This window comes from Balaenoptera physalus (genome assembly GCF_965194825.1).
Source record: "Balaenoptera physalus genome assembly, chromosome: 9".
Classification (NCBI taxonomy): Eukaryota; Metazoa; Chordata; class Mammalia; order Artiodactyla; family Balaenopteridae; genus Balaenoptera; species Balaenoptera physalus.
In genome coordinates, this window is record NC_138888.1 from 9,674,824 (window position 1) to 10,251,539 (window position 576,716).

The 576,716-nt window shown below is 45.0% G+C and overlaps 6 protein-coding genes and 3 long non-coding RNA genes across 22 annotated transcripts in view; 5 read left to right on the plus strand and 4 right to left on the minus strand.

Moving 5' to 3' along the window:
• Positions 1–19,127: 19,127 nt before the first annotated feature.
• Positions 19,128–20,336, plus strand: LOC309667325. Its single transcript, XR_014267708.1, has 2 exons — positions 19,128–19,734; positions 20,041–20,336. It is a non-coding gene; the product is annotated as an uncharacterized lncRNA (long non-coding RNA).
• A 41,630-nt stretch (positions 20,337–61,966) lies between these two features.
• ZDHHC14 (zDHHC palmitoyltransferase 14) lies at positions 61,967–333,839 on the minus strand. Of its 4 annotated transcripts, none has more exons than XM_082475610.1 (9): positions 332,711–333,839; positions 169,132–169,304; positions 132,045–132,203; positions 102,186–102,323; positions 98,891–98,939; positions 83,628–83,730; positions 82,240–82,349; positions 77,293–77,395; positions 61,967–63,193 (listed from the first exon to the last, which is right to left on the minus strand). In XM_082475610.1, exons 1-9 carry the CDS (start codon positions 332,953–332,955, stop codon positions 62,840–62,842), a joined length of 1,434 nt encoding a protein of 477 aa, XP_082331736.1. In that variant the 5' UTR covers positions 332,956–333,839; the 3' UTR covers positions 61,967–62,839. The 4 variants fall into 4 exon arrangements, with proteins under 4 accessions (XP_082331736.1, XP_082331734.1, XP_082331737.1 ...); XM_082475608.1 differs by having other exon boundaries at positions 61,967–63,238; positions 332,711–333,837; XM_082475611.1 differs by having other exon boundaries at positions 169,144–169,304; positions 332,711–333,834.
• Positions 183,013–195,625, plus strand: LOC309667311. Of its 2 annotated transcripts, none has more exons than XR_014267687.1 (4): positions 183,013–185,212; positions 186,579–188,877; positions 189,812–190,496; positions 194,931–195,625. It is a non-coding gene; the product is annotated as an uncharacterized lncRNA (long non-coding RNA). The 2 variants fall into 2 exon arrangements; XR_014267688.1 differs by having other exon boundaries at positions 186,579–186,676.
• On the minus strand, positions 308,652–320,035 carry LOC309667327. The gene is made up of 2 exons (XR_014267710.1): positions 319,414–320,035; positions 308,652–309,946 (listed from the first exon to the last, which is right to left on the minus strand). It is a non-coding gene; the product is annotated as an uncharacterized lncRNA (long non-coding RNA).
• On the plus strand, positions 333,502–341,172 carry LOC309666704 (uncharacterized protein; the record flags this gene model as incomplete). Its single annotated transcript, XM_082474312.1, has 3 exons — positions 333,502–333,547; positions 333,672–334,241; positions 340,300–341,172. The coding sequence occupies 3 exons, from the start codon at positions 333,502–333,504 to the stop codon at positions 340,497–340,499; spliced, it is 816 nt and encodes a 271-aa protein (XP_082330438.1). The 3' UTR covers positions 340,500–341,172.
• Positions 341,173–372,084: 30,912 nt separating this feature from the next.
• TMEM242 (transmembrane protein 242) lies at positions 372,085–420,028 on the plus strand. The gene is made up of 4 exons (XM_082475686.1): positions 372,085–372,247; positions 372,769–372,869; positions 388,580–388,717; positions 418,629–420,028. The coding sequence occupies exons 1-4, from the start codon at positions 372,160–372,162 to the stop codon at positions 418,725–418,727; spliced, it is 426 nt and encodes a 141-aa protein (XP_082331812.1). The 5' UTR covers positions 372,085–372,159; the 3' UTR covers positions 418,728–420,028.
• LOC309667283 (L-lactate dehydrogenase A-like 6B) lies at positions 403,261–418,621 on the plus strand. Its single transcript, XM_082475655.1, has one exon. The coding sequence runs from the start codon at positions 404,228–404,230 to the stop codon at positions 405,371–405,373; it is 1,146 nt and encodes a 381-aa protein (XP_082331781.1). The 5' UTR covers positions 403,261–404,227; the 3' UTR covers positions 405,374–418,621.
• LOC309667298 (uncharacterized protein) lies at positions 419,310–446,980 on the minus strand. 3 transcript variants are annotated; one of them, XR_014267677.1, is made up of 2 exons: positions 443,011–446,980; positions 419,310–422,312 (listed from the first exon to the last, which is right to left on the minus strand). XR_014267677.1 is itself a non-coding variant. In XM_082475687.1 (2 exons), the coding sequence occupies exons 1-2, from the start codon at positions 425,523–425,525 to the stop codon at positions 422,169–422,171; spliced, it is 423 nt and encodes a 140-aa protein (XP_082331813.1). In that variant the 5' UTR covers positions 425,526–425,553; the 3' UTR covers positions 419,310–422,168. The 3 variants fall into 3 exon arrangements, 1 of the variants encoding a protein (XP_082331813.1); XM_082475687.1 differs by lacking the exon at positions 443,011–446,980 and adding an exon at positions 425,247–425,553; XR_014267678.1 differs by lacking the exon at positions 419,310–422,312 and adding an exon at positions 439,309–441,759.
• A 46,326-nt stretch (positions 446,981–493,306) lies between these two features.
• Positions 493,307–576,716, minus strand: part of ARID1B (AT-rich interaction domain 1B) — a 405,685-nt gene continuing 322,275 nt past the window's right edge. For 2 of the 8 annotated variants that reach the window (XM_082475512.1, XM_082475514.1), the window contains 15 exons: positions 565,871–566,050; positions 551,915–552,242; positions 549,883–550,011; positions 534,529–534,674; positions 527,625–527,734; positions 526,745–526,903; positions 520,992–521,201; positions 517,611–517,815; positions 512,207–512,345; positions 511,469–511,641; positions 505,746–505,896; positions 503,257–503,353; positions 501,054–501,837; positions 499,072–499,202; positions 493,307–496,435 (listed from right to left, as the gene is read on the minus strand). In XM_082475512.1, the coding sequence (XP_082331638.1) occupies positions 494,711–496,435; positions 499,072–499,202; positions 501,054–501,837; positions 503,257–503,353; positions 505,746–505,896; positions 511,469–511,641; positions 512,207–512,345; positions 517,611–517,815; positions 520,992–521,201; positions 526,745–526,903; positions 527,625–527,734; positions 534,529–534,674; positions 549,883–550,011; positions 551,915–552,242; positions 565,871–566,050 (4,667 nt within the window). In that variant the 3' untranslated portion in view covers positions 493,307–494,710. The remainder of the gene's footprint in view (positions 496,436–499,071; positions 499,203–501,053; positions 501,838–503,256; positions 503,354–505,745; positions 505,897–511,468; positions 511,642–512,206; positions 512,346–517,610; positions 517,816–520,991; positions 521,202–526,744; positions 526,904–527,624; positions 527,735–534,528; positions 534,675–549,882; positions 550,012–551,914; positions 552,243–565,870; positions 566,051–576,716) is intronic. The other 6 variants (XM_082475515.1, XM_082475517.1, XM_082475513.1 and 3 more) reach the window with 5 other exon arrangements.

The window sequence follows — 576,716 nt, forward strand, 5'->3', positions numbered from 1 at the left end:
CCCCGCTCGCCACAACTAGAGAAAGCCCGTGCACAGCAACGAAGACCCAACGCAGCCAAAAATAAATAAAATTTAAAAAAATAGTGAAAGTACTAATTATTATTTGGTCCAGAACCTATAAACTCTCACAGCAATTCTATCTGTAGATGGTTCCTTGAATAATCAGTTAAAGGTGTTATACCTTAAATTTTGTAAAGGACTGCCTTTTTCTTTTTCTTGAAGTTCAAGCATAGGAATATTCAAAAATTTTCTTTTAAACCTTTACAATAATAATTTTCTTTTAAGTGCAAATTTTGTGTAGCCTGAGACTTTTAGCCAAATAAAATAATAAACCACTCATTTGAAAAACTGCTTTCTGCCAAACGGTATACCCATTTAGCTTTGGCTTGAATGGACAGAATTTTTTAGCTTGAATTACTAAACTAAACGAAACTTGGGTGAGGGAAATTCCTGTTTCACTAAAGCAACAAGCTTGGAGCTCATGTTATTAAGATGCCCTCCGTCTCCCGACTGTCTCCAAGGCTCGTGCACAGTGTGTCTTCTGTCTTCTTCTTGCTCTCGTGAACTTTAACCACAGACCTTCCTTGATGTGCTCGCAGACACGAACTGCACTGACTGGGACCACCGAGCCTTCTTTAGATTCGTGTCCTGCCTGACGGGATAAACCGACAATCTCCATTTATCTGGGATAAATAGCCTTGGATGGAGTCCAAGTCCCATTAGCCAAGTGAAGATTCTGCATACACATGTAGCAGACATTTAGCCCTCTGTAGGACCGGTGATGTAATTTGAAGGCCTGGTGCAAGATGAAAAGGCCGGGCCCCTTGTGTAAAAATGATTTAAGTATTTTAAGACAGTGACAGCAGAGCCTTCGACCAAGTGCTGGGTCCTTCCAAGCACAGGCTTGTGCCACTGCACAGGCCACATGCCCACGAAGCCAGCCCCGCCTTAGGAGCTGTCCTTCCAGCTTGCAGACCCTTCCTTCTGCAGCCTACCATCTGGGCCCCCTCATCACCATATTTATTCAGTCACCAAGTTCTACTGGTTCTGTCACCTAGATACCTTGCAAACACGCCCATTTCCCCATCTCCCTCTCCAGACGTCTCTTCCCTCCAGTTACCCCCTTCCACACACCCCCGCCCTGCTCTCTGCAGCCCTCCCTTCTCACAGCAGAGGTCCCATCCTGCCCCCATGGACCAGCCTGGGGTGGCTTCTCGTTGCTTTTGGTGGAAGCCCCCAAACCAGAACATGGACCTCCAGACCTCACCCATTCTGTCCCTGCTCCTTCCCCAGCATCCGGGGCTCATGCCTCGTTCTCCATTGCCCTGGGTGTTGTAGTCACCTGGCCCTCTCCCCGCTGCCCCTCAAATAGGACGCTCCCACTTCTGGCCTTCCCACGGGCTGCCCCTTCGGCCTGCGTCTTTCCTCCTCCCTGTCTTCACCTGCCTCACTCATAGATGCCATCGAGTCTTGACTTACGTATAACATCCTTAGGAAGAGTTCCCTGCCTCTCAGATAAGAGCGATCCCCTGGCTACCCACTCGCCCCGCACTCTCTCTGCCAGTTGGCATAATTCATCACACTTGCCCAGTGTATTTTCTGTCCGTGAGGGTGTGGGTCGTCTCCTGCCTTGTTCCCAGGGTACCTGCACCGTCGTAGAAACTTTACAAGTATTTGTTGGTGGATGGGTTGATTGATTCAAGGCTCTCACAAGTTCAGCATCCTGGAGGAAGAAGACTGGGTACTGTCATTTAGTAATGGGCTTGCCGTTGCTGCTACTGTGTAAAAGGCAGTAGCGAGGAGAATGTTCAGAGCAGCCGGTGGCTCTGCTGAATGACAGAGTGACCCACCTGAACAAGTCCTGCTCACTGAAGATGTCCACTGTTTGTGTTGCTATTCGGTGTGTTTTAAAAGGTGACATTCTGGGATTACGTGTGATTTTTTTTTATTCCTCCTCTGTTTTTTTTTTTGTTTGTGACAATATGCGTGTATTACTTTGATAATCGTGATGAACCACCCCCCCGCCCCAGCAAATATTGCTTTAGAAAAAAAAGAATCGGGCAAGAGGAATTTCCTTTGGGGGCTCATGTTCTTTGCAAATCTATTTCCTCTGGCAGGAAAGGGAAGACATCCTTCCTTCTCTGCTCCACACATCAGCGAAGAAAGGGTATGAAGAGGAAGTTAACTCTAGTGTCAATGCTGCCAATTAATATTCTTTTAATAAATTTATATAAAAGTAAGAAAGCAAACACAGCCATAAAGAGAGACCATGAGTGCTGCTCGTCACCAGGGATGGTGTTTACTGCTTCTGAGGTCCTGAGCTGCGAGAAGATTGAGGGCAATTCCCTTCTAGTCCAAGGTCATGGCTATATGAGCAATGGTTAATAGCCTCACTGATTATCTGTCCTCAAACACTTTCCCCCTCCTGTTATGTTTGTCTTCTGCTCTACAGATAAGAAAAAATAAGGAAGAAAATTTAAGAAAAGTCTATGGAACAGATTAGTCAGGGATCAGAATGTCTAGGAAGGCTAAAGGGTTAGATGCATATGAGGCAGGTCAGAGCAGCACCTGTTGGGGTGACCAACGGTCCTGGTTTGCCCAGGACTAAGGAGTTATCTGGTCCCTGGGCTTAAAACTGAGGTGGTCCTGGACAAAGCAGGATGAGTCGATCACCCTACCACCACCTGATGGCCTGTGGTTCTGGCAGTGCCTCTCCCAGGCCCAGCCCACTGCATGATGCCCCCACTGTGATGCCACGTGGCTCAGCACCCTCCCCAGTCTCCACCTGAGGACCTCACAGCACTGCCACTTTCCAGAGCCATTCTGAGAATCAACTTTGGCCTGAAGTTGGGAACCCAGACCCTAATTTTATCTTTAGCGTGTCATTTGTCTTTTTTTTTCTAGAATGAAACCCCTTTGTTTTAAAATGACTTGTGATTAAAGATAAAACAGGATCCTGGTCTGAACTGAAATTCCGATACATTAGAACTGTCAAAATTGTTCTCTTTAAGTTGCACTGAATGCAAATTTCAGTTCCTAAAAAAATCCAAATAATGCAACATGTATTAAGGGAAAGAGGTTTGATTTATCTCTTTTCCTAAAATGATGACCTAGTAGGAAAATTGCTGAAAAACACATGGGGGGTTCCTACTAACACAGAGCCACACTGCATGGCTGTCAGAAGGATTTTTCTCTTTCTGCTGCTCTAGGTGGGAGATCGGAGAGTTAGGGTAAGTTCTAAGTGAGGACTGTCCTAAAAATAACTTGTGTTGAGTACCACTTCATACCTACTGCCTCCAATGTTTTCAGGATCCCATGGAGTAGATGACATTGTCATTCTGGTTCTACCAAGAAGAAACTCAGAGAGTTAAGTGGCCTGAGGACAGGCAACCAGGCCTGGCCGCCTCCAGAGTCAGCAGCATTCCCACTATTGCCAGGCTGCAGCTCCTCTTCTTGAGAGGGGGAAACATCTATTTCCTTCCTATTTTCTCAGTGCTAGATCAACCAATCAGAGCCAGGAAGTTATACTGTCAGAGAGCTAAACACCTCTGGCTGAGCAAGAGAAATGTCAGACACTGCTTTTTATTTCTCAAGAAAGATTCTCTAAGTATACCCTTTCTTTAGGGAATTGTTCTCTGTAGATTATGGAGAACTTTCACACTCATTGGGAAGAAGAAGGAGAGCAGGAGCGGTAATGACAGTAACAGTAATAATAAAAGTGCCTGTTACACAGGACTTGTCTCATGTCAGGTGCATTTACCTTTTTTTTTTTTTTTCCTAATTTTTCAAACAATCTAATGAGAACACTGAGGCTCTGATGAGGGACAGAGCTGGGACTTTAACCCGAGAGTCACCTCAAAGCTCAAGTTTTTTGTGCTTTATCAACATTATCAATGTTTAGTTAGTTTTTCTCACTTTACAGGTGTGGAAACTAAGCTGCACTGAGGCTAGAGGACTTGCTGAGTTCACATCCTTAGAATGAACAGGCTCAGAACTCATACCCAAGTTGCCAGAAGCCTCTGCACAGAGAACTCAGAGGCAGTGCCTCTGAGATGCTGCAAGGCTTTAGATGCAGATCAGCCTGGATCCCAAAGCCGCATGAAATGATGTGATTCCCAGATAGGAATTTGCACCAGTTAGGAATCATTTAGTTGTGTGGGACAGAAACCACCCAGAGTTAAACAAGCAGGGAAAATGTCAGCTTTCAGGAGTGTCAGAGTCAGGAATGAGCTTGCAGCTGGGCCTTGGGGAGGAACTGGACACAAGCCCTGGAAGAAATCAGGGCTTTCTCTCTGGTTTTTGTAGACCAACTTCCCCTGCTCCTCAGTGCAAGGGTGGGACATGGTCCCTGGCTGCACCCACGTTTTATATATTTTAAGTACAGCTAATGGGAAAGATTTCTTTGTTCCATTTCATTTTCCAGGAGAAGGGCCAGTGAGTGAGTAAGCCTATGTGGGGTGGGCACCTCTGGTCCACACTGCTGTGGACAGGGGGCAGGGGACATAGGACAAACAAGACCAGCCCAAACCCTTGGAAGACAGGGATGAGGGTTACCAGAGAACTGGGCATCATTGTAAGCTGGACAGATGATCCAACATGTGTCCAGGTGTCAGAATTCAAACGAAGTTAGGATGAAGCATTATAATAATAACATCTAGACAATTACCATGGCACAGTTAAATGGTGCCTGAATTACTGACAAGATACTTAATCAACTATTTATTTCATCCAAATCTTCCAGAAAGTATGTACCATAAATATTGTCTTTATTCTTGCCATGAACTGTTTTTAAATTTCCAAAAAAGTTTTGTAATGATAATATAGTGGGGAAATGTGCTAACGCAGCTCACAATCAGCTAGGATGGTGGGCCCAAGACCTTGCGCCAGTTTCTTGGTACAAAGGAGTCTGCTGCCATAGACTTTCCCGGATAATAGCCGACTTGTTTCCAGAGCTCCCTTGTGAATAAATATTAAAGTCTTTTTGCAAGAGAGTCAGGATGGAAGATTAGCAGTTGTGAAATTTTTGGCTCCTGACGGTGCATGCTTCCCAATCTACCCCAGATCCTTTCCCTACAGGAAATTACCAAACTACATTCAAATGATAAATAAATTAGAAAACAAACACCTCAAAGCTCCCATGGTTGTAGCTGTGCACCTCAGTTCATTTCTGCAACGGTGGGACTGGGAATATGGGCAAAAATACTTGCCCTTAGGGATTTCTGATCTAATTCTCTGTGGAGAGTAGGGTCAGAGTTGGAGGGTCAGCTGTCGTTGAATGGAGCAGTCTCCTTCTGATCCTAAAAGGCTTATTAGCCCTTGGCCTGACTCCTGGCCCCTTTTCAGAGAATCTATGTCACAGGTTTACACTCAGCCTTTGTTACTATTTTAAGTTGAGTTGGATTATGTCCAAAGTCTCAAAGCATTGGTACCTGTAATTATATTTTGCAAGAGGTTTTAGGCGCTGCCAGCATGTTTTACAGTTTAGGGTCGCAAGGCAGGAGCTGTTTGTTTTTGACACGTGGTTATTTAATTCCATACAGTACAGAGAAAGAGACTTAGTCACGTTTGGCCTCCGCAAGGAGGTGCCAGGGTCATTCCACTCCAGCAACACTATTGCTCCACCAGGCACATTTATTCACATTTCGTATCTGCCATGTGATGGCCCCACTGATGTCAACAAATGATTCATTGTCAGCTTGAAGGGAAAAACAGACTGTGTAGGAAGGTGCCATATGGTTTTTTCTGCTGTCTACTGGGGAACCCTGACCTTATTATCACACGTTCGAGGTGGAAATGTGACGTAACTTAACTGATTTACAAAAGCCACATACAGAAACCAGTGTAATTTTTTTAAGCCTCAGTGTGGTTAAGGTTTACTTCCTCTATACATTCATAGCGAAGGTTTTTGGACACGGCTGGGGGAGAGAGCCAGCTTCTGATAGAAGGTCTGTTTTCTGGTTACTGCTTCTGTAATTTACACTTTCCCCTCAGTATCACCAAGGAAAAGTCCTTCTTCGCCTCAGTTAAACATGAAGGTTGTGTTTCTCTGCATCCATTGGCCATTCCAACTTTGAAAGCCAATGAGCATGAGCAGAATAATGGTTTGGAAATAGATTCAGAGAGGGCACAGGGGTGGGAAATACCACAGCAGATTATTTTAGATCCAGAATATCAGAATTAAAACTATCTTGATTGAGTGCAGCAACTGGCTCAAAAATAGACCCAAAAATGCATATGCAAAGCAAGTGTAAATTTGCATCATATACACATGGAGCTTTAAAAGGTAGCCTGGACATGTCAGAGTACTGATTTTCAGAAAGAGACCAGGGTGAGGTTAATGACCCTTGACACCTGCTGTGTTTTCTTCCTCTGCGGTAAAAATCCTGCCTGGTGAGATTCTGGCATGCTGCATAGATACTATATTTGGAGAACAAGAAGCAAAGTGGCTGGGTTGTTTGTGTAACCCACAAGACCATGTGAGTCTAGATTTGCTAGTAATTAATTGGGATACTTTGTCACGTTTCTTACCCTGCAAAGTTTGCCAGGATAACATTTCATACTACCTCACCTCTGTGTTTTGAGGAATTGCCGGTAATACAGATTGTCAGGCCTGTGGGAAATGTAGGCTGTTAATTGGCACGGTGGGCTGGGCTGCTGGAATCAGGCAGGTGGGTAGAGGGGGGTGACTGGTGGAGAAGGCAGGGTTCCACCTGGGAGCGAATCTTACCTGGTGTCTCTCCAGGTAGGAAAAGTGTGTCACTAGTGCCGGGGAGAGGAATGTCAGCCCTCTACCTCACTTGTGGCTGGACTAATAATAAAATTGACACAAGACAGGTTAACAGGAGAAGAAGGAAATAATTTTAATCACATACAAGGAGGTCTCATAGAAATGGGACCTATGGGAATTTCCTGGCGGTCCCCTGGTTAGGACTCGGCGCTTTCACTGCCGGGCCCGGGTTCAGTCCCTGGTAAGGGAACTAAGATCCTGCAAGCCGTGCAGTGCAGCAAAAAAAAAAAAAAAAAAAAAAAGAAAAAAGAAAAAAAAAAAGAAATGGGACCTAAGAAGTAGCCAGAGAAGGCAGCAGGCAGCTTTTATACTCTTCAGACAAACAATAAATTTGTGAGGAATTGACAGGACAAAGAAACTTAGGTTTTGGGTGTTCAATTAGTCAAGAATCTAAACAGAGTTTGGGCTGCGATAGTAAATTAAAGAAGTAACAGGCTTGTTTATATAGGCTTCTTGGCCTGAATTCCCTATCTTTGGCGATAAGAGTGTCCTTCTACCTCCAGATACAGGGAGAGCACCTTTCACATGAGAGATTTATTTTCTGCTTTCAGGGAGAAAAGAAAGGAAGGTCAGAGTGTCCTTCTTGCGTTGGCCATTTCTTAAGTAACTTTAATTCTAAATAATCAATATGCCATTGAGGCACACTTTGTGGCAGCCTGCCCTGGGTCCCAACACTAGATTCTCAGCTCTTGGCCTGACCTGCTCCTGGGTCAACCATCTGAAGCCCAGGACCGTCTCAAAGGCTTGTTTCTTCTAATCTGATTTGTCCTGTTCCCTTCTCAGCCTTACCCTGTTCATTAAGCACTAGATAGAAAGGGGAGAGACCCTTTTCTGTCTTTGCCTTTAGTTATTTAAATTCCACGGAGAAGTATTAGAGCTCTATGTGTAAAAGCTCTTTCATGTTGGGAGGGTCTGACCTGGGAGCACAGGGCAGCTTCTCCGGCCCTCCTCCCTCCCTGTCCTATGGCTAAAGACCCCAGCCCCTGCTCAGCATCAAAGAAGGCAGATGGACCATGCCTGGGAGGGGTGACAGTATATCATCCTTCATCACCGTGCCAACATCAGCACCCTCGGGAAATAACTTTCCATCCCTTTTCAGGTAGTAAAGAAAAAGCCCATATTTTATATTGCTGCGTATACTCTGTGTAGAGTGAGCTGCAAAGAGGTCACTGGGCATTTTGTTTGTTTTCTTTTCCATTTGATTTGGGAGATTTGGTGGGGTTCATAGGATTTCTACCACCCTCCTTTCTAGAAGAACCATCCACTCTTCAAAAATGCAGCCAAGACAATGAAAAGAGAAGAGGCTTCTGGTTCAAATCGAATCTGCCAGTTGGCAAGTGGTGTTGGGACTGCTGCTCCCAGAGCCGCTTCTAGACCTGACTTTTCCTTCCCAACCAGACATCGCAGCTCTGAGCCGGTGCGAGGTGCTGACCTACTACGTGATCACGGCTGAGTGGGGTGAGCCCCACTCCGGGAGAGCCCTGACCTGTCTCCTTTCCCCACTGACCTGTTTTCCCAGTTTCCAAGTTCCAGTTTTCACTTTGATGTCCCCAGACATTTCTGAGCACACTGTATCGGCAGTGGCAACTGAAGTTGCAGATCTAAACCTCATTTAACCTCCTCAGATAGGCTCGCTCTGGGCTCCACGCTCCCCCTTCCCGGATCCTGAGGAAGTGAAGCAGCACCAAGCTGTATTCGGTGCATCACCCCTTCCTACACCTGGTCTCACCAGCCCCAGCAAGAAGCTAGTCAGGTACCGTTAACCCCATTTTACAAACAGGAAAACTGAGCCTCCGAGCAATTGAGTAGAATACTTCTAAGGTCACACAGTTGAAATGCAACAGAACTTGCTTCTAGGTCATCCCTTCCACATCCTGTTTGCTTCTGTCTTTTTAAAAAACCTTTTTTAATGCTTAAAACCTCTTTCTGCTCTGCAGGGCACAACGCTAGAATAATAGGAAAGTGGTGATTCATAACCAACTTCTCACTTCTTTTATGGCACATACAACACAAGGCTGTCTGCCGATTCTTCCAAAGACCGTATTACATCTTTGCGAATGCCCTTAAACTCCAAGCGTAACTGACAGCTCCTCAGGGACCCTTGATATATGTTGGTGTCTGAATGGAAAAACAAGACATGCCTCCAACACTCTAAAAATAAGTGATTCTATGAAACAAACACCGCAAAAAAGGAACTAAAGAAGTATGTGTCAGCTGTTCTAATACAATCAACTGATTACATAGAAGGTTCTCAAAAATACATGTGTGGAGGGTGCGTGGGCGGAGTCCGCCCCAAAGGAGGTGTATTTTGTCACTGCGGTTGTTTAGAATTGCCACATCTGGCGATAATAAAAAGCAGGCCTATTAGTTGGTTTTCCTCTTATTTGTTAATTCTCTACAGACAGTGCACCCCAGCACCCACGGCGCCCCCCTCCCTCCCGGTACACCACCCAGTGTGACCAGTGATTCATGTTACCCATCAGATGGGATTTTTTTCGGAATTATTTTAATTGGTCTTTTTTCCCCTTAAATAAATAAATCTCACTTCCCCCTGCTTGGTTGCCAGATCCTGCCCTCCCTAGTCTGGTTTCCCCCAGCTGCCCTGAGGCTCCTGTCAGCCAGGCCTGAGGCAATGAAAACTGAAAAACCCTCAGGGCTGGGGTCATCTGCACCTGAGCACAGTGCGGGTGACCAGTCGACCACGCGGGCCTCTGCCCCCATCCTGCGTTTTTTCTGGCCCTGAAATCCAGCCCTGAGTGTCAGCACAGTTACTGGCACCCCAATCCCTGCCCCCAAATCCTCTGAATCCTCTCTGGCTGGCCCCTATACCAGCCTGGAGAGAACTCTCTAGAAAGGTGACACGGGCATCCCCCTGACGCTAAGAACTGTCCTTGACTAAACACTGCAGTCAGCGCCTCCCCTACACCAGCCTCACTGTAGTGATTGGATCAACGCCTCTCCCTGAGGGAGAAGCCCGGGGGCAGGCAGCTGCTGGCCCGGTTTCAGTGGCGTGCTGGTAAACGGTAACAACCAGCTCTCTGGAAGAAAAGAACCCCGAACTGTAGCATTTGCACCTGGTATAAATACTCCCACCATGGCCAGTCTCAGCCTATCACCATGACATCACTGAATGCGGGGTAGGGAAGAGATGTACAGCAGCACACGGTTATACGGTATTTCTGCCATCCAGACATAATAGATGTTAATAACCTTGACAGCTGAGAAAACAGTAAAATGTAAATAATTAGGAAGTGACGAGTTTTCGGTGTTTATAACTTTTGTTTTTAGTATAATTTATTCAATTTTCAGGTTTATATAATTTAATTTTTAATAATGGCTATGTTTAATACCAGCTATCAGAATTCCTGCAAGTGTAACAATTGATTCACTTGCTCCTGTCCGGGGTCGGCTCCTGCACAGCTCTCCCCCTTGCCTGTGGGCCTCCCCCTCCCACGGCTTCAGCTGTGCTGCATCTCACCCTGCCAGCAGTCTGCAGAATCTCAGTGTTCCTTCTAGCCAGGGCCATGTGACTTTTGTTCTCCTGGTTGCTAAATTCAAGGCATAAATTCCAGCTTTTATTCTACTTGGCCTTCCAGGGGCCTGTGACACCCCATCCATCTTGAGATTCTACAACACCATTCTTTCTTGCCATTATATTTTAAACCTCTTCTGAGGGCTCCTGTTCCTCTGCTGGCCCTTTAACTGTTGATGGTTCCCGGGATCTGACCATGATTCCTTTTGGTCTTCAGGTCTCCTTATTCTGAACGTGAATGTGGATGTTTCCCACAACCATACCTTTGGCCCAGATGTCTCTTTTGAACTCCAGTCTTATAGATGCAAATGTCTGCAGCACATCTTTATCTGACCATCTCATAAGCATCTCACACTCAACATGTACCATCATTCCAACCCCTCCCCCAAAACTACTTGCTCTTTCTTTATATTCCTCACCCAGGCATTCATGCCATCATTCATTCCAGAAATATTTACTGAGCACCTACTACATGCTAGTCACTGTGCCACCTGCTGAATAAGCCACAGTCCTCGTGGAACTTATTCATCTCCATCCACCCGGTGACCTAGGCCAGAACCCGGGAGTCATCTTTGACCCCTGCCTCTCCCACATTACTTATTTACTATCATTTGGTCAGTAAATCTGACCTCTTCTTCCTCCTAAACAAGTCTGGAACCTGTCCTCCTCTTCCATTCCCACCACGGCTGTCTTCTCAGGTCCTTATCATTTCTCTCCTGGATTACGCAGGAAGCCCCTCCCTGGTCTTTCATGCAGAGACTTGCTGCATTCGAATCCTTTCTCCATAAGGCTGGCCTAACAATACTTCTGAAACCACATTTATGATATGGCCATTGCCCTGTATAACATTCTCCCAAACACCCTCTTAGCCTGCAGAACAGAGCCTATGCTCCTTGGCAAAATGAAAAGGCCATGTGGCCTGGGCCCTGTCCACCTCTTGGTCTGCTTGTCCCCGTTCCCCTTGGGACATTTCTCAGACCCTTCCCTGTGCCTGGCATCCCTCCACCCCCCCATGCCACCCCATCCCCATTCCCTTCTTTAACTGCTTGCTCTTCCTACTCATCCTTCAAAGCTTGTTCTGATGCCAAGTGTGCCGCTATGGCCGTTCCACAGGGCTGCTCCTGTCACCTCCTCCTGAAGGTGTTCGCTGGCCCTCCCGGGCTGTGTTTGGTGACTCTTCTCTCTGTCAAGTCTGTGTCATGCCATACGGTAATCATCTGTTTACCAGTCTCCATGCTTCTTTGGAAAACGAGCTCTTGCCGGAGGACGCTGTGTCTTTTATCTCTGAATTCCTGGCAACGAGGAGTGTGCAGGGCCCCAGTGAGCAGTCAGTAACCTCTTGTTGAATGAACGAGTGTGACAGTGTTAACCCGGTGAGGTGGCCAAGGGCACGGGACCCCAAGTGAAGCCTGGTGCTGCCTCTCCCGTGTAGAGTGACTGGGGCACAGCGCTCCACAAAGTAGCTACTTCAGACCATGAGTGTGAGGCTTATGAGAGAAAAGTGGTTGTCAAGCACTCCGCACATAGGTAATCAATGGCAACTGTTACAACGACTGAATATTTTTAGGCACTTAAGTAGCTTCTGTGTTGTGCTTTTCAGTTTACTTTTATGGACTCCCTTCATCATCGTGTTTACCGTCATCTTAATCTTCCTGATTTTCACTAGAGAAGTGGCATAATCCTGATGTTATAGGTATTTTTAACTGCTGGCTCTTAGGGTGGGGATGGGGTCGGGGTGTGTGTGTGTGTGTATGGGGGCGGGGTTGGATGTAAAAGATCCAAGACTGAGTGTGGTGATGTGTGAGGTAATGTAGCATACACACATGACTGCCAAAAGCCAAGGGAAAGGCTGTCAAAGCACCTGAATTATCCGGCTACTCCCAAGCCTTAGGGCGTGGAGCCCGGCCTCATTTGCATATTGGCACCACTTCCTCCATTGCTGAGATGCTCGGCTTCATCGTCTCTGCCCTTTGCTGGCTGCAGCCAGACCTTCCCAATGTGTTTGACTATGTTGCCCCCTTATGGATCAGGCCCAAGTTTCAATAAATATTTCCTCGCTGGCTGGACTATCTCCTCCTACCTGTGTGCTGTTAGAAACTGCAGGGGTACCAAAGTGATTCCTATCCTCAAGGTATGATGTCCATGTTCAAGGAGCTAGAAACTTTGATAATCTTGGAAAAGCATAAATCAGAACCGAAAACCGGAAGAACCCTACCATACAATTAAGTTATTGTGCCTAGAGAGAGATTGCATGGATCAAAGAATTGTATTTATGTACCACGTTGCAATTAACAGAGAACTGCAGCACACATTTTCTCATTTAACCCTGTCAACCACACCAGTGAGGATGGTCTAGATAAAATATCATAGACCGACACGCTAGCGTCAGATGTGGCTATTGACAACTGTCTTGTCAGTCAGCTGATGTCCTATCTCATCGCAAAGGTCACACATGAGACGGTCTAGTTTCAGAAGAAAAAAAACCCATAAGTATGACTCACCATCATCATCTTTCCGTAGCACCTGAGATTTCCACCCCGCCTCACCAGTAACGTCTGAGATCAAAGCGTGGGGTATAGATAGATGCAATTACTGGAGAGGTTTCCTGTGGGTGATTTTCAATTTGTGTCTTGCAGCCAGGATCCTAGAAATTATGAAAGGGCATTTTCAGGATGAAAAGCATTCAGCTTTGTTTTTTCAAAGGAATGGAAAATCAAAATCATTCCGAAGCGTTTTTTTGTTTTTTTTAAGATGTAATACAACTTTTTTCAAGCAAGTGCTTTTAAATTCCTCACATTCAAGCTTAAATCACAGTGACAGTTGTCACATTATCATCTATTTGAGTGAGTTAAATCGAATAGTGGGGAAAGGTCCTTTTCCTCCTTTAATCTTTGACCAAAAAAAGGGCAAACGCCGAAATTATGCCAGTCCATCAGTAGTCTCTGTTGCTCCACACATTCAAAGAGAAATCTCCACAAAATCTGAGCTGGTGTTTTTCTATCCCAGATGCATTCTCTTCCCTACCAGGAATGACTAACACTCAGGAACATGGTGCCAAGAGAGGCCACTAGGAAAGAGAGACAACTGAGAGAGAGAATTTCTCCCTGGAGATTGTGAGATACTCTTTATTTTCAGGAGAGAAAGCGCCTTTCCCAGGAGCCCCCCAGCTTCCCTTACATCTCAGTGGTTAGGGCTGGGTCACATGTCTATTTCATGTCTATTGCTAAACCACCCAATGGCCAGGGGAAATGGGTTACCATGAGTGGTTTGGACAATTCTTCTGGGGGTAGAATGGATATTGGGGAGTTAACCACCATTTTGGATACTGTATCTGGAAACATTGGTAGCCAGACCAGAAGTTTTTTTGGTTTTAGGCAGATCAGAGAGCTTTCTGCTTCTTATTGAAGGTCTTTGGTGATTAAATGAAAGCAAAAACAGAGACACAATTACATTCGTACTCCAGATTTGAAGAGCAGGACATACGTGTTATATGCATGTGGACAACTTATGGTCTCGTGGGGAAAACCTTCAGTTCCAGGAGCCCTCTTGACAACAAGCAGGAGAGGGAACGCTTGTTGGGTTTCTCGCCATGACGTGATTCTCCATAACAGTGGAAAGATCCTCTCAGGGCATCTGGGCAGCCCCTGGGGCTAATAATGATATTGCCCGAATAACTTCGACCCAGATTTCAACTTGCAGCCAAAATCAAAGTCCTCTGATGTGGGATCAGAAGAACGTTCTAAGTAAAATGAACCTTTTGACCTTACTTTCCAAGGGGCAGCCGCCGAATGCAGGACAATTTGAGTTTGTTTTCTCCGGGATCTATCTGCCTGGCGAGACAAGCGAGGTCCCTGCGGTTCAGAAGAATCAGGCACGGGGCAGGATTTCCTTTCCCTCAGACTCTTACTCTTTCCGGAAATGCCTTAGCCTCCTGAAATAATTTCCTGGAAGGAAGCTGTAACCGGAGAACAGTCAGACCAACGGAGATGTTTAACACTGGGCAAAAGAGAGGCTTGTCGGGAGCCCAGTTGGGAGATGGGGAAGAAATTCCCTGAGTCTTGCCTCTGGGTCGGTCCTTTCAGTTCTGGTGGTCTTGGGCTTCAGTCTATCAAGGGACGAGCCTTTAAAACAGGCCCCTAGCAGTATGTCTACCTTCTCGGATGGTTGCATGTCCTCTTGTCCCCTTGCACTCTTATTCTGACTACAGCATTTGAAGCTTTGAGGTTCTGATAGCTGTAGAGTTATGAGGCAGAGTTCTTATTCAGAAATTTTGCTATAGATATTCAAATGCATAGGGCAGAGTTATGCCCATTTCACACAATGCTATGTATGTATAGGCCCCGTTTCAAGAAAGCACTTTTATGCTTCAAGTCAGAGTAGGAATCTGTTAAGTGCAGACATAGTTAGTAAGTAGCCTACCCAACTGCCAACCCTATTTCTTCTTTGCTAAGAGAACTCTGATTGTGTCCAGGTCTCTGTCCTGTGTTTCCCATTTCCAGCCACAGAAGCAGAATCTTGATGACTCTGGGACGATTACAGTGATCCCAGTGACTGGGTTAGAGTGAATATATGACCAGTTCTGGCCAGTGAGACATGGGGGAAAATCTGAAGGCTTCTGGGAAGGTTAAGAAACAAAGGTTTCTTTGTTTCTTAAAAAAATAGACATAGGGCTTCCCTGGTGGCGCAGTGGTTGAGAATCTGCCTGCTAATGCAGGGGACACGGGTTCGAGCCCTGGTCTGGGAAGATCCCACATGCCGCGGAGCACCTAGGCCCGTGAGCCACAGTTACTGAGCCTGCGCATCTGGAGCCTGTGCTCCACAACAAAAGAGGCCACGATAGTGAGAGGCCCGTGCACTGCGATGAAGAGTGGCCCCCGCTTGCCGCAACTAGAGAAAGCCCTCGCACAGAAACGAAGACCCAACACAGCCATACATACATACATACATAAAAAGAATGTAAGCAGACAAGAATATCATTAAAAAAAAAAATAGACATAGAAAGAGATAACCTCTCATCCTCCTCTGGACTTTGTCATACCTATTTTATTTGTAATCTTAGGATGTGGCAATCATCTTGTGAAGATGAAGGGAACCAGCCCGAGGGCAAAACAGACCTATTGAATATGGTAGACTAGAGAAATGTAAATTACTTGAATCCTTGAGAATTTTGAGTTGCCGAATCAATCTACCAGCTCTACCTCTGAACTTCTTGTCATACGAGACTAAATATCCTTGCTGAGACCGTACTGAGTTAAATCTGAAAGCTTGCTAAATAATAATCCATAATTAGCTCTTGTCTCTATTCATAGGTTGCTGTATCCCTCTGCCCCTATATCATTTCTTCTATCCTCCATCTCAGCAGTTTTTCTAAGATGTAGGGGGTCTCGATGCCTGAAGCCCACTTGGAAGAACAGAAATACACATGAGCACCATTGTCACCACTGATGGTAACTACTCCCATTTCTTCAGCATATCCTCGGCATGAGACCAGCGCTAAGCCCTTTGCATACCCTATCTTAGTTAATTATCAAAAGGACCCCATGAGGTAGGGAATATAACTATTCCCATTTGATAGATGAAGAAACCGAAGGTCATAAAAGTGAAGTAATTTTCCCAGGGTCTCAAAGCTAGTAAGTGACTAAGAGCTAATGGTCAAACCAGACTGGCCACACCCTTGTCCATTACCCTGAACTCTCCCCGACTCACTAATTGTGGGAACACTAGGCCGGCTTGGGGCAGAGACCTCTTCACCCAGTGGCTTCTCAGTCTCAATACACAAGTTCCCCGGGAGATGTGAAATCTAATTAGACTCTAAAGGTAATTAGAGTTATATAAACTTCATCGTTCCACATGAATTCTCTTGTGAGTTTTATTGACCCTCTCTGTACTTTAGAGCCTCTATTTGTGAGGCTGTGACAAAGAGACTTTCCATGGCCTACTGCCTCAGGATATGAGAAGATAAATGTGATAAAATTTATCTAAAAGCGTTTTGTAATATTGAGAGGAAAAGTACTACAGAAAGCCAGGCCACTGTTAATGTGATTTTAATAACTCCTCCCAACTCTTAGGCTGTTCATAGTGTAATGGAACATCTTAATTTGTTGAAAATTTTCCATATGGCTCCTTAAACTCTCAGGAGCTAAGGCTCTGTGAAAATGAGAATGAGAAAGCAGATGAATTTTCCGCTACCAGTCAAAAGTTCTTTAATGCCCAAGATTTTGCACTGGACAGAAGACAAGGCTGTGTGAAGTAAGGGGTCATTGTTCCTAGTGTACAGAGGCGTTTGTAAAACGTGCAAAGGATGGACCCTTTCTTAAAGTAAATATTTCTTACAGATATCCTATGTCAACACAAATTAGTTTTTATTAGGTTGCTTAAATATGAACAAACTAAACCTAAGTACAGAGTCCTTATATTGGAAGATCTAATATAATTATAAAACTGAGATAAACTTACAAATTCGATAAAAATGAAATGACCAAACCAATAAAATTTGGACTAATAACATTAATTTAATATGATGGATGATGTTGTTTTGTTGAAATAAAAGTTTGACAGAGGAAAACTCTTGTTTGATTCTAGAAGTTTTAGAGTTCCAGTTCTAGACTCAGACTGGGTTAAAATCTCAACTCTGCCTCTTACCAGCTGTGTGACTGTGGGCAAGTTATTTAATCTCTCTGAGATTCTGGGGTTTTTTTTTTTAACAGGAAAATGGAGATAATAATAGCTGTCATCGAAGAAAGTTCCAGTGAAGATTAAAGATGATAATGTTGGAGAGGGGGAAATTTCCCTCTCTATCCCTCTTGAGTTCTGTGGCTGGACTAATAATAAAATAGACACCAGACAGATTAACAGGAGAAGAAAAAAAATGTTTAATTCGTGCCCACAGAGGTGTCATAGAAATGGGACCTAAGAAGTGGCCAAAGCAGGCAGCTTTTATACTTTTTAGACAAAGAAACAATAAATTTGAGAGGAACTGACAGGACAAAGAAACTGAGGTTTGGGTGCTTAATTAGGTGCTTAATTAGTAAAGAATTTAAGCGAAGTTTGGGCTTGGGTAATAAATTAGTGAAGAATCAACAAGGTTTGTTTGTAACAAGGATGTCTTTCTACCTCCTAGTACAGGGAGGGCAGCTTTCACATGGGAGAAATATATGCCATTGAGGCATATTTTGGGGGCACCTGCCCTGGGCCCTAACAGTAAAATCTATCAACTACTTAGGACAGCGTCTAGTACATAATAGGGGCTCAATAAATGTTAGTTGTTATTACTAATGTTATTTGTCTCACTTCATTAATGCTAATTGAGAAGATTCCTATTTTCCATAAGTGTGCTTTGTATGGAATTAATAATTTCAATACTTTGTTTTCAAATTCAAGACGGTCAACCCTGATATTTAAGCAAACTCTGTTAGCAAATGATCCTTGGATGCAAATGTTGATGAGGTATCACTCAGTAACAGTGTAAAACAGCCTTGTCTGTTGAAAATAAGCTAAACTTGCAGCAGTATTAAAATTTGCCCTCACTCGAGTAGTTAATACAATTATTGCTGGAATGAATGAACGAATAACTTTTCATTACCTATTTACTCTTGTACTTAGTGCAAACTGATAAAATGAAGATGGAACAACAACAACAAAAAAAGCCCTGGCTGCTTTCAAGGTCGGGGGCACCGACCACTGAATTCTACCCTGTGCTTGTGAAGGCGCAATTTGTTGACCACTTTTTAAAAAATGTGGAATTGCGATAAGGCATTATTTGGTCAGGTATGGCTAAGAAATAGACAGTTTTTGTTCAGTAAAAATGGTGTGTGTGTGTGTGTGTGTGTGTGTGTGTGTGTGTGTTCGTTTTGACCAGTTCCTTCAGACCCTTTTCTGTTCTGTGCTAGGACATTACTGTCTTGTAGGTTGGCCTTTATTTTGTGTTTTGGAGAATATGCTTTCTCAGAGTTCAAATGTCACATGACAGTCTTTACTAATCTAATCACCGAGGAGCCTTTGGTTCCCTCCACAAAGTCTGCAGGAATGTCTGCCTCTGTTACGGGGCTACCTGGAAAGGCTCCCCACTCTCTTCCTTGTCAGCCTCCTTCTCACTCTGATTCTCCCCCTGGGCCAAGGATGGGAGGGTGTTTTGTTGTTCTCCATTTGGTAGGAAGAGTAACTTCCTGAAAACAGATTACCCCAATGGGCAGAAACACAGCCCCTTGATACTCAATATTTGAGGATAATATGAAGCATTCTGCCTGGAGACAGAAGCCCAGGAGGGTGACTGTTAACTGCTTTATGCCAGCATTCCGTACTCTCCTGGACTGCCACAAACCACCTGTTTTATATATTTGAATTTTTAATGCTTTTTTTTTTTTTAAAAAAGGAGAAACAACTTGTGCCATAAATATTATATACAAGTACAATCTTAGAATACTTCAGCTTTTAGATGAAATGCCCCTCACAGGTTTCAGGGTTTTACAGGCTTATGTAAAAAAAAAAAAAAAAAAAAAAAAAGATAAGTAATTGCAAATTAAAAAGTAACTCCCAGTACACTGGATTTCTGGATCCCATTTGTTAATTCCGATATTTGGTGCATTTTTATTGACTCCTGTTTGGGATTCTATATCTGTCTTTTTGTGCTCATATGTACAGGAGAACCAAAATTCCAGGGCTAGTGGGTTTTAATGAAGAATAACAAAGTATTGGGACTTCCCTGGCGGTCCAGTGATTAAGACTCTGCGCTTCCACTGCGGGGGGCACGGGTTCGATCCCTGGTCGGGGAACTAAGATCCCGCATGCCGGAGTGGTGTGGCCAAAAAAAAAGTATTTATGTAGTGTTATATTTAAGCAACAAGATTGAAAATTCTTTGCTAAATTGATTTCTGTTCCCATGCCTTCAAATGCATAGTTGGAGAAGGAAAAAAGGGCAATTTTGGATCCAGGTAGTACTTGAGGAACTGGTTAGGTTGGAACAGTTCAAAATTTAAAAAGCCTCACTGACTCTGCACCCAGGATAAGCATCTGACCAGGGACATGCTTTGTCGTACAGTTGCTCCCTCCGTTCTCCCCCTTATGAGTAAATCTTTCATATTGTTGTTCAAAAGAAGAAAAACATGTGCTCTTTCAGTGATTCGCCCTTCCTCAGCTCAGGCAAGTGAAACTTCAGCTAAAATCACCGCAGGCAGAATGGAAATGCCAAACCTGCAAGTCAGCTTTTCCAGAGTTAAAATCAAGGGGCTGTGAAGGATCAAGTCCTCTTTTCTTGGATCAACGAATCATAGAGGGAGCAAAATCAATGTCACTTAACGGGAAGGGGTTCTGTGTCCGCAGAGTTTACTAGGTTTGGATGAGAGAGAAGAGAAGGAAGAAAGAAGAAGAGAAGGAAGAGAAGTTCCTGAAGCCAAAAATAAAAATCCAGGACTTTCAGGTTAGCCAAAAATGGCCTCTTTACCTGAGTGCTGTGGCCTTCACTGACCCCGGCTGCTGCTTAAAAATTGCTGCTATTAACTGAGCACCAACTCTTGACATATGTAATTTCTACTCCTCTCATTTCCCTAGTGAAAAAGGTAATTTTATCCCTATTTCGTATATGAGGGAGACAGAGGCTCAGAGAGATTCGAAACTTGTCCAGATCACATACCCAGTAAATGGTGAAATTGAGCTTTGACCTTAGTTCTGCTTGACTCAAAGCTTGTTCTCTTTCTATTCACTACTCCGCCTTTGCTTGTTGCAGAGACCCTGTCCTCCTTGAAGTTACAGAGACAGAGACAGATGGAGCCAGGAGGGTGCCATCGGGACCCCATTGGGACCCCAATGAGGATCCAAGGGAATGGGGTGCTGGCATGGGCAGTTCCAAGCCCTACTTGGACCCAAGTGCTGGGGAGATGCACCCCTGGAATTGCCATGCATCTTCTGTGGCGTGGGAGGACTGAGTGAGTGGTCAGTGTGTCTGGAGACGTTCCATGGGGGGAGTCGATTGCATTTGAGTGACTATCAGAAGCTGGAGAAAATAAATGTCCTTTCTGCTGATTGTCATCTCTACTAATTTGCATCACTGGAATTAAATTTTCTTACACTTTATTATACATTCCATGGACTATGTCTTAAAACTGTATTGACTATTACACCTGGAGATTGTGCTGGTATACTTAAGATGCTACAAGAGCCTCTTAAACATATAGATCATTTGTGGTGAGGTGGGAGATGCGGGGTGGTGTGTGCACAGAGGCCGTGTGAGTACATGTATACTCACATTTATATATAAATGTAAGAATACTATACATCCTCTCCAGGACCTTGCTTTTTCACTTATACATTAACACTTGGCAATCATTCCACATTAGTACACGTGAATCTTCCCTAAAAAAAATTTGTTCTAAAGTATGTTTTTGTTTGGGTGTGCCATAAGTTGTTTATCTAGTCCCCTAATGATGCATCTACTTAGTTGTTCCCAATCTTTTATTATTAAAAATATATAGGATCAATGGATTTACGTGTTTTCGATTTTGATAGATATTGCCAATTGCTACACCACTGCAATCACTTCTATCCTGATGGCCAGATCTCAAACATAAGTCAACATTTAGCTGTAATAGAAGCTTGGAAATGCAGCCTTTATTCCGGGCGGCGACGTGCCTTGTTGAAAAACTTAATTGCAACAGAAGAAAAGAGAACAGATATTGAGGATAAGAAACGATCCTCCTGTAAAGGTTAACTTCCTTGACTTTAAAAAACACTCCGTCCTTGTTCTCCTACTGCCTGAGCAAGTCTCTTGATTCTTCTTTGAGGAGGGGTCCCCTGCTTCTATCCTCTCCTTACTGAGATGCCGGTGTTCCCCGGGCTTGATCTTTACTTCTCATGGTCCACGCTCCCCCTGGGCAGTCCATGCATCCCCACTGACTTAACTGCCAACTGACTCTATGTCCCAACACACCCTGCCCCCACCAAATCTCATCTTTTGCACTGTCCTTAAATTTCCTCCTCAACTCTCAGATGCTGGCTGGCCCATCTCTGCTTTGAAATCAAATTTAATAAGAATATAACTAAATGCCTGAAAAATATAACATTAATTTAAAAAAATATATTTATTATTTAGGCTGCAATGGGTCTTAGTTGTGGCACGCGGGATCTTTATTATTTTATTTTTTTAATTAATTAATTTATTTTTGGCTGTGTTGGGTCTTCGTTGCTGCGCACTGGCTTTCTCTAGTTGTGGCGAGTGGAGGCTACTCTTCGTTGCAGCGCGGCAGCTTCTCATTGTGGTGGCTTCTCTTGTTGCAGAGCACGTGCTCTAGGCACACGGGCTTCAGTAGTTGTGGCACGTGGGCTCAGTAGTTGTGGAGCATGGGCTTAGTTGCTCCGCAGCATGTGGGATCTTTCCGGACCAGGGCTTGAACCTGTGTCCCCTGCATTGGCAGGTGGATTCTTAACGACTGCACCACCAGGGAAGCCCTAGATTAACTTTTTTAGTAGTTAAGTTTAGTGTTTTTGAAACTCTCAGTACATTAGAAAATAAGTTGTGGGTTAAATTTTTTTTTTTTTTTTTTTTTTTTACTTTGCAGAAATTCCTGAGTATCTAGATGATCTCCAAGAAATGATTGCTGACCCTAAATTAAATAACTTGAGCAAAACAAAAACTTTCAAAGTAATATGATAAAATTCTACTTAAAGTGGGATATGGGTACATTTCAGTATGTGATGTGGGAAGCTCCAAAACTCAGAGTCTGAGGACCCAGGGTGATCTTAAAATGGCCAGAGCTGGGAGGATTAAGGGCTTTACATATGTGATAAGTGAACTGTAGAAAAATGCATTAACTACTTGGAAAGGTCTACAGAAGAAATGCCATTGACCCCAAAGGCCACCAGCCAGGAACCTCTGGGAACCACGAAATCGGTGGTTCCCAAATCTACCCGATCATTGAAATTGCAGGGGAAATTGCAGGGGAAGAGAGTCGGGGTGGTGCCTGGGAATGGGTATTTTAACGAGCACTCCAAATGATTCTAACAGACGAGATTTGGCAACCACAGGACTTTAACCAGAGCTCCTCCCCCCTCTCATTTCATTTCATTTTGTCCTTGGTTTGCCCTTTTGGAAAAGAACAGCTGAATAAATGTCATTTCTTCATGAACTTGACTGCTGCCAAGTCTTTCTCAGCCAGGTAGGGCGAGCCCAATGCCGTTCATAACACAGTCAGACATGGCTTTGTCTCCAGCCCTTTCCTTCTCAAGCCCTCCCAATCCCTAAGAATTTACGTCCCAACACGCACTTCCCCCACCAATTCTCATCTTTTGCACTGTCCTTAAATTTCCTCCTCAACTCTCAGATGCTGGCTGGCCCGTCTCTGCTCTCCCCTGCTCTTTTGTTCCAAGTCACAGCTTCTGCAATGTGTTTTCTATTCTCGTTTTGCAATAACGGGCAGTAGCAGGGATTTCGGGGTAAGAGCTCTATACTTGCTGGAGGTCAAGAGACTGGAAATAGGAAATAAGCAGTGTTATATCCTGAGACCATCAGCAGAGCCAAAGTTGTTGGGGGTGGAGGGAAGGGAAGAGGGGGAGAGAGAGGTTCGCCTTTGCTCCTCCAGGTACTTTACCTATCTTTCCTGGGCAGGAAGTGAATTGGATGACAGAATTTTAGAGCCAGGTGGGGCCCGACTATTTACTAATCCAGACCGGAGTTTGGAAGGAGGTTGTCTGCTGGAAATGTGATGCTTGGTAATTTTAGTAAGAGTTTTATTTTGGTTGCAAAGGTCGAGGTGGCTGCCTTTCTCCCCTGGGAGAGGCCTTCCGCCCTCGAGGTCCTTGTGCTTGGTTGATTTGTGCAAGGAGAATGACTCCAGAATTATTCAGCGTTTACCAACAGGCCCGTGGCATACCTCAAAAACTGCAGATTTAATTATTTTTAATGGGATGCAGCTAATGTAATGGAATTATAGGTAGATAATTAAAATTAAGATGAATTTTCTTATTGCATGAGCTACTCAGCATGCTCAGATATCGCCTCATAACTGCACAAATAACACCACCGGCAGTAATGTGCTGTGCGCCAGTGATTCATTTACATCAGAATCCCCCGGGTTGGTTGTTGAAGATGCAGATTACTGGGCTCAGGTGCCCCTAGAATGTCTGGGGTGTGAGGCCCAGGAATCTGCATGCTTAGCTAGACTTTCAGGTGACTCTTAAGAATTCCAAAGAGTCCTTGACTGAGGACCTATTACATGCTAGAGACATTACCTAACTAGAAAAAAATTTTCACAACAATCTGATGAAGTAGATATTATCATCTCCCCTTTTCAACTAAAGCTTAGAGAAACTGAATAACATTTCGAAGGTCGCATAGCTAGGAAACGGCAAAGCTAGGAGTCAAATCCACATCCACCTAATTCTAAAGCCTGTGCCCTTTCCAAATTGCCCCCGCATTCCTGCAGAGGTCTCACGTCTGCCAGGCCATTGAAGTGGCCCGTGACATTTGTGGTCACAGAGACAGCATGGAATGGGGGCGGGAGAGTCCCTTCTAACTTTGTGGGAGGTTGATGGCAGTTGTGACCTCTCTTCTCCGTATTTTTTTCTGTACTTATTCTCCTTTTAACTGTGGGGGGCTCACACCTCCCAGGAGTCCATGCTCCCTACTGGGCAGCGTGCTTTAGCTGACCCTGGACACCCATCTTTCTAGGAAACTCTGATGATTAGAAGCAGTGAGTGCAGATGCTATTGGGAACCCATCCCACCCCCGTCTGCTCCCCTCCCAGTGTCGGGTGACCGTGTGCTTCACGGAGGGACAGGGTGCCACCACAGCCCTGGTGTGTCACTCCTCATTAGCTAAATTACACTGGGAATTCCATCCTGCTTGCCAGTGATTCAGCAGTGGGCAAGTGACCCAGTTCTTGTCAGTGAGAGAGAGAGAAAGCCTGCCGGGAGGTTTCTGAGAGGGATTTCTGATGGCTCCCTTGCGGAAAGCCTTCCAAGCTGCTCCACAGGAAGAGGCTGGGCTACTACGTTGCACAACGCTAGGGGGCGCCAGCACACGGGATTCTATGTGGACAGAGCCCCTTGGGATTGCACGAGGGCTACTGCTCAGCCCGAAAGCAAGGTGAAGGGCGCCCCCCTGGAGTTGGGCAGCTTGGCTGTGTGTGGAGAGAGGGTTTCCCTGAAACTTGCATCACCTGGTATTTCCAATCCCAGGTTTACATGTTAACATCAACTGAATGAAGATTTGAAAACACAAACTGCGTAGGCACCGTAATTAGGCCTTCTGGTTAAACTGCGTTGCTCTCTGTGTAACAACAGCCAAATTCTGGAGTCTCCTACAGTTAGTTTACCCTGAAGCTCTTATGAGAGGATAAACAACTTGCGTTTGGAATCTTTGGGAGGATCAGGCGGGACCTTGGCTGCCCAGCACGGAGCAGTTCCAGGCAGCAAGGCCCAGAAGGGAGCAGCTGGGCCCTGGCCGACCGGTCCAGCCTCTGTGGGCAGCGAGCTCAGCTTCCGCCCCAGACTTGCAAAGCCCCGGCTCTCCGCTTTCCTCATTTCCCCTTGGCCTTTAATTGTCGGCTTCCTCAAAACATTCATCTTGAAAAGCCAGCTTCCTTGTCAGGGCAGGAGGTCTGCGAATCTCTGTGCCGCCACGGAGAGAACCTTCCCTGACCCCCCGACCCTCCACTTCCTGGCAGGCCTCTGCCAGACTGCTGTAGTTTCTCAGCCTGAATCCAGGTTAGAAATTCTTCTGAAAGATGCTGACTGCTTTCCTTGAACATAATACAATGTAGCAAACAATTTTTAAAATGGTTTTTAAAAATACAAATTTCCTCTCCCATTAGTGCCAGTATACATGCTTAATGCAGAGAATGAGCAAATCATCAAAGAGGACCCACACGCAAAAGCAAATCCCAAACCAAAGTAATCCTGACACCCAGAGGGGACGACTGCTGAGTATTTATTCATTTATTTTCCATCTCCTCGGTTTAATATTTTATCACCATTAAAATTGTTACCACTTATGTCATGATTATTATGAGTATTATTGTTATTCATCATTATTTTTATTATTATTGTTCTTGTCACAGATAATTAATGAGGTGGTTGTTATACAACATTAGGGAGAGTTTCTCTGTGCAGAAATGGTACCCGATTTAACAAAGATGATTAGGAGGCTTCCCCTAAGACATAGCTACACACCGCGGGTCCCTGTCTGTCACTGTACCAACTGGTGTTCTCTTTGAAGGTTGAGACTCCTGAAATATTCCAGGTCCCTCTGGAGACGGGCCACCTCATGCTTGCAGAAGAGACTTGGGATGCTGTGTCCCTTCCTGAACCTATGGAAAAATTTAGAAGCCCCCTCCCCTCATGATCCTAGCAACTGTATCGTCAAACAGAACAAAAAAAATAGGCCCCCAAATGGCATCATTGTGCTAAAACCCATGATACAAAACCTAGATTTAATAACCTAACTGCAGTTTTGACCTTCACCAGAAATGTAATCTTATCTAAAAAAGAGTGGATATGTATAACTGACTCACTTTACTGTACAGCAGAGACTAATACAACATTGCAAATCAACTATACTCCAAAATAAATACGCAAATAAATAAAACCAATTTTTAAAAAAAAAGAAGAAAGAAATGTAATCTTAATCAACCAGTCTGGAATTTTCTGGTCGGCACCAATAGAAGAAGAAGAGGCATCTGCATGATAAAATCCTTGCTGTCCCGCCCCTACCCTCTGCCCACCCCGCATCCCAACCTAAAAACAACCCTTTTCTTTCCCTAACAGCTCCCTTGCCCCTCCCTTCTTCCCGTAAAAACCTTCCACTTTGCATAATCCCTTGGAGCACCTTCTAGTTGCCTGATGGGATGACGCCCAATTGATTCATGAATCACCTAATAAAGCCAATTAGATCTTCAAATTTACTCGGTTGAATTTTTTTGTTCGCTTGTATTAAACAGAGTATGCAGGCCTACAAGCCAAAGAGAGGGCCTCCTAGGACAAATCTTTCCAACACAAAATTCCTAAGTCCACTTGGGGCCCAGGAACTGCTCCTGCAGGTTTGGAGGGGTTGTGAATGGTCCCCTTGGTCCTCCTGAGAGTCTGCATTTTTTCTAAATAAGCTTGGAGGCAAAGGAACTGCTCTTTATTACCTGGAATAAAGAATATTACCCTCCACCAGCGCCTCCAAATATTTTTCTAAGTCAACTTGGAAGCCTGGAAGCAGCCACTGCCCACAAATGTGCACAGAGGGTGTCTGTTCTAGGACAGCCTGAGTCTTGGGAAACTTTCTAAGTCCCCTCAGGTGGCCAGACAGGGCTGGAGCTGTACTGCAAGACACAGGGAGAGCACTGCCCAGTTGACCAACCTCAGAACTTTTTAAGTCCTAGAATTTTAAATTTTTAAAATTTTATTTATGTTTGGCTGTGTTGGGTCTTCGTTGCTGCACGCGGGCTTTCTCTAGTTGCGGCGAGCAGGGGCTACTCTTGGTCGCAGTGCGCGGGCTTCTCATTGCGGTGGCTTCTCTTGTTGAGGCGCACAGGCTCTAGGCGTGCGGGCTTCAGTAGTTGTGGCTTGTGGGCTCTAGAGTGCAGGCTCAGTAGTTGTGGCACATGGGCTTAGTTGCTCCACGGCATGTGGGATCTTCCCAGACCTGGGCTCGAACCCATGTCCCCTATATTGGCAGGCGGATTCTTAACCACTGTGCAACCAGGGAAGTCCCAAGTCCTGGAATTTTTAAAGGAAAACCTGGAACGAATGATGGATGGGAAACACCAAGGACCATTCCCTCCAGCAGCCCGGGGTGGAGACAGGGGAACCAAGATGTCCCTACCAGGAGAGGCCCAGGAGGACCAGATGGCAGCAAGATTTTATTTTAAAAAAGGTTTGTTTTAGAACAGAAGAGCAGTTTCTTCAGCCTCTATAGGGAACACTTCTCTTTTCTTGTTTAACCAGCAATGACTGCCCCTTCTTTTGGAAACAGCACCCCAGGTCCCTTTTGGGCAGCAAGGCCCCGACCCCATCTCGGAACTAACAGCCTCAGTTGGACAGGCAGCCCAGGCCTCAGTCACTGAGGCTGCTGTAAGTACAGTGCAGTATAGAATCTTCGAAGGTGCTAAGTGCTACGAGAACTGCTTTGTGAAGTCCTATATTGCTGCTGAAAGGAATTGGCGATGTTCAGCTGTTGAATATGTGGTGTTTTTGTAGCAATCTGCAACCTGACCTCAGTGCTGGAACTTCTAAGTGGTCTCCCTCCCTCCCTGCCTCCAGGCTCACCTGACAGCAATCCATCTCTCTACCCAGGAGTCAAGGTGGTCTTTTCAAACATAAACAGGATGTCTCTTCTTGAAACCCTTCAGTAGGGCCCTTCTAGCCTAGCTGACAAAGGACAAGGTACACATGTTCACCTTGGCACTCGTGGTGATTGGTGATTGGGTTCCTTCTGTATCTCCACCACACTGTGAGTTCCTCAAGGTCAGGGATCACAGCTGATTAGATTTCCATCCATAGGACTGAGATTTCCATTAGGAAAACTAGTCGGGCTCCCAGCTGGAAGGGCCCAGTTAAACACAGGACATGGGAAGCATATCTCTGTGAGGGAAGGATATCCTTTCTAGAATTTCATAATAGATGTAGCAAAACCTAACATTTAGAAGATGGGTTAAATATAATCCGTGGGATTTAAACTGAACGGGGATCATCCCAAGGTCTAACCACTTGATCTGACCACCAGGTGCATCCCCGGAGGTCCCACTTACACTTCTCACGAGTAGTAACTTATCCTGAGCAAACATCTTCTTACAACATCTTGTAAACTGAACATGGAAATCACTCTAGTTGCATGTAAGAACCATGTTCTTTACATGCTTAAAGAAGCATGTTCTCCAACAAAACGAGAAGGTCGTCCTCAGAACCATGCGCACACTCAGATCAAAGTTCCCAATTCTTGCTTCTTAGGAAAAGAAACCACCTTCCCTCCCCCCTCCCTCCCTCTTTCCCTCCCTCCCAATTAACACCTCTTTATTACAGAAAAATTTTGAAACTACTGATAAGTAAAAGGAAAATGAAAGTCATCCATTAGTCCTTTACCCAGAGGTAACCACTATGGATAATTTGGTTTATATCCCACCATTAAAAAGAGTTTAATTGGGATATAATTCACGTACGATGTACTTGACATTTAAAACGTATAATTCAAATGCTTTTAGTGTATTCAAGAGTTGTGCACCCATCACCACAATCAAATTTAGAATATTTTCGTTACTGCAAAAAGAAACCCTGCACCCCTCAGCCCTCACCTCCCAACTCCCCACTCCCATCCAATTCTAGGCAAACAGTAATCTACTTTCTGTCTCTATAGATTTGCCTATTCTGGACATTTCATGTAAAAAATAACATGATGTGCTCCTTTATGACTATCTTCTCTCACTTAGCTTGATGTGTTTGAGGTTCATCTATATTGTAGCATTGGGGTGGGGTAGTTAGGTTATGCCTAGAAAGGCCTTCCTCATTCTCAGTTTATTAAAAGAAGCTATTACATTTTCCTCTAATCCTTTCACTGTTTAATTTTTAGTGTTTAAACCTTTGTTTGACTTAGGAATGCAATTTTGTTTTGATCCATGTAAATATCCATTTTCCTAACACCTTTGATTCTTTTTTTTTTTTTAATTTATTTATTTTTATTTATTTTTGGCTGCGTTGGGTCTTTGTTGCTGCACTGAGGCTTTCTCTAGTTGCGGCGAGCAGGGGCCACTCTTTGTTGCAGTGCGCGGGCTTTTCATTGCGGTGGCTTCTCTTGTTGCGGAGCACAGGCTCTAGGCGTGCGAGCTTCCGTAGTTGTGGCACATGGGCTCAGTAGTTGTGGAGCACGGCCTTAGTTGCTCCACAGCATGTGGGATCTTCCCTGACCAGGGCTCGAACCCGTGTCCCCTGCATTGGCAGGCGGATTTTTAACCACTGCACCACCAGGGAAGTCCCGCATCTTTGATTCTTGAATGATGGGAATTCTATCTTTATTACATTCTAAATTCCAGAATATATATCAACACTCTATGCTATCTCTTTAAGAGAGTTCCCACTTTAAAATTAGAAAGGCAAAGCAGGGAAGGATTTTGCATTGTGTCTTCTGTGCTGGGATTCGAACCACATCAGCATGAAGGTAGGTTGCTCAAGGTTCAGTAAACACTGGAGTTACTGAAATTTTTTTTTAAAATAAATTTATTTATTTTTTATTTTTATTTTTGGCTGCATTGGATCTTCATTGCTGCGCTCGTGCTTTCTCTAGTTGCGGCGAGCGGGGGCTACTCTTCGTTGCAGTGCGCGGGCTTCTCATTGCGGTGGCTTCTCTTGTTGCGGAGCACGGGATCTAGGCACATAGGCTCAGTAGTTGTGGCTCGTGGGCTCTAGAGCACAGGCTCAGTCGTTGTGGCACACGGACTTAGCTGTTCCGCGGCATGTGGGATCTTCCCGGACTAGGGCTCGAACCCGTGTCCCCTGCATTGGCAGGCAGATTCTTAACCACTGCGCCACCAGGGAAGCCCCTGAAGTCACTGAAAATTTTAACCTCAGGCTTCTAATAGAGCATTTTAAAGCAATCACCTTTGGAAGAGGTGCGAAGATTAGTAGGCAAGAGGAAATAGCCTCAACGTCCCTCATCTTCACCAGGAAAAACAACCAAGGGCACAGTTGAAAATTTGTTGTTAGGATCACTGATTAACAGGCAGGAAGACCTTCAAAACCTGCTTGAAGCCCAGCGTCAGCTGTGCCTTCCTTAGAACGCTAAGGGGCTGTGGTGAAGACAACGAAGGTCCCTTTTAGAAGAAACCATTCTGCCTTCTGTAACAAGCAATGCAACATTCTAAACAAATCTCAGTGAATCCAAGACTCTTACTGGAGAGAGGAATCACAGGAACAATCTAACCATGAGGGAGAAAAGATAATATTGCTGTGCAGATGTCATATTTGCCGTGCAGAACAGATAACATCATGAATTTATATACTGCAAACGCTAAAAAACATTCTCAGGGTAGATGCAAAGGCAAAGGTAGAAGTGTAGTTCAGATACAGATTAAGGCAGCCAAACCATGTCAGAGCGACAGTTGCTCTCTGATCTCTCACCACTCATTGTTGAGGCCACTAATTTGAGAATTGATTGTGTTTAACCTACAGGTCAACTGGAGATGGCTTTATGCTTAAAGTTTTGAGTGGCATTGACTTGTACCTCCATCCCGAGTGTAGTTGGAGACTTAGTATCCCTTTCAGGCTTTTTGAGGAATTCATAGGGTGAGGGCTGTAAGTATTACATTTCCCCTGGTCACCCACAGCTTTGAAATCCCAATTCCACAAAATCAATTCAGTTTATGAAACATCTCTTCATCCCAACTTGCACCTCACTGCCCTAACTGGCCGGGATTTGGGTAATTTTGTTTTCCAAAATGCCATCGACCAAGGCTGTATATGTAGCTGACTTTTGCTGACAGTTTGAGGTCATTGAGAGGTTTATATCAGCATTGAGAGCTTTATATCAGCATTTCAGTCTAAATCTGAAGTCAAATCTGAATTAAATCTAGAACTGAATATCAGACATCCCAGATTTGGTATTTTGTCCATTTCATCAAGAGTTCTATGGGCTGTCTCACCGCCCATATTTCTCCCCACTTCTGTGCCCTCACCCTTCCCTGACTTTCTCCCCTTGCTGAATTCACTTCTCTCCACTTTACCCAAAAGTCTCCTAACCTCTTATGCAGAGCACTTTGGCTCTGTTTTTTTCACTGCCCCTTCCAGACGAACAACTGAAGCCTCACTTCCCAACTAGAGTAAACTATCAAGGTACTTTTGAAAACAAAGGCAATTCTTTTCCTGAGTAGAACTCTGGTGTTAGCGTGTAAGTAATGTTTTATTGGATACATGTATCATTCCTGGTGAGAGCAACCTTATGGTATTTCTGAATTTTATTTAACTCCTGTGTTATTTTAAAAACATCATAGTTAAACAGGGAGGTAGGGCCAGGAATAGGCCTGTTCCCATAAGCCAGACTAGAAAACCTCATGAGTCACTGGGCATTGGGTAGAGTACTCAGCTGGGTCTTGCTTCAATAGTGGGGAGTAAAGCCCTAGATTAAACATGACCCTAGTCCACCTAACAAATCTGAAAAGCAAGACAGAGACAATCAAACTGTTTCCAAGTAACTTAACTTGTTTAAGACCAAGTTCAAGAATGTTTACAGGAATACAAAAATATCCAGTATTCAACAAGGTAAAATTCATAATGTCTCACATCCAATGAAAAATTACCGGTCGTGCAAAGAAGCATAAATATACTATTTATAATGAGGAGAAAAATCAGTCAATCAAAACCAACCCATAACTGATGCAGATGTTAGAATTTGCAGACAGGGATATTAAAACAATTACAACAGCTGTATTCCATATGTTCAAAAAATTAAGGGCAGACTTGGAAGATATAAGAAGGACCCATTTAGATATGAAAGCTACATTGTCTGCGATGAAATATACACTGGATGGACTTAACAACCAGAGTAGAGATTACAAGAAAAAATTAGTAAACTTCAAGACACCAATAGAAACTAGGCAAAAGAAAACACACAGAGAAAGAAAGAATTTAAAAATTAACAGACCACCCATGAGCGATGAGGCAACTTTAAGCAGCTTAATCTAAAGTAATTGGAGTCTATGATGAGGAGGAGAGAAAGGGCAGAATAAGTATTTTAAGAAATAATGGTTGAAACATTTCCAACTTGGTTGAAAACTATCAATTCATAGGCCCAAGAATTTCAAGAAACCTCAAGCACAAAAAAAAAAAAAAAAAATGAAGAAAATAAGACACACCATAATCAAATTGCTCGAAACCTGTGATAAAGAGAAAATCCTAACAGCAGCCAGAGAAAAAAGACACACTATGTCCAGAGAAGCAACGATAAGATAAAAGTAGATTTCTTGTCAGAAACAATGCAAGTGAGGAGTCAATAGGACAACATCTAAAGTATTAAATGAAAAAAATCTGTCAACCAGAAATCCTATACCCACTGAAATATCTTTCAAAAAGGCAGGCAAAACAAAGATTCTTTCAAAGACACAAAAGCTAACAGAACTCATCACCAGTGTACCTGCGCTGTGTCAAAGGAAATCCTCCAGACAGAAGAAAAAAAAAATACCAGAGGGAAATATGAACCTACACAAGAATAAAAGTGTAGGTTCTGGGAATGGAATCTATGTGACAGAACATAGGGATGGCTCGTCTCTGCTGCATGATGTCTGGGATCTCAGTATGGAAAGCTCAAATGGCTGTGGGCTGGGAATGCTTCTTCACTCATGTCTTACACCTGAGCTGGGAACACGGCGTCTCGGCTCAGGTGGGGCTGTTGGCTGGAGCACCTGCATGTGGCTTCTCACGTGGACCCTCACAGCCTGGCAGCTGGGGTCCCCAAAGGAAGCATCCCTAATGGAAGGGTGCTGAGCGCAAGCATTCTAAGAGAACGAAGGAGAAGCTGCACAGCTGCTCGTATCCTAGCCTTGGAAATCATAGTAATACTTCCGGTGACTCCATTGGTTGAAACGGTCAAAAGTCTACTCAGATTCAAGGGATGTAGACCCCACCTCTAATGGGAAGAGTGTCAAATACTTTTGAGGCCATATTCTATCGCTGCCACATAACCCCAAACCCACTGTCTTAAAATAACAACTGTTCGTTTCACTAATGATTCTGCTGGGCAGTTTGTGTGGTCTGAGCCGGGCTTGGCAGATGTTGGCTGGACTCACCTATGCTTCTCTGCTCAGCTGGCAGGGTGACTGGGGGTTCGCTGGTGTCTGGTGGCCTTGGTAGGATGGCTGGGATGAGCGGGGCTCGTCTCCAGCAGACTCTCCTGGCCTCAGAGTTCCAAGGCAGCAAGAGGGCAAAGCCGCCCTGGGAAAGTGCTTTTCAAGTCTCTGCTTGCTCTTTATTGCTGTCACCCTATTGGCCAGAGCAAGTCATGTGGCCCGATCCAGAGTCAATGTGGGAGGGTCTGACAAAGAAGTAGGCGCAGGGAGAAGAATCTGTGGTCATTTTTGCAACCTACTGCAATTTAGTACTGTGATTACCCTCATTTTACAGGGAAGGAAACAGTAGCAGGTTAAGTAACTTGCCCAAGATTGCACAGCTGGTAAATGCAAGAGAGAGGATTTAACCCAGGCAATCTGGCTCCAGCGTCTGTGTTTATAATGATTATGCTGAACAAGGGGGTGCGTGCATGCGAAGCTTGGGGAATGTCAACTCAGGCCACTTAGAAGAGGAGATGCGGGATGACCTGGAACGCTGAATACTGGGGAAATGTATCAAAGATGTTTATCTGTTACTGAGTATCTGTGTACTTGGGTCAGTGACTGTGTAGAATCAACCTGTCTCTAGCATCAGGAAATCTATCAACAGTGGTACCATTTATAGATATAAAAGATTTAAGAAAGGACACAAACTAAAAATTTGGTTATACTGTGGAAAAGCAATACCAATTACAGTGATAGAACCAATGACTATGTCTGCTTATTACCATGATCACTTTTCTGGCAAAGACGTATTGAGCATGTTCTGTTTGCCAGGTGCCATGCACGCTGCTGTGAATGATAAAGAGATGAATCTTGTCTTCATGAAGCATATAGTCCAGTAGGGCCAGAAGCATAATAATGATTACACAATCACAATACTGTGTCATTAATTTACAGTTTTGATTATAACGAGCTCTGATTGAATGTGCTCCAACTTCTTTTACCCCTGTCGCATGATTATCCAATTCCTGATTAAAAAATTCGAGGCAACCCTGTTGAGAATTGATGGGACGTAATGAGTGTGGCATCTACCACCAGCTGGAGATGGTCAGCATCCTGGAAGGCTTCACCCCCCTGGGCTCTGATCATCAGGCAGGGACCTAGCCTCTGTCCCCAAGGGGCGGTGTCCCATGGGCACTTGTCCTAGATGCGGTTTGAACCTCCTGAAGGCTACACATGTCCTTGTCATTGGGTTGTATTGGGAGTTGGATCTCCTTTCTCCTTCGACTTTGAGTCCTTGGGCTCAGTTTATGCAGGGTACTCAGAGGTTTTGTATAAAATATTCATTCAAACCAAAACAGGGAAAGCCTGCCGGGCTCTCAGCAGCCTCTGGAACGCTGGTTTCCTTTTATTTTTTTCTTTTTTTTTTTAAATTTATTTATTTATTTTTGGCTGTGTTGGGTCTTCGTTTCTGTGCGAGGGCTTTCTCTAGTTGCGGCAAGCGGGGGCCACTCTTCATCACGGTGCGCGGGCCTCTCACTATCGCGGCCTCTCTTGTTGCGGAGCACAGGCTCCAGACGCGCAGGCTCAGTAATTGTGGCTCACGGGCCCAGCTGCTCCGCGGCACGTGGGATCTTCCCAGACCAGGGCTCGAACCCGTGTCCCCTGCATTGGCAGGCAGACTCTCAACCACTGCGCCACCAGGGAAGCCCCTGGTTTTCTTGGTGCCTGGAGAGCTCCTCCGAGGCTGAGCCCGAATGATAGATCTGGTACAGGAGACGCAAATCCAGAGTCCGAGAGAATTAAATGATAAGAAACCAAGTTTGCTGCAGAGCAGACCTGAAGTTATTAGTTCACAGGGAGACTTTAGCTCTCCCAGGGGTTTTAAAACAATGTGATTCTGAACCACTCTTTTAAGAGAATGTGGTTTCGTAAGATTAAGAAAACTTTTAATATTAGGAAAAAGAGAATTTTTGTCATTTATGCCCTGTCTACTTTGAAAAGGGTATTTGAGGTGGCTTAAAATATTAAAGCATGTATAAAATAGGGCAGTGAAAATAGAGATAAGAAGAAGCTCAGAAGTCAGGAGCTAAGGGCGAGGTAGATGAATTTAGTGCTCATTCTAGAAGTTACTAATTCAGGACATAAAGGTGTTCGTGACAGATTGTGCAGTTCATATAGCCTGATTAGAGAAAACCTTCTAGAGAGATGAATATTTTCCAGGTACTGAATTTTCTGAGGTTTTTTGGGGGGGGGGTGTTATTCCTCATATGAGGGGCATTGGAGAGTAGCTAGAATAATGTCATTGCAGCCATTTGGTAAAAGGTATAAAAACTTAAAAAAAGAATAGACTAAGAAAACTTGAGCGAGCCTTGGTGTTCATTTGCAAGATGAACAGATTCTTGCCTTCTCTGAGCTTTTATTCATTCACCCCTGCCAATCTCACAAGGCAAAGAGAAAACCTTTGCTAAAATTGCTGGACAAGAGCAACAAAAAAAGGGATGCAGGAGGAGCTGACAGTAATCCTTGGAGTTAAGAGAACAAGGAGAGAAAAGTGAATTTGCAGCAAGTCATTATAGAGGATGTGAAGCCCTGTTACTCCCAGAATACAAATTTAAGATGGTGATCACAGACTCAGGCAAGACTTAAAAGTTTTTTGTCTAGAGAGCTGACACAAAGTCTAAAGGAATCCAGGTTAGGGAGCTCATTAGCCGACGGAGATAACAAAAATGGTTTTACCTTCACTTACACCAGCCAGAAAAAGGAGGTAATTATTGGAGAAATAGATTTGACCTCTGGATAACTGAAAGTATAAGAAAAAATTGACCCTTTGCAGCTTAGGTTATAGGAAGAAAACATCACAATACTTTACCTCTTGAGCCTCAAGCATCGGCATCAGATTCGATGGTTGTAAAGGGTTTCCACCAGTGCCCTGTTCCCTGCAGGTGAGCCTTTGAAACTGTGTGCTCGCAGGCACTGCTTCCTGGGAGAGACTGCAAATTTCAGTGCCTGGAATCACAGCCGTAATTGGGGAGAGCTGATCTGTCCTCCTGGAGAACTTGGAAAGGCTCCACTGAACAGGGCAGGGACCACTTTGATCTCTGAAGTTGGGTCTTCCAGGATTTCTGCCGCTGCCTCAGTCTTTGCATTCCTAGGATTCGTTAATCCAATCAGCACATGTGTTTTGAGTATCTCTCTGTGACCAGGCGTCGTGCCAGGGGCTCACACCGCCAGGAAGAAGAACAGACGCAACCCTGCTCACTGTCACCACACCGAAGAGTCAAGAGAAGCACTAGGAAGGGCAAGAACAGGGTCTACCAAGTTCTACAGCACAGGAGCCGGAACTGGCTGGGGTTGGGGTGGAGGCTGGGGTCGATGGGCAGAATGCCCTGGGGGTGAGGCGCTCAGGCAGGAGGGCTGCTGTAGAGTCAAGGGGAGGTAATGGTGGGAGGGACCGCACTCCCTGCCGAGCGTTCGCAAAGCCCACGGGGAGGATGGGGAGGATAGACTCCCCACAAGGCTTTAAGGCTTCATCCCAAGAGTGATGGGACACCGTGGTAGTGTTGTAAGCAGGGGAGGGTATGATCAGATCGGGGTGTTGGAAAAATCACTTTGGCTAAAGTTTGAAGAATGAATTAGAGAAGGGCCTGAATCAGGTTACTTTATTCCTTTGAATAACTCTGATTTTACTTCTTCAAGCTTAGGTGATTTATCTGGATAATGCTATGGTTTTTATCAGTTAGGCTTAGAGTGACCCTGCGTCCCAGTTTGCCTACAGCAGTCCCCGTTTAGATCTGTGGTCCTGGTATGATGGTTAAGAGTGCCTCTTCTAGTCTCGAAAGTGGCTGAGTTTGGGCAATGGACTATGTGCTCGCTCTTGGTAGAATGTTTCTAATCGCTGTTACCGAACACCAAACAGACCAGCTTGCCGCCGGCAAGGGCGATTCCTGGCTCTCCTTCCGAGACAGCCAGGGAGAGGGCAGCCGCAGGGTTGGCTGGCAACCTGGCCCCATGGTGTCTTCACCATCCCGTGTCTCTACTCTGCCTCGCAGAGGGTAAGCACCGTCCACAGCCTGGCTTCCCTCCGGCTGACAACACTGTCACCGCCGTCTCAGAGTCCCATCCACGCCACACACCATCCAGAGAGGCGGTCTCTTCCAGCAAATCTCTGCTCGTGTCTCATTAGCCCAAACTGGGTCACAGACCACTGCTGAACCGATGCCGTGGTTGTCTGAATGCCACTGTCTGTGCTGAACCCACAACTGCAGGGCGTGAGATAGAATTGTGCCATCCTCTGTCTTAGACTAATCAGGGCCCTCCTGATTTGGGGGTCCACCTTTCCCAAAGTCCCTGGGCTGCATGAGGTAGGGGAGGCTACTTGGATGAAAATCTGAGTTCCCTTAGCAAAAGCAAAAGGGGAGGACGGATTCCAGATGCAATCAACAAAGGTGGCCCACACAAGACATTAGGACAGGAGGACTCTTCTGTTGCTGAGGAGTTTGGAGGAGCTTGTTTGGAGGTCCTAGCATCTACCCTGGACAGACCGACGGCCCCTCTCTTTCGGGGAAGTTCAGCCTCTTTGACTGAGTGCTTCAGGAAGAAGCACACGGAGCAGTGGGGGAGGGAAGGGACACCGGCAGGCTGGCCAGATCAGCCGAATCAACCCTGGCGACCAACAGGGTGACAGATGTTGCGGCCAGATTGCCCTCACATCTACTGTAGTGTTTTGGAAGGGGAGAGCTCTTTAAAGGACAACAAAATTCCTCATGATATATCTCATTAGCAAATCTTTGTGAACAGACATACTCAAGAATATTCAAGAACACTCAAGAACCAGGAGACTTAAGTACCGACTCAGATTCATTTTGGAAGCTGAAATTCACTTGTGTTTTTCTTTCTATTGTTTTGGCATCACTGAACTCCTGACATGGTATATTTTAGCCCTAATAGTGACTCTGCCTTCACAACATTATCTTCAATGAATTTTCTTCTCTCAGTCCCAGGAGACACTGAGACTGGGTCAGGAAAAGACAAACCTGAATCAGTATATAAATGTGTTTGCCTCTGACTTTGAATCCTTGACTTAATTCCAAAATAAAATGTAAGCGCTTTAGGATTGACCATATTTTGTATTTTCTGACTTTTGGCTCTTGTGCATTAATACAATAGCTAACCTCATAATTTGGGGGGAAGAATTAGACAGCTTTACCCTGAGCTTGGAAAAGGTTGAAGGCAATGGTTTTTTCTTGATCCTGGAGCCACTTCTGGAAAATCTTGTCTTATCATCCTTCTAGCTGTGCCCACCTGACATGAACGGCCAGAGGAGGAGAGATCAACGCTGGGGTCTCTGTTCTCCAGCCAACAGGTGAGCATTTTTGTTGGGTCAAGGGACGACTGGGAGGCAGCCAGACTGGAGCCCTTTTGCTGTTGCTGTGGAAGCAGGAGGCTGCAGGATTTGCCCTGGGGGCAAGGCCTGGGGGGGGTCCCAATGGGCCAAGCCGGGGGGCTGGGGGTGAGGAGGCCCTGCAGGACTTCAGAGGAAGCACCGCCACACAGCAGCGCCAACAGCCAAGGGGGGTTACGATGGCACCTCTGCCTCTTTCCCCTCTTCACAGCCGTTGGAAGAAGACGGGCACGGTGGCGGGGTGGGGAGAGAGCCAGCACTGCCCATCCTCACACCGGATCTCTGAAGCAAGGGCCTTGTCATTACTGGCAAGAAGGAGGTGCAGATGTGAAACAGAAGTGGATTAACTTGGGTCGGACAAGGGAATTCCCTGGTGGTCCAGTGCTTAGGACTCTGTGCTCCCAGTGCTGGGGGCCGGGGTTCGATCCCTGGATCTCACAAGCCCCCCTTACCAAAAACAAACGAAAAAAACATGGGTTGGACAAGAGTTGTGTTTTTTAAAATAACCCTGTGTCAGGACTTCCCTGGTGGCACAGTGGTTAAGAATCCGCCTGCCAATGCAGGGGACATGGGTTTGAGCCCTGGTCCAGGAAGATCCCACATGCTGCGGAGCAACAAAGCCTGTGCTCCACAACTACTGAGCCTGCAAGCCACAAATAATGAGCCTGCGTGCCGCAACTACTGAAGCCCGCGCGCCTAGAGCCCGTGCTCCACAAGAAGAGAAGCCACCGCAATGAGAAGCCCGCGCACCGCAACAACGAGTAGCCCCCGCTCGCCGCACCTAGAGAAAGCCCGCACGCAGCAACGAAGACCCAACGCAGCCAAAAATAAATAAATTAAAAATAAATAAATAAATAAATAAAATAACCCTGTGTCATCAGAGATATAAGGAATCAGAATAGGATCATTAAAGGACTGGAAATGTATGAGAAAAATAAGGCAATTCAATTTCATATTTGTTTAGTGTTCAATACTAAGTTAAGCTTGTTCAATGAAACAGTTAGCTACCCGTGCCTAGTACGAGTGATGCCAAACCTGTCTAGCTTTTATCGGAAACAGGATTTGAGTTCAAAGAGGCCCGTTACAAACTCAAGTGGCATCTCTGTAGCTAAGGCACACAGCTCCATCCCACTCAGCCTCAATTACTTGCATGTGACCTGTTTTTTTTTTTTTAATTAATTTATTTTATTTTTGGCTGTGTTGGGTCTTCATTGCTGCGTGCGGGCTTTTCTCTAGTTGCAGCCAGCGGGGGCTACTCTTTGTTGCGGTGCGCAGGCCTCTCATTGCGGTGGCTTCTCTTATTGCAGAGCACAGGCTCTAGGTGCATAGGCTTCAGTAGTTGTGGCTTGCGGGCTCCAGAGCGCAGGCTCAGTAGTTGTGGCACGTGGGCTTAGTTGCTCCGCAGCATGTGGGATCTTCCCAGACCAGGGCTCGAACCCGTGTCCCCTGAATTGGCAGGCGGATTCTTAACCACTGCGCTACCAGGGAAGCCCTGACCTGTTGTTTTAACAAAACATTTATGGAGCACCTACTGTGTGCAAGCCTTCATGTCAGGGGCTGGAGAGGCACGGCAGTTCATTGCAAACCTGCTGCCTCTGGATGTTCCCCATCTAGGGAGCGCCAGGCAGTAAATGGAATGACGATGCAAGGATGGAGGGACCACTGAGATCTGTCAGGGGGACAGGGGAGGTGTGGAAGGGGGGAGAAGTGTGTTTCTCCCTCCCCAGGCTGGTGACGGAGAGGAGGGCAGGGCATGCATCTGGACTTAAGGAAGGCCTACCCTGCAGAGCACAAGCTGCTTTCGCCAAATGAGTAGGAATGATAAAGAGTAACTCCGCGACTCTGCCTGCCACAACAGGGGTTCAATCCCCTAAGCTCTCCTCTCGTGAACTCAAGAAAGTGGGCGTTAGTGGATGGACCCCGGCTCGAGCCCTCCGGTTGACCATGTACGTGATGCCTCAGCTATTACTGTTCCATCAATAAAATGCAGAGATGGGCCATGGGAGTGTTGAGCAAGATTCACAAAGATATTGGACGTTGAATTCTTTGTGTTGATATTTTTTTCCTTCCTTCCAAAAAGAGGCAATAATGGAAGCATGGCATAAATCACTTACTGGCAAAAGGAGACAAATTTCTTAAATGGGCTGCAGCATGCAACCAATTTCACATCGAAAGCCGCTCCTCCTAAATGCTGAAAAGCTATAAATCAACAAGCCTAATGGATTTGTCCCGTCTATTCGATATCTTCTAGGGCATTGAATTTGGAATGTAAGGCATCAGCAGGGGGAAATCCCTCCAGCAAAGTGCACAAGCTTTGAACGTTTTTGAAGTAAAATCCTCCAAGCTAAGAGCTCTCCGTCTTCCTTGTTAGGAGGCCTTGACCACTTGTCTGCTGGCTGGCCTCTCCATCAGACTCAGAGCTCACCTACAAGAGCAGCGGAAAGGACACGGTTGCCTTGCAGTGACCCGGCTCTGTCACTTTGGCTATGGGACCTTGGGCAAATAACATCAGTCTTTGAGCCACAGTTCTCTCATCCATCCAATGGACCTATAAAGGGCAATTGTGATTATGATAAATGTGATAAATGAGAAAAGCTTACAAAGGACTTAAGACAGCCCTTTCCTGAAAACATGGCAGCCATCATGATGGTTGTTTGTAAGTTTAGGTCCCCTGCTCCCTTACCCACTTCTTCCTCTTGTCTGGCTGAGAGAACAGGGGCGGCCATTGCTGCCTTATTCTTACCTTGCCTTCCCTCCTTTCTATGAGAGGGACAAAACCCACGAAGGAATGTCTCTGCTTCATTAAATAACAAAACACACGATGACTTCCTGTCATGTGAGGAGATATTCCCAGTGGGTAGGGGTCCACCCTGCTCTGGTTTCAGTTACGCTTTGGACAGGGGATGGGTTCCCAGCATCCCAGTCTCCTTTTTTGGGAATGGCTGTCTATTCCCTTTGCTGGGCGGGGCTATTTTCCAGGCTGAAGCAGCAGAGGTCCACCCTTGATGCTCAGAGCCCAGGCTTCTCTCTGCAGGGCCTGGCCAGTTTGGTCATGAGGGTTGTTCTAACTCACTGTTTGGTACACTCGGCTCTGAAAAACAAAGTTGTGTTGCAAGATTTCTTCATTCCTTGGTCACACACTATCAAGTTACTCATAAATATAATGTAATTGGAGTTTTTCTCACAGATGAGTCACATGGCAGAAACAAAAGAGCTGACCAAAACCAGACAGGATGCTTATTTTTCAGACTTCATCTTGATTTTTTTCTTCTGTTTATGGGTCATTTATCCCATAGTCTTGACGAAAGAGAATAATAAAAACAGATACAGACAGGGTTGTTTTTTTTTTTATGGCAGTTGTACCCTAGGGCTTAGAAAGAGGTTTAATGTAGAAAAGCATTCTTGATACAGACATTGGACATGAGAAAAGCATAATGTGGAGAGAACATTTATTCACTGTCTCAGTTCCTTCAGTCTGGGCAAGGGTGGTTTCAATGGAAGCCTCTATCCAGCTGGGATATGAGCACCTATTTCCTTTACCTTAGAATGTACAGTGGAGGCCCACTGAAGATAGCAGGCTAGACCAGGCATATCAATCGTTTTTTATTTTTTTAAAGTTTTATTTTTATTTATTTATTTTATTTGTTTATTATTTTTGGCTTCATTGGGTCTTTGTTGCTGTGCACAGGCTTTCTCTAGTTGTGGCGAGCGGGGGCTACTCTTCGTTGCGGTGTGCGGGCTTCTCATTGCGGTGGCTTCTCTTGTCATGGAGCACAGGCTCTAGGCGTGCGGGCTTCAGTAGCTGTGGCACGTGGGCTCAGTAGTTGTGGCTCGCGGGCTCTAGAGCGCAGGCTCAGTAGTTGTGGTGCACGGGCTTCGTTGCTCCATGGCATGTGGGATCTTCCCGGACCAGGGCTTGAACCCGTGTCCCCTGTATTGGCAGGCGGGTTCTTAACCACTGCACCACCAGGGAAGCACCTCCTTTAGTCTTTTAAATCTGCAGGAGTTAAGGAAACGTTGGGGAGCCCAGCAGAGTTCAGGAAGGAATGAGTAAGAGAAACACCTCCTTCTTCCCCTGGTTACCTCATGTACAAGTGATTGCTCTCCAGTGAGGAACCAACAAAGAGCATTTGAAATGCAAGAAATGGATGAAGCTGGAGAAGCAGGACTTATATGTTGTCTTAGTTTCAATTACATAACACACTGTCCCAAAACTTAGCGGCATAAAGTAACTATGGTTCGTTGTATTTCACAATTCTGTGGGTTGGCTGGGCTCATAGGGTGGGTTCTTCTGCCCCCTGTGGTGTTGACTGCCTCCAGCTGGGGCCTCAGTTGGAACTGAAACACCTAAGATGGCCTCACTCATGTGTCTGGTACCTTGGCTGGGGGCTGGATTGCTGGGGCTTACTGTGCCTCTCTCTCCATCAGGAAGTCAGTCTCCCACACGGTGGCTCAGGGCTCCAAGAGAACAAAAGCAGAGCTGCCAACCCTCCAAAGGTCAAGGTCTGGAACGGGACAGTGTCCATTTGGGTGCCTTATGTTGGTTAAAGCAAGTCACAGGGTCAGCTCAGACTCGAGGGGAGGTACGGAAGACCGTGCCTCTTCTTGGGGGAGCTGCTCATGTCAACAGAGGGGAGGGAATGTTCATAGACAATCCCACACAAATGTCATTCTAAGGAATTTGGAATTTGCCCTGTAGATGCCATGGGGAGCCAGTGAAGGGTTTTAGAAGGGGAGGAACATGGTCAGATTTGTGTTCTATGAAATCCATTCTGGCTGTAGTTTGAAGACTAGATTGGAGAGAATAAGACTGTGATTAGAAAGGGCCATGAAGAGGTTGCCATCTATGATTTAGGCAGGAGGTGATGCTGTGGGTTGAATTGTGTCCCTCTAAGATATACTGAAGTCCTAACCTCTGGTTCCTGTAAACGTGACCTTATTTGGAAATAGGGTCTTTGCAGATAATTAGAATCAGGGCTTTAGGATGGGCCCTGATCCAACCTGACTGGTGTCCTTATAAGAAGAGGAAGATGGCATGTGAGGATACAGGCACACAGGGGAGCACCGAGGGACAACAGAGGCAGAGTCTGGAGTGATACAGCTGCAAGCCAAGGAAGGCCAAGGACTGATGGCCCCACCAGAAGCTGGAAGAGCCAAGGAAGGATTCTACCCAGTGTCTCAGAGGGAGACGGCCCTGCTGGCACCTTGATTTTGGACTTTTAGTCTCCAGAACTGTAAGCATGAATCTCTGTTGTCTTAAGCCTCTAGGTTTGTGGTACTCAGTCACAGCAGCCCTAGGAAATGGATACAGGTGATGAAGGGCTGATTCGGCAGTAGGTGGTGGGGTGGGGGGCGGGCGGGTTGGAGACAGAAGGACAGACAGCAGAGTTATTTCCGAGGCTGAAAGAACTCAGCGGCTGACGGAGTGTGAGGGTCAGGGAGGCAGGTGATGATGCCAGGTTTGGGGCTTGGCTGTTCTGCAGGCTCCTGTTCTTTATCCAGCCACAGTGTCAGTCTTGGCTAGTCCAGGTTAGATTGGTTAAGCTGTGGCATCACTGAAGTTTTCTACTCACTAGTATTGCAGCTGTACATAAGGGAGTGCAGGGGACCATTGCTGTTTTGTCTGCCCCACAGGCAGTGCACCTTGACTTTCCTTTGCTGAACCACTATGAGAGATGGAAAGAGAGAGAAAGGTTGAGAAATCAAGTCTTTATGATGTAAACTGGGCCCTCAGATCAAGCTGGTCTGACGCTAGATTATCCCTGTGAAGCAGTAAATCCTTTTATTTTGCTTAAGCAAATCTGCCTTGGGTTTCTGTCTGTTGCAACCAATGAACCTTAACTTACGTCCTGGCTAATGTGCTCACCTTGCTCATAATTGGAGGGAGGAACTGCACATTCCGGGGACCGTGGGGCTCCAAACTGCTCTTTCGGGTTCTTTTCCATCCCTCCAGTTGTCTTCTGCAGATCCTTGGGGAGGGAGGGGTTCACCCCGAGGAATTTGCTAGAATCACAGTTCACCTTGTAAAGGCCTTGTTTCTTCATCAAGATTTTTCCGTTACTCTACACAACCATTTTATCTTCTTTTGAAGTCAGAGACACTGGATTAGAAATTGAGGCACACAGAATGAACGTCCGTCCACACTCCCGGGTGGTGGTGAACGCATGCAGGGCAGGACCCCCGGTGCTTGAGCCCCACTCGCTCTGAGCGTGGTCTTTTCATGCCGTTGTGGCCTCTGAGAAGCAGGGACTTTCAGGACATGACAGGGGAAGCACAGCCCTGGAGGAAGTCTTACTCCCTTGCTAGGGATTTAGGAAAATCGAGTCCTTTGTAGAAGAGAGTGTATTTCTGTACTACAAAGTTTCTAGAAAAACTGTTCTAAGGAGGCATAAGTTGCAAAGGGGCAGGAAGGCCCTCACTTCCTCGCAGTCTTTGGAGGTCATCACACACAGAGGCGGGAAGCCTCGGCTCAGTTACTTCTTCCTCTTGGAGCAATAGAGTGGTTACATTTTCCAAACACATTTCCTCTTAAGATGCCCTAAAGTCCTGCTACATCAGGCAGCTGGATGTGCACAAGTCTAAATAGGGCTTTTACTCTGCAAAGGAAACCAAGTGCCGGATACTGAGCCTAAAATAGCCTCAACGCGGGAAATCCGGAGCCAATTTTCCTGACTGCTCGCTTATCCGGTGAACATTCACAGCTCCCCAGAGAGATAGATGGACTTCAACATCCCATCCACCATCCTGTCTTCAGAGAGCAACTAGGTACTAGCCAGGGGGGCAGATGCGGCTAATCCATGGGAACAGAGCCTCTTGGTGCTACTGAGGGCCTGACGCAGGACCGAGGCCATCTGATGGGACATTCGTACCTGCTGTGACTCTGCGTGGAGAGACACTTGGGAATGTCCTTTGTTGGCTTCGTGATTTATCCACTATGTATATATTTGCTTTGATCATTAACAGCCTATCATTACCTTCTTGAAGATGTGGTCAGTGTTTGTCTTTTTTTTGGTTTTTGGTTTTTGGCTTTTAATTGCTAGACTTTAATTTTTAGAGCAGTTTTCAATTCATAGCACAATGAGCAGAAAGTACAGAGATTTTCCGTATCCCTCTGCCCCAACCTCCCCAGCCTCCTCCACTATCAACTTCCGGCCCCAAGTGGTACATTTGTTACAATAGATGAACCTGCACAGACACATTAGTAACATCCAAAGTCCACAGTTACCTTAGGGTTCACTCTTTATGTTGTATATCCTATGGGTTTGGACAAATGTATAATGTCATGTATCCATCATTATAATATCGTACAGAGTATTTTCACTGCCCTAAGATTCCTCTGTGTTCTATTTATCCCTCCCTCCCCTCAACCCTTGTGAATCACTGATTCTTTTACTTTCTCTACAGTTTTGCCTTTTCCAGAATGTCATATAACTGAAATCATACAGTATGTAGCCCTTTCAGATTGTCTTCTTTCACTTAGTACTGTGCATTTAAGTTTCCTCTTTGTCCTTTCATGGCTTGAGAGGGCATTTCTTTTTAGTGCCAAATAATATTTTGGCAATTGTGAATAAAAATGCTATAAACATATGTGTACAGGTTTTTCCGTGGACATAAGTTTAAAATTCATTTGGGTAAATACCAAGGAGCGTAACTGATGAATCCTATGGTAAGAGTATGTTTACTTTTGTAAGAAATCACCAAACTGTTTTCCAGAGTGGCTGTACAATTTTGCCTTCCCACCAGCAATGATAAGTGTTCCTGTTGTTCCACATCCTTTCCAGCCTTTGCTGTTGTCAATGTTTTGGATACTGGCCGTCCTAATAGGTATGAAGGGGAGGCCAGTGTTTCCTCTTAATTACATTTTGGGCAACATTTCAGGTTCTGACTTTGGATGCTGCAGTGGGACCATCTTGAATAAAAGCATAAGAGAACTAACTCAGACGTTCATTTACTACTCAAATATGTTTTTGAGTGACCTGGCACTGGGGATTCTCAGATAAAGGATGCTTTCTGTGTCCTCAAGGAGCTCACAGCCCAGTGGGGGAGAATGACCAGAATGGAGTGACAATTAGTACCTAAAGTGTATGTGGCAGGGGAGTGCTGTACTCCCGGAGGGAAGCCTCAGAAATGGGCTATAGGGCTTCCCTGGTGGCGCAGTGGTTGAGAATCCGCCTGCCAGTGCAGGGGACACGGGTTCGAGCCCTGGTCTGGGAAGATCCCACATGCCGCGGAGCAACTAGGCCCGTGAGCCACAACTACTGAGCCTGCGCGTCTGGAGCCTGTGCTCCGCAACAAGAGAGGCCGCTACAGTGAGAAGCCCGTGCACCACGATGAAGAGTGGCCCCTGCTCGCTGCAACTAGAGAAAGCCCTCGCACAGAAACGAAGACCCAACACAGCCATAAAAAGATAAAAAATAAATAAATTAAAAAAAAAAAAAAAAAGGGCTATAATCCGAGAAAAGGGGAGGGGACAGGGCAGGCCTGGAAGGAGGCAGCCCAGAGCCTCAGAGGGAGGTTAGCGGCCAGAGGCTGGAGGTTGCTATTTCAGGGCTGTTGGAGTTTCCGGTTCGAGGATGCAGAAGCAAGGATTCAAACAGGGAAGGGACGTGGCTGGGTTTGTTTGTGCGGAGCCAGCAGGCAGGGAGCTGCAGGTGTGGAGGGCGGGATCTGCAGGCCCAGCGTTCCTCACCCAAGTGCTTACAAGCGCTAGTCCCTGCCCTGGGAGGGCCTCTGGTCTAGCAGCAGATTATCCAAACTCTGGCTTCAGGGACAACTTAGACCTCTTCTCTTTACTCTCAGAGCCTGGCCAAGAGCTGCTGACAAGCTATTTCTAAGAGGCTGGGTTCGGGTTATTGATTCCGCTCTCCTTGACTCACGCTCTGGTGGAGGGTCAATGAGTCACGAAATGGCCATAAACAGACGTCAGGAGGGACCCACATGTGCTGTCACTGGCCCTGAGCCTCTGACAGATGGCTGTTATCAACCGCGCCCAACCCCCATCCCCTCCCCGTAACTGCAGGGCCTGTTCGGCATCCCCATGAGTGTCTGTGCAAAGGTCACCCGTTGGGACACGGGGAAGATGGTGGGGAGCTTCATCCTGCTTTAGGGTGGGAGACGGCCCCCACTGCCTGCTTGTTTTTGTTTTTTAAACTCAAACTAGCCGCATTTACATACCATTAAGCCCAGCAATTATGATGATTGTGCTAAAAATCCATAAATGAGAGAAATGTAAAATCTTCCCCACAAATGCAGGATATTGGTATTTCTCAAACTCTCCTGAGGTCAGTCGCGAAATTATACATTGATGGGCCTTCTGAAGCCAGAGCCAAGGGCAGCAGGACAAACAGTGAGTGCAGCCTCTGAAGGATGGGCTCTGGGGTCTGTGCTCCTGTGGCTGTGATGTGGCGTTTCCTCTACGTGAAGGCCTTTCATCCATTTAAAAACACTGAGCACCTACTACGTGCCAGGCATTGCTCCGGGCACTGGGAATACAGTAGTGGGCAAGACCTAGGCCCTGTTGTTGAGCTGAGGGAGTGGGGTCCCAAGCCCAGGGACCAAGGAGGAGAGGCTGGCGTCACCAGAACAAGGCCAGGAGGCAGGGGGTTTGGGCAGGGAGCCAATTCGTCCCTGGGTTGCCCTGCAGCCACTGAGGCAGAACCTCCACGTAGGTGGGAACCAAGCCCCTCTCTGTGGCAGGTACGGATGCCATAGTCACAAACCGGGGTGTAAGACAGCGAATTTCCAACTTTGAGTCCACAGCGATAACACTAAAAGTACCTGGGGCTCCTCTAGAATCTGCGTGGCGTTAGTCGCGGTGACTTTGGGAACAAGCCTCTGGTCCTGGATCATGTCTCTGCAGAGATGTGACCCCCCCACGAGGCGTCTTTGGCATCTCCAGCAGCAGCAGTGAGGCTGTGACCCCTGGCTCCGGCTGTATCGGCTCGCGGCCACCCCATCTGACCACAGGGAGGGCCACTGCCACCCTAGTGTCACGGTCACACCATAAACGTTACAGATGCGTGTGTTTGCTCAGAAAAATCTGTGGCATATGGCAGTAAAACGCTGTCTTCTTGCAAAACCCAGGTTCTCAGGAATTTCCCCAAGAGACGGAAGAAATGGGTCTTGAGGGCACGTTTCCTGATCTATGCATAGGTGCTCCACGTGGCTGCGGGCACAGGACCCACCCAGCTGCTCCGCTGTGCTCCTGTGGGGCCTTGGAGTGAGGGCATGGGGCTCTCTCTGTCTCTCTGCTTTTGAGGACCTTCTGTGATTTCCGCTAGCTGCTCTTATGCTGGCCGGCAGAGACCAGCTGTCTCCTTAGAGCTGACCCAAGGAGCGAGGTCCCGGTCCCCTCTGCCCTCAGATTCCCCCCAAAGCCATGGACAGGGGCAGCTTCCTGCGCTGAGACCCCACCAAGGGTTGCCCTCCCCTGCTCGAAAATCTCCTTCCTTCAGTCCAGACAGAATTCTAAACCCTTTTCGTTGTGGTGGGAAAAACTGGCCAGTTGGTATCCTCCTAAACCTTTGTTCATACCTGGACTCAGTGGGTCTTTTTCTTCAAGTTATTGTCTCTGCTTGGCCTTACAAAAGTCTGTGTAGAAGCTCCAGGATAAGAGTTGACTTCTGGGGACCTCCCTGGTGGTCCAGTGGTTAAGACTCCGCGCTTCCACGGCAGGGGACGCGGGTTTGATCCCCAGTCGGGGAACTAAGATCCCACATGCTCCGCACAAGGCGTGGCCAAGAAAAAGAAAACAAAACAAAAGAATTGACTTCTGTCTTCTGGGCTGTGCCAGGATCCCCCGGAGGGACCATGGACACAATGAGTGGAGGGCGGTGGCACGACAAAGAATTGAGAAGAAAACACTTTGTTTTCCACCCTGTAGATCATCTTTGATCTTGCTGTGAATTCTTCCAGGAATGAGTGGGGCACAAAGACATGACTAGTAAATGTAAGTCCTGCTCGCCCAGCACTTGTTGACACCTGATTCATGATGACACAATCTCAGCAAACTGGCTGACACCTGGGTGGAAGCCGTGTTGGTGGTGGGTATAAGTGGCTTTGAAGTCCATCCCCTTTGCTCTCCTCTCTCCCTTGGACTCTTCATCGCTCTGATTCCTGGCATCCCTCACCCCTTCCCCAGAAACAGACCAACCAGCCAGACTTCAGCGTAGTGGTTCTCAAAGTGTGGTCCTGAGCCACGGCATTCACATCACCCGGAAACTTACTAGAAATGCACATCCTCAGGCTGCACACCAGACCCACTGAGTCAGAAACTCTGCGGGTGGGCCCAGCAATCTGTGTTCTATCCAGCTTTCCAGGGGATTCTGGTGCCCCCGGAAATTTGAGAGGTGCTACTGTAAAGGGCTGTGGCAGCATCCCCGGCTCGGCTCACTGCCATCAGAGTCGGGCAGAGGGGAGACAGGAAGTGGTTATGCAGAACCAGCCTGAAGGAGGTCTCTCCCCCTCCATCATAGGGAGTTCTGAAAATGCCCCGTGCATTCCCGCCTCACCTGCCTTTACCCTCCGTGTGTCCCCCGTTCCTTGTCGTTGGCACATGACCTTCACAACAGAAGTTTTCAGTTCCCGAAGGAGACCCTTGGAATTAGAAGCGGTTCCCTATGTGAGCGGACTGTACAGGTGACACACAGGTCTTCCCCGTGTGCGTCCTGCAAGGTTCTGAGGTGTCCTCCACTGAATGAGGCCTGGCCATCAGTTTACAGCCAAGCAAGCTGCCATGTTTCGGAGCAACAAGAGGAAGACAGGTGTGGTTTACAAAAAGTGGCATCAAGGGAACCGACGTGCGGCCCTGGACTCGCGGCTGTGGGCCCACCTCCCTCTGCCCAAGCTTGGGGTCTGCCCGGACCCAGGCCCCTCTGCTCCTTCCTCTCAGCTGACATCTTAAAACGCTAAGGCCTGCAACACCTCTTTACATTTTCGACAATTTATTTTTCTAAAGAGGATCTTATCATTTTCCCTAGAAAACTGGGAGGAAAAACCCCAAACAACTGCCTTTATTCCCCCTACTCCTTTATATTTCTAAATATGTTAAACTTGACAGTTGTTAAGAACAAACCAAGGTACATGCAATGTTTTCATGTGGTTTTTTTTTAAGCTAACAAATTAGTCTAGGTGTATAAAGGTTTTTAGGGTCAGCATTATGTTTATTTACATTTGCTCTGGATTTATTTTTTAATGTTTTTCTTCTTAAAACTCCCAAATTTCTGAAGTCTTATACCTCCAAAAAGTTTATCCTGCCAGGCCCTCATTTTCCTACTAAAACCTATTTGCCCTCTGCATCTTGCTCTTTGCCAGTTAATATAATTTAATAAAACGTTTGCTAAAATATTTGTGACTCCTGTCATGGTCAGATAACATATGTGCTCCTTGAGAGAGGACTTCAGTGTCTGCAACACGGAATTTTAGGTGCTATGGCCTGTGTGCAGGGAGATGTGGTAGGTTTGTGGAGTCATTACGGGGCCCATGGTGAGAAAATTTTTATATCGATGTACAGGCCCAGTACATCGCTTGTTCTTGTTACAGGCAAAGCAATTTGACACTTCCTGGTCTAATCTTCGTAGTCTCATCCATTCCATCTAAAAAGAATGTGAGTCTGGATCCGTTACTGGACCAGGTTCGTTTTGCCCCATGCACAGCAAGCCCAGCCGCTGAGATGCCAAGGTTTGCAGCAGAGAGACTTTATTCAAAAGGCAGCCGAGTGCAGAGACAGGGAACATATCTCAGCTTCACGTCTCTGACGGCAAGGGGATTGGGATATTTATGGGATGAAGAACAAAGCAGCAGGGCGATCTGAGGTGTGTGGGGTGTGGGGAGCATGGGGAGTGTAGGGAAAGGTGATTAGAAAAAGGGGCAATAATTGTTATTCTGTGCAGGTGTAACTAAGCTACGGGGGCGGGGCTCTGACGTCAAAAGTTCACCCAGCGGACACTCGCGCATGCCCAGTTGGAGGGTCAGTGGTCCCAACCAGTCTTAACCAGCTCAGCTTGAACTAGATGCAGCTGACTCCAAGTTCCTGGGGAAGGACTCCGGCAAACATGAGCCAAAACATTGTTTTGGCCAGGTGCTGCTTGGAGGACGTGCAAATCTTTGGTAGCAACATTTAAAGCGACCTTGATTAGCGCAGGCAGGTTACAGGTGAAATCGATTTACCTGATGCTTACCCACGGTTGCAGAGCCACTAAACTGATTCAGTGACCTGCTCATGGAACCCAACCCGAGGTGGGAAACACTGCGTTAGGTGGTCTTTAAAGTAACTTCCTGCCACCACAGGGCCCTTGAACAAGACTCCCCCCCTGTCTGAGCCTGGGGCCAAGTGAGCTGAGAAGCGGGAAGCGGCTTTCTCGGGGCTGGCTGGGAGAGCTCTGAGGACTAAGATGCTCATAGCCGGTTAGCTCTCTATGACCACACTGCGTGGGAATCTTCTTCCTTTATGCCTTAGAACAAAAATTAAAAACCCAACCTACCTCAACATAATAAAAGCCATATATGACAAACCCACAGCCAACATCATTCTCAATGGTGAAAAACTGAAAGCATTTCCTCTAAGACCAGGAACAAGACAAGGGTGCCCACTCTCACCATTATTATTCAACATAGTTTTGGAAGTTTTAGAAACGGCAATCAGAGAAGAAAAAGAAATAAAAGGAATCCAAGTAGGAAAAGAAGAAGTAAAACTTTCACTGTTTGCAGATGACATGATACTATACACAGAAAATCCTAAAGATGCTACCAGAAAACTACTAGAGCTAATTAGTGCATTTGGTAAAGTAGCAGGATACAAAATTAAGGCACAGAAATCTCTTCCATTCCTATACACTAACAACAAAAAATCAGAAAGAGAAACTAAGGAAACACTCCCATTTACCACTGCAACAAAAAGAATAAATACCTAGGAATAAACCTACTTAAGGAGCCAAAAGACCTGTATGCAGAAAACTATAAGACACTGATGAAAGAAATCAAAGACGATACAAACAGATGGAGAGACATACCATGTTCTTGGATTGGAAGAATCAACATTGTGGAAATGACTACACTACCCAAAGCAATCTACAGATTCAGTGCAATCTCTCTCAAATTACCAATAGCATTTTTCACAGAATTAGAACAAAAAATTTTACAATTTGTATGGAAACACAAAAGACCCCGAATAGCAAAAGCAACCTTGAGAAAGAAGAATGGAGCTGGAGGAATCAGGCTCTCTGACTTCAGACTATACTACAAAGCTACAATAATCAAGACAGTATGGTAGGGACTTCCCTGGTGGCACAATGGTTAAGAATCTACCTGCCAATGCAGGGGACACAGGTTTGACCCCTGGTCTGGGAAGATCCCACATGCTGTGGAGCAACTAAGCCCGTGCGCCACAACTATTGAGCCTGTGCTCTAGAGCCTGCAAGCCACAACTACTGAGCCTGCGTGCCACAACTACTGAAGCCCGCACGCCTAGAGCCCGTGCTCTGCAACAAGAGAAGCCCGTGCACCGCAACAAAGAGTAGTCCCTGCTCTCTGCAACTAGAGAAAGGCTGCATGCAGTAACGAAGACCCAATGCAGCCAAAAATAAATAAATAAATTTAAAAAAACATGATCATCTCAATAGATGCAGAAAAATCTTTAAAAAAATTAAAAAAGGAGTATGGTACAGATCTACAGAGTATGATCTACAGAAACATAGATCAATGGAACAGGATAGAAAGCCCAGAGATAAACCGATGCACATATGGTCACCTTATCTTTGACAAAGGAGGCAAGAATATACAATGGAGATAAGACAGCCTCTTCAATAAGTGGTGCTGGGAAAACTGGATAGCTACATGTAAAAGAATGAAATTAGAACACTTCCCAACACCATACACAAAAATAAACTCAAAATGGATTAAAGACCTAAATGTAAGGCCAGATACTATAAAACTCTTAGAGGAAAACATAGGCAGAACACTCTATGACATAAATCACAGCAAGATCCTTTTTGACCCACCTCCTAGAGTAATGGAAATAAAAACAAAAATAAATAAATGGGACCTAATGAAACTTAAAAGCTTTTGCACAGCAAAGGAAACCATAAACAAGACGAAAAGACAACCCTCAGAATGGGAGAAAATATTTGCAAATGAAGCAACTGACAAAGGATTAATCTCCAAAATATACAAGCAGCTCCTGCAGCTCAATATCAAAAAAACAAACAACCCAATCCAAAAATGGGCAGAAGACCTAAATAGACATTTCTCCAAAGAAGACATACAGATTGCCAACAAACACATGAAAAGACACTCAGCATCATGAATCATTAGACAAATGCAAATCAAAACTACAGTGAGGTATCACCTCACCCAGTCAGAATGGCCATCATCAAAAAAATCTAGAAACAATAAATGCTGGAGAGGGTGTGGAGAAAAGGGGACCCTCTTGCACTGTTGGTAGGAATGTAAATTGATACAGCCACTATGGAGAACAGGATGGAGGTTCCTTAAAAAACTAAAAATAGAACTACCATATGATCCAGCAGTCCCACTACTGGGCATATACCCAGAGAAAACAATAATTCAAAAAGAATCATGCACCCCAATGTTCATTGCAGCACTATTTACAATAGCCAGGTCATGGAAGCAACCTAAATGCCCATCGACAGATGAATGGATAAAGAAGATGTGGTACATATATACAATGCAATAGTACTCAGCCATAAAAAGGAACGAAATTGGGTCATTTGTAGAGACGTGCATGGATCTAGAGACTGTCATACAGAGTGAAGTAAGTCAGAAAGAGAAAAACAAGTATCGTATGTTAACACATATATGTGGAACCTAGAAAAACGGTACAGATGATCCGGTTTGCAGGGCAGAAATAGAGACACAGATGTAGAGAACAAATGTATGGACACCAAGGGGGGAAAGTGGTGGGGTCATGGTGGTGGTGTGATGAATTGGGAGATTGGTATTGACATGTATACACTGATGTGTGTAAAATGGATGACTAATGAGAACCTGCTGTATAAAAAAATAAGTAAAATAAAATTCAAAAATTCAAAAAAAAAAAAAAGAAGAAACTAAAAATAGAACTACCATATGACCCAGCAATCCCACTACTGGGCATATACCCTGAGAAAACCATAATTCAAAAAGAGTCATGGGGCTTCCCTGGTGGCACAGTGGTTGAGAATCTGCCTGCTAATGCAGGGGACACGGGTTCGAGCCCTGGTCTGGGAAGATCCCACATGCCGCGGAGCAACTAGGCCCGTGAGCCACAACTACTGAGCCTGCGCGTCTGGAGCCTGTGCTCCACAACAAAAGAGGCCACAATAGTGAGAGGCCCGTGCACTGCGATGAAGAGTGGCCCCCGCTTGCCGCAACTAGAGAAAGCCCTCGCACAGAAACGAAGACCCAACACAGCCAAAAATAAATAAATAAATAAAAATTAAAAAAAAAAGAGTCATGTACCACAATGTTCGCTGCAGCACTATTTACAATAGCCAGGACATGGAAGCAACCTAATATCCATCGACAGATGAATGGATAAAGAAGATGTGGCACATATATACAGTGGAATATTACTCAGCCATAGAAAGGAACAAAACTGAGTTATTTGTAATGAGGTGGATGGACCTAGAGTCTGTTACACAGAGTGAAGTAAGTCAGAAAGAGAAAAACAAACACTGTATGCTAACGCATACACATGAAATCTAAAAACATGGTTCTGATGAACCTAGTGGTCGGGCAGGAATAAAGACGCAGACGTGGAGAATGGACTTGAGGACACGGGGAGGGAGAAGGATAAGGTGGGATGAAGTGAGAGAGTGGCATTGACATATATACACTACCAAATGTAAAATAGCTAGCTAGTGGGAAGCAGCCGCATAGCACAGGGAGATCAGCTCAGTGCTTTGGGACCACCTAGAGGGGTGGGATAGGGAGGGTGGGAGGGAGACGCAAGAGGGAGGGGATATGGGGATATATGTATACATATAGCTGATTCACTTTGTTGTGTAGCAGAAACTGACACATTATAAAGCAATTATACTCCAATAAAGATGAAAAAAAAAAAAAACCCCAAGATATTCATGTGAGATCTTCACTGCTCATCACCATTGTGTGTGTGTCAGTGACGTCCTAGGTCTGTTAATTGAGAAAAATTATCAACACTTGATTCTCTCCAAGTGTGCACCTGAGACTTACTAAGAAAGGTGTTTTCCACTTGGGATGACTTGAGGGCCTCATTCTTGATTTGTGGGTAACCTAGTCCCCTCAAATGCATTTTCTTCCTTTCTCACCACTGCAAATCATCTCAGAATGGAGTCTATTGTCAAATAGTTTCCGAAGTCTTCTAGTGGATTATCTGTATACTCAATGGCTTTTCTATAAAACACTGAGAACTGACACGTGCCTAGCAATGGCTTGGGAAGATTAATTTGCCTGGGTCTTATGGGATGGACAAGCAAAGGAAAAGATTTAAGAGTAGGAGACCTCTTGGCAGCCATCATAACATTCTGGGGGTAGTCAGCGAAGGTAGCAATGCAGTGGGAAAGAAAATAGATTTGATGGATATTGTAAAGGAAGAGCTGACAGGACTTGATACCTGATTGGATATGGAGAGTAAGGAAGAGTCAAAGACCACTCCAGCGTTTTCAGCCTTGGACCCTACTAGGAAAGCAGCAGCTAAAATAAAGACTGGTTTGGGGCAAAGACGTTGAATTCGCTTTTAGGCATTCTGGGTTGGGGGTGATGATGAGACGTTAAGTGGACCCTGAGCCAACAATAGCACGGCGACCCCAGAAGCAGCTCATTTACAGATCTGAAAACTAGGCTCAGAGGCTCTACCGCTTGCCCAAGGTTACAGTGCTAGTTGTAGGCAAGCTGGAGCCAGAATCACGTCTGAAACTCTCTCTCCTACCAGGCAGCTGGTTCGGACGTGGGGCTAGTGCTCCGGGGGAGGCGAGATGGAGATGGCGAGTTTGGAATCCACAGCAGAGGCGAGAGAAGAAGGCGTGGCGGCGGGGAAGTCCCTGCAGGGGAACGACGGCAGAAGAGCAAAGGGCAGAGGGCGAGGACCAAGCCTGCCACGTGTCCTCGTTTAGGGGGCATGAGAAGAAAGCAGAGAGCAAGGAGATGCCAACTGGAATAAAGACAGTCCTGTCACCGAGCCAAAGGGCGGGAGCCCCGTGGAGAAGCACAGAGGGCTTGCGTGAGAAGCAGCCTTGAGATCCTCCCACCGTGTGCTTGCCTTCCCCACGCGGTTCACCCCACTGATGCCGCGCCGAGGTTCAGGGGCCTCGGAGATGTTAGAGGACGCAGACCGAAGCCACTGGATTTGTCCACTGGAGACCCTGGAGAGCACATCTCAGAAGTGTGCCATGCAGGGAAGCTGCGGATGAGGGTCAAGGAAGAGGTTCTTGGGTGTTGTTTGGGTTTTGTTTGTTTGTTTTTAAATAAGAGATGATTTGGTGGCATAGAAAAAGCAACTAATAGAAAGAAATTGAAGATGCAAGAGAGAAGGGGCTGGATCCTAGAGGTCATGGAAGAGAGGGGTCAAGCCTGCTTCAGCAAGTAGGAACTCTCTCTAAAGGGAGAGCAAAGTGGATGAAGACAGAGCTTTTTTTGGTGGAGAAGAGAAGGGTTGAGAGAGCTCAAGCTGGAGGGGGAAGCAAGGTTATCTATTGTGATTATGTAGCAAATACTCATTTCCTCTTCTTCCTTACTAACAGAACCCCGATATTATTTGGGGCAGCAATGTGCCCAGCTGAAAAACCACGTTTCCCAGCCTCTTTTGCAGCCGGGGGTGGTCATGTGACTCACCTTTGGCCATGGGGAAATCAGAGTGGCTTTCTAGTAAAGTTCATTAAAGGGAGCCATCTAAGGTCTCATGTGCCCATTTTGTTCCTCTCCCTCTCTTCTTCTTTCCTTCCTGGAATATGGCTTTGATGGCTGGAGCTGCAGCAGAAATTCTGTGACCATGAAGTGACCTTCAGGCTGAAAGCCAGTGCTAAGAATGGCAAGACAGAAAGAGAAATAAGTCAGCACACTGATGATCTCGTGGAGCCATTACTCTGACCCTGCATTGCCTACCTCTGGACGTATTTTGCATGACAGGAGAGACATCTTTTTGTCTAAGCCACTGTTATTTTGGGGGGTTTTGTTCCTAAGAGCCAAACACGATTCCTATACGGTGAGTTCGGAGGTTGGTGTATGTGTGTTTGTTAGAAGGTGGAACATAGAACAAGTGGATTAGGGGGTTTGAAGTCTGCATCGTTCTAAAGTCATTAGTAAATATAAAAAGTTGAGAATCACAGCAGTAGGAAACCAATCTGGATATCCATGATCAGAAAACCCCATTACATGTATTATCCAGATGGGTGTCTACACAGTGCAAATTCATTAGTGCAAGTCAATCCTCCTCTCCCATACACCTTGTTGAATTACCCAGTGTTTATCCTATGAAGACTGAGGTTTACATTTGATGCCATTAGCAGTTTTTATTGAAGGAGGAAATACTTTCTTAATTCATTTCAGGTTTAAGATCAATTCTGCAAACATTGATTAAAACATGAAAGGCATTTAAATAGGCATAATTATCTCTGAAAACATGCAGTGTTGTGTTATGTTGTATTCAACATTGTTCAGATTTAGGGCTTTGAATCCACTAGAGTTTAAAATGCTTTTTTTTTTTCTTCCATGCCAAAATGTTTGACTACTGTGAAATACTAACCCAGAATGCCCTGGGCAAATGATTAGCAAGGCTTCAATTTTTTTTTTTTTTTTTAAACTGCAGGCTAAAACCATCTCCATTTATATAGAACCCAGAAAACATGTCTCTTTAAATATGCCATACAGCCTCTTGATTTAACAATCCATCTTAAAATATCAAGGGCAATTAGAGTTTTTCATTCATATCTTCATAAGCAATACCAAGTACCTTTTAAAAAGTCAACAATTGATGGAAGAAAAGTCTTTGCATTAGCACAAGATGCTCACTTTCCAATCCATTCTGTATGTAACTCCTGGGGTTTACGAGATTGAAAAAATAAAATAATTCCAGTTGAGGCCATTTATCTAGTTTTGCGGCAGCTGCAAATTCGGTTGCTCCGGAAACAATCCAGTCTCCAACCTCCCAATTATTTTTAATCGCTGGATGAATGTACTAACCACTTGTATTTGAAAATCCATCTTGGCTGTATTATCAGGACCATGTACAATGGGCAAGTAGACAGGATTTACCGATTTACGAAAGTGTTAGTATCTTTGACATTTTTTTGCAAGAAAACAATGCTTCAGCTTATTTAATATTCCAATGATAACTTATTCTTATAAGACTGAGAGAGACACACATTTCAAGAGAACAAATGAGAGGCAGTTTTTTTTTTAACGAGGTAACATGGAAAACAACACACAATGCCATACACGTGCCTCCGGGGCAGGTGTAGGGGGACCAGGAAGATTAAGAATTCGTTTGAAAGGCTCTCTCATTCGGACACGAACATGCAAGACTCACAGGAACTTAATAAAAAATGTAAACATCGATTTGATTTAGGCTCAGCTTCAAAACACTTGTAAGGCATTAATTAGAAAACTATATTTAACATTTATTCCCTTTACTCTCTTCTCTTATCTGATCAAGAACTAAACGGGCTAACCAGTGTAGATAAATAAAAGGCAACTAACTTCAGTATATTCCTTATACTATTAGCTCAAACCCCTGATGCCTTTCAGCTAACTCAAAAACCATAAGGCAAGGTGGAGAAGCACGGGGTTGCTGGTGAAGAGTATGGTTTGTGGGCTGAGCTCTGGAAGGGAGCAGTTAAGTTACAGAGAAGTGTTTGTCGGGTGGGGATCTGGGAGGCTCCGAGACCCACAGAGAGCCCGTCACCACCTCTGCACCCACCAAAGGGCTGTGCCAGGGACCCCAAACAGCATGGGTTCCAGTATTTCCCTGCAGATACCATCACAAGCCCCAGCGCCAAGGACACCACTGCCAATTTTGGCAAACCCATTTCTCTTGCTGTTGAATCAGAAGACCCAGGCCCAGGGCATGAAGCGTTAAGTGCTTTCAAAGCCACAGAAAGGGCCTGACCCTTTCAGTTCTCAGTAGGAACACGGCTCATAATATGGGGTTTGCTTCTCGTTTTGAACCCTGGTCGACATCCTAAACACAACAGGGGAAGATCACAGCGCACTTAGAGGGGTCGGGCAGTGCTCCGAAAAGATCCTTCCTTTGTGCTATTCTGGACCAGAACAGGTATTGGGCATTTTGCCGGCACAGGGTGAAAATGTCCCATCATTCTCACGGGCTGCAATAATTAAATCTGAACGCTGGAATGAGCATTTTTCAAGTGGGCACAGCACAAACGCTGGGCCGAGTCTCCCGAAGCACAGAGTGACATGTCATCACGCCCTTTCAGATGCAGGCTCTCGGCTGCCCTGATCCTCCATCCCACAGCCTTCCTAGGGACCAGGGTGTTCAGGCTAAATTCAGCCTTCAAGTGCCTGGGAAGCCTGAAGTGCCCAAGCACTCCCAGGAGGTTGGAAGCAGATGAATTTTTAAACAACAAAATGAGTGTGTATGTGAGTGTGTTTGATAATGGTCCAAGCTTTAATAGCATGATAAAATATCCTATTTTTTTTTTTTATAGCTAGCATGCAATCAATCCGTAACACACTGACAGGATTTAGAAAGATCAAGGTTATTCAGCCACAACTAGATGGAACCACTCAATATTAAATATATTTATATATAAGCAGTTAATGGGAAATGCAGACTCATCACTGGGCAAGTCAGTCTCCTAAGATCAACACTCCATCCATTGGGAAGAAGGAAGGTCCTGGGAGCACGATTGTTCAACCTGTAGACTCTCCATTCTTTTTCAAGCCACAGAGGAAAGGGCTATGGGTATCTCTCTGGTTTGGGGTTTTAAGAGGTTAATTGTCTTAGCAAATTGGCCCATTCAAATTAATCTTCCTCTTGGACCCTGAATAGGTTTGATTGGTGTCACCAATATCCCTAATCCCCTCTTTGATAAATGACATCAAGTGTGTACAGGGGATGGAGTTGAAGATGGGATGGAGGATTGACAATAAATATTAAGAAAATATTCATTATGTAAAGACAAATGAGTAAGGAGCCTTGCTTCTTGGATTTTTTTCACAATAAGGTGGGAAAAGGGCTGGTCATGGGAAATTGCAGTCATTGAATTAGAGAGTGTTAGAGATGGAAAGGCCACTGTCTTTGTCCTCCAGGTGAAGAAGCCGGGAATGGATGTGGCCACATAGGTAGCAGTGAGACCTGAGCCACCTTTCTCTTCTCACCAGGCCCATTTCTCTCCTTGGGTCCCTGGGGAGCAGATGGAAGGAGGCAAAGAGCAGAGAGAATTTGGGAAGTTGTGGAAGGCACATTGTGGGGCTGTCACTTTTTGCTCACAGGCACTGCCTGCAAGGAGAATCCCTACAAGTTGATGACCGTGAGCCTGCATGTGTGTGGTCATGTAAGGAGCTCTGTCCCCTTTAGTATAAGTTCCAAGTGGGTACAAGTACTTAGGAGGTCCAGAAAATCAAAAATGGCTGCACATAATTTATGTTTCCCATTTTCTATTCTCATATACAGAATGAAACATAAGGATGATTCAAAGATACCATGATGCAAGACTTCTGCAGTTATTTCCAGCACAAATTATTTTTTTTACCTACGAAGAATTGGCCTTATTCCAAATAAGACTTGAAATTGTGTTTTTCTATTTCTTTTATATAAAATGGCAACTCTTTCCCACGAGAAACAGCCTTTTTCCTTAAATGAAATCATCCAGGGCTTCTGGTATCACCGATCAGTGTATCCTGCCTTTCATATGGCTGTGAGGAACAGAGCATGATTTTAAACATGAGTCAGTTTCGCTGTTGGGTTTATCATCTGGGAAGAAGGACAGAAGCCGGCTGAGTTCCAGCAGTTGCCTCCAAAGTGACTTACTGCCTAAGAAAGAGCCAGTGAGTTCCCTTCTAGATGATACATGAACATGCATGAAGCGGTAGTTTTCTTAATTCCATTCTGATTACTGTCTAGGTAAGAATGACAATCTACGGGATCTCTGCCTAAAATAATCTGGTTTCTCCTCCTCTTTTCTGATACCTTTACTGGGACCTCAAGTTACCCTTGAGCTTTGGCAACACTCAAACACAACGCAGAGCAGAGCAGACGCTCCAGAGCCCAGCTTCTCCCTGAGCCCTCTCCCTACAACCCGCCGTAGATTCGCTGCCATGGGCCAATCTGTAAACGGAGAGCAAATTCCGCTAAGACTGTGTCGAAAAGAGATAACTAAAGAAAAAAAAAAAAAACTGATGGAAAGCTGCTCTTTTATCTAAGAAATCATCCCATCGTTCCCCCACAATTCAAAGATTTGATGTTTTGACTGTTTTGGGACCATTCCTCTCTAGGGATACTTCAATAAAACTGAACTCTCCTCGGGCCATCTGGGTGATGGTGTTGTCATTTCAGCTGTTAAGGATAACTGTACACAGATCCAAAATAACAGAGGACGTCCTTTTATTGGCTGTCCACAGGAGTTTGGTCACACAAGGAGGTGAAGACTGTGGCAGGTGTGGTACAACACAACACCTCGGCTAACTACTAAACAGAAGGTTAACTGATGCTTGATGGGATAAAACCCCGGCAGCCCTCCGCAGCCCAGGCGCCACCTACCCATGTAGAATTAAGCTGAAGAAGCTGGCGAGGGATGGCATGGTCCGTTAGTCTTGGTTTGTTGCACTGTCTTCCCATAAAACAGCACTTGAGAATTCACAAAATTAAAAAAAAAAAAGAAGAAGAAGAAAGCAGCAGTTCCCTTTCAATACCATCACCACCGTGAACAGACTGCAGCGTGCCATGCAAGTCCACATCTGGTCATTGTTTCCCTTTAGGTTTTTTTTAAATTAACAAATGGAATGGCATGTCTGTTTCAAATATTAGTAGCATAACACTTAAGTGCAATTTCAGTCCGGCCACAAGCGTCATAAACCTTCCGTGCACCTGTCCCAGAACAGCAAGAGGCACCCCCAGGCAGCTCCTCTCCGCCCAGACTCCGACTGGGGGCCCCCGGAGGCCCCTCCCTCCCCACGCCCACCCTCCATATTCCAAACACCTGAAAACAGCTACGTCTCTGTTTTCACCGTTATCAAAATGGTCAGGGTGGGGCAGAAAATTCAAATGGAACCAAGCTGCCAGCCTTTGGGTCCTGCCCGCCTCTGCCATCAGAGGGGGATGCGATTTCTCTCCCAGGGCTCTTCCTGCCTCAGGACCTGGAGTCGTCGTGGCCACCCCGGCACTGGGTCGCGGGAAGTCGCGGTGGGGCCGCCCGTCCGTCGCTCCTGCTGTCCGCAGCCCCCGGGCCGGGGCCCCGCGGTCACACGGAGCTGAGCTTCACCAGGCCGCGCACCGAATCCTCGTGCAGGGAGTCCTGGCTGGCGAGGCCCAGGACGTGCACGGTGCGGCTGTGCGCCAGCGGGCTGCCCGCCAGCATCCCGGGCGGCGAGGGCGCTTCCTCCGGGGTCAGGAACTGGTGGCCCACGTGCTCCTCTTTCAGGGGCAGTATGTCTGTGAGCGCAGCCTCGGCGGCGAGGTTGGGCATGGAGGAGGGCGGCGTGGGCTGCCCCAGCGTCAGGCTGGCGCAGGGCGTGCCCAGGCCCGGCTTCCCGGGCAGGTGCAGCTCGTCGCTGGCGAGGCTGGGCTCGCTCTGCAGCAGGGGCGTGGCCGCGGCCTGCAAAACGAATTTGGTGCTCTGAATGCACTGGTCTTGGTCGCACTGGAGAGCGGGAGGGAGCCAGCAAAGAGGAGGCGAGAGGAGTTGGCAAGGGGTGGGGAGGGAAGGGGGCACAGGGGGCAGGGAGGGGCGGGATACAAGAGAGAGAGAAACCCGTTAGTGACACCTGGGTCAGGGAGGGCAGAGAGTGTGCACAGTAGCCCAGTTCCGTTTGGAGACACCTGGCTCCTGAATAGCTGCTCAAACTAACAGTCACCCACAGGTGCCCTGGGAGTACCACGCAGCCGCAGGCTTGATGCTCCGGCCCCTGTTCGCAGACAGGACCTAATTTAAAAACAATCCCCTGGACAGAGGCACGGGCCTTGCCACCTGCAGTGGCCTGCGGCCAATGCTACTTCTATGCTGAAAACCACTCTCACCACATTGTTTTAAAAATACAGGGGCCTGTCCACCCATTTCCCAGCAGCGTTATTCGCAACAGCCAAAAGGTGGAAGCAAGCGTCCATCGACAGATGAACGGATAAACAAGATGTGGTCTGTACAGGCGTGGAGTAGTATTCAGCTGTAAAAAGGAAGGATATTCTGACATGCTGTGGCATGGATGAACCTCGAAGACATCATGCTCAGTGAAATAAGCCAGATACAAAGGAAAAATACTATATGATTCCACTTATATGCGTTACCTAGGGGAGTCAAACTCAAAGACAGAAAGTAGAATGGTGGCTGCCAGGGTCTAGGGGGAGGGGTTGGGGAGTTACCCTTTAATGTCTGGAGTTTCACTTTGCAAGAAGAAAAGAGTTCTGGAGATGAATAGTAGTGAGGGTTGGATGACAATGTGAATGTGCTTAACGCCATTGAACTGTACATTTAAAAATGGTTAAAATGGTACATTTTATATGTATTGTGCCACACACACACAAGAAGAAAAATACACGGTCAACAGAAGACCCTGAGGGCCTGATCAGACTATTCGTAAAAGCCTTAGAATTCCTCGCTGCTAAGTTTTCAGCAGCTTCAAGAACCATTAATTGAGCTGTGGTTTTTTTAATCTGTGAAAGAGAATGCCAACATTTTACAAAATATTTCCTTTTCTTCGAAGTGTTCTTAAATCTTAATCTCGTGTCCTTTGTTTCACTTTACCCGCTGGGCAAAGGAAATAGTGGAAACACATTTCTAGCTGGGGGAATTTGATACCCCAGCTCTGATACCTTTGAAACCCTTCTCTGATACCTTTGAAACCCTTCCCTTGAGCTGCGGGCAAGTTTCAGAATAGCTAGAAGAGACTTCTTGTGACTCGGAGATCTTGAACTTGAGTCTGTGTGGTGACTTGTTAGCGAGTTTCAGGAGCAGGTGTGGCTATTAGGGGAGATTATCCTGACTATGAGCAATAAGCAAGGCGCTCCACTGTTTCTGAAGAAGTTCTTAGAACAAACACGTTTCCCCTCTTTACAGATGCATCTCGTATGGGTGGGTGCCTTGCTCAAGACCTTACAGATTAAAGTAGGGGATGGATCTGGGATTTGGGACTGGTATTGTCTGACTACAAACTCCTTTTCACCACCGCACATTTAACAGCTAGTAGGTGCTTAATAAATGTGACTCGTCTATTATCCCCACTCTCTTTTTTCCGAACTCTAGAGTTACCATTGAACCACATACTCATAGCTTTGTGATGAAGGGACTTTGCCATCTTCCTGCCCAGACGCACACCTAGAACTTCCATCACTCACCCACCTCCAGGCACAGAAGCAAACCAAACCATGCAACGCAGCCTTCAGGGGAAAAGAGAGTTTTCCCGAAGTCACACTTCTTTTACTTCTTTTGCTTCAGTGTGTGTGTCCTTCCTAGACACATGGGTTTCTTTCTAAAATCATGAGTGGTGGGCCATCCCCCAGCCCGCCCCCAATCCTCCATGAGGAGGTGGAAGAGACACCGTCTCTAAGGAATTTGCGGGTTTTAGAAGTTCAAAGACCTTGGTTTCAGACAAGAGTAAAGCTCATGATGGAGCTTTAAAAAGGGAAAGCAAATCCTGCCTTTTCTATCATGGCTTCATTCCAGCCAAGGGAACTTCAAGACGCGGAGAAGCTAGGAGAAGGGTGGGAAAGGGCTGGGGAGTGGGTGGAGGGCTACTTGGATGAGACAAAAATGCCATTAAAAAGTGCTTGAAAGGGGCTGATTGTTAGGCATTGACAGTCATTTAGTGTCTGCATGTTCCCAATCGTCACCCGAATCTTTTGCCACACCAGTACTTATCCAGTGGGCAACTGCGTAGCCTTCTCTGCTCTTGCGGGGAATTTCGGCTCGGGGCAGGGACCCTTGCACAGCTGTCGGAGCTGCAGACACCTCGGGGCCGCTCACGCTCTCCAATGCTGTCAGTTCTGTTCAGCACATTGGCTCAGTCTTGACAGAGCAGAGGCGGAGAAGAGCAACCTTCCTGGTTAAACATTCATCTTCTGGAAGGTCTCCCAGGGCTTTGGATATACTGTGCTTTACAAAGAACATTTTATGAAAATCACCATTTACTGCCCTGGCGTTGCCTCCATTTTCTGTAGCTCAGTGCAGCCTCTGAGCCGCCGCCCCCTGCCCCTGACCCCAGGGCTGAGATGCTGCCCCAGCCAGAGAGCTCCTGCTCTCAAGCCAGGCCCCTTCCTGGATGATGGAATCTTGTTCTCAACTTTTCCTGCTGGAGCCCTCACTCATCCTAATACCTCGGTCCACGCAACACGCCCAGCTCTGGGGAAAGATGAAATTGCAAACTAGATTTGCTGGTCTCTGTTGACCAGAAGAAAGCCTTTTATTTTCTTAAATCGAAAACTGATTGGCAAATTCTATTTTAGGGATCAGCCCAAGTAATTCTGACCGGCTGGCTCTTCCAGACTCACAGGAAAATATTGGGGCTGGCCAAAAAGTTCATTCGGGTTTTTCTGTAACATCTTACGGAAAACCCCGAATGAACTTTTTGGTCAACTCAGTATATTAGAGGTCAGAGCTGGAGGAGATTCCCAAGGTCAGGTGGCACAAGCATACCGGGGAGAGGCGGGCTCCCCACTCTCTTTATCTCTTTCTCCCTCTGTCTCTCCGGTCAAGTGTCCTTTCCCCTTCCCTGGTCACGCCTCTCCAGCCGTGCCCTGCAGCAGAGCTCACGGGCACCCAGCAGAAAACCCTGGGACAAAAGGGCTGCCAACAGTCCTCTGCTAAGTTCCTTAGAGCTCACGTTCACGGGGAGGCTGACATGGAGTTTGAGGGGCCCTCTGAGATTTTGCACTAAAGCTTCCCTGTGCTGACTTAAACGAGACACCTGTGAAACAGCACAGCATAAACTGGTTTTGCCTCCTTAAATAGGTTGTTGATTAATCAAACAAGTTATTTACGGAGACAGCACTGCACACGTGCAAGACGGGACCCCATGTCTTCAGGATGAACCCGGAACCAGGAATTTTTCACTTTATGGAACTCAAAGAAGTTTATGGAACTCAAAGTATTGCCACTGGAGTCCTTTTGGAAGTGAGAAGTCCTTCAATAAGGAAAACCTGGCTTCCAGCAGCACGAGTAGCTTGTATGGACTGACTCAAGACTAGCCAATCAGCTTCCAAGTGTGAAATTCCCCTAACCCCTTAAAGTTCGCCTGAAACCTGGATGGAGGAGACAGATTTGAGTCCTGCCTCCTGTCTCCTTGAGAGTCAACCTTGCAATAAAGCTCTTTCTTTCTTCAAAAGCCGGTGCCATAGTCTTGGCTTCTATGCACATTGGGCAGTGAGCCCTTGCTAGGTAGCACCTGGAGGTGGGTTTACTCTGAAGCTATGAGCTTAAGTTCACGGCCTTTTGTTTGCTTGCTTTCTAAGGCCTTGCTTGTTGTTTTGTCTTGCATATTATTTTCTTTTTCTTTTCTTTTTTATATAAATTTATTTATTTATTTTTGGCTGAGTTGGGTCTTCATTGCTGCGTGCAGGCTTTCTCTAGTTGCAGTGAGCGGGGGCTACTCTTCATTGCAGTGCACGGGCTTCTCATTGCGGTGGCTTCTCTTGTTGTGGAGCACGGGCTCTAGGCGCGTGGGCTTCAGTAGTTGTGGCACACGGGCTCAGCAGTTGTGGCTTGCGGGCTCTAGAGTGCAGGCTCAGTAGTTGTGGCACACGGGCTTAGCTGTTCCACGGCATGTGGGATCTTCCCGGACCAGGGCTTGAACCCATGTCCCCTGCATTGGCAGGCGGATTCTTAACCACTGCGCCACCAGGGAAGTCCCTCTTTTTCTTAAAAAGGGCTCCAAATTGCATGACTCAGGCCCCTCCAAACCTGGGTCCACTCCTGCACACACCTATTGGTGCTTTCCTGTGGCCAAATCCACAACACGTTAAAACTGTAGCAAATCCGTCCTCAGCCTCATGGCCAGGACTCTGTTGAAAACGCGCTCCGGTTTCCCAGGAGTAAAGCTTAAGGGCTTAAATATGTGAAAGAAAACATTTAGCCTAAGCCATTTAATTTTTTAAAAAATCGAAATGTCATAAATCTTCTCAAAATGACTATTTTGAACAGTGACTGTATTATCTGACTTTAAGCACCTGTTCTACAGGGATTTGTTTAAATATTTTAAAAGATGACTGTCTGAGTATAGTTGTGGATACTTCCATTGTTATAGGGACTGCTTTCATATTAATAATGAACCTACTCTGTCCCCTCCTCCAGTTTACCTTGTGGCGAGATTGTATCAGTGAGCAGATTGCTGGGGCCACCATGAACCTAAGTGTCTAAATCCTGCTGTAACCCATAGCTTTGAAAATAGTTTGCCACATTTAAACTGATTTCTATTTAGAAGACCATTCCCATTTGGGGTGCCCAGGGACCAGGCTTTCTTCCACAGGATACTGTCTTGTAATTTTCCTATTGGTTCATAACAGGACACTAAAATGGGTTCCAATCAAGGAAACGGCAATTAATTCCACTCTACCCAGTGGAATTTATAATTCTCATGATATTAACTTTGCACGTTTTGGACATCTTCTTAGAAGAAACTCAATGACTAGGGGATATCTGATTTAAAAAAAAAAAAAAGTCCAGCCTCTTCCTCATTTTGCACACTGCCAAAATTCCAAGGAGGATGGGCTGATAAACCATCATGGTTGCAATTCCCATAGGAGAACTTCAAGAGACAAAATAGCCAATATTTTCAGGGTTACTGTGAAAATGACCCATGAAACAATGTCCTTTTACACCTCCACCTTTTTACCTTTGCTTCTAATCCTTATTTGCCCATTTCTTCTTGATTTTTCTACTTAATTTTTTCTCTCTGGCCTCACTAATTCTCTTCTCCTCTTTCCCTCTCCATCTTTTCCTTCATTGATTTCCTTCCCTCTTATCCTTTTTCCCTCTTCTCTCTTTCTTCTTCTCCTCCTTTTCTTCCCCCCCCCCCCCTTTTCTCTTTGACCTTTTTATGCCACCAACACGCTTTCCTGGCTGTTCATTCAAGGACTCATATCTTCAACCAGTAGAGGGAGACATCACTGCTCACTTTTTTTCTCTCACAACTTGGAACAGGGCTTATATTCCAGCACTAACACCCAGAAGCCATGAGGTATATATTTCAATGTATCTAACCAGTTATATAATCTTAAAGAGAAACAACCAAGCAGCCGGAGATTGGACAGTGACAATCCGTCACTATGAAGAGGAAATTGAGAAACTCACTGTTTTCATTCCAAAACGACACTTTAAAGGTTCATATTTATCAAATATTAGATTGAACCATATGAAATTGCCATTTTTTAGGCCAAAAGTCATCCAAGTGCTGACTACTAACAGAATAGAAACCTGACTGCTTTTAAGAATGTCTATGGACAGACCCTTCTGTCGGCAGCATAAAACTAATACTGTCTGGAGTGCTGGAGCATTTGCTGTGGTTGCAGTAAGTCACTGACAGCTGGCTGATTTACTGCCCAAATGAAGCGCTGGCATTTAACTTGCAAAGAAGTTTATGGTTTCAGATGTTTGGATGTCACACACATTATCACTTAATGTTACAGTTTAAAAATACCATAGAGATAAGTTATTTTTGTTTCTGCAGGTTTTCAAATAAAATTGTTCATGTTGGAATACATTTTATTTTACTCTAGCTGACTTCTTGTCTGAAATAATCCTAGTGTACAGATTAAATGCTGCCAAAACCAAAGCTAGGAGTTTTCTAGATGGTCTTATATACAAATTAAGAATAAATAAAATTATTTACTTCTTTTGCTCCAATTCTGTCAAAAGTATTAGCATTGGGCATCGGTTATTTCTGCTTGGCTGTGAAGCTGTGTTCTGGGGTCTTATGAATGCTCATTTACTTTAATAAAAACACTATAAATTTCTAAAATCCATCTAAAATATAGGTTAGGAGGAGTGCTTCCTTTTTATTCTTTTTAAAAATATTATCATTTAAGTTTGCTCAAGTTATTTTTTCTATTATATTTGATTTTTCAGACTATGCATGGAGAGTCCTTCTGTGAAACTAGTTTAATAAATCACGCAACTGCTAGGTTTAATCTTGTTTTGATATTGGATTAAGAGGATTTAAAATGAGGTTAAGTAAATATAGCAAATGATAAAAAAAAAATCCAAGTTATGTACTATGTTAGGGTTAGGGTTAGACTATCTTTGTGTTTAGCACGTGATCCCAAAGGATCACAAGTGCCAGCTTTAAACAAACTATGATCCTGATGGCATACAGAACTTAAATTATTTGACAATCAAATGAGATATGCACACTAAAAAGTGGACCATACCTGAATGTCATGACTGTGCATAGACACATTGTCATGAAAACACCTTCAGTATAAGGTAATAATAAAAGCCAATAATGAGGAAAATAGGAATAACTAAAACATGATCTTCAGTTGGCACAAGGGTTATGTGCACAAAATTCCAGTGTGGATCCTCAGAATTTCATAGATGTTCAGATGACAAGGGCTATACTGGGGTCACATGCACTATTTAAATACTTTAGATGTCACTTCATTACTTCTCTAACGTTTTCTTTCTTGGGAATCTGTAGTAGAGGGAAGATCACTTAGGTACTAAATAACCATCCCCATCCCCTAATTATGTGAGATGGTAAGTTAACAGTGAATTTTCCCATTTTTCAGATAATAAGACCTCTATGGGTACTTTGATGCCAGCTATCTATCAATATTTACATAATTTTTCTGTCCTGCAATTATCAGTATGTTTATCTAAGGCTAAAGCCTTTGCCTTTATTTCTAAAATAGTGCAATTTCCCTAGGAGCACTTTTCCTATCATTCGGGAAATGCATTTCTGATCTAGACTTTAATAATAAAATAATAGGCAAAAATTTGGCCCAAGATACCTAGAATCTCTTTCCCTCCAGTCTTTCCTTTCTCTGCAAATGAACATGCCAAGTCTGGTGCTAAATATAAAGTCTCCAAATGCTCCTCCTTTGAGGTGAGCACTAGAAACACTTTTAGGTCAGAGGAATCATGTTCCATGGCTAAATCAGTATTTACCGTTAGTAGAGTGGGTAGCAAAAATGGGGGAATATGGCAATGTTGGCTGCAAAATGTCCTTTAATCACAGAGATAAGGCTTCTATTCCCAGGAATGGTGGATAACCTATACTGGACCAGTATTGCCTCTGTGTACAAGGAAGTATATAAAACTGGCCAAAATACGTGAAGCAAACAGTTTGCAATTGTGCACAACAGACAATGCAAGGTTGCAATCCCCGAGAGGAGGGAAACTCACAGGTGAGCCCCACAGTCAACCAGCCCTTTCCTTGGGAAGAATTTCCCAACCATGGTATAGGCTGAACAGAGCAGAGAAGTTCTTCTGAGTAGAGAAAGCAGAGATCAGAGGGTAAGGAAGCTTAAGTGGCTGGATGTGTATGGCAGGGCGATGCAGAAGAGGAGGCTGTGCAGAGAAGGGGGCCAGAAATGCTAGGAGGAGTTTCCCACACAAGTCTGTAGCTGTGCTGTGTATGTGCAGGGAGAGTCCCTTCCCCCTTCACCACCCCCCCACCCCAGGCTTATGAGACAACAGCTGTAACGGGGCTGAGAGAGGCATAGAGATACTAGAAGTTGAGAAAAGTAGTTCTGGGGGACATTGATCTCATTAACACCCCCAACACCTTGTTAACATGCCTGGCATCCAGCTAGCACATTAGGAAGGCTATACCTTAGGAGTAAGAATCATGCCCTAAACTAAGACCCTAGACCGGCCCTAACAATGGCTAAATCAAACCCTGACAAGATCTTTGAGGGAGACAGAATTTGGAGGTTGAGCTCCTTCAAATTAGAGGGGCCTGAGAAACATCTTGGACTTTCTATAAATCTGTACTAACAAAATATAATACAAGCCTACACAAGTTCAAGACGATTAGCCACTAATTGAACTGCCTGCTAAAACAAGGATCAACACTTCAGAAGATAACAAAATCTAGTCTCTACAAATATATTATCCAAAATATATTCAATAAAATATCAATATACATACAAATAAATAGAAAAATGTAACCTAGAGTTAAGAAAAAAAGTGGTGAAAAGACACCAAACCCAAGACAGCCCAAATATGCTTAGCAGATAAAGACTTTAAGCAATATAATAATGTTCAAATATTATAGAAAAATATGGCTTCAATGAGTAAATAGATAGGGAATCTCAGTAGAGAAATGAAACTCAGCAGAGAAATTAAATGAACCAAATGCAAATTCTAGAACTAACAAGTATAACAACCAAAGTGAAAAATTCTGTGGATTCATTTAACAGTAGATTGGAGAGGGCAGAAGAAAGAATCAGTGAGCATGAAGACAGATCAGAAGAAATTATCCAATTTCTGGACCTAGAGTCTGTTATACAGAGTGAAGTAAGTCAGAAAGAGGAAAACAAATACTATAGGCTAGCACATATATATGGAATCTAAAAAAAAAAAAAAGGTTCTGATGAACCTAGGGGCAGGAAGGAATAAAGACTCAGACATAGAGAATGGACTTGAGGACACGGGGAGGGGGAAGGGTAAGCTGGGACAAAGTGAGAGAGTGGCATGGACATATATACACTACCAAATGTAAAATAGATAGCTAGTGAAAAGCAGCCGCATAGCACAGGGAGATCAGCTCGGTGTTTTGTGTCCACCTAGAGGGGTGGGATAGGGAGGGTGGGAGGGAGACGCAAGAGGGGGGAGATATGGGGATATATGTATACATACAGCTGATTTACTTTGTTATAAAGCAGAAACTAACACAACATTGTAAAGCAGTTATACTCCAATAAAGATGTTAAAAAAAAAAAGAAACTATCCAATTTGAAGAGCTGAGAGAGAAAGTTTGAAGAAAAATGCACAGAGCCTCAGGGACTTATCCTCTGGGGAAATATCAAATGGTTTAACATATGAGTAACTGGAGTCCCAGGAGGAGAGAAAATGAGATGAGGCCCCCCCCAAAAAAACTGAAGACATAATAGCCAAAATGTCCCAATTTGATGAAAAATGATAACTTGCAGATCCAAGAAACTGAGTGAACTCCGAACAGTTTAACAGTGGAGCTCACCCTTGGACTAGGTCAATAGTTTACTTGGTACTGATGTTTCCACCTGGACAAACCTTCAACACAGACTAAAGCGCTGCAAAATGGTTTGGGCTTAGGGGAAGCAAGTGAAGAGACAAAAAGAAGAGTTAATGTGTCCTTGGTTAACACTGTCATTTGTAACAGAGCAGAAGCTGAAGTTTCATAGATATTTGCTTGGTCCAGTTGTAGGTTAGATTATGGAGTGATTACATTCAGTTCCACAGCTGGTTTTGTGACTGACCACGGCAGATTAATCATCATTCTGCAGGGAAGCCCTGGGGGATGTGGTTTCCCAGCCCTGGGAGGAGGCTTCATGCCACTCGGCTCCATAAGACCTTCCCACCTGGCAAACTTTTGGTATATGGTCAAGAAGAGCACTTTCCTTAGAGTCAGACTGCTAAGGACGAAATCTCAGCTCAGCCACTGGTTAGCTATGTCACAAACTTAGCATCCCTGAATCTCAGTCTCCTCAAAGGGGCAATTAGAATACCCACGTCAGGTGGTTCTGTGAGGATGAAATGAGATGACAGTGTATGCAAAGCACTTAGCCCAGTGCCTGGCACATAGTCAATTTCTCTCTCTTTCTCTCTTTCCCTCTCTCATTTAACCAACACTTACCGAGACCAACTACCGTAGGAACTAGCCTAGACAATGGGGATATAGTGCTGAACAAACAGCATTAAACATTCAGTTATTATTATTATTATTGCCTGAAATGTTTTTAATAGAGGGTAAAAACTTTCATTCACAATTAAAATTCATATATCCTGAAATTCCACTTAAATTCCCTTTAACGTATAGATGATTGATAACAGATCTTTTGCAAAGCTCAGATTTTGATAGGAGAGAGAGGGTGAGGATAACGGGTTGTGGCAACTGAAAGCATATGGGAGGGAGTCACCCTACACACAGTCAGTATTCACGGCCACAGCGCAGCAAAGTGTAGCGTTGACAGCAGGGACTGTTGGGGTCAAAGCGTGAAGTTGGAATTGGCCAAATTTACTGACGTCCTCTGTGCCTGTTTTATTAATCTGTAAAATGGGGATAAAGTTAGTAGCATCCTCACAGGGTCAGCGTGAGTTATCCATGTAACAGCCTTGGAAGGGCATGTGGTATGCTCCGTGCTGGTAAGCTGTGGGATCTGGTAAACACTAGGCAGTGGGAGCATGAATGAACTGGAGAGAGGGGCTGGGGGCGGAGACACGTCCGGCTTCACGGTCTGCTTAGTGCCAGCCCTGCCCGTGCAGGACTGTCTCCTCCCCCCGCACCCCTGTTAACTATGGTACTTATACCACCGAAGCCATAAAGAACAATGGAAGCAATAAAAAGGCTCGTGCTCTAGGTGCCTGAACGGCCATAAACGCACAGCAGAACGGACCATCATCTGGCACAGTGATGCCGCCCTGCTGACAAGGCCGGTGGCCTGGACGACAGGCTCTGAGCTGGAAGGAGCCCTGAGGGTCAATGTCCAGCCCTCCCGCCGGTGCTGACCCCCCTGTCGCCACGTTGCTGGGGGCGCCACCTCCCCCAGCCTGAACACGTCTGCGGCAGGGGCTCCCGTCTGCCGTGAGCTCTGGGTGTTGGGCATCTCCCTCTTGGATTGAGCACGATCTGCCTCCCGGGCCCACCTTCCGGTCCCAGTTCTGGCCTGCGGGGCCACGAAGAACATATCTCATCTTAGTTCCCCAAAGAGCTTTCAGATCCTGCCTCTCCTGAACGTGTTCTGACATACTGGGGGCACTCCCAGCAGTGGGTAGGTGCCTTGGGACCAAAAAAGAGTTCCCCCAGCCTTAAGCCCAGTGGAAACCTGGGTTTCCCCTAACACAGGCAGCATGGCAAGACGGGAAGTGCAGGAGGCCCCAGGCAGTTAACTTTTAAATTTATCTGTCTACAAGCAACTCACTACTTTATAATTGGTTAATGATTTCTCTGTAATCACATGTGTGCTGGGGAATTCTTATGAAGTGAGAAAAACCCAACCTACAAATCATTTCTAAGATGTAATGAAATTTTAATGAAAGCTAAATTTAACAATTAATGAAGTTGACATATTCATGGGTCTCATAGACATTAAACATTGATTAATTTTGATTTTGCTGTTTTCTTTTCATGTTTCAGAGCTTGTAATCTTTTTTCAGGACTTAAAATTTTTCATAGTCCCCAGAAAAGCACACAGGTGCTTTGCCTGTGGTGTCTAGTGGGTAAAATGACCATGCCCTGTCTCTTGGCCCATGGGTTAATTTGATCCTACCAAGGCCATCACTTCATGAAGTCATGTTGCCATGTCACTGCACCAAAGGGAACTCCTTCCCTCTAGTTCCTAGTTCCACATTCAAGGTGGAGCCTTTTGCAGATGTGACAAAATTGGAGGAAGAAAGGAATGAGGAAAGAAAGACAGGAACAAACTAATATTTGTTCAGAACTTCCCTTGAGCAAGCCCCTGTGAGGGGAACTTTCAAATACATTCAATTGAATGTTTAACCAGCACCTACTATGTGCCAGGCCCTTTGTTATAAAGTGGTCATGGGAGGGAAGTGAACATCATTATCCCCTTCTTCATTTTACAGTTTAGGAACTTAAGACTCTCGGGATTAAGTGACTTGCCAAGGTCACCCAGCCCCGAGTCAGTCACTGCAAGCCCAGGCTCTCTGATCCCACATCCCATGCTCTCTGCCTTTCCCTGCTGTGTTCAGTTGTACTTAAATCTGTCCATTTGCAAAGCTTTTCCTTCCATTTTCTTTCTTAATTATCCTGTTCTATTATCCTCACTAGTAGTATCCAATTAGATAAAGAAACTTGACCTGGGGCTTCCCTGGTGGCGTAGTGGTTGAGAATCTGCCTGCCAGTGCAGGAGACACGGGTTCAAGCCCTGGTCCGGGAAGATCCCACATGCCGCGGAGCAACTAAGCCCGTGCGCCACAGCTGCTGAGCCTGCGCTCTAGATCCCGCGAGCCACAACTACTGAGCCCATGTGCCACAACTACTGAAGCCCATGTGCCTAGAGCCCATGCTCTGCAACAAGGGAGGCCACCGCAACGAGAAGCCCGCGCACTGCAACAAAGAGTAGACCCCGCTTACCGCAACTAGAGAAAAGCCCGCGCGCAGCAACAAAGACCCAACGCAGCCAAAAATAAATAAATAAATAAAAGAGCCACACCTATTAAAAAAAAAAAAAAAAGAAAAGAAACTTGACCTGATGGGGGCAGAATTGGCAGGCATGGGTGGAGAGAAAGTTAGCAAAAGATAATAAATGCTTATTTCAAAAAATAATCTTCCAGCATGTGAGATGAAATCAGATTAATATCTCAGATGACAAACAGGAGCACATCTTACAGTTTTTTTTTAAATGCTAGATTGACTGGTACTTCTAGGATAACTAATAAAATTGATTCACGTCTCCAGTATTTCAAAGTGAATTTCTACCAACCATGTCATTCCTTCCTAAGTATGGGGAAGCAAACCTTCCCCGAGCTTTCTATATAGCAACCTGCAGGGCACCTCCCCCTATCCCCAGGCATCCTAGCGTACCCCATTTCTACATATTGAAATCAGTTTCCTCCTAACTGGCACCTCCTTTCATATTTCCTGTTGGTGATTTGTATGGTCATCTTGTCACCAAGCTGAAAGGCAGGAGGCGCCCCTGGCTCCCCGCTCCCAGATTTCCACATCAGCTCCATCCCCAAGTCCTGGACTGTCAAAGCCTCTTTTCTGAACCCACTCTGCTGTCCTGGCCTGTTTGCCATGGACTCTGTTGTGGGTGGTTCAGGTCTATAGAGAGCAAACAGTGGGCCACAAGACTGGGTCCCTTTCAGAAACGCTTCTTTAGGGGAATTTGTTCCTGATAAAGAGAGGCCATTGCCTTACAGACCACTGAAGAATTTTAAGGCACTGATGGTCAGGGCCAGCCAGGCTGTGAGCTCAGGTGCCCATGGAAAGACTCCGTCCCTGCCCCATCTCCCAGGGGCAGAGTGAAAACAAAGCATCTGTCCCACACCTCCATAGAAGCATGACCCAGGGACCTCTTTGGAGAGGCACCAGTCAGTTTTTGCTGTCAATGAATGAACAGCTTGTCTGATTATTTGCACTGAGGTGTGCATGGCTGATCTAAGGTTTTGGCTGAAAGTGGGGAGACCTGGCAGCTGAGTCCACTGCACATTCAAAGAGGGGGTGAGGGAGCGGGTGCAGACTGAGGCAAAGGGACAGCATGGGACTCGGGGACTCTCCAGACAGCCAGCCCTGCTTGGGGCGGCTCTAGCTCACCCCAGACAGCAGCCCGGTTCTGTGTGGGGGGCTTTCCAGAGCAAGCTGCCTCAAGCTGTTTCTGGAAGAGATGTTGTGTAGTTCCCCGACACAACCCCGAACAAACTGACCACGTGTTGGGCGGGGGGCATAAGCCTTCGGTGGATATCGCCTTAATTTAACGCTTCCTTGCCCTCTCTGAGCCTGCCAGCCCAGGGGTGTCCCGGGAAGCTTTCTAGGTGACTGACTGTTACAGGTCAGTGAACACAGATGTGGGAGAGAAGCCTCTGTGGGGCGCTGCGGGTCCTACCGTATCGCTCTGTGACTGCGTGGCCCCGTACGCGGCCATCCCGTTGGAGGGCGCGGCTGGCCGCGGGGTGTCAGGCTGGATGTACCCTCTTCTGTCAATTAGGCTGCAAGAGAAAACAGAACAATGCAGGGGTCAGAGAGCGAATAAAAAGCCAAAAACGCCGACAACACTCTCTTAATTTCCATCTGGGGGTCCGTTTTCTGTGACGGGCCCCCAAGGCACTTCAGAATACACCTCTGCTCGCCTTCATGTGTGGTCAGGCTCCAGAGGCTACCACTTCTGCCCTTAGAAACGCCTGGAGCATCTGTTCCCTCCCTGCCACCTGCTGCAGGCCCCGCGCTCCCGCCCCGTCCTGATCACGTCACCCCGCCTGCCTGCACAGCCTCCATCACCTGCCATCGGAGCCCAGACCCCCTTGCTCGGCCTTCAGGCCTCACACAGCCTGTCCCCAACCTTCCTCTCCGGTCTCAAATCCATATCTTATCACACACGGCATTCACAGCTTCATTCCTTCAACAAGCGTGTCTGAGCACCTACTATGTGCCAGTGCTCTGCCCGGGAACAGAAGCCACGTACCCGCTGTGCGTTCTCTGCTTTGTCGTCTCTATTTCTGTTCAGGCTCTGGCGTTTCAGTGCCTGAAGTCACTTTCCCTTCCCGTCCGCTGTCCATTCTTCTCGGCCTCCAGCCCCTGCTCTTGGCCCTATATCCGCTTTCTTCCCTCATCTGGCTTCTCTTAGCCCTGCCTGTGATCCTCCTGAGGGCACACGCCACTGTTGGCCTGGTGTCACAGTGAGCTATACGAGTGTCTTCTCTGTCGAGCAGCCCGCAGGCTCCCGAGGCCAGGCTTCATCTCGTCTCCCCCATGGCACCTGCCCCGGAGGATCTGGCCCCTCTGTCCCGCCCTCGGAGCACCGTGGGCACCGTACCACATCATGCGGGCTCCACCTGTTTCCATGTGCGCCTGTCATGGAGCGTAAGCGCCACGGGGGCAAAAACGGGGTCTTCCTAATCATCGTTATCTCCACAGCTGCCGCCCAGCGGGTGCTGAGCAAACGCCCCTGACTGAGCGAGTAAAAACGGGTCCTCGGTCTCCCACCGACAAGTTTCCCGAACAGTGTTTCTGTGTTTACTCTATGGCACTGTTGCCCAGGTAGGAGGTGAGGGTGAAGCTTACTTTGCCATCAAAAGGTTTGCCTATTTTCCTCCCTGAGTGAAGACTCCGTGTTGACCTCGGGTCTAAGGACAGAACTGCAAGGGGCAACAGGAGGTTCGGCCACCAAGTGGGGCTCCCGCCCTGGCCTCCCGTAGGGCGGGGTTGGGCCTCTGAGGGACGCCCCGAGCACTTCCACGTGCCCGCACGCTGCCCCTCCTGGGGGCGGGGCCCGGGCGGCTGAAGGCTGTTCCGCGTGTCAGCTTGGCTTTCAGAAGATAACGGGTTATTATCACAGCTACCACCTCAGGTCTTCCAGTGACAGACTGACAAGCCATTAAAAAATACTTATGACACGATCTGGAAGTGGGACTCTGCTTCAGTTTCAGTCCAATCCCCTGAGGTTTAGAAAAAACAAGAGGCTACAGGAACCTCCAGCCTCCAAAGGGGAGGTGTTGCACCCCCATGCAGGATGGCCAAAGGGGTTCTCAGACCAAGTCTGCAGCCGCCTTCAAGGGCGTCAAAGAGCAAAGGAGAAAGGGCAAAGAAGGATGTCTTGGGGAGAGGGGTCACCGGCTCCTGCCAATGATGAGATCCAGGGGCGGGGCCAGGCTCGGTCCCTGGGAGAGAGCCGGTGTGCAGCTGGCTCGAAGGGGCATGTCGGGGGTCAAATTGTTTGCTCCCAAAGGTATGTTGAAATCCCAGCCCTGGTAGGGATGAAGGGGTGGAAAGTGTTAACTTTCACTGAACTTTGAAGTTCCGATTCACTGAAATGACACTATTTTGGAGGAAATGAAAGTGCCCCGAGTCCTTTTTTTTTTTTCCCAACTGACAGGAGAAATTAAGGGACTTGCAGGGGATTTCATCCAGGAGCAGGAAAAGAACTAGGTCATCAAAAGAGTGGGGACAGCAGGGATTATAGAAAAAGTTGTTCTCGGCCTGCTTCCCATGCGTTCAGCCTGTTTAAAGTACCAGCCACGCACCCAAGACTGCGACACTCTGCCCCAAGTCTCCTTCTGGCCCTCAGAATGGCCCTCAAGCCCCTCCTAAGCTCATCTCATCTCTTGCCTTGCCCCCCCCGGGACCCCCCTCACTCCCCCAGTTCCTCCTCTGACAAGCCTGGCTCTCCTCTCACCTCTGGGCCTTTGCACATGCTGTCCCTTCTCTCCTCCCACAATTCCTTTTCCCCAGTTCCTCCTGATCCTTTAGAATGGTTCACACCTTACACCCCCCTCCTCTGGGAGGCCCTGCCAGGCGTCCATAGAACCTGCACCCCGACCCCATCCCAGCCCCTCCCCCTGCGCAGACCTGCCCTGGACAGACCTGTATTGTTGACGTTCTCTCAGGCATATCCCTGGCCCCCAGCACACAGTGCGTGCTCAGTGACAGCGGCCAAGTGAATTCTTATGACTGGCTGACCCACAGCACCAGCCCATAGGGCCTGACCCTGACCACACCTTGGGACTTCCTGTCTTTCCAATCTTCCATTCCTCCTGCCAGACTTGTTATGAGGACCCCCTCCCAAACCTGGCTGTTCCCACCCTGCTCCCCCGCCACCTCTGGGGACACTGCAGGGAATGGGACACGGGTCTTTGCCCCCGTGCTCCATGGCTCTCACGGGGAATCTTGAAGACACCCTCTCCCTCCCTCGGGAGCACATCGTTACACTAAGAATGCCTTAGAAGCATCCCAGGCACGTGACGCTGCGCACACACGTGGTCCTTAGTCCCTGTCTGAGGCGAGGGACACTGCTCGTTCTTCAGGCCTGTCTGGGATGCCCGTGGAAGGCCCTGGTGCTCTTGTAGTGCACAGGGGTTGGGTGAGGCAGGGCAGAGAGAGCAGAGGGCGAGGAAGGTGACAGGAGGGAACAGCGAAGACAAACACCGTCCCCCTGCCCACTTCTGCCCGGGCCAGCTCTGGGAACCTGTGGGCAAGCGAGAGAGGGCAGTACCCCATCTTCCTGCACAAACCCTCGAGTGGTCAAGCTCTTCCGAGGGGAGGGCCATCCCTGAGAAATGCTCCATCCAGAGGGACTTGGATTTTGGAAAGAATACAGCCCCAGCTTAGCCAAACCAGCAAATTTAATCCAGTTGTGGAAGAAATAATTTCGCTATGACAAGATTTGATCTATAAACAACACAGAATGGCGCCAAATGCAAATCAAAGACTTGGGAACGGGAAAAGAGATTCGGGCAAAACACGAGACTTCTACATTCCTTTCCTAGATTCAGGTGTCTATTTCAGAGATGGCGTAAGATGCTTGTTCAGGTCTCTTTTGCCTCTTCTACTCTGTGCTTCATGGCCTGTCCCCACTATCCACAAATAAACACACACCAGGAGGAAACACAAGCTAAATTGTGGAAAAAACAAGCATTTCCAGAGGGTTTTTCTGGCCTAAAGAGCCCCGAGAGGGATTCCTGGGTGAGTCTGGAGCTCTCTTGTGGGAGGGGCACCCTCCAGGCATGACAGACGCCCTAGCCTGAGGCAGCCCTTTCATCCAGAGCCCTTGGCTGTCCCCTCCTGCTGTCCCTCCTCAGAGGAGGCCTGGGAGGGGCAGGTCAGGGGCTCCCCGAGGGCCCCAAATTCAGGACGAGTGGCACACTGGGCTCCCAACTTTCTAGACCCAAACTTGAAAAGGATCAGTTTCTACTTACCCAATGGCACCAGGAACTATAATCCAGTACCAATTAATAAATGGCCTTGGAATATGTGTTTGATATTTTTGGGGGCGGGGTGGGGGGGAGGGAATCACTCTTCCTTCCCTAATGAAGCTTCACTGAGGCTGATGATCAAACCCAGTCTGTGTTCCATGAGCACAAGTCAGTGATGACTGACCGTGCAGCTCTAAGTTCACAGCGGGGCTGCTGTGGACACAAGCCAGTAGCTTTTGTGGTTTCTCTCCATTTACACAATTAGAGGCCAAAAGCGAGGAAGGCTCGGAAACTCATTCTAGAAACCTGGAAAACTTGCTTAGTAAATAATGTTTGATTTGGCTAATCTGTTGGAAATATTCTACATGGGCGTAACTCATAAATAATCAAGACTTGGAGGCAGCTTCCACCATTGACACACACAGGTTCTGATGTCAGATGCCTGGGTTTGAGTCCTGACCAGGCAGCATTTACCAGCTGTGTGATCTTGAGCACGTTATTTAACCTCTCTGTGCCTTGGTTTCCTCTTTCGTATAATGGGATATAATAGTACCGACCTCATAGGTACAGAGTGAGGTTTTAAAAGTTAATCCACGTAAAGCACTTAAAACAGAGCCTAACACTATTCAGTAAATGTCAGCCACGGCCTTTATTAATATGACTGCTGTCTTATCATCACCACAATCTCCACTGCTTCAGCCCGCACGGATCTGTCCCTCTGAACTATTTTAGCATTTCTATTCTGCACAACTCAGCTCTTAGCACTTATTTCTACAGGCTTTCTAATTGCTTCCTACATTGTGTCCTGTTCCCTCATGACAGCTCCCTGCTCATCACAGATGATCAACATCATCTAATAATTCATGGGGTCACATGGCTCAGTGTCCCTATTTTGATCCTGAGGGGATTTTCCCCAAACTTGACACAAATTCAGTAGAAAGTTATGCCAAGCATAACATAACAAGCATAACACAAGCCAGATCTCTATTTCGTTAAGGCCACGTCTCCACAACACAGAGCGGAGTGCTGACCTGACTGGCGGTCATTGCCGTGGCCGGGTCACTGCTGCCCGAGGCCTGAGCTAACACACTAGGGTGTGTGCTTCCCCAGGTCTGTTATAGGGCATCGTGCCATTTGAATCTTACCTTGGAGAAATGGGTCCACACAGGGCAACACAGCAATTTGTAAAGATATTTCCGTAGCTGTAGGGGTTGTAATTTTCTTTACCTCTTTTATTTGACCAAGATCCTTTAATCTGAAAGAAAAGGATAGTCAATGACACAGTATCCGTCACACCAATGCCACCGTTCGGGCCGATCAGAAGAAGCCTGTAAAGAATGCAATGATCTTTACTCATTTCTTCAGCAGAAGAAACTGAGGTACTTTTCTCAAGGAAAACTGGCATTAACCCCAAACTTGGAAAAATCCCCAAACAGCAGGTCAGATTGGGGAGAAATAACATTCTTTGGGGAAAATAATCTCTTATTTCTACTACATGGTACTTAAAAGGCAGCTCACATAAGCCAGTGGAGATTTTTTGATACTACATTTAGTGTGTTAAATAGTAATGAAATGAATGGTAGCAGAGAGGGGTAACACACCTCCCCTAATGGCCCAATTTTTTAAAAAAGATTTTTTGATGTGGACCATTTTTTTTTTAGTCTTTATTGAATTTGTTACAGTATTGCTTCTGTTTATATTTTGGGTTTTTTTGGCCACGAGGCATGTGGGATCTTAGCTCCCCGACCAGGGATTGAACGTGCACCCCTCGCATTGGAAGGTGAAGTCTTAACTATTGGACCACCAGGGAAGTCCTTAATTGCCCGTTTATAGCCTGAATTCAGCCTCATCATATTGCAAAATAATTCTGCAGGATATTTCTAGTGTTCTCAGTTACGATATACAAATAACTGTCTTAATATTCTCGGAACTCATCTATCTCATCAGCACTGATTTTTCTCAAGCCTTTGAGGCAACCTAATTCTGAGACATTTAATCCATGTACTGACAGAGGCTTCTGTCAGAATCCAAATATTCAGAGCAAAAAGGACCAGGCTCATGAAGAAACATTTTCCAGCATTACGTTTTCTGGTTTTATATTTCCTCTCCATCTGCATTAAGTACAGGCAGATAATCCCGGATAAAAAGTTAAACTTTGGGTCAGTTCGATTGCCTCCCAAAATGAAATGGAGCCGTTATCTGAGAGAGGCCAGCCTGCGAGGTCTCTCTTCATCGGGGCAGGGTGACAAGTTGCTGATAGAATTAGTGCAAAGGAATAGAACAGAATCCCTCCTCGGGCCTTGGAATTGGGGGTCACTCAGCCGATCTTATTATCTAAGTGACGTGGTCAGAGAGCAGGACAGTTTGGAGATTCGCAATAGAGAAATTGGAGACTGATGTCGGAAAATGCTTCCCCTGCAGGCTCTTTGCTCCCAGGGGCTCCCATCTGGAAAGGGAGCCTGGGCCCCTCACCTCTTCTTTCTCTATTTCCCACAAAAGAATATGCCCGCATCCCACCCCATCAGGAACTTACGTCTTCATTTGTGGTCTGGTTGGAGCTGATCAGGTACGTGTGGAAACCCGAGAGCCCCACGATGGACCAGACGGAGAAGAAGCAGACCACGGCCTCCAGCACGGTACCCGGAGTCAAGGAGGTGAACCAGTAGGACTGTGACGTTCTTAGGGCCCCAGGGAGCTGGATGACTGAGATTTGGACAGAAACCGCCCCCAGGCCCTCACTCAGGCCCTTGCGTCCACCTAGCCTGGCATCAGCGGTCTTGCAGCCACAGGAGACCCTCAGGGGCAGGCACAAGGCCACATTCTCCTTCACGGCACAGCCTTTGTGCTCAGTTAAGTGATTGGTGGGCTCCCTGAACATGTCTCGTTCCTTTCTCATGGCTGACAGTTCCTCTGACTGTCCTCCCCGCCCGACCTTGGCCCTTTCCTCGTGACTCACTGTGTAGCCAAAGGCGGCGGCAGCAAAACCAGGAAGCACGCTGGCTGGCGCTGGCAGCGGCCCAGGCCTTTGATGAATGGACCCAATACTGAACATCACTTCAATCACAGGCTCTGCCTTTGGCTTCTGAAAGCTGGGACTGTAGCACTGACAGGTTTCTCTCCTGACCTGATTTGAGGCTGTGACAGTCACTTGCAGGACTGACCTTGGGCGGCTGAGACCAGGCAGGGTTTATCTTCCTGGCTTTCTCTCTCCCTGGATGGCCCTTCCACCCACTGGCTGCCTGCCCCTGCTGTGGATGGGCTTCTGACCCGGCCGGGCCATTTCTCAGTGTGGCATCAGGGTGAGCGGTATTTTTTCTTAGGGGACCTTTTCCCAGCCCCTCAGCCAACCCCGACACATATGGCTGTCCTCAGCTATTTGACCGGCAACTAGAAAACCTGGCTCCACACCAGACTGTGAGTGATGGGGAGTCTTGAGTTCCACAAGATGCACTAAAACCAAAGGAGAGAAAGCCTGGCATTCTTCAACAGACGAGATAAATCAGCCAAGAGTGTGGCAACTGGAAAAGACTAGAGAATATTCCTGTCCCACAAATATTTATAAAATTCTATTTACAAGATAAAGATGTTTCTCAGGAAAAAAAAATTCATCATAGGTCTGGGAGTTTAAATATACATCACGTATCCTCCATTGATAAATTACAGGCCAGAGAAAGTAAATACTCATGCTTTCCTAATGCTTCCAAGGATGGAAGCCATAGATCATTCTGTAATACATCACCATTGATTTTTTTTTTCAGGATTGGATATCATTTATCTTCAGAGCAGAGAAATGAATCTATCATCCAGGGCAGTGCCATCATCCGCCACGTCATGATTAACAAATGCCACTGTCCGGCGTGTGGGGCTGCATACAAAACAGGGGGAATGAATGGGCTTCCTGCTTGTTAACTGACTTTCAACGTCAGGATTCACCACTGGGTCTGCTCTTGGAAAAGTGGAAAAATGCTTTATTTTTCTTTCTAAGGTTTAAATTTCTAGAAACTGCAAGGCCTCAGAAAAGCCCCGCCCAGAAACTGAAAGGACATCTCAAGAGTAGGATGCCCAGCTGGCCAAGGTGAAGGCAGCACAGAGCAGCAGGGTCTTGCGGATCCAACACAGGGGGCTCCTGGGGGTGGGAGTGCTGCCCAGCTCTCACGGAGGAAAGAGGTGAACGGGCTGGAGGAGGGGCTGCACCTGCCAAGAAAAGGAAAACTAAGGCGGATTCTGGAAAAGGGGATAAGTACGGAGGGGTGGGGGGGAGATGCAGAGAAGCAGACCCCTGCCCAGGGCTGCCATCAGCCCTTCTTTTCTGCCAGGGTTACCCCGGGGGACAAATGGTTATGGTAGAGGCCTCGCTGCACATGGGGACACAGGGATGGTGGCCCAGGTAGCAAAGATGATCTCATTCCCAACCGCCTCCTGACAGGTCGGGGCTCACAGACGCCCCTCCTCCCAGCCTCATCTCCCCACCCAAGAGGACACAGACGGGGGAGGCAGCCACGTGGGAGCCCTGCCCGCACTGGCTTGAAAGCAGAGGTGAAGTGGAGCCCAGGGAAAATGATGAGGAAGCAGGGGGAAGCCTGGGTCGGGAGAACTGCGTTGTATAAAGGGGGATGACACTGGCAGTGACTTTGCACAGGCTGGAAGGAAAAGACAAAAGGCAGAAAGGCCAAAGAGGAGGTGACAAATGGAACGGAAACAAGGGTAGAAAAGAGAGAATGAAGAACGAACCAAAAGATTTATTTACTGAATAATACACGAAGAGCCCAACTTCGGTCTCGGAAATACTCAGATGTAAACAACAGTTTACAATCCAGGCAGAATGATGGTCATGTCAAAACATATGTAACGGGCTTCTCTGGTGGCGCAGTGGTTGAGAATCTGCCTGCCAATGCACGGGACATGGGCTCGAGCCCTGGTCTGGGAAGATCCCACATGCCGCGGAGCAACTAAGCCCATGCATCACAACTACTGAGCCTGCGTGTCCGGAGCCTGTGCTCCGCAACAAGAGAGGCCGTGACAGTGAGAGGCCCGCGCACCGCGATGAAGAGTGGTCCCCGCTCGCCACAACTAGAGAAAGCCCTCGCACAGAAACGAAGACCCAACACAGCCAAAAATAAATAAATAAATAAATAAATTAAAAAACAAACAAACAAAAAAAAATATGTAACATCCACACGTGTGAACCATGTAAAAGCTAGCATGTGAACGTGGAGGAGGTCATAGCATCTAACGTGGCTACATCTCCCTTTGCGGCTCCTGTTCCTTTGGCGGCTGCTGTTCCTTTTGTGATGCCACTTACATGATTACCTCCAAAAGGAGGCGTTGTTACCAGTGGATGTGGAGTTTTAAATGTTTATAGCAACCCCCCAAATACGCAGTGTTCTATATTAATATCTCATGTGCTTGGAAGCATTTTATAAATAGCAGAATGCAGTTTCACTGTTAGCTCACAGCTGTGTCCAAATGACGAATTCAAGGTAGGATGTAAGATGCAGCCCCCTCCGCCTCTCCCCTTACAGCTGCCACTTCGCCCACAGGACGTCTGAAGGAATAATCATCATCATTCGTAACAATGGCTGGCATCACTGGCTGTGTGTCAGGTCCTGTTCCAAAGGCTTCACGTGTGATGAATTGGGAGATTGGGACTGACATATATACACTAACATGTATAAAATGGATAACTAGTAAGAACCTGCTGTATAAAAAAATAAAGTTCAAAAATTCAAACAAAACAAAACAAGGGCTTCATGTGGATTAACTCACTTAATCCTCAGAGCAACCCAGTGAGAAGTGTGATTCCCACTTAACCGACAGGGAAACCGAGGCAGGATGCAGTTAAGTAATTTGTTTAGGAAATAGCAGAGCAGGGATTTGAAGATTGGAAGTCTGACTCTGCCAGTAGGACAGAAAAGCCATGGGCCAATTCCTTTCTGAATTCTTGCTACGGGACACGTGGCTCTAGGCTGACCCCCAACCTCTGCTGGGGGAGATCGGGACCCTCCTTGTCAGGGTTTCTTGAACCTATGGCACCTTAAGGAGTCCATCCTCCTCAAATTCACTCTCAGACAGAGGTACGAATATCTGAACAACACATCTTCTCACTGACCCGATAGCTCGATGTTGAAAATATCTATGCCATAGTAAGATTAAGAAACATAAATTTCTTTTTAATGTACCAAAGCCCACTTCTGATTTTTTTTTTTTTTTTAAAGAGACATGAGTGGAAACAGGCCAACTCCAGTAGGAGCCAATTTAATAAGCAGCTGGATGTTTATTGCATCAGAGATGGGTGCCAAATTACAGACATTACCACTGCCAGCCTCCATCTGTCTCCTCCCCAGCCCCCCAAAAAGAAAGGGAGCCCCCTCTGTGGCCAAAGAGTATGGCTTTAGATTCCCTGCAGCCGCTAGCTCAAAATGCTGCACACTGAGGTACTTGCTAGATGACTATGGAATTGAAAAAGACTGAAAAATGCCGGCGGGCAGGCGCCCCTCCCTTGGGTTTCCACGCAATCCCACAAGTGCCTGCTCTAGGCCTTTCTAGGCACCCGGCCCGGCACTCCGGACAGCAGACGGTGGGGTAAGGTAAGCTCCCCACCCTCAGGGAACAGGGGTCTGCTTGCCTGTGGGAAGGTAAGCAAGGGGAGACGACCTTGCAGAGACATGGAAATAGTATTGGGCAGAATGGTGAGGGACCCTCAGTATTTGGAGAATCGTAAAAGGTGAGAGGTATGGAACCAAAGGTTTTTAACCTTATTGGGTTCCTACGCTTTTCTCAGAAAAAGTGCACGTAAACACATTTTTTTCCTTATAATTTCAGGAGGCTTACAAACGCCCCTGATGCCTCTTCATGGATACACATGGACCCCAAGTTAAAATGTCCTGATTTATTCTAATCCCTTCATTTTACAAATAGGCAAAATTTTATGTAAAATGAAGGGCTAAGGCCCAGAGTAGTCAAGCCACTTATAAAAACTCACACGGCACTTTGTGGCAGAATAGAACTGGAACTTGGTCTGCAGACTTCTAGGAGAGAAAGAACCCTTCCCAAGGCCCCAAGCTACGGAGTGTCACAGGACAGGCCCCAACTTTGGAGCCTCAAAGCTCACAACAGCAAGGCTGAGACTGCCCATGACATCCAACCTTGTTCATCAGTCCCACGGCCTTAGAGCCACCCCTGGGTGAAGAACTTGTCTCTGTTAGTATGTCATCACCCATCTCCCCACATTCCAGCAATCAGGCTGGCGACAGGCTTTTTTGCCAAGTGCCAAATACAGATAACAGTTTATTTTAAAAAGTCTGTATTTCATGTGGGTTTCCTCATTGACCAAAATCCCCAGATTCCAAAATGGCCAGGGAATGCCAAAGTCCAAGGCTCTGCCTTGGGTGCTTTCTGCTCTGAGCCCTTGGGCGTATGTGGCCAGGGTGCCACATGGTGCTGAGGGGCCTTTCTCTGTGGGCACCAGCCACGCACCCCTGGGTCCTCCTGCATCTTATTCTGCTTTAGGCCTCTGTCTGGGGTTCTGATGTTGAAAATATAAGAAACAGATGTTGTTGGTAATCATCTCTTTCTTTCTTTTTTTTTCCCCCCTAAAAATTACAGTAAGATAGGCAATGCTCGCTTACAGGAAGAGCTTTGATGGAAGGGCAGATCTCAGTGACAGACCCTTTGTCCTCTAGATTGAGGGTCTAAATCAGCATTTAATGCTTTTAGATATTTAGGTTCAGGAACTTGTCAGCATATTTTCCTCATCAATTAGATGACCCTATAATCCTTAGACGGAGATAAGAAACTACAGCTTGTGCCCCTGTCACTTGAGGGCCCAGCACTGTGTCTGGGGTGGAGGCTGCTGACTTCCCGATGATTTACACGACAGACACTTTGAAAATCAAGTTACTGGGACCTTTCAGACTGGATCATGGGACCATCATCCTTCAGTCTCTCAAATCCTTTCTCCTAAATGCTTATGTACCGGGCGATAGAGGTATGTAGTTGTCCCAAATTAATCTATGAAGTCACTAGAACGCCAATCAAAATTCCAACTGGAATTTTTAAAATGGAATTTGACAAAAGGACACTAAAATTCATCAGGAAGAGGAAATGTATAAGAATAGGTAAGGAATTTTGAAAAACAACATCAGGGAGGCGGGAGCAGGAGAAGACTTTTCTAGTAAACAAAACAAGGTGAGAACAGTCTAAACAGGCTGTGGGCATGTGGGGTAAAGAGGGCATTTCAAATTAGTGGTGAAGGAATAGACCGGTGGTTCTCAAAGTGTGGCCTGTGGAAACTTAGGGTCCCCAAGATCCTTTCAGGGTATCCTCCAGGTCAAAACTATTTTCCTATCATCACCAAAACATTATTTCCCAGCTTCACTCTCATCCTACCACGTGGTGGCTTCTTCTGGAGGCTGTGTGATGCAAGATGATGTCCTCATTCACTCTTATGCATTCTTGTGTTTTAAACATTTCTCAGTTTTAATTTTAAACACGGTATATAGAAATAGATATAATCTACATGAACAGAGGCTCTCTGGGGTCCTCAATAATTTTTAAGACTGTAAAAGAGTTCTGAGACCAAAAAGTTTGAGAACTGATAGAATAGAGTAGTAAGTGGTATTGGGACACTTCACTAAACATTCGGGAAAAATGAAGTTAGAACTTTAGCTCACAACCCACACACAAAATTCTACTACAGATCAATTACTGTGCCAAACTTAAGAAACAACATAGAAAGGTATTAGAAGAAAATAAAGGAAATATTTGCATCATTTTGGGATGAGGATGTATGGCACAAAACCTAGGAGTCATGTAGGATGAGATTTACAGATTGAATTTGTTAATAAATTACACTTTTTTGTATAAAAAGGTAAAGTTAAAAGGTAAGTGATAGGTTGGGAGAAAAATATTGGAAAAAGGTAGTTATAAGATTATTATTAAGACTATATAAAGAACATGTTAATAGGAAAAGAAGAAACAACCCAATTGAAAAATGGACAAAGAGTTTGAACTGGCACATTGAGGTGAGAAAAAAAGGCGAACAATCATGAAAATACGTGCAAGCTGAAGATTATCCAGAAAATGAAATTAAAACCGATTTTTTTCTCCCCATCAAATCGGCAAAAATCACAGCACTGACAACTCCAGTGTGGGTGAAGGTGGGGAGAAATGGAGCATGAATTGGTATAATATCTTTAGGGGACAATTTGGTACATTAATCTATATTTAAACTACACTTAGCTTTTATCTCAGTGACTCCACATCTAGTTGTCAATCCTAGAGAAATACTTACACTTGTACACAAAGAGATACATACAAGAAAGTCCATTACCTCATTTTCCGAGCAGTAATAAAAGAAGTCTAAATATCCATCAATAGAAGAATACACTACGGTTCATCTATACTCTGGAATTCTATAAAACAGTTGAAAAGAGGATGACGTACCTCTATGTGTTGACATGGAAACGTCTTCAGGAAATATCTAAAAATCAAAGTGTAGAGCAATCCAAAGAGTATTTATGATCCCTTATGGTAAAGCAGTCCCCCCAACTGTACGTTTGTGTGTGTGCATGAATGCACACATATATGTATTTAAACTCTGAGAGGATCATCTGCAAAGACCCACAAAACCCGACAAGAACTCCTACAGAATGATGACGAGTCAAGAGCAACGCTTCCTTTCTACCCTGACATTTCTGACTACTTGAGGTTTGTTACCGTGAGAATATGCTCTTGTATCACTTGGGTGATTTTAAAAACGAAAAACCTCCTCTCCCACTTTGTGATCTTCTGAGATCTAATCTATGCTTATTCTTCACAGAACTCCCGCAATCCACCTGGCCAGGGGCAGCGGGGAAGACTCTCGATTCCCTGGGCGGAGGGGCTGGGCTCTAGTTCACTGAGTCACTGAGCATAAATCGGGGTCACTTAACCTCTCAGTGAGGTCCTGCTGTGAGACCTCAGGCACTTCCCCTACCTGTTTCCCGGGGGTCCCCCTGAGGATCACCAGACACCAGGACGGACAGGCCCTGAGAGCAGGGCTAGTGAAGGCCTGTCCTGCCTCCATGAATATTCCATCGGCCCCCAGTGCCCCCTTTCTGACAGCACCCAGGCCGACTCCAAGCCTTCTACTAAATTCCACTAAAACAGAACGATGTCCATTAGGCTGTGGGTGCCTGTCAGACGGTGCCTTGAAATAAGCGCAAACTGGGGGCAAAAAAGGCTTTCTGTCCAAAGCCTCCACCGTGTAGAATCAGTTACCGTTTGATGTACCAATCGTCCTTCTCGTTTTGGGAGAGCTGAACAATGTCATAATTAGAAATGAGTGTAACCCTTTGAAATGGACATTAATGCTGCTACACTGAAGTGAGGTTAGTGGGCAGGCGTCCCTTCCCCCTGCCGGCCCTGTTCCTGAGGGGCTTCAGCTCCCTGAACCCCAGAAGTCTGCGAGGCGGGCCCGGCCATGTGGCTTCCCTGACTCTGTGTGACCAGTGACGTTTCCTAAGAGGCTGGAACATTTCACTTCAGGCTCCCGGTTTTTTCCTGCTTCCGTATCTCACGCAATAACCACAGACGACCCTAAAGACAGTCCAGGCTGACGTGGAGGTTCCGTGTGCGACCTCCTAGATTCTGTTTGTAAATGTAGCTCAGACCAAGCTCATTTCTCCCCAGACCAATGCTAGCTGTCTCCCTTTTCTGCTGTGCCCCTTTCCCCGGGTCACCTAGGGCTCGGACCTCCTTCCTCCCCCTCTCCTCCCAGGTCCTATCTGACTGCAGAGCTCCCAGCAGATCTGTCCCTTTGTCACCGATTTCAATTTCAGGGTCCTTCCTTTGCAAACATCTCCTCACTACCTCACTCCGTTGTGTCCCTTGCTTCAAGGTGAGTATGCTTAAAACAGAACAAGAACAAAAAGCAGCTTGATTATGTCGTTCGCCTGCCAAAAATCATGGCCGGTCCCCCGGTGTCCAGGGGAAGAAGCCTGCTCGCTCCTTCACTGGTATTCAGTGCTGTTGGGACCTGCTTCCCGGGAGCGATCGGTCGTGACCCCCACCCCCAGTCAGTGCTCAGCCATCACAGCACCCTCCCCCATCCCCACCGTGTGTGTGTGTGTGTGTGTGTGTGTGTGTGTCTGTGTGTGTGTGTGTGTCTGTAAGAGTATCCGGGGGCTGACACCATCAGGGCTCCCGGCGCCCACCCTGCGAACCTTGCCAAGTGGAAGAGTGAACACAAGCTTGGCTCCAGCCCTCCAGGCGGCCTGCTCTCCCCTACACACCCTACACACCCCAGGCCTCTCCCCTCCGTGTCCCTGTTAGAACTCCACCTTTCCAGGCCCTGTGCAAATGCCACCTGCTGCCTGTGGAAGCCTCCTGACTTCCCTGCAGGAGATGCAGCCTCCTTTTGGACCCCACTCCTACCTCCAGTGCACGCTATGACATTTTTATGTCACTTAAGACTTATTCTGCTTGTAAGAAACCAGAGTCAGAGCTCAGATCTTGGCATCCACAGATGCTCGTTGAGAAGAATGAGTCACCCTGTGCTTCATCGCTCCTCTGGCCTCTGGTTGATGTGCTTTGAAGCTCAAGGCTGACGGATCGTTCTAGACTTTGTAACCCTGGCACGTTTTGGGCCCAGGTGGTGGGCATTCAGTATAATGATTTTGAAGGAAGCAGATGCTGAGTGGACCTCCTTCGTTGGACCTGCCTGGATGGGTGGACTGAAGACCCAGTGCCATCCTTTTTGGAGAAGATTCTCCTTTTGTCTCTTTCCCTGGGGAAGGCCAGGGGGGCCCTTGAAAGCCCGGGCAGCCACCCCACTTCTCACTGAACCCCAGAAGCCCACACCCCGCTGCCCGTGCTTCTCTGATGCAGAGATGAAAGGGAAGAAATGGCCACAGTCACGGGGAGCCAGTACAGGAAACGGGAGGTGGAGAGGGAGCAGGAAGAAGAGGACGGAGGATGGTCCAGGGGCTCTGAGGCTGGACGTGCTCTTGCCAAGGGTGACCCTGGTGGCCGAACGTCCTTCCCCTTCCCCACCACAGCCTAGGAAGGGCCTGCTCAGTGCGCGCAAGCAAGCCAGAGCCAGGCATTCTACCTACAGCCACTTATGACGTTTCCTCCCTGCCCCCTCCCACTCCTTCTCACCTGTGTCTCCTTCCCACCTCCTCCCAGAAAGTTAGTAGAAGGGAAGACATCATAAAGATCAGAGCAGAAATAAATGAAATAGAAACGAAGAAAACAATGGCAAAGATCAATGAAGCTAAAAGCTGGTTCTTTGAGAAGATAAACAAAATTGATAACCCTTTAGCCAGACTCATCAAGAAAAAAAGGGAGAAGGCTCAGATCAATAAAATTAGAAATGAAAAAGAAGTAACAACTGACACCGCAGAGATACAAAGCATCCTAAGAGACTACTGCAAGCAACTCTATGCCAATAAAATGGACAACCTGGAAGAAATGGACAAATTCTTAGAAAGGTACAACCTTCTAAGACTGAACCAGGAAGACATAGAAAATATGAACAGACCAATCACAAGTAATGACATTAAAACTGCGATTAAGGGCTTCTCTGGTGGCGCAGTGGTTGAGAATCTGCCTGCCAATGCAGGGGACACGGGTTCGAGCCCTGGTCTGGGAAGATCCCACATGCCATGGAGTGACTAGGCCCGTGAGCCACAATTGCTGAGCCTGCGCGTCTGGAGCCTGTGCTCCCCAACAAGAGAGGCCGCGATAGTGAGAGGCCTGCGCACCGCGATGAAGAGTGGACCCCACTTGCCACAACTAGAGGAAGCCCTCGCACAGAAACGAAGACCCAACACAACCATAAATAAATTAATTAATTAATTAAAAAAAAAAGAATAAAGAGACTTTATTAAAAAAAAATACTAAAACTGCGATTAAAAATCTTCCAACAAACAGAAGTCCAGGAGCAGATGGCTGGTCACAGGCGAATTGTATCAAACATTTAGAGAAGAGCTAACACCCATCCTTCTCAAACTCTTCCACGCTGGAACTAGACACCGTCCCCTGGACACCTGGCTCACTTCCTGAATGAGCTGGTTGATGCCTTTCTGCTATAAAGTCCTGCTGGTTGCATGTGGGCCTGATGAAGAGCTTTTAGTTTATCAATGTTCCCATCATTCATGGCAGTATTTCTGATAAGGAGTCCTGGCTAATTAGCCATTTTTGTTTCTAATCTCTCTCATTTCATCAACGACACCTTTTTGAGTTGGATATTTTGTAGATTAAATCCACGGTGAGAAACCTTTGCCTGTGCCCCCATTTGTCATCAAAATATTTTTGTATTATTGTCAGGAGATCAGATTGGAGGCTACTGAAGCATTTTAAATATATTTTCTTGCCCTAGAATACTCTGCAGGAGTCACTTGCAAAGGCTGCTCTGGACTTTCCTGGGCTCGGGCAATTCAGCCAGAAAACCTCCTCTTGTTTTAAGAACTTGGTACTTTGCAGATTCTTGCACAGACTGCAGGTCCGGAGCGGACGAGCCGTGGGCGGCGCTGCCATCATCAGAGGACGGCTTCTGTGAGTGTGAAACATCACAGATCAGTCTCATCCATCATAAATCGACCACCTCAAGAGAGACTCCCAAACTCTTAGGGCCTCAGCAGCGGAAGGGAGCTTAGAGCTACTGAGTTTAATATTTATCTGATGCTAGAATCTCCTACCACCCTGACCAGCAGGATGCGTCCTCTTTTGGAGTGCCACTGTCCCTGTGACCTGTCCTCCCCAGGCCATGCCATTCCTGAGCAGCCCCCGGGGTTAGCGCACCTTTCTCGGGAGCTAAAAGCTGCCCCTTAGAAGCTTCCACCCAGCCATCTCCATGGCGCCTCCAAAGCCACACAGGTGTCCAGAGGAAAAGCAGGAGCCAGAAATACTGAACAGGCATCCTGATGGGACCCAACCTTACTTATCACACATATGTTATCCCTTATAACCAGAACTCATTTTTTCAAAAATACATCACAACCCAGTAGAATCTAAAGCATACATTTTCTTCTGGAATATGAATTTATGATAAAGCATCAGAACTCAGCACTTCTTAATAGACTCACTCAATAAGAGGGCATCTTCCCCAAAGCATGTATTTAAACAGAAAACACGTGGCCAGAACAGACTGCCTTAGGTCTTCACACCAGTGACTGGGGAGAGGTGTTACAGGCACACACAAAATGTTTCTGTGCTTTGTAATTAAAAAACGCAGCACTTTGCTTTCGTATGGGTGTGTCTGCCATTCCTGAAATTCTCCACTACTTCCAAAGAAAATAAAGAAGATCCGGGTTGGGAGCGTTGCCCAGACCGCTCACGTTGCCTCCCTGCTCCTCCCTCCCTACTGGCAGCTTTTCTTCACATTCCTCCCGAGCCTTGCTCTTGGTTCTGCTTTATTCCGAGAGAGGAATGGAGTGGTTTTATCAGAGGGTCTCTGTGCTGGCTGGGCAGCTCCCTGGGATATTTTGGCTTCAGCTTTAGGTCACCTTTTTCCAGGCAGGAGCCCAGCCTGCCAGTGGATCAGGAGGTGCCACAAAACCAAGTGGGGACCAAGTCAGCAGGAGCAAAGTTACATAATAACTTTATCTATTAAATTGTGAAGGGTTGGCTAATTCAACAAGGACCTCATGGGGCATTCTGTTAGCATTTTCAACCTGAACTCAGGGCAGGAGATATATGTGTGTGTATGTATTCTTCTATATGTGTATGTATACACATATATATACACACATATGTGCATATATGTATGTATATATACACATACACACATATACATATGTATGTGTATGTATATTTGTGTGTGTGTATATATATATTATATATATATATTTGAAAGCCCATCCATTTTTGTCTCTCATCCCCTCTCTCCTAGATTAACAGAAAGGGCAGAAAGGGAAGGGAGGGAATTCACAGTCAACTCAAGAAGTGACCTGGTGACTTCTAGTGAGCTTCCTGGATGGGCTCAGAGAGAGATCCTCTCAAACCCACCTGCACTTGAGTGCCTGATTCCTGGGTACATCCTACCTGAAGGCCTGTGGGGTTGACAGGACAATGGCCTCCCCAAAGATGCCCTAATCCCTAGCAGCTGTGAATACATTATCCACATGGCAAAGGGGAGTCTGTAGATTGAAGGTCATTGGCCTTGAGATGGGGAGATTTTCCTGAATGATCTGGATGCGGCCACTCTTTAAAAGCAGAGAGCCTTTCTGGCTGAGGTCAGAGAGACAAGCGGAAGAGGCAGGAGAGACTCAGAGCGTGAGAGGGATTTGATCCCCTGTTGCTGGCCTTGAAGAGGAAGGGAGGAGTCAGGGAACGGAGCAAGGAAAGGGGCCCTCAGTCCTACACCCCATGAGTTCAGTCAACTACCTGAATGAGCCGGAAGAGGATTCTCCCCTGAGACTTCAGATAAGAATCCAGGCCGGCGACACCTTGGTTTCAGCCTGGGGCCCAGAGAAGAAATCAGCCCAGCCTACTGGACTTCTGACCTACGGAACCGGGTGATAAGAAATTTATGTTGCTTTAAGCCTCTTTTTTTGTGGCTATTTGTTACAACAGCAACAGGAAGCTAATACAGCCGGCACGTGCCAGAGCAGCGTTGGGAAAGGCCCTGGCCCGGATGTGCCAGGGTGCCCTGCAGCTGTGTCTGGAGGCTGTAAGGGGCCTGACACGCACTCAGAGCAGGTTGTGTTGCCACAGCTGCAGCTGCCAAGCTTCTGAATGTGGAGGACATGCCTGGATAACACCTGTAAAAGGGAAAAATGCCTGGCTGTTGGTTGAGAGGCTCAGCCCTGGGTATGGCAGCACTGTTTGGAAAGGCAGTGGCTGAGATTCGTATGAGCTTTCAAGAACCGCGCCATAGGAGAAACTCTTTACCTCTACTTGAGAATGATATTTCAAGGGAAAATAAGTTAAAGTTTGCTCTGAAACAAGTAAGAGCATTTCTCTCCTTCGTCCCCTTTCCACACGAACAGCACAGTTTGCACACCACTCAGACACACTGTCACTCCTTCTCTCAGCAACGTTTGTCTGCTCCCCTTACTGGAGAACGCAATGCTCTTGATTACACAGACTATGAGCACAGCCAAACCAGGAGAACAAGCAGACGTGTGCTCTAGAAGGACGTTCTGGCAGATCTGCCCATCGCGTATATTGCCACACGTCGTCCAGCACGGGCCCAAGGTCTCAGGAAAGGCACAGGTGCCTGGGACAGGGGAGGGGAGGTGGCTAAGCCTGCCACACTCTTGAGGCTTCAGAAAGCATTCCAGCTGGCAGCCCAGACCTCAGTGCCAGTTCTGAGCTGCATTCATAAAACTTAACAAGACCAGCATGTTTTCATGATGGAACTGATTTCCTGCAAGACTTAGACGAGCCTCTTCTTCAGGGAAGAAAAGACAAGGCTTGGCTGTAAGCTATGCCAAAGCAACATGCCTTGAAAACCGAAGGACACAGAGAAGGGATGATGGTGGAGGATGGTTACCCCTGGCAGGGTTGGGGAGGGAAACGAAGGATGGCATTTCCCATGGGACCTGCTTTTAGCAGCCACCGATGCTGAGAATTTCATTCCCAGCACAACCTTTCCTTCTGGCCAACTTCTAGCTAACTCTAGCTTCTCAGATCATTAACAGAAGACAGGACATACCTGTGAAATGTACTCTCCAAGAGCCTTTGTACATCTTCATCTGTCCTTGTCCCTTTAAGAGATTAGCAGCTGACTACAGAATCTGTAGTAGCCGCCAAAATTCTGTGCTGCCCATGAACACAGAGGCACCAAAAAGGAGACACTTTATACTGCGCACGCGCGTGTGTGTGTGTGTGTGTGTGTATACATATATGGGACCACATGTACTCATCACACACACACCAGCTTCCAGGGACACGGGCTGGTTTATTTTAACAGCTAAATGATGGACATGATATGTATATCTTAGCAGAGTTCTTCATTCTTTAAGAATTCTCTACCACAAGATGAGGATTACTCCTGGGAGTGACAAGGAGTTCAAGTCCAGTCTAACTGGTTATGTGAAGAAAGAGAGGTGGGTCCCAGGTGGAGCCAGGTCAATGGGTCCAGCTGGCCGACTCTACACCAATTAGTGTCAAACCTAGGGGGACAGGAGAGGGAGTGGGAGCCCATTCAAGCACTTAATGGGTGAAATTTTTCTTTCAAGAACTTCAAAATACTATGCTACATGCCCATATATACTGTTTGGGAGGATGGGATGAATCCCAATGACTTGAGACTGACCATCTTTAATCCATTCAGAGCTATGCAAAGGTGTTCTGTTCCTACAAATAAATACGGGGTTAACCATACTGCCCAGGGGAACGCCGAACTGTGCCCCCAGTGGGAACCCACACAGAGGGTCTGAGGATCCCCATGTGGTGACTGCACCAAGACAGGACCCACACAGGGGCGTCTGTAAATATTCTGTAGGGACCACCTGCTGATCAAAATGAAGTCAGTTGGATCTCAGCCTGACTTCTCCCCAGACCAACCTGATGTAACGCAAATCAGTGTGGGTTTCTGGGGGTGGGTAAGAATTCACACTTAGTTTTCTAGTGAAAGAGCACTTCAATTTAAACAAGGCTAAATGAGTCACTTCGAGGTTCAAGCATTCAGTGGCTGTTACTCACACAAGTGAGTATTAGGGAGTTCTTTGGATACTTTACAGAAGGAAAGGCAACACGATTTATGAGAAGGAAAGCCAAGGCACAAGATGAAGAGGTTATTGAGTAGAAGGCCAGTCCAATACTTAACACGTTAGCATTGTAAAAAACAACAGCCAGAAAGGATATCTTGCAGGACTGTCCTTAAGAGCATTTAGGAATCCTGCTTGCTGTGAACCTGTGGGAATGAAAGCAGAATTTAGTATTCAAACATCACCTCCAGAAAACAGCCTTCAGGCTGAAAGCTCTCTCATCTACATAAAAATAATAGGTGTCTAAAGAGCAATTAAATAATTACATTTTGTAGTTCTGTAGAACCCAGTGCACTGATCAGAGACTGAGATTCCACTGAAGCTATTCAACAAGAAAATGGCAGATTCATAAGCAGACCCAACATCTGCAGGATATTTTTTCAATAAAAGCAGATGGACGTCTGCATACTTTCCCATAAATTATAGTTCTGATTACTCCTTTGTTTTCCTCATTTTAATGGGAAAACAGAATACTGTATGCTATTTTTTTCTCTTCTTTTATGAAAGACTGTTTTCCCAAAGTTTGTTAACTTTTGACCCTGGGCATCCTGTAAACTAGGCTACGTATAAAAGATGTCTTTCTCTGCATCCCAGAGTAAACAAACTCACAAAGCTGAAGTTTATTACTGATTCCTTCTGGGTTTGAGACATATTAATATGAACTGTCTGCACAAGAAAACATGTCTTCAGGGGCCTGAGTAAAGATGCATCTGACAAGAAGCGATTTTTATTTTATGTATTGGCGTTAAATGCTTTTTAAAAAGGAAAGCCCTCACGGAGGAGCTCTTGGTGGTCCCACCTTGGGGTGGCGAGGCTGGGTCCATGTATTTTGGGGACATAATCTGGCCCTGGGGCGGCTGTGAGATAAGCGGGGAGGACGGATGCCATGGGACCGGTTTTAGCGCATCTCCGTGGCCTTGTCTGCTGGCGAGGCTGCAATGTGGGAGAGAGAGGCAGGGCCCCAGACTCCTCTGTGTAACTGGAGGCCAGGCTGGCTACTGGGAGGCTACGGTTGGGACGGCTCCAGTTCTTCCTCGAGCTCCCATCCCCTCTGTGCCCACGGGCCACCGCGGAAGCACGAGGATGTGCCGTTTGCTAGGATGCCAACCGGTGGGAGAGCTAAGGAGGAAAGGTGTTCTCTTCCATCCCTGCTAGGCCAGGAGGGTGAAGCCAGCACGTGGACAGATCTTAGAGCAAACACAATCTTGAGGCAAAAGGAGGGACGAAAAGAAACGATTTCTCTTTCCCTACTGAACCCCAATTGCATCGCTTTCCCCGACTCTGCTTCCAGATGTTACCTTCCCAGCAATGTCTGTGACCGCGGGCTTCCTCCCCGGCCACCCCTCGCTGTCCTGTGTCCCCTCTCAGAGCCCACTTCCTGGCAGGGAGGACTCAGGGAACAGTCCCCCAGCTGCTCTCAAACAGCTCTCTGCCTTTGCCAAGGCTTCCAGAATCTTAGGGGGATCACAGAGCCTCGTAGAACCGCTTGCCCTTCCTGAGAGCAAATGGGGGGTCAGGCGGGCTTGTTCAGTGGGGGCTGTAGTGAGGATGCTGAAGCAGGGGAGAGGAAAACTGTCGGGTAACTTGCAGGCAGATAAGTTCAGAATGCTTTTTTGTGGAAGACTGGATTACCAGTACATCAGCATAAACTACAGCAAGCTCCATTTTGCCGAAACTAGGGGGAGTAAAACTTTAGAGGAGATGAAAAATGCCACTGTGGTGGCAGGCGTCGCTGTGTGTGCCTCTGCGTGTGTTTGTGTTCCCAGAGTTTATGTGCGAGGCTGAGCAAGTGAAAACTGCTTGATATCCAGAATGTAGGGGCAAGGCCATAAATGAACGTGACTGTAGATAGATAGATAGATAGATAGATAGGCATTTTGAAGTTGCTAAAGACGATATAAGATGTAATGTTAAGTATACATATATATTTAAGATATAAGATGTTAAAGACTATTTTTCAGTGTCATAAATATGCTGGAATATCAGTACTTCTGTCTTCTCTAGTTGTGTAAGCAATTGCTTCTACTGTCTATTAACACATACATAGGACCCTAGTTACACTTTTGCCATTTTGAGACTCTGAAAATAGAACAGGTGCCTTGGCAGAGCGCTGCAGCATCCTTCCCAGGAGGTGTGGAAGGGGTCTCTAGTCAACGTTAATCCTCTTCTTCCCATCCCACCAAGTTATGGTTCTCAAGCATGTATTACAAATTTGTGTCACGTTCAGATAAAAGGATTTCAGTCAGAAAGAATGGGAACTAGGATTTAAAACGCCTAAGAAAATTTGGGATAGGCCATTCATGTCCAAAATTGACCAATATTTAAAAAGAACTGATGTTAAACTTTCCATACCAGCCGCTTCCCCCAGCCCCTGTACAAACCCCACCAAGAGAGCAGCGGGGAGAATGTGTGTGTCTAAGTTCAGCCTTAGCACACTGTGGTTTCAGCACTGCTGCAGGGAAGCAAGTGAGGCGTGTGTCCAGGTACTTCTGGAAACATTCCAGAGAGAGGCTCTGTACTTGCTAATGGGCGGGTGTACTTCAGGAATGTGGACAGAGGCCATGCTGGTCTTTAATGTTGCTAATGGAACTGTAATGGAAGTTTAAGGCTCACATTTATAGGTCAAAGCCAAGTGGCTTCCTTCTCATCACTCCCTATTACAGGAAAGTGAGGGGCCAGGAAATGGAAGAAATTCAAAGTTATGACCTCAGGAAGGGTAATGAAATATGCCATTTGCTTAGGCAAATATATATTAAAGTCATTTATAGCCACACTTCATTTTTAATAAAGTTGCTTCCTTCATATGCCAGGGGTAGCTTGCCAATGTTCTGGCAGGTAATTAAACATCTTATCAAATATATATCTTTAACATTTATAGATATGTCTGTAAGAAAGCTCAGTCTTTATCCCCATTTTTTTTTTTTTTTTTAGGGAGGGTGACCTTTCCTGCTTAAGTAGATATCACATTAAAAAAAAAAAAGCTCTTGTTCAATGGGTATCATTACAGCACATTATCCTTTGTGAAAACGTGGGAGTAATTTTTCCTGGGGATCCGTTAGCAGAAGAGAAAGTGAAGTCACGAGGGTGGAATAGGGACCATGTATCAAGGAGAAGGTCTTGTAAGTGAAAGAGTCTGATCCAGGGTGCCCCTGGCAGCTGCTGTGGGAAAGATGGGGATTGGGGGTGGGAGGGAGAGAGGTGGGGTGACAAGGCTGGGAGGGAGGTGAGAAACAAAAAGGGGGCAGGCTGGAAGCGAGGAGGGGGCTAGGGAGAAGGGGAAAGAGAAGAAAGAGAGAGCCCGGAATGACCAAAATATTAAATCAAAATTAAATCAGAAAACTAAAGTCAGGCAAATGGTTACATACGTAATCTGATTTCGCCAGCATACTTACGAAGAATGACGTGGGTGATAACGAATGCAAATATAAAGACTGTCAGAAAAGACAGAGATAAAATAAACATATAAAAAAATCTGTAGTTTCTTTTCCCCACACAGTTGCCTACCCAGGGACAGTGGTGATCAAATCGTTCTGAAATGAGAGGCAGAAAAAAAAAAAAGGAAATCAATTAATAAAATGTATTTTCACTTGAGGGAGCTCCCCCCCAATACTCTAATAATATAACAGAATGGTATCATTGTATATACGTACTTCCAAATTCACCACTCAGAGAAATGCTTACCGTTAAGACATTTCAAGAACATAATTATTCTTTCAACAGAGCTTAGCTGTTTTGAAGAAAACAAAACGTGTGCATTCTATTCTCATTACAATAGAAAAGTAAAGATTTCCCTCTTTTGTACAAGAAAGCTCTTTGGTTCACAGAACAATCTTCCCTTAAGATGGTACCAACACTCTTGATGGTAATTGCTGGGCTGGGCTGGGCTGGGGCTCAGCCTTTCATGGGTGTGTGGTACTGACTGACCATCTTTCCTGGTAAGTGTCCAAGACAGAGGCCACTAGGGGCCTGGGACAGGACAGAGGGACAATCCCTTGTTCTCCCATCCCAGTTATAGCTGTTTTCTAAAAAATGTCTCTGCTATTTCAATAGTCGTAGGAGAATTGATACCATTTTAAAAATGATCTATGATATTCAAATAATGTAATACACCTGATCTTTTAGTCCACAATTCTCAGCTTCCTTACCTGTAAGACAAGGATATTGTATAGAGTCTTGTGGGGCTAAATACCGTCTGGGAAAGTATTTTTAAAAAAACAGTATGCGGTGCTTTAAGGTTTGTCAAGAGATGTCACGTACATCAATACATTTGGCCTTGAAACATTCCTATGAGGAAAATGATGCTGCTGCCCTATTTTACAGATGAGCAAACTGAGGCTTAGAAGGGAGACTGCCTGCAGGGGCCGTACAGCTCAGAGGCAGTGGAACTAGAATTGAGGCCAGGTGTTTCTCGGGGCTGATCCTGTCTTCCCAACGCACAGGCTGCCTTGAGCACTTGGTAAATGACTGAGCAGTGGCTTTGGGCATTTTTATACTGTTATCCCAAACCTGTGTCGTCTCACCTTGGGGATTTCACACAAAGTCTGCAGGACATTTGTGATTTGTTCTTCCCCTTGCAAGCAATAGCAAAGTGCTTCTCTACTCTTCAGCTGATCTATTCAGAAGGCCTATCCAGAGTGTCGTTCTAACACATCCACTCACAGCAGACTGCCTGCCGCAGGTCGGGGAGGAAAATGCTACCCTTTTTCACTTGGGCTTTTATCCAAGCTTAGCTTTTACCCAATTTTCACATCTTATCTGTCTATATGTGCTTTGAAAACATACAGAGAGGCCTCTGTGAGGTGTGACTCTGTAAACAAAACATCATAAAGTTATGCAAGGCAGTGCTTCCTTTCTTTCTGGTCACCGATCATACACCACTCATCTCATATTTTATGTCTAGTGCAAGCTTATTTCTTGAAAAGGGCATGAGGACGCCTGGAGACAGTGGTGGCAGAGGAACTGTAAGATCCACCGTTGTCTGCAAATGACATCAACAAGCAGCAGCCAGTCTGAGCAGAGGACACCCAGAGAGAAATTTCAAAGCTCACCAGCCTGGTGACAACCTGACGGCCTATAAGATGCTGACATTCAAAGGAAAGCAACTCCTATTGGTGTGTCCGTGTGAGTGACACGTTAACATGTGTTACCAACCCCACACAGCTGGAAAAGTTAATCCCTGCACAAAAAACAAACCTCATTTCCCCAAGTCACTGATCTACACAGGCTGTATAATGGAGAGGTCTATATGAAACAGGCAAAAATAGAAAAGAAATCAGAGTCATAGGGAGGGCAGGAGGGAGGGAGATTCAAGAGGGAAGAGATATGGGAACATATGTATTTGTATAACTGATTTACTTTGTTATAAAGCAGGAACTAACACACCATTGTAAAGCAATTATACTCCAATAAAGATGTTAAAAAAAAAAAAAAAGAAATCAGAGTCAGTGGAATTTTCCTAAGACTTTGAGGCTGTCATTTTGAGAAACCTCTTTTCTTCTTAACACACGCCTGTGGAAAGTGAGAATGACAAGTGGAGGCCGGGGAAGCCCAGGTTAGGTTGGCACCTCTGGTTTCAGCTGTGAAAGCTGATCTCCAGATGCCAAGCAGGTGGTGGATTGAGCCTCTTCATTAAAGTGAGACTTGCCCACCAGCAGAGGAGACATCAGGGCTTGGGAGGCAGAATTAACACTGTGGATCCCCCCCAGGCCAAGTACCAAGGTCTTCATGGCTCCCGGTAATCATTTCTATGGGGGCAGGTGGTAGCTGTATTTTTAACTTAGAAAGTTTACTATTAGCTAAGCTGAGATAATGTGCTTTCCCGAGCTGCCAAGGAATGAAAGCAACAGATGGGGCACATGAGACCCTTGGGCACGGGGTCCGGGGGGCTTCGGAGGAAACTAGTGCTGTCTCAGAATGGGTGCGAACACCTGGCTCCCTGGCAGCCCTGAGCTGGAAGCAGTTTCCATTGGGAAATTTGTCTTACTGAAAACTTTTTCTTGGCTGACGAAATTCCCACTAACAATGTAGGCTTGCGGAGAAATGCTTCCATTTAACGGTCTTCATGTTCTCCTTTGTGAGTGTTGTACGCGCGCTGGTAAATGAGCCTGAGGGCTGGGTGCGCACATCTGTGGAAGAAGGAAGCTCAGAGCCCAGGGCCGCCTCCCGGACCCCGGTACCCTCCTCCGTCCTCCCTGACTTCCGGGGTGTCGGGGCGGGAGAGGGGGCTGCACCCCGGGCTGGGCCTGCCTGCGCCTCTTCTCTTCTCTGCGGACTCTCTCTCTCTCTCACCCAGTAATCTCCTCCCCCTCGGGGTTCAAATGCCAGCTCTACACTGATGACGCCCAAACGGCCGCCGCCGCCTTCATCCACCTTGTCTAAAATCATCTGATTTACTTTCACTTGCGTTTGCCTGCCAGCTCCACCGAGCCTTTAATAAATATTCGTCAAGGACTGAATAAACCCTCACGCTGCCACGAGGACGTCCCGTGAGCAAGCACGTTGCCCAGGGCTGCACGGCTAACAGCAGCCAGGCGGCCCGGTTCTAGCGCCTTCCAGAACTCTCCCCCCACCAAACGCCCCGCCACCCGGGGTGAGCGTCCCCGTGAGCCCCGCACCGTATCAAGCGCTGGGACCACTAAGAAGAGAAACAGCGGCGTAAGGAACCCTCCACGGCTTCCAGGAGTTCCCTGTCTCGTTGGCGAGGGCACTATTTTCACAACCCAGAATATTCCTCAGACCCAAAGAATGAGCCTCTAACAGAGGAAAGCCGAATTTCGCGAGAAAACCAGCCTGTTCTCTGACGATGCTGGTGGCACACAGCGCCCTCCCTGACGGGCCGAGGAGAGAATCGGGGCGACGGGCACTCGCCCCGCCCTCACTGGCTCCACACAGGGGGGCCCGTGCTCCTGTTTCCAGGAGGGAGAGCAGACAAGAGCCGGGCACCAGCTGGCACGCGCGTGGCTCCCCGGGACTGAGTGAGGCAGTGATGGCCGGAGGGAGAACATCTGGAGCCGGGCCACAGCTGGCCACGTGGCTGCATGCACCGCACCACCTGAGATGCTTCAAACAACTGCTATCAGAGGGCAGACTGCGTATTTTCCGTGTGGAAAAACTGGATGGTGTGTCCTAGGCACCAGGGGGTGGGAGGAGGGTGGGGTGTGACGGCTGTTCTTTAAAAAACCGCTTCGGACTTGCTGCTAAATCCCTCAGCTCTGAAGTCTGGGTCCTGCCAGAAAGGAGTGGTCTCTGCACTGCAGCCTCTCTGGAGGGTCCCTTTAATCAAATGAGGTGCCGTTCCCTACACCAGGCTGCTGGGTACCTGTGCTCAGCTGTGCTAAGCGGAGGGACAGAGCCTCGGGGGAAGGGAACGGAACATGGGGGGCGGGGTGGGGGGTGATAACCTAGAAATTTCTCTAAAATAATGAGAGGTCTGAGTTCACCAGCTGGGCATCACGCTGCCCTGGCGTGGCTTATGGACTTTTTTTCCCTCCTTCCCCAGGTGAGGCCTTGCGGTGAGAAATCATTTCCAGTCACCTAATAGCCCTGGCACCTAAGTGCCTGGCATGTAGCACACACTCGAAAATATACACTAAGCAAAGGAAAAAATGCCATTAATTGCCTTTGGTAGTTTTCCGAGTGATCCCTGCTCCTGGCTGCCAGGTGGAGAGACTGGAAAATGCTCATGAAAAGATGAGATTTCAGGCATGCCGACTACAGGAAAGGGCAGGGGTCCATGAAATTTGAATATGTGCAGAGAAGGTTGAGGGTTGGAAGATGCGGATAGAGGCTGAAAGAGCCGATGGGACAGTTGTTAGTGTGAGTCAGCTCACGGAGAAGCAGCCTCTGGCCTGTCTCGCTAATGGTGGGAAGCAGAGGTGGTTTTATTAAAAGCTCCATAGGGTGCCATTGGGAGACCCCGAGGCTTCGGGTGGAATTCACATCAGGGGGAATTCCAGGCAACTTCAAAGTCACCAGATCCTAAGTGGGGAAAGAAGGTTCCATTAAGATGGCCAGTGGGAACACAGTTTAGGCGAAGGAGTTATGATCCTATTTTGTTAACCCCAAACTCTAAATACTAATGAAAAGAATATTATCAATGATGATTAAAGCTACCATTCACTGAGTGCCTCTTCCATCGTTATCTCATTTATCCTTGACCACAGCCCCATGAGGTAGGTGCTATCCCCACACTTTTGAGACGAGGGTGCCACTGAACCAGGTGAGGTACCGCAGGTGCTGAGCTGAGGGATTAGGCCACTCCTCTGATTAAAGGAAGATTTGATTTCCTGGAGAGATGGAGTATGAAAAAGAGGCCTTAAAAATAAGTAGAAATGGAGACGTATTAAAATTGGGCAGGGAGAGAAAAATCCACTGAAATATTAAGGGAAATACTAATGGAAACGTATTTGCAAAAGTTGTGTTTGAAGGTTGCCAGAAAAGGAATAAAAGCGTTTGAAAATGTTAAGAATTTGAAATCTCCCAGAAGTCAGGCCCTCAAGAGATAAATAAAATCATATCCTCTGGCCAAGCAATTCTGAGTTTTCCATACAGTGGTCCTGGGCTCTGTGGCCTGCGTCTCCTCTCTGCAAGGGTGTCTTGAGAATCCTGTGAAAACTTCAATGTGAAACTTCTCATTTAAATGTTAATTACACTTAAATTAAGGTAAATGTTTTTAAAGGTATGAAGGGGAAAATTACTTTTTCTTTAAACCTAGGACATTTTTACCTCCAAAATTAGAAAAATGTTGCCTCATGAGGTATCTTTTGCCTCTTTAGAATGATGAATGCTGAGATATAGTGGTACGTGTGTTATTACCTGGCCTTTATGGTTCCCACGTAATTGAAAAAATTATGTAATAGGAACATTTAAATATGAAACTAGCTCAAGTATCAGAGGACCATATTCTTAGACACTAAATAATTCATGCTGTTCTAGATCTTTTGGTAAAGTCTAATTATAGCCTTGCCACTGTGTTTACTGATTTCTGGAGAGCAACCTCACCTGCTAACTCCACTCCTCTTCTCACTTTTATCCAAACTTTATTGAGTCCTTGCTATGTGCCAGGCACTGTGCTAAGTATTTCACATGAACTGCGTCACTTAATTCTCAAGAAACCTTGTGAGGTTGATGCTATTATGCCCATTTTACAGAAGAGGAACATGCAGACGGAGGAGTTGGCATTGGAGCCCAGGTGTTAACCTGTACTCTTAACCACCACCTGTTCCCACCTCCCGTGCCAGTTCCCTGCTGGTCACTGTGCCAGGTGGGCCCTGAGGACCCAGCCCCTCCCTCCTGGGGAAGCACCCTTGGGCACCCGCAGCTCCAGGCATAGCACATCAGCAGGAATGGGAACAAGAGTGGACCATGGCCACACCGGGACTGGCACTTGTGTCGGTGGCCCCTTGGGCTTCTTCTGGTTCAGGGCATCTACCCTCTGGGGGATGTGGAGAAGACCTAGCTCATGTCTGGGTGCCCACCCTCAATCAAGAAGTAATCTCACCTGTGAAAAGATGGCCCCATTCTCAGCAAAGTGAACATCAGAAGAAGCGAACTTCTTATGGAGACATACAGATTGGACAAACCTGCTTGCCAAACACTATTTATTGAGACTGTGTGGCTTGGGGGTTATTTGGGGCAAACGGATGTATCAGGGAAGGTTTCTTATGCCCCCCCCAACACTTCTTTGCTCCTTTTCTGAAAATGATTTCTATCTGTTTAATTTTATGGTGCAACAAAATCAAGAAATCATATTAACAACTCTGTGGCCTTAAAGTATTAAAAATACATCTCTTCTACACGGGGACTTAGTTTCTTTACATGTAAAAAGTTGGATTAAATAAGCTCCAAGACACCTTTGAGATGTAAAATTAAATGTCAAGCAACTCTGTGTTTTATTAACACCTGTAGGGATTCTTCTGGTCTTCAGTCCTTGCCAGTGTCCCATAAATTAAGATTCTGCAGCTTTTAGCTCCTTTTGTTAAAAAATCTAAAAATCTTCAATGTAAAACCAATTAGTAAATGTAGAATCGTTGTAACCGTTACACTACAATTTAACATAACCTTGGACCATACCCCCTACCCCACCCGCATGCTCTCTTTTGCCTCTGCCCTGGCTTTGCCACTACCAGGCACAGTGCTGAGTCTCTCTGGGCATCAAATGAGGGGGCTTGACTAACGGACAACTAAGGTCCCTTCAGCTCCTCAAAAGGGCAACTTAATATATTTCTGTTTCCTCTAATTTTCTAGGTTTGTTTACCGTTCGTTTTTAACTCCTGTTTCCAATGTCGGGGAAATTCTGTGCTTCTAGGAGGAGAGACAAGCGTGCATGGGAGATGCATTTTGAGGCAACTTATACCATGAGGTAGATCTGCTGATTAGAAACAAAGATGAAGCTGTTGAGAAAAGGGGTGGGGGGGAAAGGTCTTTACAGGAAGCAAAGAGAAATAGTTGCTATTTCTAAGAAAGTGAGGGAGAAGGGAGAAAAGGTTTAGTTTGTAATATAAATAGTTTTTGAAAGGAGATGTAAGAAAGTGAATAGAAATGAGATTATTTTTAAAAGTGAATCAGCCTGTTGTGATGCAGAAGGAAACCCTACAATTCCCAGGAGGGTCATCAAATGAAGAGTAAATTCTAAGGAGGCAGGAGAATTACCTTCCCTTGTCTCCTCCAGCCCCGCCCCCCCCCCCCACCCACCCCACCCCCGCCCCCAGAGCTCTCTGTCTTTATCAGACTCAGAACTAGAGACCCACACTGAGGTCTTTGAGCTTCCTGGAATTTAGCTGCTGGATGAGGGCTCTGCATCATTATGATAAAATCAGTAATATAATTTCCAATTTGTACATCCTCAGGAAAACAGTCTTGGTACATTGGTGGTCCTCAGTAGTTCTCCAACTGTAACTTGCTAAGTTGTGACACTCTGAAATAAGCTCCACTATAAGCAAGTGCGTGAATGCTAGTGAGTCTCCTTCTGGGGCGGCCACTCCCTGACCCCTCTGGGCCCCTCCCAGCATCAGCTCCACTCCGTCTCTGGGTTTGCAGGGCCAGAAACTATGCCTGCAAGGTCTCCTTAATTCTCCACAGAATAAAACAATTATCTTCCGAATCTGAAAAACAAGCTCATGCTATCAACCAACACCTCGCTTTCTCTAGAATTCTCTAGTCTCCATTCCTCTCTAGAAGTTCCAAGCTTTGACTTCAGTATCAACACCACCTTACATCACAATGGCTTAAACACCTGTAGGGCTTTCTGGTTTTCAATACCTGTTCACATTCTTTACCTCACGTGCCCCATACCGAACCTCTGACGTGGGCAGCACAGATTCCCAAGTACAGGTGACATACAAAGTGAATCTCACACCAAATGCAAGGGCCACAGGCCCAGGGCTCCTCCATGCTACGTCTGGGTCTAGAGCTGCTTCTAATGTCTACTCCCTGCTTCTCCCACTTCCCCACACTCTTTGGACAGGTGTTCTTTCATGGCCAGTTACTATGTTTTTTGAAGCCAGTCAATTTATCCTCAAAGTGAAGGTTTCAGAACTGACTTATGGGTACATTATACACGTAAAGCTAGCAATTCTAAGGCTCTTCAAAACCTTTTAATTTGACTACAATACACAATTGAAAAATTATATTCCTGATGGGCACGCTTTTCCAAAGTAAGCCTGCTTCTGTGATCTTGCAGCAAAGAATCCACATCATCTAAGGTGCAGAGAGCTGTGTCTATGAGCAGGGCACAGCAGCCTAATGGAATTGATGATGGTTCCCTTGAACAGCAAACTGTGATATGTCCAAAGTAGTTCTCTTAAAAAAATTTATCCAGAATAAGACCTCTTTGCAAAGCTTCTGAGACACTTCATTTTTCTTAAGTTGAAACTGTAGACCCAACTTCATTATGAGTAGTATTAAAATATAAGACGAGCTCAAGGAAAGAAACACAGCTATGCATTGTGCCTTATACAATTACAAGTGTAATTTCTCATCTGGTAATATAATTATATACGTATTGTGTGTTACAAGATCACGTAGTCAGATGTTGGATGGGAGAGTGAGAGGGGCACACCCTCCCCCTCTAACCCTTCTTCAGTATATGTTCTGACGGTCCCCTGGAGGGCTTATTTTTATGAGGGTGATATTCACGTTTACAGTGTTCATAATGGTCCTCAGTTTCCCGTTTCTAAAAGGTGGGCATGGCCAGAAGACCCTCAGGCGCCCTCCCGGTCCAGCCCTCCCAGAGTCAGGAGTCCCTGTGGCTCAGGCCGGCTCTCTGCGAACAAGTCCTGGCTGCCCCACTGTTGGTACAGAACAGAAGCAGAGCTGGACTCATGAGCAGAAGGGGTGTTAGATGCTCAGAAGTCATCCGTAGGGCTTTCCAAAATCCTCACTGCACACTGACTCTGCCCTGACGTTCAGCCCCCTGGAGTACCTGCTTCTCCAGCTGCCTGGGTGGCACTTTAGGGCATGTGCCCGAGATTCCACAATCCTGTGTCCCTTCGGCTCAAGGTTTGGTGACCTACTACAAACACCCAGGCTTGGGAGGGCGCCGCTGGGAGTGGATAACCCCAGTCATTCCTCTCGAGCACAAAGGTTAGCTTGTGCACCCTTGGGCTTTTATGCTTCTCACCGATGTATTTTCCTCGGGTGAATTCATGCCATCTTTCCACTGCCTGCTAGCCGTTTCCACCTAACTGTCCCAGAGCCACCTCTCATTCAGCGGGTCCTAAGCTGTGTTTATTATACTCCCTTGTCCTCGCGCCTCACTAACCTGCCTTTTCTTAGTAAATGGCGCCCCCATGCATCTAGTTGCCCAAGGCAGAAAATGCATTCATTTCTGCCTTTGGCTCTCACCACTCCCATGCAGCCAGTCAACAGGATTGTTCACTGTATTATTCCTGCTACCTTTCCTATGTTTCTGCTCCCTGTCTCTGAAGGCCATTGCAGCAACCCCGTGACCTCTGTCATGAACCACCGTGAAACCTTCCTGGTTTCCTCACGCTGCTGCTAGAGGGACCACCAAAGCAAATGAGACCATGGCAGCCCTTTGCTTGTATTCCCTGGGCAGCTCCTGCAAGTCGCAGCCTTGATGTCTGCAGAGCTAATGCATTTCCAAATTGAGCTCCTTGGGTGCTGGAAGGCCCACCTTTCCTTCCCCTTCAACTAGACCAGACAGGTCTATATCTGTTTTCTATATTGGTTTCCTCATTATATTCTTTTTCTAAAATGGCCCACTGTTTACAACCACCAGAAAAAAAAAAAATTACAATCGGCTAGTAAATGTTCACTGTAATTGTTCTAAGCAGTCCCAAGTTAAGTTTCAAATCTGTGTGGTATTGCTCTGTTGGTGGTGCATTGTTGAAAGTACGTTGGATTCTTAAGTTAAAGGACCTGAAGTCCTAATCCTAAATGCCTATTTTGTGATGTAACCTAGGCAGGTTTCTGGGCCTCAGCAGTCGGATATGTCATTAAGGTTTCTTTCCCACTGAAATATTAGGATTGTATGGCTAAATAAAACTTTTCAAGAATTGAAGTCCATTGTGTCCACTCTACACAAAATTAGGAAGTGCTGGCAGGCCTCCGCAGTAGAAACTCTATAAATAATTGATAAGTGCGGGCTTCCCTGGTGGCGCAGTGGTTGAGAATCTGCCTGCCAATGCAGGGGACATGGGCTTGAGCCCTGGTCTGGGAAGATCCCACATACCGCGGAGCAACTAGGCCTATGAGCCACAACTACTGAGCCTGCGCGTCTGGAGCCTGTGCTCTGCAACAAGAGAGGCCACCATAGTGAGAGGCCCGCGCACCGCGATGAAGAGTGGCCCCCGCTTGCCACAACTAGAGAAAGCCCTTGCACAGAAACGAAGACCCAACACAGCCAAAAAAATATATATATATATTATATTAATTAATTTTAAAAAAATATATATATTTCATATCTGACAAAACAAAGAATTTCCAATACCCTTCTTATAAACATTAAAAAAATAATAATAATAATAATTGGTAAGAGCTAGCTCTCTTATAGACCCAGGTTAGACCCAGAGCTAACTGGTGGCCCTACAGAGACTACTAAGTACTACATAAATACTCCCACCACCAGAATCAGGTCAGCAGACTTCTTAGATTCTAGTGTGTTGTTTTCTTGTTTGTTGCTGTTGTTTGTACAAACCATGCCAGCACTTCACTGGGTTACCACAGTCTAGTCAGTGGATTGTTAATTACTTTTCTAAACACAGGCACTCGAACAGGCCAAAGATTCTATCTAATAGTCAGGACTGGCTACGTACTCTGCGGGGCCCACTGCACAAGGAAACTATAGAGCATCATATTAAAAAATTACTCAGAATTTCAAGATGGCAAGAGCAGAGCATTAAATCAGCCTTGTTTCCTTCATACCCACTGAGCTGTCCTGTTAACTGTTTACAGGCCTGGGAATGTGGTTTTCTGATTTGTGGCAGATTAATGTCTAGAGATTCTATTGGGTTGTCTGAAAGGATTTACAGAGAGCTGCTAAGAGCAAAGTACAGTGAGGAAATTATGATTATCTAAGAGTTAAGCTTAACAGTAGGCTAAAATCCCATTCCATATGGAGAGCCTTGGGGCAAGTAGCAAAACCCTCCTAGCTGACACTTGCTAGAGCTACGGAGCTCCATCCCTGGGCAGGGCCGGGAGAGGCTCTCAGGGTTCCACTGGCCTGGGTGAGGTGTGATGGGATGAGGGTGATGAAGGAGGACCATGTGATGGAGGACATCTGAGGCAGAGGCAGCAAATGCTAACACTGCACACCCTCTCATCTACTGTCTTCCACGAATATCAGAAGCTGTTTTTTAACCTCTAGAGCACTGATTCTTAATTTTTTATTTCCTAATGCTTTGAAAATCCAATGAAAATGACAGTCCCTCCCACCCTCATGCACTCACACCCAGCCTTTACATACAACTTCCTGCAGCCTGTTAGTTTGCTGACATTGATGTAACCAATTTCAACAACTAATTTTCAAGTCGAGTTGTTCTAAGAAGGCAGAAAGTCAGGTGCCTACCTTTGATTGGCTTGCTAAATGTGCCCTCTCCTCGGGTCCCGAAGGTATACACCCCAAACCCTAGCCCCGCTTGAGGCTGGCACTCTGCTCACCGAGCATAACTGCCAGTCATCGACCACAGGTCGGGAGCCGCTTTACATACGGGAAGGGCCTATGTTTTATTCAGGGTTTTCCAAGCTAAGGGCTGTGATCAAGTAGTGAGTCATAAAATTAGTTTAGTTGGTCATGCCCAACCTTAAAAAAAAAAAGAATAAAATAGAAAATATCAAGGCATCTCATATACTCAAGTATGGCTTCATGAAACTTTGAGTATCTGTGTAAATTGAGTCCCAATATAAAATGCATTTCTTACTGTGAGTTGCAGGGGGGAAAAAATTTGAAAGCTACTGCTGTATTCAAATTTGCAGCTGGCACATGATAGGCCCTCAAATACTTGTTGAGTGAATAAATATATGTATAAATTATATCTGTAATAGGCCTAAACACATTATGAGTCATTTTAAATTGTCATTTCCATCCTCCCAGAACTGTATCAGGGTTACTAGTTCCTGATCAGACTTAATTTAAAAAATTATCATTTCTCTTGGAGTCTAAAAATTTTCATTTGTACCGCTGGGAGGTCTGAGGGTATGAGTGGTGAGTTTTGTTTACACTGGGGGAAGGAAGTCTTTTTGTTCCGGTTGAGAACAGTAACCTAGTCACTGAGCTAAAAAAGTAATAGGCTTTTTTTTTTTTTTTTTAAAGAGAGAAAGGTACCCTGGAGAGATGAAGCAGATACAGGCAGAGGAGTATCCAATTCTCTTTCTCTCCTTCCTCCCTCCCTTCCGTCCTTGCCTCCCTCCTTCAGCAAATGTTAGCTGAGCGGCTGCAGGCCAGGGAGGGGCAGGTGGCTGGGAACACTTGGTGAGGAACAGACAGAGCTGCCCTCTTGGAGCTTACACGTCCACCGGGCAGAGGCTTTCATCAAATAGCCGGTCAGAGCTGTGAAGGCCGAGCACAGAAAACCCAAGGAAGAGTGTGCTTCCCTAGGAACCAGCCCAGAGCCCTCCGTGAGAGGACTTCACAGAGAGGGTGTGCCTTTTTCCAGGAACTGAGAGGAGACCCTCAGGGCTGGAGTCCAGGCGGCAAGGCGTGAGGTACCACAGAGCTGGAGACAGGGAGGGCACAGATCTGGTGGACCAGGTGAAGGACGTGGGCCTCCTTCCTATGAGCCACCAGCGGGAAAGCACACTTAAGGAGAGAGGTGGTGTGATCAGGTTCTGTTGGGGGTGGTAGCGGGTAGACTGGACGGGGAGAGGAGTGGATGGCCAGGGTCCACTAGGAGACCCCCGCCCAGGCAAGGTGAGAGATGATGGTAGCTCGCAGTTGGCCATGCTAGTGTAAGGGGAGGGAAGTGCACCCACCTAGTAAGAAAACGTACAGGGCCTGGTGGTGTTCAGGGAAGGACGGGAGGGGAAGGAGCCAAATATGAAACGTTTGGTGTTTGCCTTGTGCAACCGATGGACGGTGTTGGCACTCCGCGAGGTGGGGGTCCCGGGGAACGCTGATTTGGGATGTCTCTGGGCTCTCCAAGTGGAGATGCCCGGAAAGCAGATGTACCTGCAAGTCTGGAGCTCTGAGGAGAGGCCTGAGCTGGAGACAAAAACTTGAGAGACAGAGACAGACTTCGGGAAGGCAAAAGGCAGCGAGAGCAGAGATGAGCACATGCACTCCCCAGAGACACGAAGCCAGGAGCCACAGACAAATCAGGGGAGACAGAGTGAGCCAAAGAGGTACACATGCGGCGAGAGCAAGACAAACAGAAACAGACTTTCACGAAGTAATTGCCTGTGGCTTTCTTGGGTATCGAAGAAGTGTTTTTAAAACAGAGTTGCCGTTTGACAATTACAGGCAGAAATGAGGTGAGCACTTCTTGGTCAGCTAAAAATAAAACCATGGCCAAAGATCACTCTTCTCTGGATTAGGTCCAATTTACCTTTGCATTAGAAGTGGGCATGTGTGCAGCGCATGGACCCTGTGGTTGATTTCATGGCAGCAATCCAGGACCAGCTGAAAATGTGCCTGGAAGCCCCAGAGATCCTGTGGTTGAGACTCTTCCTGTTGGTGAAGGATGCACTTTCCAAAATATAGCACTAGACAGACAGTCTCTTTCTTTTGTTGAAAAGTTTTAAAATACATAAATGCACAGAATAAGAAAAGATGTATGTTTTAAAATTTACTTTAAATACATTGTTTTAAACTATTAGGGGCTTCCCTGGTGGCACAGTGGTTGAGAATCTGCCTGCCAATGCAGGGGACACGGGTTCGAGCCCTGGGCTGGGAAGAGTCCACATGCCGCGGAGCAACTGGGCCCGTGAGCCACAACTACTGAGCCTGCGCGTCTGGAGCCTGTGCTCCGCAACAAGAGGGGCTGCGACAGTGAGAGGCCCGCGCACCGTGATGAAGAGTGGCCCCCGCTTGCCGCAACTAGGGAAAGCCCTTGCACAGAAACGAAGACCCAACACAGCCAAAAATAAATAAAAAAAAAATAAAAATAAAGGAATTCCTTAAAAAAAAAATTTAAACTATTAGAGTCTTCTAACAAAGCATTTTTCTGAAGTATACATGTAGACGGCTCCTGGTCTTACACGAGAATATCTGCCCCAAGTATCCAGAAAGCCGCCCCAGGGCTGGCCATGCACGTTCTGCTTCCCATGATGGTTATATTTCTCATTCTGCAATTATAAATTAGCCTTCTGACTATGCATTGGCTGCGCAAGCAGCTGGACCAGTCATAGAGTCACTTGCTGAAGATGAACGCGTCCGCATCCTGGCTTTGCCGGTTCCGCGTGAGAGCTCAGCTGACAGCGCCTGTCCCAAAGGGTGGCTCTGAACTTGACAGGCCAGCAGCCAGGACCCACACCTGCGAAGAGCAGGGCTGCTCTGCGAGGGCTCTGGGGACAGCCCTGCTTCCCAGGGTGTGAGCCAGCCTCGCCTGCCATTTCTCATTTACGTGTGGGATCGCTCCCTCCAGCCCTGCCTCCCAAGGCTGTGGGAAGGCTTCCACGGATGTGAACAGAATTAAGCGCACTGAACCTTCACGGGGGCGGGCAGTTTACTTGATGTTCTCACTCTAGGTCCAGATTCTTGACTCGGGTAGGATCTATCCAGTTCAGCCGCCTGTGGATAATGCTACTTGAGGGAGGCGGGGTCATCCCTTGGGCCTCTGTGATGCCAGCGAAGGACTCCGGTGGGAATGTCTGAAGCTCCCTCTGGGACGGGCGCTATGGGGATTCACCCTACAAAGCCACGGGCAGAAGTTCTACAAATGCACGTTACGATGTTATCTCTGAGTTTTTCCCTCCAAGGAAATGCTGAAGACTTTTAGTCAGCAAGTCTAGGAGGCTGGACCGGTCCAGCCGGAGGCACCTCTGGGGTCCCCTTGCTGTTCCCTGACATCCTGAGGCAAGGCTCTCCTTCCCCCACACTCGGGAAAGCACTACGCCCCGCGTCCAGCCTTTGTCCACGGACGGTCCCTTGTTATCTGCGGCTTCTTGCAGGATTTGCTTTCTCCCCTCGACACTGTCTCCACCTCCTCTGTTCTCTGTCCTGAGGCCCCAGGAGAGGGGGAAAGACACTTTCTGTTTACGGCAGGATTGAAAATGGACTCCTTGTGAGCAGCAGCCCAAAACATTTTTGGTTGAAGACCATTCAACAGCCCACCTCACTCACCACGAAGCTCTCAGTGCCCTTCCTGACGTCACTTTGTAAACTGTAAACAGCTCGACAGCAGGGAGGAGGGGTCATGCTGGTGGTGGGGAACGTTCTGGATAAGGGGGCTGCCCCGTGGGCACAGCTGGCGTCCTGAGCAGCTGCGGGGCAGCCCCGAGCCAGGTGAGGAGCATCTCCCCCCAGCTCTGCTTCCTCTCAGCCCCGACAGCTCTGACCCAGCACCTTTGCTGCCACTTCCGTCTCACTACCTCTCACTTCCTCTCCACGTTCGCCTTTTTTGCTCCCTCCCTTCTGTATTTCTTTTCCTTCTATTTTCTAGCACTTCTTTCCTCCCCTTCCCCCTTTTTTTCTTCTCTGTCTCTGACCTCAGACACCAGCCAACCACTCACAGCTGGACACACGTGGTACCCAGTTCCTTGAAGCTGACGTCACTGTCTCTGGGTCCTCATGTTTAAGTTGCTACAGATCCAGTTCTGGACCAAGAGCCAGAGGGTTCCGGTGGTTACACTGAGTTATGTAGTTTATAGACTCAGGTCATTGTGTCATGATTGACCGAAAACATGTGAACTTGATTTTTCTTTAAAAGCATTAATTTTCTAATACGGGGAAATAATCACGCGCTCAGGAGACAGAGGGATCAAAAACTCACTCTTCTTTGCCCCAAGTCCGTAAATTTAATGAAGCACTTAGTTCCACGGTTTCTTCCTCTGGAGGATTTCTGGGATCCATCCACGCCATCTTTCCATCTCCACGGCTACTTCCCTAGTTATAGGGTAGCTGCAGCCCTCCCGCCCATCTCCTTGGCCCTGTCTTATCACCATCCAGTTCACCCTCTGCAATGCAGACAGAGAGCACTTTCTGAAACACACGGTTGATAAAGCCACTCCACTGTCCCTTGCCCTTGGGATAAGACCGAAGCTCCTCAGCGTGGCTTGGAAGGCGTCTTGCCTCTGGCTGCAGCCCTCTCTGCCTGCAGTCTCCACTTTCTCTAGTCCCATGGGTCTGCCCGCCTCCCGCTGCCCTGCGCCTCTGCACAGGTCATCCTCCTATGACCTGTGCATCCACTGGTCTCGGATGGACTGCTCCGTCCTCTGGGTTAGGAACCTCTCCCACACGCTCCCACATGAGCCTGTACCACAGGAGTCTGTGAATCTACCTGAGTTCCTCGGTAGGGAAGCTCTGCGGGCAGGGCTGTGCCGATCACTGTCACCATCGTCTCCCCAGTGCCTGCCTAGCGCAGAGCCTGACACACCCGCAACAGTCAGAGGATATTCCTTAAACAGGTGAGCCACTGAAGTGCTGACATGGCCATGTGCATAGCCCTGAAGGACTATTAGCCTAGAGGCTCCCCGCTTCCCTGAGCACAGCATTATTATAACCCCAGGCACACAGGCTGGCGATTCCCTGTCCTACAGCAAATATTCAGCATGATCAAAGATGAAAAAAATGCATCTGGGGCTCCATTTATTGGACTGAAAAACAAACCCATAAATCAGTAATAGGCAATGGTTTTTCAGGCACAAACAGCTTGATAGAAAACTGGTTACTTCTATCACATGATAAATGGCAGACCACTCTACTGTGATATTGTTGTGAATTGAATGTGTAAGAGCCAAGAGTACACTCTAACACTATCTTGTTTTTGCTAACTTTCAGTGAAAAGGTATGTGATACAAACCATTAGAAAACCCACGTGGGGCTTGGAAACAATCTTGGCTTCAAATTTAAGATAATATTGTATTATTTTTTGAGGGAAAGTTTAAATTTCTTTATACCAAGGGCTCTTATCTTCCCAGTATTTCTCAGTAGCATAAACAGATTGAGGCAAGAACAATGGGAAGGAGTAAATTCTCAGCAATTTTTAAGAAGGGTCCTATTTACCCAGGAACACAGAGGTGGGGAGGAGGAGGCTGGGAAGGGCCAGCGGCACAGTACTGGTCCTGCCCCTGAGCTTTCTTTTCTCTCCTTTGTAATGAAAGGGTGACACAGATGCTCCCAGAAAACAACCAAGAATCTGTAGCAGGCTGGACACCAGGCTGCCAAGCACCCTGGGTGGGTGGGTGGCCCAGGCCTGACTGCCCAGTGCAGGAAGATGTGTGTGTGTGTGTGTGTGTGTGTGTGTGTGTGTGTGTGTGTGTGTGTGTGTGTGTGTGTGTGTGTGTGTGTGTGTGTGTGTGTGTGCTCTGCACACCTGTGTTTGGGTTAAGAGCGAAAGAGGAAGAAAGAGAGGAAGGAAGAACAAGCCCAGTAAAGTTTTTCTTTTTAAAAAAAAGCAGCTTTTAAAAATGGCATTCTTGAAATAAATGTTACTGCCTATTACTTGAAAAAAATCAACACCAACCCTCTGGTGGGGTGGAGAGATGTTACCTGTCATCTTAAGGAGTCTATTTTCTAACAACTGCAGCGTCTAAACAAGATTTAACCAGACTTCTTAACTTAGTTTGGGTGCCATGAACCCTGTTAGCAGTCTCATGAAGCCATGTACCCTTCCACCTTATTAATGTTGAAATCAGTAATAAATGTCATTTTCAAAATAGTTTAAAATAGTTTAAAAGTTGTGACATAGTAGGATACAAGCTTATTTATTCATATGCCAAATAACAAGAGCTACAGTTTGTCAACTACTGTGGTTTTGAAATAGCAAATGTAAATGATCTATTTTCAACGTCTGTTATGTCATATGAAAATGTCTGATTTCTAGTGGTGACTAATGCAACTAATGTGGTTTGTTGCGTGTGTTCATAATTGAAAGAAATATTAAATTTCATTTAGAGGTTAGTGAGATTAAAGATGTCAGAGTTTTCCATCCAAGCTCTTGGACCCCCTGAATCCCATCCATGGTGCCCAGGGCAGGAATCCCTGCACTAAGCAACCCTGAGAAGCAAGGGTCTCAGCTCCTGGTCAGGCCTGTGGTTGGAGGGAGTCAGGCCCAGGGAGTACGCTGCACTTCGGCAGTAGGGCCACAGTCCTGCTGTGTGTCCTCACGGCATCTCATCTCTCGCTCTGGGTCTTTTGGGGAACTTGCTCTGTCCAGGCCATGCGGTCAGTGACTTTGCTCAGGTTTGGGGCTCACTGCTTCCACTCAAGTTGTGGTGTCCCATCAGCTTTCCGGTACCTGCGGATCCATTAAACTCTCCCCTGGGATCTTAAAGACTAACAGGAATGCTGGGGAGGAGAAGGCCTGATCCAAGGTACAGAGAGCCTCTGTTATACAAAAACTAGGATGCTCAGGCAATATAATTTCAGGAGGGGAGTATAATCTTCATATGCATCTATGAGAGATTTAAAAAAATTTAAAGTACTTATACATATATCTTGTCGTGTTAACCTGATAATCCTGGGGAATAACTAGCAAGTTGAGCTTACTTATGATTTTGCTTGGGCCCGACCAGGTCATGCCAGACACTTACCTTCCCTACCCTCCCTGCAGCTTTTATAAGACTTTAAAGGCTGGTGACAGTGTGTGATTCAACTTCCTGCTCTCTCTCTGCATGCTGCACCCCAGCCTGGGCCGGCACAGAGCCTCACTCACGGTGGACACGACCTGTTGGATGATCAGCGTTTCTCCCCGGCTAGAGTAGAAATTATTACGTTTTCTCCTGTGTTTACGTCTTACTTGTCCACCTGCTGCTGACTTTCAGGCCCAGCTGCGTTTCTCTCTGCTCTAAGTCTGTGGTGTATGAACTTTCACACAGTGGTTAGGAGGCTGCCTTCTGGTTCCAGCTGCTAGAGTCTTGCTGTGTGATCATGGACAGTTCCTGCCCTCTCTGAATTTGAGTTCTGTAGCAAATGGGGGTGATACTCTCTACCTCGACTAATGCCCAGGCTGGTTGTGAGCAGAAAATGAGATAACATACACAGAACTACCTCCAAAAGTCAGAAGCCATACATAAATACATGATGGCATCATAAAATGAAAGTTATTTTAGTATAAATTGTTTCTATGTATCCATTTCACTTCTTTAATCAAAAAAGATAATAATTACATTTTCATAGGTACTAGGTTCTTATATAAGTGATTCTTCTTCCTTTATTCCAATTTCCATTAGTCCTTTATTTAAAATACTTCTCAACCTTTTAAAAATAAGATAAAACTCAATCTGTTCCAACAAACCAAATTATTTTTATAGCTTTTAAAAAACAATGTCCAAATGTGTATTAAGCTTTCAAAACTAAAGCATACAGGTTATTTTTTTTTTTTTAATTTATTTATTTATTTTTGACTGTGTTGGGTCTTCATTTCTGTGCAAGGGCTTTCTCCAGTTGCGGAGAGCAGGGGCCACTCCTCATCGCGGTGCGCGGGCCTCTCACTGTCGCGGCCTCTCCCGTTGCAGAGCACAGGCTCCAGACACGCAGGCTCAGTAGTTGTGGCTCACGGGCCTAGCCGCTCCGCGGTATGTGGGATCTTCCCATACCAGGGCTCGAACCCGTGTCCCCTGCATTGGCAGGCGGATTCCTAACCACTGCGCCACCAGGGAAGCCCATACAGGTTATTTTTCACTATTCAAGTTTCCAGCCTTTAACAGCTCAGTCCTGCCCAACTCCTACAAATAGTGGGTGGAATTTGGTGAAACATTTATTGTTTAACACCCAACAGAGAGCAGCTGGATGGGCTGATACAGCCACAAATATCTTGGAAGAAGAAACTTTGGGGCTGGTAAAGTATGTTGCATCCTTAGCCTCCCTAGTTCCCAAATCCGTTGCTGGAGGCCAATTTCAATTCTCGGCAACCCAAGTAAACAATTGATTATTGGGCATCTTCTATAAGGCGCCATCTGCTTTAAAAAGATGAATGAGACACACAACTGCTTCTTAGAAGGTAACTGATGTTTGGCCTTCGAGTCTCCCTGCATGTGACAGATTGGTGTATTTCAGCAAATACTCCCTACTCCCCTTCTTGAGGGGGGAGTATCCTTCCCTGCCCCACTGACAGGTCCTGGTCACGGTCATGTGCCTTGTTTGGCTCATGGAGTCTTAGCAAATGTGCCGTAAGCAGAGGCTGTAAGAGATACTGCATATTTTGGCCCCCATCATGTGGTCCAGTGACCCCCCTCCCCCCGGCCCCAGTGAGGAGAACATGCCTGGCAGCTGCTGTCCCTTCCGCCGGGGTTCCAGAATCAAATCTGAGGAGAAGCCTGAACCTGAGCAATGCCCAGAGCCAAACCCAGAGCTGCCCCAGGAGACCCACAGGCCCATGAGGAAAAGAAAGGCTGTTTGTTCAAAGCCACTGAGATTCTGGAGGGTGTTAGTCATACTGCATCACCGGCCAAGAGCTAACTAAGATATCTCATCAATTCACTTTACACTGATGTGTGAGATCAGAGCATCTCAGGTTCCTGCTCGAGCATGGTGCACTAGTGGCTGAGTCTAGTTCCTCCTTCTCGACAGGCACCCAAGGGCTTCAGTGTGACTGCTATTGAATTTTTCCAGCCTTTCCTCCCATTTCTCCTCTTTATGGGAATTGGTCTAAGAGGACCCTCCTAAGATCAGACTAGCTATCCTGAGTGCTACAACCTGGCCAAATAGGTTTTTTTTCTTTCTTTTTTTTTTTTTTTGGCTGTGCCGTGTGGCTTGCGGGAGCTCAGTTCTCCGACCAGGGATTGAAACTGGGCCACGGCAGTGAAAGCCCGGAATCCTAACCACTAGGCCACCAGGGAACTCCCTAAAATATTTATGATGTTAGTTTACTTTTCATGAGTCGGCAGAAAACTTGTCAAAGGCAGGAAGCCCATCTTAACACTCCCTTGCATTCTACTTGCATATACCAGCCAATGAATAAATACTTTTGGATGAGTGGTAAACGTTTGCTTTACAGAGCATTCTACAGATATGGCCTGATTCCTCCTCTTGACTCTCAACATCCACCCCTGGGCCCTGGCCCAGCCACTCAGCTCGGTGGACTTCACCCGTGTCGTCAGACCATGTCAATGTCCACCTCAGACCCCCAGAGGGACTATGGCCCTAAGGTGAGTTACAGAAGAAGTACTAATACTGATGAACTTCCATTTGTAAAATGATACTTGCAATGTATGGCTTCTAACAGGCTCCAAAGATGGTAGCTATCTTACTAATAATTTTTTAAGGGTGCAAATCACCACAGCAGTGCTCTTCTGGAAGTGGCCACCTCCCATAGGAGGCCTCACTGCTGGCCGCTGCTCTCCACGAGAGGTGAGCAATTCCCAACACACCCAGATGGCTTGACCTCAATGGTGGATCCCGGAGAGGGTCACAGAAAGTCTGTTCCCATGGCTCTCAACCTTGACTGTGCTTGATTCCCACCTCCTTTTACTTTGCTACAATGCAGACTCCCAGGCCTGGGTACTCCATCCTGAGGAATTTACATCTACCTACATGTACTTACACCTATGACAAACATGTTATGAAGGAAATTCTTCTGAAAGTTGAGAGACTTTGTAGAATTTTATTTTATTTTGGTGATTGCCTCAAAAGCACCTCTAGACTTTCTTGAGTTTAATTTTTTTGGAAGAAACTCTTGGTGGCAGAACACAGGGGCTCTCATTGTGGGGAGGACATGTTGAAAAAGAGAAGGGACCAGCTTATCTGGCTGAAACAAAAGGGTGTCTCCAGCTACAGCATGACGAATCCATGGAGGATGAGGGGGACCAAGAGAAGAGCTGGGGGACGGCCAAGATAGAGGTTACAGAAGAACCAACAGAAGAACTATTGGTTCCCAGGAGACAGGAATCAATAGTGAAACACAGGAAATGTGAACTGGTAGGAAGAGACAGAAAAAACAACGTACTGACAACCAGGAACGGTTTTAATTTGACATAAGAGAAGACGAAAAGTCTTCCAGGAAAGAATGTCATTTTATGGTCAAATGAGTCAGGAAGGTTACTTGGAATTCTGCCATCTGTCACTTGAGCTAATAACAACGAATCATTGCTAACGAGTGACTTAATTAAAACTCCCATCACTTTCTAAAAAGGACTTGAGATGCTTGTAAGAAAACCGGGAATAAGTCAGTGCCAAAAATACACACCCCAAAGTCTTCTTTACATTGTTTAGAGGCTGCTACATTTGGCTCTGAGTTTCTTCGTATCAATGAATAAAACCTTTTATGAACAAATGGCAGTCTTCCGCACAGACGTGAAATGAATTCCGGCTCTCTCCACAATCTTGCACAGTGTGAGTTACATGACAATGACGGTAATATGCCTTGAAGTTATCTGTCACTTTGCGAGTTTCATTAAACCCTTGGTGCACTACAATAGATTATCTGTGGAAAGAAAAACCTCCCAGTTTGTTTTCAGCTAAAAGATCCCATGTCCGTATTTATTCATTTCAAGTTGGAGGTGGAGACACAATTACTGCTGGTCTAAGGCAAACAGAAACTCTCCAGAGAGGTCAGTGAATGCGAGAGGGTGGAAACATGATCAATGTCTTGAATCCAAAAGCATTCATTAGGTTGTTTGATATATTTTTTAGTTACAGGACCTGTTGCTTAAACCAAAAAGGGTAAAACTCCAGACACTAAGAAAAAAACTAAAACAAAGATGAACACAAAGGGGCTGGAAGCCCTCAGGGGCAGAAGAACCCAGCCTGTGCGTCACCACGGAAAGCTTAGGGGCAGCCCTCACATGAGCGGTAAAGAGTGAACAGTTTCCAAAAATCCAATAATTTTCCCCAAATGGTATTGGTAATCATACTGTACATTTTTTATCTTGTCTCCTGCCTCAAATTGCATTAAAGTTATACATAAGTTTGTGGAGAGAATGTCTCACTTGAATCTGTTATTTCCACTTTGTTATTTTCTCTCCTTTGGTCTCACCAGAAGTTTATCTTTTTGTTGCTTATTTGCCGAAGAATTAGATCCGGTATCATATTTATTTTTCCGTTTTCTAGGTTACTAATGGTTTTCTTCCTGTTTTTCTAAGTTTATTTTGCTATTCTTTTTTCTATCTTCTTGAGATGGCTGCTATGTTCCTCTAGTTGCTTCTAAATTCGGTTTTGTTTTTTGTACTAGACTTCTGAAAACTTCTAATTTCATTGGCCGTCCACCATCCAAGTAAGCTTCCTGTTTGTGAAGAATCCCAAAATAGGTGGGAGGTAGGCCCCGCCCTCCACCCCTGTTACAGAAGCTGCAAGTGGGGCAGCTACCTCCCCCGTCTCGCTGGCTTCTTGGGTGTGGAAATGAAACAGGCCCAGGGGCTCCCAACCCCCCAGATCTCTGAATCCAGAGCCCATGGTCCTTGCAGACAGAGTCACAGTTCCAAGCTGATGGTAGCAGCAGAGTCAGAACTCAGTGGTGGTGTCACAAACATCTTGCTTGTGGTGCTTGCGCCTCCTGGGACATCCTACTGCAGGAATGACTGGCTGTGCTCAGGCACCCAGCCTCCCCCCGCTCTTCCAGGCTGCCGAGCCTGGTTCTGCAGCCTCCTCCTTCCTTTCTATGGGCTACCCGATAGTTTTCCAGATAACTCCTTTTCTGCTTAGGTTAACTATTTTGTGCGGTTAGAATTTAGAATTCTGACTGGCATGAAGTTTTATTTTGCATTGTTCTTATTGTCATTTTCTAACTATTCCACAAGTGCAATTTTGAAGTCTCTGCCACCCAAGAGTTGATGAAAAGGGTTCTTAAAAAATATTATAATTGGTTAGGTTTGTGTATTTATATTTTTGTGATTGAGTTCTAGTTTTATTGCTATGTCATTAGGTGACACAGTCTGTGTAATATCTGCTTTTAGGAAGTTAGGAATTTCTGTGCAGCTAGTATGATTAATTTTGCTAATGTTCCACAATCAGTTACAAAAGGTAAGTATACTTTGCAGAAACAAAGTTCAGCGTATATTTATTCATTATATATTCATTATCTTTTATTTTGCTTACCTGAGCCAACAAAACCAGAGGTATATTATTGTTTCTCACTAGCATTATGTTATACCAAATTATCCTTGCATTTTCTAACAATTTTTACTTTATGTATTTTGATGCAATGTTATTTGATGCATATACGTTGATGACTGAATTTTTAAATGTGCTCTTTACTAACATAAAATTACTCTTTTTTTGATCCATGTAATATGATAAATACAATGCTTTCTGGCCTTGAATTCTCTTTGGTCTGTTCTTAAGAATGATTCTTGCGGACTGTATTTTATTTTGATGCATCTAGATACCAGCACAGTGCCTGACACACAGGTGCTCATTAAATGTCAGTAAAAAGCAAGGATACTGGAAACTAGGAGGGGCACAGTAAATCCCTGGGTTTTTTTTGGTCCCTGGTAGGCTACAAATGCCAGCTTGCACCATTCCCTTCAAATGATATGCTTTCCTATGTAAAACTAATACCCTTCTCACCATACCCAAATCGTTTAATAAAAGAAATTCCAGTGTGCTACCCACACCAGAAGGCAGCTGTGATTCTAAATCTCAGATATTCCAGACCTCTTAATATTGAGTACAACTGTGAAGCAGTAACTGGGCTCAGCAGAGTGTACCCAACAGACAAGACGTCTGCAGTCTCAGCTCAGAAACCCACATCTCCGAGGAAGCAGCTGGATGGGTAGGGGGCGGGGAAGGGGAGACACTGTGGGGTGGGAGAGCGTAGTACAGTGCCCAGGAGAGAGAGAGCGAGCTTTTGAAGACGACCGTGAAGCTCTCCCAAAAACAAGAGTAAGTGGGCACTGAGTCCCTGCAGAGGGTGTCTGGAGGTTCTCTGCGCCATCCACATCAGAAATGACAGAAGGGGACAGGTGAAAATGGGGCCAGGGCAACCCCTATGAGAGAGGAGGCTGGTGCCACCGAGAGCCCTGCAGCGGCTGACACAGCTCGAGGGCTTCGTGCGCCACCTTCTCTGTCCTCACAGCACCTCCAGACGTGGCATCGTGGAAGCAGAGACGGACCAGGCAGCAGGTCTGGGACCCAGGTGCTGCTGCCTCTGGGCTGGTCCAAGTCAGACAGACTCCCGTAGAGCAGGCTTGCAAATGCTTGCAGCGCTCCTTCTTAGTGTTTAGCAAACTTAGTTTAGTTCACAGTGCATGCATAAATTACTTTCAAGTAAATCACATTTTATTACAGGTTTCGGTTGTGTTAAAAATACCCAATGCCGGATGAGTGAGCCAAATGGGTGAGGGAGGTTAAAAGGTACAAACTTCCAGTTATCAAATGAGTAAGTCATGGGGATGGAACTTTCACAGCATGGTGACTATGTACGTTAATAATACTGTATTGCATATTTAAAGGTAGCTAGAAGAGTGGCTCTTCAAAATTCTCATCACAAGAAAAAAAGTGCTGTAACTATGTGAGGTGGTGGATGTTAAGTGGACTTATTGTGGTGATCACTCTGCAACATATACAAACATCAAATCATGACATTGTACACCTGCGACCAATGTAATGTTACCTCAATTATACCTCAATTAAAAAAATGTTAACAATAAAAGACAAAGAAAAAAAAAAAAAAAAAAAATACCCAATGCCAGGGAAAGCTGCTGGCTACTCTGACACTGGGCCAGAGCCCAGCAAAGGACAGCCTTCCCTGAAAGGGTCCACCCTGGTTGGGGAGATGTGGAAGGGGCTCAGCGGGGGCTGGAACATACATAGCGAGTCTGAGAAGACCGCACAAGGGTATGTTTTGCTTTCCAGCTCCTTCTGTTACTCTTCCTTTAATGACCTGAGGGATCCTAAGGGTCTGAGCGAGCAGAGGTGGCTCCTCAGCCCCAGCTGTCAGTTGTGTAAAAATATTTTATAACGTCAAAAATTGCCTGGAAGAACAAACAACCCCAAATACTCTGTTTCAATGTGCAGAAGCGATTTGATGGCAACACAGAGAGACAATGAGAGAGAAACAGAGATAAAAAGAGACAAAGAGAGAGACAGGATATATTCATTCCTGCAGCTGCAGATCATCCAAATCCTCCCAGATTACAGGAAAACAAGGGGACTCCCATCATTCCGTGAAGACAACGTCGCTCTACGCAGTTCCCTGGGAGCACCGCAGCAGCTCTCCTCCTATTACGCACAATAACATCACTGGCAAGCCCTTTGTGAGCCCTCGGTGTGCACCAGGTCTGTGCTTGCTCGGCACTATCTCACTTCATCCTTAAAAGAAACCTATGAGGCAGTACTAGGATCACCCCATTTTACAGATGTGGAAACCCGTAGGGGTGGTCAGATAACCTGCCCAGGTTCCAATAGTATCCAAGGACAGGACCAGGATTCAGTTCTGGGTCTGTTTGTCCTTATAGCCATGTCCCAACCGCCTGGCTTTGCTAACCTGTTCTATGTTAGCAACAGAGTTTGCTCCCCAAGAAAGCTTTCCCCTTAGTCCTCAACTCCAACTACACAGCCCCTACAATTTTGCTCTCATTTCAAACTTATTTAACAAAGAAAAATACGCTTCTGAACTGCCTGGGAAGCTGCATTTTCCTCTCTCCCCTCCCAGTGCAAAGTGACATCTATTTGTGTGCCTAGGAAGGACCAAGCCAAACCCATTCATTACAAGGGAAGGGAAGCCACATGTGTAGACCCTGGCTTTCAGCACATCATTGTTTTTTTTTTTTTCCCGTGGCTGCAAAAAGTAGAATTCTTTCAATAAAAACTTTCTATCTAAAAATAAAATAGTGGCAAACTCTGCAATTATACTTCTCAGTTGGAGACGTTTGCTTTCCACTCTCTTTTCCCAAATGCACAAGGTCCAATTCGTTGGTCAGTTAATGGGTCACACCAAAGGCCCAAATGTACTGTAATGAACTGGAAAACCAAAACTATGTAGGTTTGAGTCATTGTGTGGTTGTTCCCCGAGTGCAGTGAGTAGCTTTATTTTACATCAACTGTATGCTATTTACCTCACCTGTCCTCCACACAGTGGGGCCCTGATCAGGGTTTGCCAACCTCCAGCCCTAGGGCCGTCAAATGAGGCTTAGAGGCAGCTGTTGTCAACGCACTCTTCACCCAGTCTCCTCCTCTGAGCCCACCCCAACCTCCCCGCTTCCTCTCCTTTCCCTTCGCTGTTCTGCATCTTCCCATTACAGGACAGCCCCATGCTTGCTTGTGGAGTTCTGGATTAGCATGTGACTTGGATTTATCAGAAAGGTTGCTCAGAACCTATCAGAAGGGCTCCTGGATATTATAGACTGATGGCTCTTATTTTCTCAGCTGGTAGTTTCTATAAGAAAGGGTACTATCTTATACAGTTATACTATAGGAGAAGTACACCATTAACTACATATATAATTCTGGTAAGACGATTTTACATCTAATTCATCAGGGTTCTTTAAGGAACATGTAAACTTATGTTTACCTACGGGCGATGGAGGGAACAAATGAGAGAATTAGACGAACTTTCAGAAAGTGTTTTACAGTATGATCCGAAGAGAATTTTAAAACACTATGAGATAGAGCGGAATGTTTTATCATGATTAGGAATCTAGCCTAGAGACAGAAGACAGAAGATTGAGACCAACTGACAGTCAGGTGTCTAGAAATGGGTAAACATTTTTATAAAGGATAAAGAGAAGGAGATGCCCCATAAACTCTTCAGGTTTGTAGGAAACAACTCCCTTCCTATAAATGCCAACTGGAACAAGTCATTAGACCTCCAGGAGAAGACATGCAAAAGATTTTATGTGAACGAAAATATATATATATATATATTCCATCATATAATATTTCATCATGTAATGTCAAAATTACAACCCAAGAAAGGGTCCTCTGAATCCCTACAGATTATTCCCCTGAAGACATTTAAGCCACTGTGCTGCTTTGGCTTAAAAGTATGCTCGAGAAGAGCATGGGATGGCCACTGGGGCTGAAGTCATCAGGAAGGGTATCAGAAATCACACAAAGGCTGTCATGTGTCCTTGTAGAAACCCTGGTGTGTGTCCTCACATAGAGGACCAGGTATAGTTTTGGTCACCATACCTGTAGAGGGATACAGTAGATCAAGAAATTTGCCAGAGAAAGCCAATCAAAAATGTCAAGGGAGCAGTAGTTAATAACAGAATAGCAGCTAACAATCACAGAGCATTTGCCGAAAGCCAGGCACCGGTCTAAGTGCTTTGCATGCGTTAACTCATTTACTCTGTTAACCATCCCATGAGGTAGGCACTCCTATTGACACCATTGTAGAGATGAGAAAACCAAGGCATAGAGAGTTGAGGTTGCTTGTCTAAGTCATGAAGCTAGTATTTGTACCCAGGCCACTGGGTACCAGATTCCAGGCTCTTAACTGGTTCTTACCACTTGGGAAAGACAACAAAATTCCATGCTGTTTTGCTACGGAGGCAAAGGTTAAAAGTAATTTTTCCAAGTGAATAAAACCAAAAAAAGGTCTGAGAGGGAAAACATGGGCTTTCTACCAAATTGTAGATTATTAAAGTGAGGATAAAGTAAATTTCAGACAAATAAAAGGAAAATGGCTTTGCACAGCAGAAAACATTATATAACCTTTTTTTTTTTTTTTTCTGAAGAAGAATTGAGACTACAAATTCTAATAGGCTCGAAAAGGGTTGGCAATTGATAATGTGTTACTAAGGGAAACAAGGTTTGTTCTGAGGTGTTCTATCCTTTCAGGTGTGAGGTTAACAGGATTTCCATGTCTATTCGCCCAGGAAAATCCCTGGTTATTTCTTTTAGAGGCAGGTTATGGGACTGAGGAACTGTGGGTCTTCCCCTGCGTGGCAAAGCCTCAGTCCATTTCTCACTACCCTTCCTGCCACTTGGGGCTTCCACCAGCTCCTTGCCAACCTCATCTCTGAGAAGCTCCATCCCAGGGGAGAAGATGGTCTGCGGGTGTGGGTAGTAGCTCTCAGTCTAAAGTACAGGAAGTGCTGCCCAAGTAATTCCAAGGGGCTGGCACCCCCATCAGTTGTAGAAATCCTGTGCTGGGATGGTGACAGCCTAACAGCAGGGCCAAGTCTCACATTGGAGGACCTCTGTGCTCCACGGTGTTCCCTCTGCCCGTTTCCTAGCCTGTCCTGGAGAAAGCAAGCCGACAGAGAAGGTAAGTGGTCTCTGGGAAGAGTTACGATCCTAACTGTAGGCCCAGAAGTCTCTTGGCCTCTCCCCTTTTCCTCTCCTTGGGCTTCAAATGCCTCCGGCTACCCAAGCACAATGCCCCTCTGAGGAGCTGGGAGAGTCTGGCTATACGTGCAGCCAGCTCCTTGGGCAATGGAGGATCTAGGGGTGAAATGGTTTTATTTCAAGTGTGCCGACCCGGCAGCTCCAGGGAACAAAGAACCCCCCCCTCTGGTCTTGTGTACCCGGGAGGAGAAGGCCTAGGACATTCTGCTGTCCTCGTGGTGTTGCAGGATGTAAAAAGAAAAAAGATTTGGCGACGCTAGGCTTGGTGAACGGGATCAGGGGCAGGAGGCAATACGGTTGAAATATTAACTATTATCGAGCTGTTTAGTTCTGAAGGATTAAAGAGACACACATGCTGACTCTCTTTAGCACAGGTCTATTCACAGGAAATCTCTACTCCATCAGCTACAGACATTTTAGCACAAACATTAGAGATGGGACAGAGGCAATTTCTGGTTCTACTCACCTACGCAGTTATCGCAAAGGCTACAGTGAGAGGCACGAGGGGGCCGGAAAATCTTGCAGGTGAAACAATATTTAAGTTTCACAGTCTGGCCATTGATGATGACTTCCTTGGTTCTGGGAGGTGGGCGGTACCCCCCTGAACTGGTGCCGTTTGCGATATCTGTGGAGAAAAGAAGACAAGAGCACAGGGGCTTAACACAGCACTTAAGCTCTGCAGGCTCCCGCACCTAGTAGGCCTGGAATCTGCATTTCCAAGTGCAGGGCCCACAGCCAGCACCTTTCTGGGAGGCATCTGACCCCTAGACACACAAATGCGGTAGGACAGCCAAGGCTGGCCATCCCGCAACCTTCGTGCTCCTTGAGGGCTTGGGGCTGCGCTGACAATTCCACACACGCGGCAGTGGCCACGTGACTGACCTCTGCCCAATGGGGTGCAAGTACACGTGGCCCCGCCCAGCCGGTGGGGGCCTCCCCTGAACCCCACCCACTGTTTCCCCCCTTCCGCAGGCCACCTTGGAGACGTACACTGGGGCCCCCTGAATGACTGTGCACACGTGCGCGGAGATCTTACACCAGCTAGCGCTGTCCTAATTACTACAGTGGGTGATAGTTACATCAGGAACATTTCGCTTCTCCGACGCCGGCTCAAGAATCTCCCCACTTTGCGCCTTGGGGAGGCGCAAAAATACCAGATATTGGGTGGGGGGGGTATACAGATTTAAATATATATTTAAATAAATCCTTACATGTATATTTAAAAAACCAATTTCTATATTTTATTGTCTGAACAGCATCTTTTATTTTTTAGAACCAGTTTTTTTAAATGTTGAAGAAAATACAAATACTTTTTTTTTTTTTCAAGTGTCATTTTATCTTATAACCTGGCTCTCATCCCTGAGTTCACACTAGACTCACCCAGGGAGCTTTTCAAACTCCCCTAGTGCAGGGACCCTGCCCCAGACCCGGTAAATCAGAATCGCCCAGGGTGATTCTAATGTGCTGTAGGGTTGAGAACCCCTGCTCTACAGGAAGATAAAACATCTTATTCTCATCTAGACCCCTCACAGCCACAAAGAATTGAGGTCAGCGAGCTGTGCAACAGGAACAGAAGGCCACGGGTAAATGGAGAGCAGCAAGAATATCTGTGAGGGCTTCAGCTGGGACTCTGCGGCTGGTAAACACAGGTGGAGCAGAGCCTGGTGGCTGGAGGAACTCTCGGGAAACTTCATGGTGTTCTTTTAAAACAGAGCTGGTAACATTTAATTCGTTTTAATTCGTACACTATCAGATGGCGACAGCTGCAACATACTTCTGGTAAATTTCCAAAGTGATAGGAATGAGTCCCATCCTCCACTCAGCTCCCCCCAACCCCCCTCCCAGCCACGAACTCAACCTGGGCGAGAATTTCGTGGAGAGCTTTCAAAACTACTGATGCTACTGTCCTGCCCTCAGATATTCCGATTTCATGGGTGGGGTGCAGCCCGGCATCAGAGGTTTTAAAAGCCCCCCAGGTATGGGAATCAGGGCCTTGTCACCATGGTCCACGCAGCATCCGAGAGCTTGTCAGAGAAGCACATTCTCTCTCAGTCCCGCCCCAGAGCTCCTGAATCAGAATCTGCATTTACGGAGACCACGAGCCCCCTCCACTCCAGGGGGGTGTCGTGCACCTTAAAGTTTGAGAACCCTGCTCCCGGATGCCTGTTAACACTGCCCATCCACACGTCACATGTACCTCTTCCTCTCACGTGCCTCTGTGTCGTGTACCCAGATGCACTCACATGTGTGATAGAGAGCTAAACTTAGACGACACAGAAACTTGGAGAAACTCTGCGCACAGGAAGGGGCCGCTTCTCAAATCGCAGCCAGCCACCCAAGCATTTTCACGTGGAGAACCTGGTGATCAGGAACAGCTGATGGAATCTGCAGAGCTGCACCCTCTGTCTCCCCAGGACTGCTCTCACTCACAGAATTCACAGCTCACAAGTCATGATTTCAGGGGGTGCCCCCTTTACCCCGATCTTCTTTAAGAGGCTCTCTGAGGCCTGAAATCTGCCCATAGCCCTTTAGCCTAAGGCTTTGATATTTGTGAAGATACCAACCCCATTGGTAGGGCAAACATTCTAAGTGGTTCCAAGCCATTTACTCTTCACGGAAAATTAAAGTTCCACAAGGAGGCTGTAGAAGGAGAGGTGAGAGTTCAGGAACATCTGAGGGAGAGAAGGCAGTACGGAGCAGGGACACGGAGAGTAAGGAGCTGCCCTCCTGCTTTACGTCTCCGCTGAGGACACTCATTCCACTTGAATAATTAAGCAGCTGTGGCGCCATCCCAAGGACTCTGGGTGGCCTTGCCAAGCAGGACACCCCCTCTTGGCATGTCCCCCACCTGCCTGGCACCCCAAGCGGCTGCCCTATTAAACAGTGCTAAGTTCAGCAGGCATCTGGAGAGGGACCAGCTTCCAAAGCACATACACTGGAAAGAGGGCAGCATCTCAACTGATTCTGTGATAAGAGAACAAAGAGATGAAGTGGCTGCGTACTTCCTGAAGCATCAGGGTAAAAATAACTGGCTTTGAACACATCAAAGATAAGGTCACAACTCTTCCAGTGCCAACTGGATGCCACTGAGGCCTAAATTAATAATGACTTGGTGCCTCGCTAGCCTTATGTCAGCCGTGAAACCCACTGTATCTATTTAGCTCTTGAAAACATGCGTAGGAAAACTAGAAAGTCAGATAGAGGATTAAAAAGAACAATAACCCAATCAATAATATTTGTGTTACTTTAACCAGAAAAGTTTAAAAAATGATTTGTCAAGAAAAATATTTTAAGAAGCAGGAATGACAAACTTATCCACTAGAGTCACTCCTAAAAAAAGCCTAGTTCTGAGTAACAATGACTTTAAAAAGTGAGTATTTACCCGCACTCCTTAAGACCAACTCTAGTGATCTTGTAGTTCTAAAGTACATTTTTGAAAGATGAAATCATTGATAAAAATTTGAGCTGAAGCTGGAATTCAACAGACATGGTACACCGAAGCTTAAGAATTAAACCAAAACCAAAAACTTTTTGACTAAATATTTGGAGAGCTCTTTATGTAAGAGAATGGACGAATCAGAGGACCTGGAATCAGGGCCCACCTAGGCCCTGAAGGGACTGAAGGACCACAGAACTAAGGGAAAAAAAAAATCAACCGATATTTATGCATTATTTACTATATGCAAAATACTGCACCGGAGGCGGTGGAGGACCCAGAAATGAACAGAGATGTCGCGTGGGGAGCGGTCAGCAAGGGGCCCTGCCGGGCTGTTTGATGAGCCCTGGGTCCCCTGACACCCCTGGTCTGCTCTCCTCCCGGCCTTCAGAGCCTGCTTCCTAAGTGCAAGTCTGGCGAAGGAGAAACCCTGGCCTCTGGTGAGGTGCCCCAGGTCATCCGTGTGCCCAGCCCTCGTCTTTCTGCGGCGCAATCTTACCCGGCCCGAGCCCGAGGCAGTGGCCTCCTTGCGGCCCCAGAGCAGGCATGGCTGTTCACGCTTCCAGACATCGCTTCTCCACTCGGGCCTCCCTGTCCTCCAGATACTCAACCTAGAAGGTCTGGTTCAAGCTTCTCCTGTGGAAATGCCTTGAAAGCTGAGTCACTTCCTTCCCCTCTTGGGCTCTCACTGCACCTAGCTCGTGCATTTATCCAGTCAACAGATCTGTGCTGGGCTCGTAGGTGCCAGCCCTGTGCTGGCAGCTGGGGATGCAGCAGGAACTAAACAGACTTGTCCTCTGCTGGTGGGGTTCACAGGCCCGAGGGACAACCTGGGTCCTCTGCCGGTGTGGTGGCCATGAGGATTTAGCTCCGTGTCTTCCCCCAGACGCGGCACCAGGGCAGGGACCATGCCTTACTGCTTTCACGTTTCCCCTGTCCTGCTGAGGGTCTACACGCAGTAGGTCCCCAGGAACTGCCCGCTGAATGGAAGGCCAGTTCTGGCAGGTAGGGAGGAATGATGCTGGGAGGCACAGGACCGGTGTCCCTGCTTCTCCACGCCCACGGGTCACAGTCACACAGCCCGGTAGCTCGCCCTTCCCCAGGAACACCTCTCGCAAGGCCCTTCTGAAGCTGTTACTCCTCTTTACGTGCCCTCTTTACAGCCTTTGCTGGTCCAAAGACCCATCTCACAAAGCTAGTCAGTGCCACCTGGGAGGGCCGGGCAATATGGGTAGCTGTCTACCTCAAGGTACCCCCAGATTGTCGTTTCTTTCATATAATACATTCAACAGTCACCCCAGACCAACGGCTTTCTGGAACGCCCGCATCCAGGGCAGATGGGAACAATGGAGCCTTGAAACCCAAGGCTTCGCACCCGCACCTGAGGACAAAGGAAATGCCTCTTCAACATTCAGACTGGCACCCGTGGCCGGTCGTGAAAGGCTTCTCATCCCTGAGGATGACAAGCACCCGGGGCCTGCATCCCGGGGCCCAGAAGGTGGTGTTCCCATCCTAATCCTCAATTACTCTGTGGTTTGGGTTTTGGCTTTTGCTGTTGGCAACAATGGTGTTTCTGCTTCTTAGGGCTGCCCTTTGTGGTTTCAAATGCAGCTGTTGAAAAAGAATAATCAAAGTCTGCAATAGCTAATGGGTAAAGAACACTAGAATGGGGGGAGGAAAACCTCTAACAGTTCTGTAAGCTTATATGAGTCAGTATTTTTCAAGGACATTTTTATACACTAACGTTTTGAAAGAAAACTTAAAAGGTTGAAGTGGCCTTCTCCTTCATAAAGTCTCTCCACCTCGCCCCCTCCAAATTGCTGGGAGTTGTTAGCACAGAGGCAGAAACAGTCACAGAATCTCCGTCTAGTATTAACCTCACAGTCAGCCTACAGGCAAAGAATTAGGAGAGCTGGGGAGAGGGGAAGGGCAGCTGTTCCGTGCAAGTTCAGGGACACAAAACTGCCTGCTCACTAAGTTTTTCACTCAAAGAGAAATCCTGGGCTTGTCAGAGTCTCCGGTAAGTTGTTTGTTAATGTCTGCACATTTCAAAGCCACTCTCAAAAAAACAAGTCACCTTTTCTTGGGAGGAATCACAGAGCGCTAACATTCTGAGAGGTCCATTTGTCCGCCCCTGATTTAATCCTGCCCCAAATTCAGGGACAAAACTGATGAATTTTAACAATTGCTGAAATTCACCATATAAAGTAATGGAACTCTGCCTTTTTAAAATGCAAAGGGAAAGAAAATCCCAATTTACAAAAGATGTAGATTAAGATTCTTTTCCTTTATCAGAAGGATGCAGAACAGTGTCATTCCCTGGTGCACTGGCGTTTCACAGACCATTCACCAGCTGATGGCACACCCGCCAGAGCGGGAGGAACCTCTACTAATAGGCATTTAGCCGGAATGAAGATAAAGCATCTCTGCATTAGGATGTAAGTCACGGGGAAAGTGTGATTTGCTTTATACCCAAGCCTTCGTGACTATATGGATTGCACGTGCTGGAGGACAGCTGTTGGATCCAACGAATCTGAAATTTTCATAAGGCTCATTTCATTGATGCCCTGAGGCATTTGGGACACAAACTACCCAACCTTGGAACGGCTGATCTATTGCAAAGGAAGATGGTTATTTTTAGAGCCATTTAAGACAATCTCTTAGCTTAGAGTTTGTAAACTTCCAAGTTTATAGGAAAATATTAACAATGACTAAATGTCAGGCAAGTCAACTTCTATTATTTTAAGTGTTTGTGGGAAAAGGTACAGCAAATTCTGGTCTGTCTACAGATATTGGTTATTTCCGCTCAAGACAGTAAAAATGTGAGTATTTTCTCACGAATATATTGGGCAGCAGTAGCTTTGCCTCCACAAATGCTTACATACAAAAATGCAGATGAGGGCTCATGGAGGGGGGTACAGTCCCCAGGTCTCTCCCTCCAGTTAAAAGCTTTGCCCAGTCACTTTGTCTTCAGTGGTTATCTTCAAGGACTGAAGCTGACGCCTGAGGTGAGGCTCTGGCAGGCAGAGTTTCAAACCTGAGCCACGAGGTGGGTAGACAGGGGGTCTCCTCTGCTTAGGGGAGCTCATCCCAAGGTGGAGCAGGGAGCGTCTGCAAGGCCACAGCAAGAGAACAAGGGAAGCTGACGTGGGGGGAGCAAAAGGCGAGGGCAGGCCGTACGTCGCTGGGACGAGTCCTATGAGGACTGAACGACAGACGACATTCAAGGCCCGGGTACTGTTCCAAATCGTTCGTTCACTCTCTCAACACCTATGAGAGTTGGAGGCACCCTGGTGGGCAACACAGACCTTCAAGGAGACCTGGCCCCTGCCTTCAAGGATTTACAGTCTAGTGGCGGAGACAGACACGAACGAAATAATCGCACAACTACGTGCATCATTATGCAGTGTTGTTGCGAGTCAGAGAGCAGGGGAGGCTGCCTCTTCCCAGAGGGTGTGGCATTTGAACCAGAATCTGAAGGACGACTGAGTAGGGCTTTCCTAGGCAACGTGCGTGGGAGCTCCTGCTTGTGTGTGTGTGTGTGAGTGTGCACGCACGCCGGGAGTGGGAAGCAGGGCATCTCAGGCAGAGGGAGCAACTTGTGTACTGCTCTCGGGACAGGAGGCAGCTGGCATATCCAGGACCGACGGGAGGCCAGTGTGACCAGGATACAGAGTGAACGGGAGACAGGCAGGGAGGAGGAGGGCAGGGGCTAGATCGCTCAGAGCCCTGGAGTCAGGTTTGGGATGTTGGCCTTCAGTCTAAGTGCAAAAGGAAGCTTGATCATTAGTTTCATGTCAACTTGGCTAAGCTCTGTGCCCAGATGTTAGTCAAACACCAGTCTAGCTGTCGCTTCGAAGGTATGTTTAGGTGAGATTAGCATTGAAATCAGCAGACTTTGAGTAAAGCAGATGACCCTCCTTAACATGGGAGGGCCTCAGCCAATCAGTTGCACGCCTTAAGAACAAAGATTGAGGTTCCCCGAAGTAGAAGAAATTCTCCTCAAGCCTGCAATGTAAGAAACCCCGTCTGGGTGTCCAGCCTGCTGCCCTGAGTGATTTGGACTCAAGACTGCAACATCAACTCTTGCCTGACTTTCCAGCTAACCCAACAAATTTCAAACTCGCCAGCCCCACCAGTGCCTGAGTCGACTCCTTAAAAATAAGGATCTTAAAATAAAATAAAATTTTTTCTATAATTTCTGTTACCTATAGCTCCTGTTGGTTCTTTTTCTCCAGACAGAGAACCCTAACATAGAAGCCAAGAAGAGTTCCATGCTGTGTAGGAATTAAAAAATATCACATTGACTGCAGTCTCAAAGATGGATTGGGGGAAGGAAGGGGAAGCAAGATGGATTTAGGGCCAGTTAGGAGGGGTTTGGAATACAAGCTAGGCTGATGTCAGCCTGAAACATGGCGGTGGCTGTGACGATGGAGAGAAGTAGATACATTCCGGAAACATTAAAATGGTAACATCGATTATTAACAGATGTGGTAAATGAGAGGCAGGTGGGTGAGCAGGTTGAGCCTCGGGCTCTGGCTGGTGGCAGGGGGGCACGGAGGTGGCATCCCCCGAGGCAGGGAGCACTGCCTGTTTTGGGGAAGGTGCACTGGGGGCAGAAGGAGATCACCTGCTGGTACTGAGTGGGAGGAGACATCACACGGACAGGTGCGTATACAGAACGGGACCTCAGAGGAAGGGCCGAGGCTGGAGATACAGGTCCGGCAATGACACGGGGAGAGAAGGTAACGTCAGAAGGTGTTGGAAGGCGAGAGGGCCAAGGGCTGAGCCTTGAGGTGCTGACTCCTACGTTTAAAAGCAAGGAGTGCCTGAGAGGTGGAAGGACGGTGTGGCTGAGTGCCTTAGTGTGTGTCAAACACACTTGGAAAAACCCGAATACTGGACTCCCTCCAGGACACTGACTGAGCATCAGCACAGCAAAGGGGCTGGAAAGGAAACCCAGGGTTTCCCCAGTGTGCTTAGCTCTCCTGCCATCCAAGGATACGCCCATCCTGTGGGACAAGGAGCGTTGTGTAGCACGCCAGCAGGGAAAATGTTGATGTAAGAGGCGGGAGCTGGCGGGGACATCAGGACCAAGGGGGTGACGCTGTGACAGAGGAGTGGATGCCGGGGTGGAACAGGAAGGAACTGTTCCCTTTGGGCTGAACCGAGAGCACTGGAAACAAAGCCAGGATTGGCAGCTGGTGAGAGGGATCAACCCATCGTGCCCAGGATGCTTGGACCATGTGCGTAGAGACGGCAAGAACATGGGGCCGGCCACCGTGAGAGACCACAGATTTGCCCTCAAACCGGTAGAATCACCTAAGGATACGGAGATGTAGAGAGGAATCCTCATGCAGGGATGGGGGAACCTGCTCCAAATTCCTGGCGATGGGGGTCTGCAAGGGGACCTGGCATCTTCCATGTAAACAGACTGGCCTGCCTGCCCCTGCTGGAGGCGTGGGTGGTGGTGGCGGTGTAGGGTACCAGCTTTTTTCCACCGAGGCTCAAACCCGCTCTGGTGGTCCCACCTTCATGAGCAAAGCAGGGCAAGCAAGGCCGGCCATGGGGACCGCGGCTGCCTGTGAAGTCCTCAGGGAGAGGAACTGAATGGGGCTGGCGCGATGCTTTCTGGCTCTGAGAGAGAGTGACAAGAAGAGGTGAGTGGTGCTGATGGCGTCCTGACTCGTAGACGTGCCCCCAAGCCCCTCACCAGCACATTAAGAAGTTAGAAGTGGTGGGGATGCTTACAGCGGGGGCTCTGACAGGCGCAGAAGGGGGACATGATGAGTGTAAAGGGCAAACCCACGTTTCACAAAGTGGCTCGGGCTTGGCCTTGCCCCCCCGCCCCCCGCATGTGGTTTCGAGTTGCAGAAGGTAATTTCACTTAGAAACCACAGAGGACTGGGGCTTATTCTAGACTTGGTCCTCTAAAGCCTTGTGGGATGCATCTCCTTTTGGAGAGAACTCTGTCAAGAAAAGAGCATTTGTCAGATGAGAACTTTAACAGGCACTTTTTAGCCTCATGAGAACCTGACTACTTAGGACTGTAACAAGGAATTGAGAAAAACACAACGAAAGTACGTGGAGAGAATCGGGCAAAGCAACCTTTTTCTGCCTCCTTAATAGAAAATAGAAAAGGGAGCCTGAAAGAGTGAGCTTCAGGCGCTGCTCAGTGCTGGTTTCGTTCATTCACTCATTTGAATATGTATTAGGTACCTACTATATGCTAAACAGTCTCCCAGGTGCTATGGATACGGTGGTGAATAAGATCAGTCCTCTGTCCTTTTGTGGCTTATACTCTAGGGAGGGCAGATAAACCCAGAGTACGGATTTTTAATAATTTAAGTGTACAAACAAATCATTTTTAATAATAGATCTTAAACTTGGCTGATGATCAAGATCACCTAGGGCAGTGATTCTCAACCTATTTGTGCTGTGGTTCCAGGTGGCACAGAGAGAAAAATACCATGACAGACAATAGCTATGGTCTGGAGTGGAAGCCAAGTTCAGGTAAGAAAGGACAATTAAATTAAATTTCATTAAAGGGGAGATTTCGTCCTCCTTTGTGTGTTCTCCTACAGTTAAGGAGATGGCTATGAGGATGAATTTTAACTGTGACTACGGAGTGGTAAACATCAACCTTCATACTGTTGCAAAAATAATTCCATGACTATAAATCCAATATTCTTCAGAATAATTCTGAGGACTTCCCTGGTGGTCCAGTGGTTAAGACTCCATGCTTCCAACGCAGGGGGTGAGGGTTTGATCCCTGGTCAGGAAATTAAGATCCCACGTGCCACGCGGTGCAGCCAAAACAAACAAAAATAAATAATTCTGAAAGCCTACATTCCAGAAAAAAGGAACATCGAATGGCACTGACAAAGAGAGTGATTTTTTTTTTGATCCAGTGGAGAAAATAGGCCTCAGTTTCTCCACATTTAAACTATGATAATTTACCTGTAGTTCAAAGGCATTGTAGTTCATGGAAAGACCTTGAACTGTCAAATGCTATGATGTTGATAATTATCAAAATTTCTTTTTGGGAGGCCTGTCCAGATCCTATAGGGCAAAATATCTCTATCTATCTATCTATCTATCTATCTATCTATCTATCTATCTGCATATATATATATTACTCATTAATGCAATTAAAGGTAGAAGAAAAAGAAAGTGCTTAGTAGCTATGACCTTTTTAGTTTAACTAAGTTAATCCAAAACATGCTCAAAGCAAAATGAAAATTAATGACTAACTTATTTTTTGCCACACTATTTTTTTTCCACATGGATGCCAAAGCCTTGCCCTTAAACATAAACAAAATAAAGGTGGCTTTGTCCTTGCAAAGTTTTAATTTCCCTCAAATTTGGTCCAAGTTCTCTGAACACACGCACAAAACTGCTGTGCTGAATAAATGAAAATCAATTCTTCTACTGAAGGCCAGAGAGAGAAACATTTGTATGTGTTTCTGCTCCACGGGGCACAGTTCCTGCAGTGTCAGAAGCTACTAAATATTGTACAAGGATAGAGATCAATTTGGGTTGTCAGTGTTTGCTATATTGTAAGACAAGGAGATGAGAACAAAGGTAAAAACTGGGCTCTAGAAATCATGCGAGGGCAGGGCGGTGCTTCACCATTATCACCAGGAAAATCTGATGGGCTTTTATTGAAATTTGAGTGGCATTAATACGAGGGCAGTAGCAAGGACTTGAATGCAAGGACTGGCTTATATCTCACTCTGTATAAGATGTTATAAGATTTTATCCTTAGCACTGAGGAAAAGAAAATTAAGGATGCCAGTGTAGAACTAGTGGATATTATTTATAAATACACTATAATGAAAAGAAAAAAGCCCATCTATTATGCTCCTATACTCTTTTCTCTTTAGTCAACACAGACTGGTTAAAATGAATGAGAATCTTGAGTAAGTTGGCTATTATAAATCTATCTATCTACCTGTCTATAAATTTCAGAAGTTTTAAAATATATATTGGCAGTAACTATTTGGAAACTATAAGGAGGTAAAATCCCATTTACGACAGAAAAAATAATCACAAAATTCCAGGAATTAATAAAAAAAATGGTAGGTAGGTCTCATATGAAGACAACTATAAAATAATATAGAGAATTTAAAGAGATTTTGAAAAACATGGAGAGACATTCTCTATCCTAGAGCGGAAGATCCTGTATTTTAAATACATCAGTTCTTCCTAGATGACTTTATGTATCTATTACACTGTTAATCAAAGTCCCAATATGATTTGGGGAAATTTTGACAACGTGGAAAAAAATGACTCTAAGCTTCATCTGGAAGAATACACAGGTGACAATATTTGCAAAAGTAAAATAATGAGGGGAAATAATTGTCCTGGGGGAAAAAATGAAACACTGAAACAAAACAGAACATTCCCAAACAGATGCAAATTCTATGATTCCGTATTTGATAAATACGGAATTTCAAATCAGTAGGGGAAGCATGGATTATCCAATAAATGGAATTAGGATAAACAGTTAATCTTTTAGGGGGAAAAAATCTAAAGTTGGAGCCATACCTCAAATCTTATACCAAAGATTTAAATGTAAAAAATAAAAAGGTACAAGAACTAGAAAAATACACATAAACTTAAGATTTGGGGGTTGGGGAAGCCCTTTCTAAATATATGACAAGGCAGCATACATAAAGAAAAGATGGATAGTTCTGAATAGGTAAAAATTTTAAACCTGTATGTCAAAAAACTCCATAAAATGCAAACAATAAAGTAGAAACATATTTGTGTCATACATAACAAAGGGTAATATCTTTAAAGAGCTCTTACAAATGATTAGGAAAAAGACATATTGCAATAAGAAAATGGGCAAAAAAGATGAACAGGCAACACACACATAGAAGGAAATATGTCAGTAAATATATTTAAGACGTTTGTGATTTGCTCCCCCCAGTTTCAAACAAATGAAGTCAAAGGTTAGTTTTAAATGATAACATTTAGCATTGGTGAGAGTAGGGAGAATAGGCATCTCATGTACTTTTGGTGAGAATATAAATTAATACAACCTTTTGAGGAACAAGTTGGCTATATATCTCAAAACCTTAACAGCGTACATATCCTTTGACCCAGCACTCTTAGGCATTTGACCTAAGGAAATTCTCATGCATATTGATTGCAACATTGTTTTTTATTATTAAAAACTGAGAACAACTTAAATGTCAATAGAGGGCATTGGTTAAAAGAATTATGGCATAGGATCATATAATGGACTACCATACACCTATTATAGATAGGGTCAAATGGTTTGTACCATATTAAGAGGGAGAAAAAAAATCTGTTTCAAAATAGTAATGCACAATGTGAGCCCACGTTTGTGTAAAAATATATTACGCAGAGAAACAATACTAGAAGGATCATCAAATCTTAGCCATGGATATACCTGATTGGTAGGATTAATGAAATACATTCAATAAATTAAAATCTATTTTTCGGACTTCCCTGGTGGCGCAGTGGTTAAGAATCCGCCTGCCAATGCAGGGGACATAGGTTCGAGCCCTGGTCCAGGAAGATCCCACATGCCGTGGAGCAACTAAGCCCGTGTGCCACAACTACTGAGCCTGTGCTGTACAGCCCGCGAGCCACAACTACTGAGCCCACGAGCCACAACTACTGAAGCCCATGCGCCTAGAGCCCGTGCTCTGCAACAAGAGAAGCCACCACAAAGAGAAGCCTGTGCACCGCAACGAAGAGTAGCCCCCGCTCGCCGCAACTAGAGAAAGACCACACGCAGCAACGAAGACCCAACGCAGCCACACACACACACAAAAAAAATCTATTTTTCTTTTTATGCTTTTCAAAGTTTCCGCAATCAACATATATTACTTTGTAAAGAACAAAAATGTTACTTTTAAAACAGAGTTTGGAAAGAGGCATAAAACATTTGTAAAGAGGTTGAGATGGCTTTGGCTCCCTACGTTTCATAAACTGAGATGTCGATGGAATTATCTGCTGCTTTGAAAAACAGTTATGAATTCATAGGTTTCATCAATAATTTTTAAAAGATGTCCTTTCTACCTCTCCTAAAGATGGGTTGTAAGACATTTTTTAGATTTTTTTCGTTCCTGAAACTCTATGAGAATGAGGTTATTTGACTCATCGGGGGCCACTTGTAGCTCTTAGAATTTTAATTCTCCCCCTGGTCCTCTGGCAGCGCAGAGTGCTATATGGGGCCAAGTCACAGAATTAGCTCAATTAACCCAGATTATCTCAGCATAACATTTATCTCTAGGAAAAGTGCTTTTCATGCTACTGGACATTGCATTCTTTCATCTGCCAAAATAATTGTCCAGATTTGCGCCATGAGGAAGCAAGGGGAAAAGTGCTTTTTCCTGGGAGTCAGGAGACCAAGTTATAGTGTCCATGCCCTGCCATCACCAAGTGGCTTAACTTCCCTAGGTTACTCAGATCTGTATAACAGGGGGCTGGAGAGATGACCAGTGAGGTTCCTAACTGTTTTGAGGTGTAGGGCTCAAAGTTGTTCCCCAACTTTCTGATTCCACTTTGTTTTGTGCTTTTCAACATACGTGTGACTGCGTTTGAATAACACTGAATAACTTGCCTGTGTTCTCCATGAACTCATTTTCTGTATTTCTGCTTTAGTCCCACAAGCGGATGGTATATGGGTTGAAGGCGCATTGTAGGTAAGCACTTAATAAATGCTTGTTAACCTGAATCTAGCCCACCATGAAACCAATAACCTCAATTCAACACCTTTCCACTTACAGCAATTAAAATAAAATTATTCAAATACTCTTACTCTGGGTTGCATCCCTGAGGACATGATGTGATCCCTTTACTAGTAGGAGCAGCACGAAGAGCTCGCCCACAGAGCGCCAGCATCTCGCCTCTGCTTGGCCTTGATGAGCCCAGAGCAGCCCTCAAAGGCCCAAACCTATGAGTTCTCCAGAGCCAGGTCTGAAAAAAGGGCAAGCCCACGGCAAGTCAGGCAAGAAGAGCTACACTTGCCCCTAAGATTGGCAGTAGTGATTTTGCCCTTACTGGTGCTCAACGGTACTTTAATAAAGGACTGTAAATACTGTGAAATAAAAACGTGTAAGAGTGGAACAGAATTCAGGCAAATTAGTTATGAGCAAGCACCTTGTGATCAATGGCAGCATAGTCTAGATTTTGACAAAAAGAAAACAAACACTGTCATTTTTCTGTGTGTTCTCCCCAGTGCTTACAACGTGACTTGCAGCGAAAGTCAACAGCTTACTAAACGTCTGTTGGATTGGATTGGTTGAGAAGGAAATTGAGCATCCAGTTTTAAAGATTAGCATGTAATGGTCACCAGCTTGTATATATTTTAAAAAATACGTACGCATAATATAAAAGACAATTCTTAAAGGCCTACAGTTCTCTCTCCAGCCACAGACATATCAATACCTCTGAATGTGGCTATGTTTTTTTCCTCCCTTCTAGCAAATCAAGTGACTCGCTCAGGTCCCAAGCTTGGTTGGCATGAAGAGTGAGTTAGAATCTGACTCTATGCCTTTTGCCTCTGATTATCCAAGGGAAGCCCAGCCCCCATTAGCCGACAGTCAGCAGAGGCCAGCTGAGACCACCGCAAAAGAACAGTTTTAACTGTCAAGAATGTGATGTCTGATTTTTATTTTTTAAATTATCTGGTCAGCGGGGTAGCAGTTTCTCAATTCCTTTGTCAGTTAGAAAAAAATATGACTGAGAAATTCTTCGAGGTTCCAGCCCAGTTTCATCTCTGCAAGGGCCCTGATAGTCTCAGAGAGAAGCACAGCAGGCTTTTGTGTTCAGTGCCCTTGAGCTGGCCTGCACACTAACGACTTCTCCGCTGGACAGAGCTGCTCAGAAGGGCCCCTCAGGGGTAATTGGATGCCTGAAGCCCCTTAGCCAACCAGAGTACCTTGCGTTTCACTTTTATTCAGTCTTCTAGAAAAGTCCCAGTATGGCAGTGCAGCCCCACAAACTGGACTAGCCCAGAAGTGGGGCTTTCAGAGGCCCTCAGCTGCTTGTTTTTGAAACAGAGGGGGCGACCGGTGGTGGACAATCCCCCCATCTGCTGCCCAGGCCCATCCCTGTGCATCTGGACCACAGCAGCATCGGGCCGAGCCTCTGCTCCTCCTCAGCACTCAGTTCTGGACGGGCCGGCCAGGCTGCCCCTGCTGGCTGAAGGCAGGTCCAACCCACACTCCCATCTTTTTTTGCATCCAATGGAAAGAAATGGCCAAATTCATTCTGGACGTGTACAGTGTTAATAAATGGAGCTGCCTGGCCTGGGCAACTCCTTACTGGGTGTCTGTCTTACAAGCGTCTCTCAAGAACCAGGAACTGGACATAAGGCAAGAGCACCTGCTCTCCCTTTACACAGAAGAAATTCTGCCGGGGGCCGGGGACACGCCCACCCACACGGTCAGAGCAGGGCAATGCAAGAACCCGCCACTCATGGGTGATCTCACGTCACCCAGACCCGCCCTGGCTCCTCTTCCAGTTTGGAGCCAGGGATGAGGCCGCTTCTTTCCCAGCCCAGGCTGAGCTGGGGGAGGGTATTCCCAGGAAGTGCTCCCAGATGCTGCCATGTTGTTCCTTGCGGGGCAGGGGTTCCTCCATCCAGGCCTGGGTCAGCTCTCTGCCTTCCCCTCTAGACTCCAGGCTGGTAGTCGGGGCAAGGACTCTGTGCTATTCTCCTAGAAACCCCAGGGTCTGGCCCAGCACCGTGACACCTGGGAGACACTCAGTGGTCTTTGTAGAGCTAGTGGGTCCTGAGACCATGTTTCCTCACATCCGAGTGGTCCAGGCGTCTGCCTGCCTGCCTCATTCTCTTTCACCTCCTGGGCAGCCACCTGCCGGGAATGGAGGAGCTCCTGAGGGGAGCTCAGTCTTTACCCTGACTTGAGGGGTGTGGTGTGTAGGAGGAGGTGGGAGGGGGCAGGAGGCAACGGATGGGGTTCTCACTTGATGGCTTCCTAGCTGACATGACCTCCATCCTCTGAGGGGGCATCAAATCCCCAGTGCTGTCTGAGCCCCACACGTGTAAGATGCTCCATGAGCGTTGATGAAAGGCAGTGAATCTCAAGTATTACTGTGTAAAAGGCTCGCCTGGGGAATGTGCTAGAAGCAGACTCCCAGGCCATAATCTCCTAATGCTCTGATCCTTGGGTTCAGGATGAGGCCTGCCAATCTGCATTTCAAAGAGCAGCTTAGGTGACTCACCCAGGGGGTCAGCAGACCTTGTGTGGGCAGACAGCAGCTCAAAGACTCCTCTCCTGCTGTGTACAAGCAGAAGAGCTTCCACGGACCCTCTCAGGGCAGCCCCCAGCCCACGTCTCTCTAGAGACACTGCATGGAGAGCCTTAGCAGCAGCTGCGGCTGGACCCCCGCCCCCCAGGCCCCTAACAGAAGAGTGGGGGCCAGCGCAGTGTGGGCGAAGGCGGGCCTCTCCCTGGAAGGGCTGCTGGCCGGGCAGCTAGGGGTCGGGCCTGGGAGCTGTGCTGGCCCTTCTCACAGCTCTCAGGGTGAGGGGAGCCTGGACCCCGCTTCCTCCCCTCGCTGCCCAGACCTCAGGTCTCAGTATCAGTGGTGGAGCCGCACGCGCTTTGGCGTGCTCCGCCGCACGATTCAGTCTGCAGGTCCGTCATCTGAGGGCCCACGCACCTCTTTTGGGCCCCTTCAAACTGAACCTTCTATCCCTTCCCAGCAGAAAGTTCTCTGAGCTGAGGAACTGAAATTATTTTGTTTGGTAAATTATAAGCACCCAGGTTTTTCTCACTTAACCCAGAAAACCCTCAGACGCTAAGAGAGACTCCAAGAACCTCTATACATTAAGCATTTACATTAAGCATTTACATTATGCATTTACATTTATGCTTTTATGTCCAATTCAACAGTTCGAGAGCTATGTGTAAGAGCACCTACACTGTGCCAGGTGCATGTGTATGGTTTATGTCCCTTAGATTATAAACCGAGGGTAGCTGCTTGGTCATCTGTGTCCCCTACAGTTTTCCTAGTGTAGGAGAGTGGGTCTCACATTTGAGACTTTAAGACATTCATCTGCCTTGTGGGGAAGCCAACTGGTGAGTCAGGATGTCCAGGGGAAGGTGTTCACGTGTGTATAAATACATTTCATTATCAAAAAGGAAGACATAGGATAAAGAACTAGCATGTAAAATTGTAAAACCTCTGTGGGGATTCTAATCTAAACCCTTAGCCCAGCCAAGTCCTGGCTCAGCGGGTACTGATGAAAACTCAGGTGGTAAAGCCTTCAGGACTTTCTCTCCTTGTCACCACCCGCCCCCCCAGTCCATCTAGGGCATGCCTCCCCTGCCCACCCCCCTTCCATCTGTGCCATGCTTCTCGTACTCACAGGCACATGGTTGTGAGAAGCAGAGTAAACATCAATTTCAGGAGCAGCTGCAAGACAGAACCGACTCTGAAGCCATTTCCTATAAGGGACCATCCTCGCAGCAGGCGGCTAACACACCCAAGGCCCCGAGGACCTGGCCCACCCGAATGTCTTCCTGCTGTGTGCATTCAAGTGCCGGCCGTTTTTCAGCTTTAGTTTCTCATGGGTTTTGATTCTAAACATGTCATTATAGCCTTGTTGTTTCTTACTTCTTATGTTCTAGCGGATTTGCAGTTAGACACAATATCCAACACAAAGCTGCACGTTGTGCTTGTATAAGCAGTTGGCTTATACACAGGCTCTTCAGGTTAATGCATCCTTTCCTCATAATGCTTCTGGGAGTCAGGCAAGGCCACTGGGTCTCGTTCCCGGATGAGGAAATGAAGCCCCAACAGAAGATCCGTGATTTGCCAAGGTCAGGCAACTAGTCTTAGCAAATGTTTGTGGCAAGGACACCGACCAGAGATTATGTAATGACATTTACGTTTTTTCCTGATTATAAAAGTAATATATGCTCATCATAGAGAATTTGGAATATCAGAAATACATGAAGAAAACAATGAAAACTTAATTTAAAATTAAAAATTTATGGCCAATCCAACTGCAAAAAACCCTGTTTACATACCTTTCCAGTCATTTTGCTATGCTTATGTACATATTAACATTGCAGGGGACATACAATTTTATATTTTGCATATTTTAATTTGACATTGTATCAAGATCATTTTCATAAGTTATTATATATTTTTGAAATCAATGTTTTAATGACTTCATAAGAGTCATCATAGAAGCATACAATAATTCATTTATCCATTTTGCTACTATTGTATATTTAAGCTGCTCCTAATTCTTTGCACTGGTATAGATAACTCTACAATGAGCATCTTCATATTTATTTTTCAAGTAAGGTTTACATTTTGCTCGCTGAAACTCCGTGAAGTGGGTCCTAGTTCAATTTCCTTTCAGATTGGGTTTCTTCCATCATCTTACTACTCTGGTTCTCACACTCAACTCTGAAACTTTTTACAATGTGGAAGGACACCTCCCTGTGCTCCTCCTACGAATTCCAGGCCTTTAAAAACTTTTCTTCCAGACTCTTTTCCAGGCAAAACTTTTATAACCAGTATGCTACCAAATAGTACTCATGACAACCTGGAGCTTGACATGAGGGAACACAAAACAGTGACATAAGTGGTTTGAATATGACTTTAACTGAGAAATGAGAAGCGTCCAGGAAACACCAACAGCACTTTTCTTCCAAGAAGGTGCCTTCTCTGATGCAGGGGGTCCAGCTCTCTCCGACAGACCAAGGGGAGGCGATCTGTCAGATTCCTCCCCCAGCACAGACACGAACGGCTGTCAAAGCGGCTCAGAATTCAGTGGCCAGTCGCAGCCACGGAAAGAGCTAAGTGGCTGCTTCTGGAGTGGGGCTTTCAGTGCTCTTGCTGGGGAGCGAAGCTGTCTTGGAGAAGAGAGCGTCCAAGGGCAAGGCAGCCAACCTCTCCGCATCGGCTGCTCCACACCAACAGCCACTGCACACCTGCTTCAGGCGGTGGCCGGGCAGCCAGGTGCCGGGGCTGAAACCCGCATGTTGCTTTTGACGGCCAACTGCGTCCCGTGAATCACCTCTGCAAGCTGCTTCTGTAATCGTCATCAGACTCTCTGTGTCCATAATTGCCAAAATGTGCAAATAGTTATTAAAATACTGATGAAAGAAAACCGACAACCATTTATCATCCCGGAAGAGCAGTTGTTCACTGCTTTGATCTCGGGCGAGCTTCGTGGGAAGCCCGAGAACCTCTCAATCATCACACTGCATGTTTTGAGCTGTAATAACTCTGAACTATGATTAGACTCAGAAGTGCTCGCTCTCCTTTCTCTCGGAGAGCTGGAGGGGAAATCCAGCCTCCGGAGGCTGGGAGCTGGGCCGCCCTCCCTGCAGGTCACATTTCCAGATGTTCTCTCCTCTAGCAAGCTCCTCCCTCTCTGTGCGTTTGGCCAGGAAAGAAAAAGGAGCCTCCAGGAGGGAAGAGAAATCCCCATTCCACATTCTTTGAACTCTGTTATATTGTTTTATACCCCCAGAGTTCACTTGGTGATTTTTGCAAAATGTCAACCCAATAATTATTATTTTAGCATTGATGCCCTAGAACCACCCTGTGTGCTGTCAAGTGGAAAAATGGAATCGGAAGGACCTGAAATGAGGATCTCAGGCGGAAGAAATAAAACCAAAGATACAATCCTGAGTCTTTCATTGCTTTAGTGTGAAAACCATCTTTCTTTATGGATGGGCTGTTGCCTTTCTTATATTTGAAATTCCTTCTTCTCACAAACTTGCATTCCATTTTGGCACCAAAGTTATTAGTTTTGTTTTCCTCTGAAGTTAGTAACGGCTGGATGTCAGCCCTCTGGATGGGCCGCTCTTGTCACTAAATGGCCCATCTGGGGCTCTCAAGGTGATGGATGGTTCTTAAACTCTTTCCCTCTGGCAACGCAAACTAGATGAGGTGGGAAATGAACCACAAACCTGCATTCTTGTCCACAGGCATCAGTCAAATGGGAACCAGGGTGATGTGGAAGTCATCAAGCTCAGAGTAATTACCAGCCTTTTTCTGGAAAGGCAGGCTTGCAGTTGGGGAACTTGGACCTCTGCTGTACAGCACGGTGGCCTCTGCCACTGCGGCTCTTAAGCACTAAAAATGTGGCTTGTCTCATTGAGATGTGTAAAATACACACTTGATTTGAAAGATTTAGTAAGAAAGCAAGAATGTAAAATACCTCAATGCTCTCTAAATATTGATTACATGTTCAAATGATAATACTGTGAAGAACTGGCTGAAATACAATATCTTATTAAAATTAATCTCACCCGTTTCTTTTTACTACTATAAAGTGGCTACCAGAAAATTTTAAATGACACGTGTGGTGTGCATTTGCAGCTCAGAGTATATTTCTATTGGACAGCGCTGGTTTAGGCAGTTAAAACATTCATTGGAAAGCAGTGAAAAATCTCTATTTACATTATTTATTAGGGTGGCGATGGGGAGGGCAGTTCCTGATACTCTGCCCAGGTTTGCACGGCATGAGGCTTCACGCTGGTGCGTTGCCTTCGGTCTGTATGCCCGCAGAGTCATCTGTTGTTCGCGCTTTTCTCAGCGGTGAGGGAATCAAATTGGGAAGTTTGCGGATGGAGGTGTGCGCAGCTCACAAGAGGCACCACAAACCCTTTAAGTGTCTGGATGCTGAAGTTATTTTTAGAGCTAAATTCACAAATAAGAACAACCAAAGTCCTGCCCTTAGAATAAACATTTGCTTTTATCTCATTCTTCAACCTAACACGATACTGGACAACATCTAACCACGCACCTCCACCAAATGTGAAAATCAGCTGTTCAGCCCTGATGCTCAATTTCTGTCCGTTTAGATAAAGACTGTTATGTACTGGATGACCCACCGGAGAAAAAAATCCCAACATGGCAAAAATCACGTTTCATTACTCTCTTATCAGAGTGGCACCTACGAACTCTAACAGCGCCACGGTTCTCTCTCCCAGAGCCCCGTCCCGACCAGACCCTCATCCCGTTACTGCCATCCGATGGTGTCCTCGCGTTGGTTTGGCTCCAACTTCTTCCTCTCCAGCTGACCTCATCACCGTTAGGGCATCTCCCTCTGCTGGACTAGGCCTCATGTGTAGACCATCTCGTTTAACTGTTCCAATAACCCGCGAGACAGGTTCCAGAGATGTGGGCCCCCAGGCTGGAGGGCTGAGCAATGGGCCTAGATCACAGCCGTGAATGGAGGAGCCAGGGTCCAGGCCCACGGCCTTTCCACCACGTGGCCTGTCTCATGGAGCCATCCCTCCGCACCCAAGTTCCCTGACACAGGCCCAGCCTCATCTCCAATTCCAGCCTCCTTCTCCCCCAACCTTCCTTCTAGTTACCCCTGCCTCTTGCTGGCTTCACCATCAGAGTCCAAATTCTTCTTCGGCTCACCTGGGACCTACCTGGGACCCACCTTGGCCCGCCCACACTCGGTGGCAGCCTTGTCTGCCCATCACCCTGCCCCCAGCCCAGGCCTCACCTGTCCTCTCCTGCTCAAAGCCCCGGCTCCAGTGTTCACCTTACACCCCCTGTCCCGATTCCTGGGCTAATGGATCTGAGCTATCTGCTCGACTCTGCTTCCCTTGCTTTCCTCTACAATCTGAGTATCTATTTGACCTTTCCAACAAATTCCTGACGTTTTTGAAAACTAGGGTAGAGTTTTTTATTCCTTTCAAACCTTGCTTGACCACCTGGGTTCCAGACCCACTCCTGCCACTTGGTGAGAACTGCATCACCCAGGAACCACCCGGACTAACCCCTGCCCCAGTGCCACGGGTGAGAGCATGCGCTTAGCGACTGGACAGGGGGGTAAATCGGGGCTCTGCTATTTACTGGTTGAGATTTTTGGAAGTTACTCATCCTTTCCACGCCTCAGTTTCTCCAGCTGTAAAACAGGAATAGTAATAGCACCTGCCTCCTAGGGCTGCTGAGAGTATTAAATTAACACCTGTGACACAATAAGACAGTGCTCGGTGTACAGTGTGTGCTATAAAAGCCTGAGTCATTCTCATTCTTTCCTGGTTCTATTTTCTTGCCTTTTGAAACCTGTACTGAGCGGCTATTACCCACCACAAACACCAGCCAAATTCATTCATTATTGCCCCTTACTCTTATGTACCACCCATGCTGGCCAAAGAAATCTCGTTTGGGTTCCTATATGCCCTTTTCAGTCACTACTTTCTAAAATGTCTCCCTTCTCCTATTCTCTGCCCACCTCCACCCCAGGGACCATGGCCTCAGGCAATTCTTATCCTCTTGTCTTTTGAGATCCAGCTCAGATCTGCTTTTCCCAGACAACTCCCCGTGATTAATCTCTCTTGATTCTCTCCTAGGTTCTTGGTTCCCTCAATCCTCACAAATTCAGTTTCTCCACCTGGGGTGATTCTACCTCCCAGGGGACATTTGGCGCAGTCAGGAGACAGTTTTCTTCTCACAGCTGGGGCAGGGGGTGCTCGTGGCGTCTAGTGGGTAGAGGGGAGGGATGCCGCTACCCATCTTGCAAACTCAGGACGGCCCTCACCACAAAGAATTCTCTGCCTCAAACTGTCAGCAGCGCAAAGACTGTAAACCCTGCATCACGACCATATGCCCTTGTTGATGTGCCTTTGTTTGTTTGCTTGTTTTAAAAAGCCTTCTTGGCCATCGGCAAGCTGAGGACAAGAGGCCTCAGGAGAAACCAAACCAGCCGACACCTTGATCTGGGACTTCCAGCCTCCAGAACTGTGAGGAAATAAATTTCTGTTGTTTAAAAAAAAGAAGCCTCAGTGTTTTCACTCTGTATGCTAGCCTCCAGCTAGATTTCTTTCGATTCTTCCATAGTTCTTAAGATAGTGCCGTGCTTAAAATAGATGAACTGATAATAATTCATTTTCTAACTAAACAACCAGCCGGGAATACTTTTCATTAAGTGCCTGGGATATGTCATCACAAGATAAAAAATAGCCACATAAATGTTTGAAGCATTCTGTGCTCGTTCGGAGAAAAATGCAGTCGTCTCTCTGTAGTCACCCAGCAAAAGTCTGTCCAACTACAGACAGCTTCCTCTCAACACCGGCCACAATCACACACACACACACACATGACCTGCTCTCGACAGCTTTCATTTCTGGGTTCTTTTCTTAGAACTTGACGTTTTTGTTGGTATTCATGGGATTAATATCATATATGACAGCAAAACCTTCTCATCTGCATCTAAGAGAAAAATGTGTCTTTCTTTTTTCTAGAATGGCAGAGGCGATGAGGAAGGTGCATCAGTGCTAAAATTGATGTAGAGTGGATTAAGGCACAGGTGAACAGCATGCAGGGAAATGAAACACCCAGCAACTGTCTCCTGGTCTGAAAAGGTGGTAACAGGGAAGAAAAGACCATCACTCGCACCTCGGTCGGAAGCACCCGTAACTGGATGGGGGTTTATACAGAGCACAAGTGAGCAAGCCCTTAACCTACTCCTGCCCAGGTGAGGAAGCTGAGGGAAGCAGGCAACCACAGGCATTCTTGCGTTGCTCTTAATAACCTCTCTCTGCAGAGCGGTGACCAGGAAAACAGAGGGGCAGCCCTGTCCCAAATGCCCATGCTTCACTCACTGGCTTAAAAAGCCTAGAATTCCAATCCATCAAAGAGTCATGCATACACTGTGGAATTTATAATAGTAATTAGATAAGAAATCTTGGCGAGAGTGTTACGTTGTCCTTTTAGACGAGGCTCATATGACATTCATGTTCAATAAGATGGGCCTTCTGAACCATGGTGAAACTGCACAAACTAAAAACAAACTAATTGGGACTTCCCTGGCGGTCCAGTAGTTCACCTTCCAATGCAGTGGGTGTGGGTTCGATCCCTGGCTGGGGAGCTAAGAGCCCACATGCCTCACGGTCAAAACACCAAAAACATAAGACAGGAGCAATATTATAACAAATTTAATACAGACTTTAAAAATCTTAAAAAAAAAAACAACCTAATTAAGGATCAGAAGCCACCTTTCAAGTGGGCCTCTTCTCCAAGTAATTTCAAAATTCAAATCAACCATATGACATAAGGAGTGTTACCAGGATCCAGTTTGAAAGTTCTGGCCTTACTGACACTTGCGATGGCCCAACTCTCACTCTCCCAAATGAATCCATTATACCTGAGTGAGTGCAGAAGAGTTACATCTCATAAAATAATATATGCCCCACGTGTTCTCCTGCTGGGATTTTTGGCTTTGGAGCAACCGTTGACAACACACACACACACACACACACACACACACACACACACACACACACACACACACACACCACACACACGGGCAGGACAGTCCCAACAGCCAGACAACAGCTCCAGCTGGCTTCAGATAACCAGCAATCCTTTGATAGGAAGTGAAAGACAAACTTCTCCCATGAGGCACCAGAAGTAAAATTGTCAACATCCTTCTGCTAGTACGTGGTACTCAGAGGCTTTGATAACCCTGGGATACTCTCACCCCAGCCCATGGGTGAGCTCTGGGAATCTGTGACAACTGTTAAATGACAGCTCCCCAGTCCTGCGGATCCATGCAGAGAGGGGTTAGCTTGGCCATGATCTGTGACACTGGTCCCCAAAGTATAAACACAGCACGCTTCCCTTAGATGAGTCTGTACCAGATCATTCAGTCCCCGGGTATTGTTCTTAAATTTCCTATTTGAGTCACTATATTTGTATCTTAGGAAACAGACCACAGGAAAGCAAGCCACCCATTCCCCAACTAATCCCTTTGAGATGCATGAGTTCTATGGTTGTTCAACTCTCCAGAGATGCTTGACTCTGCCTTCAGATATGTATTATGGAATACATAACAGGCGGAGGATCTCAAAGGAGAAATCCAGTGGTTCTCAAAGTGTGGTCTCCAGACCACCATCACCAGCAACTCCTGGGAACTTGTCAGGAATGCAAATTATCGGACCCCACCCAAGGCCTACTGACTCAGAAACTCTGGAGATGGGCCCAGGAGTCTGTTTTAACAGGCCCTTCAGGTGATTCTGGGACATGCTCAAGTTGAAGAACCAGTGTCCTAATATGGAATTGAACCATATTAGTTAACAATAAAAATGAGTCTACTTAGGTATTTCAGATGATTCTGTTGTTTATAACTTCACAATTACATTGATAGAAAAAAACAAACAAAAAAGAAATCTGTTAAGAGTATAATTGGCCATTATCATAGTGCCTAGGACGCAGTAAGCACGCAATAAACATATGTTGAATGAATGAGTTCTCCTTCAAAAACAAAAAAGTTAAAAACGTTCTCCCCGGCTTTTCTTTCAAATGATCCCAAAACAAGATAAACAATACCAAGAACTCTGAGAGATTCCAATAACTATTTAGGTCCAATTCTTTGTTCTGTATGTTCATGTTGTCCAATATGGCAGCCACTAGCCACGTGTATCTACTGAGCAGGTGGAATGAGGCTCATCGGAATTGCTATGTGCTGTAAGTGCGAGATACACACTGAAAAGACTTCATACCAAAAAAACCACCAAAATGTAAGGGATGTTGTTGGTACTTTTTTATATTGAATACATGTTGAAATGATAATATTTTGGATATACGGGGCTAAATAAAATATACTATTAAAATTAATTTCACCTATCCCTTTTCACTTTAATGTCACTAGAAAATTTGCAATTACACATGTGGTTTGCATTATATTTCTATTGAACTCAGTATCGCTCCAAGCGTGTTCCATTTAGTTTTGTGAGGGCCACAGGAGATTTTAGCCTATTTCTGTTCTATTGATTTCTATTGAGTGCAAGGAGTAACCCATCCATTCACTCACTCAAGGACCCCTGGACTTCAAGTTTCTACCCTTAAAGGAAAATAAAGAGATTTTGTCAAGTGCACACTCCAGATTCTGATGGTATGTAGTATGGCATTCATCCACTTGGATTTCTGTTTTCTCTTAGAAAGTGTTAATCTACAGTTTCCAAATAAATGGTCTTCACTTCTGTCCACCTACATAAGCCAAATTTTTCCTAAGGAGCCTTGGAAGATAAATTTGGATACATGAAAAATGTGCGGAATTTTTTCTGTACCAAACATGGTGGCAGGAAGAGCCCCACCATTCTTCCAGATAGAACCACCTCATGCCTTCTCTGTCCTCTTTCATGTACCTTCCAGCCTCTGAGTGCTAATGCCCATCATAAACTTGGACAACACAGCTGATATTAGTCTACTTATATTCTTAGGCAATGAGTCTTAGCCTTAGAACTTATCTACAAGAAACACAACAGTTGAGCTATCTCCCATAACGTAGATTTGAGTTTTCTAGGACACAGGAGGGAAGGGAGATATAGCATGCCCCATCCCCCCCCCGCAAACCAGCTGTAAATCCCTACACTGCAGCATTAAACTCCAAAGCAGGAGGAAGAAAGTTCACTTGGAAAACAACAGTGAGTTGGGTGGATTACATCACAGTTTCAGAGGGTGATTATTATGACACAGTTTCACTGATATCACACACCCCAAAGGTAACATGTCAACGAAGTTACACATTCACAGAGTATGCGAGTGCATAAATGACACATGGGCATCTGACAGGTGAGGGATAAGGATAAGCAGAGACACTAACAAATGGGTTGCTTGGCAAGAGGCTCTCAGTTAAATTGGATTCCTAAATTTAGACTCCAGCCACAAAACATGCAGGTGTTTGTTACAAAGCAGTATGTGGGATGAGTCCCCGGGCTGTTAAAAGAAAGAAAGAAAAAAAAAAAGCTCTTCCCAAGAAAACGTCAAGGCAGACCTATTGCTTCTCTGACCACAGCACTTGTTCCTTAAATCATCTCTGCTGCTCAGTGTGGCGGGTAATCCTTTCCTGGACCTGCACCTGCTTGGCCTCTCCCAGCTCCTCCCAGCTGAGCACCGCCCCACCTCCTTGCCACTCCATTTCCTCTCTCCTCCCGGAGTCCTTTGTTTCTTTTTATTCCTGAGCTGCCTTTCATGCTACTCTACACTTGTCATAAGAAAATGCCGCCCACTTCCCAGCACAAAAAGCCTGCCCACTCTTCTGATTAACCTTCTCCGGGGGGATTTCTCTCCTGAAAGGCCATTCTCGCCTCCCTCCCCATCCCGCCCAGCGCACACACCGGCGGCGTGACCAGATCCCATTTTGCCCAACAGGCCCTGCCTGGATGAAGTGCCTTAGCTTTGACTTCCCTCTAAAACCTATTGACTGGCTGACTCATTCCCTCACTCAAACAGCTATTGTTTCATCATCCTGCTTTACCCTCCCAAGCATGCCAGTTAAAGTAATAATGATAGTAATATTCCAGTGAGTCATTTAAATATCTCGCTTATTTCGCAGCAACTACAGTTTACTTGTTGAATTTACATGGGTGTGCGTATAGCTTTGCATTCTAAAATTATTAACAGAATATGTCACTCCTGTTTCAGGCTTAATAACCTTCTAAAGCATTTAGGTTGCCAGATTTTCATGGTCAAGCAAAGGAGGAAGAAGGAATAATTCTTCCTTCTTCACAGAATAATTCTGTGATTATTTCTAGAATCACAGAATAATAACACTAAAATGGATCTTTCCACTTAGTGGATCTATTTTATACGCATCAAAATCAAGGCCCAGAGAAGTTTAAACACTTCTCAGGATTATACAGCGAGTGGAACAGTTGGGATGCAGGCTCAGTCAACTTATTGACAGAGCCGGCGCTCATAGCCACATACTTTACTGATGATGAAAACATAGATGGACTTTGAACTCTGCAGAGCACTATCTAAAGAGAAAATATTTATTGATACAGTTGTTTTAATAAGTAGTAATAAAGAATGTGAAGCCACCTACTCAGATTTGCTGCAGGAGGTTGTTACACTGAATGCTGAAAGTAAATCAAGTTGTATTGCGCCAAACTCCTGAAAATATGATGGTCCCGAGAGCTTGAGAGGAGAGGAAGCAAATACTGACTGTTGGAGAGGACGGTCATAGGTTTGGGCACCCGTCGCAGGGAGGGAGGTGGAAAGGCCTTAGGGCTGTGCTTCTCAGCTTTCATGTGAATTACCTGCATCTGGTTTAGACGACAGATGCTGATTCAGCAGGTGGGCTAGGGGCTGAGGTCCTGCAGGTCTACTCAGCTCCCAGGTGATTTTTAAAATATTTATTTATTTATTTTTGGCTGCCTTGGGTCTTCGTTGCTGCGCGCGGGTTTTCTCTAGTTGCGGCGAGCGGGGGCTACTCTTCGTTGCGGTGCACGGGCTGCGGGCAGGGGCCACTTGGCTTCTCATTGCGGTGGTTTCTCTTGTTGTGGAGCACGGGCTCTAGGCGCACGGGCTTCAGTAGTTGTGGTGCACGGGCTTAGTTGCTCCGTGCCATGTGGGATCATCCTGGACCAGGGCTCGAACCCGTGTCCCCTGCATTGGCAGGCGGATTCTTAACCACTGTGCCACCAGGGAAGCCCCTCCCAGGTGATGTTGATGTTGCTTTTCCACGGACCTCGCTTTGATTTAGGATTTAGGGATTCAGTTTCAGAAGCAAAAAAGTCAAAGGAGAGGTATAGTACCGGGACATGGCGTCAGGACCCTAGGGCTGGAGTCCCAGGTCTGTCTCAGATTCGCTCTGTGTGAGCATTGGCAGATTTGTACCTGTCTCTCTTGGAGCCTTGGTTTAGTTATCTGTAAACTAAGGGAGTTGTCCAGGACAGTCTCCATGATTGCTGAGGTCCCTTTAAACTGGGACGTCCTGTGACTCAGAGCATTGCAATGAACCAGCCTACCTGCAGTCAGGGAGGTGAGTTGAGAAAGCTCTTGTATTACAGCCACGAGATCCGTGAGTCAGCAGTCTTCGTAGTGCCCCCAGCTGGGTGAGGATGGGCCTCTAATTTCCATTAACAAGCTCCAGACTCTTGCTCTTTCCTTTAGCCATATTCTTGAACCACGTGGTCCCAATTTTCCCATCCCTTTCATGCCACTTGATCCTTTACTTCCCCTCCTTGCAGCATCTGGCTTCCGCCGTTCCCTTGAAGTTGACCTTTTCCTCACCCTGGTTCTTTCATCATCTTTCCCCTTTTTGTGGCCTTGTATATGAGAAATGATTACAATTACAGTACTTTTTTTTTTTTAAAGTAAAGCATGTCAACATTGCTCTATGTCATCACTTTGCTGATTTAACACAAACTCTTTAAAGACTGTGACATTGGTGCAGTGAGAGAGAGAGCGAGAGAGAGATTTCCCCTTACCTGAAATGAAGTGATAGCATTGCTTTTAGGGAGGAGTTCATCAGTTCTATAGAAGATTTTCCAATCTGTACATACATACACATATATAAGTCAAATCTTCAACTACATTGAGACACACCCAGTAGATTCAGGATGGGGACTACGGAGGTCACTAAAATACCTATGTAGATTTAGGAATTTAGGCTCAGTAAATACATTTGCACCAGAAACTGGCCTCAGTTCCAGCACACAGTACATTCCCAAAAGTTTGGACTTCTACAGGAAGAAGAAATAACAAAGGCCTCAATGAGCATCCTGGATGAAACACACCCATTCTTCCAAATCCTTCAGTAAAACAAAATCTCCAGCTCCTTCCACCCCTCAGAACTAGACCCTTCGGAACCTTGTGGTATTTCCCCAAATACCATAATTCTGAATTGTGACATCTGGTTTCCAGCTCTCCCAGGCTGGGATTTTTTTAAAGAGAGACAATCAGGAATTTTGACATTCTAAGCAATCACTCTGCATTTCTATAGGAGACTCACTACCCTTCCCTGGCATCAGTACACACTAGATGATTCTGGCATTTTCTCCTAAACAAGGAAATGCCTCTTCTAGAAGGTATTTCAGACATGGTAGGACACTCTGCCCCCCCCTTCCCTTAACTCCTTCACAAGCATCAGGGAACATCTAGACATCAGCGAGGCAGCTCCAACAGGGCCGTCAGATTGTCTGCAGTTTCCCTGTAGCTCTTCTTCTCCACCCACCTGGGCTCAGGATTTGAGAACCAGGCCCGCTAGCCACAGTGTGCTGGACACGGCTCTCTATTTCTGACCGTGCCTATGACAGGGAGACCCAGCCAACGGGCCAGGGAAGTTGGAGGACCAGGTGATGCTGACAATCTGGGGCGGGGAGACAGAATATAACTTATGGGCAAAGGGAAGTGCTACCTGCTCCAGGGGTCCCAGAAATTTCCCCTTGGGGCAACAAGATGGTGGGCAGTAGCAGGCGGTGGTTAATAGCACAGGGTGTCATGGCAGATCGACCTGTATTTGACTGCCAGCTCTGGTCAGATGACCTTCAGCAAATCTGAGCACCAGCTTTCTCTTACATAAAATAGGAACATTAATAGCGTCTAAACATCATGGAGTGGCTGTTGTGAGTCTTAAATGAGATCATACATGGAAAGAGGTTAGCATAATGCCTGGCACGAGATAAGTACTTAATGAAAAGAGCTATGAATACTATTCTACCTTTTCATCATGGACCAATAAACCAATTACTTTACAGGAAAAGGGCAGAGAATATGTTATTTCAGTGGACACAGGTAAATGCTTAAGCTGGTGCATAAAAGAGAAAGTCTAAAAGCTAATGAAGTGGCATCATAATAATGCTGGAAAGAACAGGGCAGAGAACAGGCAGCAGGGGAGAGTGAATGATAAAGGCAGGAAGGAATCCCAGAGAGGCAGGTGCAATTCAATTTTAGACAAAGTTCTTGGTCTAGCAGAATGTTCATGAGGTCCTGAAATGACCACACTGCAAATAAAAATTACACAAAGGATAAACTGCGGTAATTTTGGAGATGAGTAGGGAGATGCAAATAAAAATAGGAGAAATGGACAGAAAATGCCACCTTCTGAAAAGAAAACTGGCAAAAATCAATCAAATTAACCATCTTTGATGCCTGCCTTTTTTCTTTTTTTCTTGCATATTCAAGTGTGGCTATCTAGTATACAGCATACAAAGTGACTGCAAAATGTATGGGAAGAGGTTATCACAGATCAATCACAGCCAATAGACTAGTTATATGGCAAAAAAGAAATGAAACCATCAATTTTAAAAGCAATTTTATGGTGAATATTACCAGTAAAAAGAGGCCAATTATGGCTTAAAAAATTCACACGGTAAAAAATTAAATCACCAGGAAAATTTGCTGTAGTAGAAATAACAGTTCTATAAGAAAATCTGGGACTTCCCTGGCAGTCCAGTGGTTAAGACACTGCACTTCCAGCGCAGGGGGAGTGGGTTCAATCCCTGGTCAGGGAACTAAGATCCCACATGCTGCGGGATGCAACCAAAAAAAAAAAAATTGAAAAAAATTGGAAAAAAAAAAAGAAAATTCATAATGGCAGCTTTCATAATATTAAAAAAAATCAACAAAAAATCTTAGTTATAAATTTTACACAGAATAGAAATCACTCCAATAAAAATAATTTTGGTACAATAAAAATGGCAATGAGAAAAAATTGGAAATAGTGTAGCTTTACAATAGAGAAAATTAAGGTCTTAAATTCGCTTAAGAATGTTCTCCTCAGAAAGTATTTTCTTCAACAAAACTCCATCAGTGTTATTAAAATTCCAGTGAAAATGTTTCTACTCTTAAACACAGAATTAAGATGTCTTTGGGAAGAAAACTAACAAGTCAGATGGGTGGTGAACACATCCTGTCTCCACAGAGCCCTTGCAGGAATTGCACTCTCTGGGACAGTGTAGACCTGAGCTAATGACAAGGCCAGTGCCTCCGTGGAGGCAGGAAGCTGCCTGCCTGCTTCCTAGACGGCTTCTCTAGAGGATACCCAGCCCGAGGACGGCTTTAGGAGGCAATGAAAGATAAACTCCAGGGTTAGAAATGGTGACTGGTTCTGTGTACTGCAAAGAAAATTCTTGGATGATGAGAATTTGACCAAAAGAGTGTGGGAGAGAGAGAGAAAGGAGAAGAAAGGAGGAGGGAGAGGAGGGAGGAGAGGAGAGAAGGGGGGGGAGAAGGGGGAGGAGAGGAAGAGGAGGGAGAGGAGAGGGGGTCAGAGCAGAGGGAAGGGAGGCGCACACATGGGCACAGTCCAGCAGAGTGGTACTCTAGCTGGCCAGTAAAAGGTTCAGAGTGGAGACAATAATTCTTCAGACTCTGCCATGGCACAGGTGAAGTTTTTAAAGGCCACCTGGCTTCCTTTAATCTGATTCCATCCTCACCAGGTAGCCATTAGATCACTTATTTGGGGCCGGGGTTACCGTGACACGGGGAGAGGGTTTCCTAAATAACTAGCCTTGCTTTTGGAGCCCGACAGGCGGAGAGCGTATTTCAGCTCACTGTTGCCGTCCCTGTCTTGGCAACCTCAGGATGGGAAGAGATGCACACGGAACAGAAGGAAGGAGGGAGACCCGCCTCTTTCCCCTATTTTGATCCCTGGAAAGGTCTATCCCTAATTGAAATGAAATGCTTGGAGCCCGTGAATGTGCTATCGTCATTTTTTCTAAGCCCAAATCAGTTGCTTAGTATCTGATCGTCCCTGAGTGAACTTAAAGAACTGAGTTTCCAAAACTAAAAAGTTTCCAAGCAGGACTCCAGTGACCCCAGCAGGACCTCCCTGGACCCCTGTTGGCATTCTTGGCTGTCTTTTTAGCTGCAACATGAGTTATTGGGAAGGTTCTTTCAGAGGAAAGAAGTGTAAGGCGTTTCCAGAGACTTGGAACAGACTCTGAGACACACAGCCTCCTCTACACCACCCACTTCTCTCCAGAAATCTGAAGACGGGGTAGCTGGTCAGATGCTTGGCAAATCTTCAATCAGCTCCTCAGATGGCTGGTTTCAAGTGGCTATTCTGGGCTTCTATACGCAGAGAAATACAATGTATAATTGGAATCAATAGCTCTAATAATAAAAAGTTTCCAAATCTCACTTTTCATTTTTCCTTCTTTAGAGAGCACAAAATAAACGTGCTAAGATTTCATTGAAAGATCATCTTATTTTCCACAGCCAAGTGATATATGGGAGAACTCCTTATAAAGCATTAGACCAGCTCTGCTGTTTATTTCCATCACAAATCGGGTCACTTTTTATGAGAATCTGTGTTTATCGAAGGTGAAGAGAGAACCAAATGGGAAAAGAGGAGAATGTTTCTTAAAAATTTCTACGATTTACTGAGCTAATCCTGATGAGAACCTCACAGGCTCTGGGTCCTTATTCCCATGTTGAAGTTAAGAACATGGTGGGATGAGGTTTAGAAAGTGGACAACTCGCCTGAAGTCCCACAACCAGAGGACAGGAGAGCCTGCTTCCTTCTCCTCCATCCTCCTCCTCTCTCCTTTCCTCTCTTCCTCCTTTTTATTTTTGACAGCTCTGTTGTGGTATAAATTACATTACGTAACAGTTATCCATTTTAAGTGCACAATACAATGATTTTAGTAAATTTATTAGATTATGCAACCATCATCACAATCCATTTTACACCATTTTCACCCCTCCAACAAGTTCTCTCACATCCCTGTGTGGTCAGCCCTCAGTCTTATCCCCAGCCTGGGCAATCCCTGATCTGCTCTCTTTTCTGAAAGTTTGCCCTTTCTGGACATTTCATATAAATGGAACCACACAATATTTAGTCTTCTGATTTGGCTTCTTTCAACCTGTGTCAACACTTTGCTCCATTTTACTGCTTAATAGTATTCCATTGTGTGGATTGACCACGTATTGTACATCAGTTCACCCACCGATGGACATTTGGGCTGTTTCCAGTTTTTGGTTATTAGGTATAATGCACATACAAGCACATGTATTTTCATTTCTCTTGGATATATACGTAGGCATAGAATTGCTGGGTCATATGGTAACTTTAACTTCTTGAGGACTTTTGAGGAAGTGTTTTCCAATGTGGCTGCACCATTTTACATTCCCACCTGTAATGCATGAGGGTTCCAAGTTCTCCACATCCTCATCAACATTGTCAGTCTTTCTGGTTGGAGCCATTTTAGTGGGTGTCAAGTGGTACTGCACTATGGTTTTGATTTGCATTTCCCTAATAACTAATGATGTTGAGCATCTTTTCATGTGCTTATTGGCCATTCATGTATATTCTTTGAGAAAATGTTCAATTCTTTACCCATCTTTTAATTGGGTTGTTTGTCTTATTATTGACTTGTAAGAGATCTTAATACGTTCTAGATACAAGTATGAAATATTTTATCAGATATTCGATTTGTGAATATTTTCTCCCAGTCTGTGGTTTGTCTTTTCATTTTCTTAAATGGTATCTTTTGAAGTACAAAAGTTTTTAATTTGATGAAATTCAATTTGTCATCTTTTTCTTTTACAGATCATGATTTTGGTATCATATCTAAGAACTCTGCCTAACACAAGGTCATGAAAATTTTCTCTATGTTTCCTTCAGAAGTTTTATCATTTTAGCTCTTATATGTAGGTCTATGATCCATTTAAAATTTGTGTATGGTGTGAGGTAAGTGTTCAAATTCATCTTTCTAATATGGACAACCCGTTTCTTTACTTGCTATGTGTTTTTTCAGATTTTTTATTTCTTCCTGAGTTGTTTTTTTTTTTTTTTTTTGGTAATTATGGCTTTCTAAGAATTTGTTCATTTATCTAAGTTGTCTAATTTGTAGCATAAAGTTAAGATCCTTTAAATTTCTGTAGGGTTGATGGTGATGCCCCTGCATTCATTCCTGATTTTGGTAATTCACATCTTCTCTCTTTTTCTCTGTCTTTTTTTGGAGTGGAGGGTCAGCAGAGTATCGTTACAGGTTTGTCAATTTTGTTGATCTTCTCTAAGGACTAACTTTTGGGCTCACTGATATTCTCTGTTGTTTTTCCGTATTCTATTTCATTGATTTCCACTGTCATCTTTAATATTTCCTTACTCTTACTTGCTTTGAGTTTAGTTTGCTCTTCTTTTTCCAGTTTCTTAAGGTGAAAGTTTCAGTTTCTGGTGTTTTCCATGCTCCACTCCAAATCAAGTCAGCCCCTCAGACAGGGGTGCTGCTGGTTTTCAGGGCTTGTCCTGTCCAGGTAGAACTTCCTCCCCTCTGAACGCAGGTTGGCGATTCGAGCAGCCCCAGGACAGAATGTCACAGACTCCCACTGTTCTTACCCAAAGTTCGTCAGATTTTCATGAATAACCACTCCTCAAATTCCAGAGTCATGAAATGATTGTTTCTGACTATTTTGTCTAGGCTTATCATTGCCTTTCAGGGAAGGATGTGCCAGGCTACTAATTTCTGCCATGCCAAAGCCCTGTCTCTACAGCCCCTTTTCTCTCCTTCACAGGAAACAAAATTTGGTTTGATCCTTTACCCCATCTAGTTCGCTCACAGAATCTGTGTCTCTGGGGGGCGGAGACATGGGGGCAGAGCTGGTTTTTAAAAATTGCTTATGTTGAAAAATACTGCTCTGAGGTTATCAACTTTAAGAAAAAAACCAAAAAACTAAACAGAACAACAAAAAAATTGCACTTCAGTGAATCATTCAACTTCCTCAATGTTAATAATGGAAACTCTGTGCCTCTTAGAATCTGCATTCGTAATAGAGAATCCCAATGGCACTCTTTATTATCCACTTTGTAAGGAAGGCAAAAGGCCCCCCAGTTCCTGATCTGGCTGATTCTGCAGATGCTTCTAGCACTAACAGGGAGGTGGGAGGGAAAATAGGATCACAGCACGGAAACGCTTAACGGCCAGTGAGGGGAGCTGGGCTGTCTGTACACTGCTTGAGTAGGAGTTTCGAGCTTGTGCCAATTTGACATGGGCATAGACTACGCAGTTTCTATAGGCCCCGTTCTATTCCTTGAAGGAAACTGGGCCTTCAAGAACAAGAACATCCCTAAAGAACAACGGATGAGACCCAGGAGACCTGGGTTGAAGGCTCTGGCTCTGCCACTTTCTCCCATTTAACCACTTTGGGGCTTCGTTTTCTTATTCGTAAAATGGGTGTAATAATAAAGTCTTCCTCACAAACTTGCTGGGATGTGATCAAATTCAATGACCGTCATGGATGGCCTTTACAGATTATTAACAAGCTATAAATGTAGGATTTAGATTATGAAATAATACTCTGTGTTCAAATCTCAATATGTGGTGTCAAAGAAAGAGACTGTCTCCCCACTTCCCTACCTCAGGACACAAGGAGGCTGCAGCCCAGCAGACAACTCACATACACTCCCATCATCGACTCCTTTACTGCTCCCCTCCCAGGTGACAGGGATGAAGGATGGAAGCAGATGCTCAGAGAAGGACACGGCTGTGCTTCAGCACTTGGGGAGGTGGACCAGAGCAGATGGTGCCTATCAAGACCCACACTTGTACCTCTTTATACTGCAGAAAGTGGGGGTCTTTCATCTGAGTGGGCTGTGAAGGGAAGCCCACTGGGAGAGAACTATTTCTGTCAAATGATTTTTCATGCCTAAACTTTATGTTCACACTGAGTCATCACAGCCCCCCGCCACGCTTGTCAAATTATCACTGTACCACAGCAAAGCTACACATTCACAAAGGCAAACTTTTAAGAGGAAGCTCTCTTTTTAATTAAAAAAAGGACTTGAAGGGTTCTTTGTATGAGGGATTAGGATTGGTTTTAATATCTTTAAAATGGATTGCTGTAAATTTTTAATCCGAGGATTTCCAATGTCTAAGGAAAAATAAAGCCATTCATCTCAATATATATCAGAAATATACATCTTTGTTATGCCTTAATAAAGGAAATGCTGGATCCTAGGCTGGATAAATAGGACAGCAGTCTAAGATGTAACGTTTCCAGGTTTATACCATGGAAACCAGAGCTCAGCTATGATGATAATAAAAGGGAATTAAGAGCAGCCACCAGGAACTACAGCTTTCACAACAGAGGCTCCTTCTCAGAGCGGACTCGGACGCTCGGGTTTCAAAGAGCTTGGTGGCAGTGGCCTGCCTGACGGCACCGCCAGCTTGCCTCCAGTGCGCCGGTCCCTCAGCCTTACCTCCGACCACTTTCCATCCCACCTCCTACTCAGGTCATCCTCAGACCAAGTGAGTGAAAACTTCGGGACTCCTCCCCGGGGACTTGGCACTGTCCAGCGCCCAGCCCCTCCTGCACGGGCTCCTCGTCTGTCCTCCCGCACTGGGGCTGAGCACAGGTGGGCAGTGACCAGAGGCTACGGGCGGACCTTCAGGGTTACCTATTTGCCTTTCCAGGTCGGCGGCTTCATCGGGTGTGGCTCGCGGAAGGACGCCAGGGTCGCTGAAGCTGGTACGTAGTAGGGTCCCCATCACAAAGAAGAACAGAATGCCACCGACCACGGGGATGGCAGGGGTGATTTTCACTGCTAGATACGGACAGCTGCCAGCAGGTTGGGAAGGCAGGAGGGGAGGGGAGAAAGAAAGGAAACACAACGTCAGTAATCAACAGTAATCACTCTGTATTTTCCAAGAAACGAACGGCTTTTTTGGAGAAGCAAAATTGATTTCCGTTAAAAATTCATCTATGTTTTAAGCATTTACATTCGGGGAGGTCTGCAATTCTCTCTTGTGGACAATTTAACCCCCCCTTCCCAGCTACAATAATCCTCTGCTCCCAACATGCTACTCAGGAAAGACATTGGCAGAAAAATTAAAATAATCCTGCTTGCACAATCAATGTAAGATGCACAGAGCTTGCACCCTTTGTACTGTAAACACAGCACATGATTTATGTGATTCTCCACCCATCCCTGGAATTGCATAACATAGGACGACACCAGCTTGGAACTGTCTTCATCAGACCCGGCCCTTCCTCCCTGGGTCAGACAACTCAGGGCACAGAACGCAGAGAACCACAAGCTACCCTCAAAAGGCAAGAAATCATTTTTTCAATATTTTGGAGCTAATCTATCCAAAAGAGGTTAATGAGCTATGGAAATGTACTTGCAGGCCGTTTCCGAAGAGGATTAAAAGGATTTAGGCAGCTGGAATATAATAGTCTCATGCTCTTCTAGAAGGCGTTTTTGAGCTACCAACGGATGAACATGGTGCCTCTCGATTCTATGAAAACCCTTTACTGTCCTGCAGTGAATGAACTGACACGCAGCAGGGGCTGTGATGAGTCAGGGAGAGATGCCCTTGGGACAGACTGACATCTATGCCAGCTGGCTCCAGGGATCCAGGAACCAGGGCAGCTTTAAGCACCACCCTGGTCCACTGTCATTGCCCCTTGACTCTGCAGAGGTGGTGAGAGGCAGAGTGAAAATTAGCTCGGTGCCTGGAGCTGAGTGAAGGATGGCCCTGCAATGACTCTGGTCAGTGTATTGTCACCACATTCAGTAACCTCATGGGCATCGAGGAACACCACACAGAATCATGGAATTGTAACATCCAGAGTGGAAAGCACCTCCTAGATGGTCTGCCTCACCAGGGGATACTCTTCCAGATACTCAAGACCACACAAAGAGAGGGAGCTGGAGAAGAAAGGGTTGGAAAGCTTTGCTCAAGAGGTGAGCCAGGGCGCTCATTCCTGGGGTGCTGGGGACAGCACCCCACTCCTGTGCAGTACTTGCAGGGAGGTGGCAAGGTCTCTGATGGGATGGCAAGGGGATGCTGGCAAGCACCCAGGCCTCGGGGACCACAGGCCATGGTCCCCTTTGCTGAGACCAACATCAGGCAAGTTAGAGCATCTAGTTTTCGAGCGGCTGGTGACTCAGACAGGTCTATGTGGAGTGGTTACTGGGAACTCAAGACCAAGGGCCTGTCCTGAATTCCCTGCTCTGCAGAAACCAGAGACTTTCCAGCCACTTTAAGAAGATGGAAGAGCAACCCCAAACGTGACTAGGTAAGGTTTCCCACCAGACAAGTGGACTGCGGTCTCCAAGAGAATCGCCTGATGTAGAGACACAAAATATGTGACATTTCTGACTTCTGTTTCATCTTTCCCACACCAGCTCCCCTGCAGAAACAGAACAGAATGAACGACAGAAAGTATCAGATCACACTTGGGCTGGATTGCCTGTTGTGACTTCTCTTCACAGGATTCATGGGAAACCATAAAAAACTATTAATTGTCTGTCCTGCATCAATGTCCCCGCCCAGGGGCTTCCCTGGTGGCGCAGTGGTTGAGAATCTGCCTGCCAATGCAGGGGAAACGGGTTCGAGCCCTGGTCTGGGAGCATCCCACATGCCGCGGAGCAACTGGGCCCGTGAGCCACAACTACTGAGCCTGCGCATCTGGAGCCTGTGCTCCGCAACAAGAGAGGCCACGATAGTGAGAGGCCCGTGCACCGCGATGAAGAGTGGTCCCTGCTTGCCGCAACAAGAGAAAGCCCTTGCACAGAAACGAAGACCCAACACAGCCAAAAATAAATATTAAAAAATAAATAAATAAATGTCCCCGCCCAAACTCCCAGGCACTTAGAGCCTTTTTGAACATCCTCAGAGATTGTCGTAGGAAAGTGAATTTGGCAAAGAGGACAAGAAGATATACAGAGATTGCTGTGGAAAAAAGGAATACAAGAGTGTCTAAGCTGAAGAAATACCCTTTGTGAAAGCATTCACTTTAATTATGGAAAGGACTTTTTTAATCCAATGGATTTTGTTGCATAAAAAAGAGTCACTGCTTTTCCTAGAGTGCTTTCAGACAAACACTAACATAATTAAAACTCTTTAGTGGGTTTCCAGTTTTTCTTAAAATTTTGATTTTATAATTTTAGGTACTGAAAAGCTTCAAATGAAACACTTTCCTGCAATAGAGATCCACTAGTTCTCAAAATGAGAAAGAAAACATTTAAAAGATGGTGCTGCTTGGGGTGCCTCCTGTTTTTGTTTTTGTTTTGCCTTTGGGAGCCCTTCTTTTATTGGGAAATAAATACAGAGTCAGACAGGTGGGCCAGCCCTACAGCCTAACACAGAACTTGCATTTCAACTTGACACACGTAGAGAATAAAAGTCTTGTCAGGAATTGACCATCTTCCCTTTAAAGATTCAGTATAAAGTGACAATCAAAATCCCATTTAATACTGCCCTGAAATGTTCAGATGGCTGCATCCCAGCTCTAGGGTACAGTGCAGTGCCAGGGGCTACAGAAATAGATACCTTTTCAAGGCGTGTCTATTACCTTAAATGGAGCATGTTTGGACTGTGACATGGAGCTTTTATGAAGAGCTGGAGATAAATATCAGTTGCTGCAAGTCTATTGATTAAATCTCTGACTGTGATATCAATCAAGTTAATATCAAGGAACTCAAACTCTAAAGAACATTAAGAAGTATCTGTGTCATAAAATATGACATTATCTTTGTTACTCTTATTGTCATATAAAAAGCAACCTGAAATTGTATTAAGCCTTGACAATGTGCTAGTGTACCACAATCAGAAATAAACACAGTCCATATGAAAGGCACAAAATTGACCCTGATACTAATAAATTTCAATTTATATAGATTAGCCTTAAAATTTTTTTTTAGTCCAAAAGAATCTACTCTAGGTGGACCTTTTTTTTTTTTTTTTTTAACGAAATGGTTAGGAAAATGATCAATTGTGTAGAGGAGAATTTTTCCAGAACTTAAATTCAGAATTCAACAGAAGAATGCCTGGTTGAACAAAGGTGGAGAATACAACAGGCCAACTTTTTCCTCTTTCTCATTATTAATGAGTTTGAATAAGAAACGACTGGAACAGTTGTTAAGCAGCTGCACCCAGGTCACAGCTGGACAATATTACCTGGACAGACCAGCCAGTAGGATGTGATCCACCTCGGGTGCTTAGGGGTGGAATTTATTTAGCTCCATTTGGCTTCTCCAAAGATGGATACTTCAGTGCTGTTGGAACCCTGCTGTGGAGTTGATTTAGTAGATCTTAGGTTACGGTGTATTTGTTTTTCCCTTTTGGTTCTGAAATGTAACTTGGTTGACCTCAGAGTCTGCCTGCTCACAGCAAGATGTCGTTAATGAGCAAGCCATGTCCTAAACGGTTTCTTGTTGTCCCAAGTGCACCGTATGTAGAGCTACCCACTGCTCCAGGCTGATGGCTCTGGAGGATTCCCACCGCCTCCACCCGCCTCTCCCCACCTCCCGCCGAGGATGTCTGCTGCCCTTGCCAATATCTGATATTCAGAATTAGAGATCAACGTCTTTAACTTTTCTGTCCCCTGGCACATTCTCATGGAGGAGACAAGACCCTGTGATTTAAGTTGTTTGCACTTGAGTGTCAATTAATTTATTCAGTCCTAGTCCGGGAAAGGAGGAAGACGAAGAATCTAGTTGATGGGTAAATGCCTACCACCCTGTGAAAAACTCAGATGGATCCTGACTTTTCTGGTCATGAGATGAAAGTAACAGGAAGTCCTTCAGTCACTTTAAGTGGCAGACAGTCTCATTAACTATTTCAAAGTGTAACAATCCCAATTACCAGTGGAAACTTCTAACTTGGTTTTGTGTTAAACCTCCTCCCCCTCCCCAGCTGGCCAAGTGCCGTTTCTGGCCCCTCTGTGGCTGGAGAAGAAAGGACATGGGGGTAGGAAGGGGGCCAGGATTTGGAAGCCCCGGCCAAAATTTGGAAGGCGCTGATTTGGAAGCTCTGTTACAAGGCGGCTTTGTGTTCTCTGGGTCTACCAGATGTTTAAACCTGTCCCTCTGGAGTTGGAGTCCTTCAGAAGCCTCCTGGAAGCCTAAGGGCACTGCCCGGGGGTACCCATCTCCTCTCTCCCTCTTCTTGGGCAGAGAGGAGACAGCCTTCCTCCCGCCCTAAGGCCCATCCATCCACCGCACTGTGGCCCCATTCCCCGCCTCTCATGAACCTCAGGAGTACTGCCCTGAATTCCTCGGCTCTCTGCTTCTCGCCTGGGGGACAGCAGAACAGCCATCTCAGCCCTCTGCCTGCCCCACTTCAGGTTACCCCAAACACACCGACACATCTCTGTTCCAAAGCCTGCGATGACCCCCCTTCTCCTGCCAAATCAAGTTCAAGCTCCTTCTCTGGCGTCCATACCCCATGGTGCCTTGTCTCCAGTCTCCCCTTCTCATCTCCTGCTTCACCCCCCTTTTCACACATACGGGGACAGCAACCCTGACCCCTGGCCTTCCCAGAAAGGTGCCTGCCACCCAGCCCTGGTGTCTGGAACACCCTCACTCCTAACTCAGCTTGTTAAAGCTGCCCCACCTTTCAAGTTCGCATAAGGACTTGGTGAAAAGATTTTCTTGGCTCACCCCCAAGCTAAAGTGCTGGCTTCTTTTCCTAAACCTCCGTAATATTTTTGTTTGCTTCTCTCGATGGTACTTGTGGCTGTTTGTGGACATGCCTCATGAACCTCACTGGACTGCAAGTCCTGGAGGGTGAGACTGGGCCCTGGTCAGCGTGTGTCCTGCACAGCACCGGGCACAATGCCTCACACAGGGTAGGTATTTGACGACTACTTGTTGAGTAATTGAATGACTGAATTTACAGTAACACAGAAAAGAGCAGGAAAGTCAAATCAGTCATATTCTCAACATCGACGATGTACCCTGTGTCTAGAACTTGCTTCTCTAACTTCTAAGCCTGCTAGGTCTTGTAACCTCCTTCAAACAGGTGCGAAGGATCTGCCCTGTTCAGGATGCTTCCGCCACTGAGAAAAGCTGGGATTGCACACACTGAGTTGAATGTGTGCAACACACTCTAAAGTTGTAGCAGATGAAGCACCGTGTGTTGGTACAACTTTGCGCAATACTAGGTGCTCTGTGACAGTCACCCGTCCTACCAGCCTCTGTATTTCAAAGGACAATGTTGAGTTGCTCATTGAAGTCTTGAACATCGCTCTCTATAAAAGCAGCAGAATTCAGGCCCCCAAGCAAACAATATGATCAGTGCTGCACAGACACCTTCAAACTGCTGCTCAGAAAAAGCCAAGAGCATCTGCAGTCCTGCTGGTAAAGACAAGGCAATAAGCAGTCGCGGCCCGTGATGGTGATCACGAGACCTCCGTAAGGAGGCAAGACTGATGGGAAAATCTCAGCCAACCCGCAGCAACTGGCACGACGTAATAGCTGAAGCGCTGCAAGGGGCAAAGAAAATGCTTAGCCCGAGCTCAGACAACTTGAAAACGGCTCCTTCACATTTCTGAGCAACTGCGGATGGGCTCTCCAATCCTGAGTGCCATCTGTGATGAGGAAGACTCCTTCCCCCGAGGGCCTGGATTTGATACAAGATGATGATGCAGCTGCCAAAGACATAAACACCAAATGAAGTCCTCTTTCGGTCTGAAGAACTGTGACCTATACACAAGCCAGGGCCATGTGGATAATAGGCTACCAGCAACTTAGTCTTCATAAAGCTCAATGGGAAAGTGACAGGAGGAAAAAAAAAAGAATCTGAAAGCACGCATTTTCATAACATAAAAGAAATGAGCTAATTTGGCACCAGATGCAACAAATGCTATCGTGATGAAAAGCCTGTACAGTAATCCCCTTCCTATCATATAAATCAGTGAGGTGTTTGCCTTTAGATATGATGTCTAAATACCTACTACAGACTGTCAACTAACTGTACATTAGAGGTAAAGAAAGGTCCTTCCCGGTAATAATTAGAAAATGTAGCATTGCCAAAAGATTAAAGGGAATTTTTTCAGTTCTAATAGCAATCTTCTCAAAACTTTAGGAAAAATAATTATTTGTATTTTGATGTTTATACATGAAGGGTGGAACCATTTTCTGGGTGCTATATTATCTGAGACTATGCAATCAGTGTATTATGTCATTAATTATGACAAAATTATTTTACCATCAAACAGATACTGACATTCCAGAATCAGCACTCTCATTAATTCTGTATTTCTATTTAGAAACTGGCTCGCAGGTTAGAATTAACTCTCAGTAGAACTGATTCCCTGGATGAACGTCCTGGGGGTAAATTAGTATCTTAAACATTTCAGATAGGAAATCTGGATTTCATTATTGGGTAGCTAAGTCTCTCTTTTTCTCTACAGGACATTCTTTGGGAGAAGATTAACTTGACTTGAAAACCAAACCAAAACAAAACAACATTAAGAAGATGTAGCAGAGACATTAAAACCAAGTGGCCTTTAGAACAAAAAGTAGAGAATCTTTTGCCATTGATAACAGATGTGTAATCTACCTGCCCACAGGCCATGACTGACCCTTTGAAATGTAGGAAGGTGAGGAGAAAGACATAGCAAACATGTAATGGTAATAATATTACATAACAACAACAACAAAAGTAGAGAATCTTTTCCCATAGCAAAACAATTTGAGTCATCTTTTGATATTTTGCCTGCAGATGGATATGCATAGAAAAAAATATCCCATTAATTGTAGCTCACGACCTCTGACTACAACATGACCTATGTTTGACATTTTTGTTCTGTCCTGTACATATGAAAGCATAAACATGAGAATAACTATTCTTTATACATAGAAATGAGGTACGCAATTAAAGTTGATACTGAGGGGGCGTGGCCTTGCTTTATGGATGCCACACTCCAACGAAGGAGGTTTCTATATTTCAGAAATCACAAAGTTCGGCTATTATTTTAAACGTCAGAGTCTTGATTGCAATGCATTTCAATAATAAATAGTTAAGACAAATGATCATAAAATGAAATAATCTGAGCCAATGACTCACACGTCTGAAATAATAACAGAGTAGTACTGTGAGAGTAGTAATAAAAATGATCTTTTTCCTTTTCATCTGAGTCACTGTAAAATAAATGTATTTTTCATTTATAGGCAGGAACATAAACACCATTACTTTTATGATTTGTTCCTTAATCACATATTTAGAAATAAATGTACCACTACAGGCCAAAGATAAGCACCTTACTTGGAGACAAATAGAGAAAAAAGTGGGCTCGGAAATAACATCCACTCACAGCCGTAGAATGGGAAAACCAGACGATTTCATAGAGTGCCACCCCCGCCAGACACCCCACAGCAGCGCCCAGTGCTTGAAAAGCCCCTTCTTAGCAATCGCACGGAGTGATGAATCTACCAATGTAGAAGGAGGGAGTTTAAATAAATGGACACGGGGACCAAAGGGGAAGAATATAACAAAAGGACACTGGAAGAGAAAGCTCAAACCCAGAGAGAAAGGACGGGGAGAGGAGAACTCCACGTAGACATGTATGGACCATGAAGATGACTCACGGTGTCATCAGAGGCTCCGCAGCTCATCTTTTCACCAGGCTACGGCTACTTTCTCATCGAGAGCAGTAGCTTTCGGGCTTATGAAGGGAAGGAAGCTGGTGAAGCTCTCCCTACCCAGGAAAGGACGGTAGCTAAGGACTCCGCTTTCTCCCCACAGGCCTCCTGGCTAGATGTGGTTACAGCAGGGATGTCTGCACACAGCACAGTCTCGCCTGAAGCCTGTGGAGCTCGTATGTGACAAAATCAGTGTCATTATTCTTAATTCAGGGACTCCCAGACCACCCAGACAGGTCCAGCTATAGACACAGAACCTGGGAAGCTGTAGTTTAAAAACACAGGCTTCAAATCACAGTGTGTAAACAGCCTCATCTCCCCATCTACTATTGAGAATGTGCAAGGGTTTGTTAGGGAAAATTGTGGTGTTTCAAACTTTTTTGGCCAGGTGATTTTGAGTTTGACTTAAAATTCCAGGAGGTCCCACTGTAAAGCAATAATACTCCAGTAAAGATGTTAAAATAAAATAAAATAAAATTCCAGGAGGCCAAAGGCTTCTGGCTAGTGTGTGGATCACGGGGAGGAAAGCCAGCATTTCTCTGCCCCCAAACTGGCTCTTTAATGACCTAACGGGATTACGTAGGCATGGCAACCATACATCCACTATCCATGTACATCCATGGATGTACACGCCATACATCCATAGCAACCATACAAACAATAACTCACATGATTGTTTATGTCATTTTCAGGAGTATGGCTGCCGAACTAATTGGCCATAGTAACTCCATCACCTTGCTTTCAGTGCATCCTGGACCCATAAGAAATTAGCGGGGCAGGAGAGGTCCCTGCAGAAAGTTGCCTGCCTCGGGGCACGCTAGGAGTGTGTTCTGGGCGAGGCCTCTGTACAGAAGGACCAGAGGAGAAAGCCGGGATTTGCTCCAGCCGCAAACAGAATTCCAAGGTATGGTTGCTTCTGACCCTGTTTTACACCCGAAAGGGTGGCCACTCTCCTTGCATTTTTGACAACTCTGTACAGGAAAGTCTCAGTGGGTCTTCAGCTCTATTCGTAATTCCTGATTTCATCAAATCTAAGGTAGCCCAACTTTAAGATGTACCATTAAGGAAGAGTGTACCCAATAAGACAATATTCTCTAATCACTGGGAATCTTTATTTTCTACTTATCGAAAGAGCTATTTTAGATTGATTTAGACACCAATTTTAAAATCATACACCGATGGTACATATATATTTTTAAAAATGTGAATGAAATAAATTGGTCAAAGGATCCCTAAAACGTCTTCATCGTTTTCTGAATGGCTCTTTGACTCAGCAGGCGTCACGGTCTGAGGTTTCCGGCATAGAACCGCCCTGCTGCATCCAGAGCCACAGCTTCCTGACTCCCCTCCTCGCCTCCGGTCCTGCCCCACACATCCATCCCATCTCTCATCTTCTACTCCACCCTCTCACCCATTCGTCCCTCCTCAAGTCTCTCTGTGGCTCTTGGAACGTTCCAGGTGGCCTCGGCTCAGGGCTTCCGTCTGTGCTGTGCCCTCTGCCTAGAATGCAGTTCCTGCAAAGCCACAAAGCTCCCCCACCTCCTGCAAGTCTTCGCTCAAATATCACTTTCCCCGTAGGGCCTTCTCTGACCTCGCTTTGTAAAATCACAGCCCTCCTCACCAGCACTCCCTGCCCTCTGGGTACCCTTCAGGGCTTTCCTTTTCCTCCTATCACTTACTCCACCTGGCAGAATGTATACACACTCACCTTCATACTGTCTGACTCTCTCACTAGAAAAAAATAAAAACCTCCAAGCAATGAGGAATTTTGTCCACTTGGTTCGAAGATGTAACCCATGGTGCCTGGAATTGGGTTCCGCACATAGTGGCCTTCAATAAATATCTGCTGAATGAACCGAAAACACAGGATACAAAGTAGACTCGGGATGATCCCATTTTTGTTTCAAACACACATTTATATTCATAACTGGAAGAATATGCCCTAAAGTATGACCTCATTTTCCATGGTGAAAGGTGTGAGGGTGATTTTGTGCATAATGTGCTTTTTGATAGTTTCCAAACTTCTTAATCAAACGTGGCTTATTTTTGCAGTGGAAAAATATAGGACTAAACATAAGTGCATAAATATTCATTAAACTGAAAAAAGTGGGTATTGCCAAAATATTAAAATCTCTGTGTGCTTTTCAAAAATCAACTATCAATAAAAAAGATGCTTGACAATAATTCATGCTCCGGGTTAGATCAAAACCTCAGAAGGCTAAAGCCCTTGATTTCTGCAGGTTGCCCCTCATCAGACGGGTGTGTTTTGAGGTATAGGGTATCATACATTCAAGAATACAAAACTCAAGTTACCTCTCATCTCAACTTGAGTCTATACACCATTTCTTACAGGAATGTGACTGGAGGAAGTTCTTCTGCCATCCTTGTGGATTTCTACCTTAAACTGGACATTTATAGATTAAAGGCAGAGACAGCTATACCCTGTTGTCACTATGTCACAGTGAAAAACAAAAAACAACCCCAAAGAGCCAGACACAGGCTCCCAGCAACCCCTCTGGAGATCCAGAGCCTCAGACTCACTGAAGTTTCCCTTTTCCTTTCCTTGGGTCGGGGGTGAGTCCAAGGGTAGCAGGAAGGGAAAGGGGATCTTTAGGAATGAGAAGGGATGAAAAGCTACACAATTTCAACCCCTAAACACTGGCAATGTTCTTGGAGTTGAACCCGAAGGCTAGATATCTCAGTTACAAGCACAGCTGGGGAACGGATTATTCAACCCAGAGACGTTTTCAACTAAATACAAATTAGTTTGATCATTATGTGTTTGAAAACACCTTTATGGGATGAAGAGGCCCTGTCCTGTTTTAGACTGCTCCGTGAACATCAGTGAGCCTTCTCCTGTCCTGAGACCCTCGGGGCATCAGGCTCTCTGCTGGGATGCGGCCCAGGGACGCCTCGGGTGTGGTGCTGCTGGTACCACTCAGCGTATAATTGTTGTTTGTGTGGCCTGTTTCCTCCTCCCTCCTGCTGGCTGCTATTCCCCGTGCTCCAGCTCTCAGCAGCTCCCCCGCAGGGCTTCGGTCGCCCGCCCAACTTTGGTAAAGCAGTGAACAAGGTTTTACACATTACTGAGGCCTCTGCCATGGAGTGTGCCCCAGCCCCAACCATCACGCTGGGCCAAGTCCTCTCCTGCCAGTGTCCAGAAGTTACTGTGCAAAAGTGGTCTTGGGTATTATGAAGAAGCACGAACTCAGAACATTTTGGCCTTTGTGTGAGTTTTGGAAAGTTTCTACAAAGACAGAGAGCAAGTACAGTGGATACTGTGGCTATCCCACGTCGCTGAGCATCATTCATTGCTTCACTCCATCGCTCCACACACTTTTCTTGAGGACCGACTACACGCCAACACACTGGACCAAATGCTCAGGATGGACACCAGATCAAGACAGGATCGTTGCTCTCAAGCTACTCACAGTCCAGAAGGAGAGACAGACCCCAAATCAGTAAACTACAAACAAAACAGCCAGTTAGGTGACAGAGATAAAGAGAGTGTACTGAGGGAAGAGGGAAGGGGATCAGTTCAGTGGGCCTGGATGGAATCAGAGAAGGTTTTCTGGATGGGGTGTTGATGGCTAAGCAGGAGTTAGACCAACAAAGAGGACGGGCATCAGCAAGGACATGGAGCCCCAAAACCCTTCACTGTATTTACTGTTTCCAGACCTTCCGTGCTTGACCGACAAGGGGGAAGATGGAGCCTTATCAGCCCTACCTGGACTGGACCCCACTGCAGGGGCAACTCAGCAGGAGGCTGTTTAGTCACTGCTGTATCCCCAGCCCCCAGACACTTCCTGCTGCAGAGGAGGCCCTCTGCAAACATTTGCCGGTTGAATTTGATATAATCATCAGAGCAGACCTGAGAGACCTGGGTCCATGCTGTGGGTGGTGAACTGCAAGGTGATTTGGAGCAAAGGTGGTCGTGCAGTTGAAAAAATGAAAGAAAGCATATATGGAGATGAGCAGGCATTTATTTCCGTGCATTCGCCACTCCTGCCGACGGTTCCCTCCTGCTCTGCTAAAGCTCTCCTCACCCAAGCGTCACGGCTAATTTCCCCCCATCCCTGGAAGAGAAAGAGGGCACCTTCTTCCTTTTGCAAAGGAAAAAGAATTACTAAGTAAATTTTCTTTATAATATTTTCCTAAGACTGCAGAGGAATTGAAGAGTGGTTTTTAACGTACCCATCATCACAAACCTCTTAGAAGCAGATAATAGAGGATAAATACAGGTTAGAAAGAGCCGATCATTTAGACAGAGGTGCAAGTGAGTTTGGATGGTTAAGCTATTTCACTCATAAGCTCATAAAACAATCCCTTTTTCAATAGTAGAGAAACCATAATTTGAAAAATAGTACATGATACTTATATAAAATGGAAATACGGTACTTTTGACTAGAGAAGAAAAATGCTACGTATGCAATTAAGAAAAAAAAGTTTTTCCCTAAAGAAGAGAAATGAACACAAAGTAAGGTGAACAGATTAACAAGCCCATGAACATTCTGACACCAAGTTGGAGGCCAGTGGGTGGAGACAGCTTCAGGAGCACATATTTGGTAGGAAAGTGAACAACATGAAATTCACTAGGAGTTGTGGGCTACTGGGTTGCTGCTGGGGGCTGCAGATTTATTCTTACCCTTGTCTAAAGGGGCAGATGACTCACTAACAGATGATTCCTGATTCCCCACCAAAACGCTGCCCATGGAATGGAATATTCTCCTTTGTAAAGAAAGTGCCTTTGCACTAAAGAATGCATTTCTCTTGCCCGATGGTGGGGAGGATTCCTACCATGTAATTATCCAGCCCATTAGAAGGCAAGGTCAGAACAGACAGACACAGAGGGAAGGTCTGCCCTTGCTAGACACACAGATGTGGTCACACGGTTTCTAAAGTAACAGGCAGCTGGGCAGGGAGACTGCAGGGAAAGGATGAAAATTTCCCGTTTTTGATCGAGTACCTGTAATTTCAAATAGTTTCACATAACATATTTCATGTATTCTCTGCAAAAAGTCTATGACCTTGGTATTTTTGAGACCATTTTACAGATGAGGAAACTAAGCCCTTAAGAGGCTCACTAAGTTGACTGAGGCCACCCAGCTAGTAAATTTCAGGACCGTGTGGCTGTCTTCTAATCCCACGCGCCAGGGCACATAATCTCAATTATACCCCAGCGAGGTCTGCATTTCTGATTTGCACCCTCTACGTTTTCTTGGTAGAATACAGGTTTAAAAAGATTCTACCCTTTTATGATGATCTCAGTTACCCTCATTATATACAATTAAGATGCCTAGAAAAACCTGAAACTTGATTTAGCTTGAAGGTGCCTCGCCCAGTTTGGGGTGAATGAAGGCTCTGGAGTCATGGGTGATGGCACCTATCAATGATGGATTGCCAGCAGATGGACAAGAAAGGAAACGATTCGTTGTCCTGCCAGAAAGACAGCTAAGCACAGGATCCTGACTGCTGTGGGGCGGGAGCCCGTCCAAGGAACGGGGTGGGGCAGCTGTGAGGGGTGGAGACCCATGGCCACTAATGTGTGGGACACAAGGGAAGGGGCACAGGACACCTTTTGGTTTCTGCACCTCCAGGGACACGCAGGATGTTACACCATTCAGGACGTTCCCTGAGCGTCAGTGAAACTAATGAGGGAGTAACACCGTAGCGCTCCAAGGTGAAGAACGTTTCTTTTGGGCTCTGCTTCCCAATTCCAGTTGCTAAATAACCAGCTCCATAGTTTCTACGTAGAACAGAGCTTGTATTCCCAGAGTCCCCGTTAACCAAGCTTTGATCAATGCTGAAGCCTGCTCCTGTTATTTCAACATACCCTTATGCCACACAAAGGGAGTACTGGTTAGTTTTGCTTCAATATCGCGGGGTGGGGGCATGGATTCTAATGGATATAACGCCAAAGCTAAGTTTTCATTTATGGAAAAAGAGAAGCTTCCTAAAACCGCCAAGTTATGCTCAAGAAGTAACTTGCTTCCTGTGAGAAGAGGCTGGGGTGCAGAAAGTCCAAAGCCCCCCACTTCCAAGAAGCCAGTGTGGGACTGAACATACTGTGATATGCATTCCTATCAAGCAGGTGAGATGAAGAACCTCAGAAAAATATAGGCAGCAGGTGCCAGGTAACACCTGGAAGTCTGAGTATTTTTACTGGATACTACTAAGTACAATGATACACTTTTTATGAAACTCCTTTGAACTCATTGGAGAAAAACAAAAAACAAAACCAGAAAAATACCATGTTGCTGTTGGCCAGTTGGTGCCTTAGCCACCCGGCTCACCGAATTGCGCTTTTCCAACAATATTCTTCTGTGGTTAAACTTTCATGTTGTCTCTTGTTTTCTTTTAAGCCGCACACTTCTGAGATAAAAATTTGTTCAGTTCATTTAAAAACAGAACAGGTTCCTGAGGACTGCCCAGTGGCAAACATGACTATTAGTTAATTTTTAAAAAGAGGAGGTCAAAAGGTAGAATAACGTTCATGAGTTCTGCAGAAAATCGTGGAAACAACCTTAAGGGATCTAGTGGAGCCACATCTGGGAAAACCATATTTTATGAGAGATTCCCCAGCAGGGATTCAGGCAAAGGAAATCATGCCTGGCTCTTCTGATGGAATTTTTGGAAGATGTTACTATCATGAAAGGTACGATAAATTAAATGACGGTGGCTGCATTCCTTGAATTTTGCCCAGCAGATGGCAAAGCTGGAGAATCAGCCAGGAAGCCGGACAGTGATACGGTGGAGAGAGGGGAAAAGATCAGAAGGCATCATCTCCCACGGGACTAACCCCTCGTTCATCCGGGGCTTGTGCCACACATCGTCCAGCTGGTTTAAACAGTCAGTAGAATTAGCAGAGCCCCAAAGAGCTGTCAAGTTCTGAGGATGGTCTTTTAGATTTCCAGAGACACCCGCCTGAGAGGGCTGTCACTTGGCTGCCAGAAAGCCATCACTTCATGCCTTAAGCCCCTGTGAGACTTAATGATGTCAGATAGCAGAGCCCATCAAGCAAAGCCCCGGAAAACAGGGATCTAAACGCTCCAGGTGTGCCTACGTGCTCAGGGGCAAAATCTCCGGGCTGTAGTGCTTATTCTGGCTAGTTTCTTGAAGACTTTTTCAACCAGAAGTTTCCGTCAGTTTGGCTTTTGCCTCCTCTCCTTCCCTGAGTGGAATGTGTGTAGCCGCACACATGGAAGGATTTTAATGTTGTCTAAATACAACAGCAGGCTTTGCAAAGACACTTTTTTTTGAAGAGAAGCGTTCTTGAACAGGATGTCTGGGTTGCAACTAGGAAAACAGGGAAACTGAGCAAAGGAATATCAACGGTGGCTGTTCCACTAACGAGCTGAGAGCTCAGCCCCTCCTTCAGAGGAAGCAGGAGGAGCCGCTGGTCTGGGAAGAGGTGGGGCCGCCCAGGCAGCAGCCCCGACGACGGCGACCGGCTCCCAGCCGAGGCTTCAGCTCCCAGCAACGGCAGAAGAGGCCGAGCCTTACTCAGGCCACGTCTTCACCCGGAGCTTAGGGGCTTCCCAGTCCGCAGGGAGAAGAGGCGTGGATTCTCCAAGGGGTTTGTGACCCCCAAAGCTCCCGTTACGGAGGGAGGTACACTTGCACCCATCTGCCTGTACAGGAGAGCTGAAGATGCCGTCCGGGCGCCTCAGGGTCCCCAGCCTCCGCTCGCTGCCCTAGCCCCTCCCGCACGCGCCGGGGGCCTCTCCACGTCCAGCAGATGAAGCTAACGTCTGCCAGGTCAGAGGCCTCCAGCAGTTGTTGAATAACTTGGCCGTGAGCTCTGCCTGTAGGTCTTAGGAGTGGAACCAGCCTCCCCAGCGAAGCCTTGGTGCACACTCATGGGTCCAGCCAAAGGTGGGTTCGCACAATCCTGAAGTAAGGGCAGGAGTGAAGCCCCTTCCTCATCCATAAGCCTGAGGATGGGCAAGACGCCGAAACGCTGAAACGACTTTTGTGTGAAGAAGAAAAAGAGCCCAAGGCAAACCTGAGAATGTGAAGAAGGTTCTGGAAGAAACTGAGGAGAGCGCCATCCCATCCCCAGCCTTGCCTGGAGTCTGAGAACTTCACCTTGGTGAGACCGGGTAGACTGACAGTTAAGACAAGACCCTGATCCACTTCCACACCAGAACGAGGGGGTGGGTCCAGAGGGCCACCAGGAAAAGTTCCACAGTGTTGTGGGAAGGCCTTGGGCCTGGAATCAGACTGACTGGCTTCTGATCTTCAATCCGGCAGTAATTCTGTCAACTTGACAAAGTAACTTATTCTCCTGAGTCTTAGTTTCCTCACGGGGTTAAACTGGAATAATGTAAATTATAGGTGATGACAGCCCCACTGCAGTTTTGGTTTGAGAGCTGATGAGTTACTGTGTGGAAGACATTTAGCAGAGCCTCTGGGTTTCTATTAGATCCTCCCTAAATATTATCCCCTTCCTCCTGTGAGAGCTAGTCTTGCACTTGTGTGGATTTCTGGTAATTTTCCACACTTCCCTGCTGTTCCTCATTTTGGTTTAGTCCAGCTGGCTTCCCAGCAGTTTACAGTAAAAGCCTCTGAGAGCTGTATATTTGCTTCAGAGGCCAGTGAGGCTGGGAAGAAGTTGGGCTTCCAAGCTCAGAGAGGAATTCAAGCAGAAAAGCGACTGGTAGCCACTGGAAGAGGGGGTGAGTGGGCCAATTCCCGAGAAGTCTGTGAGAGAGAGAAGTGTGTGGGGAAAGGGGGAGCAGCTTGAAACCAGTCACCTGCCCTGTGGGTTTAGCGGGCAGGAAACTCCATTCCCCACAGCCACTAAACAGCGGTGGGACTAAAAGGGGCAATATTTTCATGCCTTCTGATGCCCAGAATCGTTATAATTCAAACTCCATGGAAAAAAGTCCTTATACAGCTTGGTAGGTAGCCTCTTGGATGGCTCCAGTGATCCCTGCCTCCTGGTATTCACACTCCCATTGAGTGGGGGTGGCCCTAGAGACTTCTAGAAAATAACAAATGTGATGGGGCATCACTTCCAAGATGAGGTTACAAGATTGCAACTCCCCCTTGCTCACTGTCTCTTGCTGCTCTCTCTGAGGGAGGCCTGATAGCATGCTGTGAGCCGTCCCATGGTGAGGCTCATGGGGCTAAGCTCATGAGGGTGGCCACTGGCCAACAGGCACATGAGTGAGCCTAGAAGCAGACACTCCCCCAGGCAAGCATTAAGATGACAGCAGTCCCAGCCCCATCATGATTTAACCCTGTGGGAACCCTGAGCCAGAGGACACAGCTAAGGTGCTCTGGATTTCTGACCCAGAAACTGTACGTAATAAATGTTTGTTGTTTTAAGCTACTAAATTCTGGGGTAATTTGTTACACAGCAATAGCTCACTAACACACATGGCTCTATCAGGCACAAACTAGATTTGGAAATGACATATGCCAAATAAAATGGAATATTCTTCTTTTTACAGTGAGAGAGCAGAATCAGTGAATGAAATAAATCCTCAACATCCTTTCTACCTGTGATTTCCTCTGACTAGCCAGATGGTATACAGGGATTCTTCCAGCTGTAAGGAAAACTTATAAATTATTCATTTGGGTTCTGTCATTAATTAACTGAAGTTTCAGTTACCTCTCCATGGTCTAATGGCTGTGCTCAAGGAGATATGAGAATTTTACAGAAACAACGACCAAGAAAATTTGACTTCTTAATATGTAAAAAAAAAAGATACATATGAGGAACTAATATGGAAAGAGAAAACACGCTTATGCACAACCATATGCCACAGGAAAGACCTTTAGGGAGCAAAAAACTGCTACCTATTAAAAGACTGCGAATAGAAGTGAAGTTAATAATAGACTGAACACCAATAAACAATTCTGGCATTTCCTACAGATACTTTTAAATCTCTTTATTTACCCACAGTAGTTCTTTAATCCTGTGCTAGATACCACCAAACATCTAATTTCCTCCCCTCTTTTTATTTCCTAAGAAAATATTTCCATCTTTTATACCAAATAGTAAGAGACAAACATTTACCAGTGAATCTTTGTTTTTTAATGAGTTAAAAGAATAGTCTTTTTGGAATCAGGCAATGCCAACTTTTATGCCCTGGTGGCTTGAGATTATTGTGAGTAGCATAAAAGAAAAGAAGAAGAAAAAAAAAAGTCAAGAGCCTTTGTGGTGGGGCTTGCCCGGCAGCTGACTAGACAAGTCTGATACCCCTCCGCCTAGCTTCCCACCAGAACCCTCATGATGACACAGAAAGGACAAAATGCCAATAGCAACGAAGGCTGAAGATAAGAGCACACCACAGGCCAAAGTCCAAGGGGTTTCCATTAATGCCCTGTTGATGGCGAAGGGGGGCTGAGAAGGGCATTTTTGGATCACACATCTCAAAGTCCATAAACCGTAAAGCAACAAAGCAGATGCCTGCCAAAGGGCAGGAAAGGACCTTAACTCAGAAGGAGAAATTAAAATGGCCATCAACCTCCCTAGCAATCAAAGAAAGGGAAATTAAAAATACCATCTGTAGATTTACAATGACAAATGCCCCTAAGGCTTCAGGGGGGGGGCATGGGGGTGGTGTCCTCCCTCCTGCGTGGCAGTGTGGTCGGCCATGCAGGCTTTTTAGAAAACAGTATGGAAATCAGTGCCCACAGCCTGACAGCTTAAGGCCTCTTCTTTTTTAAACCTTTTCTGTGTGGCAAGAAGGAAGTGGGTGGGAGGATGGTGGAGGGAAAGAAAGAGAAGAAAAATATATTACAGTGAGTAGACTTCTAAAAAACCATTTAAAAATTACTTTTAAATTACTTTTTAAATAGTAAAAAAATTATTTTTAAAATGGTTTTGGTAGCCTTGTGAGAGCAGAAAAGAAATAGTTTCCTCAAAATGCATACCATCAAAAATTAGACTACTGAATTTCCTTTTCTAAGCCGATATTTCCTATGTTCGTTGTTTCTCTAAGATCACAGAAGCAGAAGAAAACAACACAACAGGGCCCCAAACAAGATCACACCCCTCACACGTAATGAAAGAGCTGATGTGAAAACCAGTGACACGGTGTCAAATCTATTCCTGTTTGTGAACGATTTACCAGTTTCTCACTAACATCTGAATTTAATTTGAGATTAGGCATCAAGTCTAAACGCTAATTATCTGATGATAGAATTTCTTATTTTTAGTTGTTAAAGCCATTTTATCTGTTTGGCTTTTGACAAAATATTTGTTTTTATAAAGGCAGGATCTAATATTTTTAATGAATAGGTCCAGGGACCTGAAACAAAGACTGCACTTAATTTTCACAACAATCCTATGAGTAGGTGTTGTGATCAATGACGAAACAGTCCCTAAGCAAACTGTCAAAGGTCATCTAGGTAGTAAGTGAAAAGGGCAAATCCAGGACCAACTCATGTCACAGATGGGTATCTTTGTGCAGCCCAGCCTTGTGACGTTTTAAAAAAATACAATTTGTTACATAGTCTAGAATTTTCAGGTTAATTAGGCTAATGCAACCATCTCAAATGTTTCCCCTTTATGATGTGGCCTTAGAGTTTCTAAAGCGAAGCATTCCTTGCTATGGATTGGGAGCGTTGATCAGTCAGTCATCAATGGAGGAATGACAGCTCTCCCTGGCTCCCAGTAGGGGAGACCTGTGGCAGAGAAGCCAACGGCCCAGCCAGGGATTTCAGGTCAGCACCTTCCTTACCCTGTCGTTCCAGGAACCAGAGTAGGCTTTTCTCACACCTAAGACGCCTCCTTCTCTAAAGGTAAGGTTCAGAGTGGAAACCACAGGAGTCCCTTACCCGAGGCTTCTCTCCAGAATTTCCTGAGCCTATACTCCGGGATGGGCACGGCGCTGGACTACTATGACTTCAAACTTTGCTAAAATGCCTGACTCCAAACCATGAAGCAAAACGAAAAAGATCTGACTCACTGTGTGGGATCTTGACTCTACCTCCCTGGGTGTCCACTTCCTCATCTGTAAATGAAGTTGGACTGACTGCCACCCCACCGTGAGCCCTTGAATTCGAACATTCTATGGCTTCAAATATACATCTGCATGTACATTTTGTCTTTCCCTTCTTCTCCAATTCACTTACATACTGGTAAACAGAGTGCAGGTACATTTTATGTGGATTTAAATTGATGTGAATTTGAAAGGTGTATGATTATAAAGGTGTTAATAAAGCTTCAATTGATGTGCAAAAATCCAAATCCCTCTAAATTCAAAAAAATTATCAAGAACCGTTATCATTTCAAGGTTGGCAGGAAGTGAACTGTCAACTATGTTACACTACTGCCCCCTTTTAAGTACTCGTGTTATCCAGACCAGGACAGGGCTGGGATGGAACCCCGGAAACCCGACACCTCAATCAGACTCAATCTTTCAGATCCAAAGTGACCTTGTTCTGCAAATGCCCTTCCCTTCAACTCAGCTGAAATGTCACCCACTCCAAGAAGTCTTTCCTAAGCGACACTCCCAGCTCCTTAGTGCCCACCCTGGGCCATCAACATCCCCACTGCACTGTAGCTGCTGATTTTCTCATTTCCCTTTCTCATCAGGACTCTGTGAGTTCCCTGGGGGCAGGGACCAGTTGGTTAGTTTTTCATCCCCAGGACCTAGCAAAGCGACATGTTCGAGTGGGCACCCTGTAGACGTCAGTCTGATCGATCAAACAGCTGAATCCTTTCCTTTTACAGAGAAAGATCTGAGAGAAGGGCCTTCCCCGGACCACACGGCTCCCAGGGACCAGAGCTGAGACCAGAACCCATGTGTCCTGGCTCCGAGGCCTTCATCTGCTGGTCACCTGGGACACGGATGGTTCTGAACCTTCACTCGATCAGTTTAAGTCGCCTCCAGAATCGATGTAAAGGCAACTAATGTCTCTAGAACAACCAAGACAGTGCCTTTGAGAAAATTCTCTCTTCCCCACGAGCTCATCCCTCTGGACAAGCAGATAAAAGCTGCTCAGCACATACGTACTGAGTATCTTAAGATAAGGTCTCAAATAAGCAAAGTCTCACTTTTTTTCCTTGCAATGTCCTACTTGCCTTGGTGTTTATTAAAATCAGATATTGTTTCCTACGATTGTTTCAAGGCAAAATTTGTCTCTCTGCTTCTAGCTTGAAGTAAAGGCATTATCACAGTTTTAATATCAGGAATGGAGAAATACAATATAGAAAATAGGACTGAAACTTAGTTGCTACTTTCCCACACTGCAGGGAAAACAACCAATCCGCCTCCACCCGTGTGTCTGAGACGTTGCTAGCTCCTGTCGCCTAGCAGAGCAGGTTCGTGGTGAGTCAGCCAACAGAACACTGGCTGACACAGGGGAGATGCTGGGTGCTGGAGGCCTCAACAGGGAACAGCAGGAGTGATGCTCAGGTAGGTCCCCATCACCTGAACAGACCTGCTCACACCGGCTGCTGTGCGGCTCGCAGCCCTCCTCCTGCTCTGCGTCCCCCAGGGAAGGGGAGGGTCCCAAACCACAGTGTAAACACTGTGCTGATCTCAGAGCACTGTGATGAATTCACGCTGGAAATCATCACTGAGACCAGGAGGTGGGGGGCAGGAGGGGGGGTCCACAAACGCAAGGGCTCTCTGCTTAAATCCAGGTTCCAGGAGATGCATTTTGAGATGGAGTCTAAAAACCAAAGCAGCCACGTTGGAAAAGACTGAGAACAGGCAAAGGTTTCGGGACTGGGAATGGTCTGGGGACAGGGCTGTGTCAGCTGTGGGCCAGGGGCTCTGATGTGACTTACACACAGAAGCAACTGGCGGGTATTTCATCCCCTTTATGTCTTCTGTGAATTGTAACTCATTCCTCATCACAGCTTTCCAGGCCTCTACTCTACAAGCACCGAGCCGGGCACCACCTTGGTTTAGGTTGGTTGTGACATGCCCCCCACCACCCCCAGCTGCCCGAAGAGCTGGACGGCCACACACAGGGCCCATAAGTGACCACCGGTAGGTATCACTTGCTTGAATCCCAAATGTAACTACTAGTGGCAAACCCATCACCTTGGCTCAAGGAAGATCCAGCAGGAGCCAGTTCTTCACACTGAAGCAGGACAAGACTCGGGGCTGCAGTGAGATAAAAAGGGAAAGAAAAGCAAGAGCAGGTGGGTGGTCTTTGTTCTAGCAGGCCTCCCCGGCAGGCAAGGGAACCTCAAACTCCAGGAAAATAAACAAAGCTGCAAGTGGCCTGCTGTGTGTACAGAAGCCAACAAGGTCACTGACCCCTGCCTCCCCCCAGCCTCCTGCAGAGGGTGGGTCCGCATCCATGAGTGCTAAGGCGTGTGCGCGTGCACACACACACGGGCACACGCACAGACACCTTTTCAAGCTGTCCACAGGTGATGACTTTTCCTACTGATCTGTTTGTTGTCAGTTGCCAGCTCAAGCTGTGGCCAGCATGGGGGCTTTGATGACGAACACAGGCATTGCCTACAGCAGCACTTTAAAAAAAAATCTATCCTCTCTAGGTGATGACATTATCTTCTTGAAAAATAAAAAAGGAAAAGCAAATGCCAGCACTGTTTCTGAAATGCAATAAGTGCTGAGACGGTACGCGGCTCTGTGGATGAAGGGTGCAGTGTGAAGTAGGGCAGGAACCTCCCAAGGACCCTTCATTCAGGGCTGAGCCTGGCTGATTTCCTCAGGCTCAGAGGTCACTGCTTTGGGTGTAGGTGACAGGGTGTCAAGACGCACTGTATGGGTGACTGCTTGGGGGGTACTTTAGGGGAGATGGCTCTTTGGGGTACAACCCTCCCCCATCACACTTGCCTAGAAAGCAGCCAGTCCCACTAGGAAAAACAGTTCCCCGCTTTGGGGGAACTGTTCTCGGTTCATGATTTCCTGAGGAAGGGCTCAGTGACATAATGATTGAGGCAACAAAGGTGACAAGGAGCCCTGGCCTGCGCCCCATGTTCACTTCAGTGCCACTGCCAGATGCCCAGGGACACCTGCTTCCTGGGTGCAAATAACCCCTTTGCCCTCCACTCGGGACTCTCAGTACTCACTCTCACGACATTGCTGCAGCTTTCAGAAAGGAAAAATAAAAGAGACCCTGCCGTCTCCTTTCCTCCCCAGACACCACCATGTTGTAGTGTCCGTGTATGGCAGATGGGGTGGGTGCGTGGGGACAGGTTTCTTCTGGAAGACGACAGTTGCACCTGCAGTGGTTTGGATATTTATTAACTCGACGCATCTCACTGTGTCTGGTGACTCACAGACTCCCAGGAAGGCCCACAGAGCCTCCGCATCTGCTAGCCTTTCCATTCTCTTGCTTTGTTGCACCTCAAACCTGATCTTCTTGCTCCTTGATTTGGCCTTCCTTGCACAATTCCTCTAGCGTGGTGGGATGTGGCAATAGTAGAACAGAAATTAGCAGCCTTAATTTTCATTTTTCATTGCAGCCCAATATTTTAGGTCCCATTCCCTCATCAAAACATTCATTCAACTAATAATTATAGATTACTTAGTACAGGGGTCCCCAACCCCCGGGCCGCGGACCGCTACTGGTCCACAGCCTGTTAAGAACCGGGCCACACAGCAGGAGGGGAGCAGCGAGTGGACAAGCGAGAGAAGCTTCATCGGCCACTCCCCATCACTCGCATTACCACCTGAACCATACCCTCCCCCCAGAAAAACTGTCTTCCACGAAACCGGTCCCCGGTGCCAAACAGTCTGGGGACCGCTGACTTAGTACACGGATTAACAGTCTGGCAGGAGAAGATCGGCCAGGTGCACAAATGGCACCTTGGTATGGCAATAAGAGCACTGAGAAAGGGCACTTGAGGTCTTGTAGCCTGTCCCCGGCGGGGGGCAGGAATATACTCCCAGAACTCTGAGACAAAATTACTTTAAGAGCAAACTTAGATTGATTCAAAATATAGTTGCTTTTCCCCAACGACATATACAAGATGTTCATAGCAACACTATGAGCACATCAATAGTAGGATGTATTCATAAATTATTACTATAACGAATACTATACAGCAATGATATCAAGGTACTAATTCCAACAACGCAGACACATCTTACAAATATAATGTTGAGCGAAAAGAGTACACTGTGAGTTTCATTTATATTAAGCTCAAAAACAATCCAAATTAAACCTGTGATTTATTAGAGGGGAGGACAGCAGTTCCCCTTGAGAAGGCAGTGGCTTAGGGGGACATGAAGGGGACTCGTGGGGTGCCGACAGTGTTCTCTTTCTTGCTCTGACTGCTGGTTCTATGACGCCAATAACTTTTACTGAGCTGTACTCATAATTTGTACACTTTTCTATATGTATATTATGTATCAATAAAATGTTTACTTAATATACGTACACATATACTCGTGTTTGCAGTCAGTGCATATAGTAGGCAGCTTTGGAAGTAACACGAGAGACTGAAAATGTGCCGCTACAGAAGCCTGGGATGCTTTCCGTTCATCGTGTGTGATCTGGCACAAGCTCAGAAAAGAAGGCCTAACTGTGATTATAATCATGCCAGCGAGAGTGCAATCAGTTACCCTGGCTCTGCTCAAAAAACAGTGAAAAAAGACAGTCAGCTCCAGCTCACCCTGGATGAAGACGGCAAATAAACTCATGTGGATTTGTGTCAAAAAAAAAAAAAAAAAGTCACTGACCCACACTCCTGAAATCAAAGGGAAGCCCAAGGAAGTAAAAAGCAATTTAATGTAACCAACTTGTTTGCTTCGAGAAATGTGAACATTCTCCTTGTTAGCTTATTAAAATTAAGAGCAGGGAAAAGAACAGTCTATTAACTACACATAATAAATGACACAAAATATGCTTCAGTTTTATTTTAGAGCTGAAGGGAATGAGGGTGACAGAGACAGATAGGAAAGGATACACATAGAGATGCACTTGAAATAAGCAAAGGACGACAGAGACAGGTGAGGAAGTAGTGACACAGTGATTCACTGAATGCTTGTGAAGGGCACGGGCTTTTACACTGATCACCTTAGATCACGTTATTAATGTGTCCCATAACCCAGGGGCAGAGATCGAATCCCCTTTGTACAGATTAGGACAATGAGGTCTGGGAAGGTTAAAAGATCTACTCAAGACCACATTGTTGGTAAGTGGAAGGGCTGTGATCCACCCCAGGCAGCTCAGCTCCAAGGCCATTGCTCTGTACCGTGTCTGGACCACTTGTTTGTTTCGAATATTGCTGTACAAGGCATTATGTATGTATGTGTATGAGTGTGCATGATAATTTTAAAAAATCATACATATATTTTGTTTTGTCTTGAAAGGTTAATATATTCACATAGCACAACAATCAAAGCAGTATAACAAGAAAAAAAAAAAAAACAGTGAAAAGGATTTGGAGACGAAGTTTGCAGTGTTTGTCCCTCACTGACCATCAGGAGGGCAGGAATATTCTGGTCAGTAGAGATATGCTCAATGGAGGGGGTCACCAGGTCTCGCCATTCTCGGACGATGTGTCATATAAGGTCATCTCTCCCTTCGTTCTCATTGGCCACTTGCCAACCGCCTTCCAACAACACATTCAATGTCCCCAGCTTGGCACACACTGGAGAGATGAGAATATTCTGTCACAATAAAATGGCCGCACTAAATCGATTGGCATCCTTTTGATACCACAGACACCTGAGAGGCTCCTGATGCAAACACTTCTGAAAACAATGACAAAATGGAGCTCCCAGACCTGCTGGGTCAAGATCCAGACCTTGGACGATGGAGATGCCACCAAAGCGCGGCTCCCCTGAGCCCCCGCCCCAGACACTCCCATCCTATTGGAACTGGTTACTCAAGGCGTGTTTTCTGTGCTTGTATCATAGGTGGCCACTCCCCACTGCCCTGAAGGAACAGAGGCTGGTCAACCTTCCCAAGGTCAAGGTCAGCGAGACTTTAATAAACAGAGAAACCAAGTACTACGTTGGGAATCCCCGGCACCCTTTCCAGTCTGACTTCTCCTTGAGATCCGAATATTAAACAACAACAATCTCATCTGAGGATATTTTTTGCTGTACTGCCCCCTAAAGCAGAGCCCTCCGTCCCTGCTCCTCTACAGGAAGCCCAAAGCCATGGCAGCCACAGGGGGGCATCCGGGGTCTGCTCTTTGCACAGCTGACTGTGAGCACAGGTGAAAGTGACCAGGGGCGTGGAAAGAGGAGAGTTACCCCCTGACAGCCTTCTGACCACGGAGATGGAAATCCCCACAGAGGAGACGGCAGGAGGGACCCCCCTGCACAGGGGCAGCGACTCCATCCTGGACCCCGAGAGGGCAGGGCAGCCGCAGTCAGTGCCGGCCTAACAGCCATGAGCTTGCTTGTTTGCTTATTTCCAAAGGAACTGGACAGCCCAGAACCCATTCATACCCGCTTGCCTTCAATATGTCACATCCCAGCTGTCTTTTAACCTCTGAATCTACATTTCTCACACTTGCGCACGAAAACTCAACTCATTTTGTTCCTATAGACAGAGCCAACTCTGGCGAGGCAGATTCATTCAGGAAGACGAAAATGATCACTCACTGATGCAAATACTATAATGCTACAATAGTAATAATGAAGATTGGATGAAGTAGATATGTATGACATTTAGTGAGGTGCCCCGTACAGTGTAAATAATAAACAGCAAAAGGCAAAAAGGGCCGTGAGTCTGTGTTTCCATTGACAGAATCTCAAATGGGACACAGATGGTAACTGGAAGCAATAACAGCTAAAGGAATGGTGTGAATGTTCAGAAATGGCTGAATTACCATCAGATCTGACCCCGACTCTTTAAGTGACTGACGCTGGCTTTACTGGCAGCTGTGAAACATCTTTTCTATAGGCAATTCCTGAGATGTTAGTGCACGTTTATGGAAGCTAATGACACCAAGAGAAGGAGAATTGTGCTGAATAGTCAATTTGTTTTCATCTTACAGAGAACGGTAAGCTATTAAGAGCAATCTGTGCTTAACAGCAAGATGTAACAAACAAGCTGGGCCATCTCTCCTGGTGTCCTCAGCTGAAGAATCTCCTTAAGAATAACAGCATCAACTATGCCTTATTTAGAAGTGGATACATTATTTAATGACGTACTGTATAAGCTTTATTTTGGAACACTGATATGACAGTTACACACATGCCTTGGTCAATGTGCCGAATACTAGGATTTTGTTTCTTTTCTGGGTTCTTTTGAACTTTTTGTCATTGACAATGAAATACTAATTGTATACAAAGGCAGAAACACAGGCATTTCCTGAGGTTAGGAGAAATATTTAACTGTAATATGTAAAATATGTAACTCCTCAATAATGATGATAAGGATGCTTTAAGAATATTTAGTGTAGTTGCATCCTATGTCCTGATGAGCACAGAAATTAGAAAATACAGATGCTGAAAGACAGATATATTTTGATCAGTTCCAACAAGTTCACCCACTTCAAAATAAGCAATTTATTTATTGCTCTCTTTCCCAAAAGCAGCCCATGGTGTGTGTCTGAATGTGTTTTGAACCACAGACTGTGTTCTACATGGTGCAGAAATGTCACGCCAAGGTGAATTGTAAAAATCTTGAGGAAACGGCCAAATCCAGAACAGAGCTGCCGATACTCCACAGGGATATGCAGCCACGCGCTAAGGAGGGGCTCTCGGGTGGGCAAGTCAGTGTGGCAGGGAGCCCGCTGGTGGCTGGGTGGCCAGGGGCATGGACCCTGCATCAGGGTAACTGTGTTAAAGTACTGGCTCCACGCTTACTTGCTACGTGACTTCAAGTTACCTAACTTCCATCTGCTTGAGTTTCCTCAACTCTAAAATGAAGATAATAATCGGACCTATGCAGGAGGGAACTGTGTATTACTCAATACGAATAATGTACTTAAGGTAGCGCTGGTCACTGTCTTCCTCAATGTAGGTTATTATTCCCTTTGAAACATCCTAGTTCATTGTCTCCCTACCTAGAACATGTTGTCTGTGTATCTGTGTCTAATAAATCAAGACCACTAACAGGTACAACCGACACCTTCTCTACCAGTTTTCATGAATATGATCAACCACATAGGCATTATTAAAATAGCATTTGTCTCTGACATTGTTCTAGGTGCTGCACTCAACACACATACATGGGTCCTTTAGAAATTCACAACACAAAGAAATAAGGGCACTCAACACGTGCACTAAACAAACATGGAAACTAAATCTGCGGGACATTTACAATATTTGCAAGTGGATGTACTATTATATACAATTTTTCTTCTCCTCTACTCTTTAACCACTTATTCCACTCCACTCCAAGCAGAATGATTAGCTATGTTTTCTAGAAAATGACACCAGGAAGCAAATATATTAAGAGAGAAATATCTGGCCCAGGGTGCCTCCTCTTCTTGCTTTACACCTTAAAATTCCATCTGACCCCAGCAGTAAATGGAACCACCATCCAGGTAGAAATGTGAGGTGAGTAATCCAGGCCATTTTGCCCCCCAGTGTGATCTGAATCTTAGAAGCAAATTTAGACAACACTGTATTAAAAGAGGTAAGAGGCCTCGGCTCTGAGGTGAAGACTGGAGTTGGTGAGGGTGGAGTTGGGGATAGTTACTTTCCATGATTTGACCACAAAGGTAAATTTTGATTAATTTTTTTTATCATTTATATCGTTCATTTTTTTAATACTAAAAGGAGAAAAAAATTTGAAAGGAAATGGCAAAAACATAGACAGCACGCATAAAGCTGAAGCTACTGAAGTGCAAGTGGTTTCCGAGGAAGCGAGACACTGGTGGAAACTGGGGGCCTGGGGGCCGTACCTGGCCCACGTTGAGCACGGCTGCCGGGCGGGGCGCTGGGTCACACGGTGGGCGTGACGCATGCGCCGTGCCCGCTGCTGTCGGCACAGGCCCATCGTCCCCCGTGACCCTCTGCTTCCTGCAACACTCATCTGAGTCTGCACGTGCTTCTCCTTCTGTAGACCGCAGAGCAGGCCAGTGGCTGAGCCCCGAAAACAGCAAACAGGCCAAGAGAGAAAAGTGACCATGAAAAAGTAGTCGGAAAGTAGTAGGAGAATCCAAGGGAGCAGCCGCAGCCTGAAGCCAGGAGGAGAGAGCTCAGCAAGAGGCCACGCCGTCAAGTGCTGAGGGGTTAAGTGACACGTGGGTGAGCTCTGGTGAGCTCACCACAAAACCAGCACGCACCCGTGTGTGTAACCACGCCTCTCAAGCCTGCGGGACTTCGGACACCGAGGATTGAGAACCTATTAAGAGCAGGAAGCTCAGGGCAAACCAGACCTCTACTGTCCTGGGTACCACTTCGCAAGGGCCTCATTCCCTCTAGGTCTGCAGACACATGTTTGGGGAGCTTTGTGGAAGCACAGTGGTATCTACTACCCGATATCCAGACAGGTTGTTTTCCTTTGGCTACTGACAATGGTGCACACTGACATTTCCCCTGGACCCGAGTAAAGCTCATCTACTGATACGTTTTGCATAATTGAGCACATGAAGACTCACTAAAATTGATGGGCTTTTCCACACCCCATCTAAAGTCCTATATCTAAAATACTCTGGAAAGACTCTGGAAAGGTCTAGTTGTCATTGCTAAATTTACTCTCATTGCGTGGTTCAGGGAGAAGTACCCGGAATATGACTAAAATGAATGAGAAATAATGTTCACAGGGACTTACAGAGGTCTGTGTTATCTGAAGCACAAATGGCAGTGACAGAACAAGTAACGTTAGCCTCGTACTGACTCTGGGAGAGGTGGGGTGGGACACGTGTCCCTTGACAAAGAGATTCCCAGAGTCACAGAAGCTTGGATTTCAAAGTGACCTCAGAACTCATCTAGTTCAGGAGTTTCTCAGTTTTTCTGGGTCTCTGCATGTATACACGTTATTAAACTTTGATTCTTCTCCTGTTAAAAAAAAAAAGGAAATCATCTAGTTCAACCCTTTTCTTTTACTTAAGGGGACATTGAGGGAGAGGCTGACAAAATCACACCTGTCCAATGTAGTCACTTGTGGTTAGACAGTGACTTGAACACGGGCTCAGTCTAGACTTTACATTGAGTGAGACATGGAAGGTTTCTAGAGGGACGTGGAAAGACTGTGCTGAATGACATCAGAAGGCCCACCTTCATGGGACACAGAACTTGTTATTTAACCATTGAGAGAGTCTAGGATAGAATATTCTATGAGAGGCTAAGTTGGCGAAAGCCCTTTACCATGTGAGCGACAGTGTTTTCCCACCAAGCATCAATGCCCAGGGGGAACTGAACAAGAAGTGGAAACCACACCCAGGTGTGCCAGCTACACTAACGCTCACCTGCCCTATTTCTGAGCCAAATGGGCCCTGCTCTTGACCTTAAAGCTCACCTGCTCAGGGTTTCACCAGGCTGCACTCAGCGCACCCTCTAACCACGGGATTCTCTTGCCTGTGCATTGCTCTCCCAAATCATTCACTAAAAATATCCTATACAGCAAATATTGACTGGCTGCCACAGAAACGAAAAGCTTACACTTCTAGAGGAAGGCTCGTTTACTCCTCTTTTTTAAAAACGCATTTATTTACTTATTTTTTTACTTCTGTTCCCTGCCTCCCTGTCTGTGAGGAAACATTTCCCCAACCCACAATGATGTCAGGGTTTAATAACTCAAGATAGATAGTCTTTGTATATCTTAACTTATGCTAGTCTTTAATCAAAGGCTTTTTCCAAGGCCTAAATAGATGACAGCTGCTGGTTCCCCCAACCACATGATTCATCAGACATGGTTTCCTCTTACAAGAATCATGTTACTTTGTCACTCTACTGCAACCAATCACGTTTGCTTAAGAGCTCACAGCCTATCCTTTGGAAAGTATTATGTAATATTTGACATGTAGAAATATAGATAGATGGATAGAAAGAAAGTTATGAAGCCCCAAATAAAACACCCCAGTTCTACCACCAGACTAAAGACTAGATCTCATTATCAATGCCATTGGAGATAACCTGATGCTCTTCCTGGGCCCCACCTTCCCAACTAGCCTTCTCTTGCTTTTAAATATAGTTTTACCACATACGGATGTATCCTAACAATATATTGCTTAAATCTGCTTGCTTTTGAATTTCATAAACATGGTATTTCACTATAGGTAGTCTTGGGCAACCTGCTTTCTTAAATTAAATACTAAGTTTTTAAGATACATCCATGTTGCTGCATGCAGCTGTAGTTTCTTCATTTTCCACTGCTGCATAATAGTCCTTTGTGAGAATATGCCACAGGGCATTTATTTGTTCTCCTGTTCTGTGACTTTTAGATTGTTTTCCATTTTTTTGCTATTATGAGCAGTATTATAATGAACATTCTCAAACGTGTCTCTTGGAGAAATTGCAAAATTTTTCCTAGTATATATACCTATAAATGTGTATTTACCTTTGTTAAGTCAAAGGGTATATGCATGTTCCACTTTACAAGATAGTATAAACTTTTCTCCCAAAGTGATGATGGTACCAGACGACACTCCTACCAGCAGTACATGAGAGGTCCTGTTTCCCCATACACATCATCGCCAACACTTCATATTCTCAGACTCCTTAATTTTTGCCAGTTTAGTGGGAGTATAATAGTATGTCACTGTGATCCTAATTTACATTTCCCTGATTGCTAATGAGGCTGAGCATGTTTTGATGTTTTTAGATTGTCTGCCACCTGGCTCCTAATAATTTTAGGCAATTCATTTTGTAGCCCGGCATATCAAACTATTCATCAGCCCAAAATCTTGCCTGAGAGGATGGATAATAAGAACATACAGAAAACACTGGTGGCTCTGAGTCTTCGTGTAATGGACCTTGTTGATGTTGCAATCATTCAGCTCCGCCCCTAGTAAGCAGCTGTCTGTGGCTTGGGGATTTCAGCTCAGCTCAAAAGGTAGCCATGCATGATCTAAGGGAATCCCACCCTTCTAGCCATTAACTGGTTCAGGAATGGAGACATGAACTAAGTCTGTCTAAGGAGATACAAAGAGAGGACTACTGGAGGCTTCTGGGAAAATACTTCCTTACACTTACAAGCAGCAATGGGAAGCCAGGATCTGTCTGACACTAGATGTGAAAGAGGAGGCATGTGAACCCACCTGCTTCCAGCAGCCACCCTGTGCCCAGAAGGCTAACCAATCATAGAATAAAGTTGTCTGTGTGGAAGCAGAGCAGACAGATGCAAACAACCTGAGTCCTTGATCCCACTGCTGGACTGCCAGATGAATCAACACAGAGTCACTCTATCTCTGGGTGCCAACTATACAAACCAATACGTTTCCCTATTGCTTAAGCTAATTTGAAACTGGCTTTCTATTACTTCAACCAGAAGCATCTTGAAACATGTGATGTGGTTTAAAAACAAACAAAAGCAACAAAAAACTATGAGCCATGAATGGCATTTCTGACACTGGTAGAGAACTGGCCAATAAAAAGGTGGACTGATTCCCCCACTACTGTCACCATGTTAGTGGACCGGTGACTGATGGGAGGTAGGGATCTGGTGAAGGGATGATATTCAGAAACCTGGGATTGCAGAGCACAAGCTTTATTACCAAGGCAGGCTTTGAAACCTCCTGCAAAGCCCATTCAGGATAGTTGTTATTAAGTAAATTCCACTCAAGGTATCTCCTCGAAGAGCTGACTAATGCCACCAAAGTCTGACTGCTCTCTTATCCACTCTCTCTCAGCACTTATGTGAAGCAGGCAGCTCATACTCAGTCATGGTGTTCTTGCTTATATAGACTTGTCTTCTTGAAGTTTCATATAATTACCTTCTGGGTCTTCCCTTCTAGGGTGTATATATCCTAAAGGAAGGCATTATGCTGTCTTCTACTTTGCTCCTACTTTTCTCTACTTCCTCCTTTCCACCCACCGTGGACATTGGTCCTGCTGGCAACTCCCTTGGGCCCTAAGAGAGCCATTTACTCTCTCTGAGTTTCATATTCTTTCTCTGTCACAAGAACAACATTGCAAGAATGTTGGGTGGATTTGCAACAATACATACTAAGTGGTCAATAAATGGGAGCCATTGTTGTTAATGACTGATGTTGTGTAAGTGCCCAATGTTCATGGTGGCCATGTGTGGTCAAAAGCTGAGTTTTAGCCTCAGAATCCCTTCTAGCCCAGAACAAAGTCCTGTGTCCTAAAGAGTCTGGAAATTTTTTTCCTCTTTGGGAGAAGTAAAACCTTATTAAATTATCAATAAAGGACAATCTGAGCAACATATATGTCAGCCGAAGAATGATGATCTTGTTATCAAATCAGATTCATCGTAAAACCAACCATTGATACTCTGTTGCGGGCAAAGCTACCAGCGCCATGAACCAGTAAATGGCTAAATCCATGATCTGTGCATGAGGAAACCAGTCACAGGGGGCTGGTCTTGTCTGTGCATCCCCAAATGAAACAACACTGGCTTTGGCCACCCAGGAGCATTCTGAACATGAATGCACTCTTTCTAACTTCATGTGTTCATGGATACAAAACAAGAGCTGACACAGTTTTAATATCAACATTTAAATACTGCATTTCATTCAGTGCAATGAAATGTATCTAACAGCAGGCTATAAATGTAATCTTAAAGAACAAAAAAATATTCAATGATACAGCTAATTTAGAGTTGAACAGATTCCTGGGATGATTATTTATTCAGAAAAAGATCAAGAAATGGTTAACACCCCCAAATCACATTATTTCAATTTTGCACATTTTTTTTTACAGAAGTATCCTAAAGCAATAGCATAGTTGTCTTAGAAAAATTTAGAAACCATATAATGTATGTTGAATTATTTTTTGCAGGGGAAAAATCTGATAATCAGCCTTGGAGGAAGGAAGGAATAATAACCGAACAAAAGGAAAGGAAACAGGAAATCCAAAGTGAGTCCACCCAACACTGAGTTGAGATTTAAAATTTCACATGCCAGAACTGAGGAAAGAAAAATCTGAATTTTCATTATTTGCTTTCTTTTCACCATTAACTGTCCTGATTCTGTCTAGGATTCTTATCTAGCAGAAGAAACTGTAAATTAAACTCAGTCTTTCCAATACACTAAATAATGAACTTCTTAATGAGCCCACCATAATGTGTCTCTTCTTCCTGGAAATTGCAATTTACTTTCTTTTTCTAAGGAACATCTGCTGTGGTTTTGAAAGGTTGCTAAGGAAAGGTTTTTTAAAAGGTGATACAAAGCAAGCAAAATCTTTATTCTATTCTTCACCAAAAACCTATCATATTTAAAAGTTAAACTTTTATTTAAAAATTCGAAAGCCATTTAAGGCTTTGATCACTCTTCATCTTCATAAAGGGGCCATGGACTCAGCTACCATGGATCACATTCACGCTGGGGCAATGGCATGGGGTGGGGAGGGGTTAGTGACTGTGGCCCGTGGGCATCACCAACTGGAGAATAAAAGTAAAACTGTTCCCCTGGTAACCACATCCCACATTCGCCCACCAACAAATCGCGTCAACCGTCAAAGTACTCCTCACTCCCACCACTCCCTGTGTCCTCCATCACCAGCCCCAGTCAAGTCCACCCTCATCTCTCCTCTGGAATCTTGCAATAGTTTCTGCACTTCCCTGTTTCCTCTAGTGCTCCCCTACACTCCACTCTCCATACAGCTGCTAGAGTGATTTTTTTTTTTAGTGACTTCCCATTATACTTAGAACAGAATCGGAATTATCCTCACCGTGGTCTATAGGGCCCTCCCTGAACTGGCCTCTGGCTATCGCTCTGGCCTCATCTTTATCACTTTCTCCTTCACTCAATGCACTCCAGTCACAATGACCAGTCACAATGACCTTCTTACCATTCCCCAAATAGGCCAACTTCATCCCACTCAGGGCCTTTGCACTTGCTGCCCCCTCTCCCTAGAATGCCCTTCCCCACATATTCAAAAGTCTGGATCCCCATTTCTTTCATATTTCTGCTCAGTGTTACGTCTTCAAAGATGCCTTCCCCAACTATTCCATCTGAAACAGCCTGATCGTCTATTGTCTTACCCTTTGTAATTTCTCCTAACAGCCATCATTATCACGCGATATTACATTACACATCTATTCGTGGATTTGCAGTTACCCATATTAGAATGTAAGCCCACTGAAAGTGGAGACTTTGTCTCCTTCACTGCTAGCACATGGTCCTAGAACAATGTCCAGTCCTCACTAAATATTTGTCGAATGAATGAATGAATCTATTGGTCTCCTAAAAGCTGCAGACCTAAGAGTTGCAAAATGCAAATAAATCTCTACTTCTTAAATATTATATTATACCATAATTGTAAGCAGGTGGTCACTTGTATGCTTAGGATGGTCCACGTAGCAAAACCCAGTCAATCATGCGACACGGCACACAGTCTTCATGCCACTCTTATCCCATGAGCCTCCCGTAAAGACGTCCTTAAGGAATGCCAGTAACTGAAGCCTCTGGTGAGCTCAGTCTGGACTGATGGGGTCAGACCAAATGCTGCTCTGTGGCAAAGGACCCCACAGCAGTGCCCATACACCAAAAGTGTTCTCTGATCCCCAGGGGAAGTTCAACTGCAAGAGTTTTATGAGCTGCAGGAGGCGAACGGGATTAAAACTGGGCAGGTTGTCAGCATTTTCTGTTTTCTTTTTTTTTCAAGTTTTCAGAACTGAATACATCATCTAACCACAAACAACAACAGTGTCAAACACAGTTCCACTTTACCAAAGCTATTAAGAACCCATGCGAATCGAATTAACATGGAGCATATGGGGTCAAAATCTGCCTTGCTATCCCTGTATAACAGCCATTGAAGTCAATGCAAAGTAAACTCAGATAAAAGCAATGGGTAGCTTTAATCTATGAATAAAGTCCCAAGTTTAAATGAACAGACGTTTGGGCAGTATTCTTTGCATATACTACCACCTTTATTTGAATTTTCCACTTTTTATTTTTACATTTTATACATGCAAAAGAAATAAACAAACAAGGACAAGAGGGAGGATGAAAAAAGTGCTAACATCTGTTACAGTAAAATGCTTTTTCTTACTGATCAGTGGGGCAGACATTTGCCAAGAGATTCCAGAGATTATGTGCCTTAAAGACCTTTCATAAATAAAAAATAATCATCTGTGCAATGATGATATCTACAATGTTGCTTTTCTGCCCCAAGTCCCTCGAGTCACTTTGACTTGGACTTGACCTCAAATATTGGCTGGAAGAAGCACAGTTAACTCCCCATCCCAGCCAAACTGGTCAACTGATCAAAACACTCCCCAGTTCACACTTTCCCAACTCTGTTCATGGTCCTTTGTCCTGGACACCTTCCTCCGCCACAAATGTCTTCTGTCAAAATTATACCCATTACAAAGGCTGCATTCAATCTGCCTCTTCAAGTCTACACCAGTTCCTCACTTCTCTGAATCCCTTATTGCTAATAACACTGATATTTCTCCAGTAATAGTGCATTTTATAGCTTTCAAAGCTTTTTCATATCACTAGTGCAGGAGACAAGACAAATATCATGATTCCAGGATATAGATGGGAAAAAGATAAGTTTTCTGAGTCTTCTGGTGTAAGGGATTGACAGAAGGCCCTCTTGCCTTCTGTTGCCCTACTGTCTTCCTCAAACAAACTCTGGGAGATTGGCTTTGCCCCTTGGATGAGGTTAAAGGCTATGAAAAAAAGAAAGTTATGTCTCACAGTGCTGGCCACAAGGTAATTACTTTAAAATGTTTGTTGACTGGGATGGTAGAAAGAGCCATGAAAATTGGATTCTGGTTCTGACTCACTATTATCAGTATAACTGGCGGCAAGTCACCGAGATTCAGATTCCTCATCTGCCGAAATGAGGGGGAAAGCTGAAAGCTGGCACTAACTCTCTGATCCCATAATTCATGAGCAATATGCTCATACACTGTTTCTCCTTGGCTCATGCCTTCTGGCAGTACCATCATGAGATCTTCACAAATCTCAAATGGTCAAATCCCCAAATTCAAGAACTCCTAAAAAAAAAAAATCTCCTGTAAATGTGACGGAGGTTCAGGGCTGCCATGGGCCCACTGGAATCATCCTCTGACTCCTTCCTCTTGGGATTCACATCATGAATGACACCCATAATTCTGACCACACCACACATGAGGTGGTGTTTTTAGACCCATCACCACTTAGTATAGATATGGCCCTTGGGGAATACTCACAGGAGGGTAAAAAACTCTTAACCCTAATCCATGAATGCCAAAATCCCATCATCTTTTCAAATAATTGTATATACCTTTCAAACTCTCCATAACTACTGAGCTTCGAGAGACTTGAAAACTCCACCTTTTCCAATTCCTGAATTAATAATGTTGGCAATGGAACCCACAATTGTTCCTAAAATGGAAATTCCTTCCCACTTTTCTCATTACCGTCATCATACTCACTCTCCAGGGCAAGGAATAATTTTCAAAACCAGAGAGGCTTGAAGTTCAGAGTCATGAAGTTATTCTGTATTTTGGCCTCAGTCTCCTTCCTTATCCGACTCTACGCTGAGCAGACTCTTGGCTTCTTTCCATGCCTCTCCCACCTGGCCCCCCACCCTCCGAGGCCCCTGGTGCCTGGTCCCCATTGCGGCAGCAGGGTTCCAGCAACTCTTCTCCACTTTCCCTAGTCCATCCTACCCACAGCAGAGAGAATAACTCCTGGATTTCTGCTTTGCTACACCGTCCTACCACTATACCCACAAAATGTTTTATGTCACTGTGTTCACAAGAAGGGCAGATAAGAAGAAGAGATAAAGAGGAAGTGGTGAAGGAAATAATGAGTCTGGTGTCTGTGATCTGTGTCAAAGGAAGCCCTTTGAAGGCTTATACACGTTGGCATGTATATTAGTTTCCTAGGGCCGCCATAACGAAGTACAACAAACTGGGTGACTTAAAACATCAGAACTTTATTGTCTGACAGTCTGGAGGCTAGAAGTCTGAAATTCAGGTATCGGCAGGGCTGTGCTCTCTCTGAAGGCTCTAGAGGAGAACAGTGCCTTGCCTCTTCTAGCTTCTGGTGTTTGCCAGCAATCCTTGGGGTTGCTTGGCTTGTAGATGTATCACTCTTAGCCACATGGCCATCTTCTCCCTGTGTCTTAGTCTATTCAAGCTGCTATAAAAATATTCCACCAACTAGGTAGCTTGTAAACAATAGAAATTTATTTCTCACAGTTCTGGAGGCTGGGAAGTCCAAGATCAAGGCACCAGCATGGTCACATTCTGGTAGGAGCCCCCTTCCTGGTTCATAGCCAGTCCCTTCGTCCCTTCTCACTGTGTCCTCACGTGGCAGAAGGAATTAGGGACTCTCTGAAGCCTCTTTTATATGGGCACTAATCCTGTTCATGAAGGCTCCACCCTCATGACCTACACACCTCCCAAAGGTCCCACCTTCTAATACCATCACACTGGGCAAGAGAATTTCAATATATGAATTTGGGGGAGGGGTCACATTCAGACTATAGCACCCTGTATGCCTTCACCTGGTCTTCCCTCTGTGAATGTCTGTGTCTGTGTCCAAATTTCCCCTTTTTATAAAGATACCAGTCATTATGGATTGGGGCCCAACCTAATGATCTCATTTTAACTTGATTACCTTTGTAAAAAACGTTATTTCCAAATAAGATCATGTTCGAAGGATTAGGACTTCAACATATCTTTTTGGGAGGACACAATACAACCCTGACAGCACCAGGGGAGGCAACTTACTCTCCAGCATGGGAGTGGACCAGCCCTGGCTGTAACTCCTCCGCCCACATACCCTATGAGCCACACACGATCTACCTACATAGGCCTGGGGACAGTCCTGGGTGAACCAACGTGCCCACTGTGCTTGGCTTGACCTTCCTTCCCTCAGTATGACACTAGGGAGACAGAGCTGGAGTCCCAGAAGTTGTGGGGCACTGGTCTGTGATTCTTGACTCCAAGAAAGAATACAGCAGGAAGAGAAGTCAGTTTTCCCAGGAGAACAGGCATTCCTGCCCATGAAAGGTATAGACTTGATACAATGGATACAAAGAGATGTGCTGTAGGAGCAAGAAGACCCCAGATGCTTTTTGATGTGGCCTTGTCTTTGGTCTGGTAGAAGCATTTGCTGGTGCCTTCTTACTAAAGCAGCCCCTTCTGGACTATACCAGCTCCGATTCAGTAGGCATCATGGTGATCTGTGCGGCTTCTTCCCTTTCACAGGCATTCTGTCTTGAGTGGGAATGTTTAAAACACCCTCCACCCACACGCTGCCTGACTGGTGGGGAACCATCAAAATGGCATTTCATTCTTTTATCTTTTACTGAGAGAGAGAAAAAAAGAGGCAAGATGAAAGCCCCAAGCTTGTTTTGTCTTCTCAAAGTGCAGCCTTTACAGGCATAAGAATATTATAGACGTTAAATAATAAGAATGTTAGTTACTTTATTTGCTGAGTTCATGCAAGTTTGCTGAATAATGCTAATAAATACAATTTGTTCTTAAAGCAAATCTCATATTAAGACAGTAAACATTTATTGCACACTCAAATAAAAATGAAGCCACATAAACACTGGTGGGTTCATTACAGAACGTTTATGACAATAATGCAAACTTAGAGCTCACTCTGAGAAAAACATTTTTAAAAGGTCTCTGATCCCTCCTTTAAAAAAAAAACAGTGGAAAGAAACATAAGATTATATCTGTCTCAGGACTTTGTCCAGAGTTCCACACACAGCAGCGATACACAAAATGTTGACTTGCTGAAAGCGTGGCTACAAAAATGACTATAGAACTTGAACATTTTAAATTTAATTCAAAATGTATTTTGAGATTTAGAATGAGAAAATGTAAAAGTCTAGCTCATCGTCATTAGATATATTTTTGAATACATGGTTCATAATGAATAGCAAGGATTCAGGCTTCTCTTTTGTCAGTGTTTTATGTTGAAACCTCCTTTTTTTTTTTTTTTTCCTACGGAACACACTGCTTTAAAATTTTAAAATGCTGTTTTTCAGAAAAGCCTGTCTAGTTTAGCAATCCGTAAGCCCATCCCCCACCTAACACACTACAGACTGCTTATCTACCGGCCCTCGAAGTTCATGTGTTGAAACGCAACCCCCAGTGTGATGGTATCTGGAGGCAGTTCCTTTGGGAGGTGCTTAGGTCATGGGGGTGGAGCCCTCATGAATGGGGTTAGTGCCCTTCAAACAGAGACCCCAGACAGCTCTCATCTCCTTAGCCGTGTGAGGACAGAGCAAAAAGAACCAGAAAGTGGACACTGACCAGACACCAAATCTGCTGGAGCCTTGATCTTGTGCTTCCTAGCCTCCAGAACTGGGAGAAACAGATTTCTCTTGTTCGTAAGCCCGCATTCTGTGGTATTTTTGTTATAGCAGCCTGAACAGACTAAGACACAACGTAAGGAGGACGATGCTAGAGGACAGCACCCTGGGAGGCGCTCCCCGTCCAGCCCAGGCTCCCAGAGCCTCCAGGCTGCCTGCGCCACCCACCGCTGATACGCCACGCCTTGAATCAGAGGAGAGCCCGAAGCAACACCGTGAGCTGAGTGCCCACGTGGGCACGTGCGGAAGCAGGGGCCAGCAGCCCGAAGGCGGTGCAGAGGTGGTCCCTGTCCTAGAAGACCCTTGGGTTAGTGAACACACGACTGTGGTCTACAGCCTTGGGTCTGCATGCTCGACCAGGCCTGCGCCCTGCAGTGACCCCACATTGCCTCCTCAACCCCTCGGAGCCTTGCAGCTCCCCATCCTGTCCCGTGCTCTCCTTGTCCACATTTGCCCTCTGTCATCTCATCTCTTCTCAGCCACACTCCTGGTTACCTAACCTCAGCAGCCCCTTATAGCTGGTTCAGCTGAGTCCCACAGAGCCCTCTTCCTCTCCCTTGGGGCTGGTCCCAGCAGCAGAAAACTCACGGCCCAGGCGAGGTTAGGGCTTCAGAACCAAATCTCTCTCACTGATGCGCATGTTGATTGTTATTCACCTATTATTCCAAACCCTCCAACTGCTCCCCGCTGCCAGGTAAGGCACAGACTCCTTGGCTTTCCTTACACACCAATCTGCTTTCCAGGATTACCCCAGTTAACAATTAAGCTACAGTTGTTAACCCAGACTTCTCAACATTTCCCCCAAATGCTGGCACTGTCCTCCCTCTATACCTTTATTAATGTCATTCTTTTCTGTTTCCTCCTCTTGATAAAACCCTGCGTCCCCCCATAGGGCATCGCCACTATGCCTCCTTCTCTGAACACTTCAGGGCTCATTCAGCAGAAATATTTGTTAAACAAATGAAACAGGAGAAATTTTCTATTCAATTTTAGACTGCTTTAAAAAAAAATCTCATAGTTACGTATGACAACAAAATCAGAGCTAATTTAAATGCTCCAAAATATACAGGTTTGCACTTTGGGGCTCAGCACGAAATCTACAAGTGGAAGCTTTGGACAGGGCGGCAGGATGTTTGCGAAAACTCCCCATCTCTTGGGGTACACTTTTCCCATACCCATTTTAAAAGGAAAGAAAAACAAACCCAAAGAGGCACTCTAGGAGGCCCTAACCCCATTTAATAGTGTAACACAGCTATAGAGAAAAGCTGAGATACCAATTCCAAGTTATGTTATTTCTAGGGAAACATGAAATAGGAAAATACAGTCTTTTTGTGGCCAGGAAGACGAGAAGAAACTTTCAGGTTGTCAATGAGCATATTATCACTTGTCGATTGGTTTGGCTGTTCCTGGTATTATTTAAATGCAGGATATGTATTCAGGATATAAAATGCATTTGAGATTACGCACTTAGGAAATGGAATAGATTTGAGACCTTACTGCTTACAAAATGCAATTTAACATTTTCTCTCTTCAGATTTGTTGGATTTTTAAAAAACGTTATTTCCTTTTGAACTTCCTCAATGAAACAAAACAAACTGCTTTGCCACAGATGATTTGACGGGAGTGAGTGTTCTCAAAGGGGCCCCAATCCATAAGGAAAATAAGTTACGTTCCTCTTTATAAAAATCTGCCTACAGTTTTGGGCCTCTTGTGTGGATTTGCAAAGAACTTCAGAAGCCCGGCATTCCAGTCCACATGTTGTTCCCTGGCTGCCCTCTCTAATCCTCAGACCATCATCTTTCAAATGAAAGAACAACAAACGCCCGGCCTGCCCCTCCAGGCTGAAAGATTCAGAGAGGATAGACCCGCATTATCGTCCTCACGGCCATCGGATGTCTACACAGAGGCCTGCAGAGCCGCCAAGGAGCGTGGGGGCAGAGGAGGGGGGCAGGGGGCGCAGGAGAGGCCAGGGAAGGGACAGGCGTCCGGGGACCCTGTGTCTCTTCTGCGGACCAGTTGGAGGGCAGGGCCCAGCGCTTCACAAAGACCATGAGGGTGACCTCCCACGGACTCCGGCCTTTTAAAAATTTAAGGACTTTAAGGTACCTTAGACATGATTGGGCCCAACCCACTTGTTTTAGAGCTAAAGCAACGGAGGAAATGTCCACAGCCGCTGGAGAGTCAGCACCCTGCCAGGATCCCGCGCGGAGCACACATCTTTACAAACAAAGGTCCACAGAACCGTGTGAAAACCCACTCCCTGATTCTGCTCTTTTCAGGCATTAAAGCTTTGATACCTAAGTATGCTGCCGCCACGGTTTGACAATTAGAACCGCGGACCGCGCTTGAACAAGAGGAGCCGCTGTAGTCGCCCCGGGACGAGACAACTTCCCAAGGGTGGCCAGCTCGAGGACGGGGCGTCTCACCGTGTGGCAGCCTATCGCCCACACCCGACGGCCAGACCTGGAGCTGCAGACACCGTGGGGCCGCCTCCCAGGAGAGGCTCCTGCATCCCAAATGCCCAGGACCCCCAGGATGGCATCCCTGAACTGGGAGGGAAGCCGCCTGGCAGAACTCCACGAATTTCCGGAGCCGCAGACTCGGAACTTCTCCCGGCGGTGGCCCCGGCCCCAGAGTCACGTCCACAGCTCAAGCTTTTCTGTCGTCTCTCACAGCAGCGGGTCCACCAGGGGGAGGGCTTTTATTTGGGTGGCTGTTCTCCCTAGAAAATATGTTTGATCGGCACGCTCTGGGGAGTTTTGAATCCACCAGCTGTGGGAGAGGATGGTATCGCTAAGGCACCCAGAACAAAGCTCTCTCCTCTGCGTGTCTTCATGGGCACTGCAGAGCCCCAGCCCCGGGGTCACGGGCCTGACTTCCATTCTCTCTTGACCTGAGCAGGGCCCTGTGGGGTAGAGCGCCAGCCCCACTCTGTCCTCTGGTCCACGGGGGATGCGGTTCCTCTGCTGCAGAGCCTGGCACCCGCCTCTTGTGGGGTGACCTACACTGTGGGGCTGTAACCCCCCGCCCTGACCCTGAGCTTCCTGCCGGCCTGCCACCTTCTGTGGGACCCTCGATGGACAGCGGTGTCCATTCCCCCTCAGCTGGGGTGCGGTTGGGCCTGCCCCGGAGGAGGAGAAAGAGGAGAGGCCTCAGGAAGGCTGCCCTCTGTCCCCTACCTACATGGCGGCTGCTCCGAGAGAGGCAAGCAAAGGGAATGGAAGTTTCCATGCTATGCCCGAAACCCAAACACAGCTGGAAGTCTAATTTAAGCTACAACCCTGACAGGACACAGAACGCATTTGGCAGATTTCCTAAAAGAAGGGAGCAATCACACGTCACGGGGTGACACAGGAAAACAAACACTTCATCAGGAGGTTTTTCCTGTGTTCCAGAAAGTAACGTGGTGGGCGGGGGAGCGGGAAAGGGAGGGAGGGACAGCGGGAGAGAAGAGGGGAGAAGGTAGGGGAGACAGAGAGCGAGCATGTACATTTGTGAGAGGACTGGAAGTGACGGGCAAAGACACACTCGCACCTGCACTTGGAAACCCCACTGCTTGTGCTGCCTCTGAAGCCATCCTGGGTGGGGATGTGGGGGAGAGCTCCTGGGGCGAAGAGCGCTGTCCAAAGACACTCGCCACCTACGAGATGTGGGCACGTTTCTTAACCTCTCATTCTTAAGCCTCATTCATCTATTCATTCATTCAAGCGTTTGTTGCAAACCTGCCATGTGCCAAACACTGTGCCAGGCTGTAGAGGTATAAAGGCCACACTGAAGGAGGAGGGGGAGGAGGGAAGGGGGAGGAGGAGGGGGAGGAGGAAAGGGGGAGGAGGAGGGGGATGGAGAAGGGGAGGCAGCAGCTCAGCTCTGACACAGCTCAGTTTGATACTGAGAGCGACTTAGTCGAGCAGTCACACTAATTAACAGATAAGCAAATACTGACATAAGTGCCCTGAGGAAAGGGATGTTTCCTTCAGTGTGAAACCAAGAGAGCGACCCAGACTGGAGGCGCAGGGCACTGGGGGCGGAGCATCTTCTCTAAGAAGGCACGCTTCACGGGTGAAAGATCACAGGGAAAAGCACAGAGTAAAATACCCCATTGAATCATCAGCGATCTGCAGTTCCTCTCATCCTTGACTCCACTCCTTCCACACCCACATCCAATCCCTCAGCAAAGCCTGTGGCTCCACCTCAAATCGCACCTCACGTGGGACCACCTCCCACCTCCCCCAACTCGGCCTGGTCCGAGCTCCGCCACCTTTGCCTGGACTGTTGCAATAGCACCTCAATAGACTCCTTGCTTCTGCCCTTTCAAGGGCCCGGGAAAACTTTGAAATCCTCCAATGGCTTCCCATCCCGCTTAGAATAAAATCCCAAACTCTAACTCTGATCCACAGGACTCTATCCTGCCATAATGTCCTTAGGTCCTTTCACTGCCCCCCTCCCGCCTTCTTGCTGCTCTGAGAATATGCCAGGCCTTTGCTTTTAACCATGGGCCCCACCCAGAGCATTCCCTCATTCCACATAGGTCCCTACGCAAGGCCTCCTCCAGGCCTTTTCATGGCCACCCTGGCTGAAATGCCCCTCTCCTGACCCCCTACTCGAAAGCACCCCACCGGCTTTCATTTCTTTTGCTCAGCTCCTGCCTGTCCTGTCCTGAATTTATTTCTCTGTTGTCCTAGATTGTAAGGTGCACAAGATTGGGGTCTTTGTTGGGTTCACCGTAATATTCCCAGCAGCTACAGCAGGGTCTGTCACATCACAGACACTCAGCACATGAATTAAATGGGTGAAGAAACAGTGCTTCCTTTTATGTATCAGCTGCCCAATCCACACAAGAGCAGACTCTGCCCCCAAGGCTCACTCCTCCAATTCTAGAACTGGCTGCGCCTCCCCACCCCCCCACCCGGGAAGGGAGAGCTCCTGGCAGGGAACACGCATACAGGCAGTCAAAGCCCCAAGGTGGGAAGCAGCAGCAAGGTTTCTAGAATAAGAGAAGGGCAGGAACTCAAGAGTGAGGGCAGGGGAGGCAGGACAAGGCAGAGGAGATGGCCCAGACGGGACCCAGCACCGCTCACGAAGGAGCCACTGCTGGTTCTGAGCAGGGCGGTAACACATGGGGCTTAACTATGGAAAGGACCCACCTGGCTCCAGAGTGGAGGTGGGCAGACCTGTGCTTAGGAGGGAGGTGCTGGGAGAGGAGATGCGTGAGGGGCTGTTTTTCTTCCCCTGTGAGGGACGGCCTGCCTGGAGGGCTGCTGCCTGGAATAAACGAGGTGACACTTAGCCCAGCGCTCAGTCACGGCCAGTGGTTGATATTAGAGTTAAGGGGAAGGCGGTACCAGCAGGGAAGTGTGCCCTGGCTTCTGCGAGCCACCTTCCCCGTGGTGGAAACTGAGGAGTCCCTGCAGTTGCGAAGTGGGTGAGCTCTGAGCGCTTCTGAAAGTGGCAAATCAGCACGAGATAATTCGATAATCAAAATAATGAATCCTCAGGATTACAGCTGAGATGCTTGCCACTTACAGACGCTGTCATTACAATCACTCTCAGCCTAGCCCACGTCCGTTCCAATTCCCTTTTATTTGCCCATTTATGGAGCCAGACCTGTTAGTGGGGTGACAGCCAAGGGTACTTGTCAATAAAGCGCCCGCCTGTTTCTAGACTTGAGCCAGATGGAGGGGCCCAGGGCCTGGGGACTCCCCACCAAAACGGCTGATTTGTGCCTTTGATTTCTGAGTTGAGAAAATTACATTGTAACATAGAAATTCACATTCAGCTCATTCACAGAAGTTGATTTAAAAAAGTAAAAGAGGAAACCTATATGACCTCATTAGAAATGTATTCATCAAGTCCCATGGTTTTTCCATTTACGAAGCCGTACCATCCTCTCCTTTCCTTCCATTTCCAGGGACACTGACCTAGTCCAGTCAATCACCCCATAAATATTTATTGAGTACCCACTGCATGCAAAGCAGTGCGCCACGTGCTGGGGCCAGGGGCGGGAGAGAACCAATGTGGTTCCTGCCCTCGACTCTGAGAAGAAAACAGAAAAAGCTCCAAATGTGGGCTCTATCTTCACCAAAAGATAAAATCTCACCAGAAGAGAACGTGATGGGACCTCCTGCGTGCCTGGCCCTGCTTGCACAAGGCTCCTCTCATGTGCCCGTCCCCCCTGCAGGTGGGCACACACCCCTGAGTGCGGCGGTGTAGTGCAAGGTGACAACTCATCAGGACCACAACTGTGGCCACTGCACCTCAGACCCTCAGGGGAGGCCCTGCCCCCCTCTCTGCTCCTCCTCCCTCACCCACTTCCCCCAGCTCTAACCACTCACGGACCTACTGACCTCACGCATCCCTGATTTCTGCCACCCCATCCATCTTTTCACACGGAGCAAGGCAGTTCAGGCAGAAAGTGGTAAAAGACTTTCTGGGAGTGGGCCTTTACTGTAGGGTGATAAAATAGGGCAGGTTCTAGGGAGGTGGATGTGGGGAAATCCAGGTGGGAGCGGGGAGGCTGGGCGCTGCAGGCAGGTCAGCAGCATGAACACAGTTTCAGGGCAGCAGGCTACACTCTGACTGGCACTGAAGGGCCCGGCCAAAGCAGGGTTTGCTCAAGTGACATCACAGAGCACTACCGCGTGCCGGCTACCTACTGGGGGGCTGAAGAGCAGAGGGCGGACACAACTGTGCAGGCCAGGCAGACCCGGTGAGAAACGGATGAAACCAAGAAGAGGGTCACACTGTCAGTACTGCGTTGGAACTTGCAATTTAAACGCTGGACAGGCATTTGGAAGGTTTGGGCATTTCTTTTTTGAAAAAAAAAATTTTTATTTATTTATTTTTGGCTGCATTGGGTTTTTGTTGCTGCGCGCGGGCTTTCTCTAGTTGCGGCGAGCGGGGGCTACTCTTCGTTGAGGTGCGCGGGCTTCTCATTGCGGTGGCTTCTCTTGCGGAGCATGGGCTCTAGGCGCCCGGGCTCAGTAGTTGTGGCGCACGGGCTTAGTAGTTGTGGCGCATGGGCTTAGTTGCTCGGTGGCATGTGGGATCTTCCCGGACCAGGGATCAAACCCGTGTCCTCTGCATTGGCAGGCTGATTCTTAACCACTGTGCCACCAGGGAAGTCCCTGGGCATTTCTATTATAAACAATACTTCAGTGAAACACCTCGTCCATATCACATTGCTCACTTGAATTACAGTATTTTCTTAGGATACATTTCTAGAATGGGACGTTTGGGTCAAGGATATGCCTTTTTGTCTTTTTACTTTTGACGGACATTGTTGAACGCTCACCAAAACAGCTGCACCAATGAGTCTACCCAGGAGCAGTGCACATTTCCCCACACTCTCAACACTGGTTGCGATTATACAGTCACCTGTTAACCTTTATTTGATTATTAATAAGGTTAACCAGTTTCTCTCATGTTTATTAGTCATTTGTATTTCTTTTGTGTGTGTGTGAACTGGCCCATACATATTCATACATACCTGTTTTTCTACTAAGTGAATGTTTTTGTCTTATTGGTCTCAGGATATTAATCTTTTGTGTAACAAGTATCTTGCAAATACTTTTCCGTCTTTGTTGTCTTTAAACTTAACAAGGTCAGTTTTTACACAAATTTTAAACTTCCTGCAGTAAAATTTACCAAACTTTTTTGGCTTTCATGTAATACTTGCCTTTTTCACACCCAATATTATATAGTCACTGCTATTTTTCTACTGCTTTTATATATGTTCTCACTTATTTAAATTAAGATTTTAATCTATCTAGATTTGATGTAAAGTTTATCGTCAACCTATCTGAGTTTATAACAAACTAAATTCTTCCATATCTGTCAATAACTTTTCTGTCTCTCCTGGAAACAGAACCACACAGCTTTAATCATTGTTAAACTAATAACCTAATCATTTTAAAACAAAAATGCCCCCATCCTCCCATTCCTTACCTTTCAGAGTTATTCCAAATATGCTCACAGTTTTTTTTCTTTCAGATGAACTCAAGACTTATTTTAAAAATCCGCCCTGCCCCACCACACAAAATCATGCTGTAATTCAACTGGAATTCTGTTAAATGTATAGATTAATTTTGGGGAGAATCAACATCTTTGCTATATTTAATATTCTATCTAAATACTTAATATAATTCTCCACTTATTCAAATATGCATTTATATCCCTCATAAGGTTTTATACTTTTTTTTTTCCCTAGGAGTACTGAACATTTCTTTAAAGTTTTTCCTAGGTTTAAATTACTTAGGTATTGGGACTTCCCTGGTGGCGCAGTGGTTAAGAATCCGCCTGCCGGGGCTTCCCTGGTGGCGCAGTGGTTGAGAATCTGCCTGCTAATGCAGGGGAAATGGGTTCGAGCCCTGGTCTTGGAAGATCCCACATGCCGCGGAGCAACTAGGCCCGTGAGCCACAACTACTGAGCCTGCGCGTCTGGAGCCTGTGCTCCGCAACGGGAGAGGCCGCGATAGTGAGAGGCCCGCGCACCGTGATGAAGAGTGGCCCCCGCTCGCCGCAATTAGAGAAAGCCCTAGCACAGAAACGAAGACCCAACATAGCAATCAATCAATCAATCAATCAATCTTTAAAAAAAAAAAAAAAAAAGAATCTGCCTGCCAGTGCAGGGGACATGGGTTCGAGCCCTGGTCCGGGAAGATCCCACATGTCGTGGAGCAACTAAGCCCATGCGCCACAACTACTGAGCCTGTGATCTAGAGCCCACGAGCCACAACTACTGAAGGCTGTGTGCCACAACTACTGAAGCCCAAGTGCCTAGAGCCTAAGCCACCACAATGAGAAGCCGATGCCCTGCAACAAAGAGTACGCCTGCTCACCACAACTAGAGAAAGCCCGTGCACAGCAATGAAGACCCAACGCAGCCAAAAATAAATAAATAAAATAAATAAATTTATAAATAAATAAATAAATAAATAAATTTATTAAAAAAATAAATTACTTAGGTATTGGGTTAAATTTTCAAAAGATTTTTATTATATTTTTCATTAGTCATGTATTAAGGAAGCAGTTTTTAGAAGTCTATATAACTAGCCATTGAGGCATCTCTTATATCATCTCTAACAGTTTTGGTTCTCTTGGGTTTTCATTCTCTTCCTGGAAAAAGATAAGACAATCACATCTTTGGCAAATAATGATAATTTTGCCCCTTTCTTCCCACCACATTACATCTTTTATTTCCTTACCTAATTGAATTGGCAATCTCTTCCACAAGAACTTTAAGTGACAGCACTCAAGGGAACATCCTTGTCTTGCCCTTAACTTTATTGAGAATGTTTCGACATTCTATGATCACCTGTGTGATCATCCAGCCTGTATTTTTACCACTTTATCTATATGAATGTTATTGGCCACAGGGTTATTGTTTTATTGTGCTGCTTTCGAAACTGGAAGTTTTTGAATTACTCACTGAATTAACTCCAAACTCAAATCTCCTCAAACTAGCCCTTAGGGAGCTCCAGCGATGGAGCTGCTGCCCCTTCCTTGTGCAAGGGTACCATCTTCATCTCTTCCTGCAGTTCCCACCACGGCCCCTCTTCTCATCAGCAAGAAATGAAATCACAAAGGAGTAAGGCTAGAACCCCTGCTGTACAAATCATTAGTTACCTGACGCTGGATAATTTATTTCTCCTTGTTTTTCTTATGTGTAAAAGACAGACACATCTTGCAGTAGTACTTTAAGATTTAAATGAGGTAGTTGTTGTACTGCTCCCACCAAAGTGGTTGGTATTTATGGGCATTCACTAACTGGCAGTTATTACTACCATTCTCATCACAGCTTCTCTCAAATCTGCTTGTCTCCCTCCCTACGGCCTTTTTTTTTTTTTTTTTTTTGGCTGCGCAGCATGGCTTGCGGGATCTCAGTTTCCCAACCAGGGATTGAAGCCAGGCCACGGCAGTGAAAGCACAGAATCCTAACCACTAGGCCACCAGGCAACTCCGTCTGTGGCTTCATTCACGCACTTTCTCTCCCCTCCACACCCCTCACCCAAGAGTCTTAACTTTCTTGTCCTCCACATGAGGCAAGAGCTAACGTTTCCTTCAAAGTCCAACTCATGACCCAACTGCTCCAGAGCCCCTTCTTGACTTCATGAATGTGCCCAAAACTCTTCTCTGCGTGTGTGTGTGTGTTCTCTCAACATTTTACATACAATCCATCCTACATTATGTACTTGATTATCTGTTGCCTTTAGAATTTTCTAGATACTTATAAGTGGTTATTACTTGCTGGTTTCATGTAGCTACACCTTGTCTTTCTAATTAGATTAAAAGTTTTTTAAGGCCAAGGATCACATCTGTTGCTTCTTGATTGCCCACAGACGCTGGTGCCTTGAATGGTGCCATAGAATACATGCTTGCTTAATTACTTTTTACATTTATTAAGTGGGTAAAAGGACCCAAGTAATTTTCCTAATTCAAATTTAAGCATGTAAAACAGAATTGGAGAACTGGGAATACACAATGACTCCATCTGTAGAGAGACACGGAAAGTAATTTTTGAGACCCCCGTAAATCTTCATCTCCCCCCAACGCCACCCATAAAAGACCTGTTTCCGCTTCTCCACCAACTTCCCCATTTCAGTAAATGGCATGACCATCCACTGTGTTTCTCTGTCTAGAAACCGACGGGTCACCATTGATCCCTGCCTTTCTTTCACTTCCCCATCCATCCCACTGACATCAGTAGACAGATTCTACCTCCTGGGTCCGTCCACTTCTATTCATTCACCTCCCCCGCCAGCATCCCGCTCAGGTCAGCGTCACCTCTCCCGTGACGGCTGCAGCAGCCTTCCAACGTCCCCTGCAGCCCCTCTTCCCATCCAACCCACTCCTCACTCAACAGCCAGAGTGAGCTTTCAAAACCACACATCTGACCCTACCACTTCCCCACAGAAATCCTTCAGTGGCTTGCCATCCTCCTGGGAGGAAAACCCACATTCCCGAGTTCTATGCTCTGGCTCCAGCCCCGTCTCCTGTGCTCTCTCAGCTCCCACCACACTGCCACCTACCAGCCGTCACCTTGCAGCCCCTGCTCCTCCTTCAGGCCTTTCCTGTTGGTTATCTGAGGTCGTTCCCCACTCCCGCCCCCCCCCCCAATATTTGTCTCTGTGTCAACGCCATGTGAAGGTTCCTTCTCTCCTTGTATTGTCTTACTCACTCTCTCTCTGTTTCTCACTGGACTGTAAGCTCCATGGGGGAGCAGATCACGGGGGTCTTGCTCCTACTACCCCCCCAGGAGGCAGTCAGTAAACCTCTGTTGAGTGTACGAAGGTGCTCAAGCTGTGAAAGCTCGTTCTCATGGATCGGGGAGCCTCGCAGGGCATTTAGACAGCGGGCTCCTCAGGCTGGGACAGGCCCACTTTCTTTACAGGCATAGTTCCTGGCACATAAAATGCTCAGTGAACGTTTGTGGAATGCCTGTAAGAGCACTAGTGCATCCAAGCCCTGTAACTGACCAGTCTTGGAGGTTTGAGAAAGCCAGTTGGCCTCTTTGAGCTGGAGATTCAGCGCATACAAACAGAGGATACCTGCTCTGACCACCTCACCAAGGATGTCGTAAGGGCTGAGCAATAACTGTTCATGACAATGTTTTGAAATACACATGGCTTTCTTTAAACAAGGCAAGGTGTCCTGTCCTGATCCTGAGCATTTTCAGACTTGCCCCAGTGTGCCTGGCTGGGTCTGGTGCAGTCAGGCGGTGCTTTGGGTTCTAGATTTACCAAATCCAGCCCCCTCCCCAAGAATAACCACCATCCCCATTTCAAAATCCAGATGCCACCAACACCGGAATGCCTCAGCAAGATTTACATTCTACCCTGAACACGCTTTTAAAATTTAAAAGTCTAAGAAATGAGAATAATATTACAACATTTTTAAGCCATTCAATGAAAACAGTTAAGTTTAAAAACACCTGTCCATTTTTGTCCTGCAAATTTCAAAAACTAACACTTCTTGTCAGGGGATTTTCTTTGGTGCTGCTTTAGGCTATTACAACTTCTACAAAGAAAGCAGCTACAACATAAGTTTGTTCTGTATATCAGGTTAACATTACAATTTAAGTCTCCAGCAATGTTTTCATTTTCTAAAAATTTCAACTTTAAATAGTCTTCCTTGAGAAAAGCAAGAATAAAAGTAAAATGAGCAATCTGAGATTCCCTCTAAGTTTTCAGAATTAGTTGTGAACCGGATGAGGAGGGCTGCTTACAGCCTCAATCTGTAAACATCTTTACTCTTCTGGACAGAGTTCTGCCGAGAGCTCTCCCACCCCATGGGCGTGTACCAAACACCAGCAAGCGCCGATAGTACACAGACACAGCATAGTGTCAGGTTAGCCTGTAAATCCATTAAAACGAGTAACAATCCTTTCTCATGCTCGCAAGACACACATACTCAATTAATTTATGGAAATTAAATAGGTGGCATGACCGCTGCTCAGAATGCAAACTCCTGGGAGGGGAGAGGCTGCTCTGGGCTTAGCAGATACGACCATCCAGGCAAATGCATGTGCTATTTTTAAAGCACAACCTACATAATGAAAGAAACTCCAAGATGTTTTTCCAGGTCCAATCAGCCTTGTGGACAGCCATGCTCCACCTACCTGAAGACAGATAACTACTACACGGTAGTGAATCCTGAAATGACACGGTGTGACCCGGGGACCCTTCACAGAAGGAGGGCCAAGGAGAATGGGGCTCTCCCCCTGCAAAGCCAGGCTACACACTGCAACGAAAGAAGTGACTACTTGAGATTTGACAAGTAAGCTCTTAAATACCCCTAAAAGGGTATGCTATTCAGACATCCTGAGTTAGACTTTCTGGCTTTCTCTACAAGATGATAGCGCCTATTAAATAAACATGAGTTCCACACCCTCTCCTAGAACCTACCCTGATTCAGGGTTTTGGGGGCCACAGGGGAAGTGGATTTCAGATGCAAAGACCCCCCAGAGAGTGTGCCCTGAAACCTCTGAGCTCAAGTCAAGGAGCGGCCTGGCCCCATGGGCTCCAAGGTGGGAACCTCCTGGGTCTCAGACCCAATCACAGAGTGGAGGAAAGAAGAGCAGCAAACACTTTCTCCAAACCAAACCCTCTTTCACACTGCTGCCCCTAGAGATGAAGTAGGAAGTCAGCTGCCAAAGGCCCGGTGAGGACCGACTGGAAAGACAAAACTGGGTGCTGAGGATGCCCAGGAGGTGGCGGGGGTGTGGCAGGGACTGGGGCCGTCCCCCTGGGAAGGGGCCGTGCGTATCTCAGATCCCACAAGGACTGCAAGTGGGGATGGTCCTCTGGCGCATGGCCCCCAGCCCAAGGCATCTTGTAGCTGGATGGGCAGAGGAAACGCCTGAGGGAGCCTCTGAGGCCCGGAGGGAGGGGGAGAAAGCAGCCCTGGTGCACCTGCCTGGGGTGGGCAATGCTCCAGGGGAAGAGAAAATCCTTGGCTGGCCGTCCCGAGGCTGCTAGCCTGGTTTCTGCCATCTTCCTTCAGCTCCTGCCTGGCTCTCAGCCTCTGTCTAATAATACTGAAGAATAATAAACAACTGTAATCATATTGATAGAAGCTCTAACTCCCAACCATGCACCAGGCCCCATGCTTCTAGAAGGCAGTGGGCATAGAGGTTAAAAGCTCTGATCCGGGTTGAGTCCCAGCTCCACCATTTACAAACTGTGTGGTCACAGGCAAGTTAGTGTCTGTACACTGGGGATGCTCACTGTTTCTACCTCACAGAGTTGTGAGATTAATTGGCATAATATCAGTAGAGGCATGTAGTAAAGGCTCAATAACTACAAGTTGATGTTACTTTTTTCTTTCCTTTGGATTTTCTTTCATGCTCACAGGTTTGCAAAGAAACTGAGGTCTGAGGTCACAAGAAAGGCTAATGGTGATGGGAGACAGAAGACCAGGTCTGTGGGACCCTAAATGCCACTCATGCTCTCTCCAGGGCACTGCTGAAACTGAGTCCACCCCAGCACAACAGACCAGCTGACCCAGATCACTTGCCATTTTCCCACCAACCTTCCTACCTAACTGTGTCACCATCCTCCTTCCTGAAGTCCTTCTGAGATCCACCCCATCACGTCCAGGTGAAACCCACATTCCCAGCAAGGCAGCCAGGGCCAGGGGGCAAAGGGGTGTTTCTGCATCCCACATCAGAGACAGACAGAGACACAGAGACAGAGAGACAGAAACAGAGAGAGAGGGAGGGAGGGAGGGACAGAGAGAAGTCTGCATGGAGGAAAGAGCTTGAGGATTGGTCTCACAAGACCCAAGTTCAAATTCTGCTCTTTTAACGACTACTTATGTGTCCTTCTGGAAGTTACTCAACCTAAGTCTCAACATCTTCACTTGCAAAATGACACTCACCCAGGTTATTTAACTCAGCTGAAGCACGCAGTAAACAGCAGCCACTGTTATCCTGATGGCCCAGCCCCACTCCTGCCATTCTCCCACGGTCACCTCATCCTGACGTGGCGGGGCAGCACCCCAGTGCATGTCCTGTCCCCTGAGCCTCACCCGTCCTTTCCATCCCAGCCCTACTTCTCTACCTGATTCAACTGTATTTCTCTTTCAGGATTCCCCTCCAGCAGACCTCCCCTGGGAAAGGTTTCCCTCCAGCTCCCTGAGCGTCCCAGGGAGTCAGCCTCACGCTGCTCTCCAGACCGACTGCATCCCCCATTCCAGAGGCTGGTTTTGTTCCTGTCTTCTCCACTGGACTGTGTTCCTTGAGACCACAGCTGCCACCTCCTGCTTCTGGACCCCAGTTCCTAGCACTCTCTGCATGCTTGTTGACGTGAGAATGAAAATTTATATAAATGGTTCAAGGGCTTCCCTCGTGGTGCAGTGGTTAAGAATCCGCCTGCCAGTGCAGGGGACATGGGTTCGAGCCCTGGTCCAGAAAGATCCCACGTGCCACGGAGCAACTAAGCCCGTGCACCACAACTACTGAGCCTGTGCTCTAGCCCATGAGCCACAACTACCGAGCCCACGCGCCACAACTACTGAAGTCCGCGCGCCTAGAGCCTGCGCTCCGCAACAAGAGAAGCCACCTCAATGAGAAGCCTGCGCACCGCAACGAAGAGTAGCCCCCGCTCGCCACAACTAGAGAAAGCCCGCGCGCAGCAACAAAGACCCAGCGCAGCCAATAGAAAAATTAAAAGAAAAAAAGGTTCAAGATGTCACCTGGAGAATTAAAGCACACAAAGAGGAGCGGGAGTCAGAACTGTGGGATTTCACAGCTGGAAGGAACACGCACACTCATCCTGCCCATCGCCTTCACTTTATGGGAAGATTTGTCAACTGGAGCTTGTCAGCTGTGCAAGATAATAAAGGCAGGAGATGCTCGGCCTGGCAAGTTTAACCAGGACGCAGAGTTCTCCAGTAACAGCTGAGTATCATCGTGCGGCCAGGCTTAGGAGGATACTCTTAGTGACGTCACTGGCCATAAGGACTGACGGCTCTTACACAAGAGAGCAGTCACCAAGAACACACTAGGGGTCAGTGATGCAGAGACCCAGGCCACTCGTGTAACTGACAGCACCAAACAATAAATACCACGGGCTGGAAAACAGATACAGTCACCTCATTTCCTAGGTGCCAAAATAGAAAAAGAAATCAAAAATAGGGGAGAGGGTATGGATTTGAAATTATAAGTTTTGAAAGGTTTAGCTTTTTAAGATTTAGTCACTGGAGCTGTGCACGTCACAGACAGAGACACAAAATCGGTGTGGGAAAAGGATGTTTTTCAGCCCAGGACAGGCCAGGGAGAGCCAGAAAAGCAGAACAAAAAACAAAAACAAAAACCTAACCACATAAACAAATGGGAATAATCTAAAGAAATAACATTTTGGCTAAGGCTCGCGAAGGAACATTTTAAATACAAGAAAAGATACCAGTAGGACAAGGGAAATTATATTCTAAACTTTCTTCTTTTTAAAAAAATTTATTTATTTATTTATTTTTGGCTGTTGGGTCTTTGTTGCTGCGCGCGGGCTTTCTCTAGTCGCGGCGAGCGGGGGCTACTCTTCACTGCAGTGCTCCGGCTTCTCATTGCGGTGGCTTCTCTTGTTGCGGAGCATGGGCTCTAGGTGCGTGGGCTTCAGTAGTTGTGGCACGTGGGCTCAGTAGTTGTGGCACGTGGGCTCAGTAGTTGTGGCTCACAGGCTCTAGAGTTCAGGCCAGTAGTTGTGGCGCACAGGCTTCGTTGCTCCACGGCATGTGGGATCTTCCCGGACCAGGGCTCTAACCCATGTCCCCTGCCTTGGCAGGCGGATTCTTAACCACTGCGACACCAGGGAAGCCCCTATATTCTAAACTTTCTTGCTCATCTTCTTCCTCGTGGAATCCTTTCTACAAACAAAACTGCATCCCTGGAGTGGATCTGGGGAGTTTTACAGTAAGTAAAGCCCCCGCAGGAAGCAGATCACGGAGCCTGCAGCAATACTCCAGTACCGCTCTCTGCCCCGGGCCCAAACCTCTCCACCTATCCAAGGAGCTCCTAACCAGGAGGGCGGGCGGGGAGTGGGGGTGGGGAGGGCTCAAGTTCATTTCTAGGTCTAAGGGTCTATATTCTAACATCGATATTATTTTAAAAGGAACCAAATCTTCCCACTTCTGTCAGCTTCACTATCCCTGATTATAATGTGGGGAATTTTCAAAGGGAAGGTTCCTGGCCACAGTTTTGTTCCGTTGTGTCTATGCCCCCCAAATCCTTGGGTGCCTTTGCATTTTTCATTGCACAGAAAGATTTTTAGCAGATAACAGAAATAAAGAGAACACTAAGGCAGCATCTCAAAGGCCTCCAAATAAAGCAGCCTGGGCTCCTCGTGGAGCAAGTGGGTCTACACACACAGCAGGGAAGCGAAGTGGGGTGCACAGCCTCCCTTCCTGACCAGCTCCTCTTAGACGTACTTCCAGCAGGAACAGTAATCATCGCCCTCCCAGCAGACGGGATTCTAGGACTGGCCGGTAATGAGCATGAAATAGTTAAAGGGTGGTACTACATCTCAGTCGAGGACCATCGTTATTATTATTCCTGTGAGCCCACGGTCACTTGGACATCTTCCCACCGTGATTCTGTATAAAAGAAAGCAACTCGCCAGTTCAGAAAAAAAAAAAAAGTTTGAAGAACACATTTCATCCAATTTTAAGGGTTGTTCTCTTATGAAGATGAACTTCATGGACAAATAATGCATGGCCCGAGGCTCCCAGTGAGATGCCGTGTATTAGAACTGCTGTTTTGTTAGGTCTAACCTCCTGCAAAGAACAAGGCTTGCCCTGAAATGCTTAACAGAACATCAGCAGGTAGGGAGCCAATATTTCTAAAAAGGAGTTGATTAAGGAAGGGCTAGGATGGCGGGATTTGCTTTGCTTCTGTGCAAAAACACACCATTTCCGGACAGTCTGGATGCCCTGCAAGAGGATCGGGCTGGAAGGGCTGCCAGAGTGAATGAAGAATGTGATTACGAATGCAATCAGCGTGCTTGCGGCAGCCCAGCTACGGGCTTTCACTCACACCCTGCTTCATCCTGCCTGGATGCACTTTGAGAATCATTAGATGTCATCAAATCTAGACTTGAGAATGGAGCACACTGCGTTGTTTACACTGAGAGCAACAATCCAGGCCAATTAAGCTGGGGCACTGATGGGCTGTGAAGAGAGCGTTGATTAGCTTGAACGTCGGTGGATTATTTTAGGGGAGAAACAGCACGTGAAATACAGGCGTTAGAGTATTCTACACGCTTGTTAGGTGTTCTCACTCTGCTTCAGGCATTCAAGCCAAACATTTCCAGTTGGCTACTATCAGAAGCTAAGTTTATATTTTGGCATAATTTCCCAGAAAACCCCAACTCCCAGAATACAAAGATCGTGACATCCCTTTTTTGTGAGTGTTCTCTATGGGAAGTAGTATCCGTGGGAATGTCACGTGCCAAGAACTGATCAAGGTAAGAAAGAAAAAAGGTTGCCTTGCCTAATCAGTTCATTGAGACTCATTCTCTGAACTCCGATCTTCTCTGCCCGCACACATCCTAATACCAGATTCAGGGACATTGGTGATGATGTGGTGAAAAGGGAGTAGTCACTATTCGATGCAGTTTCCATGACACCTCTCTACAATGCCCTCCCTGGCCAGCACCCTCAGTGGGACCAAAGCATGAGCATTACAGAAAACAGTCGGTCAACCCCCATTAGGAAGATGCTTCATGGCCAACTCATGTATACATTTAGTCTATTAGTATTTATTGAGCCCCAGCCATGTCCCAGGCACAGTTCTAAGGGCTGGCACTGAAGCAACGAATAAGACAGATAAGGTCCTTGTCCTCACAGGCTCCAAGAGATAAGCAGTGAACCCAGATTCATTGGACTAGTTCAATTATAATGATGGAGATTATTGGGAATAACCAATGTCTGCAGGGTGAAATTTGAAAGGCAGGAAGAGAACATCATGACATGGCCAGTCTAACTTGTACAAGCTGCACAAACCTTAGGCAGAGCTTATAAACATAATTCTTTTCACCACTCTAATTTCCAAACAATGAGATAAATTAAAAGCAACTTAAATAGCACCATCAAAATAATACTGTGTTGAAAGACACATCAACATAACAAAGAGCTGCAAGGTCATGCAGAGGTGTATGGTACTTTAGGGAACTGTGGCACCAAGCTCAAGGGCAGAGAACCCCCAAAATGGTTCAGCGTAAGAGGAGGAGGTGTTTTGGCTGGAATGCAAGGTCAGGAAACCAAAGAAAGTGCCGAAGTCCCACTGCCTGTCCTGGAGAGACAGTCACGTCCGTGCTGGCGGCTACTGTCATTACCCAACCAGCCACAATCAACCTTCAAAAGGTACCCTAAACCCAGCTTCTCTCCCTGCATCTCCACTGTCCCTACCCCACCCCAAACTGCCAACATCTCCCACCTGGGATACTGCAGCAGCCTCCTACTTGATTTCCTTTCTGCCACTCCTGTCCCCTCTATGGGTCAGGGACCCAAGGGGAAGCATCTGGCACTCAAAAAGGGGTGCTGGGGACAGTTTAACGAAGGGGCTCTTAATTAATGTGTAGGCAGAATTAAGGGACCAACTAGAGAAGGTGAGGGGCCCAGGGCTGGCAATAACAAGCAGCCATTCTAAGGCCTGGGCCAGAGGGGGACAGAGGACAGGCCCTCAGGGACTGGAGGCGCAGGGGAGGCCACCTGCCCGCCTGGGGCCGACATTCAACTACCGCCCAGCTGCTGCCCACGGGCAGAGACGCAGGAATAACTCCCCCGACTTCTCTTTCTTCCTGCGTCCAGTCTACTAGCGGTGCTTCCCACTGGTCCATCCCCCTGAAGCCACAGGACCAGCAGCCCTGGTGACACAGTCACAGAGGTCAGCCCAGTGGACCGGGTCGGTGTGACTCGGGAGAGGCAGACAGACAACAGCTCGCACACCCGCCTATAGATTTGTTCTCCACACAGTAGCCACAATGACTGATCCTTTCAAAACCATGAGATGCCTTTTCATCCTACTTAAGATGAAATCCAGACTCCCGAGCACAGCCCACAAGGCCTTCCCTGACGGGCATCTTCTCCCACGGCCACCACAGGGCTCCGTGCTCCAGACACGGTCCTCTCATCCCCGTCTGTCCCCGGGGCATGCAGCCGCCCCACCCCTACCTGGAACACCCCCAGCTCCACACACAGCCCCTCTCCTCCTTCACACCCAGTTTAATTGACATCACCTCTCCAGGAGGACTTCAGGGACTCTGGAGCCCAGCCCCCCGGATGTTCTCTTTAGCATCTTGTCACACTTCTTAGTGACTCTTCTCACGAGTTATAATTACAGCCTGGCCTCCTCGGTTGTTCAGTGACCGCCCCCCTGACCGGAGTGTAAGCACCGTGTAGCTGGGACCCCTGGCCCCTCGCACAGTATTTGGCCTCTTGGAGGGCCTCAATCTTTCTGGACCATACCCGTGATCACACCTCTGGTAAAACTGCTCTGCTCGAGGAAGACCCACAGCAGGTGCCAGCGGAAGAGGAAACACTCCAGGCATCCTCCGGTCCAGCTGCTTTGAACCGGGGGCAGCACCCCTGAACACACGTGCACAACCTGCCCTGGGGCTTGTAGAGCCTGCCAAGCTCCCCCCCCGCCCTCAGAGCTCAGGGTCACGGGGGGGCTCCCAACAGGAGGGAGCCAGAGACTCCACCTGCGGAGGACAGAGCCCCCTGGACTTGCTCAAGGGGTGGCTGGGGACCACATCTTACCCAACCTAGGCCATACTGTGGATGAAAATAAATGAATAACCAAGCAAGCAGGAGAGAAGCAAAAGGAATAAAAACTGTTTCCTAACTGATGGATTCATGGGGACTTATTACACCACTCCTTCCACTTTTGTGTACGTTTGAAATTTTCCATAATAAAAAAGTTTTAAAAAAACCTATCTACAAAGATGTTCTTTGCAGTACTATTTATAGTAATAATAAAAAAGGAGATAATAAACTTAAGAATTCCAAATTAATAGAATATTTAACACAATGGAATACCGTGCGGCCAGGAAAAAAAAAAAAAAAAAGAAATGAGACTGATCTTTATGTAATGATGAGGAGAGATTTCCAAACTTACTAAGCAACACAAGGTAGGTGCAGAATAATGTATATAGTATATACGCCATATATGTGAGGGAAAAGGAGTGCACAAAATAACATACGTATAAGCTTATCTATATATGTATATATGTACATGTTGAGATATGCCTGAAATACAGCTGAAAAAATAAAAACCGTAAGAAACTAAAAAAACAAAGACAAAAACAAAAAAAAAACTGTTTCTTCCTTGACAAGCTGGCTCAGGTCTGTACCTGCAACCTGAGGACTAGTCGTGATGAGTGGTCACGATCAACGGAACCTAAGACACATCTCAGAAATGAACGCGCCCGTCCAGCTGAACAAACGTAATAACGGAACTGAGACCGGCTGGGCTCCCATCAGCTACCAGGAACCGTGCTCGGGTCTGTGCAGCCGTGGGCTCTTGAGCTCTTGAAAGCCCAGCTTCCCGGGAGGGCAAACGGCTAGACGCCGAGGCCTCGGCCAGGACCCCAGCCCCTTGCCCAGGGCGGAAGGAGCCCCCCTGGTAGCTGTGGCTGAGAGGCAGGCCCCTGGGCGGAGGGGTGCCCTGGCCGGCGTGAAGGGGAACCCCCAACACCCTGAGCTGCCCCAAGTGAAAAGCCACTGAGGCTGACACTGACTGGGGATGCCCCAGTCACCCTGGCTCCTTCCTCACACCTGTCTGACCCTCAGACTGGAAGCCTGTCTCGGGGCACAGCCCAGTCCCGGCTCCACCCTCTGACCTCAGCCCCGCTCTTGAATCAAGGGCATCTCTCTTCAGGACCAAGCCATGTACCTTGAGTCGCTTATGATTTAATGAGAGAGAGAGAGATGATTGACAGATGATAGATAGATAGTTGATGGATGATTGATAGCTAATTGACAGATAGATGAGATACACAGATGTAGACAGATGATAGATTGAACAGCAATTCCAAGCATTGGGTACTATCAACACTAGGGATGGTGCAAAAATAAGTAATAAAGGAGTATCAAGAATTAATATTTGCTTCCATTTGGAGTGAGCAGGGAGGACTTCCTGGAGGAAGTGACATTTGTGTTAGGTATAATTACTAGAGGGAAATTTCTACAAGTGCACGTGGTATGGTTTGGGCAGGAAGGGAAAAGGGAAGTAATGGGAGAAACAATTCTAGGTGTAGGACAATGTGAACTATGTGGGAAGGTGTCGGTGTTCACAGCTTGATGACTAGAAGAGCTCCTTACAGCAGAGGGTCTGCAGGGTACAGGGGGTGAGGCCAGGAAGATGGGCAGGGCCTGCTGTTGATTAGCACTTCACTGTACAACTGGTCACCCCATGTGTGGAGACAATCCACTTATGACCCCTCAAACTCTCTCTCGTTAACTGTCCATTTTCTGTGTAGACTTTAAAGAAAAGGAAGAAAAAGTAAGATAAAAACACTACCTTAAGAGACACAAGTTGCTCATCTACATAAAGTATTATCTCACATTTCCAGAGATTATTTAGATGAAACACAATAAAAATATCAACTCCCTACATTTTACATGGGAAAAAATGGTGGGAGTGTTGAAACGTGTACGTATACACAGGATGTCAGAGCTGAGAGGGCTCTGTAGCTGACGGAGGTTAGCTCCAGGCTAGAATAGAAAATCATGTTTTCGGTTGAACAGCCCATTGTCAGGGTTTTTCACCAGCCTGTTTCAACCTACACAGGCAATTTTATGATTCTCTCTCATAACAAAATAACATAAAAATAAACAATGCAAAACAAATTTTATTTCAAACTCCTATTAAATTTTTATGTTCAAGGCTGGAGAATAAGGAATGTATAATACTTACACCTTTCTTCTTGTAATACGAAAATTGTCTATTTTATCACATAAAAATGATGGGGAAGCCTGTTCAAACATGTAACTTCTGCATCTGAGCACCTGACGCAGAATTAGGAACACCAAGTGGGTGCTATTTACACTCCCAAGAGGGCTAATGTGCCCAATGACAGTACAGCTACCCTCGGAGAGGGCTTTTCTTAAAACCACTTTCCTCAGAGGGCCCTTCAAGAGCATCTGATCCAGAGAAACCTCGGGTACCAGAGTGGGGACGGTCAGCCTGGTGCAGCCATAAGCAGGTTCACCGTCCGAGAGGAATCTAAGGTCAATCCTGAACCCGACTGAAAGCCTCTGCTGCCTGGCACTGCCACAGGCAGGCGATTTGAAACAGTATCAGTGACAAAACTCTCCCCAGCCTTAGGACCGCTCCAAAGCCCACACCTGGGACACCATGGCACCCAACAGCCCGTCGCTCTTAAAACAGTTCATCTGCTCTTCCAGCAGCCGGTGCCAGAGGCAGAGAAGGAATCACCAGATGAACCCCATGTCAATGAAGCATCAGCTGCAAAATGCTTCCTCTGGATCCCAACGCAAGTGTAGGAGGCTCCTGCCCTGACTTTTCACTCCACGGGGCTGCCTCTCGGAGGTCAAGTGGAGCCGAGCTCCCCGGAGTGAGGGAACCAGCAGCCTCAGTGCGCACTTCTGGAGGCCTTCCCGCTGCCACCTCTCCCTGCTCCCCGGCCCCTGGGAGCCACGCTGCTCCTGTGCAGGTGGCCCTCCCGCAGCTGTCAGCAAACCAAGCCCCCTCGCTCCCTGGAGAATGCTGGCCGCTTCTCCTTTTTCCTCCTCCTTTCCCGAGCACAGTCTGACTTGATAAGGGCCTGTCTACTTCGACTCACAGATGTAGAAAGCCCTGCTTTATCAGAATCATGTTGAAATCACAGAAATTACTCCATCTTCACACCCCCTGAGACTCCAGGGCTCCTCTGGGCCGGGAGGGGACAGGGAAGTACCCGATTACGCTGCCCCATGCATATTTTGGGGTTGAGTGAACCTCTCCTGGACATATCTGCCCTCATAACAGCATGCTCAGGTTCAACGGTAAACATCTCCTAGCCACTTCTGTTTACACCTTCAAGAAAGAAAACCAACCTCCTGTGAGCTCAGAAGCCTCAGGCAAAAGCAGTGGCTAAAAATCTATTTAAACTCTGAGAGATTCTTCTGTGAAAGGGCCTGAGGGAAACTCAGAAGGGGCAAGGGAAGAGGGGAACAAATGCCAACCCCTGGAATCTGGCAGGAGGGCGCCCCCAGGGCCCTGAGAGAGGCCACCTGGGGTACCTGAGAGGAAGATCCCCTCCACCCCTGCTGCTGGGCTGTAAGTGTGAGGAACCAATTTCCCAAAGATGGTGATAGCCAACTAAAAATATGCACACCGTAAAAAACCTCGTTAGGCACATGAAGTAATAGCAAATCCTTATACTGCACTTAAGATGTGTCAGTCACAGTTCCAAGAGCTTTACATAACTGTACTCATTTAATCCCCCAAACACCCCTATCAGTAGGTACTACAGCCCCATTTCCCATGAGCGGAAACTGGCACAGAGAGGTTAAGTAACTTACCCAAGATCACACAGCTGGTTAGCAACTAAGCCAGGACCTGAACCCAGGAAGCTGGACTCCAGGGTCCATGCTCTTAATGCCAACACCATGCTGACTTTCTGATGGATGGACCATAGAGAGATTACAGAAGGAGAGGTCTCCAAACCAATGCAGTCTCCCCACAGACTACCCCTTGGTGCTACCGGGTTGAAGGAGTCATGGATTTGACTCACTTGTACACCCTTCATAATTCATAGTTTAAAAAAACAGATATAGGGCTTCCCTGGTGGCGCAGTGATTGAGGATCTGCCTGCCAATGCAGGGGACACGGGTTCGAGCCCTGGTCTGGGAAGATCCCACATGCCGCGGAGCAACTAAGCCCGTGAGCCACAACTACTGAGCCTGCGCGTCTGGAGCCTGTGCCCCGCAACAAGAGAGGCCGCGACAGTGAAAGGCCCGCGCACCGCGATGAAGAGTGGCCCCCGCTTGCCGCAACTAGAGAAAGCCCTCACACAGAAACGAAGACCCAACACAGCCAAAAATAAATAAATTAATTAATTTTAGAAAAAACTTTATATAGAAGGCAAAGGGGCTAGCATCTGTTAACTCCTTCCTTTGTGCCAAGCCCTTTATGTACCACAAATGTTTAAAAAAATAAAAACAAACAGATATATACAGTATATATATTTGACTTCACATGCCCAAACTGATCTTAAATGAAATGGTATTGAAAAGGTCCTCTAACTAAATTTTTTCTATGAGCATTTATTAAATTATTAAATATAATGGACATTTGCTGAGCCTTTACTAAGTCCCAGGCACTATTCTAAATGTTAGGGATACAAAGATAAATTTTCTAGTGCTTCTGATACTCAGAGAGTTACTAACAGCAGATTTAAGAAATAGGAACTTCACTACAATCTGGACAAATAGTGTGCTTCATGGAAACTGTCTAGAAATAGGGTACCATTCTTTGTCCATCTTGTGTGTGTACAAGGCTAGTAAAAACCAGTGATCTAAGTGTATATCATCTACTTCATGGAAAGTCATCTTCAGCAAAGTGATTCAGAAGGAGAAGTGAAAAGAAGTCTCAGATCTGAATCTACAATTACCTTCTTTAAAAAAAAATAAAATAAAATTAGCCTTGTGTTTAACTCTGGGGAAAGGTAAGAGTCTAAGGTTGTGAGATTGTTGTAAGAGAAGCACAACATGTTGGTAAATTTCTAGTTCTTAGAGCAGACGGTAGATTTATGAGTGTTCATTTTATTACTTTGCCTCATAACTTACATATATGCTATCAAATAATACATAGTAATACAAAACTCCGTGATTGTCCAACTTTTCTGAATCATGACTGCTACTGAAGACTTAATATATTGCAAACTCCTGAGCAAAGTTCTCCAAGTTTCATGCAAAGTTGTCCAATGATGTGTTCCTAAATTAGAACCTTTTCATTAATCCAGGATGTGGCACTGAACTGTTTTAATTACCTAGGAGCTCTGTGTTAAAGTCAAATTGATGTAAATAGACAGATATATTAACTGAACAGCAAAGGGTATTTAATTAAAGTCTAGTAGGATAAAAATCACAGCACCGAAACACAATAGGAATTGCTAATTATCTTGCCTATGTCAAAAGAAAGTTAACATCGATTGTACAACAGTATGATAAAACTCCTAGTACATTAATGAAAAGAGTGGGAAAAGCCCTTCTTCCTTTTTTGTTGCAGCAACATAAATAAATGACAAAGATCCTAGAGCCACAAGACAGTATTACAAAATTCCTAAATGTAAATAAACATGACAGCTATGTGATCCAGAGTTATGCTGTGGTTCCATATAGGCCTAAAATAGAGAAAAAAATTCAAACAATTATTTGGAATTTTATCTTTATTGGAATCCATCTTTGCTGACATCTGCCTAATATGGACTGTTCAGCCAAAACAGTTTTTTCTTATAAGTTTAAAAGAAAAAAATATGGATGTAATGAAAAAATATAAGAAATTTCCCCAACATAGGCCAAGGAAAACAAAACACAAATGGTCTGGGGGAGCTGCTACATTTATGGATTCCTGGGAATATATTTCGAAATCAAAAATGAATACAAATCTTAAAATGAGCCATAGATTTTCAAAAGCACCAATCATCTTGTTATCTTTGCTTTTACAAAGCACAAAATATTAATTTGATTCAGAAAAGCAACACAGCATGACATGGTCCAGCACAGCACCTCCAATCAACGCTGCCAGCTATAAACTTGGCACTTGTTTTGTCTGTACCTAGTTCAATAAATGCTGGAAAACTTGAAAAATTCCTAAGAGCAACGCCACCCTTTTATACACCTGTAAGGACCAAGTAAGTGCCTCTCCCATTAGTCCCTTCATCACTTTTCTGTAGTAAGTTTGTGAAATGCGCTACCGCCAGAACATGTGTTTCCAATTGTCTTTCCTAGAAAAGTATCATCAAGCAAAGAGGCGGGAATGACAAAAAGAGAAAATCACCTCTAGATTGATTTTTTAAAAATTCACACAGTAAGTGTAGACTCTGGCATTAAAACTGTGTTTTCTACCCCCAGAAGCAAGCCTCCGCTCCACTTATTTGCTGGCTCAAGCAGGATAATCTGAGGTCAAAGCAGGAATCACAGCTCTCGGTCCTGAAGACACACACAATAATTTAATAAACACTTACCACTCTGTGTAAGGCCCGTCACGGCCCCAGATGGATGCTCTACACGCCCAGTTGACGTTATGTTGGTTTTAAGTCTATATGAACTGCCCCAGGTCTCCTCCCAGGCTGACGGGCCAGCGGCCGTGGGGCATACACTTCTGTCCCGTGTCCTCTGCCACACTTCAGCCCCTACCAGTTAGAGGGCTCGGGGGCCCCTCTACCCCTCCAGCCAGCTGCAGACAGGAGCCGCCCTGACCAGAGGCTCCTTTGCTGCTGGCAGAGCGGGCCGGGCAGCAATGCGAGTGCTCTTACTATGTCTGGGGAGATCGTCTGCACCTTCAGCAATCCCACCTGTGTTCTCTAATCAGAAAAATAAGAGCGGCATGGTAAGCTTCGTCTACAGCATCACATTTGACCCACGAGGGCAGCACCCTGATAAAGCCCATTTTACAGATGAGGAGACAGACACAGAGGGGCTCTGAGCATCTTCGAGATCAGCTCTCCTGTGTCCGACCACAAAACGTGCACGGTGCTGGCTCCGAGGGGTCATTTTCCAAGGCTGAAATAATTAAACTTTTGTTTCCTTCCTCTTCTACGACTTCCAAGACGGTCTTCTCTCCCCGGGTGCTTTATAACCACTATGCTCAGCAAAACAGGTTCAGCTTCCTGCACAAAAGCAGCCATTTCCCCAGCTATTTCGAGCACTCAAACTCTTAATTTTAAATAGCTCCCTCCTGGGATAATCTCTCCCTTCTCAAATGAGACGGATTTAACTAGCGCAAACCTACTTCTGTGCGTCTGCTGGAATCCCTCCGTGGGGGCCAGTTGTGCAGTGTAAACTCCGCGTCCCCGGGGAGCCCCAGGGGAGAAGCAGGTGTGTCTGGGGGGCCAGGTCTTAGGAGGGGGAGGCTTGGAGGCCAGAGGTCCAGAAGACACAGAAATCACCAGGAAAATGCAAGAACCAGAGACTAGCAGACAGTGTTTAGAGCTAAATTCCTTACAAGTCTTACTAGTTTGTTCATCTTGCAAACATATCTCGGAGGCCTTCCTGCTGAGCACAAGCTACAGAGCAACGAAGAAGATTCCTGGACCTCACTCCAGACTTTCCGAGTCAAAATCCTGGGTGTGAGGACGCACAAATCTGAGCTCTAAATCAGGTCCTGGGAGACTGTGAGAGGAGCATAGAGCTACCCTGTGTCAGGTCCTGGAACAGACCCGAGAATAACAGAAATGAAAAGGACACATTTCTCACACACAAGGCCTTCACGTCTCTGGGGGAGACCCACATGGCAACCCACCAATAATTACCAAAGGCAAGTGATGCCTGTTAACTCAGCTCTCCAGGCAAGGTCTGAAGAGCTTTCCTCGTAAAGAATTTTTCAGGTTGCAAAACTTTACTAGCCCTACTCACATTTGGAAGTCATCATAATCTGTGTGTGCACACCCTTTACTGCCCGAAGATGATGCTCTATTATTTTTGCTTTCTACAACATTTTATTTTATCTCTGGCCCAATTTCTGCCACTGGGTTTGTTAATAGGAGATAACCTATATAGCACAAGTCTACTGTGGTATCACTGTATCTAACTTTAAATTTTCTTAATAATTTCTCAGTGGATCAGTAAATGCATTTAGGATACTTTTCTGAAATTTTTCTGTCTATAAAAGCCAGTGCACAGCTCCCACCGATTATTGCCCCTCAGGCCCAGTGTTGCCAGGTTTTCAGATTTTTTTCAGGAAAAGCCAGAACGCTTGAGTTTTAGTTGAAATTTTCCTACTTTGGTTTTCATAACTAATTCAGTATTTTTAAAAACCACAGACGTGACTTCTGCCCTTTACTGCTTAGTCAGCAAATACTGCCTGGATGGCTACCGTGTGCTAGGCACAGGCCCAGTCCGGGGAGGCACCTGGGATGGGGCCTCAAGGAACGGGCTCTCTTTCTATGTGGACACTGCTATCATGGAACAGATGGCACTGGGCAGTATGCACTGAGCTGTCCCAAGAGCGTGGCATGGCAAACTGAGGCCCTGGGTTGCCATGGGAACCAGTGTTGCTGGCAGAGAGGTTCACACAGGTAGATGGGAGCCAGCAGCTCAGAGGCTGCAGAGGCCCCTGCCCAGTTCTCCCTCAAAGAGCTGTGAGTGGGCTCAGAGGTAGCTGTGGACCAGGCCAGGGCAGAACAAGCCTAAATGCCTAACTCAGGCTTTTGGAGAAAGACTGAGGCACAGAGGCGGACCTGCCCTCGGGGATAGAATATCTTCAGCACGTTACATTTTAACGACAGCCTCAAAACACCTCATGAAAGACCCACCTTGGGAGATTTCTATTTTTCTTACCCTCTCTTGCTAAATAGAACAACGCTAACTCTCTGGATATCGTGGTTCAAAGCAGATCCTCCCAGAAAGAAGGGCTCTGACTAGCCTGTTTTATTTCATTTCACAATGTTCCTGGGGGACGTGTGTGGTTCTGGGGGTGGCTACTGTGTTGATGGGTTTGGACAGTTTTATTGCATTCTGCCCCCAAGAAGTTCTGTTCTCAAGGAGGAAATTCCCAGAAAGGTTCTCATGAATAACAGTGAGTCAGGACCTCAGAACTGACGCGCTGGTATCAGTTTCAAAGCGGGCACCTAAATGTACTCTACTGGGCTTATGACAGGTTAGATATCATCTAAAAATGCCATAATCTAAAATTTAATGGTGCAGTGGGAGAACTGAACATGTGTGTACTTTTCTAAAACAAACAAAAAGTCTCTCTTCGTTAATTGGTCCAACCCAATAAGCAATCATTAAAATGTTTTTTTTTAAATGCTACTTGTCACCGTGTCATGGGATAGATTAAAGATGGCTGCATTCTTTGCTGCCCCTGCCACTGAGGGATAAAGTGTAACCACTCTCCCCAGGAATCTGGGTCCATTTTACTGACTTGCTTGACCAAGAAAATGTGACAGAAGTGCTGATCTGGGATTTCCAAGGCTAATTCATAAGAAGTCTTGCTGCTTCGGCCTTCGTTTCTTAGATTGCTGCCTCTGGAGTCTGACTACCCAAGACCACCAGTCTGTAAGGAAGCCAGGCTAGCCACGTGGAAACACAGCCTCCCACTGTTCCAGTCATATCCACACAGGAGTCAGTCACACACACACACACACACACACACACACACACACACACACACACACACACACGAAGAGGCCATGGGCTTCCAGCCCAGTCAATTTCAGACTGAAACTGCATGAAACATCCTAACCCCAAAGCAGAATCAGGTCAACCAAAAGAGCCACGAGGTAGTATGACAAACTTTGTTTTGGGCTACTAAGTTTTGGAGTGGTTTATTAAACAACAGTAGATAATTTGATTAGGCAGGAAAAGAGAATGTGATTATTTTTCATAAATCTTCATTCATGGTAAGAGGAAAAAATAGTGGATTTGGACAAATAATAGTTTCACATACATTCACATTCATTTTATGAAGTAAAATCTACTTCATAAGTTATAAATGTAATTTGAAGAGTAGAAGTAATCATTAAATCAGTCAATAATATTTATTGAACACCACTATGTACAAACGGAGAAGCAGAATATCTAATCTGAAGAAAAATTTAACAATTCCTGGTCTAAATGAACTATCAATATATGTAGTCATAGGAGTAGAGGAGGGTAAAGAAATGAATTATTTGAAAGGTGAGAGGAATTACTCAGTATATATATTTTAAGAACAAAGTTACAAAAGTACATGTGTTAAAATATACATACAAACTGAATACTCCAGGTTTCAGTCTTATCAAGAGCTGGGAACAATTCTAATCAATCTCTAGAAACTTCAGAACTTCCAGATGAAAGAAAGATTTGCAACATATGTTTGTGGCTATAATGATGAAATATTTAAGCATGGACTGAATTTCTATTACTGCCTTGAAAAGATCTTTGTTTACTGTGATTTTTAATAGTTTACCATTAGTGGGGTTTTTTAATCTGATCAATAATAGTTGTGGAGGGTGAGGGGGAGTGAGACAAAGCTCCAGCAACATCTCCTTGGCTTGAGAATTATTTTACATCTAAGAGCATATCAATCCAAATGGCCATCTTCACCTAGAAGAATCTAGAGTGGGAAAGCTGGATGGATCCATTGGATTATTTCCTTTTTGGACGATTCTCTCTCTAGGATCAATAACTATTCTCTTCTGGTGAGGTGTTGGGCGGGGAGTAGGAAAGCAGTTTAATAAAACATCACTATTCATATTCAGTAGTATAAGATCAAGGTTGTGGGCTTGGGAAACAATTTTCAATGGTCGACATCCCTACTTACGCCATATTCCAAACACCAAAGAGACAACCGTGAGCTGTGACATTTTCTGTTTTCATATCGTCTCAGGTATCCACGTTCCAAACTAGGCGTTTCCCACTGAAGGATCTAGTTTCCGGCCATTTCACACGCTCTTGTGCGTGTCTGCATATCTAATGACTAATATAATAACTAATGTTCTCTCATATAATGTGTATATACCTACTTGAACTCAGCTGCCACAAGACTCACTCTGGAAAAGACACTGCTACCCAGCATCAATGATCTTCATGGGATTTCAGGAAATTTCGTTAGTAAGGAAATTGAACCATTTTCTTCTTAGTAATTGTGTGAGGGTCACAGTTAAACAACTAAGACAGCACCAACTAATCTGTACTGCACAGCACACATCTGGCACCTCACAGTGGGTGACTCCAGCCCAAATCTGGGAGCTGACCCCTTCAAAGCACAGCAAAGCTACAGGATACCCCGCCAGGAGCTTCAAACAGCAGGCATCTAGAGGTAGATTTATAAACACTATCAATTCTTGTTTCTGAGAATTATATTGTGCAGCAAAGCAAGAAGATGCTTAATATTCCAAAGAGGTTCTCAAAGACAGCTTTAGAAGCCAGGGTATATACAAAACTACAATGAGGTACCACCTCATACCAGTCAGAATGGCCATCATCAAGAAGTCTACAAATAATAAATGCTGGAGAGGTTGTGGAGAAAAAGGAACCCTCTTGCACTGTTGGTGAGAATGTAAATTGGTGCAGCCACTACGGAGAACAGTATGGAGGTTCCTTAAAAAACTGAAAATAGAGTCACCATATGATCCTGCAATCCCACTCCTGGGCATTTATCCAGAAAATACAAAAAATTCTAATTCAAAAAGATTCATGCACCCCAATGTTCATAGCAGCACTATTTACAATGGCCAAGACATGGAAGCAACCTAAGTGTCCATCGACAAATGAATGGATAAAGAAGATATGATACACACACACACACACACACACACACACACACACACACACACACATATACACACAATGGAATATTACTCAGCCATTAAAAAAGAATGAAATAATGCCATTTGCAGCAACACAGATGGACCCAGAGAACAACATACTAAGTGAAGTCAGCCAGACAGAGAAAGACAAATATTATATGATATCACTTATATGTGGAATCTAAAAAAAATACAAATGAATTTATTTACAAAACAGAAAGACTCCCAGACATAGAAAAACTTACGGTTACCAAAAGGGAAGGGCAGGGAGGGATAAATTAGGAGTATGGGATTAACAGATACACATTACTATATATAAAAACAATAACCAACAAGGATTTACTGTATAGCACAGGGAAGTATATTCAGTATCTTGTATTACCCTACAATGGAAAATAATCTGAAAAAATATATATAACTGAATCGCCTTGCTATACACCTGAAACTAACAAAATATTATAAAGCAACTTTACTTTAATAATAAATAAAAAAAGAAAGAAAAGAGAATATAAAACTTCTTTCCCTAACCAAAAAGAGCAAGACATTTATAAAAAGTCCTGGGAGTCTGCACCTTGTCAGTAAAAACTCGGAAAAAAAAAAAAAAAAAAACTCGGAGAACAAGAGACTGCCCTGCTTCATTTCCCTGATGTGGTAGAAGACTGAGTAACAGCAACAAAGAGAAAGAAAAATAAGTCTTCCTTATAAGTCAGAACATAATACAGGCTTATGGCTTTGAGGTAATTTTGCTGTTGAAATTCTCAAAGGATCCACAACTGTGCACGTTAACATTAGAGGTCATCTCATGGAAAGCTACAGTCAACACCAGTAGAAAATATGGTAGGAAAAGCATAGAAAGAATGAACAGGGCATGCCCACCACCTCTGAAATCACAGAGCTAAGGAGACCACTTTGAAGTGAAGGAGGTAAATTTAAGATAAATAAGAGAAAGAGCTGATTTTAATGGTGGTGGAAAAGCCAGGAAACTCATTGCATAGGAGATTGAAGAGGCAGACACTATACATAAGCTCAGAGAAGATTTAAAATCAGGGATCAGGACTTCCCTGGTGGTCCAGTGGTAAGGACTTGGAGCTTTCACTGCAGTGGCCCAGGTTCAGTCCCTAGTCGGGGAACTAAGATCCCACAAGCCACCTGGTGTGGCAAGAAAGAAAAAGAAAAAGAAAAAAAAATCATGGATTTACAGTGAGTTGTATCTTTTTAACTTGGTTTTTTTTTTGAGTTTTGCTATTTTTTTTAAACTGTGGTAAGAACGCTAACATGGGGCTTCCCTGGTGGCGCAGTGGTTGAGAATCTGCCTGCCAATGCAGGGGACACGGGTTCGAGCCCTGGTCTGGGAAGATCCCACATGCCGCGGAGCAACTAAGCCCGTGAGCCACAACTACTGAGCCTGCGCTTCTGGAGCCTATGCCCCGCAACAAGAGAGGCCGCGACAGTGAAAGGCCCGCGCACCGTGATGAAGAGTGGCCCCCGCTTGCCGCAACTAGAGAAAGCCCTCGCACAGAAACGAAGACCCAACGCAGCCAAAAATAAATAAATAAATAAATAATAAATAAAAAGAACGCTAACATGAGACCTATTCTCTTAACACATTTTAAGTGTATAATACAGTATTGTTAACTACAGCCCAATGTTGTTCATGGTTGTTCAGTTGTACCCATTGAACAGCAATGGGTATAAAGTTTTATGCCCATTTCCCCCTCCTCCCAGCCCCTGGCAACCACCATTCTACTCTCTGCTTCTATGAGTTTGACTATTTGAGATTCCTCATATAATCGGTATCCTGCAGTGTTTGTCCTTCTGTGTCTGGCTTATTTCACTTAGCATAATGTCCTCCAGGTTCATCCAGGTTGTTGCATACGGCGGGATTTCCTTCTTTTTGAGGCTGAATAATATTCCTTTGTGTGTATATACCACATTTAAAAATCCATTCATCCATCAATGGACACTTAGGTTGTTTCCATATCTTGGCTATAGCGAGCAGGGCTGTGACGTAGGCGGGGGTCGTATCAAGGGAAACCAGGCTGCTGATGGGTGCCCCCCCACAAAGCTATCTTCGGCGCCATGTCACCTGCTGGACCAGGATCTAACACAACAAGGCTTTTTAAATTTTTTCTGAAGCATGAAAATTTTCCTAAATTATCCTAATTATCCTAAATTATCCCAAATTATCCTTCTGCCTCTGCCCTCTTTACCCATCTTTCACAGCGGGGAGGTGTCCAGCTGTGGTCAACATCTCCCTGCCCTGCCCTCAGATCTTGGAGAAGCACTGCCATAGGTACGCACATTCCCAAACTACAACAGATAACCATGTATTTTTATTTCATATCCAGAAAGAAAATGTGTCTGTAAGGGTGGGAATGGGGGCCTCCAATTTAAAGACCCTAACTCAAAATATAGCTGCTTTTACAGAAGTAACTAGAAACTAGGAGGCATGACTAGGGAGCATGCTTTTTACCAATCCAAGTGCCTTTGCCTTTGGGGATGCCATGAGCCATGGGACTGGGGCCGGTAATAAATTGCATGTACCATGAGTTCAGGAAAGCAAAGTTTCAAAACCCACAGTGATCTGCCTGACTTCTATGTCTTGCTACAGCTGTATCCTGAGGTCCCTTTTAAGGCTATTTTTAGTAACAGTCATTATTCGACAAGGAGGAAGAGAAATTTATATCAAATATATTCACAGAGGCCCAGGAGACTCTGCCCGCAGGTGGCATCTTTCCCCAGATAGATCCCATAGGTTAGAAGCCTGAACCCCCTACAACAGCTTAATGAGATTCAATGAGATAGTGTTTATGGTGGAGGCCACCTGGGACTTTCCCAGGCCCCTGGAATGCGTGTGTTATTTCAGACTCCAAAAACCACCAAAGTGCACAGCAATGACATCAGATTCTCCACTACAAATTGCATGTGCCTTTCAGCCAGCCCTTAACTTGGCTTCTTGCTAAGCCAATCACTGTGGCTGGTAGTCAGGAAAAGGAGCTTTCTTGAGCACATGCACATTTTATTCATTGTCCAAACAGGAAAAAATAGATACAGGAATTACTCGCCTACCTCCTGTTGTTACCAACCTCTGCTAACAGAGAAACATAACTGAGCAGAAAACCATGGTCCAAAGGCGCATGGCCAGTACTCCGTGCTGCACTGTGCACACCGGCCATGCTCCTTGGAAACCCTTCCCCGCTCAGTCTTCCTAACGCCTCCCCAGTCATCAGCAAATGGAATACGCTTACATACGGGCCCGGTTTTAGTCACGTTATTTTCTGCCTCTGTATGACTCAAATGTGCAAGTAACAACTGGCGCTCTTGATTCCAGTTGATCCAGAACTCTTGATTCCAGACTTCTAGGAAGATTCCAGACTTCTAGGAAGGCTTTCTATAGAAGAATTTCTGCACAGGGTGGGAAATTGGATTGAATGACATCTAAATGACTCCTTTCTGATTCAGAGTTTGTATTTTTATTCCTCAAGCGGCAAGCTTTTTCAAAAACTCTTCGTCATAGGAATTTATGAATTGCTCTGTGGGTGTCAACAGTGACCTTTGGAGAAGTAGACACAGGAAGACATCTTTTTAAAAGACGTCACAGCTCTATGTTGATGGATCGACCTGCAGAAATGAAGAAGTGGAGGCCTTGCCCATTAACTGTGCCCCTCTCCTTGCCACCTCTGCACCCCATTTAGGGACGCATAGGCCACCCTCCCCTGCCAGGCTCTCTAGGCTTACTCATTCGGGAGATTCCAATCCCAAGGTTCCCTCCAGTTGCCTCTGCCTCAAGCTCCCCAGAAACCCCAACCTTTCCCGCATCAGCTGATGGGCAGCACTCATTAGCGAGTGACTCCCAGGCGTGGCAAAAGCCTGGTCAATCTTCCCTGTCACAGGATGGAAGGTGTCTTATTCTTCTGTAACTCCCATTGCCCCTTCAACAAAGTTTCCAAACTTCCAGTCACCACCAGAGAAACAAGGAATTGTCTCCCCCCCTAACACTTGGGAAAATCTTAAAAGCTGCTAGGGAAGGGGATCCAGGGAGAAGCCAAGGAGAGACGAACTCATTCTGCTTATAAGGCTTGGGGCCGCCATCAAACAGTAATTCAGAGTGCTGTCATTTAGAAACAGCAGGAGCTGTATGGCACATTTTCTACATTATAACAAATGTCAATATGTTTTCCAGAAAGTTCTTTCCATAGACAGTTTTGGAGAAATTCCTTTTCCTGCATATCTCTAGGTTTACATATGGATCAACACTACTCCGGTAAATAGTTCAGAATAGTGGTTCCCGAACATTTCAGGGATAGAAACTGTTTTTTAACGTTAAAAGATTATGTATCTCCCTATGGTAGTAGTTGTATTTTATATCTTTTGATTATTGAGAAGATACATAATTATAGAAGGTGATCATGAATTCACTAATGCTTCTAAATTGAATTGTTTTATTAGTCACAACGGGATCTACATGCACTTGAAAAAATGTAATAGCACACACACATCCATAGGGTATCTAATTACTGTTTACAGACAACGCTGGATTCTTTTCCCCTTGCAGTAACCCCACCTCCGCCGGCCTCCCCCAGGCTAAGGCCCAGAGACTGAGAACCTCTGTGGTCTATCTACTTTTGAACTGAATTGAATTGAATTGAATTCCCAAACCCAGCATTTCACTAGGTTATCCCAAAGGAATTTGGATTCACATTTTCAAGAGGAAAACAAGCAAAATCATTTACTGTTAATTTTGTTTCCTTTCATGGCGCCCTTATATTCCTGTTATGATATTAAGCAACATAACAGATGTCAACAGAATAGATTTGCTACCATTTTATGTAACCGTCAACAAATATTAAATAAAAGAAGATACTTACAAATCACAACACTCTCTGCTCCTAGGGACTATTAGAGTCTAATTAAAACCCACAAGATCAAAGCTACGCTGAATGAAAAAAATCACCATGGGGACTATGAAGAGGAAAGAAGACTTTTGTTAGCAATCACACAGAATTACCCTGAATAACACTCCTTCCATTTATCCCCCCCGCAAAAACACTCCTCTAGGCTTAAATATAAATAAATGTCAATAACCAGACTCTCATAAACACTGACTGCAGAAAGAGGAGAAAGAGCCCCAAGTATACGGGGTGGGAGGTGGAGAGACAGACACCAGCTGTTTATTCATCTTTCCTGCAAAATCAATCTAAGCAGATGTACTCACGAGTGTTTTACGAGTTGGTTTCTTTGGTCTTGTGTTTTAACTTGTCCAAATTTGCTCTTTGTCACCAGGATGGAGACGACCCCAGGCTCCCAACTGTAAAAGCTCAGCATGGAGGTTCAGGCTCTGTCACTGGGCTCCCTCTCTCAAAGGTGCATTTGGCTGGGAGGGAGCAGGAGGGGCTAGGCAGTGACCACTGGATGAGACCCCTCAGAAGAACTAAAACCGAAAGCACAGACTCTATGTGGAATCAGATCCCAAAGAGATCCCAGGGCCAAGGGCAATTCACTTCCAGGCATAATCTCTGACATGAATATCACCTACTAGCAGTTAACAGAAAAATCACATTTCTATAATTTCAGGTTTATTAAAAAAAAAAAAAAAAAGCAAAGATACAGCATTTAAATGATTGGTAAGGATTCCGGTGAATACTGTGATATCTGTACTTAATTCCATGTACTCCTGCTTGCTGACAAAGGCAAAGGCTAAAGGGAGAATAGTGCAAGTTTTATTTACATTTTAAAACATTATAGGATAGTTCTCCTCTAGAATTCTTAGAGCAAATCACCAATTTCATATTCCAGTTACAGAAAATATCATTCCCAAATGACCTTGACCAACCCAATGTACAAAACAGATTTTATGACACCAACTAATATTCTTGCTCTGAGCTCCAGAAATGGCCCTGGACTCCCTTTATGTTCCATGTGGTCAAAGACGCCCGGGGCCCATCACCTTGACCACTGCACACCTCGACCACTGAGTCCCCACCTGTGGTCAACTCAGCCGCCAACCAAGCGTCGATGACAACTCAGTCTTTACTAGCGTAACAGAATTACTCATGACAACGTTATTTCATGATAATTTAAAGTAGAGGTGGACAGAACCAAAATGGTTAAGTGAACTCTCCAAATAATTGTAGAACTCTTCTTAACCCTCCTCCTTCCTTGGCAAATTTCCAAACTTAAAAAAAAAAAGTGATTCAAGAGCAGGACGAGCGGATGGATTCCTTCCTCTACCGCACCTGTACTCTGAGGAAGCACAGATGGCCAAGGTGGGGTGACAATGCTTTGCCTTTAATTCTTTTTTTTATAAATTTATTTATTTAGTTTTGGCTGCGTTGGGTCTTCATTGCTGCTCACGGCCTTTCTCTAGTTGTGGCGAGGGGGGCTACTCTTCATCGCGGTGCGCAGGCTTCTCACTGTGGTGGCTTCTCTTGTTGAGGAGCACGGGCTCTAGGCGCATGGGCTTCAGTAGTTGTAAAACGTGGGCTCAGTAGTTGTGGCTCACGGGCTCTAGAGCTCAGGCTCAGTAGTTGTGGCGCATGGGCTTAGTTGCTCCGCGGCATGTGGGATCTTCCCGGACCAGGGCTTGAACCCATGTCCCCTGCCTTGGCAGGCGGATTCTTAACCACTGCGCCACCAGGGATTCTTGATGGTTTTAAAGTGCTCTCAACTAAATTACGTCATGGCACGTGCTTAGCTACTCTGGGTGCTGCACTGAGCAGATGCCATCCTTTCCATTTTGCAGAAACCAAGTTTCCACGCAGTAGGGGACTCACCCACAGTTACATGTCACCGACTCCAGAGAACCAGGCCACTGGCTGGGCCTCGATACCCCACCCAGCACTCTCTCAAATACAGGATGAGCAAGGGGAAGGCCGCATGGACCACGAACTACAAAATTGGCACCTGCATTAAAGTGAGTCAACTGACAATATCACGAGTATTTTTAGGCCCTTGAGATCGATTTCAAAATCAGAAGGCTAACAGAATCGACACACGACTGGACTGGTCTTTGCTCAAGCCCTAACCCAGCACCTCCATTCAGAATGAAGGGCCACAGGCCTGCGAGGCTTCCTTGGGGTGCAGAAATCAGGAAAAGCTGCCCGCCAGCAGCAGGCCTCCTCCTGAAGCAGAAGAGAATGTGTTTTCACAACAGTGGCAGCCATCTGCAAACATCAGTGAACTCTAATGAAACCAAGGCATCGCCAATACAGCGAAACTCCCATTTCCTCTGTTCCGTCTCTGATGCCATCCTTCTCCCATTGCCTCTGTTCCTTCTCTTCTTTTCCCCAAGAGTCAGATTAAGGGGGTGGGGACTGGTACGTGGTAGCTATCAAAGAATGTCATTTGACACTGAGATAAATGCTGGGGAGAGCTCCGCTCAGACACACAATGGGCCAACGTGTTTCTCTGATTCCCCGTCGAAAACTAACTGCTTTATCTGAGGGAAAAGGCTGTGTTCCGCAGTCATTTTCTTTCTAACAAGAGCTGCTTGTATCCCCAGCTGACTGTAAGAAAGATTACATTCTGTTCCTCACGAAGCAAATCACAATGGTCCCTACATGGCCCAAGTCCTGCAGAAAAGAGCAGCGACCAAGTGGGGAAACCACGAGCTCTGACACCCCAGCCCGGGAGCCTGGCACCCTAGCTGCACCTCTGGCAGCTAGAAAACACAGCAAAAACAAACGAAAAGCCAGCATCATCGGGGCCTCCGGACTTGAGAAATAGCCTTTGAGGAAAATCAGTCTCTACAAGAAGCCTAGTGGGGATTTCACATGTGATTCATTTGGGGGGTGCAGGGCGGTGATAAAAAGGGACGACAGCTCAACATGAACCCCTCTTGCCACCATGACCCTTCAAGGCCCAGATGCTTTCTTTCCCTGCTTTCGTCCTTTTTGGTTCCTGAATCCTCCTCCCCCAAGACGCACTCACGGATCGCTCTGCCCTCTTTACGGCGTCTCTGGCACACTTCTGCTGCCCTTATAGACGATGCATCTTCAGGAAGATCAAGACTGTCTGCATCAAGCGGCCATCAGAACCCCTGTGGTCCTCCTGCAGCCTGCCAGTGTAGACTGGGAGCTGCTTTGAGAACTTAGGAAGAAAGTGATACTGCAGTAAATACCCAGCTCAGTTCGCTTCTAAAAGCTTTCTGCTGCCTTTCAAAGTGGCCTGGCAGCACCTCCCAGGAAACATTAGGCCACGGACGTGCAGCAAGAAAGACGGCATGGGCAAAGCTCTTCAATCTGCGATAAATAAGATTGTTAAGATGGTGACACCTAAACTGAGGCCTGTTTTCAGCCCAAAGTAACCAAGGGCATCGTTCCCAGGGCCGTCAAAGGCACTCACAAAAGGATGCTTTCTGGTCTGACTGAAATCAATATTGTGCTTATGCTGTGGCTTAGAGAGCATTTAAACCTGATGTCAGTATCAAATATAGCATTAGCAAAAGAAAACACCAGCTTGGCCTGCAGGTGACATCAAATAACTTCTGCGTTAATACGGAGAAAACTACCAAAACTTTCAGAGACATTTTAATGTGCTGGAAGAAAAATGGGAGCATTTATTTCTATATTTGCTTTTAGTTTTGTTAGTTTGTGTTTAAAGATACATTAGAAGCATTTTAAAAATTAGTAATATTATGTTGCATTTTTCTTCTTTCCTTTTTGGATAAACATATCTTACATCCAAGGATCTTCTGGAGTTAAAGAGGGTGACCTGTTACCACAGAGTATTTAGAGCAATGACAGAGAATTACTCTTTGATATTAGAAGAAAAGAACATTCATAAGTAGCAAAGATTGAGAACATGACAGGAAAAATAAGTAGACAGTGCTTTAAAAATGGCTAATGCATATATTTTAACCTTATTTCTTTGACCCTTAACCTTTTGGGTGGCTGAAATGCAGATGTGATGGCTGGAGCTGGAGCAGCCATCTTGGACTACAAGGAAATCTTGGGAATGTAGGCCAGCTACAGCTAGCAACAACAAGGAGTCTGTGGCCTTGAGGACTTTGCAAAGCAAGTGACATTTTCCTATTGCTCACAAACCTCAAGCTAAGTTATACATCCCATACTTAAAACCCTTGAGATAAGCATAAGGTTTGGAACAACAGCTGTCAACTAATAAGCAGGGCTATTTTCGGAGCCAGAATTGAAAAGAATGTATTGGCCACCAAAAGTAAGTAGTAAATATGTGGGTCAACCATGGTCCAAAAACAAAATAAGACAGAACAACAAAAAAAATGGCCTTAGCATGAATGAAATCTAATAGAAGTTCAAGTGGGCTGGCTAGTCACCCATCTGGTCTTTGAAGGAAAGACACTGAACCTCTACTACCTAATACTGTGTCTGGGACACAGTAGTGCTCAATAAACACCTACTGAATGAATGAAGTTGAAGTCAAGGTTAGCTAGTCAATCTAAAACCTAAGCCCAGGGGACCAATTATTAGAAGATCCCTTTCAGTACAGAACAAAATAAGAAAATGTCAAACTCTCAATTTTGTGTGAAAATATGCCTTAGAATCAAAGCCCTTTGATGGTTCAAGAGTCACCACAGTGGCAGGAGAGAAGTTAACAGTTCATGAGAATTTAAAGCTTTATTCTGGGGGATCTGAGAAGACTGAATCTACAATTGTCAAGGTTTCTGCGTATGGATACCCTGTCATTCTGATTTCATAAAGCTTAAAAATAAAAGAGCAACACACAGTGTCTGTCTGAATTGAAAGAACACAGATGAAAAGCAGAGATCCCTTTGGAATTCCTGCCTGAAGAAAATGCCCCTTAGAACCTGGAGATACCAAGATCAACAACACCTGCTATTATCCTAAATAAATCCAGCTCATAAGAGAAGCTCCATAGAACAGGAGATTTCTACCATGTAAAAAACTAAATGTAACAGATAACTGGGGAGGGGCAGGAGAACAAAGATATTGAGTTTATTACCCTCCTCTAAGGACCATCTGCAGTTTCTTTATTAAAAAGAACACTTCCTACGTCTTAGCGATCTTTTATGAGATTTGTCAAACATCTTTATTTCTAATTTAGGTTATAAAATCTAAGCCCATTTCCTTGACAGTACAGAAAATTAAGAAATCACAAATTCTATCAAAAGCAAAGACTGAAATTATAGCATTTAGAAAATGGGGGGTACTGTATTTTAAAATTAGCATAAGACCCTGAATCTTTAAACAAAAATAAAATCCATAATTGTGTTGAGCAATTTCCATACGAGATCATATACAACATACACACACACAAATACTCTTCCAAAAAAAAAATCCTACATCAGAGATATTACTGCTTAGAGACAGAGAAGTTCCAGCAAAGGTGGGATATTTCAGGTTGTAGACTAGTAAGCCAGTGTTTCCCAAAGGGTGACTCATAAAGCAGATGGTTTAAGTGATTCATGGACAAAGTCCTTAAGTCCTTTCAAGTGAGTCCGTTTGTAGGGAAATACTAAGCGCATTAGGAAATTAGTAAGTACAGGTGGTAGGTAGGCCGTTTACAAATACCAGTAAAATATAAGTCAGAGGCTGGAAATCTGTCCGGTCCAAGGTCAGGTCTGGGTGGAGGGAGGGGCTCATGGGGCACCCCGACCTCAGCCTCAGAACGTGCTGACCAGGTGTCAATACGGTGCTAAGTCGGCCAGTAGCACCAGGGCCATCCAACCTTCTGGACCACTCACAAGAGCTCACAGGACCCCAGGACCGTCAGCATCCTCTGTGGCCCCCACAGTTCTGGGGACCCCATTCACCCCGGGGATCCCAGCAGGCACCTTCTGTTCCCTTACTCTGCTGTTTCGTCTCCCCTTAAAAGTATGTGCCATCTTCAATAACGAATAACCAAGAAACAACGTTTCCAAAAAATAATCTGAGATTTAAAAAATTTCTCTCAAATGCTTCTTCTATTACCCTAAAGAAATGAGTTTGGTTTAACCGGAACCAAATGCTCCCTTAAATAATTTTTTTTACTGTAGTCCAGTAATAGATAAATCTATTAGTTCATTATTCCATGTACTCATTTATTAGTAAATGCTCACTGAATGAAGACATATTTATTAAAACAATAGAGAGCCTACTATGTGCCAGGCACGGTGCCAGGACCTGGGGATACACTGCCCTTGTGGAGCTCACGGTCCAGCTCATAGAATGACTCTGCTTTCTAGTTCAGGTGCAGGTCTGGACTTCAGCTTTCTCCATCCAGACAACACGCAGCAGGGAAAGTGGACAAGGTCTTTGTTTTTCCATTGGTCACTTCTCCAAATACCTCAAAAATTGTTATTATTTCTGATATTGATTTGTGCTAATTTTGTCAAAGAAAGATGCACCAAGGATTAGCATTTGTAAGCTCTGATGAAGGTCAAGATCACAGCAAAGGTTAATTGGTTTCTTTGGAAATCATAAGCATAGGCATTCTAGTTCATCATCTCAACATTCCACCCTGACGGGAGGTCAGATCACACCCGGAAAGAAGGGCACGATCAGCCTCTGCAGACATGCACAAACAGAAGACCAGATTTTTGACATCAAAGCATCTCCCACAATTGACAATAGTTATGAAATAAAAGCACTAGCACGTTTTTGCATGTAGGGATCCATAATATTGTAAGTTAAAATCCGGGAGAATAAAGTGCTGATCACGGATATGTGCCTTGAGGAAATCTGACTCAAGAATCTCTGTGGATAATATTTATGAGAAGCACAGGTGCCTTCTACTTTATTGCTATTTGCACACCTGCATTAGCTGACCTGAGTCAGAGGCGAGGAGGGGTGTTGAAATCCAATTGTCAAGAGGTACAAATAGACTTGCAGTAAATGTATGACTTTTTTAGAAGCTGGTTTGGTTTTTTTTTTATTTATCTCTTGAAGTAATAAGGTTGATCTATTCACGGGCTGGTTAGTTCCAGGCCCTTCAGTTTGCAAAGAAAATAGTCTACAAAAAAAGAAAGGAGGAGAATATTGAGTGTTTGGGAATTCCTGAAGTTCATGAAACAAGTTGGTGATTTACTTCTCTCTTTAGTTCTTAACTCAAGTGTATTTCATGGACTGGGAACTATTCTTCTTCAAATACATTTATTTGCTAACATTTATAAATATTTACCGAAGTTGTTACCATGTGTCTTGAAAGCATCATCAGATAAGGGTCACGATCTGTTACGGAAAAAATCTACAAATTTGTTTGTCTTGAGAAATACCATAAATGGGTCATTTCCTTAATGACTCATCAGAGGCCTCCAATTAGACAGAAAGCAGATGTAAAGGCTGTGTCCAAATAATCGTTGTTATGTGTTAATTCTTATGATGTGCCACCTTCTGCCAAGTGCTTTACATGTGAAATCTCATTTGGTTCTCAAAACAATCCTCTGCGGTATATACCATTATTATCCCCATTTAAGAGGTGAGAACATCAGGGCCCAGAGAAATTAAACCTGCTCAAGATCACATGGTTACAAAGTGGAAAAGCTGCAATTTAAACCAAAAATCTGCCTGATGACAAAGCCCATCAATGCACACGGGAAAATCCAGAGTAGTGGTTTGCCTGAATTTTCCCGTGAATTCAGGAGTGAATTTTCCCGTACATAAGAAGTCAGGAGGCATAGTGGAGCCTTCTGATTCCACTGGAGAGTAAAGCTTAGTTCACATGCCCCGAGGACTAAGAAAGTAAACGTAAAAACAATTAAAAGTGGGCTCAAGGTAAGTAAAAGAAGCCAGACACAAAAGACCACATCTGCTATGATTCCATTTTCATGGCATTCTAGAAAAGGAAAACTATAGTGATATAGCGAATCTGTGGTCACCAGGGGCCGACGGAGGGACTGACTTCAAAGGAGCCCAAGAGATGACAGACGGATGAGTCTTCATTATAACTGTGGGGACGTTTTCACGACTGAACGTATTTGTCCAACTCATCCAGCTGTACACTTCAAATGGGTGAATTTTATTTTATGTAATTTATACCTCAATAAATATGATTATGTTAAAGTGGGCTTAAAAGGAAATTGAATAATAGTCATATAATATACAATGTATATTCTTTCTATTTCTTTATAATCTAACTTTCAAGTAAACCTACCTTTGGTGGGAAACTCTTGAATATATTTGAAGAACCAAAATCTTTCATGGTTTGAAGCTTCCTAATTCTTTATGAACCTAACCTCACTGCACAGGAAATTTACCTTTCTCTGACAAATGTTTATGATTATTTATGATAAGACTGAGGTCCTGCATGCCTGGGAGAGGCAAGGTACGTGTAAAGAGGCCTACACTCAAAGTCAGATGACTTTCACTCTTGGCCTGGCCCTCTGAGTCATAGCTGTGTGACTTTGGGCAAGTCACTAAACCTCCTTGAGCTTAAATTTTCTCTTTTATAAAATGGGGATAATAGTGTCTCCCTTTAAGGGTTTATGAGAATGAAACGGGCTAATTATAAATAAAAGCACTTTTATTTTTATTATTTTAATATGTTAATAAGTTCTCACATTAAAAAAATAGGAAAATAATCTCTTCAAGAAACTGACAGTCCACTATAGTACCAATAGTTGAAGCCATAAAATCTAAAGTTTTATTAAATTTCTTATTTGTCTTTCATTGTTCCAAGCACACAACTAGAATCTGAGCAGGGACCTCGTGTATTATTCACTGGGCCTGACCACATGCTCAGCACGCTTAATAACAACTCCTGGGTAATTAACAATAAAAGATGAGAATCGGAGGGGAGATGGCAGGATCAGTATATGTAAGTAGAGGGGAATGCAATGTAGATGGAAAGAAATAGTTTCTGTTGAAATTAAGTGCATATGGAGCAAAATTTCTTTTTATTATTTGTGCGGTTGCAGTATTCAATGTAGTCATTTAATAGATATAGTGAATTTTATCCCCCTACCACACGTACTCCAGACAGGAAAAAATACTCATTTGGTAGAAAAATAAGCTTCATGGTAGAACAAAGTTTCGGTCTGCAATTATCCCAAGTGGCGCCTTTCAGTTACTCGAAGGCAGAACTAAGCCCCACAATTAAAAGAAATTTTAAAATATTTTTAAACACTGCTGGAAAAAGCTTCTAAGTGTCGTTGGGGAGAAAAGCTCCAACATCTGTGGCGTCTACACAAGAGGCCCACTCGCCCTATGCCTAAAATGCAAACATTACAAAGCAAGGTAAAAACGCAAATGAAATGGCTGCAGCCTCCTTCCTTGACAAATGTTCTCCATGTGGACCTGGAAGGCCAAGTTCCGATTTAGGATTCTTGGACTCCCAGGCACTTCTGGCCCAGCTCCCAGCCCTGGCCTCCCTCCCCTCCCTCCCCTTGTAGCCCCACTCCCCGTCCCTTGCATGGGGACAGCCCAGCCTGCATGTCCAAGCGCCGTTCCCCCGACCCACCCTCCCCAAGAGCTACCCTGACCCCCAAGGTCCTGCAGTGACACACCTGAGCACGGGGAAGAGCCTGCACGGTCTCTGAAAGTGGGTTCGAGACCATGTGGCTGAGGAATTCCGGGTCCTGAGTACCCAGAGCACCGTCTACAAGAAGGGGGAGGTGTGTCTATCTGGCCCCTCGGGCTCCTGACCCCATGGGAGACACAGAGCAACCGAAGGGCCTGAGCAGAGACCCCTGAACCCAGAGCAGAGGCCTCTCTTGCCCACACTGGAGACTAAAGACACAAATAAAACCTTCAGCAGATGAAACAGTATTTTATTCAGACGATATACATTTATAAATGTATATACGTATGTGTATATTATATATGTGTGTATTATATGCACATACATAATTATATCAGTATATACTGATATAGCAAGTCACGTGATACAGATGATACAACAAGGAGTTACAAAATGAAGCGATATCTGCCAACCGAAGGGTCAAGAAAGACATTTGGGATGAGATAGGGATTAAGCTGGGTTTAGGAATGGATAGAATCTGGCTGTGGACAAGGCTTGAGGTGGATAAATGGTAACTGCAAAGCTGAGTGTGAACACAGCGTGTGCGTTAGGTAATGAAGGATGAGTTTCTGGAGATGGGTATCTAGATAAGAGGTCACCCAGATCCAGGTAAGAACTGAGACAGATGCCACGTATTCCTAACACAATGAATATCACCACATTCAGACTTGGTTGCAGGAAGGAAAAGGGAAGTATGGCCACTCCAAATTCTTTTTGGAATAAGGTTATAAACAGAGGCGTATGATCAAATTAAAAGGTAATTGCTAAAACCTGCAATCACCCTCACGCACTCCAAGGCACCCACTGACCCAGTCTTCTGGGTCAACACTGTGTGTGGAGCCGGAGCTGGTGAAGGGGCACTGGCCCCAGAGATGGCTTCGTGCTGGAGCAATTGCTGGGAGGAGATTAAGTCTGATGTCTTGGTTTCATAACTACTAAACTCTAGGCATTTGGAAGCTTTTAGTCTTACACCCCAACCCCACCCCCCTCTCAATCAGGCTTTTTCCAAACTAAAACCATCTTGCCTCCGTTAATTTTTTTTTCTGCATCTAAATATAGTTTTTAAAAAACAACAACATTAAAGGCCTGGGATCAAAAAGTGGAAGAGGGATGTTTCACTTTCAGACCAGACTCTATTTTAATAGACTTCCCAAATAATGTCTCCAGGACATTGGGCGTAAGAGAACTCATCTCCACCCCACACCTGGTGCCCTGCGCTCATGTGGCCCATTCTCCACCCCAAGATGGCAGAAGCCGTGAGGGGACACTGGGCCAAAGCCGGGTGCTGCACCCCGGGGACACCCGCGCTGGCCTCTCTAACCCAAGCCTGAAAGCATCCTCTGTTGTTTTAAAAATAGAAACCGTTTTGGCCAGACAACCGCATGAAATGGAGATGTAACAGGAAGACAGGGGCAAGACAAATGAACCAAGATTTCATCTATTTCCAGCCCAACTTGCTCTTGTTTATTTTTAATAAACTATGATGGCCTTCTCTAATCAAAAATGCTACAAGAAGCTGGCAGAGGCAAAAGTAACTCTTAGAATCCCTCATCCCTCTGGGTTATTTATCCCCGTGAATTCGGAGCTATTGTTTTCAACAGTTTTATGTGAACTATAGAAATAAACTGTGTGTGTGTATGTATGTGTGTGCGCCCTTTGTAGGAGTCACTGTAAGTGTCTCCTGGTCCCTGCCCCAGGCTCCACCTCTGTCGACCTGCTCAGAATTGCTGCCCTAAACTCCTGTTTCCACAGGGACTCTTCCCACTGGGGGCCCTTATTCCCTCTGTGTTGAACCCAGCTTCTGTCTCCGTGTTCCCTTCGGACTTTGCCTTGATCATTGCACTGATCCTCTTGCCTGGCCCTTCTCTGACCACCAGCTCCTCCTCCACCCGCTTTGGTCTCATCCTTGTAGGACCGACCAGGCGCTGAAGGGACCCTCAATGGGGAAACGATGGCCCATGAAGGCCTTTTTACCAAAGGCTGCCCATAAAATGTCTTCTGCAACTGAGATGTGAGAATTTTCACTGACTCTCCTGGATTTAGCAAGAAGAAGTACATCCTCTTACTGGAGTGTTATCTCAGAGTCTTTTTCATTCTCAGAACTGCTTGACTCAACACTGGTTTCCTGGTGCCCACAACCAAATCTCCCATCCCGTCACAAGAGTGGAAACATAGACTAGTGCCCTGAGATTCTGCTGTCAGCCAGGTCATGCTCACTAATGGCGGTTTCATTGTGGATGTAGAGACTGTCTATGATAATATTCTGGAAGCGTGGAATTTGGAATCAGAGAGGCAAATTAAAACTTTTACTGGGGCTTCCCTGTTGGCGCAGTGGTTGAGAGTCTGCCTGCTAATGCAGGGGACGCGGGTTCGAGCCCTGGTCTGGGAAGATCCCACATGCCGCGGAGCAACTGGGCCCGTGAGCCACAAGTACCGAGCCTGCGCGTCTGGAGCCTGTGCTCCGCAACAAGAGAGGCCATGATAGTGAGAGGCCCGCGCACCGCGATGAAGAGTGGCCCCCGCTTGCTGCAGCTAGAGAAAGCCCTAGCGCAGAAACAAAGACCCAACATAGCAATCAATCAATCAATAAATAAAATAAAAAAAAATATTATCCACTTCAAAAAAAAAAAAACTTTTACTCTGCCACTTATTCATTGTTTGACTTTGGACCAGTTCCTTGACCTCCTGGTCCTCATTTTCTTCACTTATAAAAAATAAAGCTCATGAGATCATTGTGAGGAATAAATGAAGTATTATATAAAGACAGCACAAAGCTTGGCACACAGAAGACCTTTATAAATGTTAGCTGACTCTGAAAAATAATAAAATAATATGTATTTATTCATGCATGCACGTATGCATTCATTCAGTGCATACAATACACCAGGCACTGTTCTAAAAGTTTTGCCTTTTAATTAACTTTTTAATTAAAAGTTAAGACATTTAATTTCAAACATAACGCTAAAAGGCAGATATCTGCACTTTACAGAAGAGAAGAACTAAGGCCCAGAGAGGTCAGGGTGCTACCCAAAGTCATACAGCTAGTAAGAACATTAAGCGGTATTCTAACACTAGCAATCTGGGCAGAGTGTTATCAGATCAATAGGAGCCATAAATATCCACAAGCAGCTAATCCATCTTGGCTTGCTGGGTTGGAAAAGTCTCTCAATCATTCATGGTAAAGCTGGATGTGTGTGGATTCTCTTCAAGTGGATGGGTTTCGCCATCATTGAGAGCAGCCACTGTGGGTCAGTGAATAGTCCCGGTGGTTCCCTGGCTGCTGTTTTGGTCTTGCTCAAAGCCCACAACCTGGTTTCTTTTAAGTCCGTGTTCCTCTCCCTGGAATGAATGCTGAGGTTGAGACACGAGGGGCTAGAGCAGAGCAGAGGGGGTGGGGCTACGGGCAGGATCTGCAGGACTCCCCCTCACTCTGGCGGTGGGACCCTAATCCGAGTGCCCTGTGGACAGTTACCTAAGTTGGCCTCAAACTAGTAACAGAGGAAATGACTCCCTCACTTTTGCCCAATGATGTTTTTTGACCAAGTTCTGGATAAATCCTCCTTGAAAAAGTCTTAGAATTGTTGCTTTAAAAAAAAAAAAAAAAAACCACCAGGAGCCTTGCCAGGGGCAGCAGATGCCTCTAGGAGGGCACCTGCTGAGGACCATCCAGAAAGAGGGGCGTGAAGCGTTCCTCAGGGGGCACCTGACTGGAGGGTCTCAGGCTGGCGCGACTGCAGGCTTCCTCTGCAGGGGCAACAAAGTGTATTATTTGGTGCCCTCCAGGGAACGCTTTCTACATCAGGACAAAAGAGCCCTGGGCAAAATGCCAGGAAAATGATGAATTGCAAACATTTTTTTTTCTCTTTAGTTAATGGAAATAATATTTACTTGCCCATGGACAAACAGGCAACCAGGAGAAAGGGGCTTAGGAACATGTGAGGAGTTTTGAAGGCAGGGGAAAGAGGGCTCTTGTACTCCCTTTCTAATCTACTCATCTTTCTTCTACCAAACTAATTTCTGATAACAGCCATAGTTCCTGCGTCAGTAATGAATGTAGCATGTGGATGTTTTCAAATAATTTCATGCAATTATGTGTGCCTTCAACAGAGCACTGCTTCTACTATTCTGAGGCTGGATAATAAGTATCACTTCATCAGTTTTACAGTTACTAAAGCTGAGGCACCGAGAGGATGAAGGATTTGAATCGTGAGTTAACTGTAATGCTAATGCTAAACTTGAGCACACTCAGTACTTGGACGGGTACTGCCCCTTTTTATAAACTTTGTCTTCTTACATTATTTAACTGGAGAGCAAAGACTTATTTATATCGGCACACAATACTTTTCCTATAGTATATTGAGTAATAAAATCTTTGTACTGAGAAACAAACAGGTTCAAATGTAACACCTGTTGGAGGACCCAACATAATGTTTGTAGCACAATTCACTTCTAATGTAATTTTTATTAACTCCAGTGCCCTGACTGTGCTTCCCTCCTGGCCAGCACCCAATAAGTCCTTTCAACCCACCGCTGCCTCCCTTCCCAGGCTCTAGCTCTCTTAGTCCAGGGCCACGTGATGCCTCAGCATGTTGTGAGCACACAGTTATCCAAAAACTTGGGCCCCAAGTAGTCTGAAAGTCATGGTCACATATCTCAAGTCAAGACAGTTCTCAGCGCTTCTTATACCAGAGACTGGAGAATCCATCACTTCGCCGTTTCCTACAGTTCCTAAAGCAGCTCCCAAAGCGAGTTCAGATACTGGAAGTGAGGGCAAGGAACTGTGAACTTAGTTGCACTGAGCATATTTACAAATCAAAATCAACTATCTAAACCACGGTAGTGACATCGTGCCGACCTCCCCCGACACGGGCAAAGACAAGGTGCAGACTGGCAACTTCTCCGGGATAGACCACGCCTTCCACTGTCCCCATCCCCAGGAAGACTGCACACCACATGCCCTTGTCACTCGAGCTGCAATGCATCCTGGTAGCCAGAGTATACCTCCAGCCCCACTGTCCAGACCAGCCATGGAACTTGTTTTGGCCAACAGAATGCAAACAAATGTGACACTGGCCACCTCAGAAGAGAAGCTTTAAATTCAGTGTTGTGGTTCTGTGTGGCACCCTGCTTCTGCCTTGTGCCATAAGAACAATCTGTCCAGACAAATGCTACTCCTGGAATGAGAAAACTCACGCGGGGACCTGCAACCCGAAGGGCAGCTCTGAGTTAACGGGAGCAAAAAATAAACATTCACTCTTGAAAACCATTGGACTTCTGGAACTGTGTGTTACAGTAGCAAAGCTGACTAATACATTGGCCTAAGTCATCAGAGTCACATACCTAGTGGGTTGGATCTTCACCTTCCTTGCACATGTCCTGCTGTGGCTCGTTGGAAGGGCCCAGGGGACCAACAATGACACTCAACATGCTTGAACTATTTTCAGTCACACAAAAAACTGGATGGTCACCAGGACTAATGATTATCAATAATTGATGGCATTTATTATTAAACAGTTGGATTTGAAATATTCTTTAAACAGGTGCACTGTTGGATTATTTGGGCCAGTTTGTGCTGAGTAGAACTGAATTATCTAAGCTTCGTTTCTAGTTTAATCTGGACATTCTGGTATTCACCATTATCAAAGCTTGTTCATGAAAAAATTCATTCCATAAGTATTTACTAGGCACCACTGTATGCCAGGAACTGTACTAGGCTAATCTGTTGCTGTAAGCTATGTAAATTTCACTGTAATCAAAGGTTATTTCCATTTTTTGCAAAGTAAATGGTACTCTAGCTGTGTGCGTTTAGGTGTATAGAGTGGTGAAGCAGGCCAGGGAGGAGAGGTGATAAATGCAAAATACTTTCCACATTACTACGTGTCTTTTCCCTACATACTGGGGAAGCAGCGTAGTGCAGTAAGTACGAACACAGCCTCTGAAGTCAGACAGCCAGCTTTGAACACGTAGTGCTACTACTCAGTGGCTGTATGACCTTGAACAAAGACCTCTCCAAGGCACTTTCCTAGTGGCGCAGTGGTTAAGAATCCACCTGCCAATGCAGGGGACACGGGTTTGATCCCTGGTCCGGGAAGATCCCACATGCCGCGGAGCAACTAAGCCCGTGCACCACAACTACTGAGCCTGCGCTCCTGAGCCCGTGAGCCACAACTACTGAGCCCACATGCCACAACTACTGAAGCCCACGCGCCTAGAGCCCGTGCTCCGCAACAAGAGAAGCCACCGCAATGAGAAGCCCGCACACCGCAACAAGGAGTAGCCCCCGCTCGCCGCAACTAGAGAAAGCATGCGTGCAGCAATGAAGACCTGACGCAGCCAAAAAATAAATAATTAAAAAAAAAAAAAAAAAGACCTCTCCAAGCCTCAGTTTCTACATCAGTAAGCGCATCTACCTCACTGGCTTTTCACGAGGAATAAACGAGAAAAGCACATAAAGCTTCAGGCACAGATCCTGGCATTGAGTACGAATTCAACATATATTATTGACTATTATTAGTTCTGTACCCATGGTCCTCAACTAGAGCTACTTCATCTTATTTTTCATTTAACAATTTTACTTCTCCCAATGTTCTCCATTAATAAACTACTGTGGTTGAGATACTGAGGGACCTTCTCTCCTAATTAAATCCTACGTATGAGGGAGAAGGAGGTAAAGTGCATACGTGTTTTGAACATAGATTTCCATGAAACATGGGGTCTTTTCTGTATGGAAATAACACACACACACACATACACACACACAAGAATGGAAACGTGTTTTTCTTCTTTTACGCTTTACTTTTTTATACAGGAGGCTGTGTCTAGATTTGCACGTGTGCTTGTCAGAGAGAAATTAACACAGGGATCCCCCCCCTTCCTCCCCTGCACACAGGACATCTGCCAATCTAGCACTTGCAGAAGCAGCAAGTCATGGGGAGCCTACAGCCTCAGAGAACAAATACCCAAATTAACAGAAATTTGGAAATGAGAACAAGCGTTTGGTGTCTGCCTGCAAACAACTTCCAGCTGAAGAGCTCTCTTCTCAAATATCAGAAACCTGCTGGGACAGAATGCAGGATCTGCAAAGCCAGAAAGATCCGAGCCATACGTGATCCTTCCAGACCAAATGCTGCATCTATTTTCCACCTCTGCCATGATCTCCACCTTCTAAAAGTTTTGCTAGGCCCCTCTTTCCAACTTCCACTAGCAACTTACTTGAAGACACAAAACTATTCCAGACACACAAAAAAAGGGGCAGAAACAGAAACCTAGGGACTGTGTGTTAGGTTCACTCTGGGTTGGCACTGAAATGGTCAAAGACCCTGGAACCAGAAAAGACTCCAATAAGTCAATGGCCCAGTTCTCTCCCTGCAAACAGGTCAACTTCCCAACCTGGAGACTCTTTGCCCTGTTTGCAGGTTGAAGGTACCAAATATTCATTGAGGACATACTGCATGCCAGGCAGCGTGCCAGCTTCTGCAGGAGATACAAAAATGGGGGCATCTCATTAATCATCCATGAAGCTGCCTTCAGGGGACTTATACTGATTATGAACAATATTACTAACCATTTACTCAACAAATATTTATTGAACACCTACTGCATCGAGGCCCCATTCTTGATACTGAAGATTCAGTCGAGAATAAGAGAGATTTTTAAACTTCTGCCCTTGAGAAGCATACATTTTAATGCAACGAGGTAATAAGATTAAAAAGTAAGGCATAGATTATATTAGACAGTGATCAGAAGAAAGGATTCAAAATAAGTAGGGAAGGGGCTAGGAAGTGTAGGGGGATCTCCACTTCAGGCAGGGCAGCCAAGGGGTGGAGATGCAACAGGAGGTGACATTTGACTAAACCCCTGAAGGAAGACAGGGAACAAGCCATGTGTACAGCGCGGGGGAAAAGACTTCCCAACGAAGGGAAAAGCAAGTGCCCGGACCCCGAGGGAGGGTGGCTGGGTGCTGGGGAGCAGCTGGGAAGCCAGGGTGGCTGGAGCAAATGGGAATGGGAGGGGGTGGGGGGCTGAGGCCACCTGGGGCAACTCTGTCAGGTAAGCTCCCGCAGAACTCCCAGCCCACCGTAAGGGCTCTGACGATTCTGAGCAGAGGTGCGACATGATCCGACTTCTGTTTTAAAAGATCACTCTCGTCGCTGTGCTGAGAACAGGGCTGGAGGTGGGGTCGGGGGAGCGGGGAGACACATCAGGAGGTAACGATGATAGAGGCCTGGACGCAAGGCAGCCGTGGAGGCTGTGATGATGTCCAGTCGCATTCACACGCACGTTCTCTAACGCAGGATGAAGCAGAATGAACGCAACAGGGGGAATGCCAAGGGCCGTCACTCCCCAGAGTTGGGAATGGAGGACGTCTCAGTGTTAAATCACTGGAAGACAGTGTGGAGAAGGCGGGCCCATCTGGAGTGCACCTGAGAACCCATTTCCACATTTATAAAGCAGGGACAATAATAATAATAGTGATCAGACCTGACGATGACCGTGGGCAGTGGTGAACACCACAGGGGCTACTAGAGATGACTCTCTAAGATGACCCAGGTCCTCCACACACAGAACAGCCTGGTCAACGGCTGAGAAACAAGAAGGCTCTTTCTGAGCCCAAACTTCAAGGTGACTGTAACTCAGCAATAAGATGCTCTTTAAAGAGAAGTTCAAGCCACTAATTGGAAAAGAAGAAACCCTCACACACCTTGAGGAAGAGCAAGCCCGCGGGTCACTGTCTTTTAGGTTCCCCGTTGCCATGGCTACAACAGACTCCGCAATCACTTTTACTGCTCTGCTCTGGACAACTTCATGTTACCTTTGAAACTGAATAACAAACTGAACATAATATTCTGATAAGAGCCTGATAATGGCCACAGGGAAGATAAGTCTCCGATCTGGCCTTGGCACGCTGCTATTAATATACTGAGTACATTTGTTTCAAGGAAACCCCACAGTACTTCACTGGCATCCAGCAAGATGGCCCGACCTCTCGGAGCATACCTGTGACCATGCCAGTCTCTCCCCATCCCATGTAGCAGCTGTATTTGAACTAGTCTCGGTCAAGCCTCTGCTGTTTTGATTAATAATTTCTAAAACATAGTTTTCAAGGCCACCTTGAACTCTGCTCTCGTCTTTCATGATACTAACAAATCCACCATGGTGTTATATGTAAATGTTATAAACATGCTCACTTTTATTTCATCCAGGTTACCAGAAATATATTAAGTATCACTAGCCGTGAGTGCACATTCAAATCCTAGGTCATGTAAAAGGGTTCTCTTCTCCTGCATGAACTACAAACGAAAGAGGCGCACACAGCTCCTGATATTGAGGGCTTCACCACCATCAGAAGACAGGAGGGGCTCTCGGAGAGGCACACAGCACAGTGGCATATGCCTGGGCTCTGCGGCCGACCACCAGCTCCACCACTCACGTCAGGGTGACCTTGGAAGTGGTCCAAGGGAAGTGACCCACTCTTCCCTTCACTCAGATTCCCTATCTGCAAAATGGGGGTAACCCCAGGACCTGCACATAGGGGTGTGCTGAGGATGAAATGAGTTAATACGTAGAAAATATTTAGTAGAGTACATCCGAACTCGATAAATGTATATGCATACTCAATAAATTTCTTAGCACTTGTGGACCAAGAACAATGCTAAGTTTTTTGCATGCTTTTCTATTTTTTTAAACTTTTTATTTCCAAATAATTATAGATTCACAGGAAGTTGCAAAAATAGTCCAGAGAGGTCCCGTGTACTCTTCACCCAGTTTCCCCCAATAGTAACTTCTTACAGAAGCTTCATCTTTTTTTAATCATCACATTTTATGAGGTAAACATCATTATCAGCCCATTGCACGGATAAGGAAACTAAGGCTTAGGGAAGTTAGATAACTTGCCCTGGGTCACACATCTGTCAATCAGGATAATGCTAGAAACCAGACTCTCGCTCACCCAGCACATCACACCGCGTGCAGAGAGGGATAGAGGGAGGAAGGAGGGCACCGTCTCCCTTACCCTGATGCAGACTGCCTGCTCAGATAGTTCTTCCTCTGTGCAAATCTGAGGCATGAGGAAATATCCCTCAAGAAATAAAATAACCAATATTTGGCAAATGCGGCGTTTGGGGCAGTGAACACTCTATAAATACTCATGTTGAAATTTCAGAACCCTCAGGGTGACAGCTAGTCTCGCAGGCCCCTCAATCCACGTGGCACAAGCTTTGCAGAGGTTCCCTGGAAGAAGCCCCTGAACCCTGAAGATCAATAAGCTAAACACACTCCTAGCAACAGGGGCCTTAGGTAGGAAGTCAGGATTTCTTGATGAACATGAGGTTACAAAATAATTATAATTATAGCAAATATTTACATGCTACACACTGTGACCAGGGCACTTTACATTTATTACCTAATTTAATCCTTCAGTATCCCTCTTAGGTGCGTCCTATTTTTATCTCCATTGAGGTAAGTAGTTCACCTGAGGTCACACAGCTGGTCAGCGGTAGGGCTGGGATTTGAACCCAGGCAGCCTGGATGGAGAGCTCATGCTCCTAACCAGGGCTCCTCTCTCCTCTCTGAAGACTAAAAACACCTAGTAAACCCCAAGTAGATGGCTGCTACTTCCCTTCCCACACGGCTCTGTTGGATCCCATGGAATTTAGCTTTCGTTATTCTACTGGTCATGCATGATTACTTTGTCTTGTAGGCTCTATGAGTGGACTAGGAGAGAATCCTGCTTTCACTTTCCTGTCCCTTCCACAGGGCTTAGTCCAGTGAGGAGCATTTTCTGAGTGGGGAAGCTCCACGTGTCTCTCCTACGGAGACGCTGGGTTAGGCTGGTACCGTCACCTCTTCCTGGAGTCCGGGTGGTAAGTCTCTGGCCCCTGTGTGCAGATGGCTCACTTATGTAACTTGATGCCATCCCCAGTAAAGTTAGACCATAAATCAATACTCCATGGGGAGTTCTCCTTTTCTTTTTAAAAAGAGATACCTTAGAATCAGTCCTTCTCCAATCTTACAAAGCTTCTCATATCTCCTACAAATTCTTAAAAATAATTTCTAGTGCTCTGCAATTGTAGTTGCCGTTTTCTTAAGGGCCCTAAGATGTTTTGCAAATGAAGAAAGGAAGAATTTAGCAGGAAATAAGAAGTGTAAATGGCTACACTTAAATGGGGCGAATGACAAAGTTTCTTCAGATGGGGAACTGTACCAACCCTAAGTGGTAGGGTGTTCCGTGACCCTCGTAATTCACTGCAGTAAAGACTCTCTGTTGGCAATATGATTCTTTGAGCGGTGAAGCAGCTAACTCAGCATGAATGCCCAGTTCTAGATGAATTCAGCTCCTGGAACTTACTACCGTCTGGACAATATCTTGAATTTATCACTTATAATATATATTTGGCCAATGCATCCCCTACTGTCCCCCTTAGCCAAATACATCCATAAATTCCATAACTTTGGCTCAAACTGCTTTTGGAAATAGTATTCCCACTTCCTGATACCAACACCAATATTTTGGCTGCTTCTAATATGACATCCAGACTTTTGGATTTCAAAAACAATGCCTGGGATAAGGGAGGAATATCCCATGGTAGAGTAGAAGGTAAATATCATTTTATTCCCTGAGAAAGCCCTTTCATAAAGGCACAAGCATCTTTTACTAACAATGTTAAAATGTAAAGTTTAATATAGATGTTACTGTGGTGATCCTCACATTTGCAAATTCACATGGGATTTTGGCATTGTGCTGTACTGTGGATAAACGTGAAGATAATTTGTTTACTTCAGCTGATGAAAAATACAGAGATTTCTCTACAGCTGACCTATGTTTTCAAGAGTTTCACTGATTTTCCATACTTCCAAATGCAACTCAAAGTCCAGATTGTAATCTTACAATCTCTAAAATTCTCTTCATTTGGCTACCTTAGAGATCTCCTTACTTCTCTGGTTGAAAAAAAAAAAATCATTCCATACAAAAAAACTAATCCTATTTCTAGGATCTTTGAGAACTTCCCATAAGCATTCTTATCTTAATTACTTGCTTTCCTCTTGCCCAGGGAAGCCCAAATTTGTGACACCTTAGCATTCAGTTCAAGAAGTATATTTTTCCGGGTAAATACTTTCTTATACTCTTTCCACTTTCTCATATCTTTCTGAAGATTTAGAAATTTTTCACAATAGAATTAATTAAAACTATATGCAATCCTTAATATCACTGAACTGTACACTTTAAACTGGTTGAAATGGTAAATTTTATGTTACATATATTTTACTTAAACAAAAATTATACAATAGTTCAGTACACATAACTTTTAACTAGCTTAATCCCTACTTAGAAAATCAAATAATTTATAAAATAAAGAGAAAGTAGACCTGGCTGTACTTTTTTACTGTACCATCCCATAGAAACACTGCGGTCTATTAATTCAGTCAACTTGTGCTTTCCTTCTCCTGCAAAAATCTGGCCTACGTGACCCCATAATTTCATATGGGGAAGAATGAATCATAGCATTCACAGGACTATTTTTCCCAGTTTTCAATATACAAATTTATTACCCCACTCTAATCAACTATATGATTGTCTAGAAGAGCTACTAGCCTTCAATAATGCATATTTGAATGCATCTTACCCTGACACAGAAGGTCATTCTACTAGTGACAATGAAATGCTGAGACTGAGTCTTTAAGGGAAAGATTCCTTTTTTTTTTTTTAAGAAACTATATGATTCAAGGCACATATACATAATTCATTAGTTTTTTTAAAATTTATTTATTTATTTATTTATTTTTGGCTGTGTTGGGTCTTCGTTTCTGTGCGAGGGCTTTCTCCAGTTGCGGCAAGCAGGGGCCACCCCTCATCGTGGTGCGCGGGCCTCTCACCATCGCGGCCTCCCTTGTTGCGGAGCACAGGCTCCAGACGCGTAGGCTCAGTAGTTGTGGCTCACGGGCCCAGCTGCTCCGTGGCATGTGGGATCTTCCCAGACCAGGGCTCGAACCCGTGTCCCCTGCACCGGTAGGCAGACTCTCAACCACTGTGCCACCAGGGAAGCCCAAGGGAAAGATTCTTAAACTGGGGTCTTCAGGGGCTCCATGAGCCCACTGGATTGACCCAAGCACTGTATATAGGCACAAACAGGAATTTTTCTGGGAGGGGGGCTCATTACTTCCTTTTAAAAATACTAAGAACCTAAATCTCACTGCAAAGACAAACCCATTCAAGGCTGGGGCGAGAATGGAATGAAAGGCTGTCCAGGAGGCCCGTGAGCATTGCTCAGCGCACACAACGCCTCTATAAAGAGAATCTAAGTATCCTCTTGAGGGGACATGGCCTCCTTAAGGAAGGAAGGACACATCCATTAGCCTAATTTGGTGTCCCACATTGTCTGTGTGGATGCCATCTGAAAGTGAAAATGTGCTGTAAAGTGTAAAGCTTCGTATGACCAGAAAACAATGACCCTTCAGCAAAAGGCAGCTAGTGGGGTTCCCAATGCAGCGCCCCAGGCTCCCCAGCCCTCTCGTAGGCCACACTGATTATGGGAAAGGCCTGGGTTGCATTGGGAAGACCAGTGGTCATCGGTCGGGGCCACATAAGCAGGGCCAGTTGTTGTCACCATGTCACAGGCACAACCACATCCCTCTGCCCTTTCTCAGCCTCTTCTGCTGCCCCATCCCTGCCACCTGCCACTCCAGCCCCTTCTCAGGAGCTCAGACCTGTCCTCAGCCCCCCTCTCCATTGGCTCTGTGCAGATGATTTCCCCGTGGACTCACCTGCCCGACCTTCCCTCTAGAGTTCTAGAATGGCGTCTACTAACTCACTGGAACTTCTAGATCTGCAAAGGCCACAGGCACCACGGAACCAACACAACCCAAACGGAACACATCACCTGTCCAAAGCAAACCTGCCTCGCTCCCCTCCTGCCATGAATAGATCATTATTCCCCTAGGGACTCAGGTTCCAACCTTCACCCTTTCCTTTAGTGAGTCACCAAGTCCTGTAGACCCAGCCTCCATGAGGTCTCAGGCACCTGTACCCACCACTACATTCTTCCCAGAACCCCCAGTTCAAATCCTCATGACTCCTCACCTGGGCGGCCCACTCCAGTGCCTAGTAACTCATCTTTGCATCCCTGTGGGGTCTCTGCCTCTACTCCAAACCACCCTACTGCTGCCAGGTTTATTTACCTAAAAGCTCAGCCCCAATCACATCACTTCCCCAAAGAAAGCAACACTTTCTCAATGGCTAGTGAATTAAGAACAGCAGTAATAGCGAACTGCTGTCAAGCACATACCTTACTGTGAGTCAGATCTTACGTAACTTAATCTTCCAAACAATCTCAAGAGGTTGTCCTTCATTATCTCCATTTGACGACTAAGGAAGAAGCAGAGGATTTCTTCCACTGCTAACCAACCCCTGGCAGGACTCTGGGGACCAGCCTCTAGAGACACTTTAACCCTTGTCCTGCCTCATCAGCTACTCCTTGTACCCTCTCCTTGCCCAAGATACCAGGAAAAATAAACCAGACTCTGTCCCGTTCTTCACACCTGTGCTATTCTCCCTGCCTGACACCCTCCACGTCCACATCCATGCCAACTGCCCATTCACACATGGACCACACACCCGCGTGTGCCAGGCTCTCTGCCACACCACCCGGCCCTTGGGACACAGCGCAGAGAGGGAAAAAAGGAATGGGGCAGGGGGACTGCCTACTGAGCTCACGGTCTAATGCCAGAGTCAGACACTGGCCAAGAAAGCACATACCTGTCTATGCCCTTGCCTTTCCCCACGCTTCATCCCAATGTTGCCTACTCCGTGAAAGCCTCTGAAACACCCCCTTCTCTCCCTCTCTCACTCACATCTCCACATGCGCTAGCATTTTCCCCGATTTACATACTTACCTAATCTCCTTGGACCAGGAGGCAAGCTTCCCACGAACAAGGGGTACGTAGTCACATCCTAGACTTACCTCTTGCTACCTAAGGTGACTTTACAGATCCTTAGTTTCCCCGTCTGTAAAGTTCTTAAAAGCAGTATGAGAATTAAGAGGGATGAATGTATAGACCACCTGGAAGACCTGATAGGGCAATTCCTTCCCAGGTGAGCACAAACTTTACAAGCACCAGGGCAGAGATCCTCTGCTCAGTGATAATGCAGAACAACTTGCATTATGTCTTTGTGTGAAGGTCAAAACAAATAAGCCGCTGGAGAAACCCAAGAAGCTCATGCTCTAAAGGCTTAGCTCAAAGAAGCTCATGCTCTAAAGGCTTAGCCCAGGGACGGAAACCCCGAGTAGGTCCCCTCTCCCAAGACTGCAGCCAGCCCTGCAGGCCTCTTACGAAACATGTCACAAGGATTCTCTCTGTTGTGGAGCAGCTCCAGTTTCATTAAGCAAATGGCTCCACGGAACTATAAATGAAGGGAGGAGGCCGGAGCCCTTTTTTTTGGTAACCTGGCTCTTCCCTATCATGTAAAGCTTGTTGAATGTGTATCTTCATGTGGCCTGATCCACACGGACCAAAATTTGATAAACTGAATAAAACTGGGTGAAAGATCCATTTTGAAAGTACCCAGGGGATAGTAAAAGAAAGCCCTACTGCAGCTATTACTGTAGCCTAAATGATTCCTAGAAGTGTGCTTTCAGTGACCCACATACAATGTTTAAGGGCACCTAGGACCATCACAAAGGGAGCTAACAGGAAGGGGCCACCAAGCTGAAACCGTTTTATCAGATAAAGTCTTCACAGGGACTTACGGGGCAGAAGACAGGGGAACGCTAGGGCCACTCTGGCCGTGGGTTAGGCTGACATGAAACACCAGTCAGCCCAGCGTAAGCAGGCCTCAGCTCCCGGGGGCCCGCGCCTGGCTTTGCGGGGTGGGGAGCAGGGGGCATCAGCCATGCCCTGAGTCCGCACTCCCCCCACCTCAGTCTATTCAGAGCATCAGAACAGCTCCGTGACCCTGAACTCAAAATATAACAAAGCTATCGTATATAAATATATATTTTATAAGCTAGCCTCTCTTACTTTTAAATTATCGGCAAATAATTATATGTTAGATACAATACAGTTTTCCCTTCCTAGTTTCTTTTTGTCGCTGGACGTTGTCTAATCTCGGAGGCGGGTTTTTCCAAAATCCTTTAGCACATCTCTGGACAGCACTGAAAACCACATCCCGAGGCACTGTCTCTGGCATCACATGGGCCTGAAGCTATTTACGATGCGTGCACTTGGCTCAGTCACAGACTGATACAATGGCCGGGAACAAAGTGCTGGCGTGGAGGGGAGTGGACCTTTTCTTTTTCCCCAGTCGCTGCTATTTCCTTTACCCACAAGTCCAGTGCTCCCTCGGGAAAGATGCAAGCCGGCCAACTGGACGATACCAAAGCATCCTCCATTTTCACAGCACATGTCATGTCACAGCTTGTTAATGTCTCCCTCTGAAAGGACACTTGTCAAGGTCACTGAGGGCCACCAGCTGTGCCCTGAATCATGAGCGGGTGCATCTGTGCACGTGTTTGCACACACGACTCTGCCCTGTTGCTGTTACCAAAACCTGCCCTTCCTGGCAGCACAGTCATGCAACCAGAGAGTCTTTAGAGCCGAAGAGACCCTGGGTCCACTCCCCGCACTGTAACCCGGAAAAAATAGTGCCATGGAGGTTAAGTGGCTTGCCCAGAAGTTAGCTGTAGTTAGACAGCTCTTCTCAAATATCTCACCCCAGGCCAGCCTCTGAGAGCCCTAAGTCTCTGGCTTTGTCTTAGTCACTACTTTTGCAATCTCTTCCTTCCATTATTTACAGAACATCTATGAGTTTCCACATTTAGGCAAATAAAAAGCATTATTCAAGAGGGGGCTATAATTACTCAAAGAAAACTACCCTCTTTTCATGCTCAGGAAAGACACACAATGGTATTTGGCATTTAGCTTGCAAACGTGTGCCCACATGAAATTAAAATAATTAGGTATAAGGGCCAACTTAATTCAATTATAAATTCTTATTACCCAAATAAGTCTCAAGAAATAGGGTGATTGTGCCAGCAGTGGGCTAGATTTCATGCCCAAATGCAAACTTGCCATCTGCTAAGGCACATGACAGGGTTTTCAAAGAAAAGTGACCTCAGGCCATTTAAAATCTTCATTAGAAACAGACACACTGCATGTTGGAGGTGAGATGCTACAGCCCCATGACAACAACAGTAGGACTGCCCTCCAAAGTACATTGTAATGCAGAAGGAAACCTTTTTCTTTACTTCCCACTTGATCAGCAGGGACAGTGCTCCTTTTGGAACAACCATCTGGATTCAAAAACATGAAAATGGTCCCGAGAAACTGCACATGCTTAAATGTCAAGAGTATATGGCAACTTTAAGAAGCGTGGAAAAGATGCTTTTCCTACTACATTTTTCTACATTACTTTATTAGTCACCATAGGTTCAAACTCTTGGCTCGTGTCAGTGGCTTAAGTGGCATGAAAGCCATTTTGCCATTCATAAAATCACGTGGAAATAGCTTTAGTTAGACTTCTAGTACAAAACAGGTCTGCCTCCATGCAATCTTAACACCTTTTATTCTACCTCGCAGGAAGTCAAATTTAAATTAAATTATAGGGACTTCCCTGGTGGTCCAGTGGGTAGGACTCTGTGCTCCCAATGCAGGGGGCCCAGGTCTGATCCCTGGTCGGGGAACTAGATCCCGCATGCATGCTGCAACGAAGAGTCCGCGTGCCGCAACTAAGAAGTCCACATGCCGCAATGAAGATCCCACAACTAAGACCCAGCGCAGCCAAAATAAATAAATATTTTTTTTAAATAAATTAAATTATAATGGAAATTATCCAAGAAACCACCTCCTATTGGAAGGCTACCAGACAAAGAAAATAAATTGTTCAGGAAAGCAGCAACGTAGGCAAATTTCAGTTGACTTATGAACTCTTTCTTAAGCTTTCCACCTTCTAGGCAACTACTAACATCCCTAGAAAAAGCACTGGGCAAATACAGCTGCGAGACAGGAAGCTCCTCGAAGTAAGGGCTCTACCCTGTTCTCTTCTGTCCCCCACAGCCTCTTACTCAAATGCTGTTTTATTACTAAAGGAACGAATAATGTGATTATTCATGCAACACAGTTGTCGAGCGTCCACTCTGTCAAGTACTGGAGATACAAAGACGAGTAGGCCGAGGTTCTTCTGTTTGACTGAAATGTTTTCCATTTATTTTAAAACTCAAATATATACAGCACAAGAAGCCTCACACTCAAATTTCACCACAAACAGAAAGAAACTTCAAGTGAACTCTGCTTCTTCCCATGGCTTCCTACAAGGCCAACTTGTGAGCCCTTTCAGTAGATTGTTACTGGCTGAGCATTTCCAAGAGTCCAAGGGCGAAAAATTAAAGGAACATTTCTTTTCTTTCTTTCTTTCTTTCTTTCTTTTTTTTTTGGCTGCACCATGTGGCATGGAGGATCTTAGTTCCCCAACCAGGGATCGAACCCACGCTCCCTGCAGTCTTAACCACTGGACCACCAGGGAAGTCCCTAAAGGAATATCTCTTTAAAAAGCCAAAGGGATAGCTGATTTATTTTGTTGTACAGTAGAAACTAACACAACTTTGTAAAGCAACTATACTCCAATAAAAATTAATTTTAAAAAAAGCCAAAGCGAAAACGTCAAGTAACTTGTTTGGTTTATTGTGGCCACCAGTTCAGACTAAATTTCCTAAGGGGTTGAAGTAACCCTGGATACCCTCAACAGTTAAGAGATTTCAACATAACCCATACTAGTAATAATGTAGAAACTTGCTCCTTAGTCCCCATAAAATGTCCTAAGGTCACTGATCCTCAGTCATCAAAACAGAATTCTCATCCACAGAGCAGCTCCTTCACTCCTTCCCATCACTGACACACTACCTTGCATTGGATATAGATGCTGGTACTATCATCCCCTCTATGGAGGTGGGAAACCTGAGTACACAGGTGACCCAACAAAGAAACATTCCCGTCCAGGGCTAGGAGCCTGGGACTCATCTCCCCTCTCTGTGGTTCCCAAGAGGAGAACTGCAGGGCTGGAACCCAGGCCCTGCCACTGAGACCAGCTGAGTCAACTACTGGATGAATTACTAGTCCCCCTGAGCCTTGCTTGCCTCTTCTCTAAATAGGGACAGTAATGGCACCAACCTCAGACAGCTGTTCTGAAGGCTAAATTCAAATAACACTGCTCAGAGCCTGATGCAGGCACTCAGTTACTACCACGCATACTCACACCCCTTTCACCCTGTGTTCCACACACAGTCTGGCAGATGGGAGTAGGTGAGCCAGATGAAGAGAGCTGCTATTTACAATCAACTTCACTGAGTAGATCAGCAATACTATGACAGCTTTGCAAAGTACCACACAAGAGCATCCCACAACCCGGCTGTACAATTAACCCAGCCAAGCCAGCTGTCAGATCAGCCTTTCCCCTGGGACAACCACCCTGCTCTGTATGAATGGAACTATTTATCACATCCGTGAGATGCTCATGGCACATATGCCCAGCCTGACTGTACTCCACATAAATACAAAAGCTTTGGCAGGGGCCACCAATGATTGGCAATCTTAGAATGAACCATATGTGGTAGGCAGCATGATGGCCCCTACAAGATGTCAACATCCTAATGCCTGGAACCTGTAAATATGTTAGATGACATGGCAAAGGGGGATTAAGATTGCAGATGGAATAAAGGTTGCTCATCAGCTGATAGGGAGATTATCCTATCTAGTTATATCCTAGATGTAACCTCTGGGTCCTTCAAAGTGGAAGAGAAAATTGGAAAAGAAAACCAGAGAGACGGCAGCATGAGAAGGACTCAGTCTGATATTGCTGGCTTTGAAAACAGAGGAAGGGGGGACTTCCCTGGTGGTCCAGTGGTTAAGAATTGGTCTTGCAATGCAGGGGACACCAGTTCGATTTCTGGTCGGGGAACTAAAATCCCACCTGCCGCGGGGCAACGAAGACCGTGAGCTGCAGCTACTGAGCCCATGCGCCACAACTAGGGAGCCTGAGCACCGCAACTACTGAGCCCGCACGCTCTGGAGCTTGCACACCACAACTAGAGAGAAGCCTGCACACCATAACAAAGTGCCCACACGCCATAACTAAGACCTGATGCAGCCAAATAAAATAGAGGAAGGGGCCACAAGCCAAGGAATGTGGCAGCCTCCAGACGCTGGAAAAAGGAAAAAGCAAGGAAAAGATTCTCCCTTAGGGGTTCCAGGAGGAATGCAGCCTGCCGACATCTTGATTTTAGCCCAGTAAGACCTATTTTGGACTTCTGACTTCTAGAACTGTAAGATAATAAACGTGTGCTGTTTTAAGCCACTACATTTGTGGAAATTTGTTAAAGTAGCAACAGGAACTTAATACACTGTATTCCCCAATCAAGATCTCTTCAGCAGAGATTACATACACCCTCAGCAAGAGCATCTTCTCAGACATTTCCTTTGCCCCTGATGATCCTCTGCTATACTGATCTTTGGCTGTTTGGCTTGGAGCTGCTTACCCCTACCCATCCTTATGGAGTCTTCATCGAGTCACTTTCCAGATCACTCAGGAAGTTGTTTTGAAAAAGGAGGAGAAGAGAGATGGTTGCTGACATCCTGGCATGAGCTTGAGGAATGAAGTATGATCCCCAGATCTGCCTTATTCCAGCCCTTCAGGCCTATGAAATCAGAGTTTTCTCCTTTTCCTCCTTTTTCCTTCCCCTTCCTTCCCTTCTTCCTTTTTCCTTTTTTTTTTGAATTTTTGTATTTTATTTATTTTTTTATACAGCAGGTTCTTATTAGTTATCCATTTTATACATATCAGTGTATACATGTCAATCCCAATCTCCCAGTTCATCACACCACCACCCCCCTGCCACTTTCCCCCGTTGGTGTCCATACATTTGTACTCTACATCTGTGTCTCTATTTCTGCCCTGCAAACCAGTTCATCTGTACCATCTTTCTAGGTTCCACATATATGCATTAATATACGATATTTGTTTTTCTCTTTCTGACTAACTTCACTCTGTATGACAGTCTCTAGATCCATCCACATCTCTACAAATGACCCAATTTCGTTCCTTTTTATGGCTGAGTAATATTCCATTGTATCCTTTCTTCCTTTTTCTTCTCTTTCCTTCTTTCCTTCCCTTCTTTCGTCCACAAATAGCTATCTATCAATACATAAGTACCTAACATATGCTACATATAGCTAGAGGCAAGGGAATACAAAAATGAATAAATAATCCTCAATCCTTATCCAAAGAGCTCATTAAAAACAACAATTCATCTAGAGCAGTGGTTTTCAAACTTTTGGGACCATTAACCATAGCAATAAATGCGTTTTTACATCACAGTCTAAAACACACACACACAACGGAAACAAAATTACGAAACAATACTCAACCCTTACCAAAGGAGATGTACTGTATTTTTTTTTTTTTTTTAGATTTTTTTGATTGGACCATTTTTAAAGTCTTTACTGAATTTGTTACAACACTGCTTCTGTTTTATATTTTGGTTTTTTGGCCCCGAGGCATGTGGGATCTTAGCTCCCTGACCAGGGATCGAACCCACACCCCCTGCATTGGAAGGCGAAGTCTTAACCACTGAACTGCCAGGGTAGTCCCTCTATTTTCTATCCTTTTCTATTCTATTCTATTCTATTCCATTCTTAATTCTGACCAGCAACTTATTAAATTGATTTCATGACCCAGTTTTGGATTCCACTTCTCAGTTGGAAAAATGTGACCCAGAAGTCTTGATACCAGTGTCTAGGTGTTCATTATCTAGACCCAAGGAAGGCAGCCTCAGAAACCTCCTCAAGGTCTTAGTCAACCCCAGCCCATTCCTTCCCTGCCTACCACCATCCACGTAGGGTGAGATGACTCAGACTTATTTAGATTCCAGTCATTCGACTGTAGCTGTCACCCACCTCTCCCCTCCCTGCTCTCAGGCACACACACACAATCTCATCACCCCTTGAAGGGAAGGAATTAAAGGTACCAGATGTGGGAAACCGTGACTCACTGTTCCTGCCACGCAGGTACACGACTACGAACGTCACTCAAGCACAATGGAAGCCAGGGGCCAGAACAATGAAAAACAGCTCCTGGAAAACAAGTGCTGGGCGTGGAGACCTCTGACTGTTGAGACCCAACCAAGGTCAAGATGCAACTAAGGTCAGGAGATGAGACTTGATGTCGGGAGACACACAGAACATTTGCCAGAACAAACGACTAAAAGGGTGCTATGATTAACTTCAGGAAGCACCCAGCACCGACGGGAAGGTCACTAGTGAATACGCACCACATCTGCCCTCCGTCCTCATCCTGGGCAAGCCTGAGCTGAAGGCGGCAAGCGAGGCAGAGGGGCCTCTCCCCGCGCTCACGCACTGGGTACCTCTGGCCGGCAGCTTCAGGGCCCCGCTGTAAGGAGCAGCTGAGAAAGTCCCCCCACCCTTTTCTTTTATGTAAGAGGCCTGATTTGTACAGAGATTTTTTTTTTTTAATGAGAAATTTCCCTCTCAATTACTTGTCATTCCACCTAATGACACATATTAAAGCTTATCTTTTCACAGGATAATTTTAGACTGATAACCGGTTCACAGATCACTGGTTTTACCCTGCTCTGCAAACCCAGTCCACTCTCCCTGGCAGCTTCCTAGGACAGAAGAGCTGGCCAGGCCGGGCCCACCAGAGGGTGGGAGCAGGCCTGGGCTGTGTGGTGGGCGTGCAGCCCCCTCCCCTCCTGCTCTGCACGGTGCCGCCCCCACGGGGGGAGAAGCCAACCCACCGTGGCTCTCTCAGTGTCTGGCCACGGTGGAACATCGCCCTTGCAGAGGTCTCTTAGTCTTACCGACAGCTGTCCTGGGAGGGCGCTGAAAACAGTGCACATCGATGGCAGAACAACCCCCCGGAAAGAACTCAGGGTTCCTCTAATCACATTCCCCCCTTCCCGGCAGTGTCTTATTAGATTCACCCTTTACACTATTACTGAGAAAAGATGAAGACTAGAGCAGCCCCTCCACGCGCTGTCCTCAGGGCCTATAACATCATAAACAGGATCTTGATTAAAGGATGTTTCCGGGCTTCCCTGGTGGCACAGTAGTTAAGAATCCGCCTGCCAATGCAGGGGACACGGGTTCGAGCCCTAGTCTGGGAAGATCCCACATACCGTGGAACAGCTAAGCCCGTGCGCCACAACTACTGAGCCTGCGCTCTAGAGCCCGCGAGCCACAACTACTGAAGCCCGCGTGCCTAGAGCCCATGCTCCACAACAGGAGAAGCCACCGCAACGAGAAGCCCGCGCACCGCAACAAAGAGTAGTCCCCGCTCGCCGCAACTAGAGAAAGCCCGTGCACAGCAACGAAGACCCAATGCAGCCAAAAATAAAATAAATGAAATAAATAAATTTTTAAAAAAAAGATGTTTCCACATTCTAATGGAAGGTGGGTCAATTTCATATCACATTTCTCACTCCTGCAGGATGAATAACCCTGGCACATCTGCTCTGAAGTACACTCCAATTCGGCTCTCGTTCTGATATCTCAATATACACGCTCCCCAGGCCTGTGGACCCCTCTATTCTCCTCATTTCCCTCTGCCAGCCCAGACCACATGCTTCATCACTTTGGTTTCCCTCTTGCCATTGTCTTTGGCTTTCCAGCCTCCCGGTCCTGCATTTTCTCTGCTAAATAGTCCGTCCCTGCATGAATCAAGCCAAGTACCCCCATCTACACAACTCCATGCTCCTAGCCCCTGCTGGGGAAAACCAGAGCAGGGAGCAGATTCCCCAAAATGTGAACGGTCTCCAATCCTAGAGGCCCAGGAATCCTGCCATGCCTTTGGAAAATTCCCTATTTCACTAAGTGACACTTCCAAACGTGGAAACCTCAACCCTCACATCTCTTCTCACTTGGCCTCTGACAACACGGAGAAAGTCCAGGCCATGAGGTGAGAACACCCTCAGCTGCCCTTCCACCGTCCTCTCTCCTGTCTCCCTTTCCTCCTGTCTCAGCGCAGGGGTGGCCCTCCCCAGACAAGGCTAATACTCCCCACCTCCTGCCTTGGGCGCCTTCCTCCCCTCCCTCCATCCTCCCTGGGGCCCCTGCTGTCCAGCTCTTCCCTCCTTCACCCACTTGCTCCAGCTTTTCCTCTAGACTGACTCTGCTACCTTCCCCTCCAGATGCTGTCTGAGCCTCCTCCTGCCCTCGCACGAGCAGGATCTGCAGCGCCCACCTCCCAGCCCTCAGCCCCCAGCTTTTACTCTTCACCCCTACAATGACGTCCCCACTTCCCCTGAAAATGCTCTTGCTGAGGGTGCCGGTGACCTCCAAGCTGCCAGCACAGTGACCCTTCCACCCCTTTCCTCGCTCGCCCCCTCTGTAGGACTTGACTCTGGGCTCCACCGCCTGCTCCGTGGAACTCCCTCCTCACTGGTTTCCAGGTCCCCATCCTCTTCGTTTTCCTCTTCTCTGATCATCATTCCTTCTAGACTCCTTTGCAGGCTCTGCTCCTCCCTCACCTTAAAAGTTGTTTTCCTCCAAAATTCTCTGATTGGCTCTTTGACATGCTCCTTGGGTTCTCCCCATCCTAACCCAGAGCAGATGACTTCCCAGCCAAGCCCTCCCCTCAGCTCCAGGCCCACAGACCCAGTGACGCGCCTAACTGCTCCCCGCCTCGGGTGCCCTACAGTCCCTCCAACTCAGCAGGTCCACAGCTCCGTGTCCGTCATGTCACATCGAAAACTGAGAGCCTGGCGCAGCGCCTGGCACACCAAAGTTGTTCCGTGAATGCCTGCTGGATGAATGCCCAAACCAAATTCACCACTTTTTCTCTCAAACCTGCTCCAGCTCAGCGTATGGCATCATCAGATCACGCAAGAGGTTACCTCAGGGCACCCCTAGATGTCCCTTTCCTGTCCCCACCTCTGCCTCCATTCAGTGGTCGAGCCGTAAGCCCTTACCTCCACACCGCCTCTCACGTCTGTTCCCTCCTTCCCACCCCCGGGACCATCACCTGATGCCCAGGTCTCATCATTAGAACGTGAACCCGCGTGATGGTCTCCTCCTGACCTTCTACCCCTGGTCTGGCCACCTGGGACTCACCGCCCAAGGCACCTCATGACCTGACTGTCTGGCTCTCTAGGAAGGGGGCAGGGCACTAGGGGGGCATCCAGTCTGGCTGAGGAATCAAGGAGGCTTCCCTGGGAGAGTGACTACTGAGACGAGCTCAGAAAGATCACAGGAGCTGTTCAGGCAAAGACATTTGGGGTGAGAGGCAGAGCAGTGAGCCTTATGGGCAGGAGAAACAGGTGTCCAAGGGTCCTAAGTTTGGAAGGGGCAAGGCATTCTCTAGAAGCATCTGGCTAGATGAGGCTGAGGAGCGCCAGGCCCTTGGGACACAGGTGAGAATAGTTTCCTCCTCGGAGCAATAAAAAGCAGGGGAGTGACATAATCAGGTCAGAATTTTTAAAACCACTCTGTAAAAATGCTTCATTAATGAAGTCATGATGGATACTTCCCTATCATGATAAAATATAGCTACCTCGACCTGAAACTCCGCATTTAGAATGGGAACACTAGTAGCATTTCAGTATGCAGGAATAAGACAGAATGTCCACTATCACTGGTCTCTGAGGAGCTGGCCAACATACCTGAGTGCGAGAAAGAAATCAGAGATTTAAAAATCAGGAAAAAAGAGGTAAGATTGTCACTATTTGCATGTGATATTCTCATACAGCTAAAAACCCCGAAGAATCCACTAAGAAACTATTCAAACCATAAGACAGTTCAGTAAGATGGCAGGAGCAAAAACTTGATTGTATACAAACAATGACCAGCTAGAAGAGGTACTGGAAGCAAAGGCCTCCATTTATAATAGGAACAACAGAGTGAAAATCTTAAGAATAAATGTAACAAGAATTGGACAAGATCCATATGAAGAGAATTTAAATTAAGCTGGAAAACACAAAAGAAAACTTGAAAAGTCTATTCCTGGATAGGAAGATTCAACAACCCTACTATGTTGATTCTTCCTAAATCAATCTATAAATGTAACGTAATCCCAATAAAAATAATGGCTTCTTTTTTTAAATTAAGAACAATGTGATTTCAGAGTTTATATGAAAAGATCCCTCTGGCTATAGCGTGGCTAGACCTTAAAGACTGAAGTGGATGGGGTTGGTGGGGACAGAAGCGGGTGAGCTAGACTTTGCAGTGGTCCCAGCGAGAGCTGAAGAAAGCTGGGCCTGGGCCCATGAAATGCAGAGAAATGGTGTATGTGACAGATATTTACCTGGTGAAATTCACAGGACATGGTGATCGATTGGACGTGGGAGGTTCACAAGAGATGGCCAATGATGACTATTGGTTTAGGGTTTGCATATTTAATAGTTAATCAAATCTCCTACAAATATATCCCCTCTTTACCAAAAATCACTGCTTGTGGTGGTATTTCTGGGCCTTGGGCCTAGAACAGATTTAACAAGGTCCTGCATAAAGGCTTTGTAACTAGTTGTTTGTCCACAGCAGAATTAAGCACCAATTTTGCTTTCTGACTCTGTTAATTAGGTGTTCGGCACAGATCTTGGGTGGACAGAATGGGTCAGCCTCAGAAAGCCTGCTCACCCTGTTCTTTCCCTGTCTGCCTTTTCTTTTCTCTTGTAATTCAAAATTGTGCGAGAAGAAAATAGGGCAGTGATTATGATTCAGTTTGACCTCGTCGGACTCAATGTTTACTTTCACTGGGGCTGGATAACATCTCCACCATATCTTTACCCTTCCTACCTAATAAACAGATAAATCCTTAATGTTCAACAAAAATCCTCACCTCCACTGCCTGTCATTCTGTCAGTGGCAGTCTCCCTTGAAGGTCTGCTTTTTTCCCCTGTTCAGAACTCTTTACAACATATTTTCAGCAGAACAAAGTGAGTTTAAATATATCACACAGTGGTTGCCTCTCAAACATCTACAGAAATTATTTCAGTGAATGTGTTGTTTGATATGAAGAAGTGGATTTGTTTTCAGCAAAAGACATGTGTCTGTTAAAACTCAGGTGAAAGAAGCCAGTGCCTTGGATGGGACAAGTTCAGACCCAGCTTACCTCAAAGGTCTGCCAGGTTGGGCTCGAGGTGCCTGGGCTGGCACTCTGAAACTTGACCTGCACGGAGATTGCTGGACCTGCACGCAGATTGCTGGGGGTCTTAGTAAGTGCAGATTCCGAGTCTGCACGTCAGGGTGGGGGCTGAGATTCTGCATTTCTAATGAGCTCCTAGGTGATGCCATCCTGCAAATCCACAGATGGCACTTGGAATACCTAGAGTTTAGACAGGCTCAGCAACTTAGAAGCTGTATTTCTCAAAATTTAACCTGCAGATTGGAAGTCATTCTCCCGATTTACAAAACGGAGACTTTGCCACTATTCTATGTCAAAGAACCTCAGATATAACAAGTGAATGCCTTAAAGTCTCTTCAGACTTCCACCAATATTTAAAAGTCAGAATACTCCATCCCAATCTAACTTAGATGTTATATTTGCTAAAAAGAATCATATCTAGGGAACCCTGCAATACTCAGTAAAGCCTCACCCATTTGAATTAAATAAAAGGGAAGCTTTAATTATGTATTTTAAAAATACAATCAGACTTATTACTTTCAATTTCAGAGGGTAAGCAAACTTCAGGAGTCTGAAAAACAGTTTGCTCTTTTAAATATTTCCTATACTTCCCCATGGTTCATATTTGTCCTATTTCATTTACAATCTACAAAAAAATGAAATGTCTCAGTCTTCCCAGGCCCCATACGAATTATCACAAATTCTAAATAAAAGGAAATGGAATTTCAAAAGTCCTCCTGCATGTAAAATAAAAAGTCTCTAACACTTAATTATCAATGTCAGTTCCTTCATTGTCTGTTGGCTTCATTTAACCCGTTTTTGAGGTGGAAAAACTGAGGCCTACAGTCACAGGAGAGGTCAGTAGAATTCAAGGCCAATGCCATTTTCAGGACCTTATTAAGCTAAGGAATGTCAATGGCAATAAATTCTACCCACTCAAGTACCAGCTGCCTTGAGGGAAGGTATGTGTGCCTCTTGACAAACACATAATCTCATAGTCTAGTTGTCTGGCCTTGAAAAACATTTCCTTATCAACTGAAAAGAGGAATGCATAAGAAAGTAAATTAACTGCTTTTTAAAAAGAGGGAAGTAAAGTAAGTAAAGTGCACACATTTAAGCTGTGTTTTTCCTAAAACTACACAGATCCGTGCTCCTGAGTACAAAAGGCCACCAGGGTAGTCAGATTATGGAAAGAGCTACTCTGTTTTACAAGGAAGTGTGCAAAAGACGGACTAAAAAGGTACAAAATAAAAGAATACAAAATAAAAATACAAAAAAGCACTGAATAGGTCTATGAAATGCCTTATACATACTATTACTATCTTTTCCTCTTCCTGGGTACCATGAATAGTTTATCCTGCCCTCTCTGATAATGGGGGTGGGGGGAACCTTAAAAACATGAAACATCTTTAAAAATCATTAAATGAAAAGAGACCACATAGTATGCTCAAATAATAATGAGCCATGAGAAGTTTTTAATTAACTTGGGTTTTATTAAGACTAGTAACCTTCCAGTGAACATCTTCCCACCATATAATCAGATCTAATTGCCTCCCTGGGTAACACGACACCAGAGATTAACTCCGCAAGAGAGAACTGGCCTCCGACTATTCATTTAAATCTGGGATGGGTGGGATGGAGGTGCAAAATCCAGAAGTGGAGATGCAGTTTAAAAAAAAAAAAATCCTGGAACATGCATCAGACAGGTACGGGAAACGTCTGGCAAAGAAAAATACAGTTTGTATTGCTTCCCCGACGGTGACACTTGGACGGATATCCACATTCATCTTAACAACATGGAGAGTTTTTTGAGGTTCCACCCTCAACCCACCCTCCTGTGCTACTGTTATCCCTTTAATTAAGAACGCTGAGCTAAGAGTATCCCGAGAAGGGTCTCTAGCTGCCTGAGAAACAGCTTTTCCCACCAGGCTGCGGTGTGGCCTGTTGGAAAGGGCTCTGTACTGAGAACCAGATGCATGGGTTCCAGTTACTCCTCGCCCTCATCTGTTTTCTCACCTGCACAGTGGAGATACATTACCTCCCGCTGACAGTTGTTATAAGGCTTCTGAAACCTAGAAGGGGTTCAGTAAATGCTGAATGAATGAATGAATGAATGGTCAGATGAGACAATTATGTCCAACACAACCCAAATGTCAGTAATTATTGTTCTTTTAATACTTTTCCGTCAAGCTCTCAAAGCACATAATATTCCATTAATTCACAGTCTACTGAGCAGGCAGTTTGCTTGTACCTTGGTTTATAGAAAACTTTCAGACTCCAAGTTCTTTGTACAAAGTCTTCCTAACTTCTATTCCAGGCTCTACAATACCAGTAGCACTGATAATAGATTGATACTAAATTGAAGGTGCTCAAACATTGGAACATTATGCATTTGTCAAAACCCATACAACACTTCAACAGAAAGAGTGACCCATAATATAAACTATGTACTTCAGTTAATAATAATGTATCGATATAGGTTGATCACTTGATCAGCTGTAACAAATGTACCACACTATCATCACAGACCAAAAACCGGAGGGACAACCCAGGAGGAAGAAGCCAGAAAATTCAAGCTCCTTATTTTTGCCCACCGGGGGAGCCCACCGCCCCAAGAGCAAAGAAACCCTTGAATTTCCAGGACTATTCCAAGCCTGCAGCTCCACAAAATGGCCTCCAAGCCCTTGAGAGCATTTTAAATTTAGCACAAGGACTACACTATGTATGGCATCCTAGAATTTTAGAGTTCAATCACTCAAAGTCCTCAATAGCCCAATGCAGTGATCTAATCACTAAAGCATCCCCCCATCCCCTCGTAGGACCCCCTACTCAATTCAGTGCTCTTATCTTCGACCACATGTGTGGGGCTCTGACTGGCACAGAAACATACACCTGGTGAATTATTCAAAATGGATATCTTTGAAGAACTCACTAAAATGCTTCTGGAATACTGAATGGAGATGGGGAGAGGGGAGGAGAGCAGGACGGGCGCAGTAGTCTGTTTTTCATTGTGCAGTAAAAAGGCACTCAAAGTCATGGAGTATTTCATATATCAATAATTTAAAGGCCTCTCTCTGCCCTTGAAGTATGAACAAGTCTTGTCCACCCACATGTCCTGTCCTATAGTTTTTAACCTGTTATTTTTCCCCACTGCTTTGGTCATCCTTTCTAGATAAAGGGCACACACCCCTGATAATGAACACTTAAATAAAAACATGTCACGTTTCATAGACACACTACAAAAAAGCAAAGTGCAACACTCTCTGCTCTATACATCACTTCCATGAACAACTGCCTAACCCTGATTTATGCCTAAGGAAGTATAAACTGGGGCCACATCTTCATAAGGCAGTTTGGGAATATACTGCAAAATTTTAAATTTATCATTAAAATTGCTGAACCCGTAATCCCACTTGTGGGACTTCATCCTCTCAGAGAGTATGAAAGTTGACCTCTCAATATACATTCCCCCTGTGGTTGGTGAGCGGTATAAGAATGGGTAATGGGACCAGCTAGGCATCTTCTAGGAAAGGCTTCCCTACCCTGGGAAGGACATGCTGGAATCGATGGTCTCACCGCTCCCCTGGATGTGTCCCCTGGAATCAGTGTGGCTATCCTGGGACCACACAGAAAGTGGGCGCAGAGGAGGAAAGAGCCTGCACCCTTGAGACATCACGGAGCTTATGGACAAAGACGTCCTGGAGCCTGCCTGACCTTGACTTCTTCTTGTGGAGATAATAGATTTCTTTATCACATAAGCCAATGCAAGGCATCATTTTCTGTAACATACAGCTGGAGTCATCTGATACAGTCCTATAGGTAAAGTCACACCTATGTGCCAATGTGTATGTACAAGAATGTTTATTGCAGCCTAGTTAATAATAGCTTTAAAAACTTGGAAACCTAGAAGTCCTTTCTGGCTAAGTAAATTATGGTCTATCCCTACTATAGAACGCTATGCAGCCCTGAAAAGAGAGAGGGGCTCTATATATGGTGAGGGGAAAGATACCCAAGACATATTAGTTGACAAAAAACAAGGTACAGAACAGTACATATGGTGTGATCTCATTTGCACAGTATATATATGTATATACATACATACACATACACATATGCTTTTACATACATGCACACACATACACACACTTGCATGCACATTTCTGGAAGGACACTATAAAACTGCTAATGGTTACAAACGGGGAAGAAGCAGCAAAGGCAAGATGAACTAGTTTTCATTTGATAGCCTCTGGATTGTTTGAATTTTTTACCATACCAGGTCCTACTCATAATTTCTTAAATCAAGATGAAAAGTGCTTTCAAAAAGACCGAAGGACTCAATCAGACAATCCACAGAAATTCACATGGAAAATATACATATAAAAAATTAGTGCCTAGAAGTTCATCCAAATCAGACGTTACGTATGCATTGTAAGGTTAGCCACAGAAAAATGTTCATTTTTTTAGCCCTTTTACTACCTGTCCTCAAAAACCTTATAATCTTTCTAGCTACCTGCTGTCAGTATGAATCAGCGAACTACGAACTAATTTTCACACAGCCTACGCAAAATAAAACTTAAAAGATACAGTACAAATGCACACAAAGTCCAAAGCCAAATATAACTTTTAACAATGATCCACACCACCGTTACCCTCCGAGAAACGCGAGTGGCCTATAATAACTAATGTTAAGACAATCCAGGTTTTACTTGGTTTTCCAGATTCACTCTTAGAGCCCAGCATATATATGGGGCACCTTTACTCGGCACAGATACCAATTTTGAATCATGCTCCAGTGGAGTTATTATAAAGAAACACAGTGGCTCAGCTCACCACCACGAAAAGTAGCCCTGCCCCAATGCACAGTGACAGTCAGCGGGGCGGGGGGCTCTGGTCCCCACTTTGCAGGCAGCTTTCCTGACTGAAGCTTCCTCATGAGAATTTCCCTCTCTCCTCTGACCGCATGCCTTTCCTGGGGCGTCACCTTCTCCCAGGAGCCTCTCCCCGCCCCCACCTCCAGTCCAGCTCTCTCAAGTTCTGCGCTGTTCGTTTGTCTGCACCTCCCTCCCCCTCCTCGACCACCACACGGCTCCACTGGGGGCCAGGGCTTGTCCTGTTCCCTGGGGTGTCCCCGGAACCCGGCACGGTGTCTGGCATTTTGCAGAGAGACAAATCTGCGACGGGATTCTGAGCCCACCCCTCACAAGCCCAAGTGACTCTGGATGAGCTCCTTGGTGACTCCGGGTGTCCAGGGTGTCCTCATGTGCCAGACGGAAGTCATCATATATTGTTCACAGTTGGTCCCAGGGGTGATGGTAGTAGTAGTAAAGGTAATAATGAAGATAATGACAGCTGCCCACTGAATAAACTCATCTGAATAGCCTTGAAGCTCATACAGTTGGGCTCAACTATCCCACTTCAGCCAGCGGGTCCATCATATCAACAGGAAGCTCAGTCTAAAGATTCCTTAAACAGATGGTCCTGGCCACGTGGAAGTAACTGACTTCACTGTCCAGCCACACTGAAGGGTGTGTAACACGTGGCTCTTCCTGCAGAGCTCTGGCCTCAGCCCTCCAAAGCAGTGTGACCTCTTCAACCGTTTTTGGGTTTTCTTTCATTGGTTTTATACTTAAAATCCTGGCTGGCAAGAACTGCTTCTCTAGCCGTCATCGAAGAATTGTGCGTGGGCCTTAAGGAAGCTCTTTTGAAAGCCGAAAGGCATCTTTCCCCTAAACCCCTCCCCTTTCCTACCACACCATCTCCCATCGAAGTGAAATTATTTAATGTATAGGATCTTTAGGAATAGAAGGAACAATCCTGAAGAACTCCACGTGGGTCCTTCTGAATCAATTATTTCCATAGCGGAGAAGAGGCAGGCAGAGCTGTACCCGATATACAAGTGTGACCTACTTTACGGCTTTATATAGGTTCACTGTACAAAGAGCTGACCTGCCTCCTCACAGTATCTTTCAGTGATCCGAGAAAAATAAACAGTTTTGAAAAGTTGAAAATGTGTGCCTGCAAAAGAAAAAAATCTCCCAAGGAAACAAGACTGGTTTGAATGTTAAAGAGGGGAAGAGGAATTGAAGAGTGAAAAGAAATAGCAAAATGCAATTTCTTTTTTTTTAACCACAATGTCATCCGCTTTGATGAGGCCTAGAATTTCAGACCCTGCACTCACGGCTTCACGAACCACAGAGGCAAGCTCCCTGAGGCCCAGGGTTCCCTCCTGTCCTGCCATGTCATCGGAATCAACGAGGGACTGAATACCTTGTCTTTGGTATTTTTCAGGTTAGAAAATTATACCTCCCTTGGAGTCCTTTTGGCCACCAACTTTTACTCCACCCTTCTAAAGCCATCCAGGATTTTTAAAAATGGACATCAGATTTCTGACAAGTTCTTTTCTGCGAAGTTTTCTCTCATGCAGCATATCCCACCTGTTCTATAAAAGCCTTAATAGGACCCGGTTACCATTCTTTATTCAATAAGCATGTTGGAAGGGTCTGTTCTTTCTTTATTTACCACTCCCCTTCCCTTTCTGCCTCTATCAATTCACCTGAGAGTGGTGGTTTTTTAATACTTTCCTATCCCTTGCAAAGCTCTTTGATAAACAGGCAATAAAGGCAATATCAATAAATTGTTTTGACAATAGTAGAGGCCATTCAGGCATTTTACAGATCAAGAAAGCAAAGCCCAGAGAGGGAAAGGGAGCTGGCCACGGGCACACAGGTGGGCAGCGACAGGGCCAGGACTGGAACCCAGTGGTCTCTCAAGTGTCTGAAGTTGCTTTAGGTTTCATTCTTAGAGAAACAGGCCAAGCACTCAATGTTCCCTGCCCAGTGCCTGATGTCCCAACTTATGAAGCAATTTCTAGACCTGCTCGCTTACTTTTTTTTTAATTGAAGTACAGTTGATTTGCAATGTTGTACTAATTTCTGCTGTACAGCAGTGACTCAGTTATACACGTATATATATTCTTTTTCATATTCTTTTCCATTATGGTTTATCCAAGGAGGTTGGATATAGTTCCCTGTGCTATACAGAAGGACCTTGTTGTTTATCCATTCTAAAGGTAATAGTTTGCATCTACTAACCCCAAACTCCCAGTCCATCCCTCTCCCTCCCGCCATCCCCCTTGGGAAGCACATGTCTGTTCTCTACTATGTCTGCGTCTGTTTCTGTCTTGCAGCAACATGGATGCAACTAGAGATTATCATACTCCTTTACTTTTGAAAGAAGGACAAGAAGCACAGCTCAGAGTTCTGTCACGTTAACAAGCCCAGGTCTTCGGTTCCTGGAAATCGATGGGCTGATCAAGGTGGTTGAAGTTCCTATCCCAGGTGATGACTTTTCCTCACAGTCAAGTCAGCCCAGGCAAACAAGACAAGCAGCTCAGTTTCCACCAAGAAGGCCCCCGTCCAAGGCAGATGGGGGTGCCTGGATGTCTCTCTGCAGAACCCGCACAGAACTGATTCACCACAGAAGCTTCCGGCAGGTGTGAGGGCAATTCAGACTCAGCCCCAGGTTCATTTCAAGCTCGAGAGTGGGGCTTCCCTGTGGCGCAGTGGTTAAGAATCCGCCTGCCAATGCAGGGGACATGGGTTCGATCCCTGGTCTGGGAAGATCCCACATGCCTCAGAGCAACTAAGCCTGTGCGCCACAATTACTGAGCCCACGAGCCACAACTACTGAGCACGTGCGCCTAGAGTCCGTGCTCCACTACAAGAGAAGCCACCGCAATGGGAAGCCCGCGCACCGCAACGAAGAGTAGCCCCCGCTCGCCGCAAATAGAGAAAGCCCGCGTGCAGCAATGAAGACCCAACGCAGCCAAAAATAGATAAATAAATAAATTTTAAAAATAATAATTAAAAAAAAAAAGCTCAACAGTGACCCCCACCCCACCACCTGAAACCAGGCTGGTGGGCAGTTGGGTGAAAGTGGATGGTTGTATGCGTGTTTATGTTCTCTTCTGGTCAGTCTGAAACGGTCCACCACATTCCTTTTCTTCCTCCCCTTTCCTTGGTAAACACTATTAACATTTAGTATTTAAAGGTATAGCTGCAGAGTTTAATTTTGTCCAATGCATCCTCACCGATGTTAAAAGCTGCAGGAAATACTGCCCCCCAAAAAGCACAGGATAATTTCCTCATATGCAGTTGGGTCTACGCACCAAATATGAAACACTATTCTCACCATTCAGGCTAAAGTCCAAGGTAAATGGACCAGGTCAGAGAGGGCATATGAGAACGTCACGGGAATTTTAAAGTAAACCTTTGACCACTGTCAGCTCCATATTTGGAATCTGTCTTCCCCCGAGTCTTCTCTCTCTGGCTACACGGGGAAGTGTCCCTCTTCCCAAGGCCAAGCCCTCCACCTGGGCTTTGGGCCCCGCCCGCCCTGCCCTCTCAGGAACCCCGCACTGCCAAATAAACCGACTCTTCCTCTTAAGAGTCAACTGGATCCTTGTAAATGTACTTCAGTCTCTACTGTTTAAAAAAGAAAAAAAAAAAAAGCCCTTTCTCACCTTCTGGGACGGCCCGCACTCTGTCTGTGGAGCATGTCTCTCTCTAAATAAATCCACTTCTTACCTATCACTTTGTCTCCCACTGAATTCTTTCTGCGATGAGACATCAAGAAGCTGAGCTTCATCAAGTCCTGAAACCAGGTGCTGACCCTTTATTCCCAACTTACAGCTAGACCAACTCCATCGTCAACACCACTGGGGACGTCTTCTGTGCCGTTTCTTTGCGAGAACTTTTTGGGCACTAACACATGGTTGGGAGACTATCTTGGAACGGATAGCATCTAAAATCATACCGAAACCCCCGCCAGGTGGGAGAAGTTAACTGTATGCTGCCCACAAGCACGTAGACCCCAGACCGGTTGGAACCAGAAGGCTAATGATGCCGACTCCCACTTACCTGCCCACCAACCAATCAGAAGAAATGTCCACCAGCTGACCATGCCCACCTCTTTAAACCATTACTATAAAACTCCTCACTACCCACTCCGGGTTGGAACACACAGTTTTGAGGGCATGAGCCTGCTGTGGCCCCCTTTGCCTGGCAAAGCAATAAAGCTATTCTTTTCTACTTCACCCCCCCCCAAAAAAAGCCTCTCAGCCTCATCCCCCTTCCAGCTGCAGACCTATTGCTATTCCTCCCTTCATGGCCAAACTTTTAAAGAGTTGGTTGCTCCCTGTCTCCCACTAATTCCTCAGCCCACTCCAATCTAGTGTCCCCACGCTCGTTCCACCAAAACAGCCCTTATGAAGGTCACCTCCATGCTATCCAAGCCGGCAGTCCTTTTCAGCACGGCACTCAATTCTGCCGACCACCCCTCCTCGAAACATTCCCTTCCCCTGTCCGTGTCCTACAGCAGCCCCTCCTTACCCTCCGCCTCCCTCTCTGCCACTTCTCAGTATCTGTGACATCCTCCCCTGCTCAACCTCTCACATCCCAGGGGGCCTCGCCCACATTTTAAACTTTCTCCTTAGATGCATCGCTTCCTGCAAGACCCAGATAACTCACAGGTTAGACAAAAGCATCTCAAGCTCAGCAAGTCCAAATGCTTGCTCTCTCTCGTGTGTGCTCTTTCTCTCCCTCTCCCGGCCCCTACCACCCCACTGTCCACCCAATGCTGCAAAGCCAGAACCTGGGAGTCACCCCTGACCCCCAGCCCCATATCCAATCTCAGCACAGTCCACTCCCCCTTCTCCAAGAGTTCATCACCCCTCTCCATCTCCTCTGCCCCACCTGGTCCATGCCCACCTGGTTTTCCTCGACAGCCTCCTAATTCTCTCTCCCACCCCCTGCCCACTCCTCTCCTCTAATCAGCTCCCACACTTAGACCAGAGTCATCATTGCGAAGTGCCACAAGGAGAGCGCTCCTCCCTCCCCAGTTTTTCTAGTTAACACCTCCGCATTCTTCAGACCTCAGCTCCCTGGGGGAAGCCTGCCCTGACCCTGCCTCTTCTCCCCATCCCCCCCCCCCCTTTTCAGGACTTGATGAAGCTCAGGTTAGATAGCCCCAGGGCACTCTCCTAACACTGCATGCCTCTAACTAACACTGTGTGCTTGGCTTTTGTTGGAGTTCACTGCAGCTCTAATTTTACATTTTTTCATGTGGTTTTTTTCATTAATATCTTTGCCTGTCCCATGGCAGCCTTGAGAAGGCACTTCCCACACAGGGAGCATAATGGACGGAGGAGAGCCCCAGCTGCTGCCCTTGGAAGTCCATCTGGGTGTGGGCATGCTGGCGGCCCAGCTCCTAGGGGGGGCCGTCCAGGGAGTGACCGAGAGCAGCGAAAATACTAAGACACACCACATCCTGGGAGACCTGGCATCCCCTGTCCTCTGACTTTGACTCAAAGACTCTCTGACAGCTTTGCCAAACCTCCCTAGACCACACAGGATGCTTCTACACAAGCCTCTCTCCCTGTTGCCTTCACTGGGGTCAGACCTACAGGTCCAAAGACTCTCCCATGTTTCTGGCTCCTTCCTCATTTTCTCCCCCGTTAGTGCATTTTCCCTAATAAAATCCTTACACTTTCGATCCCTTTGCCTCTGCTTCTCCAAGCACGCAGACTAACACAGCCCTCAAACTCTGAGCCCCATGAGAGCAAGGACCTTGCCTGTTCCGGTTGCTAGCTGACTTGCAGTGCCTCGTGCAAATAACAGCACACGCACACTCGTGGAGGCTCCTAGGATACCAACACCCAAAACCTCCTGTTGACTTTATGCCCTTTACTGAGCGCCACAGGTATCTACACAAAACACTGAGCAAACGTGCAAGGCAGTCACGGAGTGAGGGCAAGTTCCCAAGTCACTGGCGGGCAGTCACAGTGGAACCCAATCTGCCTGCCGCACTACAATGCGAGCGGTGCATTAGTTTCTACGAAGAGTAGACAAGCACAGAAGGAAACGCATCGGGTCACCTCCACGGTGTCCTCCGCACTGCCAGCACGCCCCTGCCTTTCCTGAGGGCAAGGAATACGGTGACATTTAATAGACAGAAAACTTGTGACCCATAGCAAGCGGAGTGTCCATGAGAAACCACCACTGGTGGAATCCTGAGTACAGGCACAACATTTCTGGAGAAAGAAAAGAATGATTTGGGGGTAGAGAAGACTTCTGAGGTTCCACGGAGACAGGAAAAGACATTTCAGAAAAAGCATTGTAGAAAACTCTCCATCACCCACTCATCCTTCCCACTAAGTATCTGAATGTGAGAAGTTTTTGGCTGCCTTCTGACTTGAAAAAAAAAAATGCCCTAAAAGAGATACCTTAAAAAGAATTTGAAAAAACATCATTCTGAAAGAACGTTGCCTGCTCTTTCAGGTAATTTTAAAGCTATGCAATAAGAATTCCCCCTCCTGAGGCAAGGTGTCTAAGGCAGTGACATCACACCTTTGAGTATTGGTAAAACCGAATCAGAGAAACTGTAAGCACCCATGAGATAAAAATGCTGGGATGTGAAGAGGGGGTGTCCGTCAGCTCTCTCTCTGCACACCGATCTTTGGTGGCATCTCATGAGCAAACCTCTGCATTTTAGAGAGGTGTCGTCCAGGGGTTGCATGCACTGAACACGAAGTCTTGACCTGATAGGCAGGACAATTATCGGGCTGCCCCCCCCACTCTCAGCAGGACCCCATAACCATTGCTTCTACAAAGATTTAATGAGTCTCACTCTATACCAGGCACCGCTCCTGGCATTTTAAACATTTCCAAAAAAGAGGATTCTCTCCCTCCCTCGTTCACTCTCACTTCACTTCTAAGACTTTATTCCCTGAAGCCTCACTTTAATGTCTTTCAGAAGTGTCATCTAATCTCTTTCACTTTGGTGACAATCCCAAACAGCTAACCCACTGGGCCTCTAAAACACACAGATTTGGGAGCTGTTAACGTCTGTAGCCTTTGGGGCAAAAAGTACTCATTTCCATACCCTTTTCCTTTCCTAGAGACCTCCCTTTGCAAGTCTTCATGCTCACTGGACTGGCTGAAGGGCTGGCTGTCCTTCAAAGTGACTCCCAGAACTTCATGTCTGAACCTGACATGTGACTCTGCTCGGATTCCAACCTGGGTGCACCAGTTGGGCTCTTTCCACCCTGAGCTCTTCTTCTTCTTATGACCCTTCATTCTCTAGTCGACCTAAGTCACTTTAGTTGTACCATCATTTTCACCTGAATTTCGACGGTCATGATCACTCCAAGCTAAGACAATTCCCACTGCAAAGCGTATTCCATTACACAGCCGTTGGTAACACATTCAACAAACTTCAGATCCAAGACTAATCTTCCTGCCTGTGCCCCCCCTGCACTTTCACACTAACCCACCCGTAGCCACCAAGGGCACACACATCCGGTGGCTGTGGGCTCTAAACCAGGGCTGCACATCAGAGGCACCTGGAAAGTTCTTAACTTTTTATTCTGAAATAATTATAGGCTCACAAGAAGTTGTAAAAATACTGCATAGTACTCAACCTCTTCATTTCTCTCTTCTTCCTCTTCTTGTTTTCCTTAACCTTCTTGTCTCAGATCTTATTTTCTGTGTAAAAATGTACCCATCACCCAACCTGCCCCGATCGTGACATCTTACAGAACTAAAGGAAGGCGGTCGGCACAGTACTATAAACTGGACTACGGACTCTACTCAGATTGCGCCATTTTTGCATGCATTCATTTATTTGATGTGTCTTTGCATATAATTTTATGACATTTTATCACATGTATAGATTAATCAAGACACAGAACAGTCCTGGTGACACAAAGGAACTCCTCCTGCTGCCCTTCACAGTCACACCCTCCCTCCCCATCCCTAACCACCTGTCTGTTCATCTCTATAATGCTGTCATTTTAAGAATGCTGTATAAATGGCATCATACAGTATATAACATTTTGAGACTTTGGAAATAATTTTTTCCACTCATTGATAGCTTTTAATAAATAGCATCTCCTGAGTTTTATCACTACTCTCACTATGCCAACCCAAGCCCCAGGATTCTGATTCACTAGGTCTAAGGTGGGACCCAAAAGATGGCATTTTAAAAAGCTTCCCATGTACACCCTACTATATATAAAATAGATAACTAATAAGGACCTACTGTATAACACAGGAAACTCCACTCAATACTCTGTAATGACCTACATGGGAAAAGAATCTAAAAAAAAGTGGATATATGTATATGTATAACTGATTCACTTCGCTGTACAGCAGAAACTAACACGACACTGTAAATCAACTATAGTCCAATAAAAATTAATTTAAAAAAAAAACTTCTGGGCTTCCCTGGTGGCGCAGTGGTTGAGAATCTGCCTGCCAACGCAGGGGACACAGGTTCGAGCCCTGGTCTGGGAAGATCCCACATGCCGCGGAGCAACTAAGCCCGTGAGCCACAACTACTGAGCCTGCGCGTCTGGAGCTTGTGCTCCGCAATAAGAGAGGCCGTGACAGTGAGAGGCCCGCGCACCGCGATGAAGAGTGGCCCCCGCTTGCCGCAACTAGAGAAAGCCCTCGCACAGAAACGAAGACCCAACACAGCTAAATATAATAAATAAATAAATAAATTTATTTAAAAAAAAAAAAAAAAAAAACTTCTGCTCACATTTCCACGGTCAAAGCAAGCCACAAGTTCTGACTTCTGAGGGGTCGAGAAGTATAATCCTCTCCCAGGAGGGAAAGCAGATATTTGGTAAATAAAAATGAAATATACCAGGATTGCCAAGTCACAATCTAAGAGAACATAAACATTTAAGTTGCTCTTGGAAAAAGGAGTATCTCTGAAGAAAGCTGAACAGGAGTGAACAAAAATATAAGTAGAAAACACAGGGGAAAAAAAAAAGCTTCCCAGGAATCTTTATCAGCTGTGGTGTATGAGCCACTGTCCTGGGCCATTTCCCTAGCTAATGATGTTGAAGATGGAGTCAAGTACCTTGCTAAAAGGCAGACAACATTACATCCATCGCTTCCTTCACCTGCCACACCGCACAGCACTTCCAAGAGAAATGGACTCGTCTGGTGCACTACTTCCTTACTAGCTATTACTTCAGTGCCTGTTCTTTTACTTTTTGGTTTTGAAAGTGGACCATTTTTTTTTTAAGTCTTTATTGAATTTGTTACAATATTGCTTCTGTTTTGTATGCTTTGGTTTTTTGGTCACGAGGCATGTGGGATCTTAGCTCCCCAACCAGGGATCAAACCCACACCCGCAGGTAGGCGAACCCGCATTGGAAGGCGAAGTCTTAACCACTGGACCGCCAGGGAAATCCCCAGAGCCTGTTTTTTCTAAGCTGCCTCATAATTGGGTTTGTGAGAGGGTTTTTTTTTAAATTGTTTTAAGCTTGAAGGTCTGCAAACTTTTATACATAAATTCTTACTTTTTCACTCAGAAATCATTTTTTTTTTAATGCACTGTAACAAATCCAGCGAATTTTACTAGACAAGTAAGTATCGCCATGCCTGAATAGCACTAAAATGATGTGGCACGTTCTACCCTTACTTGTTTTCCCACCCTCAGTGGAAGGTGATTACAAAGTAAGCAAAACATATTTTTTGAGTGCAGTTTGGCTGACCTTTGGGATCTAGAGGATCCCAAACCAGAAATGAAAAACAGATGCCCGAAGGCCAGGCAGTCTCCCGGCCACAAACAGAAGCCGCCAGTGAAGTGCTGACAAGCCAGGCTTGCTCCAGGGAGGCGCTGGCCACCTCTTGGGACAGCAGCCAGGAGGCGGAGAGAAACCCTCTCCACGCGGCAGCCGCTGCGCCCTTAGGGGAATCAGGGAACCACGGAGAAACACTTCCATGGGATGATGGTGGAGGTGAAGAGAAGGAAGAAGTGAGAAGGCTGAGGGCAGTTCATTCGCTCCTTTACTTCCCCGGATTCTGGAGCCTCCCCGCTGGGACGTGAGCTCCATGGTAGAGGCGTGGTGTCTTCTGTCACCTGCTGCGCTCTAGTGCTGGACTTCCGTAGCTGCTCAGTCAGCATCCATGGAGGAAGGCATTGACTACAGGAGTGGCTGGGCACCCCTCAAACACCTCGCCGGAAGAGAGGAGGTCACCTCAGAGAACAGGACCTGCACTGCTTCTGCTGAGAAGAGCGAAGGGGAGCAGTTCCCTGCACCAGCCACAGTGGAGGGTAACCTGCTGCTGCCTGGTCTCCGGAAGGTGGGATCCAATCAGAGCTTCCGAAACCAGATGCCTGGCTGGGCCTTGGGGTAGGTTCTCTTAATGCCGTGTGGCTGACAGGCTCTGGGTGCTCCGGCCGGGTGTCAGGCCTGAGCCTCTGAGGTGGGCGAGCCGAGTTCAGGACATTGGTCCACCAGAGACCTCAGAGCCCCATGTAATATCAATCGGCGAGAGCTCTCCCAGAGATCTCCATCTCAACGCTAAGACCCAGCTCCACTCAACAACCAGCAAGCTCCAGTGCTGGATACCCCATGCCAAACAACTAGCAAGACAGGAACACAACCCCACCCATTAGCAGAGAGGCTGCCTAAAATCATACTAAGTTCCCAGACACCCCAAAACACACCACCGGACATGGCCCTGCCCACCAGAAAGACAAGACCCAGCCCCACCCACCAGAACACAGGCACCAGTCCCCTCCACCAGGAAGCCTACACAACCCACTGAACCAACCTTACCCACTGGGGGCAGAGACCAAAAACAACGGGAACTACGAACCTGCAGCCTGAGAAAAGGAGACCCCAAACACAGTAAGTTAAGCAAAATGAGAAGACAGAGAAATACGCAGCAGATGAAGGAGCAAGGTAAAAACCCACCAGACCAAACAAATGAAGAGGAAATAGGCAGCATACCTGAAAAAGAATTCAGAGTAATGATAGTAAAGATGATCCAAAATCTTGGAAATACGATGGAGAAAATATAAGAAACATTTAATAAGGACTTAGAAGAATTAAGAGCAAACAAACAATGATGAACAACACAATAAATGAAATTAAAAATTCTCTAGAAGGAATCAATAGCAGAATAACTGAGGCAGGAGAACAAATAAGTGACCTGGAAGATAAAACAGTGGAAATAACTACCGCAGAGCAGAATAAAGAAAAAAGAACGAAAAGAATTTAGGACAGTCTCATAGACCTCTGGGACAACATTAAACACACCAACATTAAAATTATAGGGGTCCCAGAAGAAGAAGAGAAAAAGAAAGGGTCTGAGAAAATATTTGAAGAGATTATAGTTGAAAACTTCCCTAACATGGGAAAGGAAAGAGTCAGTCAAGTCCAGGAAGTGCAGAGAGTCCCATACAGGATAAATCCAAGGAGAAACATGCCAAGACACATATTAAGCAAACTATCAAAAATTAAATACAGAGAAAAAATACTAAAAGCAGCAAGGGAAAAGCAACAAATAACATACCAGGGAATCCCCATAAGGTTAACAGCTGATCTTTCAGCAGAAACTCTGCAAGCCAGAGGGGTGTGGCAGGACATATTTAAAGTGATGAAAGGGAAAAACCTACAACCAAGATTACTCTACCCAGCAAGGATCTCATTAAGATTAGACAGAGAAATTAAAACCTTTACAGACAAGCAAAAGTTAGCACCACCAAACCAGCTTTACAACAAATACGAAAGGAACTTCTCTAGGCAGGAAACACAAGAGAAGGAAAAGACCTACAAAAACAAACCCAAAACAATTAAGAAAATGGTAATAGGAACATACATATCAATAATCACCTAAAGTGTAAATGGATTAAATGCTCCAACCAAAAGACATAGACTGGCTGAATGGAAACAAAAACAAGACCCGTATATATATGCTGTCTACAACAGACCCACTTCACACCTAGGGACACATACAGACTGAAAGTGAGGGGATGGAAAAAGACAGTCCATGCAAATGGAACTCAAAAGAAAGCTGGAGTAGCAATTCTCATATCAGACAAAATAGACTTTAAAATAGACTATTACAAGAGACAAAGAAGGACATTACATAATGATCAAGGGATCAATCCAAGAAGAAGATATAACAACTGTAAATATTTATGCACCCAACATAGGAGCACCTCAGTACATAAGGCAAATGCTAACAGTCATAAAAGGGGAAATCGATAGTAACACAATCATAGTAGGGGATTTTAACACCCCACTTTCACCAATGGACAGATCATCCAAAATGAAAATAAATAAGGAAACACAAGCTTTAAATGACACATTAAACAAGATGGACTTAATTGATAGATAGGACATTCCATCCAAAAACAACAGAATACATGTTCTTCTCAAGTGCTCATGGAACATTCTCCAGGACAGATCATATCTTGGGTAACAAATCAAGCCTTGGTAAATTTAAGAAAATTGAAATCGTATAAGTATCTTTTCCGACCACAATGCTATGAGACTAGATATCAATTACAGGAAAAAAACTGTAAAAAATACAAACACATGGAGGCTAAACAATACGCTACTAAATAACCAAGAGATCACTGAAGAAATCAAAGAGGAAATTTAAAAATACCTAGAAATAAATGACAATGAAAACACGACAACCCAAAACCTATGGGATGTAGCAAAAGCAGTTCTAAGAGGGAAGTTTATAGCAATACAATCCTACCTCAAGAAAGAAGAAAAATCTCAAATAAACAACCTAACCTTACACCTAAAGCAATTAGACAAAGAAGAACAAAAAAACCCCTGAAATTAGCAGAAGGAAAGAAATCATAAAGATCAGATCAGAAATAAATGAAAAAGAAATGAAGGAAACAATAGCAAAGATCAATAAAACTAAAAGCTGGTTCTTTGAGAAGATAAACAAAATTGATAAACCATTAGCCAGACTCATCAAGAAAAAAAGGGAGAAGACTCAAATCAACAGAATTAGAAATGAAAAAGGAGAAGTAACAACTGACACTGCAGAAATACAAAGGATCATGAGAGATTACTACAAGCAACTATATGCCAATAAAATGGACAACCTGGAAGAAATGGACAAATTCTTAGAAAAGCACAACCTTCCAAGACTGAACCAGGAAGAAACAGAAAATATAAACAGAGCAATCACAAGCACTGAAATTGAAACTGTGATTAAAAATCTTCCAATAAACAAAAGCCCAGGACCAGATGGCTTCACAGGCAAATTCTATCAAACATTTAGAGAAGGGCTAACACCTATCCTTCTCAAACTCTTCCAAAATATTGCAGAGGGAGGAACACTCCCAAACTCACTCTATGAGGCCACCATCACCCTGATACCAAAACCAGACGTAGATGTCACAAAGAAAGAAAACTACTGGCCAATATCACTGATGAACATAGATGCAAAAATCCTCAACAAAATACTAGCAAACAGAATCCAACAGCACATTAAAAGGATCATACACCATGATCAAGTGGGGTTCAACCCAGGAATGCAAGGATTCTTCAATATATGCAAATCAATCAATGTGATACACCATATTAACAAATTGAAGGATAAAAATCATATGATAATCTCAAAAGATGCAGAAAAAGCTTTCAACAAAATTCAACACCCATTTATGACACTCTCCAGAAAGCAGGCATAGAGGGAACCTACCTCAACATAATAAAGGCCATATATGACAAACCCACAGCAAACATCATTCTCAACGGTGAAAAACTGAAACCATTTCCTCTAAGATCACGAACAAGACAAGGTTGCCCACTCTTACTGCTATTATTCAACATAGTTTTGGAAGTTTTAGCCACAGCAATCAGAGAAGAAAAAGAAATAAAAGGAATCCAAATCAGAAAAGAAGTAAAACTGTCACTGTTTGCAGATGACCTGATACTATACATAAAGAATCCTAAAGATGCCACCAGGAAACTACTAGAGCTAATCAATGAATTTGGTAAAGTAGCAGGATACAAAATTAATGCACAGAAATCTCTTGCATTCCTATACACTAATGATGAAAAATCTGAAGGAGAAATTAAGGAAACACTCCCATTTACCACTGCAACAAAAAGAATAAAATACCTAGGAATAAACATACCTAAGGAGACAAAAGACCTGTATGCAGAAAACTATAAGACACTGATGAAAGAAATTAAAGATGATACAAACAGATGGAGAGATATACCATGTTCTTGGATTGGAATAATCAACATTGTGAAAATGACTATACCCAAAGCAATCTACAGATTCAATGTAATCCCTATCAAACTACCAATGGCACTTTTCACAGAACCAGAACGAAAAATTTCACAATTTGTATGGAAACACAAAAGACCCCGAATAGCCAAAGCAATCTTGAGAAAGAAAAACAGAGTTGGAGGAATCAGGCTGCCTGACTTCAGACTATACTACAAAGCTACAGTAATCAAGACAATATGGTACTGGCACAAAAAAAGAAATATAGATCAATGGAACAGGATAGAAAGCCCAGAGATAAACCCACGTACATATGGTCACCTTATTTTTGATAAAGGAGGCAAGAATATACAATGGAGAAAAGACAGCCTCTTCAATAAGTGGTGCTGGGAAAACTGGACAGCTACATGTAAAAGAATGAAATTAGAACACTTCCTAACACTATACAGAAAAATAAACTCAAAATGGATTAAAGACCTAAATTTAAGGCCAGACACTATAAAAGTCTCAGAGGAAAACATAGGAAGAACACTCTTTGACATAAATCACAGCAAGATCCTTTCTGACCCACCTCCTAGAGAAATGGAAATAAAAACAAAAATAAACAAATGGGACCTAATGAAACTTAAAAGCTTTTGCACAGCAAAGGAAACCATAAACAAGACGAAAAGACAACCCTCAGAATGGGAGAAAATATTTGCAAACGAAGCAACGGACAAAGGATTAATCTCCAAAATATACAAGCAGCTCATGCAGCTCAATAACAAAAAGAACAAACAACCCAATCCAAAAATGGGCAGAAGACCTAAATAGACATTTCTCCAAAGAAGATATACAGATGGCTAACAAGCACATGAAAGGATGCTCAACATCACTAATCATTACAGAAATGCATATCTAAACTACAGTGAGGTATCACCTCACACTGGTCAGAATGGCCATCATAAAAAAATCTAGAAATGATAAATGCTGGAGAGGGTGTAGAAAAAAGGGAACCCCCTTGCACTGTTGGTGGGAATGTAAATTGATACAGCCACTATGGAGAACAGTATGGAGGTTCCTTAAAAAACTAAAAATAGAACTACCATACGACCCAGCAATCCCACTACTGGGCATATATCCTGAGAAAACCATAATTCAAAAAGAGTCATGTACCACAATGCTCATTACAGCACTATTTACAATAGCCCGGACATGGAAGCAACCTAAGTGTCCATCGACAGATGAATGGATAAAGAAGATGTGGCACATATATACAATGGAATATCACTCAGCCATAAAAAGAAACAAAATTGAGTTATTTGTAGTGAGGTGAATGGACCTAGAGTCTGTCATACACAGTGAAAAAAGCCAGAAAGAGAAAAACAAATACCATATGCTAACACATATATATATATATATATATATATATGGACTCTAAAAAAAAAAAAAAAGGTTCTGATGAACCTAGGGGCAGGACAGGAATAATGACACAGATGTAGAGAATGGACTTGAGGACACGGGGAGGGGGAAGGGTAAGCTGGGATGAAGTGAGAGAGTAGCATTGACATATATACACTACCAAATGTAAAATAGATAGCTAGTGGGAAGCAGCTGCATAGCACAGGGAGATCAGCTCGGTGCTTTGTGACCACCTAGAGGGGTGGGATAGGGAGGGTGGGAGGGAGACGCAAAAGGGAGGGGATATGGGGATATATGTATACATATAGCTGATTCACTTTGTTATACAGCAGAAACTAACAACATTGTAAAGCAATTATACTCCAATAAAGATGTTAAAAAAAAAACGAAAAAAAAAAAACCAGATGATTGAGGAGTTGTTACATTAATGTCACAGAGGGCCCACCTCATGTCTCACCCAGCCCAGTTTCAGAAGGTGCCACCCACTGCCACCCTGTGAATTCAACACAGCCACTTCCCAGGACACAGAGGCAGGAAGACTGGTTGTTCCTCAGCATCGGTTTGCCTCTTCTTCCCCAGTAACAGGAGGTTGAGCAGGGCACACAGAAGCTCAGAACAGACTCGTTTCCCAATTGCCTTTGCAGTTAGGTAGGACCAGTGACCAGGACCCAGCAAATGGGATATGCATGGGGAGGCCACACAGCAGCTCTAAAGGAGGCAGCTGGGGGTTCCTCTTTGCCCCTTCTTCTTCTCTTTTCCATCCTGGTGCCTGGAACTCAGATGCAATAGCTAGAGCTCTGGCTGCCATCTTGGTCACAGGAACAAGGGTCACATCCCAAGGAATAAGGAAAGGATGAGAGGAAGGAGCTCGGATCTCCGTAGACCTTGTGGGACAGAGCTGCCTGGCCAGCCTGCACTGCCAACCTCTGACATTTTACATGGAAGAAAAATAAACTTTTATCTTGATTAAGTCAGTTATTTGGTGTGTTTTCTATTATCCACAGCAAACCTAATCCTAGCTAAAATTGATGTATAAAACAGATATATACCCTGCATATCAGATTCTGCCAATGAAATGACTTCTTAAAGATTTAACATTATTAATATTTCTGACTCCTACTTGGGCGTAGGTCCACATTTGGCCCTTATCATTTTTTGAGGAAAGACTCTCATATTTCGTAGCAACATGACAATACTTACAAGAGCATATAGGACTCACATAAAAACAACCTGCTTCCTGATTATTTGATTTCTGAGAAGTAGATGGTGAGTTTACTTAGCCAGGCGACCCACCCAATCAAAGTTTATTTACTTCTAAGTTCACATGCCATCCTAATCAACCTGAAATAAATACGGAACATGGAGCCAGGCAAACAAGAAGTGTTTGTTCCGTCAGACGAATTAAATGAACATATAAGCACCCAGGTCTGCCCTTCTTGAGGATGAAAGTACACCAATTTTATTATAATCATGTGGTCAAAGCACCCAGAGTTCACCGTTTTTTTTTTTTTTTTGCTTTTACTTTAGGGCTGAGACAGCTACTGTGTTCTCAGATGAAAAGTGGCTTGGTCTGGGCAGTCTAAAACAATTATCTGGAGAATTTAATTTCATAATGGGAAGAACCCTACGAGTTAGTTTTCCTTCTAAGGGATTGCTGGGAAGTTTTCTTGCATCCAATAAATTTTGGCTTAACAAAGGGAAATCAGGCCAGCAAAACCTAGGAAGAATATGAAATGTCTGGGACCTTTATCCAAGTGATGACTGTAGGGCGGAGGGTTCCCTATCCAGAGACCACCTCTGGGATGCAGCCTGTACTCACTGGAAATGCAGGAAAGGGGGAGGCAAGGCACTACCCTGGTCCCAGAGGTGGGACTGCAGGGCAGCCCAGCCTTGTAGAGTTGGCACGGGGTGAGGAAGGCAGAATGAAGTCCATAAGGAATGACAGCAGGTCTGCAGTCCCATGGCCTAAACCCACATCCTAGTTCTGTCACTTATTAGATGGGTGTCTCTGAGCTAATTGCCCACCCTCTCTGAGCCATAGGAACTGCCTGCATTGCAGGGCCACTTGTTGGAAGGATTAGTGACAGGTATCCAAATTCCTGGCTCATAATGGGTGCCTGTTACACTTATGGAAATATTATTATATACCCAGGGCATTTCTAATCCAAGGTTTGAGAATGGTGGTGCTTAAATGAAAAGCCAGTACATACATTAATGACTGACACCTGGGTATTCGACAAGCAGGTATTTCCTTCTCCCAGCCTCCCTTTCTGACTTGCAGACAGGCACAGGCTTTTCTGCACCTCAGGCTGTTAGGTCAGTGGGGACCCAGCATCGCCAAAGAAATGGAGAAAGAGGAAGACTGGAGAAAAATGAAGAAGGGCCATATGTCCAGTTGCACAGTTCGTGCAATGAACAAAAGCATTACAATTAAGAGGCACTATTTACACTGTAGATATCATAGAATTATATCTTTATTTTGATAACTTTCCAGCAGAGAAGTATCTTTGTTTTAATAAAAATATTTATGTAATGATAATTTCCTGACGGCTGGAAATAAATCACCTTGAAGGAATGACTTTCTCAACTTTACACAAAAGTATCATATAAATTAGTGATGGAGCAATCAGGATGCTTCTGGAGAACTTCTGGCTTAAACAGATATTCCTTCTGAGTCTGGGAATATGCCCTCCACTCACTCAGCAAGTCAAATTCCATCCAACTCCTGGAGCTAAATTTTTCTGAAATCATATTCAACTAAATGCGTATGAATTCAATGTCCTAGTCTACCAATATCATAAACTCAACGTGATAATCATGATCCCACTTATAACAAAACCTGGGACCCATCATAGGGTCAGGAATGGCAAAACAGACACATGGGTCCCTTTGACTCTGGAATCCTTTCCCCCTTCTTCCTCTTTCCTATTCCTATGCCCTTCCCTCCCTAATTAATCTCTGCACCATCCCTCACCATCCCCCAAAGCAGCTTCCTATTTAGAGCCTCAGACCTGGTGAGAAAGTGATAAGCTAACACACACTCTGGAGCTGGCATGATACAAACTTAATGTATTACCTCTCCCATTGGGAATTAATAGTTAAAGGAGCATGCCCTCGAAAGGCCAAGGCTTAACTCAACAAATGATGCCAAGGGTGGCATGTTCCAAATAGAAAAGGGAACAAAGAGGAAAAGACTGGGGTCAGAGTGGGGATGGGGCTGGGGAGTAATTATCCAGAATTCTCAATTGATACCCCATCTAAGACTTAATCTTCATGTAGCAGTCCACGCCCGCCTTCATAACACTGAATTATTACAAAATCATGATAAAATGTCTTTGTTTGTACAGTGCTTTATTTTTCAGGTTGATCATTATGTCTAAGCACTGAACCACAGCCTCATTTGTAAAGTGAAAGCACTGCTAGGCTGTTATAATAAAAAAATCATTTCTATTTGAGTAAATTGTGGCTCAAACTTCAGTTCCTCATGCAAATATGTAGTGTAGTTATTAACAACACAACCTACTTTCTAAATCATTATCTTCATCCATATAGACTCTTGGTCAGGTTTCCTGGCCAAATTTCCACACCCCAAATGAGGAAAGAACATTAAAAAACAACATTTTTGAGCCTACTTGGGGAAGGTTTTGCACGGGATCTTGGCGATGCAAAAATGTTTCCAGATGGGTTTCTCTCCTTGTTTCACATTTCTGGATTCAGACTGTAGGATAAAATATTCCTGAGCTACTTCAAATATATTTTTTTAATTAGCCAAGAAAATAAATAAATGAAACAGAGGAGATTCAGCTTTGTTGCTCTTCTCACTCCAAGGTTGGACTCCACCACCTCTGAAGGCGTATGGGTAAGAATGCTCTGCATGGACTGACTTGGGAGAATTGTCTTTTTCACCCACCGCTTCTAATTTACTTGTATATATCTTTTTTCCTGAAATGCCAGTAGTGCATAAAGAATTCATTCATGAGCTCTTAACTCCTGATGAGAAAAATCTATCAATGTCTAAAGAGCATATGAAAAAGAGGCGGAATATGAACAAGCAAACTGAAAAGTTACTTATTTTCACAATTTTTCTGTAAATATAAAAATATACTAAAATTAAAAGTTTATTTAAAAACCAGTCATCTGTGTCTGTGAGTTAAACACAGTGTTAAATGCTCCAGAAACATTTTCTCCACCAATCGCTGCTAGGGAACTGCCAGAAGCTACTGTTATTCCATTTTTAGAGGAGAAAACTGAGGGTCAGACAGCTGCACTTTTGAGAGAAATGGGAAAGACTCTCAATAAACCAACTCAATACCTACTAAGGCTTCTGTCGGCACTCGGGCGTCTTAAGAAAGCAAAGAATATTGAATAATGGCACTGCTAATTAGTATAGAAGGACACCAACTTCCCCCCCCCCAAAAAAAATCCACCTGCCACTTTCAGCAAATACAATTTTTATGGACAACAGGCTCTAATGATCTGTGACTTAATCTGTTTTCTCATCTGTAAAATGGGACTGATTTAACAGTACCTACTGTCGAGGTTGTGTGAGGATTAAGATAATGTACGAAAGCCCTTCGCAGGCACCTGGCACTTATAGGCAGGCCCAGTGGGAACCATCCTCAGGCTGTGCCTTTGTGCTGGGCAGCGGTCTGGGCGCAGGTTGGCGCTGGTCTGGCAGGAGCCCAGCATCTGCAGCTCCGCAGCATGCGAGCCACCTTCCTTGGCTGCCTCTCATTCTCCCTGACCCAGTGAGGTGCTTGAGAGTGTGCATGTTACGGTGTCACTTTAGCTAATGAGATCATACTGGCTAAACGAAGCTAAGCTAATGAGCTCTGCTTAGCTAATCAGCTCCTAAGAAATGAGTTTTCTTTTCTGGTGAACAGACAGCCCCCAAAGTTAATTTCCATGTTGGTTGTTTGAAAGTGGGAATGTGTTTTACCACAGAAACAATGTGATAAACTCTGCCCTGAGGCAGAGTTCTCAGGCCAGTCCCACGCCCTTTTGAATCCTTAAGGCAGGGAACAACAGTGCAGGAGTTCTGGGTCCTAGGAGCCATGGGTCTGTGGGGCAGGGAAGAAAGAAACAGACTCTTTCACAGGTTGGGTAAGGGTGAAAAAATGGAAGAAAAAAAGAAAGAAACATCAATGACTATTTCATTCCAACCCAACTAAATGACCACAAATTTCACAAAATGTATTCTTTGGTTCATCACCTAGAAGGTTATTTACTTTCCTCACAGCTTGTGTGTGAAACATCAAAATGGTATTTGCTGGAAGGACAGCACAAAGAAATTTTGTTAAAACCCCTTTCCCATCCAAGAGTGCATATTAGGAACTGTATTTGTGTTTTCTTGTATGTGCTTAGACTTTAATGAAAGCAGGTGCTCTAAAATAAAGCCAAATCTATGAACTCAGGTGAAGATGAACGTAATTTTTTATTGTGCAACGCAACAAATCCAGTTCAGAAAGCAACAGTATGTACGCATCACCAGTCTGAGAATATTAATACCTTCAAATGAGGGATGAAATGTGGCTCACTCATCACTTTTCTCAAGGAAGACATATAAGCTTAAAATGAGAAATTCTCAAAAGAATTTCATGTTGAAGATAAGATCTGTTGATAGTTATGAGGATGGAGAAAATCACACTCCCTTTCACTACCTTCCTTAAGTCAAGAGCAAGGGAGCCCCAGACTGGCAATGAGCATACGTTCCCACCCTGCCTTTGCTGTTAGGCCTCTGTGTTACCCTGCGTGAGTCATCTAGCCTCATGGGCCTTAGTTTTCTCATCTGCAAAATGGGGGGATTTTTACCAGTTTTGCCATTATATGATCGTAAGTAAAAGAAAAGGATTCCTGGATATAGCTAGTAAAATTCTAGAACGCAGTTTGCCAAGAAATTGACCAGAGTCAACATTAATCATGAAAAAAGCATTATTTTGAAAAGCACCTATGTTTACATATTTCTGTGTTTCTAAAAATTTTTTTTAAAGTCCATTATTTGAAACACCCACGTTTCTATGTCTTTGACCTCTATGTCTAAACGTTGGGTTACTGGTAAGAGTTACTGCAATGCCTCTTGAGAAAAGGCTTTAGCATCTGACCCATAAATAACGAAGGAGGTTAATGCAAACACTCCATGCCTGGACGGGAACTTGGAAATGGATGTAGGAAGATTGGAAGGCAGGTTTCTGTTGGCCCCTCCAGGCAAGGACATTACTGTTTTCATGCAGTTCCGCAAGCACTGATTTAGTGCCTACTGTGTGCCACCCACTAGTCCAGATGCGTGGGAACAGAAGAGCAGTGGGACAGCCAGTGGGACAGATGTGCGCTCAGCGAGCTCACAGCCCGAGGAGAGGAAGGCGTGCGCTGCGCCCCTCCAGACGCGTGGGAAGAGTCACTGTTGGGGACGTCAGGAAGGCTTCGGGAAACACGCAGGCTTGAGTTACAGCAGGGAAGATGGCTTGTGCGCGGCCTCACGGGTGCAAGGTTGGAAGTGGGAGGCACAGCGCGGGTGAAGACAGGAGGCTTGGGGCCACGGCAGCCGCGGCGTGTGGAGGGTGCGAGGCTGTGGTGCAGTGTTTCTCAGTGTGTGGGCTGTGGGTCATGAAATCAATTTAGTGGGTCAAGAAGCATTTTTAAGTGAAATATTCTAGAATAAAACAATAGAGTAGAATAGAATAGAGCTCACTGCGCATGGTCAGAGAAGCGCTGCTTTGTAAAATTTTCATCTCTGTGAGTGTGTGTGTGTGTCCTGGATCTCAGTGATGTACTGCTGGGTATAGGTCACTCCCTTAAGGTTTGAAAAAGCTGCAGTTCAGGGTGTTGGGTGCACCCCCATCACCGCCTTCCGGGTTGGAGTGCAGTGGTGGCAGCAGCACTGAAGCCCAGGAAAGCCCTGCAGGGCTGTGCTGGCCCCTGGCTCCACCCTGACAACTCTCCACAGTCAGACCTCCACCAGGTTACCTCAAGGGCAGACCACACAATGCTTTGGGAAGTCCATGGGACAAGGGAGTAAAAAATGAGAAAAGTTCAGCTTCAGTGAACTTACTCAGAATTTCGGAATTGGAAAAATATGTTTTTGTGTCTTACAATTTATTTTGGCATATACATTACTTTTGGTGGTGGGAAAGGGGGTTGGCCACATAAACTTCTTAGTGTTTCTGGCTTTTGAAAGCCTTTAATCCAGCCCTCATGGTGACAACACAATTGATTCTGAGCAAAACTCTCCTTGCACCAAATATCACCATCCCGTGTCCCTTTTCAAAGTAATCTAACTAGTGTTTGTGGGGAGCCCGCGCTGGGCCTGGGCCTACAGTGGGCACAGTATGTCTTACATATATCTCCAACACATGGCTCCTTGTAATTGGCATGCAATAAATACTCAAATATGTCTTGAGTAAAGAGACAAAGAAATACTAGCAAAAGTAAAAGAAAAGTGAAATATTCATGAAGAAAGATATGGAAAAAATAGGTGGCCTGAAGGAATGGAAATTAGGCTCCTATTAAGAGGGATGATTTTATCTATTTGCCTAAGTGCTGTAATCAGGAAAGTAAGGTCTGGGCTTCCCTGGTGGCGCAGTGGTTGAGAATCCGTCTGCCAATGCAGGGGACATGGGTTCGAGCCCTGGTCCGGGAAGATCCCACATGCTGCGGAGCAACTAAGCCCGTGAGCCACAACTACTAAGCCTGTACTCTACAGCCTGTGAGCCACGACTACTGAGCCCGCATGCCACAACTACTGAAGCCTGAGGGCCTAGAGCCCATGCTCCGCAACAAGAGAAGCCATGGCAATGAGAAGCCCGCGCACCGCAACGAAGAGTAGCCCCCGCTCACCACAACTAGACAAAAACCCGCAGGCAGCAACGAAGACCCAATGCAGCCAAAAATAAATAAATAAATTTGTTAAAAGAAGAAAAAGGAAAGCAAGGTCTGATCAACCAGTCTGGCAAAGAGAAAAACCTTAGGTTCCCTCCAGAAAAATCACATAGGTTCATAAATGTCTTCATTATGTTGATTTATGTATTAGGTCAGACACTTCAAGTAAAACCATTTTTCTTTGGAGGCTGAATTAACCTGTGGATATTGAAAAAGTAAGCAAGCTATTTGCCAAACCTGCACTTTATGTTTATCGCACAGATACATACTCAGAGCTTTTCCTCTTCCCTTGTGCTGGTCAATGTAGATGCAAAGTGCAGCCTTATTGACAGTGGAATCATTATAACTACAAAATGCCTTTCCCTAGCCAAAAAATGGACAATAAATTAAAATGGCGATATTTGTTTTAAAGTGAAGAAGAAATAGTTTCATTTGATACAATGTACTGTGTTCCTATAAAATATTTCCACAGCCTTCCTGACTCAGAAGAGAAAGTTCTTTTTCAAGTCTTTTTCTAGAGTATCACTAATTACTCCCATTATCCTGTCTAAGGTAGAAAGAGGGAAGGAAAACAATGAAATATTTAAAAGCCTTCTTTGGGGGAGACAAGTCTATCATACACTGAGAAAGAAATGTAGTTACATGCCAAGTTCAGCCTGGTTTCTAGCCTCATGTCCCTTTTCTACCCCAAACTCAGCAGGCCCTTAGATGCAGCCCCAGAGGGCACAGAGCAGCAGAAGCCCACCGTCAGGGGCTCTCCCCCTGCCAGCCGACTGCCCCTCCACCCTGACACTGTGTCCGGTCCTAGGACTACATCCCCGCCCTGGGCTCGTCAGGTTCCCTGTGCTTGAGGCCCTGATCTACAGTGCTCCAGAACCGGAGCCTCACCTGGCACTTATGCCCCACCAGCCCCGTCCCCACCGCCAGGAACAAAACTTCTTACTGAACCTCAGTCTTGGGCCTGAGACCCTGCCCTCCACTGACACACCTCTCTGTCTCCAAACTCCACAAGATTAAATCATTGGGCCACCCCGATCCCATCTGTTGCCTGCCAGGCTGGATTCCCTCTTACCCCTGCAGTTGGTTTGTCCCCCAAAGCCTGGGTCATCCCACTGGGCAGCTGACCCATCTGCAACATTCAGTTGTGCCTAACTGTAGTGGATGCTGTCGTCAGGCAGACAGATAACCACCCCCAACCCCTGACCGCACCCCACCACCTATTCTTTCAGGACAGAAGCACCCATTCCCCCAGCTGCTGGGAATGTTGGCATCTGCCAGCTTTCAGCCGAGTCTCTCTCAGAAAACTGCCTGCAGCTGGAAAGAGTGGTCTCACCGGAGATCTTGCCCCCTTCCTGGGGCAGCTGACATCTAACGCTGGTTAATGCAGGGGTATAAAGACCTGTTTCCCTGGCCGGCAAGATGGGCGGAGACTTTACAGTGACTTGTCTGCCTGGTGCTTCTCTCTTTGTCCCCCACAGGTGTTGCTCCCCCGTAGGTGTAGCTCCCTGCTAAATGCTCTACAGGTAAACCTGTAGAGTCGGCTTCCCTGGGGACCCTATGTGTGACATTAATCAGGTGAGTCAAGTTCAGTCCACCCCTGAGATACTCTGCCTCATCTCATTTGGAATTCCTCGGAATTCTGCAAATAATCAAGGGGTCCGTTTCATGCACCCATTTTATGATGTCTGATTAACAAGCCCTTCTCTCAGCGTGTATAAAAGTCTTCAGCATTTCAAGTCCAGCTTAATATGGAAACTACAAAGGACTGGGGGTGTAGCAGACAGAATAACGGCCACCCAAAGACATCCGTGTCCCAACCCCTGGTATTTGTGAATATGTTACCTTACATTGTAAAAGGGGCTTTGCATCTGTGATTAAATTAATGGCCTTGAGATGGGGGGGCTACCCTGGGTGACCTGGGTGGGCCCACTCTAATCACATGGGCTCTCCCTGGCCGTCGGCAGAGGGAGGTGTGATTACAGAAGGAAGGCACCCAGAGAGGGACTGTGGCTGGCTTTGAAGGCAGAGAGAGGGGCCACACGTCAGCTCTAGAAGCTGGAGAAAGCAAGGGGATGGACTTCCCTTAGAGCTGCCAGAGGAGGACACCCTGCTGACACCTGGATTTTAGTCCAGGGAGACCCGTGTTGGACTTCTAACCCACAGAATGGTCGGATAATAAATCGGTATCATTTTAAGCCACTAAGTGTGTGGTAACTTGCTATGACAGCAATAGAAAACGTATGTGCGGTAAAGGGAATGAGGTGAAGGGAATGCGAGTCTTCACTTATTTCCACACTTGAACTCTCCCCTTTTATGCTTATTCGGGGCTCCCACTCAGGAAAGCTTAAGATCTTTCTTGAAAACAACTAGGGTCAACTCTGGGTGATAGGAACAAACCCACACAACATTGTAAAATCAATAATTTCACACCTTCTTTAGAATGAAGAAGAATATTAATCTCATGTTCTAGGAGATGACATTTTCCCGATCAATTGTCACCATCCATAGCCAAGAGGTGGAAGAGTTTAGTTACAAATAAGTGGGACTCTGTTTGGCTGCCACTTCAACTTCTAAATAAAAAATAGAATGGAAATAGTTTCCTACTTCAATAAAGGCATATAGCTTTAAAATAATACCTTTCACCCTTTTTAAAATTTTGAGCCAAAGAAGAAATAATTTCTTTTTATACAATACTATTCAATGTTAATCCTGACTAAATAATAATGCTGTGATGAAGAGTTCTCTAACTTTCAGTATCTATTTATTTTTAAAAAGGCAAGAGCATACTTTTTGAAATATCTGTGCAAAATATGCTTAAAGCTAATGGAATAGGAAGAGAAACACAAACTCAGTAGGTCTTCTAAACAGAGTAGAAATCATCATTTAAATGTGTGTGTTGGGACCATTCTGGAATTTAATTTGTATAGGGTGCTGTCTTAAAAAGAAGCAGGAAAAAAAAAAAAAAAAAAAGAAGCAGGAAAATTTATATCAAGTTGGTAAGTATGAGATAATCTGAGTAAAGAATTCTTCTCCCTGGTTATAAAGACAAATAGACTATATATAGCTGCAGGATTTAACTTGACTTTGGCTTATATGTTCAAATATGCCCTTATCTGTTATCAAGAATGTGTATATGGGAAATTCATGGCATCAAAAGACCCCAAAATAGTACCATTCAAGATGAGAAATGGCATTGATTATATAAATCTGAAAGATCAGCTCGCTGGGAGTCACTGGTTGTCTAGTGCCCACTTCTGGGGCAGCACAGCTCTGCAGATACAAGGTCACCACAGGCCATTACTGGAAAGGCCTCAGTAGGTCAGAAGCATGACAGGCAGGCGAGCCAGGTCGCTGGCCTTCTCGATAACAGGGAAGAGTGGACATCCAGCCCACAGCAGTGTCAGGGAGGCATCCCTATCCGGACCGTGCTTCCACATTCAACCCTCTCCAAAATAAACAGACAGGACTGCTCAACACAGAGCTCTTAGAGAAGAGAGGTTCTCATCTATACTCAGTAAAGCGGGAGAAATCCAGAAAGTCCTTGAACACCACTTTTTAAGTTTTGTGTGGATTTACTTTTCCACATAATGGGCATGTGAGTCTACCACTATAAATGCAACGAACACAGCATGGAAGGGAACTTGAGAAAGGAAGCCAGGAGTGGCCCCGGGGTGATGAGGGCCTAGACCACTGGGACTAAACTACTTTCCCACCAGGACACATGTGACAAAGGACACCCCTCCCAAGGGAGGTCTGGGGTTGGCACACTTTTGGATGCCTTATCTAGCTGCAACTCCTTTCTCTCCTGCTCAAGGGCATGCTGGAATGGAGGTGAGTGAGAGGAGCTGGCCTTGAATCTACTGTAATTAAGAACAAATGCTCTAACTCCAGCACTGAGTGTTGCCAGTCACATACTGATTGCTGCATGCTCCAACCCAGTCTCAACACTTCATTTGAGAAATTCTGGTGGTGAAGTTTTCCAGTTACTATGGCTGTCTAATAAACCTCCCCAAAGCATACTGACTTGGAACAACATTATTTTGTTCACAAATCTGCAATGTGGGCAGGGCTGGGCAGGGACAGCTCATGTCTGCTCCGTTCAGCTTCGACCAGGGTGGCTCAGAGACTGGGGAGGCATGGAATGGAACCATGTGAAGGTTCACACGCTCACACACCTGGCCTCTGAGCCATAACGACTCAAACAGCCAGAGGCTAGAACAGCTGGGCATCCGTGGGCACCTCTGTCTCTATATGGCCTGGGGTCTCTCCGCATGGTCTCTGTATTATATAGCTAGACTTCTTACATGGCAGCTCAGGGCTCTAAGGTACATGTCCCCAGTAGAGAGAGCAAGAGAGAGAAAGAGAGAGAGAGAGAGAGATGGCCCATGTACCAGGTGGAAGCTTTACCACATTTTCTAACCTGGCCTCAGAAATCACACAGCATCACTTCTGCCATGTTCTGTTCTTTAGAACTGAGTCTCTAAGGCTGGACCATATTCGAGGGGAGAATTACGCTCCATCTTTTTTTTTTTTTTTTGATGGGAAGAGGCTTAAAGATTTTGTGAATATGTTTGAAACCCACTACATAAGTATGGAAGCAAGAAGAATACATCCTAAGAGACATTAAAGCAAAAGATTAGTAGAGTGTGGTAACTGAAAGTATATGAGGAAGGCGAAAAGAGAGAACACTTCCAGGATGAACTCTGGGGACGAGGAGTGTTTTCTTTAATGAGAATGGTGGAGCCATGAACAATGCATTTGGTTTTCAATACCTTGTTTTCTGGGCATCAGAGGACATCTGGGTAAAGGTCTCCACAGGCAAGAGGAAATGCAAGACAGGAGAGCAGGTGCTCTAAGCAGGGGACAAGAGACAGATGAAGTCACACTGGGAGAGGTAAGAGTGTCACCATGATGGCTCAAACTTGCTTGAGAAAGTAAGAAAGGCAGACAGGGAATGGACAAAGGTAATTAAGGGCAAGGAGGACAGAACAGATATAATACAGGAGAAAAAGAAGTAACTAAAGGTAAGTAGAAGATGAACACCCTAGAAGCTAAAGGAAGAAAAAGTTTCCAAAAAAGGGAACGTAGTCACAGGCTCTTATACCACTGAGAGAAAAGGAAAAAGAAAAACGGAAAAAAAGGGACACTGGATTTTGTCAAGGAAGACAAAATCTACTATCTGTACAAGGAGAGACAGTAATTTCTACTATCTGTACAAGGAGAGACAGTAATCTCCCACTGCAGTAAGTAGGACTAATGCCTCTAATAGACTCCAGTGTTTTGTGTTAAAATAAGCTGTTTCATGAGAAGCGCCTGAAAACCATCAAAAGATATCAGACTATAAAACTTAAACTCTTTCCCAAGTGAGTTAGACAGCCAGCCATTCCTCCACCGATAAGACTATCTCCAGGCAAACCACATCCACCCTAGGGGGCCGTTGGCTACACCCTCCTCTATCAGCCACCTTGCACAGCCTTGTTGCATTCCAATGGCTCTCAACAGCAAGACCAGTCGCCGTGGTCTCTGAAGTCAGAAGTTTTAAAAGCCCAGTTTGAAGATGTATGGAAATTCACATTTCTTAATGGTTTGTATTCTCCAAATACACTTAAAATCTTCTGAAGTAAAACAGTCTCCTTATAGTTGAAAGCAAGTCTACTTCAAAAATCTCTGGGGGACGGGGGGGGAACAAGGAAGTCTATTCTAACGGTATGACAGCTCTCAGCTGAAGGGTCAAGGAGGTAGGGGCCAAAACAGGCCAAAATTAAGGATAGGACAACCTCTACAAATTGGAGAAATGGAGTCGAGGGAAAGGGAGACACACACACACACACACACACACACACACACACACACAGCCATCACATTTCTCTTCATCCTGGGCCTGATCTTGGCAGGGAAGAGATTTTTCTCTCTCAAGTAGAGCAGGGAGACTGACGAGTCTATAAGAGCACAGGGCTGGCTGGTTCAATCAGAAATCCTTCTATCAGGACTGTCAACGAAAACCAGCTACATGAGAAGCGGTTGGTAACAGAATCTTAATTACAGGTACTCTGAGGGGCTGTATCTAAGTTACACATGAGATGAGAGAAGAATTTCCAAACCCAAATTACAAGTGAGGGGAAAAAAGTTAAAGTTTTCTCTTAAAATCAATGAAAAACTAGTGTCAAATTAAACTATGAAGATGAAGGTGAAATTTGTGATAAAGTACCTCACTCATCATAAGGATATATATTTCTTTAAACCTTGCTCTTAACTGTATACAACTTCAATGACTAGTTGATAGTCATGATTTATCATTTTGATAAATATTTTATCATCATGTAAAAGCATAACAGATTGCGTCCCATGCTAAACTCTCTCAGTTACCCAGGCCTAAGCATTTGGGTCTAGACATCACAGTCATTGCCAGGACGTCCTTAAGAAGAAATCAAAACCTACGCAGAGGCAGCCTTGCATATTCTACCCTATAAAGTGATAGTAAATGCCAAGAATCAGTGAGAAGTCAAAGAAAGAAATATTAGAAAGAGTATAAGGAATAAATAGAGCATATTTAAACAAACCAAATATTATAGCAATAAAAACTAATTACATACATATGCAACAACATAAATGAATCTGAGAAACACAACATTAAGCTAAAAAAATCACAAGTTGAAAGTTGTAAGAGCAATCACTCCCACTCTAACAATGAGAACAAGCCAGATTAACTAAAAAGGCACAGTTTTTAAAATATATCAGGGAGCTGAGGATCAAAGAAGCCTAAATGTGTCAGGCCCTTCCCAGCTTTCATTCCTAGCAAAGTGGCAGGAAGAACAGGAATAGACAGGAATAAGGAGAAACCGGCAAATTTTTAATTAACGGCTGCAAGTGGACTGCTATATGGATTAGAATTCCAAGGAGACACAGCCACAGAGTAGGTCTACACCACCAGCCAACTCTTCCCCATGGATCTTCACCAAACACATAGCAAGAATACACTAAAGGCTTAGACAGGGCAGGAGTGTTGAGAGACATCTGCCCTGACACCTACGGGACTGTCCCCAGGGGTAAGGCAGGGGTCAGAGCATAAAAATATGAGAAAATCTCTCAGGCACTTCAGGCCTTCACTCAGGCCACTCTGAAGTCATCCAAAAGCTGAGACTGAACAGCTGGGCAGAAAGAGATGTCCTAGGTATAGAAAGCTGGGGCAAGACTGCAAAGAAAACTCTCCAGTAACCCAAAAAGCTGGCAGTCTAGCTGAAAAACAAATCTTCCACAGTAAGCTGGTGCTGGGCTGTGAAGCATGAAGAGTTTTGCCAGGGATAAGATCCCAATACCTGCTAAAGGGAAAGTCCTGATTCTTCCCTCAAACCATCTGAAGTCAGTGATGAAATGAATCTAACTAAAGCTTCACCAAAGCACACACCCATTTCAATTACAAATGAGACTGACTCAGCCCACACTCTACTGGCCTGAAAGAAGGCCATGCCCTTTTAAATTACTGAAGTGTCAACAATTCTTTTACACACAATATCTAGCATGTAATCAAAAATTATGAGAAATACAAAGAAGGGCGAAACTGGAAGCCACAGTCAAGAGAAGAAACAGCCAAAAGAAGCAGATCCAGAGATAACAGATGCTGGCATCATTAGGCAAGGACTCCAAAATAACTACAAAAAATATGTTAAAGTATCCAGTAGAAAATATGGACATAAAGAGATTGGTTCAAGATGGTGGAGTAGAAGGACGTGCTCTCACTCCCTCTTGCGAGAGCACTGGAATCACAACTAACTGCTGAACAATCATCGACAGGAAGACACTAGAACTCACGAAAAAAGATATCCCACATCCAAAGACAAAGGAGAAGCCACAATGAGACGGTAGGAGGGGCGCAATCACAATAAAATCAAATCCCATAACTGCTGGGTGGGTGACTCACAAACTGGAGAACACTTATACCACAGAAGTCCACCCACTGGAGTGAAGGTTCTGAGCCCCACGTCTGGCTTCCCAAGCTGGGGGTCCAGCAACAGGAGGAGGAATTCCTAGAGAATCAGACTTTGAAGGCTAGCGGGATTTTATTGCAGGACTTTGACAGGACTGGGGGAAACAGATACTCCACTCTTGTACGGCACACACAAAGTAGTGTGCGCATTGGGATCCAGGGAAAGAAGCAGTGACCCCATAGAAGATTAAACCAGACCTACCTGTTAGTGTTGGAGGGTCTCTTGCAGAGGCAGGGGGTGGCTGTGTGTCACCGTGAGGACAAGGACACTGGCAGCAGAAGTTCTGGGAAGTACTCCTTGGTGTGAGCCCTCCCAGAGTTTGCCATTAGCCCCATCAAAGAGCCCCAGTAGGCTCCAGTGTTGGGTCGCATCAGGTCAGACAACCAACAGGGAGGGAACCCAGCCCCACCCATCAGCAGACAAGTGGATTAAAGTTTTATTGAGCTCTGCCCACCAGAGAAACAGCCAGCTCTCCCACCACCAGTCCCTCCCACCAGGAAACTTGCACAAGTCTCTTAGATAGCCTCATCCACCAGAGGGCAGACAGCAGAAGCAAGAAGAACTACAATCCTCCAGCCTGTGGAACAAAAACCACATTCACAGAAAGATAGACAAGATGAAAAGGCAGAGGGCTATGCACCAGATGAAGGAACAAGATAAAACACCAGAATAACAACTAAATGAAGTGGAGATAGGCAACCTTCCAGAAAAAGAATTCAGAATAATGATAGTGAAGATGATCCAGGACCTCGGAAAAAGAATGGAGGCAAACATCGAGAAGATACAAGAAATGTTTAACAAAGACCTAGAAGAATTAAAGAACAAACAAACAGAGATGAACAATACAATAACTGAAAAGAAAACTACACTAGAAGGAACCAATGCAGAATAACTGAGGCAGATGAACGAATAAGTGACCTGGAAGACAGAATGGTGGAATTCACTGCAGTGGCACAGAATAAAGAAAAAAGAATGAAAAGATATGAAGACAGCCTAAGAGACCTCTGGGACAACATTAAACGCAACAACATTCGCATTATAAGGGTCCCAGAAGGAGAAGAGAGAGAGAAAGGACCTGAGAAAATATTTGAAAAGATTATAGTTGAAAACTTCCCTAACATGGGAAAGGAAATAGCCACCCAAGTCCAGGAAGTGCAGAGAGCCCCATACAGGATAAACCCAAGGAGAAACACGCTGAGACACATAGTAATCAAACTGGCAACAATTAAAGACAAAGAAAAATTATTGAAAGCAGCAAGAGAAAAACGACAAATAACACACAAGGGAACTCCCATAAGGTTAACAGCTGATTTCTCAGCAGAAACTCTACAAGCCAGAAGGGAGTGGCATGACATATTCAAAGTGATGAAAGTGAAGAACCTACAACCAAGATTACTCTACCCTGTAAGGATCTCATTCAGATTCGATGGAGAAATCAAAAGCTTTACAGACACGCAAAAGCTAAGAGAATTCAGTACCACCAAACCAGCTCTACAACAAACGCTAAAGGAACTTCTCTAAGTGGGAAACACAAGAGAAGAAAAGGACCTACAAAAACAAACCCAACACAATTAAGAAAATGGTCATAGGAACATACATATCGATAATTACCTTAAACGTGAATGGATTAAATGCTCCACCCAAAAGACACAGGCTCACGGAATGGATACAAAAACAAGACCCATCTATATGCTGTCTACAAGAGATTCACTTCAGACCTAGGGACACATACAGACTGAAAGTGAGGGGATGGAAAAAGATATTCCATGCAAATGGAAATCAAAAGAAAGCTGGAGTAGCAATACTCATAGCAGATAAAATAGACTTTAAAATAAAGAATGTCACAAGAGATAAGGAAGGACACTACATAAGGATCAAAGGATCAATCCAAGAAGAAGATATAAGAATTATAAATATATATGCACCCAACATAGGAGCACCTCAATACATAAGGCAGCTGCTAACACCTATAAAAGAGGAAATCGACAGTAACATAAAAATAGTGGGGGACTTTAACAACTCACTTACACCAATGGACAGATCATCCAAACAGAAAATTAATAAGGAAACACAAGCGTTAAATGACACAATAGACCATAAAGATTTAATTGATATTTATAGGACATTCCATCCTAAAACAGCATTAGCCCCACCTAAAACAGCAGATTACACTTTCTTCTCAAGTACACACGGAACATTCTCCAGGATAGATCACATCTTGGGTCACAAATCAAGCCCCAGTAAATTTAAGAAAACTGAAATCATATCAAACATCTTTGCTGACCACAACGCCATGAGATTAGAAATCAATTACAGGGAAAAAACCGTAAAAAACGCAAACACATGGAGGCTGCACGATACATTACTAAATAACCAAGAGATCACTGAAGAAATCAAAGAGGAAATCCAAAAATACCTAGAGACAAATGACAATGAAAACAAGCAATCCAAAACCTATGAGATGCAGCAAAAGCAGTTCTAAGAGGGAAGTTTATAGCAATACAAACCTACCTCAAGAAACAAGAAACATCTCAAATAAACAAGCTAACCTTACACCTAAAGGAACTAGAGAAAGAAGAGCAAACAAAACCCGAAGTTAGCAGAAGGAAAGAAATCATAAAGATCAGAGCAGAAATAAATGAAATAGAAACAAAGAAAACAATAGCAAACATCAATGAAACTAAAAGCTGATTCTTTGAGAAGATAAACAAAATTGATAAACCATTAGCCAAACTCATCAAGAAAAAGAGGGAGGGACTCAAATCAATAAAATTATACATGAAAAAGGAGATGTTACAACAGACACCACAGAAATACAAAGCATCCTAAGAGACTACTACAAGCAACTCTATGCTAATAATATGGACAACCTGGAAGAAATGGACAAATTCTTAGAAAGGTATAAATTTCCAAGACTGAACCAGGAAGAAATAGAAAATATGAACAGACCAATCACAAGTAATGAAATTGAAACTGTGATTAAAAATCTTCCAACAAACAAAAGTCCAGGACCAGATGGCTTCACAGGTGAATTCTATCAAACATTTAGAGAAGTACTAACACCCACCCTTCTCGAACTCCTCCAAAAAACTGCAGAGGAAGGAACACTCCCAAACTCATTCTATGAGGCCACCATCTCCCTGATACCAAAACCAGACAAAGATACTACAAAAAAAGAAAATTACAGACCAATATCACTAATGAATATAGATGCAAAAATCCTCAACAAAATACTAGTGAACAGAATCCAACAACACATTCAAAGGATCATACACCATGGTCAAGTGGGATTTATCCCAGGGATGCAAGGATTCTTCACTATATGCAAATCAATCAATGAGATACACCATATTAACAAACTGAAGAATAAAAACCATAGGATCACCTCAATAGATGCAGAAAAAGCTTTTGACAAAATTCAACACCCATTTATGATCAAAACTCTCCAGAAAGTGGGCACAGAGGGAACCTACCTCAACATAATAAAGGCCATATATGACAAACCCACAGCAAACATCATTCTCAATGGTGAAAAACTGAAAGCACTTCCTCTAAGATCAGGAACAAGACAAGGATGTCCACTCTCACCACTGTTATTTAACATAGTTCTGGAAGTCCTAGCCACGGCAATCAGAGAAGAAAAAGAAATAAAAGGAATACAAATTGGAAAAGAAGAAGTAGAACTCTCACTGTTTGCAGATGACATGATACATAGAGAATCCTAAAGATGCCACCAGAAAACTACTAGAGCTAATCAATGAATTTGGTAAAGTTGCAGGATACAAAATTAATGCACAGAAATCTCTTGCATTCCTATACACTAATGATGAAAAATCTGAAAGAGAAATTAAGGAAACACTCCCATTTACCATTGCAACAAAAAGAATAAAATACCTAGAAATAAACCTACCTAGGGAGACAAAAGACCTGTATGCAGAAAACTATAAGACAATGATGAAAGAAATTAAAGATGATACAAACAGATGGAGAGATATACCATGTTCTTGGATTGGAATAATCAACATTGTGAAAATGACTATACTACCCAAAGCAATCTACAGATTCAACGCAATCCCTATAGTTACTAATGGCATTTTTTACAGAACTAGAACAAAAAAAATCTTAAAATTTGTATGGCAACACAAAAAACCCTGAATAGTCAAAGCAGTCCTGAGGGAAAAAAACGGAGCTGGAGGATTCAGACTCCCTGACTTCAGACTATAATACAAAGCTACAGTAATCAAGACAATATGGTACTGGCACAAAAACAGAAATATAGATCAATGGAACAGGATAGAAAGCCCAGAGATAAACCCATGCACCTATGGTCAACTAATCTATGACAAAGGAGGCAAGGATATACAATGGAGAAAGGACAGTCTCTTTAATAAGTGGTGCTGGGAAAACTGGACAGCTACATGTAAAAGAATGAAATTAGAACACTCCCTAACACCATACACAAAAATAAACTCAAAATGGATTAGAGACCTAAATGTAAGACCGGACACTATAAAACTCTAGAGGAAAACATAGGAAGAACACTCTTTGACATAAATCACAGCAAGATCTTTTTTTGATCCACCTCCTAGAGTAATGGAAATAAAAACAAAAAGAAACAAATGGGACCTAATGAAACTTAAAAGCTTTTGCACAGCAAAGGAAACTAAACAAGACGAAAAGGCAACCCTCAGAATGGGAGAAAGTATTTGCAAATGAATCAATGGACAAAGGATTAATCTCCAAAATATATAAACAGCTCATGCAGCTCAATATTAAAAAAACAAACAACCCAATCAAAAAATGGGCAGAAGACCTAAATAGACATTTCTCCAAAGAAGACATACAGATGGCCAAGAGGCACATGAAAAGCTGCTCAACATCACTAATTATTAGAGAAATGTAAATCAAAACTACAATGAGGTATCACCTCACACCAGTCAGAATGGGCACCATCAGAAAATCTACAAACAACTAATGCTGGAGAGGGTGTGGAGAAAAGGGAACCCTCTTACACTGTTGGTAAGAATGTAAATTGATATAGCCACTATGGAGAACAGTATGGAGGTTCCTCAAAAACTAAAAATAGAATTACCATATGACCTAGCAATCCCACTACTGGGCATATACCCAGAGAAAACAATAATTCAAAAAGATACATGCACCCCAAAGCTCATTGCAGCACTATTTACAATAGCCAGGTCATGGAAGCAACCTAAATGCCCACAGATAGACGAATGGATAAAGAAGATGTGGCACATATATACAATGGAATATTACTCAGCCATAAAAAGGAACAAAATTGGGTCATTTTTAGAGACATGGATGAATCTAGAGACTGTCATACAGAGTGAAGAAAGTCAAAAAGAGAAAAACAAGTATCATATATTAATGCATAAATGTGGAACCTAGAAAAATGGTACAGATGAACCAGTTTTCAGGGCAGAAATCGAGACACAGATGTAGATAACAAACATATGGACACCAAGGGGGGAAAGTGGCGGGGGGTGGTGGTGTGATGAATTGGGAGATTGGGATTGACATATATACACTAATATGTGTAAAATGGATAATTAATAAGAACCTGCTGTATAAAAAATAAAATAAAATTCAAAAATTCAAAAAAATTAAAATTAAAAAAAAAAGTAAAAAGATACATGCAAAAAAAAAGAAAATATGGACATAAACATAATGTCAGGAGAAGAATGGAAATTATTTTTTTTAACTAATGTTAAAAAAACTAGTTTTTCAAATACAGAAATGCTCAAAATAAAAAATAAGGTATCAAAGAGGGCTCATCATAAAAAGGACACAGCAGAGAAAAAGATCAGTAAACTTGAAGACAGACCAATAGGAATTAGTCAAACTGAAACACAAAGAGATAAAAGAAAAAAACAGAAAAAAATTTTTAAAAATCCAAGATGTAAGGAACTATATAAAATGGTATCATATATAAATAAATGGAGTTCCAGGAGAAGAGGGAGAACAAGACAAAAAAATTTTTGAAGAAATAATGGATGAAAATTTTCCAAAACTTCAACATATCAATCCACAGATCCCCAAAGCTTTAGTGAACCTGAAGCAGGATCCATATAAAGAAAACCACACCTCAGTATGTCCTCATTCAGCTGCTGAAAACAAAAAACAAAAGATAAAGAGAACATCAGCCTGGGAAAAGTTCACCCATTACATACACGGGGAAATGCAAAAAATAAGAGCTAACTTCTCATTGGAAACAAAAGAAGCCAGAAGACAATGGCCAACATCCTCAAAGTTCTGATAGAAAAAAATTGTCAAACTAGAGTTCTATATCCAGTGAAAATATGATGGCAAAATAAACACTGAAGGCAAAATAAAAATGAAGGCAAAATAAACACTGTCAAAACAAAAACTAAGAGAACTTGTCACTGGCAGACCTGCATACAAGAAACGCTAAAAGAAGTACTTTAGGCCATAGGGAAATAATACAGATGAAAGAAATAAAGAGTACCAGAAATAGTAAATATGTGAGGATAAATACAAAATTCTATTTAAAATTATCTCTATTTCATATATGTACAAATATGTGTACATATTTGTGTATATGTGTATATGTGTGTCTTAGATTTTATATGTTTGTATAGGTTTTGTTTTAAAGTATATTTATTTTATATATGTATATACATTTATATTTCTTTTAAATACTATTGACTGCTTTTAAATAATAACATTACTGGATTTGTATCATACACAGATATAAAATATATGACAATAAGAGTTCAAAGGGTGGGAGAAGTGGAATTACAACATTATAGGTTTCTTGTATTATTTCTGAAGTACAATATTACTATTTGGAGGTAGACTATTAAAGAGTAAAGATGCATATTCTAACCTCTTAAGCAACTACTAAAAAAATACAAAGAAACATAGCCCTCGTTTTTTTAAAGTAAAATGGAATACTAAAAATAGGCAATTCACCTAAAAGAAGGCAAGAAGGAGGAAAAGAGAAAAAACATATTAGATAAATAGAAAACAAATACCAAGATGATAAACTTTAACCCACCAGTATTGGGACAAAGGCAAAATTTGAATGTGGATTATTGTATCCATGTTAAAATTCCTGAAATTGATGCTAATACTGTGTTTGTATAAGAGAACACCCTTTTTCTTAAGAATTACACGCTGAAAAGTATGGATATAAAAAAGCATGACATCTGCAACTTACTCTTCAATGGGTCAGAGAGGGGAAGGAGAGAGGAGGAAGAGAGAGTTTTTTTAAATAAAAGATTTTCATTATTTTTTTATATATAGAAGAAAATTTTCTTTATATTTTTTATATAGAAAAATAAGCCAAACTAAACAACCTATTGTTTGGGAATGCATACATTCAACAATCTTGAGGAAAAAAGGGAAAGGCATTAATAATGACTAGCTCAGGTAGTGATGACCTCAGGGAGGGGCAGGAAGATGGGACAGGGCTGAAACCCAAAGAATATAAGTAGATTTGAAAGCCCTGGTAATTTTTTTTTTTTCAAAAGCCCTGGTATTGATATGGTTCTTGAGTGAGTGGTAGTTTCATGGGGGCTCTTTATAGTCATGAAAAGTATTTTATTTCAAAATTGCATGTGTGTTGTTACATATAATCTTCTATATCAATCTAATATTACATTTTTTAAATGGGGGGGAATTGAAGAAATACTAGAAGGTTATCCAGTTTATAAAAATAAGTTTGAATTAGGATCAACTTTTATATTTAGTGAAGAACTAAACAAAAGCATTAAGAAAGTCCCCAACTCTTACTTGAACCAACTGACATTTTATCAGATCCATATTTCTGGGTGTATCTAATTATAAGCATCTATTGACCACCACTGTTTTCCCTTTCCTAACAACCTGAGCTACAAAACAATGGACATACTTCCTTGAAACCCTTAATTTCTCTTGCTAAGACATAATAACTCTGCCTTGAATAAATTATGTGTAGCATTGTACTGCAAAAGAAAAATCTCCAGGTTATGTAGATATGGCCCAATAAACAATTAATCATCATTACCCTGTTATAGGAACCTACAAGAGTCCTTTCTGCATAATTTGATGTCAGTTGCCACTAGCTGAGAGAAGACAGTGAAATACAAGTAGTCAATAGAATCCTTAAAAGTCCTATTATATAAATTCAAGTATCCAAAGACAAGAACCTATAAAATGCAAAATTACTCTACATGTTGGTGGTTGTTGGGTAACCTTCATATATATCACAGAGTGCTTTATTTGTTTAAAGTGTTTAGTTAAAAAATAAAGGAAAAATAGAAAGAAGCCTTGGTTAGTGAAGAGAACATCACAACTCTATAACTAGTTTTCTAAGTAACTAAGAAAATCTTTTATTTCTTCTGCTTCAACTGATACATTGGAAAAGGGATGATATTTGATTCTGAATTCAGAAGAATTACATTGATAATCAAGGCAAATATGTTCTATATTATTAATTTTACATTTTATTAATGTTCCCAACTTTACAAAATGAAGAACTGAAGCACACGGAAGTTATTTTTCAGTCTGTTTCAATTTTACCATTATTTCATTAAATGATAAATATTTACTGAGAGCCTGCTATGTACCAGCTACTACTCTAGGTGCTGGGGGAACATCAGTGAACAAAACAAATCGAGTCCCTACCCCCATGGAATTTACATGTGTTAATCACTCATAAATGAATATGTTAGTGCACTCATGTCAACAGGCCATTAACAAGGTTTTGAAGCCACCTAAAATTCTTGTGGAGCCACAGTGGGTTATAAAGTAAAGTATCCTTGACTCTGTCTACTATGTTAATAGGGAATGTTCAGTGCAAGGTGCTGATGGTCACCTACCATCACCTACTACCAACCCCACGGTGTTCTATGATGCACAGCATGGCCAGCATCTGGCCAGCCAAAGATGGGATGCTTTCCAGACGTTTTCTGAGATGATGGAGAACTTGATGCAGTTTGGAATAGGACAGTTGAGAAAAGATGAGATCGCTACATATTATAAGGGCAGTACCCTCTACTCGATAATAAAGGATTTCCAATCTGAAAAGGAGACATTATTATTGGAAATGACACTTTTGTTTATGGGGACAGTCCCTTGTTCCATCTTCAAGGCAAACATGACTCCAGTTCAACTGACTACCAATTATTCATCAATTATTTCAGAGCGGATGAGCCAAAGCAGAAGAAAAAGGAGGAGAAGGAAGAGGGAGGAAGAAATGAAGAAAAGAAGGAAAGGAAGGGAAAGGGGAGGACAAGAGAGAAGAAAAATATGGCTTTTTTTAAGAATCACCAATGGACTTCTAGGTGAGGAGAAATTTAAGAATGCTGCCACATTCTCAAGGGCTTCTTCAGCCCCAATAACATCTCCAAACTGTCTGTGGTGACAGCATACACTTGGGAGACAGTCAAGTCCAAGATCTGAGCAGGCCTCCCCTGGCCTCAGGGGATGCTCCTGGAGACAGGAACCTCACCTGCAACTCAGTTCATCTACTTCTTTCTGCACCTGTGATCAAGAGACTATGAAATGTCAGTACTTCAGGACCAAAGACATTTTTTTTCAAATTTTCAACTCTAAACAAAAGCGGGCTATATGTGTGTGTAGGTCAGAGAGAAAGAAATTGATAATGTTCACTGATCTTTTCAAATGGCAATTCTGGGGGGTGTGAGAATGAGGACATTGTAGGGAGTCTTTGATGAGCCAGCCCCTCAGTAAGTGCAAGGAGCAGTGAGATGTCTCCACAGCACCGCAACCAACTTCCGCCCTTCCCTCTTAAACACAGCCAGGAGATGCTGTCCCTTTGGACCAGTACTCCATATGCTGAATAAAAGATGTCTAAGGATAAATAGCCCCGCCCTACTTGACAAAGACTGGAGAGTTGCTTCAGGTTTCTTCTAGTTGCTTTATTACTGTATTTAATCGAGTCTTCTCGATTCTGAGATGGTAGCTCCAAAAACGGAAATGAAATCCAGTCCCTGCTTCTTGTAGGCTTCCTCACGGCCCTCGCTCAGGGTCTGGATAAGAGGCGCAAGAGCAAAGCTACTCCTCAAACTCACGCAAAGGTCTCTGTTTTAACTGCAGACTACACAGCTCCACATTTTTTCAGCCCTAATATGCTATCATGCTTGCTTCCTAATCCACATACTCCATCCTTCACAGGTTCTCAGAAAAGGGTGACCAGAGTCCTTGGGAGGCTATTTCTAAGTTCTGCTCTAATAACACGTACCATTTAATGAGTACTATGCATCAGACACTGTACTAAATACACTTCATTTAATCTTCACAACGTTTAAAGGTAGATATTATTAATCCCATTTAACAGACTGGGAAACTAACGCTTAGAAAAGTCAACTACTTTGTCTCGGGTCATACTTCTGGGAAGAATTTTGGGATCTGTCCTTCCGAAAGGCATACATGCCTGTAACCACTATTCTATATTTGGAGGAGGAGAAGCACAAAGCATCAGAAAGGTCACAGGCTTTCCAGCCAGAAGCCTGGCCACTAATTAGTGTGTGATCTTAGGTGATTATTTAACCTCTCTAAGCCTCTGTCACTTCATCTTCAAGGTGAGAAAAATCATTCTACCCTGCCTTTCTTCCACGGTTGAAGACAGTATCAACACCTGTTGCTGCATTCCAGGAAGTCCACTTCTCTTGAACAAAGTTCCCTGTCCATGGCTTCAAGGTCAGGAAGGAGAGGTGGTGTGGAGAAGAGTTGCAGGAAAAGGAGGTCTAAAACTAAGTTTAGAAGTTATATGTCTTATTTTCAAATTTCATATTTGCCTTTGTGTTACAGTATGGAGAAACATGGACCCTCATGTTTAAAAACAAATTCTGCTAATATTAAAGTTATCTAGACAAGAAATTAATCAAAATAGGCAACCACATAGTATATGCTCAATAAATAACTGAAGGAATAGCAGAAGGAAGGCAGACAGAGAGCAGACAAAACTGGCATTCTCTCTTGATCTTTCTTAGCCTGTTGGCATTTCATTTCCCGTGCATGTGACTAATTGGGTCTCTGAGTCTCTATCAAATTAATTTGGTCAAAGTTATTTAATTTCACTCTGGCATTAGCAATGGTAAAGAACTTATAAGCAATACAGTGACAAATATTCTTGCCAAAGTGTAACATTCTATGATTTGAGCAGCCCTATGATTTTTTGTAACTGAGGCACCATGTTACAATGAGCCTATTTTCTTGAAATTTCAAATTGCCTAACTGAAGCAACGCTCATGGACACAAAGACACACATACATGTAGAGCCAATCTAAAACTGAAGCTGCCGACAGTAGCTAATAAAATCCCAGTGCACATGTTTATTCCTACAGCCATCCGTTAACACAAAGCTGACACAGAAAGATCCCTAACAACCTGCTAGCGAGGACTTTGGGGAACTCTTGGAAGACACACACAGAGATGAGGTGAAAATGAACTTATGATGGTTTGGTTAAAAGCAGTGTTTGAAAGAAGAAAGTAAAAGATGGTAAGTAATAACTGCAGGGGACCCCTAACCATACACTGGGGATTTGGGTGTTTAGAGAAAATGAAATAGTCAGGATCCTAAATGAAACACACTTGTGGCTGAAGCTCTGCAACACAATCACAAAATCAATCCATTTTCTCCACTCTTAACATACCTAAAAAAGAGCAAAGATGCCAATATAGATCCATTCAAAACTTTGTTAACATTGGGAACATAGTGAATATGCTCTACCTAGGGGAACACCTGTAATGAAAGCCACCATTGGAAGGATGGCATTTCTGTTCAAGCGTATGGCATCACCATGTCAGTGCCGGGATTTATTATGACTCAGACTGCAAAATCACCCAGAGCCTCTGGCCCCTTCCGCCAGTTCCCCAGGTCTGTAAGGACAAGAGGGTGGCTCTGGTGGCTCTGGATGGGGGCAGGGGAGCAGCAGCAGGAACAATAGGGCATTTCTCCGGTCATTCTGGAAGCCTCTCCACACCCTTACCCTCCCGTTACCAGCTCCCCAGACAGACTCCACCAGCTAGTCTCAAATGTGCACAAAAGTTAAACTTCTAGAAGAGACCTGGAAACTTTACATAGTCAGAAATGGAGGTGTTGTCTATAAGAAAGGCTGGGGGAGGTGAGGAGCTTATATCTGAGATCTCTCTCCTCACCTGTTCTCACTCAATCCCGTTAAAATTGTTAATCACAGCACAATGTTCAGATACAAAATGTTTCCCCTCAGAGTCAGAGGGCTTTAAGTGAAAAGTATTACATTCTCAAGAGATCATCCATTTCTGACTGAGACAGCATTTGGAATATCAAACACCAGGCACAAAATCAGAGCCTATTAATACTTACCACAGACAAAAGTAAACATACACAAAAGCTTTTAATTAACCCTATCCAACAGAAGCAGAAAGAGTATCATGCCCCATAATCGCTAGGAAAAGCAAAGAACTCCCAATAAATATATTGCTTTTTTTTTTTAATGGGAGAGGGTAGTAGCTACAAGTTTCATTGAGCATAAGATAGCAAGAATTACGTAAGAAGCTGCATTGCAAATGTTGGACCCAATAAGAGCAATTGAAGTGGATTCTGAAATGTGGTTCAACTACTTTATCTAATACTATTAACAAATAAGAAGATCTTTCATTAGTTGGCAGGAGGATAGTTGCTACTAGTCAATTTGATTTTCCTGAATGGAGAAGATGTGCATGCACTTTTTTCCCCGATAAAAGCCCTAAAGTCCCAAAGTTTTGTTTCTGGAATCAGAAGTTACTATGCAATGTCATACTCTTTCTGAACAGGCCTACAGTCTCCTTTTACCTGTTCCCCAATATTGGGAGGGGAGGGGAAAGTGTTTGCTTGGAACATTTTTTTACTGAAACTTTTTTTTAAAGTGAATCGTTTAGAAACCTGATAGTAAATCAGAAATTGTTGATCAAGAGTGAACGTCTAAGGAGAACGAAAAATGAAAATTATCCTTCCAAGCCACATGGGGTGGCCGACACTCTGAGACCTAAAATAACCAAGATTTCTCGTTAGTCAGGGAAGGTATGTAGAAGATTTAGTCAACTGAGCTTCGCAAGATGCCCTACAGCTCGTGAGCACGAAAGGAAGTCGATTCTGTTTACCCCTGACTTAAGGATCTGCCTCATCCCCGCTTCCCACAGAAGGCTACATCTGGGCTGGTTTGCTAGTCTCCAAACTCAGTAGGGCCCGCGCCAAGAATCAGTCACCTGCGAGGTGCCACTCAACCCTTGGGAGCAACAAGGCCGGCACACCTTCCAAGTGTCCTCTCTCCCCTCTCCTCCACTCCCAGAGCCCGACCCAGAACTGCATTATCTCCGGGGGCCGAAAAGCAAACAGACCTTTTAGAGAAAAACAGAGGGAGCGGGGTCTGTATTATATAACAATATACAATAGATAAGGCTTCTAGAAAACGAAAGTAGCGAGGGGAGAGGGCCAGGGATCGGGGAGGCGAGGGGTGCCAGGCGTCGGGGAGCTTTCGCCGCCACTTACTCGAAGGCGAAGAAGAGTCCGCTAGTGACCAGGATGAGGATGAGAGTCAGGTAGAAGACGCCCGTCTGCCGGGCCATCATGATCCTCCCGTTGCAGAAGAACTTGTTTCTTCCCGGGAAAACCTCCCATTTCCTCCGGGCCGCGATTTTCTTCTTCTTGTGGGGCGACTCCATGGGGGAGGAGCTGTGGGTGCTGATCTGACTGTACTCGCAGTCTTTCATGGGCCCGCCGCCGCCGGGAGGCATCCACGAGGGCAGCCGGCTGGGGGCGCACACCCCCAGCAGCCCCCCGGCCGCGCGGCCCCCGCCGCGCCACGACCGCCGCCGGCCGCCCGGCCGCCCCCAGAGCCTCGGCGCCGCGGCCCCTACGCGGGCTCCCGGCTCGGCGACAACTTTGCCGAGGACACCCAGGTTAACCCTTTGGGGAGCCCAGCTGTCATAGCCGGATCCCCTGCCTAGAGGGACGGTGCTCGCCCGCAGCCCGCGGCGGCGGTCCTCAGTCGCTTCCAGCACGCGTGCCGGGGCTCCGGGGCCCCGCGGGGCGCGGGGGGCTGCCCAGCCGCCCCCCTGCTTGCCGCGCGCCCTCCCCCTCGCACAGCCGCTCGCTCGGCCCCGCCGCCCCCGGCCCTCCGGCCGCGCCTCGGCTCTGGCCCGCCGACCCCCGAGCGCTGCGCCCCGAGGCGACACGAGGCGGCGGCCCCGGCGCCGGCTTCCTCGGGAGCCACTTCTGCGCCTCGGTCAGGTTTATTCTAATCCTTCCTCCCGGCGGCGGATCCTCCCCAGGAGAGAGCGATGGAAACTGGGAGGCAGCTCGCGGCCCCGGCAACCCCTCCCAGGGGTGGGGAAACCAAGCACGTTATTCTGTCAGGAGCGGGCTCGGCGACAGCCCGGGCGCTGCTCGCTCGGCGACCCCGCGCCGGCGCGCCTGGCAGCCGAGCCGAGTCCGCGGCCCCCGCGTTGAGCTGCCGGGGCCGCTTGGGCGGAGGGTCGCGGCGGCGGCTCGCGGGCTGCGCGGCCAGGGGCTCCCTGGTTCCCTCCGGCCCCACAGGGGCCAGGCCCGGCGCAAGGAGGGCCGCCGGGAGCGGCGGAGCGCGTCTCTGGGCCGCGGGGCGAGCGCCACAGACACTTGTTTGCGAGGCTGAGCCCCGGCGCGCGCGCCTCGCTCCGAGCTGGTCCGCCTCCTCCCGGCCGGTGGGCGGCGGCCCGCGCCTCGCCCGCCGGGCTCCTCCTCCGGCTCCTCCTTCTCGCGGGCGAAGCCCGCACGAGCTCGGAAGGGTCCCCCGCCCCCGTGCCCACCAGCAGGGCAGGCGAGGCCCCGGGGCGGGAGCTGGACTCCCTCCGGCATCGCCCGAGGGCCTCTCCGGCCGGGCACCCGATGCCCCGCCGCGCGCATTCCCACAGACTTCTGTCCGCTTCCCGGCTTCTCCCGGTTTATTCCCGGCGGCCGCTGCCGCCTCGGGACACACATTTACGCAGCAACACGCAAACCCATTCTGGCGACTCCGGGGGACCTGAGGAACCGGCGCGGAGAGGTGACCCTCCCCTGCCCGCCCCGACTCTTCCTCTCCCTCCCCCAGGGGAGGCTCTGCTGCTGCCCGGGAGTGGGTTGGGGGTGCCCCGGCGACAGGATGGGGAGGCGCTGCACGAGGCGGGCCGGACTCCGGGATGGGGGCTGCGGGCGGGAGTCTCCGTGCCCGGCCAGCTTCCAGGCCGGGTTTCCAGGCTTCCCGCGGGGAGGAGGGAACAGCGAAGCGCCCTGGGTCCCTCCCGGAGGACAAGCCCTGTGGCAGCCAGGCTCTGCGTGCGTTGCTGCTTCCCCTGCCCTTTCTCACTTCTCCGACACGGGCGCTCACAATTTGCTCGCTTTATTTCTCTCCTTTCCCCCCGCGAGCTCCCACGGCGGCAGAGGGACCACCCGCTGTGGTCTCCCGCCCAGCCCGACTGTCCCCGCGTATCTGCTCCTGCGCTCGGCCCTGGCTTTGCCGCGGGGTCTGAACCCTCCCGCCGTGGGCACAGCCGGTGGGCCGCGAGAGCGAAGACGGGGCGGGGACGATCGGTTTTCCGCGCCCCAATTTCCTTTCACGGCCGATTGGGATGTGTAGTTCTTCCTCTCGCCGTCCAGCTCCGAGAGGAACCGCGACTAGGGGACCAAAAAACTACAAATCCCTGCATCCTCCGCGACGAGGGCGGGAGAGGCGCGGTGCTGAGCGTTCTGGTGCTCTTTGGTTGGAGATGGAAACCAACAAAGGGAAGGGTTGGGGTTCGGCTGCGCATTTTCGGTGCTGGGCGCTTCACACGTTACACACGTTCTTTATCTAATCATCACGACAACCCTGCGAGGCACTATTGGATCCAGCCGAGAGAACGCTCAACTACTTGCCAGAGATCACAAACCGCCCGGGTGGTAGAGATGGGATTGAACCGAGAGCCCTGAGAATTTCCCTTATTAAGCGCTGCCTAGGTGAGCGGTGTCAAAGTGAGATGAGATTGGTTTATCCAAGAGAGGAAAAGAACTAGGGCCAGTTGGGAAGAGCTTCCTGTAGTAAGTAAAAAGTGGTGGGAATGGCAATTCGAGTAGGACCTGAAATTATAAGGAGTTATGAATAAAAATGGTATTTACAAGGATCTATTCTAAAGCAGGTTAGGGGAATGGGTAGGAGCTTAGTCAGAAATGGGTTCGAATGGTTTTAGATATTGTATGACCAATGAGCACATTGTAGGGACAATTAAGTACTCTGCGGCTGTACTGTTTTTTAAAAAAAACAACTGGCAAGCCTCAGACAATTCAAATGAAAACTCTCCCATGCTTTCCTATCCTTTAGCTCATAGGATCAACAGGATGTTACTTGATTTATTGCAAGCACCTTTTCTCCAGGTGTCCAGTTAATATACTAAATCCATTGACTTGGTTGCTTTAAAAAAAGACTCCTATTCTTGTTCTCAATTAAGCCCTTAATTTTTCTGGCATCATGGTTATGCTTTTTAATAGTCCTTCTCTGTTAGAGAAACATACAAAAATATCTGCATGTGCTTTAAAATACTCCAGCCCATCCACCCCCCAAAAACATGAGGATATAGATATTGGCAAACTTGAAAATTGTTAATGTTGGGTGATAGATATATCTGTACTAGTTATCTGTGGCAGCAAATTATCACAAACCTAGAAGCTTAAAACAACACAGATTTATTATCTCAGTTTCTGTGGGTCAGGTGTCCAAGCACTTGGGTCATCTGCTTAGGGTCTCACACCTGCCATCAAGGTGTTGGCTAGGCTGCATTCTCATCGGGAGGCTCAACTGGAAAAGAATCAGCTTCCATGCTCACTTGGGTCACTGGCAGAATTCATTTCCTTGTAGCTGTAGGACTGAAGACCTTGGCTTTTGCTGGCTCTCCACTGGAGACTGCCCTCAATTCCTAGATGGCACCTGGCATTCATGGGCCAGCACGGCCAACTTACTTCATTAAGTCAGCAAGGAGAGTCTCCAGAGCGAACCTGCTAGCAAGATGGAATCTCATATAACACAAGGTAATCACACAGGGGTGACATCAAATGTGCCATACTCTATCCGTTAGAAAGCAAGTCACAGGGGAAGGGATATTACAAGGGTGTGAATACTAGGATGAGTGGCTACCCTAGGGTTTGTCCACCACCGTGCACAAGAGGGTCCATGTTTATGTTTGAAATTTTCCATAATAAAAAGAAATGAATTACATCTTTAAAAATTTTCTCTAAATTTCCCACTGCCAGCAAGTTTCTAGATAAGCTGATATGATTGTTTGCAGTTGTCTTCCTAAGAATTCCTTGTTTCTTCCTACTCCATGTTTACTCAGACCTATGGCAATTAATTAGCTTAGGACACATACTTAAATTCACTAGAACCTGGCATGACAGCCATGGATTTTAACTCACCACCTAAAAACTACTCTGTAAGGTGTGGTAGAGTTTATTCAGTCATTTCTCAATTATATAGGGGTCTAGTTTGTGCGAAGTATTTTTTTTGCATCAGGGATATGAAAGGATCCAAGGTAGAAGTTTATATTTGGGGGCTAGAGGGAGAGGTGGAGAGAAAAAACAATAAATGCAAATAAAATGCAAACCAAAAAAGGGAAATAAATGACTAAATGATAAGACAATTTCAGAGAGACGTGACATGAACAAAAAAACAGAGCAGGGTTGTTGGATGGAGAGACTGGGGTGGGGTGAGAGACCTCCGTGGAGGAGACGCTTGAGCAGAGAACCAAATGTTAAGAAACAGCAAGTACAAAGACCTCAAGGCAGATCAAGCTTGGAAAATTCTAGGGGTGCAAAGTAAACACAGTCTGGCTGGAATGGAGTGAGGGACAGGATGAAAGAGGAAAGGCTGGGTGAGGCATCTGGAATATATTCTCCATGCACTGGGAAATCACTTAATCTGTGATCACCATTATAGTAAGTGTGGAAGGGTCAGGAAGAAGAGTAACATACAGTACTTGCCCTCAGGAATATATAGCTTCCAAACTTTAATGCTAGAAGGACCTCAGTGCATCTAGAATTATAGACCAAAACATTTGTTTTTTATATGAGAAAATTTGAGGCCCAGAAAAGGAGTTACCTGCAAAAAATTCCTTGCGAATGCCTCACAATAACAAGTAATTCATAAATGAATCTTGAATTGAAAGAGTGTATCCTCTGACTTAAAGCTTTAGAAAGCTGATAACTAATGATTATTTAGTGCCCGTCACGTGCAAGGCATTGTGATAAAGAAGTTGAATATGGCAGAGAAGCTACAGTCTAGTTGGGAAAACAAGATGGAGACACATAAGAAAGTAAGTAATGGAAGAAAATTATGTAATAAAAATCACTATCATTTCTGGAATATCTTCTTGTATTAGGCAATATCCTGGTTCTTTATACATTTAGCTTATTAAATCAAAAGGACAACCTGACAAGCTAAGGAATGTTACCTTTCTTTCACAGAGGAGAAAACTGAAGATCAGAGAGGTTAGGTGATTTGCCCAAGGTTTCACAGCTGGTAAATAACGGAGTCAGGATTGATGGCCAGGTATGTATGTCTGATTCCACTACACAGTGGAAGAGTATACTGTGTCTGACTCACTGCCAACTGAGTAGGGAAGAGTATCTTGATTTCAGCGGAAAGGGAGATCTATGAGGCCTAGACTGTAGCAAAGTGAGACTCCAGGACTCTGACAATATGATAGGCAGGACAAGAGGAGTTGGAATCTCAAGGAGATGGGAAGGGTGGGAAAACACATGATGTTTCCAGTTAGAGTGGAACTGACCAGGATTCAAGAGCAAATACTTTACTTGGGAGAGGATTCCATAAAACACTGCGAGATAGGAAGTGAGCTAGGGAGGGGTGAGCCTATAAAGCTTGCATGGAGAAGCTGCCACTGTGGGCGGCTGGAGCTCAGACCCTCCAGGCAACTGTGGGAGGTGGTACAGACCCTGCCTCACAGTTTCCCCACCTGAGGGGCGAGTTAGCTGAACTTTGTCCACCAGCCCATCTGTTATTAGCTGGGAGCTCCTTATGGGAGCATTAACTCTTCATCTTCTTTACATGGGGCCACGCTCTTAAAGCTACCACAGCCGTGAACCCTAAGAGCACCAAGCTGGCCCTCCCTTGAGTGTTGGTGGTATCTTTGATTCCAGCGCATCTTTCCTTGTTCTCATCTGCCTCAGTGGGTTTACAGAGAACAGGGGTTACATTATTAACAAAATTAGAGCTTTGTTCCTTTCATCTGAGCATTCCACAAACCCACCTCGGTCATTCTCAGAATACCTCCAGGCAGCCAGGAGAAAGTACGGTCTTATCCACGGTGAAGGGGGAAGACATTCAGATCCCAAGACAGATGATTTGTATACCTTTCGAGGCCAAGTTGAGTGTGCACCTGTGTGGTCAAAGTATGTAAGTCAAAGGGACCCAGTCCTAGAAGAAGAACTTTGAAAATGCCAGAAGGGGATTTCTTCTGAGAGTTCAGGGGTGATAATTCAGGAATTAGCTCAGGAAATAATTGCCGAAGCTCCCATAGCAAACAAAATTCCTCAGAAAATCAAGCACCCTAATTCCTTCCAACCCAGAGAGTTTGCTCGAATTTTTACACGTGCTCAGCACATCTGGGAACATCTTGTGTCAAAACACGTAAGATGTTTAAAGTAATAAACTCAGCACTGCAAGAAAAAAATTGGATGAGGCAGAAAAAATTTAATCCAAAATGTACTTATAATTTCCCCAGTGACTTTTTCTTGGCTCTTTTAACACCAAAAAGTTACTTTTTAGGATTTTAATAAAAATAATTCATGTGCATTGAAACCATTGTATTACAAAAAATTTTCTTACGCATAAATATGAAAAATGTAAAAGCTGTTCAAATTCCCATTACCTTAAGATAACAGTCATTAACATTTTGTTGACCATCTGTTATGTAATTCATTTTATGCACACACACGTATCATGTTTTTTATATATAAATTTATTTTATTTATTTATTTTTGGCTGCGTTGGGTCTTTATTGCTGTACACAGGCTTTCTCTGGTTGCGGTGAGCGGGGGCTACTCTTCGTTGCGGTGCGCAGGCTTCTCATTGCGGTGGCTTCTCTTGTTGCGGAACACGGGCTCTAGGAGCATGGGCTTCAGTAGTTGTGGCACGTGGGCTCAGTAATTGTGGCTCGTGGGCTCTAGAGCGCAGGCTCAGTAGTTGTGGCGCATGGGCTTAGTTGCTTCGCGGCATGTGGGATCTTCCCGGACCAGGGCTTGGACCCGTGTCCCCTGCACTGGCAGGCGGATTCTTTTTTTTTTAAATAGATTTAATTAATTAATTAATTAATTTTTTGGCTGTGTTGGGTCTTCATTGCTGTGTGCAGGCGAGCGGGGGCCACTGTTTGTTGCGGTGCACGGGCTTCTCATTGCGGTGGCTTCTCTTGTTGCGGAGCACGGGCTCTAGGCCCACAGGCTTCAGTAGTTGTGGCACGCAGGCTTAGTAGTCATGGCTCACGGGCTCTAGAGCGCAGGCTCAGTAGTTGTGGCGCACGGGCTTAGTTGCTTCGCGGCATGTGGGATCTTCCTGAACCAGGGCTCGAACCCGGGTCCCCTGCATTGGCAAGCGGATTCTTAACCACTGCGCCACCAAGGAAGTCCCCACTCACGTATCATTTAATAAAAGTGGAATCGTGTCATGCGTCCTGTTCATCCTGTATGCTTTTTTAAAGTGTGGTGTTTTTTCCCCTTCATCCCTAACCCCTACTGTTTCCCAAGTAACCAATGTTAACAATTTAGTATATATCCTTCTCCAGGCTCATATAATTATAGGCAAACTGTATATACACATATAAGCAGTCCATAATCCAATTTCATCAGTTGTCTGAATAATGTCCTTTATAGTTAATCTTTCCTAGTTCAAGATCCAGCCCAGGTTTCATACCTAGCACTTAACTCCTTCAATATGGAACAGTTCTACCTCCTTTCTTTTAGTTTCTTGATCTTGACATTTTAGAAGAGTTTAGGCCACTTATTTTGTACAATGTCACTCCATTTGGGTTCGACTGGCATTTCTTCATAATGTAATCCACAATGGGGCTCTCATCGGGTTTCAGCCACAGGCATGAAGGCAACGTTGCTGAAACTACAAGATACCTGCGTGGGTCACACCTGCTGCCGCCTCTGGGCCTGCAGTTCCTCACAGGATTTCGAAGAAGCATGTCCATACTGCTTCCAGCTGCAGGTGCTGGATAAAGCTGGAATGTATCTCCAGCCCAAGGCTAAACTGACACCCCAAAATACAGACAATTATTAATTGAGAAGCAAAAGAAATATGCACTCAGGTTTGAAGAAGCAAAAATGATGAAGAGGTAGAAAGGCTCCAAAACTATTTTGTTGATTACTTGTAAAACATGCAACAGAACACTAACTGGTAAAATAACGGGAAAAGGAGAAGCATCCTATGGACGATGAGAAACAATTCTACCACTCCCTAGATTTAACCCTTGCAGGAAGACACGGAGACTAAAGTTCTGTGTTCTGCAAGTCTGGTTCCAATGGCGAGAGCCCAGCCTGGTTTTCAAAACACCTACATTTGGACAGTCAATACCCATTTGCTCCTCAAAGGACGTGAGCAAAACAAAGAAACACTTCTCTTAACTAAAAATGCAGCTTAGAAAGAATTCCAAAAGAATCCAAAGTGGATTTCAGAAATTTCTTGTCTCCTCTGTAAAGAATGGATTTTGAGAAATGTCTAATGCTATTTCTGAACTAAAGCTAGTCAGTAAAAAAACTTGTTTGACTTTTATTTATTTTCTGAATACATGGAAACCAAATCCAAGAACGAACTTTCCTTGGCATCCTTGGCATTTGTGGGAAATAAAAACCTCACTGGAAAGAATAATTGAAACCTACCCACCTCAAGTGTTGGTTGTGAGATCAAAAAAATATGTGAAAGTGCTTGTCAGTAGTAAACTCATAAGCAGATATTACTGGTATTCTTATTATTTTCCCTTTTCTCATCAGTTTTCACCATTTATATCATTCTCTTTCAAAAGGAAATTGAGAGCTTTATAAGTGTGTCTACTCACTCAGAAGGACTTCTTCGGGGGGTCAGTAGCCTGACTGCTAATTCAGAAAACCAATGTGTCCTTTTTCTCCTACAAACATCTGCATAACTGTATATTAGTGAAACCTGAAGATTATCCCTATTTGGGGTGTAAAAATATCCGGGATATTCTTAATTATAGATGATCTAATAAGATAAAGATACAAATATATTTTAAAGAAATTTTCAATTTTTTAACTTTCTGTTGTTCCTGTAGTAATATTTCACCTTAAGAGGCAGTTTAATTTGTTCTAGTACAGACTTATTTCTGGGTTTAAAATTATTTCAAAATGTTAACTTTTACTTTAGCTATCTTATATCTTTTCTGGAACAACATAGATACAATTTGTTTTTTTGTTTTTTTGTTTTTGTTAATAAGCTAAGATGTTTTCCACCTTTCTATTTAGCTCATTTAGATATGTTGAAGAAATATCAGGTTATGCATTTTTGGTGGGAAGTGAAGTGATGTGTCTTTCTCAGTATCAGGTCCAAAGGTCCATGGTGCTGGTTTGTCCCAATATTCATGATGTTCATTTTGATTACTTGGGTAAGGAGGTTCCACTAGGTTTTTCCAATATAAAGTTGTTATTTTCCTGTGTAGTTAATAAATACAAAGACTGCAAATGTCTTGTTCTTCATCAAACTCTCACCTACTAATTTTAGTATCTATTGATTTCTTGATTCTATTTCCTTCCCTTTCCCTCCTTCCCTTTCCTCCCTTCCTTCCTTCTTTCTTTCCTTTATCTTTCTGTCTCCCCCCTACCCACTTTTGTTGGCATATGAAAGACCTTTCTTTTCTTCCCCATTTATTTATTGATTCACTGGTTTATTTATATCAGTATGGCCTCATAGATACTTTTATTATTCAGTGGGATATAATCTATTGTTTAGTTATAAATAACTATAACTATAATCTGTCAATAGTTATTTTGACATTCAAACTGTTCCAGGTTTGGCTAGCGTGAGCCCCTTCATGCTAACTCCTGTGAAATTTGACATGACCCAGTCACTCCTTGAGCACTTGCTTCCCTAGCTGCCTCAATCAGATGTTCCAGGCTCCCCCTGTACTTTTCCTGTCCCAGCCCTGCAATCTGTCATTTCTCCAAGGGGTCCTAGTTCCTTTTAGTGGAAAACACATATGTGTTTATATATCTCTGTCTATTTATATATCTATTAGAACATAGGCACAGATATTTATTTTTCTCAATGCTAAAAACCATGTTTTCAAACTGATAACATGCACTTCCAATCAAAAACTACAAGCTGTAATGCATGCTTCTCACTTTCCATATTTGTAGCTCATTCCTTCCATTATTCTCAATGTATCTATTCATTTCTTCAAGTCTAGAGTACAGAAAAGTTTTGAAACTGCTAACCCGTGCCACCATGAAAAGCAAACCAGCAAACTAGAGTTAATTAATTATTTACAGTTCTTTTGTTTTGTTTTAGAAAAAAAAAGTGTACATCCTTGCATGTTCTCAATGTTGGGGGTAAAGCAACAACTATGTCATCATTAAATATGATGTTACCTTCGGGATTTTTATAGATGCCTTTATCAGGTTGAGGAGGTTTCCCTTTACTACTGGTTTGCTGAGAGTTCTTATATATATGGATGCTGAATTTTGTAAGCTATTCGTTCTGCACCTATTGAGATGATTCATTTTCTCCTTTATTCTGTTAATATGACGTATTACATTGGTTGATAATTGAATGCTAAAATTTACATTTCTAAGATAATCCTCATTTGGTCAAGATGCATAGTCCTTTTCATATATTATTGGATTTGGATTACTAATATTTTGTGAAAAAACTTACATCTATGTTAATGAGAGTTATTGGCTACTGATTTTTTTTTTTTTTGCGGGGGTGGGGGGAAGTCATGTCTTTGTCAAGTTTGGTTTCAGGATTCTCCTGACCTCATAAAAACAAGATGGGAATTGTTTCTTCATCTGTTTTTTTGAGAAGGTTTGGTATTGTTTATTTATTAAATGTTTGATAGAATTCACCAGCTAATTATTTGGTTCTGGAGTTCTATCTGAGGAAAAGATTATAATAGCTAACTCAATGTCTTCAAAAGATATAGAACTACTCTTATTTTTTATTTCGTCTTGTGTCAGTTTGGGTAAGTTATACTGTTAAAGAAATTTTTCTATTTCATTTAAGTTGTTGGATATATTGGCATAAATTTGTTCATAATATTCTGTCATTATTTATTTAATGTCCATAAGATCATTTATTGTAGATACTGGCAATTTTCTTAATCAGTCTTGCTAAGGGTTTATCAATTTTATTATTTTTTTCAGGAAACCAAATTTTTGCCTTGTTAATTTAAGCTATTTATTTTCTATTTCATTTATGTCTGTTCTTACCTTTATAATTACCTTCCATCTATTTACTTTGGGTTTAATTTGCTCATATTCTTCTAGATTCTTAAGGTAGAACCTTAGATTGATTGTATACCTTTTTTCTTTTCTAATATAAATATTTAAAACTATAAATTTCCCTCCAAGAACCTCCTTAGCTACATCCCACAAAATTTGATATGTTGTATTTTTATTATCATAATTCAAAGTATCTTCTAATTGTCCTTGTGATTTCTTCTTTTATCCATGGTTTATTTAGAACTGAGTTGTTAAATTTCTAAGTATCTTAGAGTTACTGAATTCTAATTTAATAATTTTGAGATCAGAGAATGGGCGCTAAGATTTCAATCCTTTTAAATTTATTGAAACTTGTTTTATTTTCAAGCATATGGTCAGCCTGTTACGATTCCAGGTGCACTTGGAAAGAATGTGTTTCTGCCATTCTTATGTGTGGTGTTCTTTAAATGTCAACTAGTTCAAGATGGTTGATAATTTTGCCAGGTCTTTTATACCCTTACTGTTTTCTCTGGTTGTCCTAACAGTTACTGAGAGGTAGGTGTTAAAATCTCCAGCAATGTTTTGTCTACTTTCCCTTTAGTTCTGTCAGTTTTTGCTTCATGTTTTTGAAGCCTTGTAATTAGGAGCATATACATTTATAATTGTTTAACTGTTATATATTCCCAACGAATTGGCCATTTTGTTGTTATAAGTGTTCTTCTTTTCTCTGGTTATATTCCTTGTTTTGAAGTCATTTTTTATAGTATTAATTTGCCAGCTCAGTTTTCTTATGTGTACTGTTTGCACGGTACATACTTTTCCATTATTTGACTTTCAACTCCTCTGAAACTTTACATAAAGGTAATTATTTTAAACAGCATGTACTTAGGTCTTGCTTTTTTACCTCGTCTGACAGTCTCTGTTTTTAATGGGAGTGTTTAGTACATTTATATTTAATGTAATTACTGTTGTGGTTGGATTTAGGTCTACCATTTTTATTTGTTTTCTATTTGTCTGATCTGATATTTTGATCCTTTGTTATTCCTTTTGGTTTTATCAAAAAAATTCAGTATTCCATTTTAACTCATTGATGGGCTTTTAACCTATTCCTCTTTGCCTTATTATTTTAGTAGTTTCTCTAGGGATTAAAACATGCATACTTGTCACAGTCTTTTTGTAAATGTTGATGATGATGAAAAACCACTATTGAAACAATACTACTGCTGGTGAGGAAGTGAAACAATGGAATTCTCATATACTGCCTCCATCTAGGCCTTTAGTACTATTAAGAGGAAGACAGGTACAAGAGCATTCACTGAAGCATTGTTGTTGTTGTTTATTTTTATTTTCTTATAAAGCTTACCTTTTAAAAGAACTTTATTTATTTATTTATTTATTTATTTATTTATTTATGGCTGCATTGGGTCTTTGTTGCTGCATGCAGGCTTTCTCCAGTTGCAGAGAGCGGGGGCTATTCTTTGTTGCGGTGCACGGGCTTCTCATTGCGGTGGCTTCCCTTGTTGCAGAGCACAGGCTCTAGGCACTCGGGCTTCAGTAGTTGTGGCTTGCGGGCTCTAGAGCACAGGCTCAGTAGTTGTGGCACATGGACTTAGTTGCTCCACGACATGTGGGATCTTCCTGGACCAGGGATCAAACCCGTGTCCCCTGCATTGGCAGGTGGATTCCTAACCACTGTGCCACCAGGGAAGTCCTGTTGTTTTTTAAATAGTAAAAAAAATTAAAACTTGAAATAGCCTATATGTCCATTAATAGGGGATTAGATAAATAAATTCTGAGCTATTTATTCAATAGAATATTATATAGACTGAAATGGAATAATTAAAACTATAATAATAAACACATTTCAAAAAATATATTGAATGAAAAGAGAAATTTGCTGAAGGTCACAAAAATATATCTTTTATATGAATTATAACAGGATATACTGTTTATGATTATATACATATATAAGTATATACTAAAATTCCCCCCAAAACCCAAAGGCATGCTACACACAAAATTCAGGGTATTCTTTTTTCAAGACAAAGAGGGAGGAAAGAAGAAAACGAGGATCAGGAGTCCAAGCTGCATGGCTGATAGGAGGGAGTTTTTATATCTTTATTATATCATTATCTAAACTTTTTTATATTCCTGTAGTATTTCTTAATATTTTTTGGAAGAACAGGATTACCTTTTTATCTCCATACCCCAGTTTGTTTCAAAATGAATAAAAGAATTTCCAAACAATATATTTTTCTCAGTTAAAAATCTATCCTCTGGAAACCACCAAATGTAAGGGACTTTCTCTTTTGATATTTCCTATTCTATAATTAGTGAGAATTAGTTATAATTCTCACTTTGTGGCTTTGTCCTCTGTTGATGAGGGACATCCACATACTCAGATACAGAACAGCACTTTATTAGCAAGGTTGATTGTTGAGGTTTAGGCAAAATATGGACATTATCAAGCACAGGTAAGAAGGAATGGAATACCTGGAACAGAAGAAGACATGTTTAATTTACTAGAAAAATGTAAATAGGTTAAAGTGCTAAGTTACACATCAGTATTGTCGAGCCCCCATGATGGATGTCTCTGTCTACATGTAAATCCATCATCACAAGAAAAACTTACCATGATCTCAATCAACTTTTCTCTGGTAAATGTTTATCATCCTCCTGGCAAAAGGGAAAGTAAGTAATAAAAATTCCATTTTTTTAGCTTTGGTATCTTAATAGTGAAACAAATCTAACTATCTAGATTAACACAGATGTTCAGTGAGCTTGAGGCAAAGCTTTGAAAAATCTCTTGTAGGCTGAAAAAAAGACTATAGAGGAGAAGATGGAGAAGAAAAAAGGAGACAAGAGGAGTCTAAATGATATGAAAAATTTAAGGTTTGAACCTTAAAAGCTTTGGGCACCCAAGATAAATTTGAGTAATATTGATGAACTGTATCTTATCCATCTATCCTCAGAGTCCCAGGCATGTGCTAGACTATGGGAGTACAGAGACGGGTAAGAACTAGTCTCTTATATTAAATGTAGCATCCAGAAGGTAACTAAAGACACTCCCATAAGGCAGAAAATTGCCACAATGATGGTACACGCAATAGAGCAAGGGGTCACAGATAAAGGAATACTGTAACTAATGTGGAATCTGACATTTGGTCTGGACCTTTATTCATCCTTAATCAAAGGCAAGAAAGGAAAATTCCAAAATCAAGGAAGAAAGACAACTCTCATGGCATTGTTTAAATATTTGGGAAAAAAATGGTATGAATGAAGAATTATTTTTTAAAATTTATGTGCTATGGGCCGAACTGTGTCCCCTCCCACCCGAATTCATATGTTGAAATCCTAATCCCCAGTACCCCAGAATATGGCTGTATTTGGAGATATGGCATTTAAAGGTGCTGGGCCCTGATCCATTTTCATAGGCACACACAGAGGAAGATCATGTGAGGGCACAGAGAGAAGATGGCCACCTACAAGCCAACGAGAGAGACCTCAGAAGAAACCAACCCTGCTGACACCTTGATCTCAGACTTCTAGCTTCCAGATTTGTGGAAAAATAAATTTGTATTGTTTAAGCCACGCAGTCTGTGATACTTTGTTATGTCAGCCCTAGCAAAGAACTAATACACTTAAATATGGTCCACTTAAAGTGATGGCAAAAATCCTGTGTTGACCTACAGTATTCAAACCGTATTATCGATTTAAACACAAGTATAGAATGATCCAATTTTGATAAAATTGTGCAACTATATGCATAAATATAGATAGACGATAAATGTTACCTTTAATGTTTTGTGTGATTTTTTTTTTTACTTTCTCTGTTAGGCTTTTCTATACTGGTCCATTATTTTAATAAGCATGTGAGTGGATGGATTCAAGTGGGAATAAATACATAGAGCAAGGAAAGAATGTAGCTCAGGGCAGAACCTTGGGGAATGCTGATATTTAAGGGACAGAAGGTGGGAGTGAGCAAAGGCAACAAAGGAGGATCGTCCAGAGAGGAAAAAGACCTGGAGTATTATTCCAAAGAAGCCAACGAAGGGCAAACTTTTAGAAGGAAAGGGCATTACCCAGTGTGAAACGTTGCAGAGAAGGTCTGCACGGAGTCTCGCAGCAGGAGGACGTTGCACTTGGAAATGTGGAGGTCATGCTGTCTTCTGAGAACAGTTTGAAGGAGTGGTGAGGCCAGTTTGTAGAGGTTTGTGGAAAGGATGGGCAGTGTGGAAGGAATGCAGCAAAGTCATGAAGAGTGACAAAAATTACAGATCTTCAGGTACAGCCACAGACTGTCATCATCATGCTAGGAATAGCCTGAATACAAACCTGGGGATGTCAAGATGACTGTTACCCTAGACACCCAGAGAAGAGTACCTTAGCAACATGTACCAAGCTGCTCTATTCTGCGTGGCACCTGAGATGTTTCTGGACCCGTTCTAGTGTGTGATGTCAATTAGCCTGTAGTCTTTGATTAATGGCAAAGATGTTTCTATAAACCAAAGGCCTTGACAATGAGATCACTTCGTAGCCCCTCTAGAACAGCACAGGGAATGACAGCAGCCAGCAAGATTTGTTATTAGAAAGGCTCCCAATGTCGCAAGAAAATGTTTATAAGCGTATTTGACTACCAGGGAACATGCTTTCTTGTCTAGTTTCCCTACCTCTTAGCCAGGTTCCCTTGGGATGAGGACACAATAAAAACTAAACAGACCAAAAGAGAAGGAGAGAGAGAGAGAGAGGTATGTGTTTAGAAAGTATGCCAGGCACTGCTCTTTCTTCTTTCACCTTAGCCAGGTGGCCCTGGAATGGCATATCATCAATGTATGGCAATCATATATATATGATTATATGTATATATATAATGTGTGTGTCTATATATATATATATATATATATATATATATATATATATATGTAAAATGATACATGTATTGGAGTATCATGTGCCAAGCAGCATACTACACACTTTACTTAATTTTTAATTTAATTTTTATATAATCCCCAAATCCCAGTTAGGGGAGTACTTAATATTCCTTTTTTATTGAGGAAACTGAGGCATAGAAAAGTTACGTTATTTGCTTGAGATCACACAAGTTATTTGATTTAAGGTCATTTCTGGATCTACAGAGGGCACAAAGTAACTTTAGACATTATATCTCCCCCTGAGGGACCTGCACCCTGGTAAAACAAATTAGGCACACAGAGAGTTATCAACACCTAACTGCGGCACATAAACGGTGTATGAGAGGGTCCAGGTGTTCACTCCTAGCTGGGGCAACCAGAAGTTATCTGAAAGGAGGTAGCTTTAAACTTTAGCTTTGAGGGGGTAGGAAGAATTTTAATAAGTGGAGATTCTTTTTACCACAAAATCAAAATAACAGCTGCTTTTCCACCTTCGTTTCTTTGTGTTATTCCTTCCAGCTCTTTTCAAGCTGTCTCTAAACAGCAAAGCATCACCAGCACCAACCTCTTTTTATTCCCATCATCTCATATTTCCCTCAGGGCACTGAAATTCTTTAGCTATAGCAGACAGAGCTGGGCGTGCCCAGATGCTCAGATGCCAAAGCAGGTTTTGATTGCCAAACAGCTGTGGCAAGGACAATAGCCCACTTCCCTTTGGACAGGTATCTCTGAGTGCTGTTTTGACCAACTTCTAGGAGAGGCATTGTCTGAGGCAACCAGAATTCACCCTGGAGTCATTTCTGAGCACAGCTCTGTCCCATGATGGAGGTGTTATTTGAATTCACCTTCAATTGTTGTCTGTTAAATAAAATTCTAAAATTCTTTGTCTCTTTAAAGTTGGAGGATAGAGGGATTGAGTGGTCAATTTCACACCTGTGATGGGTGACATGAGCATTGATGAGAAAGTCCATTCGTCTGTACATTCTCCCAGGACTCTCTAGCTCCCATCTCTGACCCTGCTTCCTCTAAATCTGTCTCTAATTCCTCCACCAGAAAGTAGAAAGTAATCGTTAAAATAAATCAGTTTTTAAAATATTAACAAGGCTTTTCACATTGCTCATAATCGGATGTCTGTAATTCTGTGATCAGAAGAGAGAGGACATGTTTTTAGAATAGTTCTTTAAGCAGAGGGTAATTTCTGGATACCTGTAGAAAACAAGTCAAAAATATTGAAGAAAAATTGGAGTCATTTGCTCTTATCAAAAACAAATTATTTCTTTTGAGAAGAAAAGCTCATAACTGTTGGTTGATAACTCAGCCAGCTGAAAGAAACCTCAACAATTTAAGAAAACCTTTCAAGAGACAAAAAATTGAAACATTTGATTGCAGTGTCAGTTTCATATTTTTGACCTATAGGAAAGGCTGAAGATATTTCAATACCTTTTTCAAGCACATGCAGGTTACAAGGAACTACCTCTTCTCCATCTCTTCAGAAGAGGAGTTTAATTATAAGAACAGTGAATGTTACATAATTTGAAAAAAACCCTTATCTCTAAGTTATGATCATAAAGTAAGATACTAAAATGATTGCAACTTTAATTGTTCCTAAGAGCAGAGTGGACTACCACCCGCTCACACCCCTTATTTCCAGCCTCCCCGCAATGCATTGCGTGAACACTGGAGTTCGATCCACTTTGTGGTTCCAGGTAATGTAATCTAAAGAATACAGCAAGGAGGCTGTAAAATCAAAACATAGCTGAATCTTCAAACATTTCCTCTGTTATTCTGTGTTATTTTAAAATCTGGATACCAGAGTGTCATTTCTTCTCAGTTTAAAAATAACGCTATTTTTATTGTTGTTTCCTATGGAAACTGTTTCCCTAGGCACAGCAACGGCCACATCTTAACGGGATTATTTATTTAAGCCAGTTGCCCTTGTTGCGTTTTGGATGACACAAACCCATATTTCATCCCAGTGGGGTCTGCAAGGGGAATCCCTGCCCACTCTTGGAGGATCATCTAACGCCCCGTGGCCACACCCCCAGCTGCGAAGCGGCCACAGAAGCCATTCTGTTCCCTAGAGATCAGATTGAGGAACTTCAGGTCCCCAGCGACTAATGGAGAGTTACAAAAGCTGTGACCAAATCGTCAGAACTCTCCAGATCTGCCTAAGGTCAAATGGCAGACAAAGCAGTGAGGCTCAGAAGACACATAGACGTCTCAAGAAGCCTTGCACAGGAACAGAAGAATTGAGTGACGCTTGCACAAGAGCAAAAGAACTTTCCCTTTGCATAGTACATATTTCTGACAACACAATATTCTTCTTTAAACATTAAGGAATGGGAAACTTCTATCACACCTACAAATAAGTAGCTGGTATCAGACTAACTCTCCCACAAAAACAGCTATGAAAACACTCCCTCCAAATAAAACAGCTATTAAAACAACAGAGAGTAACCAAAGCAGCCCGGACTGAAGGCATCAAGATCCTGGAGAGGAGGAAAAATGCACTGGGCTGAGCCAGATAGTTGCCACTGCTACTTTCCCCAGGGAGTTTGCTGAGGTGTAGAGGATAGATAGATAGATAGATAGATAGATAGATAGATAGATAGATGGATAATCTAGTGTTGCAGGAGACTTGCTGGGCTGCAGAGACACAAAGTGGAAGTCAGGGCTATCAAACTGAAAGGATTTGAGGAGCCAGCCCATTTTCCCTGTGTGATTTTCCCTCAAGGCATTGACATAGTCCTAAACTAAGTGGGCACAGTCCAAGAGGAAGAAACCAAGCAACCACCCAACAGAGAGCTTCTCAGGCTAAAAGTGTCACCATGGTCTTAGTGGTCTCCTGGTACTAGGAAGACAAAACTTGGAGTTCAGGACCCTTCAAAAATGAAGGGTCCTGACACACAATCTGAACTTTCAATTGAGACCCCTGAAGGGTCCCACCCTGCGAGGAAGGGTGTGATAACTCAGAGATAAAACAGCCCTTACAAAACCTGAAACTCACCTCCAGTCAGCTGAACTCCTGATTGGACCAAGTTGTCAATATAAAGTAAATCTTCTCTGTGGGAAGGTAATCGTCATTTAGAGTCTCTATAATTGTTTATACACAATGTGCGTCATTCAATCCAAACTACCAGGCATGCCAGAAAATATGACCCATGACCAAAATTCAAGAGAAAAAAAAAGCCAAAACAATAGAAAGAGAATCACATGTGACCCAGACATTGAGGTTCTCAGACTCACACTTTAAAATAACTATGATTGACATGGTCATGGAAATAGATAAAAATGCGGAGAATTTCACCAAGAACTGGAGTCTATTAAAAAAGTATTAAATGGCAGTTCAAGAACTGAAAAATATAACTGAATTGAGAATTCAAAAACTAGATTTAATTATAGATTAAAAGCAGAAGAGAGAATTAGCAAACTGGAAGATAGGTCAGTTCACAAAGCCAAATTGAAGCACAGAGAAGAAAAGAAGACAGAAAAATAGAGAAAAAAGTGAAAGACATGGGACATGGTGGAAAATTCTAAAATATGTGTAATTAAAATTCCAGGAGAGGAGAAAGAATGGGGCAGAAACTATTTCCCCAAACTGACAAAAGACATCAAGCCACAGATTCAAGAAGTTCTATGACCTCTAAGCAAGAAAATACAAAAACAAACCACACTTAGGCACATCATATTAAGACTGCTGAAAACTGGAGTTAAAGGGGAAAAATCCTAATAATAAATAAAGAAAAAAACATATTACCCTCAAGAGGCAACAAGACAGTTCTGAGGCAAACACTCTATTTCTTTATGACGGAAAAAAAAAGGGGGGAATTTAAAAGACAATACCATTTACAATAACAGCAGAAACCATCAAATGGATAGGAATAAATCAAAAGCACAAGGTCTCTTCACTGAATACTACAAAACATTCCTGAGAGTATTTTAAATAGACCTAAATAAATGAAAGAATATACCAAGTTCAAAGATTAGAAGACCCAAAATCTTAAGGGTTAATTCTATCCAAAACAATCAATAGATTCAATGCAACGTCCCCCCCCCCACCCCAGCAAAATGCCTGTAGGTCACTGACAAGTTGGAAATTGACAAATTGATTTTAAAATTCATATGGAAATGCAAAGGGCCAAGACAAGTGAAAACAATCTTGATGAAGAAAAATAAACTTGGAAGACTTCCATTATCAGATATCAAGATTTATTAGAAAGCTAAATTCAATAACTGTGGTATTGGTGAAAGGATATAAAATAAGTCACTGGAATATACTAGAGAGTTCAGAAAAAAAATGTAGTCTTTTCAATAAATGGTGGTGGATCAATATGGGAAAAAATTAACCTTCATCCTCTACCTACACCCCAAAATCAATTCCAGATGGATCATAGATCTAACTGTGAAAGGTAAAATAATACAGCTTCTAGAAGTTAATAATATCTTCATCACCTGGGGTAGGCAAAGAGTTCCTAAATAGGACACAAAAAACACTAAATGTAAAGCAGAAGATGAGAACTGGACTTTATTAAAATTAAGAACTTCTGTTTATCAGAAGTACCATTAAAATAATGAAAATAATGAAAAGGCAAACAACAAGCTGTGAGAATACATAAATAATGAATATATATGTATGTATATGTGTGTATCCTATAAATAATTGAGAAGGCAGATAATTCAATTAAAATTGGACAAAGGCTTGAATAGGCTCTTCCAAAAAAGTATATTCAAATAGATAATCAACACATGAAGGGTGTTTGATAGCATTAGTCACCAGGAAAATGAAAATTAACAACACAACAAAATGCCACCACTTACCCAACAGAATGGCTAAAATGAAAAGGACTGGTAATACCAAGTACTGGTGAGGATATAAGCAACTGACCTCTCGTCACTGCTGGCAGGGGCGTAAATTGGAACAAATACTGTGGCAGATTTTAAAATGGCCACGAGTTCTTCCCATCTGTGTGTGCATTTGCAATTGACACATATGATTTGCAACTGACTTTGCAGTTTCTCCCTCCAAAAGGTCTATGGAGATTCCTTGAAACGGGGCTTGGCCGTGTGACATGCTTTGGATGATGGGACATTAGCAAATGTGATACCAGAAGAGGCCTTGAGAAGAGCTGGTATGTTGGAGTTTGCTCTCATTTTCTGCTCTTGGCAACCCTGCTACCACCACCAAGTGAATGAGCCCAGGCTGGCTTGCCAGAGTGACTCGTTGTTCAATTAGCTCCATCTCTCCTACAGACAACCAGCCAACTGCCAGAGAAGTGGATGAGGCCGCCAGCCACCAGCTGACTGCTAATGCAGGACTGAGCCCAGCCCAAACACACGGAGCACAAACAAACCATCCCGGATGAGGTCAGTCCACTCGGCTGACCCAAAGAACAGTGAGTTATTGTTTTAAGTCACTACATCTCCAGGTGGTTTGTGATGCAGCAAAAGTTAACTGAAAAAACCACTTTGGAAAATCGTCTGGCAGAATCTGTTAAACACATACCCTGTTCCCCAACACTTCCCCTCCTAGTTATGCACCCAACAGAAATGCATCAAAAGACACGTGCAAGAAGAATGTTCTTTGTAACACTGTTCATAATACCCCTAACTAAAAATAACACAAATGCACATCAAGAGTAGAATACATAAATGTAATGTGGGATAGGCATGCAATGGAATACTATATAAAAATGCTATAAAATACTATAAAAATGAGCAAACTATTGGTAAATGCTCAGCATGGATGAAACTCTCAAATACCATGTTAAGTTTAAAAAAAAAAAAAACAACCCAAATGCAGATACAAAAGAATACATACTGCACGACTTCATTTATAAAATTCAGAAACTAGGAAAAATCGGCAGTGACGGCAATCAGAGTAATGACTAACTTTGGAAGGGTTTTGGCTGGTAGGAAGCATAAGGAAAGTTTCTGGGTGACAGTAATGTTTTATATCTTTATTCAACTGTGTTTACTCCGTAAAAATTCATTGAATTGAGTATCGAAGATGTGTGCCCTTTACTGTATGTTATACTTCTATTTTAAGCAAACTTTTTTTCTGGCCGTGCCACGTGGCTTGCGGGATCATAGTTCCCCGACCAGGGATGGAACCCGGGCCCCAGCAGTGAAAGCACTGAGTCCTAACCACTGGACCACCAGGGAATTCCCTATTTTAGAAGTATAAAAATATAAAATAATAAGGAATTATTCTCAGTTCTTTTCTTTGCAATGTTTTCTTCAAGAAATTTATCTAACCCCACACACTTTTAGTTACTAGATTTCTGCTGATGACTTAAATCTCTGTCCTCAGGCCCTGTCACTCTCCAGTCCTTCCATAGCCATTTGTCCTTACATGACCCATTAACATGGCGAATGCAGAGTCTAAAACTGAACAAACCTCACCTCCCCATGTATTTGGGTTCGTGGTGCTCCTCATTTCCAAGTACCTTCTCAGGCACCTCTCATTGCCTTGTCTCCACATCATAATGTCAAGTCCTATCACTCCTTCCTTTGGATTTTCTTTCAACTGTCTCCCTTTCTCCTTTCCACTGTGTCAGAGTTCAGAGCCAGGAAACAGAAACCACTGTTATCTTAAGCAGAAAGAGATTCAATACAGGGAACTCAGGCTTAAAGAATTGTTGAGAGGCTGGAGTTGCCTTCTTCAGGCTGACCTCCAGGAATGACCCCCCAAAGCAAGACCACCAAAGTGGATCTCCTGGGGGGTTCTACCTCTGCCACAACCAAGCAGGTTGGCTGCAGGAGGCTGTCACTGGCAGTGTTGAGTTCAAAAACACCCCATCCCGGCTGCAATTCAGGTATCAGGGAACCAGCCAGCCATCTCACCAAGGCACGCAAAACTGGTAACACTAGTGACTGGACACTTGAGAATAAACCCAGACTATGCACGACTTTGCTTGTCAGCAGTAACAACCAACACGGAAAAGATGGCCCCCATCTCGCTTCCCACTCCAGGAAAGTGCATCTAATTGGTAGATGAAAAAGATGGTCTTACTAAAAGATTTTTTTTTTTTTTTTACTGTCGAGTACATTTTTTTTTTTTCCACACACACACACACACTGTATTTTATTTTTACAAGAGATAAATAGACTGACACCAAGCATTGTACATGGATGACCACAACAAAAGCAACAATGATTGCAATTACCAAACATGAAACACACTCATACTATGTCATAATATTGCCATTCAGTCCAGTAATCCTCCACTGTAACAGCTCCTTTACTTTGCAGTGAAAATTGATTTGTATATTCCCTGCTCGAGTACATTTTTTTAAAAATTAAGATAACCATTGGAAATCCTTAGATTGCTGTCGAAAATTACAGACATATTTCATATCAGTTATAGCAAGGTGATGCTTCTAAAGGATATGAGTGTGTTTTGGAAAGTCTGTTCAGATGCATATCAATTATAGCAGGCCAATTTGGGGTCTAAAATAAATTATACTGTCCATGGGGGAAAACATCTTTTACTCAGTCCCTGTCCCATTTAATTGGAATCCACATAATTTAGGTTTTATCTTTGCTCAACTTAAGTAAAATCACTGTGTGGAGGGCATTGTGCTTGCTTCATCATAACCAGCTCTGAGACACCAGATGTAACCCCTTGTGTCCAAGCACGTCACAGGTTTTTACTGGGTACCTACCACATTGATGTCACACTTGTCCTGACTTGTGGTTCATGTTTGGAGATGCTGCTTGTAGTTTATTTATCCAGGTGTGAGTGTAGCTGGAGATTCCAGTAGATAACTGAGATATAACTGGTGTGTCATTCTTACAGTACTGACTCTTCCCTTTGGGGGCTGTTTAATTCCTTGGCTCAAAATGTGTCACTCCGTTTCTAATTACTGCCAGCCAGATGAGTGTACCTTCTGTTATGTCCTGTCAGGCCCCAGATCTGTGCATTATTAAAAGCTGAGTAATGAAAAAAAAAAAGAAGCTGAGTAATGCTCATTGTCTTTAAAATACAAATTATAATTCCTTTAGACCAGCTACCATATGAACTGAAGGCAGAGTTAAGTGGTGATGGTGTCTAGACAAATAGCAATAGCTAATATTACTCTAGGGCCAGAGTTCTGACCTAGGCTAAAGCGTAAAGGGGGCAAGTTTGTGGGTGAGGGTGATGCATCCTGGGCTGTCTCAGGCGTAGTCTGGTTTTATCCAATGCTGGCCCCTGTCTCTGAGGATATTTCTTTTTAGAAAGAGTATGTGTGGCTTTCTTGAGTTCACCTGCCCCAGAGGCAGAGCCAGATCTCCTTTTGACCTTGTAAGCGGTGTAAGTCCCTGATCCCTTCTAGAGAGTTGGTGGCACATCTCACTGCCTGTCACCAAGATCTCGTGGGCAGCCCCTCCACTGATTTCATAAAGCCACAGGGACCCCTGAGCCTCTTGGGCAAAGATGTTAGGGAATTGGAAAGGAGGAAGCCATGCCAGATTTTCAAACCGAGTTTTCCTTGCACCTCCAAGTTCAAATTACAACTCTTGGTCCATTTATACATCTAGTAAGACAAGAATAATTAATTTCACTTTTTCTTTCATTAATGACCAATTATATCAATTATACAGACTAAAACGCCTTTAAAAAATCACTCCCATTTACATCTTGGTTAATTAAATTCCCTCAAATACGGAAAACTGCAGTTAAAAATGTAATGTGTTCAGCTTTCTTTTGAACTACTTCAAATGCCTATCCTAAGCAGTAAAGCCTTTCCAAGTACTTAAACAACTGTAATCAATCTAATAAATTAAACCTATAAATACCGTGATTCTCAGTTCACTTAAACATTCCAATACTGTTTATAAATGTAATCAAAATTTTGTACTTAATTTAAATCACAAGTCTAAAATCAATTACTTAATTACACATTTAAAATTGAAATCACAAGGCTAGTCTGTCTTTATGCTAATACATCCAATTCCTTCATGACAAACAGTGAAATCCAAGCACACCCAGAGTTCCTCAATGATTTCAAATGTATTCCTGAACTACACAAAAGTATGAATATGATGGTTTGATTTACTTAAACAGCTCCATGCCTAATTCTAAACTTTCCTAGGACTAGAAATATAGCTCACCCACTGAAGGAACGATTTCATCATCCCCCAAAACCTGGGTTGTCTTCTCAAGGTGTTGGAATCACTTATTGGCCAGGCAGCGTGTCCCAGAGGAGCCTGCATTTGTCAGAGCCTGCATTTGCCCCAGACAATCGTACCTGCAGCCCTGGTGGACCTGTGAGCTTTTGTAGTCAGACACCGAGGGACTTCAAGTCCTCACCTTACAGAGAGTTGGTCTTGAAGCCCTGGCTGCCTGGGTTCAAGTGGAAGCATGACCTAATCTCCCAAATCTTTCAACATGACTGCCTGATGGAGTGTGATGGAAACCTGCATCCCCATTAAGTTTTCAGTTAACCTTCTCTAACCCGTCACTGCATGCCGGAATTTGAATTCTCTTGATCTTCCTTGCGGCCAGGCCACAACTCTTACAGACATTTAAATGACATCTGGTTGGTTCTGCATGTGTCATGCCTCCATCTGGCTCTGTCGTCATGCTAATGACGCTGGCCCCGCTACACAGCGCCCTGGCAGAGCCACCTAGTGGGCTACTAACCTTAGCAATCCAGACCAGAAGTGACAACCTTTCTCTGTGTTCAACTGCACCTCCGAACCGCTTCTCTAAAGACATTTAGCTAGGCTTCCCGAGGATGAGAGGGAGCACGAGGTGACTGGGCGAAAGAATGTAAGTTACAAACATCAGTCCTATCAGGTGCCAGTCATGTATTTGCTTGTGTGCCAGGGAGCATGGAGATAGTGATGGACAAGACCCACCATGTTCCTACTGTCACCCAGAGAGAGAAACCAGATGATAACAAGCAAACCACTGGGTGCCTCAGTGGTCTCTCAGATCCACACAGCCCTCCTGGGGCTGAGGACCCCAACACCCGCCCCTGTAGCCTGGGCATTAGCACGGTGGGGCGCACTGTTTTTTGGCAGCACTGCACCAGTTCCAGCAGTCTGCCCTCCAGTGATAGAAGCTTCCACTCCAGTGACAGAAGCTGCCCTCCAGTGATAGACGCTTCCACTCTGGCTGGCTATGTGATCTGGAGCAAGACAGGAAGAATTCCTTGGACAACAGTTTCCTCCTGTGTCAAATGGTGCGGGGATTAAATGCGCTCGTTCAGGTAAAGCACGTGGCAGTGCGTGGCACCAAACATGTGCTTGATAAACGATAGCTACTACTGTCTTCAATAGATGCATTTTTTTTATTTGTACTGTTAAACTATATTATTTATTATTTACATTATTTAGTAATGAAAGCTTACATTTCATTTATCCACTAAATTAGTTTTCCACAGAGCTTTCATATTTGTTTCCTTATTTAATCCCTATAAAAACTCTGCAAGAAAGGCATACCCATTTTATAGCTGAGGAAACTGAGGCCAGAGACATTAAGGATAAGGTGGGCAGAGCCAGGATTGGAAAATAGATGCATTTTTAATTTTCGGTATGTGTCTTAGTCAGCTCCGGCTGCTGTGATAGAATACCATGGCTTAACAACAGTAATTTACTTCTCATAGTTCTGGGGACTTGGAAGTCTGAGGTCAAGGTGCCAGCATGGCCGGGTTCTGATGCGGGCTCGCTTCCTGGCTTGCAGACCGCCACCCTCTCACTGTGTCCTCACATGGTGGAGAGAGAGAGCAAGCTTTGGTTTCTTACTCTCCTTTCAAGGACAGTAGTCCCATCATGAGGGTCCTGTTCTCATGATCTTGTCCAAACCTAATTACCTCCCAAAGGCCTCCCCTCCAAATAGCATCACACTGGGAGGTTAGGGTTCCAACCTATGAATTTGTGGGGCACACAAACATTCAGTCCATAGCAGTGTATTTCTCTGAGACTCCGGTGGGCTTGATTTTTTTTTTTTAGTATCTCTTGAAAATGATACATTTCTGAAAACATACTTAGATGAAACTTGAGGATGCATAGCTAAGCATTGCCAAAGTTGTCCTCGAGGTGTTATCTCCTTTCAGAGAACAAAACATCCCTTCAGGGAGGGAGATGGTCATTCTCCGCTTGTGCCCCCAGATCCATTCCTCACCCTTCCTGCCTTTCTCCATGCTCCGAAGAGCTCTCGTGGGGTCCCTTTTGGCTGGTTTCTGATAGGATTTGGCAGTGGGAGGCACTGGAGGACACTGGCTGCAGGAAGCAGGGCAGTTTTTCCCTGTTCCCTTCATGCTTTGGTGCCTGGCTCAGCAGGTGGCAACATCTCTCCATGACACTCCTTCTGCCAGGGTGAGCACCTCCTGCCTGAGTCCAAACCTCGCCGGGCCCCCCATTTCCCTTCAGGCCAGGGTCTGTAACAGCTTCCCACTCTTTTCATTCCTGGTGCCTTGACCTCTCTTAACCCTGCCCACTCCTCTGTAGAGTCCCTTCATTAAGGAATCTTCTGTTGAACCACCTGAGGTTTTCTATGTCCTTCTGGGACCCTGGTTGATAGATGTAATTATAATAAATTTCAATATTTTCCCATGCAACCTACTTCCCTATCAGTCATGCTGTTAGTTTAATAACATATTTTCCATCATTAAAAAAGAAATTCTGGAGAATTTCCAACTGGCACATGCAAGGTCATGATGATAATTGCCTTAAGGGAAATAGTCATTTTTAGTATTGCTTGGAAATGAGATTGAGAAATACAGTAAAGGAAATACAGTCTTTGCTCATGGCTTGAGGTATTAAGAAATACGCTAAATGGGAAATTAGAAGTCAGCACAGGAGTTCACAGACTCGAGTTATCAAAAGATCATTTTGTGATCCCTCATTTGCTTTCCCACTGTAAGGCAGAGTCCCAATTATCTTTCTATAGGAATCCAACACCTACCCCTCAGCCAATATTTAGGAGCAACAATGAGGCATACCCTCATCTCCCCCCAGAAGCTTGGAAATCAGATTACGTTCAGAAAGTTCAACTTTAAATCACTTGGACTGGATCAGAACAGAGAAATGCAGTTACCTTAAAAGCAGAAGGGCCCTTAGAACTGTAAGGGTTGGCCTTAGCTGGCCTGAAAACATTAAACGATCTAAAGCAAACATATGTCTGTCAGAAGAGGCCAGCCGAAGGAGAATCACAGAAACAGACATCAGCTGTGTTCAACGAATTATCTTGCAGAGGAACAAGCTTGAGTAACTCAAAATGTTCTGGTAGCCTTATAATGAGACAAACACCTCAGCTTATCTTGGCCAGATACTATTAAATAATCAATCCTAATTCCCTGTGTTTCAACTCTGTGCTCACCAAGGAATATTCTTACAGTAATGATTTTCTTATTTCAAAAGCAATACATGTTTATTACAGAAATAATCAGAAAATGTGGGCCAAGCCCAGAGATAATGTGTGTCTCGATACATTTTCTTCCACGCTGTTTTTCACACACATAAATACACAAACATACATATTGACAAAAATAGAAATCTTTCATCCTTACTAAAGTGCTTTGCAACTTACTCTTCACTTAATGATGAATAAGGAACATCTTTGTGTGTCAACAAATATACCTCTACTACAGCAGGTTAATGGATACATTTTTTAAGGTGGGCAATCCTATAAATTTACTTAATCAGAGCTGTATTTTTGCACATTTCTGCCATTTGCATCATTTTGCAATTACCAACAGAACCGCAGGAGACATCCTTGTAGCAAACCTTTGGACCTCTTTAACCATTTCTCTGCACAGATTCCCAAAGAGCATGGACATTCCAAGACATTTGATATATTTTGCCAGATTGCTTTCCAGAAAATATCATAAGTGTTCCAGTGTTTGACAATTTTTATAGGTGATAAATCATTAGGTTATTATTTTAACTTATATTTTTCTGAGTACTAGTGAAGCTGAAATTTTTTCATGAACTTATTAGACATTTGAACTTTTTAAGGTTCCTATTCATATTCTTTTCCATTTTTCATTCATCTATCTCTTATTTATTATAGAGCTCTTTGCATCAGTAGGGATATTAACTTTTATGACATATTTTGCAAATATTTTTCCCAGTTTGTTATTTGCCTTTTATTGAAATATGGTATTTTGCCTTAAGCTCAGACTCTGTTAGGAATGAATTTTAAGTAGCAGAGAAACCAACTCCACTGGCTTAAACAAAGAGGACTTATTATTTCACATAACAAGCACCTCATAGAGAGGAAGTTGTTGGAACTGGTTCAAAGAGTTGACAGTGTGAGGGCTCACATCTCTGCCCTCTCTTGGCCTCCTCCTGCGTGTCATCTTAAGGTCACTAAATGGCTGCTGCAGCACTAGCCATCAGGTCTCTGTTCTAGGCAGAGGAGGGAGAGACAATACCAGCTGACTCTTACTTAGGCCCATTGGACAGAACTGGTTACGTGGCTACTCCCAGCAGCAAGTGAGGGGCAGGCAAGGGTGAAAGGTAGATGGGATTAAGTGAGAAATTTGCACTGTCTACTATAGAGCAGTTTTAAGATGTATATAGTCAAATTGGTCTATATCTATTTCTTTGGTTTCATGCTTAGAAAGTTCTTCTCCAGCTCAAGGATGTATTCCAGTAGACACTCATCTATATTTTCTTTCATTACTTTTATGGTTTCATTGTAACATGAGATAGAAATTAAACTTTTTTTCCAGATAACCAGCCAGTTGTCCCAAAACCATTTTTGGACTTTCTCCACTGATTTGAAATATCTTAATTGTTTACTAAGCTATTAGATACACTTCTATTCTGTTCCACGGATCTAGTTAGCTATTCCTGTTATGGTTAGTACTTTAAGTAATGTAATTTACCATGCATTTTATCATTTCAGGGCAAGTCCCCCCTCATGGTATTGCTTTTTCAAAAATTTCTTGACCTTTCTTGAATGTTTATTATTCAGATGAATTTTGAATCATCTTGTCAAGTTTTTAAAATGATCCTATTTGGATTTCAACAGTAAATACATTAAATTTATAAATTGAGAAGAATCGACAACTTGTACAGGTAAGTTTTCTGAACCAGAGACATGGTATATTCAAGTCTTCTCTCATACGTCAGTAAAGTTTTGTGATCAACACATAGTAGGATCTTTTTTCTCTGTTTTGTACTTTAATCAGTTATAGCTAATATACAGGAAAGCTAAAGATTTTTATAAGATTGATTTTACAGCCAGCCACCCTACTGAACCCTCAATTCATTCTAAAAGTTTTCCTTACTTGTTACTTGTGTCCTTGATCTGCCAGAGCCTGAGAAAGGGGGGTGTCACACTTCACCTCCTGATTGTTATCTGGCTTCCTGTCATGGTTCTTACCATATTTCTCATTACGTAGTATTAAACTGGCATTCAGACTCATGAGCCTGATTAATGTGATTCTTCCCTGAGGGATCAATCGGTTCTTGCTCTGCCGACAAAACCAAGTTTCAGAGATGGCAGAGCTGAGTTGGCCCATGTCCTGTGACATAAGCCTTCCTGGAAGTTCTAACCTGTCACGAGGGCAGGAATTTCTTCTAGCCTCGTCTCCATCAGATACTAATCTAGCTTCTGTTCAGAAAGTCCTAGGGATAGGAAACAGTATAATTCAAGGTTCCTAATTCCATCTGGGGGACATTTCAAATCGTCAGAGGCTCTTATTTATCGTGACGAAATCTACCTAGTCTACCTTCTCCCTGTGTTTCTGGGAGATTCTACTTCCTCCTTTAACACTTTCTCTGAACTATTTCTTCTTAGATGACATGGTTAAGATTTCCCTCCATCCCTGTCATCATCCCTATAAATGGGGCTCCTGTTTGGCAGAGTTGCTGACCTACAGATGACAGTCTTTGGGTCTGGTGGTGATCCTGGTCCGATTTGCTTTGGCCAGGGCAACTGGGTCACGTGATCATGTGACATGAAGCATAGAAGTCTCTGCAAGTGGAACTCCTATGGCCATTTTCCCCAGAAGCTGAGGCTGTGATCGGCATACAGCACACCACTGGGTTTCTCCAGTATGTGCTACGCTCATAACCACAGCACACGGCATTCCTTTAAGAGAAATTATGTATAATGTAGAAGAATGTGCCTAAGCTAACTGATTACCTTACAATCAGGAGTCAAGATGGACCTGCTGCTGAATCTGTAATTAGGAGAATCTGAGTGAAATCCTTCCTGGATACAAGATGATCTGCTACGTGACCCCTTAAGGTCACTTCTATTTCCATAGTCATGCAACTCTGTTAAAAGCAACCAAATAAGGATAAATATATAGCAGGGCTTGAAATAGTAAATCTAATTCTACTGTAAGTCAGTCTATTTTGGTTTCTCAACTCTATCAATTCAGAATGTGCTTTGGTGACAGCATTTTTCTTCCTAATTGATTGGAATGAGTAGATTATTCATGACCCTTTTGGCTTCCCCCCCTTTACCCCCCAATAAATAGCTCTCTTTCTTCTCTCTTAGAATGTGGAGAGTAGCTCTAAATTTGACATGGGAAAGTGAGATGTTATTTTTGGCTCAAGTAGAATTAGAACTTCGACCCCTGAGTGAAATCTGGTCTTCACTAATCCAGCCCCCCTTTGGGTTCAGACTAACTGCTGGGAGGAGACATTAAATTTTAGATCTGACCTTGAGCTGTAAGAAGGGTAGGCATTGCTCTCTGCCCCCTAAATGAAATAGCCTCATTTCTCCAAACTTAGCTAGCGTCATAGAGTTGGGGGGGAGGGGACGGATGGTAGAAACAATCCTAGTGAGCAGCTAGTTCGGAATTTCTCAAACTATAAAGTATACACTATGCTCCTAAACAAAGGGTTCCATGCTCAGATTCCCTGCAGAATCATTGCTTGCTGTGTCCTCCTCTTGAAGACTCTGGGAAGCCCTACAGCAAAGCAACCTGTTATATCTTGTTTGCCAAACTTCTTTGAACACACCCCCCCCCCCCACCTTTTTTTCCAGGTAGCACCTAACAGCTCGGGAACTGACATGCCATGAAACATATTTTGAAGAGTGCTGATCTATTCACTCCACTCATTTTACGGAGCAGGACAATGAAACCCCTATTAAGAGATGTGGAGACAATCATCCCTCATGCCTGGCAGGGCTGGGAGCTTGACCCTGGCTTCCAGACAACTTGTCCAGGCTCTTTCTCTCACCTTGAAAGAGGAGTCATTAATGGTGGTAGCTTTGATGTATCCCTTAGCACATTTTCATTGTCTGGAATTTGAGGTTGTATTTATTTATAGTTCACTCAGCAATGAATCCATCAAGTGCTCTGAATGTTTCTAAAAGGGCATTGGGCCCTGTACAGCTGACTTAAATAAAACACTCTTTTAAATTGCATGTAATTTACTATATAGTGAAATATTTTATCATGCTGTATAATACCATTCTAAGAGGTTATTATTTTTACATGAAAAAGTAAATCAAAAGGATCAAATCTCAGTAAAATATGTCACTAAAGTGTAAGTGTATGGCCCAGTGAGAAGTAACCATAGACACTTCTTTTAAACACAGAGCGCAATAGTTGGTGAGTCAAAATTATAAAAAGTTGTCCAAAGGCCACGTGTATACTTTTTCAAATTGTGTAAAGTCAAGTAGTTTGAGCATGCTAGCACTCTTTGGAAGTAACATTTTTCTGACTTATTCTCTGAATTCCAAAGGCACTTTGAATCTATATGCGTTTTAGCACTTCTTTAGCCATACAATTGTTTATGAGACTGTAGTCCTGGATACTTTGAAATCTTTCCCAAGATTTTTTTTTTCTGCCTGAATACACTTAAGGTAAGAGATATACTCGCATTAGCTGGGATATTTTAAATTGGCTTCTAGCTTCTGAAAATCAAGTTTCCAAATATGTTTCCAAAGCCAGTACTGACCCACGCGATACCTTTTTGTGAGTGAGAAAAAGCGCCCCTTCCTGGGGGCATTTGCAGCTCTGCACTGGGGCGCGAGTCCCGGTGAGCGGGCCGCAGGCTGGATTCCAGCCCCACCTGTGCCCCCAGACGGGGGCCCTCGTGCAAATGAACAAGTCGCACAAACAAAGCAGGGCTCCTGTCTGCTTCCCTCCCTCTCCTCTGGCCCTCCATGCCTGAAGGGCTGAAGACCTGATCGGGCTCTGTTTATGGACCTTGGGCCTCTCACCTCATCTTGCTGACTCAGCACAGAGTCCTGCTGACTCTCAGTGCTCCGGATGTGATAACTGGGCTGCTGACCATGGTCTCTTTTTTGGTGCCCTTGCTATTTTTTTTTAATTAATTAATTAATTAATATTTATTTTTGGCTGTGTTGGGTCTTCGTTTCTGTGTGTGGGCTTTCTCTAGTTGCGGCAAGCGGGGGCCACTCTTCATAGCGGTGCGCGGGCCTCTCACTATCGCGGCCTCTCTTGTTGCGGAGCACAGGCTCCAGACGCGCAGGCTCAGTAGTTGTGGCTCACGGGCCTAGTTGCTCCGCGGCATGTGGGATCTTCCCAGACCAGGGCTCGAACCCGTGTCCTCTGCATTAGCAGGCAGATTCTCAACCACTGCGCCACCAGGGAAGCCCCAAGTGCCCTTGCTATTTTAACTGGGTTTGTGCCTTGAAGTGACCAGTTACCATCTCTGGGTCTTCAGTTCTGCCCAAGGTCAGGACCTATTATCCGTGAACAAATCTCTTGGTAATGCCAGCCTTCCTGCCCGAAGTTCTGAACTCTCTCCCCTGCCCTGGATCTCATGATGTCATGTTCATGATTGAGAAATCCTCCCACTTCATCTCACAACTAGACCACCTGAAGTGAAGCCCTCTCTTGCAGTGACCCCTTAGGCATGTGCTTTGTCCCCCAGAATAAGCCTACTTGCTTCTGAGTCATTTGTTGGGGTCTCAGTTGCTGAGCCTACTTCTGGGAACTAGCCACTTACTTGCATGCCCCGCTCTGAATTCCAAGATCCCACAGTCCAGATTCAGTACAAGTGCTGACCCATCTCCTAGGCTCTCTATATACACATGTGCAATAATAGTTAATATTCAGAGGGGTGACCTTGAGCAGTGTAGATTTCAAAAGCAAGAAATAAAAATGTTGCTTCTGTCCATATTTTACTTTTTAAGGCAGAAAGTAGAAGAAATATAGGTAGAAAGAATATCAACCACAAAGGTTGAAACAAAAAAATGCCTTGATGAAATTCTTACTTACTTAGAAAATTGAGGGCCGTGGAACTATATGCTCCAAAAAACCAAAAGCTGTGCCTCTTGACTTCACCACAGTAAAGCCAGGGCCAAGACCATAACAGGTGCTCAGTTAATACTTGCTGAATGAATGAAACTAAAATCTATCTAAACACAGTATTTAGTCAAGAAAGTTTTCTTGTTCTAGTTCATATAGTCATTCTTTTATCATACATGTGATAGAACCTGTTTTTCTAGTCATTTTGTAGTTTATGATCTTTAATACATCAGAATAAGAGGGGATAATTAATAAAAATAAACACAATACACATAATAAGCACTAATGACACTAGTGGTTGATATCATGGATCTCAGTAAACGTAAGTGAAATATGGGGTTGTATATGAAATACTGGCAAAGTGATAATACTGGCATAAATGGAAAGATATTTTACTTTTGGCAGTGTTAAAGGGTTTTCTACAAATGGGATACACACACAGGACTAAAAATAATCATGCTTTATGTTGCCAGACTACTTGACAATTTACAAAATACTTGAACAAATGTGATCATATTTGATCCTCACAAGAAAGTCGAGGAACATAGTTAAAGGAAATTATGTGCATCACTTTTTTTTAAAGAAAATATCTAGTGGTTGATGAAATATAACACCTTTCAAAAAGATTTCTGGTCTATCACTAACAATAACTGATAATGTAGAAAAAAATTAAAAAGATACTCTCTATACTAAAGAAAAAATGAAAGGAAGGAACCTTTCATGGCAAATTTCATTTCCTGTGATGAAGATAGACTTATATTATTCAACCTGGGAGTTATACACTGCAATTCTAAGAGATAAGGAATGAGATGCTGGAAGTGAGTAATGAGACTCAAGCTTTGGAAGTCTAGTTTCAGCTCACTGAAGAGGAATTATTACCATACTTACCATTTATATTACATGATATTGATTGTTGTGCACTTCAAAATAGCTATGACTTTGGGAATCCAGAGCAGATATTGGGAAGCATTCAAGAGGCTCTGGTAGTCCACCAGGGGATGCAAATACCATGCAGGGTTCTCAGCCAGCCTGGAGTCTCTCCTTCTGACACATGCTTCTCACTCTTGCTTCCTTGCTTTCCAGGAGTGTTGTCCCTGGATATCCTGCTGGAGAGTCTGGTGAGTAACTCTGGAAACCTACATAATATTTCTACTTAAACAGAAAAATCTATCTTTTAAATAAGGTGATATATTTTAAAGTATTTTTATTGTTTTCTTTCCTTTTTTTCCCCCTTTTCATAAAAGTAACAAGTCCTTTGTTAAAAATGATTCAAACATTATAGAAATATGTAAAAATGTTGCTTTGGTCATCATTTTACTTATTAAGGTGGAAAGTAGAAGAAATACAAATAGAAAATTTCACCTCCCCCTTTGCTCAAGGTAACCTCCATTAATAAATCAGTGTAAGATCCATTGGATCTTTTCTTCTATGCACACACATAATTAGGCAATAATTTTTAATCTCTGCACTACATTTTTGACAGTTATCTTATATCAGGAAGTAGTGAGAAGAATAATCCTACTAAGGATCCTATGTGATCCTTATGAGATTTTAAAAAGAATTCAACCTCATACTTCAAACAGGGAGAAATTGAATCTCTCAAGAAACATTTTTAAAAAATAGTTGGGGAAAAAAGCCCATCAGTGTTTGGAACTAGCTAGAGCTAGGGCTACCCAAATTCTGGGAACTGCAATGCTAACAGGTTTCTAGCTGTCAAAATTTGAAATAGAATCTACAGGGGCCAAAAGGTTTGAAATAAGAATGTGGTCAGAGGCATCACTGGTATGGACTTTGAGCTGACTAAAACAAACACCAAAATAGCAACAGAGGCTGTCTCAGATGAACTTGCTTTCCCAGCATTCTCTTTCGCTTGTGAGACAGTTCTATTACATTTTTCTGAAAGGGACTCATGCTTCCATTGAAAAGGCAGTCCTGCTCTCATTGCATGGGACACCGTTTAGGAACTGATAACTGGTTTCCACTTGGAATGCTCTGTCTGGCTGTTTTAGAAATAGTGTCGATGTCTTGCAAAGACACTGTGCTCCAGATGTTTGCAAGTCTCCTGTTTGGAGCTTGCATCATGCATTTCCATAGAAACCAGTCTAGGTGAGATTTCAGGGTTCCTAGAACAGACCAGCTAATCAGATTGCACCTGAAATACCTAATTGTGTGCGCTATAGAAATACGAGTGACATTGTCTTTAAAATATGTTTTCTTTAAGCATTCTAACTTGGGATGCCTGGAATGTGGTTCTAATCTCCGGGCCAGGGACTCTCCATCCTTGTACCAGGCATGTTTCCCAGGCCTTGAAATCACCGTCCCCCAGGACCTGGGAGAACAAGGCACAGTAGGCTGGGGGATGGTGTGGTAATCCCCCCACAAGCTCGCCTTGTCCAAGTAGCTCTCAGTCCCTCCTCTCCAAGGTGTGTATCTGACAAGGATCCTCAAAATGTAAATTGCTTGCTAAGGCAAAGATTACCCATTGGTTTGCTTTAATTGCCTCTCTGCCCTCTGTTTACTGGGAAAGTAAGCTTTCGCGTAGGAAGGAGGAAAGCTGTCCTTTACTTTTGGGAGTTAGAAAGAAGATGGAAGTTTGTGAACCACATGCTCAGAAATAAAAACAGACAGGTGTCCAACAGCGTTTGTAGTTACTGTCTCAAAATGGAGACAGGCTCCAGAGTCCAGGACACTGTAACTTTCCTAAATTTAAGGATGTTTTATCTCTCTTCTGTTTCTAACAGTAAATAGTAATATAATCCTTAAAATAAAAAATTTCTGTGCTTTTTGCGGGGAACAGCAGAGAATGGGGAGAGTTGAGGAGCCAGCACTCTTTCTCTCTAAACAGTCTTGAGAGAACAGAATTCCAAATGTTAAAACGGTCCTGGACTTTGTTTGTTGGGAGTTTTTGAATGATTGATTTTATTTCAGTACCGCTCATTGGCCTGTCCATATGGATTTTAAAGGTGTAAACTGTGAGTGAGACGGAGAGAAGACGGTCTCCAGGTGAAACCTGCCGCATCAGCATCACTCGGGAACTTGTTAGACACGCATGTTCTCAAAACCCACCCTAGCCCTAGCGAATCAAAAACTCTGGGATTGGAGACCAGCAGTCTGTGGTCCACAAGCCCTTCCAGATGATTCCAATTACCAAGCTCAAGCCTGAGGACCCCTTGGGGGCGGATAAGGACTTGCTGGATCTGCTTTTAAATACTGGCTCTGCTACTTAACAGCTGTGTGCACTGAGCAAGTTAGTTTTGCAGAGTTTATGGTGTTGACTGAAAACGCATAACCTAAAAGCTTTATCTGAAGACCTTACTTAGCACTATAGCCTGGGAATCAGCCTCTCAGATAGCTCTGAGGAACTGTTCCAAAGGGGTAAGGGAGGAACCAGGATATTTAGGAGTTTTTGCTAAAAAAACAAACAAAAATGTAGTTGAGCATCAAAAGATTACTGCTAATCACAAAAACCAGACATCTCAGGTTAATGATTTTAGTGCTTTTCTATGTATGGGAAGATGCAAGAGTCTGGGCTCATTGAATTTATTCCTTTGAGATGCACCTTAACTAACTAGGGCCAGTATCCTGTTTTTCTGCAGCCTGAATTCCCCTCAGGGAGCGCCACTGGGGTGGCTGCAGTGCCTGATGGCTTGATGGAGGGCAACATTCATTGTTTACTGGAATGGCAGGCAACAGTTTTTTTGTTGTTTTTGTTTTGTTTTGTTTTTGGTCCACAATGGAGAAGACTCAATGAGATAATTTATTTGAAGCACTTAGGGTAATGCCAGACACACAGAAAACAATAAATGTTAGCTGCTATGGTCACCATTGTGTATAGAGGGAAGGTTAAGTCTCGGGACCTTCAACAAATTAGCACAGCATTTGCCAGCTTAAAGGGCTCTTTCAGTTTCTGACACTGTGCTTCCAAAGAATCCAAAGTTAAATAAATTCTTTGTGATTTCTCCCACACAGAAATTTGAACAGAGCAGTAGTGTTCAACCTGGCTCATTATCAGAAGCTTTTAATGGAGCTTTTAAACCGCGCTGCCTGGACCTTCAGAGCTGTCATCTCCAGTGGTAGGCCCTGGGCATCTATAATTTAAAAAAATCTCTATAGGCAATGCTGCAGAAGAGCTACTGGAACCGAAGGGGATAATAGCTAGAGCTAAGATGCACTGTTTGTGCCAGGCACTACGCTAACTCCTTTACCTACACTGCTTCGTTTAATTCTTACGGCAGTACTATGAGGTGGGTTCTATCAGTTTCTGTATTTTGCAGGTGAGGAAATTGAGGTAAGTGAGCCTAATAACCTAATCAAGTTCACATAGCTGAGAAGTGGTTTAGGACCAGAACCCAGGTTTGGGCTATTAATTGCATTTTAACTGATGCATTCATTTACTCTTTCATCCAACATTTATTTATTATACATGACCAGGTAACACCCTGAGAGCCGGGACATATAAAAATGAATAAAGATCTCCATCCGCATCTCAAGAAGTTCATGGCTTTTGCTGTTGTCGTTCAGACTGAACAAGAATGACAGATTGCCTCATTTTAAAAGATGATGTCATGTGTCTGTGTTTGAGAGGCTGAAAAGATTTTCTATGACTACCAGCCTCCTCCTGTCGATGGCCACTTACTGAATCCACCACCTTTTGCAAATTAGCCTCCCAGTCTGTGAAGACCGGGTCTGCCTGCTGGCCGCTGGCGTTGAGCGGCTCTGGGGCAGCCTTGAAGCTCCGTGTTAGCAACTCCTTAGCGTGGTCCTCTGCTCTCCCGGCTGGGGTTGTGCCATTCACTTCAGTTCAGCATGCTAGCCATCCAATCCCTTCGGTTGGCCAATCAATCAAACCGTGGGGTAGGAAGCGCATCACCACAGAGCTGTTAGGCTGGCAGTCTTCCAGGGATAAAGCCTGCCACTTACACCTAAAGCGACAACTGTTCCGAAATTTCCCAGCAATGTACTAAAGAAAAGGCTGAGCCCTACTTTTTAGAATCGTGCAATGTTAACGCCGGCCAAATCCCCAGACATAGTGTAAGGCTCACCGGCAAACTGAGCTGCGGGGTCTCTAACCAGGCTGGGACTGGGCTCCTGGCGCAATCTGCGACCCCTCACTGCCCCCTAGAGTCAGAGCTGAGCAGTGTTTCTAATAGACGCAATATTAAAGTGCAGCGATCATCACCTTGGAGCAGGCAAATGATCCTCCCTGGTTGACAGCCTTGGAAGACACCGCTCCCGGGGTGCAGCCACAGCAGCTTCCCCGCCCGCGCGCGGGAGAGGAGAGAAGTTTCGGGGCAAAGGTCGTTCTCCGGACCGGTATTCAGGTTGCACAGATGAGGGGGCAGCGGAACCTTTCTCCTCCGCCTAGCTCTCGCTTCCACCCGGTCCCAGTTGGCGCCGGACGCAGCAGTGGAGGCTTATAAACATGGAGACAGAGGACGCTGGGAGTGGAGAGCCGTCTTCTCGGCTGGGGGCCACGGCGTCCACTAATGACCGGCTTTTCCTGGTTAAAGGTGTGGTGTGGTGAGGTGCGGGTGTCGGGGTAACCTCACCCGGGGCCCTAGCCTGCGCTGGAGCTGGCATTCCCACGCACACCCCGCCCAGGGAGACCTTCGCTTGGGTGCCCTGAGTTTAGCCCGTGGGCTGGTCCCGCGAGCAGTTCTGTATGTGCTGCATTTCCCCCATTCCCTCTGCAGTTCCTCTTGTGTCCTCCCTTTTCTAACTCCCACTATCTCTTTTTTCTCCCCTGGAGAAACTTCACGCAGTTGTCCCCGGGAAGAGGAGGGGAAGGGACCCTGCGCTTATTTTTACCTTAGCATGGCCTCAGGAACCAGAGGTCGTGTGGTCACGCAGGTTTCCCAGCCGCTGTCATTTACCTTTGCCAAGAGCTGCTTAGCCATCGTTTCTCGAATTTCAAAAGTGATTTTTAAATAGTATCTGAAACTTACTTGTGTCCATCTTTTTAACGTAAGGTTTTTTGTTTTTTTTCCCCCTCTCCCCACCCTCCATGCCCTACCCCCAAAACTCTTGACAGGTGGAATTTTCCTTGGTACTGTTGCTGCAGCGGGAATGCTGGCTGGATTTGTTACAACACTATCATTGGCTAAAAAGAAAAGTCCTGAATGGTTCAATAAGGTTTGTGACACCGAAATCCATTCATAGCATTATTGTTGTTTACAAATCAATGGCAGCTGTTTTGACTAGGAAAAGTAAAGAAAATGTTGATGGCCTTTCACATTACTTTAAGAAGTAACCCAATATGCACCTCATAGATTCAGGAAGTGTACAAATTAATCAACTGTCAGAAGTACTTAATTATGCGCTTTTTAAACTTTTAGCAGAACAAGACTTTGAAAGCTCATCCAGTACATTTCCTATTCACAACATGACATTAAATCTAAATCTAGGTAAATCATTTTCAGTTGTAAGAGACCCCAATATTGTATGTACCACTAAAAAAGAAAAAAAATGCCAATTAAATTCTTGAGACAGCACTGCAAGAAGCGTTTCTGTTTCAGAGATGTTAAAATGATGAAATACAGTGCATCTTAGTATAGATGAAAAACATAGGTCAGCTCCTTGAACCCAGAAACCATGCATGCTTGTGGAGTGCAGCAGCCCCACTCCCTAGAAAATTGCCTGGCACATAGTAGGTGCTCAGTAAATTTTGGTTGAATGACTATAACCTACGGAAGGCAGAAAATCCTTATTCCATGAGCAAGATTGAGCAGTCATGCTGTCATGGACAGGTGTACTTCATTTTCCCAGTTGAGAAATTTTCTTCCCCTTGTGGTGGTTCTTCTGTATCATTCTGTTTCTGCCCTACCCGCCTCATAAGGTTTATTTATCCATTAATTAATTGCTTCAACAAATGTTTATTTTGGATCTTTTTTTTTAACATCTTTATTGGAGTATAATTGCTTTACAATGGTGTGTTAGTTTATGCTTTATAACAAAGTGAATCAGTTATACATATACATATGTTCCCATATCTCTTCCCTCTTGCCTCTCCCTCCCTCCCACCCTCCCTATCCCACCCCTCTAGGTGGTCACAGACCACCGAGCTGATCTCCCTGTGCTATGCGGCTGCTTCCCACTAGCTATCTATTTTACGTTTGGTAGTGTATATATGTCCATGCCACTCTCTCACTTTGTCACAGTTTACCCTTCCCCCTCCCCATATCCTCAAGTCCATTCTCTAGTAGGTCTGTGTCTTTATTCCCATCTTACCCCTAGGTTCTTCATAAACTTTTTTTTTTTTTTAGATTCCATATATATGTGTTAGCATACGGTATTTGTTTTTCTCTTTCTGACTTACTCTGTATGACAGACTCTAGGACCATCCACCTCACTACAAATATCTCAATTTCGTTTCTTTTTATGGCTGAGTAATATTCCATTGTATATATGTGCCACATCTTCTTTATTTTGGATCTTTTATGTGCAGGCACTGTGCTAGCTAGGTGCAAGAGATACAAAAATGAACAAAACATATGTACCCCTCAAAAAGCTAAGTCTGGTGTGGGAGACAGATGGTAAACAAATAATCACACAAATAACAATGTAATTACAATTTGATATTTGCTTTGGAATACAGTGTTATGTGAAAAGTCATAAACCAGTTGAATTCCTTTTTGACTTGTATTTATCTTTAATAATCTAATAATCATATTTAAGCCTTAAGAATGGCAAGAGACCACATTTAAAGTGCATTTGGATTCCCCTCTGAATACTCAGAGGTCCTATGGAGTTTGCCAAATCACTGTTATGAACTTCATGGTCATTTTCCCCCTATGTCACAGAATATTTTCAGAGCAGAAATATATATTTTGTGGCAGAAATCAGTGAAACCTGACTGATAGTGGTGCTTTAATAGTGGAGTTTTGGTTGATTTCTAAATCCAAGTTAACATGATAACCTTTGGGTCACAGATCTTTTTTGAGAATCTGTTGAAAGCTAGCGATTCTCTCTCAGGAAAAAAAAGCACATATACATGTTCACAACTTTGCATTCTATTTTCTGGTTCTGAGATTTGATATCACACATGGCCTTTATGGTCTAACATTGTGGTTTTCAAACTGTGGTCCACAGAATGCTGGGGATCCTTGAGATCCTTTGGGGGTCTGAAAAGTCAATTATTTTCATAATACTGCTAAGATACCTGCACTAATGGTACAGAAACAATGGAGGGTAAAACTGCTGGTGCCTTGCTGTAGTCGAGGCAGTGGCCCCAAACTATACTAGCAGGCATTGTTTTCTTCCTTTCTGTGCCCCCGAGGTTAAATCCATCATTGCATAAGACTATCCTCGATGAAGAAGTAAAATTATTTATTTTTAATATCTTGACCTTTGAACTTAACCTCTTTAATATTCTGTGTGAAGAAATGGGAAGTACACATAAAGCACTTCTGCTTTATACCATAGTAATATGTTTTTCTCAAGAAAAAGCAGTTGTGTGAGATACACACTGAACTAGCCACTTTTTTTCATGGCATATTATTTTCACTTGTAAGAGCAACAGACAAATTGTAGTTATTCAGAAGTGAGTATTTGGTAGACATTTTCTTGAAAATGAACAAAATGAACCTGTCTCTTCAAGCAAGCAATTGTTAGTATTTGTTGCCAGTGATAAAATTCCAGTTTTTAGGTAAAAATTAGGTTTTAGAAAACTTGTGTCTGCCATTGTGAGCTTGCCAGCTGCTCAGACACTTAAAAGGCTTTTCTTTTTTTTTAAAGATTTATTTATTTATTTATTTTATTTATTTTTGGCTGCTGTTGGGTCTTAGTTGTGGCACGTGGGATCTTCATTGCATCACATGGGCTCTTTGTTGTGGTGCACAGGCTTCTCTCTAGTTGTGTGCAGGCTCCAGGGCGCATGGGCTCTGTAGTTGTGGCGCGTGGGTTCTGTAGTTGTGGCGCGTGGGTTCTGTAGTTGTGGCGTGTGGGTTCCCGAGCGCGTAGGCTCTGTAGTTGTGGCACGCGGGCTCTCTAGTTGAGGCGCATGAGCTCAGTAGTTATGGCACGTGGGCTTAATTGCCCCACGACATGTGGGATCTTAGTTCCCTGACCAGGAATCGAACCCGCATCACCTGCATTATAAGGTGGATTCTTTACCGCTGGACCACCAGGGAAGTCCCTAAAGGCTTTTCTAATGAGATTGGTAGGGATATGAATGATGTTATTTTTTGGTATTTGATAAATAAATGATGTCAACAGTTGAAAGATAACTGTTATCTTGACAAATCATTATTTTCTGAATGATCATGATGCCTGGATAAAAGTTCCATTCAAAAATGCAGATTAGACTAATGGATTTTAATATAATAAAGTACAAAAATTCATTGATACGATTTTATATTCCATATTGCAGATAATTTTTAAGAAACTATTTGTTGAGTTTGGGTATAGTATCAAAGAAGGGAGGCTATTAAAATACTCCTCCCTTTTCCAACCACATATCTGTATGAGGAGAGATTTTATTCATATACTTCAACCAATAAACATATTGCAACAGATTGAATATAGACATATATATGAAAATTCAGCTGTCTTTATTAAACCAGACATTTAAAAGATTAACAGAAATGTAAAACATTGCCTATCTTTGTACTAAATGTTTTGTTTTTTAAGATGGTTATTTTTTTTTAAAATTAACTTATTTATTTATTTATTTTTGGCTGTGTTGGGTCTTCGTTTCTGTGCGAGGGCTTTCTCTAGTTGCGGCAAGCGGGGGCTGCTCTTCATCGCGGTGCGCGGGCCTCTCACTATCGTGGCCTCTCTTGTTGCGGAGCACAGGCTCCAGACGCGCAGGCTCAGTAGCTGTGGCTCACGGGCCCAGTTGTTCCACAGCATGTGGGATCTTCCCAGACCAGGGCTCGAACCCGTGTCCCCTGCATTAGCAGGCAGATTCTCAACCACTGCGCCACCAGGGAAGCCCTGTAAGATGGTGATTTTAATTCACATAATCAGAAATCTTTGGGATCGAAGTATAAATGGATCCTGAGACCAGGAAGTTTGAGAACCCCTGTTTCGGAGGTTAAATATCCTTCAAATAACAGTTATTTCAAGACCCATTTAGGTAATGAACAGACCATAAGGGTGAGTCATCATCTTTCTGATATAGCTACAACTTATGAGAAATTATAAAAATAAATCTTTAAAAAATATATATTGTTTATGTTACAACAACATGGCTATTTCTGTGATGTAAAGAATATAGCAAAATGTATCAGATAAGAATGCTCTGTAGGGGAAATAGCTAGATTGAGCATTCTTTATAAATATCAGTTTGATTTATGTCAAATTCAGCCCAGGATTAAACTGAAAAAAAAAAACAAAAACTAAAAACATGAACCTTATTCTTAGGTAAGCAGTTAACTTTCTGAAAAACTGAACAATTTGTTCTTGATAGGTCCTGCACCTGTGAATAATAGATTAATTCTTGTTAAAATAGATAGAAGATAAGGGGCACCCATGTCTTTAAGCATAAGAGGTATTATAAACACAAAATAATGGAAAATAATTTTTTTGTTTTATCTTGGATATTAAATATCATAACTGCATTGTGATTTGTTAAATTCAAACTTCCATATGCACATGGCTTCATTTTAATTTAAATGAAAAAAATAAACTGTGGTAGTGAAGAAGAAGGTAGCTTTCATTTATATATGTGTGACTAGCATATGTGGTTATATCTAAAGATCTTTTAAAGCAGCATTATTTTTTGGCAAGTCAGTCTTTCCCTGCAACAAGTCAGTGTTCATTTTGAAAATTCTGAGCAGGCTATATGAAGGTCATGTGATGTATAACTCCAGCAGATAAAGCTTGTGACTAGACTTTTAAAAACTTAATAATAAGGGCAGATCAATTTTTTAACATCATTTCCGCTAAAATTCATTTTTGGAAGTATGTAGACAGTAACTGATAATAACTCACTTCCTTTCACAATCAATTTCTGAGACTGATATACAAATACAGCATGTACCTTTTTTTTTTTTTTTTAATCTGAAAGTTTGGCAAACCTAAGATTTTATTTGGAGTATTGCTGTGTTATTAAGGGTTATTTTTATACATAGTTACCTTTTTTACTTAGCAAAACAAATGTGGGTTTGTGTAGACTTTTAAAAATTTATGTATATCTGTAATACATATATAATTTCTCTTCATAGGGAAATAAGAGATTTTTAATTTAAGTTTCTAAAATAAAATTTAAGCAAAGCACTTAAACTGACCCTGGTGTAATAATATTTGGTTAATGATACTGCTTCTGGATGAAAATGCAAGCCAATTAGAAATTAGTGCATTTGTGTGAGATCTGTTGCTGGAATTATAGCAACATGAGAAAAAGGAATAAGATTAGAGAGTAGTATATTGTTTTCATCATAGAAAATGGCTAAAGAAAAATCTCTTGAAAATCTGGTCAGGACCAGGATATATCTACAAAAAGTATGTCATTAGATAAGATCTGCTAGGTCTAGGCATGGGGATACAGATAAAGTGTTTCTATATACTATGAATAACATTCACAATCACAAATGCATGCATAAAAAAACCTTTATTAAGAAATGGGTTGAGCAATATAAATAAAATTATTCTTAAAAAAAAAGACTTGAGTAAATGGAAATATATTTCCCGATGAAAGACAGGATGTTATAAATTTGCTGTCTCTTGCCAGTTAGCTAATGTTTGATGCCATTCTAATGAAAATGCTAATAAATGGGGAGTTGGAGAACTTGACAAAACGTTTCAGGTTTTTTCTGGAAGAATTAATAGTTAAAAATGGTAAAGAAATATTTGATAAAAAGTAATGAGTATGATATACTTTCTGGATATTAAGACTTTTTAATGATTCTGTAATTAAATCTGTGTGATTCTGTTATTAAAAAAACCAATTCATAGTACGAAAATAGCTTAGAAACAAACCTCTGTATCTGATTTTCTAAATAAGTTGGGAGGAGAAGGATTACTCTGTCGAGTGGTGCTGGGGCAGATGCTAAGCTACTGGGGAAGTAAACCCCCTTTAGTTATCAGCTTCCATTAAAACTAAAGTAAATACCAGCTGAACTAAAAAGTTAGGGGTAAAAGTTTTTTAAACAAAAAAAAAGCTAGAAGGAAAGAGAAATGACTGACTTGAATGAGGGAAGGTTTTTTTTTTTGGTTCACTTTGTGTCTCTGTGTTACATTTTGGTAATTCCCTCAGTATTTCAAGCTTTTCTTTATTTGTTACAGTGATCTATGATCAGTGATCTTTGATGTGACTATGATGAAAAGATTACTGACTTGCTGAAGGCACCAATGATGGTTAGCTTTTTTGTAGCAATAAGGTGTTTTTTAAAATTGTCATGTACATTGTCTATTTATTTATTTTAATCTCTTCATGTCTTCTATTACTTAAATAGGTTTTTTTTTATTAGTTATCTATTTTATACATATTAGTATATATATGTCAATCCCAATCTCCCAATTCATCCCACCACCACCCCTCCCCACTTTCCCCCCTTGGTGTCCATACGTTTGTTCTCTACATCTGTGTCTCTGTTTCTGCCTTGCAGACTGGTTCATCTGTACCATTTTTCTAGATTCCACATATATGCGTTAGTATATGATATTTGTTTTTCTCTTTCTGACTCACTTCACTCTGTATGACAGTCTCTAGGTCTATCCACGTCTCTGCAAATGACCCAATTTCGTTCCTTTTTATGGCTGAGTAATATTCCATTGTATATATGTACCACATCTTCTTTATCCATTTGTCTGTCAGTGGGCATTTAGGTTGCTTCAATGACCTGGCTATTGTAAATAGAGCTGCAGTGAACATTGGGGTGCATGTGTCTTTTTGAATTATGGTTTTCTCTGGGTATATGCCCAGTAGTGGGATTGCTGGGTCATATGGTAATTCTATTTTTAGTTTTTTAAGGAACCTCCATACTATTCTCCATAGTGGCTGTATCAATTTACATTCCCACCAACAATGCAAGACGGTTCCCTATTCTCCACACCGTCTCCAGCATTTGTTGTTTGTAGATTTTCTGATGATGCCCATTCTAACTGGTGTGAGCTGATACCTCATTGTAGTTTTGATTTGAATTTCTCTAATAATTAGTGATGTTGAGCAGCTTTTCATGTGCCTCTTGGCCATCTGTATGTCTTCTTTGGAGAAATGTCTATTTAGGTCTTCTGCCCATTTTTGGATTGGGTTGTTTGTTTTTTTAATATTGAGCTGCATGAGCTGTTTATATATTTTGGAGTTTAATCCTTTGTCCATTGATTCGTTTGCAAATATTTTCTCCCATTCTGAGGGTTGTCTTTTCGTCTTGTTTAGTTTCCTTTGCTGTGCAAAAGCTTTTAAGTTTCATTAGGTCCCATTTGTTTATTTTTGTTTTTATTTCCATTACTCTAGGAGGTGGGTCAAAAAAGATCTTGCTGTGATTTATGTCAAAGAGTGTTCTTCCTATGTTTTCCTCTAAGAGTTTTACAGTGTCTGGTCTTACATTTAGGTCTTTAATCCATTTTGAGTTTATTTTTGTGTATGGTGTTAGGGAGTTCTAATTTCATTCTTTACATGTAGCTGTCCAGTTTTCCCAGCACCACTTACTGAAGAGACTGTCTTTTCTCCATTGTATATCCTTGCCTCCTTTGTCATAGATTAGTTGACCAAAGGTGCATGGGTTTATCTCTGGGCTTTCTACCCTGTTCCATTGATCTATATTTCTGTTTTTGTGCTAGTACCATATTGTCTTGATTACACTGTAGCTTTGTAGTATAGTGTGAAGTCAGGGAGCCTGATTCCTCCAGCTCTGTTTTTTTCCCTCAAGATTGCTTTGGCTATTCAGGGTCTTTTGTGTCTCCATACAAATTTTAAGATTTTTTGTTCTAGTTCTGTAAAAAAAAAATGCCATTGGTAATTTGACAGGGATTGCAGTGAATCTGTAGATTGCTTTGGGTAGTATAGTCGTTTTCACAATATTGATTCTTCCAATCCAAGAGCATGGTATATCTCTCCATCTGTTTGTGTCATCTTTGATTTCTTTCATTAGTGTTGTATAGTTTTCTGAGTACAGGTCTTTTACCTCCTTAGGTAGGTTTATTCCTAGGTATTTTATTCTTTTTGTTGCAATGGTGAATGGGATTGTTTCCTCAATTTCTCTTTCTGATCTTTTGTTGTTAGTGTATAGGAATGCAAGAGATTTCTATGCATTAATATTGTATCCTGCAAATTTACCAAATTCACTGAATAGCTCTAGTAGTGTTCTGGTGGCATCTTTAGGATTCTCTATGTATAGTACCCTGTCATCTGCAAACAGTGACAACTTTACTTCTTCTTTTCCAATTTGTATTCCTTTTGTTTCTTTTTCTTCTCTGATTGCCGTGGCTGGACTTCCGGAACTATGTTGAATAATAGTGGTGAGAGTGGACATCCTTGTCTTGTTCCTGATCATAGAGGAAATGCTTTCAGTTTTTCACCATTGAGAATGATGTTTGCTGTGGGCTTGTCGTATATGGCCTTTATTATGTTTAGGTAGGTTCCCTCTGTGCACACTTTCTGGAGAGTTTTTATAATAAATGGGTGTTGAATTTTGTCAAAAGCTTTTTCTGCATCTGTTGAGATGATCATATGGTTTTTATTCTTCAATTTGTTAATATGGTGTATCACATTGATTGATTTGCATATATTGAAGAATCCTTGCATCCCTGGGATAAACCCCACTTGATCATGGTGTATGATCCTTTTAATGTGCTGTTGGATTCTGTTTGCTAGTATTTTGTTGAGGATTTTTGCATCTATATTCATCAGTGTTATTGGTCCATAATTTTCTTTTTTGTAGTATCTTTGTCTGGTTTTGGTATCAGGGTCGTGGCCTTGTAGAATGAGTTTAGGAGTGTTCCTTCCCCTGCAATTTTTTGGAAGAGTTTGAGAAGGATAGGTGTTAGCTCTTGTCTAAATGTTTGATAGAATTCACCTGTGAAGCCATCTTGTCCTGAACTTTTGTTTGCTGGAAGATTTTTAATCACAGTTTCAATTTCATTACTTGTGATTGGTCTGCTCATATTTTCTATTTCTTCCTGGTTCAGTCTTGGAAGGTTATATCTTTCTAAGAATTTGTCCATTTCTTCCAGGTTGTCCATTTTATTGGCATAGAGTTGCTTGTAGTAGTCTCTGAGGATGCTTTGTATTTCTGCGGTGTCTGTTGTAACGTCTCCTTTTTCATTTCTGATTGTATTGATTTGAGTCCTCTCCCTCTTTTTCTTGATGAGTCTGACTAAAGGTTTATCAGTTTTATTTATCTTCTCAAAGAACCCGCTTTTAGTTTTATTGATCTTTGCTATTTTTTTCTTTCTATTTCATTTATTTCTGCTCTGATCTTTATGATTTCTTTCCTTCTACTAACTTTGGGTTTTGTTTGTTCTTCTTTATCTCGTTCCTTTAGGTGTAAGGTTAGATTGTTTATTTGAGATGTTTCTTGTTTCTTGAGGTAGACTTGTATTGCTATAAACTTCCCTTTTAGAACTGCTTTTGCTGCATCCCATAGGTTTTGGATCGTCATGTTTTCATTGTCATTTGTCTCTAGGTATTTTTTGATTTCCTCTTTGATTTCTTCAATGATCTCTTGGTTATTTAGTAATGTGTTGTTTAGCCTCCATGTGTTTGTGTATTTTACGTTTTTCTCTCTGTAATTGATTTGTAATCTCATAGCATTGTGGTCGGAAAAGATGCTTGATATGATTTCAGTTTTCTTAAATATATTGAGGCTTGATTTGTGACCCAGGATGTGATGTGTCCTGGGGAACGTTCTGGGTGCACTTGAGAAGAAAGTGTAATCTGCTGTTTTCAGATGGAATGTCCTATAAATATCAATTAAATCTATCTGGTTTACTGTGTGATTTAAAGCTTGTGTTTCCTTATTAATTTTCTGTCTGGATGATCTGTCCACTGGTGTAAGTGAGGTGTTAAAGTCCCCCACTATTATTGTGTTACTGTCGATTTCCTCTTTTATAGCTGTTAGCAGTTGCCTTATGTTTGAGGTGCTCCTATGTTGGGTGCATATATATTTATAGTTGTTATATTTTCTTCCTGGATTGATCCCTTGATCATTATGTAGTGTCTTTCCTTGTCTTTTGTAACATTCTTTATTTTAAAGTCTATTTTATCTACTGTGAGTATTGCTACTCCAGCTTTCTTTTGATTTCCATTTGCATGGAATATCTTTTTCCATCCCTTCACTTTCAGTCTGTATGTGTCCCTAGGTCTGAAGTGGGTCTCTTGTAGACAGCATATATATGGGTCTTGTTTTTGTATCCATTCAGCCAGCCTGTGTCTTTTGGTTGGAGCATTTAATCCATTCACGTTTAAGGTAATTATCGATATGTATGTTCCTATGACCATTTTCTTAATTGTTTTGAGTTTGTTTTTGTAGGTCCTTTTCTTCTCTTGTGTTTCCCACTTAGAGAAGTTTCTATAGCATTTGTTGTAGAGCTGGTTTGGTGATGCCGAATTCTCTTAGCTTTTGCTTGTCTGTAAAGCTTTTGATATCTCTGTCGAATCTGAATGAGATCCTCACCGGGTAGAGAGGTTCTTCCCTTTCATCACTTTAAATATATCGTGCCACTCCTTTCTGGCTTGTAGAGTTTCTGCTGAGAAATCAGCTGTTAACCTTATGGGAGTTCCCTTGTATCTTATTTGTCATTTTTTCCTTGTTGCTTTTAATAATTTTTCCTTTTGTCTTTAATTTTTGTCAATTTGATTACTATGTGTCTCGGCGTGTTTCTCCTTGGGTTTATCCTGCCTGGGACTCTCTGTGCTTCCTGGACTTGGATGGCTATTTCCTTTCCCAAGTTAGAGAAGTTTTCAACTATAATCTCTTCAAATATTTTCTCATGTCCTTTCTCTCTTCTCCTTCTGGGACCCCTATAATGTGAATGTTGTTGCGTTTAATGTTGTCCCAGAGGTCTCTTAGTCTGTCTTCATTTCTTTTCATTCCTTTTTCTTTATTCTGTTCCATGGCAGTGATTTCCACCATTCTGTCTTCCAGGTCATTTATCCGTTCTGCCTCGGTTATTCTGCTATTGATTCCTTCTAGTGTACTTTTCATTTTAGTTATTGTATTGTTCATCTCTGTTTGTTCTTTAATTCTTTTAGGTCTTTGTTAAACATTTCTTGCATCTTCTTGATCTTTGCCTCCATTCTTTTTCTGAGGTCTTGGATCATCTTCACTATCATCATTCTGAATTCTTTTTCTGGAAGGTTGCCTATCTCCACTTCATTTAGTTGTTTTTCTGGTTTTTTTTTTTTAAATTTATTTATTTATTTATTTATTTTTGGCTGTGTTGGGTCTTCGTTTCTGTGCGAGGGCTTTCTCCAGTTGCGGTGAGCGGGGGCCACCCTTCATCACGGTGCATGGGCCCCTCACTATCGTGGCCTCTCTTGTTGCGGAGCATGGGCTCCAGACGCGCAGGCTCAGAAATTGTGGCTCATGGGCCCAGCTGCTCCGTGGCATGTGGGATCCTCCTGGACCAGGGCTCGAACCCATGTCCGCTGCACTGGGAGGCAGACTGTCAACCACTGCGCCACCAGGGAAGCCCTTTTCTGGTGTTTTATCTTGTTCCTTCATCTGGTACGTAATCCTCTGCCTTCTCATTTTGTCTGTTTTTCTGTGAATGTAATTTCGTTCCACAGGGTGCAGGATTGTCATTCTTTTTGCTTCTCCTCTCTGCCCTCTTGTGGATGAGGCTATCTAAGAGGCTTGTGAAAGTTTCCTGATGGGAGGAACTGGTGGTGGGTAGAGCTGGGTGTTGCTCTGGTAGGCAGGGCTCAGTAAAACTTTAAAACTGCTGATGGGTGGGGCTGAGTTCCCTCCCTGTTGGTTGTTTGGCCTGAGGTGACCCAGCACTGGAGCCTACAGGCTCTTTGGTGGGTCTAATGGTGGACTCTGGGAGGGGTCACACCAGTGAGTACCTCCCAGATCTTCTACTGGCAGTGTCCTTGTCCCCATGGTGAGCCACAACAGCCCCCCGCCTCTGCAGGAGCCCCTCCAACATTAGCAGGTAGGTCTGGTTCAGTCTCCTATGGGAGACTGCTCCTTCCCCTGGGTCCCGATGTGCACGCTACTTTGTGTTTGCCCTCCAAGAGTGGAGTCTCTGTTTCCCCCAGTCCTGTAGAAGTCCTGCAGTCAGATCCCGCTAGCCTTCAAAGTCTTATTCTCTGGGAATTCCTCCTCCCGTTGCCAGACCCCCAGGTTGGGAAGCCTGATGTGGGGCTCTGAACCTTCACTCCAGTGGGTGGACTTCTGTGGTATAAGTGTTCTCCAGTTTGTGAGTCACCCACCCAGCGGTTATGGTATTTGATTTTATTGTGATTGCGCCCCTCCTACCGTCTCATTGCAGCTTCTCCTTTGTCTTTGGATGTGGGGTATCTTTTTTGGTGAGTTCCAGTGTCTTCCTGTTGATGATTGTTCAGCGGTTAATTGTGAGTCCAGTGCTCTCACAAGAGGGAGTGAGTGCACGTCCTCTACTCCGCCATGTTGAACCAATTTCCAGATGAGGGAAATTTTAGTAAGTTTAAAAACATTAGAATGCATTTTTGAGCAAAAACAAACAAACAAAAAGCAAAATAAAAGTATAAAAGAAAACCAAAGTAGGGAAATATGATAGCACATATGATAGGTATAAGGGCTTCAAAGAACATTAATATAGAAAGAATATACAAATCAGAAAACTTTAAATGGACAAATAACATGAATATGCAATTCAAAAGGTGTGAACATTGGCTTATAATAACTTGGACAAATACTCGTTCTCAGTAACAATAGAAATGTAAGTTATAAATAGTCTTATATAAATTTCAAAGGTTTCTTTTTGTGTGTTTTTATTTTTACTGAGACCATCTAATGCAGGCCAACTTGAAATGGTCCTCATAAAACAGCATTGTAACTTAGTACAACCTTTTGAAAAACAGTTTGTAGTGTTTATCAGCTTATAAAATATTCATGCTTCTCCACTTAATAATTCTACTTTGAGGAATTTTCCCCAAGGACTTAAATCAGAAGTGCAAGTAAGTGTTTAGGCACAAAGAAGTTTTTAATATAAAAAATTAATATAAAAAAGTGAAACTAGTATACATTAATAACAAATGGCTAAGTAAATTATGATAAATCAGTTGCCATGTAACCAGTAAAAATATTTGAGTTTTTGACACAACGAGAGGATGAAAGTTGAAGATTAAAAACATTTTAATGGTGTTAAGTTGTTTTTAAAATGTCCACAATCAGAAAGAGGGAGAATATGTCAAAATGTTTAACATGGTTTACTGGATAATAAAATGAAGGTTTTTTTCATTCATTCTTATGCTTTCTCATACATACCAAATTTTCCACAATGATATATAATCAGAAAAAAGTAAGATACAACTTTTGAGGAAGTTAAAGTTTTTATTGTTTCTGACTATTTCTGTTAGTTGATGTTTAATGTGTTTTAGCAGACAGGATCACAGGGAAAAATAATAAATTCTTAATATTTCCTAAATTCTACAGTCTCCTTTAAAAAAATTTTTAAAGATAAATTACATTTCATATTCAGATCAGACTATGGGAATAAGTGAATGCCCCTTGGTTACATTTCAAGTAGTCCTGTAAGTATTATCACTTCTTTCTCTACTTCCAGTAGTGTAAATATTTGAATTATCCTAAGTAATGATGTTTTTATTCTAATTTACACTATGATTTGTTTCCGCTTAAAAAGATACTTTCATTTACATTTTGTATTGTGTTGTATTTAGAATCAGAAGTGATAAATGACTGAATGGCAAATTCCACTTAGTCTGTAAAGCCAGGCTGCTGAAGTGCTCTAGCTTTTATAAGCCATGAAACCTTGAACAAGTTATTAAATCTCTCTCTACCTTAGTTGGTCTTTAGTAAAATGAGGATAATAGTACATGTCTCACAGAGTAAGGTGAAGTAAAATGCTTAATGAATTACTATATGCAAAATGCTTTGAACAGTGCTTGTCATATAGTAAGGGAGCAATATATATATATAATTATGTGTGTGTGTGTGTGTATATATATATAAAATTATTAACTGTGATATAGTATTTGGAAATACAGGATCCCTGGGAGATTGCAGTCCTGCAGTCTTATTTAAAAATTAATCTCATTTAAAAATAAGATTAATGGTCCTTTAACAGTGTAAGGAAAAATGTGGCTTTGGTCCTTTTGCTCAATGTAATTTAATCATTAGTATCAATAGTAAAAAGAAACATTTAGCATGTGAATGCCACTTGTGCAGTTTTATTCATGAAATAGATATGGAAAAAGAGCTCACCACATCCATAGAATATCACCATACTTTACAAAAAATTAAATTAGCTCCCTTCATGTTTGTCAGACCTTTACTGTTTTGTTGTTTTCTTATTATGAGCTCCTTCTAACCTAAATTAGTAGACGCTAACCCTAGATATTGTCCTCCAATGAGTGTCTGACCAGTGTAGTAGAGGAGTATCTTTGTTTTTTATTTCAGAGTTTAAATCTTTAAATAAAAATACACTGTCAACTTATATTTTAAATTACTAAGTCATGGGGCTTCCCTGGTGGCGCAGTGGTTAAGAATCTGCCCGCCAGTGCAGGGAACATGGGTTCAAGCCCTGCTCCGGGAAGATCCCACATGCTGCGGAGCAACTAAGCCTGTGCACCACAGCTACTGAGCCTGCACTCTAGAGCCCACGAGCCACAACTACTGAGCCCACACGCCACATCTACTGAAGCCTGCATGCTCTAGAGCCTGTGCTCGGCAACAAGAGAAGCCCACACACCGCAACGAAGAGTAGCCCCCGCTTGCTGCAACTAGAGAAAGCCTGCACGCAGCAACGAAGACCCAACACAGCCAAAAATAATAAATAAATAAAAATAAATAAATTTATAAATTACTAAGTCATGGAATTGGAAGAGACTTTAGAAATTAGTACTCCATTCCTCCCAGTATCTCTTTTTACAGCGCACCCACCCTTCCCCCAACCTCAGCGCATTTCGTAATGGGGGCAGTTATTCTTTTTTTTTTTTCCTTTGGCCTTGCCCGCAGGATCTCACTTCCATAATCGCAGGCCACAGCCATGAAAGCCTGGAATTCTAACCACTAGGCCACCAGGGAACTCCCTCGGTTATTCCTTTTTGAAGTGCTCACTGCATTCTTATTCTTCTCTAGTCAAGTTCGTTACGCTGATAGTCTGAAAGTTGTTCAATTAGTATAATTGTAGATTTTTACCTTAATATTATATCTTGAAACTTGGGAGGAGGGTTACTGTTTATTTTCTAGTTTCTTATTAATAGTTGCCAGGAGCTGAACTTCTGCTATATGTCAGGCATTCTGCATAAATATTTAAAAGTCCTCACAATGAGTTATATCACAAGTCTTTTCTCAAACTTAGATTTAGCACACCTCTTCCGGGAAGCTTTCCTTAAAACTTCCCCTTCTTGCAAGTAGACCAGGTGTCCTCCTTCTCTGGTACACAGTGCCCTGTGTGTATATGCAGGTCTGTCGTTGCCCTTTCCATTTTGACCATAATTTACTTCTAGTTGTCTGTGTTTCCCCCCTCCCTCACCAGGTCTTAAGTGTTTTGTCAGAAAGAAGTTGCTCTGTGTACCTAGCACGGATCTTGGCACGGTGCCTTGCACACTCAAATATTTGTCAGAGCAGTTGTGACTTAAGTCGTGCAGTTATTAAGTACATTAACTTGGGTTGGTCTGGCTTCCTAATATTATGGTGCTGACACAGAGAGTCATTAATTTCAAACACTTTCCAAATATTTATTCTTTCAGAATGATGATTTTTACCAGAACCTTTCCATCTTCATTGCAGGGAAGTGTGGCCACGGCTGCCTTACCGGAGAGCGGGTCTTCCCTTGCCTTGCGAGCCCTGGGGTGGGGCTCACTTTATGCCTGGTGTGGGGTTGGTGTGATCAGCTTCGCCGTCTGGAAGGCTTTAGGAGTTCACAGTGTAAGTAACTGCAGTCCTATAATTGGTATCTGGAATGTTTATTCTACTTTGTGTGGTCTAAATCTTGCATATTTTCAAATTTGCGTATAGTTTATTCACTATCTTGTGAAGTGATGACAGAGAATTGACTAAATTTTTACTAATAACTAGGCAGCTTCTCATTACTAGTAAATCATATAAATAATTTAAATATTTAAGCGTGGTGAAACTTCAAATATAATTAATGACTAATGATAGCAAATGTTCGTTCTGTATAAATTTGTGGGAGCTACTTGTTCAGTAAAATAATTTGGAACAACTTTCTATGCTGTTTGACATCCATATATATAAACATCGTTGTAAAATAAAGCATTTTAAAATTATTATTTAAATTATTAATGTGTTTACACATTATTGGAAAAAGATCCTAGTACCTGTGTGTGTGTAACTTATACTCCAAGCTAAAAAGCTGTACATTCAGAATATTTGGCTTCTTTTTATTTAAACTACTGGTAGGAAGTTCTGTGGACCAGGCTCTTTGTGACAGGTGAGAATTGGTGGTGGTTTAGAATGGGTGGCAGAAGTAGAGTTGATGAAAAGAGGTTCTGGATATATTTCAAAGGTAGGGGCAACAAGGACTTGTTATAAATTGAATGTGGGAGGTGAGAGAAAAAGTCAAGTCAAGGATGTCTCCAGGCTTTTGGTCTGAACGACTGGAAAATGGATGGGACCAGTGTGAAAGGAGCAGATATTAGGGGATCATGTCAGGGGCTCAGTCTGTGACTTATGAGTTTGAGGTAGATTTTAGATAGCCAAGTAGAGAGTCAAGTAAGCAGTTAGATATAGAAGTTTGGAATTCAAGGTGAAGATCTAAATCAGTAAGTATGTGGATAGTATGTAAACCATGAGATCAGATGAGCTCACATAGGCAGTGCATGTAGAGAGAAAAGAGAAGAGGTCTGAGGAAGGAGCTCTTGGTTTAGGAGCTCCTCAGGTTTAGAGGTTGAGGAATGAGGAGAAGGTTTCCCTGCTGAAGAAGCAGGGAAACCGGGAGAATGGTGACTTGGATGCCAGGTGGAAAAACATCTTTCAAGGAGGAGGATGCTGGGTATAAGTCATGTAAGACGAGAACTGGTAGTTCACGGAGATGTGGTAGTTCACGGAGATGTGGTAGTTCACGGAGATGTGGTAGTTCACGGAGATGTGGTGGTCATTGGTGGGTAAAGCCTGAGTAGAGTGGATCCGAAGGAGAGTGGAGGAGAGAGCTTGGAGGCAGTGTGTATGGGCAAGTCTTGAGTTTTGCTGTAAAGAGAAAGAAAGAAATGGGGTCGTAGCTAGAAGGGGGAATGGGATCAAGAGAGGTTTTTTTTTTTAAAGTTGGGAGAATTAACAGCATGTGTGTGTGCTGATAGGAGTGATTCAGTGGAGGCGGGGAATTGATGCAAGGGAGAGGGAATTGCTGGAGTAATAGGGATTATTATTATTGAATTTTTCACATTTAGTTTAATCATAACTACATAGGCATTATTGTACTTTTCACTTAAAATATACTGATAGACAAACAGATGTTGCTTTTTTCCTAGTCTGAGTAACCTTTATTTTTAAAGTAACTGCCTGCTAGTTATTGTTTGTAACAATAAAGTAGGGATTACTTGAAAAAAGTTAGAAAAACCATAACTGAAGATTTTTTTTTTAAAGGGAACGCTATTTATTTATTTATTTATTTTGGCTGTTTTGGGTCTTCGTTTCTGTGCGAGGGCTTTCTCTAGTTGCGGCAAGTGGGGGCCACTCTTCATCGCGGTGCGCAGGCCTCTCACTATCGCGGCCTCTCTTGTTGCGGAGCACAGGCTCCAGACGCGCAGGCTCAGTAGTTGTGGCTCACGGGCCCAGTTGCTCCGCAGCATGTGGGATCTTCCCAGACCAGGGCTCGAACCCGTGTCCCCTGCATTAGCAGGCAGACTCTCAACCACTGTGCCACCAGGGAAGCCCCGACTGAAGATTTTTGATGATTTTTATTGTTACCTCAATTTTGCTTTGACCAATATAAAATCTCTTTTTCCATTTCAGGGATTGCACCAGACATTTTAGACATAGCAGATTATTTAATCCTCACAACAGCCATGAAGTAGGTGTTAATATCCCCCATTTTATAAATGAGGAAATAGGGACTCAGGTTAAGTCACTTGCCCAAGATCACACAGCTTGTAATTGGCAGAGTCAAGATTTGAAGCTAAGTCTGATGGTCTGCAGAGCCTGGTTCGCTTCCAATTTTACCTCCCTTAGCTAAGGTGGGAGATAAAGGAGTAGGTGGAAGGGGCAGGGGAAGGAGCTGGTGAATCTGGTTTTGACTGTGGCATGATCCACACAGGCTTGATCATTTGACAGGTTTTACTGGGTAGCTTCAGTGTGGACCTCCCAACATCATAATTGACTTCAGTCTGGTATAGGACCAGCCATTCTTTTCTCATATGAGAGCAGTTATTTGAAAACAAATGGAAAAGATTGGGAGGAAATATGTCTGGTGATAATATGTGAAAGAATTATGGGCGTGTGGGTGAGTTTTGTATTTTACTTTTCTGTGTAATTCTTAAATATGTATTGCTTTGACAATAATACTGCTTTTTTAAAAATAGTCCTAGATTTTATTTTTATTAATTTATGCTGACTGTAAAGTACAACTGCCTAGGAGTACACAAAACTTCCTTGACTACATATGAAATCTGCTTTGGGGGAGGGGCATGCAAATAATAATAAAGTTATTAAGCTTTTGGTTTCTATAAAAATGACGGTCTGTTAGTACTTCACATTGAGTGCATGGAATTGATAGGAATGTTTCTAGAGTTTAGTAATGTAGGTCATAAATTGAGTAGTAAAATTTTAAGGTGTTTGAAAATATGAACAGTCTTTGATTTAGAAGAGTCATAATGAATCAATCCAAATTTTCATAGACCAACAAAATTAGGTTATTTAAATTATATGCTTGAGAACTTGGGCTTTATGGGCTAGACTGTGCTATTTTAGTTTCTAGAATGTGAAATTTTTTGTTTTACGGCACTGATAAGAGGATTATTACCTAAATAAAATATTTGGGGGCAGGATTCTTTTCTGATTGGCACTACTGAATGTATGGAGACTTGGAATCCTTTTATATTGCATCTTCATGTCTTTAACCAAAAAGAGAGAATGCAAATATCCTCTCCCTACTGGTAAGTAATTAGGCATATCAGTTTGATTTCCACATCTGAGAAGTCTCACAGAAAAATGAACCCACTGATATTTTTTAGGACATATCTTTTAAAAGCAGTCGTGTTTATTAATTTGTTCATTCAAAAGACATTTGTGGGCCTACCCTGAGCCTGGCACTGAGCTAAGACAGCGCTCCCCAGTGGACTGTTAGTATGTAAGACATAGGTTTTTAAGCGTTATGGGTGACTTTCCAAGGAAATTCTTATTATATGACCCTGCCCTGAGGCTTGTGGAGAGCAATGTGGTATATTTCGGTTCTGCATTTCAAGAGTTGTTTTTTTTTTTTAAATAAAAATAAATTTATTTATTTTTGGCTGTGTTGGGTCTTTGTTGCTGCGCACGGGCTTTCTCTAGTTGTGGCGAGTGGGGGCCACTCTTCGTTGCAGTGCACGGGCTTGTCATTGTGGCATCTCTTGTTGCGGAGCACGGGCTCTAGGCGTGTGGGCTTCAGTAGTTGTGGCACGTGGGCTCGGTAGTTGTGGCTTGCGGGCTCTAGAGCGCAGGCTCAGTAGTTGTGGCGCGTGGGCCTAGTGCTCCGCGGCATGTGGGATCTTCCCAGACCAGGGCTCGAACCCATGTCCCCTGCATTGGCAGGCGGATTCTTAACCACTGCGCCACCAGGGAAGCCCTGCATTTAGAGAGTTTTGATGAGGTTGCCCTGATTCCAGTGATGAACTTTTATCGCTGTTTACTTCCTCTCATTAGGAAACGTCATGTGTCTACGAGGAATGAAAAGTTTTAGTCAAAAAATGAGCAAAAATGGTTGCGGTCTGTGCACTCAGTAAGTAATTGAGATGATCATTCTAGATAAATGCATGTAAATCAGAATCAATTCCAGTGTCAAAATAGTTGAATTGTATTGAATCTCTAATGTAAACCAGTTCCATAGAAAAGGGTGCCATCTAGTGGCTGACCAAGAGCAGCTTGCATTCCCTATTTTAATTCACAGCTACATCTGCTGGCTGAAAAGGCTTAAAGCAAAGCTCTTCAGTTTATTAGAAATATTTTGGATTTACTCTTTGTTTATTCATAATTAGTGCAGAATTTCATTCACATGGAACATGTTTAATACATCAGATATAAATAAAAAATTTTAATTGACACAATGGTAGATCATTTAATCAGAGGTTCCAAAAAAGGAGAGCTAGTGGAAGCTATCTTGTCAGCCAGCTGTAGCAGATCAGGCCGCCCAGGATTTAAAATGGGACCCTGCCTGCCTTAGCGTAGGAATGAGTGCAGGTCCAGCCTGGCATCACCACACCAGCTCCACCCTGCTGACCAGCCATGGGCATGGCCTGATTGCTCAGAATGGGTTCATCACTTACTTTGAATTATGGTATTTTATCATGTGGTTATGATCAAGGCAGCATTAATTTTATAACAGGAACTGAATTGTGAAAAGAATGAACATTTACTGTGGGTTCATGGTCCCCCTAATGCAGTTGTGCACATGATCCTGGTGCATTCAGGCCATGTGAGTGCACAACATGGTGATGTGATTAGATTGTTTATTAGGGCAGATGTTTTAAGTTTAGAGAATAGTGGAGATAAATGCTCTTCGGGCAGTAAGGGCGTTAGTGATACTAACTGGTAATCCCCCAGTTGTCAAAAGAAAAAACCATGCCACCTACAGTTATTTACGTGTTAAAACTTTTTTACCTGTTATTATTTATAGTAGGTATTGAGCAAGAGGTTGAGCATATTTATGGTTAGGCTGTCTTGTTTTTTTTTTCTTCCCTTTGAAGGAAAAACATTAGGTGTATAAAAAATTCCTGATAGATATGATTGGAATCACTATAGCTTTTTATGCCTAATGGTCCCGTGTTCTGCATTTGTTTGAAGTTATCTCAAAATATTAGTCAGAATCACCCACTGCTAACGTTTACTGTTGTTGTGTTAGAATATATCCATGATACCTGGTGTAGTTAAATTTACATGTCATTTATAGTTGTCTTCACAGGAGCTAAAACATCGATAGAAATAAAACCATGAATGGAAACATTCTCAGTTATTGTAAAATACTTTAAATTGTCCAGAGATTTAAATTTTAAAATTAACTCTTATAAATGGAGGGTTTTTTTTAACCATGGGATAAGAGGTATTTGTTTTTATTTACATATACTGGTGTTTATTTTTAAAGAAAAAATATATTTAGGACCTACTTTTTTTAAACAAAAATGGGTTTTTTAATTTATTTATTTATTTATTTATTGGCTGCATTGGGTCTTTGTTGCTGTGTGGGCTTTCTCTAGTTGCGGCAAATGGGGGCTACTCTTCGTTGCGGTGCACGGGCTTCTCATCGCAGTGGCTTCTCTTGTTACAGAGCAGAGGCTCTAGGCTCGCGGGCTTCAGTAGTTGTGGCTCGTGGGCTCTAGAGCGCAGGCTCAGTAGTTGTGGCGCACAGGCTTAGCTCCTCCGCGGCATGTGGGATCTTCCCGGACCAGGGCTCGAACCCGTGTCCCCTGCATTGGTAGGCGGATTCCTAACCACTGTGCCATCAGGGAAGCCCATGGCTTTGCTTTTTGTAAAAAAAAAATATATATATATATATATATGTACTCATTGTTTGAAAAGAAAAAATCAGTGTAGAAAAGGTCAAAAACAAAAATCACCAAAGATCTCCCTGAATTGTAATCACTTATTATAGTAGGAACATCCTTGTAGAGCTTCTATAGGCATGCTCATAAAGTCATACATAAATATTGTTTTACTGTACTACTCTGGAACTTTTTTTCACTGAATAGTCATAAGAACATCTTTGCACAGTGGAGTATATGAATCTCCATCACTTTTAATGGCTACATGGTACTCAATTGTATGTTATAATTTACTTAATCAGTCTCCAGCCAACAGCATTTAGATTGTAATTTTTCACTATCAAACACCATAGTGAACCTCTATAGGCATACATCTTTTTGTACTGTTCTTTGTCAAGAAATGTGTTCTAAAGACAGAAGATGCTATTGTTGAATCAAAGTGTATTTTTAAAATGTTTTTGATATTTGTTGCTAAATGGCCTTCCAGGAAAGTTTATACAATTTAGAAGATACCAGCAATGTATACAAGTTTCCTAGCACCCTTGCCATTAGTAGCTTTTATTACTCTGAAATTTTTGCCAATCTGATACATGGAAAATTTCTTCCTTTATTGTGTCTCTCTGAAGACCTTGCTGCTGTAAAGGCTTTTATGGAAATAATCTGTGACTGGAGTCACAAATACTCTCCAGCCCCAGTCTTGCCTCCTCATCTAATATAGGTTGCTTTTTTCTCAAAAGGCCAGACCTCTTTTTCTTTAAAAAAACTAAAAGTAAAACATGTTAAAACATATTTTAAATATTTCTCTAAAAAGTGTCATTTGACTTTCCTCTTCAAAGAAAGATTTTTTTAATTCTTCTCCATTATGGTTCATCACAGGATATTGACTAGAGCTCCCTGTGCTGTACAGCAGGACCTCGTGGCTTATGCATTCTCTATGTAATAGTTTGCGCTTGCTACTCCCAAACTCCTGGTCCCTCCCTCCCCCACAACTGCAAGGCTGTTCTCTATGTCTGTGAGTCTGTTTCTGTTTCGTAGATAAGTTCATTTGTGTCATTTTAGATTCCACATGTAAATGATAGCATATGGTATTTGTCTTTCTCTTTCTGACTTTGCTTAGTATGATCATCTCTAGGTCCATCCATGTTGCTGCACATGGCATTATTTCATTCTTCTTTATGGCTGAGTAATATTCCATTGTACATATATATACATCTTCTTTATCCATTCATCTGTTGATGGACATTTAGGTTGTTTCCGTGTCTTGGCTACTGTAAGTAGTACTGCTGTGAACATAGGGGTGCATATATCTTTTTGAATTACAGTTTTGTCCCGATATATTCCCAGGAGTGGGATTGCTGGATCATATGCCAACTCTATTTTTAGTTTTTTGTGGAACCTCCATACGGTTCTCCATAGTGGCTGCACCAACTTACATTCCCACCAACAGTGCAAGAGGGTTCCCTTTTCTCCACACCCTGTCCAGCATTTATTATTTGTAGACTTCTTGATGATGGCCATTCTGACCGGTGTGAGGTGATACCTCATTGTAGTTTTGATTTTCATTTCTCTAATAATTAGCAATGTTGAGCATCTTTTCATGTGCCTATTGGCCATATGTATGTATTATAAGAAAGATCTTTTAAAAGAAGTAATATTATACCTTATCTCTGAGACAATGGTGAATGCACTCTAATAAAATTTATTTTCTCCAGCTCTTTTTTGTAGCTGTTGCTAGGCATACTTTTATATTAATATTTAGGCTAACTTTTTAATTACCTTATGACCAGCTTGAGGGCTTTTGCTAATTACAGTCAAATTTCTTTTACTTTTTGCTGATTTCAGTTTTACCAACATTCTGGTGTATCTCATATTAAATACATTTATTCTTACACCGTGTTTACTTACTTCAAATGAAAGCAGCATTGTAGGGTGAATGCTTGAACCCCACACGTAAAATAAAACTATGGAAAAGCTTAAAAGTTTTTAACTTCTAAGATATCTAAGAAGGAAATAAACTTCATGCTGTATACTTTTCATTGGTTTAGGTCAAAGATTAAAAACAAATTCGAGTCTCCTGGCAAATTGTTTAATGGTAGCCACTTCTGAGCGGTCTGCAGGGGAAGTCTGAAACACGGCTGAAACGTTTCCCTCTGTGTCCTCGCCTAATCTAATTTCAGTGCTTCCAAGGTTTTCTACCAGCTCCGCCCCCAGGAAGAAAGCTTCAGTTTCTTATTCTGACTGCCTTATGTCAGCAGCCGCCGCCTGGCTTCCTCTTCCTGATGGTGCTTCCTAGACCGCCCAGAACGCAGTCGTCATGGTCTTGCAGAGATAGCGCCATCTGTCAAGCCCTCGGGCCTTCAAACAGCTTAAGCACTGAGGAATATTTTTCCTGGAATCATTTTTAAATTAATTGGAAGTGGCACTGTGCGTCAGTTAAATTCAGGTCTGAGGTGACAAGAACATCTCTATACTCCTTATTTCCCATTCCATTGCAGCTCTAATGGGCTTGGCATCCCGGTGGTGAGAGGTACTCTGTGTGAATGTGAAGGAGCAATTTGGTGACAGAGAGACCGAATCAAAGGGACTTGCTCAGTTTAAAATGGGACATAATGACTGATGTCCTTTCCCTTTTTTTTTTTTTTTTTTGCCAAGGACTGGGGGAAATCAGCCGTTTTGGCGTATTGCCAAGATTCCTCTTTAAATACCTACCAGTTTCCTTTTACAAGTAAAATAGGGCCCCAAGCATCTTATAAAGCATTTTATAAAGTAAGAATGTGCAACACTTACCAGGAAAGATAAGCTCTGCCTTAAAAGCCTTCTTGTTCCAGGCCTGACACAAATCAGGCTTAATCACCTCAAGAATGTTCCCAGTCTTACTCTGCTGGAGGGAAGGTAGCCTTGATTTCACTTGGGTTTCTTATTGAGCATAGAAAATTGGACTCACATGAGCAGGTCTCTCTAACCAAAGCATTGTGGAGTGCAGACCTGATAGCGCACGCTTTCCCCTTCAGCTGTGTGTAAGTATTTCCTGACTAAAATACTTCTAACAATTTTAAGAAGAAATCTTTTTTTTTTTAATGTGCTGTATATCTTTCCACAACGCAGATTGTGTTGAACATAATTTCACTTTTTCTTGATGACTCAGATATATCAGTTATCATTTGCTTCTGTGCTAACAGATTCTGGGCTTTCATAGTTCTTATTCTTTTTGTACTTCTTCCTGATCCTACTTTGGCTCTTGTTTTTCACTTCCCACCATCCTGTTTACTTCAGGTTCCTTCTTTGCCCTTGTATTTTCTCCACGGTTCTATCCATTCCAGTGGCTTCATCCACATGCAGACAACTGCCAGGACTGCGTCTTCAGCCAGACCCCTGAGCTCCTAGCTCATGGGCCCGTTTGACTGGACACTGATGCTTGGATATCCTACCGGTGTCATGTGTGTTTCCACTTGAACTGTCATTTACCCCCCCCCCATTTCGCCCCCCAACCTACTACCGGGTCACCCACAGTGAATGGCAATATCATCCGTCATCTAGCTATGCTGCCTGGACTGAAAAGCTGGATCTTATCACGACTACACTCCTCTCACCCCTGTATCTGATCAGTCACCACGTCTTGCTCCTCCCCCACCCTCACAGCCACTGTAGCTGGGGCACCTTCCTGCCCCAAGATGCTTATCACAGCTGGTGTCCCTTCTCCCTGCCTGCCACCTTGCCCCGTCACAGCCCTTCCCCCACACTACTGCAAGGACGCGCTGGCCGTCATCTTCCCCGCACCTCTGCCTTTCTACCATGGGCGAAACATCCAGGCTGTGGCCAAAGCCCCCCACGCATGAGGACATTCAACCACCTCCCACCCCATCTACCCAGGACCTGGCTCCCATAATTTTCCCCAGCCTTTGATGAGCATCAGTTTTCCCTCTGCTGCAGTGTGTAGAGACGTGCTCTAGTTTCTCCCACCTCTAAAGGTCTTCTCTTGGTGTTCCTCACCCTCCTCCAGGTACCAGCCCATTTGCCTGCTTCCCATCATAGAGGAGATTTCTTGAAAAGAGTTGCCTGTGATCACTGTCTCCACTTCCTCTCCTTTTTCTCCTCAGTCCAGCTGCTTTCCCAGCACACCCAAAACTGCTGGTGTGGGTCGCCAGGGCCCTCCTTGTTGCCAGGTCCAGGTCTTGTCGTTATCCTTCTGTTACTTGACCTCTCAGCAACACTTGACACAAGTGAGCATTCTCCCCTCTCTTGGCTTCTACCCCTTCCACCTCGCTGGCCATTTTTGTGCATCTCCTTTTCTGGCTCCTCCCCTGCAGACCTGGAAGTGTTGGAGTGTCCGGTGGCTTCATACTTGGACTCTTCTGTTCTCCATCTGTTCTCAGTCCTTGGTGCTCTTGCCTAGTCCCTGGCATTAAAAACAATCTATACAGTCTGATAATGTCCAAATACATAGCTCCAGCCTGACCTTCAGATTTGCCTTGAAACCGCACGTGGTCCATCTCGTCTCACAGGCATGTCAAAGCCCCACGTCCCAACCAGAAGTTGTGGTTTCCTCTCCTCCTCCCCAACTTGCTCCTCCCTTAGTCTCTCCCATTTCAGTGAGTGCCACTCCCATCCCCCCAGTCGTTCAAGCCAAAAACCCAGCAGAGAATCATGGTAGATTTTCTCATTTCCCGTCATTCCCTTCACCTAAGCCGTGAGCAAGTCCTGCTTGTTAGCCCAGCCGCTAAACAGAGCCTGGCTCTTTCATCTCTCTCCACCTCCATTCGTCTTTTGCCTGGTGTATTGAAATAGTTTCTTGTCTAGTATCTCGGCCTCTCCTTTACTTCCCCTAGAATTTTTTTTCCACGCAGATATTTTTTAAATGTAGGTCAAATCATGTCACTCCTTTATTTAAAAACCCTTCAGCATCTCCTGTTGAGGAAGTCTCACAGGATGTAGCCCCACCTACCTTGCTGACCTCATCTTGAGCCACCACCGTCACCTCTCCCATCCCACGCCCACCTCGCCCTGCCAGGTCCTGGGCCTTCTTGTTCCTTCAGCACGCCAGCCTTATGTCTGCGTAGGGCCTTTCTAGCTTTGCCCAGGAAACTCCTTCCCTGGGTCTTTGCAGGGCTGGCTCTATGTTACCATCCAGGGTTTCAACCCAAATTTATTTCACCCCCTCAGAGAAGCTTCCCCAGACCATCTAATTAAAATACAGTAGCCTCTTCATTCCCACCACTCAGTTCCTCTCTGATGCTATCCTGTTTTCTTTTCTTCATGACACTTGTTACAAAATGAAGTTATATTGACCATTTTAAAACGTTAATCTGTTTTTGCTAAAAGAACATAAATTCTAAGAGAGTGGAGTTTACCTTGTTCATTGCTGTATCCTCAGCACCTGCACCGTGCCTACTAGCACAGAGGTATTTAGTGAACTCTGTTGGATGAAATCTGATCACACTGCTTCTGTCACTTCAGTGGCACACTCTTGCCTTGAGAATACATTCCAGGTTCCTTGAAGAGGTTTGTAAGTTCCTGTGTGATATGGCCTCTGCTTATTCTTTAACTCATTGCTTCTCGACCAGGGCGGGGGAGGTGTGTGTGGCATATTTGCTGTGTCCCACCCGCCCACCTCCACCCAAGACGGAGATTTGGCAGTGTCTGGAGGTACCGTCTGGGCCGTCATAACTACAGGAGAGCTACTGGCATCTAGTGGGTAGAGGCCAGGGAAGCTGAGGAACATCCTGCAGTGCATAGGACAGGCCCACAAAGAATGATCTGGTCCAGAATGTCCGGAATGCTGCGGTTGAGAGTCTAGCTGTGCCTCTAGTAAGCCTCTGTCTCGGTCAGAGGTCTAGCCGTGCCGAAAGGCCATGTGCTTTCTAGCCTCAGAGCCTTGTCCTTGCTCATCCCCCACCTGGAACACCCCTTTCTTTCTTCACTATTCCCAGCTGCTGCTGACCCTCTTTGTTGCCCAGATGGAGTCTGGAGGCAAATTAGTTTTTAAACTTTATAACGTGGAGTTAATCTGTTTTGGCAGTTTGGAGTTTATAAAGGTAACTTAAGGTTACCTCAAATTGAAAGTAACTTCCACACACAAAAATATCCTTTGTGTCATTTTTTTTTTAGATGGGTAGAGCTGTTGTTACTGAGGACTAGAGTATTATTTCTATTAAGCCAATTGCAGAGAATAAATGAGCTGAATTGGTAAAACAGCACTTATGCAGTTAGAGCCTATAGCCATAAAATTACTCTCTCAATTTTTAGATACGATTTAGGATGTTTAAACACATACTAATGAATATTAATTTCTTTGTTTTTCATGTTTTGTGCCACATTAAAATAATTCCTTTTTAATGATTAATACAAGCAGCTTTTTTACATTGCATTAAAAATTATGTGTAAGATGATGCCTTTAAAAAACAAAAGTGAGATCTGGGTAACTTATCAGAAGAACTTGCCAATTCATGTTATAGTATTTGAATACCATAAAGAGGAAGCTGGTGCCAGGGTTGCTTTTTGAATGGACATTCTACCTTTATTCTACACAGGAGACAAAGCTTTGTGGCCCTGCTTTTGTCCTTCCCCCAGCATTCCCAGTATTGCTGACAAAAGAAAATACTTTGAGGTACTGCGATTTGTAAAGACGCCCCACACGAGGATTATGGAGCTAGGTAGATTTTAGTATCTATGAGCAACAGAATCACAGCCCACTAATTTTTAAAAAAAAACTACAATTTGCATTTTATGAGTTTCAAATCACAAGACTTTTAAAATTATTGTGTTTATATAATGTTCTACTTGCATGCTGGTGAGTTTATAGCTTACAATATTAACACTGCTTTCATTGCATCTTGTTGTTTTTTTTTTTCAAATCAAGGGTTTTGTGCATGGATTATTTTCTTAAAAGTTTTCCATAGAACAAAACATTTTAAATAACTTCAAAGGATAAAAATATTCCTTCTGACTTTGCATATTTATTTTACTGTGTTTCTAGCACTGTAGAATTTTTTTTTTAATTTATATGTTCTAAGGTGGTAAAGGTGGGCATTAGCTTTGAAAGTAATTAAGAAATCTTTTAGTTTATTCATAGCTTTATCTGAAATTTATGCATCAACCTTGCTAAGAAACCCCAGATAGGCACCATTTTACTTACTCCTTTATTCACAGCTCCAGCACCAGGTGGATTCTCCAGCCCTGCCTTTCCATCTCACTCACCTTTTAGCCCTCTAGCCTTACTTGGCTCAGTTCTGTAGTTATTTCCTCATTCTTTTCTACCACAAACATTTACTGAATCCCTATTCATATACCAAGCTCTGGGGGATAGGGATGTGCTGTTAAATAAAAGGTGATCCCTTTTGGAGTGACAAATTCATAAGTAATTACATTTAACTGTGTGTGATAAATCCTGTAATGGAGAGAGGTACACAGTACACTGGTGGCGGATTTTTAAAAAGTCAGTTCTCCTTGGGAGATTGTAGAAGACTTAGGAGAGCGTGGAATATTTGAACTGGACTCCTAGATGGAAAAAGGGCAGGGGGAGCTGGGGATGAGAGTCCAGGTGGAAGGAATAGAGTGACTTAGTTTACAACCATTCTTGGTCCAGACGCTTGCTAGTCATCTTTATTTCCTGCTTCCTCCCTCCTAAGTGGTGTAACCAAAAGTATTATGGCATAATCCTGCCATCAGCTGTAATATTATATTGAATTTTGAATAGATAATTTGAATTAGATTTTCCATTCAAAAGGAATAATGAGCCACCTAAGATAGAAGGTCATTCGGGAGCTGGCTAGCTATAGTTGGCTTTCCACATCTTTGGGTAGACCTAAGTCATCTGTTCATCTTTTTTAGTTCTTTCCTTCTTATCTCTAGACTTATTGTAAATAAAAGGCTGCTTTGTTTGAGATATTTTTATTTTGGAGAGTGTTATTTTTCTCAAAATTGATTTAGTGTGGCTAAGGGGAAAAACTGAAGAGGCAGCTGTCATAGTGATGGTATTTCTGAAGAGGTTCAAACTCTAGAAAGAAAATTACTGTAGAAAAAAGCCGTCTAACTAAGAGTCTTTATGTCCTTGAATTTCATCCTCAAGAACACTTATAAGAAAAATGACTTGACTGGTCAAAGGAATCATTGTAGGAAAAAGGTGAGAACAGGCATCAGGTTAAAACATTTCAAGCTATGACTGGGATAAGAGAAAGAATAAGATGTCAGCCACCATTAAATAAAGATCATTTAAAGGATTCTCCTTTTTAATTTGACAAATGGTGACCATAAATCTGACCACCAGGGTGGAGAGAACGCATGTATGTGGTGCTCTTACCATTTTGTGTGTCACGGAGCTTGTATTGTACCATCTAAACAGGGTGCCAGCAAGTCACACTGAAACAGGATTGCAGGATCTCCACTGTTGCCACACTTTTCTCACCTCTCACCGACTCCTTTGCTTATTGTTGCTCTCTTCCTGGACTGCAGCTCAGTGGCAGAAAGAATGAGAATAGCTTTTCAAGTCTTGAATATAAAATACTCATTTTGTCAAGATTTGGTATTCTAAAATGGAATATATATGTATACATACATACACACACACACATATATATATATACATATACACATAATTTTTTTTTCTGCCTGTGAGGAGGCTGCATGTACCAAGAGCTCCGTTAGGGGAGAACTTACTGCTTTCTTGGAATGAGAGGAAAGCTTTGAGGAATCATTACATGGTCAGAATTCTGTTTATATAAGTGAGGAGAAAGTACTATTATTTTTGTTCGGACTTTTATAGTTTATTGGGTTTAAGGGTATATATATAAAACATATATGTATCAGATGTAAAGTTTTTATTTCCTTAGAAATTTGAAAGGACATTCATAATACCAGAAGAATGCAGAGGAAAGTAAGGTATACTGATGCCATATTGTACTAGCTAATATTTTACTAGTTTAATCAATAATCTGGTTTGTGCAGTTGGTCAAAATTTGCCATTTTAAGGACATAGAAGATATATCTTCATGCTAACATTAGGCTACATCATCATCATCTTTCTACTTGAGAAGTCGTTTTTGATCAGGACTCTCAATTCGGAGCGTTCCTTTGTCATGACTGTTTGACTAGCTCACAGTCGGCGCCTGCCCCTTGTCGTCAGGATCCTGCGACTTCCGCAGTTACGGTCGTGACTGGCATAAAGGCAGTGGAAGCCTTTCCAAATATAAGGTTCTCGAACTGGATACAACGGGAAACAGGAGTCCCACTTTTCCAACGGATGCAGGGAAATGGTGCAGGAGGCCATTGGGAGACAAAGGATACGCACCTGGTTATTCCTGGCAGGGATACAGTTAAGAAAATTTAATCTTGTTTTCATCTGTACTTAATGGAAATGTTTTTACTTGGCATATGTAGTGAAAACAGAAAATCAGTAATCCCAAGGATCTGGGTTGGCTCATTATACATGCTAAGTAGTGGAGAGAATTCGAGTTCTTAAAATTTTAACTCCAGGATTCATTTGCGAGAGGAGCCCTTCCGCGTCGTCGTCCGTCCCCACCCCCCCAGTCAGATCGGACCTGCAGTACTTTGCGGAGGCCCGTTTGAGGCCACGAGAGCTGGGCCCGCCTTGCGCAGCCGCAGTAGCAGGCCGCGGCCAGCGGTCCCGGCTTTTTGCAGCCGCAGTAACGGCCTGAGCAAACGGCCAACGGGCACAGCTCTCCGCTTTTGAGCTTGTCAGGCTGCCCGCTGCCTTCTTCCTCTCTCTCTTCCTTCACCTCTCCAGTGAGTAGCCATGAGCTGGGCTGTGGGAATGCTGCGCGTCAGCCAGAGAGTGGGCGCTGTGAGAGCGAATTGCCTGTGCCCGGGGATGGTGCTGAGTGCCCGCCAGCCGGCAGGCGTCGCCCGCAGGGGCGCCTGGCCCATCGCCCCCGCGTCCAAGATGGCTACGGTCAAGTGTGAGCTTATGAAGAATTTCCCCTCAGAGGAGCCCGTTCGTTGCAATAAGATCTCCATTGTAGGAACGGGATCGGTTGGCATGGCCTGTGCTGTCAGCATCCTGTTAAAAGGCCTGAGTGATGAACTTGCCTTGGTGGATGTTGATGGAGGCAGACTGAAGGGTGAGACAATGGACCTTCAACATGGCAGCCCTTTCGTGAGAATGCCCAATATTATTTCCAGCGAGGATTACCTGGTCACTGCAGACTCCAACCTCGTGATTATCACAGCAGGTGCTCGCCAGGAAAAAGGAGAAACACGCCTTAATTTAGTCCAGCGAAATTTGGCCATCTTTAAGTTAATGATTTCCAGTATTGTTCAGTACAGTCCTCGCTGCAAACTGATTGTCGTTTCCAATCCAGTGGATATCTTAACTTACGTAGCCTGGAAGTTGAGTGAATTTCCCCCAAACCGTATTATTGGAAGTGGTTGTAATCTGGACACTGCCCGTTTCCGTTTCTTGATCGGGCAGAGGCTCGGTATCCATTCTGAAAGCTGTCACGGGTGGATCCTTGGAGAGCATGGAGACTCAAGTGTTCCTGTGTGGAGTGGAGTGAACATCGCCGGTGTCCCTCTGAAGGATCTGAACGTAGATATAGGAACTGATAAAGATCCTGAGCAGTGGAAAAATGTGCACAAAGATGTGGTTGCTAGTGCCTATGAGATTATTAAAATGAAAGGTTATACTTCTTGGGCCATTGGCCTGTCTGTAGCTGACTTAACAGAGAGTATTGTGAAGAATCTTAGGAGAGTGCATCCAGTTTCCGCCAGGATTAAGGGTCTCTATGGAATAAGTGAAGAAGTATTCCTCAGTGTTCCTTGTATCCTGGGAGGGAGTGGTATTACCGACCTTATAAAAGTAAAGTTGGCCCCTGAAGAAGAGGCCCATCTGCAGAAGAGTGCAAAAACACTTTGGGAAATTCAAAAGGAGCTTAAGTTTTAAAGTTGTTTAAAACTACCATTCTGAAGTTATTGAAGAAAAGAGAGTAGTTATGGAGTTGTGTATGTCCAGTGTTTAAATAAACTTGAATTCCTAAAAGTTGGAAACAGGGAAGGGGGTGGAGTGACTCCCCTGTTTATTTAGCCCCCCCCCAGCTCTTTTATTTAGCATCCAGATACTGGATTATACTTTTTTTTTTTTAAACAATTCCTAAGTGACTGCATCAAAGAAGGTGTTTTTGTACCACTGATGTACCAGTCCTTGTCCTGTGTATGTGTGTGTGTGTATAGTTGCCAGTTGTCCCCAAAAATGTAGGATGCAGGTGTTTGTTGTATTACAGAAATTCTGATTCTTTTCATTAAGTACAGGTTCATTCTTTTGTTCTGGGTGACTTATACCTATGTTCATTTACATACTGTTTTTTTTGAAGTTGTAACTTCTTATACAATGTGAAAATAAACGTATACACAGAAGCTTTTTCTGTAATGGAGCCACCAGCTGTCTTCATTGCCCTATGACAGCATATCAGCCAGGCTTTCAAAAAGGCATCGTAAAATGGGAGCTGGAAGCAGGTCCTGTGTGTGCTTGCGTGTGTGTGCATGCTCATGTATATGTACCAGTGAAGCAGGATCATTAAGTAAAAAATGAAAATAATAGTGATTTAGTTGGTAGCTATTATAAAGTATTTAATGCAGTAAAATATAAAGCTTTAGAAAGAGGCCTGACAGAGGTGGTAACAGTTACTAAAAATAAAGTCGGACTGAAATAATTTTAGAACTGCCTCTGAGAACCTGACCTCTTAGCACATTAAATCAAGAAGCACGTTATAAATTGTTCTTACTGGGCTGAGTCTTACCTGCAGAGTGCGCCCTGGCCCTAAGACACTCCAGGGTCATGTCTGTTGCTCAGTTTACTTCACATTAACAGAAAGCTTTTGCCTTTGAATTGTGCCCTGTTAATCATTGTCATAAAATTTGGCCATTTTAATGAGTACTTCAGGGATTGTATTTCTCAGAAAGTTACATGTTCGCTTTTTATTCCTAAATCAATTGACTTTACTACAGATTCTATACTGTATGGATGTGATACAGTGAAGGTTTAGGAGAAAGTAAAGATGCTCGTCTGACCTTTACCTAAATAATGGTACTAATAACTTAGGAAATGAGAATCTTAGCCTTCCTATGCAATTGAATATTAAATAAATTATATGTTTATGTTCAAACATATCTCAGGTTTGATGTGGATATCAATAGGCCTAATCAAAATTGAAACGTACTAGCATCTGCTTTCTTTCCTTTTTTTTTTGTTTTTTGGCTGCATTGGGTATTCATTGCTGCGCACGGGCTTTTCTCTAGTTGTGGCGACTGGGGGCTACTCTTCGTTGTGGTGCGCGGGCTTCTCATTGCGGTGGCTTCTCTTGTTGCGGAGCACGGGCTCTAGGTGTGCGGCCTTCAGTAGTTGTGGCACACGGGCTCAGTAGTTGTGGCTCATGGGCTCAGTAGTTGTGGCTCGCGGGCTCTAGAGCGCAGACTCCGTAGCTGTGGCACACGGGCTTAGCTGCTCCGCGGCATGTGGGATCTTCCTGGGCCAGGGCTCGAACCCGTGTCCCCTGCATTGGCAGGCAGATTCTTAACCACTGCGCCACCAGGGAAGCCCCTAGCATCTACTTTCTAAATTAAGCCACTCCTGCTTAGTTCAGTTTTATCAAGTAGACATAGGACAGTGATCCACCCCCAAAAACTGACCCTCTACTTAACCATGCTGATCAGAGCTCCCCTACTGTTTCATTGAAAATATCAAAATGTTCTGATTACCCAGGAAGCTGTGTCATATTATGGGATTAATCGATGTGATGAGCTCCGTGAAGGTGGGAAGAGTGGTGGTTTGATTGTTCCAGGTGGTTCTAAAACCTTTTTAAGCTTCATTGCACCAAGTTCCTCTTCCCCTTTGTCCAGCCCTTGAATTTTTATTCAGCCATGTTTCAGCCAAATTTAATGTAATATTGAAGGAGATCAGAGCCTGCCTTATGTCTGTTTTGTAATTCTCTTCACCAGCTACTTCAGTCAGGATAGGCTGGTTTATACTATAGTAAAAAATAATATCCAACTGTGTGGCTTAAAATAACCAAGGTTTATTTCTCTCCTAAAATTCACTGGGTTTACACAACTTTCTAGGGAAGCTGCCCTCCACAGGCTGGCTTCATACCTCAAGTTTCTTTGATCTTGAGGCACCACTGCCACAGCACAGGTTTCCATGACTGCTATGGAAAGGGAAGAGAGGCCTGGAGGATTGAACACTTGCACTTATGTGCTTCCACCTTGGAAGCGACACACATCTCTCTTCCTCATGTTTCATTAGCCAGCATTAGTTAGATGGTTACCTAACTCCAAGAGGGTAGAGAAGTATAACCCCCTGTATCTAGAAGCAGATGAGGACTGGCTGTCAGTGAGCATTGGTAATCATCTGCCATACGGCATTCTCAATAACATGGTCACCGTTGCAAGGGATTCATATTATAGGCTTTTTAAGTCATTTTTATTGAAAGCTGGCACATGAGTAGAGGTTGTAGAGGTGCCCTGTCTTTCCAGGTCACAGAACCAGGGTGGTTGTGGGGAAAGAGCCTGGATATCAGTCAGGCAATTGTACTCATAAACCAGATCACCATGGGTGGGTCAACCTCTCTGACCTCTGGTTTCTCATATGTAAAGTGGTGGTCCTCATTTCTGCCACACAGAATTGTGAAGACTAAATAAAAGCCTACTGCTTGGTATGGTGTCTGGCATATAGGTGATCTCAAATGGCAGACATTGTTATTCCTGTTCAGGGAACATTTATAGTCTTATTCTGTTTTATGAAGAAGCTGTATTTCCAGGTTCTTTAAAATTACCATTGGCACTGTAATTATTGACATATCCAAAGGCTTTCTCGTCAGTAGGTCCTATAAAGCATTCATTATTCTAACCTCAGCACCGAGGCTGGCAGCAGTCCTGTACCTGCAAGTGAGAAAACTGAAGCTAAATGAGCTAGTCAATGGCAAAGACATTTTAAAACTTCAAGCTTTTAATTCCAATAGCTGTCTATTTATTAGAATAGATGCTGTAAGGGTTTTCTCAAATTAAATTGGGGGCATAGCCTCAGCTTTTAAGTAATTTTTCAGCACACTATGTATTAGACCAAAAGTTTTCGTGTTGTTTTTTTCCTTGCCAAGACATGCATGGTAAATGTACAGCATATCCCATGTTTCACTCCTGGCATACCGGTTAAATCGCCCTTCAAAAAGCTGTTGAGGTGTGAATGAGAGTAGTAAACATTATTGGAGACATGATCTTGAATCTATTTTAATATCTAAAAAGTCAATCAGAATGTCCATGTTAGTGACAAATTACTTGTAATACATTTTCCAGTTGTCGTAACACTCTTTGAGAACTGCTGCTTTGGAGAGTGGTAGTTTCTGATAATATTACAACCCAGCACTGTTGGACACAAACATTGGGACTTAAGGATGCGGTTCTTGGAGCAGTGGGCTCATTGCCTAGGGAGTGCCATTTGTGTCTTAGTCTTTGTGGAGACCAGCCCCTGGAGTTGTGTAGTACAGAGTGGCCCTGTTCAGAAGGGTAGGTTTGTGGTCCATAATCATGGAAAAATTCTCCCTGGTCTGAGATGAAAGAGGAAAGAGGAGGACTGCAGGGAAGAGGTCCCAGAGTTTGGAAGATGCTTCAGAGTAAAGCTGAGTTGCTAGATGGAGACTCAAGTTCCCAGCATGCCCCATCTTCACCAAACTTTTGAGGTGTTAGGGTAGGGGGATGGTTCTGTGGCAATAGCTGTAATTATTATTGTGGAATTCAGTACATTTATTTTATAACGATTTTTGCTTAAATGTACTCAATCCCTAAATCTTTTGTCAAGCACATTTTTAAGCAGGGGAATGTTCTGTTGGCCTGTACTAGAGTATCACTGATAAGACCAGCACTTCTGATCTGCATATCAGCAATTGAAACAAGTGGAAAAAACTGAAGGTTTTCATTTACTATCCATATACTATAAATAGTATAAGCTTAAAAACTTTCTATGAGCCCTACTGTTGAAAGCAACTTGAGGCCCTGTTTATAAGTAGGGTGTAAGTAAAGACTCTGGGTTTCCATTCCCACAGCTGTAAAATTAAAAAAAATTTTTTTCATTGAAGTATAGTTGATGTACAATATTATATAAGTAACAGGTGTACAATATAGTGATTCATAATTTTTCAAGGTTATACTCCATTTATAGTTATAAAATATTGGCCATATACCCTGTGTTGTAGAATATATCCTTGTAGCTTATTTTGTACATAATAGTTTGCACCTCTTAATCCCCTACGCTTTTATTGCTCCTCCCCCCTTCCCTCTCCCCAGTGGTAACCACTGGTTTGTTCTCTGTATCTGAGTCTGTTTTCTTTTTTGTTATATTCACTAGTTTGTTGTATTTTTTAGATTCCACATATAAGTGATATCATACAGTATTTGTCTTTCTCTGTCGGACTTATTTCACTTAGCATAATGCCCTCAAAGTCCATCCATGTTGTTGCAAATGGCAAAATTTCATTCCTTTTTATGACTGATTAGTATTACATTGTATATATATATACCACATCATGTTTATCCAGTCATCTGTTGATGGACACTTAGGTTGCTTCCATATCTTGGCAATTGTAAATAATGCTGCTATGAACATTGGAGTGCATGTATCTTTTCAAATTAATGTTTTTGTTTTTTTCAGATATATAACCAGGAATGGAATTGCTGGGTTATATGATTGTTCTATTTTCAGTTTTTTGAGAAACCGCCATACTTTTTTCCACAGTGGCTACACCAATTTACATTCTCACCAACAGAGTACAAGGGTTCCCTTTTCTCCGCATCCTCGCCAACATTTGTTATTTGTGTCCTTTTTGAGGATAGCCATTCTGACAGGTGTGAAGTGGTATCTCATTGTGGTTTTGATTTGCATTTCCTTGATGATTAGGGATGTTGAGCATCTTTTCATGTGCCTGTTGGCCATCTGCATGTCCTTTTGAAAAAATGTCTATTTAGTTCTTCTGCCCATTTTTTAATTGGGTTGTTTGTTTTTTAAAAATTTTGAGTTGTATGAGCTGTTGATATTTGTTGGATATTAACCCTGTATCGGTCATATTATTTGCAAATATCTTCTCCCATTCAGTAGGTTGTCTTTTCGTTTTGTTGATGGTTTCCTTTGTTGTACAAAACCTTTTAAGTTTAACTGGGTCTCATTTGTTTATTTTTGCTTTCATTTCCTTTGCTTCAGGAGACAGATCCAAAAATATATTGCTATAATTTATGTCAAAGAATGTTCTGCCTTTGTTTGCCTCTAGGAGTTTTATGGTTTCCAGTCTTACACTTAGGTCTTTAATCCATTTTAAAATTTTTGTGTGTGGTGTTAGAGAATGTTCTAATTTCATTCTTTTACTTGTAGCTGTCCAATTTTCCCAGCACCACTTATTGAAGAGGCTGTCATTTCTCCACTGTATATTTTGCTTCCTTTGTTATAGATTAATTGACCATAGGTGCATGGGTTTATTTCTGGGCTCTCTGTTCCATTGATCTATGTGTCTGTTTTTGTATCAGTACCATACTGTTTTAATTACTGTAGCTTTGTAGTATAGTCTGAAGACAGGGAGTGTGATTCTTCCAGCTCTGTTCTTCTTTCTCAAGATTGCTTTGGCTATGTGAGATCCTTTGTGTTTCCATACAAATTTTAAAGTTATTTGTTCAAGTTCTGTGAAAAAAATGCCATTGGTATCTTGATAGGGATTGCACTGAGTCTGTAGATTGCCTTGTGTAGTATGGTCATTTTAACAATATTAACTCTTGCAACCCATGAACATGGTGTATCTTTCCATCTGTTGGTGTTGTCTTCGGTTTCTTTCATCACTGCCATAGTTTTCCAAGTACAGGTCTTTTACCTTCTTTAGGTAGGTTTATTCATTGGTATTTTATTCTTTTTGATGCAGTGGTAAATGAGATTGTTTCCTCAATTTCTCTTTCTGATAGTTCATTGTTAGTGTATAGAAATGCAACAGATTTCTGTATATTAATTTTGTATCCTGCAACTTTACCAGATTCATTGATGAGCTCTAGTAGTTTGCTGGTGGCATCTGTAGGATTTTTTTTTATTTATAGTATCATGTCATCTACAAACAGTGACAGTTTTACTTCTTCCTTTCCAATTTGTATTCTTTTTATTTCTTTTTCCCCTCTGATTGCTGTGGCTAGGACTTACAGTACTATGTTGAATAAAAGTGGTGAGAGTGGACATCCTTGTCTTGCTCCTGATCTTAGAGGAAATACTTTCAGCTTTTCACCTGGGGTTTTTTGTTTTTGTTTGTTTTTTGTTTTGGCTCTATTTCATTTATTTCTGCTCTGATCTTTATGATTTATTTCCTTCTACTAACTTTGGGTTTTGTTTGTTCTTCTTTCTCTAGTTCCTTTTGGTGTAAGGTTAGGTTATTTATTTGATATTTTTCTTGTTTCCTAAGGTAAGCTATATCACTATAAACTTCCCTCTTAGAACTGCATTTGCTGCATCCCATAGGTTTTGGATCATTGTGTTTTAGTATTCATTTATGTCTAGGTATTTTTTAATTTACTTTTGATTTCTTCAGTGATCCATTGGTTGTTTAGTGTTTGGTTGTTTAGTAGCATATCGTTTAGGCTCCACGTGTTTTTGTTTTCTGCAGTTTTTTTCTTGTAGTTGATTTCTAGTATCATAGTGTTCATATCGGAAAAGATGATTGAAATCATTTCAACTTTCTTAAATTTACCAGGGCCTGTTTTGTGGAAACGTGATCTATCCTGGAGATAGATCTATCCCAATCCATGTGCACTTTAAAGGAATGTGTATTCTGCTGCTTTTGGATGGAATGTTGTGTATATCAATTAAGTTCATCTGGTCTAATGTGTCATTTAAGGCTAGTGTTTCCTTGCTGATTTTCTGTCTAGATGATCTGTCCATTGATGTAAGTGGGGTGTTAAAGTCCCCTACTATTATTGTGTTACTCTCAGTTTTTCCCTTTATGTCTGTTAATATTTGCTTTATGTGTTTAAGTGCTCCTATGTTGGGTGCATATATATTTACAATTGTTATATCTTTTTCTTGGACTGATCCCTTGATCATTATGCAGTGTCTTTGTCTCTTGTAACAGCCTTTATTTCAAAGTCTATTTTGTCTGATATAAGTATTGCTATCCTGGTTTTCTTTTGATTTCTATTTGCATGGAATACCTTTTTTCACCCCCTCACTTTCAGTCTGTGTGTCTTCAGATCTCTTGTAGGCAGCATGTATATGGGTCTTGTTTTTGTATCCATTCAGGCACTCTGTTTTTTAACTGGAACACTTCCATTTACATTTAAGGTAATTATTGATATGTATGTTCTTTTGACATTTTGTTAATTATTTGGAAGTTGTTTTTGTAAGTCATCAAGTCACAAAAGAACAAAAGAAGGGAAAAAAAAAAAGACCATCTTTAGTGTTACGTTTGGATTCCTTTTTGTGTATGTGTATATCTATTATAGATAATTTGGTTTTTGGTTACCATGAGGTTTTTATATAGTGAGATACATATATATACATAGTTGTTTTATATATATATGTATATATATAGTTGTTTTATATGTATATATATAATATACGTATTACATATATATTTGTTTTAAGTTGCTGATCTCTTAATTTCAAATGCATTTTAATAACCCTGCATTTCTACTCTCCTCCCCTCACAATTACTGTTTTTGATATCATATTTTACATCTGATTGTTTTGTGTATCCCTTAACTGCTTATTGTGAATATAGATGATTTTACTACTTTTGTTTTTTAACCTTCCTACTAGCTTTGTGTGTGGATGACTTCCTACCTTTACGGCATGTTTGCCTTTACCATTGAGCTTTTCATTTTGTAATTTTCATGTTTCTAGTTGTGGCATTTTCTTTTTCACTTAGAGAAGTTCCTTTAACATTTTCTGTAAAGCTGGTTTGGTGGTGCTGAACTCTTTTAGCTTTTGCTTGTCTGTAAAGCTTTTGATCTCTCTATCAAATCTACACAAGAGTCTTGCTGGGTAGAGTATTCTTGGCTGTAGGTTTTTCCCTTTCATCACTTTAAATATATGGTGTCACTCTTTTCTGGCCTGCAGAGTTTCTGCTGAAGAGTCAGCAGATAGCCTTATGGGAGTTCCCTTGTATGTTATTTGTTGCTTTTCCCTTGCTGTTTTTAATAGTCTCTCTTTACCTTTAATTTTTGCCATTTTAATTATGTGTCTTGGTATGTTTCTCTTTGGGTTAATCCTTTATGGGACTCTCTGGATGTCTATGGCTGTTTACTTTCCCAGGTCAGGGAAGTTCTCAGCTATTATGTCTTCAAGTATGTTCTCAGCCCCTTTCTCTCTCTCTTTTCCTTCAGGGACCCCTATAATGTAAATATTAGCGTGTGACTGGGGGATTTTTGCAGAAACTAACGCCTGTGGCCAGCAATTTTTATTTTGGCTGGCCAAAAAGTAATTGTTATTATTTCACTAACACTTTGCGGGTTATTACATTCAGTAGTTAAACCTGACACACCTGTAAAGTCTTCTAATTTTCATGAAATATTGTCTTCAGTCCACTCTTTTGTAGTAGCAAAGGAGCATTCTCCAGCACCATGAGTTTTATTTTCACTTTCTGTATCAGAATCAATCACTAAGGTTTTTTGTCTTTTTTTGGTCTTATATTCACATCATCTGAATCAGAACTGTATTCTGAAGAACTATCATCTTCTGAGACACTAGTCGATATATGTCGCTAGGACAGTCAGAGAAAGTATCTGCATAAAATTCACCAAAAAATTCTTCTTCACTCAAAATTTCATGATGCATCATTTTTGAAAATTTTACATTTGTAATATACACAGGGTTGGCACAAAAACCTAACAGAGCAAAATGTGAATGATAACAACAATCATAAGTTGTATAATGAACCCTTGATCAACTTTAAGCTCTAACAGCTTCGCACAGTGATGTTAATTGTATCACTCTCTAAAAACATACTGATACGTCTCTGGTCAGTAATGCATTCAACTGCCTTCATTTCTTTTCATTCTTTTTTGTGTTCAGCATCAGTTATTTCCACTACTCTGTCTTTTCTGTCTTCCAGCTCACTGATCTGTTCCTCTGTATCATTTAGTCTACTGTTGATTCCTTCTAGTATATTTTTCATTTCGGTTATTGTATTCTTCATCTCTGTTTGGTTGTTCTTTATTTTCTAGCTCTTTGTTAAAAACTTCTGACTTCTTGCTCTAGGCATCCATTCTTCTCCTGAGTTCTTTGTTCATCTTAACGATCACTACACCCTGAACACTTTCTTGGGTAGATTGCCTGTCTCCACTTCACTTCATTCTTCTTCTGGGGTTTTACCTTGTTCCTTTGTCTGGAGCATGTTCCTCTGTCACCTCATTTTGCCTGTTTTGTTTTGTTTTGTTTTTTTGTTTTAATGTATATGGTAGGTTAGTTACGTTTCCCGACCTTGGATAAGTGGCCTTCTGTAGGAGATACCCTGTGTCCCAGCAACACAATCCCCTCTTATCACCCAAGCCATATGCTCTAGGAGTTTCCCCTATGGTTGGTCCTTCTCTTGTGACAGGCTGACTGAGTGGGTGGTCTGGTAGGTTTGGTTGGCCCCCAGTCCAGTTAGTTGCCAGACCCTGCCTTGTGTGGAAGCTGCTGACTGCTGGTTGACAGGGCCAGGTCATGAGGCAGCTGACTGCAGAACCTCAGGGGGCCCTGGGGCTAGTGCTGGCTCACTGGTGTGTGGAGTCAGGGTCCAGCAGATTTTGGGGCTGTTGTCTGCCCACTGGTGGATGAAGCCAGGTCCTGGCGTTAATGCTAGACTACTGGCAGGCAGAGCCTGGTCCTGGAGTCTGGTTAGAGGGCCCAAGGGTCTTAGAGCTGGTGTCAGATCGCTGGTTGGGTGGGGGTGTTCCTGACCCAGTTGGGTCCAGGGTCCAGGGTGTCCCAAAGCTTGTGTTGGCCTGCTGGTGGGGAGGCTGGTCCAGAGGCTAGAGCAGGCTTCCTGGAGGGCTGGGGCAGGCCCAGGAGATTCTGGAGCTGGTGCCTTCCCACTGGTAGGTGGGGCTGGGTCTTGGACCCTCTGGTGGACAGGGTCATGTCTAAAGGCAGCTGGGCTCACAAGGTCTTAAGGCAACTGTCTGCTGATGGGTGGGGCTGTGTCCCCAACCCAGTTAGTTGCTTGGCCTGAGGCATCCCAGCACTGGGTCAGGTCTTGGCACTAATGAGCTAGAGGAAGGATTCCACAATGGCACCCACCAGCACCAGTGTCCAAGTGGTAGGAGGAGCTCCCAAGAATGGCTGCCACCGGTGTCTGTGTCCCCAAGGTGAGCTGCAGTTGCCTTCTGCCTCTCCAGGAGACTCTCCAAGACCAGCAGGTAGGTCTGACCCAGGCTCCTACCAAATTACTGCCTTTGTCCTGGATCCCAGGACATGTGAGATTTTGTGTGTGCCCTTTAAGAGTGAAGTCTCTATTTCCCTAGTCCTCTGGGACTCCTGAAATTAAGCCCCACTGACATTCAAAGCCAAATTCTCTGGGGGCTCGTCTTCCCAGTGCAGGACCCCCAGGCTAGGGAGCCCGACATGGGCCTCAGAACTCTCACTTCTGTGGGAGAACCTATGCAGTGTAATTATTCTCTAGTCTGTGGGTCACCCACTTGGGGATATGGGACTTGACTTAACTGTAGTACCAGGCCACCATTCCTACCCGTCTCATTGTGGTTCCTTCTTTACGTCTTTTGTTGTAGAAGATCTTTTCTGGTAGGTTCTGATCTTTTCGTCCATGGTTGTTTTGCACTTAGTTGTGATTTTGGTGTGCTCATGAGAGGAGGTGAGCTCAAGGTCCTTCTTCTCTGCCATGTTGACTGAACTCCTCCACAGCTGTAAAATTAAAGAGGACTAAATGGTGTTCTTTACCCCACTTGTCTCCCTTCCGTCACCTTGCTCTGAAGCCTGTCTGTTCCTAGTTGGCTATTTTTCAGATATGATTCCTTCTAGTGGTCCAGTTACTCACTTATGACCCTGGGAAACAAGTAAATAATACTTGGGAAATTAGAGGAAAGAAAAAAAATGGGGCCAAGAGGAGGAAATGGGAACACAAGCCCCCATGCTGAAGTGGAGCAGCCACTCGGCACTCTCCTACCCAGGCCTCACGTGAGTGTCCCAGCCTCTGCCTTCTCAGCAACTGACCTTGTTCCAGATTCCTGAGAAGGTGGGATGGTAAATGATTCTGTTCATGTCCTGGCTGTCTGATACCCCACTGGAAACCTCTGTCGTTAGGCTCAGTTGTAACAGATGTTCAACCAGAAAGGTGAAGGGAAAGAACCAAGCAGCACGTTGCAGATCCTGGCCAGAGATGTCTTTCAACTGAGAAAGCCCATGCAGGATTCTTCAAGGGGGGCGCTCTTGGGATTTTGGACAAAGCAGTTCTTTTTGTTGGCCACCCTAGACATTTAGCACCACCCCACATCCCCACACACCCCCAATGCAAACTAATCCCCTGTGATTGTGACAGCCAAATTGTCAGGATTCTCTACTCAAGAACTGCTATTTAGAACTACATTTCCAGTCAGGGATACAGTACTGCCTTTAGTTGAAAACCTTTCATCACACTAAATACTAGAGAGCTGCATGGAAGAGGGGGTTAGGGAGAGACACACATGTCGTGGATGTGTGTGTGTGTGTGTGTGTGTGTGTGTGTGTGTGTGTGTGTGTCTTCAAGACTGGTGTCTGAGACCCAAACACAGAGATGATGGGCATGGACCTCCTCCAGACTACGTATGATGGATAACCTCATATGTCTTCCAATATCAGAATATTTAAACCAAAATGATATAACTATAAATTAATGCTTTTGACAAACATACCACAATATTCATATCCATATGACCTTTGTCCTTGGAACACAGTACATTTTGATGATGCTGTAGTGACAACAGCTAATATATATTGAGTGCTACCAGGTGCTGTGCTTTATGTACATTATCTCACTTAATCCTCACAACTCTGTAAGCAGGTAATTATCTCCATTCTGCACACATGGAAACTACCCCTTAGAGAGAATAAGCAGATTTCCCAAGCAGTGGAGTTGGGCTTTGAACAGAGAGGTGTATCTGATACCAGGGTCTGTGCTAAAATGGTGCTACAATGACTGGAATAAATGACTAGGAATTTACAAGTCCCAACAGGATGCACCACCTGAATTTGGAAACACTACAAGGATTCAGCTTCAAATTGAAATAAGTAAGCATCAAGATAAAAAAAGAAAAAAAAAATACTAGCCAACTCTCAAACATCACTCCAAGAACGCCTTACATTTTGCTGTGAGTCCAGGGTGCTTCACAAATCTGACTGAGGAGATCTGTGTCCTCGGGAAACGATGGTTGGGATATGGTTGATGAGAACACTGCAGCGCCCTGCTGTAGTGCTTCCGAAATACTGTCTTCAGAACAGCACCGTGTGAGTGAAAAGAATGAATCAAAGAGTGTGGATCTAGTATTATCTCAGGTAAAGATTACCCACCTCCCATAGACTAGTGTTCCCCTCGCTCAGGGTGGTGTGCACTTAGGCGGAGCTGACACTGCATGTCAAGATCTTCCAACCTCCTGCTCTGAGTCTCGGATTCCAAATCACCCTCTGCTGAGAAAACCTCTACATAGATTTTTCAACACTGTCTGGCACATAAAAACATTCTACTCTATCTGCCATTCATTGATTCCTTCTTTATTTACCCCCTACTAAGTTACTTCTCCCCGCTCCTTCCCTCTGGCCCCCAAATTCTTTAAGTTTGAATGGCTTCAGTATGTTTATTTAGATAGAAATCCCATTCTCAGCTGCATCTTTATATATGAAGGCCAACAGCACATACCATTCTTCTGGTAGGAAATAAATGTCGTTGAGGGTTGACAATTTAGAGCATGTTGCCTTCCAGATTTACAGTGGAGTTTTATGTTATTTAAGGCCCAATAGACTTATACTTGGAAAAAGAAAAGAGGTATGTCTCATTGTCTTTCAAGGCAGCGAGAACAGTCTTTACCTTTTGTTGGTCTTCCTTTGCCCGGTATCCACAGCAATGACGTATCAGTCGGTCAGCAACAGGGTACGTCTCTAATTGCTTTGGCTCTTTTCCCCATCTTTTAACATCTGATGACTGATTTTTTTCATCTTTTAGATAAAAGACTTTCGAAGTAAAATGCAATCAATATTTCCAGCAATTCCCAGGAACTCTGAATCGGCTGTTGAATGGGAGGAAGCATTGAAATCCAAATGAGATAAGCATGGTGGGTGAAGTCCAGAACGATTGTTACGGGAAAAGCTGGCTTTGGAGATGTCACAACAGCAGAGGGACTCGACAGATTTCCCCTCAGGAACACGTGCAGGTTGTTGAGTGAACCTGTGGGGTGGGTGGCATTCAGTGTCCTCATAGGAGGCCGACAGTCATTTCTGTGTGCTGTACTTTACAACTGATTTGGTTATGTTCATATGGGGGTGGGGCGGGTGTTGGAGGGAGGGCAAAGTTTTCTCAAAGTTAGGAAGACTATTTAAAAATAGTTATGTGGATACCTTCTCTGTGTGGAGGAAATCCCAGGGGAAATACTTTTATGACTAACAGTTGAAACCAAGTTTTTTACCTGAAAAAAAAATTATAATGTATGATGGAAAATCTTTATAAACAGACTCCTAACAGCAGTAGTACCTCAATGTCTAATTAAATAAGTTTCAACAGCCTTTCTTGTCCGTATGTGGCTGTCAGAACTTGGAGGACTTGCTCCGGTTAGGCAGACTCCAAAGTGACGGGTTAATGGGTGAATCCTGTCCATCAGGCAGTGGGTGTGGCTCTCTTGTCCTGAACACAGTCTTTGATTTGTATATGCTAGTCATTTACCTGACAGCCTCACCTTAGGCCCTGTAAATTCTCAGACAAGAAGCCGGTAACAGATTATGATAACTTGAAAGGATAATCATGCGAAAATAGTGATATTATGGGTATAAAATGTACTTTTTTGACAAGTTGGTTCTGGGTCCCTAAACACTGACTGACAGTTTATAGCTTTATTTCAGTTGTCTGTCAATATAAAAATAGTCCAATTATCACCTATCTTAACAAATATTTTTAACCAAAAAGATACCTGAGAACTGAGTCTCAGGTAAATTAAAATTTTAAGAAAAGTACTTTTTAACATGTCAGTATGACCAGAAAATTAACCTCTGGTTGAATATCATTGTGTATTTTCTTTATAATTGCTTAGGCTCTAATTAGCAATCAATCAGTTTAAAAAAGTACATTTGAAATTTATCTGTTAAAATGAAACCTTTTAGTGTTAAGAAAAAGTTTTAAATGAAATGTCAAGTGCCTAACGTAACATTTTTCTCTGGACTGTGTTATCCTGTTAAAATTGCTGTACTGTTAATTAAACAGGTGTAATCAGCACCTGGGATTCATATGTAACCTGTTTGTTTAAAATCCAAGACTAAAAGAAAAGGATTGTGAAATTTATCTCAGGGTATGTGGAGTAGCAAAAACTCTTCACCCACCTTTCATTTTTAACTAAATCTCTGCTAACAACAAAATATCTCTAGTCTTTGAATGCAATGAAGGAAGGAAATCGGGAGGAAAACTGAACAGGTTTTTGTCCCTATTACGAGTCTGAGTCTAGGTGGGTGGTGGCTGTGCCACTGGAAGCCTAAAGGAAGGAATGTTTGAGTGCATGTTTGTGTGACGTGCCTAAGGTTTGCAGAACCCTTCCCATATGCGTCTGTTGTCCTTGAGGGATGGCGGGGGACCCCCATAAGAATGATGGTGAATCACCTACTGAGGAAAGGTTGATGGGGACAGATTCCCTAGAACAGGTACCAAGCGTAGGCTCCAGTTGCATTTTAAAAGCCAAAATGAAGTAACAAAGATGAAAGTTAAAAGAAAAGCAATATGACTGACTAAAGTGATTTTTTTCTACAGTCAGAACTCAGATATCAGAAGATGTAGTCATTTGTCTATTCCTTTTATACCAGAGGCATATTGTTAAACTGGTTAATGGAAAGGAAAAGTGTTTAACAGATAATGTTACTCTTTATGTGAAGTACCATCTGTGTACTGAGTTCTGAATGTTCCTGGATATGGAAGAGAGGAAATGTTATGGAATTTCAAGTTTGCCTCCTTCGCTGTCTTCATCTTGGGTAGAGTATGACAAACATAATCACATTTATCTCCTGAAGCATAAAGAGTTTTAATCACCCTATCATCAACCAGGATGACATTTTTCACAGACTTAAAAAGGAATAGAACAGACATTATCTTGCCATAAGCAATCCATTTCATAGAGGCTGGGCACTAGAAGTTTGCTAAAGGATGGGTAACACAAGCCATTTCCATTTCACGTGTAAGCCACCGTTAAGGCAGCTCCCGTAAGAACGCTGCCTACACTGCTTGAACGTTAAGCTTTAGAGTCTCGGCGCCAAGCTGTTGGAGAAAGCAGCGTGGAGCATATAGAGAGACCGTGGTGGGCAGGGGGCGACTTCCAGGGCCTCAGGATTCATTCAAGGGGAAAAACAAACACCTATTCTGGTAGGTTCTTGCTGCCCTGTAAAAACATATCCATGGGCGGCTGCTGTTTTCAGAGTCAAGAAAATAACAGTTTCTGAACAAACTGGGAATGAAAAATAGGGCACAAGACGCCCGGCGGCCTGTCTCTACAAGAAACAAGGATCCTAATGACGGGAGAGACAGCGAGCCGCTGCCCAGGCCCCGCAGAGCCGAGGAGTGACCCTCCTCCCTCCAACGCACTGACGCAGGCTGACGCTGGAAAAAACCTGCCTCAGCTGCTCGGTCAAAAGGGGGCACCTGATCACCTCGCTTGTCGTACATTCTGCTTAGTCTCACGGATAGTGTGGGACTTGGCTTGCAAATTAATCCTTATACCCTAAGAGGAACGTAAAAGAAATGAAGGGGGGGAGGGCGGTGGGGAAAGCCCATGGGGATAAAGCTAATTAAAATTCACTGACTTTAGCAATTTCACTTGGGGCAAAATTTAATCTCTCCTAGGTTTGGTTCTGTATCTTCTTTAAAACAAACATTTAAGTACAAATGAAAATCAGCCAGGGAAAATATAAAATTTCTCCAAATAGTTAAATTTCTCATGAAAGTTAGCAAAATACACATTTTTATAGAATTTTATCAAGTGCAAGTGAGATGTTTTTCCTTTCTGCCGAGTCACTGAGTTATATATCAAGTATTTGGGTTTCTGTGTTGGTGTTATCAGGATTAATTATCAAAGGCTGTGCTTTTGTGAGTCTAGAAGAGGAAAGGAAGCATCTCCCGCAAGCAGTGACATTAATCTTGTAACAATGAGTGAGGCTGTTAGCAGATTTTGTCTGACGGCAGATGACTCAGTTTTGGAGAAAATGATAGTAGCACAGTTACCAAGAAGCACGCGGAGTTCAACTTCTCTGCCCAAGTACTAGTGGAGTGATTCAGGACCTTAATATATATTTCTTACATAAGCTAGGTGAGGCCTTTTGCCTTTGATGAGGCAAGATCACTTACTAAAAAGGAAAACAAAACCATAGTAAAAAAACAAACACAAACAAAAAACAAGATTCCGTATAAACGTTCTTAATGACAGAGGGTAAAAGCCATTCGTAATGAACTCCCCTAAGAATCTAAATTAGGCAACCCAAGGAAGCTTGGCACATTGACAGAACACCTGCTACCTGCTCACCTGAGAACGCTCCAGAAATTCATCCTCACGCTGCCCTGACGCCCCGGGCTTAGAGTGGAGTGTAGGTCTGCAGCCCAGCAGAGAACACTGCAGGACACAGCCAGGGGGCTGCCTGGAACTCCAGCACGAGGGCCCGCTGTCTGCAGAGAACAAGTGGACACAGCTGAGCATAAAAGCTTGCATTTGACGTTCTCCACGGAGCTTGCTGAACTCTGCAGAGTCCCTTGGCTCTGCCAACCGGGGTGATGGGAGGGTGTTTATTTTTATTATTTTATTACTACTAGTTGTCTTCTCCAACTGTCCCTGTTGGAAGCTCTGTTTCCCTTCGCTTCCTACTGTGAGCAAAGCCCAAAAGGTAGACATCCTCATCTGGACGAGCTGGGCGCTTACCAGTGGCGGACGGTCACAGCCCCCGTGACCGCCACCACCTTTGCCTGTATCCTTCCACCTCCCTTCAGTCCACAGTGGCCACAGCTAGCTGCAGATCCTTCAGCTGGGACAGAGTTTACAAAACTAAGAAAATGCTAGTAGTAAATCTCATGCAAAGCTAAAATAAGACCCTGTTAAAAAATAAGAACGATTGAGGAAACCCTTTCCTCTGAGCTTGCTCTTATGCCAGCCCTGATTCTCTTTTCATAGATTCTTATTACGAATGACTGTAGTAAAATATCTGTGGAAACAGCACTTTATCAAGTCTTCCAACTCCCTGTTTAAAGGGAGACTTTTCTTCGACATAATAAGTGATGAGACAGGCTCTACTATGGTGGCCAAGAATGCAGGGAGGTGGGTTCCCTGTGCCTTGTTCAGGCTCATGCAGAGTTGGAGGTGGATGGCACTTCAACCTGCAGGATGGGGCTCCGACCCAACAAATCCCAGTTTTCCCTGTGCCTCTTCAATTCCCCTGGGAATTGTCCACATTTGACGTCTCTGATAACGTCTACGAATACTGAGTTGGGGGTGGAATCCAGATTCTTCTCAGGAGTGCATTTGCTTTAACTTTTCAATATTACTGAAGGAGCAGGGAGGGAAGGGTTGGGCTAAAACACAGGGTCAGGCGACACCTTAGAGAAACACCTACATCCCTGACAGGGAAGCAGGCATTCATCCTTGCATAGTTTCTTCGGGTTCAGGATTAAGCCCTTAGTAAATACAGGGAGGGAGGGAAGGAGGGAGTGAGAGAAAGAGGGAGAAAGGAAAAAAAGGAAGGAGATGGGAGGGAATGGGAAGGGATGGAGAGAAAGAATGAAGGAAGGGAGAAAAGGAAGGGGGAGGGAGGGCAGAGGGAGGACCAGATGAAGGAGGGAGAGAAGAAAGTGGGAGCAGGGGCTTCCTCACTGGGAAGAGGGTCCACGTGTCCAGGACCACACATCCAGCTCCTGGAGAAACTGACACTTGCCTTCTCATCCATGCGGACCACATCTACCTCAGCCACCAACACACGGGAGAATAAAAGCACATCAGAATGATGAAAAATCAGTTTCTGAAGTGAGCCCTGGGCCCCTGCTGGGGTTTCTAACTCCCAGTCCTATCACTAGATAGTCCAAAAACTAAAAATTTAAAGCAAGATCCTAATGCATTCACCAACTCTGAGTTGCCGAGCAGGAACAGACAAGAAGATCTGGAAGAACAAGTACTACTCGGGGTGACCTCATGTCTGGCCAAGTCTCGCTGTGTAGCACCTGGTCAGGCACCCAGAGGTATGACTGGGGAGCATTCGCCCTGAAAACGATCTCAAAAAACAAATCCCTGCCACTTCTCACTTCACTTTAGAAACCTCACTCTCTTCCCATTTGTTGGTAATGCCATCTAGAAATAAGGCTCCTTCCTCCTCTCTGGGGTGAAGACTTTTATTTTGTAGCCAGAGCCCCTGAGTTGAGGTTCTCAGAGTCCTGAGAGCAGGAAGGGCACAGAACACCTTGGGCTCGGTCACCCGGGCGCAGCACTGTTCACTGAAGAAATCAGGCAGAAACCAACCCACCATTCACTTCCCTGTGAACCTAATATGCCCTGGAAAGAAGTCCAATAATTCTACCTAATCTACCCAATTTGTGCCTTTGATGTAAGCTTCGGCAGTACATCTGACTTTTTGGCTAGTCGCTAAATCGTTCTGAGCGCACGTTAATTACCCAGCATGACAAACGCGCGGGTCAGCTGGTTTTCCTGGGCTGTGTGCGCCGGGAGGCGCAGGAGTTATTAGAAAAGTTCGGGCCGCGGGTTAATATCATCCCTTCCGGCATCAATGTGTAATGCCACACCCCGTGCCTGGGCTTTAAGAACTGAAATTAAAAACAGCTCTCTCAAATACACGACAGGCTGACAGTCTTACGGCCCTGAACTGTCCTGACCGGGGGCAATGACTATTCTCTGCGGCTCCAAACTTCTAAATCACCCGCTCATAGTAGCTGCTCAGCAGCCCAAGAGCTACTCCACCCACGTCACATCCAGTGGTGGTCAGTGGCAGGGCGGGCCAGAGACAGCGCCTTCTCTAGATGGCAGCACCCCTGAGCTAAGTGGAGCACGGGAGGTGGGGAGCTCTGAGCGCCGCATGTGTTTGCTCTGCCCCAGAAAGCATTCCTAAAATCACCCGGCAACTTCAGGTGCATCCGCTAAACACGAAGCGCCCTACCTCGGTAGCAGCTGTTGCTGCGGGGCGACCCAGGCGCTCCCCCTGAGCTGCCCCCTCCTCTCCATGTCCCTCTGTGCTTTATTCCGTGGTGGCCAGAGGATGCCGACACACCTCCCTCTTGGCCTCGGTCTTCTGAATCACCTACACTTTCTCTAGCTCCTTGTCTTCCAGATCCTCCTCCTCCTCCTCCACCAACACCCGGAGAAGCAAGATCCTGCTCCTAAGCAGAGGAACACTTAGTCCAACCTGGGGGAAGTCCTCCCAGTCTCCCGGCTGGCAGAAGGTCAAGGCGGGGCGTCCCGGTCCTGGGGCTTTCGAGGACGCCCCGTGTTTCTCTGGGTGCTGTGCACCTGGGCCTGCGCCGAGCTCTCCAGGGGAGACTAAGTGAGCAGCATACCCGCAGGCGCGCCAGCCCCGGCCTTTACTTTTCCTCTCTCAGAACACGGACCTGTGGACGAGCGAGTCTGCGACGCCGTGTGTCCCGCTCAGTTCCGTTACCTCCTCGTAGGTGGTGCCAGCGGTCTGCCAGCCACCTCGCTCTTCTCTCTGCAGGTGACTGGATTTGTTCTCGACGGGTAGTCTGCTCTTCGGAGGCCTGTGTGCTGGGCCCCCGGGCGCGGGGCGTGAGCTCCGTCCAGCGCCCCGCTTCCTGGCCTAGGTGGTCAGGCCCCAAACCTCGTCCTTGTTCCCGGTCAGTCCCCAGGAGTCTCTTCAGCACCACCGTCATGCGCCGATAAACATTTTCTCCGCAGCTAAAACTCCTTTACGACAAGCCCCGTGATCAAGCTTTAAAGCTTGCTTCGCAGTCACACAGCGCCCGGGTAGGCGGGCTGTCCTCTGGGAAGGGGTTTCCAGGGGCCGCTGGTGGCGGGAGGGGAGCCCTGAGTCCCTTCGCTTCCTGCTCCTCCACCCCCCGGCCCCCCCGCCCCAGGCTCCGCCAGCCTCCTGGCCTCAACCCCCAACCTAGTCCCTCCGCTTCCAGCAGGGACGACTTTGGGCAAATGACCCACGCAGGCCCGCTGTCTCCGTCTCTAAAATGGGCACAAGAACTCCCAAGTCCGTTGTTGGGAGGGTGAAATGCCGCAGGCGGCAGCCAGCTCCCGAGACCTCGGCCCGCAGGCGGGCGCAGTGGATTGACGCTAGCGAGCCCAGACGCCCTCCCGCGTACGCCCTACTCACCCCGCCGCCGCCGGCTCCTCCCAGGGCCCGGGCCTCCGGCTCCTGCGCACCTTTTACCGGCCACCCAGCGGGTGGGAGGCCCACGGGCCTGGGCTTCACAGGCCACACCTGCTGGAGAGCCAGATACTGCGGGGACGGGCCCCCTCCAGCCCAGCGCAGCCCTGACAGCTCAGACCACTGGGCATCTAAGGGGGGACAGAGGGAGCCTCGGTGCCCCAGGCGAGGGCGCACAGGGCCTATAGGTGCACCCCAGTGGGCAAAGGAGCGCTTCTGCACCTCGGTGCTCTGCCGAGACCCTGGTTCTCAAACCGCAATCAGCCCGAATAAGAATCACCCGCATCACTTGAGAAAACACAGGCCCCGGCCCCGCCCACGGCTTCGAGTCAAAGGTCTGGGGCGGGGCCCGAGAATCCGCCTTTCTACTGACCTCCCCGGGTCGCTGACGCCGCTGGTGCAGGGACCACACGCTGAGAACCGCGGCCCTACTCCGTGTCTACCTCCGATGACGGCGCTCGGGACAAAAGGTGTCACAGGGCAGCATCTCTGTTAAACAACCTTCTCAGGCTTCTGTGAAAGCCAGAGTTCCACACTTCCGGATTCTGCTTTCTCCCGAGTGAGAAATACGCCTGTCCCCTGGGCTGTCACCCTCCAAGGCCCACTCGCCACCCTCCCCTCTCTCGTCGCCGCCAGTTCACTTTCCCCGGCAGCCGGGAGGAAGGCGCACCTCCGCTCCCTGACCTCGCCGGGGGGCACACGAGCCCCAGAAACGCACAGAGCCCCGCACAGGGCCTCGTTCAGAAACGAGCCGTGGGCACTGGACGCGTCCGCCCCGGCTCAGTCCCCAAGCTGTTTCCTGGGCAGGGAGACGAGGTGACAGTAAACGTCAGCTTGACGAGAGTTCTTCCCCGCAGACCTGCGAGAACGGCCTGGAAGGGGCAGAGCGGAGAGCCTGGGAGCCGGGCGGAGAGGAGCCGGGGGAGTAGGGCTCGCAGGAGGCCTGGCGGGGAGGGAAGGGGGTCCGTTCATACAAAGCCGTGGCTGACCCGTGAGAAGCTGGGATTTCACCTCTAAGCAGTGGGAAGTCCATGGAGTTTTCTGAGCCGGTGACATTATGAAACTGGCATATCCTTTTTTTTCCCCAAGATTTATTTAGTATTTATTTCTGGCTGTGTTGGGTCTTAGTTGCGGCATGCGGGATCTTTCTTTGCCGCGCGCGGGCTTCTCTCTGGTTGTGGCATGCGGGTTTTCACTCTCTAGTTGTGGCGCGTGGGCGCTGTAATTTGCAACACGAGGGCTCTCTAGTTGAGGCGCACAAGCTCAGTAGTTGTGATGCGCGGGCTTAGTTGCCCCAAGGCATGTAGGATCTTAGTTCCCTGACCAGGGATTGAACCCGCGTCCCCTGCATTGGAAGGCGGATTCTTTGCCACTGGACCACTAGGGATGTCCCGGCATTTCCTTTCAATCATTCATTCATTTGAGGCACAATCATTAAGTGCCCAGTAGGTGCTGGGGAGACACAATGGTGATTAGAGAGCCCCTCCTTGAAGCACTGACAGTTTGCTGGGGTGGGGTGGGGGGGGAGGTTCTTTTGACCGTGAAGGCTGGACTGGAGGGAGAGCCCGTGGCCTGACCCAGGGTGGCCTTTGCTCTCCCTCAGCCTGGGCCCTACCCTGCACTGCCAGGACCCTGCTTGCACACACATGTGCACAACCAGATGACACCTGGTGCCCCACTAGCCGCCCCTCGCTGCTCCTCGGGCCCAGGGGTGTGAACACCAGCAGCGCAGGCCTCTCTCGAGAGGACAGACCCTGGGAGGAGGCCAGGGCCAGGTGGGTCCCCTTTTGCAGTCCAGGTCCCCCCATCCAAGCCAGGTCCTCTTGCAGCCGTGCACTGAACCTGCCCCTCTACCCTCAGGCTGCAGAGCTGGACCCTCCTGTCACCTTCCCGCAGAGGCCCTTGTCACTGAGCTGCCAGGCTGCTCGGCACTAAGTTTAACCTTGAGTTACAGTCCGTTTATCTCCTTCTTCACATCCTCCTCCTCCTGCATGAGTTTCCAAATTTCTAGTCCCATTTTAGCAACCCTGTTGTGCACTTGTCTTTCACTGGAAGCAGCCTAAAACCCTTTTCAGAAGCTGACAGGGTATAAGTTATAAAAATTAATACCGCTGAAATCTTCCCATTGTCACTCTCTTATTTCTGGACTTATCCGAAGTCCTGACTTGGAGTCTGTGATAAATTCAACAAAAAACATTTTATGCATGGAGACATTTTAAAATTTCTATTTCTGTGAAAGACCCTGGGCTGCTATAATTCTGGACTCACAACTGAGAACTTTTCCAGGGAAATCGGCTTGTAAACGTTGTTACTTCGCATAATGACTGCTTGCATTACCTCACCTAAATCTGAACAGGTATTGCTTAAAATCGGGGGACTATTTTTAGCTAGCTGAGGACATTCCCGTCTTCTCTGGGCCCTTTGCACTTGAGGTGTGACCCCTCCCTCAGCCACAGTCTGGTTCTTCCGGCGATGACCCTGGTTATTCACCCTGGTTAGGTCTCCTGCCTCTCCCTGTGACCTCCCCCCAAGCCCACCTGGGCTCACCTGGGGAGATGGGACTTTCCTCATCTTCTGGGCCACATGAGCAAAGCAACTGCCACTTGCAGAGGCAACACTGATCCTAATTGTGGGTCAAATTTTGAGCTAAGAATAGCCGTCTTAAAAAGAATCTGCATAACTAAATTCATAAAGTGCTGGCAAAAGTCACAGCTCCAGAGAGGTTGGCCGTGTGGCATGATTCTCACCGTGAACAGCATCACCACAACCATTTACATATATATGCATCTATGTACATGCAGTTATCCCTGGCTGCTGAGGTTCCTGTGATTTTGATAATCTTCTTTACACTCTTTTGCAGAGATTTTTTTTTTTCAGTGACCATGGATCACTCTTCGAACTAGAAAAAAAAAGGAGCTTTTAAAATAATTTTGAGAATAAGAAAACATTGCCTACTGTATACTGGTTGATCTAAACTCCCAGACAGTCCTCAAGTCCAGTTCCCAGGAGGGGAAGCAGAAATGCCCCGACTCCCTCTCCAGAATCACAGCCCTACCTCCTGAAGCCTGTCTCCATCCTGGCTCCTGCCTGCCTGGCGCCTCTCAGATTAGATTAGGTCATCAGGATCTCTCCACGTTCTCTCTGCCTCTGGAGTGAAGCCCAAGCTCCCCTCTGGACTTTCCCGCCCACACCCCAACATGACCGATACGGGTTGAATCATGTACAGCCCCCCAAGGCACGCCCAAGTCCTAACCCAATACCCGAGAAGGTGCCTTTATTTGGAAATAGGGACTCTGTAGACCTCATCAGATCGACTGGTGTCCTAATAAGAAGAGGAGAAGGGATGCAGGCACATGGAGGAAGACAGCCAGGTGACCAGACAGGAGGCAGAGACTGGAGTCATGTGTCTACAAGTCAAGGGCCGCCGAGGATTTCAGGGAACCCCAGAATTTAAGAGAAAGGCCAGGGACAGATTCTCCCCTGGAGCCTTTCAAGGGACTGGAGTGACCCTCTCGACACCTGGATTTTGGACTTTTGCCCTCCAGAATAAATTCTTTGAGAGAATAAATTTCCTTTGTTCAAAGCCAACCCAGGGCACTGACAGAACGCCCTGTATGCCCCACACTCACATGAGTCCCGGAGCCCGCTCTGAAGCCACCTGCACTACCAGCCCCATCCCACTGGGCTGCACGTGGCCCCACCGCTTGCCTGGCCGTCCCTCTCCTGATGTGCCGGCTCCTGAGGAGCTGGGCCCACGCCCTGCTCCGCTGCCAACCACGTCCCCCATGCAGCCAGCACTGTGCACGCGGTAGATGCAGGGCAAATGTCCCCATCTCGGGGACCCGGTGGGACGCAGAGAGCAGCCTCTCCCGCTCTCCCCTGATGCACCACGACGTCCTTTCCTTCTAAGATCGGTTTACACTCCCACCATGTGCCCCTTTCCCAGTCTTCCCACGTTCGCGTTCTCAACGACTCGGCGGCGTCGATTTCCGGCTGGACGGGACGGTGGGGCCCAACCTGAGGCTGCGCTTCACGCTTCTCCCAGCAGAGGGCGGCCGAGCCCGGGCCCCGCGGCCGCCGCGTGTCGCGGTCCGTGCCGGGCCGGGAGCGGGGACAGGCCGCGGGGACAGCCCGGCGCCGTCGGCGGGCGACGGCGCGGGGCTCGGCCCTTCCGGTGGCCAGGGCCGGCCCGCGCAGGGTGGGGCGGCGGAGCTACGACCGTCATCTCGGGACACGGCGACCGTGGCTCGGGCTCGTCTCATCCGGGCGGCGGGCGCCCAGCCCAGCTCGCGTCCCCGAGCCTCGCTCGCTCAGTCCCGGAGCGCTGCTTGCTTTCCTCCTTCTGCCTCCACTCGCTGACCCCGGGCCATCGGGGCTCCAGGGCCCACGCGGCACATCTCGGACCCCGCGTCCTAGAGGCGTGGCCTCAGCCACGTGGTCACGCGCGTTTCCCCCTCCCCGCCCGCCCCCCCGAGGCTGACAGACCCAGAAGACGGCGACGGTCCTCAACGTCGTGCAGGGTCTGCGTCCCCAGACCCGGTCCACCCCGGCGCGCTCCGATTCCTTATTTGCAGGCTGCCTCTCTGGCCCCCTCCTCCGACAGCTCTGCGGGCGACCCCTACCCACCCATCGCGGGAGCCAAGGCTGGAAGTCGGCAGACCTGCCCTCTCACTGCCTCTTTGTGACCCCAGCAGTGTTTCTGGCGACTGACTGGGTTGGACGCGACTTTGCCCAAGTGTTTGCCTTTTCTCTACTTTTTTGAGTGACTTGTTTCCCCCTTGCTGCCAGTAACTACAATGTTCAAGGTACAAAATTGAGAAAACAGATAAGCAAATAAGTGAAAACCTGAAATCCCAGCCTCAGTCAGTAACCACATTAACATCTTGGTGTAAGTACGGCCACATCCGTGCCCTCTGTGTGTAGATATATATGTATTCTTTTTCCCCAATGGGGATCACACCCTCTCGGGACCTCTGTAACCTGCTCTTCCACTCAACGACCCACGAGAGCATCTCACCACGAAGGCCGCAGCTGAAAACGCACCCGGGGTCCCGAAGCTGGCGAGGGTTCCCTCTGGGGACCTCTGGGGAGCAGGAGCGTCGCAGGCACCTGTCCCCAAGGCTGGCACTGCCCTGGATAGGTAAGGTCTCTACTGGGCTGCAGCGGCCTGGGGTTTCGGTTCCTCCTTTTGAAGAGACCCCCCCCCATGCCCACCCCTTTTCTCCAGCTCCGCCCACCTTTGAGTTGAAACAATTCTGCCCTTTTAGAGCATCTCTTCTCTCTCCTGTGACTATATTCGAGAAACCCAAAACGAATCCATATCCACACACGAAAGAATATCATTCTTCTTTCTGCATCTGGGCTGGGAAGGATGGGCCTCCAGATCAGTGGTTCTCAACGAGGGGTGAGGGGTGAGGGGAGGCGATTCTGACGCCAGGGGACGTTTGGCAACATCTGGAGACATCTTTGTCATGACTTGGGGGGCTGCTACTGGCACCTAGTGGACGGAGGCCAGAGATGCTGCTGAACAGCCCACAAAGCACAGGACAGCCCCCAGAAGTGAAGAATTAGCCATCCCAAAGGTCAACAGTGCCAAGCTCCGGACCCCTGCTCCAGATGGTCCTCAGCGCTCTCCTTGGGGCCCAAGCCTGGCAGCCTTGGTCGGCCTGTAGCCCCACCCAAGGGGCCATGGCCTTGACTGGTCACTGCTAGGCCCTGTCCATTCGGCCAGGACATGAAAGGGCTGGTGGCAAAGAAAGCAAGCGGTTGAAGGGCCAGTCTCCTGAGTGAGAGGACGGAGCAGTGAGGCAGGGGAGGGTTGGGTGCGGGGGAAGCAGGGAAGGTAGCCCTGCTTTTCTCATCGTCATGGTTTCCGATGTTCCCTGAGCTATTCGGGATCACCTGCAATTCACCCCTTTTGACTGCACACTCCCAGGGTGTTAGAGCTCAAGGGAACCTGAGACGTTTCTAGTCTGGCCAACTCATTTTCCAGGTGGGACACGGGGCCCCCTCTGAGGTGCACTCAAAGCCTCGTGCCTCAGTTTCTCAACTTGCAAAGAGCAGCATCTCCCTGTGTCAGGCACCAGCTGTGCCTGGGGCTCTTTCACGCACCTCTGCACCACGCACGCGCCTGTGACGGGAGAGTCACCCCACCTCACAGGTGAGGACTCTGAGGCTCTCAGATTCCAGGTGATTTACCTGGAGCCACAAAGCCAACAGGGGGAGAAGGACGTCCACCCAGGTTTCTCCCACCCTAAACCAGACCAGGCCGCTGGCTCTCAAACTTCAGTGCTCTATAGGCTCACCCAGGGCGTTTGGAAAATGCTGATGCCCAGGTCACGCCCCAGAGATCCTGATTTAATTGGTTTGGGGGGCGTCTGGGCACTGAGACTTTCAAACGTTCCCCAGGAGTGTCCAACTGCAGCAGAGTTAGAGAGCCCTCGGGACACACGCCCTCTGACCCACACCGCAAGACCGACGTTAATGTCGGGGTGTGAGGCGGGGCAGGGGAGGAGTTGTTTCGAGAAATCATGAGATCCTGGAACGGCTTCTTGGGAACAAGCCCAGATTTTGTGTCTAGAACCCTTAGGACTGGCTTCAAATGGGCTTCCTTTCCACCTGAATGTTGAGGTTCCGAAACCTGGTCAATTTGAGGCCTGTATTTTCTGGCTTCTTCTTCCTCCTTGGATGTTTGGAGAATTGAAATAACAGCTTAATATATTCCTGTGGTCCAGGGGCGAGGTTCACCAGCCATCCCAGATCTGCGTGGGCACCAGGAGGGAGCAGGCCTGGGAGCTGCCGCCCGGGGGTTTAGGAGCTTCAGGGGCGCCACTCCCAGGGATATTTGCATTTTTAGCAGAGACTCTGGAAAACGGAAAATCCTTCCTACTAACAACATAGGAGAAGGCGGCATTCCAGACACCAAGAGGCAGGAGGGGAGACGACTGGGCCTGGGGTGGCAGCTGGGGCTTCACCCCTGACCCCAATCCTCCCAACACCTTCTTTTTCCAAATTTATCTGTTCACTCCTTTTTTAAAAACGAGTCTCAGGTCTGACACAAGTGAACAAACATGACTTAAAACTTTAAGCCGTCCCTTCTTCCCTTCAGTTGGCTACAGCATCTGCATTTTTGTCTTTTAGTGGTAAGAGCATTTTAAACCATACAGAGCACGTGAGCACGTAGAATCTCATTTAACCCTCACAACCATCCTGCCAAACGCATATGATTATTGGCATTTTGTAGACGAGGCTGCCAGAATCTCAGGGGGCTCGGCTGGTGCTGGTGGGCAACAGGCTTCTGACTCGGGGCCTCGCCTCCCACGGCCTCAGCGGGCGGCCTCCTTCCTGGGGGCATTTATTGAGTCTGGAAACAGGCGCAGGCCACAGGCATATTGTAGCGCTGCTCCCTGGCTGCCCCTGGAGCGCCTCATCCCTCACGGCCCCTCTTCGCTGGAGCAGGAACTCCTCTCAGGCCCCGGGCCTCCCCTCGCTGCTCCGGGGTCAGCTCAGCCACCTTTGGCCTCCCTGTTCCAGCTGTTCTTGAATTGCTGTGTCGGCCGCCCTCAACCTAGGGTAAGTTATGTTACTTTTACCTCAAGACTTCATATTTTCTATGTAAGTTCCCCCATCCACATCTCTGGGCCAATCGTATTATAACACTACTTTTCTCAGCTGGTTGGATGATCTTAATATGTCTTTAGCTCTCCATGGTATTTAATTTTTATCCACATTCTTCAAGCTCTACATAGGACAGGAATATCTACACAGAAAGGGCTGATGCATTCTGCAAGTGTTTGTGTTTGTGGTGTGTGTGCGTGTGCGTGTGCGTGCGTGTGCCATGACAGCGTGGGTGTGCTTCCACCTACTGGCCTGATTCTCAAGCGTGGTTCCAGAACTGCAGCAGCATGGCATCGCTGGGAACCTGTGAGAAATGCAGATCACAGAGCCGCACCCCAGGCCTGCTGACTGGGAGACTCAGAGTCTACGTTTGAACAAGCCCTCTGGGTGATTCTCTTGCTTGATAAGGTTTGAGAACCACTTATCCTCAGGATAAATCAGTTTTTTTATAATCTGCTCCCTAAGATAGAAACTTATGATTTGCTCTGTTAAGATCGAAACATAAACAATAAGAGCTCTGACACTGTTGCAGAGGGGTCAGTAGACTTTTTCTTTTTTCAAATTTATTATTTAACTGATAAGACATGCTTATGCACGTGCGCACACACACACACACATTCATCTTCCAGCCTCCTATTTGGAGAGACCTCCTCTTGGCATCTGGCTCATACTCCTGGGGACATTCAGTCATTGATAAAAGCAGGTCTGAGCCTCACTATTTCACACTAATGTAATTCAAAGAGAATGGTTGAAGAAAGCAAATGATTAAGCCAAAGAAATAAAGCTGCGATGGTGGAATTTTAGGCACCTGGGTGATAACGGAGGTGAAGATGGTGGTAGTGATGGAAGTGGAGGGGTGGTGGTGATGGCGGTGATAGTAGTGGTAACGGAGGTGAAGATGGTGGTGGTGAGGGGTATTAGTTTTGGTGGAGGTAGTGATGGAAGTGGTGGTAATGGCGGTGCTGTTGATGGAGGTGGAGGTGATGTGGGTGTCCTTGGCGGTGGAGGTGTGGGTGGTGCAGCTTACATACCAGTCTCTCAGATCATATTACCTGCCTCCCCAACTCCTCACCCAAAAAGTCTGCCCTGGAGGTGCCGTGGCGTGCCCCACGGTGCGTGTGCTTGGACTTGTGTGAGCATGTGTCTGGCCACTTTGGCTGCAGTGCCTCCAAAGTTTACAAAACCCCTAAAGCTTTTAAAATAAAAACGAGGGTTAAACCATTTGGATCCTCCAAATTAGAAAGAATAAATGAACCACCCGCTGCAGTCATAGGCAATTAATGGGATTCTGAGAGGGCTTCGTGGCAAGATAATGGAAGAGCTGATTATAAACGAGCCAGGAGTAACGAGGGAGGTCAGAGCAGTCCCTGAGCTCTGGGGGAGCGGCCAGCACTCCACTCCGTCCCACGCGGGCTGCTTGGAGGTGCAGACCTCCTTCCACCCTGGCCTCCAAACCCGGCTGGGGCCGAGGTGGGTGGAGCAGGGAGGGCTGACGCCCGGCCTATTTGTGCAGCCCCGGCAGCTTCAGAAAGAGAAGGCGGCTGTAAATAAACCCAGAGAAGGGCAAGGAATCGAGGGCAGGAAGGGAGAGAGCAGGAGGGAGTCTCCCCGGGAGGGCAGACGGGAAGCAGGACTTCTGACCTGGAAAGACGGAGGGCGGAAGGAAGCAGGGCGCCTGCAAAGCACGTGGCAGTCAGGAGGCAGGTCGGTGCCTCTTCCCGGCCCACCCTCAGGAATCTCAGGGCCGCATCTGCGGATCCACTGCGGTCCTTAAGCAGGCCCCCGGCTTGCCTATTCGCGTTCTAATTTTATCCTTGTCTTGATTTTTTTTAATCATTTTTCTGGGTCTTTTAAAGATATATAAGAAATTTTAATGTTTGCTTTCTTATACCCTACTGCAATTCTTTTCTAAAAACAAGTCCGAGTGTGAATGAACAGACGAACACACAAGCCTGCAGCACTTTACACCCTGAGCTCCTGCTGCGAGCTGACCAAGTTCACTAGGCAAGCTGGGGTTCGGGTTGACCTAGAACAGTCTTCAACCACAGGCTTTTTTTTTTTTTTCCAGAACCTGCAGTTTTGGTTGTGCCCTCTCTCTGGAGACCTGCCCTGTGGTTAAAGGGGCCTTGCACTTTCTATGTCAAGCCTCTGGGCCTCTGGGCTGTTGAGTCAGAAGCTCTCCAAGGAGCTCTCTGTCCGCACAGTGTCTGCAGTTTCGCAGACATGTGAGGGGTTCACGCTCTTCCTCAGACAGTCTGGCTGCAAGGAGCCCTGCCTCCTCCCAATGCCTGGTGGGGGGGTGACTTCTGGGCTCCCTAGCGGTACCCCAACCTCTGGAGGACAACTGTTTCCCCTACAAACCTAGTCTTGTCATGCTGGACTTGAGAACGATTCACTGGCCGTCGCGGCCTGTATCTGGCGGCATATGTGGCTGGGTTGGGAGTGAGTCTGTGGGAATTCACGTCACGGCTTGTCAAGTGACAGCTCCGTGTGGTGGCGCAGGGCCTGGGACCTGGGTCCCGGCTGCCTGGGGTCGAGTCTGGGCTCCTCCTCCACTAGCTGGGTGGCTGACTTGGCCTCTCTTCCTCAACATCCTCACCTGCGAGGATAGTAATAAACTCCCTCACGGGGTTACTCTATTTAGAGATAAAAGACTTCAAGTGCTTGGTTCAGCGCCAGGCACAGTGCAAATCACAACAACGATCATTTATTACTATTTCCCCTGGGCAGCAGTTAGGCACTGGCCTAACAGACCACTGGGGAAGTTGCACCACTGGTATAATTAGACCGGGGTTTGAAGTGGGGCTGTTAAAAGCCGCAGAAGTCCGGTTCCAGGGCATCTGTCCTGGAGGACCCCACCCCAGACCTCAAGGTCCACAGACTGTCCAGCTGCAGCCGTCCCTGGTTTCACACACGCCCGTAATCTGCGCCCACAGCCCGCCACTCTCTCTCCCTGTGGAGCACCATGTTACCACCATCACAAAGACTGATGCCAGACGGGCCTTGGACAGAGAAACCAAGGCCTTGGCTTAGGTGAGGAGTTTTTCGAGGCTTCCATTTATTTATTTACTCATTCATTCATTCCTGTGCCAGGGCTCCCTGCTGTGTACAGCTGTCCCATCTGTAGCTACCCCTCGTCTTCCAACTAACCTTCTATGTTGAGGAAATCCCATGCTGCGAGTCTTGACTGCTGCACACGGAAGTCAGGACTCAGTTCCCAGCTCCCCTTGCAGCTGGGATGCAGGATCCATCAATCAGACAGGGCCGTGCAAGGCCTCAGTTCAGAGGGAGTGATGTGTGGGAACAGGCTCGGAGGGCGGGCACGGGTTCCGTTTTGCTGGCACTTGGGAGGCAAATGCACCTGGTCTCAGGTGACGTCCGCGGGGTCGGGGGGCTACCAGGTCCAGCTTCCAGGGCAGGAGAGCCATCAGTGGAGCGAGCAGTGCTCCCCACGTCAGGGCGTGGCGTGATCTGAGGCGCTGATCCTGGAAGATCAGCCTTGCTCTGTCTCTCCAGCCACTCCTTGTTGCTGTGTGTTCACACCTAACCCACACCAATAGCTCCCTTTCGGCCTAAACTAGTTGTGTGCATTCTGTCGTTCACAACCAGCACAGCCGAGGGCAGCCGCCGTTCACCGATGCAAGTTTACGGAGCGCCCACCTCATGCCAGGACTGCCTTTTCCAGCCTACTTGGCAGTTCACCGCGTCACCTCACTTAATCCTCGCAGCAGCCTGAGGACGGGCGACGGGCTGAAGAGTAACGCTGCCCTGGCTCACTCGCAGGTCAGCTTGCTTGGGGCCAGCGATAGGCCTCCTCAGAGGAGACAGTAATTTTTTTGTCCTCAAATCTACAATCTGCTCCAGACCTTTTCTAGAAGAGACTGGAGCGCTGAGATGGGCGGTGCAGCTCACCCAGGATCTCAAGGTGCGTCTCAGGCCACCTGGAGCAAGCGGGGAGTCCTGGGCCATCTGGATCCGGCCTCCTCCCTCTCAGTCCAGAGACGGTGGGTCTGAGGGCAGAGCCTGGGGTCTGGGGAAGAGTGCGCACCACGTCCAGGCCCGCCCGCCACTGCCCTGGGAGCCCATCTGAATCTGGGGCTGAGTCCATCTCCCAGCTGCCCAAAAGAGATGGACGCTGCCTTAGACTGTGTGTGTGTATGTGCATATGTGTGTGTAGGTGTGTATGTGCATATGTGTGTCTGTGGAGGTGTGTATGTGCATGTGTGTAGGTGTATGTATATGTGTATATGGGTGTGTGTATATATATGTATATGTGTATGTGCATTTGTGTGTAGGGGTGTGTGTATGTATATGTATATAGGGGTGTGTATATTTGTATACGGGTGTATGTGTATGGGTGTATATGTGTAGGTGTGTGTGTGTGTGTGAATATATGTTTGTGTACATGTATAGGTGTGTGTGTATGGCATGTGTATGGGTGTATATGTATGTGTATGTGTGTATGTGTATGGGTGTGTGTATGGGTGTATGTGTAGGTGTGTGTGTCTGTGTATATGTAGGTATGTGTATGTGTATGGCATGTATGTGTATGGGTGTGTGTATGCATGTGTGTATATGTAGGTGTGTGTATATGTATAGGTGTGTGTAGGTGTGTGTGTATAGGTGTGTATGTATATCTGTGTATGCATATGTGTATATATGTGTGCATGTAGGTGTGTATAGGTGTGTGTGTGGCATGTATATGGGTGTGTATGTGTATCTGTGTATGCATATGTGTGTATACATGTATATGTGTAGATGTGTGTATGTGTAGGGGTGTGTGTGTAGATGTGTGTATGTGTAGGTGTATAGATGTGTGTGTGTATAGTTGTGTGTATGTGTGTGTGTATAGGTATGTATAGGTGTGTATGTATATCTGTGTATGCATGTGTATACATGTGTGTATGTAGGTGTGTATAGGTGTGTATGTATATCTGTGTATGCATATGTGTATACATTGTGTGTACGTAGGTGTGTGTGTGTATAGGTGTGTGTGTGGCATGTATATGGGTGTGTATGTGTATCTGTGTATGCATATGTGTGTATATGTGTATATGTGTAGGGGTGTGTATGTGTAGGGGTGTGTGTGTAGATGTGTGTATGTGTAGGGGTGTGTGTATAGATGTGTGTGTGTATGTAAGGTGCTCTTCTTCCGGGCACTGTCCTTTACTTCAGTTCCTAATTTTATTAAATCATCAGAGCTCTTCACTGAATGTTCAGAATATTCAGTTAATCGTATCTCTGCAGAAGCCAGCGCGGGTCCCACCGAAGGGGCAGCTGCACTCCCTCTCTCCCCTTCATATGACCCCCGTCCCAAATCAAAGTCACAGAGCAGTTCACTCTTTCTGTGAGCAACACTTTTTAACTCCCATAGTTACTACCTTCAGGCCAGAAACAGAGTCTAAGTTGTGGAACTGGCAGCTGCTTTACGTTCTTCACTCACGCAGCACATGTGCGTCAAGTACTCGCTCTGTGCTGGGCGCTGTCTGAAGTGTGAGGACCCTGGTGGGACAGCGACAGGGTGAGCCTGGAGCGTAGCGGTGGGTGAGCAGGCGGGGGTGGGGGCGGTGTGGGCGGGAGTCCCCTCTGAGGCCGCCCGCTGAACAGGCAGGGGCCCTGCAAAGAGCCGGGGAAACGGCCAAGGCCCCAGAGGAGAAGCAGCCTGGGCGTCCCAGGGACCAGGAGAGCTGGAGTGTGGCCAACGGCAGGAGGACGCGAGGACAGGACATAACCTGCAGGGCCCAGTGCAGAATGAAAACGCGGGCCCTCCTTCACCAATTATTCAGGATTTCCAGACGGTGACAGCAGAGCAAGAAGGAAGCGTGGGACCCATGGGACGGCAGATGTGGTGCCTGTGAACCCGGCCCTGTGTGAGGAAGGGGCTGAGAGGTGGACGGGGCCGGATCATGAGGCCTTGGGCCGAAGAAAGAGCTGGATTTTATTCTACAGGTCTTCCTCGACTTATGATGTGGTCACATCTGATAAACCCATTGTAAATTGCAAATATCATAAAAGTTGAAATGCATTTAATACACCAAACCTACCGGACATCATAGCTTAGCCTCACCTACCCTAAACGTGCTCACAACACCTACATTAGCCTACACTGGGGCAAAATCGTCTAGCACAAAGCCTGTCTTACAATAAAGTGTTGCATATCTCTTGTGATTTTTGAATACTGTACTGAAAGTGAAAAACAGAGTGCCCGGGTACAGAGTGGTTGCAGGTGTATTGGCTGTCGACCCTTGTGATCGCGGGGCTGCCTGGGGGCTGCTGGCACCGCCCAGCATCGCAAGAGAGATGGTCCCGCACATCCCTAACCTGGGAAGAGATCTAAACTCAAAGTTCAAAGTACAGTTTCTACCGAGTGTGTATCACTTTCACACCATCATAAACTTGAAAAATCTTAAGTCCAACCACCACACGTCGGGGACGGTCTGTACCTGTGATGGAGGCTACAGGAAGGCCCCAGGCCTGGGGGGATCTGCGTGGGGTCTGTCTTTGAAGCACCACTTGGCGCTGCGTGGGGAACCCAGGAGGCCGGCCTGGCCTGGGGCTGTACAAAAGGAGACGGTGGGCTTTAGGGAGGGCTGATGGGCCGGCTGTACGCAGCGAGGGAACAGAAGCCCTGGAGTTCTGCCTGATGTTTGCGTTTGGAGAGGCCCATTAGCCAGCCCTGTGGGAATGTGGACGACGGGGCCTCCCCCAGGGCGGCCACACCTCTCTGAACAGATGCCCTTCTCTCCCTTCACAGAAGTCTGATCCCAGCTCGCAGCCGGCGACAGTGCTTGCTCGAGACGCCTCGCAGTCGGAGGCCATGCTGCCAGATGCTAAATCTCCCCACTAAGAAATCCGAAGACAAAATGTGCAGCCACTGTCCAAAACTAATATGTACAAAACAGCACAGAGCCCGTTCGAGCAGCAGGTGTCACAGCAGTAAACACTGGAGCCAAACGTGTTGGCTTTGGCAATGCTCGTGCATGTCTTGTCCTGGAAATGCAGTTTATCGAAATTGGGAACTGGGAATAGACAGCTCAGCAAAGCTGCCCTCACCGGCTGTCATCCAAAGCGTTGCTAGGAAGGGCAAGGTTACCGCTGCTTGAGTGCCTGGCACGTGCAGGGGATGGTCAAATGTTCTGGGGCCATTCCCCACATTGTTTGACTCAGTCCCTCCCACAGCCTGTGAAGTCAGTAGGCTTATCCCTAATTTTCAGATGCTAAAAATGGGGCTCAGAGAAGCTGAGTGATTCGTTCAGGCTCACACAGACCATTAAATGAAGCTCAAATTTAAAACCGGGGGTACGGGCAGATCCCATGAGCTAATGCCCCCTTTTCTGTGCTAATGGCACCTGATTTTTATGGAAACTGGCTGGCCCCAAGAGATGCATTCTGATTGGTCTTGGCCGGTCACAAGAATCCTGTCCTCCTTTGCCACTGTTAGTATGGGGTGAGCATGGGACCCCTTCTGGCCAACCAACGAGATGGGAGAGAAAGCGGCAAGAACAGAAACTTCTGGCAAAGATTTTCTCCCTGATAGAAAGGAGAGAACAGTTCAAGGACAGGTCCCCTTGGCATCCTCTGCCTCTCCATCCTGCTGGTGGACATGTTGTGGGAGGGTAAGGTGTCTGCCTGCGGCAGCCTTTTTAGATCCATGAGGCAATAAGGATAAAGCCAACCAGCTGAAGATGCAGTGGAAGCCTGGCACGTGCCCAGGGCCCGGATGACACGGCTGGGCTGTCCAATCAATCTTAGGACCTCCTACCTCCAGACTCCTGTTGAGTGAGCAGCAAATGTCCAGATGGTCGAAGCCACTGTCAGTCAGGAATTTATTAGTTATTTTCAGTTAAACACCTTCTAACGTAAACCCTGCGTTGGTCTAACTTCAAAGCCCATGATCTTTTTCCTGTTACCCTCTGATGTTTACATGGGGTCCAGTTGTCACCCAAGGTCCAGTGTCAAACTATTGCACAATAATTACAGAAATGATCAAACTTAGAAACTGAAGAGAAAGCTGCCAGTTTAAAGAAGGACAGGGGGTCAGTTCAGCAAGGTCAGAAATCTGGCTTCTTGGTTGTTCTTGGCGTGAATCCTAGCATCACAGGACTTCCAAGCTGGAAGAGAACGAAACGATCACCTGGTCCAACCCCGTGCTCCCGAGGATGAAGCTGAGGCTGTGAGAAGCTAAGTGACTCATGCTGAGGCCCAAGGGCAGCACTGGCCCTGGGACGGGAATCAGCACCCCGCTGGCCCCCGGTCACACGACCTCTCCTCGCTCCCCACACAAACTCTTCATCCACTTTGCCCCGAACTCTCATTGGCCAATCACCTCAAATCAAGAAGAGACTGTCAATTTAATCATATTCTCGTGACAGGATAAACTCTGGTTTCTTTCACACATATTTCCTCGTTGAGTCAAGTTACCAGCCTGTTCCAACGCGCTCAGCGGCACACCATGCCCAGAAAATGGAAAGAACCCAGAGACACTGGGGGGCAGAGGGATCAAGTTCTTGGCTTTTCAGATTAAAATCGTTTCTTGAATCCCATCACAGAGATAACTGTCTTGAAAGCAAGTGCTGGGCATTCGGCAGTCAAAAGACTAAGCGCTCAAGGGATCCAGTCAGAAGCGTTGCCATAAACACTGCACGGAGAGTCAGAGGACCACACGCCACGTGAAGACGGCTCAGGCTGGGGGGAAGGGGCTTGGGTGCGGGGACGCCCTTAGAAGGGGACTGATGTCCAGGGAGAAGGGGCGGGGAGGACAACAGGGACACGAGACAGGCTTGAGGAGACGCAGACCCTTCTCCAGGGGAGTGGGGGGCCGGCACCAGGTCACTAAGACAGGAGTTTGGAATCCGAGGACAGAGGGCTCGGGCCTGCTAACTGTCCGGAGCTCTGGGAGGGCCGCCCGGCGCACAGACAGAACCCACGCCACCGAGGACTGGGCCAGGAGAGTCGAGGTGTTTTCCTGGAGCAGCGGAAGAGAGGCTGGTTGATAGTCCTGAGTCTCTCTCAGCCCCAGGGAGGTGGTGGAGGTCGGCAACCCTCCCGGTGGCCTGGAAGGCAAGGCCACGGGCATCGCCATGACCAATGCGAGCCTGAGGCCACATGGAACTGTGGCCACCTTGGTGGACACCGATAACGGACAGTTCTGGCCAGGGAATCTCATTAGGAATGGACGTCGATAGTGAAACATGAGAGGAGGACGTCATACCTCCGCGAATGCTAGTGCAAGCAGGGCAGACACTTCCCCTAGGTACCACCACCTCATGTGGTCATTCATTTACTACCAATAAAATGCTACATAACAAACCACCACAAGCCCGGGTGGTGTACAGCTCAGGAGCCCGTGGGGTACAGCTCACCTGAAACGTGCCTCTCACGCGCCTGCAGTAGCTGTGGCCGACGGATCTAGGATGGCCTCGGTCACACCTGGGGCGAGCCAGCTTTGCTCCAAGAGTCTCATTCTTCCCCTGGGTCAGCAAACTAGGGTAGGCATTCCTAGTATTAATGGCAGAGGAAAAGATCAACAAAGTCTAATCATGCAAGTGCTTTTGGAGCCTCTAGTTGCTTCTCATTTGCTAAGATCCCATTGGTCAAAGCAAGTCACACATTCAAGGCCAGAGTCAGAGTGGGTGGGCACTCCTGACGGGGCGGGGGAGGGATTGGGCCACTCTTGCAATCTACCAACTGATTTAACTGATCTGAAGCACAAAATGGCTGCTAGATCATGAAACTGTCCACAGTTAACCTGTAATTTACCTAAATTAGGTTTTCTGCCATTAGACAGAAATGGGATTCAGGATAAAAATTAAGTTTAATTGTAGAAAAATAAAGTTACACTTTTTGCTCCTGTGATTTGTGACTGCGATTTTTTCCCACTACATTCTTTAAGCCAACGATTCAAAATCACCAAAACAATCAGTAAGTTAGCCTTAAATACTATAGAAGACAGTTTTCTGACTCCAACCAAACCAGGAAATGGTATCCAAAGTTGATATGATTTTACTTCCAAAAAGCAAACAGAGAGGCAAGGGGACTCATTAAAAATTCCAATTTGGGACTTCCCTGGTGGCACAGTGGTTAAGAATCCGCATGCCAACGCAGGGGACACGGGTGTGAGCCCTGGTCCAGGAAGATCCCACATGCCGCGGAGCAACTAAGCCCGTGCGCCACAACTACTGAGCCTGTGCTCTAGATCCCGTGAGCCACAACTACTGAGCCCATATGCCACAACTACTGAAGTCCGAGCGCCTAGAGCCCATGCTCCACAAGAGAAGCCACTGCAATGAGAAGCCCATGCACTGCAACAAAGAGTAGCCCCTGCTCACCGCAACTAAAGAAAGCCTGTGTGCAGCAATGAAGACCCAACACAGCCAAAAATAAATAAATAAATAATAAATGAATTAATTAAAAAAAAATTCCTATCTGGCTTACAACTGTGGATTCTGGAACAAAGTGTCCAGGAGCCTCTGACACTCTTCCTAGAATATCACCTTTCTAATGGCAGCCATCTCTGTAATTACAATGATAATTGCTTCAAATGTAAAATACCACTTATCAGGCTAGAAGATCTGTCTGGGTCAAGGCAAAAAATAACACTCAATTGCTTGCTGTCAAATGAATAACGTTTTCATCATTAAACCAGTCCTGGGGTGTAATCTCGTGTGTTATGGGTGGCTCAAGTTAGGACCGACGGGAACACCAAACCCTAAAGACAACGTTCCATGTTGCCCCTCATACCAGAGGTTCTTTCTCTGAACCTCTTTTTCGCTGAGCTATCCAGAGAAAAGGAAGGGCCACGGCCTCGGGGGGCAGGGAGTAAAACCAGAAGGGACTCAAATGCCACGGGATGAAGGAAGGGATTCCATAGGTCTGAGCGATTTACCTCAAAACAACTATTTCACAAGGTTCTGTCTGATGGGAAAGCGGGTCCCCTCCATTTTCATTATAAGCTTGCTACATTTGTCAGTGTCTCTGCCACGTCCTGTCAGTTTCCTGTGTTTGTGCGTGCACATACTGTTCTGTTCCAATGCTTCAAAAACGTTTTCAGAAACAAAACGTTTGTGTCCCTTTTTTAATTCAAAAACTTTAAGTATCATGTGTGCATTATATTTCTACTTCTTATACCCTACAGCATACTCAGCACCAGAAATTTAGTTTCCATTCATCACCATACTCTTTACCCATTTTTCCCTCCCCCCACTTCCCTCCTGGTAACCACCACTCTGTTCTCTGCATCTATGTGTTTGTTTTTGTGTGGTTTGGTTTGTTCATTCATTTTGCTTTTTTATACTCCACATAGGAGAGAAACCATATGGTATCTGTCTTTTTCCATCTGACTTATTTCACTTAGCATAATATTTTCAAGTTCCATCATGTTGCTGCAAATAGCAAGATTTCATCTTTTTTATGGCTGAATAATATTCCATATATATATATACATATATACATATATATATATACACACACACACACGATCTTTTTTCTCTTTCTGACAAAACAAGAGACTTTATTGGGAAGGGGCGCCCAGGTGGAGAGCAATAGGGTAAGGGAACCCAAGAAAACTGCTCTGCCACGTGGCTTGCAGTCATAAAACGTGGGTTTTATGATAACGGGGTTAGTTTCCCGGATGTCTCTGGCCAATCATTCTGACTCAGGGTCCTTCCTGGTGGCGTGGGCTCATTGCTCAGCCAAGATGGGTTCCAGCGAGAAGGATTCTGGGAGATTGGTAGGACACATGGACTGATATCTCCTCTCTCCTTTTGACCTTTCCTGAATTCTTCCGGTTGGTAGTAGCTTGTTAGTTCCTCCTTCCTTACCAGGGCCTCCTGTTGTAAGATAATTCATTCAAGTGGCTACTATCTTGCCTGGCCAGGGCGGGCGGTTTCAGTCAGTGGGTCCCCTAACAACTCCCCCCCCGAGAGACTTCATACTCAAGACACTTCTAGGGAATTGGGGTAGAGGTCTCTTTCTTCTGTAACTACTTCCTTATACCAGATCTTCTTTATCCATTCATCTGTTGATGGGCACGTAGATTGCTTCCATATCTTGGCTCTTGTAAGTAATGCTGCTATGAACATTGGGGTGCATATGTTTTCATATTGTTCGGATAAATATCCAGAAGTGGGTAGCTGGATCATATGGTACTTCTAGTCTTAATTTTTTGAGGGACCTCCATACTGTTTGCCATGGTGGCTACACCAATCTACTTACCACCAATAGTGTATGTAGGTTCCCTTTTCTCCACATCCTTGCCAACATTTGTTACTTCTTACCCTTTTGATGACAGACATTCTAACCAGAGTGAGGTGATAACTCAGTCATTTTGATTTGCATTTCCCTAATGATTAGTGATGTTGAACATCTTTTCATGTGCCTGTTGGCCATCTGTATGTCTTCTTAGGAAAAATGTCTATTCAGCTCCTCTGCCCATTTTTAAATTGGGTTGTTTATTATGCCCTTTTTATAATCCAGGGATGCAGGGTAGAGGAGAGGGGAGATGACTTGCTTGGTTTTTCTTTGTCCTATTTCCTGGTGACTTAAGGTCACACGGGATCCTGTGGGCTTCTTGGTCAGGGGCTTCACCACAAAGTGGGATTCTTAGAAGGGCAAGGACTGCCCACACCACCCCAACAGAAGAAATGAAGTCAAAAGAGGGTCTGCAATGAATTGTATACGTATAATGGGTGAATTGTAGGATATATGAATTACATCTCAATTAAAAAAAAAAATTTAAAGGACCGTCTGGAGTACCCAGGCCTGAAGTCTCTGGGGGCCTTGGACAGTCTTTCACAGTGTCCTGAAAACCCCAGCCTGGGATTCAGGACCTTCCTTCTGTTAAAAAGACCCCAGGGGTCACCCTCATCAAGAGCTACTGGAAATGGTGTGGAAAGTTCGGAGCAAACACGCTGAGAATGGTACAGTGAAAAGTCGCCTGCACCTGAGCACACCTGCTGACCCCAGCATTTCCGGGGGACTACACGTCCCTACAGGTGACCACGGTGGGTGGCCGGGCAGTGGCACACACTGGGGTTGTCCTAATCGGTTTACAGATGAACAGAACCACCAGGATTTTGGCCTCAGCTGGGCCGCTGGAGCCGCGCGGCCTGGGGTCCGCCCTTCTCGGCCTGCACCTCTGATGCCCAACCTCCGCGCCCTGGACAACGCCCACTGGGGACGGAGGGCCACAGCTCTGGGGTCGGGGTATTGGGGCCCTCCGTCTCCCTCCCGATTTCCGCCTTCACATCCTGAAAACTAGCCCCGGAGCTGGAAACCCAATCGCAAGCACGGCCCCGGGAGCTCTGACTTGAACCCACGGGGCCGATGGCCGCACGTGCAGAACTTCCCCTCGCCCTCCGGCCCCAGGAAGATAGTGTCAAGGAAACCCAGCTCTCCCGCGGGCCTCCCTTCTAAAGCTGACGGAAGAACCGGTGTGTGGAGGCGCAGAACACCTGAGTTCCCAGCTCCGCCGCGCTTCCAGGGGCGCACGCTGGACGGCCCCCGGTACGGCCAGCGTGGGAACTCAGGGTCCCAAGACCGCCCTCCACCGAGTCGCGGCCCCCAGCAGGGTATCCGCCGCCTGAGCCCCCTCCCCCCACCCCCCGTGCCCCCGCCCACTCTCACCCGCGCCCGGTGCTGGGCTCCACGCGGATCCAGTGAAAGGGAGGCATCTTCAGTTTTGGATCCTTTTGAACGACTCCTGTTGGGCCTGCAGTCCCTGTGGGCCCGGGGCGCCCCTCTGGCTGCCACCACAAACTACTCCGGACAGAAGCGACCCCGCCACCCCCAGCGCCGGGCCGCACCCTGATTGGCCCAAGGCCAAGCTAATCTCTGTAGCAGTGATTGGTTAGGAGTGCGCACGTGATCCAGTCTGGGCCGGTTTCCTGGCTCCCAATGCAGAGACCCTGAGAGAGAACCCCGTCCTCCGGAGACTGTGATTGGATGTGCAGCCGAGGGGGACGCAGAGACCCCATGGGGCAAACCTGGTGCCACCCCACCTTCAAACGCCCGGTGTGAAGTAACACTTTGCCTCATCGACTCCTCCAGTTCCCGTCCGGCTCTTCTGTTCCCTCTTCTGGAAGCATCCAGATTCCCTTCACACATGCTGAAAACACCTGGGCGTTTCCAGGAATCAAGTCCTGTTTGGGTTTTGCCTCTTCTCACCTGGGGCATTTCCTTCCTTCCTCACTTGCATGCTCTTTTCTTGACCTTCTGTAGAGACCAGCTCTTTAGGGAGAATCACAGCTGTTTACTCTTCCACCCAAATCCCCCCACCACTTAGGGAGAGCCAGAAGCATCAAGAGGCTGCCATTTCCTGAGACCCTGCCCTGTGTCAGACTGTGGGCTAGGGCTTACACAAGCTAATCCTTATCTTCTTCTCCAGGACTGTTATTATCCTGATTTTACATACTTGGCACTGAAGCTTGGAGAGGTTAAGTGGCTTGTCCAAGGTCACAAAGCTGGCAGTTGACAGAAACAGAAATCGAGCCCTTAGTAGACAGGGCTGTTGCACACGGGCTGCTCCACACGGCTGCCTGCCTATCCGCACCCCCCCACGCCCCGCAAAGCCCTCACCCTGACCTGGCTTCACAGTAGAGGAGCGGCAGTTCGGGGGCTTCCACCGTGTGGAAGGGAGGGGAAGGCGTGTCAGGTACATTGCCACACTCACTGTGTCACAAACCGCCAGGTGTCCTCGATGACGTGACAATGAGCTAGGCATCCCTGCCTCTTTGGCTCTAGGCTTGCCCATGTGGCTCGCTTCAGCTGTGGGCACCTGGGGAGAGTGACATGATGGTTCCTTGCAGACCCTGTCCGTTCCCACTTGATTTCTTGCACTTCTGCCACCACTGTGAGAAGAAGCTTCCCTGGAGCAGCTGCTGCCCCTTGAGCCTGAGCCCGGCGCGCACACCTGGAGTAGAGGCATCCGGCTGATCCCAGGCCCTGAAGGGAGAAGCTGAGGCTCCCAGCCACGCCCGGCCTAGAGCAGCAACTCCCCGTCAGGTGCAGACACCGCCCCAGCTAAATCTTAGCACGTGTCACTGAAGTTCTTGGTTGTTGGCTATGCGCATGGGGGTGAGGGTCACATGCGCTCTGTTTGCACCTATATTTTCATAACTTGTGCTGGTTTGCCACATCTTTGACGAAGGTGTTTTGGCCTCAGAGTGCTACTTCTAGAAGACTTTCTGGGTAAGGCACCTACTAGAGCAGGGGTCCCCACCCCCTGGGCCATGGACGGTACCGGTCTGTGGCCTGATAGGAACCGGGCCGCACGACAGGAGGTGAGCGACGGGGGAGCAAGCGAAAGTTCATCTGTATTCACAGCCACTCCCCAGCACTCACATTACCACCTGAGCTCCGCCTCCTGTCAGATCAGCACCGCATTAGATTCTCATAGGAGCACGAATCCTACTGTGAACCGCGCGTAGGAGGGATCGAGGTGGCGCGCTCCTTATGAGAATCTAATGGCTGATGATCTGAGGTGGAGCTGAGGTGGTGACGCTAGCGCTGGGGGGCGGCTGCAAATACAGATCATCATTAACAGAGAGGTGTGACTGCAGAGACCATAATAAATCAATTACTTTGTATAATTATTTCATTATATATTACAATGTAATAATAACAGAAACAAAGTGCACAATAAATGTAATGCACTTGAATCATCCCAAAACCATCCCCCCAGCCCCCCACCCCACCCCCGTCTGTGGAAAAACTGTCTTCCATGAAACCAGACCCTGGTGCCAAAAAGGCTGGGGACCGCTGTACCAGAGGACCTGGTATAGAGCAGACAGTTGATAAATGCAGAGACGACGATGACCGTGTCGGGGGTGATGGTAATTCTGTGACGCACTGGGTAGAACCCTGGCTGCTCGGGGCCACCCCTGAGCTCCCCACTCCCCTCCACAGAAGGAGAACTTCTTTCCAGAAAGAACTTGGTGCTACAAGGAGCCTCAGGCTTTCAACCCAAGTAGCACCTGCTTATCCCGGTCCAGTTACACAGCAGCTGGCCCAGGTCTGAGTGGCTCTCTCTAACGGTATTTACCTGCTCCTGGCATTTTGGTGATAAACACAGAAGATACTTCTTCCAAAAAAAATCAATGAGATTATTATGGAAAATAAATAATCATCAATTAAGGAAACTCAGAGAAACGTGGACTAAAAGGAGCTGATATGATGGACTTTTTCATCTTGTTATTTCTGGCAGGAGGCCAGGACCTGGCAAATACTGAGGTGATATCAAGGAAAGAGAAAAGCTGTCATCCTTCTGTGACCTCCTAGGCTTTCTGGGGGTGGGTTCAGGCCTCTCCCTTCTGTCCCCACTGGGTTTCCCGGTGAGTTTTAGGCCTGGGTTCGGGGTGCTGCCGCTGTCACTAGAAGGGGGCGTGGGCCACCAAGAGGCACAGGTGAGAACCAGATTCACTCACTCACTCACGTGGGTGCCAGGCCCCCAGGGGAGAGGGTTGCCCTGTCCTCAGGAAGGTTACATTCAAGTGGGAAAGATAGACCCCACTCAAATAAAGGAAATGATTGCAGGTACTAACAAACATGGGCACCGTGTTCCTGCGCGGGGGTCAGCCCCCTCCAGCAGTGATGCTGAAAGAGGGTGGGGACCGGGAGGGAGAGGCGTGTGGGTACCAGGTCTGGAGGTGGCCACATGCCTTCGGCTCACATTCTAGAACCCCCATGGCCACACCTACCTGCCAAAGAGGCTGGGAAGTGCAGTCTGGTCGTTAGGCCAGAAGAGACCCGCTCTGTGATCAGCCGGCGGCCTCTGCCACGCTGCGCGACGCGAGGAAGGTCCACGAAACTGAGGACGCTGAGCCTGAGAGGACTTGGGAGGGTCCAAGGTGCGTCTTCAAGCATTGGAAGGGTCTTCGTGTGAGAGGAGGAGGATTGTCTTTGTTCTGCGTCACTCTAAAGGGCAGAAGCAGGGCCTGTGGGTGAGCAGAAGTTCTAGGGAGGTGGGAAGGGTGAACAGCCATCCCGGACTGCCGGGGTTCAGCGCTGAAAGCCCAGCCCAGCCCACCCCGGCCCCGGGAAGCCTGTCATTGGGCAGACACAGGTGTGCCTGTCCTAGGAGTCCTCTCAGGCGACACTCCCTTCCCCATCCCCCCGCTCTTTCAGATTTGAGTTATTGTGCTGTTGGCCATGAGCTCGATGTTAATGAGTCAACAATATATATCAAATAAGGTGTCTTTAAACAGAAATAGCACAAAACGAGGTTATGTATTAATTGATGAAAATGTTGTGGCCAGAGGCTCACAGAAACCCAACCCCATATTTGCCCAGGAGCAATGGTGCAGTATTTGCTAGTTCAATGTTCATGGTGACTTTACAGAAAGCAACTACCAAAAATAACAAGAATTGACTGTATAGCCACACAATGGAGTATTTTTTGGCCATAAAAAGAAATGAGTGCTGAAACAGTGTGGATGAACTTTGAAAACATTATGCTAAGTGAAAGAAGCCAGTCACAAAAGAGCATGTATTAAACGATTCAATTTTATGAAATGCCCAGAAGAGGGAAATCTATAGACAGAAAGATTAGTGGTTGCTTGGGACTGGGGGAGGGAGGGGAGATGGTAAGTAGAGGAGCGATAACTCAAGGGCACAGGGTTTCATTCTGGGTGATGAAAATTATCTAAAATTGATTCTGGTGATGGTTGCACATATCTGTGAATACACTTTGGACTGTACACTTTACATGGGTGAATTGTTATGGTATATGAATTATATCTCAATAAAACTGTTTAAAAAATAACCCTCAAGAGTAACTCACAGGCTCACAGGAGGGAGCAAAGCTGGGGGAGGAGGGCATACCTCAGCAGCCTCCCCCTCAACATCTCCTGCAGCCTTCCCCTGTCTGCCCCTGCCCTTCACAGCTGGGCTCAGCCCTAGCCCCAGGGCTCCAGCTCACACGCTAGCAAACTGAATTCCCTCCTCACATCAGGAAGAATTTCCAGCAGAAGTGCTCCGAGGCAGCCTGAGAGCTCCAGAAGGAAGCAACTCCTCCTTCTCTGATCATTTAAGCACAGTTTGGAAGATCAGTTCGTGGAAATGACAGAGCAGGGGTCCAAGCAGCCTAGAGCAGTGACTCTAGATGACACGACTGTAAGGTCTCTTCCAACCCAGAGAGCCTTGCATCAGTCAGGAATGCTTTTGACCACAAATAACAAACTACCTGACAAACAGCAGCTAAGAATAAAGAGAGGTAACTATCTCCCATGGCTGGAAGTCTGGAGGTCGGCAGCTCCGAGATGGGCACGGGTGCAGGTGCTGGACGGCTTCCTAGGCCCCCCTCCACCATCCTCCGCACTGGGCTGTCCATCCTAGTCCTGCCACTTACGGTCACAGGATACTGCCAAGCCACAAGCATCACAAGAGCACACAAAAGCATTCTTTGGGGCAGAAAAAAAGAAGGTACAAAAAGACTTTTTCCTTAATTGACGTTGTCTTTTTATTGGGAAAAAAAAAGTCTTTGCCAGGAGCCCCGTCAGACTTGCCCTGTGCCTCACTGGCCACAACTGGGTCGCGTGCCCAGTCCTGCAGCAGTTGTGGAGCTGCGGTGATTCGCTTTGAGCTGCACAGTGTACCTTGTGGGGTTGATGTTACTGGACCCCGATTCCTCTCCTCTACCAAACCAAGCTGCTCCTGGCAGGGAAAAATGGGGAAGGAGAATGGCTGTTGGGTGGGCCATGAAGAGCACGGGGCACGTATAATGGAAGGTGGAAGAAAAACCTACCACGTCCTCTTGCAGGAATACTATTGTGACAAGTTGAGAACCACCAGAAAAGAAAGACTTTGATGCCTGCTATTATGAGTTCTAAACCTAACCAAGTTCTACCAGTGCGGCCTGCAGCTGTAGTGCATAAGTCCCCAGGGCTTAGGACCTCGGGCCCTCGCCTGGATGGTGGCCAGAAGGACACAGCCTGCCGGAAGCACGTCCGTGCAGGCACCTGCCTCCCCACAGGGCACCTCCTCGTCCCAAGAAGGTGAAACTTCACTGTATCGCCTTCTTGCCTCTGTTCGCGATGCTTCTGAAGTGGAAAGCATTTTGAAAGTGATCTGCTTGCATGGACACGGCGGAGTGATGGCTCATGTCTGGAGATGTGCCGCGTCTGTGATGGGCAGTGCCTTCCACATGTGGGTGCGTTCGCAGACACACACCCTAAATATGCCCACCATGTCTTGTGAATACAGCAAAACAGCTGCAACCTTCTAAAAATTAATTGGTTTCTGGATCATTTGCATTTTTTAATAGTTTGCCAACAAAAAATAGCGAGAGGGGAGGGAATTTATTAATGTTTGAAGAAATTCTCCAAAAGGAGAAGAAATGAGCATTCTCAGCGAGACCCAGAGATGCTCATCTAAATCTCAGACTGCGTTGCTTTCCGCCTTTCCCGGGCAAGCCCGTGCAGGGGGAAATTGATACGCAGCTCTAAAAGGAAACAGCTGCTGCGGACGCCCAGGAAGCGCCTGGGGCTTACATTAGTTTATTCGGGGTCTGCAGTACGTTTGGTAACGGCCATTTTCAAGAAACAACCAATTTCAGGGTCTGCTGTCACAACAGGCGCACTAAAAATAAAGTCAGCATAAATAGATTAAGAAATTGACAGAATAACAAGGCATAAAGAATTAGAATGAGCGCACGCGCTCCAGATGACAGCACAGGGCGCTGTGCGGGGAGAGGGCGAGGGGAGGGTGGCGGCCGAGCTGCTGACTCGGGGCTTTGCACGTCTCCTGACCGCGGGAGAGCTCGGTCCACGGGGCAGCAGCGCTTAATCTCTTTGCACGTTAGTGGCAGAGAAGGCTCTAAACTAAGGGAGGAAGCCACTGCTGTTGTGGCGATTCCATTGTTTCGTGGCTGACGCCTCCTAAGAGACAGATTGGAAGTGCTGGAAAAAATGAATTTCTTCGGAAAACTGGCATGAGAGGAAAGGAAAAAAACGGATGTGCTAGACAGCAATTTACTGTGCTAATTCAGGGAGGTGGACTTCTGACCTAGGTGCTCCCGAGAAGTCTTAATTAATCACCTGGCTAATCGCAAAGCTCTGGTTGGGGCTTCTGCCCTCACCCCCCCACCCCGCCCACCCCGTGTGCCTGGAAACCTCATTGCTTCCTTCTACATCCCAAGCTGGAAATGTCAGGGAGCCCGGGAAAACCCCCGATTCCTCATTATTTCACCACTCACTGATTCTAAGAGTTTAGTTGAATAGAACAGAACAACAGACACTGCTTTCGTGGGAATATCTTACGGAATTTTTTGGAACATCATTTCCCAACTGAGTTCCCTGGTGTTAATAGATATTAGGTTTAAAAAGAAAAAAAAAAAAAAAGGTGTTCTTAGCTTAAGTAAGTTTGGGGAAATTGCAGGTGAATTTAGCTCAGCAAGTGAATTTGCTGCATCAGGACTTTCCAGAGTCTTTAATATGATAAAGTGTGTTGTTGAATCTTACAGGAGGGATAAAGTAGACAGTTTCTCAAATGAATTTTACCATTAAAACTCCCCCCTTTGGGGGCTTCCCTGGTGGCGTAGTGGTTAAGAATCCACCTGCTAATACAGGGGACACGGTTCAAGGCCTGGTCTGGGAAGATACAACATGCAACTAAGCCCGTGCGCCACAACTACAGAGCCTGTCCTCTAGAGTCCGCGAGACACAACTACTGAGCCCACGTGCCTAGAGCCCGTGCTCCGCAACAAGAGAAGCCACCGCGATGAGAAGCCCGTGCACCACAAGGAAGAGTAGCCCCCGCTCGCCGCAACTAGAGAAAGCCTGCGTGCAGCAACGAAGACCCAACGCAGCCAAAAAAAATTAAATAAAATAAATTTATAAAAAATAAAAAAAACCTCCCCCCTTTAAAAATATTTTTTTGTGGAACACCTTGGTTGAACTCTCTGGCTGTGTGTTTTGTCCTAGATACAAACCACATGGTTTTCAGTCAGTTCAATGTCCTAAAGCCAGTAGTACCTCATCCTTAAGATAGAGGTGGAAACGTTGAGGAAGGAACACAGCCTCCTGCATTTCTTCCTAGCCAAGACCAGTTTTATTTGAAAAAGGAAACATTTTTATTGTTAGTTTTCCAGTTCAGTACCAATTCAGTTATCTACAGGGGGTGTGCCTTAAAGAGAGGGGATGATGGCTGTGGGTTCTCCGGCTTGGGGAAGAAGGAGGAAACTACAAGGTCTGGTTAAACCTTGCCTGCTGGCAGACACTTCGCTTGTGCCTTTCCATGCTGTGCTAGTATTTTGGCAGACATTCATTAGAGGTCAATAAAAGTTAAGTAAATGAAATGGGGCTCCGCTGTGGAGACATTTAATCGTTTCATTAGCATACTATTGTGTCCAGGTGCTTTGCCAAGTGTAGAGCGAGTTCTGGATTCATCTAATTCCTAACTGCTGGGAAAATAAGCGAGAGATTCCTCCGATGCTCCCTTCTCTCCGTGCGGCCCTCCGCAGGCAGCTGGAGGAGGAGAGGCAGCCAAGATGGACGCCGGAGGGGCTAACCTTCCGTGTTTTCAAAAAACAGATGGGATCTTCTCATTGATCTTTCTCTTGAAGGTTCTCCAGCCTGACTGGAGTTAAGGGGAGGTGAGAATGGGAGGTGGGGTACCGGGGTGCAGGTGGGGGGAAGTGAGGGAGCTCTGGGTTCTCTAGCTTGGCCAGGGTTTCAGAGTCTCTTGGGCATCTGGATCTTTGGTCCAGAGTTGGGAGTGTGCTTTTGTATAACAGGCTTCTTGGAAAACATGGTTTGGGGGACCAGCCACCTCTGGGAGATCTGTGGATTCATCTGTAGCCAAGCCCCACTAGGACAAGGCTTAAGGAGCTTCAAGAATGTAGAAAAGCAGTCCATGCTGGTTGTGCTGGGGACCCAACAGCCAGCAGTGTCCGTGGGGAGGGAGAGGGGCCTGCCTGGGTATCATGGGGAAGAGTTTCAGGGCTGAAGGCCGGAAGCAGAGAATTTCAGTACAGGATTATACAATGAAAATCAAGACTCTCTCCAGAATAGATCCATACATAGATGGCCAATTAATTTTCAACAAAGGTGCAAAGGCAATTTAATGGGGAAAGGATAATCTTTTCACTGATGCTGCTGGAACAAATAGACATTCATAGTCAAAAAATGAACCTTCAACCAAATCTCACACAATATACAAAAATTATTTCAAAATGGATCATGGACCTCAATGTAAAGCCTAAAGCTATAACACTTCCAGAAGACAACATAGGAAAAATTTTTGTGACCTAGGTTTAGGCAAAGATTTCTTAGCTACAACACCAAACACATGACTTATAAGAGAAAAAAAGTGATAAATTGGACTTTATGAAGATTTTTTTTAGGTCATTGCTGAATTTTATTTATTATTATTATTTTAATTTTTATTGGAACATAGTTGATTTACAATATAGACTTTATCAAGATTAAAAATTTCATCTCTTCAAAAGATGATGCTAAGAGAATGAAAAGACATGCAATAGACTGGGAGAGAATATTTGCAAAATACCTACTTGATAAAGGCCTTGTACCAAGAAAAAATTTTTGAAAACTCTCAAAACTCAACAAAAAAAGAAAATAAACAACACAACTGAAAACTAGATAGAAGATTTGAACAGATAATTTGCCAAATTGTCAGATAATGCCAAAGAAGACATACAAATGGCAAATCATCGCATGAAAGATACTCAAAAACTTCATTACTAGGGAAATGCAAATTAAAACCACTGTGAGATACTACTACACCCCTATTAGAATAGCTAAATTAAAAAGACTGACCATACCACATTCTGGCAAGGATGCAGACAGCAATGGGATATCAAATCTGAGTCAGATATAATTTGGTTACTTTCTAGAAAAAGTTATTTTGGAAGAGTGCAATATTGCAGAATAATGGTTAATTTGATGTCAGAAACCTAAAGCTCAGTGTCCTGGGTCAACAGTCCCAGGAAGAAGGGACCATTCTTCTAATCTCCATTTAACAGACAAGTGCACTGAGACCTGGAGAACCTGGATCACAAAATGAGTTAGTGTTGCGACTTCCCTGGTGGTCCAGTGGTGAAGAATCTGCCTTACAATGCAGGGGACGCAGGTTCGATCCCTGGTCAGGGAACTAAGATCCCACATGCTGCGGGGCAACTAAGCCCGCCCGCCACAACTCCTGAGCTCGCGGGCCTCAACGAGAGAGCCCACGTTCCACAAACTACAGAGTCCACGTGCTCTGGACCCCGTGAGCCACAACTACAGAGCCCACACGCCCTGGAGCCTGCATGCCACAACTAGAGAAGAGAAAACCCAGACTCTGCAACTAGAGAGAAGCCCGCATGCCGCAGAGAAAGATCCCGCATGCCTCAACAAAGATCCTGCGTGCCGCAACTAAGACCCGACGTGGCCAAAAATATATAAAATAAATAAATCTTTTTAAAAAAGTGAGTTAATGTGAAAGGTTCCAGGCAGACGGGTCAACTCCCCAGCCCACGGCTTAACCCCTGCATCACCCCAGCTCACACTCACTTAGCGGCAATGCCATAAAGGCCACACAAAAAGAAACGCTACAACAGCAAGAATGGAGAGGAAGACACTCCCCGCCTCCACGTACAGCCGGCATCTCACTGGGTCACTGTACAGAAATTTGGGTTAAAAAGGAAACCTTGGGAAGTTTGGAAACATAAGGAGTATCTCTAGGAAGGAAAGTGGGATTTGTCAGTGAATCTTTCTCTGTGCATAATTTAACTTCTTTCTTTGCTACCCTGAACCAGAAAAGGAAAAAGTTAAATATAGACTCTTGAGACACTTCCAGACTTGTGCAAATAGACATTAGGAAGATTGTTGAAAGTTGCAGAAAACTACAAAGTATAATTAAAATTTTGTCCATCGATCGCTATTTGCCAGGTACTCTTATAGAAGTTTTATGTGTGACAATTTTATTCAATCTCTAAAGGAAGGTATTATTCGCCAGATCATAGAGATGATGGCCTTCAGAGAGATTAAGTAACTTGCCTAAAGTCACACAGCTGGAAAGAGGAAGAGCCAGGATTGAAACCCAGGTTTGTCTGATATCAGTGCCTGTCTATTCCAATCTATTCACTGCTTCCACTAAGGGACTGACCTCTTGGATATACATATACACAGGCCTCCTTGGGCAGGTATGTGTCCTGCCTCTATCCTATTTGTCTTTCATGCTTTCTGTTTATGTGATGCTAAGAAGTACGTGTGTATGGCTTGCTCTGTAATTTCAGATGGCTGCCTTGTCTTTCCCCTGCTCCCCATCCAGCTGGCAGTTAATAAATACTACTTCCCAGGCAGGAATTACAAGCACAGAATCATCCTCTCTCCTCCCACCCTCTTCAGCAGGTTGGCCAGTGTCACTAACCCTAGACAGAAACTTAAAACACAGTGACAACTCCAGCTCCAGACAAGGAAAGGGGCCCTGGCCCCAGCCCCCTCAAGGCTCGAGTGTTTATTAATATCACCTTGGGAAACCTCACACCTTCCAGCATTGGGGGGTGCTTCAAAACTCTGATCAGTGGTGGAAATGAGGCCACGTTTAACAAACAGCATTGTTTTCTGCCAGCGGCAAATACACTTGGCAAGAATGAAGACTTGGAACACGCGGGTGATGATTTTTAATTGGATGGGCCTTGTTGCTGTAACAAAAATCAATGTATTTCTGACGCGGCTGCAGATGCACTGATCCGTCCCGGCCCCGCGATGTGCCTGCGCCTGTGGAGAGGCGCCCCGCGGGCTGTGCGGGCCTGGGGAGCAGATTCCGCGTGCGCGCCCCCTACCGGATCAGGTGAGTGCAGGTGGGTGCAGGGTGCGGGGACCAAAGGGCTGCGTGGAGCGGCCAGCCCACACTCTCTGCTTGGAGGGTCTGCTGTTTCATGTACAGAACAGACCCTGCCGAGGATCTGCCACTTTAAATCAGGGGTGGCAAGCATCCCACACACACGACAGGGCTGAGCAGGAGGTGATGAGACAGGGAGCCTTTCAATGCTTTTGTTACTGGCTGGAATCACCATTGCGAGATATTAAAACTAAAACAACAAGACCTCCTGGACGTGGGTGAAAAGCACATCTCTTCTCCCAGCTGGCAGCTGCCCAAGGTCTTTGGGAAGATGGCACTGTTCCTTGTTTTTCGTTTGTTTTTGTGTTTTTGTTTTTGCTGGGGAGGGTGACTGTCTATGAGCAAAGTAGATGAGACAAGGGTTCTATGGAGCCTTAAATTTTGTTTTTCATTCAAAATGATGCATTGAGGAAAGAGAAAAGTAATTGAGTACTCATACCATGAGGGGACCCTTGACCTAGTTTGAAGGTTTTTCTCAAGAAAGACAATGGCGGACTTCCCTGGTGGCACAGTGGTTAAGAATCCGCCTGCCAACGCAGGGGACATGGGTTCGAGCCCTGGTCCAGGAAGATCCCACGTGCTGCGGAGCAACTAAGTCCATGCACCACAACTACTGAGCCTGCGCTCTAGAGCCCGAGAGCCACAACTACTGAAGCCCGTGCGCCTAGAGACCGTGCTCCGCAACAAGAGAAGCCACTGCAATAAGAAGCCCACGCACCGCAATGAAGAGTAGCCCCCGCTCGCTGCAACTAGAGAAAGCCCGCAAGAAGCAACAAAGAACACAGAAAGAAGGAAAGGAAGGAAGGAAGACAGACAATGGCATGGCCTCTCTTGGTGTCTGGTTAAGGTAGGCAGAGTGATCCCTCCTGTGTGTGAGCCTGGAGGGGACCCGGGCCTGGAAAGCAGGTCTGGGAGCCTTGTGAGGCCCACTCTCAGGTGCCTGGCCCCAGAGCTGGGAACAGCAGCGGGCAGATCCTGGCCGAGGGCTACAGTCAGAAAATGCCAGACCTCTGTGCTCACAGCTCCAAGTGCTGGGCACCCAGGAGCCCAGCGAGGGAGTAGCCACCACTACACGAGATGTGTCTTCTGAGGACTTTTGGAAGCTGCTTCTAGATCACAGTACAGCCTTACAGGAAAGAAGAGGAGAAAGTCTCTGTAGCACCTGGGGGGTCGCTGCAATTCCTGTGAATGGTGTCAAGCAGCCATTCCACTCTTCCTCACTGAAGAAGTCCCCCTTTCACATTTGATAACATCAAAAATAATTCAAAATATTTTATGGCCAGCCCAATTACAGTTTCTAATCTTTGTCCCGGGTGGGTGTTTAACACACACACACACATATCTGAAGAAGAAATCTCAGACTTTGAACACCCCTAAGCCCACCTGAGCCAGGTTCCCTGGAAAATACCCTTGACGTATACATTACAAGTCCGAAGAAGCTTTGCTTGTAGGCTGGGTTGCATATGCTTCAAAGCCTCTGGTTTTCACAGCCACATATGCTATTCTCTTTTAGGGCATTGCTTTTGTGTAGAAATTTATCATATTTTTTTCAACAGTCCAGAAGTGAATTATTTTTTTTTAAATTGAAGAAAATCCTTTAAGCTGTTTTGGACTTACTCAAGCATGTAAAAAGGGTATTTTCCAACCGTAGTTCATATGCTTAGTATGTTCTCAGATGGCCTGAATCATCTGAATTTAAAACTTTGAATTGGGCCTCTTAGCCCAATAGCTAAGCATCTTTAAAAAGGTGCCATTTATGGAGAAAAATACGGTCATGAAATGAAGGGTATGGGGAGTTAGTGGTCCTGCTGGTTACAGTAATAGATTGAAACTCATAAACCTTAGTTTCTATTCTTGGCTCCGGAAAGACTATGCGTTCACTGCATTTGGCACATGGAGGCAACAGGGAGAGAGAGACTCAAGAACCTGGATATGAAGGAAATAAAATCTTCCTGTAAAAGTTAAATTATGAAATCCACACATAAGACCAGAGCAAACATGTGCAAAGCCACCTTCAAGAAACACAACAGTTTACAAGCCGGACGCGGGTCAGCCAGGGTTGCACGGGACAGTCACAGAAGCAGCTGCGGCAGCTCATGTTCAAGCAAAGGGAAGACTGGAGGGGGAGGCGGCAGGGTACCTCTGGGCCAAGCCCTGGGGCATTCTGCTAGGTGGGAAGCAGTAGCGTGTACATGGCGACTGGGGTTTCAAACCCCTTCTTTGCCATTTACTAGCTATGTGATCTTGAGCCAGTTACTTAACCTCTCTGAACCATCATAGCTTTATTTGGGAAAATGTAGATAACTGTACTTATCCCACTGCGTTGAAGAAGGATAAAATAGTAAATGTATCTAAATCACTTAGCAGAGGGGTGGCAGGTACTCTTGAGGTAATAGTGGACTTGATTACCACGGTGGGGTAATGGTCGGGGTGATGATGGTGACGGTAGAGCAGTGAGCCTGCCTCAATGCGGAGACACCAGGATGGGCTGGCAGAGCCTGATGCCGTTAGCACTGCCCACTAGTGAAACACACCAGGAACATATGGGTAGTTGAACAAAGTTGGGTTTCTTGGTACTCATTGCCACAAGGGAGACGGCTTACCATGGAGAATCTCGGAGAATCTGAGTGAGGGGGGCTGGAGGGGGGAACTTACGTTAGGATTTGGGCTTGTGTTAGATGATGTTCGGGGCAGTCGCTCTGGATTGGAAACCAGAACGTTGAAACTGGGTATGACTGGGCATCACATTTTACATAAGACTGTAACTGGTAGAGAAATGGCCGTCACGTGGGAGGGAGGAACATGTGGGTTGGTGGTTTAAACAGTGTGCTTATTTTTTTGTCTGTGTTTAAACATGAATATGGAGTGGCCTTGTTTTCTCTCCATCCTGGTCACAGAGTGACCTTGTTCGATGTTGGTGTTCAGTGAAATTGTGTTTGTTCAACAAAAGAACACCACGGCTGAGCTACGAGGGCCAGGCCAGCTCCCAGCTGACAGCTGCCAGGGCCTGCGTTTTTGTTTCTCACCATCCAGACCCAGAATCCTTGCTCCAGTTCATCGCTCACCAAGTACCTCTTTGATTATAATTGGGTTTCCCACATACGGGACCTGCAGGGGACAACTGTGGCCACATGGACCTGAGTATTCCAGATCCGCGCAGTAATGTTACTGTTAAACCACATGAAATTGCCACTCTTCTAGGTAGAAAGCATTCGAATATGGGCAATTTCACACAGTTGAGCCTAACTATTTCTCACTGTAGTTTAATAAATTGTCATTCTGGAGCCCTTAATTGTCTCCTAGGAGCCCGTTTTGAGAGGAAGGACTCTGGGTGTGAACGATTTGGGGTCTCTGATCCTTTAAGGCAGTGAGCTTGACCTTAAACCACACTCAGAATTATCAAGGTCATATGAGGCTCTGGAAAGAAGACCAGATTTTCCCCGACGGCACCTTCTTTAATTTATCAGAGGGAATCTGCCTCCATATAAACTTTCGCTGTGTCGGTTGGGCAGCGAACTCACTAACGTGCAGGATGACTGAATCACAACTACACAGGCTTGGGTGCTGCCCACTCTTCAGGGGATGGGGGGGCGGTCAGCGGTGGTGGGCGCTTGCAGGAAACAAGTGAGAAACATCAAGACACACTACCTGGGCGGGGAGCCGAGAATCAGCATTGAGCTTGAGATGGCTGCGGTCCAGGAAGGGCGACGTAAGCTGCCGGATGGAAACCACACGCCCGTATCACAGGTTCCTGTTACACGTCCCCAAGCCCGAATGTGAGCTCAGTGAAATTCCAGGGGCAACTGCTGCTTTAATTGATACTTTCACCTGGCAGGAGTCGTGGAGCGCATGAGCAGGTTAACAAAGTGAGGTGTACAAAGCCACCTGCGCTTTGAATGGTTCTATTATAAGGGCACTTGCTGAGGCCAAGAGAAGGAAAGCAGGGATGCTGAGTTCTTCCAGTGTTCGGCCAGGCTGGGCTGTCCCCACCAGCTTGAGCACTTCTGGCCAGAATCAGTTACCTCCAGAACGTAGGAGCAGTTGCTAGAAGGCCCAATGGTGAGCACCTACTTTCCTGAGCCCAAGTTTGGGGAAGAGAAGCACATTAGCCTCTGTGGTTGCTGTTACTAATTACCACAACCCTGGTGGCTTAAGACAGCAGAAGTGTATTCTCTTGTGGTTTGGAGGCCAGTCTGGAGTCAAGGTTGGGGGCCGCCGGGGGGTGGGGGTGATCTGTTCCATGCCTGTCTCCTACTCTGGAGGCTGCTGGCAACCCTAGGTGTTGCTTGGCCTGTAGCCACATCACGCCACTCTCTGCCTCTGTGGTCACAGGGCCTCCTCCTCTCCTCTGTGCCCTCCTTCTTCTGTCTCAAATCTCCCTCTGCCTCTCTCTTATAAGGACACTTGTTGGGAATTAGGGCCCACCCAGATAATTCAGAATGATCTCATTTCAAGATCCTTAACTGCATCTGCAAAGACCCTTTTTCCAAATACAGTCATATTCACAGGTTCCGGAGATCAGGGCATGGACACATCTTTTGGGGTCCCCCACTCAGCACACTACAGGAGCCTGGGCTAGCTTCCAAGTGCCCTCCTGCCCCGGCCCTTCACTAATGGCCTGATGGATGTCTCTCAACTGGGCTGGTACTGCATGAACACTGCAGCCTTCTCAATGGCAGGTGTCTTTATCCCCGTCCCACCCGGGTATGTGGAATTCCCTCCACTGCAGAATCCACCCCCATAGACACTTGCATGACCACCTTTTGAAACCTGGCTGCCTGGCCTCCTTCCCTCCTGCCCTTTTCCTCCAGCTTTTACCCTGAACGGGCCTGATACAAGGTGCTGGGGATCCGAAGCAGAGGGACCCAGACCACCCTCAAGGACCCGGAGTCTGTAGACAGACCCCTCCTCCTCCTTCCACGCGCCGGCGGGTCCCGGGCAGCTCAGCTCTCGGGTGAGGATGCCCTGCAGCATCCCCGGTGCTCTCGCCCGTCATCCGGACACAGACACGCACTAAGGATGCTCCTCATCCTCTGGAACGGCTCCTAGTTCCGCAGGCAGCGACGAAGCACCTTTCAGTCACTGTTCCAGCCGTTAATTTAAGTGCCGGCGCAGCCTGGGTGTCCTGTTCTCCTGGAGCACCAAGGCTGTCCGCACAGCCATTGATTTAAGAGACAATATCACTTGCTGCCAAGTTTATGAGGCAATAAACAGCCCCCGCATACTGATGACGGCCGAGGTGTTTGCTCAGCACATTTGCCGTGCACGTTTATTACGAGGGCTGCGCTTTAAAGCAAATGAAACTGCAACTATTTTCATTTCCTTTGGTGGGGCCGTGCCCCTGCCCCAAAAGCTGTCTTAATCTATCTGATCCCTGGTCCCTCTTCCCGCGGCACAGGGATGCAATGTGACCGGCTGAGACCTGAGCTTGGTCGCTGTAAACTCCCCATCCCCACTCCCTTGGGTCTTGGGGAGCCTTGACGGGCTCACACTCCTGGGAGGGCCTTGGAACAAGAGGGGAAACGGGGGAGGCTCATTTTTCTGAGGGCCCCACCCATGAGGCCAGCTCTCTGGCCTTGCCTCTCCTCCCTGGAGAACAGCACGCACGGTAATAATAGAACCTAGCGAGCCGCCAGCATCCACTCCCCGCGTAGCATGAACACACCAAATAAAATTCCTTTTCATCTTGAGAAGCTGGGACGCTACAAGGCTGGGCTGCTAGTCCGTAAAGATGAATCTTCAGAGCATTTACTAGCTGGACTGCCCCGTGAATCCAAACTGGTTTATGTACAAAATATCAGGAAGGTTCGGAGGAGGCGGCGAGGCCGGGTGGGGAGCAGGCAGGAGAGATTGATTGCAAACTTTGTGCCAACTGAGCAGTTCTGCGCATGCCAGACAGCGAGAACAACACTTGAAAAATGTATTAGATTATCCAGAACACAACCCTGATTTATGGGCGCAGTAATCCCCATCTTGCCATCCATTTTCATAATAGAGAGAGATTAGGGCGATGGTCGAGCTCTGTTGGGATTGCTGGCTCGATCCCCACCCCCAGAGCCCCCAAGTCCACGATGAATCACAGGGTAAAATCCAGAGTTAGCACTCTTCACGGGACATCCTGATGTGGAGGGTTTTGAGATTTGAAGCATTTCTGAATTTGGAATGAAAACTGACCACATGAGGAATTCGTTTTTTAAAAATCTGATAATACTGATGGTTTAACATCTAACATCACAAAGGGTTTCCTAGTGAGTGGGAGGAGGCAAGTCCCCCAGGAGCTCTCAGGCTGGGTTTAAAATGTGAGGTGCGCGTTGGGAGTGGCCAGGTAACTCACCTCCAGAGACACCTCATGTAGTAGCTTAGCTGCCAGTGGTCCCACCTAGACATAACTATGGCCCCGAGCACATGGCATTTGGAGCCATCTGCATTGGGAAGGACAAGGATGGAGCCTGCCTAGAGAAGATGACATGCACGCTCACCTCTGTCAACGCCTGTCTTTCAGTAGACATTAACCAACACCCAGGATGAGCAAAGCATGGTGCTAGATTCATGGGTGATGCCAAAAATGGGGGCCCCCTCTGCTGTCTACTAAGGGCTTTGTGAGACATTTGAGGAAGCAAGTCCAACATCCTGCCCTCCAGAGCCTTACAATCCCAGCTGAACTGGGGCACAGGAACCAGATGAATGAGCGAATACGGAGCAAGTTCCCAAACCAAGTAGATAAGGAACTTGTCAAGTCAAGGGTGGGTGAGAGGGACTGATAACTCCTCGGGTAGGGGGTGAAGTGTGCTCAACGGGACTTTTCTTTCTGTGCAAAGGGCTCCAGGGAAGCACTGGTCATTGGAAGTTGTCTGGGTGGACCTGGCCCATCCCCAGAGCCTGCTCACCAATATTTTCTGCCTCTCCAGAAGAACCATGACCCCTTAATCTGTCTTCCAAAACCCCTCTCTTCTAGAGAAATCTCATTCCCACGTTTATTGTTCTGAGAAACAGTTTATCTTTTTATCTTTTCTTCCATCTCTTGCTCATGCCCAAGGCCAAGACTGTTCAGGGACTACTGGGCAGCTCTAGAAACTCTCCAGCAAAGTCCACTGTGCCCAAGCAGGGTGGGAGAGCCTGCCTCTCTGCATATCCACTTCATCAGCAGGTGAATCTCTAAGGCCCCTAGAGGGGATGCTCTTGGGGTTGGGGGGATGGTGTTTATCCCACTACCCTGCAAGACTACCAGCTGCCATAGCTGGCTGGGTGAGGGTTGGCTCCTGCCCATTGGGCTGACCACGAGTGAGGAACAGGATGCCTGCCCTGGGGATCGACCAACAATATAGGATGATGAGATGAGAGGCTGTGCACCGAAGCTCATGGCACAGACAACAGGCACAGTCACCAGAAGAGTTGGGTGATAACACTGAGACCCAATTGCTAAAAGAGAGCTTGAGGGATGTCTGCCATCACCACCATCAGTACCATCATCATCCCCATATATTCCATCACTACCATTACTAGCAACACCATCACCACCATCACCACTATCACCATTTGTTCTTTTTTTGGCCGTGCTGTGTGGCTTGTGGGGTCGTAGTTCCCCGACCAGGGAGCAAACCCGCACCCTTGGCAGTGAAAGCGCAGAGTCCTAACCACTGGACCGCCAAGGAATTCCCACCATTTATTCTTAAAGGTGCCTGTGGGCCAGGCCTTTGCTAAGGGCTTTACATGTATCTAGATTAATCCTCACAACAACCCAGTGACTAAGGGACCACTATGATCCCATTTTATAGATGAGGGCACTGAAGATTAAAGAGGTCACCCAAATAATAAGTGTCAGAGCAGCAATTCAAGCCCATGTGGCCTGACTCCAAAGCGTGAGTCGCCACGTATCAAACTGTCTCCCTTCCCAGGTTAGAGCATCTGCTTGATGCTGGTATCCTGAAGGTTTGACCTGGGGAAATTGAAAAGATGAACCAGTTTAGGTCGTGGGTAAGCTACAGATGTAGCAAGAGTGGAGATGTGATAGCTACATGTGTTCTTTGTATCATTCATTCATTCACCACTGATCTGGGTGGAGAAGGCATGATGAGGTCAAGGCTTTCCCTGGAGGAGCTCACCTGTGGCCTTTCAGGAGCCGCATATGGCCACGTCACTGCCCTTGCCTAGGAGGAACACGAAGGGCCCAGTGGGTGTGTCACTTCTCTGCTCTGAGAGCCACTGTGGGGCCAGGTGGCAGGAAGTCTCAGCATCCTTCACCTGATGCCTCCTTTCTCTTCTCTTCCCACCAACAACCTGAATACACATGTTACACACGCTTAAAAAAAAAGAAATACCCACACAAGACAAAACCCCAATCTATCTTGCCAAAGACATTTTCCCTTAGATTTAAAACCCTGTGTAATTTAAGAGATATGTAATTCATGTGCCTGCATTTAAACCATCAAAGTGCTTTTAAAAGAGCTATTTGAAATCTTTGGAGCTTTATGAACCTTTAAAGTTCTTTCTTTGAAACATGGGAATCACACACTGCCAAGGATAGAGACAGTCAAATACCAAAGGCTAGGGGTGGGTTCGAAACTCTAAATCCGTGACATTTCACTTTACAAAACCGAATTTCTCATCTTTAACATCCACTTCCAATTAGGACCGCACGCCGCCGACAAGGACCGCTCACACCTTTGCGCGCCCCTCCGCACCGGCCTGCCGAGCGCCCCCGCGGGACCCCGTCGTCTTTACTCCGCCGGCGGCGCGCGGAGGCGGCGCCCAAGGCTCGGCGATCCCCGCATGCGCGGGCGCAGGCCACCCCCCGGGGTGGGGGGGGACCGGAGGGCGCGCCTCGCAGGGGGCGCCTTTTCTAACGCCACCAAAGCGCCCGGGAGAGGGCACGAGTGTGCGGAACAGCGGCCGCCGAATTTCACGCCCGAGGCTGGTTTATAACGCGGTTTCCTGGGTCGCTCGCCCAGAGGCGCCGAAAGGTTGGCCCGGGCGGCCTGGAATCTGCGCGTGGGCAGCGGCGACCCCGCCCTGACCCCGGCACAGGTGGTGCCTGGGCTCCCACCAGGCTCCGTGCCCGCCTTCCGCTGCCGCCCCGACCAGGTCCCTACAGAGCTGACCGCTCGGGAGGAGGAAGGGCGGGCGCGGGGACGCCCGTCGTTGACCTTCGCGGGAGGTGCCCGCGGTCCGCCCCGCGCTCCGGAGGCGCGGCTGCGGGGAAGCAGGCCCTGCACCGCTGTCTAGGTTTGCGTGATTTAGGGCGGTGGACCCATCCCACGCTTCAGTCTGGGGGCAGCCGTCTGAGTCGTGGGTGGGCCCCAGGGGAGGCGACCTCGCGGGGCCGAGCCCGTGGTGTGTTTCTCCCTCCGCCGCCGCCTTGCCCGCAGGCGACTCGGAGGCGCGCCCTGGACGGCGGGCCGCTGCCGCGCTGCGGCGACTGACCGGCCCCAAGCCTGCAAGGGGGCACTGGGATGGGGCCGCCACGTGCATCTGTCGTTCCAACCCCGCCGACCGCAGGAGCAGGGGAGCTGCGCTCCGAGGATGTGCCCAGCCCCCTCAGGGACCCACGCCCGCATCCCGCCCCCCTGCCCTCTCCCCTCTGGACCCCGCACGCCGCCGAGGCCACCCCCCCACCCCGCCCCATTCCGCCACAGTGGGAGGAGGCACCAGTGCCTCCCAAGGGCCTCCGTGCTCCTGACGCTCCGCCTTCCGCCTCCCCCTCCTCTCTGGCACTGGGAAGCCCCCATCGCTTCCCAGTCCGTTATTGTACCTCTGCACAGGGCCGTTTTACTTCTCTTCCACCTTCTGTCCTGCTCAGGACCGGCCTGTAACCCACCCCCCACCCCAAGGAAGCCAGGACTCCAGGTTAGAGATGATCTGAGGAAGCCGCGCGGCCCGCAGTGTGGACTGGGCCTAAGGCAGAGGAGGGCAGCAGCCCAGGGACACATAACCGTCTTTGGCCTCAGTTCTCGGCAGAATCCTATCTTCCTCCGGTAACTGAAGGCGGGGGCAGCGCAGCACGCTCCCCGAAGCTGCCTGTCTGGCTTGGTTCTGTCCATCCCAGCTCTGCTCCTGGACCCCACCCCAAACCATCAGCTAGCAAAGTCCAAGTGCCGAGGAATGCTTTTTTTTTTTTTTAACTGTTATATTTGAGCGGCGGCTTAAGATTTTAAATGCTGGGCCTTTGGGTCCCCTTGCAGAGCAGTGAAGAAAGCCAAGGCTGATGTGACCAGGTTAAAACTGCCAGGCGAGAGGGGTCTGATGCCTGCCCACCTGGCCTGCTTTTGCATCCCACACCCACCCGCGACCTGATCTCCCCATCCCGTGTGTTTCCTGCTCCGTCCCGGGTCTGGCCGCCAGCAACCCGAGTTACCCCCAGGTCACCACACCCGGGCCCAGTCCTCACAGAGTCCTCTCTGGGTGGCTCCAGGGGGTTTTCCACGACTGTATCACTCACAGGGGAACTTCACCTATCCAAAAGGAAGGAGAGTATCTCTGCCTTCACAGACGCCCCCCTCCAATTTCCCCACTACTTCCAACAGCCTCAACCCCCAATTACTCCAGCGTCAAATACATGTGACCTAGGTTGACATCTTTCTCTCCCTTGCTCTTTTCAACACAAATCCAATCTGATCCAAATCCTGCCAGTTCTCTCCTTGAAGTGTCACTCAAATCCACATGCTGTTCAATGAAGGCTGAGTCTCAAAGGCCAAGAGTGAGAGGCAGGGTGTTCCAGACAAGGGAACAGCACATGTGAGGGCAAGGGTCAGCGAGAGCACCACAGGCTGGGAGCCCGCCAGCGGTCTGGAGTTCCCTGCTGCACGGTTCACCAGGCCGCCTGACCTTTGCCTCAGTGGTTTGGAAGCCAGCACATCCTTTCTAGTCCCCTGCCCTTCAAAAGCCTCCTCTCTTCTCGGTTCTTAAGCCTGCCCAAGAGCCCTTGGCGTCCAGTTCCATTTCCTGTCTCCACCACTTCTTGAGGAGCAAAGAGCTTCTGAAGTGCCCTCCCCACGGGTGAGGAGGACTTCCTGTGCACACACCAGAACAAACCCTAGCTCCTCTGGTGCGACACATGCCCGTGTCCCCTTAGCCTTTGAAGGCTGGGATCAGGCCACTGCCTCTCACAACAGAAGAGGTCCAACCAACCTTTTCCTTGACCTCTCCTCAACATCTCCTCAAACGGGTAGGTTTCCCAACCCCTCCACCACCACCCCCATGTGACCCCCATCTCTGAACCTTGATTCCTTGGAGATTCTGCTCACGGAGCAACAGGGTGTCACTCACTGCTGCTGAACCAAAGGCGGGATGATCGCTGGCAGACAGGAGAGCTCGCTCGCCTGTTTGTGGAGACCATTCGTGTTAGCGTCACGACCAGCAGCACCCCACCCGGTACAGAAACACCGCCCACCACACACGGCAAGGCCTCTTCCTAGAGCCAGCCTGGGAAAAAGGCCTGGCCGGCACTGTACTTTCACCTAGGCTTGTGTTTGTGGGAAATGACAGTATCTTCCAACGCAAAAGGCCACGTATGACAACTTGAGATCTAAGGATTCCCATGGCCCAGAACTCTTTACCATGTGCCTGTTAATACGCTTCCAGTTAAATACAGAGATTTCGGTAGCAGCCACCAGCCTTCCGATAAATCACCCAGAAAGGGAGAGGTCTGACCTGGGGCCTTGGGTCCTCCCATCACCACGGAGATGCAGTCACCACGGCATGGAAGTAGAGCCGGTTGTTGACCTGGTCCAAGTATTTGGAGGGGACGGTCCTGGTTGGGCTCACTCTGCCATCAGTGCCCACCCCACCTGGCTCACTTTCTTCTTCCCCAGCCTGTGAAGTTCTGCAAGTTCTGTAGAGCTTTCTGAGGTTCCCCATGGGAGCTCCTCTCCCAGCCCCAGGGTGGAGGGCCAAATGGTTCAAAGGCTGACACTCAGACCGGAACTTGGGTCCCACCCTTTAGAGGCTGTGTGATGCAGGGCAAGTCCAGACCCTTTGAGCCTGTTTCCTCCGAGAAGGGAGGAATAATAACCCAGCACCTTGCCTACATCATCACAAGTTTAAAGGAGATAAGGTCTATGAAAGTCATGTGTAAATTATAAAGCGCTATACAAGTATCAGTTATTAGTGTGGTCCTTCACTTCCTAACGGTCCCCAGGGACTGGAATATGAGCCCGTAACTTACAGAATAACAAGAATAATGAACGATCATGAAATGCTTACTGTTCTGAGGAACAACGCTTCATGTGAAGTACTGAACTCAATCCTCACACGGATCCTGTGGGGAGAGTACTACTGGTGTCTCCACGTACAGGTAAGGAACAGAGGCGTTAGCCACTTGCCCCTCGTGGGAGCTCTAGGTCACCAGTTGGCCAGCACAGACGTGGTCACTGTTTGCAGAGAGTCCATCTCTCCAAGGCTGCGTCCTCACACTACACACAGCACCTGTGTCCACACACACACACACACACACACACACACTTCACTCGCCACTTGGGCCCTGTCGCCCCTCGAGGCCTCACTGGGCCGGGAGGTATTTCCCCGCAAGTATAGAGGCCCATCCTGTCCCAGAGGGTCATGTTAAGAAGTCCGGCTCCACGGCCTGGAAGCAAGTCCCGGTCCCAGATGGCTGAGGGGACACGTGGATGGATGAGAGGTCTCTCGGTCGGTCAGGCGGCCTGGCCTCTGAGGTATCTTTTGCCACTGACCAAAATCGTCACCCGGGAGTCCCTATCCTCCCCACCCCCACTTCCTCACCCCGGCCTTGGAGTACAGACTCTTGGGGCCCCCGCTGGGTTTCCAGCGCACCCCTGAGTTTACTGCCGTCAAAGGGTGGAGGTGAGGGTCGCGGCAAATGCCGCATCTACTCCCCGCCCTCAATCCAGGGGTGGGACCACAGTGCTCGGCCACACGGCCACTCTCCTCGCCCCCGTCTCCCCACCATCCCCTCGCCGCCCTCAGGTTCCTATACCTGGACGCCAGCGTGGGCGGTGCAGGCCCCCCAGTCAGCGCTCCTCTCCGCTTACAGGGAGCCCGCGCTTCCCAGCTCCAGCCCCGCCCGCCCAGGCGGAGGCCAGGACCGCAGGCCACGGGCATTCTCCTCAGTCAGAAGACATCCAGTTCTCCGAGCCTTCCAAGGCGCACAGAAAACTCTCTGACCAAAGGCAGCCCCGTGAGGCGCGCCGCTGTGTAGGGGGCGATATTTTTAAAGCAAAACTCCCGCGACACCTCATGCAGGTGTTAAACCGGAGACATCTCAGGGAAGGGGATGCGCTGTGCTAGTCACGGCCACGCAGTCACAGCGCACTTTTCGATAGGAGTTAATTTTTTTTGTAGCGGATTCTGGCCGCTGAATGTCTTCGTTTATAACATACATATACATGTATTCTGTTCAGTGTTTTAATTAGGCCCAAAGGAATATACTTTCAAATTTTGGTACACTCCATTTGTTATATTAATGAAAAGCCACTTTAAATCAAGTCTCATGTTGATATTTCATTATGTATGCTGTTCTCACACATCTCTAGAAGAGATTTATGTTATAGGTAGTAACCACAAATACTGGCAGCGGACACGCTGTTAATTTAAAATGTAAAGTTTTCTTTTGAGGTGCAGCAAAAATAAAAGGTTGCGCTCTCCTCCCGTGTGGCTCACTTCCCTGTGAAGTGGCTGCACCTCGACTGGCAGCCAGAAGCCAGCAGTGCCCCCAGCCCTCACCCCTCCGGAGGCCCAGCCCATATTCAGGGACCTGATGTTCACGCCAAGATTCACAGGGCTGCAGACAGAATTCAGTGCAGGGTCAGAGCCCAAACAGAGGGGATGAGCAGCTAACGCTGACTGCCAGGCGTCAGCAACAGGGAAGGAAAAGATCTGGGGACCTCTGGGACCTGCCCTGCTGTGGTGTAGCTGAGATGCGCTCGCTTGACTGTGGCTCAGGCCGTCTGCACACACAAGGACACACTCAAGCTCAGCAACGGTGATATTGTGCATGGCGCCGCCCCCAACAACCTGGGTGACCTCGAAGGTGGTGCTGGCTTTGCCCTTGGCTATTGCTGAAGGTTTCCAGGTTCCAGGCACTGTGCCAAGCATGTCAGCCACATGCCATCGCGTTGAACCCAGGCCACCTCCCTGTGACGTAGACGGCACCGCCCCAGCCCCGAGTGGCAGAGGAGAAAACCGAGTCTCACAGGGCCAATGGGTCGTGGAGTTAAGATCTGAGGCCAGGCCCGGGACCCCTGACCACCGTGTCCCACCGAGAGCAGGTTCTGCCTGAGACAGCCCTCCAGTCCCTACTGCTGTTGGGATTTTGTGACATAAACCTGGCTTAGTAGCTAAAGAAGAAGGCCACTGCTGTGGCCTTCAGTCATGGTTGCATGCGAGGTGGGTCAGCACTGTCCACTGACATCGAACCTTCAGAGGTTAAGCTCCATTCTAGACATGTGTCCCTGCACTAAATCTTACCTCAGCGCTCACAAGCAGTTTGTTCAATCATCTCTCCCCGCCTCAGCAGGCGGAAAGTAACCCGCACAGAAAAACGCAGCAGGAAGATGACTTTTCTGGACTGCTCGGAATCCTTGGGCATGTGATTTAACTCTGACTGCCTTTCCTTCTCTTTTAGGTGAGGGAGGTGATCATTGGGACGAGTGTGGTATAAACAGCAGTCAGGCCACGCTTCTCTTGTGGCCTTCAATGCCTTACAAACTGACTGACATTATTTCCTGGACCCTCACGATGACCCTCTGCATCAAGGTGTTATCCTTATTCCTGTTTTACAGATGAGCAGTTCTCGGAGAGGTCAAGTGACAAGCCCCACATCACACACCAGATGTGGGCTGTCAGGGGAGTACAACGGGGCCAGCAGAAGCCCCAGGTCTCTGCTGACTGACACCTGTGATTTACAACTTCCCTGGTGTCACTGGCGGTGGGGGGGGAGTGTCCTGGTTGACTTTTTAATGTCTTATGATGGAAAAAGGGATTTCAGACAATATTCTGCAGCTTAATTTTTTAAGAGAACTTTTAAAGGTAAGGCAAATATATTATGCCTGGCTGGATGGTATTCAGTACCATATGCACTAAAATGGCCTCTTTATAGAAAGTTAAGTATGGCAGTTAGGTGACTGAAAGAGTACTCCACACAATGTTTGGAATCCATATTTGACTGACTTTAAAAATCGTAATTATTAATAACACATAATATAATTTGTTGAGTACTTACTCAATGTGGCCCGGTCCATCGTATCATCAAGTTGTACACACTTGCCTGCCAGCCCCTCCATCCAGTCGCACCGGCCTGTTGACAGAGGATCATGTCAAACTCTTTCCCACCTCAGGGCCTTTGCATTTGCTATTCCATCTGCCTGGAATGCTCACCCCTGGGCTTTGCAAATAGAGGCTCCTTCCCAGGCTGCCAAACTCCTGGAGCCCATCTCTCACCACCCAGTTGGCCCCCTGGGATGCTCTCACAGAGCACTGGCTTTTTCTTCCCAGTTATCCACCAGAATCCTGGACTTACGTTACTTCTGTATTTACTTATTTGTTTTCCTTCCATCTCACTCAGGGTTGTCAGATAAAATATGGGATATCCAGTTAAATTTGAATTTCAGATAAACAACAAATATTAAATTTTACACTAAAGAGAAATTCATCATTTGTCTGAAACTCAAATTTAACTGGCCATTTTGTATATTTATTTGCTAAACGTGGTGACCCTATTCCCACCAGCCCAAAGGCTACAAGAAGACAGAGACTATATGATCCAAGAATGTACTCCCAGGACCTGGGTCACAGTAGGTGTTTCGGAATTATTTACTGAACACACCTAACAAGTGGCTGCTTGGAGATTCCAACCCGACTAAGCCGCCACCGCAGCCCATGCCCTTCCTGATGGTGCACAGAGCAGCCTCGCCCTCCGGTCAGGTCATCACACCCGCATCCCCGCACAGCGTAGCCACACCCTCGGCCGTCCTTAATCCCCAATCCCCACTGTCAAGAGACCAGGGTCCAGAGTAGATCAGGAAAGGTTCTAGTAAACCATCTTAGGGATTCTTAAAACTGGGCAGAAAACAAGAGAATAGGAGGGAAAGGAATTTTAGGAGATGAAACTAGACCATCGATGTATGTGGGTGATTTGCAGGAAGAGGAGGCTATCAAGTGAGATGGGGGTATGTGCAGGCAGGGAGGTGACAAGAGGCAGGGGTCTGACCTCATAGGAACTATGCATCTATTAGAGGTGCCCTTCGCTGTGGAGACCAGACAAATGGGCAGCAGGCCCAGGGAGGCAGGAAAAAAGGGTTGTAGGGACGGATGTTCAAGGAGAGCCAGAGAGTTGAATATGCGTAAAGTTCCCGAACGAAGACTCAGGGGCTGCAGATAACTGGCCACGTACCCAAAGGAGAGGCGCATGGGGGAAGGAGAGGGGTTGCGTACCAGGAGGCCGGCAGCCGTGAAGCCGAAGGATAGGCGGAGTTAAGGGAAGGAGGACAAGGAGGAGATCCTTGTCAGGTGGCATCTGAGCTACATCTTCCGGATGGTGGCATCTCCTGGCCTGGCGTGGGAGGCTCCAGCTCCAAAGGGCACGGCGGCAGCACCCGCCTGGTGGTGACGTGGGGCAAACGCGGTACCGTGTATCTGCTCTTGCAGTGGCCCTGGATGAAAGAGCAGCTACAGATAAAAACAGCGAACGAGTGAGCATTCCCTGGTGCAGACCTCTGACCCCCTTGCCCTAAGACTTCTGTCTGGACCCCCCAAGGCTTGCAGGTTCCTGAGGGGGATGATGCTCTTCTCGGGCCCACGGCCTCTCCAGCCTCGCTCCGGGCCCCTCGCCAGCTCTTGCCCTGTGGTCTCTGACCGGTGAACTGCTTCCCACACACTTGGGGCTGCTTCCCACTTGTCCCACGGTGCCCTCTGGGCTTGACTATGTCACCTCCTCAGAGAAGCCCTCTCTGATACACCGACATGGGAACCTCCTGTTTATCCTCTGTTGTGTCACCTCAGTATTGTCCCTTTATAGTATGGGCTCCCATGTGTAATTGTTTTTTCACTTTTCTTCTTGTTCACTGTCTCCCCCACTTCACTGAGAAGCCCTGAGGGCAGTATCCAAGTTGGTCTGTTCACACTATAAACACAGCTCCTGGTTCACAACAAACATCTTTCATCTGTCTGTCTATCTATCATCTATCGTATTCCAGGCATATATGTATGTAATATGCGATATATAATACATATATCATAAATGTATAAATAGTAAATGACTGACTCTCCTTCCTTGGACTCCCAGATCACTCTGCCTGTTAGTCTCTAATTTTGTCATGATTCTCATTATTTGACTAACTGCCCTATTTCTCATTGAACACACTCCCGCTAGACCAGGGGCTTATCTCCACTCTCTGTCACCGCCCGGGGCTGCCCTGGCAGGTGCTCAGTCCTGCCCTGTCCACCTGACCTCAACACTGGGCCCCCCTGGGTTTTCCCTGGTTCTGATATCCAGGCAACAGAAGGAGAGAGTGACTGTTTGCTGAGCTCTTGCCATTCCAGGCACTGAGCAAAGGACCCACAAACATCACCCCATTTAATCTGAGACCCATATGAGAGTTCCCATTCACAAACAAGCACACTGGAGGTGAAAGTTTAATTTGCTCAAGGTCTTTCTGACTCCAACACCCGCCCCCCCCCCCAGTTTATCCATGTAGAACTGGAAAACTGGGTTTTCTTAAATTTACGGAATTATTAAAAAGGACTTAAAAAAAGGGCTTTCTCTGAGCCATCACAAGAATCCCAGGTGTTAACAGTTCTGAACCTTGATAGTGATATGTGTTTGTAAAACTACCTGTCACTCTCTTCCCTGGAGGCCCGAGCTCTCCCTGCTCCCCCAGCCCCGGCCTGCAGCTCTCTTCCCACACTCTGAATTTGGGGAGCTGCCTCTTGGTGTCTGGAAGGGGCATTTTGTCTGCTATGACCCTGAGCCTGAGCTGAGGCATCCCACCCCAGGTCCTGCATTAAGGAGGCTTGTCTGGGAACCGAGGCCGCAGGGCAGTGGCCACCAGCCAGCGGCGGCCAGCCCTGAGCAGACCTGCACTTGTGAGCCCTGACGTGCGTACTTACAAAGGTGCTCGATCCCCACGTCTTCAGCTGAAGGCAGCCTGAAGCTAATGCGTGTTTGCCAGTCCACTCCACTTCTGGGCATGCAGGAGGATGGACAGCATTGCAGGAGTGCCTAGATTTTTCTCTTTCACTAGCAGTGCTCCTTGACCCGGCTGCAGCCTTGACTTCACCTGTCGCAACAAAACAGCTGTTTTAGGTCCTTGGGAAACCAGCCTGGGAGAGCCAGAGAGAGACCGCAGGCCTGAGAGGTCGCCTGAGTCTGCCGAGAGAAGCATGCATGTGCACACGCATGTGCGAGGGGGTGGGGAGAGTATGCCAGGCAGGTAAGTGGTAAATTCCCGGACCATGTTTTCCTGCTGGCCTGGGAGTGCAGGCTGAAGAGCAGAGCACTGAATTCTGCTCCCATGCCCCCGAGGACCCCCTATTTCAGGAGACTGTGGCCCCAGGCCCAGAGAGCCACAGAAGGCCAGTGGGAGAACATTCTTCCTGAAGAAACCCCAGGCCATGTATGGGAGTGGGGCCTCTGCGGGCCAGCTTTCCGGGGCCGACAAGGCCTGACAGGACCTGGCAGACAGTGTAATGAGGTTCCGCCCAGAGCCGCCTGAAGCTGATGACACACTGGCCCTGGGGACGTGACTTCAGTGGGCAGCTGCCTCAGCGTCCACTTTAGGCAACATGTGAAAGGAAAAGAGAGAGAGAGGAGTGGGCTTGCTCACTGAGCGATATTCACATTTGTGTCAAAAAGTACAAATTAAAAGAACCAAGTAAAAACTGGTAGCCCCACCTCCTAGTGATGGAAATTGTTAATATACTGCAGAATATGCTTCCAGATCACGTTCTCTGAGTGTGCACGTGAGCACGTATGAAAGGGCTTTCATTCTTCTGGAATCTACTTTTCTTATTTAAAAATAAATTCTTCCATGTCACAAAATTTACGTCTACATCTAAGTCCCTTGCATGGATACATCATCATTTCCTCAACCAGTAAGTGGGGGAGGCTGGCCCCCATTAGGCATTTCTGCACAAGTTAGAACTGCCCACACACAGCTTCCTGGTGTGAAAGGCAGAGACCTCAGCCTGGTCCTTTCCTCAGGGAGGGACTGGCTCCCACTCACACCTGTGGGTCTGATTAGCCACCTGACTTGATTATTCAACTGTGAAACTCAACCCAGGCAGACATTTGAAATTCAAGTTTTCCTGGAGCTATGCTAATAGGTTTAGAGACCTGGGCAGGCTGCTGATGAGGGGAGGGTGACAGCAGAGGGGAAGATTTGAGCTCTTTGAAATGACCTTGGGGTCAAGAGGTCATTTGGTCCAAGTGATTCTTTTTGCAGATAAGGAGACTGAAGTCAGAAACAATTTTATAAAAGATTAATAATCTTGTGGAGAAATTGACAAAGGATACAAATAGAAATTTTCCAAAAGACAAAATATAAGTGAGTTAAGAACATATTTTAAAGTATTCAATCTTGTTGACGAAGAAATGAAAACAAAACAATAAAAGGTCTTTTTTGTCTATCAAATTTGGGGGGAAAAAAGATAGTGCTGGCTGGGTTCAAGGAACTGGACCCTTTGTACATGTCCATTGGGATTTTCCAAGATGTGATTTCCCCGGAGTGTACCCTGGTGATGTGTCCAAATAGCTTTAAATAGCATCATCCCACTTGATACATTGTTTTTACAGGAATTTATTCTAGGAATTTATCTTAATGAATTAATTAGAGATAGTCACATAGATTTATCTTCTAGGATGTTCATTGCAGCATTTTTTATGGTGGTGAAAATTTGGAAAAAGACATAAATGTCCAACAACAGGGGATTGGTGAAATAAATGGAGCCCTAGGCAGCCACTAAGATTCAAATTTTAGAAAAATTACTGACATGAAAAGGCTCATGATATAATAAATTTTAAAATTTGCTTATAAAATTCAACACTTTATTCAAGTAGATATTTCTGAGTGCCAGAATTAGAGATAATTTTCATTTAAAATTTTTATCTCTATGCTTCCATACTTTTCAAATTTTCTATAATGGACACATTTTTTAACCTCTTATTTTAAGAAAAGGGCACAGAAGGAAGATGGGATTATGGAAGGGAGGCTGCAGGGAGTGAAGGAAATAAATACTCGTGAGGTTATGTGCTAACTGCTGCCGCTCCCCATTAGCCAGCAGCTGCGGGGTCAGGGGCTCAGTCAAGGCTGTCCTTCACGCCCGGAGCCCCACCGTGCCCAGCACCCACCCAGTGGCTCTGGGTCCTGCACCCAGGAGTTCAGCCTGTCGGCAGACCCTGCAGAATAAGACAATGGTGTTGAAGGCCAAGGGCAGCCTGCAGGCCTCAGTTTGTACCTGGTTCAAGTAATAAATAGACCCTGAATGGAGTTTGGTTCATTCGGGTGGTTTCTGGCACCCGGTGCCTCTGCCTTGTTTCCACACCTTCTTGTTCCTGGAACTATCTAGAGTTTCACTTTTCCAACATCCCAATTCCCTGCCCCAGATTCAGACGAGGGAGAAGTGGGTGGGAAGTACTTTCCACTTGGTTTCCTCCTCCCCCTGCTGGGTAAGACTCGCCCTCCCTTCCTGACACTGAAGGGCCAGCTCCCAGTTCCCAGAGCCTCCCCACCAGTCTAGGTGGAAAAACCAAGCAGGAGCCCTGAGCCGGGAGCAAGGGCGGAGGATGGGCTCATGGGGCACTGGATGGAGACTTGGGGCAAAGGCGGCAGCACAGAGGACCCGGGAGCCCTGCGATGGCGTTACACAACCCCAGGCCAACGGGGGCCACCCCTCTCTGAGCGGTAGGGCAGGGGGCACCGGTCTGAGGACAGGTGCAGACCAGGCGCGTTCGAGGTAAAGAAGCGGCAGGGCTTGGCGCTTCCACGTGACGCCAAGTGGTGCGGCCCCCGCCCCGGCAGGTGGAGGAAGACCACACCGAGAAGAGGTAGAGAAGGAACATTCAGGGACCAAATTCTTCCTAAATCTAAACCACGTTGAAAACAGGAGGCGAGAAACCCGTCTGCCCTATTAGAAGTATGTTCCTCAAAGGAACTCCTCCCGGTTAGTCCAGCGGGGACAAAACCCGTGCCATCGCCCGCTGGAGCCGCGCGCGCTCCCTGCCAGGCGCCGCCAGGCCCTGAAGTTCACAGTGAGGGCACCGTCCCCGCCCTGGCCCCCCTCCGGAGACGGTCACTGACACAAACGCACACCTGGACCATGTGGCGAAGCCTGAGGGGTGCCGTCAGGGAGAGAGGGCAGCGGGAAGGGGAGGAAAGCTGCCTGGAGGAAGCGGCAGCCTGGCCGGCCCCGAGGGGAGCCACCGCCTCCCCGGCTTTTGCCCACGTCTAGCGGCGTCCACGTGAAGCCACCTAAGGGCTCAGTTGCTAACCAAGTTCCAGCAGAGGGCCCTTGATTGCCCTCTGGAAGGCTAATTCGTCCCTGGATTGGAGCGTCTGCGGGGCCTGCGGGACAGAGGCGCCAGCAGGCAGCGCACACAGGGCGGCTGGCATGGGGCTGCCTTCTGCCGGCTCTTTGAAGGTCGCTCTGCGTTTGATTGACAAGTGCCATATGTCCCAGTGCGCAGGGCTCTGGCCTCTCCTCTGAGCTCTCTCTTTTTCGCGTCTTTTAAAGACAGGTTCCTCTTTGATTTCATACATGTGATTTTATCAGTCCCTGTTCTGCAATGGGCGGAAGTGCACGAGTCTTAACCCCTCGACGTGCACGAGGGCTAAAGGCCGGCGCCACCTGCCCCCTCACCCACCCAGCCCAGCCACCACGGAGGCCCCCGCCCCCCAAAGGCGCTGCTCCCCTTGGGCAGCGGGGGTGAGGGGCCTTGCGAACGCTGTGATGGGGCCTGGAAATCCCAAGGCCTCCCCAGACTCAGCCAGCTGCAGGCCCCGATGGGACGCTGCTTTGGCCTTTAACTTGAATAGCCAAGCCCCCCGGGCAGCGTGCCACCAGGGTCTGCACCGGCTCCTGAGCAGCGGGCCCCCTCCCGGGACACCGGGGGGAGGGCCTTTCCCCGCCTCCCCCGTCCTTGCAGCTGGGATCGCTGCCCTCGCTTCCTCGTCCCTCACAGCCACCCCAGACTGCACCCTTGGCACCTCCGTCCCCGTCCTCACCTGGCTGGCCTTCTCTTCTCCAGGCAATTCTGGAAACTTCTAATTGCTCTGATGAGTCTTAGAGGCACGTTGAACATTGTGGCTCTCCTTTCCTCACTTAGTCTGCTGGCTGGGAAGGCTCGGCCGGAGGACCAGCTTGCTCCCGAGGGGTAACCGCAGGGGCAGGATGATTAGAAGCCGTGAAAGCTGTCAGGGAACGCAAGTGACGGCCCGTCACTGCGCTCTAACCACTGCCTGCCTGCTTCACTTGGTCAAAAACAACGTCCTTGTCCGCACGACACTCCGACACCTGTCTGTCCCCGCGAGTCCTTTGGACCACGTCTTCACCCGCTGTCAGAGTTCTATTCTTTAGGACTCCCTGAGTCTTCCCCAAATAACTTGCTTTCTTTCCCTTATTAGGGGGCCCCATTTGTTCTGTCATCCATGCACTCTGCACCCACCTCGAGTCCTGAGCCCCATCCAGGAGCGCCCCTGAGCCCCCATGACCACCCACGCCACCCTCCCAGTGAAGCACCCGCGCCCGCAGAAGCCCTGTTAACCCGAGGAGCTGTCTGAAGCGTCGACAGAGAAAGAACTCCTTCTGGCCACACTTCACCTGGAGCACAGCGTGTCCCCTCCCCATCCGCCGAACCGCGTGAGCCCCGTGCGCAGGAGAGCCACACGGAGGGGCCCACAGCTTTCACAGTGCACTCCGCCACGACGCAGCCCGTCCCCTTGCCAGTGTCCCTCCACTGCCTTGGCACGATTCCGGCAGGAAGCTCTGAGTAGGCACTGGTCCAGGGACATGGCTGGCGTGTTCTCAGCTGCCACCCTACTGTGGTCTCTGCCCTTTTGCTGAGCCTGGTTTTCTTTCTGTTGATTCTGTGAGCCACTTGATATCCTTCTAATAAATCGCATCTCTGCTTGAATTAGCCCATGCTCTTTCTGCCACTGGCAACCAAGGGCCCTGGCTGGGCCCACAGCTCCCTCCCAGGGCTGCTGGAAGCATCGATGGCCTGGTGGGGGAAGCACGGAACGCTGGCAAGAGTATCCAAGGGTTAGGTGTCCCATCTCTACCCTCTCCAGTGCTGGGGCAGACTTCCTAGTTCCAGGTTCATTACTGAGGTTTTCCTGCTACTGGTATTATTAACATTTCTGGTTCCTTTGGGTTACTGCAGACTCACGAGTCATGGAATGCTGACGAGACTCTCTTTACTGCACAGAGTTGCACCCATCACCTCCCTCCACATAGCAGTGAGTGTCATTCACAGGGGCCTCCTTGGGAAGGCTTGGCGCTGTCCATTACCTGTGGTCACTCCAGACCATCCCTCTCAAAAGAAACCTCGCTGCGTCATCATCGCCCTCCACGGTGTCCTCCCCCGGTGACACGTCTGCATTTGCGCCCTGCCGTCTCTGAGCAGGGCCTGGCCATAGTGGCCACCACATCCTCGGGCTGGGCCCAGAGACTGGTCCTTCTCGAGAAGACAGATCCTGCTCACTTCCAGGCGCTGGAAGGAGGGCTCTTTGTTCTGAGGAAAGCCAGGGAAACCCCAGCTTACCAATGGCCACAGGACACCTTTTAAGAAAGAGGAAATGTTGCTTTTTTTCCTCTGTAACAGTAAACTCAATAAACGAACAATAAGCTCATGAGAATACATACAGCCATGAACTGGGGTCTTCCCACTCTCTTAACTATACTCCTTTTGCAGGATTTCCTTGGAGGACATTCCTGTCTCCCCTGAGAGCTTACCTTTGACCCCCAGGGACCAGGTCGTGTGTGGAATGACTCTCAGCTCCCGCCCCTGGGACTCAGGTCTGGAGACAGGTGCCAGTGTGGTGCTGGGCGGCCGTGGGCACACTCAGGATACGGCGTCCACTGACGAGAAAGTGGGGCCCCGGGGGCTCAGGAGAGGCCTGGGCGAGCCGGAGGAAAGCCAGGACCCAGCCCGCTTAGGTTTCCTATTACTGAACACCTCTAATGGACTGAGGTCATTTGCGAGGGAGGACCGTGGGGGGACCACTGTGAGGGAGGAGTGAGGGCTGGTGCCCCGCGCTGGCTGGGGGCTCCGGACACCAAGCCTGGCCCTGGAGTGTGAGCGTGTGTGGTGAAGCGAAGGTAAAGAGCCGTGAGGACAGGGAGCCTGGCCGGCTTTCAGGCTCACCATCTAGTGACACAGGAGGCAACCTCGGGCCTGGGGAGGGTTCAGAGGCCCAGCGCCCTCAGTGACTGAGGGTGTTGCGGACCGACTAAGGGGGAGGCACCTGGGGGTGAAACGGATATTTTCATCACCTTTGAATATTTAAAAGTATGGCATGTACACACACATTGTACCAACATCAAGTTCCTGGTTTTGATACTGAATATGGTTATCTAAGATGTAACCACTGGGGAAACTGGTGAAGGGTACACGGGACTTCTCCATACTGTTTGTGCAACTTCCTGTAAATCTGTAATTATTTAGAAACAAAAAGTCATTTAAAAAGATATGGAATAGGGCTTCCCTGGTGGCGCAGAGGTTGAGAGTCTGCCTGCCAATGCAGGGGACACGGGTTCGAGCCCTGGTCTGGGAAGATCCCATATGCCGCGGAGCAACTAGGCCCGTGAGCCACAATTACTGAGCCTGCGCGTCTGGAGCCTGTGCTCCGCAACAAGAGAGGCTGTGATAGTGAGAGGCCCGCGCACCGTGATGAAGAGTGGCCCCCGCTTGCCGCAACTGGAGAAAGCCCTTGCACAGAAACGAAGACCCAACACAGCCATCAATCAATCAATCAATCAATCAATCAATCAATGAATGATATGGAAAAAAATTTTTCTTAATTAAAAACCTGGCCATGTCAGGTCACAGAAGTAAGCTCCCACAAATTCCAAAAGGGAAAAATAAGAGCCGGGACATAACTTTCTACCTGAGGCTGCTGGAGTGGAACCACTGTTTTCCCAGGAACTGGCCAGGGCTGGGCATGGGGGCCGACGGAAAGGCTCTAGGAAACGTTGGTGGAGAGCCCCCAGTTGGCATCCATCCCCAGGGCCGATCTGCAAGGGACACTATGATTAGTAAAACGGGGATATTTCTGTAAGGGTCTCTCATGGAGGTGGTGGCAGCAGTTAGAGAAAGGCTGCAGCACTCCGGCCAATACACACAGACACACAGACACACGTGCAGACACACCCAGGCACCCAGGCACACATCACCACACTGCCCAGCCACCTCCATGGAGCTCCCTTCCTATTTCTTGTGACCCCCATACCCCCTACCCCCTCACCCTAGTGTAGGGTGGCAGGACAAGCCCTGAAGTTACTGGCAAAAGGCCAATGCCCGCGAATGGCCTCCAGAAGCACCCTGAGTGCCGCACTCGGAGCGCAGCAGACTTTTATGGCTGAATTCTTTCCAATATGGCTTCAACCCTCTCCTTTACGGCTCACGGAGCCTCCAGTGAAACAAAATTCAATTACAGAAAACATAAAGTTTCTTCTTTACTCCTTTGTGTGAGACTGAAATCTTTTAATACAGTTTCTAACAAAATCCACCTCAAATCCAATAAATTATGGAGAAAAATAGTTGAACTTATAAAAAGATTCAGAAACCTACAATAAGGGGGCTTATGTGAACAAGCATTTTCCTGTGAAATTGATCTTCCCCCAGAAAGAAGAAAACTTTATGTTCTCAAAGAGACTAGGGAGGAAATTGCATCTATGAAAAAAGAATATCTGAAATGTTTAAAATACTGTTTTTAGAAATAAAACATTAATTATTCATTGTTTCTTAGCTCCACAGACGCAGTGAACAGTGTACTGGATGTTACAGAAAGCCAAACTAATACCTCGAGAAATTCTCTGAGCCTGCAGAAGAAAATATAAAGAGGTGAAAACGATGAATAACAAGGAAGATAAAAAGGAAGATCACAGGAGTATCTGTTGGGGAGATCTGCATAACAGGGCTTCCAGAAGGAAATAATGGAGCAGAGAAGAAGAAATAATAGAAGAAAAATGCTCCGATATAGAAATTTACATAAGCCATAGTCCCTGACAGTAATGCAAGAAAACGAAAGATCACTAGCAAAGAGAAGAACAGGGGGTTAAAAATGAAACCACTTTCAAACGAAAAGAGAGCTCCCCTCGCCCCAGATCATCCGCGGGGGAGGGAGGAAAAGAAACAATCCTCACCACGCAGCCGTCAGGGCTGAAGGAACATTCCCGCGAGAAAATGGATAACTTGAATGTGTTCTACAAAATCAAACAGAAACGAAGATAAATATTCCAACGAAAAGGCAGGGAAATAACAAAACAACCCAGAGGGAAGAAGGGACGAGAAGCTGAGATTCCCAGCGGGGCGAGCAGCCCGGGAAGGAGGGCAGGACGGCGCCCACGCGGTAAGGCCGGGGCGGGGACTGCAGGTGCCGAGGCCAGGCGGGGCAGGAGGCGAGCAGCCCGGGGAAGGGGAGGCCCTGGCGGGCTGGGAGGAGACGCGCGGGGAGAGACGCGAAGGGCGGCCCCATCTCCTGCCGTCGCGGGGCTTCCGGCGCGGAAGTGAACGCTCGCGGGGCCGCGCCGGCGGCGCGGGGCTCTCCCGGGGCCCTGGCGGGGGACGCCACGCCGCGCACCGGGCCGGGCCCGCTGAGCAGCGTCCGCAGGCCGTTCTGGAGCGCCCTCCCCAGGTGGCTGCGCCGCACGCGGAGGAAGCAGGGGCTGTAAGCCTAGGCGCTCACCTCGGAATGTTCCGGCGGCTTCGAAAGGCTGGTCCTGAGGCGCTGGTGGCCGGGACTGGGGACGTGGCGAGGACCAGGACCGGTGGGAGGAGGCGGGCCGTGGAGGGGAAGCGCCTTGTGGCGCCTCCTCGCTCACCTCGGATCCCGGCCGTCGTCGGGGCCGCCTGAGGGGACTCCGGGACCCCAGGACTTAGGCCACTGTGGATCCGGCTTAAGTGGCCCAGCTTCTAGATCTATCCCCTGACTCAAGACCGATGTGCCAGAGCCTAAGGGTTCTGGTTTCCACCGCCGCTGGGCCGGCGACCGTGCGGAGCGGGCGGCGCTCCGGGGCGCGTGCGGCCCCTCGTGCGGCCCGCACGCGGGCTCCACTGCGCAGACGCAGACGCCAGAGGCCACCTCCCACGGCGAGAACACTGCTCATTGGCCAGTTGGTCTCCTTGATCCGAGCATTTTCGCAGAGCAGAGTGGAATTATTTCTGCCTGCCCGCCGAGAGGCCCGACTGCTGGCCAGGCAGGACTTCCCGGGTCGACGGCGACGAGCTGCGCCCTCACCAGTCTTCTGAGGAGCATCTTAAACGGGGGCCCGGGCCCAGCCTTGGGGGGGCTGGGGGAGGTCTGAAGGGGTGCAGCACATCCCCCTGCCGGACGGCGAAACAGCCTCCCCATGCCCGTGACCTCCCCCTCGCTGGAGCGCGTGGACACAGAGCATCTCCTGCTGGCGGGTGGTCCGCAGCCGGGACTCTGCCCTTGGCTCTCACACCGCCCTCCCGGTGTCCTCTACCTCGGGATTCTGCTTCTCCGGGGCTTCTCCTCTTCCTCCCCAGTTTCTCCCTTCAGCGCTCTGGTTCTGAATCCTGAGCCCGGCTCTCACGTCGTCCCAGTCAGCACACTCTCCCCTTCTGTGCAGATGACACGCACACACCTTCACTCCCGCCTCTACTCAGGCGCTGGCTTCCAGACCCCATGTGCGACTGCCCACTAACTAGCTACCCGAGGGTGCCCCATAAGCACCACACACTCAAGAAGCCCCTGCATTAGTTTCCTGTAGCTGCTCTCACCCAGCCCTCAGCACTCCTTGCTGGAACACTGCAAAACCCCTCATGGTTTTCACCCGCCGGTCTCACGCCTCAGATTCTAAGCTGAGGCTCTCATTACACTGTTCCCGACGTTTAAGTCTTTCCGCAGCCCAGTAAGGCCAGCTTTCTCAGGGGGATGCAGGGCTTTCGTACTGTACTCGCTTACCTCTCCAGTCTCATCCTTGGCACTCCCACCCCTCCTCTCCCTCAGGTCTCTTCAAAACCTGCAGTTGAACAATTCTGGATTTCTTTTAGGTCCCAGAATGCCCAGGGATCTTTCATGACTCTTTCCTATATGATGAGCCCGCTGCCTGGAAAAGAACACCTTTTCTTAGCCCTGCTCCAACTCAGGCAGTTTCCTACAGGAAGCCTTCTCAGGTTGCTGGCTCCAAGCCCCGCTGGGTTCCTCCGCTGTATCCTCTGCCCACGACTCTGCAACACACATCACACTGAATGGTTCTTACTTGCTAGCTTGTGGCCCCCTTTAGGCATGTGATGCAATGAGAAAGCGCTATGATTATTAAATGCCTAATATGTGCTAGATGGCAGGCTCAGGCTTTGCCCGCTACGTTATGCTGAAGGGAACGGCAGAGGCATGGAGGTAGGCAAACTCAGACCGGGTTGTGGCAGAACACAAGGAACCCTGCTCTTTGGGAAGACCCCGCCGGGCCTGAGGCAGCACATGGCTGGCTCTGGCTCCCCCGTGGCCAGTACTGGGCTGGGTTGTGTCCACCCCCGTGCCCTTGCAGGGTGGGAGGGTGAGAAGCCCGCCGTCCTGGAGGTGAGGAGGGCTGGAGGGCATGGGGAGCTCATCAGCAGCCGAGCTGGGAAGGCAGGCCTCTCCCGAGGATGATGGGAGCCTGTGAAGTTCGCTGGCAGGGCTGCACCAAAGCTCGGTTTCCTATATGCTTCTGAGAACAGAGTAAACAGACTTCTCACCTCCACCTCCATAAAGGAAGCCAGGCAGGAGGCTTTGAGGAGAGTTCTCCAAAAACCTAAGTTCAATTCCCTGGACAAGCATGAGAACTCAAAAACGATCTACAGGCACTTAGGAATCTCACTATTTAACATCGGCCCTTAAAGACAGATTCTGGGTGGGTGGCAGATGCCAGTTTGTATCAAGATTTGATTGCTCAGTACTCTGAGCCCCCAAACTAATATCGAATTTAATTTCCAAAAACAAGGCCCACCAAGATGCAATTCCACTAATTAACAAAACCCTTCTTTTTCCAGATGCATTCCGATCTATTACCCACCAAAGCAGACATCAAATGTTAAATGTGGGCAGAGGGGATTGCACATCAAGAGTTGGCTGAGAGAGGCCTTCACTAAAAGCTCCCCTTTGGAATTGAAACTCATCTCGATAAATCACCATGGCTCTTTGCCATCAGGAGTCTTCTCCCTTCAGATCTTATGGCCAAGAGAAGTACTGGCCATATGTTCACACCATTTGGTGAAAAATACACTGAACCAACAAAACAAGCATTGCACTTATGGGTAATTTTTTTATCATGTTAAAAGTATATTCATCTTAAACGTGCAGAAGATGTCATGTCATTTTTCCCCTCCTTGGGAACAAATAACTGCTTGTATTAGACCAGCATTTTTAAAGCTATGATCCAAACATAAGCAACTGGTGTCCTCCCCATATGTCCCTTGTCACTTTTCATTCCTCAGGTGTCCTCTTTGGAGTCACAACGGGTGACTGAAAAGTCAAACAGGAAAGAAAAAAATATTATGAAATTAAAACCCTCAATGTTGTCTGGCAGGGGCACCAAAAAGGTCACTGATTGGTAGAAAACTCCAACAGCCCCCAAGCCAACCTAAGAAACCACAAAGCTGAATGTTGTGCCAGATCCTACTGGACAGGCCCATTCCCTGGATGACTGTGGATTTCGATTTAAAGCCACCTGGGGTTTGGTTCATTCGAATTTCTCATAAAGTATCATCTATGAAAAGCCCATGGGCCCAACAGTACTTTTGAGGAAATTTACATTCCAAGTGTTATGATGTATTTGAAAATCTGACATGTCTTGGGAATCTGTCCTTGGCAGAGTATCTTGTGTCCAGTAGGGACGTAATCCTGAGTTTCTCACAGGAGTTCACACAACCTTGGAGGTGAGAAGGGAGGCCCAAGGCAGGCTTGGAGGACTGAGACCTGTAACATGGGCTGCTTACACCAGGGAGTGGGTGATAATTATGTTTGTATCTCAACACGAAACATACAGATGAAGCGCTTGAGGACTACGAAGATGACAACAGAGAGAGACTGTTGGAAGGACCTGTCATTCAAGGACAGAGCATTGCCCACAAGTTGCTGATTTCGGTTTGAATTTAGACTGTGTTCCCTTGAACAGAGGCACAGATGTAAAGTGAGCATATGACATTGTGTCTTGGTCATGAGACTTTACAAAAGACACCCCCATCCCCCTGCTTCAATCTGTGGCTAACATACTTCATGGCTTCTGTTTTAAAAGTCCGTGTCTCCTCTGGATTTGGCATAAAGCTGAAAACATTTCTGAGGCAAATATACATTCTTGGAAAGGTTTTGTTCCAGCTAGTTTGTGTGTCAGCCTCTGATTCTGTTCTGCGAGAACGGATGTTATAATGTTCTATACTAAGGCTTCTATAAAGAACAACTAATAGCTATGAAATTCTTTCAAGTGCAAGAAACATCCAAATGTGAAGTAATTACCACTTACCAGTAAGCAGTGTTATAAATGCTGCTGGTTCTTGCCTGAAGGAATCGCTTTTGTTTGGACAAGGATATCTTCAAGGAGCTGAATCCAAGTTTAGGTTCCATAAGTCTTTGGGAAAATCTAGTTTGTTGAACATACAGATCCAGGGCCAGCTAAATACCAAATTTATGCAGAAGATCAAAGCTCAGGCTTCATTTATTTACCTGACCTTAAGCGTACACGGAAATGAAGAACATCCTTAATTCCACTTCTATATCCCACAGATATATGGCCCATCTCCAGCTAAGTGTGAAGACTGCAGTCCTTTTTCTCTAGGGAGGCTCTCTGCTGTGCACATCAGATGAAAAGGAATAGCAAAGAAAACACTGTGATTGGCCACCTGTGATATTTGACCCCCGAAATATGTTATGAGCCACTTTATTTTTTTAGAAGGACAGGACAAGTTTACTGCATGACTGCACTGTATTCCAGAGATGTGCTTCTTCCCCCAGGCCTGCAGAATGAAAGGTGAGGTCTCCTACCACCTCTGGATATCTTGACAGCCAAAACTGACATTCAGTAGAGAAATTATGCAGAATCACCCTTGGCACTAAACACAGCCAATCAATAGACTAAGCTTTTATGGCTTTTACTAGAAAACCCAAAACAAGTCACACAAACTGTGTGACTGACTATGAAAATGGAAAGATTCTCTTAGACCAGATTTTTAAATTATGTGAAATACGCTTTCTGGTTTATGTATGTTTGGGATTAATATACAGTGATCGCTTAGGTTACAAGACCTTTATACAATTATCTAATTTAATCCTCACCAATCTTGAGGTAGGTGTTACACCCACATTACAGGTGAGGAAGTGAGTTTCAAAGAATGTAAGTACCTTGCTGAAGGTCACGGAGATAGCAAGAGAAGATTCCATGACGTCTCCTTCAATGAGGACATCTCAATTTCAGTTTAAGAAATAAGAATACGCTGAGGATAAGCAAGGGACATGGACGTTTAGAAGTCAAGCATGATCCTCAGCTAATGCAGTTATTTCCCAAAGCTCTGCAGCATGTTTATATGAATTAAAAAAAAAAATTTCCGAGGTTGATTAAGTCAGGAAATATTCAGTACTTGGGATAAACAGATTTCTTTTTTGTAGGATTTCTCAGTCTTTAATGTGATACTATGGATTACAGATGCCCAAGAGGAGAACATGTGAGGACTGGTTTGTTTGTTTTTTTTAGATCTCCTCTGTTTCTTAGAATATACTTTAGAAAAAGCTGGGGTAAAAGTTGAAAAAGTCCTTGAAATCAGATTCAGGAAGAAAAATGAGTCTCATACTTTGGGACACATTTGATGTTCTTCCCCCAACTTCCCCTCAGGGTTTCATATATTTAAATCCCAAGTGAATTAACTTGACTTTGGCATTTGAGGGGATTGCACGACTTGGATCATCATAAAACAAATGTAGGACTGGAAATCAGCAGATAGAAGCATGAAACACAGTGACTGGAGATGGGCATGGGCGCGTGTGGCGGTTTGTGGAACTTAAGAACAAAAAAGCCCTTAAATAAGGTCTTCTTGTATAGTTTTACTCAATTCCTGAACTTCCAAGGGCTGATCACGTAAGCTGGGATCACTGGGTGCCAGGCTACTGACTCTGGCTTTTTCCCCTCCACTTGGGAACGTACAAGCACCCTCGTGTGCAGAGAATCGGGAAGGGAACCAGACGCTTTAGAGTCACACTGTAGGGCTGGAAGGGGCCTCAGAGACGCGCTGTCCCACTGCGTCTCTTTTCTAGAGCTCACAAGCATGTGGGTCAGGCCCCAGCTGAGAGTTGACTGAGTTCTGATTTTAGTCCAGAACTCTTCTTATACCAGACCCCAATTCCCACAGCTAGAGCCTCACTTCACTTCTTAGTCAACAAAATGTACTCAGTGTTCTCAATGCATAAAAGCTGTATTTGGAAGATGAGTTTATTTCTGTAATTGTCTGACAAGAACGACCAAAACATAACTGAATCAGGGTCTTTGCTCATGAATGACCCGTCAGCACCTAGAACAGAGCTTGGCACGCAGCATGTGGTCAGTGCATTTCTGCTGAATTAATGAATAACGTGACATCTTAGCAGGTTATATACTATCACCAAAAATATGTAATGGCATTTTTAAAAGCTCATTTGACTCTGAGGTTCTCCAAGGGAGCTGACGGGACGGTGGAGTGCGGGCATATCAGGCAGCTACGCTCAGCTCCCCAGATAAAGAAGTGAAACAAAACTCAGCAAGAAGAAAATGGGCTGTTTGAATTGTCACTTTGGCTCATTTATAATACTTTCTTTGCTTCCTTGCAGGTGAACAGATATGGGAATCTGTACATGGTGTTTGATAAAAAATGAAATATTTCCAGCAGGTTTTAAATGGATGATTTCAGGGCTAAAGCCATTTTCTTTTCGTAAAAGAGGTAGTTAATAGCTTACATTCTTTATCACCAAACTGCTCATACCCCCTTAAAAAAAATCGTTCTCCATTATAACTTTAAAAAAACTGCCTAACTAGTTTTTGAATAGGCCACATTCACCAATAAAAACTGATTCTATATCATTCTCAATCTCAAACAAAACATTTGAATAGTTATTTCTGCACACATGCCACCCAGTAATATCTTATGTGACATTAGAAAATTCACTCAAATACCAACAGATCCAACTTTATAGCACCATTCCAAAATACTAAACTTTCTTTGCACCTTTATTTCAATTTTTTTTTTTTTTTTTGGTACACATTTAAAGTATGGGCATCCTGTAAATTTCTGAAAAGCCTCATAGGAAAAAAAACCCAACTCATTTTTAGGACAAAGCAATAACTCAGTTTGTAGGCAAGATGATCTCAGGCAGGCTGTAAATTCTTCATGGGCTTCTGTAGTCTTCATTCTGGGGTGAAAATGTAGAAAGGATGCTAAAATCTTCCTGGATTATTATAGAGATTATGCTGTGTATCGTATGTAAAATCTTGTTGCTCAGACTCTAGGAATTGATAGCAACCATGACAACAACAGTCTTTTGTAATGATTTTACTCTTTTGATTGACAAACTTCAAAGTTTGTGCATACCTTTTATTCATACTCTGTAAGAGAGAAATTAGAATAATATTGAATCCCCTCTTACACATCTCCATATTTGAAGGTTGGAGCACTAGAATCTGTTCTTAGCAAGCAGATGTATTTAAAGTAGAATTATAAATGGGTTTTAAATTCAACCTATATTTGGCTGCCTTATTATATAAGAAGACTAAGTAATGTGGGAGTTGCCAGATGATGAGAATGCTTGCAGAAAAAATTTTTTCTTGTAACACTGGAGTCCTGTTTCACACTCTGATGATACCTGAGTGCTCTCGTCTAACTCTTCCGTGTATTACCATGAGTAATGTGCGCCCGGGTAACAGTTCTGGCGAATGGACTTGGAATTTCTGTGTCTGCTGAGATTGTAAGGTGGTGCGAAGAGGTAGAGTCAGAATGGTGTCCACTAACAGCTGAACTCTGCAGCCGTTTCAAAGAAATTGATTGTTACACAATAGCAGTCAACGACCCAGGAAGAAAAAGTTTAAATTAGAAGTGACAAGTATTAAAAAGCTGCTGTGCACCGGGTAGGAAGGAATATGAGGATATTAATATGCCCTGAAATAGAAATAATCACTTTGCACTATGTACACCACATACAATATAACATATTCTTTTTAACATTGCACAATATAAATATTATACACGGTGGAGTAAACTAATGCAAAATAACTTTGAGGCACACAAGAGAAACATGGAATAGATTGAACTCTGATCGAAATTAAGATGGGGATAGAAAAAGGCAGGGTGTTACTACACTGGCAGGCCAGTGAGCTCCTGGGATCTCACCTCAAGGGCCGGCAGCCACCTCCCATACACACTGAAAATTCTCATACCTCAATGTTGTTAGAGTTGATTGCTTCAAACAAAGACTAATTAGCTAGATACTTTGAGAAAATCAAACTGTTGCTCCCCACTCTCAAGTAGGTAACCCTTAAAGGTCCCTCCCGACCTCAGGGTTTCTTAATGAGGGGCTATGTTAGTTACACGGCTGTTTTTCCCCTATTTCTTGTTACTTGGTTACTATGAAACCACTTTAAGGAAACTAGAACAGTATTCAAGAACACCCATCACAGTGCTTAACAAGATTTAATGTACATTTATTCTTAACATGTGGAACATATAAAGATTTTATACTGAATAAATGATATTCATTAAGCCAGAGGAAAAGGAGGAATTTACATCAAGTTTTTTTCTTTTTTTTTAAACTACATTATCTTGAAATACAAATGTGGATTCTCTTCACTGAAAAATCTTTGAAGTTGTGTTTCTTCCTTTTAGTTGTATTTTTTTCTTTTTGTCTGTACTGGTAACCATTGTCTAAATCAATCCATATGCAACCATTTCCACACCTTGATTCATGAAGCAAATTGTGATCAGCTGCTCTCCCGAAATAGAGCATGACTTTATACATACAGAAACTTGTACATTACCCTCTTTTTTTTGTTTTTTTTTTTGTTTGTTTTTGTTTTTTGTATTTTTTCTTTTTTTTTTTTGGAGATATGGCCCTAATGAAAAAATATATAAAATAAAAATAAAAAATTATTTAAATCTACCATCACTTCGTAGTTACCACATCATGAAAAAGAAACTAAAAACTCTGTACTAAAAAAAAAAAAAAAAAGGAAAAGAAAAAGAAAAGAAAAAATGAGGGTATGTTTAATGTACAACTTCTATATACATCACAGCCCATAGGCAGTAAAAAAAATATTTAAAAAATGATTAAAGGAATTGTGAAGAACTGTCATGTGGAAGGTCAAACAACAGACAGCAGACATGACGGTAGTGGTGAGGAAGCAATTTCTGTTGATCGTTGTCAGGTATGTGTTTTCAATCTTAACTTAAAGAAACATTGTTTTTGCTCCTAGCCTAATGTAACCATTTTCCTGTGGAGAAACCAGTATCATTTCATACTTTGACTGCTGACTGACACACCTCCGTGAGCCCCTATACCTACATCTCTAGAAGTTTCTATTGCACAGAGCTTTGGGCGATGGGATACAGTTTTTATTTTTTCATTATTTGAAGAATAACACAGCTAGGAAATTGATAATTTTTCACCTTTTTGCCTCAGTGTGGTGAAATTTTCCCAACTTAGCATCTTTTACCGTAACTTTTTTCTTTAAAGTCAATTCGCTTCCCAAAAAATGCAGTAAGACATGGAAAAGCACATTAAAAAGAAAATTGGTGAAAAACAAAAAGTGACCTTTGAATGCACTAGACAGCAACTTTGGTTAAAAAAAAAAAACAACAAAATAAAAAAAACCCCAAAAGGATGTACTTAATACACACAGACGGCAAATATTAATTTCATAACTGTTCGAATTAATTATCTCTTTAATTCCCAATTGGTAAATAGTGGATGGGGCAGAGGAGCAAAGATTTTCTTTCCATCTTCCTACACTGGAGAAACAAGAACAGAAAACAGCCAGTTATACGGGAGCCTCTAGTCTTCACTCACACATGCTGCCTTCTCACTGATGTCATAACTGCCCAATCTGAAACAGTACATCACAGATGACAGACGCAACCAGAGAGTTCAGGACGGCTGATATCGAGATATCCAGCAATCGACCCTCGTGCAGAAGGAACTCTGAGCGGTTCTCGTCCACTCTGGCCATGGCCAGCAGAGCCTTGGCCGCCCTGCACATCATGTCCACGCTAGGGGGCTCTAGAGGCGGGGGCTGCATGTGCATGAGGTTATGCTGGCTCTGCTGATACTGGGCCATCGTGACCCCATCCTCTAGGAAGCTTATCAAGTTCCCGATGCTTCCTTTCTGCACAGCTATTGCCCTTGCAGCCAGCGCGTCCCCTTGGGCAAGGTTCGATAAAAGCGCCATGGACATTTCTCGACAGACTGGGTTTTTGCGATCCCCAACGTACCTAACTAACGTGGCGTAGAATTTCTCCTGACGACTAAACGGAGGCGTAGCCAAGATCAGGTCCACATTGTTGTCCTGGATGCTGAGTTTACAGAGCGTCTCCAGCACAAGTCTCTGAGGCGACAGGACAGAGTTGGGTCCCACAGTGGGAAAGGGGTCTTGTGCCTCTGCTGACGGGCACACCATCCAGTGCAGCAAGCCATCCAGTATTGGCAAGCAGATGCTTTCCGTGTAAGCAGACAAGTCTAGCTGCCCAGAAATGTTGGCCAAGGTGACCAACGTGTTATCCCTTAAGACCTCGAGGCAGTCCCACCACCACTCATCTTTGCTGCAGGCCACCCCTTTGTCCTCGTCTTCCTCCTTCTCGTAGGTCTGCGGCGCTCGTTTTCTCTCGGGATGCTCGTGGTGAAGAAGAATCAGCTTCCCCAGGATCAGCACCAAGCCTGGATGTTTGGACATTTCGGCGTCATTCCCAGGCACAAAGGACAAGCTCCGGACGATGTTGGACACGCAGATGCAGCGCTTAGCCAGCGAGTCCTGCCAGTGCGCGACGGTGCAGAGCGGAGCCTCGTCCCGGCTCCTCGGCTCGTCCTCCAGCAGCTTGATGTTGCGGTGGCTTTTGGCTTGATGGATTCCAAAGGGAAACTTACTGCTTTCGGTTTGGGCACCGGGGTGTGTGTCTTCAGGAAGAGCCCCTGGCCGAGCAGACAGGACATCATCAATGGTGGCAATGATGCTCTTCTCTTGCTGCTCTTCAGAATCCCCTTTGCCTTCCTGCTCTTTCTTTCTGCCTGTGGAGCTTAAAGGGGGAGGTGGACGCCTGCGAGGAGGGATTTCCGTCTTGCTCTCAAAGTGCGTCTGGATGTGCTCGGTGGTGTCCCCACCGCCGAGCTGCCAGTGCAGAAGTCCACTGCTGAACTCCTGCACACGACCCAGCTTGTCGGACCGGTCGACGACAAACAGGTTGTTCTTTTTGACTATCTTGATTGGCAGCTTGTCGAACTTACTGGCTTGCCTGGGCTTCTCCTTTGGATCCGCGGTGGCATCGGGGGAGGCCAAAGCCGTGCTGCTCCTGTCCTCGCTCTCCGCCTTCCCACCGTCTTCCTCCTCGTCTTCCTCCTCGTCCTCCTCCTCATCAATACATCCCGCATCTTCCTCCTCTTTCCCGGAATCGTCGGCCGAGGACTGGCTGTCATCTCTCTTTACCACGCTGTGATCAAGTGCTTTTTGGCTGGGGTCTCCCACTTCATATTCCATAAGAATCCCAAAAATGTCAATCAGGCATTTCCTAAAGTACTCTACTAAAAGTTCGAGAAATCCGGACAACTAGAGAGACGAGAAAGAGAAGAGGTACCATGTCATAACCTCAGGTGCGACTGAGAGGGTGAAAATCCTGATAGCTAGCAATGCATTTGCTATGGTTATTTCCATGTTTTAATTCCTTTTTGGCTAGGCCAGGAAAGAGAAACCATATGCCAGCTAGAACTATCTTCCTGAATTTTTCATTATTGATCAAACCAACATTTACCATCTTTCTTATTTGCTGTTTACTTTCTTACAGTATCAACATGAAAACTTACTTGTTATTTTCACATTTCTGATGTTATCAGTGAGGGAGTGCTCTGCTGTTCTTTACCTTTGTTTCTGACTTAGACACAATGCAATCATGACTAGGAGAGTGGGAACGTGGATTTTCTAGACTCATGTATCCAAACTGAGTCTGTCCTCTTATTTATCTGAAACTTTGCTTGCCTGGATTTTTATGGTTATAATTCTTAGGATTTTATGGTTATTTTTGTCTTAGGTGCCAAAGGTTATTCTAATTTACATTCTCCATATATTTGGGGGAGAAGATAATTTCAGCAATGTAGTAGCTCATAAACACAAATCAATTTAGTCCCTGATAAATGAATGAGAATGTTTCACAGAATGCACTTTTATATTTCAGCTATTCACAACTCCAGCTGAAAGACAAAAGCCACTATGAGAACCGTCTTTGTTTCCTTTAAGCAAATGTTTATTTCAAGAAAACCAACATACTCCATGGTTAGCAACTGGCCTGATCCCCTCAACACCATGCCGCTGCATTTAGGGATGATAAAGGGTAAGTAAGCGAATGAGGATTTCTTAATGACAGATGTTATGGAAATCAACCATAATTTCATATCCTGCTGTAAGTTTCCTGAAAGTGGGTTTGAAACAATTATTAAGAAGTAAGGGGGGGCTTCCCTGGTGGCGCAGTGGTTGAGAATCTGCCTGCTGATGCAGGGGACACGGGTTCGAGCCCTGGTCTGGGAGGATCCCACATGCCGCGGAGCAGCTGGGCCCGTGAGCCACAACTACTGAGCCTGCGCGTCTGGAGCCTGTGTTCCGCAACAAGAGAGGCCGCGATAGTGAGAGGCCCGCGCACCGCGATGAAGAGTGGCCCCCGCTTGCCGCAACTAGGGAAAGCCCTCGCACAGAAGCGAGGACCCAACACAGCCAAAAATCAATAAAATAAATAAATAAATTTAAAAAAAAAGAAAAAAATTATTAAAAAAGAAAATTTATTAAAAAAAAAAAGAAAAAAGAAGTAAGGGGAAACCCAAGGGCCAACCAGATAGTACTTGCTTTTAGGGGATGAAGGCACAATTTTTCAGGTGGAGGTTTGGATGTCAGCCCCCCTTCCCACCTGGCCCCCAACTTAAAGCTTAGTTTCTTCCCAGGGCAAGGGAAGCGGGAGAATTGCTGACGCAATTCTGGTTATGAAAAAGTGTGCTCAAGACCAGTTAGTTCACCTAGCATAAGGACAAAAATTTATTGCTCTAGCAAAGGTAGTATATATTCTTTTAATACTTATTTTCTGTTAAAATGGATTTCATGCAATGTTTATGACCTTATTAATATACTTGCTATCAACTGAAGAATTGCCTTTCAGAAAGGGCTCTAATGAGGACTTAAATGAGAGAAGAAAGAGGAAGTGGAAGATTCTGGTCCTAGTTCAGTAGAAGCAAGGCAATTAGATGTTTTGGCTTTTTTCGGCAAAAGCAGAGTTGTTCATACACAGAAGGGAAAATAACCTTTTCTGATTTTTGTTCCTAAATATTTCTTAAAAAGTCTGTAGTCCAGCTGACTCTTGGGCCTTTTTCCTAATCCTCAGCTCCCTTGCTCTCTTCTAGCTATTACGCTGGAAGCTACTTGAAGACTAGAACAGAACAAAGGAGGGGTTTTTTTAAAAAGTAGTAGGCTTGTAAATGACTGCTTCAAAATAACCTTGAGGGAGGCAGAGACGGGAGGGAATAGACCAAGAAACAAGTTTGGCCATGACCTCATTACTATTGCAGCAGAATGATGGGTACAAGGGGGTTTCTTAAACTGTTTTCTCGACTTCTCTGTATATTGGTTTGGCCAAAAAGTTCGTTCGGGTTTCCATAACAGACAAAACCCGAACGAACTTTTTGGTCAACCCAATACTATACATTTTCTATAATATAAAAATTCTTTTTAAATTTCACATTTCTTTTTAATTAAAAGAAAGATGTTAGGTTCCCCTGGAAAATAGGGTAATGTCTCACTGCTATCTACTACATGGTAATGTCTCATGCAACACTGACTACAGCCATAACTTTATGTTACATTTGGATTAATTCCCATTGGCCTGCTAATATTCATTCTAAACAACAATTTAATTTTACCACTATTGTCTATTCCATATACATACACACATGTGCACACAAGGTCACTATTTTCTTATGAGAAACATAGGTATGTGTATATTTATACTAAAGACTGAAATAAATTATTATTCCAGACAAAATTCTCAGACAACTATACATTGATTGATGATGGTTTATAACAGCTGCAATGATAAAAAAATGTTAGCTGGTGAGTGCTAATTACCTTAGGCATTATAGCTTAAGCATTATGCACTACTTCACTTTCTTATTCTAATTTGGTCCTCAGCTGGATTGGTGCTGGCTTACCTGGGAGAGATTGAAAGTAGCGACAGTGCTGTCATCATATAGAAGAATATTAATAGTGTCCAAAGCCCAAGTACTTTCAGCCAGAAGACCTGACTTAAGGGACATCATCACACGCCAGGCCTCAGGAGTAACTAAAAACGGGGGAAAGAACAAGGATATGATTAATACTAACTCTACGCATGAAAGTATAGAAAATAACAAAAGAATAAGAAAAAGAAGCAGAGTGTTAAGTTAAATATTGATTTTAAACAAATGTTCTGAGGGACAGTTAAACATGGTCATTCCAGATTCTTAGGTGGAGGTGACAGCTGCACTAAGAAACTTCTGTGGCTGAAGAGCTTTTTGCTTTGCAGGTTAAACAGAGGTGGGAGTGGGTGAGCATGAATGAGCCTTTCTGTATGTCTTCTTTTGCTCCGTTCACAAATGTCTCAAGGTGGCATCTTCCGAAGGCTTGTGAATACGCAGAATATAAGCAAAATTTAATTCCCAAACAGCACCTTCTCAGATACAAAGCCTTCATTCTCCCGTGCTGTCTTCTGTCTGAGCTCCTGCCCACACAATGTGCTGCGGACAAGTATTGGCACTTTGACGGTTCAGGTTTTTCAGGAGGTTGGCTTGAGCCAGAGCGACAAGAGGAAAGATCTGTTAAGATCTGTCAAAAGATGGGGCTGGGAGGAGAGGCCCATCATGTGTCTGAAATTTCAAGGGAAGCCATCTCAGGAAACCGGCGGCAGCACGTGGTTCCAGCAGTCGGAACTCCCCACAGGAGCAGGCAGGCCAGACGCCAACAGCAAGCTCCTGTGTGGGGCCGTGGGTTTCCACCTTTATTTTAATTTCATCTAGTTTTCAAATTTTCTAAGATAGGCACATAATACTTTTGCAGTAGAAAAGGCAAGCTTTCATTTTAAAATAAGGAACCTAAGTTTCCCTAGGTTGGTATAACATGGACTACGAAATTTTTTAAAAATTTAAATATATATATTTATTTAAACATCTATACACACACACATAAACACACAAACACATGCGTATATTTTTGCATATATATTTCCATACGTAACATGGTGCCCAGGGTCTATATCTCTCTCACCTCCAGTACCCTCTCTATGTAGAACTCCTTACTCCCCACCCCCTATATACATCCTTAATGTCCAGTGATTGAAAACATCCTTGATAGCTTTAATTTTCTAATCACTGCAAATCATTTCAAGCCAAGTGATTCTGAGATTTTTGGAAAAAAATTTTTATACAACTGAACTCTATTAATTTCCTTTGCTGTGTTAAAAAGTACTTCAAAAATAATGCAGAAAAACTCTGTGTACTCCCAGATACTCCGAATCTCTACTTAGTATTCAGAACATTCCTAATAGGATGAATAAGTGACATCAGCGTTCAACGGGAAGAGTTCCTCGGCCGCTATCAGCAGTGCTGCACGGATTATAACAATTCTATACATCGTGTCATATGAAGTTCCATATTGCACATCATGTATCTATCTACATAGCACAGTCAGTTTTCTGTTTAGTTCCCGGGGAAACTCACTGTCTGTACGTTGTTGCCAAAATTACAGAGTGACCTGCCGTCAAATCTTCTCAGGCCGCCCTAGTGTTTCATCAGCCTGGCAGCTGCTCTATTAAGCACACATGGCAGAGATTAAGTGTTTGGTTAAGATCAAATCTTTAAGCCCAAAACACAGTACACGGTCACCGAGGAATCCCTGGTCTCTCACCTGGAGCTCTACCCTCTCACACAAATAACACTCACACGTGAAAATGCCATTTTAACTCTCGCTCTTCTCTGGCACTACTGCTTAATTCACGTGAGCGGCTTCCAACTGTTGCTCCTGCACAAAAACACGTCCTGATAGTCTGTAGTCACAGAATGGCATCCCTTTGAGATTAAGCAACTACATCTAACCTAAAATTAAAATTCTAGATCACAACAGGAATTCATTTCAGGAGCAGAGCCTTGGGAGTGCTTACCGATATCTTTTGAGGTAATCTTCCGCCTTTGTTTCAAGACGGGCTGTGATGCTTCCACAGAGCCAGGCGGAAAGGTAATCTCCCTTCTGATTGGGGGCGGCTGGGGGGGCGGCCCCGTGACCTGGGCCGTGGGGACGGTGGGCATGACCTTCTGCATCTTCATGGAGGGCAGGAAGGGGGACTTGCTGGGAGACATGCGGCTCTCCAGGGAGCGCTGGAAGGAGGCGGGGCTGGGCGCCCTGGAGATGTGATTTGGCAGCGATGGTGGCGTCTGGTAGGATGTCTGAGGCGGGCGCGTGATGGGCTGCATGGAGGCTGAAGAGGACATGTAAGGCTGACGCTGGCTGACGTGAGAAGGCCACTGGCTCTCGTGGTTTATCCTTTGATCAGGTACCATCATGTCGTCCGTGCGGTTCATGCCTGGGTAAGGAGGTGTCTGTGCAGGGCCGCCGGGGCCTTGCCTGCTCTGGTAGGGATAAGGCATATCGTTGCGTGTCGCCCACATACTCTGCTGAGGCCCTTCGCTGGAGGACGACTGCATCGGGCCGCCCATCATCTGAGGCGGGATGCCGTGCGCCTGTATCTGCCCCGGGCCTTGCATCCTCTCTCTGGTATAGGGGTACGGGTACTGTCCCTGGATGGGCCTCCTGTCGGGTCCGGAGTAGGAACTTCCGTACTGGTTATACATCTCTTGCTGCTGGTTGCCATACTGCATGTTGTACATGTCTCCCTCGTGCCGTTTGGCTGGAGGCCCATACATGCCATCCATATGGCGCTTGTAATTCTGAAAATTCACATAAAGACGAATCATACTGATGTGCTTTTACAGGTATAATCACACACTTAAATTACGCAAAACAGTTATTACCTGGTGGAATGTTCATTTCAAAATGAATATGGGAAGCTCCCACAACATCTACGGACTAACAATTTACGCACTATATTCAGTATTACATAAACCATGTCACGTACTCTGCAGGAGCTTTCGCAGTTTGTTTTCATGTGCTTCAAATTTTCTGTGGGGAAAAAAAAAAAAGCCTTCTCGCCTGGTATTTTCCAGGGCTGCAATCTGGGGAGAGTATGGTTTTGGTGACCACCACAGAGGCAGTGCCGAACAGGGGCTTGGAGATGCACTAGGGTGACTTCCGTAGGTAGAGAGAGACCTCATCGGAATGGACTGAGCACTTTGAGGGCCAGCCTGAAGGGGTCCTGGGTTAGACAGATTCCTTGGGCCTAACTTTACAGAAAAACTTGCACACAGAACCTGGCTCCTCAGACTGGACCTGTGCCCCCTGACACCTGACATTCCATGGCCCCGTCCCAACTTCCAGCTTGTCTGGGTCACATTCTCCATGAAAGCCTACGAGGTCAGGGCTGGTGCAGCCCCTGCTCCTAACTCTCCTCCCCAGGGACGCTGGGGGTTCCAGCACTTGATCAGGGCTCGAAGCTCCTGATGAGAGGGAGGGAGGGAGGTGCTCATGTGTTAATTAGCGTTCTTTCACTTGACTTGAAAACTGTTTAAGATCAGTTGGTTTGATAATACAGTTCACTGTATAAACATGCTCCAATAAAATTAAATAAATGTTTAAAATCCCTTCTATTTTACAAGAGGTCTTAGACCTGAAAAGTTGTTTAGAAACAGCAAATTCCTGTGTCTGAAAAGCCACGGCATGTTGTGCAATCCTCTGCATTAGTCGTGATAACTGCAAGGTTACCTCACATACTTCACCATCTCTGAGCTGCAGCGCTGTGTAAACAGCATGAACCTAACACCTATCCTATAAAGTGAAAATATGCGGTCATTAATATCTTACTCTTAAAAACAAATCAACTTTCACTATTAGTATGTAATATTTTAAGTTGTTTTCCCTACATATCCTCTTTAAAACACATTGACAAATTTCTGTGCTAAAATGTCCTTTGACACAATAGTACACAGAACACACACATGTCTAAAACATACTTGAACTTGGGCTTATTATTTACAAGGATGAATGTCCTTAACTTCCTACAACATGTTATATTTTCAAGAGTTATTTCTAATTTGCTGATTTCAAAATCCTAAGAATATTTTCTTAGCATAAACAAACATAACCTGATTGTTATATGTCACTTTTGTTATACTTCCTAAAACTGTCCCGAAGTAGTACGAGTTTGAATTTTAAACAGAAAGCACAGAGATGCATGCTGCTCGCCAACTCACCGTCTGCTGTGGATACAGGCCCGGCTGGTGTCCTCCATATGGCGGCTGTCCTGAGGGAGGGCCTTGGCCTGGGTACTGCTGCCCGTAAGGTTCATGCCTAGAATGAGGCAGTCAAAGAAAACCTCATTTACCATGGACCTCAGGCCAAGGGAGGAAGGAAGAGTCCATTTCTGGAAACTCCACGGCACCCTCCCGACAGGCACTGTTGAGTAGCAGCAGCAGTTCAGCTCCCAGCAGAAGGGGTGGCAGCACCCACTGTGGGGACGCTGCCAATCCCTGGCCGGTGGGTGGGAGGAGCCCCACTGGACGGGCCGACACCCTCCGCCTTTGAAGAGAGGCCCCGCCCATCCACTGAGGGACGGGGAGGGCACGGCACACGCTGATGTGAGGTATTAACGAGGGCAAGAAATAACAGGAGAACCGAAGAATCAAAGCAGTATTTCTAGGAGAACCAGAACATTGGCATATAATGGTGGAAAATGTTTACATGTCTTACTTTCTCATCATGAATATAAAATGTGCAAGTTTTTAAAGGGATACTTCAAAATCAATCCAAATGATACTAAGTATAGATAAAACTACTCAAAATTTCCAAGTCCTATGACCCTAAAAGGCTACAAGAAAGAATAACAGGGATGATTTAAGTACTTCTATTAAATCTTAAAATGGGAATGAACAATACATTTATTTCATATTGAGAAATTATAAATACCATAAAAATAGCACATTTAAAAGAGCAATAAATTGTAAACTTAAAAACGAAGCTGGTGTAGTTAGTATATTGAATCTTGTAAGAAAGAGAATACTTGGACTGAATATACTTCTAAGCTGGTCAAGGAGTGAGAATAAGAAGGAAAATAAATAAATTTTTAGAATATCACATGTAAAACAGATACATGGGAAGTTTTTGCTAATGACATGGATATCTAGAAGGGAGCTTACAGTTAGGAGGAAAAAAATATAATTGACATGGATAAAATTTCAGCTGAACAAGTAACACTTTTCAGAAGAGAAAACTTAATGAGGTAAATCCTAATGTGGTAGAGCCAAAATGACTATTAAACCTAGGCCATGCACTATTCCAGAAAGCATTCTAGAAGAAATAGAAAAGCATATTTGCTTGGGTTCCTTTAAGAATATATGTCCCAGGCTGACTGTTCTCCATTTAAGCTCATCAGCCTACCCCTCACCCCTACCCTCACCAAAAGCTTTTCCCGGACCCTCAAAAACAAACCAAATCTTAGTAAAACCCTGATCCAGTACACTAGACATCACACAATGGTAACTGACTAAGGCAGGTTTCACAAATAAACCTTCACTAGGAGGTCAGAATGAGAAGTCGAGATTCCTGAGTCACTATTAGAAAGTACCACGTGGCTTTGAGCACGTGAGGCTGTGTAACTCAAGAACCAGGCTCATAGAGAATGCTAGAAAGAAACCTTATTTAGTAAAACAGTGATTTTTCAAACCTTTTTTCCTTTGTGTTAAACCAGGGACACCTCACTACTCAACCTACAACCCCACCATGTGTACTGAGGAAAGGGGAGCAGTGTGGATGGAGGCCTCGCCACATGGGATTCCAAGGAAACGATGGAAACCATTGCCTGTCCTGAGATCTGCCGGTGCAGCGACAGTTAGAAGAGGAGCCCTCTATTGTACATCCACTGGTTTTCTTTAAAAATGTTAAATTGAAGGCTTTGTTTCTGAGCACTTCTCCGTTAGGGAGGTAACGAACATGCCAACCAAGGGAAGGGGCTTCCGTGGTAAGGACCAAGGTCAGGAGCCTTCTTCATAAAAAGAAGTCCACCCTAAGCCACTATTTTAGGAAGCAGCTTCCTCTCAGAGACATTTCAATGACTTTCCTTCCATCTTATTAAAATAATCTGGGGCCAGTAATGCAACCGTACTTGCCATTTTAATATCAAGATGCTGTCCTGAAAAAAAAAAAAAGATGCCCTGGCTTTTCTCAGAGATGTTTATTAAGGAACAAAGTATTCCCTCCCTGTTTAAAATGTTCACAGGGGACAGTGGAAACAACTGAAAAAACAACACCTGGAAGACCTTACCGAGAACCACTACCACTGAGCCTGCTGGCAGCCCTGTGTGGCACCACTGCCCAGACCTCGGCCTCTGGGAGAAAGGCAGGTGCTGAGGTCACAGGAGGAGCCAGGCGTGGAAGCTCGAGGCGGCAGTCTCGGTGTGGTGACAGACCTGGCTCTCGCATCCTGAGGGAGAAGACTCTTGCCCTGGCCAGCCCAGCCCCGGCCTATTTCTAATTTGTGATTTGGGGCACTCGCTAATAAAAATACAGCGGTACTTGGTGGCCTGGGGACAAGGTCCTTCTCCCCAGTCCTGTTACGGTCGTTGACTGAAGGCAGCCATCTGACGTGCACAATCCTTTGAAACTCCATCGGCTACTCAGAAATGTGTGTGTGAGGAGGGCGCAGTTTCTAGTAAGTCATCTCACCTTCATCTTAGGAAACACTCACCTTCGATCGTAACTGGCTCCATAGGGAAACTGCTGCCGCTGCCCCATGCCTAGACTGGACATCGCTCCAGACGGGCTCTGGTTATACATGTCCTGCATGCTGCTGGTGGGCATCTGTCCTTGCGTCAGGAACGGCTCACTACTGCCAGGCACTGCAATATTTTCAGTAACAGACAAAAAATCAAGCACTTTCAAAAGCCAAAGGGCCCAAACATCCCTTTCTAGTCATTGCCGTTATCCTTAATATGACAGACAACAATACCGATGAAAGAGCTTAATATGACAGACAACAATACCAATGAAAGAGCATAAGGTCTGGAGTCAAGATGGGCCCTGTTGGGGCAGGATTCTAAGATGGACCCTGAGGTCCCCCTTCCCTGCCCCCGTACACACCTTGTATGAGTCTTTCCCTCTGAGTGTGGGTAGAACCTACGAATGTGATAGGATGTCACTCCCAGGATTATGCTACATCACAGGGCAAAAGGGATTTCACAGATGTAATTAAAGTCACTAATCAGCTGGCTGAGCTAACCAAAAGGGAGAGCACCTACGTGGGCCCTTTAAATCAGCACCTAGAGGTGAGAGACGAGCAAGTCGGAGCCACTCTCCCGCTGGCCTGAGAGGCCCATGTGTTAGGAACGACGGAAGCCTCTAGGAGCAGAGAAGGCCCCAGACGACGGTCAATAAGTAAACGGGACCTCAGTCCGACAACTGCGAGGAAACAAATTCCACCAACAACCTGAACAAGCTCAGAAGAAATGGAGACCCGGCTGACAGCTTGATTTCTGCTGTGAGACCCTGAGCTGAGAACCCACAGAAACCGCGAGGGCGTACGTGTACGTTGTTTTAAGCCACAGGTTCGTGTTATGCAGTAATATAGGAAACAAACACAGGCCCAGATCCATACTTATTTGGGTGAGCTGCTGAACGTCTTAGTTTAATTCCTTGTCTATAAAATGTGGTTGGTAATATCATCTCATGGAATGGTTGTAAGGAAGAGCTGAAACATGTATATAGAGTTACTTCCCTTCCCTTTTAGGGAAAAAAAAAAAAAAAAAAAAAAAGTGAAAACCTTAACATAACCACCCATGCGCTGACTCACTCTAAAATCAGGATGAAGAAAATCACTAGGGAGTTAAGAACAGCTCAAGAAGGGATGAGATACAACTATTTCTAACAAGGGGTAGAGTGTCAATTAGGTCAAATATGCAAATTAGCATTAGCTCAGAGCCTGAAGAAATTGGGTCAAGCCCAGAAACTAGCCTGTAGGCAAATTAAACATTTTAATGCGAATCTTAATTGATATACAGTACTACCACCACCTGAAGGTTACTTTTATGTTCCATGCGATAAAAGCCGATTAAAATTTTGTGAGCTGATAAAATTTGTTTGGCTGGTACAGAGGTGCAAATAATGAAGCCTGACACTGGTAGAATGTGTTTTGCTTTGTAAGGTGCTTTCACATACTTTATATCTTACCAGATCTTAAATCAACCTGCAGTAGACCCAGTTTTGAGGTTACTTTCCATTTTACAGATGTAAAAACAGAGACAGACAGAAATAAGGGGGATAACTAAAGTTAAGTAACTTAATTCCCTAACATAAAGAGTTCTTGAAAATCAATAAGATAAAAGACAATCAAATTAAAAAATGGGTGAACACGTTGATGGACATTCACAGGAAACGACAAATAAATGGCCGATCAATATATGAAAAGATGTGTGACCTCATTTATAATTAAGGAAATCCAAGTTAAAACAACTGTGAGGCTTTCCCCCTCTCCCAATCTGATTGGCAGATGTTAAAATGACTGATAATAATCATTCTTAGTATGGGAGGACCCACACGCTCATGTTAAGAGTATTAAATTGCTATAACTTGCCAATACCTGCTATGATAGGCTATATTTTGGTGACCCCCCAGAGAAGCACACCTCTGGGTGTTCTGTTCATAGCTTGTGAAGTCCCACCCACTAGGAGGCTGGGCACCGGCAAATGTGATGCAGCAGAGGGTTGTGAGCGGTTGCAGGTGAGGCTGTACTCTTGGAGTGCTCCTTCTGGAACCCGTCTACCATGTCACGAGGCGCCCAAGGAGCTCCACGGAGAGGCCCCGTGGAAAGGCCCCATGGAGGAGGCCCCTGCCAACAGCTCCAGGAGTTCCCAGTAGAGCCTCCAGGTGACACAGCCATTCAAATGACACCCCAGCTCAGCAGAGCTCTCCGTCAGGCTTCGGCTGACAGCAGCCGCCTCAGAGTCCCAGCTGAGCACGTGTGGAGCCAAGGGCCACCCCGCCCATCACAGGACTGTGAGACAGAATCCAGTGTTGTTGTTAAAGCTACTACGTTTTGGGATAGTTTGTTACAATAGTAAAAGATACTCAGTAAATGAAAAAAGAATTCTTATCCTTTGATGCAGTTATTCTACTTCTAGGAATCTATTTCACAGAAACACTCTTACAAGTGTGAAAAAACAGCCATACTTCAATAATCCCTGCATCATTATTTATAATAGCAAAATATTATGAAACAAACCATCCATTGCTAGAGCATTAAAAAGAATAAGTAGGACTGTATGTGTAGATGCTAATAAATATTCAACACACACTGTTTGGGCTTCCCTGGTGGCGCAGTGGTTAAGAATCTGCCTGTCAATGCAGGGGACAAGGGGTTCGGGCCCTGGTCCGGGAAGATCCCACATGCCGCGGAGCAACTAAGCCCGTGTGCCACAACTACTGAGCCTGTACTCCAGAGCCCACGAGCCCCAACTACTGAGCCTGCGCTCCAGAGCCCACAAGCCACAACTACTGAGCCCGCGAGCCACAACTACTGAAGCCCGCGCACCTATAGCCCGTGCTCTGCAACAGAAGAAGCCACCGCAGCGAGAAGCCTGCGCACCGCAACGAAGAGCAGCCCCCGCTGGCCTCTCTCCGCAACTAGAGAAAGCCCGTGTGCAGCAACGAAGACCCAACGCAGCCAAATAAAAATAAAAATAAAAATACACTGTTAAGTTAAAGAATATATAAATATTCACTTATTGTTCACTTACAAGCAGTTAATCAATCAGTCCCTCAATCAGTGATGAATTAAGTGAGCAGGTGGGGAAGGCAGGCAGGTGGACAGGCGGGGCCGAGGCTACTCAGGGCTGCTGAGTCTTAGACTGGGCTCTTGCATCTACTCCACCACCACGCTGCAGCTCAGCAGCAGGAGCGACAATACCAACACCAACAACAGGGAGCGTGACAGCCACTGATGTTGGTCGTTCAACAGAAAATCAGGGCGCCACCAAGCTCGCCGCCACAGTATGGTGAACCGAGGAATGGAAAATTTTATTATAAAGGGGGTAGGGCTGTAAGAAAATATGCTTCCTGTGGGTTTTCTGTTTATCTGCTTTAATTTGATACTAAATATACCAGTACCGTAAGGTAGCAGGTGAGCTGAAATAGACTGGGGAAATGCGAGGCAGAGCTTCCCGCTGAGCCACTGTACCATTTACACAGTTGATGAAAACACATTGTAGAGCTACCTAGTATTTAGCCAGGTAACCCACAGTCACCCCCCACTCCCACGTTTATTTTCATTATAAAAAAATTATCGGCATACGGAAACAAAAGAAATAGAACTCTTGCTGTCTAACATAGCGTATAGATAGGATATTGGCATAGTTCCCAATAACTTTTGAAACCAGATTCCAAAACTTAATTATTTTTTCCATGTTAGTGTCATATTTTCAGAGTCTAAAAATGTTATATATCCACCAACAGCACTAACAACATGTTCCTTCTAGCATCTCATACCGCTAAGGAAAACAGCTAACACCAACATTCACAAAGCTTTCGAATTTATGAGCTTATGGATTTACTGCATGTTCTGCAAAATCTTTACTTGGAATAAGCAGCTCGTAAACTTTTTGAAACGAAAAATTATAGATTATCTTGCTTTGTGTAACAGATATCTGAAATACATATGAAATACAATCTCATTTGTTAATTAAATGGTACTATGCCCAACATTTAAAAATTTGAGATAATTCATTTTTATTTTGCATTGCTCTGTAATACTTGTGAAAGCCAAGGCTTTGGGCTTTATGTTTCTCTCTACTCAAGACAGTATCAAGAAAATCATGTACCCCAAACATCTAAATACAGCAAAAGTACTATTATTTAAGGGATCCCAGAATAAGTACTTCCATAAAAATATCATTCACCATTTTTCTGTACGCTTTTCAAAAAATATTCATATCATGCCTCAATTTCACAGGACTCAACTGCATCTGGAGGAGTGCCAACAACATTTGGCGCATGGATGCCACTGGAGAGCTAAAACAGGCTTAGATGGCTACGGTCTCGGGGCTACGGGAGTGCTGGGGGCTGATACCCACGAAGAAGAAACCCACCCTGGGTGTCTGCTAATGTCAGTGAGAACTCTCGGTGACCTCGTCCATCCTGCAGTTGTCGATACCACTTCTCTGCTTAGTTCTCCAAGATTATACCTAATTCCAACGCTCTGCCCAGCTCCAGACATACACTCCACCACTTATCGCCCTGACTTATCCACAAGTCAACTCGGGATTTCCTTCTCTAGCTTGTTCATTTCCCAGATGTCCACACCACACGTAGTAACAGCCAACCCTATTTCCCTCTCTTTCCCAACTGCCCACACTCAGGTGGTAACATCTTCACCCTCTCAGTCACCATCACTTGGTTCTTCTCCCCACGTTCAGTCCATCAGCACATCCTGTTGTTTCTACCCCCCGACATACATACCGGCTGGTTCCACTTCTCGCTCCCTGCTGGGGTCTGACTCCAACCCATCACGTCTCCCTGGATTATGACAGTGGTCTCCCCATCTCCACCCTCACCTCTCTCCAATATGTTCTCCATAAATGTCCAGTTATTTATTTATTTTTAACAAAAAACCCAGTCACCTCACTTCCTGCATAACACCCTTCAGCATAAAACCCCAAACTCGTCAACATGCCTAGGAAGGCACAAAGGCTCTGCCCCGTCGGCCTCGACGTGCTTAGCCTGCCCCCTGCTCTCTGTGCCCCAGGAGGCTTGCACCTCCTCAAACACACCAGCCCCGCGCCTGCCTCGGCCTCCCCAACTCCTGGCTCCTCCCCGACTCACACCCGTTCCCCAGGTCTCAGCAGATAACTGACAGCTCATCAGAGCCCTCTCCACCCCACAACCCTCCTTAGGAGATGCCCCTCCTTCCATGACCTGCACCCAACATCATTGCTCTTTGTGTCCTTTCTTGCCTGTTTCCTTCCTTCCTTCCATCAACCACCATCCTTAGTCATATATATGTGGTTTAACTTACTTTCTGTTTGTTGTTTGTAGACCGTCAACTCCACAAGGCACTGTCTGGTTTAACCAGCATTCTACCTGGCACTCAGCCCCATGCCCAGGTCATGCCATGACGACCATGACACCAACTCCAGGCTGCTCTGGGAGCACATTTGCTTACAGTACATACCAGTCACTCTTCTAAGGGCTGTGTTTACGTGCATTAACTCAATTAATCCTTGTGGCCCATTATTATCCCAATTTCTAGATGAGGAAACAGAGGCACAGAGACGCTAAGTACTGTGCCCAAGGCCAGAAATTTAGTAGGCTGGGGAGCTGGGACTCAAATCTGTCTCGAATGGATCAGTGAATCAGTCACGGGATGGCAGACAGAAGAACACCCTCTGGACCAACCCTGCACAGAGGCCCCTCGGCATTTACCTTTCCTCATTCCTCCGAAGGGGTCCTTGTTGGGCTCGTAGGGCATCCTGCCCATCACTTCTGGCATGCTCATGCCCTGCTGGTATGGGGCGCTCGGAGTCATGGAGTTGCGTTTTGGGAACGATGAGTCACTTGCATCTGAGAATGGGTCGTGCACACTGACTGTACTGCTTCTGATAAGATGAGAGACATGAAAGCTTAACGACAGAGCATTAGTCACCTCCAAACACTTACTGAGAAAATAAGCCAACCTTGAAATCTGTACCTGCAAAAACCATCCAAAGTAAATCATATGAATAAAACTAGGGGTAGTTAATATTTAAAAACTCACTACAGGGCTTTCCTGGTGGCGCAGTGGTTGAGAATCTGCCTGCCAATGCAGGAGACACGGGTTCGAGCCCTGGTCTGGGAAGATCCCACATGCCGCGGAGCAACTAAGCCCGTGAGCCACAATTACTGAGCCTGTGCTCTGCAACAAGAGAGGCCACGATAGGGAGAGGCCCGCGCACCGCGATGAAGAGTGGCCCCCGCTTGCCACAACTAGAGAAAGCCCTCGCACAGAAACGAAGACCCAACACAGCCATAAATAAATAAATAAATAAATAAATAAATAAATTTAAAAAATAACAAAACTCACTAGAGAACACAATTGCCTCTCTCTATAAAAAGTTTGCTTCAGAAAAATGAAAAGATAGACAAATCTGATTTTGTATGGCTCACAGAGATGTTTCAACATACCTTCCACCTTGCATTGGGGTCATCTGTCCATGAGGGGTGGAGGCCGGAGTAGGTGGCTTCAGGTCACCTGGAACCTCTGCCATGGAATTACTGCCAGTTGACTGGGGAGTCTGTGGACCTTGCAAGGATCCTGAGTTAGCTGATAGTAGTAGTACCAAGAGAAAATGGGGGGAAATCTAGAGGTTATCAAGTAAGCTCATCCTTGATAGTTATTAAAAAAAAAAAAGAAAGAAAATAAGACATCATCTTATGTGGAAATAGTAACAATATCCATCGCTGGTAACAATGTGGTAAAATTAATTGCTCTTACATTGTTTACAGTGAAAATTAGTAAAAGCTTTCTTTGTAAACTATTTGGCAACACACTTCAGATGTGAGCCATAAAATATATTTATACCTTTTGACTGGGTAATTGCCTTATCCCAAGAAAATAATCTAACATAAAGAAGGCTTTCAGCAGAAAAATGTTTATTTCAGTGTTGTTTATAAAGGAGGTAATCTGAATATCTGAGAATAAGGAAAAATGGGATGAAAATTTTGGTATATCAATTTGATGGACTATTGTGCTGTTATAGAAACAAATTAGAAAAATTATCTGGGTCTTAGGCAATGAGAAGTGTTTACGTTGTAAAGCAATGATACAAATTAATACAGAGCTTTATATCCTTTCAGTGCCTTCTCAATGTCTGGATATGTCTATGCTGTCGTTAATAGTCATCTTTAGAGCTATGAAATCATATTTGTTATTTACAGAACACAAGTCATATTGGTTTGGAGTTCTTTAATGTCAGTATCAGAGTTACAAGACTTGGCTTTAACTGTAATTACATTATAATAACAGAGCTCAGAACTGAGCAGATCTTTTAAAAACTTAAGTGGGATTCTTGCAAATAATTAACCCCACCTTAAAACATAATATTTTAAGGGCTCTTGCTTTATCATTGATCACAGTCTTTAGCATGTTAGGTGTTCAACAGATACTGGTTTCACTTATTAATTAAACAACCACTAATCGAATGAATAAAGTGTTTGCTATACTGTAGGCTGTTTTCTACAGCTGGATGCACCAAAGATGGAAAAAGACAAGAATCCCTGCCCCCATACAGTTTACAGTGACTATTTTCAGAACGGTAACCCTAACAAACATTATTAATGGCTGCTTGTAAACAATAATATTGCATATATTATTATCCATAGCTCCTCTCCTATGAAGTTCCAAAGGCTCCCCACAGCTACCACCACCCACACTTTAGAGGAAATGGAGTTGAACAAATCACTGGAGACTATGCAGTGTGCTACAAAGGCGTAAGAAACAGCAGTGAGCCTGTCGCTTCTCCTCAGAAAGCCTCCGCTGAGCCCAGACTTTGCTAGCGAGGCCAGGTCTGCCCGGTCCTGGGTCCTGGGTCCTGGCCGTGTCGGGAATGAACACTGACGACTACGCTAGCCAACGGGGATCGTGTTCCGTAACATCTCCCCTGGGTGCCTAGGGCTGGAGTGACTCAGGGACGTTCTCACAGGCGCCAGGAAGACTAACTTCAAAAGTAGGTATCTTCTTAGATGTAGATACCTTAAAATAAAAACTTACCAACTCATGCTTACAAACCAAATTTTGGTAAAACCCTGGAAATGCATATTTGAAAAGGAGATATAATAAAAGAAGAAAGTAGAGTCTTTTACAAAAGTATAAAGATAACCCTACACATATGACTGCGCCGTGGAGCTGGCAGGAGAAGTAACTGGTTTCTTAAATCAAGAAGCAGATTGTACAGCAGCCTGTACATCTTCCTTGGAACATGGCTCACAAGGCTGTGATTTCAGAATGACCCTTATTTACAAGTATTCACATTTACAGCTAATAAGAAAAAAAAACAGGAAAAATTCTCCCCTCTTGCCAGTGTGTTTTCCTTTCCTTTTAGAAAAAAAAAAAAAAAAGGCAGCCAGGAGGCTGGCTCTCCAGGATATCCCTACCTTGTGCCAGAAGTTACAGATGTATACTCGAAAGTAAACAATGCAAAGGTTACTGAAGGTTAAGTGCATCCACACACTTGAGACTGTACAGCCAGACTCCTAGCTGGGAAGATAATTTACACAGCATGAACCCGGTGCCCCAGTTCTGGCTGGGGTTACGGGAAGTAGGGTGGGGAGAAGAGCAATAGCTGATATGTCTCAGGTCTACAGTGACCAGAGGTCACCCAGAGGGCACCTCTGTTTATAACCCGAGCCCCTTTCTCATTTATCTTCCACTGAGGATTCCCTAGTTGGATCCATGACAGGTTCTGTGACATCACCCGTCAGCTAATAATAGAAATGCAGTCAGCCACCTGCCAGCAAAGATGGATGGGTTTTTGGTTACAGACTTACTAATTGAAAGTGGAGCTTCCTGCCACCTCCCCCCACTCCTCCCAGGCGGGTCCCCTCCCCTCCCCTCCCCCACTCTGGCTTACAGGCGGCCCAGGCCACCTGGGGAGGCGATTCCTGTGGCTGTTCATTAGAACTCCACAAACTTCTACAGTCTGTTATAACAAGAGCCCCACCGGCACCTCAGAGATGCAACCGTACCCCGAGTCCTTGCTCAGGTTTCATTCAGGAGCCTTCCTTTGGCTCACTGGCTCTAGTCCCCGGAAGACACAACCTGGATCTCTGGCATGAGAAACCACACAGCCACTCAACAGTGAAGATCCTGGTGCAGCCCCCAGGGCTAAGGGGCGATACCTCTCAGGGGCTGACAGGATTGAATTTCAGATCCGTATCAGCTGCATCAAATCAAAACTGGAATACAGAGGGATGACTTAGAATGCTAAGTCATTAGCACTTAGGATTTAAGTTGGTTCAGAATGACCATCTGAAAAAACCATCTAGAATGTTTCTTAGGAATCTTTTAGTTGTTTGCCTGGATGTACTGGTAAGGAATAAACTACAGTTATGTTCTTATGGGAAAAACCGACTTCGAAGAACAAAAACTTTGGTTGAAAATTAGTTTAAAAAAATTTTGTAGTATATGAGGCCCTGACGTGGCAAATACCTGGGAATAATTTGTTTCCCTTCTCTGACAATAAAAATGTTTCAGAGGCATTTTCCTTAATGACAGGTCTGGAATCAAAGAGGCCACAATCCACAGATGCTGGAGGAAACGCCTGGCTTTTGGTTGAGAGGCTGATGCCACTCACTGCCCTACTGCCCAGTCCGTGTGTCCGTCTCTCTCGCGGAGCGGCGTGCAGAACACGTGAGCCAAGCAGACTGGCCCCGTGCACCCTGCCCGATGCCTTCCAGGCCTTGCACCGGCTGAATGGCTAAACTCAGGAAGCTTCCCTCCCCTGCTTCCTGTTTCACAGGACTTGGGCTCCATTTGGACCACTAAGAAGAATGTATTATCAGAAGTGCATCTGCAATCCAAGCTCTTTTGTGCAGTTGAAGCGATAATGTTGCCATAAAAACGGTAGTTTAAAAAAAAAGGGGGGGAAAGGAAAGAGCTGACTCTTAAGAGAACAGGCCCTGTACTTTCTGAACTGTCTATACCTCAGCAGGATTTCTTGTACTGAAGCTGATGCACACTGGGAGAGCTATTCTCCATACAGAAGTGCAGACCATTCAGTGACATGAGTTCTTTCCTGGCAAATAAAATATACCTTTAGATCTTTGCAGACATTGCCACTTTGGTCCCTACACCCCACCGGGTTTTTATTTTGGAAAAATGGTTTCAGAGCTGTTCATAGGCAGCTTGTTAATGTTGTGAGATTTTCGAAATTAGATTTCACAGTTTTTAAAGTACACCATAACTGGCAAAGGCTGTGAATCTTTAAGGGTGGGGGTTAGAGAGCAGGACTTCTCTATTTGTATTTAGAACCAACAGATCTATATCTAGGTATGCTCATTACAAGTGCACCTTGGGCCTAAAAAGTATTTATTTGAGATCTCTAAGTGGCCTTAGATATTAGCATTGCCATCCAGATATCAGCTAGAGGGAATAATTAAAGGAGAAACAACTCCTTTCTTTGGCTCACAGATACCACATCTTATGTGTAAACAGTTTACCTATTGCAATGCTACTTTAAACACAGGTGTAGTAGGTACGTCTAGCTCTCTAATGCTAGAGCCAGATGTCTGGGATCAAAGGTCGGTTCTTCCACTCACTAGCAACAATGGGCCAGTCTGCTTAGATTATTTATTTATTTATTTATTGAATTTTTGAATTTTATTTTATTTATTTTTTATATAGCAAGTTCTTATTAGTTATCTATTTCATACAAATTAGTGTATATCAGTCTGCTTAGATTTTATGTGCCTCAGTTTTCTCAGGGATTTTAGAACAGTATCTTTATCACAGGGCTAATATGAAGATTAAATGATAAAGCACTTAGAAGAGCGTCTGGCACACTGTAAGTGCTCAAGAAATACTGGCAATGAGCTATGATCATTTGACTGCAGAAAAGCCTCTGCTGGGGGAAGTGGCAGGTACAATCAGCCCCATCTTGTATGTAGGACAGTGTGACTAAGCGTGGACCGTCCCAGGGCTTGGACACGGCCAGAAACAGACAACAGAATGATCAAATTTAACTTGAGTGAGGTCACCACCCAGAACTAAGGATGATGCAAGTTTCTTCCCATCTCTAATATCGTATTTATCAGAATATAATGATTCAGTAATATCAAATTTGAAACACTAACAGGCAGAACAAAAGCTAGCGGGAGAGCTGAAAGAGTGGCAGGATCTCCAACAGTTGGGTGAAGAGATAGGAGAGAAGGCAGGTATCATCAATATGATTTTGCTTATGAGAATTTAAGTGAATCACCATTACTCCTAAGCAGTATTTTAAGATTCCTGACCTTGGGGTTAAAGTTAACTGGACTACTCTTTCTCAGAAATAGGGTTATATAGACCTTTATCATGACAGTTTGCTGAATTCCCTACAAGCAAAAACTTGCTTGGCAGGGGACATTAAAAACTAAGTCCAAATTCCATTTTGTTAACGTACAAATCGGACTGTCTCTGACAGAGGCAGAGCTGGTAGAAGCTGGCTGTTAAATCTGCAGGGCGGCGTTTCCAGTATTAGCACAGGTTATTGGGGAGACTTATTTTGACGGTTAGATGGAATATTTTAAAATAACTGTATAAGGAATAAAGGTATAAAACTCAGAATTCCAGAGTCTACTTTGACTAAAAAAGGTAAAGCAAAAGAACAGTACCTTCAAAGACAATACCCCAAATTTTATTCTTTCTTCCCTTAAGCACTGCCAACGGGGTCTAACTAAATAGACAAGACAGAACAGAACACCCCTGGCTCTCTAAGATCCCAGTTTGCTCTGCTTGCTTTACTCTGAGCGGCCTTCTTAGAGCCTGGGAGGGGCTCCATGGGGGCGGGGTCCCCGGCTCGCCCGCCGCTACCGCTGCAGCACCACCACTTACCAGGAGAGGGCGGCTGGAGCTTGGGCTGCTTCTTGGTGTCTCCCGTGCTGAAGACTTCCGGCGGGGGCTCCTCCCCTCGCTCAGTCTTGCACTCAAAGGCAAACAGGTACTGAATATACTGCTTTTTCAGGGAGCTCGCTGCACTGCTTGAAGTGCCAACATTTAGGTTGGTTGCCAGCTCACGCCACTTCTTGTTTTTATTAACCTGGCAAAAAAAAAAAAAAAAAAAAGGCAGGATCATTGGTTTGCAGCAAAGTGGCTTGTTTAAAGCCAGGAGACAAAAAAAAGCACTTAATGTCTTGGTTTACTTTTTTTTTTTCTTCACTTGCCTCTTTTAACTAATGCTCATTACTCCCACTCAGTAGTGCATAGACAGCATTTACAGTTATAAAACCATTAAGGAACCTGCTGATAGCTACATAAAAAGCATTGCTCGTGGAGATTCTTCTGCCTGGTGCATCTTCTAATGCCTCACGCTCTTCCAGAGCTGGTGCCGTCCGGGCCCAGCAGTTTATCTCTGAGCAAATGTACGCTCTCGCTCACACTCATCCCCATACCACCTCTTATCTTTAAAAAAAAAAAAAAAAGGTGTCTAAAAACTAATATAAGAAGCAATAACAGAACTATTTTGCAATTTAAGTGTTTGAGCCTTAATATGAAAAACAATATCTTCTTCCAACAGCCGCAAGCTTCCGGAAAGATGAGCCTATAATTTCGGTCCGCGCCCAGCCTCTCACGAGGCTTTCTTGTGGTGTTGGGTGAATAAGGCCCCAGCCAAATGACCCCAACTTAAAAAGCCCGGCGGAAGCCAGCAGCCCTGTCTGAGCTGTGGAGCCACCAGGTCGCCGACGTGGCAGCACCTGTGGGCTTGGGAAGGGCTGCACAGGACTACCCAATGTTCCCACTCACACTTCGGGTGGAGGGAACACAACTGCAAAAAGAGAAGAGAAAAAACGAAGGAAATCCTCAAACGTTATAAAAGGATTTGAGGAATTATTTTAACCTTTTGATTCCCACGTGGGAACACAGCTACATGACGTCGACACACGAAGGAAACGTGAAGGCCTGCCAATACTTGGGGAATATTTTGCCTTTAGACGTTTCCTGTGTTAAGTAGCATAGGTTAAGGGGATGGTGAGTTTTAATGAAATGTTCAATTTTTGGATTCAGACTTTCTCACAAAGCTCTTCATGTCCATTTACTTAGTACTAAATGGTGCATGATAAGCCACGGAATACTCTTGGGAATGCTTAATGCCATCTTTGTTACTTAACGCCAGGCTGCAACAAGCAGGCTTGCAATTGCTTCCCAAACAGTAGGCAGAGCGCTTACTGAAGCAGAGCTCCCTGAATGAGCTGACCTATCTGTGGCTGCAGCATCTATGCCAACCGCACCTGACGGCCGCCAGGTAGAGCGCAAGACAGGGTGTGAGCAACAACGCTGCCAAGGAGCTCCCCACGGTGAATCACGGCTACATTCAAGCAGCTTCATTAGCTAAGCCAGCAGAGCCCTGCTCACAGACCCAACCTGGGAGTACACACTACTGACAGAGTCAGGTGTCCAGACAATCCCTACGCTGCTGTGACGGGTGAAACACGATTGTTTAGCGTCCTGGGGATTCTAAAAAAGGCTGTCAGGGGATCTAGGTGTAAAGAAAGAACGGTCAGGGGAGTCTATGCCCATAGGAGAAATGTCAGGGGTGTCTAAGTGCAGAGAGGAAAGGTCGGGGGGGGTCTATGCTCAGAGGGGAAAGGTCAGGGGTGTCCAGGTACAGAGGGGAAAGGTCAGAGGGTTTAAGTGCAGGAGAGAGGTGCGTATCCTGACCTCTCCCTTCACTGACCACCACTCACACCTGGTCTGCATCCTGTGATTCACCATCTGATCGGGCAGTCTGGAGTCAAGCTCTGATTGCTTCAGTTGTAGGCCTCAGGTCTCGGGTGGGAGGAGGCACCTCAGGGAGGGCTGAGGACAAAGGCCTCTCCTGCATCCCCAAGAGCTGTGTGGCACCGAGACCAGGGTGGGCCCTCAGTGATACCTGTGGATTAGATGACCTGCCTTTGGATAGTGAGGTCCTGCACCACCTGAGGCCCGAGCAGCTACTTTCACTGATCTGGGTGGGAGCCCAGGTATTGACAGGTTTTAAATCCTCCCAGGTGATGCTAATGAACAGCTAGGTCTGAGAACTACGGGCAGATGAAAGGGCTTGCGTTTTGCAATCAGACAGACCTGGCCTCACCACCTAGCCTGAGAATCCCTGGGCCACAACATTGTACGGTCGGCCTTCCGTGTCCCTGGGTGATGCATTTGTGAATTCAGCCAACTTCAGATTCAAAGTATCAAAAAAAAAAAAAAAGTCCAGAAAGTTCCAAAAATCAAAACTTGCATTTGTACCGGCAACTATTTACGTAGCATTACATTTTATTGGATATTATAAGTAATCTAGAGATGATTTAAAGTATACGGGAGGTTGTGTGTAGGTTATATAAACAAGGCACTCGAGCTCTGAGGATTGTGGTATTCGTCGGGGTCCTGGAACCAATCCCCCATGGATCCCAAGGGACGACTGTACTTCATCTTGTTACATCTCTTCTTCAGGGCTGATGACCTTGCATTTCATGGGTATTGAGAAAAAAAGTGACAAGAAAAAGCACAGTGCCCAGAACGCAGTGGGCACTCACCCCTTAAGACACTTTCCCCCATTCTACTTCGGGACATGGACACATAAACCAGACCCAATGCTAAAAACTGGGCTGAGACTAGGGTGAGGAAAGTGTGGCCTCTAGGGTACAAAACTGAAAGGGGAAGTGCAGAGGAGGCATCTGCACAACCCCAAAACGAGCACCTCCTGGAATTCTGCACTCCGGGTGCCACTTGTGCCCATGCCAGTCCCAGCCCTTTGAAAAAGGGACAGCACTGCTCTTCTTGTCGCCCAGGTACAGTGGACATGGTCTTAGAAGTATGACTTAGCTTTCTTGCTAAATTGCTCTGGATAGAGGGAAACAGTGAACTTGATTTATATCTAATCTAGACAATTTAGTCATTTGCAAAACATTTTTATTTTCTATGAAATTCTGACAGATTCAGTAGAATTCTGGAGCTGTCAGGGACCCGAAAGCAAAATCTAGCCCAAATGTCTCATCTTACAGATGAAGATTGAGATCCAAATAAATGACTGAGGTCACTCTGTGAGTGGGCAGCGGATCCAGGTCCCTGGCCCCAGCACTCTCCCCCTGCAGCACATGAACATGGATCCCAGTAAAGGCGACCTTCCCGGGGGCTTCGCTTTTTCTTTGTGAGAAAAAAATTCGAGTCTGTATATTCAAAGAAAGCTGCTGTAAGAGCTTATCTGTAGCATCTCCTCATTCATTCATTCATTCTCACCTGTGCCAAACCTCCAATCTCTTTAACGCAGACATAGAGTCGGAACAGGTCCAAGGGCTTCTTGCCCACCGCAGGCAGACTTGAGACCGGGGAGCCTCTCTCCTCCATGAAGGTGAGGTATCGGTCTACCCACAGCTTTCTCTCTGGCTCATTCCCCAATTCATACACCTTTGTGATCTTTTCCCCAGTGGTGGTGGATGAGCTGGACTTCTAGAGCCCAGAAGGAGCATTTGGAGATGGGGCATGGGTGGGCGGAGGGAAAGGGAAGAAGGTGAGAAAAAAGTAATGAGCTACCAAATACAAGAAGAGAAGAAATTTAAAAAACTACTGCTATCACACAACAATTAGGAATGAAGGCTACTAGTTCAGGCACAAAGTATACATTGTCTTAATTAAGAATTTACTTTGACTTTAAACAAAGGGCCCAAACTCCCCCTTTTATATACGTGAAAAACAAAAAGAAAGGAACAAAAACCTTTTTTACTTTATCGATATAAGCGTTGAATCCCAGAAGGCAAGATTCCATTGACGCCTCGCGTCATTTTCAAAAACAATAGGGTGCTAGCTCACTGAATGATCACAGTGAATTTAAAATTTCACACGTAATGTTATAGAGCCCTAAAAAACTACATGGACTCCTACATTTCCTTGTCAAAATATGGATAGCCAATGTGTGTCTTCAGTAAAACTAAATCATATGGAGGAAGAGCAAACACGTGGTACTTGCTGAAAAAAATATAAGGTAGGTCACGTGTCACAGGACCCAGTGGTGTGTGGGCTCTACACTCGAGAGCTTTGTAAACTAATGGCCAGCTAAAGCTCTGGCATTCGCTCATAACGACCTGCTTTCCCGACTTAAGATTTCTTGAACTTCTCTGCCAAGGTTAAGGGGCTGTTTATAGTTATTTTAATACATTTCTTAAGCAACCATGTGTTAATCACAAAGACATGTGCTATTTCATACTCCCAGCATATCTATGGATAAATACACATGTTTACTTTCATGTGCCCATTTGGTTTATACTGATGCTCTAATTCTTGGTCTTTTATTTTTCTAACTATGTATTTGATTCTAAAATGTCAAAAGTTGCTGTTTCATAAAAAGCCCAACTGTATATTTTTCCTTTCTTTTATGTCTCTGTATTTGTAACAATATTTGTGCACTTGTAATATCTGCAACTCCGGGATTATTGTGCAAAACCACTTGCAAAGTCTCGATAAAGATTTCCTTGGAATAATAATATACTTCATTTAGTCATGTTTATTTACTAGGTTGTCATTTGCAGTGTACAGCTCTTATTTTAGATGGAGTTTTTCTTAACTCTTTTCCATTATATTTAGCTCAAGATAATTTTAAACATACTGCTGAAATGGGGGCAGTGGTGGTAGGGCCTGAGAAAGGATGCTTGAGAATGAAACTAATCAAGCTGGTGAGTGGCAGAGGTCCCTCCAATTAACAGGTAATTTTCCCAAGCTGTTCTGGCTAAAATTTTAAGCCTTCAGCTTTAGAATTATTGAAGCATAAAATCTTTACATAAAATATATAAAACTGGGTAATACAGTTGATGTAAATAAAAAAAGTAGAGTGGTAGGATAAAAAAAATAACGTGATCTTTTAGAATTTAAACTGATGCTGAAGCTAAAGGGCAAGTCACGTAAAAGTTACCGTAGATGAGAACTTAAAGTGTGTATCCATGTTCCCATGCATGTCTGTAAACTCATGTACATACACGATTAGGGGACATACTCCATATCCAAATAAGTTTTTAAAATTTATTTACCATATTCTCACACCCAAGGAATATCTGACTAGGAAAAGAAACTGTTCTAACACATTTTACACCGCGTTCTCATACTGGGAATGTTTCAGAAACTTTGTCATCGTTAATGAGGTAGTTACGAACAGGTGGTTTCCAAATCATCATTTTGAAACTTTGTCTTTATTGGGAGGTACGCTGAAAACAATGGACCCAATCCTTTTTTTAAAAAAATAAAAATTTGAAAGAAGAACCATAGGAAAAAACCATTATCACCTAAAATCAATTAAAACCACCACCATGAACCTCCCCCTTGCATTTCATCTGTGAAGAACTGAGAGGAGAAGTCTGAGATTCCATTTAAAAATAAGAGATATAAAATCAGTCGTTTCAGTTTACAATCACTTCTAGGTGCTCCGCCAACATCCCGAGTAAAAGATCCAGCTGCTGTTCCGGGCCAGGTCCTCTCTAAACCCAAACTGTGGAAGGGCTCCAGGAGAAAGTTAATCGTGACCCAAGCAGTGAGACTGTGAAGTGTTTGTTCCTATCTATGAAAGGAGTGGATTCTCTTAACCTGAAACCGGCCTAAAGTAATGATTTACTTAGCTTGACTATCCATATTTTAACTTTTCTTACCTTTCTTTGTTAAGTGAACTTAAGTTTAATTAACTTCTACATATCTCAATTTGTTCTCATAAAATTAGAAAACCTTAATGAAGATATCAGTTTTTAATAGAATTGTTTTACTTTTCGTAGTTTTTAGATCTTCAAAAATGCATTTTATGGTGCCATAATGTAAACAAATGCATCTGTATGAAAAGAAAGTGGTCAAGCCTCAGTTTTGTTAGGTCCTAGAAGAGGCCTCCCCTGATGCCGGCTCCCTGGTCTGAATCATCATCGCAGGCTTTATTTGTCCTTGGTGGCACCTGGCCTCACAGTGCGTAAAGGCCTATGTTTTGAGCGGGATTAGCTGTCTGCCCTCCACTCTCCTGACTAGACTTTACGTTCCACGAGGCCGGAACTGCGTTGATCTTGAACCACCAACAGTGACAGCACACTGAAGGTACTCAGTACATTATTTGTTCTGAGTGAATACTCAAATGAACAAGGTCTGAAAAGTCTAGCACCATCCAAGTAAGAATTAACAGCTGATTAAAATATTCTATAAACAGGCTTTCAGTGAGTGAAGTGCTAAGTGAATGTGGACACAATCTAATAAGACTGAAAGCTGAGAAGGGATTGGTGGGCAAGTAACATCTCCATTCCCAGCTTCCAGGGCTGCACACTAGCCCATTCCCAAAGTTAGTATTTGGGTGCCCAAATAGAGAAAAAGGACATTAAGAGAAACAAAAGCCCTAGGAAATAAAGACTATACACTTTATCACTGATCAGGCTGAAAACATACTTTTTTTGTTCAGAGACATTAATTATGATGTGACCTTTGCATAAATGTCATTTACACTCTACCCACTGACAATGGGCAAAAAAACTAGCCCTGAAGAAAGCTGGTTAACTTTTTCAGGCCACTAGCACCACCTCATATTGCTTTGGTGTTGTAAAAATTGTATCCTACTGCATGAAACAGTCGTGGAGGCAAGAAAAAGAAATGGAGATAGCTGAAAAATTACAGCAAGACATTACTATGGTGCCACAAATGTTTTCCTTGCATATAACTTAATTAAGTCTATAAGTACACTTTTCCTCAAGTCTTTGAAGCAGATTTACATTTCAGCAGTCTTTACCATATGCCTGGTAATATGTGTATATGCATGTGTATGTGCAAATGTTTATTTTTATTTTAGAATGTTTTGTAACAAAACAGTGCTGGTCCATGGCACACTGTCAAAGCACAGAACATCTTTGCTATTTAGTCCATTTCAGGCCTGCTATTAGACAGGCTTTATTAGAAACACCGTTAGGAGCAATTTTAAGTACAAATTAAAGTTGTATCTCAGAAAGAGAAGTTAAATACTCTTCAATATATATCTGCAGTGATTTGATAGCAGAGATAATCTTAGGGTCCTTCATAACAATCTCCTTTAGTTCCTTTCTTGAATGAGCATCTCATTAGAGGGTGGGGCTGTTTTTTCAATACAGAGCAATCTCTAACACCTCCCGCTACCTCAAACCACATCTTCTGCTGTTCCCTTGTTCTAAGACTGGAGGCAGAAGCTTGCTTGTAAATTCTTAAACAAAAAAATGGTTATGGTACAGGGAGAGATAATGTATGTAGAAGTATTAATGAAATCAACAATTCAGTTTTCTTTCTTCTCGTATTTAAGTAGAAAGGAGGGTTTTGATAATAGTTTCCTACAGGACTTATTGGATAGAGATAATGTGACTAGGAACTTGAAACCAATATCTCAATCATTCTTTATAATTCAGAAATCAGCAAGATGGAAATTTTAAACCTATAATATGGTCTATTAGTAGTCTTTAATAAATTATTATTCTTAATTATTATCTTAAGGTTTTAAAGATATTTTCAACCTCTGAAATCTTCCCCTCTGAGCCAATAAACAAAATGTTTTTGAAAAGTTATAGCTGGGGTTCTATCTGTTAACTTGAGAGTATCACTGATTCAAAAACACTTTTTCTACGATTAAAACAAAACAAAACACCAAAGTAGATTATGGGACCGCCCCCCCGCCCCCCAATGTTGGCTGCCTTCTGAGACTCAAAGCAAATAACACAAAGATATCAGAATTAAGGAGCTGCACTCTCTCTTCCATTAGTTCTACTTAATCCATATTAGAAGCATTTTTCATTTCATCTCGGTTGTTGAAAAAGCGAAACATATGTCTACAAAGGAGGTAACAGCGAATATTGCCCTTTCTTCCTCTGAAAAGGAAAATGCTGGTTATACTAGAGCTCCACATGAATTTTACAAACATTTACTGGAACTACCAAGTCTTCAAACCTTCAGCTCTATCTGTTTAAACCAGCGAATGGATAATTAATAGCAGCCTCCTTTTGGGGTTTTGACTAGATTGCCAGATTCTGCAGTTAGAGTCTTCTTCCCTCCAACTTGCTTTTCCTGAGCTGTGCTCTTCAATACATTGTCTTGCAAAAATTAGCGCATTAATTAAGCCTGCTTGGCAAGTAATTGCATGTTAAGATTTTTTTTTTTTTAAGATCTTTTGATTCCTTATATGAATGTAAAATAAAGGTTACTACAGTGCCATTCTTCTTCTTTTTTAACAGCACAGAATTAATTTCTTTAGTAGGAAAATAAAGGCTTAGGTCTACAGACAGAAGAATATTAAGGCTAAAAAAATTCCCTTATATGCACATTTCCATTTTTGTTTTTTTAAATATCGTATGAAATCAACACTTAATTTCAAGATTATGAGCAGGCTTGTGCAGGATATAATTTTTCTATCTCAACTGATTCTAATGTAGGCACACATTAATCTAAGAGTAGCATTCCAAATATTCACATGCACTAACATTTCAACAACTTTTCTGTTAATTTCTGACAAGTAGATTGAAACAAAGCCTGGCTGATGATATGCTAAACTGTGCCCAGAGTGTAATGTTTATATTTTCAAGATAGGCAGTTTTGAAATAAGATGTTTCAGACACAATAGCCGATGAAAGATTTAGGCCAAAGGCCAAACTTATCATATACTCCATGGCTGCTATTAGTTCCCATGTAAATGGACAGTTAACTCATTTTAAAGATCTTCTATAAGCGCACAATGGATTAGACATTTAAACAAAGTCATTGTGTGAAGGAGTTTGGACCCAGTAACACAATCACATGCTTCGTATAGAGACGCTTCTTTATATCAGTGGTTTCATTACCAGCAATCAACTTATGTATGATGCATACAAACTTTACTCATTTTGTTACTACTATAAAGAAAACCCTTTCATGGATAAATTATGAAGAAAAAGTCTTATAAAACAAATAAATAAGCAAGCATTAAAATAGAATTAATTATCAAAAAACCCCAAAAAAACAAAAAAAAACAAAAAACCAGAGCCACTTACAGGGCTTGATGGAGTCTTTGGCCAGCCTGGGCTGCTAATGCTATCACTTTCATCTCCATGAAATGAGGAGATGCTAGCAGAGCTGGGGGACATTGGGGAAGGGACTGGCAGGTTGCCGGGGGTTGGGGGCTGAGAAATACCCTGAGAGCTGTAGCTATCCTGTGGTAGAGGAATAAAAAAAAAAAAAAAATGACAAAGGTAGGGCAAACTTTATTTAAAATAACAAAAAGCACATCCAGTTTAACAGACTAATTTTTATATATAATAGATATATATATATAAAGACATGTACAAACAAACACACAAAACCACACACACATATAAAAGTATTAAAACAACATTCTTAATTAGTATAACTTGGTAAGTTTGCTGGATGCTGGATAAGACCACTAAGCCACCATGCTTACTTCAAGCTTACATGGGATGCTAAGCATGGGTTACCCCTTATGAAAGAAAGAAAGGAAAAAAAAAAAAAAAAAAAAAGCTGTTCACCTTATTTATCAAATAAGGTAGGAAAGCAAAATATTAAGTATGTTGTTGTTGCTGAGGCGGCCAAAACAGGAAGCTATAAACTGAAGGCAGAGAAAATGGCTTCAAGTACCAACCAGGCAAGATCCCTTCCTTCTCCCCACCCCCGAAGCATTTCTCTGGGTGGGTCCTGTCCCTCCACCCCTCTCCCCCAGCCACGAGTTAAATGCCATAAGAACTAGTAACTTTCAGATCCACACCATGAGGGGGGCGGGGAAAGAAGACTGCAAACGTTTCGCACAAGATGGAGGCATGCGTAAGAGAAGAAACCAAATGAAAAAAAGTGAGGAGAGAGCCACACGGCAGCTGCAGCGAGCAGACCCCACACCGCGTGCAGGGGAGAGAGGAATACCTTCGACTTGCTCTCCGGCTGTGCAGTGCCTTCTTCTTTACCATCTGCTTTGAGAGGCAGGGGCAGTTTGGATTCACCAGGAGACATCATATCTGCAAGACCCATAGATGCTAATCGAAAACAGGAGAAAGAGTTTGGGATTATACATGTGATGCGTCAGGCTGTGCTCCCGCTAACACAAGCTACTGAGTGATGGGGCACCCGAATTTCCCTCCAAGGAAGGAAAGAAAAAAGGAGAAAGAAATTGTAACTCAGAGAATACTCATTTCTGAAATCTAAGTAGCATGACATTCTGGCAATCCTTTTTTATCTTAGGGGGAAAAAAAGCAATCATTTACTCAAGACCTAAGCCACTGAAAGTCAACTTTTATCAATATTAGTTTTTCAAAATTATTACAGCTTTAATAGAGTAGGTGCAAGTAGAAATATGCCCAGTGTCTAAATTGCTCATGAGGGGTTCAAATGCTGGATATGTCTATTTTCACTGGTTGACTAGAGGATTTATTGCTTTCTTAACTTCCTAAATTCACATAATCCATAGTTTGCAAAATCATTTACCACTTTATATTGTTTCATTTGAAAATCGCACCTATTACATGTGGCCTAGGCTACAATAATGGAAGATGGTTGTAACAGATGACTTCAAAAACAATAATCAAAAGTAATTTTTGAAGGAGAGGATTTCTAATTATTTTGCAATGGGGCTGGTTTCCTTTCATTCTGGTGCAGTGCATACATGGATCAGTCCTCAGCCTCAGCTCAAATGCCCAGGTTAGACACCCGCACCAGCTCACGTCAACCCTACGATCCCAGGCAAAACTCATTTTCTAGCTCCTGGCTCAGAAATTCAATCAAGTTCATTTAGGCTTTAGAATGAAAGGTTCACCAAAGAACAACGGATTTACAGGCATTTACTGCAAATACTACTAGTTATTTTCAAGTCAAGAATATGGATTTAGATTTCCTTTTAAAGGAAGAACAAGGCTACAGTAGGGAGTCAGTGTAGATATCCAGGGAATAACAGCTGAATTTCTACAGAACCCCACTGTGCAAACCATCTGCACAGCACTGGGCTGTGAGTGTCACACCACACAGCTGTGTGAGGAGGCAGAGGGAGGAGAGGTGGAAGGAGAAAAGGGAGAGGGGAGAGAATCACGAGCCTTCTAAATGAGTGAAAAACCGAAAACATTCCCATTTCAAAATAAAATAAACCTTGAGGTTTTATGAACAGGACCCATTTTACATTCTGCAAATCAACGTGCTGGCCCAACCACGGCAGTGCACATGCAGCATAATGTGCAAAAAAAAAAAAGCTTTAAAAAAAGGCTCCACAGATTGCCCACTACAAAATGATTATTGCACATATTCATGTATTACTATGTTTTAGAAAATAATTAGTTTTAATTACAGCAGTGAGAGAGTGAGCAGGGCTCTGGCGAATTAGCTGGCAAGCTTTGTGGTGCTAATTTGCTAATATCGTTAGCATCACTGCAGGTTGAGACCAGAGGTCCTGCCAAAAAAGCCTACCCAGGCACGTGCCTGTGAGTTTACATCAGCACACTCAATGATGCGCTGAAATGCCTGTATTTTCCACGGGCACATTGGCTTGTTTTTCAGAGCCCATTCGCAGCCCAGTCAGCCCTTGAAGTCATCACCACACACACAAATCATAATTGGGATGTTTTTCTTTTCTTTTTTTTTTTTTTTCCAAATTACTTTCAATACTTAGACTTTAAGAACTGGAACAAAAAGCTTTTTCAAGTGATGCAGCTGCAGAGAAAAATCTATTGGGATCAGCTAAAAATGCTGTTATTTTTGTGAACGTGTGAAACCTCAAAAAAGCAGCTGAGAGATATTACACCAAGAAGACAGCCTCGTGCAAAGGAGTGGATTGCTTTCGTGCAGTTTTACCTCTTGCGTCTAGCGAGATAGGAATCAGTAAATCTATACATTAAGAAACCCCCTTTGTAGAAGAAGAGAAGGGGAAAGAAAGCAGGATGAGTACGGAAAGAGGGGCTTCTTTATGAAAGTCCACGTGTCCTTGCCAGTTATTCCCCGAGTGGGTTCAAAGGGACGACAGCCACAATTCCAGAGAAAGTGGCAAAGCCATGGACACACAGCTTAAGTCCTGCTCCTCCTAAGGTTGTAACAGATAGTTTGGTAGCATTTATAATAAATTATGCCTGAATATTATTTTTGAAAAATAGTAATTTCTTTCTAATTCCTTCTTCATGCATTAAATGTGTTAATGTACATAAAAGGCGATTTTTTTTAGCATAAAGAACTAGGCCAATATTGTATTATGATAATTAATGACAATTTACAGTGATTTAAAAATCACACTTAGATAAATATAAGCATGCATATTAGTTTGAAATTCCCCAAACTTCTTCATTTTCTATTATATATTTTAAAATGGGCATTCAGGGTATGCAAACATATTTCGAAAATTACATTGCTGGGACTTCCCTGGTGGTGCAGTGGTTAAGAATCCGTCCGCCAATGCAGGGAACACGGGTTCGAGTCCTGGTCTGGGAAGATCCCACATGCTGCGGAACAACTAAGCCCGTGCACCACAGCTACTGAGCCTGCGCTCTAGAGCCCGTGCACCACAACTACTGAAGCCCGCGTGCCTAAAGCCCGTGCTCCGCAACAAGAGAAGCCACCACAATGAGAAGCCCGCGCACCGCAACGAAGAGCAGCCCCTGCTTGCTGCAACTAGAGAAAGCCCGCGTGCAGCAACGAAGACCCAACACAGCCAAAAATAAACAAACAAATAAATAAAATTTAAAAATTACAATGCTATATTATTTTGAGAGATAAATAAGGATAGAATATAGAGTAATAGCTTTACTTAGTACTCCTGCCTTACGATATAAGTTTTATTTTACTAAACGGATCATAAGGTCTTTCCTTACTGTGGCTTTTACTGTTCCTTTTGTTAAAATGCTTATTTTTGACTTCTTACCAGAATTCTCAGTGAATGCTGCAAAGAGCCATATGCTTCCCAGGGCACTGTTACTCCAGGGGCACTATTTTTTTCTTCTTTCCCAGAAGAGAAAGACCACCAATATTATAAGGATTTGTTAAATCACGTCACTGTTATTCCTCCTCTTGACATCAGTAATCCAGCATGTAAAGTTCAGACATAAAAAGGGGCAGTAAAGAACCTCTGACTGCAGAAAGTGCTGTGTGAGTACTGCAAATACATTTCAAGTAGTAGCCTCTGGCTTTACCATTGGAATTTAGAGCTGAATGACTTCTTGGAGTAAGTGTGGGTCAAGGTCCTAAGGCAGTTATTCCACCTGGATTTAATATATTCAAAAAGAACATAAAGAACATATGGTGCAAGTAAAACGGATCTTAAACGTCCATTCCTACTCTCCCAGCTACCTTTACTTAGTCTCCCTGCAAGGCTGCAAAATCATTCCCAGAAGATGGTAAAATAGGACCGGAAACACACAAACAGATCTTTTCTGTTCATGGTAAATAATATACCATACTCTGTAAAATATTTTATTCCTTGTTTTTGAAAACACAAAGGGTCTATCTACGTGTATACATTTGTAGATAGTCACGACTATTTTTATATGTGGCAAATATATAAAGAATACTCTTAACACATACAAAGGGTATGAGAAAAGCTCAGGAGAAACACTTGTCTCTGGCTGGATCAGCAAGGCCTTGAAAGAATCCCCCGAAATTTCCCTATGCTGACATACCTCCAAGGGGACAGTGCCTGGCCACAGTGGCATATGGCTGCTCATTTACTATCTGTAAGTTATTCAGGTGGAAATGCCCTATACTGTGTACAGTGACTTCTGGTGAGGCAAACTTAGAATCACAGGCGGTAGATATATTTTCTATCATTTAGATATCTTCTTGAAGGTGACAGTTTACATGCAGATAAGTATACGACTAATGAATATTATAAAACGAAACATAAATAAGTACAATGTAACAACACAAGTATTATATAAGGGTATATTTAACGAGGTTATACATAATTTATAACTTTTCCCATAGGAATACATAATTCTAATCTTTTAGTCCAACTACATATTTTACAAAAGCTTCTTTAGAGGGAGACAATCCCCACTGCTCACCATCCCACTTCTCCCCACATCTGAAGTGAAGAAAGAGGTGCCACCTTCACAGTCACACTGACTCCATTTAAATAATTACTTGCTCACTGAGGCTTGTAACAACTCGTCACTACACAGGAGGACTGGTTTTGGCCCTGCACACTGTCTACAGCACAACTGTCTGAACTCAGCAAAGGGGATGCTGGAATGCCGGCTGCACAAAGCTGCTAACTGAGGTGCACAAAACCCCACTGGCCATCACTTGTATCATCTGCACCTTCTCCAAAAGTGTCCTTTGTTGGAGAAAATGCTTTGCTGTTGTCACCGGTAATTTATCTCCATGGGCCCAAACCAAGTAATCTGAGGTGGGGAGGATCCAAGCCATCTCTGGCCCATCTCTAGAAAAGTCAAGTGCACACCTTCAGACCAACACTCCTGTCAGGAGCCACGCTGTCACATTCTGGGTTCCTCTGTCATTCCTGTTTCCCTCAGAGATTGTAACACAGTTATAGCAGATTCACATGTATCTATCAATAGAGACACAGTAAATGCTAAATCATCAATATTCCTTGGATATGCTGGATGATTACTTTCTATCAGGTAGCATTTGACTTAATAAAGCTGGAATCAAATCACATAAATGGGTAGAGGAAAATTTGATAAATGTTTAAATTATTAAAAATTCAATACTTCAAAACGCACAATGCAATAAAAAAAAAAGCATACTACTAGTAGCCCATACAAAAGACTGTGAGGATAAATGGCCTTTCATTGAACATTTCCTCTGCATGAAATAACAAATAGCTGAATTATCTGAATAATAATAATAAAAAGAAACCCTCTCTGTGAATCTCCATTAAATTGGTTATTCCTCAGGAATACATAAATCTTCTTAGGCAGGGCATCTATTTGTTGTTGGTTATTTTTTGTGGCTCTGGGGTCCAAAGGAAAAAAAGGGAAAAATGAGTACTGCTAATAGTGGGTGAAAATTTATTGTGTAGTTTCAATGCTCTGAAGTAATTTTATTTCAGCAAGCCAGACAAAACACATAATGTCATAACCCAAATACACCATTACCTCGGACAGTGCTGGGAAGGGAAAGGGAAGCTTCTAGCTAATAGTTCAAGCTTTTTATCTTTCATTTCAAATGTAAAAACATCCACCTCGGGGCTTCCCTGGTGGCGCAATGGTTGAGAATCTGCCTGCCAATGCAGGGGACGCGGGTTCGAGTCCTGGTCTGGGAGGATCCCACATGCTGCAGAGCAACTAAGCCCGTGCGCCCCAGCTGCTGAGCCTGCACTCTAGAGCCCGCAAGCCACAACTGCTGAGCAAGTGAGCCACAACTGCTGGGCCCGTGTGCCACAACTGCTGAGGCCCGCATGCCTGGAGCCCGTGCTCCGCAACAGGGTTGGGATGGGGGGGGACACTGCAGTGAGAAGCCCGCGCACTGCAGCTGGGAGTGGCCCCCGCTCGTCGCAGCTGGAGAAGCCCGCCCGCAGCAACGAAGACCCAATGCAGCCAAAAATAAATTAAATAAATAAATTTAAAACAACAAAAACAAAAACATCTACCTGCTGGGATGAATGCCTGTTTAACATCAGGAAGGGCTGTTGGATTTATTTATTTAAAAAGCTTCATTTTCACCAGTAGTTTCTATTTTTTCCTCTTCCATAAACTTTTAAAGAGAAGTAATCAGGGAATGGCACTATTAAATTAGACCCTAGAAACCAACAACCCTAGAAGCTCAGATGGGATGCAAGCCCAGCCTCTAGCTGTCTGTCCTTCCTGACAAAGAAACAACAGCTCCTGGGGCGTCTTTCAAAGATGGAGAGGTCAGAAAGGCAGCAAAAGGCAGAGGAAATGAAAAAAGGTAATAAGAAGGAGCCCAGCCTCTGACTCCACAGTGTTTTTCTAACACATCATAAAGCACTGCAGGACGCACAGCTGGCTATGCAAAGCTCTGTAGTAACTAAAGGAGGGAATCCTACCCAAAACGTCGGTGCCAGAAAAAGTTAACAGGTCAGGTGAAATACGTCATCGTTTTCTCATTTAAGGAGCAGTGCTCACCATCACTAGATAGGGGGCTTGTAAAGGGGTTCAGGACCTTGGGGGCCTAAGAACGTGGAACATTCGCACAGTTTTAGACATTTTTGTTATTTCCACAAACTGACAGCATACTCTTACTCCACTAATCAGATGGGATTTGGTTAAGAATGCAACTGTTGAGATCATAAAGTGTGCTGAAAAAATTAAACATCATTAAAAATTTAAAACAATTCATTTAAAAATGTATACTTTCTCAACAGAGACAGTCTATAAATAGCACCTATAAAAACAACTATTTTCATGTGTAAATTTAAAGGTGAGTTTCCCTAAATGAAAAAAAACTATTTCAAACACCCCCTTGTCCTGCCCTTCAATCATTTCCTCTGAAACATGAATTTTAAATGTTTATCTCTACCACTGTCAAATGGAGACTACAGACTTTGTCATGGAATCTTCCAATACTCCTAATAATGCCCAAAGACAAAAAGAGCTTAGTGTATATACTTTGCAAGCCATCTCCAATGACACTTGAGATATGTCCACATGTTACACAAACACAGAATGAATAAAAATAATTTACATAAAATGTCATGTAATCCTCAAGTCTTAATAGATTGAGCAAGTATCCAAGCAGCAGAGAAGTAGTATGTTCCCCCTTTTCACCAAATGATCCGACTGCTTGGGTTGCTTTTATACTCTCAGGGGTACCAGCCTACGAGGAGAAGAGGGAAGGGGGAGGGCAGCCCTCAGAGGCACAGAGCTGCCAAGGTTACCTGTCGAGCTGTTCACCATGTTGGGCGTCAGGCTGTAGGGGGGCGCTTGGGTGTTCATCAGCCCAGAGCTGTTGTTCATGGGCTGGCTGTAGGGAGAGCTGGAAGCCATGAGTCCACTCTGATTCATGCCGGGAAAGCCGCCTTGCCTATATGAAGAGAAAGCACATGCATACGTATCCTGACCACGCACAGTAGCAGCAGTTTACCCCGGCAGTCATTTCTCATAATGGCAGTCATTTATGCAAGGGGTGGGGCCATTATTGTTCTTGTTCCCTTAAAATAATTTATTTCTTGGACCGGGAGGCTGAACTCTACCGCTAAGTAATTATTTAATACACTATGTAAAAATTCCAAACAATGTAAGTTCCATAGATAACCATGTCCGGTGTTCCAGGTTATAATTTATATAGAGGAATATAAGCAGGAAAAGGGGAACTTGAAATAAGAACAGGAATTACAAAAGCAAGCAAAATTAATTTCTAACATTTAAAAAGATTTGACTCTTTATTAACACTACTTAATAGCCTCGCATCGAAAACCAAAAGTCGAGAAACAAAAAACGAATGGGCAGTGTGAAAATGTTGTTTAAAAACATTTTTCTTTGACCTAACTTTTCTGATATAATGAATACTGGAGAAAGCATTTCCAAAGCTCCCTTCAACATTCTGTGATTAGGTACTATTAAAAACACATCAATTTCCCTATATTAAAATTACACAGTAAACATCAGACTTCCACTTCTTTTGTAGGACGTCTCCTGTGACAGGAGACAGGGGAGCTTTTAGACTGGCTGTACGTGTCCCAGTAGGCTCCCAGGCACCCCTCCCCCACTGCTGTGCAGACTCATTTTTCTGGTGACTTAGTTTTGTTAGTTTTGTGCCTACGCTCTGCTCTGGGAAAGACAAACTTCTCTTCACTCTTGCAAAGAGGAAAAGGGTATTCTTTGATCTGAAGGAGACAACTGTCACATAATGTCATGTCTCTAACGGCTGGAATGAGACAGGGAAAGGTGGGGAGAAGAGGTTTAATTGTCCCAGGAAAATTACAATGCAAAAAGAAAGATGATGGCAATGTGGCAAAATCTTGAAAAGACTCCACTGTTGTAGTCAAGCTTTTCTTATGTAAATAGTATACATTTAAAAACTTATCAAAGTTTTGGCGACTAACATTCACTCTTAGGAGTAGAGCTGATAGGAGAGGTAAAAATCCCCAGACACGTTGTTTATCTGTTCCAAACTAATTATAATTACAACCGCTCCACCTCCATTAAACTGTCATTTGGTGGCTCTTAATGCATAATAGTAAAAAAAAATTTTAAGAGATTCTTTAAGAAATTAACATAAGTCATTAAAAAAATACTATTCTTTTTGTGTAGCTATTTTCAGTGGATTTAACTTTCTGCTTGGTAGAAGTTCAAACATGGTCTATCTGAAAATTCAAAGTACCAAAGATTTGAGTGGTCTTTTCTTTCTTTTAAATATTTTACCAACCATTCAGAGAAGTTCTGTACAAACTAACACTTATGACGGTTTGGAAAGAATGTTCCAGAAGTCTGAGAGGCTACTGTTGTGAGTGAAGCTCTGGGAGGGAGGGAGTCTTACTTCTGCCCTGAACCGCAGCTCACCTACCCCCCCCTTCGAATAACTAACGCTGGTGGGACTAGACGGCAGTTCATTAGGGTGTGCCCAAGATCACCCAATGGCTTCCGATTAACCCCTAGGTCATCAAATACTTATAATACGCTGCCCAGCAGCTATGAACATACCCCTATATGGTTAGGGTCTTAAACATCAGCAATGTAGACTGTTGGCATTGACTTCACTATCTTAGGTTCTCTTCTGAGGTGTTTCATTCAAAAAGACGATTTAGCATGCGTGTAACTGTTTCAAAGGAAAACAAGTAGCACCTGTGGGCACTGTCCTCTTAATTTCTTAGCTGATAAATCACATGAAGAGCATCCTTAACTTATGAACAGGCTGTGTGTTGTGGAGACTACTTCCAAGCCAGTGATTGCTCTGACCTGTCCTTCAAGATCCAGCTTTAGGGACAGCCTCCTCTATGGAGGCCGCCCTTATTCTCCGACCTGGAAGCTCTGCCTTCTCCAGACTCTGTGCCTATATAGCTTTTTATAGCTTTATAGCTTCTGCATTTTCCTTTGTATATTAAAATAATTTGTGATCATGTTTTGGCTCTTATAGGTGTATATGCCTCCTGAGAAGTACAAATGAGCACATCACAGCTACTAAAAAGTCTTTGTTAAGTGAATGAATTGATAGAGAACATTATCATTGTGCATAGGCATTTTGAAAGATGGCCCCCTTTTCAAACTTCCACCAAATTCAGTGTCACATGTGGTGAAACTAACGTGTACATGAAACTAACAGTTCCTTAAGCACACTTGTTTATAACTAAGGTGGAAAAAGAGAATCAGAGTATAAAATCCATCAGGCGGATGGTTCAATTAAGTAACCTCAAAGGCCCAACTCTAATCTATTATTTCTCCCCCAAGTCTGCACAGTTCATCTTCAATCACCGTAAGGTGATCAAAGTGCACATAACAGAGGTTTTAAAAAATATACTTAAAATAACAAAAAGTTAAAGATTTAAAGGTCCATGTGGTGGATGTCAGTTGCTGGTTACAACGTTCCTCAGTTAAACTATGCCTGGAGTTTTAAGAGTCTGGTTGAAAAGCCAGGGCTCTGGACTCTGTCACTAGTGACACCTTCCACTGTCACTGGGATCCAGGGGGAAAATCACTTTGGCTCTCTTAGCCGCAGTTTTTTTTTTTTTTTTTTTAGCCGCAGTTTTTACATCTGAACATGGAGGAACTGATAATGATAATAACATCAATAACTTATCAAGTACTTACAAATATGCGTGGCATGATTTCTAGGTACTTTACACATTTAATTTTTTAAGTTCCTGGAGGAAGGGAGGTGGCACTATGTTCACATACAGAGAAAGAAAATAAGGATCAGAGAGACTAAATAACTTGCCTGAAGACACACAGTAAGTGGCAGAAACAGAAGTCCCCAAGCCTGCTTTCAGCCCAGTATGCTATATACTTTCTCTCTAAGGGCCTTGTAACAACGCTAACTCTCGATGAGACAAAGCAGCCTGTTGTGTTCTTTCCTTTTGTCTACCGTACTCCTCTTTTGGTGTAGAAAGTGACAAATCAGAGCGGTGCCTTCCTCTGGGCTTCCTGGAGCGCTCACTCAGTGAGGTGGACACAGTGAGAGGTAGTGGAAGTGGACAGACCAGCCCCCTGGACACCGGCCTTGAGGAGGGAGTTTATCCTGGGTACTACGGGCCTCTTGCGTAGTACCCAAGCAAGGAAGGAGCTGAGAGGGAAACGGGCCTTCCCAGGAGAGCAGGGCACGTGCGGCCACGAGCATAGCACTTGGCCACCTGTCTAAATGGGGGAGAGAGCCAGTCTGTCATCGCCACAGAAGAAATCCTATTCATTACTGCTTTGGAAATGACTGCCAAGACTATTGGTAATTTTGAACAAGCAAAATGGGCTTGATACTAAAAAAGAGCTTTCAATGCCCTCTGTTGAATTTTGGAAATCGAGACAATTTGTTTTTTGGAAGAAAACATAAGATGGTTGCCTCCCTGACTAGGCCGGGCGCTCCAACTTACTGTGGTGTCGCTGACATAAGAGCATTTCCAGGGCTCACAACAGAAAGCTGATTTGGTTGGGCTGACTACCATTACTAGGACCACAGCAGCCTCAGAAGATGTTGGTCGCTTTCCAGAGGCAGTGCTCACCGACTACCAGCTCTCTTTCTGACCACAGCAACATTTGGAATGCTCCAAATGGAATTAGGAGAGCAAAGAAACAAGTCACCAGTTTCTTGTTTTCAAAAGGAAACAAGAGCAACAAAACAAAAACAGGCAAAAATACAAACTGACATGAGGGAAATATTTTCAACGTAAAACCCTACCAAAACGTGAAGTTGTACCTGGAAGAGCAAAGTGCCCTACCTTGATCTTTGGGTCTGTGAACTGCTGGGATGTTGTTTCTAGCGGGTCTATGGGCTCAGATGGTTTTTGTTACGAATGACCGCTCTCCTGATGGCACGGATTCCTAACCCGCAATGGCTGTGGCAATGAATGCCCAATAACGTCTGGGGGTAGGGGTGATAAACATTGGAAAATAACGTTTTGTTGCTGTTATGCTGCTGAGGCAGCTACTGGACTGCGCCCTGTGGAACCGACCGTGTTGGGCGGTGCCACAAATCACAAGGCGCTTATTACCACGCGGCCCTGCGCTGGCTCGGGAGTCTCGAGGTGTGACGTAGGCGGTTGCTATGTAAACGTCCGGACTTGCAGAGTAACCAGAGGCACTTGAATTGGTCTTCAGTTGGGACTAGACCTAAGTGCTTAAGATCTGTCATTCCATGACAAAAAGCAGGTTATTACAACGAGAATGATTCAGAAGTGGAGCTGGCAAGCGCACTTCCCTCCAGCACTCCTCGGTCTACACACACACAAGTGGTTTCTCATAGCTCGTCCTTTTATTCACTTTGGAGATTTCTCAAACATTACACATTAATCTGCCGATAAAGGGGCTGGCTTTGGGGGAAAAAACCCAGAAGCAAATACCAATTTTAAAGTGACCATTTCCAATGGTTCACCGTGAAAACAGAAAGGAGAATACAGCTTCCCACCACAGTTTGAATTTAGCAGGTAAAAATGTCAGTATGAAATCCAATACAGAGTAACCACACATTTCTAAATATCGTGTTTTTAAGTCAACTACAATAAAATTTAAAGTAAAATGAAGTCTGTATATGATTTTTGTGCTTTAAAAGAATATTTAGGCCATATTGTTTTAGCAATCACCACTATTTTTTCTCAGTAGGGATAGACTGGAAAGTGTGAAATGTTTATTTTGAAAATGAATGGATTTCTGATACAGCTCTTTGGAGGAGGGTAGGGACAGACAGAAGAAATGCTTTGGAAATAGACACCACGTGAGTGAAGCCACTTTATATAAAGTCCTAGTGGCAAAGACACACGGAGAGAAGCTCCACTCTGAAGAATTCTAGCACTGAAAATATCATTCTTGAGTTATGCTCAAAAGGAACATAAAGCGGTGCATGCTTTATTGGACAACGGTATGACTGCCAAACATATGTATCTTTCTCTATACGTACTATCACTATGGATGTAGTTTCAGTTATGAAGCCAGAAAAGACTGCTTACCGACAAAATAAATGAGACTAACACTAAAACTTGGGGTACTTTCCCACTTAAGCCCAGTAGTTATCAGAACCAGGAACCTGAAACTCTGAAAAGCCCAATTCCAGCAGTCTAACCTCGGAGAGCTCCAATCGTATACATAACATTACACAGGATGCCCTATTTTAATAAACACAAATAATCGGTTTTATAAACAAATAATTTGCACGTACGTGTCCAGATCACTGGTGAAACAGACTTTCAACCTAAGTTACACAGCAGCTCTTCCAAAGCAGTACCAAGAGGGACACATTCAGTCAAGATTATTTAAAATCTAATATCTGAAGAATGAAAATCACTAGCTTTGCCCCCAAAACAACACAATCAAAACAGAAGTGAAAGCTGTCTGAACTGCAGCCCATTTTCGATGTGGCTAATCCATCAGTACACCTGTGACAGCAAATGCAACTGCAGTTCCAGTGGGGAAACAATGTTATAATCTCAACAAGCCAGTTGCTTTGGCTAGAAATCAACCCTGTGAAGGTGAAGTGGCGCTTATATCATTAAACCAAAGACAAAGAACAAATACAAGTGCCAATGACTTAAAAATCTGTAGATTCCTAGAAAGATGCACAGCCACACACTACTTTTTAAAAAGCGATCGCACCCCTTTCACTCAGGAAGGCATGCTATAATAACAAAATTAGTCAGAAATACCTTCTGTGTAGCTGACAGTTAGTCATGTGTTCATGATGGGTGTGGGAGGGGAAGGGGAGGAAGGAGCCCACCAGCAGGCCCAGACAAAAGCAAACACGAGTCAAGTAAGGAGAGCAGGGAGTGTCCAACTGCAACCTCGCCGTGCGGATAAAGGAGAGGTGCACACACTGGGGGTGCTTATAATGAGGAGGTCAGAGCACGCTCCCTGAGGAAGGGATGCTGGCCCCTCTGACCCCCCTCCTCAGGTGAGATCTGAGGGATGGAAAGGGACTCAATCAGGTGAGGAGGGGAGGAGAGGAGAGGAGAGGAGAGATTAAGAGATGAGAGGGAGAGGGCGGGGCCAGGTCACGTGGGGCGTACGGTTCCCTGGGGTTTCGCCTGTACCCTAAGAGGAGCCGGCAGAGACTAGGGGTTTAAGCAGGAGAAATGGCAGAAAAGGATGTGTATTTCAAAGGCATGGTCCTCTGGCTGGGGGGCGGCGGGGAGGTCACACCTGAGGCAGGAAGAACGAACGCAGGGCAACAGGTGTGTGGCTGTCACGCGAGTCCAGGTGAGAGAAGGTGGCGCGCGGAACCGGGGTGGGAGTGACGGGGCGCTGAGCGCTCCCTCAGAGGTAGACCGGCAGCACTCGGTGATGAGTCAGACATTGTGGGGAAAGAAAAGGTGGCCCGACGCCCCCTGGCTGCCCGGCTGCACAAGGGGCAGGTGAGGGGCCGCTGCTGCGAGGGAAGACCCGCGAGAGACGCGAGCTGCGCTCTGGACACGTGGGGTCTCAGCTGCCAGGAGGCCACGTCGCGGAGGCGGCTGGAGACCCGAGTCTGGGAAGCGGAGGGCGAGTCCTTTCCGTCAGCCCTCCTCCCTAGGCAGGAACGCCCTTTACAATACTTCTTGGTCTGCTTTCTAAGATCTTCCCTGTTGTGACCATCACCTCTTTTCAAGGCAGCCTGTTCCTTTAAGGAGAGCTGAAGTGGGTATGATGACAGCAAGAAATCAGCTAGAGCAACAATTACCAGTCACGTCCCAGCTATAAAGTAATAACTCCCCACACCCTTTGGTAATTGATACATTTAAGTTTTCTTTTTTCTTTTTTTTTCCTTTAAGCATGGGCAAAGAGGAATGTAATAACATTCAACATCTCTATGAAAAAGACCCTTTCAATAGAGGGGAGTAATGACTTTGTTAGCAGATTCTCCAGAACGGTCTTTAAGTGAGTGTATATTTGCAGGTAACTCTTCAGAGCATAACTTCTCCCACGCGTGTCTCCGCCATGGGCCTATATAACGTGGCGTTGCCCACAGGGCCTCCCTCTGAGCCTAAAGCATTCCTCCTGGTTGTCTCCACCTTTCTCCAGAGAGCTGTATTTTCACCCCTGCATCTCAGTGAAGCTGTTTCCACCAAGCACGGAGGAATCCTGCATATTCCATCCTGAATCTCCTGAAACCCTGTAACATCAGAAACCTTGTTTCCCTCTTTGTTAACCATTTCCTGCAGACTTCTCAAAGGGCTCCAACCTGCCATCAGTTCTGCTCCTGGCACGCACTCTAAAACGGTACCTGTCGTGCAATTTCAAGATTCAGGACTTCCTTTTCGCTTCAGTGCAGGTAACCCGTTTTAGTTGTTTCTAAAGCAGCTGACTGATCTTCACCTTCTCTCTCAAAGCAGCCAGGAGAACAAATAGAGCTCTAGGCTTCTGAAGCGAGAGACTTCCTTGTCGGAGTGTGAAGAAAGTGCAAAAACTATCTGGCTCCTTGAATTTTGGTAATCGATAACTAAGAATGTTCTCTTCATCTCAAAGTTGATTTTGGTTTGTTAAACCCATTGTTCTGTTATTATGAACTGTTTACTGGCAATCATACAAAAATGAACTAAAAAACTCCCTTTTGAAGATGCTACATTCAGAGGTTTTGACATCAGCACTTCCTTCAAGGGCAGGGCGTTACGAGAGCCACAGGGGCAGCGCTGGGCCCCAAACCTGTCTTTTCCCTGCAAGAGGTGACCCCGGCACTTTGTGGGGTGGGTGCTGGCACCTGTGGCTTCCGACTGGCCTCTAACAAGACGTAACTGGCACAGTTCCCTTGTCTGGCAAAAATGAGATCTGTTGAACCTTGTGAAAGAAAAACTAGTTGCCTCTGACGTCCCCCTTAGAAAGAAAAAAGTGCCCCTTTCTAACTGAGTTATATTAAAGATCTTTAAGAAAGTTTATCTTGAGATCATAATACCATTAAAACCTCGAATGATTTACAAAGAAGGCTATTGCTTCTCAGCGATAGGAGTTTCCACCTTTGCACCAGGACACTCCCTTCCTGGGTACAAGCTGTAAGGGAGAGCGAACTGACACGGGAATGGGTCTCCTTGGAGGTTTGGGCACCCTGATGACGCAGGCAGCAAATGGGCGTGGCAGATACTGAGGCGCCAAGTAGCAGGGAGCAACGAGCCGACCCCAGGGCTGTTTTAGGAGGGGACAATTGAGAAGGCACAGATCTCACGTGCATTCAGACTTCTTGTATCATAATGGACCAGTCTTTCAGCTAAAAAAAAAAAAATGGAATTTGGGTCCTGAGATCCGTATCTCATACACTTTACCACAGCAACATTCTGTCAAACCCTCTAACGAGGAATGCACTTGTCCAGGGCCGCAGTGCCAGGAAATATATCAATATTGTTATTTCCAACTTACAAAAAAAATCCTCCTAAAATTCTTACAGATTTTCTGAGCTAAAGGTGGCCTTGGGCCACAAAGTTACTTAATTTATTTCAGCAAAACACCGTTCAAAATTAGGGTAAAAAATGTTGCAAGAAAGGCCTGATAGCTGAGCAAAACTATAGTTCTTTACGTCCACACCAGGTGCTCTGCCCGGAGAAGCAGGAGGGGCAGGATTCAGCAAGTTCGCACTGGTAGGTATTTAACAATCAAAGGCAATCCAGTAGGAGTTAACTTTCAAAGCAAGGGACAAAAGCTTATGGTTTGGTTTTGTTTTTTAATCTATGTAATGGAAATGGAGTTCAAAATAAGAATGAAGGTCAAGATTAGGAGAGCCTCAGGGAGTTGCTCCCACAGGCTTAATGCTACCAGCTAAGAGGCCCTCTGGGCAGTCGGAGAATGCAGTCCCCCACCTATGATCTTCACACGGTCACCCATGACACCTCCCCAACCCCAGACTGGGATAGACCAAGACCCGGATCACAGCCTCTTCATCGCTTACAAACTGTTCTTGCTGCCTTCAGCCCCAAACCCTGCTGAGGTTATGAGATTTCAGACCGAGAACAACTTGACACTTCCTGGTTTCAACCTGAAAGCCTTGCAGGTTGGTGCTGAGGCCAATGGTACTACCTGAGACAAATGTGATCTCAGTACTCCTACCTTTAACAACTCTGAAGAGCTGGGATTGGCTGTGCTGTGCTGCTGATTTTTTCCAGTGACGGGTGGACTGTAATGCTGATTCTAGATGTGATGTTCCCCGTTTGTCCGGTGTGAGTATGTGGTATGTGGGGGAAGAGATGTTAGTGGGCCCGTGAGGTTAGAAAGGAAGACAAGTGGCCTGGATGAGTAAACCTGGGCACACACTCCACTGATGGAAGACTCGTCCGGTTAATCAGAGCTCCAACCCGATACACACAACATTGAGAGCTCTCTTAGACGTAAGGACGGCACCCAGCTGGGAGAGGTGCAGACTGGGACGTGGATAGAAGACATTCTGAATAAAGAAGGCAGTTCTAGGAATGGAGGGGAACTTGGAATATCTCAGAGTATCAGGAAGACACTGATATCTGAGAGGATGCTCAGAGGTAGAAAGTGAGACAAAAGGTCGCCAAAGCCTGAGTCACGGTATCAGGTTTGTTTAAACATCAGTTCCTTCTAATTCTATCCAGTGTCCCCAGCTCTAGTCCGGTATTTTCTTCAGTCAGCGTCTATCAGGTACAAAGCACGGGCTCTCCGAGCCTTGGCTTTCCTGCCTCTTCCCTCTGTGTTTTTCACTAGTGCTCCTCAGCAGCAGGAATCCCTGATGCAATCCCCAGATTAGTGCTGGCCTTCTACACCAGGATCACCCAGTGGCTTTATAAAAAATACAGGCTCACGAGCCTCACCTGGCGTGAGGCTGGGGTGAGGGTGTGTGTGTATATTTAAAAATCTCTCTAGATAACAACCAGCGGTTTAAGGAACTTCACAGACTCTAGTCCATTAAAGGTTTGCTGTACATTTCATACTTTGATTCCTTGGATCTCATTAAACTTTAAAAAAAAAAACTCTCTTGGTATTTTAAAAATTAGTGTTTTACTACTTTTTGATTTGAAGACTAATAAATGTACTTTATGGCTGCTATAATAATTCCGGAACTCTGAAAGATTTGGTTGAAATCATAATCTTAAAATACCAACACAGCAATATGCATTCAAATTCTAAATTTTGAAGGCAAAAAAGGAGCTCAAAATTAAAGCATAGTGTTTAGATGTTAAAACAAAGGCTAACATTTAATTGTAAAAATTAAAACTCTATTTAAGCCTTTGAAATCTTTTCGCTTTGTCTTTCAATAACATGACTTTTCAAATCACAGCTATTATTTTAATACCTAATTGTCCAAAATCCAAAGGGCTACATTCTTAGTTAACACAGATCACTCACAGCTCTTTAAGCCCATGGACCCACTATAACTGAGGCTGCACACACATGCGTTTCCGCCCCCTTCTCTTTGATGTGTTAATGCACTGTCTCCATTACTGTGTTTCCACATCAGTGCCTCCTAGCCCAGCAGCAGACTGAGTCATACTGGCTTCAGAGGAAAAAAACAGAGAAAAAGTGCCTTGCTGGCAAATAGCAACAGGGGAAATGAATTATAAATACACCCCACTAAAGAAGAGTTGCTGGAAGCTGTGGGGGGGGGGCGGGGAGGATGGTGTACATAAGACACAGGTCTAAGCGACTACGGAGGCCCGATCCACCAGGGTCTGTACGTGCGGCCAGCTGTTCCCAAGCAGAGGAACCACTGCTCAGACTCTCACAAAACATTCAGCCACGTCAACATCAATTGTTAGGCTGCTACTGGTCAAGCTACCTTCTGGTTAAGACTTCATGAAATTTATTCACCCTGTTAAAGAGAGGCTAAGATTGGAAAATAATATTAATTAAAATCCCTAATCTCCTACTTTACTAAAAACAAAAATATTTAAAAACGAACTTCAGTTATCCTAGCTTTTGGTATGACTTGAGATGTAAGTCTCCAGACTCAGGGTTGTGATATTCAGTATAAAAATTCCCTCCTCGGCGGGAGAAATGAGACTTTTCAAATTGACTCATTTTTGCTCTTTTTTTTTTTTAAAAAAAAAACTAAGAAGTCTGAGAGTCTTCCTCTGTCTGATATTAAGTTGGTTCAATGGGGAGTCTTTCAGGGACAGAAGACGATGACAGATATTGCTTGTATCAGCATCACGTAGGTGTATGCATTTATCCGGGTAAAAATGCCAACTTCTGTTTCTACTCTTGCACGACTCAGAATCCTTATTTTAACAGCTACACTCCAGTCTCAAGAATGCAACATGTTAAAGCGCCCCTGGTGGGCAATCGAAGGGTGAAAAGGACAGAAATTCAAACCCAACTGTGTGCCATCAAGTAAACTGTCGCTTCACTTCATAAGGTGTGTGGTTCCAGAAACAAACGACTCACGATGTGCAGGGAGTCTTGAGTGGAAAGCAGTAAAGCGCTCCCTTCCTTTCAGATGCAACAAAGGCTGAGCTGAAGAAAAACAATCCAGACTTCGATGCAAGAGATAGGATCTCCAATAAGACACTGATTAATGTTTGCTTTCTACTAGTATCAACAGATTTGCCTTTAGACATGAGGGAGAAGTAAAATTAAGAGATTTTTTTAAAAAAGAAAATCTACAGAGACCGCACTAAGTAGAAGGAAGAGCAATAGGCCTAGGAGACAGGGCCCTGGGGTCGACTTTGCCCCGCCTGTAACTAACTAAATAACCCATGGCAGGTAACTTTGTAGATCTTGGTTTCCTTCATCATAAAATTGAGGGGTACAGACTGGATGCCATCTAAAATCTTTCCAGCTCTAAAATTCTATTATTGTACAACTGAAATTCTATATCTGCTTGGAACCTATCCTGGTGAAAACATTATTATCCTAAAGATCTGTGCCAGGACTTTGACACAAACCATCTCAAGTCACCGAAGACTTGATTAAAGTTGAGATATAGGAGGTGCTGGGGGTGGCTGACTTCAAGGAATCAAAATCTACCATGGCTTAAAGGTCTAGGGCTTGCCAGGCCTTCCGTAAGTTCACTGAAGTCATGCATCATCCTTGGAGCTCATTTCCAAGAAAAAAAAAATCTGGATAACGCTGAAATATCCAAATCCACAGATCAGCTATATTGGGCAGAGATGTCAATTGTCGGACAATACCAGGTGACTGCCACCTAGAATGAAAGAATGAATGCAAAACACACTAAATGACAGAGGGAAATTTATTTTACGTGTGTGTGTGTTAAGCATAGAGGTCAATCATTCAAAAAATATGAAGGACTATGTTATAGCCTGGGATTCATGGAAATGCTTCTTTAGAAGCAGTAGGCCGAAGTCTTTCCTAAACTTCTGGCCAACCTTGGCTCGTCTGTGCTTCGACAGTGTCTCAGAGTCCTTCCGACACGATGCTGCAGACAGCCATCAGAACTGGACTGAAGATGAATGGCATCCGCCAGCCCTGACTAGGCTTTTAGTAAGACAACTAGTATTTCCCACTCTCTGTTTCTCATTACTTCAAAAGAATAGAACGTGATCTAGAAATGCTTTAAAACTGAACACAGAAAGGCATCTTCTGAGTAAAAAAGTATATCAAATGTGTATGGGGGGAGGTCCTGGACACAATTTATATTACACATAAATTGCTAATTTCAAATTATTGTATAGTCTTACTCAGCTAATCTAGTACCTGAACAGTACGATTCATCACATTCTATTGTAAAGTGTCTGAAAATCAAAACGAGGGAGTCCTTTACTCAAAAGGTGACAAAGAAAAAACAATTCGTCCATATGTTCCTTAACTTATTCACCGCAGCAGCTTTACTCTCACAATGTCACTCTTAAAAAAGGAATTAGTAAAACAGCTTCTAACAAGTTTAATCTGTGTGTTTTTTCCTCTATATTATTTTACATCCAACTAGCTGAAAAAGCCTGAAGCATAATTGCCATAATCCTTCATTTCTGCGGTTAGCTTTCTGTCTCTAATTGCACACACACGCACACACACACATACACACACACACACACACACACTCCCTCCCTCCCTTCATCACTAATTTGTCTTTTTCAGATTCTTTCTTAGGCTCTAGGCCCTTTGGGATTCTGACTTGAGAAAGAAGTCATTATAACCAACTCTGTGAATATTGTGTTTCTGAAAGGCTTGGGCCACTTCTTCCTGAGAGACTGCCATTTAGTGGACTGGCTTTTCAAGTTGCCAACCTAACTTTAACCTGACAGAGCTATCAATGGGGAAAGAAAACAAGAACAAAAGCAAAAACACAAGTTTGCTGCAATGAGCTGTTAAGTAAAGCAAAAACATGTTGAAAATCAAATTTCCTAACCTGTAGCAGTGAAACATGTACTATACATGTTTTCTCACATTCAAGCTTCTACTTTTTTTTTTAAAAAAAAGGGCACAACAGGTTATGTATATTGCAAAGTGCAAAGGAAGGAAGATTTAAAATAGAAATAAAACTTTTTCTTTCTTTTTTAGAAAGAATAGTGTAAACGCAAACGGCAAAATTCAAAGCTAACACAGATGGGGCTGCAAAGATGAGCCTTTGCCAACTGTGCTTCATACGATTTACAAAGAATCACTCCAACATCTTCCTTTTTCTTATTTTTAATTAAGGAGGAGGTGGTGTATTCTAAGGAAGCTATCTGGATGCTGCTGGCTGAAATGCAGATTTGATCTTCCCGTGCTGGTTAGCTAACATTGATTTTCTGCCCCAGTGGAAGACATTTTACTCTGATGCATGCCATTTAAATTCATTTTGCACAGCTGCTTAATGTGGCTTGGCAAGGCACAGCCAAACTAGCTTTGTGGGTCTAAATAGGACTCCTGAGTTGGTAAAGGACAGATCCTATGGATTAGCAGCTGATGATAAATGCTTTTCTCCCCCCACTGTTATCTTCCTACTAACTCATGAAGTGACCTTGAAAGTAGCACAAGAAAGGAAAAAAGAGGAAAGACGATTTCTCCAAAATAAGTATGTTTACCTCATTCTATGCTTATTTCACTTTTAGGATTATGTTTACAGAATTCTTTATTTGTTGGCCCACATTTAGGACCATGTTTACAGGATTTAGAACTCTCAATTGCAAAATTATCATTTGCTCTTGTTGCCTAAATAAATGTATATTGAATATAAAGCTATAAGAAAGCTCTCTGTGTCATGCATTCATAACAAGTAGTGAAAACACAGTTCTGTAAGTTTAGTCTTTAAACAAAGCTAGTTGATTGTTTCCGGTTTTATTTTACAAAATTGTTGTATCTTTCTGCTGAAACTAACTCCTTAACACTATTCAATCTACATGAGATAATCTTATTATTACTACATGCCTAATGATATCAGTAAAAATATTTTTGCTTAGATAACACTCAATAATAATATACTTTGAGTATTTACTAACCTAAAGACAGTGACAGGCTGATATTATAGTTTTGTAGTGGGAAAGAAGAGAGATACTTTTTGTTGCTGTATGTAATTCCTGTGTCGAAATTGATAATAATATGGCAACACTGTGTTTAGAAAAAAAATTCTGTGTTGCATTATTTGGTTGTATTCTCCTGGTGACTTTAATATTCTAAACCTCCTTGGGAGAAGGAAATAATAGAAATCGTTGGCGCAGATGTCTGCTCAGTGGTGATGCCACGAGGCCCCTCGCAAGTCCTATTAAGAACCTAAGCCCTGCCTCCTGCAGTGGGGCTCCATGGGGCCACCGCACTCTGAATTCAGGGCGAGCGTGGAAGCAGGTCCCTGTAGTGGCAGGAATGACAATAACACAGTCATGATAACGGTGCTACACAAGTCCTAGACGACACAACGACAACAGTGGGGGACGTGACGCCGGAGTAGGTGACTTCATTACTTTTACGTAGATAAAAGTTTTTGTTTCCGTCTCAGGCACGAAGGAAAGAAGCCATGCCGAAGCCATGCAAAGACAGGATCTGGGGGACGGCATGCAGGTCTCCACCAAACTACCACAGTACTGCTGGTGAGAATGAAAAACGAAACAGAACAAAACAAACAAAAAACCCAAAACAAACAAAAATAAACAAAAGACAGCCCCCTCTGAGATGGATTTCCTTTTAGGTCTTTCACTCTCTTACTTTGGGTGTTCCTTTCGCAGCCAGATGGCATGTTCATTAACAGTTTAAAAAAAATGCCCAGGACCCGCAGCAAGTCAGGGCATGTGGCTACCTACCCGTACTGGTCAGGCTGGTTCATCATGGGAGCCTGAGAGTTGCCATAGTTGGGGTGCTGGGAAGAAAACATGGGGCGTCCGCCAGCCCCAGACTGGCTGGGATAAGCAGGCGACCTAATGTATGGTGGCCTAAAGTAGAACAGAAGAACAACTTCTTTGGATTTGTTCTGTAGACAAGTAGGAATCCCCCTGTCCACTATGTTATTTCCACACATAGGTGTGGAGGTTACAGAATGTGGCATAAAATACTCTGTACCATGCAGCTGCCTGGCAGTGGAGCTGGAGACCAATCCTTCAAAAAAAGGGGGGAGGGGGGGACAGGGCAAAGGAGAGAGAAAAGTAAGATTCTCAGATCCAGTCTCAGTTTTACAGTTCTGAAGCATAGCTTTGACTTTGGTAAAAGCCAAAAAACAAACAGTCTCCATTTAAACTCCTGGAGAGCTCTGATGGGCGGAATGTGAAGGTGAGGCTTTGGAATGGTCTACCGATTAGAAATAGAAAATGAAAATGCATGGATGTGTACTTATACATTAACTTACATAAAATTATATATAAACTGATTCAGAAAGGGAGCACAGCAAGGCTTTTTAATCAAACAATTATGCCTTCATCTCTACAGTTATCTTCTTCCCAGATCACTATCCAAGGCTTCACGTCAAATGCAATCAAGTACTTTTCTCCTTAAAAAGGAAATAACTTGTGCTTTTTGAGTTGTGACAATGGACAATTCATTTAAACCTAAATTACAACTTAACTGGACCAGCCAAACCAGTCCTCACGGACAGGTTTATTAAAACATTTTCTCTACAGCCTGCATAGGTTCAGTTCAGAGGTATAGTGCTGGGGTTCAGAAGATCCTAAATAATTGTAACGTGGATGAGAGGGTGGGGGGGAGGGAGAGAGGGAGAGGGAGAGGGGGAGAAGGAGAGGGGGAGAAGGAGAGGGGGAGAGGGAGAGGGGGAGAGGGAGAGGGGGAGAGGGAGAGGGGGAGAGAGAATATGACTGACTTTCATTTTATTATGTGGAGCAAACAGTGAGACTGGAAGGGTCCCTAAAATTCCCAAATAGCAACTTCAGAGGAAAAGCAACAAAGGGATACATTTAAACACACACACACACACACACACACACACAGCTCTTATTTCCCTTTGACAAACTCAGAATCTTCTCTCTTTTCTCCTGAAGATACCGTATGTTCATACATATCTTTCAGTGTCCTTTGTTTTAAAACATACCTTGACATATGTTAAACATAATTCAAACATTTTTACATGTGAGTCTTTTAAAACATATTCACTTTGCCTCCTAAATTTTAATTTCAGTTATTTTTATACAGGTCAAGTATTTACTTCAAGAATTAATTTTAAAATTCAGGATTAAAAACAAGTAAGTAGTTGAGGCTAGAGCCTTTGCTCTATCAACTTAAAAGTTTCGGAAATATAATCCTTGTTTTATCAACCACCTTTTGGTTTGGACAGAGAGAGAGCTATGCCCAGAAAAATAAAATACAACATAAGAACATGAAGTAATAAATCTCACACATATACATTTAGACAAACACACACAATACACATATGTACACATACAAAGTTTCTATTTTAATAAAGATTTTTATGGTGAGGTAAAAAAAAAGAAAAAAAGGGAGAAGTTCTTTTTGAATGTTTGAGATTTTAGCCAGCTTTTAGGCTCTAGAATTTCCTGCCTACACCTCACTGTGTTAAGTGGAACCACAAAGACACTCGCCATGCCACTGGCTCTAGGTTGCTTGGTGCAGTGACTATTCACAGCCATTTCAAATAACCTCCCACAGCTGACTCGCCCACCAATGATTCCTTCTTCCATGTCTCATACAACATGATCTATTATTTACTTCTCTGACCTTTATGGTACAGAATATATTTAACACAAAAGGAATGGCCAAGCCAAGGGACCCTCTGCTGCTCTCCACCCCCGTGTGAGCTGGGGATGACGCAGCTCTGGGCTCCACATGTGTGCACACATCCACACACAGACCGCCCGCCCGACGGCATACCTGCTTTGTGCCGAGTTCGCAGCGGCCTGCATCACTGCGGCAGCTGCCTCCTGTGCCTTACGGTTCACGGTTGGCATTGGTGGCCCCATTCCTGGCCCTCCCTGCTGAGACATGCCAGGAGAACTAGGGGTCATGCTGCTCATATTTCCAGGAAAGGGTCTGTTCTGCATCCCAGCTGATGGCATTCGTCCCAGGGGCATAGCACCACACGGCTGGCTTGGCCCTTGTCCATGCATCTGGCTGTTGGCATTGATGCCCATGCCGGGCCCTGGGCCGCTGTAGCTTGCACTGGGCACCCCACTATATGTTGGGGGTCTGGAGTAGTTACCTAAACAAAAATCAAACACAAATTAAAGCCTTTTACTTAATATTTGAACTTGTGAAAACATTCACTGGAAACACTTTGTGTCCAACAATGTGATCAACACAGAATATTAGTCATTATCCTCATTAACCCTTTCCCCTATTGGCGCTGATGAGGTTGGCAGTCTCAAAATACGCTCTCTCTGCACATTGCAAAGGCAAAGAGCCACACAGGAGCACTGTAACACGGAGGGAAACCCAGGCTGATCACTGAGACCATCTATGAATGGACACGGGACGCTAGCGCTGAGTGGTGCTTTAGCACATCCAGCACCTTGTACTCTTACCAAAATTTAACTGCAGTAAGTATTTCAGCCCCAAGTCCGCAGGTGAACACCAATCTGAGACTGCACCACTACATCACTACCACGCTGGACAGTTACGATAAAGGGTTCAGAAGGTGTAAGAAAACAAGCACATGTGGTCAAAATTACCCTTCAAAACCCCACAGGAGGTGTCATGTGGAAATGTGACATTAATCCAGCACAGTCGGCTTTTCTCTGGTGTCTGGAAGACTTTTTTTGTTTGAGCACCAGATAAAGTGGCCGGTTTGCACTTGATGCCACGTCTTATGAAATACGTTTCAAGCACTGGCATGGCACTCAGCCCAGCGAGATGGTGGCACTATGGGAAGCAGGCAGGGTCCCAGACCGAGATAAGCGTCCACAGTCTCGCCTCCCATCTCTGCTCACGTGGGGCACGTGCTCACGGAGTGGAATGGCCTGGACTAGTTCAGTAGTTTTGTTTTCTCTCTCCTTCCACACCTTTTATTTTGATTGAGTGCACATAAACTACATTCAAGTAAATTGAAGGCATATATAATGCCACTTCATTAATAATAATTGCTGAACCATACTATGTATGAGACATTGGGCTAAGGGCCTTGCATCAATGATTTCATTCTTTTCTCCAATAATTATATGAAATGTAGATACGACCATGACTCCACTTACAAATGAAGAAAGTCGACAGCTAGTAGGTTAGGATTCAAGCTCAAGCAAAATGATTATGGAACCCATGTAATTAACCAATAAAATACGCTGCCTCCCAATAAGTGACTGTTGAAATGAAATATATGCCAAAGGATAAGTGTCTGTACAATATGGGTTAGTGTTTCTCCAGCTGTCCTTACTACTTTCTGGAAGAATCTCCTCATCTATATAACATGACTGTTCTAGGCACAGGGGATGTAAAGTTAAATACAATGCAATTCCTGTACTCAAGAAGCTCACGACCTAAGAGTGTGTGTGTGTGGTGTGTGTGTGTGTGTGTGTGTGTATAAGGTGGAGTAGCAGGGGTAAGATGAGAAAAAATACAAACACAAAAACAAAAAGATAATGCACTGTGAAAAGCGTAAGAGAAAGAAGAATAAGTCTGTGTCGGGTGGGGATGCGGGGGGCTGTCCATGGTCGGGGGCTGAGTGAAAGTCTTTGAAAAACCACCTTGGGTCGCAACCCAGGCGTCCGTGTGGGGCAGGCTTTGGGATCTGGGAGAACTGGGGCTGAGGGAAGCCTCCATATATATACTGACCATGTGACCTTAGCTAAGTTGTTTTAACCTTTCTTTGTTTCATTCTCTTCTCTGTAAAACAGAGATAATCCTCTTCAATACTGTCTACTTGAAGAGTTGTCGTTAGGATTAAATGACATAACATGTAAAGTATCTCAAACGTGAGTGCAAAAATGGTAGGGGGTTACTGCTGGATGGTGATTAAGGCAGAAGAGGGCAGGGAGCGCCTGTGGAAGAGGCCGTGGACAACGGCACAGACAGCGAAAGGGCAAACTCAAGAGCAAGTCACTGCTGAGCTTCGTGTGGCCGTGAGAAGGGGACAGAGGGAAGAGGCCCCCGTATATCAGGCTTCCAAGCCCGGGACCTATTCTGAAGGCGAGAAGGAGCTTCTCCAGGTTTTCCAGCAGAAATTGGACGGGATTAGTAACAACAATAAAAGCCAGCAATTGGTATTTACTGTGTGCTAAGCTCAGTTTCGAGTTCTCTGCATTACGTCCTTCAATGCTTACATCAAGCCTAAGAGGTCCCTGTCCTTACCATCCTCACTTTAGGGAGAAGGAGCCTGAGGTGCGGGATGTGGAGTGGCCTGTCCCAAGGTCACGTGGCTAAAATGCCTCAGAACCACAGTCTGCACCCGGGCTGTCCACTAGCCACACCCCTGACCGGCCTCTCAAATACTTAAGGAAAACCACACTTACATTACATTATCATCACAGTCGTGAAAGCAGGTCTTCTCAAGTGCAGACCACCTACAAATCTGCAAGAAGCCCAGACTATTCAGCACTGACTGGTATTTGCTCTGTTAGGCGCCTCACGTGGCTGTCTATGAAGTGTATTACTCACTGGAGACGGTGTGAAGGTCACTGTTCACACAGACCACGGGCCGGGCACACCTTCTGTAAAGGGCTGGAGACTAAATACTTTAGGCTTTGTGAGCTAGATGGTGTCTGTCAAAACTAAACTGCCACTGCAGCCCTGACGTGGCTGGAAGCAACACACACACAAACGGGAGCCCCTGCGTTACAAACACAACGGCCGGCCAGAGTGGCCGTCATCTGCTGAGCCCTGCCACAGACCGGTCTTGGGACAAGCTTCTTAAGAAAGTGCTCCACCAACACAGAAAGTGACTTGTTACAGCCAGCAGCTGCTTTTCCCCGAATATCCCTGGAAGCCAAAGAAAGGCAGGAGAGGAACAACAGAGCGAGGGAGGAGGTGGAATGGATAGGAAAACAAAAGGGAAGGGAAGGAAGGGACAGGAGAGGTTCAACATAAATCACCTCAGGTGCCTCCGAGTTGCATTGTGAGTTAGTCTTTTATGCCAGCACCTCAAATTTAAACCGCCTTTGCATGAAGATACTCTGCCTTTGCAGATGTAATCAAACTGATACTGTTTTCAAGTAAAAGGTAAACATTCACTGTTCATCAAAGTTCTTTATAAAAAGTTCTGAGGTTGCTCTGAATCTCCCGTCCCACGGGACCACACAGAAGGTCCCCGTCAACGTCTCCGCGGAAAGGACACTTTACGCTCATCCTGGTTGGGAGGGACGCAGAGCAATGGGCAGGATGCTGGGTCCTGCCTCCTCCCACGCCTTCCCAGAGCACAGTCCTCCGAACTCTTCTCTGCAGCAGGTTGAAGACTCCCCCTGCCCCGCCCCACTGACCTCACAGCCCTTCGCTTCCAGATTATCTGATAACATCAGTGAGATCCGGCCCGCCTTTCTGGCTCTTGCTTTTATTAAAAAGAAACAAACTCACTTACACTGTGAACACAAATGAAATCAATTCACATATTCTTGCTATTGCTCTGCAGCTAGTTTCCACCCCCCTCAACACCTGATAAGTGACTCATTGGGTAAGAAACTTTATTCAGTGAAAACATATGTACCCTTTGCTTTTGAAGGAAATGAAATGACACTTTAATCTTGTTTTACAAAACAAGCATTTACCTGGTTGTTGCAGACTATGCCCACAATGCAGTTTTATATGAGAGTAAGGTCCCTGATTTTGTGGAATTCTGCTTATAGTTGAAGGAGAATGCCGTTCATACTTGGAACAGAGAAACACTGTCACTCTGGGTTCCTGCACCTTGGGTTTAACTGGCAGTCAGGGGCTGTATTTTAATGAACACAAAGGAAAGAAACAACTGAGATGTTCAGTAACCCTCTACCTGACTTCTAGCTGTTTCATTCATTTTATGTACTAAAAAGACAAGAGCTGGGTTTCAATCGCTTTGCTCAATGCAGCAGCTGGTCTTCGTTGCACAGCAGGAAGCACTCTGTAATCGGGCGGGCGGAGTATGCGTCAGGGCACAACCACCATGCCCGCCCATACACGCATGCGTGCACTTGTCCTTAGAAAGGCCCATTGAGTGCTGGGCTCCCAATCTTATTTTTCCTCAATCAGTTAGGCTGATTTCACGAACTGGCACTCAAAAGCACATGTCAAGGGAATATGTTCTCATTATAGAGGCCTCTATTTGGTAGGAGAAATACAAAGTCCCCTTTTCTTCTCCTTGAAACTTTCAAGACTTTCCTCATTAAACTCACATGCCTGGATAAAAATGGTTTCTAAAGGCTTTAAATGGCTTAAGAGGCAGCAACGGATAAAGCATAGGCTCTAGAAACTGGTTTTGAATACTTGGTCTGACACTTCCTAGGGGCATGACCTTGGACAAGTTGCTTAACCTTTCGGAACATCAGTTTTGCCAGGTAAAGTAACAATAATAACGGGGAATAGGTAGAAAGTGACTAGTTCAGTGCCAAGCATAGAACTACCTAAAAAATGATAGCTATCACCATGATTGTCAACAATAATAGTATTATCAATAAGCATTAATATGATTTTTTCTCCATCATCTTTTGAAAATGTGTGGAAGGAGTGAAAAATGATTCACACTCCCCCCCACTTTGCCTACTCGATAACATATCTTTCTCCCCAAAATAAACAAAAACCAAATATGTAAGCCAAGCAAAATATGAGAGGAAAAGCCAGGAATGAGAAGTGCAATCTTATTTCCATGTTTCTCTAATAGATTAGTAATTTGTTGGCACTAGCTTTGACAGAAAACAGATGGTTCCAGCATTAAGCACAATGAAGGCTGCAGATGCTGGGCCAGCCCACCTCAGCTGGACGGGTCTTGCAGCCAAGTATGAGAGCCCACAGTTTTCAAGTGGGTTCATCTTGGCACACCAGCTTTGGAAAATTGGTCACCAAATGAATTCAGATTTCAACCCACCAGGAGTTGTATTCAAGCACCAGATAGAGGAAGCAGGAGCTAGATTCTATTCAAGTCACCATCATTATTTTAGAGGATCACAAATAATTCTGTACCTGACTCTAAATTTTCAAATTTGCTAGTTATAATTAATATTCCAAGCTTACTGCTTTATTGAATCATTAAATGCTTCCGCTTATTTTACTTCTCAGTTTCAACCATACAACAATTACTTATGAACAACTACTACACGCAAAGTCCTACATTATTCCCCTTTGCTGTGGAGGGTAAAATGGTGCACAAATCATAGAATAGACAGCTGACCCTGAGTGGGAAAAAAAATAAATGGATAATTAGCTATATACTATGATAAACATATTTGTGAATTAGGGCTAAATTTGGCCAGTAATCATCACTTCACATAGCCATCTACTACATAATATTAAGTCATGTTTATTGAGGTAGAATTTATATGCATTAGCAACCATATATGCCCTATAACCACCAGCACAGTTAAGACATGGGATATTTCTATCACGACAAAAAGTTGCCATTTTGTGGTCAATCTCATCCCTACTCCTGGCAACCGCTGATCTGATTTCTGTTCCTACAGTTTTGCCTTCCCCAGGATGTCATATAAATAGAGTCACAGTGTACTGTGTCTGGTTCCTTTCACTCAGCACCATGCTTTTCAAATTCATCCACAATGTTGCGCGTATCAGTAGTTTTTTCCCTTTTATTGCTGAGTAGTATTCTATTCTGTGAACATCTGGGCTGTTTCCAGTTTCTGGCAATCACGAATAAAGCTGTTGACATTTGCACACAGGTCTCTGAGTGGATATATGTTTCATCTCTCTTGGTAAACCCTAGGGATGAGAGTGCTAGGTTGTATGGTAAGTGTATTTTTAATTTTGTAAGAAACTCCACTACAATACCTATGAGAGTTCTAATTGCTCTACTGTACATCCTGGATATTGCCAATTTTTTAAAAATATTAGCCATTCCAGTAGGTGTGTAGCGGATACTGTTGTGGCTTTAATTTTCATTTCTCTAATGACAAATGATTTTGAGAGTATTTTTCATGTATGTAAGATCCTTGCTATGCAAAAAAAGTTACATTTAAAAAACCTTCTTCCCACGCTACCTTTCTCTCAGGCTGATCTCACAATGCTGTACTTTCAGCCACTGCTTTAGGAGAGAAACTGACTGAGTAAAGAAGACCACAAATGCAGATTCAAAATGAAAGTGAACTTACCCCAAGTTGCATTAAATCCTACTATTTGTGGGAATAGAGATAATTTATCTTTTGAACTGATATATAAGACACCATATTTTTCCTAGGTCAACATGTATTTTAAAAAGTCTTAAAAATGTAAAAATAATAATATTACATAAAGCTTGTAAAAATTTAATTATACGGTGATGCAAGCACAATATAGAAAATATAAAAGCACAGAGAAAAACAGACAACCATGATCCTTAGTGCCATCTCCCAAAGATAATTCTTAAGCATTGAGTAGTCAACCCAATACCCATCAAGCATCAACGCAGGGTCAAGAAGGCATACCAGTGTCTCTGGAACACTCTCTGTCTTCATCCACTTAGGAAATAGTTCTTAAGAGCCTCTAATATGCCAGCTCTGTGCTAATGGATGGGGATTCAGCAATGAGCAAAGGCAAAGAGCTTACATTCTGGTGGCAGGAGACAGGCTAATAAACAAACCTAGACCATGTAGTGTGGTGTCAAGCGCTCTGAAGGAGAACAAAGCAGGGAGAACTTACACAGAGGGGAGAGGGCAGGTCCCTGAGCCAGGGACAGAGGAGAGCCACGCAGGGAAGGGAGCTGTGTGCGTGCTGGCTGCCTCTGTGTAGAAGCGGATCTTTGGAGAAACCACCGCCGCCAAGGCTGACGTCACACACAGGCTTGGGGGACATATGGGTAAGTCCGATGCTAATCTAACTTGAGAGCAGTGAGTCTTGAGAGCACAGGCCCTCAAGGAGCAGGGGCATAAATGTCTGCGTGTGTGTGGCCTTCAGAAAGCTGCCGGTCACTACGATGTTCAGTTTCCTCATCTGCAAAAAGGGCGTCATACGAGATTCTCTATCTCGTGTGATTGCTGTGAGGAAAACAATATTAACAGTAACTATTGTTGGACACTGACAATGGTTAGAATCTGTCAAGGAATAGACAGAAACTGTTCCAATATTAATGTAAGATAACTTTTCAATCAGTGAAATTCTTTTTATTACATATTGCATCATATGCCTAATTTTACTTTCAAGATGCACAGATATTAAATTTATTTTTCAAACAAAGTATAAGAAAAAGTAAGTACTAACCTAAAAAATGTAAAATTGTATTATCTTAATTCAATAGCCAAATGCGGCATAAAACAGTAAAATCCCTACGGTAAGGAACGAAGGATTCTCAGTCACTGTTGTCACAGGTGCCTGAGCACCTGCGTCCTCCCTAGGCTCAGAGCTGCGGTGCCCTGTGCACACCCACAGACTGCATGGGAACGGCGCCCCCTGGAGGGAGAGCTCTGATCTGCTTCACCTGACGGCAGGTGCAGGAAGCCTTCTGAAAGGACCCGTGGTGCCAACTCTTATAGATTTGAAAACCGGTCACTTCTTTTCAAACAAACGTTTGAAAAAATGGCAGAGCTGTGAGCCTCAGGAAAAGGCACGTTGCTAAGATGTAAAGTAAAGCTGCACGTCCACATCCCGCGTTTCTACACTGCCATCCACAGTTGTCATGATCCAGGCCTGCCGTACAAGTCCACCGGATGACCACGCCCCACGAGGTGCTTAGTTATTCAGTGAGGGGAGGGGATGCTGGTGCTCTGTGTGCTGCTGATTTTAATAAGCAACGTAAAATAATTAGCGTCACACTAGTCAAAATTAATGTTGCTTTATGTTTTTTCTTTTTCTTTTTTTAAAAATTAATTAAGTTATTTATTTATTTATTTTTGGCTGTGTTGGGTCTTCGTTTCTGTGCGAGGGCTTTCTCTGGTTGCGGCGAGCGGGGGCCACTCTTCATCGCGGTGCGCGGGCCTCTCACTGTCGCAGCCTCTCTTGTTGCGGAGCACAGGCTCCAGACGCGCAGGCTCAGTAGTTGTGGCTCACGGGCCTAGTTGCTCCGCGGCATGTGGGATCTTCCCAGACCAGGGCTCGAACCCGTGTCCCCTGAACTGGCAGGCAGACTCTCAACCACTGCACCACCAGGGAAGCCCTCTTTTTCTTTCTTAAAGTTGATTTGTACTTTGTTTTCCTTACTTCTTCCCTAATTCCCAGGTTTTGATAAAATCACGATGATTATCAGTCTGCTAAGAAAATTCATGCTTAAACCTTTTAACTTGAAGGCTAAATTTGAGCATCAAAAGAACATGGCATTAACCACCTTTTGCTGTAAAATGATCTACTACAATCTGTTTTTGCTACTGTGAGCGAGATAAAGATTTAAAATTTTTTAACAAAACCGTACAGAATATGGAATTAATACTTTTGCCTAGCAGTGTCCATTTAACCATAAAATAAAGGTAATAGGAAGCAGTGAACATATCAAGTATATTACAAATTGTTTTAAGAAAAAAAAAAAATGAGTGAAACCGAAGGGGAAGTGATCTGCACAGAAACCAGGCTTTGGAAAGCCAGAGAACAAGACCTGCAATTTGCAGCCCTGTCCACGGGGAGAAAAAATGAATCCATGTGGCAGACACATCTCACTTCTGTAGAAGAGAGGCTGAATTTAGTTTAATTTGAGAGTAAGAGCAGAGACTGAAATCCTGGGTCATGGTGACACCAAGGTTGTCATGGGCCTATAAGGCACTCTTCAAGTAGCCAGTGGGCTGCCGACTGGTGACATTTATATGTTGTTCCTCTTGAACTGAAACAGCTGTAAGATTATTAATGTGCAATTCACTATTTTGGAACTGCATTCATTTCAACTAGGTATCATTTAAAGTGTGCCTTTCCTGAATTTGTGAGAAACATTTTAATGAATGAAGGAGAAGGAAGAGTTCAGACGGCATCTTATTTATTTTATTTTAGAGAAAAACATTTTAAACCCTTCTGAAAAGCCTCTTTGACCGAGTAATTTAGGAATAAAATGTTCTTCAGACTCACCTACTTAGAAGTTCCCTGCTTCCTAAGACACGCTATACAAATTAAGGCATAAAACCAAGGCTGAGTCAGTGTACAACGTGTGTAGCTGTAAGTGGTGGCCCAGACACTAACATACAAGGGAGTGATAACTGGAGGGGAATCTAGTCTCAGAATCACTGTTAGTTGCCCAAGGTAATACTCCTAATTCCTTGCAAAACTACGGCTAGATCCTCACTTTTTGCAATTAGTGACAAACATGCAAAAAATACTTGTGGACAGTCTGTGACAGACACTGTTCTAGAGAACACACAAACAAGACAGTGTCTGTCCTTAGGAAATAGAAAGGCTATGAAGATGAAATTGATTTCCGCTCCCTTTTTCCCACACAAATTCATTTATTAATAATTAACATGTCAATTACATAATTGCTTTCTATTTATTAGAGCAAGTCTCTATGGCCCTTTCTACTGCGAACAGTTTGTAAGGGTAGTTATTTTACATGTGCTTGCTTGAAGGTAGAAAAGTACTATTTCATCAAATATACTGCAATTAAACATTTTTACACATTTAGATTGGCTTCATCCCATTAGGGTATTTTGATATTTGTCCAAAACTGACTGGGAGTTTCCTGTTACCGGCGCTCAAGGTCGCCTTTTGTACGGGAGGGGGCATCGCGGCCTCGATGATGACCTAGCAGCTGTTGGGAGAACGTCGAGGAGCCAGCGCGCCAGCGCGCTTCGAGGCGAGGAAAGCCTCCGCTCTTCGCGCAACTTTTCGGGAGGTGCTTTGGGCCTCGGGGATTCTGTGGGTGTCGAGGGGGCCGGGGCCGGCCGTGTGGCCGAGCCGCGGGGAGAAAATGCCGGCAGCAGCGCCTTTGTCACCCCGCCCGGCGGAGGAGCTCAAAATAGCAGCGTCGAGAAAACGCGGTGCAGAGAGAAATGCGAACCAAAGCGGGAAGCCCCATTAGTACGTTTAATAATTCAGATTTTACAGTATTCATATACACTTCTAAAAATTTCTTAATAGTTGTTTTTTTTCTTAATCTCTAGTATTTCTAATGTACTTCCACGCCTGTATTCCCCAAATGTTCCTTGCTCCTTGAAGGCTAGTGGTTTGCTTTTGCTTCTCTCTCGGCTCACTGAAGGAACGGCAAGGAAGGAGTGCATCTCAGGCCTGGGAAGCGACTCACCAGTGGCTCTGTGAGTGGCCTCTTAAGTCTCCCTCGGTGTGAACCCTGGCTCTGCCCTTACCAGCTGTGGGATTGTGCGTAAATTACTTAACCTGCTCCTTTGCAAAATGGGATAACGCCACGGGCTTCCTGTTAATTAATAAAAATGGGAAAGTATGTCTGAATTTGAATCCTGGCGTGACCACTGTGTGCCCGGGGCAAAGGTGTGTATGTGGTGCACGCCTCAGTCTCTTTGTCTGTCAAGTGGAGTAATAACAGTACCTATAACACAGCATGTTGTGAGGATTAAATGAGTTAATATATGAAAAACACCAAGACCAGGACCCAGTAGTGTTTAATAAATGTTGGTGGTTGTTACTAATAATTTTGAAGAAGCTGCTCCTGACAACAAAAAGGTTAGCAAAAAGAGACTGTAAAATATTTTCCCCTGAGATCTCTTAAAAACGAAACCAGCCCAGAAGAAAGCCATCTAGTTAGTAACAGACATAGAAGATGTGACTGATGACCCTGTGGGTCGCTGCACAAGTGATTCCTTCCAGACGTCAAAACGTGTAACGCGAAGATGTAAGCTGAATATTTTACTAATAATTTGAGTAGTTAATTAAGAGAAAGAAAAAAAGAATACTTCACTTGGGTCTCTGTTTAAAAGGATCAACCAAGAGAGAAATGTAAAGGTAAGAACATTTACTGAATTGAGTGATACAGGTTACAAGCGTAATTTTCTGTCATTTACTGTTTGCCGAGGAGAGGAGAATACAAGGAGGAAAGCAAACGATTCTGATCTGCACACAGAGCACTGGGACACTGATTTGCAGCCCACGGCATTGGGAGCCAGTCAAGGAACCCAGGAGGGGACACGCCTCAGAGTGGAATGTGCCAGAGAAGCCTCCTGGAAGGAGAATTGCCGAGAGCACAAATGTGCAGGCACTTCTTTTCAAAGTTAGAAAGTGCTGTGTATGGAAATTGTCAGCCTTATTTTAAATTATCTCTAATGTCAACCTAAACTCAGTATTTATGCCTTAAAAAAACCCCAAAACAAAAACCTTCTTGTCTACATAACCAAAATATTACACAGTGGATCCAGTGGGCCGCATTAACATAAAAGGCCCTGGAGTTGAAGCAAAATTTAGACTCAGAATATCAGAATTAGAAGCAACTTCCAAGGTAGCACAATCTAATTTTGTTATTTTCTATAGGAAAAGTAAATCCCAGAGAGTAAGCAACTTCCCAAGGGCACACAAGTTTGGGTGAGAACGCTCACAGGTGCAGTGCTCCTAAATCAAGAATCTTGGGACTTCCCTGGTGGTCCGCTGGTTAAGAATCCACTTCCCTAAAGCAGGGGCGGTGGGTTCGATCCCTGGTTGGGGAACTAAGATCCCACGTGCCGCAGGGCAACTAAGCCAGCAGCATGCTGCAACTACTGAGCCCGTGCTCTAGAGCCCACACGCCACAACTAGAGAGAAGCCTGCGCGGTGCGATGAAGAGCCCGTGTGTGCCACAATGAAGATCCTGTGTGCCGCAACTAAGACCCAATGCAGCCAAATAAATTAAAAAAAAAGAATCTTAACATTCAACGATTCCAAAAAACTGAGGGTTTTTTTCAGAAAATAAAGCCATTCTGTAGAAATTACCTTTTGTGTTATTACCTAACTCCTAAAGCATAAGTGCTTTCACGGCCGTTCACAAAAGACTCATCAGATAGTCCAAGGCTCCCCTTTCCCTTATTTGAGAGCAGCAGAGGACGAGACTGCAAGAGTGAATTATTTATGAGTAGAGAAACCAGTTTTGAAGATTACAGGAAGCCCTAGTGAGTGGTAGTGGTTAAATCCCAGGCCTCCAGCCACCCCTAATTCTGAGAATAAGGTCCTGACCTTGTCTCCAGTTACATTCTGAGCAAAAGTCCATATTTTCTGTGCATATCACAACTTATAAACTGCCTTTCCAACTTTCACTAAAGTTTTCTTCCTTTCCTGATAGCCAAAGCCCCCCAGTTTTGAAGATACCCACTGAGTGGGTGCAGCGGGCAAGTAGGCGCTTTCACAGCTGAGGGACACGTCCTGCCTTAGCTCAGCAACAAACTGCCACATGTCACAACTACCTGGGGCTGATGGGGAACTGGGCAGACACTTACTGTCAACTGGGACCTTAAATTCCTAGAGCTTACTGGAATTCACAACACAGAAATCCATTTATGACACGGTGTGAAGGCAATCAAGCAAAACCCACGTCTGTATCCACTCTGACTACATGCACATGGACAGAGGCAGGAAGGGGCCATGGAAAAATTCTGTTTTGGGTGTTTTAATATAGTTTTCCCAACAACAGAAATAGTTTTCCCAACAACAGGAATGTAAAATGACAGAGCAACATAAGGCAAGGCGATGGTGCTACACTGATAGTATTGAAGGTGCTTAAAATCCTTCCAAAAGAGATCTTCAGAAAACAAGACAATTTTCAAACCGTGAAGTAAGGAAAGCTTTTCTGAGAAACACCAGGTAAAAAGCCGAGAAGGTGCCTGGCCTCCTCAAAGAATCGTGTGGCCTGGCAGGCACTTATTCGATGGCCGGAGAGGCTCAGAGGCCCTCAACACAGCATGTTTTCCAGACAGACAGAAAAGCTCTCAGAAATATTAAGGCTTTTTTAAGTCAGGGGATCCGACTTTGTTGTGGAGGCAGCGAACATTTTACTACAGTTTCCTACTGGGCATTGTCTTCACTCAGAATATTCTGGTATTTTCAGAAATGAGGAAGCTCTGGGAATTGTGCCAGATTAGCTCATTCTCTCTAAATTATCCATTAATGTCTAATTTAAAGAAACAAAATATAAAGAAGGTGCTAATTTCAAATGCCTTACTGCCAAAAGTGACTTAGAAAAAAATATATATATATATCAGGTTAAAAACCCTGATAAAAGGATTCTGCATGTGTAAGACAAAACAGATGTCAATGTCCAGGAAGGCAGAATGAAAATGGTGTATTTGGGGCAAGTTCCACTTATTTTTCTACTCTTTCCTTTTTGAAAGACATGTCCATTTCAGGCTTTGTCCTGCCTTCTAAGAGTAAAACTGGTAATGACTGTGAAAATCAGAACTATTATTTACCTGATAGAGCACTTTGGAGACAGACTAGATGAAGAGAGATGAGAGATTTCATCTGGAGACACATGAAATCCTTCTGAGTAGTGAGAATATTGTTACAAACATAATTACAGAGAGGGAGGGGACAAAGTTAGAATACAACATAATGAAACCTAGGTTTTAAATCAGAAACTTTTTGAGGACAAGCATTTAGAGCTACGTTTCAGAAACAGGGTTTACTCCTTCATTATTAACAGCACACGTATGAAGGGCACTTACTGCAGTGTCTGATGCATGAATGCTTAATGAATAGTTGCTATAATTATTCTTCCCATCACTACGGGCAACTGAAGGACTGTGGGTTTGCATTAACCTCACAAATCTGTCAGGTAACAAATAACTGGATCTTAAAAGATGTTTATAATGTTAAGGTCTTGAAGGACTAACATATTAACAAAATTTCTACAACCTACTGCAGTGCATTTTGGAGAAACTTTTTTACCTTGTGGTCCATACTGGCTCATCTGTGGACCGTAAGTCCCACTTGAGTTACTCTGCTGAAAGCTACTGATTCCAGGATGCATCTGGCCTCCAGGAGAAGGATGAGGCGACATGGATGGTCCTGTCTGTTGAGGTCCATATTGAGACATCTGAGGGTTTCTTTGTGTGCCTGCCATAAAACCTAAGTGAGAAATAAATGGAAATACATAAATGCAGGTGACAAAAGTGAATTGTGTCAAAGGTAGATGGGAGAAGACTGGTGCTGTGGGATTCCCCTAAAGAACATCTAAAGACATCTCAAACCCAGTGTGGAGGATGTGAGAGGGCTCAGGGGGCTACCCTAGTCCTCACTCTGAACTCTCATTAGAGCTCCTGGGAACCCAATGGACTGTGGACATGAACTAGGGAAAAAGAGAAGAGGGTGAACAGGCCAATAACCTTAACCTCTCCTAACCTCCATTCTTGCCTGGCTGGACATGTGCACGCCCCTCAGAGCCTTGGCTCACTTCCCGATCTCTGGGCCACGTGTCCCCGCTCACTCAAACATCCCACCCCTCTCTCAAGCCCAGGCCAGCACCCAGCTCTCCCCTGCACATAACTGTTTTTCTCCCCTCTGATCTCCTGGGGCCACAATTGTTCACCGTGACTCCTAGAGTCCTGCAGACTTACCACCTGATTCATACTACCCCTCGGGGGGAACTGTACACAAGTGGAGGGTCTGAAGTGTACTCTGCTATTCCAAACAGACCCTGACTTCCTCCCCTAAAGTTCTGCCCGCGGTCTCCCCATTGCCAACAACACCGCCACCACTCACCCCGGTGTGCCACCCACGATTCCTTCCTCCCGCCCCGATGTCCTATGGTGTGATGGATCCATTGGCACGTCTGTTGCCTCTACTTCCGAAATGTATCTTGGGTCACTCCTCTTCTCCATTTCCTCATCTACAAAAGCCAAGCCGCTCAGCTACCATCTTCTCTCCCACGTGGTCATGGTCTGGCTCACCCCTCTCGGCCCTGCCCCCTGTTTTTGTGCCTTTTGGTTCACTTTCACAAAGCCGCCAGAATGATTTTTCAGGAATAAAAAAGGAAATCAGAGCGTATCTTCTCTGTATAACCACCCTGCCACCAGGCTTCTCATTAGACCTGGAACAAAATGCCAGCATCTGACTATGGTCTGTGGGCTCTTTTGTGGTCTGGGGTTGCCTTTCTCACTTTAACCCCACTTCCTGTAGTTTTCTCTCCTTCTCACTACCCTGAAGTCCACTGGCCTTCTCATGCTTCCTAGAAGATAACGTCAAGCTCTTTCCCTTGATAGAGCCTACTGTCTCCCATTCCCTCTTCCAAGAGCGTTCTACTGCCGGTTCCCTCCTACCCTCCAGGTCCACCTTCCCTGACTGCCCTGACGGCGCCACTCTTTCCCTCACAGTGCTCTGCATAACATGGAATCATCTTACTTTATTTCTGACTCACTTAAGCTCTCTCTTCCCCACTGAAACATAAGCCCCATGAAGGCAAGGATCACGTATGTGCTCTCTGCTGCATTCTCAGTGCCCAGCAGGGTGTCTGGCACGTAGTAGGTATCAAAAACTATGTGCTGAAAGAATGAGTGTTAAATTCCTCCTGTACTCAGAGTGCTGAGCACAGCACAGTAGGTGCTTAGCAGGTAGTTGGACAAATGGATAAAGAAAATACATCTTTCAATTGTGCAGGACTATAAAGTCAAGGTACATCGCCACGATCAGTAGTTCGGCCAAATATAAGCAAGTACATAGAATGAACTGTGAATACGCATTTAGACAAAGAATACCCCAAATCAAGACATGTATCTAAGAAAAAGATAAATCATCAAACCAGAAAACTAACAAAGGGCAGTTCGAAAAACAACTCCCAGAACCCAGGAGTCAGAGTTGGTGAGAGTTCACAGGTGTCAGCTGAAGGCTTTAGTACAGGGTGAGTGCAGAGAGGGGGCAGGTTTCCACCTGCTCCAGAGGAGAACTGAGAGCAGTAGCTTGAGAAAGAGAGTCTCCTGAGGCAGCCGGAGGGGAAGATGATGCCTGGATCCAAGGTCAGCTTAAATTTAGGGGGTTAAACAGAGTAGGGCGTTTACAAAGGCCATGGTTTACATTTCAGTAAGAAAAAAAAGAGATCTTCTAACACTGCTTCTCTCTAAAGAGACAGACATAAAATACAAGTAAGTAGAGCTGTTCCATATTATCCTATTTCATTTATTTATAAAGATAAAGTCATGTGAAATTGGGCTCAATTGGTGGCTCCCAGATATAAATCATCATAGAAAATGTTTGCTTTTTCAAATCTGAAAACAAACAGAAATCAGAGTGCTAAAATTACTATAAATGATTGCATCTTAAGATGTAACATGAAATATTTATCTAAGCCTGACGATAAAATTCTCAAGAGTTTCATATAGAGCCCTGTTTAATAAAAAAAGTGTGAAATTCCATACAGATTGTATACGTTTTTCTTCCTTTCTTTCTTTCGAGAATGGCTGCTTTCTTCTTCATTAGTTAAGGAAAATAATACATGTCCTTTTTTTAGCATTAAATTTCACTTCAACCAAGAAAGTGTCCATGCTGAAGGATTTAGAACTGCTGGTAACACATCACATCCTTAAGTTATTGCTGCCTCTTGAACACTTACTATAAGCTTAAGGTTTGTTCAAATGACTTCTAAGAATTCTTATCTGGGCAAGTTATTTATTTCTGACTCTTTATTCAATCCTTAAAAATATGTATATATATATGCCATGATCCACTTGAACTGTCTCACTCATCACTGGAATTTTGCAGAAAATCAAGTTTGTCAAAAGGCTCCAAAAGAGGTAGAATGTTAAAGCTAATCCAAATGGAATGTGTAGCAACATCAAATTCCAACAACAAGGTTCTGTGGAGTATGGAATCCACCTCCTTCCATAGAAATTAAAATCGGAAAGTTATTTTTTTTCTCTGTATGCTTTTGCAATGGCACCACTTACAAGACGTTTCTGAAATCTTGTTTTATATTTTTGGTGAGACTCATCCCTTTCCATGTATTCCCCAAGACAATGAAAGGAGGTGACATAATTTCACTGACTCTTTTCTGAAGTACAAGCATCGAAAGGCAGTCAACTGGGAATAGAAGTCCTACATTACAGCTTTGTTTGTGTCGCTAGCTCAGAATCCGGTAGAGTAGACAGATATGTAAATAAATATACTGCGGTGTGTGAATTGATCAAAACTAGCTCTGTGACCTTAGGTGAATCATAATTTATCTGAGGCTCAGTTTCCTCACCTTAAAATGCAGATGAGGTTGCTGCAAGAAGAACTGAGACAGCACATGAAAATGTTCTATAATCTGAAATGTATACACAGAAGGAAGACAGTATGATGGTAACTTTCTGGTTTATAAACTGCCACGAGTATCTTTTAACTCCTGAACATCCCACATATTCAGGTGTAGTTTCCAACTAGCATGAACAAGCTGGTTTTTATTTCTACGTTTGTTTTTTTATTTAAATATGTGGGATCTACAGTACTCCAGTAGTTGTGTAACTGTCTACAAATTCCAAAAGCTTAAAAAAATATATATCCCATTTCCTACCACTGAGTTCCCCTGGTCAAAGGCAAATGGTTTTTTAATGTATCCTTTCAGGGACATTTTATAATTGGTTTGTGTTAGATTGTGTATTCCTTTTATCATGAGTAAAGCTGAACATTTTGTTTTACAGCAGTTTGGACTCCTTTTCTACAACTATTTATATCATTTGCCCATTTTTCTGTTGGCCCCTCTATGCCTTGACTAGGGAGCATTTCATCCTGCAGATTCAGCTGTTATTACCAAATAGCTGTACAGTTCACCAAAACTCTTGCACCTGCAATCCTATGAAAATCTGGTCCTTCAGTGTGATTAACACTGGCAAAGGCCATACACAGTCTTAGCAGGAAAGCAATATGATCTGACTTGAATTCTCAAAAGTTAATTCTGCCATAATATGCAGCAAGAAGAAAGGACTGAAGGAGAGTAAGGCTAAAAGTTAGGAGACCAGTTAGGAGGTAGGTAAAGTGACACATAATATATAATCACAATGAAATGCCAGCAATAATCCTACTAAAAAGGCTTCCATTATGGATACAATCATATTTTTAAAAGGTTATTGAATATCATCATAATCTAAACAAACTAATGAAAAATTAGAAGACAGAAGTTAATGAAAAAAGAAGTATTTCTACTTTTCATCCTAAAGATAGAGACCTGCATGTGCATTACTTGTTTCCTCACCTATATAATAGGGCCAATTGTATCCACCTCATAGGGTTGCTGCAGGGATTAAATGAGATGATACATGTAAAAAATTCATAGTAGTGCCTGGCACCCAGTGAACTTTCAATAGTCACTAGCTATTACTATTATTATATATTCAAAAAAGGAAAGCAAGAGAGGCAGCATGCTGTGACAGCAAGGGAACTGACTAGGATGTCAGTCGTGGGCCTTCCACATTTGCTGTGCAGAATACAGCAATTAACCTAGCCTCTTGGCCCTCAGTTTCCTCACCTGTCAAATGGTGAGAGGGAAGACATACGATATTTGTAGCGGCACTTCTAGCTCTAGTTCTCTATGATTCTGGCTTAAACTTTTTTTGTGTGAAAAATCTAATTCAGGTCTAAAATTTGCATGTATATTTATTTGGGGGATATTCTTCATTTTGTTTTATTTTAACCTTAATTTTGAATGAAATAAATGCTAAAATGTTTCCAAATATCAAATTTCAAACAAGAATTTTCTATTTATGGTGACATATTTGATTGTATTTTGCTTCCTTTAGAAAGTTATTATAAAATGGCAGCTTGTAACACACTTTATGAACAGAAAAACTGACAGCTGAGAGAATGAAGCTGTTTTTTTTTTTAAAGTTGTGAAATTTTTCTAGTTATAAACCATCTGAGTTTAGAAAACCTAACTATCTAGAAAGGAAAATTTAGAAAGTATAAAGTGAATTTCCCATATATTATAAAAGTATGTTGAATTTCTAGATGTATTATGGAATTATATGCCCTAGGTAAATAATCTAACATGGAAAATTCAAACTTTGGGAAAAAGTACTAATTTAGATAATTATTATTTACATTATATAAAAGAACTTACTGAAAAAAAAACTCTTAGAAACTATATGAAAATGATCTGTACACTTCATCCATAAAATAAATGCATAGAAGGCTTATATAAATGGATTTACTATTTCTGAGTCTTTCATTACATGGGTATGTAATCACGAACACTTGTACAACCAAACTCCAGATGAAGAGGTGCAAGCTCTATTCTGAGAGAGAAGGTAATGTAGTAATAGGACACACACACACACACACCACACACACACACACACACACACACACACACACCCCATCTGTTTGGAATCACATGTGGGTTAGAGGCTGCCTCCACCATCCACTGTGTGGGCCCACGGGTTCTCTTGTATGAAATCATGAATGCACTTCCTGTCCTGGCTCCCAAGATCATTCTGAGAGTCAAATAAGAAAAACGTATGTGACTGTGCTTTTCTAAACTGAAAAACACCATGAAAATGCTATACAAAGGCATTACTATTGCCTTTTTAGTGATGCTACAAGCTCTTCATTCACTGTGTGAGTTCTGATCTAAGCTATCATACTGGTAACTCAATCCACAATAATGATACACAAATCTTCTATCAGCATGCCCCAATTTTACTCTGGCATTCATGGAGCTGTGGTAAGAATAAGAGAGCATTTAAAAAAAAAAAGTAAAAGATGTGATCCTTGTCTTTGAAGAATTACAATTTAGTTCAGTAGAAAATAAAACCTGGGGACTTCCCTGGCAGTCCAGTGGTTAAGACTTCGCCTTCTAATGCAGGGGGTGCGGGTTCGATCCCTGGTTGAGAAGCTAAGATCCCACATGCCTCGTGGCCAAAAAAACCAAAATATAAAACAGAAGCAGTATTGTAACAAATTCAATAAAGACTTAAAAAATGGTCCACATCAAAAAAAAAGATTCTTAAAAAAAAAAAAAAAGAAAAGAAAACCTATCAACAGGGAAAAATGATAAACTAAAATCACAGAGCAACCGAACGAGACTCCAGGCAGCATCCTAGGTGCTGAGGATGTAAACAATGAGCAAAACAGTGTCTGCCCTCGTGGACCTCACATTCTTGTGGCAGAGACAGCCATCTAACAAACAACTAAAAGTTAAGTATGAGTATAAAAAAACAGAAGTACAGGAACTCTGAGGGTATAAGAGGAGGACCCAATTTAGACTAGGGACAATGAAGTTTCCTCAAAGAAGTCCTATTTAAGCTGAGACCTTAGCTGAAGGTAGGATGCAGGTAAATCAAACTAGATCCGAATAAGACTAAAACTATGTCTGACTAGTGAAGTGGATGTCACAAAGTATATTCTTGGAAGCCAAAGTTCCTGCATTCAGCTGAATCCTAGTGGTCACTGGGCACCCTTTTGTTTGGTCAGGTCTTGTGAATGGTTAGTTTAGCATTTACAATCCCTTTCTTGAAGTCTTCCCCTAATTCTGCTGCTAAATGTAAAGAAACCACAGGAAAAGGCAGCATCACCCCACTACAACGGCCTGCCCTCTCACCTATGGACACTGACACCCATGTCCCATCTTTATGGATTTTCCTACTTTCAGAAGAAGGAAATCTCTTCCTTGCATCCAAGGCAGGGCCTCCACTTTATGCTCTGACTTCCGACCTTTCTCATCTCTCCAGGGATGTTCAACAGTGTTTATTCAAAAAAAAACTAGTCAATGACTCTTGGTTGCTTAACAGAATGAAGCCAAACTTATCAGCCCAGCAATCAAGTCTCTTCAAAATGTGACCTGACCTATTTCTCCAGTCCCATCATGGCTACATGGTCATCATGACGACCCGACTCTGATTCGATCACTCCCACTTTTACCTCCCTGCAGGCACCAGGTTGCTTTCGACCTGTAAATCTTCACACATTCACTCACTTAACATTATTTATTGACTGCCTCTCATGTTCCTGGTAATGGGCTATTCACTGATCTAATAACAACAGTTGACATTTAATGAGCAGATATTATGTGCTAATGGCTTTGTTCATTACTTGTCCTTTTAAACTTCAGAACAACTATGAAGACACTGAGGCTCACAGAGGTTAATTCACTGAAACCACTTTCAAACTTTTTTTTTTTAACCACAATCCATAGTAAAGAAATATATTGTATACCATGATTCAGTGTGTATATGTGTGTATACACATGTTTATATATTCACATTCAGTATTCACACACAAACTGTACTCTTCACAAAACAATTTCTACCCTGATTATATGCAATGTTCTCTGATATTTTATATATTTTTTTCAGTGAAAAAAACCCACGACTGAGCGGCGCAGTTTGGAAACAGAATGCTAGATTGCGTCCTCTACCGAACACTGGTTCACAGTGTGCCCAGAGGGCCATCTGCCTCCACGACACTGACGTGCTCCTATCCTTCCTGGCTCTGTCTCCTGCTGCTTCCATGGCGTCCCCTGGCCTTCCAGAAAAGCAGACACTTTCATATGCTGTATGTTAGCTGAGACACAGCAGTTGTCACACTGCCATCATTATTTGCTGGGGTGACTATCTCCCCACAGATTGTGAGCACTGAGGCTTTAAAAAACACACTCTCTTCGTATCTGTCTCCTCAGGACCATGCAAAGTGACTGGCAGAGAACTGGAACCAAATAGTACAGGTTTTTAATGAATAAAAAAAATCTTCATTCAGAACCCATTTACTGTTACTTTGGGAAAACAGCTTAATAACTGTGATGGTCTGGCTCCTTGTTTCAGAGTGAGTATATTCAAGTAATCATTTCTGGGGAAAGGAGGACAGCTATTCAAAAAAAGAACAACTGAGGGCTTCCCTGGTGGCGCAATGGTTAAGAATCCGCCTGCCAGTGCTGGGGACATGGGTTCGAGCCCTGGTTTGGGAAGATCCCACATGCCGCGGAGCAACTAAGCCCATGCGCCACAACTACTGAGCCTGTACTCTAGAGTCTGAGAGCCACAACTACTGAGCCCACGTGCCACAACTACTGAGCCCGCGAGCCACAAGTACTGAAGCCCGCGCGCCTAGAGCCTGTGCTCCGCAACAAGAGAAGTCACTGCAATGAGAAGCCTGCGCACCACAACGAAGAGTAGCCCCCACTCGCCGCAACTAGACAAAGCCTGCGCACAGGAACGAAGACCCAGTGCAGCCAAAAGTAAATAAATAAAATAAATAAATTAAAAAAAAAAAAAGAAAATAAGGGGAGAGATCCCCCCTCCCTCAAAAAAAGAACCACTGACAGCTAATGGCCTAGTGGGCCAGAAGCACCGTTATTTCTATCACCTAAATATCTGCCATGTGCATTCGCTCTGTCCATTTCCACGGTCACTGCAAATTCAGATTTTGGCTTCACCACTTATGGTTAGGTGACTTCAGGCAAGTTAGTTAACAGTGAAGCCTCAGTTTCCTTCTCTGAAAAAGGTGGATGACAACGGAGCCCACCTCATAAGAGTAAATGAGAAAATATTACGTAAAGCGTACAGCTCAGTGCCTGCACGCAGAGCAGAGGCTCAATAAGTGACAGGTAGTATTATTCATATTATTTTTAATACAACCCACAATTTATTTCCCATCTGAATGACTCCAAGTTTTCAAACTAGCCTCCCTTGCCAGGCTCCCCTTCAAACCATTCACGGCGGCAAAGTCAGAAAGTGCTGCACATCCCTGGACCGTGGTGAATTCACCGAGTGGTAAATGCCACACCCTGTGGCCTCCTGGCAAATGGCTTGGTGCCTCTCCCCAGGTAGCACACAGCTCTGTGTCACTGTGCTGCCTGCCAGCTCTGTGTCACTGTGCTGCCTGCCAGCTCTGTACCTCCTCCACCAGAGCCAGTTACAGCCGATGGGTAGCCTTCCTCACTCAGCGGACTATCCAGAAACCAGTGCCCTTTCCCTGACAGCTAGTTCCAGAAATAACTGGCTGCCCATGTTACTTGGCTCAGAGAACTGAAGCTTGTCAGTTTCAGGCCACTCAACCAACAACTCTAGTACTGCTTAGCTCTGAGCGGCATAAGACTCAGTGTACATCCTTCCCAATCCTGCAGAGTCCCCAGAGTTTGCCTATTAAGAGAGGGAGAGTGGGACAGGGGAGCAGAAGGAGGGGGGAGAAGGAAGAGAAGAAAGATAGACGGATACATAGAAACAGATATAAGAGTCCTATCAAGTGCCTGAATAGACTCAATATAAAAAGCAAGGATCTTGATTTTTGTTTGTTGCTGGATCACGAGCACCTATGATAATCACTAGCTTGATAAACATTTATTCAAGGATGAATCAATCCATTAGGGTTTTTTGTGGGGTTTGAAGGGAGACCAGAGTCTGAAATAAGACTATTCTCTTTCTGGTTATAAAGGAAAACCCCCGAGACCTTGCCCAAGCATCAGGGCGTACTGCTCTTCCGCTGGGGGCTTGTCAAGGAGCTCTGGAGCTCATGTGATAAAGGCCCCATCTTGGCCAGGCTCGTTTCCACCACCTAGTAAGAGGCTTACAACTTGTCCTAAAGTTTATTCCAAAGGCACATGGGTTCACTTAGATATTTAATTACAACTTGATTTTTTTTTTTTTTTTTAACTTTCTGGCTGTGCCACACAGCATGTGGGATCCTAGTTCCCTGACGAGGGATCAAACCCGCGCTCCCTAGGCTGGAAGCACGGAGTCTTAACCACTGGACCACCAGGGAAGTCCCCACGGTTTGATAATTTTCTGAATGCCATTTTCCATGTATCCAATAGCTGAAGGCAGGACCTCAACTGGAGTCATTCAGTCTGCAGGTTGAGAATGGTTTTCATTAGGGTCATTTCCCTACGAATATTTATATTATTAATCAATGGAAAATTCCTAGACAAACAATCTATTCTAAATATTGCATGGCAGTATAAGTCATGTTAAGTCCAGGCAAAATGCTACTTCAATCTTTATACAGAGGCCAGTATTAAAGACTAATTAAGCCAAAGGTGCTTTTCTTTCTCTTAATGTGTTTTTAAGAAAACACATTGCTATCTTGAAATCTTAGAAAACTGGCCTAACAGAGAATTGGCATTTCTAAAATGTCTGTCTATATTATTATCAGATAAGTGAGTTTCCAAGACCTTTGAAATGTTTTCTTCAACACCATACTATCTGTGGTTTATTAAGTGGGTATTTTCCCACTTAATATTTTAAAAAATGCTATATGATTCTCTTATTTGAAAAAAAGAAAATTCTTAGAGAAAAGAAAAATCCACTGTGACTATCTAAACCTTAGCAGATCAAAAAGTTTTTTTCAAGCAACTGATTTATGTAGTCATTATAAACAAATCACATCTTCCATATAAGGGATGAAATGAATACAGAATGCTTTTACGCAGTATGAATGAAGAAAAACTCTTCACTGGACAAGACAGAGATACAGCTTATCTACAGAAGTACTTTAAAAATTCTCAAAAATAGAATGAAATTATACTCAGGCCTTAAGGCATATCTGGAGGAGATGCGACATAGAAAAATACAGAGGAAAGCTCCATGAGTCCAAATAAGCAATGACAGGTTATCACAACTCCAGAAGAGTCACTACTGGGTTAAAGGACCATCCAATGAAAGTGCATCCCTAAGTTGAAAGGTGTTACAAAACTGATTTAGAAAGAAAGTCAAATAAATAATGGAGCAAATACAGGGAATTTCAGAAAATTAAACTGGAAGGCATTTTAACATGGACCTGAGCCTCCAACTGTATATCCTTTCCCTCTTCGTGCAAGACAACAAACTCTGCAACGTAA

What these genes read in the sequence shown, in the direction of transcription:
- ZDHHC14 (XM_082475608.1), bottom strand. Translation starts at nt 332,955, where the DNA reads ATGCCTCCCGGCGGCGGCGGGCCCATGAAAGACTGCGAGTACAGTCAG. An exon ending in GGACTCTTCTTCGCCTTCGA is followed by an intron (nt 169,305 to 332,710) that starts GTAAGTGGCGGC and finishes ACCTGCTGGCAG; the next exon opens with CTGTCCGTATCTAGCAGTGA. An exon ending in CCTTTGCGATAACTGCGTAG is followed by an intron (nt 102,324 to 132,044) that starts GTGAGTAGAACC and finishes CTCTCATTTCAG; the next exon opens with AACGATTTGATCACCACTGT.
- LOC309667283 (XM_082475655.1), top strand. Translation starts at nt 404,228, where the DNA reads ATGAGCTGGGCTGTGGGAATGCTGCGCGTCAGCCAGAGAGTGGGCGCT.
- TMEM242 (XM_082475686.1), top strand. Translation starts at nt 372,160, where the DNA reads ATGGAGACAGAGGACGCTGGGAGTGGAGAGCCGTCTTCTCGGCTGGGG. An exon ending in GTCCTGAATGGTTCAATAAG is followed by an intron (nt 372,870 to 388,579) that starts GTTTGTGACACC and finishes TCTTCATTGCAG; the next exon opens with GGAAGTGTGGCCACGGCTGC. An exon ending in AGGCTTTAGGAGTTCACAGT is followed by an intron (nt 388,718 to 418,628) that starts GTAAGTAACTGC and finishes TTCATCTTTTAG; the next exon opens with ATAAAAGACTTTCGAAGTAA.
- LOC309667298 (XM_082475687.1), bottom strand. Translation starts at nt 425,525, where the DNA reads ATGACGGTGGTGCTGAAGAGACTCCTGGGGACTGACCGGGAACAAGGA. An exon ending in GCAGACTCGCTCGTCCACAG is followed by an intron (nt 422,313 to 425,246) that starts GTCCGTGTTCTG and finishes TGTTCTCTGCAG; the next exon opens with ACAGCGGGCCCTCGTGCTGG.